The 576,716-nt window shown below is 41.9% G+C and overlaps 5 protein-coding genes and 1 pseudogene across 17 annotated transcripts; 5 read left to right on the top strand and 1 right to left on the bottom strand.

The window, feature by feature from the left end:
* The first annotated feature begins 26,469 nt into the window (after nucleotides 1-26,469).
* On the top strand, nucleotides 26,470-36,311 carry LOC308554941 (large ribosomal subunit protein eL36 pseudogene; annotated as a pseudogene). Its single transcript has 2 exons — nucleotides 26,470-26,791; nucleotides 36,106-36,311. The product of its transcript is annotated as a large ribosomal subunit protein eL36 pseudogene (transcript).
* Nucleotides 36,312-65,787: 29,476 nt separating this feature from the next.
* Nucleotides 65,788-114,215, top strand: DAB2 (DAB adaptor protein 2). Of its 3 annotated transcripts, XM_081133130.1 has the most exons (15): nucleotides 65,788-66,008; nucleotides 93,328-93,520; nucleotides 94,478-94,617; nucleotides 95,303-95,401; nucleotides 97,093-97,224; nucleotides 97,698-97,778; nucleotides 98,222-98,248; nucleotides 98,485-98,538; nucleotides 98,939-99,001; nucleotides 103,654-104,307; nucleotides 105,257-105,419; nucleotides 109,264-109,896; nucleotides 110,452-110,561; nucleotides 111,152-111,222; nucleotides 112,908-114,215. In XM_081133130.1, exons 2-14 carry the CDS (start codon nucleotides 93,430-93,432, stop codon nucleotides 111,215-111,217), a joined length of 2,313 nt encoding a protein of 770 aa, XP_080989256.1. In that variant the 5' UTR covers nucleotides 65,788-66,008; nucleotides 93,328-93,429; the 3' UTR covers nucleotides 111,218-111,222; nucleotides 112,908-114,215. The 3 variants fall into 3 exon arrangements, with proteins under 3 accessions (XP_080989256.1, XP_080989258.1, XP_080989257.1); XM_081133132.1 differs by lacking the exon at nucleotides 103,654-104,307; XM_081133131.1 differs by lacking the exon at nucleotides 110,452-110,561.
* A 12,829-nt stretch (nucleotides 114,216-127,044) lies between these two features.
* On the top strand, nucleotides 127,045-167,390 carry C9 (complement C9). Its single transcript, XM_081131268.1, has 11 exons — nucleotides 127,045-127,200; nucleotides 135,655-135,760; nucleotides 136,160-136,304; nucleotides 136,513-136,660; nucleotides 141,388-141,526; nucleotides 151,120-151,404; nucleotides 155,960-156,200; nucleotides 157,949-158,074; nucleotides 159,806-159,984; nucleotides 166,120-166,348; nucleotides 166,735-167,390. Exons 1-11 carry the CDS (start codon nucleotides 127,118-127,120, stop codon nucleotides 166,755-166,757), a joined length of 1,704 nt encoding a protein of 567 aa, XP_080987394.1. The 5' UTR covers nucleotides 127,045-127,117; the 3' UTR covers nucleotides 166,758-167,390.
* Nucleotides 167,391-174,410: 7,020 nt separating this feature from the next.
* Nucleotides 174,411-306,509, top strand: FYB1 (FYN binding protein 1). 3 transcript variants are annotated; one of them, XM_081131265.1, is made up of 19 exons: nucleotides 174,411-174,516; nucleotides 225,762-226,914; nucleotides 264,538-264,694; nucleotides 273,935-273,981; nucleotides 275,844-275,863; nucleotides 276,305-276,336; nucleotides 277,059-277,179; nucleotides 279,793-279,952; nucleotides 280,448-280,592; nucleotides 284,604-284,626; nucleotides 286,236-286,299; nucleotides 287,115-287,252; nucleotides 288,824-288,849; nucleotides 291,021-291,087; nucleotides 293,451-293,541; nucleotides 294,514-294,676; nucleotides 303,127-303,160; nucleotides 305,311-305,342; nucleotides 306,117-306,509. In XM_081131265.1, exons 1-19 carry the CDS (start codon nucleotides 174,514-174,516, stop codon nucleotides 306,137-306,139), a joined length of 2,499 nt encoding a protein of 832 aa, XP_080987391.1. In that variant the 5' UTR covers nucleotides 174,411-174,513; the 3' UTR covers nucleotides 306,140-306,509. The 3 variants fall into 3 exon arrangements, with proteins under 3 accessions (XP_080987391.1, XP_080987393.1, XP_080987392.1); XM_081131266.1 differs by lacking the exon at nucleotides 174,411-174,516 and adding an exon at nucleotides 214,591-214,667; XM_081131267.1 differs by lacking the exon at nucleotides 287,115-287,252.
* A 13,534-nt stretch (nucleotides 306,510-320,043) lies between these two features.
* RICTOR (RPTOR independent companion of MTOR complex 2) lies at nucleotides 320,044-409,125 on the top strand. Of its 6 annotated transcripts, XM_081131301.1 has the most exons (40): nucleotides 320,044-320,105; nucleotides 320,276-320,323; nucleotides 344,985-345,082; nucleotides 355,289-355,353; nucleotides 356,105-356,236; nucleotides 361,735-361,798; nucleotides 366,852-366,978; nucleotides 368,029-368,198; nucleotides 373,148-373,215; nucleotides 376,702-376,769; nucleotides 379,212-379,294; nucleotides 380,403-380,490; nucleotides 381,032-381,122; nucleotides 381,235-381,301; nucleotides 381,450-381,530; nucleotides 383,269-383,369; nucleotides 383,542-383,592; nucleotides 384,530-384,695; nucleotides 384,987-385,088; nucleotides 385,216-385,262; nucleotides 386,908-387,043; nucleotides 387,425-387,624; nucleotides 387,776-387,902; nucleotides 388,272-388,436; nucleotides 388,602-388,678; nucleotides 388,893-388,971; nucleotides 390,205-390,314; nucleotides 390,762-390,849; nucleotides 392,178-392,270; nucleotides 392,635-392,741; nucleotides 393,306-393,535; nucleotides 395,445-396,453; nucleotides 396,739-396,810; nucleotides 400,014-400,191; nucleotides 400,967-401,051; nucleotides 401,817-402,050; nucleotides 403,064-403,219; nucleotides 403,540-403,663; nucleotides 404,870-405,008; nucleotides 405,126-409,125. In XM_081131301.1, exons 1-40 carry the CDS (start codon nucleotides 320,057-320,059, stop codon nucleotides 405,198-405,200), a joined length of 5,250 nt encoding a protein of 1,749 aa, XP_080987427.1. In that variant the 5' UTR covers nucleotides 320,044-320,056; the 3' UTR covers nucleotides 405,201-409,125. The 6 variants fall into 6 exon arrangements, with proteins under 6 accessions (XP_080987427.1, XP_080987428.1, XP_080987429.1 ...); XM_081131302.1 differs by lacking the exon at nucleotides 383,542-383,592; XM_081131303.1 differs by lacking the exon at nucleotides 396,739-396,810.
* A 3,249-nt stretch (nucleotides 409,126-412,374) lies between these two features.
* Nucleotides 412,375-452,371, bottom strand: OSMR (oncostatin M receptor). Of its 3 annotated transcripts, none has more exons than XM_081132537.1 (18): nucleotides 452,239-452,371; nucleotides 442,565-442,650; nucleotides 438,283-438,515; nucleotides 435,145-435,313; nucleotides 432,892-433,200; nucleotides 431,347-431,476; nucleotides 430,711-430,862; nucleotides 429,945-430,087; nucleotides 429,527-429,677; nucleotides 426,792-426,868; nucleotides 424,852-425,074; nucleotides 422,110-422,289; nucleotides 420,982-421,086; nucleotides 419,081-419,254; nucleotides 417,777-417,944; nucleotides 415,289-415,370; nucleotides 414,806-414,878; nucleotides 412,375-414,509 (listed from the first exon to the last, which is right to left on the bottom strand). In XM_081132537.1, exons 2-18 carry the CDS (start codon nucleotides 442,635-442,637, stop codon nucleotides 413,949-413,951), a joined length of 3,003 nt encoding a protein of 1,000 aa, XP_080988663.1. In that variant the 5' UTR covers nucleotides 442,638-442,650; nucleotides 452,239-452,371; the 3' UTR covers nucleotides 412,375-413,948. The 3 variants fall into 3 exon arrangements, with proteins under 3 accessions (XP_080988663.1, XP_080988661.1, XP_080988662.1); XM_081132535.1 differs by lacking the exon at nucleotides 452,239-452,371 and adding an exon at nucleotides 446,420-446,500 and having other exon boundaries at nucleotides 429,527-429,680; XM_081132536.1 differs by lacking the exon at nucleotides 452,239-452,371 and adding an exon at nucleotides 446,420-446,500.
* Nucleotides 452,372-576,716: the final 124,345 nt, after the last annotated feature.

Raw genomic sequence — 576,716 nt, 5'->3', positions numbered from 1 at the left:
TAGGCTAAAGACATTCTCCCCATTTCTAACGGTTAAGAAAAGGACTATTTGGGGATCTTCATTCGTATTGCCTGATGTGGAGTTAAGTGTGTTGTCATTTAGTTGTTAGAACCTGCACAGGAATTCATCACAGACATATGAAATGATCCTGCCTCTGCTCTACCCTAATCTTTTAACTTTAATACATTGGACTAAACAATTGTGTAAGTCAGTGTTTCTTAAATATGCTTGCTCACACCACCATTCCAAACCCCATGTGTTTGTGAATTTTCCCTCCAATAGTTGAAACTAGAACAGGGATTGACAGAGACATAGAGATGAGGGACTATAGGCGGGTTGGGACAATACCATCCTAGTTGGATTTTATGCCTCAGCTCATATTCTGCTCCTGCCTCAGTGCATGTTCACTGCATGTACTTATAAAGCCTGACATTCCATCATTAAATATTAATCCCTTTGAGATTAGGATTGGCCTCTCCACGTATCTTTATTTTTTCAAGCTTCAAATCCTTGGAGAGAACTAATGTACACATTTGTAGCACCTGTGTGTGGGGTCAGGCTCCAGCCCACTCTCCCCACTCGTAGCTACGGGGAAAGAATGCCACGTTGGGATTACGAGATGCCTGGAAGTGAGAGGCTCAGCATCAATAAACTCTAAGTTAGTCTGTGGTCGACGTACAGAATGTAAAAACACGAAGTTGCGACATCGTCAGTGAGATGGATGGTGATGGCAAACTTGGTCTGCAGATCCCCACGGGAGGATTATTTCTGCACATTTTCTAGCATTTTTCTTATCTTGTTGTTGCAAAGATATGCAAGGAAGCACATGTTTCAAACCCACCCTGATTTTGCAGAACAGTGAAAGCTAGATGGTACCTTCCAGAGTTGAGTAACTAAGGCAGTTGACACTAATACTCCCCTTCAGCATTATCCTCAAGTAAAATTGTTGAATAGATGAAAAGGGTTTGGGTTGCCCTGATTTCTGGTTTTGACACTCACCTATCCCATTTGTCCATCCACCTGAAGCTATTATATCCTGAGCTGGACCCAGGCCTTCCTGACCAGTGTGTCATGTTCAGGAATATTTCCAACTCCCTACATGGTGATAGTAATAGCCGGTACCTATCAAGTGTTTCATCTGTGCCGGGCATTTTACATTTAACACCCACCACCCTATTAGGTGTCTAGATTCCGTTATTACCCCCATTTAATGGATGCGTACCTGGAGGCTCAGGAAGGTCAGCAACCTGCTCAGGTTAGAGCTAGAATACAGAAGAGCTGCATTTCAAATCCAGACTCACCCAGCATCCGTGCTCACGCACCGGCCTCACTCTTGATCAATTCTGGTCACCAGTTTGGGAGTTGGGAACCAGGCACAGTCCAAAGTCTATCCTGGAGCGAGTGTCCTCCGCATGTACCACTCTGAATGCTTCGTGTGCTTCTCTGTGTGGATATAGACGCTGAGCACAAGCTAGAGACTCGACTTGCCCTTATTGGACAGGACTTGGGAAATCTTGACACAGGGTCCCTTCCATATCAGTTGACCCTGGGCCATGCATTTCTGTCCCAGGATTGGGGGTCTATGCGGGTGTTCTGTAGTAACTCAGCAACATGCCTTCCAAGCTTTTGTACCTCCATCTCCTTCAGGTTTCTGAGTAAAAATTGAAACTTACGATTTTCTTCCTCTGGGGAAAAATAACGTCACAAATGACAAACAATCTCTATCCTGATACCCAGGCTTTATTTCCAAGCTGATCAGGCCACCAGCATGATCTGTGTGCATTTGAAAATCTGGATGAAGGTGGCCATGTGATTAAGTGATGAGCAGCTGCTATTTGTGGTGCATTCATTTGTTCAACCCTTAGTCACTGAATGCCTTCTCTGTGCCAGGCATTGTAGGATTCTGGGCATACAGTGAGCAAAGGAGACATGTTTCTTAGTCCCAATGAACCTACAGTTCATAGTTCATAATCCCAGTGACCAATGTGTGCCAATAACCGTATTCTTTGAGTACTGAAGTGCTTGGTGCTTTACAGAAATTAGCTCTAATCTTTACAATGACTATCTGAAATCAGAATACAATAACCCCATTTTACAGATAACTAAACTGAGGCTCAGAAGGCTTAACGAATTTGTTTAGTGTCATGTGCTTAGTAAGGACAAGAGCTGGAATCCAAAGCAGCTGTGTTTGCATAGAGTCCATTCTTTCCATCCTGTGATACCAATAAAGTAAGAGTTAAGGAAAGTTCACTGTGGTCCTACCCCTCTCTCTGTATTACAGAGCAGCTGCTTTAGGGACTAAGGAAACCCCTTTATCTCTACGTTTCATCTGTCTTAACTGTAAAATGAGAATGAGAATTGCACTTTTACAGGAATGATCAAAACCCTCTTAAAGTGCTATGAACACATTTATAATTACTGAATGTCATTATTAATTTAATAATGTGCTCTAACTTTAGAGTTCTCCCAAACTCCCAGTTCAGGTGAGTTAGTATTCCTCTTGTAACGTAAGTGTGTTTGGGAGAGAAGGCTCGTCCAGCCTCCTTCCACTCTATGTGATGCTTTAAGCAAAAATTGAAGTTGCCTTTGGCTTCTCAAACGGCAAACCTCAGCTTTCTGGAAAACTGTGCCAACGGGTATGATTCAGTTAAAAATCAATTTGACTCAATTGGTGATAAAATAAAAGTTCTGCCCATTTCAATAAAACATAGTACAAGAGAACATTTAAGTATATGTGAAGCAATTAACACTGCATCTGGCACGTTGGATTTGCTGACTAAGTTGGATATTTCCATGGTCCCGGTTTCCCTGGCATAGCTCCAGTTTATGTTGTAGTAATACTAGCTTTCACATTGAATTAATAATCTGATTACTCATTAATTAACTAGCAGAGTTGCCAAACCAGAAGAAACCAATCTGGACTATGGCAATTTTGCTGAATTATAAATCAGGACTAGATAGATTTTGCTTTAAAGACCTGGGGACCATGGACAAGGACAGTGAGGACTGGCACAGGGTTCAAGGCCACTGTTTTGGAACATTAGAGTCATGAAATCTTAAAGGACCATGCCTACCTACATTTAAGCCTAGAATTTCCACTCCCTCCTTCATTCGATGGTGTCAAAAAAAGGTCAGAGGAGCTGTTTACCCTGAAATAGTCGGCACCCCTGTAAAAGCCAAGATGCACCTCAGCATTGATGAATCATTTGTCACCAGCACCCAGAAACATTCTTTTAGAAAAACAACAACCACGTATACCATCTTAAAATCATCAGATGCTGGGACCATACTACTCTTCCATTAGGTTCCTTAGTATTTGAGAGCCAGAAGGATACCTTTAGTGAACTCAAGCACCGAGCTATTGACAGGGCCCTAGCAGCCTGAAGAGTTAACAGCGTGGCTTTCAAAGTGTGGTGATGCCCAGAAGCAGCACCTAAAAGCTTGCCAGAAAAGCAGATTCTCAGGCTCCCTCCCAGGCTCACTTAATCAGACCCTCCAGGCAATTCTGATGTAAGTCAAAGTCTGAGAGCCATCGAGTTAACACAAGCAAGTCCCCATCATTTCTGATTTCTTCTCAGGATGTAAAACTTCTGCAGCTTAGTTCAGATGCTGTGAAGTAGAAAGTTCGGCAACTAACAAAGTCGGGTTTGATAGCAGATTGACTTGCTCGATGGAATCTCTGTATGAAGTTTCAAAATATGGAAAATTGAGCTCTGAAATGTTATGATGTTGGTATTGGCAACCAGTCCTGCTGAACTGCAGAGAAATACAGGATCCTCCTGCTGTTTCCTTTTCGCTGAATTCCTTTCTGGCCTCTTGGAAAGGTTCCCTTGAGGCATTTCTGAAAATATAAACCTCCCCATGTAAATGAGTTGTTTACCCTCCCGTTCATTTGTTAGAAAGCATTGAATTTTGCTGAATCAGGAGTAATTGCTTTTGACAAGCGTGCACATAAAACAGTAAGTGATACTGAAAACACTTGGTGCAAGTCTCAGAACTTGGAACACTCAAGACTCTTAATAATGGGTCACGCCATTTGGCACATCTTTTCATGTAATCTTAAACGAAGTCAGGCCAACCAACAGAGTAATGAAAAGTGAGTACTAACAGTCGAGCACAATGAGATATTATCCTAGTGGAGAGACAGAAAACAAGGCGCATAAGAGACTTCAAGGCGAGGGGCTTTTAAAAATAAGAAGTTTAAACTGGTCTGTCTCAATACTATTAACTAGGAAGGAAGAAATCTATCCAGAGAAAATTGGGCTCATGGAAGTGGATGATTTCTATTTCCAGGAATAGAAAGGGGGGAAAAAAGTAAAACCATTTCTAAAAAACAAACGACGTTATTTTTTTTTAAATGTGTTATTTCACAAATGTAGCTGTATTTTATTCTTTAATTCTTTTAGTTAATGCATCATTTACCACTCATTTTCTTTAGTTTTTAGTTATGAAAGTATATTAAATGCTAGTATTAAATTCAGATACAGGAGAGAAGAGAGTAAAAGAGAAAATTTGCTCCCCACTTATTTTCATTTGTTTTCTATCTGCACTCTAGGAGGTGACCACTGAAAATCATTTGGTATCAATATTTCCAGGCTATTATAGATGCACCTCTATACATTTGAATCACATTTCTGCCTTTTAGTGTGTTAATCTATCACATGAAATTGGCTGGATGAATACTGACCAAAGTTGCTATATATACTTGAAAACATCTTAGATAGAATAAACAAAGAGTAGCCTCAAATATGTGCCCCAAGTCAAGCATGAAAAAGCCACATATTTGATTTCATGTATTTTTATTTGGGATTAAGTTACATCTCATATGGGCACTGAGCTCTAGCATGAGCCAAGATAAGTTGCAGCAAGTATTTAATTAATTGATCATATTTAGGTGTCTTGAGAAATGATGGACACAAAGATTTATTTTATGTTTATTGTATTGTCATGTATCATAGATTTTTTCCCCTCACTTATCTTTGTTTACTGTGAATAACTCCACGTCAGTCTATACAGATTTACTTTATTCCTATGGAAACAGGAAATGTCATCCTATAAACGATGACCGTACTGTGATTTATTAAGTCTCTTCTCTATTGATAGGCTTTGGATTGTTTCAACTTCTTTGCTATCATAAATGATCCTTCAATAGACGTCCTTGTATATTAACCTTTGTGATTTTTGTGAGCATTTTGGTACAGGCATAGAGGTGGACTTTCTGAATATAAAGGAAGGAAGATTTAGAGTTTTGATGGGCACAGCCAAAGCACTGTGTGAAAAGGCAGCAGGGAATGAGGGCACCTCTGTCCCCATGCAGTCGCTAAATCTGAATTGTATCACTGTTAAAATGCTTTTGTTCTAGTTGGAAAGGGGTGTTTAGTTCAAGATTCATTTCTTTGGTCAAGGACTTGAAAACCCGTTCTGTGGTTTGTATTTCATTTTCTTGGTGAAGCAGAAAAGTTTTTAATTTTGAAGAAATCTAATTTATCTTTTTTTCTTTTGCTGTTTATGTTTTGGGGATCGTGTCTAAGAAACCATTGCTTAATCCCAGGTCAAAAAGATTCACTTCTAAGAATTTTATAGTTTTAGCTCTGACATTTAGGTCACTGATCCATTTTGTAATTTTGCAAATGGTGTGAGGTAGGAATTCAACTTCATTATTTTGCAAGTGGATATCCAGTTGTCTCAAATCCATTTGTTGAAAAGACTATTCTTTTTTCTATTGAATTGTCTGGCACTTTTGTCAAAAATCAATTGACTGTAAATGTGGATTATCAATTCTATTCCATTAATCTATATGTTGATCTCTTTGCCGGTCCCACACAGTATTGATTACTGTAGCTTGGTAGTAAGCTTCAAAATTGGGAAATGTGTGTCCCTTAAATTTGTTCCTTTTCAAGATTACTTTAGCTGTGTAGCTTCCTTTCATTTCAATATGAATTTTATGAGCACTTTGTAAACTTCTGCAAAAACCACCTGGGATTATGACAGGGATTACTTTGAATGTGTGGATCAATATGTGGAGTATTGCAATCTACAGGTCCCAATTTTTAAAAACAGATTTGCCTAATGACCTGTTGACCAACTGGAATTTATAAAACTTTATAGTTCCACTTATTTATTCATTTAACACACCTTTAGCAAATGCTTACTATGTTCAAGGCACTATGCAATGAATTCCAGCATGAATAGCATACAGGGATTCCCTCCAGAAATTCATATGCATGTACTTGTACAGTTGACATATTGATAAGAAATCACATACAAGGCAGTATAGGAATGCTTCACGAACTATCCATCAACTACAGCAGGGAAAGCTTCTCTGAAGAGTTTCAGACATAGGGAGAGGAACAATAGCCATGAGGCCTTTCTGGCCTAAGACTATAAAAAAATTTCAGTCTGTTTTAGAGGGTTGTTAAATTCTTAGAGATTTATTTCATCATGTTGAAAGGAAAAGAAAGAATGATGAAATGAGCTTCGGTGACCATGCATTCGAGGCTCCTGCCTCACCTGGCGCTCAGAGGCAGCCGGGGGGACTCCCAGCGTGTGGAGAGGCCTCGCAGGTTTTCCTCCTGCGAAGGACCCAGGTGCAGGTTCCAACTCCGCCTCTCACTTGCACCTGCTGAGGAGGTGATTTGCGTGTCATTGTGGCTCTGCTTCATGACTTTCTCCTAAACCTTTAGACCTGGGCTGATACTAAGGCTAGAGGTTCACCCAGGAGCACACGTACATATCCACGACTAAGAGGTGAACTAGAGCTGAACCTGGTCCAAGGGGCAAACCGCCCACCCAGAGAGCTGTATAATCCACGCTTGAGTTTAACAGAAGAAAAGCAAACCCTTGCCATTTCCTTTGGGCAGGCGGTGGAAAGAATGTGGAAGGCTGTAGAGTCATCTAGTCACCCTCAGCTTGAAACGTATTTATTTACTAATCACATTGCTCTCAGCCTGTCTCCTCTTTGCTGAGGGAAGGAGGTGCGATGAAGGCCCAGAGCAGCCGAACTGTTGTAGGGTGGGCGAGAGTGGGGGCCTGGCTCCTCCCCATGTCCTGGCAGCTGACCCGCCTGGCCTGGCCCTGTGCCACACATACATAACCCAGCTGGCCTGCGGCACAGCCAGCAACCACGCACAGGGCAGCGGAGCTACTCCGGAGGGGCTCGCTGTACCCTCTCAGACGGGCACGGCTCCACCCACGCTCTCTGGCCAGCAGCTCTGTATCGGGGACTGAAAAAGTGTGGCTAAGGGTGGTTCCTTCTTTTAGCATAAACGTTTATCCTCTTAGGTTAACCTCCACTTAAATGTCCACCCCAGTTCCTCATACACAAGGACACATTGCTGGTTTCAGATAAATCTGTATAAATTGCTCTGTAGGCAGAGGAAGCTGGGTGCCCTTTCCATCGCCTCTGAAATCCTAGGCTTTGAGAGACTGCTTTGCAACTGGGCAGTGGCTCTGTTCAGCTGGGGATAGATTTTCTCAGGTGCACACTCTGGTTTCTGGGGGTGCATACTCCAGTTTCTGGGGTGCACAGGCTTCTCTGTCACCATATCAGAATTGTTTTCCTGCCCTATTCAGGCCCCTCTCCTTGGTCTGTCCTCACCTCCCCCACCCAGCCCCTTAGGGTAGGCCTTGTATTCGACGTAATCTGATTTCGGCTCTATAAAATGTCCTATCCTGTCTTTATTTGAAACTTTGATGCAGTGACTTCATTCAGATCTTGTTTATCATGGGTTTTTTGCATTTTCTAATGTTGCATTTAAATATCATTTATCTTGTTAGCCGAGATTTTTGGCACCGCATAAATTTTGCTCCGAGCTAAGTGACACCCTGGTCTTGCCCTGGTCCCAGCCCTGATTAGCAGGTTACTTTCGCTGCCCTCTCTCTGTTAGGGCCCCAAGGGTCCCAGCTCTTTGAAAGTATTAATACAGATGTGGAGACATGGGGACCCAATAAGAAACTCCCTTGTACTGACACAGTAGTGCCGGAACCCAGAAAGCCAACGCATGCCTGCCTCTCTTCCTGAGGCTGTGTTTCTAGGGGATTCTTCTAGAAATGTTCTAGGAAACATCCGAGTACAGCCCAAAGACACATTCTCTGCAACAGCATTTCTTTGTTCTCGTGTGGAGTTTTGCTGTGAGCTGCTCCTACGTTCCGTATAAAACTGTAAGGTGCAGGGAAGAGAGTACCTTGGGGGACATATTCTTATTTATTCTGAGATAATCTTCTCCTGCTGGTATGTAAATGCTGATCAAGCCAAGTGGAAACATTATGGAAAATAAATGATGGGGGAGAGCTGGCAAGTTTATTTTCAAAGCAGGAGGTGTGGGTCCTATCATAACTTTCCGCCATGTGACTGCTCCTATTAGTCCCCATGATTGATGGATGTTTAATGATTTTTATCTGACGTGCCTGGAACTTGCAAATGCAACTGCTTAGGTTAGTATAAGCTTCTTCTTAACAAGTGAAGATTGTTTTATCCACAAAGCATGGATCTTGCTTTCAAACTCAAGTGACTCAGAAAATCGGCCGGTGCAGCTCCTTCAGCTTGAGGGATGCAGTCCAGACCCCAGGTTTGACATGATGGGCCCTGAGCACCTAGTAACCTCTACATTGGTGGGAAACTTTGATGTGTGTGGTTTTACCCACATGCTCATAACACCATTTCTCAGTAGGTTGGACAGTTACTAGTTGTCTTCCAGTTTCAGGGCGAAGGAAAGCGAGACAAAGAAGAGATAAGTGGCAATGTGGCTACGCATTTAGTCAATAGCAGGCTCAGGGCTCTGTGCTCCACTCCTCTGAGTATGTGGCCTGTGCTCTTCCTTCACTAAATGGAAGTTCCTATTAGTTCCTTGCTTAGATTATTAATACAGCCACAAAGCTATGGAGTTCCATCTGTGTTATGTTAGTGATATCCCTCTGTACTTGTCTGCGGCACAAGCCATGTCCTAGAGCTCTCCTCTCTCTTTCTATGTTTATGTGATTCCCACTCCCTTAGTACTGCTAGTAGGCCCTCCGGTGTCAGGAGAATTCCAGGAGGGGACTGGGTCCTGGGCAGCAGAAACAACAGAAACCTTCTAACGCGCTGGTGCTGGAAGTGATCTAACCAGAAACAGGATAAGACAGTCAACCTTCGGGATCAGATTTCTCTTCAGCATATTTTCTTCTAATGATTTGTAATTGCTCCCTGTCAGGTATTCTGATCTCTTCTTCTGGGTAATAAATGATTAAGAGTTGGAGACTCTGTGTTTTTCATGTCTAATCTCTTCTGAAATCAGTTTTTTTCTTTGCTCCTTCTGACCCTGGATCACATTTTCAACTCTGTCTTCCAACTCACTCGGTTTTCCTACAGTTTTCATCGTGCTAGTTCTTCTAATGTAAATGTAATTCCATGATCATGGTTCAGTTTTCTCTTACTCTTTTCCTATAGTATTTAAAGTTCCCTATTCATTTGTCTGCCTCCCATCCATAAAATGTCTTGTTTTTAAACCCCAGTCTGTTGTCATATCATCTCATATTCAGTCTCTTAATTCATAGAGTCCGTATGTTTTTTAATTTCATTAAGAATCAGAGCAAGTACTGGCAAAAGTAATTCTCATTTCTGAAATTGCTTGTTGTTCCCACAGCACCTTTATTTAAAGAATCTTCTTCTATGTCATGAAAATCTTTTACTGGACCCCATGCTCTTTTGTTGTTATTCATGTATAAATGAAGAAATGTACACTAGGGACTTCCTTTTAAACAGGGTGAATCAATGCTCCTAAGTTCCTACTTTCCTCTTTAAAATCCTTTCTCAGATGTTAAGCTAGAGGTCTGACATATATGGATGACTAGCTAGCTGAGAAGTGCTGGGGACAGAGGAGAACCCTAAGGACTGAGCAATCCCCGTGCCAGACTCCGCGCCTGCAGCAGCCTACCCTGCTGAAGCCTCGCTCCTGACTGGAGGTCTGGCTGCCTCATGGACCTGTGTGTCAGGGGCAGCCCTGGACTGGCCAGCCTTCTGCCCGGTGCAGTCACCTGTTTCTAAGGGGTTCTGCTCACAGTTCTGCTGCACCTGCTTCTCACCGCTTCCTTTGCTCAGGACGTGGATCTCAGCCTCCCAGAAGTGCTAAAATGCTGCTCAGCTCTTGGCAATTAACTATAGAGTCCTAGCAGTGTGCTCCCCCAAGTAAGACGTTTGATGTAGCCATGCCAGGGGACACTTTGATGTTAGCTTTGGACAATAGGGTCCTTTGTCCAAATGGACCTTGGGAGAGTGTTCTCTATTACCAACCAACCTGCACAAAAATTCTTGAACCCAGTACTGAGTATGGTAGACTTTTATATTTGTTTTAGCCGTTTTATCGATTTCTGTATTGCTGATTTATTTTTTCCCTATGGAATCAAGTCATTGCAAAGTCTCAGTTGTGTGTGGGGCTCTGGAGTCAGACCTTGGGTTAAATCCTGACTCTATCACTTTCTAATTGTGTGACCCTAAAAAGTGTCCAGGTGCTTTAGTTCCCTCAGCTATTAAATGGGAGAAATAATAGCACCAAACTTAGTATTTTCAAAAGTTAGAATAAATGAGTTAATATGTGTAAGGCTTTAGAATGGTTCCTGATGCTGACTAAGCATTATATATTTTAAAGATTTTTGCAATTAATAAACAAATGCATGCTTCCTAAAACAAAAACTAAAACAAAAACAAAACAAAAAACCCCACAAAAATCATGGAATGCTCAGACAACTATAAAATAAAAGAACTAAAGTTTGAATTCCTGACCCTTCTAGAACACATTCCCTTCCATCATAATTTGGAATGATGCAATAAGTAATTGGGGACAGTGAATCCTCCCCTAGGACTCTACCTGGTGCAACTGCTAGCACATTTGTGCTGTTATAAATGTTAACTTATACTTACAGCGTCCGTCTCTGTGATTCCAGGGCTTCTTATATATTTCTGGCCCACAGATCATTTCCATACGGCACAAGACATCCTAGACCAACCACATATCCTGACCAAAATTCTTGAGATACACTGTTTTCAAAGAGACATTAATGAGAGCTATAAAGTGATTTATTCTAGACTACAAAGGAAGTATAAATGTGGTTGTTTTTAAGTGCTAAGATTACAGGAGACCATCCCAAAGGCCACCTGGAGGATCCTGAAGGCCCCCCAGTGGTTATCAGACCACACTTGGAGAGCTGCCCGTTTATGTCTATTTATATGTCCCAAGAGCAAACTCGTTTTTTCAGTGGCACTGCCTTATTTTGTCACAGTCAGTTTAAGCGTCCTTTAGACATTGCCAGGTCCCTTTCCTGCTCTAAGAGATACAGCAAGTTTAACATTAATTTTATGCCTCTATTTAATTTTTGATGTCATTTAAAATATAGCTTATAAAGACTCGAGCATAAGAGAACAAACCCTTCTATGATGCCGTCGTGAAAACAGAATAACCCCTGAAAGAGTAAACCCAACAGAAGACTTAGAAAGTGCTGTTTCTCTGAGCTTTCTTCCCCCCTACCAAGCTCTAGTCCTTTCCCTATTTCTGCCTTTTGGGGCCCAGCTTTGAAGTTGGCACTGAGCAGCCAGAGTGGCCATTAAAGATTCCACTGGACTAAATGTGCGGAGCAAACAGAAATGCCGAGGCCTTGAATAAACACGCTGCCTGGAGCCCTGGGCGTCGGGGGGAAGATGCTTGTGCAGCTCAGGGCCGCTGGGCCTCCCCGCAGCCATCGACCACAGATGCTTCTGGAGCCGAGCTCCGTGCAGATTTCTGGAATTAAGATCCCCGGCCCTCCAGGCAGGAAGCCTGATCCGGAAAGCTTGAAACCCAGCATTCTGTAGGATATAAATAACGGACATCTCTCGCCAAGTATTTCCTGTTTTAAAGAAGAACGAACACAACAACTAAATTTGCAGCCCTCTCCTCAAGACTCAGCTTTTTTTATTTTTAATATTAAAAACAGTTTCTAGGGAGCGAGCCTCCAGTAGGAGAGACCTATGCTAACTGGAATTGTGGGAGGAAGATTTCTACCTAACAGTGAACAACTTTGAAGAGCACTGGAGGGGGAGCCAAGGGCATTGTTTCTCTACTGCGAGGCTTTGGGCACCTTATGACCACTGCCTAATCGCATTTTTTAATCAACAACTTGAAATTTTTTAACAGGATATATTTACTTTCAGGGCCTCTTCTAAGTTTAGCATCTCTCTTTGTTCTTCTGAGGCACAAGGCTATTCTGCTAGTGACATCATAGGCTCCGATGTTGATAGTACAATAGTAAAGGAAAAGGCAGTAAAATATTCACATCAAACCAGTGTATAACACTCCTTTGTCTTTTAAATTCACATTAATCATTGCATAGGTGAGAACTTACCCTCCTAGTCCTAAAACTCACTGAAGAAAAGATGGGAGCTTGTATACATATAATGTTAAAATATATCTCCAATTTTATATATATATATACCTCCAATTATATATATATTTATATATAATTATAATATACATATGTAATATATGTATAATCTCCAATCTATATATAATTGGAGAATATACATATATAAAATCTCCAACAAAGCAGTAGATTTCAAAACATGTAAAGAGTTATAAGGGGGGGGAAAATCAATAAGGGGAAAAAAGATAACCTCATAGATAAATGCTCAAAAGTCTTGAAGAGGCATGTCACCACAAAAGACAACCACATGGCCCATAAACATGAAAAGGTGTTCAACCTCTTTGGGAATCAGGAAAATACAAATTAAAACCATGAAGAGATGATACATAGATGAGCCAAGCTGCAAAGTGTCACAATGTCACGTGACGGTGAGGCTGTGGGGCTGGAGAAACATTCACACCCTGTAAGCAGGAAGATGAATGTACGACTCTGGAAAGCAGCTGGACATCGTGTGGTCAAGGTGGAGCCTGTGCTGGAGGCCTGTGACCCAGCTCTCACACTCCTGGACAGGCACCCTAGAGAAATGCAAGGTGTGTTTCAGGGCACCTGAGCGAGGATGTTCCCAGCGTGCTCCTAAGGGCCCTAATCTGGAAGCAACACAGATATTAAGCGACCGTAGCACAGGTTCCGTTCGTGCGCTGGGACACTACGCAGCAAAGCTAAAGAGAAGGCCACAGCCAGCCAGCGACAACGCCGGGCAAAAGGAGCCACACACATGAGTACAGTGTGATTCCCTTGGTATAAAGTTCAAAAATAGGACAAATAAAGCTACGTTATTTGAAGATGCTTACAGTGGTAGTGAAACTATTTTAAAAATCAAAGAAATGAATATCGTGAAGGTCATTGCCGTGGGGAAAGAGGGTGTTGTGATGAGGGAAGAGCACAGGAGCGGGTTTCTGGGAGTCACGCTTTGTATTTCTGGTCCCGGTGTTCTCTCTCTAACCACTGAATTAAACCCTAGTTTTAGATTGTTCTTTTCTGAATGTACATTATATTTCAATTTTTTTAAATTTAAAAGAAAGAATAAAAAATAAAAGACTAGCAAGTTGACGTGCAAAAATGAGAATATATATTGAGAAATTGAACCCTTGGCGATTGAGTGGGAGTGGGACACATTCGGGAGTCAAAGACCTGATGAAGGAAAATTCCAAAATATGGAAACTTTCTACTGAGATTGGGAGCATCTTTATTTCCCAGGACAGGACAAGCTATGAGCCAAAAATGTTCCTTTTTTATTATTTTACTTTTACTTACTTTGGGAAGGAATTCAGAGATTTAAACTGGCTGTACAGTAAAACTATACTGAGGGTAACTAGGCTCCTTGGTTAAAATGGTTAAACAAGTGATAAATATTAACATAACAATTAATGCCTCTGAAAATGCCTGTAAAGCCAATAATAATGTCAGCAAATCAATCACGTGGACCTTTGAAAAGTGAAGGATTCGCTCTCTTCAGTTCCTACACCATCCACCCAGTATTCACCCTCACATACAGCCCAAGTTCACTCTTCCCTTGTACCTTTTTTGTCAGCCATCGATGATGCCGAGCTGTTTGCCTAATTCCTTTGTGTTTCTGTTTAATCTGGCCTATCTAGACAGAAGATAGAAATGGACAAGACAGGTATTTACCTGACTTCAGTTTCTTTCCATAATAACACAGCATCCTGAGCCTTCGCTGCTTGAGCTTAAACGGTTCCAGGTTTTGGCAGGTTCCCTGTAAATCTCAGCAGTTGTAGGACTTCTTGTATTTCTCCAATTATTTTTTGTTCATTTTCTGCCAATCTTTACAACGTCTACAACCATAAGGCAGACGGTTTATTTTATTCTTACAAGGATTGCCTATTAAATTTAAAAATGTGAACTACGTGAAAAAAATAAACCCAGATGTCATTCATCACCAAAAATCCTGACGTGAGGATGAATTGGTCTTTCCTTGCAGAATGCTGGTCACGCAGCACGTGCAGGTGACAATGCTGTGGTGTGGCCCGCTGGAAAGTAACATGTAGACATGGAGGGGACAGAAAGAGGGGACAAATAGCAACTAAAACTTTGCTTCAGATGTCTGTGATTTTCAATGTTTCCATATCCTAATAATTCATTCTGAAGTTATAGGGATACTTTCTTCCTAAATCTAGACTTATAACCACGATGTGATTTTCATTTCCCGATTTGAACACCTCCAGCTGCTTTCTTGGTAGCATCCCAAGATCAGCTTTGGCCCTTTACCCTCAGTCCTTTGCGCAAGCTTCATGTGCGACATGCTCATGAATATTTTCCATGTTTGAGGACTGACCGTCAGAAAATTTTATTTTGCTTCAGACTCACAAAGACAAGGAAACACCCAAGGATCATTGTCCTTGACGTGGAGTTCACCCTGAGCTCTAAACCACCAGTGCCGAAGTGACAGGAGCTCCAGAGCTTTGCTGTCTCTGCTCCCCTCCCCTTCAGCCGCCTCCTGAAGATGGATAAGACCATCTTTGCCAAGTGGGCAGGATGCTGGGGCAGAGAGGTCGGGGAGGGGGCTGTAAAGGAGATATTCTGCTCCTTTCTTGCCCCCATTCCTCATGCTGTAACGTTGGGGGGCGCACTAGTCCTGTGACCTGCCACATGGACTAGAGCACACAGAGCCAGCCTTCTCTTCCAGGAGCCCATAAAGCTGGCCCTTATTTGACCCATTTCCTGCACATAGGACACCCGAGTGTCAGAAGAATGTTTATATTTTATCCAATTATTGACTCCTTTAAAATACAGAAGAGAGATGAGGTGTCTCTCCTAAGGCCTCTACCAGCGCTCTGCTCCTCCAGGCCCTGGCCTGGTTGGGTTGAATAATCACTGTGCAAAGTTATTCTTTCCCTGTGGCAATGACAAAAGGAGGGTAAATGGTTAACAAAAGACTAAGTGGGTCCTTAATTGCTGACCTTAGATGATGTGACTTGGGGCCAGGGTGTAATCAAGAGCCTGGTGTGGTAGGACAAGCTTCCCTGGAATGCTACCATTCTGTTCCACCTTCCTTCCTGTCTGATCCCCGCAGCTAAGCCATGGACGCTTGTCGAGGGTCTCCAACTGCTCTCACTCCTACCCTAACTCAAGTTAACCTTGGCCATGGCCACCATAGTTTACTGTGCCCATTTCAGTTGCCTTTTATGTGGAAGTTTCACATGTTAGTTGAAGGAGTCCAAGAAGTTGCTCTCTAGCCCACTGCAGGTCAGGGCTCCCCGGAGCGCTCGCAGGCAGTTCCTGCAGCACCCTTACCCCACGGGCTCCCCTGGGTGGGACAGAAGGAGTGGAGAATGTCCCCGAGCGTGCGCAGCTCCGAGGTGTGGTTCTAACAGGCAGTTTCTGCATCTAGGAATTGTGATGCGCTGAAACTAAAGGAATCCCAAGAACTATGTCCTGGAGGATAGTGAAGGCACAGCAAGAGAGGTCAGGAAGACAAAGAGAGGGAGGCCCTTTATTTTAGGGCGTCATCTTAGCCCCAATAAAAGTCTGACCCATAAACCTTGCCCCTTGGGGCTGGCCCATGGCGAGGCACCTACTTCTTCTGATGGATGCAACGGGGCTTCCTTCCAAAGAGATGCTCTGAATTCATGGCATTTCACAAGACCATTGAAAATGCTTAGTAATCGTTTGCAGCTGCTGCTCAGCCGTTTCCTTTACATTCCACAGCCCTGGAGACCAAAAAATAATGGTTTTTTTCTTTATGCCTGTTTTTTTGTGGATAGGTGCGTTAGCTGTAAGTCCACACCACTGCAGTCTATAAAATGTAGTTCTGATTTCATTGCGGCCACTTCATGCCAAATCATAAAGCCTTTTAAAAATAAAATAAAATGCACGGAAGAAACAAATAAAAACAGGAAGCCCTTGGAAGGAAACTGCCCCTCAGACACAAGAAAAGCTGCACAGATCAGATCTGACTAGATCAGTGAAAAGTCCGGATTGTGGGCTGTAAGTGTTAATATTCAAGTTCTTACTGTACATAGAAATATGTCTGGCTCAGGACATTTGTCTCCTAGAGTTGCACGGTGCCTCGACTGCGGGGTGCTGGAAAGAACGACTGCTGTACCTGCGGACTGTCTGCGGGGCCCTGGCAGGGTGCCCCGACACTAGAGGTTGGGACTGGAAGGGATGGCAGACACGTGGTATGTGCGGTCGCTGTCCCCGCTCCCCTGGCCAGTTTTGCTCATCTGTCTCAGTATACGTTCTACTAGCCCCAGAAGCGGCCCCAGAATGTTTCTCAACACAGAGCTCCAGTAAACATTTTTCAATCTGTCAGCCTTGGCACACACTATTAAGTCTGTTTATGGGACTAGATAATTCCAAAGTGCCTTGGAGCACTGTCATTCCAATAAGCTGATAGGGATCCTGAAGGAAACCAAAGGAATGCAAGAGCGTCACCAGTGCATGGTGTTTTCGTCGCTGTTGTTTTTCTTTCGTTAAAAAAAATATATCTTTATTGTTGAAAGTATTACAGATGTTGCCTTTTTCCACCCGTTAAGCCCATTCACCCTGCACAACCCCCCGCCAGGCCTTCTCCACACTGTTGTCCGCGTCCGTGGGTTCTGCATATAAGCATGTAAGTCCTTTGGTTGATCTCTTCCCGCCCCCGCCTTCCCTCTGAGATCCCTCCGTCTGTTCCAGGCCTCTATTCTCTGGATCTGTTTTGTTCATCAGTTTATTTTGTTCATTAGACTCCACATATGAGTGAGATCATGTGACACTTGTCTTTCTCTGACTGGCTTATTTCCTCAGCATAAGCCAGGTCACTCCATGCTGTCCCTCAGGGTAAGAGAGCCTTCTTTTTTACAGTATTTACTATGTAATACATTCCATGGTGTAAATGTCCCACATCTTTTTAATGCAGTCATCTGCTGATGGGCACGCGGGCTGTTTCCAGATCTTAGCTATTGTAAATAATGCTGCTATGAACACAGGGGTGGATAACTTCTTTCTGATTAGTGTTTCGGGATTCTTAGGATATAGTCCTAATGTATGGTTTATAATATACAAACCTGTGCCCTGAAATCATCTAGGGAGATATTTTTTAAATACCCAGTCCTGGGACCCACGCTGTCCATTATCTTTGCCAGGAAAGGATGCTTGCTTAAAAGTCTATTTGGTAATTTTTGATACATACTCCTGTTCAAAGGTCCTTTTCTGGAGCCCCCTTTTCATGATTTATTTCTTTAAACAATCTTCTTTGCAGAAAAATCAATGGTAGATGTCATTTCAGTGCCTGCTCAAGTTAAATTTACACATTTCAAATGAGTATGGTACCATTGATTGAATTTGCAGCTTTATTTCTGGAACCAAGACCTGGCATTTTTCAGATGACCACATAATGATGTCCAGTCAGCCCTTCCAGTTCCTCGGGCCAGAATCCCTGGACCCACTCTCAGCTCTGCCCTTTCTCTTGCAACCTCATGCGGGCTGTTCAGCCAAGTCTGTTGACTTTTGCTTCAGCCACGACCACTTCTCGCCGCCTCTCTGCTGCAGCCTCGCGGCTTGTTATCCGCTTCCCAGCTGGTTTCATCCTGATCTCCGTCGTCTGGTGCCTAAGCTGGATCATGGCATTCCCTCTTCAGGAGCCTCCGAGTACCCTCCAGCTTAATCCCACTCAAAGCCGAAGTCGTCGGAGCGGCCTGCCAACCCGGACACTCCCCCTGCTTCCATTGCCAGCCCTGGTGCTCGTGTTCCTCGGGTTGCGTGCATCCTCCTGCCGAGGGCCTTTGCACATGCTGTTCCCTCTGCCTGTAATGCCAGTCCCCCACGCCCCACACGGCTGTCTCTCAGACCTCCTTCAAGCCTGGTCTCAAATGTCGCCTTATCAGCAAGCACCTTGCTAATCACCACCCTCATTGAAGTTCTCACCCTAATCCCCAGGCTGCTTTGATTTGCTCTAGAGCGTGTGTCGCCGTGTAACGTAATGTGTAGTTTAATAATGTACTTTGTCAGTTCCACGAAGGCAGGGGTTTTGGCCCAGTATCCCAGACATTTAAAACAGTGGCTAGCGCATAGCAGCTGCTCAGAGATGCTCGCTCAGGAGCAGTGACTGCGTGAACCAGCCCGGGGCCAGCGTGACTCGGGATGGGGGAGGCGGCGTTGCTAACGGCGCAGCGGGCCAGTGTTTTCTGGGAATCCCGGCCTGCGCTTCCATGCTCGCTTTGCCCCGCTACAAAATTAGCTACTCAGTTTTCCCTTTCGCCGGGTCACGAGGCTGTAGTAGAGCAAACAGGGACTTATTTTAACACTTTGGAGGAAATGTCTTATGTAAATAGTCAGGAAGCAATTACGCAATTTGCTCTTTATGTCATTTGCCTCCATTTTTCTTTCCCTACACTGTTCCACTTAGCAATTTCATAAAATACAAGTAAGGAATAAAAGTAAATTTCAAATAAGTCCATTCTTACTTACTCATTTCTTTGTAACTAAGGGAAAGAGCATTCGAAATACTAACTTAAAACCGACATGGAGATTATCCATCTACTGTACTCTGTTCTCTTGGATAGAGCCGTCATAGTGTACAAATAAAATATATTGGATTTCAAAGGTTATTTGGGAGGAGTTCCTGATTATGGAAGGCAGCCGAGAATAAGTGAGATGAGACAAAAATATTTGAATTTAATAATAATGGCTAATGTAGGTTTCCCCCAAAATGTACATACACTTTGAGAAGTTATAAAGGCAGTGTTTATTAAAATACGTTTCATTTTCAAAATTGAGCTATCAGCTGTTAAAGTGTGTATACATTTTTGGGGGGGGCACCCTTTATTTATGAATATTGTCTAGGGATCAGCCATTGTGTTACAGCTTTGCATACATAATCTTATTTTATTCTCACTTAAACTCTGAGAAGGAGGAACATTAAAAAAAAAAAAAAATCAAGGCTTCAAAGTGAAACATTTTACCTAAATTCACACATCCTAGTGGGTGACAGAGCTGTGACTCAAACTCCAGTCCATTAAAAGATGGTGGTTTATGAGGAGAGCAAGGAAAAATGTTTTAAATCAGGATAGTTCTAAAAAAAATTGCTCATAAGCTTAGAGTGTTTGGCATTATCCTGAATTTCTAGTGTTGACTGTACAACAAAAGTTATTATCCTAACAAGTCAAAGGAGAAAAACTGCTGATAGTGTGACAGGGCCGCTCCCCCCAGGACCCCCGAGTGCTTTCCAAGCCACCCCACCACGGCAGCGTAAATACAGTGGGGATTGGCGTTGTCTGGTTAATTGGATCGACGAGACACACAAACTGCATGACTCAGCTCTAGTAGCGACTTCTTTTTTTTTCAATTTGAATTAATCAACATGTGTCCCCAGAGATCAACAAACTGAAGCAGGGCCACAGTGTCACCTCCTCACTTCCTGTCTAGACCATAACTTACTTCCAAGTTAAGGCGTTTTGTCAGATTAGTACATCAAGAGATGTCTTTGGTGACATCTGTCAGTTGAAATTGAATGCCTAGGTCTCTGCCTTTTTGGGAAGGAAAGGAGGTAAAGAGAAAGGGAGAGAACACAGTTGAGGCACACGTGTGGTGGTGCCGGTGGTGGTGCGGTGTGTGTAGTTTCCCTGGCAACTCGTGGCAGGTCAGAACTGGGAGTGTGTAAAGGGGGGAGGTGGGATGTGGGGGAATTTTAGTTTCTCCCATCCTATTATTTTCCAACAAGGTCTCAGGGAGTCTTACCATCTTCAAAACATTCTACAACCAAAACATGCACCACAAAATATCCTTGTTACCTTTATTAACTCTAAAGTCTTTGCTTTCCTTCCCTTTATAAATGGTTTATATGACCATATTCTGAATATTGTGAAATTATTTGCTGCTATAGTTGGAAAAGATTTCTATTTAATTTATTTTCTACTTAGAATTTTTTCAATTATTCATTCATATTCCAGTAGATCTCTCAAGTCAAAAGATAGAAAAGAGAGGCTCTGATTCAATATAATTTCATGAATAGAAGATGAGGAATCTTGGTGAACCCAAGAGAAGGTCCATGGAAAATTAGGGAAGTGTCAGGAGAGAAAGGAGTGGTGACAAATGTCTCAGATGCCCCTGGATAGTGGCCCACATGCCATCCTTGGATTATGAGCTGAACAGCATGACTTCTGCCACAAAGAGGGCTGTCTGACTGTAGTGCATACCCAAAAGCTTTGACCTTGAATTAAAACTTTAACCTCTTTTAATGTGTAAATGATTATGCTAAACATTAGCCAAGAAAAATCAAGTACACAGAAAGACCTCATATTTTAAAAACACTTGACACTAGAGAAACAAATAATCTTAGAATTAATTGGGATGAGAACATATGATATCTTTATAATAAAGAAAATACAGCCTCCATTGGAGAAAAGCAAATGTTCTAATTAACATTATTGAAAAAAAACTGTCAGCTTCCAAAAACATTTACTATGTCTATAGGAACTGTCTTTGTAACTAAGGCTAAAAGTATGCAGTGGGCAGGTCTTCGGTTTTAGCTCTTTCTGAGTTCTGCTTGAGAGTGGAACGAGGCAGGTGGGAGCAGGTCCATGGAGGGCAAGGTCAAAGCAGAGGCCAGAGATTTGCCTACTAACGAGGGGTTTAGAGACACAACCAGAGATTCCAGAGTGATTAAGAACACAGCCTCTGGTGCCAGGCTACTCAGGTTCAAAACCAAGTTCTACCACTTATTAGCTGTGCTATCCTCAGATAAATTATTTAACACCTAAACCATACCTCAGTTTTCTCTTCTGGAAAATGGAGATAAAAATGAATCCTTCTTCATAGGTTCTCATGAGGATTAAAAGTTAACATATATAAAGCACTTGGAACAGTGCCTTGCACAAGATAAACATCATATAGTATTAGCTATTGTTATGTCTATTGTTATAGGCAAATAGAGAAACAGAACGGAAGCTGGAGGTGTCACTATCGTCTATGACATGAACCAAAGTGATAAATCAGAGTGGTGCATGTCGTTAGATAAATGATTAATAAACACACACTGAGTGAATATATTAATAAGGAGAGCACTAATTGTAGGCCAAGAAGACCCACAGCAAATCTGCATGTGATGTGAATGGCAAAGAAGTTTGAAGCGGACTAAGATGGCCAAGACTTGGTTTTCCCCTGGAGTAAACCAGATAGCTTGAAGGAACAGTGCTGGGTTTGTTGCCAAAAAAAGAAAAATACAAAGTAGTAACCCTGATCACTCACTGTTATGAAGACTTGTGCTTTGACTGAAGTAATTTTTTTCCTACTCCAGTTTCAGTGATTTGATGCATTTGAGAAGTCTCAAAAACAAAGCAAAATGACATTGCAATTCACTGGATAATTTTGGTACAATAACAAATAAGGAAATCTGCCTAATCCGCCTCTGTCTTATCTTTTTCCTGTAGTAATAAACCAGCTATTTTGGGTCGGCTGAATGCCGTCTTCCTCCTCTACCCTCCCTTTCCTAAAACACTAATGGAGGTTTTGTTTGCCAAAAAAAAGCCTATTCTCACTACTTCATTCACAACATGTTCTACAAGCTTCTGACAACAAGAAATCTCTCCTGTACTTAAAAATAGTTGTGCTCAGGAACTCTTACCAAAAAGGCTTTACTGTGTAATGATTAATGTTCCCAAGTTTCCATCTAGTCATTACCATGGCCCAGACAGGCCAAGCAAAAAGCATGTAAAGAGAATGGCATGACCATCTAGGGACAGTGCGGGATGTCTCTTTGGCCAGTGGCCTAGGCAGAGGTTACACTGTTCAGGTCATCGACGTGAATTCTGATGCGCTGAATGGAGCAACGAGAGGTTAGACAGCCATGACATTCGCGGTACCCAGCTCTCAAGGACTCAGAGGCAATAGAGACGATGCAGATACTTTAATCGCAGATTATATTGCAAGTTAAGTTAAATACAGATTTAATTGGGATGTGGTGTCTGAATAGTCTACAGGGCAGTGTAGCAAATTTGAGTCACATGAGTCGGGAAGCAGAGCCTGGCTTGGAGTAGCAGGATGGCTCCAGGCAAGAATTGTACTGTGGCTTCTGCAAGCCTTCTGTCTTTTCTCTAAAGACAACCAAGCCATCCCTGCTCCATCTTTGTGCTTCTGACAAGCCTTTTCAGTTCAGAGGATCTTCCATGTGTTCTAAAGAGGCCTCTTCACTGACTCTGTCTTTTGACAGGCAAACCCTCCTACAAGACCATTAGGAATTTGCAAGAACAATTAGCACGTTCGAGGGAATAGAGCTTGTGTGTCACAGACTCTCCCACTGTCGCTGTTACTGCAACCAAGAAACATCCTAAGGAAGGTCAACAGTCATGGAGACAAAATTAATTTTAATGTTAAAAGTTAATGTACGCTTTATAAGAGTTTGGGATTTTTGATTAAGAAATGTAATTTTAATGACGTAAAAGTTTTAAAATTGGATGTCGCTATTTCAAAAGTCAAATGACTACAGATCAGAATGTCTCAGAATAGAAAATCTGGGGTCTGATTTGGCTTAAGTCAGTGCCTCACCATCCTGGCTACACATTAGGATGGACTGGAGGGCTTTTAGGAAATTTACACTTCAGATAAGTTAAATCAGAACCTTTGGGAGAGAAACCCCCAACACTGGTGTTGTTAAAAGCTCCCCAAGTGATTCGATATGCAGTCAGAATGGAAAACCACTGGCCGAAATTATCCCGATTGGTTGGTTGCCTTGACCAAAAGTTCCTAAAGATGGCTGTTGAAGTGCTATTGTAAACAAATTCCAAAACACAGAGGGACTGAATCAGGGATTTTAGTGGTGGCAGTGGGTGGAGGAGGGGGATGGTGGTGGTGATGATGTGGTTATAAGGAGCAGAAATCTAGATTTTAGGGGTACCTTATGGGAAATCATTTCATTTGACTACCGAAACTCCCAGGAACCGTTCCATACTTTATACCTGGTTTGTTAAAATGGGTCACCCGCCAAGTCATACCACTTGGTTCAGACTGTTTTCATTCTTCTTGCCTTTACTTGATGCATAACATTTAGAGAGTTTATCTTCCAGATGGCTTTTCTCTATCAAATTTACGAGATAATGAGACTGCTTGGGTTATCTCTGAGTTAGGATTTGGAATTCCTTGCTGGATGGGCTCGGTCCATGTGGTATTGTGAAACAGAAAGCATACAAAGACAGGTTTTGGTTTTTGGTTTTTAACAGAGCTCTATTATAGACGGAATTCTCAAGCCCTATGATAATCTCTCTACCTTTCTAGTCTATCTCCGTGGACTAACTGTTTTGAAGGTTTCTCATTAGCAAGAATCCATTAGCACTTTCCTTTCCAAAGAACCTTCAGTGTCAGCACGGTTCACTGACACCACTTCTGGAGCACAGGTCCATGTCCTGATTTCCACACGTGTCTATTTCCATTGTGCAGCAAGATTCCACTCATTTTGCAAGCCCCTGATTCACTCTTCCCCGACGATCAAAAAATAGAAAGACATCTTCTCTGCACTTTTCTCCAGTCCTTCTGGGAACCACCACGCTTCCTTTTCACTGGGGATGTTTATCCACTGGCAGAAAAATCCACTTCCCCCTCACCACTGACTTTCTCTGTCTGGAGCTCCTGGATTTGAAACTCGAGGATTTAGGGGCTGACCCACGCTGCCTCTTTTGTTCTGGGCTCTCTCAGAATGGAGTGGTAGCTGTGAGCCAACCTGCCAATGCTCAAAGTGGCAAACCTGCAAGGCCTGGGCAGAGGGTAGGTGTTATATAAACACATTTCCACAAATACCTGTGACTTGGCCTCAGTCTTATCAAACAGTAACAACAAGCCTTTGTGGCAGGTACTGGTTAGGCCAGAAACTCAAGAAAGACTTGCCTCTTAACCCAGTAGAATAGAAATTTTATTTATCCCTGAAAAGTACACATTTCTAGTTCTGAGTATCCAAACTTTCCATAGAAGATTGAGCCTAAATTAATGATAAAGTCTGCCTACATTGACCCAAAACACTTGAAAATAGCTTAACTTTATGCTTTAATCAACCACTGAATATCACCCTAGTTAATGTAGTTTCCTCATATAAAAAAAGAAATATATGTAAGTGAAACTTTTCAGAGAAGATTGAGATCAGGGTGAACAAGGTCGAAGAGGAAAGACACGGAATAGTGACAATTTTCCAGGAACTGAGTTTACACACTTAGATGTACAGAAATGGGGAAGTGACTCAGAGGAGCACTGCGCCTTAAAAGCACCCACCCCAGGGCAAAACACAACAAATCAAAAGAAGAACACAGTGGAACTTTAGAATCGAGTTGTTTTTATTTTCTTAAAAATATTAGTCTTTATAGGAATATGTGACAGACACCACTAAACTAATACAAAATGATATTGAATGTCAACTGTCATTGAAAAACATTGGGAAAAAAATTGGAGAAAAAAAGAGGCATAACTTTAGGTTACTAAATGACACTATTTCTGCGTGCCAGGAGGAAAAAGCACTTGTTTCAGAAAATCTTCATGGGAAGCGTTGTCCTTTTGACAGAATAAGGAAGGAAGAGAAAATCTGGCCAATTAGTAATTACAGATATGACGGATTGCAAATAAGGAAAATACTTTTCCCACAGGTTTTGACGTTGTGCATTGGAAATTGTTCATGTATCCCTTTGGAATTAATATTACAACACACTAAGTGCCATTTATTTGTTTGGGTCACCAAAAAAAAAACAAACCAAACAGAACAAAAAACCCACAGCGTCATATTGATTCGATTCTAAGAAACTGAAGGAGCAGAGAAGTAAAACTGTCAAGGTTCAGATGCTCTTTAGGGCAGGGCGGTGCCTCGCGTCAAGTTGGATGCAGCTGGGCCTTCAAAGATAGGTCAAGATTTCAAAATAAGGACCTAGTTATACCATGAAAAATAATGAAATGATTGTAACTATCATCGTAAGCTCACACTTACTTGAAATGATGAGTCCCCACGAGCACGTTCACTCACAGGCAGCTGCGTGGAGTCACTGCCTTCACGCAGCACGCGGGCCGGGGCTCAGAGCCCTCGGATTCCCCGCGGGCCCTAGGGTCGTGGAGCCCGGGGACCCCTGTGGAAACTCGCCCCCTTACACCGTGCCGGCTGTTGGCGCCCAGCTCATAGCCACTGACCCCCCTCGCCCGCCCGGCTAGGCCCCAAGCAAGGTGAAGACCCCAGTCTGCCCTCAAAGGAAAGCGCTGTACCGCTGACGAAGTTGTTAAAAAGCAAAATAAAACATACTGCAAGCTTTAAAAGAACTGCCCAAAACAAATGAAGAATTCCTTTTTAAACATACTGCAGGTTTAAAACGGAATTCCAAAATGGTTTCAGACTGTCATCACCCCCGAAATAAGTCCCTCCATCCTCTTCTGAGTACGGGAAGGGAACACACTTGGATCAATGACCTCTGACAATTTTTAAAAATCCAGGCCCTTTGTTCTTCACATCTTATGTAAATGATGTGCCCTCAAAGCTTTCTTGGGCCCCAAAATATTCCAACTGCTTTGGGTTTGAGGGCGATGAGACAATCCCTCCTTCCTCCCTGTCTAGATGAGCCCATGGTTTGGACACTGAGCAGCATGGTGGGACGGACCCCAGCCTTGGAGCCTGACTGACCGTTTGAGCCCAGGATCTACCACCCATGAGCTGTGTGGGTTTCTCAAAGGCACTCAACCTCTCTGAGCCTCAGGCACAGATCTGAAAATAATGATAATATAGAATCTACAACAAATACGTTGCAAAGGCCACACTACCTGGTGGATTCTCAAAATAAGGGAGTTACGCCTTTGGCATCATCACGATTATTTGCTTTGTAATTATTTCTGATGTGATTTTGGACAAATCATTAACTCTTTGCAGGCTTCAACTGCCCTGGTTGAGCATGAGTGGGACCTCATGACCATTTCTTCACTTCCTTCCAGTTCTAAGATTGTGTGAAGGAAATCACATCTGCCACCAATATAAACCACAAACATAAGTTACGAATTTCTGCTGAGATGTAGTTCTACTTCTGCATTAATGGAAATTTCAGAGCCCTTCTGCTGCGCAACCATTGAGCAGCAGCAGCCGTTGCTCTGTGCTACCCCATGGCTGGGGGCCTCAGCAAGGGCCACAAGGTGACCAAGAACGTGAGCAAGCTGAGGCACAGCCGCTGCCATGAGCACCTCACCAGGCGCACTAAGTTCGTGCGGGACACGACCTGAGAGGTGTGTGACTTTGCCCCCTATGAGTGGCGTGCCATGGAACTGCACAAGGTCTCTGAGGACAAGAGGGCCCTGAAATTCATCAAGAAAAGGGTGGGGACACACATCCGTGCCAAGAGGAAGAGAGAGGAGCTGAGCAATGTCCTTGCAGCCATGAGGAAGGCACAGCCAAGAAGGACTGAGCCCCATCCCATGTGTAATAAAACCTGTTCAGAAAAAAGAAAAAGAAATTTCACAATTTACTTAAAACAGAGTAGTGGAGGCAGAGGTTGTTCTAGCTATATGTTTCTCCAGAACACATTTTCCAAACTGGGTTCTGTGTGAAGACTCAGGTTAGAGAAAGAGAAGAGTACCATCTTTTGAAAGCAGCAAAACAATCATGATGGTTTCCATAGGATTTTACTCACTTATTTATACAAGAGTCACATTATTTTTAGTGAATTTCTCACATAAGATTGTACATAAATCAGGGGCGATTTGCCCAGGGAGCAGGAGACAGGCTTTGGAAGCGAAGAGGCCTCACTTTTATTCCCAGCCCCCCACCTGCACCCTGGGTGACCCTGAGAGCCCCTGGTCTTATTCTCAGGAGTGATAATATCCATACTTAGGGGCACCGTGCCCGGGCATGGCAGCAGGCCTGGCACACAGTAGGGACTCTGTCCCACCCACCTTCTCTTTCCCACGCCTCAGGGGTAGGGATGTTGGTGTCGTCTTCTTGGTCCAGAGAGCCGCCAGCACTAGATGGTCAGATGATAGATGTTCAATAACCATTTATTGAGTTGACACATATTTTTCAGGAGTCAGTTGACCTCCATAGAAAACTGAAACAGCTCATTTCTTAATAATAACCAAAGTACTATGGACATTTTATCCAACATCTAGAGTCAGGCTGATGGAAAAGGAACATTTCCCACATGAGTGCATTGGACAAGTGATCGTGGAGAAAGGAAGCCCACTATCAAAGGTGTTTGGAAAAACCTGGCATTCTGAATATGTAGTACCACCCCCATGCGCATGCACACGCACGCATGCACACACATGCACACACACATGCACGCACACGCACACATGCACTTGGAGATTCCGTGTGAGTAGCAGGTTAAGGGCTCTAAAACACGCTGCAGCAAGACACTTGTTCTGTTGTGTTTGAACCACCATGTCCCAGTAGTTCTTGACCAGGGCAAATTGAGAAATGGTGTTTTTCAAGGAAGGGAAAAGAACTCTTAAGTATGCGTAATACATTTATATTTTCAGAACCATTATAAAATTGGTTTTAGAATTTTAGTCCCTTGGATAGGGTGCAATGTTTAGATGTGAATAAGAAACTTTTAAAAAGGCTGGGAAGTAGAAAACTCAGTGTTATTAATCAGTGAGCACTAGTGTGCAGAAAGTAATGTTCCAGATACTTCAGGACTCTTTCCCCAAACAGGCAGCATCATCTGGTAGCTGGAGAGACTATAGAGAATGAGCTAACATTGATTACTAAGTGATAAACATTCTGGAATAGATTAATAATAAAAAATCCATTTTTGTGACTGACATTATAGTTCATAAAATTACAAGACTGAGAAGAAAATAAGTATTTTAAGATCTAATAAGTCTGTATGTGGCAGATCAATTTAATGTGAGCATTTAGATCTAAATATCTGAAATCCATTCAACCAATCTATGTTTATTGCTCAATAAATATAGATTGGGTTCTAGAAACGAATCAGTTTGGGTGGGGGATCCTTGCCTGCGTGGGGATTAGAGCCTCTCTAGGAAACAGGTGCAAGTGTAACAGCCACGGCAATAGGCATCGGGCTGTGCCTGCAGTAAGTCCTGTGAAAGGAGAGAGGCTTGTGCTCTGGTTTCTACTTTGGACAATGAGATCAGGACCACGAAAGTTTTGTTTCACAGTTGTGTCCCAGTACCTGGCCCACAGCCCAGCACAGAGGAGTTGCTCAATACATAGTTGTTGAACTATTTGAACAAATGAATGAATGAATGAATGAATGAATGAATGAGAGTGTACAATGAGATATGACATAGAGTTGTCAGGAAAGAGGAACCCTAAATGCAGCTGACTTCTGAAGGATGCTCATCAGTAAAGGGGGAGAAAAGACATACCAGGGGACACATGTGCCAGGGAGGGAGCATGGCTCCCGTGAGGAAAGGCAGGAAGGGAGTCACCTGTGCAAGATGTGACTAGGATCTAAGCAGGAGGGGCACGTCCTCTAACACCAGTTAGGCAGTTTTGTTTTTATCTTAAGGTCAAAGGGAAACCACCGAGTACTTCAAGCCAGAGGAAAGAGTAGCATAATCAGACTTGTGTTTAAAATGATTATCCTGCCCATTAAGTTGGGTGGGAAGAGAGGTGCAAAAGAAGATATAGACGGACTACCTGGGATTCTACTGCGGTCGTGTAGGTAAGAGATGATGGTGACTTCGATTATTGCAGCCAAGGGGGAGTGAACTGATTTGAGAAAAATTTAGAAAGTGAAATCATAAATAAAAGGACAGAGAGACAAAGGAAAGAGAGGCATCTGGAAGGTTCCCAGGCTTCCAGCTCCCGTAACTGCAAGGATGGGGTGTCATTCACTGGGTTAGGAAATCATCTGAGGCTATAGTGAGTCGAGAGGCCCTTAAAGAGTCAGAAGAATTGAGTTCTGGTTACCCTACTTCTTAGCTGTGGACCCTGGTGAAGCATCTTGACCTCGCTAAGCGTCAATTTCCTCCACTCTAGTAGAGAACGGTGATGGTACCTTCTTCACCGGGCTGTTGGGAGGAGATAGCTGTGGGCCCATAAGTATTTCTTAATATTAGCTGCAGTTTAAGTCATAAAGTCATCACTCCAGGAGGTGGCTGAGTCTGAAACCACAAGTTAGTTGAGGAAGGTTTTGGTAAACTTCGTAGTTAATGGATCACAAGCATTGTAGTTATCAAGATGAATGAGAACGTTTGAGGCTGATGCTGAGGCATATCACTGTGGCATATGATTATTGAGTTTAACCCATTAAATAAACCTTATGTTTTATGTTCCTTATTTCTCATTAATCTATCTAACAAGCTGCCCACCCAAACACCAATGCCAATAAAACTGAACTGCACCAATTTCTGGACATTGAGGACTGAAGCTGACGTAGGCACCAACTCCATGTGAAAAAATTTAACTGCAGGACTATTATTAAAATATGTTTATGCTCAAATAATTGCAGGCTGCTATAATAATAGGACTTTTCTCCTCCATTTCTCTCCCAGTGAAATGCTTTTTTGTCCAGCATTAGAGATGCATAAATTAGCCATATTAAAAAGTGCATAGAGAGAATAGGATGCACTCAGTCCATCTGTTGAACATGCAGTTGATAGAGGGAACTCTGACTTTTTCTGATAGACAGTGTGCCCCACAGGTCCTTCTGGAAAAATGTCTTTAAAAAATAATTTACTTATTGACGTCAGTAAGTCTGAAGTAAAACAGTTTAGTGCTTTCAGTTCATTTTATTGAAAACAATTGTGCATTGAGAGTCAGCTATATGTCTGCGATTGTCCTAGGAGCTCTGCAAGGGCAAGGAGTTTAAGAGTCAGTTCCTAGGCCCAAGAAGTAGATGATTGATTTGTCAGACAGTTCATACACCCGTGAAACCCAACGATGTGCAGGGCACCATGTGACTAATTGCCAAAGTGAAATTCACAGGAGTTACCAAAGGGGGACAGAGATGGAGATGTTGGGGCCAGAGGAGAATCTCATCTGAGGAAATGGCACTTGATTTGGGCCTTGAAGAGTAACCAGATTTGCATAAATCTAAAAATCAGTAGGTCATTTCTGGCGGAAGCAGCTTGGGGGGCGGGAAGGATGGTAAAGGGACATGTCATGATCTTGTATCTTCGGGAGGAAATCATCGATTCAGATGGTGAAGCAGGACCGTGGGAAGACTGTGACGACTGACTGATTGACGAGACAAATGGGAGAGGACAGGGCACTGAAGGGATACGTGTGGAATATATGTATGAGTATATGTGTGTTTGTTTAAGCTGTTGGAGCTTCCCCTTTCAACACAACACCAGGGCATCATGCTAACCTGTACCCGGTGTATCCGTGGCACGTAGCCCCTAAACCTTGTCAGCGCTGAAAGGTCCCGGAGACGTGTGCGTTCACTCACCTCGTCCATCAGGAACTCACACTTAACAGTGTACAGATGGACTCTTCCAAAAGCTGATGGATTTACTGAGAATGATCACCCCCACACTCTCAGATCAGAATTTTACGCGCTTTAATTTTCTGACTGTAAACAGTGCTCTACAGAAGACGTCAGCCTATTCCACTGAGCAGCCAGCTCCCCCGGGACTTCACCCGTGCGGCGGGGGCTGTGCAAACAGTTGATCCTGTCTGCCGCTTTCCTGTGTGCGCAGTGACCTGCACGGTGTGGTCTCTGGTTTGGGCTGGAATGTCCACTTCTGGCTTCAGGGCTCTTGTTTGTAAGTCTGGGTTACCACTCGTGCCATGGCTAGCTCGAAACATCATCTCTACGGACTGAGTTCCTCCTGAAACGCTGCTTCCCTCCAGCAGATCCCTCAAATGCTGACCTTGGCTTTGGTGCACTGCGCTCGGTGCCTGTAGACGCCTTCTCCTCGGCAGCTGTGCTTCCTCTGGGAGGACAGTGGGCTTCTGTGTGCTGTGACAAGCAAGTCACTTCTTCTTCTAGTGAGAACTGAAACCAGAGCCACCATATGCCATTTCCTGGACACTTCCTATCAGAGTCCCCATCCCCTCATCCACAGAAGCTGCAGTTCTGTGGTTAGGAGCAAAGAGTCTTAAATTGAAGGCCAGCATTGCAGTTTGCCAACTGCATGCTCTTGGACAGTTAACATTTCTGTACATCAGCTTTCTTTTTTTTTTAGAATGGGATAAAAATAATGCAGACCCGTAGAGTTATTGTGAAGGTGAACTAAATTCATACGTGTAAAGAGATATAGAAGAGTGCTTGGCACTTAACAAGTACCCAGTAAAGGTTGGTTTATTATTATTATTACTATTATTAGTATTATTTAATCTCTTTATGACCCAATATCATATAGATTACATGTGCACATTAGTCACTCACCAATTAAGTTTCTTCACTCAAAATAGACTCTGACGTCACAATCTTTATCATCGTCACTGGACTAGGTATTTGAGTATCTATTCGTATTTTCTTCTATGTGTCAGTATGAATGGCAATACCAAGCGTGGCAGAGTTTTGCATTACCATTTGGTCTTAGCCTTTCTAATTATTTGGGGCAGAGGGCGGGGTGGGGAGAATCTTGCTGATAATTGAGAAATGATAGAAGTGTTTTAGAACCTGATGCAACTTCCAAACCTGAAGTTTCAAAGTGAATGAAACATGATATTCATAAGTGCTTTTGCTGCTACGTCTTTACAAAACTTCTAAATTTACCAAAGATCCATCAAGTAGTCCATCAGTTAGTTGACGCACCCCTCAACCTGTATTCTGGAGAGAACTGAAACAATGTAAAGCAATGTAATTCTTATTGGTGATCTTTTTATAGAGATGGGGTTTTTGCGCATGAAAAAATTAAAAAGCAATACAAAAGTGGGGATATTATGGGAGGTCAGGAAGGAGTGAGATCAAATAGGCTTAAACCGTAGTGTGAGGGATATAGAATGCATATCAGGAAATAGTTATGAACAGTAAATGTTATTAAAATGAGGTCATAACAATCTCCTTCCCCGAGAGCCCTTAACAAATGTGGATTTAGATGTAATCCTGTTTTAGCTCAGTAATGCAATGCATACCTTAGGGGCAAGAGGAGTGGATTTGATTATCTCGTTAAAGTTCCTTTGGTTCTCTGATGCTGTAACTCTGAGAGAAACCCCTTGGTATTCTTAAATCTCATGTCACTCAAGGAAAAATAGAACCATAATGCTCAACTGGGCCTACAGGGCCCTGAGATCCTCATGCTGAAGGTGTATAAACAGCAGGGATACAATTATTTATTACTAATCGGGGAAAACGGTCACTTGAAGAAGGCGGCACTCGCAAAGTTCAGATATTTAAGTCTTTCTTAGCATTTCTTGATTTTAGAAACATTTGCCTGTAACTAAAAACACTCCTGTAATATTTTAAAAACATATTATAACTATTTTAGTGACATTTTCCTTATAGGAAGAATGTTGGCTACGGAAAAAGAAACTAAATTCTGAGATTGAATAAAATGGCATTTCTTTTTTAAAGCATTATAATTGTCTTTTTGGGGGGAAAAAACAACAGTAGAGACACCACCCTCCCGCTAAGGTAGAGAATCCATAAGGAATATGTATCTACCACTGACTTACTGAATAACCCAGGTTTGATTTCTAGTTACACTGTGCACAGACTTGAAAAAATTATTAAAGGAATCCTTTATGTATCTTTTCTACCGTGACTTTACAGAGAAAAGTTCCTCTTCTTTGTATTTATTTGGTAATTATTTATTGAGCATATAAAATATGTCAGATACTGTGTTGGACATGACCTAGAGAGAGAGAGAGACAGATAATTTAAAAAATTAACAAATAAGGAGCCATGCGATGATGATATGTGCTGTGATGAAACAAGATGATGGGATGGGACGTGGCTGGGCCAGGGGACGACTCTAAGTGGGGTAACATGCCCGTCTGTGATCTGATTCCATTCAGGTTGATTTCTCTCCCAAGTTCTGCTGCTCTATGCCAGCAGGTTCCAATGCCCAGGCTCCTATGTTAACAAACATATCTGGGTTTAACCAGCTTTGCCCCTGACATAGATTGGAGCACTGGAAGGGGGGTTTCTTTCTCCTAGCCTTGGGTGATGTCGTCACAGAGACTACCTCTCCTCCCTGGCTCTCAGTCATGTCTGATGTGGTTCCAGCTTCTGCTGTGGTCCTGGGCTTTAGTCAACTTACCTTCTTTTTGTGTCCTTCCGGCCTAAGGTTGGTCGTGGCTTTCTGCTGTTGCTAATCTCTGCGTTTGTTTGTTTTTACGATTTCCTGCTTGGCTTCTTAGCTCTTCCACCAAATCTGTAAAAACAAAACAAAACACAACAACAACCATGCATTCAATTTTGGTTTTAAATACTTACAACTGGTTTCGTTCCCTGGGTGGACTCTGACTGTGGCAGGGTCTCGCGTAAGCCTAAAATGAAGATGTGAGGTTGAAGTAAGATCTAGAGAACTAAAAGAATCCAGACATAGGATGCTTGAGAGGGAGGGAGGCCAGGTTGATAGACAATGAAGTCCATAAAGCACGAATGACCTTGGACCCTTCAAGGAGCGTGAAGCAGGCCAGGGTGGCCGTAGGGTCGTGTGAGAAGGGGGAGTTGCCCGGCTGGGTGTTGCTCAGAGGTTGAGCATCGACCTAGGATCCAGGGGATCGGGGTTCAATTCCTGGTCAGGGTACATGCCTGGGTTGCGGGCTCGATCCCCAGTCAGAGGCGTGCAGGAGGCAGCCGATCAATGAATCTCATCATTGATGTTTCTGTCTCTCTCCCTCTCCTTTCCTCTCTCTGAAATCAATAAAGATATATTAAAAAAAAAAAAGAAGGGGGAGTGACCGGGTGAGTCAGGGAGGTAGACACACACAGGAGCACGTGGCTCTTACTGTGAGTAAGGGGGAGACAGATGGACAGGCTTTGATTGGGACTTTTCAGAGGTTACTCTGGCCACTTTGTGGACAAGGGGTTTGATGTTAGAAGTCTGACACCGAGATTATCGGCGTCCGTGTCGAGGATGGGAAAGAGGGGAACCAAGGATGACTTGTCCATTTGTCTCTGAATGACCAGGGAGCGGGGAGAAGGTGGCTGAAGGACGGGAAACAGAGCTCAGAGCCCTGTGTTCATCCTGTGAGGCTGCAGCGCCTCGAAGGCCTCCCAGCAGACACGTACAAGAGGTAGTGGCTACAGGAGTCGGGTTCAGGGGGCCGCTTAGAGCTGGAGATCTAAAAGTCAGGAAATGTTGGCACATCGGTTATTTTTAAAACCACAGATTTGGAAGACACTGCCTGAGAGTGAAGTTGGAAGCGATTTCGTTACAGGCCATCAGTGGTTGGAAAGGGGAAAGAGTCGTCAGACATAACCATGTTTTAAGAAACAGACTTGAACAGGTAAAAACATCGTGTATGTGCGTTAAACAGTGGTCTGAGGGCCTGAAGGCTAGCTCTACACCATTACTTTGATTGATGTAGACAGTTTCCAAATAATTTAGGACACATGACAGATTGCCTGCGCCGTCCTTGCCATTTACATGGCCTGAAGCAGATGCTAATTAGAAGCTCTTTTCCTTCAGAGACGGGGTAAGTTTCCCCAGGAAATCAGGCATATTTGACACCGTCTGAAGGTGTCAAAGCTGACCCTGAATGCTACAGATTTACCTTCCGCTCCCCGCATCCCTGCCAGAGGAGGAGCGCACCGTCTTCCAGATGTTCTGAGCGCAGATGCTGAGGAATGTGCAGCTCGGGACCCCCGACACCCCGGTTGGGTCAGCCTGCTCGCCGACCCGGTCACTGCGCTCAGCGCGCGTCTCTTCTCCAGCCCCTCCTGCTGCGCCTCTCGTCTCAGGGCTTCATCCTGTCTCATGGGGACAGCCTCCCTGCCCCTGCCGTGTGTTCTCACCGCCATCCCTAAGGGCGCGTCCCGTCCTGTCGCCTGGCATGGGCAATGGCTTTCTAACGCGCTGCTGATCCCACCGTCTGTCTCTGGCCCTGGAGAACCTCCGCGCTGCTTCCCTGCGTCCCGGCCTCCAAAACACCGTGAACTGCTCGCGACAGCAGGACACCGGGCGATTCACGGAAAGCACGGGGTGGGCACCCGTAGTATGTACAGTTGTAATACAAATGAATAATTAAGGATTAATGATACAGGTATAAACTCTGTTTTGCCTACTCAGCTGGAAACCTACTTTTGCCCACCCTGGATGTTTGCTATGCTTTGTTCAGAATGTGGTTTTAAACACTCGGAGAATAAAAGATATAGTCCCTCAATGAAGCCTACAGTTTATTTTAAAGATTTCGAATTAGAAAAGAGGCTGCATTGAAAATCCAGAATTAATGAAGTGGAGGGAGAAAGTAAACTGAATGAGTTCGTCATGTGTGAATTGGCCGCTCTCTCATAATTAAAAAGAAAGCATCTCCAGTTGGAAGATGGCTTTCGCAACGCAGAGAGTGGAATTCCCCTCCCTACTTTTCTGATCATGAGAAGATTTTTTTTTTTAAAAAAGGAATTTTAAATATGAAGAAGAGATAAATATAAGCCTTCCCAAAGACCATGAGACAACTCTGCTTTTTGAGAACTAAGAAACAGCAGAAGTGATCACGAGGACTCAAAATAAGCATCAGATCAAAGCAAGGAAATGTTAACCCCCATAGTGCGGGGGATACACCGGGGGGAAGAAATTGGGGATCCCTGGCAGTAAAAAGGAAGGCTAATTGTAACACTGACAAAAAATTAAAGCAATGTTATTATTAATTATTTCCTTTTCAATGCAGTTATTTCCATGTCGGGTATTCTGTTACGTTTACAGCTTGCAAGAACAGTGATTATAATCGTCGTTGTCGAAAGCCTTATTTGCTGGTAAAGAGTTACAGTCTCCACAGGAAAAGACTGAAGCATCAACGGGATTGCAGACGAAGTGTTGGAGGCCCCGGCAATTTACGTGCTCAGGTCCATCCTCGCTCAGCAGAGAGGTTCCGTCATAGTGGCCGCGAGGAAATAACCCCTGACGCCTAACTCTTTCTAGTTCCATGGACCTTCGAGAATCTTTGGATCTCCTATCCAGACTGAAGATAGTCACCTAAATGCAAAAGTTTGCATAAATTTTCAGGGCTTTATTTACTCCCCCATCTCTGAGAATCCAGCTCTACTGGGTGTGCTTTTCAAACCTGGGGAGCTGTGTCCCCCCCCCCCCCAGCATGCACACTCTGACCCACGCTACCAACCCATGCCGCGCTTCTCAGTTAACTCCTGGGATCCTACCGCGTTCCTGCCAACTTCACAAACTGAGGAGAAGCAAAATGACAGCAACAAAAATGGCGCTTTTTAAAAATCCTTTTGCTGTAGGTTCTAGATTTTCACCCAAACACCTCTGTTGGGCATTCATGAAAGGCAGTGTTGGTTGAATTCTGACCTGTGGTTCAGAAACAATTGGAATTTATCTTCAGTCTCAGTCTGAGAATGGCGGACAGTGGATGGGACTATTTCTATTTAGGCCCCAAGATTCCCGGGTCCCAGCCTTCTTTGTTCTCCCACCGCTGTGCAACCTGGAGCTTCGCTGAGCCTCTCTGGGTTCTACCTTGGTTTTGCAAAGAGAAAGTCCAACAGTTAACTTTAAGATCTTTTTCAGCTCTAAAACTTTTTTTAAATTTATATTTATTGCTTAAAGTATTACAGATGTCCCCTCCCCCCCCATTGACCCTGTCCACCCTGCTCCTGCCCCGCCCCCCTTCCCCACACTATTGTCTGTGTCCATGGGTTATGCATATAAGTTCTTTGCCTAATCTCTTCCTGACCCCAGACTCCCAGAATATAAAATGTCATCAGAATAGATGACTCTTCCTCCTTCTAATGATAAATTTCTGAAGACAAGAGCTATGCCTAGTGCTCGGTAGTCCCTACTTTTAAAGTAGATACATAGTACAACAGACTCCAGTGACTTTAGCTCCAGAATGTTGCCCAATGTAGAAGAAAATATGTTCACATCTCCTTTTCAAATACCGTGTATTCTTTTACCACAAACATCAAACTATGGAAAAGTAGATTAGATGGATACACTGACAGTGATGCAATGAATGAACAGCATGGCTGTTTGCATCCAAATCGGTTCCCTACCTTCAGTTACTATGATTATTCCCTTGCAAGCCAAGGATCATGGAGGCAGGAGGTAGGAGGAAGGAGGCAGGAGGGCTCAGGGCTGAGCTCGCCAGAAACTAAAGCGTTGGAGCCAAAAAGCATGTCATCTTCAGTCCAGTGAAATGTGAAGCTAATCCTAAGTGCCTCTTAATAGGTGATATAACCTGTCCTCAAATGATGGGTCCTTAGATTGATTCCAATCTTTTTAATACAGACAGTGCTGCCGTAGACATTTTTGGCTGAGTGCCTTTGTGATTACATTCAGATATGTGTATAGAATGTGCATATGACATTTATTTGGTGATCATATTTTCAGGAGGTATGAGGCCTTTTAATCAAATCACAAGTGATGAGTCAAAGGTGGCTGACATACATATGAACGGCAACCAATGCCCAGCCATTATTTCTGTCAGTAGAATGACTTTTGAAGTTGCGACTGACCAGAAAGAGAAAATATACAGTTTCAGTTGATATGATTTTAATATCTAAAAGAGTTACATTTGGAAGTATATTTAAAGAGTGCAGGTTCCCATCAAGTTTTATGACTTGTGGAGTTAGACTGGGAAAAAGTTTCTGTCTGAAAACTCCAAAAATCAGCCAAACCTCTCAGGTAATCAATTCCATGGAAGATAAGAGGTCCTTTGAACAAACAATGGATGTCTGGTACTCGAGGAAAGAAGACAAAAATACCACCCTTCAAGAAGTCCCTGTTATAAACTCTGAAATAAGACTCAGTATGTTCTATCACAATTCAGTGAAAGTCCTGACCTAAACTTCTGGTTGTTATGCAACATCAAGCAGGCTGAGAAGGCAACTCCAAAGATGATGTTAGCTGACACACTTCCTTCAGTACTTAAGCTTCTTTCAACCCTAGAAAAACTTAGAATTAAGTACAGAAAATGTTTAAGAAATCTAAACAATTTTATTGATGTTTTTGGTTAAGTAATATAACCATGTTTGGTAATTATAAAATATTGGTAATGTTTAAGGGAGCTTGGCATATTAAAATGAGAGATGGGGTTGGTAATTCCAATTTAAAATGTATAATGATATTCTCCAGGTCCATCCATGCTGTCACAAAGGGTACGAGATCCTTCTTCTTTATAGCTGCATAGTACTCCATGGTGTAAATGTCCCACAGCTTTTTTATCCACTCATCTACTGTTGGGCACTTGGGCTGTTTCCAGATCTCAGCTATTGTGAATTGCACTGCTATGAACATATGGGTGCATATATTCTTTCTGATTGGTGTTTCAGGATTCTTAGGATGTATTCCTAAAAGTGGGATCACTGGGTCAAGAGGCAGTTCCATCTTTAATTTTTTGAGGAGCCTCCATACTGTTTTCCATAGTGGCTGCACCAGTCTGCATTCCCACCAGCAGTGTACTAGGGCTCCCCTTTCTCCACACCCTCGCAGCACATGCCGTTTGTTGATTTATTGATGGAGCCATTCTGACAGGTGTGAAGCAATACCTCATTGTGGTTTTAATTTGCATCTCTCTGATGATTAGCAACATTGAGCATTTTCTCATATGTCTCTTGGCATCTGTATGTCCTTTTTGGAGAAGTGTCTGTTCAGGTCCTTTGCCCATTTCTTAATTGGATTGTTTGTCTTCCTCTTGTTGAGTTGTATGAGTTCTTTGTACACTTTGGAATTTAGCCCTTTATCAGATGCATCCTTGGCAAATATGTTCTCTCATACCACGGGGTTCCTTTGTACGTTGAGGATGATTTCTTTTGCTGTGCAGTAGTTTTTTCGTTCGATATAGTACCATTTATTTATTTTTTTCCTTTGTTTCTCTTGCATAGCAGATGTATCAGTGAAAATTCCACTACATAATATGTCTGTGACTTTACTGCTTATGTTTTCTTCCAGGAATTTTGTGGTTTCAAGACTTACATTTAAGTCTTTTATCCATTTTGAGTTTATTCTTGTGTACAGAGTAAGTTGGTGATATAGTTTCATTTTTTTGCATGTACCTGTCCAATTTTCCCAACACCATTTATTGAAGAGACTGTCTTTACTCCATTGTATGCTCTTGCTTCCTTTGTCAAATATTAATTGACTATAATAGCATGGGTCAATTTCTGGGATCTCTGTTCTATTCCATTGATATATATATATGTCTGTTGTTGTATCAGTACCAGGCTGTTTTGATTACAATGGCTTTGTAGTATAGTTCGATACTCGGTAAAGTGATCCCTCCAACTCTGTTCTTCTTTCTCAAGATGGCTGTGGCTATTTGGGCTTTTTTTGGTTCCATATAAATTTTTAGAATATTTGTTCTGACTCTGTGAAATATACTATTGGTATTTTAATAGGAATTGCATTCAATCTATAGGTTGCTTTGGGCAGGATGGACATTTTAATGATATTAATTCTTCTAATCCATGAACATGGTATATTCTACTACTTGTTTATATCTTCCCCTTTTTCTTTTTTCAGTGTCCTGTATTGGAGAATAGTATGCTAAGCAAAATAAACCAGGCAGAGAAAGACAAATATCACATGATCTCACTTATATGTGGAATCTAAAGAACATAATAAACTGATAAACAAAATAGACTCAGTGACATAAAAGCATGGACAAACTGACCAATCTCAGAGGAAGGTGGGTGTGGGTGGGTGGGGAAAGATTAACCAAAGAATTTATATGTATATATGCATAACCCATGGACACAGACAATAGTGTGGTGAAGGCCTGGGGTGGGGAGTGGGTGTAGAATGGAAAGGGTTAATGGGGGGGAAAAAGACATCTGTAATAGTTTCAACAATTAAAATAAAATAAAATGTATAATGAAATAGTTGATATAGATGTGATTTTAACTCACCTACAATGTTTATATAAGCTTCGTAATCCGAAAGAGGATTAACCTTCACTATATTTATAAGCTTATTTTTTAAGATTTAAAAAAAATATTGAGTACTTGGGGAAGTTTTTCAGATAGACAATTGAAATACTTAAAAAGAAAGTTGAACAGATTAAATTTACAGAATTAGTTAAAAAATATATGGAGGAATTTAGTTAACTAAATGCATAAGTGTAATTATACACATTTGAAATTCCTTTAAAATGGTTACTAAAATTATCTAGATTTACAAATAATATAATAAATTTGTAAACTAAATTTAAAAGCTCAAGTAAGAAGTAGAGTTTGGGATTTTTAACTCTATTAAATTAAATGCTAATTTTTTAAGCAAAAGTAAACCTCAGAATAGTCTTTTCTACATACAAAAGCCACTTTTCAAACAAAAATATTCACATTTAGTAATTGCCACCTGCATTATACCATTCCTACCAATTTAATAGGGCTAAGAAATAAATTTTTTAGAAGGAGCTGCTACACATAAGTAAGAACAGCCCAGTAGAAAAATTGGCTAATTTTTAAGGAAATGGATACAAACAACCAAAAAATGTGTATGAAAATATCTTAAACTTACTCACAGGTAAAAAAGTCAAACTTATGGTCCTATACAGTGTTGATGAGAGTGCTGAGATACAGGTACTCTCATATGCATATAAGAATATAAAAAACTAGAACTACTTTTTTTGGAAGACAATTTGCCAAAAAAAATCATGTTTTAAAATGCATATATTCTTGGACTCAATATTTCCACTTCTAGGAATGTATAATGTACACATATTTGGATGTGTTCACAAAGGCATTTCTCCAAGAACGTCCACTGCAGCAGTATTTGCATTTAAAGAATTGGAATGACCATCAGTAGAGGTCAGGTTCAATATATTATTAAATGCTTGCAATTATTCAGTATACAGGCATTCAAAAGAGCAAAGTAGCTCTTCTTGTGTTGATAGAGGGAAAGCTTCAATTATAGTAATTAAAAGATAAATAATAAAGCCAAGGGCAGAACAGTTTTATAATATACTTCTACTGTATCCTGGAAAGATGAAATATACATATGCATGTGTATGTATAGACAGTTTCTGGAAGAATATAAATACAGAGATGACTCTTAAGGTGGTTGACTCTACTGAAGATGTATTAGGTTCCTAGGGCTGCAGTAACAAAGCACCACAGACTGGATGGCTTCAAACAACAGAAATGAATTCTCTCACAGTTCAGGAGGGCAGAAGTCAAAAGTCCAGTTGTTGGCTGAGTTCATTCCTTCTGAGGGCTTTGAAGGAGAATCTGCCCCCTGCCTTCCCCCTAGCTCCTGCTGAGGGCGGGCACTCCTGATGTTCTCTGGCTTGGCGAATTATCACTCCCATCTGTCTCTATCTTCACGTGACATTCTATAGTTGTACTGGAGAAGGGGCCCATGCTACTCCAGTGTGACTTCATCCTAACTAATTATATCTGCAACAACCTTATTTCCAAGTAAGATCACAATCTGGGGTATTGGGGATTAGGATTTCACCATATCTTTTGGGGAGACACAGAACCACCCATAAGAGAAGGATGTGGCCATCTGGGCTTAGAGAAAAAACTAAAAAAAACCTGGTTAATAAGAAAAGACTACTAGTTAAGTGATGCCTGCATAATTAAGTGCTATTTATGGTCCTGATCCCTTCTATGATAAACATTTGGACAACAGATACCATGTTGTATAAACTGATTGTCCAAATCTCAGCATTTGGCACTCAATTCATTTTAACCCCGAATCAGAAGACTTCCTTTTGGTTGAAAAGAGCATGAAGTTAAAATTCAGTTTCCCTCAGTTGATACTTTTATTCCATGGCTTCTCAGAGGTGAGAGGGCCTTTAGATTCTTCTTGCTATATGTCTGCAGCGCTGGACAGTATCTTCAGCAAGAGGCCCGGACTCTGCGAGAACACCCCTAGGAATGAAGGCCCCCTGCAGCAGCCCTTCTGTGGCAGGCAGGGCAGAAAGCGCACACTGCACCAAATTACACCCCCTTAAACATTTCACTATTTTATCTTTGGTCAGCCATTTCAGCATTGCAAAATTACATTTAATACTTTAAATTAATATGCATATATAAAATATGTTTAAATATATATTATAAAATGGATTGAAAGATATTTTAAAATATTTTAACATTACAACTACTAAAATGTTTGGGGACATATTTGGGCTCTATTCCAGGTCTTATCTGAGTGGCAATTATAATCCAACTTCTTAGAGGTATCAAAAATCAAAACAGAGAAGTAGTAACCAGATAAGAGAAAAATAGTGGGGCCAGCAGAGGCCAAAATGAAAGAATTGGATAACACGAGCATTAAGAAATAGCAATCAGCTATGTAGAAAACACCAAGTGGCCATATTTTCATCGACATTGATTCTTACAAGTACAACTCTTAGCAGATAATGCTCATTGTGTAATTTAATTAACATTTTCATAAGAAAATACCCAACATAAATATAAGTTCTACAACTTTTCTTTGAAGACTCTAATCTTATTTTCAGGATGTTCCAAAAGAGACTTACTCTCCTGCAGAGAATGTTAGAAACAAAGCTATTTCATGTGTATAAGGAAGAGCTGAAAGCCTTGAAAATAATAGGAGAAACTTTGTGGGAATTTTGCCCAAGAAATCTTTTAGAAAATGTACATACTCTAAGCAGCTTGAACAAAGGCATGGATTCTGTGTATGAAAGGGTTCCATAAAATTGTGACAAATTGTTCCATTCACAGTCCCTCTGCCAGATTTTGTCACACAGTATGAGAGACATTAATAAATATATGTCAGCCTGTCATTCCTTCACAAAATACTTCCTTCGCCCAAATAAACAGGCTTGTTTGAGGCTACAATGGCCATCTTTGTCTCAGAAACACTCACTCAATTTGTAGATACATGCTGTTTGCTTGGAGCACGGATCCATACAAAACTCTTTATACCTGGGCAGAAACAACAGCGATGCCGCTTTGGAAACGTGAGATATCTCTAGAGCTCTGAGAAGCGCTGAAGGAAAGTGCACTCAGCAGTCACCGGGACTTGCAGCGACTGTCAGAAAAGCAAGCCTAGGGAGTTACAAAGATGAAGTTCCAATCAGACAAATGGAGCTCAGTATCAAAGTAATTCTGTGCAGCTCAGAAAAGTGGGGGCCCAAATTTGCACTCTTGCTCTCATTAATTGTAAAAGAAAACATTTCTGCGTTACCTCTGTCATTTAAAGAAACCCCCTCATGATAACTAAGGCCTAGAAATAATAACTTCACAGCAGAAAGAAGTACCACTTAAAATATGACAATTCTACCTTTACAGTAATATCTGTGATGGGCTTGTGATAAAGCTAATGGTTAGACCGCCTGCTGGGCGCAGTCCTGGCCTTCCTCCGGTGTGCTTCCATAGGATTTTCTCACCGGGAAACAGTCCATGTGGTTCCTGAGGGTGAACGGTTTATTACCAAACAACAGTTCATTCAGCATTAAAAAGAGGCATTATTATTTAGCCCTTCCTAGAATTCACTTTTTAAAAGTGTGTTGGTTGCTTCTTTGTTTTCCCTTTACCGATGACTTTTGTAGAGTTACTCATGGCTGCACACTTAGAACTAAATCAAACCCCAGAGGAAATGTAAAGTATTAGAAGCCTTAATACAGCAGTGGTGACAGGAAGGGGTATATGCAGCCAGGATATCTATTAAATCCTATTTCAAGTTAAGTTAACCAATCACTGTATCCCATAATGCACCGCAGAAGGTCACTGAGGGATGAGCTGGGTATCTGGAGATAGATGCTATTAATTTGCTCACATATTGCCAAAATAGGTATTTTTTTTAGCAAATCAAGTCTCTAGTACTATTGCGACCTGCCTCCAACTAATTTCACTAGTGGTTCAATAGTCAGGTTTTGTATTTTTTTCCCCTCTTGGACTAAACATCCTGCTATTCTTCTAAAAAAACACTTTCTAAATCGTGTCCCTCGCTTGACTGTACCCAGCCAGAGTTGGTTTGGGAATGGGTTTTGCAAAATCAGGGGTTTTACCCAACAATGGCTAATTTGGGGTTTGGCTTTGGTGTCTGGGCCTAAAAGAACATGGAGGGTTTTCACGTTCCAAGTTTTCTTAACTGACTGGTGACGCACCATGAAACAAGAATCTCTGTTTTTCTTTTCAATAATTTCCCCCCTTCTGGCAGGGTGGCCTGTGAGACCTAGTTAGAACCCGTTATTTCAGCACTGCCAAACAATAAGTCAGACTAACGTCCACAACCTGTTGGCCTTAGACCTTGGTAAGTGCATGTGGGAGCTTTATCAACCTGCAGCTGCTCCTGTTTACCTGAAAAACCCACATCTTTCCTGCCTGCCTGCATTCTTCCTGGCCCTGCTCCCTCTTTTCTCTCCGTGCCCAGAAACTATGACAGCTCAGAGTTTTGACGGTCTTTGTCCCTCACTCTCTCAGCCTAACTCAGGACTCCAGTTCCATCTACTCTTTCACATCTGTCTACATGTTAGATACGTGCTTAACTTACATGGACCATAATTCGTTAACTCTGTGACACCTATTGCAAGACACACCATTATTTTATCTACTACCAACAAGGCTGAAAATGTTGCCAATTTAAAAATTGATGCATGCCATTAAATGCATGACCTAGTCTAACTTCCGAAATATTAAAATGTGAAAAAAAATTGTCTTAGAGTTGATCGACTCTGGTAATTTAAGGCAAGAAGAAAAGAGGTTACCTTTAAATGTCCTTATGAGGCCATTAACAGGCCCACTGTATTTCTCCCATTTTGATTTGCTGATTGACTCTCTCTTCCTTCACTTGATTTCTTTCTGCCTCCTGTGTGCAGGTTCTGTGGTAGGTCTGGGGACACACATTAAAGAAGAAATAGTCTGTGACCAAGGAGCTTTTGTTTGGGGAATGGATAAAAAAAGAAGCTAGAGAATTCCAAGAGTGACTGTTGCTGTGCTGGGCAGAAGTACAGAACTCTGGGAGCACAGTGAAAGGTCACCTAACTGAGTCTTGCAGGAGTTATGGAGAACTTTCCAGAAAGACAGCATCTGAGCCAAGATCTCAAAAATGAGTAAGGAGAGTTAGCCAGTCAAAGGGACAAGGCAGATGAGGAAAGAAGGGATGGAAGTCAAGGAAAGGAAGCACTGCTAGGCAGCAGGGGAAACTTGGCGTTTTAGCAGGGGGAAGTTTAGTGTCCCGGCGACTGCAGAGGGTTCCTGCAGGACAGGAGGAGGCGAGGTGGGTCAGGACCAGATCATGAATGGCCTTGGCTACTGTGCTGAGGAGCTGAAAATGGATTCTGAGGAAACTGGTGGACCAGTGAAGGGCTTAAGTATAAAGTGAGAAGATCCGTTTAACCCTTTATTGAAATTGGTCAGACTTGGTTTTGTAAGAATCAAATGGACTGTGGATAATAACCTGGATCTTCTCCACACCCTTGGCTTCTGAGTGTGCACTGTGATTGTAATGGATACTCAGTTTAGCCTTTTGCTCCTGGAGATGTCTATCCACCCATTATGATGAATATTCTTTAGTACCCTATAATTTTCTCCCTTCAGTATTTCTTTCTGAAATTTCCACCAGTAAGGTATTTGGCTCCCTAGATTGATCTTTATGATTCTTATCTTACTCAAATTTTCCATCCCCTCATCTCATGGCTCTACTTTTGGGAGCATTCCTAAAATTTATCTTTCATCCCTGCTACTCCTTTTTATGGGAGAAACAGCACATCGTATTTTTAGTTTATAAGAATTCTATTGTTTCCTTTTACAGAAATCTGTCATTGTTTATGGATTTAATAGCTTTTCAAATCTGTATGATTCCTGCGTTATCTCCCGTTTCTTCTCTTTCCATTTCACCTTGTTTACTTTGGTCCCTCTCTCTATGGTGACAGTTGCCTTCAGCTTTCTGTAATCCAAGGTTGTTCATTCATATTCAAGGATGGAGATTTAAAACCTGAGTGGAAGTTTTACCATCATAACTAGCTAGCTAATATTAATAATTAAAAAGGAGCAAAGGGGAGGCCAGACATTATAAGTGTGGCCATCTGAGCAGCTTACCCAGGAACCTGCAAATTTATACTCCCCAGGGAGCCACCAGTTCATTCCCAGCAGATCACTGGGGAAAGGGACTGGGCAAAGGGGAAAATGGGTGCCTGCACAGTGAAGTCGGGATGACATAGAGAAGGGGCTTGCCTGTGAGTCTAACCTGGGAACCTGTGAGTCTAACCAGGAGGGTGGGCCCCAATGCTAGCCTCGGAAATCTGGGAACACATAATCCCCAGACAAAGGAATTCTCTTTCTCTTGTTCCTCTGGCTTTGCTCCTGCTTTCTTCTACTCGCCTGTGCCACTAGCTGTCGTGTGGCCCCGGAAGCTATGTGGCCTACGGCCATGTGGACCCCACATGCCACGGACTGCAGCTGGGAACACAAGCTAAGCTAGCCAGATGCTAGACTGGACTGTGCAAATGTGGAATGAAGGCTCTGAGCAGTGGCTTTGATAAAATGGGACTTTTTCCATGGCAGGACAGAGGGGGATGGGACCTGGGAGACTCAGGGGCTTAATACCACAGAAATAAAGCTTTCCATGATACGTCATCCTGCTGTGGGGGCCTCAGGAAATTCTTATTCCCATGGCACCCCAAGAAGCCCACTGCCATCAGCAACAGGTAGGGACACAGCGGGTACCCCACCGATAACAGAAGCTCAGTGCAGAGGCACAGGATTAGCGGACTTCCCTGCAGGGATCCTGTAGGGAGCTGACCATCCCATTAGAGCTTCTCAACCACTAGTCTGTAGGAGCTCTTCTGGTGACTCAGCTCTTCTAAAGAAGTTACCTTCTAATCACTTGTCTTGGCGGCAGCTTCCTGGTTATGATGTTGTGTGTACATGAAGGGGAAGAAGACTGAGGGGGTCCAGCTATTCTAGAAATGTCTAATAAGAGCAGACTTTTATTAGTTCCCTTGTGTTGAGCCATGAGCCTCACCTTCACTCACCTATCTACCAAGCCTGGGATCTTTAATCAGCAGCCACTCTCACGCAGGTTCTCCAGCTAATAAGTGACGCTCCAGTCTCCTGTGGGCACAGTGGGGGTGCTGTAGGCGTCAGTGTTCTGTTCATGGCAGGCTTTGAGGAGTTGGAAGGACCCGATCGTCAGTGTTCTGTTCCTTGGGGACAGGGTCAGTTTATATAAGCTAACCCTCTAATCCCTGTTCCAGTCTCATGTCTCAGCCCTCCGTCTATGCACTCAGCCTTTCCAGGGTTCTGCGGCGGGAACCGCGTCTACTACAGTTACTGTGTTACCCACCCAGACATGAGGTCTGGATTGCTCTGCCCTAATAAATCAGGGTCTGCCCTTCCATCCGCTTCCACAGTGCAGTGATTTGTTCAGACGGTTTGCCGGCTGAAGCCACCTCCTGTTCCTTTTGTCCTGGGTCTGTAGCCCTTTATTCCTTTAATAACAGTTTAGCGGGGGCTTGGGAGAGACGGAGAGTAAACATGTGAGTTCAATCTGCCTTCTTCAACGGAATGCTCTATTTGCAATTTAGATTTGCAACGTTTTAGCTCCAATAATTCCTTAGGCTCATATATGGAATAAACATTTTCTGAACTATAAATTAATAAGCATAATATGAACATTATGGGAGACATAAATACAGAACATTTGAAGTCAGAGCCATCCTGAAAAATTAGAAGCATACAGCCATATTTCCTAGCTAACATCTACTCTCTGCTTTCTTCTACTTTTATACTATTTATAGCCTTAATTAACTTTTTTAAAGTCATAAGCCAAAATGGAATAGTAATATGTCAGGAAAACTTGACCCAGGCAACTCTCACCCCCAGTTCCAACTTTCTCCCTCTGTTCCCCCAGAGTACGTTCACCAATACTTCCAGGAACGTGTACAGACAATTTTAGACTTAAACAATTTTTAAATCTCGATAGGGCCAAGTTTTCCACTCTTAGAAAAACATACCTTTTCTTTTTTCATATTTGACACAGTGTAATCAAACCAACAAAGTATCCTCCTCAAGGGGGAACAGGTTTTATTTAAAATATCTTGAGCCCTGGAGGGTGCAGCTCAGTTGGTTGGGTGTTGTCCCATGCACCATGCACCATGCACCATGCACCATGCACAAGAAGGTGGTTGGTTTGATTGCCTGTCAGGGTACATGCCCAGGTTGCTGGCTTGATACCTAGGAGGGAGCAGCTGATCCATGTTTTGCTCTCACATCAGTGTTTCTCCCTCTCCTTTCCTCTGTCTCTCTAAAATTGAATAAAAAAATATTTTTTAAAATGTCTTGATAAACCTTTGTAGTGAATAAGAACTGAGGGCATTCAAGGGCTTGAGGTGAGAGATATTTATCGGCATATCACCGGCAAGAATGTAGACACTTTCAAAGACAGGAGGGAGCAAACAAAATGGAATTTCTAAGTCACGTCTCATAGGAAAAAAATGGAAATTTGAGGATGGGAAGAGTATGGCTCTGCAAAGGAGCAAAGGATCAGATTTTTAATAATAGGGATGTCTCACATTTAAATACATATGTGTGTGTCTATTTCAAAATAAATAAACATGTATTTTAATATATATTAAAATATATAATCTAATATATAGAATTAATCTTTATTATGTCAAAATAAATAAACATGTCGACATAAAATAAGCCCCATTCATTTCCACACACTTTCAGAAAAAATGGCTGCATGAACAAAGGTCTGGATTCAGGTGGGTTTCTTTCATAGGATGGGAGTGAACCGATCGAGGAAGGATGTTGAGTTTGACATGGTCCAAAACAGGGGTGGCAGACAAGGAACAGCAAAGTGAACCGTGAACTCAAAAAAAAAACAAAAGAATAGCAGAAAGGAGAGCTCCAAGCCAGCAGGGGCCAGGAAACCCGTAAATCATCTCCCCTGGAGGATCCAGGGACAGGCAGGAACTCAAGGTTCCCACTCTAAGTTCTTAAGACATTAGCTGACATCTGGGTTAGTTTTATGCAATGTCTCTGGGTCTTAAAAAAAAAAGCAAGTTGAACCTGTAGCTTGCTAAAGGAAGTTGAATCTTATATTGTATCTGCTTTTAATGAGAATCAAACTGGAAGGCACTTAACCCAAGTAAGGACACAATAGGAAGGCTCAGGGAATGTCCTTGGCTGGAAGTGGCTTGGGCAGGTTGCACAGCCGCGTGGGGTAGGGGACAGGGATGCTGCGGGTGGAATTTAGTGCTGGATGGGGGTGTGACTGGAGGCACCGGGGTAAGACCCCGGCAGTCGGTGGCTCTAGGAGCCATGCAGACTCGGACCGTTGCAGTGTTTCCCAAATGGGCCTCAAGCTAGCCTGCTGTTCCCTCTGCAAAGTGCACAGCAGCGCCTGATAGCCCTTTTTCTCGCGCAAGCCGCTGGCAGGGAAATGGAGGTTTCGCAAAAACTGTTCCAGTATTTTGTAAATTCTGTCGTTCTCTAAAAACACCAAAAAGGAGTGAACAGAGTGGAAAAGCTTCCAAAGCCGGCAGGGCCTGGGCCAGGTTGGAAGAGCCTCTTACACGGAGACCCCCTCCTGGTCGGGACAGGGTTTTCCTTTCTGTGAAAAGGGCTGGCGTGTTAAATTATTATTTGTCTTTATAATGCTTTCTCCTGAGCGCTCTCTGGGGATTTGCATTTTCCTTTCAGATGCAGCCCTAATTTTAGGGATAAATCAGCAAAAAGGGTCTGCACTAACCTGTCATTTTCCTCTTCTGTTTCGAAGCTCTCTCTGTATGGGAGTTAACGTCTCCCAAAAAAAGCTTTTGGAAAATTCCTGGTTAGGCCACTCGCTTGTTTTGTGAATGACGTTTGTGGTCGGCTATAACATATATAGCATGCCTTCTCCTGGCTGCCTTCTTCAAGCATGTTTTTCTTATTTTGGCATTTTTATGGAAGTGATTAAATATTATTTGCTTTCAAGCTGGTGTAGAAATTGTGGAGATGTAGCTAAAATCCAACATACACATACCCACACAATCATCAACACACACACATGCAGCATTCTCAAAATATGTGTGGAGAGCTTTGGTTTGAGTCAGCTTGCTTTCCTTTCTTTCTTTCTTTCTTTCTTTCTTTCTTTCTTTCTTTCTTTCTTTCTTTCTTTCTTTCTTTCTTTCTCTCTCTCTCTCTCTCTCTCTCTCTCTCTCTCTCTCTCTCTTTCTTTCTTTCTTTCTTTCTTTTCTTTCTTCTGACAATGCGGAGGGAGGGAAATGAAAGTAAATATGACTTCCATTTCATTTTAGGCTTGCTTTCTAATAGAGGGAGCATTGTTTCGATGCCCAAGCCTCCTGTTTTTACCCAGAGTTAAATGTTGTAGAAATGTTGTTTCAAGTCTTATTCAGAATGACTTAAATATTTTTGCAGGGTGTCACCTTCCAAGCCATCGTTAATGTTTTCAGTTTCAATAGCAAGTTGTATTGCTATAGTAACTCTTAAAGGGATAGTCTTGCCCCACTCCACTCCGTTCGCCCACCTCCCCCCAAAAACATTAAACTGAGGAGAAAATAAATCCTGGTATTTAGACCAAAAATTCCTGACATACTGATCAGTATTTAGTAAGTTCCAAAAAGTATCCATAAGAAGCAGAATGGTTTTTATTTTATTTCTATAGCGTTGTATGACAAAATCTAACAATTTTAAGAGAAACTTTGGTTTTTTTAATTGGAAAATTGGGACTCATGTCAGAATAAAATTTTTGTCAAGAATTCTATAGCTATTAGAAGAGTTAAAAAATCTAGTCAATACCGGTAGACTGAATGGGAGGAAAGGATCTATTCCATTTCATTACTTCCTATAAGGTCTGAATGGAATATCTGACTTGATTGCTATATAATCTAGTAGTTGGGTCTACATAATATTTATGCTGTAAAGGAAAGGAGATTAAATATGTGAATACATTTTAAAAATACTTTTTTTATATATGTTATTATAATAGTCATGATTAAAGGCATATTCAGCCCTGGCCAGGTAGCTCAGTTGGGTTAGAGTGTCATCCCGATATACCAAGGTTGAGGGTTCAATTCCCAGTCAGGGCACATACAAGAATCAACCAATAAATGCATAAATAAAGTAGAACCACAAATCAATGATTCTTTCTCTCTCTCTCTCCTTCTCTCTCTCCCTCTCTCTCAAATCAATAAAAATATAACAAAATAAGGACATACTCAGAAAATGTCTTTACCTATTCATATTATTTAGTTCCTAGGAGAGAACTATGAATCATCTAGTAACATTATTATTAAATGGGTCATAATCCACTTTTGATTTCACAATGCCAGTTTCTTTGGGACATGCATTTATTCAGACTCTGTAGACACATTGTAAACTCAATGCAAGTAACAGCATCTGTCTCTGCCTGGTCTTTCAGTTGTTGTTTCAAGAAGTCTTAATAAACATGAATTTGGTTAACTAAGCACACTGAGGCTCCCATAAAAAGTAAGATATTCTCTAACTCAGAGCCTTGTCAAATTACTTGCAATTTAAAATTACTTATGATTTATATAAGTCAATTGACAGCAAAGACTTTGTGTGGTTAATTCTTCTTTTCACAACAGAAATGTGTTTGATAGCTTTCAACAATAGAAATATTTTATGTTACATTTCTGTCATGATTGATTTTATTTCTTTGATCATGATATGCATGAGAGGTATTTTTCAAATTGAAGCACGCCACACTTTAGAGATTAGGCATTGGCCACAGGACACAAAGCAGTGTCTGTGCTAGTATTAGCCACCAGGTCACCTCTACCGCAGCCCATTGTATCCTCTATTGGACTGGAAAGAATATCTCTCCTACTGAGGAATCTCAAACTTCAGCCTTCCTTATTATAAGAAAATTATCCTATGACTTGTGTCCTCATTAGCATTTGTGTTCTTTACATATTTCTATTATATTTTAAGAAGATCCATTCAAATAAATAACAAGTATCTTTACTTACTTTTTAAGTTAACATACTTTTATTGCTTTAAAGAAAAATGTCCTTGAGTTTCTTTTGTGTCCAGACTTAATGGTAGTTCAGCTTGGAGGCTATTCAATAATAGTGAATAGTGAAAATTCTTCAAAAAAGATGATTTCAGCCAAAAAAATGTTTCCCAATCCAAAGAGTAAGTTTGCCACCTGATTCATGTCATGTTTTCCTTTCTCTTGTGACTGGCACCTCCTTGCACCCCTACCTATATTCCCTCACACTGTTTTCCTTGCTTGGGTTGGAGGTCATATCTCTTCCTATGAGCTTCGCTCAGAACTGCCATACGGGTGAGCACTCCTCAGCTTAGAAGAACCAGATGGCCATGAAGAGACCTTAATGTTCCCCTACATGTCCTCTAGGCAGTCCTTCACGAGGGACAAAATGTGCTGATTTACCACGACTCTGAGTCTTACTCTAATCCAGATACAAAGGACAGTTGTCCTATCTTGATGGCAGGCATAACCCAGAAGGATCCTACCTTTACATGGCGAAATCAACTTGTCTGGAGAACAAATCGTTTGGAGAAAGCCCTGAGCTGTACCATGTATTATATGTAGGACCAAGATAACTTTCTGATCCAAATAAAATATTTAGGCAAAATAGTAATAGAAGACACTATGATTTTATGTTATGATGCTCAGAGATCCTTGGAGTTTAAAAAGAGTATGCATCTATCAAAAGATAATAAAACGTTATGGATAATTCTAAAACTCTAATACCTCTACCCTTCTTCCTCATCAAATGAGTAAGAGGATTTTCAGAGCAGTCAAAAGGTCACTGGGCAGGGCAAAAGGGATTAGAACTGGTGTGAATCTTGCACCCTCTCCAGCAATCTGCCTGCACTTGGAGGAATTCCCTGACTACTCTGAGACCCAACTTTATCATCTTTAAAATGGAGAAAATTATACTGATCTAACTGGCAAGATGAACATGAAGGTCAAATGAGAATAAATTTGAAAATCTATTAAACTTGCATGAAAAATGCACAATCAGCATCCTCTCCATAAGGTCAGACTGATTTCCAGGTTCTATGCCATTCCTCTTCTGCCCTCTGGCAGAGGTACCACCAGCCCTTGAGCAACAGAAACATGAGGAAGAGAAGTGAAGCGGCCTTCCCAGCCCTGAAATCTCTGCAGTCCCTTCTCAATGAAGAATTGCCCTTTGTTGCAATATCCTGGCTACCAAACACCCCCCCGAAAGAAAATCTACTTGAAGCTTTGTAAATTAATGCATTTACTTTATAAAGCCAGGAACAAGAAAAACAAACACTGGAATTGCTCATCAGACAAATACATGACAGCAATACTGGCCTCCTTCTGGGCTCAGAAGCCAACAGACTTTGCACCTATTTGTTCTCCTCACCCCTATGATGTGAAGCAGATAGGAAAGACCAAGGTTGTTTTACAAATCTTCTGACTCCACCTTGAAATCAGTAACACAGAGAAAAACCACTTGGGAGCCCAGGGGCCTGGAAGAGGGGGCCAGGCCTGGGCCTTCAGATACGGCCTAATGTCAAGTAGAGAGTTGCTAATGTGACTCAATCCTTGGTCCCTGGAGGGACTCCTCCAGCACAGACAGATGCCTGGATCCCCTTGGGGGAGGGGGGGATTAGGGAAACAAAGCCACTCTCTCAGTCTAAAGGTACTTTGATATCTGGAGTCTAAATTCTGAGTTTCTAAATACTGAAAGGATATTGGTTATTTTATAAAATAGCTCCATGTGGGAAGCTCTTTGACCTAAATGATGGAAATCCTGGAGGGGGAAGCTATGGTTTATCTACAGCGCCCAGCTGGTAACCCAACGGAAACTAACACGAAAGAAATGTTGAATAAATGAATGAGTGAATGAATGAATGAACGAACGAATGAATGAGCAAACTCCAGGAACACCAAATAGTAGCAGACATCTTTAGTTTTTTTATTAAGGAAATTGCTAAAAAGAGACAAAAATAGAGAGAATTGGATACTGAACCTCCATATAACCATCACTCTGCTTCTACAATCTTGTTTTGTCTATTTCCTTTCAATTTGAGGGATTGAGTAGGTTATTTTAAAGAAAATCCAAGATTGCATATAATTTCATCCTTAAATACTTCACTTTACATCTCTAATACATTAGAACAATCCTTGTACACACTTGAAAAAATTAATAGTAATTCCTTAAATCTTATAAAATCCCTCTCTATCTCAAAGATATCTTTTAATGTTTTGTTTTTAGAATCAGAATTCAAACAAGACTCAAAAAATTGCATGTTTTCTTTTTGTCTTTTAAGTGTCCTTAAACCTGTGGCAGTCTTTTCCACCCCACCCCACTCCATTTTGTTAATACCATGGACTTGTTGAACAGAACAGACCGTGTGTCCTGTAGAACTTGCCACATTCTGGATATGGCTGACATGCCTGGTGATGTCATTTCATTCGATCCTCTGTGTATTTCCCCTAAACTAGTCAATATACGTAGAGGCTTCATTAGATTCAGTCTACTTCAAATTTGTTTTAATAGATCTGTATTGGTGTAGTAGTTAACTCTTTACAACTATTTTCTGGAGCTCAGGACAAGAGGAATAGTAGAAGTTGGACAAGTATTCCTCTTACTAAAAAAGGAATGGCACACATACAAGGATACACATTTCCAGTTTGGAAAAGTAGGTGAGAAGGAAAAGCTAAATCATGTTTGCAGACCCACAATGATTTGTTCATAGTTACAGCCAGTGAAACATATTGCTTAAGGGAATTTTACAAAACACCAGTTAGGGCTAGATGCTATGGGGAATATGTAAATCAGAGAAGAGGGGATAAGGTAGTGGCAATTTGAAATCAAATGGTGCCCTGGCCGGGTAGCTCAGTTGCTTAGAGTATTGTCCCTATACATCAAGGTTGCAGGTTCGATCCCCAGTCAGGGTACATACAAGAATCAACCAATGAATGCATAAACAAATGGGACAATAAATCGATGTTCCCCACACACACTCTCTCTTCCTTCCTCTCTAAAATCAATAAATAAAAAATTTAAAACAAAAGAAATTGAATAGTTTTGTTAACTTTCCAGCTATAACAAATTGCCAAAAGCTAGGTGGTTTAAAACAAGAGAAATATATTCTCTTACAGTTCTAGAGTTTAGAAGTTTGAAACCAAGGAGGCACCAAGGTCCTGCATCTTCTGAAAACTCTAGGAAAGAATCCGTTGCATATCTCTCTCCTCGCTTCAGTTAACGGCCTCCGTCCTTGGTGGACTTGGCTTGCATCATTACAGCCTCTGCCTGTCCCTTCACTTTACCTTCTTCCCTCTGTGTCCAACTTTCCCTTTTCTTATAAGGACACAGTTGTTGGAGTTAAGGCCCATCCCCATCCAGTAGGACTCAACTTGACTACATCTGCAAAATTCCTATTTCTACATGAAGTCATATTTACAAGTTCCAAATGGACATGAATTTTTGGAGGACACTCTTCCACCCAGTACAATGGTCAAAAATATTCTCCTTGAGATGACATCTGAGCAATATCTAAAGTAGTTTGGGAACTCACTAGTCATGAATCTGGAAAAAGACAGTCCAGGCAAAGAGTAGCAAGTGTGAAGGTCCAAGATGCGAATGGGCCTGGTGTGTGAAGCGAGGGAGGGAATGGAGGATCCGTAAGAGCAGCAGTTACAAAGGCAGAGGGGGTGGAGGGCAGAGCAGTATTGCCTCGGAGACCCTTTCGAAGAACTTTGGCTTTGACTCTGAGGGAGATGGAGTTATGGAGTGCTCTAAACAAAAGTATGATACTGTTGTACTTTGTCATGGAATCACGGGCTGCTATGTTGACAATAGACTGTGGGAGGGATAAGAGCGAACATGGTTATTCTGATAATTCTTCTGAGAAATGATGATGGTTTGGACCACACTAGTAGCAGCAGAGGTGGTTAGAAACTATCAGATAAGAATAAAACATAAAAATGTTCGAAGTTGCTTCCATCAGTACTTATCTACTATCTTATCAAGCATTTTGTCACCTGTCAGTGTTCATGCCCAGACAATGGAGGCAAGAACCAAAAGTTGAAGAATTCTTTTGAGAAAATCTTGAAGTGAGAAGAGTCTGCCCATTTCCTTTTTCTCAGCTACCATAGGGCCTGATGTTTGCCAGGAATTTGTTATTTTACACCCATTATTATATCATTTAATCCTCAAAATAAACCTGCACCACAGCATTGTGTTCCATTTTACACATAAGAAATTTAAGAGTTAGAGAAGTTAAGCAATTTATCTAACCATATGGATAGTTAATCATGGAGCCACGATTCTAATTTTTATATGCTTCATCTTTATCCCATGTGATTTTCATTGTACTACAGTGTGAATTAGGAAAACAAATGTCACTATTGTATTTAAGTATCTAATCATTGTGGTCCAGATCTTTTTACTTTTTTTAAGGCAAATGAGTACTTTTATTTCTTGGCCACTCCTTTTCCCTGAAAATGGTCCAAATCCTTAAACACCATGTTCCAGAGAGATTTTATTTGATATTCTTCATTTATAGATAATTGATTAATTGATTTGACTGATTATTACTGACCAGGAATATTGTGACAAGAGAGTCTTAAGTAGTCAACATATCAGGAAAGAAAAAGGCTAGAACCTGTCTTATAACCAGGGTGTGCTAGAGCCAGCGCCGGTGCTCTTAAGAGCTAATTGTGCACATCTCACATTCAGTGACATCACATGGCACTTTGAAATAAGTCACGGTGGGAATGTTAGCCCATGCAAATCGGCAAACACTATAAATCAGAGCTTTTATTCAAAGGCTCAGTTTACCAGCATACTAGTGCCTATAACTCAGACTCACAACAAAATATAATGGTGTGTGTGTGTGTGTCAGATGGAGAGAGAGTAAGAGAAAGAGAAGAGACAGAGAGCGTTATCAAATTAGTAGATGAAGTTAATGTCTATTAGTTTAAAATTTACCTCAATATAAACCAAAATAACGGAAAATGTCTACTTGACAGATAAACACATTTGACGTTTATGATTGCACATTTTCTGGGTGGCCTCAGCAAAATGACTGTAGGACTTATGCATTTTCAGCAGCAGCTGCAGAGTTCGGGACAGGTTTTCCCTCCACCCAAAGCCCCCCCAGCCCCCCCAACCCCCCTGCTCAGCACAGCCCTGCGGAGCCCCCCCAGCCCCTCCTAGCCCACCGGCGCTGGCGCAGGCGGGGTTTCTGCAGCAGGTACCCTCTGGTGGGCTCGGTTCTTGCCCAGAAGGCTGAGGCCACAGGCATGGGGCTGAGGCCCACCGCATGGGTTTCAGGAGCTTCGGCTCTCCTCCCAACAGAAGCCAGTGACAGGGTTTCCTTCCCTGGGCTCACCTGGAGGAATGTTCTGTCCCCAAGGAGAGAGGCTGAGAAGCAGGATCAGTCTGAACATTAATCAAAGGAAATATGATGTCCTCTCCCTGGGAAAAAATCCGGGTAGCTCCACTGAGATGGACTCATTCCACCTGAAAGCCAGGTAGCGGTTATTTGAGAATTATTGGTTATTTGGGTCATTCCCATAACTTGTATCTTCCACCAACATTTCTTCCAGAGAACAGCGGTTTATGTCTTGAGCCAAGACACGGTACCCACACGCCTGCCACCCCTCCACTTCTCCCTAGATCGCTCTGACACCTTTCTCAGAGACTCGCTCCCTCTCAGCGGCCCTTCATTGCCCCCTCTCAGCTCTCTTCTCCCTCTCACCGGCCACCGTCCAGGTTTGGACTCTCAGGACGGTCATGAGGACTGCGTAAGTTATAGCTGTAAAGAGCTAGAGGAGCACTGAATAAAGAGCCATAAAAGTGGAGCGATATGCACCTTTGTAGCCTGCAAAGGGGGAAGTGACCAGCACGAGGGAAGCTCCTTTTCAGCTGTTCTTGCTCCTTTCAAAGGAAAGCGCCATCCGGAATTTCTGCGTCATTCCCGTGCATCTGTACGTTCATTCAGATGAAGAGTTGTGTCTCCCGGTAAGGAGAAAACTTTGGTTTTCACATTTGAACCCTATGGAAAGGGCATCTTGCTTTATGTGTTCATCTGACGTTTGTCCTGCCCTCTCCGCTCATGCCCGTTGGCACAGCGGGTCTGGGTCGTACCTGCGTGTCACTGCTGTTGTCGTTGAAGGATTCCCAAGGGACGCGTGCGCCACCACTCACGTGTCCGCTCTGCCATGGACACTTGCCTGCCTCTGCTCTTTGCTGTTCTAAGCATTCTCAGATGTATTTCTGGGCAGGTGAGTTCGAGTTTTTTAGAAGTGAAATTGCTGAAGCTTAGGGTATACGTATTTTCAAATTCACTTTTAAAAACAATTCTTTTAAGACATTCAGGCAAACTCACATGATCATCAGCACCCTACTGTGTGCTAATGACCCCTGCAGGTCCTTTAGACGGGTTAACAGTTGAGCTCAGAGTAACACTGGGAAGGAAGTCCTGTTACTTCCCTCACTTTGTAGGAGAAGTTTGGCAATTTTCCTCCGATCACACTACTGGTAAACGATGGAGCTGGGATTTACACCTAGACACACTGGTTCCAGGGTTGTGCTCAACGCAAAATGAACTATAATTAAAAAGCTGAGATATTCGGACCAAAATGTACCATAAGGCAGTTAAACAGTTTTCACTGGAGGTGGGACTTCACATAACCCAGCATGACCTTATCCTAACTGATTACATCTACATGGACCTTGTTGCCAAATAAGCCCCATTCTTAGGTTTCAGGCAGACAGGAATCTTGGGGAGACACTGTTCAACCCAGTAGAGGACCCCTTTCTACCGCTGTGGCCAAAGACAGGAGTCTAATCTTTTTTTGTGTGTAACTTGTTTTTTAAACTGTTTATTTTTAAACATTTTAAACTTAGAGAAAAGATACAAAAGTAGCATAAGAGTTCACACATACCTTTCACCCAGCTTCCCCCAATGTTAACAGCTCATGGAACCAAAGTACCATGATCGAAACTAGGCAAGAATATTAAGACAAAACTGTTGGTTAAACTGCAGACTTTATTCAGATTTGACCAGTTTCTCCTCTAGTGTCTTGTTCTGTTCCAGGATTCGGTTCAGAATCCCACATGGCACTTCCTCTTGGAGCGTCCTTAGGTTTCTATCTGTGACAATTCTTCACTCTTTTATGACTTTTGAAGAGCACTGCTCAAGTCAGAAGTGGAATGCCCATTAATTTGGATTTGTCTAAGGTTTTCTCATGACTGGATTGAGGTTATGCAGTTTGGGGGCACAAATACCACAAAAAATGATGTTGTGTCTTTCTCAGTGTATCATATCCGGGGGTATGTGATGTTGATGTGGCATTTGCTGGTGGAGAGGAGCCCAGTCTACCTTCCACGTGACAAGCTTTTGGATATTTGGAAAGAGCTCCACTCTCCATGGACTCCCCTCCCTAACCAACCTCACGTGCCCAAGGTGTCTCTTGCCCAGGCTACACCTGCCCATTTGAGTCAGGCCACACGGGCAAAGCCCTCGGTAGTGCTCAGTCCCCAGGAAAGTTCCTCACTGCCCCAGTGGCCCTGCTCTGGACAGCTTTCCACTTGCCAGTGTCTTTCACATGAAGGGGTCTCCACAACAGACGTTTTTCCCGGGTGTGGACAGACCAACACAGGATACAGGGAACCCCGAGAGCTGTCATTAAGCGCTGCAACTATGGCTGGGCCACAACTGCATGAGCCAAACGTTCTAGATCATTCCCGGAGAGTTGAATAATAGCTCTTGCACTGTCCCTATCTCTGTAAACAAAAGTAAATCAAGGATTCTGCACTTATATTTCTTAATTTTTAGAAAAAGGACTACTTGCCCTAACCAGCTTGACAATGATGTTGTGAGGACACAAATATCAGATTGGTACAAAAGACTCAGATAAAATCCTCAGATAAAAACTGATAGGAAGAATTTAGTTGTACACCCATATTGCAATGGAATTTAACCTTGTTTATGTCATGGGGTCCTTTGAGAATCCAATGAAATCTATGGTGCAACTCCTCAGAAAATGCCTATAAGCATGGGTACACACACATGCATGAGCTTCAAAATAATTAGGAGGTTAAATTCCCCTGGATGCCTGGCGTGTTTTATGTCCATTCTCTGACTAAGAATCGATTTTGAGCCTGAGCATTAAATGAGTCCAGCAAGTAGTCCTTCATTCACAAGTGGCTGTTCAGTCTAGAGCGGAGCCTGTTAAGCTGGCCCTGGCTCCCCGGGGCAGCGCAGGGCCATAGCTGGAGCAGCGTGGACACCTCTCTGGATGGAACTGAGTGTCTGTGGAGGGTGAGGCACCTTTCTCAGCAATAACAAGCAGATCTTCAGAGTAAAAGAGGATGGTCTTTAGCACCCATTTTTTTCATTTTCTGCCCCCCCCCCCCGCCTTTAATCTCCCCATTTCGACAGACATTCTCTCATCTCTCTCTGGCAGAATGAACTTGATCCATGAAAGTGATCCTCACTAACACCTTAGGAAATCAGGGGCTGGAGCTATCCCACATAAGGGGCCAGCCTTGGGAGAGTCCGCTACAATCAGAGCAGCACAGTTATCTAAACACAGAAATTACTAAGAAGGGAGTGTCTGATATTGGGGGTATAAATAATTTGGGACAAGAATGCCTTTCTAGTAATAATGTTTTTTTGCATAATTTTTACATAATTTATAGTATTTATATAGTCTCAAACTTTCCAAAGTCCTCTCAGAAACATGACTTTGTTTGCATCCCACCAAAAGCCAAAATGGGAGGGGAGAACCAGGAATGCCCACTTTATAGACAAGGAAATTGTGTCATTGAGCAATGATGTAACTTATCCTCAGTTAGTAAGAGATGCGGCCAGGACTATAACCTGGACCTGATCCTAAATCTCACTTTTCTTTGCTATATCATGGAGGCAGTTGTGTGCATAATATACAGTTTCAATTTTCCAATGGCCCCTTTGAAGCCAAGATGTAGTGTGACTTAAGGAATAATAGAGGATTGTCCCAGGAGGTGGGAGTCCTATAATCTCTCTTTCTAGGTAACCTTAAGTCAGCTGCAGGTTGGGGTTGACAGTCACCTTCACCTGCTCAAAAATGGGAGGGGGGGGGAATCTGTCATTGCTCTTACCGGTGCCACCACCAGAGCCTGGACACTGGGGCTGCAGACAACCAAAGGGAGAGAGAAAGGCTAGTGTCTAAGGACAATGGCACCTGCCTCCTTCCTCTAACCTTGTGGTTCTCCCTGCCACACAGTTCTAATTGCTGCTCAGGGAACAGAATGAGTGTCCTCTGGACCACAGGAGAAATGCAGTGTCTCTCAGTGTGGTCCCCAGACCACAGCATCTGACTCTATGGGTTGTGCTGGTGAAAAGCACACATTCCCAGGCACTTCACACCCCCACCCACCTACCCTCACACTTTCCATTCCAGGTCTCAGGGCTGGGCCCAGGAATTTGTCCTTGTAGTGAACTCGCAGGAAGTCTGTTGTGAACATGAAAGTTTAAGAACTATTGCTCCAGAGACGGAGTTAGAACTCGAGAACATCGATGAATACTCACTTTTGAAAGACCTTGTGGAAAACACATCGATGAAAGCTATTTTATGGGATTTCTTTGACAACTTTTCTCTTTCCTTATCTTAAAATAATTTGGTGCGTTTTAAAAATTGTGCAAACCTGTGTATATATCATTTCACTTAGATGTATAAATGTGATCTATATCCGCATACAAGCTCTTTTCATTTCCTTTCCCTTTTTGCACAGTGCTCACCCTGTTCCTCTCTGCTGACTGCTCTGATCCCCATCAGGCCTCAGTAATCTGTACTGCAGTCCAGTCTCTAGTCTCCTTATAATCATGCATCAAACACACATACACAAACACATGTCCTCAAACCTATAGGGAGAGGTGTTGCTTTCGGTATTACTAGAATAGAAGCGTAGTTTACATTTTTTCTATATCTTGCTTTTCTCACTCAACAATACCTAATCAAAATCCTTCCAAATTACAAGGTTGAACTCCAATTTATTCCTTCAAAAGATTGCGTGTGATTTCACAGTACGGATGAATCATAGCTTATTCAATCATTGTGCTCTTGACAAACATCATTTGTTCCCAGGTTTCTGCTGCTATGGACAATGCAACAATTAACATCTTTGTATTTTATATACATATGTTTATTTCTAGGGGATAGATTTTTATACATAGGATAGAGAACTACCTGTGTTTGCTAAAATAATAATTAATATTAGTATTTTGCAGGTTATAGTACTTGTATTTTAATAAAATTTTCCAACTTGCTTTCCAAATAAGATAATATTTTAACCACTAATTCATATGAGTATTCTTTTTTAACTTTATACTTTCATTATAAAAACTTATGTTGGTAAAAAAAATGTATTTGGTTATATGAATGTATCATATTGAATTTTTAAATATTCTTCACTTTACAACATTTCAACTTTTCAAGTACCTTTTGAGTTTTACCAATATTTCATATCACAAGCAAATAATAAGTATTGAGTTCTGAGGTAGGATACAGGTATGACCAAGAAAACAAACAAAAGCAACTACCAAACCAAACAAAAGCAGGATGGCCCCAATGGCACTACCCTCCAAAGATCTTAGACTTTAAGTTTTAGATAGATGGGTAGATAGATAGAGAAAAGCCTCTGATATTTGCCCTGCCTTGCCAACAGCCAAATCTGGTAGGGCCAGTTTCTCTGCGTCTATAAATATGCAGGACCTCTCAAGGTCAAAGAACATTTTCTGAGAACAATAGCAATTCTCTTCATGTTTTCATGACACTGAGGAGGGGGAAGAGGGGAGATGTGACCTTGCTAGATCCACAGACTTCAGCCAGTCCTTGCTTGATCTGAACATCTGGAAGCATCCAGCAAGTCATCAAGGTGCACAATTTACCTATTACCTATGACCAGGTCCAAAGTGCCATTTACAGCTCATGGGAAATGTCAAGATTAAAAAATGGGTGTTTAAGGGAGACAAAAGCAGTAGGGAAGGAGGGTAGAAGGAGGTCTGGAGAAGGGAGAGAGAAAGCAGTAGATCTGGGAGCTAAAAGGGGGAAAAACCAGCTTAATTATGGAAGAAAAGACACACACAGAGGATAGCTCACGCAGGCAGAGTTGCTGTGGAAGCACATTCCAGGAAAATCTTAAGAGATTACTTTAATAATAAACCATGCATTCTTCAGCAAGCCATCACGGGATTAACTACCCCTTTCCTAGGCTGGGAATGCAGTCGTCAGTTTTCTTTTTTCCCTTCTCCCTCACAGTTGGGGTTTGTGCACGGGGGAGTCATGCAAGGACCAGAGTTTTCAACACTGCATTGAATTTTCCTCACCTTAATTTTCTAAACATTCATTTCAGTGATGCTGAGCAAAGACCCCGGTTCAGGCAGGGTTAACGTCCGGGTGGGTTTGGCTGGGATTCTGCAGCTTTCGGGGATTGTTCACTTCAGACCTATGGAAAAGTGGACAACTCCAATGGAACAGGAGACTGGGTTCCACCAGGGATAGAAGGGTTACATCAGTTTTCTTTCCTTTTGTTTCTTCCCCCCTCGTGTGAGCAGGACACTGAAGTACTGCCAGAAGCAATATCAGCGCCTTAGAGAGTAAAAATGCACTTCAAATAGAGCTCTCCCCTCGACTCCTCAGGCTCCTGCGGATGACAGAGCTGTCCATCTGAAGCTGTATGTGCGAGCCCGCCACTCATAAATGAGCTGTTTTCATCAAAGTCCTTTCTGCAAACTGCAGCTCATTGCAGATGAAATCATTTTCTTCCCCTGGCTTCGCAGACAAATCCTTTCCATTTGGTGGGGTAGAGCAAACATAAGTTAACATTTCTCAGCAGGAGTTTTTGGATTAAAAAACTAGGTTGGGGTGTTGAGAAAGTATTACATATTGAGGGTTCATAGAGACCCGTTTTTGTTTTTGTGTTTTTTAATTGCCAAAGCCTTTATTTGCCTGAAATCAGCAGCTACTTAGCCTAAGAGGTGAACCATCCCACTGGAAAGTCAAGGACTGTGTCCTAGGATGTGCTAGAATCAAAGTTCTCTGCGTAAATGTTATAAATACCATCTGAAGACGAAAGCTGGTATACTTCTTGTCTTTCACACAGAGTCTTTTTTTTAAAATAATAGCAAATGACATCAGAGGAATGTTGAAAGCTGTCAGTAAAACCCTCCCGTCCCACACCCTAGGTGTGAGGGGATGACAGGTGGCAGACATAGTAGAATCCAGGAGAGGCCGATTCTCATGTCCCTGGCTGGGCTGCTCTGTGCCCCAGCACCCTGCTTGTTCCAAGTCTGACCTGCTTGAGAGCAGGGGCTGCCACTCACATGGAGCTGCCCCAAATTACACAGCGGCTTCGCAGTCGGGGCCAGGCTTGGACCACAAAATACATCCTTGGTGTCCCATGAGCCCGATTTGAACCCCCAGTTTCCAGAGGTAAAATGCAAATGCACTGTGTGTTGCATGCTCCATCAAATCAATAACCCCTTCCCATCCAACTCACAGTGTGGCCTTTTCACATTCAGTACACACTGTCTCCGACTTTAAAAAGGGGAGATGGCATAGGCACGATTTTCAGGAGAATAGTCTCACGATTCTTAAGCACCAGAGCTTCTGGGGCATGTTTTGCAAGTGTCCATGGCTTTAGAATATGGGAAAATGAATTCCCAGCTCTTTAAGGTTCACTAAGATATGCCCCGGAGTGCCTTCTGCTGCTCCCCAATATTTTCAGATTCTTTATTCTTCATATTTCTCATTGGTCACAGAGGTAGAGGAAATGCTACGGAAATCAGTAGAGATAAAGTCACGTTATGCGTCCACACAGGTATGTGCACACGCACTGCGAGGGGAGCCAGTGTATAATCAGTTTATATCAGATAGATGGCTTATTTACATAGGCTATACAGACACGAACACTTTTGTTTATATCGATTTCATAAAGGAGTATCGCTTTTATAGCTGTATATACAGGGTTATATTTCATACATAAATACAGCGAGTTTTACATATACACACACACAGACTTCCCACGGACCTGAGTGCACCCCCATCTGCAGTGGAAGAGACCCCCATTCCTTTAAAGGAGGCAAGCACAGGGTCAGCGGAAAAACAGCAGATCTTAGCTGGGAACTGCCTCCTGCCAGGAAAAGTCAGGCGTCAAGGCGGCCCTTTGTTCGCGGAGACCCAGGGGGTTGGGAGGGCTTGTGCGCCACATCACCCCAAGCGGCAGCCCGGGCGGAGGCGGCGCGGGGTAGGTCGGGGTCCCATCCCTCCCCGCCGACCCTCCCTTTCCTGTCCTGAGGTGCCCCCTCCCCGGCCCGGCGGGGCCCCGCGGGCGGGGGTCGGCCCCGCGCCCCGCTCCCCCCGCGCCCCGCCGCCCCCGCGCCGCGCGCGCCTCCGCGCGATCGCCCCCCGCTGGCGGCGCTGGGGCGCTGCAGCCGGTCCCGGGCTGGCCGGCGGGCGAGTTAATAAACAGTTAAGTTTGGAAGACTCCGCAGACACGTTGAGGGGGAGTTACCGAGCCCAGGCAGCAAAAACATCCCGGCGCATTCCTGGGGAGCCCTCGGCTGCCAGCATCTGATTACAACCATATCTGCCGGGAGTGGCCGCCGAGGCTCGGGCGGCGGCTATTTAAGCGCGGCGGCCGCGGGGGCTGCGCGCTGCCCGGAGGCTCGGCGGGCGAGTCATGCTCGCGGCGCAGCGGCGCTAGCTGGCCTGTGAGTAGCTTTCCAGCCCCCCTCCCCCGGCTCCATCTAGGCGACCTCCTTCCCCTCCTTCGCTGTCCCCCCCCCCCCCCCCCCGCTTCGGGGCGCAGACGCGGGGCTGTCGGGGCATCTCAGGGCCGAGATTTGGGGGAGCGGCGGTGCGCGGCCTGACATCCCAGGAATGCGTCCCTGGAATGCGTTTACCTCCGGGGTCGGGCTCCAGATGTGGGGCCGGTGACATTGGCCAGCGCCTCCCCTTTGTGTGCGCGCCGCGCGGGGACGCGGGGGCGCCTGCCCACCGCGGGGGCAACTCCTCCAAGGCTGGTTATTTTTGCCCCGTGACAAAGGCCGGGGACCGGGTCTGTGCCCTGGAGAAGCCTTTTCCCCCCCGGTGACTGACAACTTACGGCGTTAAAAATGTGAACCTTGTCTCGCATCCGCATTAAAGTATCTGCCCAAGAAACTGAACGAACTTGTTTTAAACCCACGGCGCCCGGCGCGGCTGGCGAAAGGGCGTTTGCCTGCGGGCGGCCGGCCGGGACCCAGGAGGAACCCCAGAACCGGGAGAATGAATGGGTTAAAGCGGGCGCCCCGCCGCGTAGCGGGTTTCCTAGCATAGAGCCGACTCTGTTATTTGTGTCTGCCGGCCTTTCTTCTGGACTTAATTCTGAGCTTGGAATCCGGGTCCCCCGTCCGTTTCAGCAGGGAGCTAGCTGGTGGAGTCCAAAGGGAAATTTAACTGGATTAAAAACACTTAAAGAATCTGGATGTTATCTCCACCCCAGCTCCCTCTCCCCTCCCCTCTCCTCTTTCTTTTTAGTTTGTGTTTGGAAGGAAGAGAGGCGCTCTGTAAAATGAGCAGAGCAGAAATAAGCTTCCAGACACATGGAAAGACTTAAAAATTATGGAGGGGAGACTTCATGAATAGTAAATGTTGTTATTGCGCTATAAAGCGACTTAATGAAAAAATTTCTGGCCCTAATCAGGCAAAGGGGGGGTGGGGGGGGTGGGGGAGAAGTAAGGGGGCAGAAGTAACTCAAACCGAAGGAATGGCAGGGAAAGAAGGCAGTTACAAAAATGCCTGCAGGACATCTGATAAGGCGCTTGGAATGGCTTTGATGGGATGTATCCTGGACCTCTCCCCACACCAGAGCATCTACTGGCTGTTGGGGAGGGAGGATCTGGCGGGGATGGGAGAGCATTGCAGCCACCAAATGGCCTGTCTCCACGCTGGGTGACAGCTCCATGAGTGTTTCTTATACCAGCAGCCAGACCTTGATTAGGCAGCTCTTCTCTGGGCCTGGTGCCCGCCCACCCCAGGTTCTGTCCCTCTCTTGTTGAAGGCAGAAACGCCTCAATGACACTGTAAGAAAGCATTTACTGTCTTGAGAATTCAGGAGTATTTGGGATTGAGCTCTCCTTAATCTTTGGGGAAGGACCTTTTGGGTGAAGTGCTGGGTATGTGGCGGTAAACAATGCCACACGACGTAACGCTGAGTGTGCACTGTGGGCCGTCTAGAGAATGTACAAAGGAGACCTCGTGGTGTTTTCCGATGTGTGTTTCTGGGACAGATGTCTTCTTCTAAATTCTAAATCAGTTTTCTCCTAAAGCGGACTGGATTATTTTTCCTGTTGTTGTTGAATAGCTTAACTTCTCCCTCTCCTTCCCCCTGCCATCTCTGTCCCTTCTTATCTGATGACTGCCCTAGAAACCGTTTTTTTTTTTTAGCTAGGCCCTCCTAAGTTTTAATGTGTGACCAGAACAGATAGATGGCAGAGAACGTCTTCCAACTTTGAACTGTGACACATATGTAGCTGCCAGTCTCGTGATGACACAGTTGATCTTCACCTGAGGGCATAAGGAGGGAAGGCAGCCACAGCACTTGATAAAAACCTTGCCCAGTTTGTTAAAGACAATCCAGAGTCTGCATTTCCACTCAAGACTTCTTACAGCTTTAAATTCAAATGCTTATGCATTAAGCTCATTTGTTGCCTTGCCTAAAAGGTTGAATGGATTTCAGTCACTTTGTTGGGTTGAAGGGAATTGCCTTGAAGACACTCGTTGGCATGAAGGTGGTAGTGGGACCTCTGGAAGCTGCTGTTCAGCTGGTTGGGGGTGATATTTACCGGCCTGCTTGGCTGTGCCTGTTACCTGAAGATTAGGAGAGCAGGAGAGCAAACGCCTTGCTGAGTGGCTCCTGGCTGGCGGGAGGCTTTGTGGAGACGTGGGTTCTTGGTGGCTCAGCCAGAATGGTACAGCTGCTCCATTTCTAATTCTGCCTTCACACGTCTGTGAGCCTGAGCCTGCCACCACCGAGATTTTCAACCTGGATAGTTTTGAAGGCTTCATGTGTTTCTCTTCCTCAGCGTCTTCTGACTTGAGGATTTAATTGATGCTCTTCTTAAGGACAGAGCTAAGATGCTGAACCCTTGAGAAGGCTGCTGCTGACTGAGCTCCCCAGGGTGTGAAGTTGTCCTCATGGTCCTCAGAACATTCCTCCCCAGGGAGCAAGGCCTGAAAGCAGACTGGCTGGAGAGGTTTCGGTAACTGACCTAACACACCAGGTTTCTACCCTCCAAGCAGAACCAGCATGAGAACTAGACTGGTAACATGCAACACCCGAGGGACAGGATGTGGTCATTTAACATCTTCCCCGGTGCTGCTTGTGACCCTAACGTTGAGCGTGCCACAGAATTGGTCAGAGGTAGACCCAAATCAGAAGAAACAGCTGTAGCATCGGGGAAACCGAAGTCATGGGAACAGTTCCTGACTCTAATGATTGTGTGAATCAGAAGGGAGGCAAGTCTCCTCTTCTTCAAAAAACATGCTGACTTCTGATGAGGGGAACAAATGATGCTGAGTGTGGACACACAGGGCCAGCGCATGCCAGCTTTTGCCCCCTCCCCGCCCCCCCCGCCCCCCCCCCCCCCAGCATGATCCGGTAGCAGTTTAGGGCGTGGATTCTGAGGTCCCATTGCCTCCCCTGGGCTCGGTTCGAATCCCGGCCGCAACAATGCTGCTTACCTGACCTTGGGCAAATTGCATAACCTCTCTGTACTTAAGCTTTCTGATCTGGAGAAAAGAATTGCACCTACCCCTGGGTTTGCTGGGAAGACTTTGTCTAACATGCTTAAAATACCTTATTCTGTCGGACTTAGACATTTATGTTTTGTTTTGTTTTTGCCCCTTGAGCAACTGAATTATGTTATCTTTGTGAGAACTGAAGACAGAATGGAGAATTTCTTTGTCAAAATTGGACACTGCTTGTCTACCTGAAAGATGTTGATCACTCAAGCACTTAATGTTAACCAAGCCAGAGTGTTTGCTGTGCTCGCGCCAGAACAAGCCCGAAGTTACTCTCTGTTCTCTGCCCAGAAACCTGCAGTGGGGTTTGGTCAAGCTGACCTCCTCTGCCTCCTTGAAGTCTCCCCCACCCCACTCGGAGTCCCTACAGGGGGGCAGCCCTTGCCCTCAAGCCAGCATCAGAGCAGAAGGAAGCAGGAAGGGAGGGAGCGTCTGTGCTAAACCGAGGGGCTAGGCTGGAAATAAAAGGTCTCCCGAGTGCAGGCGGCCCCATGCTGTCCCTGCCGCATAGCTGGGCAGGTTGCCATGGTTGTCCCCCTTCCAGGACCCTTCTCCTGCCTTGGGAGGAAGCCTGGCCTCTAGGGCAAGCCAAACCTGAACCCATTGCTTCCTGGTCTAAAATGCAAGTTAGTTTTTTGTATGAAGTGAGGTAGAATCTTCTCTCTACCTGCGTCATCTTTTTCCTATTCTCCTAAACTTATTTGAACCCTACTACTTACTTCACTGACTCTTAACTAATTCTGACATCATCAAGAAGATAGCGAAAGATTAAGGCTTATGAAACTTCAGGAACATGAATCTGTTGCCTCAATATAGAAGCAGCCTGGCAGTTTTGCTCTGTTCCCATAACATACAACTCAGGGCAAGTGACCTTTAACTGCCTTAAACTGGTAAGAATTCTGAGCGAATGGGGAGCCTGGGTGTGTGCGGCTGCAGGGAACTTGCCAGGAGGCAGAAGGCATGAGGGTTGTCACGTAGATTTTTTTTTTTTTTAAGTAACCACAGAGTAAAGGGAGCAGGTAGCACAGAAAGTAATAATCCTGGGAAATCTAGCTTTGAAACACTGCACAACCTGGGAGAGGTTTGGGTGCGGGATGTGGTTCAAGGTTTTCCCTGGGTGAGAAGCTACCCTATTTCTCCCTGGCAATGCCATGCAAAGTGTTGCAATGACATAGACTTGGGTGTTTTTGTGACAGATGAACTGCCATAAGTTCTCATTTAACAATCAAGCGAGTTCATTCTTCCACGTTGGGCGCTTGGTTGGTGTGGTGTGTACCTCACAGCTCGAGAGAACTCATCTAAGGCAGCGGTTCTCAGAGTATGGTCCCCAGATCAGCTACGTCAGCATCGCTTGGGAACTTGTTAAAAATGCAAATTCTTGGTTCCCATCCCAGAACCGCTGAACCAGACTCTAGCACGAGGGCCCATCCAGCTGTATTTCAACAAGCGCAACGCATGATCATGGAGTAGCTTTCATAATTCAGTTGTTTTACAATTCAGTTGTTCAGTGGAAAGCATAACAGAGTATCTGAACTCCTACAGTCATGGACATAATAAAGCCAAGCATTGAATAGAGCTCAGTTTAACTGGATCTTGGGAGCAGAAAGGTGAAAAGGTACAGACCTTGATATTTTCCCTGCTATCTCAAAAATCGATGTGCTCCTTAGCTTTATACTATCACCTCGTTTCCAAATCCGTTCCTCTCCTCTGGGTTTTTAAAGAGCATAATTAATCTCCATTTATTAGGAGACTGTCCCAGTTATTTCTTTAAAAAACTATTCCAGTAAACTAGATCATTACCCTAGAACCAGATGGTTTTCTCTAACCTATAAACTTTTTATTTTGTTTTTCATGCCATGCCCAGAGTGCAGATGAAGGCCTCTCCATCATGGTAAATGAATCTACTACACTTAGTTTTTATAGAGTTTTATGGTTTATGAAGTAATGTTCCATTCTCCCGTTTGACTTTCACTTTAAATAACTTACGGTAGAAAAGGTATCTCCATTTTTTAACTCTAGTAAGGTCGGTAGATATAAGCTTGCCCTAGGTAGTATCATTAAGTGGTAGAGCTGGAAGTCAAGCATGAATCTTTATGACCTGAATCTTGGTGTTTATCCGAATATTTACTAAGTACCTATTATATGAAGTATGTACTAGGTTGGCAATGGAGGACCTTCCAGTGAGTAGAAATTGAGAAGAAAGTCTACATCTTATGAAGCAAAGAATGTAGAATAGAGGCCTGCCTTTCCTTAGACATGCTACTCAATGTCTCTGACCTTCAGTGTCCTCACCCACCTTGCAAAACAGTCCTAAGAATGACTGGTGTTAATGAGAGACTGATGCTTAGCAGAGATCATGCCCTTAGTCTGAAAAATACCAGGATGTGATCTAGAAGTAGAGAATTGGAAGTCTGGCTTTGAGGAGGCAACATAAGTTATGGGTTAAAAGCTTGGGCTCTGAACTGCAAATGACTGTTCACAACCCAGCATTGTCATTTAAGACAAGAGATATAACACCTGAGTCCCATTTTATCCATTGGTAAAATGAGCTGCCTCAAAATTCAAATGAAATGGGACGTTATTAAAAATACTTCCTCAGCTCGGCCAGTGTAGCTCAGTGGTTGAGCATCGACCTATGATCTAGGAGGTCATGGTTCAATTCCTAGTCAGGGCACATGCCTGGGGTTGCGGGCTTGATCCCCAATGGGGGGCATGCAGGAGGCAGCCGATCAGTGACTCTCTCATCATTGATGTTTCTATCTCTCTCTCTCCCTCTCCCTTCCTCTCTCTGAAATCAATAAAGATATATTTTTTAAAAATAAAAATTTAAAAATAAAATAAAAATACTTCCTCGGTGCTGCTACTTCAGAAATGTAGCTGCTCCAAAGTACAATTCCCTATGTAGCTAATGGAGCTAAGCTGATGTTAACAAATGGTCTTGTTCTCATTGTGTGTGCGCTTCAGGCAAGCTAAAACCTAGAGATAAACACATGCAAGCTGAAAATTAGGAGACGGTCTTTCCTCCATATCTTGAGACTATTAAATGTAAGGGTCAAGCAGGAGAACATGGCGATGCTTTCTAAATCAGCACAGGCACACAAGTGTTAGCTCTAAAGGTACCATTGAAATCTCATGTGGGCAGGACAGTGATTCCTCCTGAGGTCCAGAGTTAATCCATACCCAAACAACTGGAGAGTGACCAATGCCTCCACTAACTGTGTCCGTATTGGATGTAGCTGCCCTCATAGTTCTAAACATTTCACCCAAATGACCTCATTTATTTTTCATATCTCAGGTGTCCTACTAGGAGGCCAAGACCTGTTCTAATCTTTTGTAATATGTAATACAGATGCTAAAGTTCCTTTCGTTACCATTTAGTGCACCAGAAATAAGCCAAATGTGTCTGAACCTTTGTCAGGGGGCTGGCATACTCATATGCCCCTGAAGAATGCTGAACCAGTTTGGCTTTGGGGCACGATGCTAGTTGGGACAGGAAATGTATAATTGACCTCCAGATCAGAGGATCAGAAGTCAGAACGGTACACATAGTAGGTACTCAAATATCTGTCCTTTAAAAGAATGTCTCAGCTGTGTATTAGTTATATCAACATTGGGAGGGTGGAGGTTATTTCTCGTTTTGGATTTTTTTTAACCTTTGCCCCTAAAGTCAACATCTTAAATGCAACCCCATTTCTGAAGGAGAAAACAAATATGTAACTTAGCTGGTTGATAATAAGGAGATTTAATACTGATTTCTGCCTAGACCAAGGGTCAACTGTAGCTGAGGCTTTTCAGAAGCGTACATGTACTTGACTTGAAATGGTGATTTTCTTCAGTGTCCGAGCTGGCTTCTGAAGGATATCTTGATGCGTAGATGCGTGCTTAACTGCCTGGTAACTGTTCTCTGGGATTTCTGATTTATCCGACTGGCCTAAGGTTCTCAATGACTAAAAGTTGGTTGTAATTAAAAGTTGGATGGAAATATTTGCCTAACACCTGCTGGTGGACACACAGATGTCAACAATTGCTGCCTATAAGAAATTTCGAGAAAATGACAACTACTCAACTAGCATATGGTTGTATCAAAAGTGATACAGAGTAGGGTCCAGAGGAAAAAAATGACACCAATGTGATAATGGACTTGGCCTTTAAAGGAGTGGTGGAGGTCCGATCAGAAGAAAAATGCATTCTAAGGAGAAGCACATAAGCAAATGTGCGTCCAAAGAATTAGAAGCCTGGCTTTGAGGAGGCAACATAGGTTAAAGGTTAAAAGTTTAAGCTCTGAATTACAAATGACTGTGTTTGTAACCAGTTTGGCCAAGAGAAGATACAGATAGCAGAGAGGTAAGAGGTGGTATCTTTAGAAATGAGAGATGGATGGCACTGAGCCTTGGGTGTCCGGGCAAGAACTTAGGTCTTTATTCGCTAAGCAGTAGATCTCCCTGTTACATCAGGAAGCAAGATGCCGAGTCAGATCAGTGCACCTGGCTATATCGGCAGGATGAGTCTGAGGGGAGATAGATTTCTTAGCAGTTCAAGAAAAACCAGTATTCCGTGAGCAGCCAGCAGTCAATGTAGAGAAAAGTTTGCCTAACTGGATCCTAAGGAGCAAATGGAAAAATGTATCCCCTCATGTTGAAGTACACTGCTCTCTGCCAGCCTGGGTGGGGCTTGGGAAAGCAGGACAAATGATTCTCTGACCTCAGAGCTTTACAGAGTGTGGAAAAGACTGGACATGCACCTGAGGGCAACAATAGGTCATGGCAACTATAGGAAAATGGTAGGGCTGGTGAGTGGGCAGAGAAGACTTTCCCAAGACGACACACCTTGAATGGACTTTGAATGACAGGTAGGAATTCAAGAAGGTGAAGGCAGTAAGTATTATAGGTGTTAAGGGTAGGAAGGGAACATGAGAAAACACGGTGCGTGTGTGTGTGTGTGTGTGTCTAGAGTAAATGGAAGAAATTAGCTTCCCCAAGGAACAAGTGGATATCTATATCTATATCTGTATCTGTATCTGTATCTCTATATCTATATCTATATCTATATCTATATCTATATCTATATCTATATCTCTCCATACATATACTGCTATACTGTGCATTCTAATTGTGAAGGGCTTTGACCCTCAGGTTGACAGTGAGTCTTGGAATTGAACCCTGGTTCCTGGTTAATACAGAATCAGAAAGGCCATGGCGTCTGACAGGACATCACTACAGCGAGTCAGCCACCCATGTAGGTCAGGTACAACTGGCGTCTCTTGCAACTTGATTCTCATGGAACCTTTTGAGAAGATGAAGGAAGACTTTATCCTACAAAGATTTTCTTTACCTCAAGTGTTCTAAATATATTCAAAAGTACTTATGCCATGTGTCTAGAAAATATCAAAATAACACTGTAATATGAGTTGGCTAATCGCAAGGGACAAGACTGTATAGCTTATTTGGAAGCAGGAGCTTGGGGTGGCAGTGAGGCAGGCTGGGGGGAATGCTGGAACTGAGAAAAAATTGATGAGGAGGAAGGAAAGGTATAAAAATAAAGGGTAATTATGGAAATAGAGGGTCAAAGGTTTGCTAGTCTCAGGAGACTTGAAGAGTCTAAGATAAAGCCTTAGCTTCGTGCTAAGCTACAGACGATACTGTAGTGGGTCTTTTAGGTATATCCCTACGCAGACTCACTTTCGTAGTTCTGTTTTCAGGTAGTAGATGGAGATATAAATGTTCGGTTTTCTGTACAAGAGCTCTTTAATAGAAACAATGGCTGCAACCATGTCCTGTTTTAGGATTTGGACTCTTAATACCTCCTGCAGCCAACAGTGGTTGAGGTCTTTCTGTTGGGGGTGATAATAAAGTCCATTTTCTCTTGAAGACTCACATTAACCAAGAGCCACCTGATATTACCTTGCTAAAGCTCTTTCAACTAGCTAGTGCTCCTTCAATAATCAACACCACGACTGGGCGTGGGAGGGGGTGGCGAGTACACTTTCATAGTATTGCTTCATTTAAATCTGCGATTCAGCAGTTTGGCCAGATCTGAAAATGAAACTATTGTACTCTTAGAAAATCTGGCAATTCAAAATGCCAAAGAACATGTTTGGTTCTAGAATATAAAGGTTTGTGTCATCTCTGAATTTCTCCCCCTTCTGAAGTGTGAAAGCTGAATGCCAAATGAGCATAGTGTTTCTTTCTTGTGTTTATGAAAACAGTGTTGATTCAAAACTTCAGATTTTAAGGTAACTTTGCAGGAAGCGTCATCTGTTTTCTTTCATAACCTAGCATATCATGCGATTCCTCCCTCCCACTGGCTCCATCCAGCACATGGACACTCTTCCAGATTGCAGTATGGTTATAGGAGACTCCTGAACATTAAATGTACATATTCCCCCATCTAAAGAGTGTTTCAAATAGGTGTCATCATTTTAAAACGGTCTGTTGAGGAGGTTAATTGAGCCCTTAAGACAAAATTTGCATCTTTCCATGGTTGATATTATTAAATAATTTAGATCAAATTCCTTGCAGTATGTAGCACTAATTTTGCTCTTATGAGACATTATTAATGGCCATGAAGCTTTCTACTCTAATCAGAAACATTTTCTCTAAAGCACTTAGTTGTAAGTATTCTTTGCTCCCCTCTCTATACTGTAAGCCCCTGAGAGCAAAGACCATGACTATTCTGTCGCTGTATACCCAGCACAATCCAATGCTCAGCACACAGTAGGTGTTCAATAATCAATAACCAGGTGGCCAGGTGAATGAATGACTCAGGCTACTCGTTTGGAATGTTAATTATAAGTTTTTATTATAGAGTAAGCAGAGCGGGAAACTTCAGCTTGCCTTATCATCTGTTATATAAGTAAACCAGTTCTGAGTCCCTTTTTTAAAAAAACTTTCAGGTTATTTATAATGAGTAATATCCATATGTTCCTCTAGTTTATATCTGCTCAGGGCCTGAGAAAAGCAGACAAGCTGTTACTGAAATTCTCCAGATGGTGTGGTCTTTTCAAGTCCTTAGTTTAACTTCTGCCAGTGGAGTAGTCAGCAGCGCTCATGCATCTATCTACCTGTCCCGATGGGATAATCACCTGGCCAATAATCATAATGGTGCATAGTTTCCAACCTGATATTTCATCCAAGGACAACTCCTTCTTCTCCTTCTGTTTCTCCTATTTCAAGATACTCACTAAACTGGTTACTAAAGAACTAATAAAAATTGAGGAAATAGATGAAACCTTTGGCTCAACACTGGATAATTAAGGTTATCATTTTGACTTAACACAATATCTGCCCAAGTCAAAGAAGCCTGTGTTTTTAATTTTGCATGTGCAGCTGGGTTGTAGGTAAAGATGTGATGTCCATTAGGCTTTTAAAATGCTTAAATTAGGCTCACAGCTCATTATTGTCTGCACAGACGCCAGTGGGCCCAAGAACACCAGTCTGGAAACCAACAGTAGACCACACCCTGATCAACTTTCAAAATCCCAGCGTAGAAGTTTCCCAGCCCTGGCGGGTGGCTCAGTTGGTTAGAGAGTTGTCCCTTACACCAAAAGGCTGTGGGCTCGATTCCTGGTCAGGGCACATACCAGGTTGGGGGTTCTCTCTCTCTCTCTCTCTCTCTCTCTCAAATTAATAAAAACAGATCCTTGGGTGAGAATTTTAAAAAAAAAAGAGATTTTCCAAATCTTAGTTATCATTTAATTCAAAACTTACTGTTCGTTTTTAAACATACCAACAGCTTTTCTTAATAATTTTGGATTGTTAAGTATCAATTAATGATGACGGTGAAAAGCTTACTGTGGGCAGCATCCTGTATGCTCTCAGACATGTTCACTTTGTAGGTTCTCTTAGCCTTTAAATGTAATTTCATGTAACTGAACCTAGAGTCTCTTTGTGTGTGTACCTTTAGCCCAACTTAGATTGTAGATTTACCTCCATTTTAGATATTGCTGACAAATTAGCATATCTCTAAGGAACTTAATTTATAAAATTCAGAAAGGCACATGTTGCTCTAATATCACTCTTTTAAATGTGGAAGAAGCCGACACCTCCCTCTCGCCCTGCTTCCACACTTCAGGTTGGCATTGTCTTGTTTCTGATCTTTCTGATCTTTCAGTTATTATTTGGGGAAACATATGAAATGGGAAAATGCTATATATTCTGCTTGAAGCAAGGAGTTATAATGATGTGATTATTTTAGTCAATAACTGCCTTTTGCAAAAGATGTTCCTTTAGGAGCTCATATTTCAAAATATCATTTCACTTATGTAAGTTTTTATAAAACTGATACAATGGAAATTCTGTTTTTAGGATGGAATGGACCTTAGGATGAAGGTTATGAGACACAATGGCCTTTAACTATTTTTAGAGCCACCTCTAGGACACTGTTTATTTGAAGTTTGAAGGTCCCTGATCATCATAGCTTGGCAAGATGGGATAACCTTGACTCTGACATTTGAGATTTTTAGACCTTAACCTTTCAATTAAAAGGCTTTGTTTCCAAAAGATTAGCCAAGAATTTAAATGAAAGCAACCAGCAGTGTCAGATCACTCAAAGTGGCAAATTGATGCAACCACCCTACTACAAAGCCATCTGACCCTTTGATGCCAGCTCTGAACATGATTTGTCACCACACCGACCTCCACACCATTGCTCAGAACCTCAAAGTGTTCCCAGTACCATCTAGACAAAATAAAGTTCTGTAAACCACTCTAATCCCATCTGACCCACCCTTCAACATTTTCCCCTGGCATAACCCAGCACGGTCCTGTATTCTAGCCAAGCTGACAAAATATCCTTCGGGCGCTGCTATCAGTTACTCCTTCCCAAATGTACTTTCTGGATAGTGCACATATCGCCTGTCTGAAGAACTAGCCTAGTTCTCTCTTTCGCACGTGCTGTTCTGACAGAGAATTTAAGAGCTCACATGTTAGACCCATGGGGCTTTCCGTGGGCTGCCGAACTGTACTTGAGCTTCCACTCCTGTCACGTAGGGATGATAATACCCTCCCCATAGGATCAAACGAGAAAGTCTTGACAGCCCACCTGGCCTATAATAAACATCCAATGCATTTAACTTTTAAAAATATAGCATTCCTTCTGTGATTCTGAGAAATCTGTTTAAGCCATTCCCAACCCTGCCCTCCCAATCCACTTGGCTCTCTTTTGAGCATTTATCACTTTCTGAAAGACTATAATCCATGTATGTGTTTCTCCTGCTAGCGTGTAAACCCTATGAGGAAATAGATCTTTCTTTTGCTCACCAGCACTTCCCAAGCTCTGGATGAGTGCCTGCACATAGTAGGGATATAGATTGATTACATGAACTAACCTGCTGGCGCGCTGATCACTGGCATTCAGGGGCAAACTTTGTTTCCAATCTCTAAATTAATGGCTTTGAGCAGGTCAAGTACCAAACCCTATGCTATGAACCAAAAAAGGGCTATGAATACTTGAAGGTGTTTTAAAGTTTCTAATAGCATGGCTTAAGAGCAAAACGTAGGGTAGCCAATGACTTACCATTTGCGTAGTCATCTGGCTGGGCAGTGTGAGATAAATGACATACTCTTTAGAGTGAGAAGGGATGGTATTTGTTTTTCACTCTGGGGAATTTCTTAGATGGAGGTGCACATGTAGAACAGCATTTAAGGTAGGGAACCTCAACACTGGAGAGTCACCCTGAGGAAGAAACTTTATTCACACCTACTTCTGATCATTAGCTCTGAAAGAAGAACTTTGATTAGGTTAGAGGGCCTAGGAAAACTTGTTAGTGGTATTTTTCCCACTAGTTTCCTTGGTGAAACTATCTACATGCTTCTATCATTTGTAAAAAAGTACATTGCTAGTTAATAAAACATTACAACTATAAACATTTCAAATGTTGCTACACTTGAAGGCTTCTGTGAAGTGTAGGAGGCCCTGATCTTACTTTTTTGAGGATTTGTCTTAACCTCCTTGTTTGCAAAATTGAGTCTTTTTAATAAAGTTTGGATTAGGAACTTAACAGTGGCTTTCAAAGAAGACTTGTCCTTGCACGGGGCTATAGAGTTCAGCTAAGGAAACAAATGATCGAGTTGCATTCTCTGATGCTAAAAATGCCCACATAAGACTAGAACATAGCAGATGCCACAGTGGAGTGGATCTGTCTAAAGCTTCAAGGGCCAACTCAAGTTACTGTTATTTAATGACCATAAGAGATCACAAAGAGAGGCTACAAATGGAGCCCTCCTTAATCGCTTATAGCCATCCCATGTTTTCCTTACATATTTATGTGTCGATTACTTAGCAGGCACAGAATTTTGCCACAGTTTTTTAATGGTTCAGAGAACAGACAAGATTGCTCTGAAAACGAATATCATGCTTAAATATTACATTTTTTGATGAACCAAGGAAACTCCCTTTACAGTGAGTCGTTGCCATGTAGTCTACCCAGAGGCCCTTTTGTCATTCAGTGTGAATGTGAATATCTCATAATGGGCCAGGAGGTCTCAGGTCAAGTACAATAAAGTGACATACAGTCCATAAGCATTTCTACTTGTTCATCTCATGCTAGAGCAATAGACCCAGGTAACACCCCTGAGATTTGTCATCTTAAAAAGGTAATGAAACCCTAGAGGGATGGTACATATTCAACAAGCCTTGGAGAACGCTCATTCACCTGACTATTCTGGAAAGTCTCCCCATGGTAAAGCAGGTTTTTGACCAGCCTCTTGTTGCTAAAATGCCTAAAGCCAAGCCTTGACCATTAAGTGATACCTGTGACTTTGAGTGCTGGGCAGGCTCATACATAATAACTTAGCACAAAGGACAAATACTCAACATGATTTCTAGCCAAAGCTCTGAGAAATAAAAAAACAGAATATAATTCATAGGTTTTTAGCACAACTATTGGACAATACAATAATCTCACAGTTAACTTAAATCAGGCTCATTTAACATGGAAGGAGCAGAGGGTCACCCAGCATTGGATTCACTCTAAAACTATCTGCAGCTAGAGGTGATTTTGAATAACACATTTTAAAAGACATAGACATAGATCCAATAAACGGCTTGATAGTCTAGAAAACCAGAAAAACTAGATTGTATGTAAATTTATCATTTCAAATAAATTAAGCCCTTGGGGAAGCAGCAATTCCTTTGGTACCGTGTGAGCTGATGATTTGTTTAGTTAAGGCATTTACTGCCTTTTAAAATATCCAAACTGACTTGTTTAACAGGCTAGCAATATAACATTTATTAGAAACAGCACAGTGTGTGGAATATTACTTCATGTTAATATAAAGTTGAGACAATAATTACTCTTTCTATCTTGTAAAATAATATCTAGATTAGAAGTAGAAAAAATTATGTTGGGTTTGCGGAAAAAATAACATTTTTCTAGATTACTCAAAGTCATTGGTAGTGTCATCTGAGGAGCTCACCTTTTTTCACAAAAGGGGGCGGGGATGAAATATTGAAGATTTGAGCCTTTGAAAATGTTGTCTAATGACATAACCAGGATAGTTTTCTTAGATACCCTATTATTACGCAGTGGGTACAAATTTGCTTTTTCCCCTCCCACAGCTTGGGAAAGATTTTAAAGTTAGAAGAGATCACTTAAGAAAGCAGCCCAGTGGAATATATATGTTAGAAAATCTCTGAAGCCACTTTTTAAATCCCAGAAAAAACTTGTTGACATTTGTACAGATTAAGGTGATACTTGAGGTCTTTCCTTTTGGTCTTTGATTATTACAACCAAGAAAGAAGACCGGTGAGCTGTACCTTCATTTCCTGAGAACTCTGACCTCAGTTCTCTGAAAAATTACCATCCATTTTAATTTTATTTGTAGAAGTCCCTTAAATGGCCTGCCCAAGGGGGAGTATAGAAACTGACTTCCTGAAAGCTTCTGTGGATTAGGAACAACGTTTGAATGTTGGGGATCACATAAGAGTGACATTTCCCTGGAAGCTCTACTAAATACAAGGGTTCCTGAATTACTCTTCCAAACTTGAGATTGCACTTTATGATCCCTAAGGTTGATGTCTAGACATGTTTGTAGAAGAGAGGATCCGTTAGTGGTGATGACTTACATGATTCCAACTAGTATAATTCTGATTATGTTAACTTGGCTTGATATATAGAATTCATGCAACAAAATCTGTCTCACACTTTATAAGCAAAAGTCTGATATCAAATGGTAGGGTTTTTATTGTAATTGGAACTGCCTGTGCTCAATGATCTCCGCAGTGAATGAACTGTACACAGATATTTCAATACATCAGAACACTTTATTGTTCAAGGTAGTTGTTTCAATTGTGCAGTAATTAAAATCCCAAATCTGTTTCACTTAGCATGGGTTAATGTGTGGCTGTTGAGAATGTTTCCATCCCTCAGTTTAAAAATGCATTTATTTATTCCCATGTAATTAATTGGTCCAATACTATTTCCCAAAAGATGAGGGACTAATGAGCATTTTGACACTGGGGAATGCACAGAGCTCAAGGATGCGTGCATTTCTGCCACTTTGTCCATCCCGTACTCACTCTGCAGCAACTGAAGGGTATTTGTGTAACTGTATGGACAGTTTCAAAGCAGGTAGGCTAGCTATTTCAGGATTGTTTTTGGATCCTCTATCCTAAAAATTTTAAGACCAAAGTAGTGTTAATACATCACCTCAACAAGCAAGAAAACAAGCTGACGGATTCACCTTTCCCCCTTGTATATCAGAACCTGAAATTACCTAGGGATTTCTGATCTGTTAACCTGTCTAATTTGTCCAGCAACCAAGAAGTAAGCAAATGAGCCTGTATTTTTATTTCTTCTAGAAGAGCTCCTCTAGCCTTTTAGATAGTGTTCTAGAAACTTCCTAACCTTCAGTATGCTATAACACTGCTATTAGGAGGGGCGAGGGTTGGTTATCAGGTTACTGGGTCTCTATAAACCTGAAATTCAACAAATAAATAGAATATCCCTTTGTTTTTAAATGACTCATTTTTCTTTTGTCTTATTTGAGAATAGCCAAGTCTTCTCTAAGGGAAATGCGCTAAATCATGAAGACTCATTCTTAGAGTATAGATCAAGCACACAAGATGCTAGTAAATAGTAATGGTTTAAAAAACCACTATTATTAATGGGGGTTGGTGGGGAGGGCCACCATTCTTCTTGGAGATAAGCCTAAATGCCCTGTTGGCGGTGGATATCTTGCCCAACTAGAATAGATCATGTCAGGCATGGAAATGTGAGCCAATGATAAGTTTCTCATGGAAGGTTAATGCCAAGTCTAAGGGTAGACTGAATACTAAAACAAAGGGCATGTCCTACTTTGAAGGCTACCTAGAACCCGCACACAATATTTTAAAATCAGATAACTTGAACTGATCTTGGATAGGGTCTACATAACATTTTTCATGGTTTTAGTCTATATACAGAAATGTAACAAAACAAGTTCCCCCTGTCTATAACCAGTTACTATATACACCTCAGTTTGACCATTCTGTGCTGATGTTACAAGGCAGCTGGGTTCTTCTTTCTTTAAACCCTTTGAAATACAGCATGTATCTGAAATGTGACTTGCAAACAGGCAGAGACACAGTCAAGCAATGGCTTGAAGGATTTTATAAATGTGGGGCCCTGCCTGAAAGGGAAGCCACACTGGGATTTAATATAATTCAACCAGATGAATTAACGAACAAACCAAATATCAAGCTGTGCTTCTTGCCCTGGTTTTTGGAAAGGGAAAAGTTTAAGATTACCTGCCTGCTTTTAAAGTGCCCTGATGTGGTTATATCATAAAATAATTCTATTAGTGTTTGTAGCTTAATGTTTCAAATGCAGATGCTTCCAGATAACATGCTTTTTAAAGTCTTCCACCGTCCACATAGATCTTCAGGATGACTATGTTAATGGTGCTTAAATAAAGAAGACCACGTTGGACAGGTTTAGTGTATAAGCATCGTGGGTGAAATCACAGAGACTCGGGTGAATAAACCGTGTATCCTGAAGCGCACATCCCTATTGACTGCACTCGGGATTGTTTCATTTGGGAAGAAGGGAGCACAACTTGATGTGTGTTCCAAGAACAAACTCTGGAGACTCATGTATAGGATTTATTTAATAACTAGCTTAGAACTAGGTAGAGGACTTAGTTTTGGTAGAGTTATCTACCCTAACTGAGAAAGGGTAGACACAAAAACAATGAGATATTTGCAGGTCAGTATGGGTAAGCAGACATAGATATGAGAGGGGTTAAAAGGGGGGTGAATAGTGCCAGCGTATTGGCCTAGGAATCAATCAGTACATTGACAGTTACTTTCCCTCACCTTGACCTCTTAGCTTTTGACTACCTTTTCCACAAGAATCAAGCGTAATATCCATTGTACATTTAAATGCCAAATTCAAAGTAATAATCATGTGTTTACTGTGTTTTTGTACTAGTTTCATAAGGCTTCTCCTCAAATCACTGCCCCAAAGGCCTTGCAATAGAAAATTTCTAGAGGCTACATGGTAGCAGTAGCATTTTTTAAACATTTAAAATCCTAAAATTGTTCATGTAAATTTCTCATTCTTTAGAACACTCTCTCTCCTTGGATATAGGATGAGAGTGAAGCAGAATGAAGTCTAGTACCCTACTTTACCATCTAATTGTACAAAACAGAGCTCTTCTAAATTCAACTTTTAATTTCCAGGTGCTCAACCCAGTTACCTATGAGCACTATAGCTTTTTAAAATCTTCCCTTTACATACTTTTTTGGTATACCCTTATTTACCATCACTTCGTAATTAGAAACATCAGATCCTCTGAGGGCCCCCTTCTGTTCTTGTCACTGCAGCATGGTGTGTCCCCGCCTGTGAGAGCTACCCAGTGTAGACTGTTGTGCTGCCACTAAGACACGATGAGTGTTGTCCACTGAAGCAAGTGCTCCGATCACTGGAACAGCACTGCCATCGCTGGCCCTGCCGGAGGGTCTGGGAAGGGGCAGGATGTTAGCAGAGTCCTGCCATGTCCCTACAACCTTCTTGTCACACAGCTCTTTCAGTGTGCTCGCACATACCACCCACTAGCCACTGTGCAGAGGAAACCCAAATTGCCAAGGTATCTTCTGGGCAGGGTGAGATGGGAACCCTAGCAGTGGAGCCTAGGTTTTTAGTCTAGACTTCTTACCTTCTACCCATTCTCCAGCCATAAGGACTTTTCCCTCTCCTGCACCCCTCCACCCTGTGTCGGACCACTTCAACCCATGGCCATTTCCCAGAAATGCCCTAGCTTGCTATACAAACATACCCACCAGGTTGCCAGCTCCTTTGAGCCTAAAGCCCAAGGTATATGGAGAAGAGTAGCCTTTGTCAAACCTCTCCCACCCCCAAAACCATATTACCCTTTCTCCCAAAGCAGTGGACTCCTAATTACCTTTCCACAGAATTAATGGGAATCACTGATGGCTCCTTCCATAGGTGACTCCATATCTGTCTAATAGAAAGAGGAGCAGCTGATGGGCATGTGCTTATATTATGACCTTGAACTCAAGGATGCAGTCATTACCTTGACAATCTCTTTCCCATATGACAAGTACAAAAGAGACAACAGTAGGTAAGAAAGCAACTACTATATCATCAGGAGGATCAGGGACCAATAACCCCCGGATGCAGAATGCAGAGCTCTGGTGAATCTGGGTTGAAACATACTGTACACTAGACCAGAACCCCCCATTCCCTTTTTCAGGTCAAGTTATACCTAGTTTACTGTCCTGCCCAGCTCACTTGAGATACACAGAGCACACGTGCCATAGCCTGGTTGAGCCATGTCCAGATGGTCCCTGGTGTCAGGGGAACCATGTCAGAGCAGAGCTCAGGTGATCCAATGCCATCAATGTAAAGTAATGATGGAAACATGACTTTTGAACCTCCAAAACTTCAGTGTTCCTTCTTTTTGTTGAAATTACTTAAAAGATAAAGTTGTATTTCATTTATCCTGTTCTGTTTAAGCTAGAAAAGATCACACTCAAGAACTGGGGTGAAATGAATGATTGGCTGGAGTCTTAAAGTTGAGGTGGGTATACTCTCTAATTTTAGTTAATCCAACCACAAGCCTCATGTGTCAATCTTCACAAAAATTTCACATCGCCAAAGGGCCTCAGGGATATTCTAGCACTATACAGTCTGAAGAAACAGAAGGGAGGGTTCTAGATTCAGCCCCTTCTGCATGTCTTTGCTCATACAAGCATATTGTCTTGTGCCCTATTTTCCCAAGAGGCTGAAGCAAGCTCTCGTTATGAATCTACAGTTTCTACTGTTTCTAACCCTAGTAGAGTTAAGTGCTCAAAGTTGTCATTGTGCTAAAACAACTGAGTGATACAATTGTAAAGTTGACTATAAACCTAATATGCCAGTTCATTTGTGAACAATTTTTACACATTGCTAGTGAATTGGTTGCATTGTCCAGTCTAGAGAATGGACTTTCATTTGGATTGCATTAAGCTCATTTTTAAAGCTTAAACTCTCCTAAACACTCTTTATTATGATGACTATTTTTTAAGTCTAGTAGGAGATAGTCTTCATAAAAACTTATTTTAAAAATAAAATGGGTGCGGGTGGGTACAAAATTAGGACAGGTCATAATGACTCAAGAATAAGAATTTATGCCAACATAAGAACTCAAACTTCCTATCATGCTTTTAAAAAAAAACAAAAAATAAACAAACCCTAAAAGACCAAACACTGAATAGTAGAGAATGTACTGAAATAAATTTGAATTCTTTGATCTGCGAGTTGCATCTCAAACCCAGCCAAATACTTTCTTCCCCGCAGCCAAATCAACATTAATGAGCCAGTTTGACCAAGTAGGACTCCAGCGACCTAGGCAAGAAAGAATCCAGCAATGATGTATAATTAGACCACATGAAATTCTTTTTCTGTTTTGGTTCAGAAAACATCTGTGAAATTCCTTTTCAGACTATTCTGCTAAGCTATTTTCTTGTTCCTTCCTCAGTATATCTACTAAATGGAAGTCCAGTCACTATGTAATGGGCTTTGTACAGCCTTCTTAAAATATAGTGTTGTGTTTTTTAACGAAACAAAAAAACCAACACATAATCTCTAGGAATAAGACAGCAGAGTCTCATGTTAAGATCTAGATTTCTCTTGGTACCAACTCTATCCCCAATCAGCTATGTAACAATTAAACAAGTTATACACTCTTTCTAGTCCTCAGTTTCCTAATGTTTATCATGAAGGGGTGCAACCAAATTATTCCCTAGGTTTCTTTCAGCTCAATAGTCTAACCCACTTGCTCTTTCTTTAAGGGGACAAAGGATTGTGGAAGTAGACCATTGGACCTCACACTTGTCAGTACATTAGAATCATCTGGGAATCTTAAAAATATATTGATGCCTGCGTCCCTTCCCCAGAGATTCTGATTTAGTCGATTTGGGTGTGGTAAGGACATTGACATTTTAAGAGCCCTCCAGTAAAATTTCCCCAAGTGATATGAGTTAGACCTTCTAAACTGCCAGTAGTAACCAGATATGGCTTAGATTTGACTCAGGAGCCATGAGAACAGACTTCTCTGGATAACTTAGAGTAGATTTTGTTCCCAGAGCCCTGTTTCCATCACAACCTGCCTCCTATAGGCTTGGAAGCCAGCGTCGAACAGGAGGTGACCCCAACATTGGCGAACGCTCTCACTTTTTCACCGGGGCCTCACTAACTAAAGCACTACGTCCCTCCATGTTTCTATTTACTAGCTCCTTACTATTGGTCCCAGTTGTTCTGCAACTGTTTAAACACTTGCTGTGGAAAAGTAATGTTGGTTGTGGCATAAGACCACACAACACACATCATCTATGCGGCCCAGCTTTGATTTCATCACAGCTACCATTTGTTGAGCACTTTCTATATGCAAAGTACTGATGTCTCTCCATAAGTTCTTATTGATTTCTCACAACAACTCTGCCAACTATATTCCCATTTATCAGGTGAAGGAATAAATATGAGTTAAGTTGTCTCAGCCACAGTGCTGAAAGATGGTGAAGGTGTCTGAGATTCCCAAGCCTGAACTCTTAGCTGCTATGCTCTCTCACCTCTATGCACAATTAACTGTAGAGGGAACTCATAAATCTGGTCTGACTTAGTCCCAAAGATAGGGAAAAGCTTCTTGGTTCTGGGCTCTATGTGTCCTCTAGGTTCTGCAGCATCCCTCCAAGGGTTAAAAGCAATGGTACATGCTCTCTGTAAATGCCTAACTTGTGTATACCTCCCTGACTCAGGCATGTTTTGTTACTGAGGCCCGTACAGCTGTGTCAGCATTTACAAGGAAACCTAAGGACTCCTTTTCATTGTGCATTTACATCGCCTCTTCTCCCCCATTAAAGAGGCTGCACAGATCTTACTGTCTGCTCAAATTGGCCTTTGCAGAGCGGGGTGAGCCTTCCTAAAAGCATAAGAATCTAAGCAGCTAAGGGAAAGAGGTATTACATCAGCTTGCAGAAACAGCCTAAGTTCACCACATCATTTCTAGACTGATGTCTCTGCATAAGTTCTTATTGATTTCTCACAACTCTGCCAACTATATTCCCATTTTACAGGTGAAGAAATAAATATGAGTTAAGTTGTCTCCTGATTCTCAAAAGGCGGCTTGAAAAGAGTGGTGAAGGCCGTGTGCTGCCCTCTTGGACCCTGAGACCTGCCTTAGAGGTTAATATTTCACATGCCCTGATGCAGTACCTCAGCTGAGACAGGCGTAAAGTTCTAAAGGCCAAGGAAATGCATTCTCTGACCCGTACAAAGTACTGGACACTCTTGGTAAAGACGTTTATGCTCCTTTGTTCTGGATTCTCCTTAACTCCCTTAACTGTGCCTATTTATGCGGCTCTTCCTGAAAAGTTGACTGGTATCTGAAAGTCAATGGGATTGTAACTTTGAAAGCAGCTTATAAAATACAGGTTAACATCAGTGAGCTTTAAAAAAAGTAATGAGTAACAGCGTGTATAATAGAAAAAGGCACACAGACCACATCCAATTTTGAGCCCAGCGACTTATTAGCAGTTGACCTTGTGTTACCGAGTCCGTTTCATTATTCATAAAGTAGAGACACGTTCTATTTCATAGAGCTGTCAGGATAAATGTTTTAAATGTTCGGTAGGTTAGGTGCTTGTTTCATTCCCCTTAACATTAAAAACAGATTCTCTACCATTTGTGGAATGGGTCTACCATTAAATGAGTCCTCAAGTTACTCCTTTTGCCAGCATTTTGAGACCGACCAAGCAATTTCTCCTCTGCTCTCTATAATAGGGTTAGAAGGAAGACTGGGTGGAAGGTGGCAGACTGGTGTCAGGATATTGCTTTTGAGTCTGGAATTATTAATTAGTATCATTGCTGATACCAATATATTCCTATGGATGGAAAAGATAAGCAGGGATGAGAAGGCTGCTGGCCAAGTTTGCCTCTACACAAATTTGTCCTAGGCCGAGCATTCCAGGGTTCAAATTACTAGATGCCTTACATGCATAACTTTAAGGGCTAAACAAACTGTAGCTGATGAGCAGATTTTTTTTTTTTAGTGCAAAGGACACAGTCGTGTTAAGATGATTCGCTCAGTCTTCTGGTTTACATTTCTCAGAGCCTTCTCAGAAAAGATGTTGCAAGCTCCAGAATATCTCCTAGTCATCTGATTCTCATGCCAGGGGAAGGGGAAGTCTCCACATTCTTTCAGGGAGGTTTGTAAAGTCCAAAATCCAAATTAGATACCTTTGCTCAAGTGGAAGCAAATTTTATTGACTTAACAAAGTTTCATTTACAACGTTTTGTTCTACCTCAGGCCTTAAAAAGGAGTTAAGAATATACAATAACTTTAGATCCTCATTTGGTTCCAGATGTATTTTTTTATTTCTCTGCTCAAGGTTCTAATGAAGGAGACAGTCAGTCCCTAAGAACTAGAACCAGCGAGGTTTAGATGGGGAGCTGTTCATGTAACCCTTTGTATATGTTTCAAGCTTTAATTTGTGACCCCTACCCTATGATAACGCTCATTGTGTGTGTGTCCTGATTAATGTTGTGCTCTTGTCAGAAGGGTCCCAGGGTCTAAACCCCATGAATGAGAAAACTGTATACTGCCTAGTGGTCCTGTACCCACTTGTTCCCCTTTATACAAGGTCTTTTCCTTTACGAGAGCTTTAAAACAGACCCAATAGCTCAATGCAATCTAAACAACTTGTTTTATTAGCTATGCCATATTTGAGAAAGTAATCAAAAGAAATAATCGGCATCTTTTGGCCCTAAGATCCCTTTTCCAGGCCCAAATCCTTTTCAAAAATCAATTCATTATAAAACCTGTTAAAGGTTTTATGAATCAATTGGCAATTCTGTAATGTTGGAAGGATTACACATTTGAATTTTAATTGTTGGACTTAAGTTTATTATTCTCTACTGAGGAACTTAAGTCTGGAAGCAAGACTTCTGTCACCACATGTCAAATGCCAACGTGGGCATCAGGAAGTCTGTGATGGGCCATTTGCTCTTTAAACCTTGGATCAAAGGTGAACACTTATCACTCTGGTATATGTCTAACTGAGTGTACACTTTTGTTAAACTCTTTCAACAAATCTTCAACATTTCTTTACAAAGGAGTTATCTTTGAGTCTTAAGTCCTGTGGACAAAGTCTGCTTTCTGATCATTTCAGGGAGTATAGATACATTTTAATTGGATGGCCTACAGTGGAGACTTACCCGTAGTTATTGCAACCCAACATACACATACCATTCTTCAGGGGATTTCTATTTAAAGAAACTTTTTCTCCCTATTTTTTTCTCCCTTGCCCCTTGTAACAACTTATCCCCAAACAATGAAAGGATATATGAAAAGACACAAAATACCTTTAAAACAATTCCAGTGCCTTGCAAAATTCTACTAAACTGTCTGAAAAGAGAAGCTTTTGCTGTAAAACCAATGTAGCACTGCTCACTCCAGAACCCTCCCATGCCAGCCCAGTTGGCCAACACCAGATTCAATATCTGGTCTTGAGTTGTGAGGTTGTTACGTCTTCTATCATTTTCATAACTAAACCATACACTGCCATTCCCTCTACCAAGCCCCTCAAAGTCCTTTGTGGCATTCAAATCCCTTTAAAATATTCTCACTTTAGAGGAAAATTTGCCAATAAAATGGGCTCAGTTATTTCTTGTCAGAATAATATCCTACAGAACAGTACAATATCAAGCTTCAAAGATGGTCAACAAACTCTTACACCCAGGTTACTTTTCAACCAGAACTGTGGGGAGGAGGGAAGCTTCAAGGACAAAGAGGTAGCTGGATGGGTAGGCTGTGGGGGACAAAGGAGCTCAGAAAATGTAAAAAGGCGAGGAGCCATGAAACAAAAAGTGCTCTAAATTAAATGAAGAACCTGGAGTTGGTATACAAGAGTGGAAGGAAAGGGAATTGAAGGAAAGAGGGGCAAAATGTTTGAGTTTCACAAACAAAACAAAAAACTCTGTTATCTTTGTCCTAAATGCAAGGGGAGCCATCACAAGACTAAGCAGGAAAGAGTCCAACATTATTCTAACATTTAAAAGAACTTCATTATTTAGAAAGAAATCTAGATAATCCCAAATTAGCAAACACACCATGGACTAGAGATTCTAGGTTGTCATGGGAGCAAAAAGTATGGGGAAAGAAGTTCACGAAAAGGTATAGGCGTCTGATGCTTGCAGTCAGATACACTCAAAATGGTGAAAAGCAAAATCATTGGCTTTGGTCAAGAGACCCATCGGCAGTTGAAGTTGACCTTATAAGACTAGAATTGAGATGAACAGTAAGTTGAGGGGAAGGGAATACGAAAAGGCACAGGGTAGGAGACCATCAATTTTACATGTTTAATCATGAAAGGATCATGAGATGATCAGAGGACTACAGGGTCATGGGAAGTGTTTTCCTTATTGGAAATGGCCCACTGAGGAGAAGGTCAGGATGCAGGAAGATGAATGTCAATGTCAGTCCCCTTAGAGCTCAGCCTCACCTCCTGATGTTAACATGGGTAATATCCCTTGGATTGGAATAAATTCTCTGAAATTAAGAAAACGATTATTGGCTTTCTGAAATTGGCAGAGTACGGGTATGACTAGGAGATTTATCATATCATCAGGAAACAAATCATAGGAACCACTGAAACCAATCAAAGCACACAAAATAGAGGTGTTGTATTAGTTTCCTCGGGTTGCCATAACAAGTTATCAAAAGCTAGATGGTGTAAAACCACAGAAATTTATTCTCTCACAGTCCTGGGGGCCAGACGCCCTAAATCAAGATGTCAGCAGGGTGTTTTGTTCTGGAGGCTCTCAGAGAGAACCCATAATGTGCCTCTCTCCTAGCTTCCGGTGGACATTGGCAGTCCTTGGAGTTCCTGATTTTTAGGAGCATCAATCTTATCTTCACTTCTGTCTTCCTGTCACCTTCTCCTTTGTGTGTCTCTATGTCTCAAATCTTTCTTTGCCTTTCTTTAAGGACATGTGTTATGGGATTTAGGGCCCTCCCTAGATCCAGGATGATCCCAATTCAAGATCCTTAATTACAACTGCCAGTACCCTTTTCACAAATAGGCCACATGAAAAGGTTTGGATGTTAGAACTGGACATATCTTTTGGGGGCCACTACAGGTGTATAACAGAGCACCTCTGTCACTAGTATGAGATTTCTCAGATGAGATCCATCAGCGTTGCATTTGAGGAACTCTGGTTTGGGGCCAGACAGCCTGGGCTAAACCCAGGTTCTATTATTTGTATCTGTGTAGGTTAAAACCTCTATGCCTTGGCTTTCCCTCAGGGAAAGGGAAATGACACTGTTTCCTAATACTCACGGTTACTATAAATTTTGGAGTTAATGCAGGTAAAAGGCTAATAGTGTTTGGCCCCCAAAGAAGTCTTGAGTAAAAATAATTTTGAGGTCTCTATAAGACATCCACATGCAGAGACTTCCATCTGGCTATTTACTAGTCAGGTATCTTTGAGCAAAACTAACTACTAAATCTCTAAATGGAATAATTCAGATAACATTAATCATACATAGATCTATGCATTTATGTATGTATATGTTTTTTAAGACTATTAGGACTATGAAAACTATTTAAAAACTCCTGGGGGCAGAGATTAAGAACTGAGCTCCAGGAAAACACGTGGACATTCATGAAGCAAGCAAGTGCAGTTGAAGCTCATTGAGCAAAAACTTGAAACTTATATCTTTCGAGCATCTAACAAATAGCACATATTCCCATGTGGTGAATGAAAAAGCTCAAATAAATGGGTGCTATAGGCACAGAATTGAGAGGTTTCTTGGGGTGGAAGAGTGCACCGCCAGCCCGTAGGTGGTCTTCACAGGATATTGAACCTCTGAGAGGCTTTTCTTTGCCTTTGGTAGTCAGTCTACTTAGAAAGTGAATCTGTCTCTAGCTCTCTCAGGAGCTGAGAAGAAACTGACTCCTAGGAGGTGAACGAACCTGTTTCTGAAACTTTAGTTCACTTCCATGTGCTTACAATGACTCTGCACTTTTCTGTTTTACCTACTGTGATACCTGTGGGAGCTTTATGAGAACACATACCACAGCCGTGTTGACGATAGTAATTTTATGCTAAATAATAGTATAAAAGTATTCACACTCAATAAATTGCACAACAGACACCCCATAAATTCATTCTCTCCCTGATATATGTGTTAATGTCAAAAAAGTGGGCATCTTTTAAAGTCTAGTGCTTAGACAAGCCCTGGAGATTATATGCAGAATCCTAACATTTTAAAAAATATTGACATGATAAAATTCACAACTCAACTCTTGACACTGCTTTTACAGTAGAAGGATTTTTTTAAAGAACCAGAATTTATAATACCCAGCTTCATGTGCCAGTTGCAATTTTTCTCAAGCTCAGCATTCAATTTGTTTCTCTGTTGCTGTGAAACCTTATTTTTCTGTGTGTGACACATTTTGATCCCTATCTTTCAGGCCAGATTTTTCTGCCAAAGATCCAACACAAACTACTTAGCTAGATAATCATTAAATGTTACCAGATACCAATTGATTAAAGAAAAATCTGGTAAACACCTTCTTTCCATTTTGGAAACTACAAAGGAAACACTCCTGCCCACTCCCCTGCTTCCAGAGCTCAGTCTAATAGAGGGGAAAGAACAAAATGCGTCTGAAGAATTGCACTCGCGAACCACTAGCTGTGGGCCTGTTATGGCATCAAGTCTGGGTTTGCTGCCTTGTGATCTCATTACGCCTCTAAACTGCCTACAGGTGTCTGCACTCGGTTATGTCCGTTTGAGACTCCTGCATCGGGGACCGCCTGGTGTCACTGCGTGTCTGCTGGTGCTGGAGTTTGCCACCTGCCTTCTTGCCATGTCTAACGAGGTAGAAACGAGTACAACTAATGGTCAGCCTGACCAACAGGCCGCCCCAAAAGCGCCGTCGAAGAAGGAAAAGAAGAAAGGTACGGGGAAGCCCCCTTGAGGCCCATGAGGGGAGCCCGCGGTGCTTACCTCTGATGAAATGACAAGTTCAGGGTCAAGTGAGAGCTGGCCCTGGCCCTGGCCCTGGCCTCGCTTCAGCCTTGGCCTGGTCTCAAGTCCGGAACAGGAGAGTTGGAGTTCGGTTCACTCCACATATAAGACCTGTCTCCGAATCCTGTGGTTACCCCAACTCGGGTCCTGCCAGGCAGCTCTCCTACCATCTTGTTCAGTTGATAAATGCAGCTACCAATTATATGAAATATCTTGCAGTAACCTATTTTTCACTTTGCTGGGTTTTTTTAAAAAAAAAATCAAGATCTTTGTTTTATTAGACCCTCTCTCTTGACCTGAAGAACCACTGGGAAGTGCCAGAGTCCTTATTCATTCTTAGTGCGAGAATATTGCGTGAGGTGCTTGGTTTTCACTTCCACACTTGAGCCGTGGCAGTGGAACCTCGCTGGCCTTCTCAGAGGAGAAGGTATAAAGATGGGAATGATTGTCAAAGCAATTGACCCTTAACTCCCTCCTGCCTAATTTACGGTTCCAAGTGTTAGTGTGTTGTGTGGCACCTTATTTTCCTTTTATTATAAAACAAAACCATTCTTCTCCTTATATTCTTTTTAAAAATACTTTAAAACTATAATGAATATCCCCAAGTCCCACCTCACATATTTCCCTAAGCTTCCCCTAGTTCAGTCCATTTTGCAGCTTTAGGGGTTTATTTTCTCCCCACCCCAACATTATATACACGGTATTACACAGTATAATTTTAGCCAAAGGAGGTGAGAATAAGAATAGAATATTGCACACTCATCAATCGTGGTATAATCAAGATTTATACTACTCTGATTTGAGATCCTGGAGCATATTTGATGAAATGTGGGGCTGATATTCAAGGACATTTATAAACTTTATCCTATATCTCTTTCTTTTCTCAGGCTCAGAAAAGACAGATGAGTATCTTTTGGCCAGATTCAAAGGTGATGGTGTAAAATACAAGGCCAAGCTCATTGGCATCGATGATGTGCCAGACGCAAGAGGAGATAAAATGAGCCAAGATTCTATGATGAAACTAAAGGTAAAAGGCAGAAAGCACGCTGTGTCTCTATCTTCAGCAAATGTCCAACAGAGGGAATTATAGTAGAAGTTCATATTTACCTATATCTCAATTACTTGCATGATAATTTTTTCTAATCACATAATTGATCCAGTGGTGCCTCATTTTATGAGTAGTTTATGAGTAGTTTAGTAGTGAGTTTTTTTGCATAGTCTGAGTGTTGTACTGGTTTAGCAGGATTCTACGTGCCTTTCCCTTTGGCCAGGTCAAATTTTCAACCCTGGAGGTAGTCAGGTAAAAGTCGGCACTCTATTTGGAAACTGGTGTTCTTTAGTGTTAGCCCTTTGATTTTCTGAATTTTTGAATTCTAGTACTGTCACTGTGTGAAACTAATTAAATAATGCTTTTTAAATAAGACAGGGCCTAGAAGGAACCTCGTTGGAGATCTTCTAGTCTGTTCTTGTCTTTACCAGTGACTGTTCCGAGGCCAGGAGAATTAGAATGGCTTGTCCAAGTTTGCAGAGCTAACTAGTGATGTTCTGGCTCAATGTCTTCTATTCCATCCTGCTCCCTCTTAGGAACGGTGCCTAGGCCTTTCATAGATGGTAAACTAAGCTGAAAACAAAGCTGTCCTTTAAGTTTTTAGTATCAGAAGCATCGTAGAGTACTTTTAACTAAATTTTTCTTATTTTCCGAACCTCATCAGGGCATGGCAGCTGCTGGTCGGTCTCAGGGACAACACAAGCAAAGGATCTGGGTCAACATTTCCCTTTCAGGGATCAAAATAATTGATGAGAAAACTGGGGTAAGAATCCACTTTCACTGACACTTCTGATCACCTGCATTTGACAAACAATTTGCAACTAGATTTTAGCTCCCCTTTTTCCTTTTCAAAATTCTGTAGGAATTAGTTATATATTACTTCTCCAAAAATAAAGGTGGAAAACTGGGTAGGAGGTGATGAGGCAAGGTACTTTATTGTGAAATTTATTTCCTCTAACAGGTGTGTCAAGTCTGTATACACAGGTATGCTACAGTATCACTTGGGTCTTCTTCTGGACCCCAGGTACAAGAACCAGACTAACCCTAACCCCTGGTTTGTGATGCTATCATAGGTCTATGCATGGATCTCACTATAATATATAGTGGTGAGAAGAAATAGGTTTACAGTTGTACTGCATTAATAATAAATAACTAATAAATAATAATACAAAAATAAACTCTCTTTCTGGTGCTCCCAACGACAAACCTACTTTTGCCCACCTCTGTATTGATCATGTGCAAACTTACTTGCTGACCCAATGCTAGAATATTACCTGTAACACACCTACCTTTTTTCCCTTCTCTCTTTCTTCCCTCCTCACCCCACAGATGGAACTTTGATCACTCTTGCGGTTGATAATGTTCTTCTATCCTATAGGAACAGTCTTGTTTGTTTGCTTGTTTTTGAGTCTTACAAAAAAAAACTATTAAATTTCAAGTCTTCTGGGACTTTTTTTTCCATCCTCTACTCAACGTTCATCCACTTGCAATGTTTGTAGTTTATCTTCATTGCTGTAAGATGCTCAGTTGTATCAAGGTCCTGTGGGAGGCCTCCGGTTATTATTCATTCCTTCCTAGAGGTACCTTTTATCTAATATGCAAAATCCACTGACCAGACTTAGGGCCCTGGGACCCCGGGACATGCTTACTCACCTGCTGGTCCTCATGCACTGCTGCCTCCATTCTCCCTCATCTCTCAGGTCCTATCCTCAAGCCCAGCAGAGAATGGTAGCAAGTTTCTCTCACTCCCCAACTCTTCTAAGATACCCAGTATGAATTTATCAGTGGCCTTAGGAGTTTGGAAACAAAAGCCAAGACACATTCTAACCACCTACAAATATCCCTGAAGAGTTGAGCCAAGAGAAGGGGGCAAGGGAATAGAGGGGAGGGCACTACTAACCCTGCCACATGTAACTCCTGGGTAATGACATGGATATCTAAGTGAGGCTAAGAAATACTTGAGGATAGCATTGGGTAACTTCCAGAATGTACTGGGGATAATTGTTCCAGTACTTAGGGAATTATTTCCCGGCCACTCTGAGCCATTGTCAGAGGAACCCTGTGAACGCTCCACTAGCTGAGTTCACCTGAGTTTGTCTGAGTTGGGAAAACACACCCACTCGGAATAGATTATATGCCCCATCTTCACTTTAGAACTTCTTGGTCTCCCAACCCTCAGTCCTTCCTTGCTATGAGGCATCGCATGTTTGGGGTAGAAAGACGCAAGTATTAATATTTCCAGGAGGAGCATTGTCCCCATTTTTGTTTTCTACCCTGTTCCTTTTCGAGCCCTTCCTGACAGGGATAAATGTAACTCCAGCCTTCAACTAGAGGTGAAAATGTTTTTCTTTGAATGTTTTAGCCTTTTCATATATCTGGTCCTTGGTTGTGCTAGCCTACGAATAGATTCTAGTTTTCCCAGTAAATCATTTTCTTTTTCTGTTCCTTTTTCAGGTGATAGAGCACGAACATCCAGTAAATAAGATTTCTTTCATTGCCCGTGATGTGACAGACAACCGCGCATTTGGTTATGTGTGTGGAGCTGAAGGCCAGCATCAGTTTTTTGCCATAAAAACAGGGCAACAGGTAAGCACTAAGCCTTGAGGTATACCTGGAGGGGGACTTGTCCTCGGTGGAGCGTAGGGGTGTCTGTCACTCAACTAGAGAGCTTTCTAGAAGCAACTGGAGACAGGAGGAGGTATAAACAATGATTCAAAGGATGACTGTCTTTATTGGTCTAAGGAATCTTTTTTAAAATGTCATTGATTCCTGTGAAGTGAGTGGCATAAGGATTATTAGAATGGGCTTTCTCATAAGGTCAGTGCTGATTTTGGAATAATAGGGAATTATTCCTAGAAATGCTAAAGGGTCTTGGAAAATTATCATGGTGCTGTCTTTTCTGCATCTAGAGGTGGGATGGGGATGGTGGTGATTCCCCATAAAACAGGGCAGGGTAGTAAGGAGCTTTAAGTGAAAGGAAGAAAACAGAACTGATGGGAGACAAAGGGAGGAAAATAGTAAGATTAAAATACTGATACAGATGCTTTCTCTTGTTTCAGGCTGAGCCATTAGTCATTGATCTTAAAGACCTTTTTCAAGTTATCTACAACGTTAAGAAAAAGGAAGAAGAAAAGAAAAAGGCAAGTACTCCCCAATATGGATTCTATTAAACTTACAACAGTTTCGGGACCTTATTTGAACATTATGTGAACATATGGCCTCTCTGGAGAGTTGGCTTCCACGGGGAATCTCCAAAGCATGGGAAGGAGAGAAATGTGTTGTCTGCTCTTCCCAGCAGGCAATGGGTGGATGCTCTCGTTAGGCACTTCTGATTTCCCGCCCCTGACTCCTGTCTTTTCTCCCTACAAGCTTCACCCTGATTCTAAAGACTAGATAGAGCTACCAAGTTGAAGTCCAGTAACTCTTTTCCAATCCAGTATTAATGGGAAAAGGGGAAGGGGCCGTCAGGCAGACAGGAGTCTCTCTTGCTTACGCCTGTGAACCCATAGGTATATCTGTTCTTTTATTTACCTTCCTTTTACTATAATTACTACGATCACTGAATTTGTGTCTTTCTTCGTAGATGGAAGAAGCCAACAATGCAGTAGAGGTAAAACTGCATCTTCTCTTCTTGTGAATTGTGCATGTGTAATGTGTATAAGCCCTTGTTTGCTACTTGCCCAGCATGCTCCCTTTCTGGCTTATTGCTCTGTGTTCATGACCCTTCTGGTCAAAGAAGATGTACAGTTGAATGATCAGTGCCAAAATTATAACCGCTTAGCAAGCCAGTACACTAGGAAATTCAAACTTGCCAACTAAACCCTTAAATATTTGCCATCTTTTCAGAATGGAGGCGAGGCCCTAATGACTCTTGATGACCAAACTAACAAACTGAAATTGGTACGTATGTGACTCTTTATGATTATTTCTTACTTGAACATGGGTTTTACTTCCTATAAAAGTTGCAAACGCAGAATCTATTTGAAAATCCAATTGCAACATCTATTTCCCTAAACATTAGTATAACACTTGATGTCAATACACAAAGCAATCTTTTTAGTAAACACATCTGAATCTAATCCAAATACTTTTTAAAAGAGTTTGGACCAGATGGGTTTGTTTGGGTACCTGTCTACACTTCCTGACCTAAATATCCCAATATCAGATCTGTATTAGTTAAATGAAAATCCAATCATGACAGCTATTTTCCTCAACTTTAGTTTAGGAAACCATTATGACAATATACAAAGGAATCTTTTTGAGTAGACACATCTGAATCTAATCCAAATACTTTTTTAAGGCTGTTGACCGGATGGATTTGTTTGGGGACATGTCTACACCTCCTGACCTAAATAGTCCAACAGTAAGTGTCTGTTTTTAAATTTGCAATGTAATGGAAATGACATCTATGACTCAAATTGGCAATTAACCAGAAATCTTGAGCATCTCATTGAAACTCGGAAGGTGTCAGCTGATTTTTCTGCATAAAGTGTAAATGGCTAAATGGCTACTAGAACAAATTTGCATCTTAAATCACCATGGAAACCTACCAGCACTAATTCAGATATATTAATAGTACTTAGAGGTTAAGTCTGAGCAATAGGTCAGGCAATGTAGCCCTTCTTGGTATTACCTAGGATCAGAAGGAGGAGCTGAATAGTAATTCTTGGCATAAGCCTACTTGAAGGGAGTATGTTTGTTAGATGATGAATTGTAAAGCCTCCTGGCCTCTCCATTTATTTTTTATTCTTTCTTTGTGATTTAACATAAGCTTGGTGTAAAGTAAGACTTAAATAAGAGGCTCAGTTATGTTTTTAAAGTTTCTCATTTTTTACAGGATAGTATAGTGTTTCAAATCTTAATATTGATTGATCCATAACAACTCTGTGAGAGTAGAGCAATATTTTCAATACAGATAAGAAAATGGTGATTCAGGAGAAAACTCATTTACCCAAGAAAGAGGTTCAAAGTCAGCACTAAAACCCAAGACTCAGACCTTCCAAAACAGGCCTCTAGTGAAATCACCCATGTGATTTTGAATGGCTTCTTACAACTTCTATTATTTAACAGTTTCTTGAGTACCTGCTATTTGCCGGGCACAGCAGTGAGATGCACAATGTCACTGGCATCATGAAGTGTACTATCTAGCAGGCAGACTGACATTAAAGCCAATTATAAAGCTTACAAGTGGATGTTAATTATAGGGTGTTTATCTAGTTTTAGAGGGTCAGCTAACAGCTCTGAGTGAGTTTCTGGACTTGAACATAAAAGATGAGACATCAATAACCAGATAAAAAGGGCATCAGTATCTATCTAGAAGTCTTTTATATCAGGGAATTATCAAGCAAGCCACAAAGGTCATTGGAATTAACGCCACAGCAGATGGAGGACCTGGTAAGTCTCACTGACCCCAGAGTATTGCAGAGAATGCCGGGCCTGTGAAATTTCACCTAAAATGCTCAAGCCCAGGAGATGAGAAGGAGCAGGCCCTTCGTACACTCTTCTCACCCCCAGCCCTATGAGATTCACACTGTGTCACAGCGTTATAGGCAGGGGCCGCGTACGCTCTTCTCACCCCAAACCCCATGAGATCCACACTGCGTCACAGCACTATAGAGGCCCCAAAAAGGCCTGCAATAGAGAAGCCTGTTTCCTGTTCTTCTAGGCAGTGAGTCGCAACTCACTTGTCACTAGAACCCTTTCATTCTTCACGTCTGTTACCATTCTAAGGATCAACTTTGTGAAATACTGGATTAGACAGCCCTGGAAGGTCCATTCCAGCTCTGAAACCCTTCTGGCTCCAAGGCAACTTGACCCCCCCCTCCATCCGATGCCCAAAGTAAATTGATGTCAGAATGATGTCCTTTCTAAGTATAACTGGCATTCACACAAGGTTATTGAAAGAGATCGAAGCACTCAAGCTATGAAGTAGAGTTGCCATGGGAGAGGCAAGGAAGCAGCGACTGCTTTGTCTGCTTCTGTAGCCTTCTAGAAAGTTCTGAAAAAGGAAATGAAAAGCAGCATGAGTAGTCCTGAGTCTTGTTGATATTGGACTTCATGCCTTCTATGAATTTTTGGTTTATGGAAATAAAATTCAGGTTTTAGTTAAACTAACAGTGAATTAAAGGAATAAATACCATCAAAGTAGATGGTATCTGATAAGTAAGAAAATCCTAACAGCGCTAATGGTGTGCTGGTCAGACTGCCAGCGTGTTCTTACAGACTGAGTTTATACTCATAGGTCACAAAATAGATTTATCTCTGCTAGATAAAACCAGCATGTTTTAAAATATTCAAATCTTACAGTAGTTGCACTGGAAGAGATGAAGAGAGGAAGAAATCTAAATTACTTAGACTTTATAGTCATGCTCTGCCACTCCCCCAACATTTCTACAGAATAGTTTTATGCATTTCAAATGAAGCTCATGTTGCAAACTAAGTAGCATTCCTTAGAACGTAATTTTTATTGGAAAACTGCTTGAACAATATTCTTCCATACTGGTCTCAAAAAAAAAACAACCACAAGGGAAAGAAAGACATGCTCGACCTTGAAAATGTTAACCATTCAAAAGCAGTGTTTTATGAGAAGAACATGAGACATGGTCCTCCACCAAGGGGGTTAAATCTGGTGCAGGGATGGGATCAGGGCACAGTGTTAAGTAAGATGCTGTGGGTGGGCAAAGGTGAAGCTGAAATAGATCTATGGGAAAAGATTTTGTAAATGATATGAACTTGAGTTGGGTCTTTGAAGAGTGTAGGAAAATAGAGAGTAATTAGGCTGAAAGTAAACTGAGTCCCCTTGTGGGTCATTCTGAAAGTTTGGCTAATGAAGCTTATTTTAATACAGGGAATAGCAGGAAGACACCAAAAGCTTTGGTTAGGGAAGTCCAGGATTTGGCAGGCTGGGATGCTTAGGTGATATGGCTACCTGGAGAAGAGCTGGGCTGTGGAACTCAGTATTGAAAACCTTGTCTCTGTTCAGACACCCCTTTGGTTGCCTGGCGTCCCTCTTACTGGAGCTCCTTAAGAGCAGGGACTGCATTTCACTCCCGTGTCGCCAGTGCTTGTCTCCCAGGTCCTCCAACGATGGCCGAGTGGATGCAGTATTGCCGTCCAACAAAGAATTCATGAAGCTCTGACTGAGGGGGTGGATGAGAAGTCTCGCATCTTCCATTTATAGCCTATGACCTAGACTCTTAATCTTGAATTAATAGCAGTTAATTCAGACCTGACCTGAGGAGAGCCTTATACATTTTACTTATAGGGTGACTATTCAGAAGTCTAACATTGTGGCTCCTGTTTGGTGTCCTAAGAACTTCTTCTGAAATCTTTGAAAAGGAGAACTCTGCCAACTGTGAATACCCAACTGTTCTAACCAGAGGTGGCTCATAATAAACGAATAAATATTGAAATCACAAGCTTTCGTAATACATTTTTTTCACACTTTTTGATTGTTAAAGATCCCTGCATTAGTCTTCCAATCTATTTCTTTGATTAAAAAAAATTTTTTTAATGACAAGTTCTTTCTTTTGACAGATTCTTCTGGTTATAAAAATAAAAGCTGGTTTTTAAAAATGTGTTTTTTAACTAATAGTAAAGGAAGCCAGAAGATAGAATACCAATTAGGTCTGATTTAGGGCCTTAACTTTCTAAAAATGTATTCTTTCCTCTTAAAAACCAAAGAGGCCTATTCAGGCCTCCTTTTTACATTTGAGAATTTTATATTCCCTTAATGATGTTTTTGACTCAAGGATCAAAATATTTAATGATCTCTTCAGGGTAATGCTTGAATTCCAATTTCCATGTCATAGGTGTTATATTGTTCATATTTCTCTATGGTTAGCATAGTTAAGTATTTAATGAATCAGTCAGTCAGGAGGAAGGTCTGTCAGTGTGACAGCTCCATCCCTGGTATATCCTAATTAGGTATAAAGACTTGCCAGATTGATCAAAGGGGCTGCTTTTGTGCTGACAGGGATGTCTTATCTAACAACTGAGAACCCAAATAATTAACATACCAGAAAATGATAAGGAATAGAATTTGTAGTTATGCATTTGGTGTGTCTTTCGAATTAGCTCTTAAATCCACATCTCCACCTTATACATATTTTAAAGATTAGATTATACATAAATTAAAGATAAATTAAAGATTAGTTGAATTTATCCACTATATAGATGAGATTACTGTTACAACACAGAGAACTCTTAAGCTATATTATAAAAAATGCACAAATACGAGAGGTTAACGTGATATGTTAGAGTATATCACTATTTTGAGTATCACTTTCTTAGAGAGACATAGACAAAGGGCGTGTTCAGAGGAGAGACGAAGATGAAGATGTGACAGGTCTAACTTGGCTAGCACTTTCGAAAAGATCCTCAAATATTTAAAAAGGCATACCTGACAGGCTGTGATGTGAGGGGAACCTCCCGCGAAGGAAAGACTGATTATAGGGAGATATACTTGACCTTAAACTTTATTACATCCAGAACTGTAAAAAATGAATGTATTAGCCAGTAAATTCGCCCATTTAGAGGTGATGTAGCATGACTGGGGTATAGTACAGACCGGACATCAGGTAAGAAGCTGGGTGAGGCTTCTGAGATCTAGTCTTACTTTCAAACCCTTATACTTAGATAATCACTCGGAGTGACTCACAGTCAATTAAATTCCCTTTAAGACTTTCAAACACTTTAATTGAGACAACGCCCATCATGAACTCAGCCAGTCTGTAAGGGTGAGCGGTGACATGAGTAAACAACAGTAAGGTTTCATTTAATAGGGAAACAGTGAAGTTGAGATGTAAATAAGTGGGCATGGGTTAGGGGAGGAGCTCTTCAGCTGATAAGTGCACTCACCGAGGTGGTGGGAGGAGGTCATGGTCAACGGTTTGTCAAGGTCAAAATCCAACGGGAATTCTGATAATCCTGGTCATCTGGTGTAGCTTTCTCATTTGAAGTCACAACATGGACTAACACTCTCTCTCTTTTTTTTTTTCTTTCCAAATGTGATAGGAAAGCAAAGATATCCTGTTAGTGGATCTAAACTCTGAAATCAACACCAATCAGAACCCTTTAAGAGAAAATTCATTCCTAACAAACGGCATCACCTCCTCCTCTCTTCCTCGACCAAAGCCTCAGGCATCTTTCTTGCCCGAAAATGCCTTCTCTGCCAATCTCAATTTCTTTCCCACCCCTAATCCCGATCCTTTCCGCGATGATCCTTTCGCACAGCAAGACCAATCACCACCCTCTTCGTTTGATTCTGCTAAATCTCCAGATCAGAAGACAGAGAATTTGAGTGGCTTGCCTGCGCCGCTGAGTAACGGGCCCCTCAATGGGGATGTTGATTACTTTGGTCAGCAGTTTGACCAGATCTCTAACCGGACTGGCAAACAGGAGGCTCAGGCAGACCCGTGGCCCCTCTCGAGCGCACAAACCCAGGCAGCAGTGAGAACTCAGAACGGGGTGTCTGAAAGAGAACAGAACGGCTTCCATGTGAAACCCTCCCCGAACCCCTTTGTGGGAGGCCTTCCCAAAGGACCGCCCGTGCCAAATGGCGTCAAGCAGGACCTGGAAAGCTCTGTCCAGTCCCCCCCACATGACTCCATAGCCATTATCCCACCTCCACAAAGTACCAAACCGGGACGAGGCAGAAGGACAGCGAAGGTGAATCGTCTGACGCGTGGCCGCTGGCGGGATGCATGCTCGCTGTCCCAGGGTGGTGCGATGCCAGCTGTCTTGCTGCTGCTATTGTAGTGTCCGGTGTGGCCCTAAACTAGAAGGGGGGTGAGGCTCGTGGTCCCCCAGGAATCCCTTCCTCTAATCGCCACCCTTTCAAAGCTTCTCGCTCGGCGGTGTTTGCCACGCCCTGCTTTCCGTTTGCACGTCTTGTCTCTTGTTATTAACTAAACACGAGTTTTTTTCATTTTTAATGCTGCTTGCTTCTGTCCCTCTGGTAAGTTTGACGGTCACGTTCTGGGAGCGGAGGGCGAGGGCTCCTGTGATCCCCTGATACATACCTTCCCCCACTAGCGTGCCCGCACCCCCCCTCACGTGGCGTTGCTGACCACGGTGGTGGTGTAAAATTCTGGAGTTTGTCTCCTCTAGTGGAAGTTGACTGAAGAATCCATCGTCTTAAAAGAAACATGTCTGTTCTATTACCACTTCATTCAAAAGCGATTTAAAATGTGCCTTCAGTATTTTTTTATATCTCATTGGAGTATGTAGGCTGGCCTAATGACTAGACTACTGCGTCAGTGTTATGCAGACTGATTCTGATCCACCAGATTGATCAAAAGCATTGATGCTCCTTATTTCTAGTTGCCCCTTCCCAGCTTCAAGCTTCCAGCTGATAAGGAGATCGGTGAGGCACGAGTGTGTAAATAAGTAAATTAGATTTCGCTTTGAGAGCCCAGGCCCAACATTCTGCCCATGGCGGGGACCCTTGTCTTTTTTTGTTTCGGTTGGTTGGCTGGTTTTCTGTAGTAGCCCGTCAGTAATGGGAAAAGTTTCTCCTCGTGTGGCTCCCGAATTTGAGGCACAGAGTAGGAGACTGAATGAAGCTGCCTTTCTCTCCTGCTGAGTAACTCCTTCATGTCCGCCTCTGCCCTGTCAGTCTCCAGCAAATGACTTGCTCACATCAGACATCTTTGCTCCTCCGGACTCAGAAGCTCCAGGCCAGACATCACCTACGGGACAATCTGCAGCCCCACAGACCAATCCTCTGGATCTCTTCAAGACCAGCGCTTCTGCCCCAGTGGGACCCCTCACAGGACTAGGTAAGGGCCCGAGACCGAGTCGTTTGGCTCGGTTACTTTCACCCCTGGGACCACAGTGCATAGGAGGAAGGCACTTCATGTCCATAGAGGTTTCGAGGGCATAAAACTGGAGCTTCCTAGGGAGTCTTTCTCCCACTCTTACTTCTGTACAACCTCACTCCCATCTGGTACCCTTGAATGTAAATGAAATTTGGTGCCCTGAGGTGGAATGTGGAAAGAAATACATTTTCAGTATTGCACTTATTTGAACCAACTGGTAATGGCTTAGTAAAGACAAAGATGAGGGGTTCTGAAGCTCAGACCAGCTTCATTGGAGACATGGGGCTAAGATGATGGAGTCTGTATTGGAAAATTAACAATATGCATGTCTTCCATGTAAGTTGCCATTACTAGATCTAAGCCCTATCCCCTATTAAACTGATATCCCTCTCGGAAAGGATATGTACCCTGAGAGAGATGTAAGTAAAGTCTGAAGCAAGTGTAAGTCATAGAATGAAAGTCCTAGGTTCTGAGCCCAGCTCCGTCCCTACGCACCCGGTGGGTGAGGGACAGGCATATATTCTATCGGTCTTTGCGTACTTAAGCCTTAGCAGCTCCTTGCCAATGTCTTGGCTGGCTGAGTGTCTTAATAGAGTAAGAAGATAAATAATGAAAACCTAAAGCTGAAAAAGCACAGAGATAAGGGGAGAGGTGGGACTTTATCAGATAACTAGAATGTGCTGGTGCTGTCACTCATAAATGTGTCATTAGTCTCATGTGAGCCACTGAGCCGCTCTGTGGCAGGACACTGGGGAAGGCCACGTGGCTGAGGGCTAGCCCTGCTCCACTTCACCCACAGCCTCTGGTTCCTTTCTGCCTCCATGGTGCAGTCCTTGCTCTCCTGCTGGGGATTCTCTTTGTGTTTCTGCTTCTTGGCACCACTAAGGGCTCCAAATAGACTTTGACCTGGGAGGTAGTGGAGAGTGGCTCCCTCCATCGCTTTGTAAAAGTTGATCAGGGATCTTTCTCTGCCTCCTGCAGAGTCAGTCCTCAGGAACCTGTTTTGTTTTTTCTGTCTGCTATTTTCCTGCAAAGGAACATACTGTGGCTCTGTCCTGTTAAATCTGTTTAATCTTATCTGGAGTATGGTAGCAAAAGGAGAGTTGTTACCCAACTGCCAAACAGCTGAAATCCATGTGGAGGTGAGACGCCAGCTTGTCCCAGGGCTCTGCTTGCATTGGGACCATCAAGAGACTGTCCCTGAGCTCTTTATGTCTCTTGGGGGCGCCCCCCTCTCCGCATCTCTCTTTTCCCTGTACCTCCAAGTGGAGCCGGTTGATACTTTTCCTTGCAGAAGAGTAGTGAGCTTGCAGGCAGTGCCTGTGACCAGATCCCATCACGGAGCTTTGTAGTCTAATATCATGCCCCGAAGAATTTTTACAGCCAATATTTAGCAAGTCAGCCTGAAAATACAGCTGGACCCTATAACTGTTAATTTATTCAGACGAAGTGAAGCTTTTTGGCGAGGTGCCCCTGTGGAGGCCTTGGGGTATACAACTGCAGAATACTGATGATTCTTCCAAGTTTGGACATGGGACTCAAACTGAGCTCTACAGTATAGCCCCTGTCCACTCACAGGGATCCTCAGCCAAACCCTGGAAGGTTGGAGGTCCGGCTTCCGCTGAACCCAGCTGGGGGACTCTCTCCTCTGGAGAGCTGGGGGTGGGGAAAGGGGATTGTAAAAAGCTGAGCCTTCAGCTTTGACTAGCTACCCTGTGTTTTCATCAAGCATCAGAAGGTAATAAAATTAACTTTTTTACTAAAACTCTTTTTTTTTACCTCTTGCCTCTACTTTTTCCAGTGGGGCCTTAAATATCTTAGAAACACAATGCATGGAATCTGGTAAATGGGAATGAAGGCTGGCATAAGTATATACTGGGAAAGTCTTTATTTCCTGGCAAATTTCATATTTTTCTCTTTTCCCACCACTCCCACTAATAACATCTATGTCTAAAGCCACACACTTTCCAAAGGGAAGGCAAGTCATGCAACATGAAAGGTGATAAAATTCTACCCAATTTGCACATCCAACTGGTGTAAATTAGTGGTGAGTGACTCTGGGTTCAGTTAATAAAATTTAAATAATTTGTTTTAACATGCTAGAGATAACTTTGTTCAAATTCAACTCACTTGTACAAGCCTGTATTATACAATGTAAGAGAACTTTCCCTTCGGTTAGTTGTGAAAGGAATAGGTATATACTTTAGTGTAAATGAAATCTAAAACTATATCGATAAAATAAGTATTTGAATTAACATTCCATTAAAAAAAAATTAGTCCTGCCTTTTGATGCCCAAGAGGCAGAACAGGAGGATCAGCTGCTGAGTGAGGAGCCATTATGCCTGAGTTTTAGTCTCTACTGTCACAAACTGTGACTGTCCCAATTTTAGTAATTAATATTCTTGTACCCAGTTTCCTCACCTCAAAAATAAGCATGTTAACTTAGTAAGATGACCTTTCCTGAAACCCACCGCTCTCCATGAGCATACCATCTGTGTCCATGGCAGATGGCTAGTGTTCATGTTGATAGAATTAAGTCAAGTACCACCAATCTCCAACACTAGGGAAATTCAAGATAGAATATCTTGCTACATAAACCCCTGAATACCATTTTCAAAACATTTTTCACTCTGGAAACAAAAACCTTCCTAACCCAAGTTTGAGGGCCTCAGTTTGGTTAGGACACTTTGATAATGAAAGAATGCTGTGCTCCAACGCTTAGAGCAAGTAGGTTTCGAGAGTGGAGCATCATTCGTGAATAGATCTGTTAGTGGTGACAGTTTAACTGGGTCATCAATACACTTGGGAAGAGGCAGGAGAGAAAATGCCCTACGTATGTGAACAAGATGTAGGGAATGAGCTTCTCAAGAAGAGGGGGACAGATATTGGAGAGACCTGAATTTTAGTGGTTTCACTAATTCCTAATCAACATGGCAGGGATGCAGGCCATGGTGTCGTTCCCCACGGAGATCAGATCCCCAGACACAGGCCATTAGTTACTTGGGAAGTGGTTTTGCTTCACGGGGTCTTCTCTCCCTCCCCTCCTCTTTTGAATACTCTGTTCTAACTTCTGGCAAAGTTTCGTGAGTGACACATGGCAGGAAGTACTTTTATTTGAAACAGCTCCCCCAGGATAACCAGCCTCTCCTCCGTATTTATATAGAAAAATCGAAAACTATCTTGGCACCAGCCAAGTTTTATCACCCTTTTATAGGCTGTATCAACCTTGGCAGCATTTAAAAGCAAGGCAACTCTGAAATGGTTTCCTCAGGACACAAGCATGTTGAGGCCTCAAGCACATGCATGATAGCTGGTTTCCATAAGACCCAGACAGGAGCCAGCTGCCAAATGAAAAGATGGAGTCAATGACTCATTGTACCCCATGGATTATCTTAATTAACTACTTCATAAGCAGCATGGTCTGTATATGTAAATGTATACACTCAACAAATAAGTTAATCGTATCGATGGGCTCAGCTGTTGAAAATACATCAGTGTATGTAGGATAAGGGCCTGTTTTTTCATGAGTAGGCACTTATGGACTGTATTACCCTTTGCATGAGGTAAAGAGGTGTGGTAGAAAGAAAGAGCTCCTAAGTGTCACCTGCATTTGGATGCCGGCTGTACTGTGTGAGCTAGTTGGTCTTCAGGTGAATCAAGCCTTCATTTCCATGTCAGCCTCAAGGCTGAAGGCCTTGGCCAAGTAGATGCTTTATAAATGCTTCCTGGAGAGTTGTGTTTTCTGAAACTCAAAACTCCTCTTCCAGCTTGTCTCCTGGTAAGTCCTTTCTCTCACTTCCTTCAGGTGGTGTACCAATCACCCCCCCTCAGGCAGGACCATGGAGCCCACCATCTCTAGTGTTCAACCAGCCCCCTTCCATGGTCCCAGGAGCCATGATGGGTGGTCAGCCTGCAGGATTCGGTCAGCCAATGGTGTTTACCACAAGCCCAGCGGTTGCAGGTTGGAACCAGCCTTCATCCTTTGCAGCCTCAACTCCCCCTCCAACCCCTGTTGTTTGGGGCCCATCAGCCTCTGTGTCACCCAACACTTGGTCATCAACAAGCCCTTTGGGGAATCCTTTTCAGAGCAATATTTTTCCAGCTCCTGCTGTGTCTGCCCAGCCCCCTCCTATGCTGTCCTCTCTCCTGGTCACTCCCCCTCAACCACCTCCCAGAACTGGCCCCCCAAAGGACATCCCCACCGATGCCTTCGTTGCCTTGGACCCACTCGGGGATAAAGAAGTCAAGGAAGTGAAAGAAATGTTTAAGGACTTACAGCTGCGGCAGCCTCCGGTCGTGCCCGCGAGGAAGGGAGACCAGACTTCCTCCGGGACTTCGAGTGCCTTCTCCAGTTATTTCAACAGCAAAGTGGGCATCCCGCAAGAGAATGCAGACCATGATGACTTCGATGCGAATCAACTGTTGAAAAAGATCAACGGTAAGCTACCCACTTCTCCATCTACTATACTGACAGATATTTCCACTGTCATGTGGGCCCACAGAGTCCCTCAGAAGAACCCTCTCCTACCCACCAGTAGCCTAACTCTTGCTGTTTTTTGTAATCAGTGGTTATGGAGACAACTTACGCATTTACCTTATGAAGCTAACTGTTCACCTTAGCTCCTTCTAAGGTCTGGCCCTGTGCTGCCCTCTAGTGACAAATCTTAAAAGGGTTGCCAAGGGCTGTTGGCATTCAGTAGGGCCCTGGCACCTGGAGGGCTATACAATAGTCTGAACCAGGCTCCCTGGCCTTCAGCGAGGGAATTCCGAATCTCTTCCACTTCAAGGAAATAAATATGCATGGCTTCTTCTTCTGAGAAGAGATGAACTTGCCTGTAATCATTGCTAGTCCTACTATTTGGTGGTAATTTTGTTCCATTGATGTAAATTTCTAAAGTCTGGAACTTACTTTCTAATATGAGCCTGACTGGGGACTTCTGTCTATATTTGGGGAAAGTTTGTCTACTGACGACTTGGGTTTTTCACCTTCTAGAACCACCAAAGCCAGCTCCCAGACAAGGTGCCCCGCCAGTTACCAAATCTTCTGACAATGCATTTGAGAACCCTTTCTCTAAAAATTCTTTCAGTTCGTCACAAGCCTCTGTAAGTATCAAGTACTGCAAGCTGTTGCTACCAACCAAAGTGTGTGCCACATAGAGCTACTGCCTCCCAGTTAACCTTGCTTGTAGCTGTAACAGCTCTTTGCCAGTAAAGGACGTTTGAATAAGGTTCATCATTGGGAACCAGCACAGTAAACATCAGCTCAAACTGGGGAAAGGTGATTTTTGCAGGGACGACTATTTGGAACTTAAAAAAAATGAATGTCATATTGAAAAAGCCCTTTGTAAATCACTGAACCTGGCTCATGAAAGCATTTTGGGAGAAAATCGAATCGAAATACTATCTTTTAAAAAAAATCTGTCAAAGATTTAAGTTCATTATTTCCCAGCCTTGATTTTTTAGCTCATTAAAAAAATACTTCCCATCCTGGGAGGCAAACATAATTTACCTGAACCTTGGTTTTGATGGAAATAATAAATACACACCACCAGTTACAAGCTGGTGAACATAAATCATTGTAGACCCTTCTGGGACTTAAGTGATTTTTTTAAAGAAATTAGAGAAGTCTTAAGGATAGATTTTTTTTTATAACTGTAATGATAGTTACTGACCGGTTGGTTGTGTCTCCATAGGTGGCTCCTCCTCAACCCACATCTCCTGATGTATATAAGGACGCTTTCGGAAGTCCTTTTGCCTAACTTCTGTAAGTAGGGTGGGGGGGGGTGAGGGTGAAATTTTAATTTTAGAATTGGGAGGAGGTTCAATCTCGGTCATTTAGGAATAATAGACATGGAAATCTCTCCTTGGCTACTTTGTTAGTGACTAGCTGGGCGTCTAAGAAGAGAATTCTTAGGTGTATCAAAAACAGGTATATGGATTTCTGTTGTATCTTGTGTTTTTGATATTTCAGTTTTGTATGGAAGTAAAACACAGCATAACGCATAACAGCTTTCTAGTTTTTTGTTCTTTTACCTTCATATTTAAGTGATTGCAAAGCATCCTGGTAATTACTTGGTTCCTAGAGAATAGCCATTTTCCACCTTTTCTATCTCATAGCACAAATGAACTACTTACTCAAATTCTGCTGCACATCAGAGAAATATGTTTTTTGCTGATCTGACAAAAAAATAGGTATAATTTTGATTCCTTCACACTGGATGGCTATCGTTGTGGTGGCTGTTGTCTTTTTTTTTTTTTAATTTGACGATCCAAGGGAGAAGAGGTCAGTGCCTCTGACTCAGTGTTGCATGTTTTAAGAATTCTTGCCGCACGCTGGTTGAAAATCACTGCTCTAGAAGGTTCAAAATCTGTGCACCTTCTGAAGCCACCAAGCAGATCAGCTGAAAAGACGATGCTCAGGACACTCTGCCTCCCAAATGAGTACTTATTTCTTTGTGAGGGCCTTCAAAGTTAGTCTGAAATAGTCTGATGGCATTAAATCCCAAAGTGGTGACAGCTGCTGCTACCTCTTTCAAGAGCAGTGTCAAGTGCAGAGTTTGCTGGTGCTTCTTCCTGCTAGTGGGTTGCACCCGAAGTGAGTTATTGGTGTAACCACCTTAAGTTGAGGTCCTGGGAGGGCTCAGCATGACCCCTTCTTTCTCTACAGTGAGTGGAAGCAGCTTTGATTGACTTTAGAAGATTGAAGTTCGTGGAGGAAAGGAAGCTTATCTGCATTTTAGAGGGGGTGGGCCATAGCTGGTTGTGAGAACAAGAGAAAGAGTGGAAAGAGCCGTCTTCAATCTGAGGACAATAAGATTGAGTTTATTTGCAATTCGGATCATTTTCCTCAACACATTTCTGCAACCACAGTGTTTCCTAAAGTGCTTTTTCATAAAATCTGCTTCGGAGAACTGGGTGAGATTACTGAAATCTCCAGGGCCCCACCCCAGCCCTGGTGCTGAGGAGGAAAGCTTGGTTTTAGCGAGCTTCCAGGCGATTTCTAATGCTAATGGCAGTGGAATGGACTGAAGGGCTAGAAGTCTCAGCAGAGACCCACCCTCACTCTCCTCCCCAGAAGAGGCATTGAACAGGTAGCAGAAAATAAACTACACCAGGACTGTGGGAGGATTGTTTGCACTAAATTGAGTGGACTGGAGTTTTCTCTGGAGGCCTCTGTTGCTTTAGGTCATGAAGGAAGGATAACCTTGGTCAACCTGTTCAACTTACAGATTGGGAGGGGAGGTAGCCAGGGAGAAAATAGCTGATATTACTCACCACTTGTGTTAGTCACTTCATTACAGGTCCTACATTTATTATCTCATTTAATCCTCTTGCATCAGCCCTAGGAGATATTATTACTGGCATTTTAAATAATGACTTGATATTTAATACATTGGTATTCAATCCAAAATTCTAACCACAGGTTTTTTCTTCCCCACACTCCACTAGGAACTTGGCTTGCCGACTATCCAGAGGAACAGAAAGGTTGGCCTAAGTAGTCAAGGACAAAGCTGACAGCCAGACAAGTCCTGACCTCCGCCCTTGTTCCAGCTTTGACATATTACCTGTTGCCTTATTTCTTGCTGCCTCTCCCACTTGTAAAATGTTTCTCACTTTCTGTTTAGGTTCAAGCTAAACTGAATCTATGGCTTTAAATAAATTAAGAACCTAAACTCTCTAGCTTAAATAGAAATGAAGTAGTTTCCCTACCTGAACCCTTGCCTGTTGCGTCCCTGAAACCTTCTAGAACATTCTACCATACGCGCTCTGGTTGGGCGATGCGGCCACCCCTGCGATCAGACTGCTTTGAATAAATTTTAAAATCCTTCCTGTTCAAGGCTGTGTCGGGGTTCTGTTTTAGAGAATAAAGCCTGGGACCTTTATCCTTTCTGTGGAACCGGGGGCCATCCTCCTGAGCTGAAGTTCCAGGAGAGCAGTTAATGTTGAAGAAAACCTGAACTCAACTCAGCAATGAAGGGCAGCACATCACAAAGTTAAATGTGATTGTGCCAAACATATTAGGTGCTTATCTGGGGTCACACTAGACCTTTCTCAAGTAACTGGAAAACTTTCTTGAAGCCACAATCTCATAGTAAGTTGGAAGATAAATAGGAAAAAAAAAACAAACAAACCCTGCAGAACAATTATTTGCTCCTATCATTGGAAATCTAATGTCTGAAATAGTTTTTGTCCTCATAACCTTGGAAAATTGCCTGGTTCATTTTCAGTCCTATTGTTAGCACAATTCTAAAGGGTTTGTTCTGGCCAAAATGAGTTTTGTTGGCTTATGTTGGGTTTTTAATGTTGTCTCTTGACCCCTAATGCTCAGGTTCCTGTGGGTGTTAATCAACCACATACAGTGTAACCTTTCAGTAGAAGATGAGGGTGACTGCTCACGACCTAAACAAGGCGGTGGCCTCATGAACCTGTCGATTAGCCCCAGCTAGCCCAAGCTCAAGTCCTGTGGTTTTATGTTTAATGGTAATAGCTCATCATATTTGGCATAATTTTCCATCCTGCTTCCTACTCCGTCATTGTAAACACAGACTTGAAATAGTATTTTATATGTCCAAATACCTAAATGTGCTAAACTGGAGGCAATTATTTCTAGGTAGTTGAATTTTTGAAAGTAGAAAAATTTTTTGAAAGTGATGATCAGACTCTGAATTGTTTTATACATACCTGTTTTCTTGTGCACTTTTCTGTATGCAAATAAAGCTATAAATTTACTCATTTCAATAAACTGGAATGGCAGAATCTCATGTGTTACCATCAGTTTATTCTAACACATAACTCCTGTTTTGTGTTGTTGTGTTAGGGTCAAGGTATAAAACATACCTGTCTGAGGCGAGGAAATGCTGTAATGCATTGTGGACAGTCACAGAGATGAAGAGAGAGTGGAAACGCATTCAATAGGACCATGAGTAAGTTATTGGCTGACACCTTTCAGTACCTCACTCTCCTCTCTCAGACCTGCACCCCCCTTCCTGGGAGTTTAATGTGAGTCTAGTGGAAAAGCCCTATACCAACCTCAGCTGACATCAGGAATAAAAACCATTCCATGGTGAACTCTTGCTTCACACCTTTTACCCTTTGCCAGCTCTAGTCTTGTTTGACCTCACCAGGACGACACTGCTCTGGCCCAGGCTGGTGCAGGCCATTCAGGAGAGCTTCTGTATGAGGTGGGCTGGCCGGTGACCAGACATCTTTAGCACTAGGACACTCTTAAACACTATATAAAAGATCCAGGCTCTCATTCTTTTCAAGAAGACCTAGATATATGAGGGAGATGACTCCAAGGCAGGCCTTGCTTGGTTTCAGAAGTCTTAGTGTTAAACTCGACCTCTCTAAGAGTAAGACAAGTTTGGTATGTGTGTTTGGTGGGGCAGGGGGTGTCATTGGTTGGTGTTTACTGCTATGGGATGTTCAGTATTACTGCCTTACCTTTCCCCTTACCTGAACATTTGGTGTCTTTCTGACAATGAGTAGGATATAGACAAACACACTCCACACAAAAGCAGCTTCCAGAAAGCCACAGGTGGAGAAGGCTGCTGATAAGAACATGTTGCACAAATTACCTGGCGTATCCAGGTGCTCTGCAGAGTGTCCAACGCACTGATCCCATGTGCCATTTCCAGGTGGCTTGATCTGTAAGGTCTTGCCGGAGGTTAACCCTTGCTCATGTGTGCTAGGGGAAGACATTGACTTCAGGATCGTAGGAACCACTGTTGACCAAGCAGAGGAAGGTGGTTACCCAAGTGTCCCAGCCAAGTGGAAACAGACCTCTTCTTCATCGTCTCTTTAGCCACAGGGGCTACTCACCCCTGTATTCCAGAAGTTCAGCTTTTATGGTAACCCTGTTTCACCTGGAAGAGGGTTTCAGTTAGGCTTCAGGGAGACCTAAGCTAAAAGCTGAACTTGAACAGTCAGCATGTCTCCAGATTTCTCACATAAAGGCAAAGAAAGAGAAAAGGTAGTGATTTTTCCCAAGATAATCTTGCATTTGTGAGGTGCTTTACCATTTACACAACATTGCTTCATTCTGTAGATATCATCCCCCTGTGGGTGGGCTCTGTTTCTGCTCCTTCACAACTGAGAATGGCAGCCACGCTTTCAAATGGCTGCGATCTGCTCCACCTCTTCAGTGAGTGCTTTCCATGGCATTTTATTGTAAAACTGCGTTGTGGTAGGAAGATCTTTCCAGGCAGTGATTTCAACTCTTCCATCAAAATGTTAACTGTGGTGTTGTCTAGAGAGAGCCAAATGGAGCACAGGTCTGTGTCTTTCCTATGCTGAAAGCAGGGAGGGGAGAGCACAAGGACACAGCTAACTCAGGAGTTGGTTGACTTTGCAATCAACTGATGAGTGAGAACTCTGACCCACATTCCCGGAAAGGTTCAATATAAAGTCTTCTGGTGAAAGATAGGTGCTCCCCAAAAGCCCCTTGCAAAGGTTCAAGCTAGTACCATTGGAGGACATTGCTAAATATTGAAACACCTAACTCCTGCTGGGAAAGGTTTTAACTAATTCCCTTCCATCCAAAATAACTAAGATTCATGTTCTAAGTTGATAGGCCAAACATGAACATACACAAGGTTGTGTGCCGGACACAGCCTGTTAACATGACCTAATTACAGCAATGCTGATGGACAGGGACCAGCCACGTGTCAACTCACCCAATGAGGGACTGAGCCTGTTTGCCCTTACTCCTCTGGAATTGTGTACTTAATTACTAACCCTTTTCGGTGTGCTGAAATCACGTGAATTCCAGTCTCTGGGAAGATAGCAGCATGGGCTACTTAGTGGCAAAGAAACGGGGTTTCTGCTATGACCAAAAATGAGGTGGTTATAAAGGAAGAAAAAAAAATCCTGCTCTGAAAGTTTTCATGACAACTTTTCCCCATTATGTCAGTCATGAAGTTTTCTGTCAATTCTCTTTTCATCTGGTTGACTCCAATCACTATTATTTTACTTTATATCTAAGAAAGAGAAATTATTGCCACCCTAAAAGTTATATGGTGACCTGTAACTGAGGCCACCTCCACCTGGAACCTACTCACACTGATCATCACAGAACACGGGAGCCGATGGAGAGGGAGGAGGCGGAGGGTTGGCTATGACTTGGAAGGGTTAATATGACATTTGCCTCCCTGCCTCCCTCACTGAGAGACAGGGTTAGAGCTTGATGGTGGAGACGATGGGCCAGAGCAGGAGGAGTTGTCTTCTGATGAAAGACCCTGGGCATTTCACAGCCCACGTGCCCATTAGTAAAATTGGACTATACTAATGGGAAGGCTCACAGTGGCTAAAATTAGTAGGGGGGCAGTCTTCTCATAAAAAATCTAGATTAAGGGCTGCTGGTTTGGGCTCAACAAGGCCCTCAAGGACAAGACATTTTCGCAGCTTTTCACTCCAACTTTTGTAGCCTTTTGGCTCCTAATAGTCACAAAGTGGCTGCATAGCTCCAAACAAGGAGGGCAGAGGGGAAAACCAACATCATTCAATGTCTTCTCCTTGTACCGGGCATTTTAGTTTTTCCAGAGGGTTTCCAGGAGACTTCAACTATCTGTGTCTCATGGCCACTGCTAGGTGCAAGGGAGGCTGTGAAATCAAACTTAATGTTTTACCAACTTCTGTCGTGAAGGTAGTTAAGGAAGAGGCATGGCTGGATAGGTAATTTATGAGGCTTAGGGCAAAATAAGAATCCATTGTTGAAAAGGCAGGGAAAGAGTGCCCTCCAGGACAGGAAAGTGGGAACTTCCTTTCTTCTTTCTGCAATCTATTCCACGTCGTGATGTATTTCATCTGCTATTTAATGTTCTAAATAAGGAAAAATTAAAATGTTAAGTATTCACACGAGCTTTACCGCTAATCTTTAACTCATAAGTGGAATCACTGAAATGACACAATTTGCATTTCATGACTCCTGCATGCACATGTACTTCATTCCTGCCAGAACCATGGAAACCCCGCACAAACCAACTCAACTGCTTTTAATTCACTCCCCGACACATGTGCATTCTGCAGTGCACTCTAGCTTACTAATGAGTAAAGAAAGACGGAGGGAAAAGAAACTATGGGCTCCCCTATCTTTTCTTTCCTTCTGTGTCATCATTTTCAGTGTAAGTAGTGGCTAATGCAGGAAAGTGACACTAGTAAGGAAGGTGTGATAGTGTTTCTTGGTCATTTCTGTTTCTTTTTGTGTTGGAAGCAAGTTCTAGTTCAAAGGGACAGTGTGACTTCTCAGAGCTGTCACCTACTCAGTCATAGACATAATCCACTTACCTCATTCACTTTTGCTTTGAGTTGCTGAACTCCCACACCTCACGGGCTCACCTCAATTTCGTGTTTATGGGGCAACATGAACTGTGTGCAAATGGGGTGACATTTTCCACGTGCATGTCCTCTGTTCGTGGTGTGGGCGTGCTTTATTTTCTCATCGGACTTTGCTTTCAAAACAAAAGTTCAAACATAAAATTAAGGATTTCAAGATGGCAACAGTAGAGCATTGCACCAAGGCTGGGGTCCTTTCGTGCTGAGCTCTGTGCACTGGGCAGGTGGCATGCTCATGGAACCAGCCTTGGCAGGAAGGCTTGGAAACGGGTGGTGGATTGGCCAATGCGACTCCCACATGCCCAGATGACAGTTTAACCTGAGGCTGGCCCACCTCCAAATGCAGATCACAGCAGCCTTTGACTCTGGAGCACCCTCCGGGCAGACGACAAGCGTACCCATGGAGGGCGTAGTCAGCAAAGCCCATGGCAAGGTACCTTGACTAGAAAGTGGAAGCAAAGAACGCAGAGGACTGACCGGTTTCTCTGTGTTAGTACCATGAGGATGATCAGAGTCAGTAAACCTGGGAAGGAGGCAGGGGACTAAAAGCCACTCCTGCACAGTAGGCTTGGATGTTGACACAGGCTAATTTGAACCCAAAGGGTGGTGCCATTTCAGTTGGATCAGTTGGAAAGATATTGAGGGAGGACTGTAAACCCCCTGAGCTCTTACTTCCTAATTGCGGGCAGGGTGGGGGGATGAAGGTGGAAGGCGGCAGAGGGGATAAAGGGTGATGGAAGAGATAATAAAAATAATATAAAAACAAAGTGCTCTGTAACTCTCCATTTCACTTCATCGCAAGCACGATGCCGCCAGATTTGAAAACCAGTGGTGGATTCAGGGATGGGTCACAGAAGGCACTGAATAATAGCAGCAACCTACCCAGCATTTGCCAGCCACAGACACCACTCTGAAAGTATCGCAATCAGGGGCTTAATTGTTATACCAACTCTACGAGGCGGGCTGTGACTGCCACCACCACCATTTCTACAAGAGGACACGAGGAAACAAAAGTCCGGAACTGCACGAAGTCACAGAGCTCGGAGCGGCTGCAGTGAAACCTCACCCCAGCCTCGGTGTCCCTGCCCCTGACCTCAGGGTAACCACTTAGCCACTCCGCCCCCAGAGCGGGCGCCACCCCCCTACGGCGGCACATCTTACAGCCGCCAAGATGTTATTCTCTTCGCAGGACTTTTCTTATACTTTCTATAATCCATATGCTTGTCACAAATATGGGTAAAAAAATGTGTTTTCATTCATTTTTTAATTCAGCAAATTAATCCCCCTTTGGCCTTTCCAGGGCTCATTTTCAGGGTGGATTAAGTACCACTTCAAAGTTTGAATTTTCTAGTTCTAAATGCAACACATGGACTTCACCTCAGATCTAGTTTATTCTAATTCAGGTGTTAGCTGCCAGCATGTTTGCTATTTTAATGAAAGCCTCAGACCACTCACATTGAACGGTGGGTCATGAGAAACATCCGCCCAATTGTTTCTACATGATAAATAGTGAACCGTCCTGCATCTGCTTACAGCCAGGTTAGATGCGTGTCCCACTGTCAACAAGGAAGGCTGTTTGCACAAGCCCTTTGTGTAACAGGAATGCTGCCGTGTGGTCATCAAAACCTGCCATCCAACGGCAGCATGCTCTTGATGAACTGGTCAAACCTATGTATTGATGACACACAGTTTATTTAAATTCTCTCCTCCTAAGTTCTTCGGGGTTTAAAAAGCCTATCAGTGATGATGACCTCCCTAATCTTTGAATCTGACAAACACAAACCTTTGAACTGTGGAGACTGAAAAGTGAACAGGCAAACACACAGCAGAGAGCAACCTGGCAGCCCATGGACAAAACGCACAAAACCCCAAGACAAGGCAAAGCACAAAGCAGTAAAGAGAACAAATAAACAAAGGAGGGGATGCTGGACCAGAAACAGGATCGAGTTCCTGACTTAACTCGTCTACAATTGTCAACCAGCCCTATCCCTAGAGAAGAAAGCTTAGCAGATCTTGTCTGGAGAAGGCAAATTATTTCTTAACAGGCTCAAAAATGTGCTTACACTACATATGTGTGCAGAGAGAAATACAACTTTCTTTTTTATTTCTTGCTTTCTCTCCTTCACCAGTCTGACCTTCCTCATGTGCCTCCACTTTGCTGGGTGCAGACGCCAACACATATCCTCAAGCCCGTCACTAGCACTCCCTCCATAAGTAACTCTACCTCTTAAGCATATGCTCAGTCTTCCTTCTTCCTGCTCTCCCCCCCCCCCATAATGGTTCATATCACAGGGGTGCGGGCGTGAAGGGGGTGTTGAGAAGGGGCTAGACCCTCAAACGTGTCCCTATGCTGTCCTCTGGTCCTTCCAGTCCCTACGGCATATTCTTCATCTACCTGGCATCACCTTGTTTTATCTGTAGCTGAAGCTTTGGACTGAGGAGCGTGGGTTCTGTTCCTCTCCAAGGATCTAGGGGACCTGCAGGGCCTGGTGTTTCTCCCTGCTCCCTGGGCCCCCATCTTGGCCCTCACCAACACTGGGCTCCTGAGGCCTGATTCTAAGTGCTTTTCCATCCTTGCCCTCAGCTCTAGGCCCATGTTGCCCTTGATGTCGCAAGGCTGCCAGCTACCCTCCCTCTCCCTCCTCAGGTCAGAGGGGAACTTTGACAACCTCTGTGGCCCATGATTGCCAAAGAGACCTAGGAAGCCAAATTCAGCGCTCCCCGCCCCCCTTTGCCAACCACATGGCACAAACACTTTGATTCTGATTTGGCTTCCCCGTACTGGGAAAGTCTGAAAGCTGTTCCCACAGCACTTCAGATGGCAAGGAGAGAAACACCTATCTTCGATCTCAACCTATGTATCATGCCGGATCCATTCTGGAATTTGGCCTGAGAAAGTTACTCAGAGAAGACTTCTCGCAGCCTTCTTCCCCCATCTTCATTTCTCCCTCTAACGATTTCTCAGGCTCTTCAGTCTTTTCCCATGCTCTGCATGATAACCTGTGTTGTCCCCTCTGCTTTGAGATGCACATGCAGTCAATTGCTTTTTTATTCTACCCCTCCTTTCCTGGTCAGTAAGCCTCAGGGTGCAGCCTTAAAGATGCAAAGTATCAAGAAAACATAATTTTAAAGGAGAAAAATTAAAGAGAGTTTAAGATTTACAAAGCAGCTTCCCCTACTATATTTAGTTGAGTTTACATGTTGTTAACTGATAAATCTGAATTTGGTTTGGTCCTCAAATACTGGTTTCCTTTTGTCTAAAGTTACACATTATACATCAACCAAGTGAAATTAACTGACCATCTAGTAATCACGGGATAACTGTGAGGTAACCATTATGAACCTGCTTAACACTTTGTATATATACTGTCAAAATATTAATACCATAAAAAGCAAAGATGACTTCCAGATATAGAACCCAGAAAGGGCAGGTGGTGACTCATTAACTAAAATAGAGAATATAGAAATATCTCCCTTGACAGGGATGGGGCAAGAATCACGTGTTTGGTTTTAGACACTGCAAGTTCAACTTACCATGGACAAATCAAAGTCACCTGGAAATTTCTTAGAAATACTTGAAAATTGTTAAGGTGAAATATTATATCTTTTTTTGAAAGGATGACAAGATAGAAAGGATTTATTGGGCCAAAGTCAAAGAGAATGTGGAATCTCTGAAAGGAAAGGGGAGTGCTGAAGTCTCTTCACTAAGGGCATATGTCCAATTGGCAAACATGAGCTACAATTTTCAAAACTCTTGGGGTGCAGAATAAAGAAGTCAAAGGCCAGGGCCAAGCAAGACGGGGAGTTGAATTCATTTACTAGATCTGCCATTACAAAATACAACAGACTGGGTGGCTTAAACAACAGAAATTTCTTTTTTCCACAGTTCTGGAGGCCCGAAGTCCAAGATCAAGGTGCCAGCAGGTTTGATCTAATTCTGAGGCCTCTCTCCTTGGCTTGTAGATGGCTGCCTTTTCTCTGTGTCTGCACATGGTCTTTCCTCTGTGCATGTGTCTCCTTTTGTGTCCACATTTCCTCTTCTTATAAAGACACCAGTCAGATTGGAATACAGCCACTCTAAGGGCTTGGTTTTAACTTAATCACATTTTTTTTACCTTTATTGTTGAAAGTATTACAAGTGTCCCATTTTTTCCCTCCAATTTCCCTCCACCTCACTCCTCCCCCCCCCCCCAGGCCTTTGCCCTGTCATTGTCTGTGTCCATGGGCTATGCATATATGCACATAACTTCTTTGGTTAATCTCTTCCCACCCTCCACCCCCCTTCCCTCTTCCCTCTGAAATATGATCGTCTGTTGCACATGTCAGTGTCTCTGCATCTATTTAGTTCATCAGATTCTTTTGTTCATTAGCTTCTTCTTAAAGGAGACCCTTTAACATTTCCTGTAGTGCTGGTCTGGTGGTGATGAACTCCTTTAACTTTTCCTTGTCTGAGAAGCTATTTATCTGACCTTCAGTTCTAAATGAGAGCTTTGCTGGGTAGAGCAATCTTGGTTGTAGGTCCATGTTTTTCATCACTTTGAATATTTCTTGCCACTTCCCTTCTGGCCTGGAAGGTTTCTGTTGAGAAATCAGCTGACAGTCGTATGGGTGCTCCCTTGTAGGTAACTAACTGCTTTTCTCTTGCTGCTTTTAAGAGTCTCTCTTTGTCTTTAACCTTTGGCATTTTAATGATGATGTGTCTTGCTGTGGGCCTCTTTGGGTTCCTCTTGTTTGGGACTCTCTGCTTCCTGGACTTGTAAGTCTATTTCTTTCCCCAAATAGAGGAAGTTTTCTGTCATTATTTTTTCAAATAGGTTTTCAATTTCTTGGTCTCTTTCTTCCCCTTCTGGCACCCCAATAATACAAATGTGGGGCTCTTGAAGTTGTCCCAGAGGCTCCTTATGCTATCTTCATATTTCTGGATTTTTTTTTCTTTTTGCTCCTCTGGTTGGGTGTTTTTTGTTTCCTCTTGTTCCAAATTGCTGATTTGATTCTCAGCGTCCTCTACTCTACTGTTGATTCCCTGTAAATTATTCTTCATTTCAATTCGTGTAGCCTTCATTTCTAACTGGTACTTTATTAAGTCATCAATGGTCTCACTTGTTTTCTTAATAGTCTTACTAATATCCTTGAGCATCCTTATAACCATTATTCTGAACTCTGTATCTGTTAGCTTGCTTGGATCTATTTCATTTAGTTCCTTTTCTAGAGATTTCTTCTGTTCTTTCCTTTGTGACCTGTTTCTTTGCCTCCACATTTTGGCTGCTTCCAGGTGTTTGTTTCTGTGTATTAGGTAGAGCTGCTATGTCTCCTGGAATTGGTAGAGTGGCTTTGTGTAGTAGGTGTCCTGTAGGGCCCAGTGGCTCAGCCTCCCCAGTCACCTGAGCTGGGCCTTCTAGGTGCTCCCCTGTGTGGGCTGTGTGCACTGTCCTGTTGTAGTTGAGCCTTGGTTGCTGTTGGCGTCACTGGGAGGAACTGACCCCCAGGCCAATCGGCTGTGAGGACCAGCTGCAACTACAGCCAGAGAGCTGCTGTGCTGGAGACACCCCTATGGAGCAGGATTTGATTCAGTGGGGCTTTGGTGTTCACCAAGTGCGCCCCTTGAGTGTGTCCCTCGTGGCTGTGGTAGGGTTGTAATCCAGCATGGTCGAGTCTGACCACTGGGTGCACTGTCTCTGGGGCCTCCCGGGAGGTGCAAAGTCAGCCTGTGCCAGTGCCTTGCCCAGGGCCACCCAGCATGAGCTACTCAGCAAAGCGTAGTTGGCTGCTACTTGTGCTGGGCTTGGAGGTGCCCAGGAGAGGCCCAGCTATGAGCCAGTGCAGCTGCCGCTAGTGCCAGGCCTGGGGCCACTTATCAAGCCGAATGGGGCAGCTGCTGCTTGTTTGAGAGATTTTAGGGAAGTCCTAAGCATGAGGCTCGAGAGGCCACTTGCACAGAAAAGCCCCTGGAAACAGCCCGGATGAGCTGCAGGTGGGGAGGGGCGGGGCCTCCGGGAATCACGGGGCGGGGCCAAAGGTGAGAGTCAGGTGCTGGCGACTCAAACATGGCGCCTGTCCGCCGGCTGTGCGGGGAGGACTCGCCACAGGAGCCATGGCCTCTGCCAGCCCTTCTGCCCGGGAGGAAGCCGCCCTCCGCCTCTCGCCCGGATCTCAGGCAGGTTAGTTCCTCCCCGAGTGTCCCGGGTCCTTTCTGGCTGCCGCCCGGCGCTGGGCTCAGAGGGAGCGTCCGGGTGAGTCCGCGCCGGGCCCTTTAGAGGAGCTGCCGGGGCTCCCGCAGCCTCCGCGACCCTCAGGGACAGTCCCCGCTGGTTTCACAGCCTGAAGGTGTAGGGACGTCTCTTCCCGGCCTGGAGCCCTGGGCTGGGAGCCTGCTGTGGGGCTGGGACTCTCCGCTCCTCCGGGAACCCTCCACCAAGATGTCCTCCTGGGTTTAGCCTGCAGCACCGGGGGTGGGCCCGCCGCCAAGTCTCCCCATCCAGCCCCGACCCACCCGCGTCACCGCCCTTCCCGCAGGTCTCGGTGCTTCCTCAGCTCCCTGGCTGTGGGGCTTCTGTTCAGCCACATCTCAGGAGGCTCTGAGTGTTGGTGGTTCTGTATTTTAGTTGTGATTTTGACGTGGCTGCGAGAGGCGGCCGGGGCAGCTGCTACCTCCGCTGCCAGCTTATTTCTCTCTCTGAAACATTATATCTTAAGCCTGGTATTTTTTTTAATTATCATTTCTAGATATCCACACTTTCAAAATAAGAACGCAGAAGGTTCTGGTAAAGAAGCCTCAGCAGAGCGCCTTGCAGAGATCTGGGCCTGGTGGTGGAGGAGGGAGGAAGGGGCACAGATTCAATGTGGAGCAGGCAGAGCCCGACCTCTGCGGAACAGCAGCCGCGTAGGATGAGGCAGAGGGTTGGTGAAAAGAAGCGAAAGAACAGGAGCTGCTGTTTCGATGAAGCCAGAGGAATAGAGTTTTAAAGCATAAGGATGGCACTAGGGCTAAATGCCTCCGTGCAGCGAATAGAAGGGCCAGGCGCTGCCCGTCGGGCTCAGCAATAGATCTTCCGCGGAGTGAGTCAGAAGGCAGCCTGCAGGAGGGTGAGTGCAGCCACACCGGAAAGTAATAGTCGATGCAGACTGCCTAATCTGGCTAACAAGGCTATTGTCAATAAAAGGAAATCAAGAAAACAGGTACAAGTCTTTAAAGATGAAATAGATTTGAGCATGAGAAGGAACCAATCAAAATGAAGAAATTAAGGAAATAAGAGAGAGCAACTAATGCAACAGAACCCTGGAAAGTCCAGTTCTAAGTATACAAAGCTAGATTTTCCTAAATCAAAACAGGCTCACTCATCCTCTGAGATTTAACTGAGATGCAGGGAAGCTGAAAGGAACCCGCAGGAAACCATATTCCCCATCTGAATACATTTATTCGTCTATTAATGCAGGTAACTCACAATATCTATCAAAGCTTAATGTGTGCCAGGCACAATCCTAGATGTCAGGGGCATAGTGGTAAGCAAGACATGCCTAAAACCAGGTGGACTGCCATGGACAGCCATCTCCAAGTTCTCCCTGGGATTCTCATTACCTCCAGCAAGTGCATGGGTTGTAAGTAAAAGTACCACAATTTATCTCCTTCTAGTGTTGCAAGACCCACGGATCTTTGGGGATTCAGTTAGAGTCAGGTATGGAATAAGGTGGCGGTTCCCAACTTGAGGTCCCTGCATACTAAGGAAGTCCATGAAATGACTAATAACAAACTTTCAAAAAACTGTTTCTATCACTTTAAAAGAGTTAAACGGAAATTACACTCAAAACATTTGTATCACCTCAGTAAAAATTAAGTGTTCCGGCCTGGTAGTCATATATTCTAACGTACACGTGTGCATGTTTCTGCCTTAAAAATGGGAGAAAAGAATTATTATTACGCAATAAATAAAATTTAGTAACAGAAGTTCCCAAGTGCATTAAAACCAAGGGGAACTTAAAAAATATTTTTAAAGGCTCCTGAGTGTGAAAAGTTTGAGCAGCCTCAACATAGTGAAAAGGCCTGGAATTAGTGCTTGAAGACATGGTTTGTTCCAATCCCACCTCTGCCACCTCTTTGTGCGCAGCCTCGGCTATATTCTCTGAGCCTCATCTGTACCACACTGAACACTTACTTCCGTGGAACTGAGAGGATTTAGGGAGGCATTTTCCAGTGTCATGTTGTTTAACATGACATAAGTATAACAACAACAGCAGAGCTCATGTTGCAGTGAGTGGAAGAGCCTGAGATGCAGAGCCAGACACCCCAAGTTCGAATTCTAGTTACTCACAGCTGGGGGTGAGTGATGGACAAAAACATTTATCTGTTCTGTTCCTTGGAAGCCCTTAAGTGTTTTTTAATGAAAAATTTTATTATTTTCACTTTTCTAGTCTAGTGCATCGTGATGCTTCATTAACCCCAGACAGACATTGAAACATGAACCTCATTTCAGAACATGTCAGATACCGGATAGATGTTAAGGGCAAAGAAGAAAAAGGTATAGTATACTATTTATAATTATGACATGATAATTATAATAATATGTTATTATTATACTTTATTGATCCCATTACTTTGCTACATTACATTCACCCTGAACCAGGGGAATAAGATAAATATGAGTTCCACAGAGCATTTCAGCATTCAGGTCAGTTGTCGGAGAAATCCCCCCTCAACTCCATCTCCCCATCTCCCCCCCCCCAGTGAGACTCCAAGGACAGAGGTAGGTTTTCAATCTCCAGTCACACCTAATTATCAAGTCAATTATCGCAAAACCTAAGCAATTAGCATTAATTCTAATTAGCATAAGACATCACCCAGCCCTGCCTGCTTCCCTGTCCTGTCCTTAGGCATCCTGGCTGTGTCCAGAGAGGCCATGGAAGAGTCTTGAGTCCGTGCAGTTTTATTATAACTGTGAGTTTATGCCTCTGTGGAAATCATGCACAGACCTTTTTTCCCCAAATTACACACTCCCTGTTCCCTCTTGGAGTCCTTGAAGATGAGCACCACTAGGGTGTGTTTGTGTGTTTGTTCATTTGTTTGCTCTGTTGTTATAACACAGCCCTGTGGCTAATCTCAGCCCATTTAGCATTCACAGGCGCGTTGCCTGGACATACTTGCCAATACGAGAAAACAGAAGGCCAAGAATTATGAAATGTCTCTCCTTTGATTGGACTTTGCACCCAGGAAGGCAATTCAACCCAAAACCTGATCAAAAACAAACAATTGTTCCCGTACGGTCGCCCTGTGCTAAAAAGAGCCTCCGGGGACCTGTCTGGCCATTCCACTCGGAGCTGCCCGGCCAGAGCAGATGTGGGCCACCCGGGGCTTCGCTCTTGCGTTGTTGATCTGCGCGTTAGACGTCAGCGTCCTGACAGCTGGGCCCACTCCCAGGTGAGTCGCCCTTCCGTTTGTCTCTGCAATTTAGGAACCCTGCTGCTGTTCCCAAGGATTTCTTTGAAACAAGGTAGTCAAATGCTAAGGCCCAGACAGTCTTTAAGTACTTGGAGCTCTGAGACAGCTGATTTTTACTAGAGTATCATAAACCTGGGTTTATCAGTGTCCAATGCCTAGGAGGTTTAAAGCTAAGGAAATCAATCTTTCCCACGCTTTGCCTCAGTGTCTAACAGTGAACTATTGAATCCATCTCCCACTGGCCCCCATGTTAGGCAAATTAACCACCTTTGCTCGCCCTCCTTGATGTACCAAGGCACACACTTTGTCCTTCGGGTTAGGCGGCTTTGCTTCCATTCAGAAAGAATGACCATAGTGCAGACCTGGTGGCCATGCTCCCAGCAAAGACACTTACTTTCTCTCCTTTTGCTCTGACCCTAATTGGAAACAGGAAGCCCATGCCAAGCTGGCCCAGGAAACAAACCAGCCAGACAGTACTGAACATCTACACTGTACCCAGAACTGCTGGGGGACAGACCCACGTGACCCCACACAGCATGATCTGATCTGATGACGATATTGAAATATTTGGGGCTTTGATAGAAAAGCTGGGGAATTTATCTTCCCAAACACCATCCCTCTGCCCAGACCTAACTATGATCTGCGTTCCATTCTTCTTTGGTCATTTGATTCTCGGTTTAAATTAATTCTGTTTTGGACTCTGATGTCCATCTCAAGCATCTCTTTGGCTGCCTCATGGCTGCAGTGGAGGCTGCCTTCTGCCTGGACCCCCTGGGCACATGGCTCGCTCACAGGGCTTCATCTTCCAGGAGGGGGCACCTGGAGATGCTACACAGACCTGCCAGGGCTTGAGTCAGGTGCTCCTCCAGGCTTCCCTTCAACCCATTTCTCCATCTTCCCAAGTGATCTGAGCAGCATTGTTCCACTTGGATAATATGTTAACTTGCTGGGCTTCAGGCACAAAGCAGAGCTGGGGACCCAGTTCCTGAAGTTGCTTTAAGCCCTCTTGTACTTACTCTGACCCTTTCTTAAGTTAAAAAAATAATTTTAACAACCCACATTCCTGGATTGTGACTCCCGCTGATTAAAAATGAGAGGCTGCAGGGAAGGCTTCAGCTGCTTTGAAGTTTGTACCCCCCAGGTCCTGGCCATGCTCAGCTGCTTCAGGGAGGACCAGAGAGCCCCCTGGCTGGCCCCCAGCTCCAGCAGCTGCACTGCTCAGCTGGACGTGGCTTCCCGCGCTCCCACCGCCGTGCCCTCGAGAGTTTGTTAGGGTTGCCCTGCTCCGAACACCCCCTGCTCCGCCCTTTGGTTCAGGGCTGAGGTCAAAACAGAGTGTTCAGATCAGTCCTGAAGTGAGACACATGGTTCAGCCAGAGAATCAAGTTGCAAAGAATTGTTTAAAATATGAATTTGATTAGAATGGAGCCCTAGACTTCCCAAACTCAGTTCAAGGGGCCATGACATACAAACTGACCATGTGAGTCTGGGCAAGTTATTCAGACCCTCTAAACCTTTGTTCCCTTACCTGTGAGACAGTGATTGTATGCATTTCCTAGTATCACAAACTGGGTGACTTCAAGCAACAGAAATGTATTGCCTAACCGTTCTAGAGCTAGAAATCCTAAATCAAGACGCGGGCAGGGCCGCACGCCCTCTGAGACTCTGGGAAGGATCCTTCTTTGTTCCTGGTGGTGGCCAGCGGTCCTTGGCATTCCTTGGCTTGCAGCTACATCATTCCAATCTCGCTCTGTCATCACGTGGTCATCTTCCCATCATCTTCCCTCTGTGCATGTCTGTCTAATTCTAAATTTCCTCTTTTGATAAGGACATCAGTCATACCGAATTGGGCCCACCCTAATGGCTTCATTTTAACTGGATTTTTCTCTGTAAAGACCCTCTTTCCAAATAGGTCACATTCTGAGGTGCGGGGGTTAGAATTTCAACAATTTACCCCTTAACCTAATAAGGTTTCTTGTGGAGGCTCAATGTTATAAATGTGATATACTCACAACATCTGTGCCTGCCACATGGTAAGACCTTGATACATGTGAAATGTCCTTTAAAATAATAACATTGCTATTACTTTCACTTTGCTGTGCTTTCTGGTTTAGAAGAGGAAGGGATGGAGTCACGGCCAGCATTCAGGGGATATCACGCAGCTGCAGACATTTCAGGAAGCCACAGCTACTGAGAGCTATTGCTACTGGTGAACCATGGGGGATTTTCATTGATCATTTGTTTGCAAGCACGAGTGTGTCCTGGAGAATAGGTTGTGAGGGGTATATCATCTCTTATGTTTCTCAAGGTAGAAGTGTTGGAAACCACTGTGCTAATACAGTACGAGCTTATAGCATAGATCCTGGAGCCAGGTGACCTGCATTTGATTCCAGGGTCCACGATTTACTAGCTATGTGACCCTCGGCAAATTCCTTAACTTCTCTTACTCTGCTCTTCACCTGAAAAGTGGTAATAAAAATGTGACCTGCTGGGAGAAATCCCTGAGATAATAGATGCAATGTGCTTAGCCCAGCAACGGGCTTAGCCCTGCGACAGGCAGGCAGGTGGTAAGTGTGCAATGAATGTAGCTATCATTATGCCTTTCTTTTTAATTTGTAAATAGCATAATATTCACATGGGTCAAAGAACCAAAACTATAATGAGATAGACATTAAGCAGTCTTGATTTCCCTACTCATAACTTTTCATGAGACCTGTGTGACTATCTGTAAAGTACTTAGAACACCCGGCATCCACCCCACCCTTCCCCTGTAGGTAGCCCCCTTTATTAGCTTGTAATCTTCCCTCTCTCTTTCTTTTTCAAGGTATCATATTATATATACTATCTCATATTTAGCTTTACTATATGTTCTGGAGACCTTTCTGCATCAGTATAGAAGGAACTTCCTCATTCCCTGCACACCTGGTTAGTTTTCCATTGTGTGGCTATACCATTGAGATAACCTGTCTTTTATTGAACATTTGGGTTGCTTCCAGTCTTTTGTGGTATAAACAGTGTTGTAATGAATAGCCTTATTCATCTATCATTTTGCAAGCAGGTTATCTTACTTGAGGGCTAATTCCCAGAAACGATATAACTGGGTCAAAAGGTAATCAACCGCTGGAATTGCCCCATGGCCCTGTGGGGTTTGTATTGTTTTGCACTTTTGACAGCAGTGTGTGATAGCACAAATAGGTGGAAAGATATACTATGCTTATGGAGTCAAAGGATTAATATTGTTAAAATGTCCTTACTACCTAAAGTAATATACAGATTCACTGCAATCTCCATTAAAACACCAATGGCAACAACTAATCTTAAAATTGATATGAAACCACAAAAGACCCCAAATAGCTAAGGAAAACTTGAGAAAGAACAAAGCGGGAGGTATCACACTCCCTGATATGATGCTATACTACAAAGCTGCAATAATGGAAACTGTGTGGTGCTGGCATGAAACCAGAGATAGAGGTCAATGCAATAGGACAGAGACCCCAGAAATAACTCCTTGCTCACATCAAGGCAAGAATGAGGTTGTCCAATTGATGTGCTTTACCTGGAGCTGTTGCACTGAAAAAAAAAAAAATGTATCCTTATTCATGCAAATGTCCTTGTTATCTCAAAATGTCTAAAAATCATGAGACTGTTACATCTAGAAATTATTGAGTGAGCTATGGCTTTTTAGATTATTTCAAAGAGTATTTGAGTGAGTCAGAGGGAAGAAAGGTAGCATAGGAGACAGGGCAAAATTTCAGTGAACTAGGAGTACAGAGGTGAAGATTCTAGATCCAGTTGTGTACTAACTGTTCAACTTTGGGTAAGTAGGATGATTTTCTGGTTTTAGTTTCCCATATGTAAAACAGAACTAATACCCTCAGTGGCATAAAAGATTAATGAGAAAATGCACTTTGAAAATTGTCTAGTAAAACTAGTAGACAAATATAAGAAACTGCTTTATCAAACAGTATTTGTTGAGTGTTATGGGCTGAATTGTGTACCCCCCCAAAATTTACATGTTGAAGTCCTAATCCCTAGTACTTCAGAAAGTGACTGTATTTGGAGATAGGGTGTTTAAAGTGATTATTAAATTAAAATGGGATCATTAGGATGGGCTCTAATCCAATATGGCAGGTGTCCCTATAAGAAAAGTGAATCTGAACACAGACACATACAGAGGAATGATCATGTGAGGACACAGGGAGATGTTAAAATGATAATATGATCATCTAAGTAAATGATGAATACAAAAAAGATAGACAGGAGCAGATAATCCAGTTGAAGGCAACAGCACTCATAGTGGAGAAACTAGAAGATATTGAAAAAATCTATAGAGACATTAATAGGTAGAGCCTTGAGTAATTCCTATAATCAATCAGACCAGATCAGTGCCATTTTCATGTCAACTGTCACCTCAAGCTTGAGTTCTCTTGATATAATGACCACCCCCCACTTGAACAACACCCTTTCAGATTTCATGGATGTCCACCAGATGTTGCTAACTGGTGTTTCTCAACATTGTGTGAACATGGGAGTCACTTGGCATATTTTTTTTTTCAAATTGGAGTAAGGATCATGATTTTACAATCCCTATGTTTCATATAATATGCAATCAATATTGAAAACCAATGCTCCAGATCTTAAAGGGGACTCTTCCATTGCCCCTCGATGAGGCCGTGAGTTCTGGATGCCACCTTAGTTTTATGGAAAAGTTCTAGCAGAGAATTTCTCAGCCATGTGGTTTCAGATATACACAAATATACACAAATACACAAGGACTTCCAGGAAAACAGTTTCTTTAAAAAGTTTTGGCAGCCTGCATAATACAATTTAATCTGTACTTTTGAAAGTTTGATGTTCTTCAGGCTTCCTGATTTTCTGGATGGTGTAGGAAAGAGTCAGGCTTACGAAAATGTTGTCTCCAGTCATGAAGCCAACATTAATGACAAGCAATTCTCGCACTAATACAACTTGGATGGTTCACCAGGAGATCATAACCTAGAGAAATACAGGCCAACTGTCCAAGACAAAATGATCAAGGACTTCCCCTTCTGCACTTAGTTATTCATTTATTTGTTTTTTAAAAAATGTACTGAGCACCAACTATGTTCTAGGAACTTGATATATGCAAGCTGAACAAGATTTAAAATTTTCTTAATTCCCTGATATTTTTATCTAGAACATGAGCTCTGTTAGTGTGGGGATCATGGTTTTTGTTTTATTTTGTTTTGCTGTTTTGCACACTATTATATCTTGATGCATAGCAAATTGTGGGTGATTAACAAATATTTGATGAATCAATAAATAAATGGACAAATGAGTGAAAAGGTAAATTAATTAAATGAAACATATCATTGCAAAGGTGCTTATGAGGTAGGGAAAAACAAGATGTTATATAAATATGTACATAGAAAAGTAAATTACACAGAAGATTAAAGAAGGTTCTCGGGAAAAATAAGTCCAAGATGACATCAGTATGGTGAATCTGAAATAACAGTTTGGAAGGCCTGAAGGCATGAAAAAAGTAACTTATCTTGAAAATTTCAAGTTCAGTATGGAGAAAATGAAGTTGAAGAATTAAGGAGATAGCCATGTACAGTTCTCTAGACCATGTGTCTTAGTTTCCTATTGCAGCTGTAACAAATTACCACAAATTAGGGGCTTAAAAAAACACAAATTTATTATCTTATAATTCTATAGATCAGAAGTCTGAAGTGATCTCACTGGGCTCAAATCAAGGCACCAGCAGAGCCATGTTTCTCTCTGGAGGCTCTAGGGGAGAATTCATTTTCTTGTTTCTTCCAGCTCCTGGAAGCTGCCTCGATTTCTTGGCTCATGGCCTCCATCCATCCTCAGAGCCAGCAACAGCTGGTGGACTCCCTTTCCATGCTTTGAATTTTGCCTGCCTCTTCTTCTGTCTTCACATCTCTCTGAACCACTTTTCTGCTTTTGAGTTCACATATCTGGAATAGGCCCACCCAAATAATACAGGATAATTTCCTTTTAATCACATCTGCAAAGTCCCTCTTCCATGTAAAGCAACATAGTCTTCACAAATTCTGGGGATTAGGACATGGACATCTTTGGTGTCATTACTCTCCCTATCACGCCATGTTGGAAAATTTGAACTTTACCTTAAAAGCAAAGGGAAGTTACTGAAAGGTTTTCAGTAGGGGAATGGTGTGATCAACTTTGCATTTTTTAAAAATCCCTCTGGATGATTTATGGAAACTGGATTAGAAAGAAACTGTTGTCATCGAGGAGGGATGTCATGTTAGTGTAGACCAAAGAAACGCCTACACTAGATGAGATAAAGCATAGATAGAGTTGAGAATCACTTAAGAGACTATAAGCAACAGTCTTAGATATGGGAGATGAGCATGGGGGATGCAGGAAGAGACAAGTTATACCCAAGTCTCTAATTAGGGTGACCGCATAAATGGAAGTGCTGTTTACCCAGATAGTCAATGCAGGAGGAGGAGCAGCTTTGAGAGAAGAGAAAAAATAAAGAATTTGGTTTTGGGATGCATTGAGTTCTATGAGCCACAAAGACATTTAAGTGCAGATGTCCAATTGGAGTTATATCCAAGCTTTTAAAATTCAAAAAAGATGTGTGGACTGCAGACTTATCTCTGAGTGTCATTAGCATATACATGGAATCAAAGCCCTGGGAAAAGTGTAAAGAGGAAAACAAATAAAAGGACAGGATCTTGAGGAAAAACAGGATTTCAGAGACAATCAAAGGAGGAAGAGTCTGCACAGGACAGTTGGAGAAGAAGGCAGAGAAGAAAGAAGAAATGAAAGGAGCCTGGTGTCATTCAGCCCAAGGGAAGGGAGTGTTCTAAGCAGCAAGAGTGGTCAACTGCATTGACCTCTGGGAAGAAGTCAACATAACAACAGAAAGGAACCACATGAGCCACCTGGACGCCATCGTTGACCTTGGCAAGGGCAGTGTCATTGAGGCAGGAGGGTTGAGCAGTGACTGGGAAGTAAGGAACAAGAAAACAGGATGCACACTACTTTTTCAAGAGAGTTGGCTAAAAAGATGAATTTGGGCCCGGCCGGGCGTGGCTCAGCAGCTGAGCATCAACCTAGGATCCAGGCGGTCAGGGTTCGATTCCCGGTCAGGGCACATGCCCGAGTTGTGGGCTCTATCCCTAGTTGGGGGCGTGCAGGAGGCAGCCGACCAATGACTCTCTCATCACTGATGTTTCTCTCTCTCCCTCCCTTCCTCTCCTTTCCTCTCTCTGAAATCAATAAAGATATATTTTAAAAATAATAATAATAATAAATTTTTAAAAAGATGAATTTGGGAGAAGGGTCATGTAGGGTTGAAGGAGGAGATGAAACTATTTTTATTTGGGTTGAGAGCAGTAGGTTTATAGCAGTTTCTTTCAGTGTCACTGTGAAGGGAGACGGGTGATTGCTGAAAGGAAACAGAGTTCAGAAAGAGGTTTTCATTGGCTCATTCCTCTGCTTGTTTATACTTGATGTCAAAGACTTATACACATTTTACCACAAATGGAAAGGAGCTGAAATGAGGGAGCGTTTTAAAAGGAGGAGATAGTCAATGGATCACGGTCTCAAAAAGGAGTTGGGGTCTAGAGCTTGTGTGAAGGGGTTAGTTTGAACTTGTCACCCCCCTTGAGTAAGAGGCTGCACTGTAAAAAGAGTAGGTGGTAGCTCAGGGGCATGGAGGCCGGGAGCTGATAGGGTTCTTGTTTGGTGGCTTCTGTTTGGGCCTTTTATTTTCTGTCATGAATGAGAGGTGATGTTGCAACCAGAAGAGTTCCAAATGGTGACCTGAGAGAAAGGAAAGTTCAAAGCCAGGAAAGCACTGCTGAGCTTGGGCCTGGGAGAGGGAGGGAAGGCTATCACTGCCCAGACCCAGGATGCTAAAATGCAGAAAGATGAAGAAGAATTCCGAGGTGGAAGGTGAAGCGGTGAGGCTTCGGTTTAGGAAATGCAGGAGGCGGGGTGGGAAGGCCTGGTTTGCGAGGTGCTTGCTTCAGGAATGGCCACGCCCCTGCCATGCATCTGCAGCAGCTCCAGGCTTTGCCAGACTGTCTGTGGCGTACAAAGTGAAACAAGGTGTATAGCTTCAGTGACTTCATAAACTAGCTGGCAATATAAGGCTAATCAATATAAGACAACTAGCAGGGTGCCTGGCTAGTTTTTCTCACCGTCCTCATATTTGTTGTTGTTAGGTTGAAAGTTAAGTTACAATTCAGTACAAAAATTAAACAAAAAAGATGAGCTGCTAATCCAAAATGGTTATGTGGTCAAGTGTTCAAGTAACGAGAGACATAACAAAAAGATAAGTAGTATGATTTGGAAAGGGGAAAAATAAGAAATAAATTAAACTGCTTTGTGAGGTCTTCTTGGAAACAGGCATCCGTAATGGCCATGAAAAACTGATGTGTTCTGTTATCTCAGCTATGCTACAAAGCCAGAACGAAGGACCGGCGCTCCACCGCCCATAGACTGCCGTATGAGCCCCTGGAGCGAATGGTCGCCATGTGATCCTTGCCTAGAACAAAGGGTAAGCCTTCAATGCTGTTCCCTGCTGATGTCAGATGGAAACTGCATTGCCAGCATCTCCAAGGAAATGACTATAAGGCAGGAAGCCTCCAACCAAGTTGCAAACTGAGAAGGAAAGATAAATCTCTAAATGAATATGGGTAACCTTGCTGGGTAATCTGAAAGTTGCACACACACTAAATGAGCGTCATGAGGAGCCATCTTCTGTAGAAGAGACTGCCAGCTCTAGAATGTGAGGTGTTCGTTCCTTTAAATAATATTAGTGACTGCCTTAGTGGCTCCCATCTGAAAACCGTAGACTCATGTGGGTTTGGAGGGCTGCAGTGGAGTGGGTGCAATTTCAGATGATAATCCCTTTTTGGAATTAGAAATTCTAACATTTCCAACTGGTTTTGTGCAGTTTCGCTCAAGGAGCATTGAGGCCTTTGGACAATTTAATGGGCGAAGGTGCTTGGCCAGTCTGGGAGACAGACAACTGTGTGTGCCCACTGAGAACTGTGAAGATGCTGACGATGACTGTGGAAATTACTTTAAATGTGATTCAGGTAATCCTTGCACTCTGACTGCTCATTGTGTGTTTCTGTGTGCACTCATGAGTGAGGGGGCCTCCAATGGGTGCTCTATATATGCTGTATATTCTGTAGTCAACTGTATGCATGCTCCCTCCCCTCCAGCATGAAATTGCTCCTGATAACTTCAGAGAGAGGAAATTTGGCCTTAGACACACACTGTCTTTCCTGATTTCGACTGCAGGCCGGTGCATAAAGAGGCGACTTTTGTGCAATGACGACAATGACTGTGGAGACTATTCAGATGAGGATAATTGTGAAAATGATCCACGTAAGCCCTGCCGTGACCAAGTGGTGGAAGAGTCCGAGATGGGGCGAACAGCAGGCTTTGGGTCAGTACTCCACGTGAATGTTCTGGAGGAAGGTGAGGGAAACCATCTCCATCTCTCCTGCCCAGCTAAAGTGGTGCAGGGCTTTCATTGGTAGAAAGAGCAGCCCATGGGTCTGTATTCTGCTTGAGTTACATTTGAGCTTGAAAGCGGGTAAGAGCTCAGTAATTATTTCAAAATAATTTAGACCAACTGCCTAACCTCAGTAGGTGTCTATAGAACAGACTAGACTATCAAGATTAGATGATGACGTCTGAGTCCAGTAGAAGATAAAATACCTCATTTATGAACCTCTGGAAGATCATAGCAATGGTGAAATGATCAGTTACATTTAAAATTGAGTCGTAGTAGGTCTGGCAAGTCCGTTCAAATGTTTGAATTGCCAGGAAGACTATTTTCCTTTGGAACTTTTCCTGGATCTATACCTGGTTAGAAATTCTCAGGAGGTTCCAGCATTCTGGAGTTGACCCAAGAGGAATAGGACAGAGAAAGCCATTTGAATGACAGCTGGAGATAGTGTTGAGACTGTGGTTCTCATTACAGAGCTGAAGTTTCACTCATTTTCCATACAGAACATCTGGAAGGTAAGCTCTGATACAGTCTTGGGCAGTTTAGAACTCAGAGTTATACAGAATAGATACGGTTTGCAGAGATCTGTGTTCTAGGAGTTGGGGGAGTGATACCAGCCTGATATTTAGTTCTGTTCCATGTAGTCAGAGGACATTCCACGGACATCCACAGCGTAATCTCCATTCATTGTTCTGAGCAGTAAAGATACTTTGGGTCGCTTTGTTGACAAATTATCCTCAACAGAGACATAGCTCTTCCCCATCTAGTAGTATATTGACAGAGATGGCACATGGCTCTATTTCATCCCCTGAAAGCAGTGCCTGGTTTATCACAAGTGCTTAACAAATACTGATGGGTGGATACATAGGTAAATAAATTAACTAATGAAAATAAGTGCTTTCTAAAATATTATTAATTGACATCAGGTAAGACTGAAACTGAGTTCCTAGAAAGAAATTCAGGTTCAAGACTCCGGTCCTGGGAATGGAGATGGGGAGAGGAAAGAAGATGGGGGTAATGGCAAGAGCACTGTTAACAGAGGGACTAAAGTAGCAGTTCTCAACCAGAGGTGATATTCTCCCCAGGGGACATTGGGTGATGTCTGAAGACCATTTTGATGACCACAACTGTTAAGGGTTTGGATGGGGAGGCTTGTGGGAGTGATAGCTGGTGGGTAGAGACCCTACAATGCATAGGACCGTCAGGCCCAAAATGTCAGTAGTACTGAAGTTGAGAAACCCTACACTAAAGAAATAGAAATAGACCGTTCCTAAGATTTCTGTAAAAAATGGAGATGCCTTCTCTCTCTAAGTCAGAGGAAACTTCCACCTCCTCAGTCACGTAAGAGAAAAATCCAGGATGCCAAGAGTCGGGCACCAGATTAAAGCATCTCATACACCTTCTATTCACTTTATAAAATCCTTCCAAGCAAGCAGCATTCAAACATCGCACAGAGTGCCTCTGGCCTTAAGCCTAAAGGTAGGAATTTTGAATCAAATAGATGGCCTGGGGTTCCAAACTCAGCAGGCCCTCTTAATAATTGGTGGAAATGGTATGGGGCCGAAACCTATAACCAGACCACTGCATGCTCCAATGAGTTCCGACTCTTCTTGCTGCTTTCCTCGGGGAGAGACTGGGAGTGGTGAAAACCCATTATTACTTTATTTTGCTTTACTTGGGATCCAAGAAACAGTTTTCTCCCTAATCTAAATAAAAGGGCTTGAAGCAGGGAATTACATATGTTATGTATTCTCACTTAATGCAAATTTACATCGTGTCTTATAGGAAAAGGGTACAGAAATCTTGGCCCATTTAGCTGAAAAACAATTATTTATCATCTTTTGATTTCCTTTGTTCAGGGAAAAGGAAATTTGTTATATAGCATTTGCCAGAGAGCATCCCAGAGAGCTGGCCCGGGCTCCTGAAGAACCTCATGTTTCACCACCGGCAGGGTGATGACAGGGAGCATAACCTGTATTTTCCCCACCATGCCACTTACCTTTCCTTCACCCCACATGCCCAGCCCCACAGCAGCACATCACCCCTCCCAACCAGCTGACACCCTAACTTCAAAGCAAAAGTAACGTTAGAAAATAAAACTCAAGTAGTATTTATTATCTAAATGTTTTATAAGTTAGTAATTAATATTTAAGGAGAGGTATCAATGGAACATGCTTTATTATATTTATGATAGTCTTCCATACTGTTAATTTTACATATTTATTTACTATACACCTCCATTATTCTAACACAGGGCTGTGGGGCCATATTGAAATAGAGGTAATAGATGCAAACATCCTAATCATAGCAACATACTTGTAAACTGCTTTTATACCATCCAGTCTGGAAAACCTCAAAAAGTCTTAGCAATAGTCATATCCAGTCAGATCCTTTTATACATGAAAGTCACAAGTACTCAGTAATTAATTTATACTCTGCTTTTTTTACATTTGAAGGATATTTGTTTGTTTGTTTGTTTGTTTTGAAGGACCTTCATTTAAACTCTTATGCCAGGAGAAACATTGTATCACAAACATTTCAGGCTGTTGTCTTGTAGGCATCTGAGACTCTCCAGAAAGGTTTAGGGAAATCTCCAACCCATCTAGCATTCATTAAAAAAACATAAATGCAAACCAGCTGCAAATAATGTACAAGAAGCAAGGAATTACTTTTTGTGTGTGATCTCAGCATAACGCAGCTTTGCTGGAGGGACCTTCTCTTCAGTTCACCTGGTAAATTGGAGTCTCCCGTGGTTCTAGATGCAGGTGTGAAACAGGCATCCTAAGTGCTGCCAAAGAACACGTGTGTTTTTTTCACTTCCCAGGCGATGACATTCGATCTGTGAGGGGTTTTCATGTTTCTTGGCAGAAAGAAATTGGCTCATTTTAGACTAGACTGACTGTCTCTGTAGTAGTGGAACCAAGTCAAAAGTTTTGTAACATTTCTCCTTTAGTTGTGCTTTAGACCCATGGAGCAGCCTCATTGTAACTTTCCAGATGGACCCAGTCAACTGGTCAACTTGCTGATCTCTAAATCTATAACCTTCCAATTGGGATATGGGTACCATGGGGTGCAAAAAGACTTCCCAAGGGGAAGAGAGACTGGCACATTTTAAGATAAAAGTTACTTATCTAATCTAATTCATGGTAAATTCTCAATTCCATACATACATATTTCGCATAAAATTGATAAGATTGGTGACTCAGTGGCATTCCAGTTGTCAAGCCCATTCTCCTTTCTCACCTCCCCTTTTTCAATCATCTCATTCCCACTTTTCAAAAGAAGGCTGCACCCCTCACCCACCTCACATTTTACAATGGGGTGGAAAAAATGAGAAGCAACTCCAAATGTTAACGCCGGATTGGATTCTAGCACTTTGTAAGTCCAGTGGTCTCAAATTCTTTTTATCAACAACAGTAAAAATATCCTAATCAATTGTTAGATAATGGACTATAAAAATGATTTTTGATCAAAGACTAGTATGTGATGAAAGAAACGTCTTGGCCTAAAACTCAGAAGATCAAAGAACAGACTGACATTGCTGTGACAAAGTTTCTTCTATTCTCTACTTCTTTATGTGAGGAAAGTTTCTCCACATTTACTTCTATACAAATAAAGTAGGAATAAAATTGATACTGAACCCTGTCTGTTTTCTAGCAAAACAATAGGTAATATTCATCCGCAAAGTGAGAAGTGGTTTATTTTAACTATACAGTTAGCCTTGAGCAAGATAATCCTGAATTAGTCTCTTAATTTGCCTTCTACTAAACTTGAGCTATAATATTCATTTTCTTTGTAGATTCAAAGCTTATTAAGGATGTGCTGTTTATATAAAGATGCTGCTTTTAACTAACCCACTTGCAGCAGGATACCCTGTATTATTGTTGTTGTTGTTGTTTGCATTAGCAGTGGGTTTATAGTAAGTCATCCACACCCTTTGATAAATTGCTCTTGAAGTCATCATCTGAATTGTTTTACAAATCAAATGACTTTTTAAAAGCTAAACAGGATTCCCCTTTCTGAGGTAAGGCTTGCCAGATGAAAATATTTTGCTGGGAGAAAAAAATAGAACTTCTGAGAATGCTGAACTTACCGAGATGCTGAAATTTTGGGGTTCCTCTTGGAAATGTAGGAATAATATAAGCCTAGAGGGAATGAGGTTCTTGACAGGCACTGAGAAAACTGGAGGAAAAGGCTTAGATTTAAAGAGAGTGGAAGAGCCCCAGTGTTGAATCACGGGTTAAAAATTACATGCATGTGTTATACTGCCCCCCTGAGGTGCTGTGTTCTCAAATAATTTAAATAGTGAAATTACAGTATTGGCTCTTAGCTCACTAAGGAAGGTGAGCTAAGAGTTACAGCAATGAAGTTAAGACTCTAGGCTCCATATAGTGCCTTGCTCCACATTTATTGCATTTCTTTCATTGTGCTCTCCACAGTGTCCTAGTTGCCTCAAAGAGTCTACAAGGCCTTCCTAAAGTATATTGTCTGCCAGAGACACAAGCAGAGGTGAACAGGCTCTTGTTTCTGTTTCTGGTTATATCCCACACATATTAGGTAATGGGGACATGAGCCGAAGCTCTCTCTTTCTCCAGCTGCAGAGAGCTGTCTCGCACTTGTCTTGGCACCTCCTCACCTGATGCTCCTGTGTTCATTCTCAGGATCAACATCTTAGGGATGGTTCCCCTAAACACGCCCTTCGACAATGAGTTCTACAATGGACTATGTGACCGTGTTCGGGATGGGAACACCTTGACCTACTACCGGAAACCCTGGAACGTGGCTACTCTGGTCTATGAAGTAAGTCTCCCCAGAAAAAACACATTGTTCAGCTTTTAGTTGAAAACTGTTCCAATAAATTTAATACTAAATAGTGTGGAAAATTCAGTAAAATAAGAATTTAATGTGAATATAAGATGGACTTAAAGAAGAAGATGTATAACTTGGATCTCTTTAGAAAATACAAAGTAGTCTATAATCAACCCTTAATAACCTGGTAGAGTTTTGGCAAATACCTAGACTCCATAAAAAGAATCACCTATGGTTCTGATAAAACTAAAAATTTAATTAGCTCTGATTTAAACATTGAGTAGACTGCTTTCATGCTATTTAAGGTTGGTTTTTGCTAGCCTATTAATTAAAAGTTTATGCTTGTTTTCCTTCAGTTTCCCCTTTGTAAAGCCTCCTTGACTAGTGTGAGTGGCTATTTTCACTCACCTCAAACCCCCCTAGCTCTTGTGAAACTATTTCTCCAAGTGATTTTTACTTTACAAAGTGCCACCTGAAACTCACCGCCTTCCTGAAAGTCACCTGAATTCTCTAGAACCATCCAGAAACTGGACCCATTCAAAGGATTAATACTTATCACCTTTAGAGATGCCTTCTTTGGTCTAAGCAAGATATAATAAAAAATAATAATTAGCTTATTCTAAACCAGGAGCAAAAATCAGTTTCTTTAAAATTCCCATTGATGACAAAGTCCTTTTTTATTGTTGTCACTCCCACCAGTTTGAGAAGCATATATACTTTTAAATAAGTGTAGTTAATAGTCCTTTTATTTCTATCAATATTGAAAATCAATCCCTACCTATTGTAGCCTGAAATGATCACGTTCTCCCATGAATGCTAAAGATTGTAATGTCTGGACTATTTGACTGGCATTTTTTTCATCATGTGACCACATCGTCATATTTTTTTGTTCTTGTAAATTCAGAAGAGCATCAGTTTCCCACAGATGGCAGGGAACATTTTGAATTACTGATCTTTCTTCATCTTTCCAGGTTTACCCTCTTTAAGCACATTTTTTGAGGAGGAAAATGATAATCTTTCTAGAAAGTATTACACGTTCTACTTTCTTAAAAACAATATACCAAAGATAAGGTGACCTTTGTCACTGCTGATGGAAGAAGGTTTGTTGTTGTGTTGTTTCATTTTGATTTTAGTTCTTAGGTTTACATCATACATTTTTCTTGTCTTAGTTACTGTGACCAAACTCTTAGCTTCTGTATAGAGGCAGTACCTGGCGAGGGCCGGAGAGTTGGCTGGGACAGATCTTGAAGCTACAGTTGGGGAGTAAGCCCCCTGTTTTTTCTTATCTATAAACCTGGACACAGATGTGCTTCCTCATTCAGAATGTTTTGAATTTACATAGGAGATGTGGTGTTTTCCATGTAAATTACTTACACCCCCAGTGGAGTTAGGAGAAGTATCCCATAATGAAGCACATCAGTATTTCCACAGCAGAACTAGCCCATGTTCACACAAAGTGAGAGTAATGAAGACTATAAATAACTATTTATAAGTTCAAATCAGATTAATACCTCCAAATGAGTTTTGGCATCAAGGCTCGAATTGCAGGTGCCCTCTTAAAGAGCTAATGCACAAAGTTCTATGTGCAGCCACTCACCTTGAGCTCCAGCAGAGGGAGGGGCAGAATGGACAGGGGCTGTGTGGGGAGAGTCTGGGGTTGTGGGCTCTGGAGAGTGAGATTAGAGGGCACCCATCTGAATTCCTGTGCTGAGGCATTCCCCCAGACTGTGGAGGACATTTTTCTCAGGCAGACATTTTGCTGCTTTTGCCTGAGGGGGGAAATCAGTTGTCCCACCCTGCTAGGAAAATCTCTCACCCTACCCAGAGGAGCTTCTATAGCCTGAGGCTCATTAAGAGAATCAGATTAATCAACCTGCAGGCAGAAGCAGACCTTAGAGTGCTTTGAGTATTTGCCTGATCTGCTTCCGTACCTGGACCTTGGAAAAGCAGACTTTGGTGTGCATCTTGGTCCTGTCCAAATGCACCCAGCCCCAGTAGTGGAGACCTCAAGCTGAGGGTTGTTGATAGCTCCAAACAGGGTACTCAGGGCCAGTCACAAACTGCGTCTGACATTGGCCTGTACCAGAGACCCTCCAAAAAGACTGAGAGTCCTAGCAGATATACCTAATACTTAGAAACAAACCCAAAAAGGCAGCCAAAATGGGGAGACCAAAAACCAAGCCCCAGATGAAAGAACAAGAGAAGTCTCCAGAAAAAGAGGCAAATGAAATAGAGATAAGCAACCTATCAGATATAGAGTTCAGAATACTGATTGTAAGGATGCTCAACAGCATGAAAAAAGATATGGAAACTATGAAGGAAATGAAGAATGGCATAGCAGAAATAAAGAATACATTGGAAGGAATAAACAGCAGATTAGAGGAAGCTGAGGATCAGATCAGTGAATTAGAAGGCAGGGTAGAAAAAAAATCACTTAATCAGAGACCCAAAAAGAAAAAACAATTAAAAAACAGGAGGACAGTCTAAGGGAGTTGTGGGACAACATGAAACAAAAATATTCACATTATAGGAGTGCCAGAGGTGGTCAAAAGCAAGGGTTAGAGAACTTGTTTGATGAAATAATGGCAGAAAACGTCCCCAATCTGGGGAAGGAAAAAGTGACACAAATTCAAGAGGCACAGAGAGTCCCAAGCAAGAAGAATCCAAAGAGGCCCATGCCCAGACACATCATATTAAAATGCCAAGAATTCAAGACAAAGAGAGAATCTTAAAGGAAGTTAGAGAAAAACAATCTGTTACCTACAAAAGAGTCCCCATAAGGCTGTCATCTGACTTCTCATCAGAAACTCTATAGGCCAGAAGGGAATGGCATGAAGTATTCAGTGTAATGCAAAACAAGGATCTGAAACCAAGACTACTCTATCCAGCAAAATTATCATTCAAGAGAAATTGTGAAATAAAGAGCTTACCAGACAAAAAAAGGCTAAAGGAGTTAATCACCACAAAACCAGAATTGCAGAAAATGTTAAAGAGACTGCTGTAATTAGAAGTAGAAATAGAGAGAGAGAGAAAAACATAGGCATAAAGAATTAAAATGTCAATAGATAAGTATCTATCAATAATAATCTTAAATGTAAATGGATTAAATGATCCAATAAAAAGATATTGGGTAGCTGAATGGATAAGAAAACATGACCCAAATATATGCTGTCTACAAGAGACCCACCTCAGAAAAAAGACTCACACAGGATGAGAGTGAAGGGATGGAAAATTTTTCCATGCAAATGGAAATGAAAAAAAGGCTGGGGTAGCAATACTCATATTGGACAAAATAGACTTCAAAATGAAGACCATAATGAGAGACAAGAAAGTTCATTACATAATCCTAAAGGGATCAATCCAACAAGAAGATATAACCCTGATAAACTTATATGCACCCAATATAGGAGCACCTAAATTTATAAAAAGAACTTTTAGAGGACTTTGAGGGAGAGATGGACAGCAATATAGTCATACTAGGGGACTTTAACACCCACTGGCTTTATTGGATAGGTATTCCAGACAAAAAATCAACAAGGAAACAGTAAACCTAAATGACCCACTAGATGAGATAGACTTGATTGACATTTACAGAACATTCTACCCCAAAGTTGCAGAATATACATTCCTCTCAAGAGCACATGGGACATTCTCAAAGACAGACCACATGTTAGGACACAAAACAAGTCTCTACAAGTGCAAGAAGATTGAAATCATATCAAGCATTTTCTCAGACCACAATGGCATGAAATTAGAAATCAACTACAGTAAAAACACTAAAAAACATTCAAACACATGGAGGTTAAAAAGCATGTTATTAAACAATGACTGTGTTACCAAAGGGATCAAGAAAGAAATAAAAAACTTCCTGGAAACAAATGAACACACAACAACTCCAAATCTATGGGACACAATGAAAGCAGTCGAGAGGGAAGTTCATAGCAATACAAGCCTACCTCAAAAAACAGAGAAAAACTTCTGATAGACTCTAACCCTCCAACTTAAAAACTTAGAAAGAGAACAACAAGAAAAGCCCAAAGTAGAAGGAAAGAGATAATAAAGATCAGACAGAAGTTAATAACATAGAGACTAAAAACACAATACAAAAGATCAATGAAACCAAGAGCTGGTTCTTTGAATAGATAAACAAGACTGATGAACCTTTAGCCAGACTCGTCAGAAACAAAGAGAGAGGACCCAAATAAACAAAATCAGAAACAAAAGAGGTGAAATAACAACCGACTCAACAAAATACAAAGGATTGTAAGAAAATACTATGAACAACTATATGCCACCAAGCTGGACAATCTGGATGAAATGGACAAATTCCTAGAAAAATATAACCTTCCAAAACTCAATCAGAAAGAGTTAGAAAACCTGAATAGGCTGATAACTGCTGATGAAACTGAAGCAGTAATCAAAGGGTTCCCAGCACACAAAAGTCCTGGCCCAGATGGCTTCACAGGGAAGTTTTACCAAAGATTCAAAGAAGAATTAACCCCTATCCTCCTCAAACTATTTCAAAAAATCCAAGAAGAAAAAAACACTTCCAAGCTCTTTTTATGAGGCCAGCATTAGCCTAATTCCAAAATCAGATAAAGACATTACAAAAAAAGAGAATTACAGGCCAATATCCCTGATGAACATAGATGCTAAAATCCTCAACAAAAATATTAGCAAATCAAATCCAGACATATATTTTTAAAATCGTACACCATGACCATGTGGGATTTATTCCAAGGATGCAAAGCTGGTACAGTATTCACAAATCAATAAATGTGATACATCACATAAACAAATTGAAAGACAAAAATCACATGATCATATCTATAGATGCAGAAAAAGCATTTGATAAAATCCAACACCCATTTTTGATAAAAACTCTCAACAAAATGGGAATAGAGGGATTACACCTCAACATAATAAAGGCCATATATGACAAACCTACAGCCAACCTTATACTCAATGGGCAAAAACTAAAACCATTTTCCCTAAGAACAGGAACAAAACAAGGGTGTTCACTTTCACCACTCTTATTCAACATAGTATTGGAAGTCCTAGCCACAGCCATCAGACAAGAAGAAAACATAAAAGGAATCCAAATTGGAAAGGAGCAAACAAAATTGTCATTATTTGCAGATGACATGATATTGTATATAGAAAATTCTAAAGGCTCCACCAAAAATCTACTAGATTTAATAAATGAATTGAGCAAGGTAGCAGGATACAAAATTAACTCCCAGAAATCGATGACATTTTTATACACCAATAATGAACTCTCAGAAAGAGAAACTAAAAAAAAAATCCCAATTACCATTGTAACTAAAAAAATAAGATACCTAGGAATAAACCAAACATGTAAAAGACCTGTACTTGGAAAACTACAGGACACTGAAAAAAGAAATAGAGAGAGATATAAACAAATGGAAAAATATACCATGTTCATGGATTGGAAGAATTAACTTCATTAAAATGTCCATACTATCCAAAGCAATCTATAAATTCAATGCAATCCCCATTAAAATACCAACAGCATATTTCACAGATCTAGAACAAACACTTCGAAAATTTATATGGAACAAAAAAAGGCCGCGAATAGCCACAGCAATCTAAGAAAGAAAAACAAAGTTGGAGGGATCACAATACCAGATATCCAGTTATACTACAAAGCCACTGTAATCAAAACAGCCTGGTGCTGGCACAAGGACATATATTGACCAGTGGAACAGAACAGAGAACCCAGAAATTGACCCATGCAATTATGGTCAATAATATTTGACAAAGGAGGCAAAAACATACAATGGAGTAAAGACAGTCTCTTCAATAAATGGTGTTGGGAAAATTGGACAGATACATGCAAAAAAATGAAACTAGACCAGCAACTTATACCATACACAAAAGTAAACTCAAAATGGATAAAAGACTTAAATATAAGACGTGAAATGATAAAAATCCTAGAGGAAAACATAGGCAGCAAAATCTCAGCCATCTCTCGTAGCAATATGTTTGCCGATACATCTCCTAGGGCAAGAGAAACAAAGGTGAAAATAAATAAATGGGACTGCATCAAACTAAAAAGCTTCTGCACAGCAAAAGAAACCACCAAAAAAATGAAAAGGGAGCCCACTGTATGGGAGAACATATTTGCCAATGACACATCTGATAAAGGGTTAATATCCAAAATATATAAGGAACTCATACAACTTAACAAAAGGAAGACGATCCAATCAAAAAAATGGACAAAGGACCTAAATAGACACTTCTCCAAAGAGGACATACAGATGGCCAAGAGACATATGAAAAAATGTTCGACGTTGCTAATCATCAGAGAGATGCAAATTAAAACCACAATGAGGCATCAGTTCACACCTGTTAGGATGACTACCATCAGCAAGTGCTGGTGAGGGTGTGGAGAAAAGGGAACCCTAGTGCACTAGTGGTGGGAATGCAGACTGGGGCAGCCACTATGGAAAACAGTATGGAGTTTCTTCAAAAAATTAAAAATTGGCCTGCCATTTGACCCAGTGATCCTGCTTCTAGGAATGTATCCTAAGGAACCCGGAACACCAATCAGAAAGAACTTATGCACCCCTATGTTCATAGCAGCTCAATTTACAATAACTAAGATCTAGAAACAGCCCAAGCGCCCATCAGGAGATGAGTGGATAAAAAAGCTGTGGCACATTTACACCATGGAGTACTATGCAGCTGTAAGAAAGAAGGATCTTTTATCCTTTGGCACAGCATGGAGGGAACTGGAGAGTATTATGCTGAGTGCAATGAGCCAGTCAGAGAAAGACAAGTACCACATGATCTCACTTATATGTGGAATGTAATAAACAAAATAAACTGATGAACAAAATGGATCTAGAGACATAGAAGCATGGAACAGACAGAGGGATCTCAGAGGGAAGGCAGGGATGAGGGAGTGGGTGGGGAGAGATTAATCAAAGAACTTACATGTTTATAAGCATAACACATAGACACAGACATTGGTCTGGGGAAGGCTTGGGACTGGGCTGGGGTGGATGCGGGGTGGAGGGGATCAATGGAGGTAAAAAGGGGACATCTGTAATATTCTCAACAATAAAGGTAAAGAAACTTTAAAAAATATTTATATATAAAGTTTTATAAGGACTTTTGTTCAAAATATTAGCAATTTTGTTAAAATTTTTTCAAAATTAATTCAAAATATTCTGTTTAAGAAATAGTTGTACATTAAAGGCAAATTAAGAATAATTTGAAAATTCACATGCTCAAGATATATATATGTATATATATATGTATTTTTTTACCCCTGGCCGAGGTATTGGCTTTGTGGTTTCTTAGATCCCAGCTTTTTCATTGCATTATAGTATTTCTTCCACTCTTCTGTCATAAAGATGTCTTGACCTCCAAGGTAAAAAAATACAGAAATCTAGTTAAAACCAGGAGGAAAAAACAAACAAACATGTAGGGATTATGGACCTGAGTATTTATTTGCTACCATCTGAAGAAGAGTGCTGATGGAGTTGGCTTAAGGCTTGCTAAAGTCCCCAAGTCAACTTATTGGTGCTACTACTGCTGGTGCCCCCCTTATTCTAATATTATGGTCTTAGAAAGCAAATGCCAAGCTTGTTTGCACTCAATAAATATTAATTATCATCATTCATTATATTGGATCTGCATATTAAATTTTATAAATTTTTATTAGCATCTACTATGTGCCAGTTTATTAAGTGGTGACACTATAGTAGCATATGGATAAGACAGAAATGGCCCCTGATTTCTTGGAGTTTACCATCTGAAAGTCTATTAAATAAACAATTATAAAAGGGAAGGATTTTTCATTTTGTTTTATTTTAAAAGAGGAGTCATGAGAGCTTATAGCAAATGGATCTTTCAGTTTGTGGGATCAGAAAAGTCCTCCCTGATGTTTAAGCTAGGACTTGAAATAGCTTAGTTGGAGTAAGAATTAACCAGGGCAAGGGGTATAGTATGCATTTGTATGAGTGTGTGAGAGAATGTGTATTAGTGTGTACAATGTTGGTGTTATGGGATGGTGGGAGGGGTGTTAGAGAACATTCCAGAAAGCATAACTAGAGGGCTTGAGTACAGTCAGGAGAGATTAATGTGGAATAAGTCTAGCTTAAACTTTATCTTCTGGCAGTGGGAAGACTAAAATATTTTAAGCAGGAAAGTGACTTGGTTAGACTACTCTTCCCCCTTCCATTCAACAATTTCCCCAGCATACCTTGCATTAAAGAAAATTACATGAATTTTTGTCTTTCCCATTAGATGATAACTTTAGGTTTCCTGTCTTCATCTGTTCAGGCTCCTCCTGTAACAACATACCAGAGACAGGGTAACTTAGAAACAACAGAAATTTATTTCTCACAGTCCAGAGTGCTAGCATGGTCATGTTAGGACCATCTCGTAGGTCACAGATCTCTTATTATGTTCAAACAGGATGGAAGGGACTAGGGAGCTCTGTGGGGTTACTTTTATAAGAGTACTAATCCCATTCATGAAGGCCCCTCCCTAAGGCCCCACCTCTTAATACCATGGAATTGGGCATAAGGGTTTTAATTTATGGACTTGGGGTGGAGGGAGCATAAACATTCAGACCATAGCATTCCTTAGGCAGAACAGTCACCCAATGCACACTACTGAATCTAATCTATGCCCCTGACAAGAGATGGGTGTCTCCTTCCCAGACAAGTGTTATAACCTCTTTCTAAGTCCCCTGGAAAGAGCTCAGCCATTGAGATGAACAACCCTCCCCTTCAGACCTGACAATAGCCAACGTGTCCAAGAATGTTTTAATTGAAAGTTTTCATTTTTAACTAGGTTGTTTAGTTCAGTTTTTGGGGGTTTTTTTATGCAAAAAGGAATGTTGGGGGGTGGGAATCAAAGTGTCCAACAGCACAATTGGTTGTACAAGGAAAAACGTTCCTACTCCACATTCCCATTTCACAGTTCCCCTTCTCAAGGGCAAACACTCTCTGTGCTTTGTCTATATTTCCAGAAATTTTCCATATTTTTTTTTCGTTTTTTGTGGGTTTTTTTTGTAGGCAGTAGAGTGTAAAGGTTATGAGGCAGTTGAACTTTCGAGTCCTGGCCTCTCTACTTAAATTAATTAACAGGTGTAAAATACACAAAACAGTTCCTGGCTGATAAACCATCCAGAAGTGTTAGCTTTGTCATTTCTTAATTTCTTTTTTTATGTACAAGAGGAAATATACTGTGCATCTGTTATGTAACTAGCTTTTTAATTATTACTATATTAACTTTGGAAAGCTTGCTGTGTTCTAAACCTTTCATATGCATTATCTCATTGCATCCTCACAGCCACCTTTGGGTAGGCGTGGTGAGTATCCCTGCTCCGTAGACTAGGAATCAGACTACGCATACAGAGGTCATTGTAATGTCCTCTAAGTCGTGGGACCTGTATTTGAATTCCAGCAGTCTCATCTCAGGGCCTTTACTCTTACCTCCTTTAAAGGCTCTGCTGCCTTTCAAATAATTGAGGGGGGTGTTCTTTTCTGTGTTTATTTTGGGTGGGTTTTGTCTGCTGTTTTTAACACCTTGTCATTCTCTTTTAGACTAGAGTTGATAAAAATTTCAGAACTGAACATTATGAAGAACAGTTAGAAGCCTTCAAATATGTCATCAGAGACACAACGTCAAATCTGAATGCGGAGCTCTCTCTCAAATACACACCCACCGAAAAACTTGAGCTGCTTAAAACTAACCTTCAAGGAGGGCCATCTCCTGGTGCAGATGCCCCAGCGCAGAGTGCTTCCCCACTGGGTGTTGCAGGTTCATTTCGATATAGGTATTCCAAAAACGAAACTTACCAACTGTTGCTGTCACACTTTTCTAAGAAGGTAAGACCCAGGAATTCATGTAGAGAACATAGTGGGATATTTTTCAAACTAACCAAACCCTCTCTTTTAGGTTTAAGTGTTTAGAGCAGATCAAGCTCATAAGACAGAAGAATAAACCAATCCTCAATAAATTCTCCAATATGTTGCAATATGTTGCTAGAAGGTCAGGAAGGAGAATGCCAAATAGGATCTTTAGTGATAGTAAGAGATGTTTGGTGTAGTGAACAGAGAACAAGTATGTTAAGAATTCAGAGCATACTTTTTGACTGAGATTGTGGTAATAAACTGCCCAATTTATACTATATTCAGAATTACAGTGAAAAATCATACTGCATGATTTGGGTAATTCATTGCAATGTCTTAGGATGAGACCACATACTTATTATAAAGTGTGTCTCTAAAGTAACAACGCCATAAAATTGTACACAATGCATATGAAATTGGTCTGTTTATTTTGTAATTCTACCTTTAATTTTATTTAAAAAAATTTTTTTTAATATATCTTTATTGATTTCATAGAGAGGAAAGGAGAGGGAGAGAGAGATGGAAACATCAGTGATGAGAGAGTCATTGATCGGCTGCCTCCTGCACGCCCCCAACTGGGGATCGAGCCCGAAACCCGGGCATGTGCCCTGACCGGGAATCAAACCCCGATCATCTGGATCCTGGGTCGACGCTCAACCGCTGAGCCACGCCCATCCAGGCTCTACCTTTAATTTTAGATTTCTAAAATGTGTTTGTTTTTTAACATTTAAGCCAGGTTTCAAAGTTTGATTCATCAACTTTGGAATAAATATAGAGTACACTTTCTGTAATCACCGTGATGCTTGTAAAATGCCCCTTCTTCCTTTTTTGAGATCACAAGCACCTATTTAGATACTCTCCTCCCACCTTGAAAATAATAATTCACTCTTAGTACTTATGCTATGCCTATAGATAGAAGTGTTTTATATGGGTCTGTACATTGCCTATATATTCACATGAATACCTGCCTAAAATAGTAACTTGAAAAATCCTTTAAATCATTCAACAAATATTTAATTGTAGACTTACTATGTGGCCAAGCACTGCTCCAGGTGCTTAAAATCTTTTGTGAATCAAACTAACAGAGTCCTAGTCCTGACCTCGTGGGCAGGACAAAGATCAGCAGGGGGAGATAGACAAAAACAATAAACATAATTGCAGAAAAAGGAAGATATATAGGATTTAGAAAATGATAACTGCTATGGAATAAAATGAAAAATAGAGTAACATAAGGGAAATCAGGAGAGTTGGGCAGATGATGGTATTTAAAAGGAAGCTCAGCCCAGCCTGCGTGGCTCAGCGGTTGAGCATCTACCTAGGATCCAGGAGATCGCAGTTTGATTCCCGGTCAGGGCACATGCCCAGGTTGTGGGCTCAATCCCCAGTACTGGGCGTGCAGGAGGCAGCCAATCAATGATATTTCTGTATCTCTCTCCCTCTCCCTCTTCTTCTCCCTCTCTCTCCCTCTCCCTTCCTCTCTCTGAAATCAATAAAAATATATTAAAAAATTAAATAAATAAATAAATAAATAAATAAATAAATAAATAAATAAATAAATAAATAAATAAATGGAAGCTCAGAGTAGGCTTCATTGAGGAGATAAGATCTGAGCAAATGTTTGAAGGGGAAGATATAGCCAAATAGTTATATTTGGGTGATACATCTGGCAGAAGGAACTTTTAGAGACAAACCTCTAATATGGGGATACACCTGCCCATAGGTCCAAAGTGAACCAGAAGGAGAAACATCTGGGGAGTTTACCTTGAACTATATCCTGAAGGACCTCGCGGCCTAGTCTAAGAGTTTTCTTTTTCTCTAAGTGACATGAGAGGTCATTAGAATGTTTTTCATAGAATATTGACAGATCCCAATATATTTTAAGTGATTACTATTGGTACTCATTTAAAGAGGTTATGAGAGTTAAGTGCAAAAGCAAGGTTTGTTAAAAGTTACTATAGAAATACAGGTGAGAGTTGATAGTTCAGACAGGACAGTTGTAGAGTCAAACATGACTCTAAGGTTTTGGGCCTGAGCAACTGGAAAGGTTGAGTTGCTATCAACTGAGATGGAGAAAACTTCAGGTAGAGCAAGTTTGGAGAAGAACACCAGTGGTTAAGTTTTAGTTAGATTCAGGATGAGATGTCTATTAGACACTTACTTGGAGATGTCAAGTAGGAAATTGATGTTATGATTCTGGAGTTTGGAAAATAAGTCTGGGCTTGAGCTAAAATTATGGTGTATCGATGGTCATAGGGCTTGGTGAGACCAGGAACAGAGTTAATGTAGATAAAAAAGAGAGGAAGATCAAAGACTAAATCCAAGGAACTTCAGTAGAAGTTCTGGGGAAAGAGGAGGAACCAGCAAAGGAAAGCAAGGCGCTGCTAGCATGATGCCCTTGAACCTTGCTACTCAAAGTGTGGTCCATGGACCAGCAGCATCTACATCACTGGGAACTAGAATTTCAGACTCTACCCCAGACCTACTGAATCAGAAGTGCATGTTAACAAGATTCTTTAGGTGATTTGTTTGCACTTTACAGTTTGAGAAGAACTTCCCTAGAAGGCAGGAAAAGAAACACTGTCGAGGAGAAAGGAATAATAGACTGTCAAGTATACTAATATGTATGTCAAAGAAGATGAAGACTGAGAAGCAACCATGGCTTTTGCATTTTGAAGGTCATTGGTGACTCAACAAGCCAGGTTTTGTTGGGGTTGTAAGGGCGGCGGCAAGACTATAAATTAGATTTCAGAGAATTGGGAAGAGAAGAATTGGAAGCAGCCAGTATAGAAAACTCTCTAAGGGAATGTTGCTTCTAGCAAGGTTGGACAAATGAGCTCAAGAGTGGTTTATTTTAAATTCCTGTAAGATGGAAGAAACAACACTACGTCTGAATAGGAATGATCTAAGGTTTACTTCTAAAATAATTTGAGCGGAAGAACATAACATCTTCCTGACAAGATAGACTTCTTAATTTTAGCAACAATGCAAAGGAATCCAAATATGTTTTGTGTATCTTTGAGATTCCACTGAAAATTATTATGCAAGTCATCAGATGGAGAACTCATATGACTTTTTATATATGCAGTAGGTTTCTTTAAGATTTTTGTTAGAGGCTGAATCATCCACTATCACCTGCAGTTAAGTCATGCAGCATGAACAGTTATGCTTCTAGAACACAGAAAGTTTGATGTGATGTTCATAGACACTGAGATGTACCTTTTTAAAAAAATAATAGCATGTTTTTAACTCCCATGCAATCAACATGTACCAACCACAACTACAGCAGGAGAATCTTAAAAGAATCATCTACAAAATCATGGAGCTCATTTGTAATTAATTTTAGCTGGAACAGTCTATAGCATTGAATTACATAGCTCATCACTGCCCTACTTTTCTTTTAGAAATTTAAGCCATCCTCCCAGTAAACTTAACTGTTGAGCTGTGTTAGGTTGACTTGAGATCCGTGTCTTAAAATATTGTCTGTTCCATCTCTGTTATCAAAGATCAAGAGGACATAGTAGAAGGAAGAGGGAGACCTGAAATGTAGGTTTTTAGTACCAATCATTGCCATGAACTATTTGTGTCATTTGGGGCAAATAACTTGATACCTTTGGATCACAGTTTCTTCATCTGCAAAATAAAAAGGTTGGGCTTCATATACAATGTCTACATTTCCTTCCATTGTTAACATTTTAAAATCAACTTAATGAGGTAAGTTTGCATACAATAAAATGCAACTATTTTAAGCATATAGTTCCATGAGTTTTGACTATTGTATTCACCTGTGCAATCACCTCCTCAAACAAGGTATAGCACATTTCCATGACCTCAAGAAAATTCCCTCATGCCCTTTGCAGTCAATTTTCTACCACCTGAGAAGCAACCAATGACAAGATTTCTCTGATCATAACTTAGCTTCCCCTGTCTAGAACTTTATATAAATGGAACCATGCAGTATATATTTCTTTGTGTCTGACTTAATTCACTCAGCATAATATTTTTTATTTACTTATGTTGTTGCATGTATCAGTAGTTTGTGTGTGTTTTTATCGCTAACTAGTATTCCTTCATGTGAACGTACTACAGTTGGTTTATCAATTCCCCTTTAATGGACATTTGAGTCAATTCCAATTTTAAGATATTCTGACTAAAGCTGCTACAAAAGTCTTGTACGGGCCTTTTTGTGGACTACTTTTTTATTGATCTTAGATAAATATGTAAAAGTGGGATGACTGACCATAGGGTTGCTGTGTGTTTACTTTTATAAGAAACTGTCAAACAGTTCTCCAAAGTGTTTACACCATTTTCCACTCCCACCAGCTACGTATGAGAGGATTCTTGCTGCTGCACATCTTCACCAACAGTTGGTATTAATAGTATTTTAAGCTTGCCATTCTACTGGGTTAAAGTGATTATCTTACAGTCACTGCTAAAAAATGCATTACCTATGGAAATTTCAAATATTGTGATGTTTAAATTTGCAATAGTGGTGGTAAAACTCACATTTATTTTCTTCTTCTCTGCAACACAGGAAAAAATTTTTATGCATGTGAAAGGAGAAGTTGATCTGGGAAGATTTGTGATGAGAAATCGGGATATCATGCTGACATCCACTTTCCTGGATGATTTAAAAAATCTGCCAACTACTTATGAAAAGGGGGAATATTTTGCATTTTTGGAAACCTATGGAACTCATTACAGTAGCGCTGGGTCTCTAGGAGGATTATATGAACTAATATATGTTCTGAATAAAGCTGTCATGAAGGAACACGGTATACCTAGAAATAGAGCTGTAACTTCTAATAATGTTTTAACCAACCATTATTCGTATTGATAACCTCTATCAGTGGTTAAAGTCTTTAGAATAGAGATATGTAACCTGCTTCCTTGAAAGAACACTCTCCCTTCCCTTTGACACCTAAAACCCTATCATACAGCAAATTGGCTTCTGCCTCAAACAAGATGACTTGGTAATGCACTAGCCAGCAGCAGAAATTGTATTGTAATTTAATATTACTGGTACTGCTGCTTTTGGTGAAGATCTATTTAAAACATGAAAGTGCAAGAGACATAATTTATATAACTTATTTCTTAGCCGGTAGGCTGGTTTGATTATACATATGATAATTGTCTTCAGTATTGGAAGGGAAATATTGTTCTAAATTTTCTCTCAAGGAGAAGGGAGGAAGCAATGTTAACATCATATAAGTCTAACATCTTAAAGCAAGGGTTGAACATTAGTTTCAACCTTGTATGATGAGAATTCTAATTATTTGGTGGTAGTTGAATTGGGTCCGTGTTGAGTAGGTTTCTGACCACACTTGAAATCATAGAAAGAAGGCCATGATTGATCATCAATGTTTGCTGTGTGTACAGGAGAGGCCTCTGTGCTACGTAATTGCCATCCTGGCTAAAGGCTTTATATAAATCTTTTAAGAATAAAGTAGATGCAAAGGGACTTTATTAACAAGTTTTAATAATTTATTTTATAATTATGGAAAGTTATAATATGTCTTAAAGAGGTGATAGATGCCAGCATATTTCTTCTCTCTGCCCTCAAAATGTTGGGATGTGTCTCTGAGGAAGGGAAGTGTTTCCAAAAACCACATCCATGGCTCCTTCCTCATAGCCTCTGGCAGTGTCAAGTGAAGAATGCGATGTGTCTGTGATCTTAAAGCCTGACACTGTCCCCAAGTGAAATAAATATGACACAGCCAGAACCAATTGCACTTTTTTTAAAAAAAAAATGTCTATTGATTTCAGAGAGAGGAAGGGAAAGGGAGAGCGAGATAGAATCATCAATGAGGGAGAGTCATTGATTGGCTGCCTCCCACATGCCCTCCGCTGGGGATCCAGCCTGCAACCCGGGCATGTGCCCTGACTAGGAATTGAACCTTGATTTCCTGGATCATAGGTTGATGCTCAACCGCTCAGCCACGCCAGCAGGGCCAGAACCAACTGCTCTTAATGCCTCAGTCTAGTTTGGGCAGGTAGAAGCAGCGTTACCTGGAGGAGTGGAATATGAGATTGCTTTGCTCACAGGGCTAAAGCCAGCAAGATAGCATAATGAAGTCTCTGAGCCCTGCCTGGTAAGCTCACCTGATAGATATCACTGGGAGATGGGCACAAGAGGAGTGCGTCTTGAGTAAATTGAAAATCAGAAGAGAAAGGCTCAGTAGCAGTGATCAAAGCACAGAGAACCCTTTGAACTAAGAGTTCTTGAGTGAAAAAGTTCCAAGGGCTCAAATCTTTAATCTTAGGGCTATAACCGACCTAGTATGACCTATGTCCCTTTTAAACAAGAGGTGAATTTATATGTCCTTTGCCATTAAGTTGATAAGCAAAGTCAAAAGGAGGCTACTAGATTCAAGGACAAAGCAGGACAGATGTAACCTTCCATTTGCATTCAGTAATAATGCCTACAAATCCAAGTATGTTTCTTATAAAAGAGCAAAACTGGAATTTATCTATGATACTGATAGATATTATCTAATAATTTTCAACTAAATACATTAAACAGGTGTGGAACTAAAGGATGTCAAGAAATGCCTTGGGTATGATCTGGACTTATCTGTGAATTTTGGAATCAAATTAAAAGGAAACCTTAATAAAAAGGATTGCATAAAGAGTGGTGGTGGCAAAACTGGTAAGTATGGCCTCACTTCTTAGGTTAAAAATGGGGGTGGGGGTCATGTCAATGTGCACTGCCTTGTCACTATGAGCCCTCTTACTGTCTGTCTTCTTTATTAAAAATACAACAACAACACAACAAACTAGAAGTGCTTAAAAACTATTTTATCTTTACAGTGTTTTCCAAACTGTTATAAACATAAGCGACCCAGGGACATGTACTCATCTGTCACCATGGTGTCGGTTGTGCAGTGTGCAGCTCTAGGGGGCGCTGCTCAAACTGCAGTCATTATAGATTTGTATGTTTACGATGGCAATGGTAGAAAAACATCTTGAGAAAAAATGTCCTCTTCTTCCCCTAATTTTAACAAAGGTTTTGAATGGACTAGTGGCAGTATTATATGCTTCCATTAAGAAAGGAAAAGACCAAAAGTCTCTCTCTAACTCAACCTTCCACCCAATTTAAAATCCCTAATTCACCTTCACTCAATTGGTCAAGGGGTACAAACTTCCAGTTATAAGATAAATAAGTAACTAGGGGTATAATGTACAACATCATGACTATTCCCAGTTAATACGGCTGTGTGGTAAATTTGAAAGCTACTAAGAGAGTAGATCCTAAAAGTCCTCATCACAAGAAAAAAACAATTTTGTAGCTATATGACATGATATATGTTAACTAAATTTATTCTGGTAATTTTTTTGCCCTATATATGGCAAGTCATGTCAGTTATATCTCAATAAAGATGAAAAAAGAAATCCCTAATCCATCCTTAATGTAATAAATCATTGCATAACCCTTTTAAAAATATAAATATCTTCAGTATAAATATTACTTCTATTGTTACTCATTAGCAGATTTGCAAGCACAAGGCAGTGCTGGAATTCTCAATTTTTACTCTAATCAGAGAAACCTGAGAGCATTTTCAGACATTCAAATACTTGAGACTCACCTTTAAAGACGGCGGAGAAGCAGAAAAGAGTGAAAACCTGATACTTGTTAAAGCACAGCAACCACTAACATGTGGCCATGATTGGAAGCCAGTGATGAACTGAAAAGAAAGCTGAACCTGCCATCAAATGTCATCATTTCAGTGTTTGGCCCCTAAGCTAACTGTGTGATTTGGGGCTAGTCACTCCAACTCCCTGAGCCTCAGTTTTCTCATCCATAAAAATGAGGAAGGATTAAAAAATCATCTAGAATTTTTTTCCGGTTCAAAATATTCACAAGTCTAAAAGATTCACAAAAGTTTGTTAAAAGTGGTTTAGCCTGGAGAGAGACTGAGGGAGAGGTGGGTAGGCACTGGGGATAGAAAGAAATTTTGCTTCTCACTTTATTCTTTTTTGAATCCTTTGATTTTTTTAAATAATATTAAAATCGTTTAAAGCAAACCAATATGAAATATAATTATGAAGGTAAGTCTGCAACAAAAAAAAATTATAGTACATTTAAAGTTGTGTTTAGTTCCCATGTGTGCACAGGAGTGAGTGATGACCTTGGAATTACCCATGCATCTCAATCATGGTAAAATTTTTATTTTATTTTTAAAAAGATGATTGAAGTCTACAATTAGCAACTAATAGAAATTGCCCTTGGAGATTTGGGGTGCAAAAGTTGCGTAAGTAATGTTTATAAGTAAAATTCAATAAATATATTAGACTATACTTTACAAAAGGGGTTCAATAAATGTTTATCAAATGTCACAGAATTAAAAACGCTTGACTTCCATCTTCTCTCTCTTCTCAGTAAACATCACCGGCGACGGCATCATAGACGACGTCATTTCACTCATAAGAGGAGGAACCAAACAATATGCAACTCAACTGAAAGAGAAGCTTCTCAGAGGAGCCAGAACAGTTGATGTGATGGACTTTGTAAACTGGGGCTCTTCCTTGAGTGATGCTCCAGTGCTCACAAAAGAAAGGGTAAGTAATGTTTATTTTCAAGTAGAGTATTTTGTCATTCTATTAAATGTCCCTGTTGGTTCAGATGAACAGTCAATTTCATCTGAAAGATTCAAGCATTCAGATGCACTCCCATCTCACCCCCTGGAAGAAGCATGGCATAGAAGAAAGGCACAGAGTGTGGCATCAGACCAACCCAGGCTGAGCTTGGGGTCTCTGTCCCTCACGAGATGTGTCATGTTTTCTGATTTCCTCAACACTAAATTCTCCAGGGCTCCAGGTTTATTTTAAGGATTTAATAAGATTGCAGGTATAGAGCCCATAGCACAGGCTAGCACAAAATAGGTGCTCAGGAATGGTTGGTGCCCTTCCATCTGCCCCTGGTTGTCCTCGCCTCTGGGTGGCATCACACTACCACTTGCAACACAGGGGAATGGTATTTATTAAGGGCCTTCATGAAAGGGAAGTTCACAAGGTCTCCTTCATGAGAACTCATGAGAGGTCTTACTCCTTAATCTTCGTTTCAAGGATCATTTTGTTTCTCTTGGGACTCAGGTACGTTTTCCTTAATGCACATGATCATTAAATCCAGTTGTTTCACTCAACGCTCTGGAAAATATAACCGATTTTGTGACCCGCCTCATGCAGATGGGTGGGTTCTCCTGAATTTTGTGCTTGTGTGTTGCTTTTACCTTCATCTTGCCTTTTCTGTTCTCAGTTCTCCTTTTTTCATTACCCTCATCCACTCTTATCCACCCACGTATCGAGCTATATCAAGCTGTTTCTGGAAGATCTTGGGTAATCATGAACCACTCAACCTACAATTTTTGTTGTATTGTGCGACTTAGCAGTGCTGCGCCAGATGTTAATGACAATCAGTGCTTTAAAGAGCTGCAGCACCAGTGCTCTGTGTTATAGTCGTTACAGTTCTAACAGCACAGTGAAAATCATTCCTAACTCTGGTATAGGTGTTATCAGTGTTATGAGTGCTGGGGGCGGAGTCCTTATGATATCTCAAGAAAAAGAATTTTCTGAGACTCATATGGGAGGAGGAGTGGTTTTTATTTGTGTGGAATTACATCCCTGGGTTTCCAAAGTCCCACTTCCCTTAACCCAGTCCTGGGAGAAGTACAGCTGGGGATTCAGCAGAGCTAGAAGCAAAGCCAAGTGTCCAGAGTGTCCGTTCCGTGTTGTAACTGGGTCGGGTTCAGCATCAGGCTAGTTGCAGTCCATTGTTCCATTGTGTGGGGTCCACACAATGTGGGTAAATGCAGGGGAGCCAAGAGAGCGCTCCCCCTGCAACAGGAGTCCCAAGGCATCCAAGAGCACTGAGCATACAAGAGGGCCACGAGCTAAGAGAGTGAATTTCTTTGTTTAGGGGTTAAATATTCCACGCCTACTCTGGCCAATGACCTGTTCCTGGATGCTACTGACAGACAAGTACCTTCCCTATTTCACCCATAATAGTTGGCCTTCCCTTTACTCCTTTCCTGTTATTAATAACTAGGTTAATTACAAAAGTATTATAGGGATAAAAATAATACTTATTCTATTAACAATCTACATCTGGTGCATATAGTTTAATTCGTTTGGAAGCCTTTAAGAAACCTAAATACTTAATATTATAGTATTAACATAATACTTAATATTATAATAATCTAAGTACTTAATATTAAACTATGTTGTCATTTTTTTTGTATGTTAGCAAATTTCATGATAGACTACATCCACTAAAAATACATCTCTCTACAAATGGTAGAAAAGCATCAACTAGGATAAGAGAAAAATTATAACCATTTTCTTACTTAACAGAAGGCCAAAGTTCATCAGAAAAAGGTGTAGCTCTTCAGGAAAACTTCAGAATGTACATTTTAATTGTCCTTTGTCGTCTTGTGAGATTTTTGGCTCCAGGGTTTGAGGTTCTCTGAAACTGCCGTTATTACATGTCCTTTATCTCTTTGAATACTATTGGTGCATTTCATCCAAATTGCATTTTCCCCATGACCCTCTATTCCTGTATCTGAGATTATCTAGCCTTGACTTTCCTTTGAAGGGTAAAACAAGATGAATTTCTTTTCTTTCTTTTTTATTTATTTACTTATTATTATTATTTTTTTAATATATCTTTATTGATTTCCGAGAGAGGAAAGGAGAGGGAGAGAGAGAGACAGAAACATCAATGATGAGAGAATCACTGATCGAGCCCGCAACCCGGGCATGTGCCCTGACCGGGAATCAAACCCCGATCGCCTGGATCCCAGGTCGATGCTCAACCGCTGAGCCACGCCCCGCCCGGCTGAATTTCTTTTCTTAAAAATCAAAGTAACTCCACTACGTGCCTATGCTGTTTGTGCTGATGTGGCAATGCTGGTAAGTGGGTTTCTTCCTTCCAAATAAATATGACAGAGTTGAAATCCATATCCTACATACTTACCCGTCAGTGGTGTGCTGGTGGACAGTTGTGTTGACTTGTAGAAGCTCTTGATATATCCTGGATATGAGACTATTTACTTAAAAGTACTATAAATGTCTTCTCTCACTTGAGGACTTTCACCCTTAAATGGTATTTTTGATAACCAATTTCCTCTTTTTGACTTTTTATTTTGAAATCATTTGAGATTTACTCTAAAATGACACAAATTGTACAGCTAGTAAAATTGCAAACTAGCACAGGATTCACATAAGCCCTACACCCAGAAGCCCCTAATATTAACAACTTAATTGGAAGAAGATATGACTTTGGGTGGTGGACACACAGAGCAATACACAGATCTTGTAACATAGAAACCCACACCTGAAACCTATATGTTCATATTGACCATTGTAATCCCAATAAATTAAAAAAATATATATATAACCATAGTACCATCATCAAAACCAGGAAATTCACATTTACTACATCATGGGCCTTATTTAAATTTCACCAGGTTGCACCCTAATCTCCTTTTTTCTGGTCCAGGATCCAATCAGTATCTCATGCTGCATTGAGTGATCACATCCCTTTAGTCTCTTCCAACCTGTGACAATTCCTCAGACTTTTCTTGTCTTTCATGACCTTGATACCTTTGATGAGTACTGGTCACTTGTGTCAAATGTTTCTCTATTTAGGCTTAGAGTAGATTGAGATTTTGCATTTCGGGTAAGAATTCCACAAACATGATATCATGTCCTTCCTCATTTTATCAGGAATTATGTTGTTTTTATTTTGATATAGTTAGATATACATTTCTTTTCATTACAGTTGGTGCTTTTGTGTCCTATTTAAAGTTACTCCCTACCTCAAGGTCCTAAAGATGCTCTCCTATGTGTTATCTTCCAGAAGCTTTATTGTTTTACTTTAACATTTCCTTCTACAATAAACCTAGAGTTGTTTCTTGTGTGTGGTGTAAGTTAGGTCACTTTTTTTAAAAAACTTCCCTTTGAATATCTCCTTGTCCTAGAATAATTTAGACTGTATTATTGATTGGTGGTATATTTTTTATATCTGTGAAAATCAAATGTCAGTCTGTTTTCAAAATATTATGGTTTTTTACTTAGCTGCTTTTAAGATTTTCTCTACTGTCATCATTTGTGGGATGTTGCTTTATTCTCCAGCAATTTTACTCTGATGTGGCTGGGTGCAAAAAGAACAATTTTAACCTTGCTTTTCATTAATGGAGTATCTTGATGTCTGTCACCAGGTTTATAGTATTCTCAGCCATTAGTCTTCAAATATTCCTTTTCATATATTCTGTCTTTCTTTACCTTCTCACTCTTTTATGTTTTCTACCTTCTTTCTGCATTTCCCAAACTTTTATCTTTTCATACTTCACTGTCAATACTTTTTCTTCTGACCTATATTTTAGGTCATGAACTTTGCTTCAGTTGTGTCACATCTGCCATTTAACTAGGCCATTAATTTGGTTTTTTATAATATCAAGCTCTTGTATATCTACCTTTCCAAGTCTTCCATTTAAAAAGATAATTTCTTGTTCTCTGCTAACATTTGCCAACTTTTCTCCCATCCCCCAGTTCATACGGTTATTTTAAAATCTATGTCTGAGAGCTCGAATCTTGGCATCTCCCATCGCTCTGTTTCCAGCCTCTATTATTTTTATGGTTCTCCATCGTGTTGCTTTGTTTCCTTGTGCACCTAGTTATTTTTGTTGTGGGTTGAAGATTATACTTTAAAAAGTGTTATAGGAGTAGGGTGACACCTGAGATAATTTTGTTTTCCTCCAAAGGAAATACACATTTATATCTGGAAAGCTTCTGAGTGCTAATAATTCAGGATCATTTTCATGCAAACCAGACTGCAGTCTCTTCACCAGGGCCACCCACTTCCACATGCCTCTTACCGCTAGTGCTGTAGTCCTTCGGGTTGGGTCCCTTGTTACCATTTTGGGTCCTAAATTCCAATCTCCCCCCCCCAGTCCAGTAATATGCTGTCTACCATTTAGTCACTTGACCGCCTCTCCCTCAATTAGGAAATATGTCAAGGGGACTGGGGGCCCCAAAATGCGGGGCTCACCTCATGGAATTTCCATCTTCTCCCAGATCTTCATTACCTTGTTAATTCTTTATCACCTCATTAGTTCTCCAGGACCCTCAAGCAGATGTTTAATTTTGGTTATATTTTGTTCAGCTTTTTCCATTGTCCTTAGTAAAAGGATTAGTTGACAATACTTAATCCATCATTACTGTTCTGCAGGAATTGCTGGTATATTTTTTCTTACTTCTTTCTTGAATCTTTAGATTCCAATTTCATTTGAATTTTGTGGTATCTTGTTTCAAAACACAGTGCCACCAAAGGACCTCAATTTGTTACAATTCTTTCACTCAAGCAGCTCTTTATAGTCACATAATTGAATTCACTTAAATTTCATGGACATATGGTGCAAGTTTTCATATATGTTATGGTTCCTCTACTATACACTTGACCTTAGCCAATAGGCCAAGAAGCAATGGTACCTCCGTGACAGGAACTTTTTGAATTCTGCACTGTAGACTGGAATCCTCTTCTTTCTTCCTTAATACCATCAATCTCAGCTTAATAGTCATTTTCTCAGGAAAATCTTCCCAAGCTTCTCTGATTCAGTTTTAGCAACTTTGTATCTTGCTCCAGAAATTTAAGTGTGCAAAATAAATCATTTCATTTCATTTCATTTCATTTCATTTCATTTCATTTCCTTGAAGTCTAATTAAACTTCACATTGAGATCCCATTTCTCCATAATGCTGGAAAATGTATCCTTCATTCATCTGTTGGATGGGGTTCAGGGAGGTCTTCCTTGTTGCCTAAATTAATGCATGAATCCTGATGCTTCTGTTGGGGAGATGGGGAGACGAGGTACGTAGGTATTGAATCCACTGTGGTCGCCCCGATAACCTCACTGATCATGTTCACATGTTCACTTGGAGTCAAGTGGTTCCGAGCCTTCCATGCCAAGACTGTGCATGGGGATCACTGACAAAACTGGAGCCCTGGTCCTCGATACCCAGCTTCCCTGGGGTACTCCACAGGTCTTGCTACTCCCCAAAATAACTGCTAGAGGTCTGATTATGATTTCCTGCTACTTGGGGTGCATGCGAACGCTGTCCCCTCCCTGGTCTAGAAGAATCTTCTCCTTCAGCGGCATTCTTCTCATACTTTTCCCAGAAAAACATTCCCAATGAGTTCAGGCTTTCAGAGAAAAAAGTCAATAAGAAGTTGACCTTCAGGGCTTTCTGGACTTGGCCTTGCACACAAACCTCCTCTTAAGACAAGCACTTGGCTATCTTCGGAAAGAGGAGAGGAAGGGGAAAGGCAGCAGGACAGCTCACAAAATACTATGCCAATAAGTGATGCTGCCAAAAGCTTAAATCCGTGACTGTTCATTTTGAAAACACACACACCCATCCTTTGTAGCACATATCATAGTTTCCGTTTAAATTTATCTGTATGATTATTTTAATATCAGTCTCTTTACTTCCATAATGTCATCTCCTGACCAAAGAGATCATGCCTCATTTTGGTCACTACTATAGTCCTAAAGGCTACCATCATATCTGGCAATAATAACCCTTCAATAAGCCTTTTGTCAAATTAGTCAATTAATGAGTAAATAATTCAGTGAAGAATGTTACAAGCTCGGCCAGTAGAAAAAGACCTAAAATTAAATGTTTTGCTTTCTTGCAGCTGTCTCCTATACATAATCTGATTCCAGTGAAAATGAAAGATGCGCACCAAAAGAAAGAGAATTTCGAAAGAGCCCTTGACGATTATGTCAATGAATACAGTGTGAAAAAATGCCGCCCATGCCGAAATGGGGGCACCGTGATTCTGCTGGATGGGAAATGTGTGTGCTCTTGCCCAGTCACGGCTGAGGGGGTTGCCTGTGAAATCAGTAAAGAAGTAACTCTTCCCGGTGAGAGAAAGTTATTCGATGTTATTAGGAACAATAATATGCATTTTGGGGTTATTTAATTTATCTCATCTATCTTAAGTGTCAACCTGGTGCTTTGCCACCCAAAAAGCATGTGTATTCTCACAACTTCCACACTATTGGTATGCAGGACCTCTATTTTCTCCCCAGTTTTCTCTTTCATTGCCAGTCACACTTACCCTCCCTATACAAGCTGAATATCCCCTCTGGTTTGGAGATATCTCACATCTTAAACCTCCCAGTACCTGGGCAGAATCCTGCACATCATGATATAACAGGCTGAGGGGGTGAATAAATAGATGGGTGAATGCATCCAAGGTTGAAGTCCTATTAATCATTAAGATTTGATGATCCTTTGTTTTCTCCAGAATTGTCAATGGGCGAGAAATAGAGTTGTTGGTTTCCCTGGGATCACATGGAAGGAAAATCAGCAGGAACACTAAGACGTTCAATTTATGATGTTGCCCATGGAGATAGTCCTTGCTGCCAAATGAAAAGCAACGTGCTTCATGAAAATTCTACCAACCTCTGAAGTCTCCTCTCTTAGCTCCAAGGTGCTTTTTTCCCTCCTTAAACTCCTATAGTGGTTCTTTTTTCTTTGTTCCCTAACAAGGAGAGTCAGTAGTGAAATATGCCAGGACTGCTTTCTCCCACAGGCAATGCCAATCTCTTGCTAACAAATCAAAATTAAATTGAAAAGAGAATGTTGGTTAGAAAGACTCATGTAACTGCCAAAGTGCTTTGTGTGACTGACATGTTCTGCCACTTCCACTGCCACGAGTCTGTACCATGCAGTTTTGTTACTGTTTACTTAGTTTCATCTTTTTTGGTCATTTGTCGTTATGTCCATTCATTCATTCATTCATTCAATCATTCATTCATTCAGCGAATCTTTACTGAGCACCTATCATGGGCACAGGACTCTGTTTAACTCTAGCTCTCCTGTTTAACTCTATATGTCCACAGGAAAAAGTCTATTGTATTCGTAACCAAAAAGTACTAGATTAAATTGTGTGAAATTGTCTCTGTTGGGTCATATTTTACCAAAAGAAAAAGAGAGAGAGAAATGAAAACAGTGATTCATATGATTCATTTTAATATCTATCCTTATGAGTTGTATAGGGTAAGGCTACACATAAGAAACTGATTAGGGGAGCTGGCTGTACTATTTTATCCATTAGCTAGCATGGTAGTTAAGGCCTGAGATCTTTGAAAAGATCTGATAACTCAAAGAAAGAAAGAAAGAAAGAGGGAGGGAGAGAGGGAGGGAGGGAGGGAGGGAGGGAGGGAGGGAGGGAGGGAGGGAGGGAGGGAGGGAGGGAGAAAGAAAGGAAAGAAAGAGAAAGGCTCAAAATACAAATGGGGAAAAAATGCAAATTCAAAGTTAATAAATATTTAATAAACATCAATAAAATGTATCATGTCAACTCCATTAATTGGCATTCTTATTAATAAACATTTCATGCATTTATAAATAAATTTAAGTTAGTTTTCTCACTTTGTGGAAACTCTAAGAATGCACATGATTACTGAGAGATCACAGTAAATAAACTGCGTATTGGCAAATAAATTAAAAAGTAAAATTTTTAAAATATTACTTAAGAATTTTTAACAACAAAGAAAAAGTTTATTAGCTATGGAATGCATTTAATTTTTTTGCTTAATTTATTTTCCTTTTTATTGAATTTATTGGGGAAGCACTGCTTAACAAAAGCATGCGGGTTTCAGGTGCACAATTCTACAGCTCATCCTCTGCACACTGATTGTGAGCTCTGCTTTCTGCCTTGCTGCCTGCTAGGCTCAGTGACTGAAAGGACCTCTGGCTGTAGCACTCCTCCGTCAGGCTAAGCTCCGCAGGGGGAGCCAGAGGGAGTCCAGAGGCTGGAGCTATTGCTTTCCCCCGGCTGAAGCCACACTAAGGGGAGTGCTCCACCCAAGAAAGATGGTGTCTGTGGTATGGTAGAATGACAGCACAGGGATCCTGGGGTTGTCCCTGTGGGTACCTTTCCAGGGTCACAAACGTCAGACTCTCCTCATGTGACTCTGGTTCACTTTGCCCTCCCTCTGCCAGAGCCCAGGGTGAGTGGCTGCTATTGACCTTTTGTGTGTTGGCCCTTTCAGAGGGCCTGTGTCTCTAGTGGACTCCTGCCTCTCCCTGGCAGACAGAAACCCCGCTGCTTTTCACAGCCAGGTGTTATGTGGGCGCTTCTTCTCAGCTCTGATGCTCAGGGCCGGGGAGCCCAGCTTGGGATTTAGACCCCAGGCTTCTCAGGGGAACCCCTGCAGCTGATATATCCCTCCAGAACCTCAGCCGCCGCCTATAGGGGCAAGAACAGCCTTCTTCATATCTCGGCCCTTCCCACTAGTTTTGATGTGGCTTCTTCCATAAATCCTTGGTTAAAAGACTTCTCTTCAGCCCATCTTCAGCTCGGTATTCAGGATGGTTGTCCTATATCATTTATTTGTAATTCCAGTTTGGTCCTAGGAGGAGGTGAGTGTAGCTTCCATCTACAATGCCTCCCTCTTGGATCTCCTATGGGAGGCATTTTAGTATATTAGGTCTGATATAGAGATGGTACTCTAAAATTAATGGTGCCCTTTAGGGTATACTAAGGGGCCCTTTAGGGTATAAAATAGCCCTCCGAGCTCCAGAGAATTCCCAGTCCTCGAAAACCTGAGTGAATTGGGAAGACTGAGGATGTTGAATGCATATAAACACTGAACTCTGGTCTTAAACAATTCACTGAGAGAGTTTTTGATATAGAGCATCTAGACCAAGGGGAGTAGTAACTACCAAGAATTTTGTTGTTTTGTCAAAGAACAAAAGAGCTGAGCCTCAACCAGATTCCCAAGGATCAGCTTAATGATTTTTCTGAGTTCCTTCTACTGGAAATGGGGGGAACAATGTAGGGTTCCACTGGCAGTGAGATCCTTCAACGTCCCTCAGTAGATCATTTCCAGGAGGGTGCACCATTAAGATACTAGAAACTACCCAACAGGAAGCAGCCAAGAAGAGTCTCTAGACCTAAACTGAGGAAGAATCACCAGAAATTTGGGGAGAGAACCTTCTGGCTGCTGAGCATTACATGGCTCATCCTGGATTGTGGCTGGGAGAAGCAGACTCCTGAGAAGGGAAGTCCTGACTCGGTGGAGTATAACTGCCCCTTCACATGCTGCCCGCCAAGCACACCACCAATTCAAGGCAAGGGGCATGTGAGGAAGAGAGTCCTCTGGAGCTCTGGCTATACATTCAGATCATTACACTGAACCCCATCTGTTATCAAAAGAACCTGGAGAAGCCAGATGGACATTGTGTTCTCTTGGGCCTAATGGAGAAAGAACCTTTAGGGTATTGTTATATGTTTCCCTTTTTGTACTTACAACTTAGGTTGCTTAGTTAGTCTACTGATCACATGGTAGACAGACAACACACTTAACTGGCAATGAGAAAGGGAAAAAACTCAGGGAATCATGGGGTGATCTACTTTCACCTTTGTCATCTTCCCTGAGTCTGTAAAATCCCAAGGCATGTCCATTACTTGCCAAACTTTCTGGCCTAATCTTCCTGTTGGGAAGGAAACTGGGAAGGGAGGAAGGAAGGGAGGAAGGGAGGGAGGAGGAAGGAAGGAAGGAAGGAAGGAAGGAAGGAAGGAAGGAAGGAAGGAAGGAAGGAAGGAAGGAAGGGAGGAAAATAGATCCATTTTTCCACATAGGACCTTTTCTTTCTTTCATCCATTAAAATGCAAGTTACCGTTAAGTTGTTAAGCACAATGACCAATCCAATGAGGGCATATATTTTGATGATGTCAGTTAAATCTCCTTGTCTTGGAAACCCAGTGAGATAAAAGAATTACAACTTGCATTCTGCTTTGGAGAAGAAGGAATAAAGAGGTGAAAAGTCATGAGAGGAACATGCAAGACTAGCAGATCCTCCTGTGTATTCTGAGTTCCCCAAAACCCAAGATGAGGGTCAGATACAAACTATAGCCACAACAGCAGAAGAAAGTAGTAAGTAAATTAACATACAACAGAATTCTGCTCTGCGCTTTGTTCTCTTTGCTCGTTGCTCTCTAAGTTGTTTGGATAAAAGACTTCTTAAGTAAAGTTTAGGTTACTTTTCCATTTTCTTACTTCAGCAGTTCTTTTAGAGTTTAGTAAACATTTGCCTGGGGTTGGGTTTAAATTGTAATGACAACTGTTTCCTGCCCTTCTTGAGTTTAAATAAAATTTCCTCATCTTAGTAAATACGGTGGGAGCTCTCCTATTGGAAGATGAGTTCACTTTGTACTGAAGGGGATTAATAAGTTATTTCTTCTAGAGCATTGATGTTCTGAAAGAGTTAAGGCCTCCTTTCATCAAAAATAGAAAGTACAAGAGTGAAAAGAAATCCATTTTGTTTTTAAAACAAAAAGTGAAAGGAAACTAAGCCAAATCAAGAGACTGCCCATTTCCCGCTGCACCGCCTTTTAAACGGGCCTGGCCATAGCCTGTGGTCTCCCTGCCGCTTTCCATTTGGCTATCCCGCAGCTGTCCAAGCAGGGAGGCTAGAATTTCCTTGAATTGCTATGAAGCTATTTCGTGAGTTCGAGTTGTTCTTTGCCGGCAAAGTTCAAAAACATGTTGATAAGGAGAGTCAAGTATAAAAAATAATGAAGTTTTAGCTCACCAGACTCTCAGTCTAGAAACTTGAGGGGTCACTTAACATTTGCGTGCTTTCATTTCATCATCAAAAAGCAACAATGTGGTGATCATCAACTAGTGTTTGACAACATTTTAGCCGAGAGTTTTCCTGCTGCTTCCCATAAATGGTGGGCTTCAAGGGCGGCTGTGTGCACATGCAGAATGAGTGTCCAGAGAGTGTACTGTTTTTATCAGATTCTGAAATGAACCCATGAGCCAAAAAAAGTTTAAAAAAAACAAAAGCTGCTCTAGGATCTTAGGGTGACAGAAGGAAGTGCAAAAATTAGCTCGCATTGGAGGAGTTTCAAATCTAATTAGGGAACCAAACTTAATGCGGCCAATTCAGTGGGAGAACCATATCAAAGAGCTTTGTTTCACGGTGTAGTCCGCAGGAGTTCAGGAAAATGGGGAGATGAATGAGCAAGCAGGGAAGGCTTCCTAGAAGAGGTGAGGCTCGACATCCCCCTATTCTCCTATCTCAGGGGTTTTATCTAGCATATTCGTGCTGCACACTTAAAGTCAATGATCTTATGTTTCTTCCCTAAAATGTTAACCATTCAGGTGATAAAGCAAAAATTATGTAAGATTATTTCTAACCCTGTATACTAAACAATTTCAACCATAGGCTTTTCAAAGCCTGTTAGATGCAACATTGACAATACTGTTAAATAATGATCAGTAGGTAGTGTTACTTAAATTTTCATTTGTGCAATTTTCCTCCATTTTCCTGTAAATTGACTTTTAAAAATGAAGCTGGTTTCTGCCAGCCTCACACTGTTTCTGGGCCTCACAGTCTCCACCTACCTGTCACCTTCAGTGAATACCAAAGGGACAGATTTTACCATTGCCTGAGCAAAAACAGTTTTCTAGACTGCAAATAATGGAAAGAGAATGCACGCCCAAGTCCTTGAAGGATTCTAACCACTTTTGCATTCTCTGAGCTACTTCTCCTTCCACTAGCAGGAATAATTGCAGTGCCCATACCAGGAAAATATAGCTTTATCTTCCTTTGATGGTATCGTGACATTGTCATCTTTATTGCATTTCCTGTTTCATCTTTCTGCTCAAGGACTTGTGTACTTAGTTGATGTGACAGAAAATATACTCACATATTGAAATAATATATATTTTTTTAATCTTCACCAGAGGATATTTTTTCCATTGCTTTCCAGAGAGAGTGGGAGGGAGGGAGAGAAACATCGATATGAGAGAGACACATCAATTGGTTGTGTCCTACATGAGCCCCTGGGCTGGGGATCAAGCCTGCAGCTGAGGTACATGCCCTTGGCCAGAATCGAACCCTCGACCCTTCAGTCCACGGGCCAATGCTCTAACCACTGAGCCAAACTGGCTGGGGAGAGAGAATTATTTTACGTAAAGTGATTATGCTCCAAAAACTAAAAGTATAAACTTATTAGTGGGTTATGAGTTACGGCCTGGAGCTTCAACCCTTACCTGGTTTTCTCTTAGCCAAAATACTTCTCCTAAGTGTATGTTTTTGAGAAAATTTGTGTCAATAACAACTAAAAATTGCCTTAATCTGCCTTTACAAATAAGCAGAATTTGAAATGGAATTCAAGTTAAGGAACTAAAATTCGAAGTTCTCTTACCCAAAGTCTTGTCCGATCAGCTACATTGTTCATGGAAACTGCTAGACTTCTGTTTGGCATGGAATTTTGTCCAGCTTACTGCTACAAAGGGAAAGTCATGGAAAGACCAAGTAAGTGTAAGTAACTAGTACGTAGTGCAAGGTGAAAATGCGTGATAAACTTGGTAGTAAACTGTCAGGGTGCAGAATTATTCTTGCCTGCAAAGTTGCCTGGTGACCTGTTCGCCACCTCGCTAGTGTGAGTTACCAGTGTGCCCCTCCTTTTTGCAGGCCCGCGCCTTGAAATCACCTCGGGAGCTTTAGAAAATACTGATGCCTTGTTCTCAAAACGATGTTTTTATTTGAATAGTCTGGGGTAAAGCCTGGTAACTGGGCTTTTAAAAACACTTCCAGGTGATTTTAACACACAGCCAGGTTGCGAGTCACTGCGTTAGACCCTCAGCTGTCCCTGCAGTGTGACGAGCCCCGTCTGAGTAGCGAAAGAAGAGGCTTTCTGGCTGCCCTTCAGGGTGTCCTGGGCCGGCTCACATGGGTGGCCTGCCGGCGCCCAGACGCACGCTGCCTCCCTGTGCGCCCAGATTGCCCAACTTCAGCCTCTGACACCCTCCTAGCATCTGGCGACTCCTCACGCCCCACCCCTCTTTAAAATACCCACAAGCTCTGGAGCAATGTCAGGTTCCTTTCTACCCCCTAAACTTGCCCCTGCCCTGCCTTCCTGCCTTGCCCCGGCAATGATTCCATCCGTATTTCCTACCACATCTTGATTTTGAAAAACATTTTCATTTTAGGGAATACATAAGGAACACCTCTTTTAATAAGGGATAATTAGTATTAGCTCGTCATCAAATTAAGAAAGCTGGTGCCCCTCTACTAGGTAAATGCTATCGTACTTACAAGAAGATCTAGAGATTTTCATCCCCAAATTAGGGATTCAGTTGGCTTTCCTTTGCAATAGGTAACAAAGATGATCTTTTTGCCTTTGAAATTACTTTAGAATCAGGCTATATATTTAAAATAAAAGAAATAAATCTGTGTACCAGAATATGTTTAGATAGGTACTGCAGTTGATTGGTGGGCAATCTAACTATTTGTTATCAAATTCCATGCCCTTAACTCAAGAATATCTAGTTCGCCAGTGTGAGGGATTGAGGCATTTGATGCTAACAAAAATTACTGAAAAATTAACACATGAACTTAGATTGAAATGTGCTTTATATTTTTAATGAAATGAATGACAGCTTATCATAAGCTTATGAATATTTCCACCATTTAAATGTTGATGAGAATGGTTTAAATACACTTGGGACTGGTGATTAAAATGATCATGATCCTTTTGTTCTTTTAAGCATTATAGATACATTTGTAAAAAGCACTGTCTACTCAAAATAGAAAAGTCAGCAAACTACAAAGTAAGAATTATGTATAATAACACCTCTACCCAAGTCAACCACTGTTAATGTTTTAGAGTGAGTCCTTCATTCATAGATGAAAGACAGATAAAATGGGTAGATTGATCCACAAACACAGACTTTATACAAGACAGGTTAATAATGTACACAGACGTTAATACCCAGGTACTTTTAAAAAAATTTTGTCAATTTTCCAACTTCAAACCTTCACCTATAGCTGTTCTCATACCACTGAAGTGTAATAACTGGGTAAACCTGACCAGTTATACAAATGTTCTGAGGGCTGAGATAACATGCAAATAAACCTTCCATATCAATGTGCGAAAGCTGGACAGACCACACAGTTCAAAAAAGGAAGTGCCTTCTGCAGAGCTAACTGCACACTCACTGTCCAAGTTTCAGCATCTGCGGGGTCGCTGTGTGCCAGGCACACCAACACTTCAAGGAAAATGGTAAGTAATCCATCTGGAGGCTCTCCCTGGTCTCCTGGCAAACACCTAACCTCTCAGAGAGCAGGGAGGGGCAGGGGTGCCTCGCGGCCGGGTGCTCCAGGCCTCGGGAAGTTTTGCTTGTCCCAAGTTGTTCCATTTGCTATTGAAGCTGCTGAGTGTTTGTTATACCACTTGAGAGACTGGGGCTACAGGAGTTCCCTTTTCTGATTCTAGCCTTCAGAATAGAGGAAGAGCTTTGCCTTAGAGAAAGAAAAGTTGTATTTTTTTGCCTTTGCTTCTTAAGCTAGCTGGGTTCCAGAACGAGCAATGCAGTTAGGTTTCCTATGATGAGCACTTGGATCCCAGAAGAGCACTGCAATCAGATGTGCTGGGTAATAGTGCTGACGGCCAGGGCTGTTTGGACAGCACAGTGGATTTTGCAAAAGGAGCTCCTTTGTTTTAAAAAAATGCATTTTTATTATTTTAAATAAGAAAAGTAAACAAAGCCCAAATAGTCCAAACCTTAGGAATGGACGGGTTGTGTTCCCCAAGTTAATTGAAAGTCATCATTCAGAGCACGCTTACAATTGTGACCCGGTTCCCAGTCGTACCATAAAAAACTAGTGTAACCTATAACGTGGCTGAACTACAGCATAAACATTCTGCTGCATAGTTTCCTGCTATTTCTCTGTAAAAATCGGCTGCGTTCTTAACACACGTGGTGGTCTTACGCTCCCAGAGTCCAGAAGAGAGCCAACTTTCTATCCCACGCGCCCCTCCCCAGCCCGGGGACACTGGAGCTGGTCCCCCCTCTCATCACGGAGAGGGTCACTCCTTGTACCAGCTCCCAGTGGGGACGTGGGAGGGAGACCAGGACTCTGACAGGTTCTCAGTGGGGGAGGGAGCGCCCCGCGGGCGCTGGAATGGGGAGGGAAGGGGGTTCATGGGATGCGTTTGTAGCCTGGCAGCTCTTGAGGGGGGGGACAGTGTGGGAGTGAGAGGGCGTAACCTTGCCCTGGAGGAGAGGGAAGGAGAGATGGGTGCGAGTGGCCGGCACAGGGGACAGGACAGCAAAGCGCTGAGCAAACAGCAGCTCGGGGCCCTCCCCGCAGCCCCCCTCTGAGGAAGGCAACTGGCATCCAGGCGGGGCTGGCAGATCCCTTTAGTGTTTCCAAAGTGGGTGCGTAGGCTCAGGATTCTTAGAAAGCAGCCTCACCTTAATTACTGCTACCCTCTTCAAAAACAAACGAGCACATTTCTTGAACTGGTGATCAAAATGTAAAATTTAATACGGTACTAGTGTCTCACTGCAGTCTACACATGTTTTTGAGTGATTTTTTAAATAAAATTTACAGATTGATAAGAAAATAAATAAACGAGGGCATTGTGCTTCACAAAGAGTTATTTGGATTTTCTTGGGGAAAACAAGGGGATAATAGCAGGAAAAAAGAAAGTTTAACTGGATGGTGTGTGTTTGGTGAATACGTAAGCGATGTTTTCTTACGAGGTTATCTTCTTATAAAGAAAATTTCTTAGAAATATAGACATGCAGAAATACGTGGTTTCCGGAGTTTTGTCATCTAGGAGACAATCATTGTTACGTCAATACCAATCCTTTTAAATTTTACCATTTAAAAATGTATAGTATAAATATAATTTTCTGTAAGTGCCTTCATACTTTGTAGACCATTTTCTTATCTGATTTTGTATTTGAAATATTTTGGATTCATGAGTTAGATATCATTTCTAATGATAAACCACTTTTAACTACTGTGCAACATCCCGTAATTTATTTTGATCGGCTCCTTGTATCTAGACATTTACTTTCCTTGTTTTTCCTTCTTTACGGTAATGCAGACAAGCCTGTCGCAGCATTCTGTCATACGCATTGCCCAGTGATGTTTTCATCGGCAGAACTACTAGAAAAATTGCTACGTGAAAAAAAATACATAAATTTGAGACTTTTAACAAAAGATGCCCTCTTTTTAAACCATCCTGTTTAAGTCTGCTTGCTCTATAGTGGTGCGGTGGATAAATTTCCAAGTTGCAGCCCTGGCCTATGTGTGCCTATCTTTGTAGCACGTCGGGTTATTTTTAAAGAGGAAGTCCATTTCTGTTCATTTCTCTCTTCCCAGTGTAGCTTCTGCCATTTGTATGAAAGGCCGCAGAAAGGCAGGTAGCAAATTAAAGGAAGGCAAACAAACCTTACTTCTCCTGGAGAGGCATCGTGGCCTAGTCAACAGGCTATGCCGTGGCTCCGTACGCTTTGCTCACTAGCTGAATGTGTTTTCCACCCGTCGTTTACGTTCTGAGTTTGCTTCTTTGGCCAACAGCGGTGAGATGAGGAGGAGAGGGGGAGGAGAGGGATGGTGACAGTGATGACTCTCCCACAGTGCTGGTTTGGGGAGGAAACGGGATCACAATTATACAGCACCTATTACAGTGCAGGCACCCGCCGCACACTGATGACTATGAGTTTCCGTCCTTCTAGCCCCAAATAAAGACTTTCCTAAGGCGGCCTGGAGACTGTCCGGGACCAGAGGAGGAGTATGACAATGGCAGTTACATGTGTGAGCCCTGACATGCACTGTGTCATTAGAACCCACAGCAAACTTTAGAGACAGTTACCGCTGTTTTTCCTGTTGTCTAGCCAGGCACACTGAGTCTTTGGGAGGGTAAGTCACTTGCTCACAGTCACACAACTATTAAATATCGGGACTGGGATTCGTGCACAATTCTGTCGCTCTCAGAGTCAGAGCTTGTGTACATTAGTCTGCATCTGAGAAAAAGCAGGCACAGAGAAGACAACAAGGTGGTCCAAGGAACGTCGGGGACTGGCTTTTAGAGGGGCAGGGGCCTTTCTTCAGGCAGGTGGCCCTCCCCGGCAGAGTTGGGAATCAGGGGCGTAGCAGCCTCTGCTATTGCCAGTGTGAACTGTCTACACTTCAGAACGCTCACTTTATTGAAATCTTGCAGAGGCCACTGGGGTGGGAGGCTGGAGGGGTTCTCCACCCCACGGTTCAAGAAGGGGGGTTAAGTGATCAAATGCCTTCTCCCTCCTGCCCCTCCCAAGCTCACCTCGTTGTCGCCGGTGTGACTGACCTGGCCTCCTCCAGGCTGTGTGCAGGAAAGAAGCTATCAGAAAGCAGGACCATGTGGTGGCCCAGGTGGCTATCGGGAAATTCACCTTTTATTGCCCAAAACATAACTTATTGGTAGGGCAACTGTGGAAACCTGTGGGAATGAAGCACAAAAGTATGCGGGATTTTGTGAGGGCAAGCATATGGGCTACTAAGATTGATGGGTGTTAGCCATACAGTGGCCAGGAGTGCTGGGTTCTAGGCCCAGGCTCCCATAATGCCCTGTGTGATCTCGACCCATCTTCCCAGGTCTCTCTCTAGCCGCTCTCTCTGTGAGGATACAGAGCCGGCCTGGGTGTCCCCCCATGTTCTTTATACTATGATTCCACATTTAAGAAGTGAAAGACGTGGGTAACAGGATCTAAATTGCATCTCAAGCATCTGCCCCTGTGGAAACTGACTTAATCTGCAGCCTTAGACGAATCTGTTCACTTTAGCCCTAAAATGGGAATAATAGAAAGTAATACCTGTTCACAAGACAAGCATTTTTAGGTGCATTTCAACTTGCAGAATTTTCGGTAGGGGGGAATGGAGGAGCAGCTCTCCAATAATGCGCAAATGTTTGTATGTTCATGGATAGTGGGGAGAAAAATCTTTCATAGATAAATTTTAGAAGGTTTTAAGAAGTGAAGTAAAAAATGTGTTTGGGGCTTTTGTTCATTCGTTTTGCTCCTTTCATTCGGCTTTCAGTTCACAGGTGAGCTCCTGAGGAGAGAAATATGCTGTCACTCACTCATTCCCTCCACCAAGGTTATGGAGCCCCGCTCGCTCCCTGTGGGGCTCTGGATGCGAATCTAGGGAGAACCGCACGGTGCACTCGCTTCCCGCACGAGCCTCAAATTTCAGCACCTAAATCAGCTGCAGGCTCAGGATGCGGCCTGAGAATTCATGTTTCTAGTCAATTCCAAGGTGATGCTGACACTGCTGGTCCAGCCACCGGGAGACCACTGTTCCGTGGAAGTGGATCTTTCAGAAGCTAATCAAAGTAAACATATAAAGAAATACCCTGTAGTGACCTCGGAGGAGGTGACTAAGGAGCTGAGGTAGAGCATACAGAAGAGATGTCTTCTTAGGAAGGGGCCTGGTCTCTGGCAAGGTGACATTTAGACTAGAGCAGTGGCTCTCAACTCTGGCTGCACATTAGAATCCCTTCAGCAGCTTATATGTCACCTCCATTCTCAAGGTGAGACCAGTTAAAGAGAAACTTTGACATGGCAGGTGGGGCCCAGCAAGGGCTGAGAATTGCACCAGGGCGAGAATGAGCTGGGCAACGGGGAAGTGGCAGTAAAACCATGTCTAGCAAAGGAAATGGCAGGTACAAAGAAGCGAGGCAGAGGACAGGCTGGATCTGCAGGGAGACCAGGATGTCTAGAGGGTGAACAAGAGAAGAGAGTGGCAAGAGGTGCCTTCACGAAACAGGCAGTGCCACCTAACTGGTGCGCCTCCAATGCCATGACAAGGAATTCGAATTCGACCTTATTGTGTCCACCCTGGCAGTCATGGGAGGCTCCTAAGCGAAGGAGGGAGCGCCGTTACCTGATCCACATTTTGAGAGCAGGGCTACCTCTGGAGTGACATGCATCTTCACCGACAGCCTTGACTCTTAAATATGGGCTTTCCCCTCCCTCATCCATTAAAACTATGGCTTCAGATCTGCACATAGCCAAGTTAAAGAATAAATGTAGGGTTTCTGAGGGGAACAGGTTTGGGGACCTGCAAATAACTTGAGAGGTTGTCATGGAAACCCAGTTAAATGCTGGTGTCCCAGGGAAATCATAATATTTGAATCAGGATCCCTCTGAGAGCCAGGGCTTCCAACCCACCACTTTCAAGTAGAGTTGTGATTCTTGCCCTTGCCTTGTAAGCTGGGGGCGGGGAGAGGGTGGTCAACCACAGTCCTGAATGATATGTTCATATCCCCAAATAGAAATTCATTCACCTCCACATACTGCCCCACCCCCACCCCCACTCCCTGAGCTGTTCTTATCCCCCCCTTCTGCAAACGGGGCCACCTACGTTTTATAGCAAGATCTAGCCCAAAGGGTTAAAGGAAAATTTTCTGTGCCATGACTAGCGGGTTTTAAGCCAATGATGAGAGGTTTAAATTCTAGGGGATCCTTGTCATCTACACATCGATGCGTGTAGGAGGAAATGGGAGCCACGTCTTGGAGCAGATCTGAGCACACACAGTGAGGCACCCTCCTTCTTAAAGTGAACCTGTGGGGTCCAGCTCTCGATCTGGCAATGTCAAGATCACCTTCCAAATACTTCGAGGTGCATTCTATCTGCCCTTTATTTCTTCTCAGGTCCTTCTCTTTTTAAAAATATGATAGTATAAAAACAATGGAATATTATGGTGTGTTATAAAATAAATAACAAATGCTCACATTCTCACCACCCAGATCTCATGCATATTAACCATTTGCCATAAGATTGTCATTTGCCATGGTTTCAAATTTTGCTTTTCCCAGTTCCATGCTCCTTCCTCCAACAGCTAAGGACCCCCAGCTCTGAAAGTGGCATCTCACCTTCCCATGAATATTTTTATATTTTTATTTTGCAGGTCTACATCCATAAAATGACACATAGAATTGTTTTGCTGGGTTTCATTTTCATGATTTCTGCGTTTGCTGTTTTTCACTCTACATTGGTATGTTGTCAAGATATATCCATTTGGACACATGCAGCTCTGGTTCAATTTATTGAATTGCTGTGTAATTATATTGCAATTTATTCACCTCTTCACCAACGTTATTTTCCATTTTGAGCTGTACTAGAATGAATATTCTTTTACATGGAGAGCACAAGCACCTTCAAGTTTATTGAATATCAGCAAGTTGTTCTCCAAAGTAATTGTAACAATTCACCTCGCACCAGCCCCACATGAGAGTTACGATTTCTCTACAACATCCCTAAAACTTGATATTGTCACATTTATCTATAGAGTTTTGAAAATATGTTATATGCAGAAGTCTACTTCATTGTTGTTTTAAGTTTCCTGATCACTGCTGAGATGGAACATATTTTTATAACCTTATTAATCATTCAGGTAACCTCTTCTATACCTTTTCCTCATGTGTTTTACCAATCTTCTTATGTACTACCTTTTCCTCGTGATTTATGGGCAATCCTTATATAATAATTCTAGGCATTAATCCTGTGTAAACTGCATGTGTTGTGAATTTCATGTTCCCAATCTATGGCTTCTTTTTTACTTTATAATTGGTGTTTCTTTTTTATACAGAAGTTTTAAATCTTAATGGTGTCAAAATTTAAAGTTTGCCTTTTATAATTTCTGCTTTTGATGTTATTTTAAATAAGTTATTCTTGACCCCAAAATATTAAAGGTACTTTCCTAACCTTTCCTTTAAATAGTTTAAAGATTTTATTTTTATGTTTAGGTCTTTAATCATCTGGATTTTATCTACTGTTATGTTGTGAGGTAGGCATCTAATATATTCTTATATGGATAACTAATTTAGTGTTATTTTTTTTACTCTGTTCTTTCCCCTTACTGCTTCTGATGCCTCCACCATCATGAGTTCATTTTCCATATCTATGTGCCTCTGCTTCTAGGCTCCCATCTGTCATACTGGTCAGTATGTTTCTAAAATTCCATGTTTATCATTGTTTCTTATATCAGATTCTTCTGGTGTGGATTCATATGTCTTCTTACCTAAGTACATATGCTCTTACCTATTGTCCAACAATTTCTACAATTATTTAGTATTTCTATTATTACTCTCTCACGAACATGACAAAAACCTAAATACAATCTTATTACCCATTGGACATAATTCTCCAACCCTATTTCTAGTTCTTAAAACTTCTACTTGGAAGAGATATTTGATTACTTTCACTCACATTTAATTGGGCAAAATTACTTACATGGTCATGCCTCGGCTAAGCAGGACAGAGGTGTAGCAATGCATGATCCTCAGGTATGCAGAGTAATGACACAGATGGGTACTAACTTGGAAGAAGAGTAAAACGTGCTATGATGTATATTGGTCTTTGTATGACTTAAAACTTAATTTTGACTTCACTCTTAAATGATAGTTTAGCTGTGTATAAATATTCTAAATTGATACTTTTCCTCAGATTTTGCAGACTTACTCTATTGACTTCTGAGTTCTATTGTTGCTTGGATAAGTGTACTGTCAAATATAATTGTCATTTCCTGTAGGTGAAATTCTGTCACTTCTTTTGAGATGTTTATATTTATGTTTTGCAACTTTTTTATACTTCAAAGATGTGAATTTATTTTCACTTATTCTATTTGGTATTCAGAGTATCAGCTTAAAGCAGTGGTCTACATCATTTCTGTAAAGAGCTAGATAGTAAATATTTTAGGCTTTGCAGGATTTGTGGCCTCTGTTACAACTATTCAGCTCTACCATTTTAGCATGAAAGCTGCCACAGACAATCATAACCAATGACACTTATGACTGTGTTCCAATTAAACTTTATTTATAAAAACAAGTGGCAGGCTGAATTTGGCCCATGGCTGTAGTTGGCTAGTCCATAGCCTAATAATTTTCTTCAGTTCTTCAAAGTTCTCAGCTATTATTTCTTCCAAAACTATTAGTCTACCGTTTCTTCCTTCCTAGTTATTTTATCTGGAGTTTCTATTAGATAAAAGTTAGTTTCAACCTATCTTCAATGATTTTAGTTGCTTTTCCAATTTTTTTATCTCTGTGACTGTAAATTACAGGTCAGTTTATTATCAACTTTATCTTCCAATTTGCTAAGTTTTTCTTCATCTGTGTCTAGAGTGACTAATTGTCTGTTTACCCAGCACTTTCGCAGTTTTAGCACTAATGCCCCATGTCCTGGAAACCTCTCAGTCCTAGACAGATGAGGATAGTTGTTTACCCTATCTGTGTCCAACCCAGGTTTAATCCCATATAAAGTTTTTGTTTCAATAATTAAGTTTTTATTTCCATTTATTTATTTATTTATTTATTTATTTATTTATTTATTTATTTTTAATTAATCTTTATTGTTGAAAGTATTACAGGTGTCCCATTTTTCCCCCCAATTGACTCCCTCCACCTCACTCCCACCCCCTCCCCAGGCCTTTACCCCATTATTGACTGTTTCCATGGGTTATGCATATATGCATATAACTTCTTTGGTTAATGTCTTCCCACCCTCCAGCCCCCTTCCCTCTTTCCTCTGAGATATGATCGTCAGTGTCTCTGGATTTATATAGTTTGTCAGATTGTTTTGTTCGTTAGCTTCTTCTTAAAGAAGACCCTTCAACATTTCCTGTAGTGCTGATCTGGTGGTGATGAACTCCTTTAGCTTTTCCTTGTCTGAGAGGCTCTTTATCTGACCTTCAATTCTAAATGATAGCTTTGCTGGGTAGAGCAATCTTGGTTATAGTTCCATGTTTTTCATCACTTTGAATATTTCTTGCCACTCCCTTCTGGCCTGCAGGGTTTCTGTTGAGAAATCAGCTGACTGTCATATGGGTGCTCCCTTATAGGTAAATATTTTTCTCTTGCTGCTTTTAAGATTCTTTGTCTTTAACCTCTGGCATTTTAATTATGATGTGTCTTGGTGTGTGCCTCTTTGGGTTCCTCTTGTTTGGGACTCTCTTCCTGGACTCGCTTCCTGGACTTGTAAGTCTATTTCTTTCCTGAGGTAAGGGAAGTTTTCTGTAATTATTTTTTGAAATAGGTTTTCAATTTCTTGGTCTCTTTCTTCCCCTTCTGGCACCCCAATAATACAAATATTGGGGCTCTTGAAGTTGTCCCAGAGGCTCCTTATACTATCTTCATATTTCTGGATTCTTTTTTCTTTTTGCTCTTCTGGTTGGGTGTTTTTTGTTTCCTCTTGTTCCAAATTGCTGATTTGATTCTCAGCGTCCTCTACTCTACTGTTGATTCCCTGTAAATTATTCTTCATTTCAGTTTGTGCAGCCTTCATTTTAAATTGGCACTTTATTATGTCATCGATTTTCTCAGTTATTTTCGTAAAACTCTTACTAGTATGGTTGAGCATCCTTATAAACAAAATTCTAAACTCTCTATCTGTTAGCTTGCTTGGATCTATTTCATTTAGTTCCTTTTCTAGAGATTTTTTCTGTTCTTTCCTTTGTGACCTGTTTCTTTGCCTCCGCATTTTGGCTGCTTCCAGGTGTTTGTTTCTATGTATTAGGTAGAGCTGCTCTGTCTCCTGGGATTTGTAGAGTAGCTTTGTGTAGTAGGTGTCCTGTAGGATCCAGTAGCTCAGCCTCCCCAGTCCCCTGAGTTGGGCCTTCCAGGTGCTCCCCTGTGTGGGCTGTGTGCACTGTCCTGTTGTAGTTGAGCCTTGATTGCTGTTGGCGTCACTGGGAAGAATTGACCCTCAGGCCAATCGGCTGTGAGGACCAGCTGCAACTACAGCCAGAGAGCTGCTGTGCTGGAGACACCCCTATGGAGCAGGATTTACTTCAGTGGAGCTTTGGTGTTCACCAAGTGCACCCCTTGAGTGTGTCCCTCGTGGATGTGGTAGGATTGTAATCCAGCGTGGTTGAGTCTGACCACTGGGTGCACTGTCTCTGGGGCCTCCCGGGAGGTGCAAAGTCAGCCTGTGCCAGTGCCTTGCCCAGGGCCACCCAGCATGAGCTACTCAGCAAACCGTAGTTGGCTGCTACTTGTACTGGGCTTGGAGGTGCCCAGGAGAGGCCCAGCTATGAGCCAATGCAGCTGCCGCTAGTGCCAGGCCTGGGGCCGCTTATCAAGCCCTACGGGGCCTGCTGCTGCTTGTTTGAGAGATTCTAGGAAAGTCCTAAGCATGAGGCTCGAGAGGCCACTTGCACAGAAAAGCCCCTGGAAATGGCCCGGATGAGCTGCAGGTGAGGAGGGGCGGGGCCTCCGGGAATCACGGGGCGGGGCCAAAGGTGTGAGTCAGGTGCTGGCGTCTCAAATATGGCGCCTGCCTGCCGGCTCCGTCCGGAGGACTCGCCACAGGAGCCCTGGCCTCCGCCAGCCCTTCTGCCTGGAGGAAGCTGCCCTCCAGCTCTTGCCCGGCTTCCAGGCAGGTTAGTTCCTCCCCGAGTGTCCCGGGTCCTCTCAGGCTGCTCCCGGCGCTGGGCTCAGAGGGAGCGTCCGAGTGAGTCCGTGCCGGGCCCTTTGAGAGGAGCTGCCGGGGCTCCCGCGGCCTCCGCGACCCTCAGGGACAGTCCCCGCTGGTTTCATAGCCCGAAGCTGTGGGGACGTCTCTTCCCGGCCTGGAGTCCTGGGCTGGGGCCTGCTGTGGGGCTGGGACCCCTCGCTCCTCCGGGAACCGTCTGCCGCCACGGTTCCCTCCTGGGTTTACCCCAAGGCACCAGGTTTGGGCCCGAGGCCGCATCTCCGAGATTCAGCCCCGATCCGCCCGTGTCTGTGCCCCTCTTGCCGGTCTCGGTGCTTCCTCAGCTCCCTGGTTGTGGGGCTTCTGTTCAGCTGGATCTCAGGAGGTTCTGAGTGCTGGTGGTTCTGTGTTTTAGTTGTAATTTTGATGTGGCTGCGGGAGGCGGCGGGGGCAGCTGCTAACTATGTGGCCATCTTGTTTCCTCCCGATTTTTTAATTGGTTAATTTCCATGACGATTTGTTCTTGCCTAATGTCTGCCTGTTTTTGTTTCAAATATTCTTATACTCTCCTATGGATATTATTCATTTGTTTCTTGATGAATCCTAAAGTTTTGAAGTCATTTTCAGGTTGTTCTTTTATTTTAATTTAATTTAGGTAAACCTGTCTTATAACTGCTTATTTTGTTGGGGTTTTTTATTATTATTTCTTATTAACAGTTTTCTTCTTGTATTTTGGAGTTTAGTGTGGCAAAGCCATTTTGAGAAGGTTTTGTTGGTTGGTTGGTTGGCTTTTTCTTCCTGCCTCCCTTGACTCCACCTTCGCTAGTGTTGTGCTGATCTCTACTTCTCCTTGAAGACTCCAGCCTAGAAGCAGGTTTACACTGACAGCTGCAAGACCCAGGCCCGCAATAATGTTTCATTTCGCATATTCATTATTTAGTCAACTGGCATCCTGGCCCAGGTTATGGCTCTGGGGCTCTCTGGCCCAGGGTTTCTCAACCTGGTCACTTTCATGCATTGTAGTATGTTTAGTGGCATCTCTGATCCCCACCCATTAGATTTTAGTAACACCCCCCCCCTCATTGTAGCAACACAAAGTATTTCCAGATATTACAAAATGTGCTCCCCACCTCCACCCATGCTCTATTAAAATCGTCCCCAGTTGAGAAATGCTTGTCTATCTTAAGGCAACTTATTAAGGCCAATCATTTGACCTCGTTTCATGGTGCTAAGGACAGGAAAGCATATCTGCCCCTGCCCTTGGTTTCAAAGAGCCACCCTCACTCAGGTTTTTAGGTTACCCCATAGGAGCTGAACTAACAAGTGTTTCCATACCCTGAGCCAATGGCCCACCTCACCAGTCCTCCCGTCCTCCAGTGCCACACACTGTTTTGCATTTCTATTGTGTTTCTGATCTAGAATGGTTTATCTTCTTTTTGAGTATGGCCATCTTTAAATATTTTTATTTTATATGCTATCCATCCTTGACATATAATTAGGTCGGTGAGAGAACTAGAAAACTAATTTACTGATCAGGGTTGATTCCTTTTCTCAAAACTCTTTTCCCGCACTTCCCTTTAGCTTCATATCTTTCCCTTTTCTTTTCTCCCCTATCCTCGCTCAATGGTATTGGGTAAAACAACAAAGTAGAGGACATGTCAGCATCAGGGCTGATGAGATGCTGAGAGAATTAGCCCAGTTTCTCCCAGGCCCCCCCCCCACCTTTGTCTCTATTCTAAACTATTAAGACAGTGGTTCTCAAAGTGTACTCCCTAAACCAGCGGCATCAACATCTAGGAACTTAATAGAAATACTCTGGCTCCACCCAAGATGGAATGAGGAGCCCTGGGGGCGAGACTCAGCCAGCTGTGAGCATTAGCGAGCCCTCTGGGCGATTCTGATGCAGACTCAAGTTTGAGATCCGCTGGGCTAAGACTTAGCTAAGGAGATTTGGATCAGTGGTTCTCAACCCAGCTATACACTGGAATCACCTGCCACCCCCTAGATTCTGATTCAGCTGGCCTGGGTGGGGTTAGGTACTTTTTCCTTTTAAATTTCCCAAGTGATTCAAGCATCCAGTCAAAGTTCGATTTAGTTATTCATTTACTGCACAGTCCTTTTCAACAATCACCTATTCCAACTCTCACCGAGTGCTTCCGGAATTCTAAGTGGAAATAGGTAAACTTTTAGTGAACAAAGTTGGACATGAGTCTGGAGTTGGACTTCCTGGGTTTGAATCTCAGTGTTGCGCATTGCTGGCTATGTGGCTTTGAACAATTTACCTTCTCTGTACCTCAGTTTCTCCATGTGTAAAAAGGGGTGAATTACTATACATACTTCCTAAGGATGTTATAAGGGTTACATAGGTTTATACATGAATGTCCTCAGAAAAGACATGTCACACAGTAAAAGCTGTATAAAACTTTTCTAAACTATTTATTTTGTAAGTAAAACATGCAAAGAACCTGCAAAACAAACTTAAATCAAAATAAGTATTTTGAGAATGGGAATTTTAGAAAGTGTTTAAAAAATGTTTCTCTTTTTTACATATTGGAACCTTTTGTTTTATAAAACCCATTTTTTTCCTCCAAAATGCTATATTTAAAAAATATCGATTCAATAAAAATTACCTTTTTTCACTAAAAATTTTGGAATTTTACGATATGCCTTTTAGAAACAGCTAGTGAAATTATAAAAACAGAGCTCAGAATCACTGTTCTATAGTCACATTTTAGCTACAAAAACTGATAAGCCAACTATAAATCCAACCCTTATGAGAATTCTGGCAAAGATTAAAAGAAGTGGAGTTGAAATAAACATCTGCTGAATTCGATCTTTGACAGACATTTAGTTGAAAGAATTCATGTGAAATCTAGTAAAAACACTTAAACAGATAGACATTTGGGAGGTTTAACTTACATGAATACATTTTAATTTGTCAGTATATGGACATTGTCCAAAAGCAACTACTTGCATTTTTGTTTATTACAACTTTGAAAGAAAAGTGGTTGAGTTTACTTTATCACAAACGGACATCCACCCAAAAGAAACTAATTTTATCACATTTAACCACAACTACATGAGACAGCATTTCAGGGCTGCATGGAGTTTTTTTAATAGCAGAAATAGCCACCCCAACACAATAAGGCAGAGACGCACACTGTTGAAATTAGTCATCTGAGCGAGGCGGGGGGGGGGGGGGGGGTGAAGGGGGGGGAGTTTCCAAGCTTTCTGCTGTGAAACATCAAACAAAGAGAGTGAGGGTAGAACTGTAACTTTTGATTTCTAAAGATCTACCTGCAGTTACCGAACGTGCATAGCATAGATGGTTTCAAGTCTCAGTAGCTGTAAAAGTTAGACAACCTGAGCAAGCGTTGATTGAATTTGACAAGCAGGGCAAGGAGAATGGGAGAAAGTTCCAGAAAGTAGCCAGAATAACTGTGTCTTGATGGCTAATTAGGCAAGAAAACCCAGATACAGTTTCCATACATCTTGACTCTTCTATAACCCCATTTTTCTCACTGTTCTTCCCTTCGACGTGGTACATCCTTCTGTTTAATTTGTAAAACACACACATACACAGGTCCACCGGCACATTCCTGAGAAATGATGCTATACCTACTCTTTGATCAGGAAGAAAACTGGTTTCTCTCTTCTTTGACTTCATTACAGACAAGTATTCAATTCAGGGGAGGGGGAAGGCAGGATATTGTCTTCTTGGGCAAGTAACTTGCGAAAACTAGAGCCATTCCAAGTGTTTGCATTTGCAATAGCTGTGCTATGAGTCTGTATTTAACTGAATGGCTATCAATACTGCATCTATAAATACTTCTTCAAAAAGATTCTATTTAACATTATACTCTTAGTTATTCTAATAAGTTTGTCCCTTTCAGTGTCCTAGACCCACAGGGGAGACAAAAGGAGAGATGATGGTTACAATACAGGGCTCTTAGAACCAGGAGGCTGAGGCTGGAAGCCTTGCCCCCACTGTAAATACTGTTTTCTCAACTTTTCCTTGTTCCTTCCCCACACAGAGGCCCGGTCAGTCTCTATTACGAGATCTGCTTGATAATCTTACATGCCACACACACTTTTTATGTTACTCACTTGCTTCCTGGAAACTTTGGAGTTGGCGGCTCCAGATCAGATAGTTTCCCTTCCTGGATTTAATATTCTATGAGTTGAATAACTTAGGCAGTTCTGGATATATAGAAAGAGTCAGGGTAAGGTTTCGTAAACTCTGCCTTCTGGGTAGGTGGCTGATTTGGGACATGTTTGGATTGGAAACAGTATCTAGGTTGGGGAAAAGATCAGATTTCAGTGCGTAACAGCCTGCTGGGAGCTCTGGACTAGTCTCAAGTGGGCGTGAGAGGGCCTTGGGAGATGGTTAATATTTAGTGTCAAATAGGGTATTGATGTCTGGAACTCACTTTGAAATGCATCAAAGAACAAAGGTGAATGGATTAACCAATAGATTAATGCATTAATCAATGGATTAATGCAAGAAGAGCAAAATGCAAACATTTTGCATTCACCATGCTATCTTGTATACCCCAAGAAGCCAATATATATTTGCTATGGATTCATAATTTTACAAGAGTCCAATCTGATTAAGGCAAAACCATCCTTCTAACTTAATATGTAACTACATGGTTTAAAACAAAATTCTCACTCTAGATAGAAAAGAGGGTATCTATGCTAGTCCATATCTGTTAAATTGTGGGAAACACAGAGATTACAATAGTAATGCACAGAATTCTTATTTCACAAAATATAAACCAACCTCAGCTCATGCAATTTTTCCCTTGGATTTTGTCATTGCCATTTCCCCGGGGTTTATAATGAGGGATTGGCATAGTCTCTGAGGGGCAGGGAATGTTCTGGGCTCCCAAATGGATATTGGCAGTGTTTATGGACATTTTTAGGTCATGGAAATAAAACCAGATTTTAGTTCTTTAAAAAGTGAAAAGAAGTATTCTTACTCATATTTGATCCGTATCTTTATACATCTACTTCAAGGAGTTTCCATGAGTCACTTTCTTGCATCGTAAATTTTATAAAGGGTTTCCTGATTTTATAGAAATAGCTTACTGATTTCCATTACAGACTCCTTTCCGGGACTCTCAAAGAATAGATTAATAGACCGGATAATCTGGGCAATGCAAAGTGTCCTTTTCTTTAGGGATAGAAAAATGGACCATTTCTATCATTCTTTTGTATACCACTGTCCTGAGCTACATCAAAGTCCAAATCACTTTTCAAACTTTGTGTTTGAGAAAATAAGCAATATAATAGCAACGGCTAATATTTAACTAAGTGTTTTCTATATGGCAGATACTGGGTTTTTAAAATATCAATTCATTAAATTCTTACAACAACCCTGGGAGATACACTACATTTACTCTATTTTATGAACCTAGAAACCAAACGAGGTTAACTAATTAGCAACCAAGTAAGTGGCAGAACAGAGACTCAACCCAGACTGGCTCTGGAGTCCATGTCTAAGGCACTGCTCTCGCTGCCCCCCTGGGGTACAAAGAAATGGCACTGAAGTAGTCCAGAGGGAGGGCACAGTGGGAACCCGCTGTTTCGTAAACTTAGTATTGAGTCTACCTGTATCTCTCTTTACCTGTTGTAATTTCTTTAAAAATCAACACCTTTTGGAACAAATACTGTAGTCCATACTCTGCTATTTTCCTTCTTAACTCTCTAATCTATTTGGAATTTATTCTGACTTATGGAAGGAACTAAATGTGACATTAAAATAATATCTATTTAGATATCCTCTTTTCCTATTTTTGTTATATTTAGATTATCACTTATGGCTCTCCTTTGAGCCATTTTATTTTTGTATCACCCTCATGCCTTTTTAATTATTATTTCATAATATATTCTAATATCTCAAAGGGCTAATCTCCCTCATCCCTTCCATCATGGCTCCTCATTTCACAATATTCATTGATGTCCTTACCCACTATTTTTCTAGGTAACGTTTATGATGTCCTCAAGCTCTTTAAACATTCTAGTTGTGAATTCAACTGCATAAAACTCTAGGGTCTCCTGTCTTAGGAAGCCCACCACTTTTGTTTGCACACACCCTAAAATCAGAACTCCATATCATTTTAAGAGGTTATCTAACCACTTGCTTATAATCACAGCATGAGCTCACCCAAGAAATTTGCACAGGGGTCACCTCGGGTGATCAGACAAGATCTTACCTGCCTGTCCAACCCTAAACAGAGCAATTGCTGGACCATACCATTTACAAAGTGAAATTCAAAGGACTCTGCTCATCTCCCTACACTTAAGTAATCCTACCACTGAATGCTAAAAGAAAAACCAAGAGCATAAAAAGTGTATCACCCCACTTAACATATTTAAAAAAACACACACAAAAAACAGATTCCAGACAATTTGGTGGTGATTTTCTTGATTTTATTTTGTTTTATGAAATCTGTTCTGGGTAACATTTCAAAAATGCCTTCTAATCACCAAACTTAATAGAATCTTTTTAGTCTTCTCAATAGTATTTGAAAATCTTCTCTCGTTCCCTGCACTTCCATTCTTCCCTGGCTCTTGTCCCCACGCCTGTAACAATTCCTCCTCAGTGCCGTTTGAACCCATGCCTTCCACTTTGGTAATATTCAAGGCACTGTCATTTGCATCCCTCTCATTCTGGCTCCTCCCTGGGCATTTTCTGTCACTCTTAAAGCTTTAGCTACTAACCCTCTGCTGATAACTCAGATATATGGCACCTCAAATGCCACCGGACCCGAACTGAAGTCATCGTCCTTCCCCAAATCTGTTTCTACTCCTGTATTCTCTCCGTGAGTGCAGCCACCATCCACCCAGTCACCCAAGCCTTATCTTTCTACCTCATTTCATATTTCTCCATTGTCACCAGTGCCTTGCCATCCTCATTAAAAGCACATGCATATTCCCTGAATGTTACCCATTGAATATGTTTGGAGAAAAATCCATATTCAATGGGTAACATTCGGGATTCAGGCCCTTGTCCTCTTTGACTGGACTATTATAGTTTTGCATCTCACACTTCTTAAATCTGCCCTCATTCTGCTACTAGAAGGGTCTTTCTAAAGCACATGTCTGGTTATGCCATTTTCTGGCTTCAAAGCCTTCAGGTGGCTCCTAATGGCCTAGAGCAGAGGTCAGCAAACTATCACGGTCTGTGGGTCAAACCCATCCCTTTGCCAGTTCTTACAAATACAGTGTTACTGGAACACAGCCATGCTCATTTGTTTATGTATTGTCTATGGTTGATCTCGAGCTACAACAGCAGAGCTGTGTCATTTCAGCAAAAACCATGTGGTCTCAAGAGCCAAGAACATTGACAAGCTGGCTCTTTACAGAAGTTAGCCGATGACCAGGCTAGTGGATAAAATCTGAGCTCCATGGTATGACACGCAGGCCTCTGTCCCCTGCCTACAACTCCTGTCTGCAGACATGGCTCTTGCCACACCTTAAATCTTATTCTCTGGCAGTGCTTTTCCAATGAGAATTTCTATGATGCTAGACATGTCTCACGTCTGCACCGTCCAATGCGGTAACTGCTAGTCACATGTGGCTATTGAGTGCTTAAAATATAGCTGGTGTCGCTGAATTTTTCATTTTATTTCATTTTAATTAGCATAAATTTAAACTTAAAATAGCCACATGTGACAAGTGGCTATCACATTGGACAGTGTTGTGCTAGACCATGTCCCCAACAGTATCTTTGTTCATTTTAAGGGGAATATTTAGAATATTTAGAACACCCTATCTGGGACACACTCATATTTCAGGGTAACCCTTTTCTAACTCCCAAGCCCTGGTCTCCCCAAAAGAACTAGGTGTCTTCCTTTTGTGCCCTCACTGTGCCATCACATTAACAGGAAAGCTTTTTCTATTCTGCTCTGTCCCCAACCAACCAAAACCACAGTCCCTGAATGCAGATCCTTGTTCAACTGGCGTTCACTTAAAAAGCCCCTAATCCAGTGTCCAGTTTATGTCAGAAGCTTTATTAATATCGGTCAACTGGATTAATTAATATCCCATTCGAACTGCTTTTCAACACTCAAGTCCCTTTCCTTCACTTATAGTTCTTTGACAAATGAAGGATATGCTCTCATAAGAGCTGGAATATCCTAGTAGCCTCTCCTCTTCTTCCCCATGATATATTGACTTCTCTTTGGAAAAAAGAACTGATTACAATCCCCTTGGCAACCTGATTTTGTTCACACAGCTTGAAGTTCACTTTCATAATAGCATCTTTGAGACTCAGAGCCCAAAATGCCACACTCCTCCAAAAGCAGTAATGAGGAATCAAGGACTGTTCTGCCAACCTACTTGCTTGACCTGTACGAAGCTTGTTCATTCTGCCTTTCTGAGAACACGCTGTTTACTCGTGGCTTGTGTGGACCCTTGGCTACTGCAGCTAACCTGTTCTGGAGTTAGTCGTGGCAGCTTTTCATATGATCTCCCCTAAGGACAACAGAAAACCCTGCAGCTTGAATTTTCCACAGGCATGAACCCACTTTGTTGAATTGTGCATGTGGCACCAACAACAATCAACAGTCCTTAAAAAGAGGAGCCCAAAAATGTCCATGTCAGTCCTGAGAATGTTGGAGAAGCTGACATAGTAAGTGGATGTCAAAGTCAGCCAAGAATCCCAAATTATACATGCTCACAGGGTTCCGAGTATCAAAGCAAAACTTCATGCACTTCTTTCTTACAGTTCCAACTTAAATATTGACAAATTCTATTCGCTTTTTTGTTTTTATTTTTTTGCCTGTGGGGAATTAAGAGCTCATTAAGATAAATGACTTCAAAATGCTTTACGTTTTCTCAAAACTGGCATGTGTTAAGTGGTTGAGGTTTCGAATCAGATGGTTATCATCCATCTCAAGTGGTTTTTAAGGCTCTCGTATCCTATTTGTAATCGAATATCGTATCCCTGTGGGATCAGAAAATGTAGAGAATGAAGAAGAACATAACGAAAGATGAGGTCCCTATTTCTTTGTCAGGTCGCTTCTCTCTCATCCCCCTACCAGTTGCCCATACACACGCCTGGGGAGCGCCTGTCGAATGGATTTGCACAATGCCTGTGAACAGTCTCCAGAGCCAGACAGTCCACATGCGAATCCAAGGCGTGCCCTTGCTGCCTGCTTCCCCTTGGGCAAGTGGCTGCACTCTCAGTGCCCGGGTCTCCCCTCTGTCCAGTGGGGGCAGTGACAGTCTCTGCCTCATGCGTGTCAGATGAGCCACTATTGCAGGACAGCTTGTGGTACTGTGCCCACCACAGATGGGAGCTCAGGGAATGTTCCTTATTTTATTTGTTACTTAAAATGCTTCCATCTTCAGGGCAAATGCTTTCAAAACCTTAGTTTAAAAATAAAAAGGATTTGAGTCCTTTCAAAGTGATTTGGAGGGGCCCCAAATTCTTACTTAAAAAGAAGAAACCCAATAACCTACTTTTAACAACGCTTAGAAGCATCCAGATTTCTTTGGGGCTGCGGAGAAGGGAAGAACCAAGTATCGTCTAAATGTGAGTCTGAGGCTTTGAGGCTAGGAAAATCAGTACTGCAGTGGAATGTTTCCACCTGTTCTTGACCCACCTAATGGGGTGGTCAGAAGTAGGGACCCCCTTAAATAGGAGTAATTTTCCTCCCATTACACCTGAGCAACCAGCAGAGGTTGATGTGACTCCTTCTAAGTTACTGGGCCAAATTCCCAAACTCTCATTGGAGGGAACAGGCTTTCTGAAAAAATAAAGGAAACTATACCCAGAGCTTCACCAAAAAAATATTGCCAATGAATCAAACTTTCAAATGTTTATAAGAACAAGCTTTTCTAAAAGCACAGAATGGTCCTGGCATATACTAGATGCTCACCAAAAGTTTGGTGAATGAAGTTTGCTAAAACTAACCATGGATATGTTTACTTCCCCATGTGCTATATTTAAAAATGGTGAAATATCACAGTTGACATATAAGAAAATGCCTATAAATACACTTATAGGGTACAAAATGTCCAATATAAATAATATTTTATAGAAAGTATGTTTCATTCCTTTATTTGGAGAGTTTTTACTTTTTAAACCATAGTCCTTGCCATTTGGCACGTCAATCTGCAGACATGAACCTAGTTTATTGAATTGCGCCAATACTATGAATTTATATATAACCAACAATCTTGGAACAAGAGCTTAAGGCAAATAGAACATTGGGCTCCATTTGTAAATATAAACTAAAGATCTTTTTCATGGGTCAAAATTACATGGGAATAAATTTTTCATACATATGCTACGTAAAGATGGAAAACTATCATCAGTTACGCAGAATCAAAGACATACGAAATAGAAAGTCTTCAAAATAGTTCAAAGACTAGTATCTGAGAACTACAATCCACTAGGCAAGAAAGTGACCATTTCTGAAAGTCATGCTTTTGAAGAGCATTTAAGCTCTAAGACTTGTTTCGTGTGTGTCACACTGTCCTATATCCCCATGAGTCTATGAGGCAGGGAGTATTATCATCATTATTCCCAGTTTCAGATGAGAAAAGTGAGGCGCTGAGGAGGAACTTGCCCTGAGCCCTCCCAGCCTGGCTCCAGGGGCCAGGCGCTCGACCCCTGGATGGGGCCATGCCGCCTGCACTCTGTCCCCTGCTGTGCCTTGGCCACTCCGCTCTGTAACGTGAACACTTTTATTTCAGTTCTCAAGGATCGGTAGCACCTCTTTGACTTCAGAGTGATATTTGTTTGCCTAGACACGCCCCGTTATCTCACCTGTTCCCATGGACTCTGGATTTCTCCTTTTTCGCTATGGAAGCCTTGTTTCGCTATCAGAACTATTGCCTGCCTGACATAAAAAAGAAACTGTGCAGAAAAAGTGTGGGGACAGGACACCTTGGAGCTCTCGTGAGAGGAAATATTTCATTTCCCTAAGAAGGAATTGTGGGATAGCAGCTCAGAGGCCTTAAGATTCTGTTATGTAAAGGTTAACTAGGCACGCCCGACTGACGATTATGATAAAAACGGGATCGGCAGGCAGCAGCTCCAAGCTGAGTTTTAATCACACAGTTTTGTTTATTGTATAACATATGGCCCCACCTTTGCATGTTCTCATACAAGAGAAAGCAGAGTTCTTATGCTTGGCCTTGAGCAGGCCACGATTTCGTGCTTTGGTAGAGAGAGCGGTGGGCTGGTAGGACGCCTCTGAGGTTAGTCCGCCTGTGCCCCAGGGGCCCCCTCCCATTTGCCTCTAAGTTTCGCCCGTATTACAGAGTTTTCTCATTTTACCCCCTGGGTCATCTGTCCATCACAAAAAGAGGTATGCCGCTTTACTTTTTTCTCTAGATTAGGCATGAACAAAACAAAACAGAAGAAAACAATGTTTTTCTTTCTTCCTTTGGCATAACAGCATTGCTGTGAAATTTCTTTAAAAAAAAAAAGTGGAACTAAACAAAATGCCGCCTCCAAGGCTCCTGCTGTGGTCTCCCAGGCAGGTGGGCGCTGTGCTTGCTAACAGCCCTGCCTGCGAGCTGTACAAATGCCTGGCCCCCTGTCCCCACCGGGACACCCGGCCCACAAAGCCCCTTCCCTCGGCGCCCCTCCGGGCGACGCCGCTCTCTGGCCCTCACCTCCAGGGGGCCGTCGGGGCTCTCGGGGCGATGAGAATTCTCAGCCAGAACCCACTCAAAACACCGCAAGCAAAACCCACCTCACTAGCCGTCACCTTGTTCTCGCCGCTCTCAGAAGCCTGGGAACTTATGTTCTCCGTGCCCTCAGCCTCAGCGACACTGGCAAAGGTTTATTAACAGTGTGATCAGTACAGACATTTATGTGATTTGGACCCCGTCTTTCATTTTGAGTTGGGAAAATATCACTGTACAGGTTAGAAGAAACATGCCCACCTCATTCATACACTCACATACACTTCTTTTTAAAGTGTGGTAGAACAGACACATCTTTTCTCTAGTTTCTCTTTACTGTTGAAAGTATTACAGGGGTCTCCTTCCCGCACCACTGACCCCTCCCCCCCGCTCCCGCCCCCTCCCCAGGCCTTCACCGCACTGTCAGGCACACACCTTTCATAATAAATTCTGGATTCCAGCATTTGACAACTTTAAGAAAATTGTAGGTAGAGGTCAAAAAGAAAAACTTTGAGTCAACCTAAGAGAATCTGCATTGTTTTTGGAGAGGAAAAACAATGACATGACTTAACGGTTTCTGGAACATGGAACACGTGAGGGGTTCTGAAGGCCCCCAGAAGCATGCTGTCAGGGGGGCTGGAGGACTTGGGAAAATGCGGCCAGGAAGAAATGGGATGCAAAGTCCTTGGCCTGATGAGACTTTCTTTGGGGCTTGAATGTAAGTTCACAAGAGACTTGCATTTAAAATAACAAATTCTCTGAAAAGATGATGGTAAATAGGTGCCCTCCAGCGAAAAGAAAAGCTTAAAATGCAGCAGGAAGAATCCAATGAGCCAAAACCACAGGGCCCCTTTCCAGTGCACCTGCTTTTCAAATAAGGTAGATTTCTTACTGGGAAATGCTCTGTATCATCGGTCACATTGGGAATGATGCCCCATAGGGTTGTGCAGGGCACCATCGACTCAACATACCTGTTCCTTTGCCTACACAGAGCCACCCAGAGAAATGAGGAAAAATAAGAAAATAGGTTGGAACCCCCACTCCCAGCCTTGACCTCACTTCCCTCCTTTTTTACCGCCTCTCTGCCACTCTAGGTTTTGAGGAACAAGTGAAAGAGGGAAGCAGAAGAGAAGAAGAAGGGAATAAATGGGAAGGGGGCCAATAAGCTGACCTGAGGATATATAGCTCCAAAGCCTGGGTGTGGAAGCAAAGCTTAGGTCCCCTTCTACCTTGCCCATCTCCCAGATTCAAGCCTAGGAGACCCTGGGAGGATGACCCACTTACGCCCAAAACTCTAAACGACCTGAGCTGACCAAACCAGGCACACGTTCATGTGCAGAAATCTCCAGCAGGTTCTCACACACAACAAAGACTTTTTCATGTGTTAGAAGGGGAAGTGGTTGAAAGCTTAGCTGTTGGTGGCAAGAGGTAAACAAAGCATAAAGCCCCAACCTGAAACCCGTCAGCTTTCCTAGGGCTAAATAAGCCTTTCTAAACACTATTACTTAATTTTTGTTTGTTTAGTTATTCTTGATACGCCACTAGACATGCTTTCTACTGCTTTGATGGGGCTGTTGTAAAAATAACATACCAGTACTTAGAGGGCCCGAGGGCTCCTTTTTTCTCTACCTGCACCCGGTAATAAATAGCTCCTTCCGTGTTTAGCTACAGAGACTTCATTGTCCTCACCCAGCTTTCTCCACACTCAATAGCTGCCCTTTATTGTCCCTTCTGCAGTGGGCAGGTGGCTTGGCCCACAAACATATTACAAACAAATTGATCTTGGCTTAATTAAATATTTTGACCTTTGACAAGTTACAATTGAATCTTTAGTAGAGGCCCAAAGGGAGAAACTAAAACTTCACCTAACAAAGGGTAAAACATTTTCTTTTACCTTCTCAGGCTTTCTTAAAACTTACTCCCATGGTAATTTAGATAGATAATGATAGCTGATAGATAGATAGATAGATAGATAGATAGATAGATAGATAGATAGATAGATAGATAGATGATAGATGATAGATGATAGATGATAGATGATAGATGATAGAAAGATAGATATATGATAGATGATGATAGATAGATAGATAGATGATAGATAGATGATAGATAGATGATAGAAAGATAGATATATGATAGACAGATGATAGATAGATAGATAGATAGATAGATAGATAGATAGATGATAGATAGATAGATAGATAGATAGATAGATAGATAGATAGATAGATGGTAGATATATATATGATAGACAGATGATAGATAGATGATAGATGATAGATGATAGATAGATAGATAGATAGATAGATAGATAGATAGATAGATAGATAGATAGATGATAGATAGATGATAGAAAGATAGATAGATAGATAGATGATAGAAAGATAGATAGATGATAGAAAGATAGATGATAGACAGATGATTGATAGATGATAGATATAGATAGATGATAGATAGATAGATAGATAGATAGATAGATAGATAGATAGATAGATAGATAGATCGAGCAGTTCAGTGGCATCAAGTATGTTCAGTGGCATCAAGTATATTTGCATTGTTGGGTGCACTTGTTTATTTTTATCGTCTTAGTTTAGGGTCAACAAATTATTCTGAAACTTAATGATATCAGCCAATGTCTTAGCTAGTCCTCCCATATTTATATGATTTGTAAATATCAGAATGCTTCTATATTTTGGTCTAACATGAAGATGAAAATAATTCAGAGAACAGACAAGACAAAGGACGCAAAGCAAGTTGACGTGAATCCACTAATCCACCTCCCCGGAGGGTGTTTTGGTCAAACGCAGTTGACCGTATTCCATTATCAGTGCAAACCATCTCCAGCTCTAAGAAACCTTTCATCGTTGTTTCAATCCTGTTTTTCCAACCACCTATCACAGGACTTTTTCATATTCACAGCAACTGAAATATCCAAAGCAAAATGCTGCAAACCAGTTCCCTTTCCCACTTTTGTCACTCCCATCAGCACCGTCCATCCTGTGCTCAAGAATAGAAGTGTTGTAGTCATTTTAACTCTTTCTTTCCCTCTTTCCTTATATCCTGTCTGGCACTATGCACTTTAGTTCAGTGATTATCAGAATTTTTCATGTCCTGTCCCACAAAGCAAATGAGATATTAAATTGATTGGGTAAACAGAAAATTATGTGGGCCCATCTTATCTATTAAACTTATTTCCTATTTCCTCTAAAAATCTCTTTCAAGTTAAATTTACTTATTCACTGCCTATCACAAACATCATCACATTTCATATATTTGCTGTTTCCTAAAAATCCTGGTGGTAGTAATTAATAGTCATAACTACTTGGGGAGTCTTATAATCTTGAGTGCCTACTATGTGTCAGGCCTTCTGCCAACATTCACAGCATTTTGCATGTTACCTAACCTTTGGCTTTTTATTTTTATTTATTTATTTTATTTTTTGTTTTTTAATGTTTTTTATCTTTATTGTTGAGACCATTACAGATATATTGTATAGTTATATTGTTTAGTTCTGGTCCTCTAGAACTGTCCTGTGCAATACTGTAGTCACTAGTCTTATGTGGCTATTTAATTTTTAATTAATTAAAATTAAATAAAATTTAAAATTTAGCTTCTCAGTTGCATTAACCACATTTTAAGTGCTCCATAGCAGAATACACTTAATGGCCACTATGTTGGGCAGCACAGATACAGGACATGTCTACATTACAAATAATCCTGTTGGGCAGCACTTCTCTAGAAGCTTATCTACAGTTTTGTTAAGAAATATATGTGCTTGATGTGATTCATAGCAGCCGATGGTATATTAGCTAAAAGTTCCTGTAGAGTAGCTGTCATAAGTTAGGGTTTTGTTCATCATTTATTCACTCAGTGTAACACCTGGTGCTTAATAAGTCACTCAAAAATGTTTAACAAGTGTTTGACCAATAAAGATGGCAGCTTCTATATAGATACTCAGTTATCTTACATAATAATATTTTTCAAAAAGTAAAGACTTACACAGAAGAAAGAGAAACAAACTATTCTATACATAAGTGGTCTACATTTCATGAATCCTGCCAAAATGCTTAAATGTAAATGTATGGCAAATTGTTGACACCCGCTCTGCCCCTGCTTGGACAGCTGTGGATTACATCTGCATCAAATCAGCCAGGAGTTATTTATTTTCCAAATGTGCACTGACCTACTTCTAAGCCCAAAGGGTAAAAATGTCACCTTTGTTCATTTCTCAAGAAAAATATTTTTCAGATCCTGCGCTGGCTGTGAAAAGAAAAGCTGTTCCTTGGGGTGTTATCGTAATTCCCGCTTCATTTCAGGCTTTCTGACAGTCATCACTTCTTTCCTTCACTCCTGGTTATAATATGAACAGAAAAGCAATTCCATTGCCAAGCACCCACATTGGCCTCTTTTCTTCCAGAGAATTTAAACTGATTGTTGAGTTTGTGCTTAAGAGCTGTGTGATTTTGTAATTTGCTCTTTATATTTCAAGACTGTGAGCTTCTTGGCCCAATAGGACTGTTTGATTCAGTCTTATATGGTTGACCCTTGAACAACACGAGTTTGAAACTACATGGGTTCACTTATACACAAATTTTTTCCAATAAATATTTTGGAAAACTTTTTGGGTATTTTCTTACTGCCACATAGCAGTCATATTGATACACTACGCTATAATTTCGAGCCTTATCAATGCAGGAGTTGTTACACCTGTAAATAAATTGGATTTGCTTTTTCCCACCTCATTTTTGATGTCTCCTGTTAGTAATACTGTGATATCTGCAATGTTTTGTATCATATAAGACAATATCGATACAGATACTGACACATGATTCATCTTGTAAGCAGATAACGTAAATGTACGGTATTGAGCAATACAGTACATTACTATAAATGTGTTTTCCTTATGATTTTAATAATAATATTTTCTTTTATCTAGTTTACTTTAATGTAAGAATACAGTATTTAATATACATAACATGCAAAATATGTGGTAATCAACTGTTTATGTTATTGATGAGGCTTCTAGTTAGCAGTAGGCTATAAGTACTTAAGTTTTAGGGGTCAAAAGTTATACAAGGATTTTCTACTAAGCAGAGGGTCAGCACCCCTAACCCCCAAGTTGTTCAAGGGTCAACTGTAATCCCATTGCCAAGGACTTGGCCCTGTAGAAAATAACCAGTAACTACTTTTATATATATAAATTCAATAAGATTAGCAAATGTGTCTCCTTGCCTGGAGTGAAGGCTTTTAAGTATTAATAATATTTTAATAAAGACACAAATACAATTAAAAACAAAAAAATCTTGATGAGTGACCTTTTTATAGATTCCTTCACAAAATCGCTATCTGACGTGCATGCTGTGGGATGGGGTGGTTATTTTGGAACTAGGTAGAAGATGTTTTTAGAAGACCTAGAAATAAGCTTGGATGTCAAACATTTGGAGTCCATACTTAGTTTACCTGAAGAATCATCCACAGATAACAGGAAACCCCATTTCCCCTGGAAATACATCTGACCCATGTAAGCCAGAGAAAGGCCAGAGCAGGGATCCTCCAAGTGTGGTCTAAGACCCCAGAGAATCACCAATCGCCTTTTAAGGAATCCACAAGGTCAACTGTCTACACCATAGTCCTAAGATGGTGTTTCTCTTCTTCATGCTCAGCCCCTCATGAATGTTCAGTGGGATTTTTCAGAGGCTACATAATCATATGAAAAGTCTATTAAGATATTCCTCCCTTTGAGGCCGTATCTTCATATACCTCAAACAAAACATGTCACAGTGGATTGAACACAGAGCAAACATGAGAATACAGCTGTTTTCTGGTACACTGTACATTAAAGACGTTTGCAAAAATATAAAACAGCGCCATGTCTCTCACTAAACTTTTTGTCCTGGAAAATATATTTTTCATAAAAGTATTATTCATGTTACTATGTAATGATTTATTACTGTTGTTTTAAATGAATAAATAAGTGAAACTTTTCTCAGTTATTATCCACTTTAGTAAAAGCTCTCTGTGACCCTCCAGTAATTTTTTTAATCCCCACCCGAGGATATTTTTTCCATCGCTTTTCAGAGAGAGTGGAAGGAAGAGAGGGAGAGAAACATGAATGTGAGAGAGACACATCAGTTGGTTGCCTCCCGCATGTGCTACCAACCGAGACTGGGGATCAGGCCCTTGACCAGAATCAAACCTGAGACTCTCTAGTCTGAGGGCCAGTGGTCTAACCACTGAGCAACTGGCTAGGGCAGCCCTCCAGTCATTTTTAAGCATGCAGAACTGTCTGGAAACCAGAGTGAGAGCCACTGCTCTAGAATGTGGGGAGTACAAATAGATAAATGGGCCCCCGGACAGTGATTAACTGGAGGGAAAAGCAAACAGAACCCTGTTTCCAAGCTGAGCGGAGGTCTGCTAACGATGCTGCCCATGGTTCTCCATCCGATCAGCTAGTTAAACAGGCATTTTGGAGGCTACGTCTAAGTCTTTCTTTTCTCGTAAACTAAACCATTTGCCCAGCCAAATATTTGCTAGCTCTTTTCAGTTGCATACAAATTGTTTTGTTTCACAAAATATTTACTCTAACAAGTCGCACTTACAGTGGTTTCCAATGAGAATTCAGTTTTAACTTGAGAAGGTGGTTGTGTCTGTTGGCAGCCTTGGCTGGGGTTGGCTGTGTGGTCACAGCACACAGAGAACATCTCTGAGACCCGACATACGTCATCTGTGGGTTTTTGCAAAGGGAAAGGCTAGGCTGGTTCCAAATCAGCCCAATTCATCTTCCCAGTGGCTTATTTGTTTAGTTTCACATGCTAATAATACCAGGAAAATTTACATTAAATCCTTTATTGTACAATAATGCAATGTCCATTATAATAAAAAGTGACTGTGGAAGGGCATTGGCGTGTGTGTGTGTGTGTGTGTGTGTGTGTGTGTTCTCAAATAGATATCTATCAGTCTCCTTCTTTCAACCACTCCTATCGTTGGCTCAGAAAGGTCACCACTCCTAGTTACTCCATACTGATCCATTTCCCAAGAGCTCAGAGCTGGGCCAAACAGTTTGATGATATAATTCTCTCCATCCCTATAGCTTCTCTTCTGTCTTGCATCCTACTGACAGTCATTTCGCAAGTCCCATCCCCTACGTAAAAATCTGTTGTTACATGGGTGACCCAACCTTACCTAGACCCCCTTTCAAAGGTGTCCCACTGAAGGCTGATGGCAGTGTGGTCTAATGCTTGAGACACAGCTGGAGAGAGGGCAGCTGGCGACTGCTGACTCTGTGAGAACTTAGCCTTTCCTGTCTCAGTTCCCCACTCTGTGAAGGAGAAATACTTAGCTGGACTTCTTCTATTTGCCTCCCAGGCATGTAGGAAGAATTTTGAGAATTATGTAGCCTCTGTGATCCTCTTTAGTAGCCCTCTTTCTCACACAGTTAACACTGTTCTCCTGGTCTCTCCTCCCACCAAATCCTACCCATGCCCAAGGAGCATTTCAGGATCACTTCAATGCATAATAGTTTCTCATGTGTGCATTGTTTATCTGGCACTTACCATATACTGCCCTGTAATAGTCCTTGTACTAAGAATTTTCCATAAATTTGTCATTTGTTTTTCCAAATAGCCTTGAGTTTCTTGAGAGCGGAGGTTTTGTCTTACTCGTCCTTGGCCATAATGCCTTGGGGCTTGAAGGGTACTCGGTACATTCAGGTGCAAAAGGTCGACCTAACACTTATTTCATACCCAGCCTTTGCCAGGTACTGTGCCAGATGCTTTTGCATATATTATCTAATTTAATCCTTGAATTTGAGGCTCAGAATGATGAAGGAACTTGTCCAAGGTAGCACAGCAATCTGAGAGCAACAAGAGCTGGGGCTGGCAGCTGGAACTGTTTGCTCTGAGCTAAGCACATTTTTCTAGTTTATCACAGTGCCTCCCCCAATAAGTCCTTCTTGATCAATAGCTCTTACTCCTCAGCATCTCTACCTTCCTTCTCTTCTTAATCAAGGTCAATCAATATCATAATGTACAATGAGTAAATTTTCCTTTGAAAATGCAAAGATGTTTGTACAAGATTATGCTCTACGGCTTATTATGGCCAACCTGGGGCCATCAGTCATTCCACTTTCTTTGTTACTACTGTAGCCCAGTGATTTCAAAATGCTCTGGGGAGTCCTGGAAACTCAAAGGAGATATATTAGAGGGTTAGGGGAGGGAAAATAAGAGGTTCTGACATACCCACCTCTGCTGCTGCTTGAGTGAGTTTGACAAACCTATTTTTAATACAGATTTTATTTACAGAAAAACCTCATACAAATTTATCATCCTATAGTTTTGTAGGTCAGAAGTCTAAAATGGGTCTCACTGAGGTAAAATTAAGGTGCAGGCAGGGTTGTGTTCCTTCTGGAGACTCGAGAATTCACTTCTTGCCTCTTCCAGCCTCTAGAGGTTCCTCACATCCTTGGCTCATGAGCTTTTATCTTCAAAGCCAGTAACTGCTGATGGAGGCTTTCTCAGGCTGCATCACTCTGGCACTGATGTGCCTGCCTCCCTCTTCCTTGTAGAAGAGCCTTTAGTACATTGGGCCCACCTGTATAATCCTAGATATGTCCCCATCTCAAGATCCTTGACTCAATCACTTTCTGGAAAATTCCCCTTTGCCATGGAAGGTAACATATTACAGTTTCAGGGACTGGGAGGTATGCATCTTTGGGGGACTATTATTGGAAGCAGTACAGGGTAATTTATTGATTATGGATCCTGACTGACCCTTAGAATCATATGGAAGTTTTAAAGAAAATAGATGCTGAGGCACCTCACCAAAGTACTGTGTTATTGTTTTTTAAATCCTAAAATACTGTGTTTTAATTGGACTACATGGGCCTGGCCATCAACATTTGCTAAGAGTAACCAGGATTACTCTACTGTGAAGCAGGGTTGAGAGTCACTGGATGGATGAAAGAAGATGGATTTGGACCATCACACAAACTTAAGTTTGAAGACCCCAGCCCCTTAGGTCACCCACTCTACTTTTCCCAACCCGAGAGCCCTTATCTAGAAAATGGGCATAATAATCACATGAGAACTAAATTAGATAATATGTATAAAGTCCTCTGTGCCTTGCCTGGAGTGTGTTAATCCCCCGATGAATGGGAGCTATAATTATTAATTTTATAGAGCAAGTCAAGTTATATCCCAGTGTATGGCAAACAAACATCAAAAGTGAATATCCAAGGAAGTACCCCAAACTCACCCCTCTTGGTCAGACTTAAAGGAGCTTGGAGTTCCAACTAATTCTGCTCAGATTGTCTGTAAACTGAGACAGCTCAGGAGAGTTCCGAGTTTCTGTCATCCTTCCATTTGGCTCTGGGCAATGGCTCATGTCTCCTCGGGTTCTCTCCTTTCACAGATTCCCCCTTCACAACGCAGGGTCCAGGCCTACTGGACAGAATAGTTCAGCAGTTTGTGCAGACGGCCAGTAGTCTACATTTCTCAACCTGCGGAACGGTATAAACTATAAACTCAGTCCCCTCCCACCAAGTTGTCTTCCCTTCAGTGAGACAGCATCAGCCCCTGACCCCCCAAAGACTCAGCTCACTGTTCCCAGGGTCCCAAGTCTCAGGGCCTTTTCATAGCCCAGCCCATCCCGGCCGTGAGGTGGGACATTCAATCAGGACTGACCCCAGTCCCTGTGTGGCAGCCACATCCTGTCCCATGGAGAGGTGCGACTCTGCATTGTGCCACCACGGGAGAAAGCCCCTTTACTGCTTTATTTTCATGCGATGCCGAGGGTGAGAATGGACAGAGAGAATTGTTCTGATTTTAGAGTGAGAAAAGCCTACTTAGCTAAGGTCCAAAAGGAGTTATCAGTTGTGTTTTTAAATTTTACTAGCTTCCAAAATCAAAAAGGAGGAGAGATTACATCATAAGTGAGGGACCTTGCTTTATTAGCTTCCTGAGTCAGAAGAAATGAGAAGGAAAATTATATCATATACAGGAAAGCCCTCATACATTTGTCCTCTTGTATTTTCCTTTGCTAGCCTCTCCTCTAGCCGCTGGGAAATTAAGGGGAAGTACTGGATCAAAAAACGTTGACCTCGGTGATTTCAAATTAAAATCTGTGGTTCTGAGTATCCAGGAAATCTAAAGCCTTATGGTTTCACTTCTTCTGCCACCAGTTCTGGAAAGGGACTAACCCCACATTACTGCAGATGACAACGTTTCCAAAGCTAGCCTGTCTGTAACACGGGAGACACGGCATCCTTCTGTCCCGTGTGACGCAGGAACAATGTTTTGGTTGGTCGGTTTCTGAGACATTTTAAATATAGGGGAAACAGCACTAAGAAACATATAAAAAATACCAATGGATCCATCACCAAGAATTCTGTCATTTGTCTCAAGTCCTTTCTAATATGAAAAGACAGTTCATGTAAAGTGGAGATCTGTCACATTTCTCCTCAGTTCTGTTTCCCACCATTGCTTCCCAGAGGCAGTCTCCATCGTGATTTTACTGACTCTTTGGGAGCTACTTTTTATCTACCAGCCAAGGTCAGTTCTGGTCATCCTGACTGGTGTGGCTGGGACCCCAAGCCACAGACGATGAAGACGATGATTGTTCCAGGTAAGAGTCGCCCCCTGCTGCTGACTTGATCTTTGGCTTCATATTTCAATCTAGTCACTGATCTTGGAGAGAGGTACTAGGCTGTGTGTGTTTCAAGAACAGAAACAGCCTACATGGCTGGCCCAAGCCTTCTGGTCCCTAGTTCCCAATTTGCCTTCTCAAGGTGAGAGGCCTTCCTCAACTGAAGAGCGTGTTAGGTCAGTCTCACTGGATTTAAGAGAAACAATCCTATGAAGAGAATCTGGGAAGAGAATTTCAAGGGCTCTTGTTTTCCACCTCATGGATTGCAAATTCTGGGGCCAGGCAAGTGACTTCAATAAACAATGTAGTTACAGCTAATTACTGTTTTAAGGAAATCAGACTCTTCAATAAAAGCCACAAATATGAGTGATTATGTGAAATCACTCTTGTTTTTACATATCCCCATTTTTTTAACATATTTATGGTTTAAAATCTACAGATAAGTTTAAACAATAGCACAGCAAATAACTACCTTCCCTTTAGCTAGATTCACCCAACTGTTAACATTTTGCCACATTATATGTATGGGTATAAATGATTTCCTGAACAGTTTAAAGTTGTGCAAATTGTGATAAATCACCCTTAAAAACTTAAGCATATGCCTCCTAAGAATTAAGGTATTCTCTATTTCAACTCTAATACCATTATCACACCTAAGAAAAGTAACAACTTCTTTATCATTTAATTGCCTATATAAAAATTTCTTTAATTGTCTCCAAATTATTTGATTTTTTTTGTTCTAATCAGAATCCAATCAAGATTTACATATTGCATTTTATTGTTATGTCTGTTTGGTATCTTTTAATCTAGAAGAGTTTTCCTACCTTTTAATGTTTTTCAAAATTATTTGTAATTGTTGGTAATGAATATGATTTGTATGAATTTGGGTATGTGTGTGTACACGCATCTACTCACACATAGGTGGAAAAAGGAGATCCACAGGCCAGATTGGTGCTGAGAGCTGTATTTCCGCACCTGCATGTAGTTCATCAAAAGTCCTACTTCCAAAAGCATAGTCTTTGCCTCGGCCTGTATTAGTGCATTCGCTTATCAGGATGGAAAGATGAGAGAGGGAGAGAGGAGGCCTAGCTATTGAAGGCCTTAGCTCTGATACTGTGCTAAAACTCCAAGGATGCACTAGATGAGAGTCACTCAGGACAGGGAGCAGGTGACAGGTGCCCAGGGCCAGGCTCCAGCCTAACCTCCTCAACCAAGAATTGCAATTTTAGAAGCACCTCCAGTTATTCTTCTGAACATTGAAGTTGGAAGACCACTATTCTAAAGACACACACATAAATTAACAATTGACCCTACCCCTGGCAAGTTCTCATGGAGCCAAGACGTGGAATGTTATCCCGTGATGCAGTGAGTACTCTAGTAGCTCAGAGGGAGCGATAGAGAGGCTTTGGGGGGATGGAGGGGATGAGCTCCGAGTGGAGTTGGAAGAAGTCTGGAATAACCAGGGGCAGAAAGTATAGAAATAAGAGAAGTAGAAACTGCACCACATGCAACTGGAGATGTGTTAGAGACAGATGAAGGAAAGCCTCATACACCATGCCAAGGAATTACAACTTTCCTTTTTTCTGAAGGTTTGGAGAGTCACAGAAGGGCCTTAAGCAAACGTGATCCGGCTACTTATAAGAAGATCTTGCTTGACAGCCCAGAGCAGAAAGGATTTAAAGGCAGAGCAGACCCATAAGAAGCCCCTGCAGTTAAAGAGGCAGGAAGTCACTGGGGAAATGGGCAAGCAGGATTTGAAACATACTTGGGGGACAGAAGCAGCAGGACATGCTGATGAGATATGAATGTGGGAGTCAGAGAAGGGAGTCTAACGCTGATTCTCAGCTCACTTTTCAGTCTCGTGTGAAAGGCTGACTGTGGGCATTCAGGTGAAAATGTCCCTCAGGTGGTTACCTGGTCAGGAGAGCAGTAGTGGGAGCCTTAGAACTGAGCACAGGACCCTGGAGAATGGTGTGAGGAGACAGTCTTGGAATCAGACTGAGGGCATAGCTGCACCTGCCTGCTGAGGAACAGACTTTGTAAACCCCCTTGAATGGGTGGAACCAACCAGTAGGGAGCACCAGCTTCAGTGACATCCCTTTGCCTACTTCTAAGGCTATGATTTTCTCTCTCCACTCTTTTTGAGTGTTCTCTAGAGTGGAGGGAATACACCAGAAGGGGAGTTCAAGATAGTTTGTTGAGCATGAAGAGAAATTGTTAGAAATCTATATTTTAAAAATATCTTTTCCATATTTTGTTTACATTTTATAATGGATAAAGTATATTCACAAAATAATACATAAGTGTATGTAGATAGATAGACAGAATTCACTAGTAAATATCCACCTATTAAGTGTATATGTTCAAATATATGTTATTGCTACCCATACACGATGAAGAATCTTGTGTGCCCACTCTTTTGCATGACCAAAACTTAGGAGAGACTTAAGAAGGGGGAAGGTGGGCACAGGACATATACCCCTACTCCTCAAAGATTGCTGGCATCTTTCAAAAGGTTTTGGCCCTAATAGAACCCCACACAGCAGAACCCCTGGGAGTTGTAGTCTCTTTTACCTGTGGACCAAAAAGGGGCCATGTACTGAACCTGACAGGCTCGGGGAGGCCTGCGGGGAGGGCCCATAAACTCAGAGATGGGAAGTAACCACATAGGATGGTCTAAACATTGAAACTCCTAAGGAAAAGCAGGTTGTGCTGGGTAGCCATGTCTTAGGCCAGTTAATCTTTATCTTAACTGAACCTGTCTATTGTCTTTTGTCATCAAAGATAACATACCTTTGAAACATCAGAGTAATCTCCTTTTCCAGCCCTCACAGCACCAGCTGGTGAGACCACAGAACCCCTCATTGTTATCTTGCTTCCCCGAATACCATCTCTATGTGCTGTAAATGTTAATTATTAACTGTCCTGTACCCAGCATTTTGGGTTTTATTCAATCCTAGAGATTTCCCTGCTCTGCTTCCTCCCGCCCCCTTAACCTACCACCGATGGATTTTGAGGTAACCCTCCTCACACCTCCTCCATTGATGCCAAGGTAGAAAATCGCCTGCAAAATTGCCATTCTCTGGAGCGTTCCCTCAATCCCTTGAGATTTTGCTTCCAGGCAATTGTCGTCCGTCAGTTTGTCTCTAATAAACTCACATAAATTCTCTGCAAGTTTGGATGTTGCTTACGTCAGCATACCTTCTATTTTGAATGCATTTTTTAGAAACCTTGACGCTGAGGGTTAGGAAATCGTTGATGCTTTCCTGAGGAGCAGAAAGAAAGAGCTGGTTAGAGGAAAGAGGTTGGGGTCAGAGGGAGGTAAGGTAGAGGAAAATGGAGAAAAGACACCTTTTTTTCACACAGGAACCTGGAGCTATTCTTGCAGTTTGCAGGTTGTAATGTGTTTCTTAGCTGTGGGGGTAGTTTTGAGGGGAGGAAGAGGAAGTAGTTGTCAAAGTCAGAAAATGAGCAGAACCTGTTTCTTGGCTTCTCCCTACATGGTGATTCCTTCTCATCCTGATTGTCAGTAGGTCTGGGCATGGGTTTCTGACAGCAGACAGTGGACTCCCTCTAGGAATACACACCTTCAGTGACCTGTCATTGGGACGTGATTGGCTTAAAGACAAAGCTCCTGACCACCAGGCATACATCAGCAGGGCCATGGCAAGCTTTCAAAGGATATGGGTTCATTGGGATTTACCTGCTGCTCCTGAGTCTGGAGCAGTGGCCAGGCATGACCTCTCCTGCCAAAGGTCCTCCTGTGCTGAGCAAGCAGAAGACTGAAGCCCGCCCCCATCTGTCCTTGCACTACGCCCAGATCCTAGTAGGAAGGAAGCCATCGGGACTGTGCTAAAGCCTAGCTCAAGGCCAAATAATGTTCGCTCCCAAACACATTCATGGGTGGTTTTTTGAATAAGACACTGGGGGCTTTAAATGCTGCAGCAGAGCTGGTGTAGCCACCAGACCCAGCTCACCCCTCTCTCCTTGATAGGCGGCTACATTGACCATTGGCTTCATGTCACTTACTCCTTTAAGAACTAGAATATTAACTTTATCATTTTTTTAATCAAAGGGAAATAAAGGTTATAATTGCTAAAGGGCAAGAACATTATAAAGTACAATATTTTAATTTAGAAAACAAAGAAGCAAGCATAGTGACAGGTCATAGGTATAAACAGGCCAGCGTTTCAGGTAGTAATTATACTGACCAGACAGAAATAGGGTAAGATTTCTCAACTGGGGGTAGAGGTATGAGATTAGATGAGATAGGGAGAGTAAAAGAATTTGCCTGGATTATAAAGATGAAAATTCTGATATACTAAATAGATACTGATACTGGTAGTAATGAGTTCAGTAAGCTGACTTCCTCCACCCTCACTACATAACTCACTAATTTTCCTCCAATAGTATTTTATTTCCTTGTGCTGCACAATAGAGTCACACAAGATAGGGAAGAAAAAGCCTAGTATTCAAGCCCACAAAGACTGAGATATTCAGTGAGATGATCATTTGCTTAGAATTGCTCTTGCTGGGGGAAGGGGAGAGCTTTGAACATTTAATAATATATCCAGAAGCACTGAAGTGTTAGGTATGGTTCTTCCACAGATGTAATGTAATACCTAATACTTGATTTAAGAAAACTTTGAATCTTTTTATTTTATTTTATTATTTTATTTCTCATGTTTCCTTGTAATTTATGAAAAGCTTTAGTAAGGAACTACAAATTTAATAAAAAGTAGATATTCAAATAATAACCCAGTATTACGTAATGCAAGTAATTTTTTCCAACTCTACTTCTTGTTAACACCATCTCAAGAAGGATTATCTGTGAAGGAAATATGCCCCTCATACTTCGTATTCTTTCCTCTAAATGAAGGGGAAAATACTACTACTGCTTCAAAGTAGTACATTTATTTGCTGGTTCAGAAAATTGGTTGCATGTATCCAGAGTATACAGGAAAATAGGCTCATGCTAAAATCCATGCTTTTGCATTTATTGATTATAAGCCACAGAACATAGAGGGGCATGGGGAGAACCAAATGACATTTTTATCATCATTACCATGTTATTGTTATAAAATAATAATAGATTACTGCACAATTTTCCTTTCTGGGAAACTTATAAAAATAGAAAAAAAAATGTGTGGCTATTTTTACATAACAAGGTAGATTTGAGAAAGTATCATACTCCTTTTATTTCAGGAACATATAATTATGTTAGTAAATTCACCTCATGGCTTTTTGAAGATTATTAAATCTTCAAAACTTTTCAGACACTATCAGCAATATTACCATCCAAATCAAAATATAATCTTTTAAAAAATATAATCTTTGTAAATGTGTACATTTCTTCTCCTGCATTTTGGAAAGCAAAATGTACCTCTTCCCCTCAGAGGTATAAATTGCTAGAGTCACCTTTTCCTGGGATAAATGCTTAAAAAAAGCAACTGCCCCACAAATCAGGAAGCTGCCTGCAGCCTCTAATAAACTAATTCATTCAAAAACATTTATAAAGCATCTTCAGTGTGCCAGGCACTGTACTGGGAGCTAAGGATCAAAGACAAATAAGCTGCAGCCTTCACCCTTAAAGAGCTCAAGGTCTAGTGAGAGAAGCAGATATGTCTCCAAATATGCACCCCTATGTTCATAGCAGTGTTATTTACAAGATCTGGAAACAGCCCAAATGCCCGTCAGTAGATGAGTGGATAAAAAAGCTGTGGTATATTTACACAGTGGAATACTATGAAGATGTAAAAAAGGATCTCTTACCCTTTGAGAGACAACCTGGAGAGTATTACGTTAAGCGAAATAAGCCAGTCAGGGAAAGATAAATATCAGACGATATCACTTATTGGTGGAATCTAATGAACAATAGAAACTGACAAACAAAACAGATCTAGAGATATGGGAGCAAGCAACAGACTAAAGATTCTCAGAGGGAAGGGGGGTTGTAAATTAACCAAAGAGCTTATATGCATATATGCATAACCCATGAAAACAGACAATAGTTAGGTAAAGGCCTGGGGAGGGGGCTGGGGTGGGGAGGAGGGGGTCAGTGGAAGAAACAAAAGGGATATCTCTAATACCTTCAACAATAGAGATAAATTAAATTTTAAAAAAAAGAAACAGAAATCAGAGGGAGGATGCCTGACCTGGTCTTGAGGGGCTGACTTCGGAAGGAGGTGATACTTACACTGAATTTTAGGGCATGAATAGGAATTAACCAAGAGGGGAAAAGAGTGGAGGTGCATTCCATGGAGGCATGGCAAGTTTTGGATTTCAGGGGGATTTTGTTTTATTTTGGCATCACAGGTAGGTTAGTCAGGGAAAGAAGAAACATAAGACTGACTTTGAAAATCGAACATTTCTTCTCTTTCTCCCTTCTTTTCTGCCTCATAGTCATCCAGCAAAATCCAGAGATGGTAATGTGCTCCCTGGTGCAGGACCCAGGCTCCTTCTGTCTTCTGGCTCTGCCATCCTGGGAGCATTGCCCTAAGTCATCGATGAACCCGTGGCTTAGGCCCACACAGCAGTCCAGCCCACAGGGAGGGGAAGCTCCACCCAGCAGCCACAGAAATCTCTTCTGCTGTGATTCCATTGGCCAAAACTTAGTCATCTAGTGGCCAGATGGGCTAAAAAATGTCCTATTCTATTTTATTGTTTGCCTGGCTCAAAATCAAGAATTATCTTACCATAGAACAGGTGTTGGCAAATTTTTTCTGCAAAGGGTCGGATAGTAAATATTTTCAGCTACATACAGTTTTGGTCATGTATTGTTCTAATTTTTATGGTGTTTTGTTTGCTTGTTTGTTTTGGTAACTCTTTAAAATGTAAAAACCATTCTTCGGTTGAGGGGCCAGGTTGGGCAAGTGGGGCGTAGTTTTCCAGTCCTCACTATAGACGAAAGGATGAGTATATGGGAGGAGTGTGGCCATCTCTGGCATGACCTGTACAAGACTATAAACCACTAAGAGGAAGAGCCTTGTCTTGTTCACCTTGCTAGTCTCAGCCCATACAGTAGGTGCTTAATGTTTATGACTGATAATGAATGAAGGAATGAAGGAATGAATGAATGAATGAAAGGTAAGAGTGGTTAATTTACCAACAGCAATTCATTAAAATCCTACTTTGATCCAATGGTAGTCTCTTAACATGGATTTTCCTTTGACTATTGCATTTTCTCCAGGATGTCCCCCATGTTGGGGTGGACTTCCCTAATTGACACCCTCGCCCTCCACTGCAGAGGACAGCCCTGAGTATGCAAAAAGATTGCAGAGCCAAAGGCTTTACAGTTTCTCCCATAGTGCCTGCCTGGGTGGAGGGCAGGAGAACCTTGTTTTGGTTTTGCCCTTTTAAATATCACGTGCTTGGTGGGAATGTCAGCAGAAGTGTTCGGGCTGAATAGGCACTTTTTAGTTCCTCTCTCTCCTTCTTGCTCAATATCCTGAGGACATAATAGAACTTTTCTTGTCTAAGTCAGCCTAGCAGGGGGAGGGAGGGGAGGATCACTCAGCCATTCCCCTGGACATCCCGAGGCCAGGCATCAGGAAGGGCCACAGTCCTTGGATTCCATGCTTGGAGCAGACACAGCAACCGAAAGTGAGGGGTGCCCAGCCCTGGGCCCCAGGAAGACCCACTAAACGAGCCCCTGAGCCCACCTTATTCTGCAGGAGTCAGGTATGCCCAGGCAACAGCTATGCCCAGGTTTCCTCTTTCAAGTAAATGTGCCATTTTTTTTACAGCGGGAAAAGGTGCCCCCTGCAAATTCTGTAGCACAGACTGCCGGCTGGAATGGCTGAAAGGCACGTTCTGTTGGAAAGCAGAAGAGGTGGGCGTTAGGCCTGAGAACCCAGCCTCGTTGTAGTCAGAGGGTGTGTGGCTTGCTGCTTGGTAACTGGATGGGGCCTCTCATGTGATCCTGTTTCAGCCTCTGGGTGCCACTGGGATGAAATGCAGTCTTGACCAAAACCAGACACATAATCCTACTGGGTACAGACAATTGGCTTCGTCCTGCTCCTGACAGTGTGCTCCATCCATCTTTTATGATGAGCAGGAGCCAATTTCAATTTACCCTAAACCTTAAGGTCTGGCAGGGGGTGGGGATTTGTGTGAAATTTCTACCCAGACTAGAGGGGGGGCTCTGCTGCCATCTACTCTGCCTTCTCAGAAGGAATCTTGGGAAACGAGGACAGTGGGTGACAGAGGGCTATGAGTCCTCTTAGAAATATTTCAGAGCAGCAATAATTCCAGTATTTGGCCAGAGCCTTTGGCCCTCTTGTATAAATTGCTGCCTCTTCTATAGAATTCACAAGGTCTTTCCTCACCTTTAACTAAACTCATAGTGAGGTAGTTAAAGGAAGAGGAGGGGCCTCTTACTCTGCCTCCTGTCAGCTGTGTGACTTTAGGCGAACCGCTAAACCTCTCTGTGCCTCAGTTTCCTCCTCTAAAATAATGAGAATAATAACAGTACTAACCTCATAGTTCCGTTGTGAGTATAAAATTATATACATTTACTGTATGCTAATATTGCAATAATAGAGATCATTAATATTTGCCATTTTAATATTTTGTCATTGGAGAGAGATTATTCTGTGTAGGAAATAGATGGGCATCTTGACTGCTTTTCTGCCCACCCTGAGAAACTGTAAAGAGAGGCTTTACATAGATCAAACATGTGCATACGCAAGGCAAGGCACAATCTTCAAATATTCTAATGGCCCAAGAAATTAATGATAAATGATAGGGGAGGGGGAAGAGGAGGTTGTTCTTTCCAATAAAACCACATCTTTAAAATGCTCTATTAAAGGTGATCATGAACATCAAAGAGATTGAGCTGTATTCAAGGGACACCCTGGAGATGTTAGTCTTCTATGGCAAAAAGAAAATCTTAGGGATGATTTCATTACTCTTGGGAAATTATTTTAAAAGCTCAAATCCATGCTGCCTGCTTGTCATTTCCATCCATGTGTGTATCTACCATGGTGCTTTGAATGCTCCCCAGCTCCTGCCCAAGTCCAGAAGCCTCTTTCCTGGATTCCGAGCTCAGGAAAGCTGGTTTCTGGGGAAATTCTACCCCCAGAAAGTTCCTGCTGCCTCAGGGGCAGTCACACTGACACCTAGTGGTCTGAATGCCACGTGCACGCTATTACAAACACCGTTTTCCTCCATTGATCCCATGTTAACAAGAGGGAGAGAGAGGTAAGGGGACGGAGACAGGATATTTCATTTGTCTGATGTGTTATCAGAGGCTGCCTCTGGGTGAACATTCTAAGAACAAGAATGTGGGGAGCGGACGGTGGTTCACTGGCCTCTTTTAGTCTGTGGTCCCAGGGCTGTGGTTAAGGCTGTGGCTTCAGCCTCAAGGTCTGCGTTTGAATGGGGGCTCTGCCACTCACCAGCTGTCGGTCTTGAGCGAGTTACTGCACTGCCTCGCACTTTGGTTCCTGTATCTGTAGAGTGGGGAGGACAGTAACCTCTGCATGGCTTGCTGTGAACTCCGAGCAGGAGGGCATTCCCCAGTGCTGTCTGCTATTGTTGTGACTGTGTCTAAGAGACAGTTTCCGTAGAAGCTGTGACCCCGCAGGTCATGCAGTGGGAAGCCCAGTGGGTGTGCAAGGGGACCCAGATTCAAGTTCTGCCACCAAGTAACTGTGTGACTTTGGACGTACCACTTACCCAGTTTCCTTTCCTGTGAAATGAAGAGCATTCCATTCATCCCTGATGTGTAGGGATTTTTTTTTCTTTCCCAAACACTGTGTACACATGTCTATTCAAGTCCCTGATATTTAATCCACTTCTGACGGAATTGATGGATCATATGGTAACTCTATTTTTAATTGACTGAGGAACCACCGTGCTGTTTTCCACAGCGTCTGTACCATTTTATATTCCCACCAGCAATGCCCATGGTTCAGTTTTTTCATATCCTCACCAACACTTGTTATTTTCTGTTTTTTTAACAACAGCTATCCTAATGGGTGTGAAGTGGTATCTCATCATGATTAGAATGTTTAATTAAAAGAAAATTTGTTTTAAAACAATAGGCAAAACTCTGTGGTACTTTTATTCTTAGAAAACCATTTAGTATTTAGAAAATTACAGTACAGGAAGGGATTTGGGTTTGTTTTATTTTTTATTTCTGTCCTTTGAATTAACCATAGATGTGAACACATTTCTTTTTGCTTGTATATTATCTAGACAGAAAAGTTTACTTTATATGAATGCATTGCCATCGATCTCATTTTTGCCATGGGCCTTCCCAAATCAGCCTCATTCCCCAGTCATTTTGGTTCACACCCTTTAGCCTCCCTCTGGTAATGGGTTTTAAGCTAAAGCCAGGTGAGTGATAAACACCACCCCAGAGTGGCAATGGTTGAACCAGAATGGTGCCCCAGGCCCCTGAACTGCTGGTTGGGTGACTCATGTCACTGACTCTAGGGGATAGTTTGAGGGAAAAGGAACTTAGTATAGTCATCTACCTAAACGTTCCTTCCCTGCAGCAATGCTCGCACAGACCAAACATCAAAAAAGCAGCGGAATGGCTTGGCTCGTCTTAGTTGTTTTCCCTTTGCAGGTCGCCTGCACATGTCAGTGCGTTGGGCTGTCCTGGCTTAGGGCCCTACCCATCCATGGTCCTCCTCTTGCTCTGTCCTTGCTCATCTCAGATCTGCTACAATCACCACCAGGGGTGGAACAGCAACGTTAACACATCACCTACAAAGATTAGGGATTCTCGGACAGAAGGTCAATTACTAGGGTTAACTGAGAACTTTTTGGGTCAGAAGGAAACTTTTAAAATAATTTACTCAAAATAGTAACTATACAAGAAAAAAAGAAAGTCATGATATCTATGGTGTATTGACACAGAATTTAGTCAGAAAAACCTAGATTCGGTTCTTTCTACCATGTGCTTGCACTTAGTTTACCCTTCTATAAAAATAATAAATAACCAGGCTTTTGGGAGGATCCAATGAGATATTGCATTTAAAATTTTGCTTTAAAATGTTATTAATAGTTCTAATAATAAAATTAGCAGTAAGTGTGTAATATTAGACTCCAGGATTTTTTGCTAACTATACAAGTGTATATGGTTGGATTTTTTTTGTTTTTTTTTTGAGGGGGGGAATGTTGTACCCAGGAATAAGTGATCTTAATAAAGCACAGACTTCAAACTAGATAGTGGCAAGGTGGCATATACTAGAGCTAGCGCCTAAGCCAGGAGTCACCAGCACTCTCAGAAGAAAATGAAGGAATGCAGGAATGAATGGACAGTGAAGACCCAGAGTAGCTGAAGCCATCAAGCACCTGGGAAAGGTGAGGGGGCATGGGAAAAGAGTGCCTGGGTGCTAAGAACAGGATATATACCCTGAAAAGCTTGAAATTTCGAACATCACAATCTTAATGAGAAAATGTACAAGACACAGTAAAGAGCCCCACGATGACAAGGTGAGCAAAATCGCACATCTCACAGTGTAGCCTTGTTACTGTGACTTATGAGGGAGAAACGGTGAGGTGAAAGGTGTGGGGTGATTATATCTTTTAATCCTGGTTACTCAATACTGAATGCATTTTCTTCAAAGTTTAAAAGGAGAAGAGGTAGGAGGGGAATGGAGGAAGTTAAGGGGAAGGTTTCACTTCGTCATATTCTGTGGAGTCAGGTTTCAAAATATTATGCATTCCTCCCTGTGGAATCTTCTGTGACCCTCCATTTCTAATGTCTGGTGTTCACTTTCCTCAAATCAAACTATGGACCCTGCATGGACGAGCAGCTGCCAGCTGTCTTGACTCGTTGGTTGAAGTCCCTTCCTAAGCCGTTCTCCTCACACAGAACTTCTCATAAGCTGGGAAGGAAGTCTCTAGAACACCCCGCAGACGGCCTCATACCCCACCCCCACCCCACTCCATGTAGGCCACACACTTTCAGTTTCTCACTTCTTATCAAGCACAGAGGAGGAACTCTGCGCAGACTGGTGTGTCTGTGTGAGTCTTTGCCTTTGTGTGTGTGCAGACGGATATGGGTCCTGGGGAAAAAGCAGCATAATAGTTCTATTTTTTTCTCATGTCAAACAGCATCTCTCTGCCATCAAAAATTTCTATTTCAAGTTTTATGTTTTTAGCAAAGTGAGTTTTCTTTTACTGCTTCATACTATTTATATTTGAAAACAGAATGACCACAAGAAGTAGCAGATGAAATTAAGGTCTCCTTGAGGTGACAAAGTTGGAGGTACAGAAAAAACAAAAGGACTTATATTGTACTATGGTGCACATACATTAAGTATTACCCTAAAATCCAAATAAGCCCTTAGTAAGATACCCATGAAAACTACTTTCAGTGAGCTACATGTTTATTAGTCAAAATGTAAATAACTCTCCTCCATCTTGGTATATTTAGCTAATGCAGGCTAAGTGAAGTGAATTATATGCTAAGCAAATGTAAGCTAAATTTGCTGCAAAACTATGTGAAAATAGAATAACAAAAATAAATGTTTTCAGGACTGTTTGGTTGTTCTGTACTCTCCACATCCTCTCTACAGCCTATCACCATTCCATCAGCATCAAAAAGTAAAAAACTTACAGCAGAACAGACTTCAGAAACCCGTACAGTCACACGTAACTTCCTCGCCCATTTACGAGGAAGCCATCGGAGGCCACAATAAAGCCACAGCCGTATTCGTGCAGAAGTGAGCTGGTGGAATAACCAGGAAGAGAAGGTTTGACGGTTACAATTTGGATAATGATGGTGACTTTCAAGCTCTTGGTCTTTAGAGACAGAGGATACACAAAGCTATTCTCAATATATGGGAGAATCCAAGGCGACACAGTCTTTGGAAGGCACCAGCACCATCCAAGCTTTACCACTTGCTGGCCTACCTTGCTTCCTCTATTTCAGTTCGCCCTAGAAGAGAGAACACAGTAGGAGCCAGGAAAGGGTCAGAGCAGCAGGTGCCTGAGATAACACGGAGAGGGTGACTGTACACAGGGACGTCTGCAGAGGTTTTCTGCACAGGTACTCAGGCCATTTCCTGAGGGAAGCCACACACACAGCTCCGAGACCCCACTCTACCAGGTGTTTGCTTCCTACGCTACACCTGAGAGCACAGAGCTGGCTGCTGGGGTCTCCTGCTGTTCCATCTCCACCCTCACAGGACAACAAAAAGAATGTCAGGGGCTGTCACAATCAAGGTTAACACTGCTGTCCCCACCACCCGCTCCTCCGGCCTATGCCCTTGCCCGGTCTGCAGCAGCCTGCTCCTGCCCCAACAACTATGTGTGGTGAGAGGCACCCCCCACATCCTCTTAAAGAGGGACCTGGTACTCTCCCCAGCCTCAGAGGCTCACCCAACTGGAACCAATCACAGACCATTGGCCATGGAGTAGAGACTCTGTTGGACAGAGAGTTCACAGATCATTGGCCATGGAGTAGAGGCTTGGACAGAGAGTTCACAGATCATTGGCCATGGAGTAGAGGCTCTGTTGGACAGAGAGTTCACAGATCATTGGCCATGGAGTAGAGGCTCTGTTAGACAGAGAGCTCACAGACCATTGGCCATGGAGTAGAGACTCTGTTGGACAGAGAGCTCACAGACCATTGGCCATGGAGTAGAGACTCTGTTGGACAGAGAGTTCATAGACCATTGGCCATGGAGTAGAGGCTCTGTTAGAGAGCTCACAGATCATTGGCCATGGAGTAGAGTCTCTGTTAGACAGAGAGCTCACAGACCATTGGCCATGGAGTAGAGGCTCTGTTAGACAGAGAGCTCACAGACCATTGGCCATGGAGTAGAGGCTCTGTTAGACAGAGAGCTGACGGACCATTGGCCATGGAGTAGAGACTCTGTTGGACAGATAGTTCATAGACCATTGGCTATGGAGTAGAGGCTCTGTTAGAGAGCTCACAGATCATTGGCCATGGAGTAGAGTCTCTGTTCGACAGAGAGCTCACAGACCATTGGCCATGGAGTAGAGACTCTGTTGGACAAAGAGCTCACAGACCATTGGCCATGGAGTAGAGACTCTGTTGGACAGAGAGTTCATAGACCATTGGCCATAGAGTAGAGGCTCTGTTAGAGAGCTCACAGATCATTGGCCATGGAGTAGAGTCTCTGTTAGACAGAGAGTTCACAGACCATTGGCCATGGAGTAGAGGCTCTGTTAGACAGAGAGTTCATAGACCATTGGCCATGGAGTAGAGGCTCTGTTAGAGAGCTCACAGATCATTGGCCATGGAGTAGAGTCTCTGTTAGACAGAGAGCTCACAGACCATTGGCCATGGAGTAGAGACTCTGTTGGACAGAGAGCTCACAGACCATTGGCCATGGAGTAGAGACTCTGTTAGACAGAGTGCTCTTAAACATAGATTCATGACAGATTCAACACTCTTTCAGAAGCTTAGGAAATTCTTTCTTCAGCTCTTATTTCTGTGATCAAGTGTGAAATTCAAGTAGTCAGCCATCAACCACTGTGGCTAATACATATACGATGGGGCAAAAGTAGGTTTATAGTTTTGAGTACCTGAAACACAGAATATATTTTTGTATTATTATTTATTCATTATTATTGTCCATATGAACACCTGTAAACCTACTTTTGCCCCACCTTGTATTATGGAAAGAAATGGGCCAGGTATCAGGGAAGTGCTTGTTTGGGTGGGTGGTGGCAGAGGGGTGCCTTTTTGAGGGGAAAAAAACATAAAATAAAACCAGGTCCCTGCTTTCCCATCTCACTGGGGAAACGATAGAAATCTTTAGACAGTGTTAATAAGTATGGAAAGCTTCCTGCAGTTCTGTTACCTATGGTGGAACTTACCATGTATCATCTTGTGAAAGGGTTTGGTCACAAGTACTGCATTTCAGCCAACTTCCATTAACTCTATTTTTACAACTAAAAGCAATTTGAGTAGTTTTGTTATATAATTGTCATGTAATGTTAGTAAGCTCAGGTGTTGTTACAGTTTCTTCAGTGTCCTAATGAGAACTTGCTCTTTCTTAACCTGTCCTTCAGCATCCAGTGGGAAGTTCCAGAGTGTGGGTAAGCTAAACTCTGACATGCTAACTCTATCATGTTATCCAGCGGTATGCTTGTCTCGGTCATGTTGACTTAAAATTAGGACATAACTGTTTTCCAGAGTGGCTACACCAGTCCGCATTCCCACCAGCAGTGCACTAGGTTCCCCTTTCTCCATACCCTCGCCAGCACTTGTTTGTTGATTTGTTGATGGAGCCATTCTGAGAGGTGTGAAGTGATGCCTCATTGTGGTTTTAATTTGCATCTCTCTGATGATGAGCATTTTTTCACATGTCTCTTGGCCATCTGTATGTCCTCTTTGGAGAAGTGTCTGCTTAGATCCTTTGCCCATTTTTTTTAATTGGATTGTTTGTCTTCCTCTTGTTAAGTTGAATGAGCTCTTTGAATACTTTGGAAATTAACCCCTTATCAGATGTGTCATTGGCAGATATGTTTTCCTATACAGTGGGCTCCCTTTTCATTTTGTAGATGGTTGTGTTGTGTTTTTTTTTTTTGCTGTGCAGAAATAATATGCAGATCATGTATTATAGAAATGTACACTTGAAACCTATATAATCTTATTAACCAATGTCATCCCAATAAAATGAATAAAAGTAAAAATAAATTAAAACATTAGGACCTAACGTTAACAATGGTTACTTCACAATTTTGTCACCTGAGGAAAATGATGTTATATGACTAGTGAATTAGAAAAAACAATGATGGCAGACGATTTTTGATTTCACAATGTTACACACATTAACCAATTTAATCCTCTTGAAAAACAAGACCCTGTGAGAAATAGGTGCTGTTATTATTTGCATCTTATAGATAAAGAAAACTGAGTAGGCAGGTCACATGGGTAGTAAGTGGCACAGCCAGGGTTTGAACCCAGGTCAATGGTCCCAGAGCCTGTGTCATTAACCAAGACACTGCCCTGCCTCCTAGGTCTGGCTTGACATCTAAGAGACAAGTTCCAATTTCAAATCAACCACTTCTATATTTTCTAAATTAAAACCAGGATCTGGAGTGTGACAGTCGGTTAATGTGTTTCCTGGGATTTCCCCCATGAAATTCAACATATGAAGTTGCTGTAACTAAGTAGGAACTCACTTAAACCCTTTGGTTTCTGTTCCTCACTGACCCAGTGGACTAGGTGGACTGGATTTCTATGGCTTGTCTACCTTCATAAAAATAGGAAACCCTCCTATGTACCAGGCACTCTTTAATGTGCTTTATGAATATTAATGTTTTACTCTTCCTAACAGCCCGATGATGTAGCCTTATTAGTCCCATGATAGAGGTGAGCCGACAAAGGTGAACAGAGTGTGTGTGCTTCTTGCCCTAGACTAAATAGCTAGTAAGATTCGAATGCAGGCAGTCTGGCTCCTGAGTCTGTGTTATTAACCACTCTGCTGTGCGGCCTCTTGCTATAAAATCTAGAATTAATTATAGACCTAGAATATGAATTATAAAATATAGAGTAAGTCTGGAAAAAAATGAATGTTTCCCCAGAGACAGACTTTCTTCCATGTGGCGAGCAAGTTTTGGTATTGGTGCTTCTTTATATTGCCTGTGCTCTGATTGGAGTTCTCTGTGGCTGTGATGTCCCTGAAGGCACAGGGCAGGACCTGTCTTCTATCCCCCCTCCACCCCCAACACCCAAACTCTCCCAGGTCTGCTGCCTTCCTCCCTGGGTCCCTTGGGGATAGATTAAGGATTTGAGGAAATCATGGGGATTTCAAAAAGCAGTCAAGAGAGGCAAGGTAGAAAGCAAGATGTTTTCAGCCACTCAGATATAGGGTAGTAAATTAAAGGAGCAAAATTCAAGCTGGAAAAATGCTTCTCTCATCTGGTTTTCATCTCCAACCAAGGTTCCTTACCCCCAATCCACAAATACACACACACTGTGGTTTGGTACAGAGATAAACTCCTGCTGAGCGCATCATTTCTTTGAAAATCACTATTCACAGTGTTCAGCTCAGTGCCAATCTGCATTCCCCAAATATATATTAAAACCCTGGCCTTGGTCCGGGTATTGTGGGACACGAAGAGGAATGAGGTAGTTTCTGGATTTTGGAGCCTTAGTCGGACTGGAGTCTGCATCCCTGGGCTCACAGTTCCTGGCTGCGAGTCCTTGAATATGATACTTAACATTCCTTATAATAACAGTTTCCATCTACCAAGCCCTTGCTATGGGCCAGGCAGACACTTTACAAATTCCATCTCTAATGCGCATGACAATTCTAGCAGGTCTGTGTTATTACCCCCATTTTATAGATGACGCAACTGAGGCCCAACTAATAAACTAGGATTCCAACCAAGTTCTCATGATCTTTCCACTTGCAGTTTTCCCCTCACTTTTGCAGTTTTCCCCTCACTTTTCCTTCCTGGGAAATAGAGTTAGGTAATGCCATCCTCCCAAAGCATGAGATGGGCCGCACAGGAACATGCATAGTTCAGCACCAAGCACACATATTTACACACTAAACGGTGGTTCTGACTGTTGTGAAAGGAAGTCACTTGGGCATGTAGACATCTCTGAAGTGATACATGAGTTAAGAGGACAGAGCAAATCTTCCCAGCCGGCCGGGCTCTGGTTTTGTGGTATTCGAATGGGGCCTTGAGAGATGCAAAGCAACCTGGGTGTGTGGCAATGAGCAGGCGGGGGGGGGGGGGGGGGGGAGGTGTGGGCAGGAAGAAAATGTTCTCTAGGTGACTTTTAAAGCACGAAAATAGAATGGCCACATGTATTGTCAATGATTTTTTTTTTTTAAAGCTTCATATTTTCAAATATTCTAAAAGACCTAGAATATTCTAGAAGAACTTGCTTTTGAGAGACAGCCCAAACACACCATGAATTCTACCAGATTCCATGGAATTATACCCCCAGAGAAGGGTGACTGCCTGCTCTCTTTATAAGCAATACCCTAATTCTAGACACGGAGGGCAGACACTGTGTAGCAGGATCTCTGAGAAGGAGTGACAAGTGTCATTATAGAAGAGACAAGGCTGGAGAAATGAGAGGTCTGATTATGAGGCTTCCCAGCCAGTCTCTGCCTCCTTGTCACCTTCCCCGAGGGCCCCAGACTATCTGTGCCCCTTAGACGGGACCAGTCCTGGAACGGAACACGCCCCGCCTACTAGTCTGGTTCTAGTTGAATCATTAGCACTAAATATATAAAAGTAAGTAGAAAACCTCTTGTCATTACTTACACATAAAATGAGTGGGTGTTCTGGCCACGTCTCCCTGTTAGCAGACAGACCTGAAAGGTAGATGGGCCTAGGGAACTCTTGCAAAGCACAGAGACATGAAACGCGGCCACGCCATGTAAGACCTGCAACCTAGGAGCTCACTTTCATTTTTTTAAGTGCAGTTTCTATTTAAGAGGCTCAACTGTAAAATATGGAATAAGTCATCTGTTAGAAACTTCCATATGTATGTCCAGTAAAATGAAACAGACTAATAACAAGTTAAGAGTAAGCTCAACAGGCTGGCTTAGAGAAACAGCGACAGGAAAGGGAAACAATTGGTTGTGACAAGCAAAAATAAGCACGTCAGTCTCAGACCACCCCAAAAGGTGCATGCTCCCCAGCCCTCCCCCTCCAGAGGCTCCACAGCTCGCCTGCCGGAGAGGAAGGCGAGGGTTACAACACCTCGCGGCCCAATCAGCCGCGCCGCGGGCCAGGAAGCCCGGGCAGGGCAGGATTTGCAGCTGTGCGGGCGCCTTCCGGTTCTCAGCTGGTTTTTGTTCCCCATGCTTGTAGGATGGCAAGGCAGATGTGAAGTCTCTCATGGCGAAGTTCAACACCGTGGGCAACCCGACGGAGGACGCCTCGGCCCCCAGCCGGCCCTTCAAAGTCACCGGGCAGAACTCCCCGTCAGGAGTTCAGGCCAGAAAGAACCTGTTCAACAACCAGGGAAATGCCAGCCCTCCAGCGGGCTCCAGCGGCGTGCCCAAGTTTGGGTCCCCAAAGCCACCTTTGGGGGCGAAACCTCCCGAGGAGAAGCCAGAGCTGGAACCCAAGCCCCCATTTCCAAAGCCCGCAGGAGTGGGCCCCAGATTTGGATCACCGGCCGCCTCGGCCACCAGAGACCCCGAGGTGAAAGCGGGCTTTCCGAGACCTGTAGGCCCCAAGCCCGCCAACCTGCCCAGAGAAGATTCCAAACCCGCGTTTCCCCGGCCTCCTGGCAATAAACCTTCGCTCCACAGTGCAAACCAAGACCACGACTTGAGGCCACCAGGTCTGAAGCCCAAGTTTAATCCTCCAACCCAGGAAAGTGAGCAGAAGCCAGCGTTCCCCAAGTTGCCTGGGGTTCAGGGCAAATTTGCGTCAGCCTCGCAAGACCATGACTCCAAGCCCCTCTTCCCCAAGCCCGGCTTTGGCCCCAAGCCATCCCTGAGTCTTGATGACCCCCACGAAGCCGAGGGCCCCACGAAGAGCGCGTCTCCCCAGCGAGGCCCCGCGGCCCCCTCCGGAGTCAGGTTCAAAACCGGCTCCGTAAAACCAGCAAGGGAAGAGCCAGAAAATAAAGACCATGGAGGCGAGACGTCAAGCTCCCCTTTCCCTGGGGTCGTTCTGAAGCCAGCTGCAAGCAGGGGAGCCCCAGGCCTCTCCAAGAAGCCTGAAGACAAGAAAGAAGAGAGGAAGGTGGATGCTGCTAAGAACGCGTTCCTGAGCAAAATGAACCAGGAGGAGCCCGCCCCCGGGGCTCCTGCCCCGTTCCCTAAGAGGCCTTCTAAGGTGACGATGGCAGGGCCCTGGGCCCAGAGCCAGGAAAAGGGGGGAGACAAGAGTTCCGCACCCCCCAAGCAGAAGCCCCTGCCACCTTTGTTCGTCCTAGGCCCTCCTCCACCAAAACCCAGCAGACCACCCAACGTGGACCTGACGAAATTCCGAAAAGCTCCTTCTGGAAACAGTAAGTGCCTCTCTTGTTTCTGGTTAACCTGTTTGGTTCCACAGCAGCGGTGTTTTGGCTCCTGGGAAAAGTCTGTAAGGAACAGGTCCATCTCTGGGACTTGAATGAGTGTGACGACCTCTTGGGCATGGTTTTGCTTGGGGGTGGGCGCTCTGAGAAGTTAGGGCCCGTTTGGGGGTGGGGGAGGCACATCCACTTGATTTGATCCGTGGTTTGCCTTAATGCTAACTGTTCCATTTACCTCCTTAGTTTGGTTTCCTTTCTAGTGAATGAGGCTGCGGTGCGTTACTCGTAACCACCGCTAAGGAGTTAGAAGGATAGGTGAGCAAAACCCCAAGGCGGCGATTCTCACATGGGGCAGTTTTGACACCCAGGGGACATTTGGGAATGTCTGGAGGTATTGTCACAACAGGAGGGTGCTGCTAGCAGAGGCCAGGGATGCGGCTTCACATCCTACAAGGCACAGGACAGCTCCTCACGACAGTTATCTGGCCCCAAATGTCAACACAGCAGAGGTTGAGAAACCTCCAAGCGGTTGTAAGTGCCACGACTTCGTCATGTTTCCCAAGACTAGTATTCAAACAAGAGAGCAGCAGGGCTCTTGGGAAACGACATTTTTTTGTTTTATGTTTTAGCTGTTTTCTATTTCTCAATGTAAAGTTTTCTGAACTTCTCTGATTCAGAAAGTCATACAGAGCTAGGATAAGCCAGACAAAGGGGTATCTTCTTCAGGGCGAATAGCTCATTTTCTACCAGAGATGTTACCACAGTACTATGGCACGTGCTGTCCTTTCTTACTGAGTGACTCAGTAAAGATTTATAGCTCTGCAGAACAATGAGAGACCCTCACTAAAATAATGAACGTTGTAGGCAAATAATGTGTAACTGTTGTTTATTGGGGGAGGGCGGTGTCTCCAAGCGACTGCGCTATTGAACATATTTTTTTCTTACAAATGTATGGTCCAGTTAGAGCTGCTCCGGGAATGAAGGTGGTTTTTCATTTGGGCTCTGTAGAAGGATTTTGCAGTATTCATCTTCCTGAGGTTAGCGTTTTCAGTGTTGATCAGCAGATTGGCGATCAACCTGCCGCTGGTCTACCACGCAGAAATCAACTTCGGAATGACCCCAGGTTGGCCACCTTCTAGAAAGACTCAGGCTTGTTACACTTGTCTCCTCCCCTGTCACCGTCTCATGTCAATACTGGTCCCTAACTCAGAAATGTTATTTTTGGGAGACCTTTCATAAGGTCCCTTTTTATTTCTCTCTCTTAGGTCTCCTGTACCTCAGATTTTAAAATTTGCTCTCATTAAGCTCCATTTTATGGCTCTACTTTATGCCATGGAAGCTGTTCTAATGTCCAGCAGAAATCCCTGGGGGCTTTCTTCCACCTGCCCCATCTTTGTTTCGCCCCAGTGCCAGGTTTGGGTGGTGGGAACGGACTATGGGGTGTCACGCCAGTGAATGAGTTCTCACGACGCTAATGAAGTCCTCTGGCCGGCTCTGCAGTCCTGTCAAGGTCAGTGCTGAGCTGATTTTCAGCGCAGTGTAACTCCCGGGGACCCAGGCACAGTCGCTTAGGATTCAAGTCGGTTCTTGCCCTTCTCCTTCCCTTTACAACCCACGCCCCCATCCTGACCTGCCTCCCCACTGCTCAGGTCCGCCATCACATAGACTAGACTCCAAGTGCTCTCATCCGTGTGCCTCACTTTCAACCTCTGGTCCCTTGGTGTGGATTATGTTCCAAAATGGACCCCCTTCCGTCTTTACCCACCTCTTCCACAAATCGGAACTCAGTCTTCTTCATTTCAATTGACCTCAGGCTGGTGTCAGGATAAAGCCATTGGTTTCATAAATTTAAATTCTGAATAACGCCTTTAAAGCTTCCACTTTTTTCAATTTATTTTTTAAATAGAAATCACAGCTAGTAAGAGGTAACCGATCATTCTTTAAGTTGCATAGTCTGATCAGTGGATGACTCACCTAATTGATTTAACAGTCTGTATTGTTTTTCAAACTTTTGCTGTTAGAAACAATGTACAGAAAATAACCTTGTATATGGGTCACAAAATAAGCATTTATTTTCTGAACACAGACAATTTCTTAATAGTCAGGTCTGCCGACTCCGGATCCGACCACTGCTATTTTTCCTCAATCATTCTAAGTAATTTAGCATCCATGCAGGAAGGTTTAAGAAAATACCAGAATTAGAAAGTATATAGTGTCCAAATTAACTAAAGCTTCATCTAATAATTTTGCAGACTTTCGAAACCCTAAAACTATTTTTTTAGTCTTCCCACCTGATTCCTTCCCTTCCTGATTCACATCCAATTCCTTAAGCCTTTCCTCAGATCTAACCCTCATCTTCCTCATTTTTGTCCAATATTCTAACCACTGAAAGTATTTATCATTTATTGAGGACTTGTTCTATACCAGATACATGTTACCCTGTTAATTCCAATGAGAGAGGCATCCTATGAGGTTAGGTAACTTGCCCAAGGTTGTACCGCGATGAACAGGAGCAGGCCCTGTCCTTCCTCTCAGAGCCCACGTCCCCATCACCACCCCCCTGCTGGGCCCCCTCTCTAGAAACACAGGATAGCGTGAGATAATAAATTAAGCATCCATGAAACCCAGAGAATGCTCACTCTCCCCCTTTTCTTTGTCCTTTGGGTGAAAAAAGTCATTGAGTTTTTACTATAAATACCACTCTCAACTTCATGAAGACAGAGACCAGTCCACTCAATTTTATTTATGTGGAGCATAGAAATAACATATTCTTGTTAGTGGCTCAGGTTTGTCTTCCCACCAAAATCTCTTCAATCAGAATTTAGGATTAATGCACTCTATAGCTTGGCAATTCCTTTTTTAACAGATAACCCTTGCCAATAGACTCATGCTCAACTGATGGACCTTCTACATGCAATGAACACTGTAAGCAGAGTCCACAAGGTAGATTATCAGCTTCCTTTCTTGTGAACCAGAAGCTTGAATATACTGTAACCTGTTGCTTTTCTGAATGTGGAGCTAATACCTTTTTCCCCCCAGAACAATTTAAGATTACAAAAGGCAAATTTAAAAAAAACACAAAACCCAAAATATCAAAATGTTCTTTGAACTAACCTTTGCTCTGGTTCCTTTTGGTTCCCGGGCTGCCTTCCCAGGGTCACTGTGTGTGTCTGGGGAGTGAAGTCTGGGTTATTCAGAACCCCAGCCTGTCTGCTGGTTTGCGTGTAGGAGTTAGTAAAACCGGCTGGGAAATCGTCCACCCAGTTGTGTGTTTTTCCTAGTCTTGTTCTTAGCACTGGAGAGAAAGTAAGACTCACCTTTCCTGTGTTAGCTTTAAAATAACTAGTTAAGTGTCTTGACAACTCAAGGGGCAAGGCCAAGGTCCTAGCTGGCTTTAGCAATCAGCTGATGGTGTGACTGACCCCTCCTCAGCTACTTATCTATCACTTTCACTAATCCATGCACAGCAGTTCAGAACCAAGGCGTTTGGCCTATTTTCCCCAGCAGGTGACTTGTTTCCGAGAGGGGCCAAGGTTTTCCTCCATGGATCCTGAAACCGCCCCTTTCATCTTTCCTTCATTCTCATTTCAGTGTGCTCTCTGACAATGACCCTGTTAGATATTTACAGATCATGTTTTATATCAGCGCATTGCTCCCAGCACAACAGGGAAAGGGATTTGCTGCTCAACCACACTTAAGAAACTCGGGCCAAGTGGGTTCTTGACACCAGGGTTTCTATGGGCACTGACTCGAGTGTGCACTTGGGGTCTAAGAGCAAGGGACCTAAAAGCAGATACTCTTGCTTAAGCATCTCCCGGCTGGGGCTATTTCAGGACACTGGGGAGCTGGGGCCAAAGCTCTGTGGGGCAACCTGGAGTGGAAAGCCCTCTAAAGCACTGCTCAGCTTCGGGTGGCACCGAGACCCTCCACACGCTGTTCGCGGTCATGCTCCGGGCACCTGGTGTGCGCTCTGTAGCTGGCCCCACCCTTACCTTTAGCTCCAGCCCGAGCCCAATCTATGTCACTTGCCCTCCTGGATCCCTGGGAAGCCAGTTTTCCATAAGGCCCATCAGTCTTCCTCTACCCCAGGTTAAAACTTCCCTAGGAAACACTGTTAGTTTGTCAGCTTACCTGCTCTAATCCATAGCAGAGATGCCTTGGGAAGAGCCCGTCCTCTCCTAACCACACAGGTCCATGGTTGGATCCTAAGAGCTACCTGTTCTCTGTCTTCTAAAAGTCTCTCCTCTGCTCTTCTAAGATAAACCAGCTCCTCAGTCTAAACTCTAATAATAAACAACTTGTTCCCTGCTGTGTCACATTGCAACAGCATCCTTTGGGCTTTTATTATCCAGTGTTTTTATCATACTTATAAGCAATCTACATGGTCATTATTTTTATTTTCTGGCATCTCATTTTATTGAGAACAAGTCTGAGACCACCCTGAATGTCCCTCTTCAAAAATGATTTTTTTTTTCTGTCTGGATTCCCAAAGAAATCTCTGTCCTTAAGGTTTAAACACTTAGCCAGTCATTCTATTGTCCATGTCAATCATTCTGTCATCATTCTAAACCTGTGTCAATCATTCTGTCGTCAGTATTTTCTGAGAGGGGATGTTCCTCTGAGCTCAGGGATTCTCGATGCCACCTGCACAGGAGTCATACCATTTCTACTGATCTGCCTGATGGATGACAAACCCATGTTCTTGCTCCAATCCAGGGTGATAAATTTGTCTTCCCTTGAGTGCTTCGATTTGAGCCCTGATACTGCTTTTCATCCACTCTTCTGTGGAGGGGAGGACAGCTGTGCTGGTCTCCAGGGCCACCCTGGCTGGAGATCTGGATTCTTCCCCATTATCTGAGACCTCACCCGGTAACACGGCAAGCCAACCACGACAGCTCAGCCCCTTCTTCCTCTGGGGTGACCCTGTCGTGGCATTTAGGGCTTTCATGCTATAGGTTTCTCCTTGGCCAGGCTGCTCAGTCTCCCCGAGTTCACTTCTCTAAGCTGGAGCATGTTAGGGAGAATGCACAGGTTTTTCTAAATCCACTGTCTTCCTTCAGTGTTGCTCCTGAGCCTGGCGAACATGTGGGAAGCTCCACTTGCCTCCTGTGACTCCAGAACCTTCTGTTTCCTGCCTTAGCCACCACTTTTTAAATTTTATCCAATGAGGTTGTTTTCCTTTGTTTGTGTGGTGACCACTAGTGAGCTTGAGATAATGTTTATCTTGCCTTATTTTGTTTTCACTATTTTATTTGGTAATTGGAGGAGGAACGTACCAGAAGTCCCCTCCCTCGTTATTTAATACCAACTAATTATCTCCATTATAACCAGGGGTTAGCAGTATTTTTGAAAGGACCATCAATTCACTTCCACAAAGCAGGCAGCAAGATGGAAGAGAGGGAACTCACATGAATTGAGTGCCCACAGCCAGCCTCGTTTCACATCCTCTGGGTCATGCTTCTTAGTCAAGGACTCAATGACCACTCCTAAGCCCTCCCCGAGTCTCCTGTTCTAATGAATATTCTGGACACAGTCCAGGTGGGGCAAAGGAGAGACCCAGCTACCTGATGGGAGGGAGCTTCACCTCTGGACTGTTGACAGCACCTGCGAATTTCCTGAGAGCAGCCAATCAGTTCGTACTTAGACTAGGAAAGAGGACCTGGATAGGAATGTGAGCCAAGAGAAGGAGAGGACCACTGGGCGGGCGTATGGGGAGAGCAACTTACTTCTGGTCTGGGCCTAGGTCATTTTGCCATTGAGAAGTCCCCTCAGCATGTTTAGGTTGCCAGTTCCCTGCTCCATGCATTTGGTCTTGATTGTGTTTTCTCTTAAGTGCTCAGGCACCACATAGCCTTTTAGAATCAATTTGAGCACAATAATCCACACACCATTTCACCTACAGGAAGACGTTTCCTTACCGAGAGTCACCTTGCTGATAAGACAGGCTGTCCCTTTTCTTAGTCATGGGAAGGGAAATTTCTGTAAACCTGGTTTGCAGCAACATGCCATGATTTACTCCATTGTTAATAACCCCTCCTGTGATCTAGAGGCAGGAGTTGGTATATTTTTAAACTGCCTACAAAGGAAAGTTTGGAAACATCACCCCATGAACTGGCATTATTTCAGCATTAGTAGCACTCATGCCAGAGCCAAGAAGATGTGGCCACTTGTAATGTAGATATATCTTTTGTTTTGCAATGGCTGAAGCATGAAAGGCATGAGATCATATAACATATACCAAATTTGATCAGAACTATTTCATTCTTAAACTAGTCATGCGACCCATGATGGTAAAAGCATTAGAATGAAATTTCAACTGCTCGAGAAAGGAAGGGGGCTAAAAGGAAAGTCAGGTCTAAGAATCAAATACATAAAGGCTCTTTCTAATTTACTTTCAATTGTGCTTACACATAAAATTTTTTTAAAAAGCTAGATAAGAAGAGGGGAGCAAATATATGTTATAGTTGCATCTTCTCACTGGGCAGGAGATGCCTCGCTTCACAGAACCTGCTGAAGTAACTTCTGAGGCCAGCATATAAAACCCTGGTTGAAGGACTGGATTCCCCATAATGTGCACTTGCCACGAAAGGTCCTTCTTTGCCTTGATGAAAACTCTCTGAATACGGGCTCATAGGCTAAAAGCCCCTCTTTGTGCATGTGTTTTGTACGTTAAAAAGTTAACTTAACTTTTGTACTAGAATAACTCTAATTGTTGGAAAAATAAAATTATGCCTCAGAAGCAGAAATCCAGCTACCTGCTCTTACAAAAATATCTGAAAATTTACAAAAAACACACAATTGTATATATTCTTTTAGAGAAAACACGATTATGATAGCTATGGCATGGCTGTAAAGCCCGGAGAACCATCTAGAACACAAAATTATTTGTTTTTCCAACATATGAGAGAGAAGAAAGAGGGGAAAAGTCCGAAAGTTGGAGAATTTAACTGCTATGCCAACCACTAGAGTAAATAGACAAGAAACATACTCTCTTCTGTTTAAATTGCCACTAAAGAAAAAAGGTAAGACTTTGTTCTGTCTGGAGTAGCAAAGGAAGAAAAAACAGCCAGAACACCCAATAGCAATAGGTAACATTAGGAAAAAGTAACCGAAGATGAAACATCTGGTTATAGAAAAGAAAAAAAAAAGGCACACCTGAACAAAAAAACCATATGAGGCTTTTCTTCCCCCAAAGTCAGACCTTGCAGGGCAAGTCAGCTGTTTGTGTTTATTGAACACCCCGCGCCTGCACAGCTGTGTGACGGCCCAGCACGGCGGGGGCTCAGCTGGTGGCAGGTGGCGCGCTCCCGGCCACCAGCCTGTGTCTCTCCAGGGCCGGCCGTGGGTCTGCTGAGGCAAAGGGGGCACAGAGAAAGCTTCCTGCCATGTAGCACCACTCTTTTCTTGATTTTCTTACAACTCTCCGAACAATACTGTAACTCATCGTATTTTCCAAAGTAACCTGTGTGGTGATGGGATTAGTGCAACCAGGCAACTAAAAATCTGTCTTAAAAAAAAAATGGCGAGGCAGATGTGCGTTTGGGTATTTGTTCCTCTTATTCTGAACAAAAGTTGCTCCACTATTTTCAGGTAGAGAAAGAATCCTAGATTAATGCACAAAAAAAGCCCCCTTCAGTAAGGGGCTTGTTTTCAAGCCCCACAGTATTTCCCATTTCTCTCCCAAATCGTCACGGTAAGGAAGATGGGGTGCCCTGTGCATGTATCTCAGTTACTGAGGATCTAGACTGCAGCCTGCCGGGGTCCCTGCTTCTCCCTCCTCTCCAGCCTTTAGCTTTTGGTTCATCTAGATTGGGTACGAAAGCTACACACACACACCCCACACACACCCGCAATTTGCTCCTCGGGCATTTTTTCAAAAGCACTTAGATGTGGAAGGAAGACAAGGCAGGTCTATAAAATACATTTCAGTCATTTGTGTTACTGTAAATTAAAGGAAATTTTTTTAGATCCGCTGCAAGCCGTTTAGCAAGCAGGAAACCTCCCTCCCCTGTAGGAGGAGGCCGTCTTTGATTTCTCCGACGCTTTGCGTGTTAACCCTCACAGGGAGGAATTAATCGAGCTCTGGCTGAGCGGCATGCAACCAGCTGAGGTTTCTAGAGCTTCTGCCAGATCTCTCCCTCCCAGTTGGGAACTTCTATTTTCTCTACTCTCTCTGAGTGGTTATCTGATGGGCCCAATGTTTGGGGGCACTGTTGCAAGGTGAGGCAGTTCAGGCGGCTATTACAAAAACAGCATGGGCCGGGCAGCTTGGAAACAACAGAAATGTATTTCTCACAGTTCTAGAAGCTGAGAAGTCCAAGATCAAGGCACCGGCAGATTCAGTGTCTGGTGAGAGTCCACTTCCTGGTTCCAAATGACTGTCCTCTCACTGTGTCCCCACATGGCCGAAGGGACAAGGGAGCTCCTTGGAGTCTCTTTTATAAGGACACTAATCCCATTCGTGAGGCCTCCACCCTCACGATCTAATCACCTCCTCAAGGTCCCACCTCTTAGCGCCATGACGCATTGAGGATTCGGTTTCAAGATGTGAATTTGGGGGCACACAAACCTTCAGTCTATAGCAGATATCCTGTGCCACCAGGCCTAGGAAGTGACACTCTACCATTGTCCCCACCACCTGTCTCCCTTTTATTTTCTTGCTTTCTTCATCTTCATCTTCTAAGATTTTTTAAAAATCTTATTTTTTCCCACTCCTCCATAACATCGCCACAAATCTCCTTTCTTCTGAGTCAGTGAAACCTGCTAGAAAACCCCACAAAAAAAAATGCTGAGGATTTGAAGGCACGTGGACCAAAGAGGTTGCTGAGTTCTGAACTAAGAAAACATGGCGAGTTTCGTGCGCCAACATGACTTTGAAATAGAAAAGCTAAGGTAGGAAATAGAAAAGCAACTGGCGTGGTCTTTAACAGCTGGATAAAGTTCATTTCAAGCACTAGCCATGTCTTGTAGGCAAATCGAATGGTCTCCACACAAGGCCAATGAATGGCCAAGTGGTTTGATCTCAAGGTCCCTCCTGAGTTTCAGTCCCAGCTTCTTCTGACTTGGATGGGCTCAGGAATCGCCTCCCTGCCCCTGCGCTACACTGAAGTCACCCAAACAAGACTTGGTGCTTTCCCTTGGTTCTCACTGCAGACCACTCCCAGAGGGCATTGTCGTGTGCAACGGCCTTCCCTGAGGGGTGAGGGGGCAGGAGTCTACACCACACAGAAGCCAGAACCTTGAAACGGAGCACGGGCCACAATCCTTCTTCAAAGCGGCTAAATATTTTGCAGCTGAGGTGCTGTCCCCTTTTTCCATTGCTCAACTTTTCTTTTCCTCATAAATAAGAGCACCTTCGTTTTTTATTTGGAACAGTCCAACTGTCTCTAAGCCAAACCCTTAAACTCAGCTGTTGTCTTCCTTCGCATACAAGCAGGTGTTTCTTACTCCAAGGTATCTCCACCACCTCTCGGAGAGTGGAAGGGGTGAGTCGAAAGGGACGGCCGGGTGGGAGGAAGTGGTTTCATTTTATATTGCTATCAATAGTCCTTATATACTAGAAACAGACTACTGACGAATAGAATGTATCCAGGAGAGTTTGGTCGATCCCCGGAGAGGTATAGGAACTGAATTATGCCAAATGGGTGTGATAACCAGGTTCTTTTAGCCTCCTACAAAATAAGATTGGAAAGAAAAGAAAGCTGGAGATCGACTTTCTCCCACCAGACCTAGGCTTTGAAAGTTTTCAGGTTCTTTCCTGAATTAAAATATTACAAGGACTCGCATGCAAGCCAATATTCCTTGCATGTCTTCCTGATCATTGTAACACTAGGTAGGTCTCTAAGGAGAAAAATGGCCCAAACGGATAGACATTGTGACCAACAGTGTGCACGTCATATTCTCAGGCCAAGAGAACATCAAAATTGGGCCTTAATCTTTCAAAGGTTATCAAACTTTAAATTGCATAAGAATGCCCCCAGACTTTCTAGATCAAGAAGCCTGGCTAGAGCCCAGGGGTTGGAACCTCTACCAGCATCACCAGGTGGTTCTAAAGGCCGTCGTTCTTGGACCACACTGACAGGCACTGCAGCTAAGGATTGCAGCCGGGCCAGGGTAAAGGAGGCAGTGGAAAGAGGTAAGGTTTCTAAGCCAGAGGTATTTTTCTGAAAACAAGATAGCATGAAACAGGGTATTAGAAGTTAGTGATTATATCAAAATATGGAAATGAGCAAATGATCTGTTTAAGCAAACAGGTAGTGGCCTACGGTTGAACTTAAAAATTTGCTTAGTTGGGGTAGGTGTCAAGGCGCTATGCAAATATCTAGCATCTCTGTGGCTGGTAGCAGAGCCCTGAAAGTCCTTTGCTATGTCAGGCTTAACTTTTTAGATGCTGGATCATAAAGAGGACCAGGAATCCCTAAGGGATGTCCAGAGCCTCTAGAGGGATGTAGCTAATTCACTGTTTTAACAGTTGGTGGTTAAATTGTGCGTATCCTGACCGTCAGACGAGAATAGTGATTTCTAACCAGTGCGCCACAAGAATTTTTGAAATGTGCAGTGCCTGACTATTTCGTCAGGGGCACTGACCTCTTTTCCTTTAGGTTGTCAGATAAAAAAATTACATCAGCCCACACAACAGTAGCCATCCGGTGTGAATGAATCAAAATTATACCTATTTTTTGTCTGATTGGCAAAAAATACAATATAATTTTTGGTGCCCCGCAGAATATTAGTAATGAGTTTATGTGCCATGAGATAAAAAGGTAGAAAATCGCTGGCCCAGCTTTGCTCCCCCCACAGAACATCTGGAATCAAGGACTCCTGTCACTCTCTCCCTCTTTCTTTACCCTTTTTCTGTTCTCTATTCCCTTTTATTTTCATTTCTTTTCTCCCTTTCTGCCTTGCAGTGGTCTTCAGGTTAGCTGGGCACAGTGTTTTTCACATGGCACATATAACTACTATTCATTAAATTAAAAACCATATTTAGGAAAAAAAAAAATCTAAGTGCTAAGATAAACAGACTTTGCAAACCTGAATAATTATGTATCACCATAAAAACTGCTGCTGTATGACAGGGGCCAGAATGACAAAGGAGCCCACGAGCCTGCCTAGTGTGACCACATTTGTTCAACCCTTGGGAGGTCTCCACACTCGGTGATAGCCCAGCCCGCTCCCGCCACCTAAACTGACCAGTGGGCTAAGGGATGAGCAGAGGTGACGCTGCTGGGTGTGCGTATGGCCCTAATCGGATCAGCATCCCGGTGCGGCTGTACTGGCCTCGCTGCCCCGCTCTCCGGATAGCTCATCACTCGGTAACATGTCATCTTTTTCTTCATCAAGTTTAGTGTATTAAGTACCTACTCTTCAAGACAGGCTATGCTCAGGTAGTACCTAAAAGAAATGCAGTCAATGAGAAAGAAAGTCAGGCAGCTGTCCTAAACTACAGGCTGCCTTTCTTTTCTGCACCGCTTTTCCGTTGATCTTCAAAGGCAGGCGGGTTTGCAGGAGAGCACTCTCAAGTTCGCTGCTGCTGACAGATTCCCGCTTTTGTGAGCCTGCTGATGAAAGGGGAGGGTGGATGTGGCCCTGATAAAAAGACGTTGGTTCAGGCTTGTCACTGTGTTTTTGTAAACTGGAAACTTGTTAGTCACACTGTGAAGTTGGTAAGAGAGCTTGCTGAAAGCACTATCAACACATTGATCTAGGAGAAGGGAGAGGTACTATAAACACTGGAACACTTCCTTTTTGTTCTTTTTTTGTCTTTAAAAATGCAAGCATTTATACAATTGTTTTTCACCACAGAGAGTTCAGAGTAATTGCTTTGTTGCTAGAGAGCCTGAGGGTCCAGGACAAGGCCTACTCACTGTGGGAGCCCAAGGTAGGCTCTCAGCCTCTCCGAGCCTCAGTTTTCTCATCTGTTCATCTAAGTCGACCCTGTCATAGGGCTGTAGTGAGGATTCAATGGAAATGTGACTTCTATGATCATATTTTCATATGGTCACAGAATTAGTCTAGAAAATCAATTTTTAATACATTACTATGTTCTTTCTCAAAATTGAAAATGGGCTTTTTTTCTAAGTTGTCAAAAAGGACTGGGTTTGCCATTAGATGAAGTGAATTTTCATCACATCAAAATGTCTCTCCTGACACCGATTATAAAATTTCCTTTTTACCCATCATTTCTCAAAGCAGTGTTTTTCTCAGTGTGGCCTATAGACCATCCATGCAGGAATGGGCTCAGGCACTTTTAAATACTCAAGATCACTGCCCTCCTCCCAATTCTACCATTACCAGCCCATTCTACCAGCCCCCTTCCTGAATCAGAACTTCTGATTAAGGTATAAATAGGGCCCAGGCATCTCCACTTTTAATAATCTGCTCAGGAGATTCTTATGCACACTGACAGTAGAAAAAAATTCACTCAAATAAGCCCTTCTTTTAATGGCAAATACATTTTTCTATTTTATAAAGTCAAGAATAGCTTGTTTTGAGCACGGTTAGAACTCACTTTCCTTAGGGAAGCCTTGGATGGAATAGAGCGGAAGGGTGGAGATACAGGGAAAGGACGTCCTATGAAGCAGGCAGTTGGTGTGAACCATTCCAGACCATCCTGCCATGGACGCTGGGCTGGCCTGAGGTGCCGCTGGAGCTGGCCTTGGCCGCTCACTTGTGTGAAGTCATCGAGGACTCCCAGAGAAGATTCATCCCCCAACACGCTAGGAGTTCCAGCCACTCCTCCTGGGAGAGGCAAGTGCTCTCAGGATGGGTCCTGCCAGTTCAAGTGCATATAGTGCGCTTGTGAGACTTGCCACTGAAAACACCTTCTGTACACCACTTCCCTTCCTGGGCCAGAGTCCGAGAAAACCTAAAAAAGGGAAGCAAATACCAACAGGGACCTTTGGAGATGAACTTTGCAAACTGAGTTTTGCCTAGAGTGAGGCCTGCCTGCAGCTCACTGCCTGTCTCTAAGGAGACAGTACTGCCCTGAGCAGCTTGGCAGATGAAAAATTCCTGAGGCACCTAGAAAATTAATGCCAACAGCAAGGAGAGAAGGAGCAGCAGCACAAATGTATGTGGGACAGGGGTGCCGAGAGTCGAGGGAAGGTAGTGGGGGGGGGAGACGGGCCCCCCTCCTCTCTCCTCGGCCCACGCTGGGCAGTTGATTTTCCAAGTGCTTGAGGTCACCCTCACGCCAAGGACTCTGACCTTGAAAGTGTGTGACTTATGGCTCCTTGTTCACCCTGATTTGGACCTGCTGTGGAAAGGGTGAGATGGTGCTAAAGTAAGTTTTCCCGTATTGCACCTGCACAGGTCACACTAATGCACTTAAAATGATGTGCGTGGCTTGAGTCTCTTGGAAAGCCTTCCATTGAATTAAAACTGACCTTGAACGAAGATAGACCTTGGGCCTAAACAAAGCATTTCTTTGTATTGCTGAGAGGCACCTGCATAGTGTCTCTAGGAGTTTCCTCAAATTTTGATGAAACCAAAGGCAATGATGTGTAATATTTGACCACATGCACACCCCTCCCCCAGTGGTATCTGTACTGCCGCCTGGCTCTCCATTCACTCCACTTTGTTTAATGAGCAGTAAGAAGACGATTATAAGGTAAGTGAGGTTGCAATGAAGAGGAAGGAGTATAAGCAATGAAAGATGGCACTAGGGTGGGAGGCAGAGGCCAGATCCATAGGCCATGTTAAGGACTCGGAGCTTTTGCCTCAGTACGCGGGTGTCCTGGTCATATTTGATGTTTGGGAAGGACCGTTCTAGAAGCAGTTAAAGAAGTGAGCAGGAGCTTGGGCGAGGAGGCGGCAGTGGCGATGGGAAGAGGATGGATCTGACAGATCCTTCTATTAGAAAATGATGGGTTAGCTACATGGGAGGACCGTGATTTTGTTTTGAATGTGTGCAATTAGAGGAGTTATGAGATGTCAAATAGGCAGGTATGTAGAAGGGTCTGGTGCTCATAGGAGCTTCAGTTCCCTCTTTACATTGTTGACACTTCAGTCTACCTCTTGGGAGACCGCTGAGTTTTTACATTTCTATCTGTCTAATACGCTATTATCTAGATCTAGATCTTCCAATACAGCTACTAGCCACAGGGGGCTATTTAAATTTAAATTAACTCAACAAAACTTAAAATTCAGTTCCTGTAGACACATTTCAATAGGCACCTGTGGCTGGTGGCCATAGTATAAGAAGGCACAGGCATTGTACATATCCGTTATCCCAGACCATTCCACTGAACAGCCCTGATCTATTGACCAGCGGGGAGCTCAGCTACAGCTCTGAAACTAAAGCAACATTTCCTGTGATTCCGTACACATTACATCCCAGGTGGTGCTAGTTATTTCTGTACCTGAACCCTTGCGCACTGAGAGTCCCACGAAAGTGAGTACCATGCCCTACACATCCTCACGTCCCTTCCACTCAGCAAAATGCCTTTGTATTATGTGCTTGGCGAGAACTGATTGAATGAAGGAGTGAGTGAGTGAGTCAATATGTAAAATTCTGTTCCAAAAATGTACAGAAAAAGAATCATTTATGCAATTTCTTTAGATTTATTCTGATAAAATAACTACTAAATTTTGAAAACGTAAAATAATATAGCCTGGTTTATAAGACAGCTTGGGTGAGAGGGTTTATCATGCACAGTGATAATACCCAGGGTAGAGGCAGGAGAGGTAGAAAGGACCTACTGCACTCAGTGTTAACGAGGCCAGCATTCTGTGGGGAACACCTGCCACCATTACCACTCATGGAGACAGCAACAGCATCTGTTGCTAGAGCACCTCAGCTTCCATCTCTCATGCATTCTGCCCCGAAGGGCCAGGATACCTGGCCAGATAACCAGAGTGGTGGTGAGGCTCCTGCCCACATAGTCTTCCTGGAACTGGTCAGTGTCACAATAGAGACTTCCCTGAATCTTAGTCACCATCAGACCTGCATATGCTCATCACAGTGTTGTTACCAGAGATGCCCTGGTCACACATGAAGACAAAGGGGCCAGAAGAGGAATGAAGCATTGATGGAGGACTCAGGAGGAATGGTGAGGCACCTGAAGATTAAACAAGAGAGGCAAAACTTGCGTAGAAACACACTCTTTTCTTCCAGTGGCATGACGAGGTCTGATATGGTCCTGATTATGTGGTTGGAAGAAGGAAATTCTGCTCTCCTGAACCTTATAACAGGAGCCCCAGACAAGCCAATGGGCACTTATACTCCCCCAACTTAAATATTCCTAGAGGGCCAGAGGAAAAGGCTTCCTAGTGGAACTGACGCCTAAGCTGAGCCCCTAAGAGAGTAGGTGTCACCCAGGCCAGTGAGGGCAGAGGAGAGAGGGGCCGGGACAGAATGGACGAGCACGTGCTGGCGGCTGGAAAGATGCAGGAGGCTGGTGGTGCAGCGACGTGAACTTTTCTGTAACTTAGAGTACCCGCAGAAGTGGGAAGTAAAAAGTACCTGAAAAGATAGACCCTACATAGCGTTCCCTGTCCCCTAAGAATTAAAACGACCTCAACTTGTTTTCTCTTTTCCTACTCAGCCCTATGTTTTTTGCTCCCCCCTGCCCAGGAGTTCCGCCCAACACTGCGGTTCAGCTACACCGGGGCGGGGGGCGGGGTGCACAGTGGCCAGTGTACCAGCTCCGGAGCCCGGCCACCTGGGTTCGATTCCCAGCTCTGCCCCTCAGTAGCTGTCAGACTTTAGACAAGTTAATAATTTGTGTGTTTCGTCACCTATGAAGACATCAGTAATGCTACCTACCTAGAATCTAAGGTTTTTAAGGAATTACATGAATGTTTGCGTAAGTAGCTCTTTTGGAACAGCCTGGAACACAGGAAACACTCTGAAAAGGCTGTTAGTACTGTGAGCTAAAAAGGCTTTTGTTAGCTAATGTGAAAACAAGCTCACGTTTCCATGGGAAACAGCTTACAAACTACTCTGTGTAGAATCGGGGCCAGAAGGAGAATTTTCAGACTTAGCACATTTTCTGTGTGTTCCACAAGATGTATTTCCTAAAATAAGGGCTTTCCTACACTTATGAGAAAATTTCCAGTTACCTATCAGAAAACTATTGTGATATTTTAAAAGATACAGAAGAGAAAACCTGTTATATTATACCTAATGATGACTATCTAGGTGATATTTCCTTAAAGATGAAAAATTAGCCTCAGTTGTTATCAGAAAAATAATGACAGGATTTCTGTGTTTTTTTTGAATCTTGGTGGAGTTAAAAACTGAAGCATTGCGCTCATGTTCGTTTACTTTATTTGGATATTCTTCCAGGATGTTTTTCTTTTCTCCACACATTATCTCTCAATCTATTCTTACTTTCCCCATTTTGCAATGAAGGAAACTGAGGCTCAGAGATTGTGGTAATTAACCCAAAGCTATTCAGGCAGTAAGAGGTGCAGCCAAAATCGAACCCTGAGTCTCTGACTACAGAGTCTGAATTTGTGCTTGAATATTTGAGCCTTAAAAAAATTTATTCCATAAAGTGCTTGGGACCCCGTGAGACACATAGAAGGCACCCAGTAAAGGTTGGTGGTTATCTCAGCTTTGCCCACCTACTGAGAGTTCTGCGGGATGTTAGTAAATGTGACAGGGAAAAAGTAGTTTAGCATGTTTGGGAAATCCTGGGTTAAGCAAAGTTAACTTCATTTTTTACAGTCCTTACTACACTACTAAGTATTATGATTATCAGAAGGAGAGTATAGTATGTGGCACTTTTTCAAATCATATTTGACCAAGGAACTCTCCTCTCCCCCCCCCCCTTTCTCTCTGTAGCTTAGTAGGACCAATGGTCCCGGGAACTAACTTTGGAGGAAATGCTATGTGAGATAAATGCTGAGTAGCAGATAATACTTACAATTCAAATTCACTGGTGAAAAATCTTTCACATTTGCCAGGAGAGTTGTTTTACTGTGCAAAGCAGAAATAGCATAAAAGGGAACCTGAAGGCATCGTATACATCTTAGCTTGCTTGAGATGGGGAAGCTGAGTGAGAACAGCTTTGCAGAAATATGTCAGCAGTAAAGTAGGAAGTGGGTATTCTTGCAGCTTCTAAGAGCTTCAGCAACTCGGTAGTTCAGAGCCAGAGCTGCAAGGCACCTTATCTGAGAAACACGCACATGCACACATAGCCTCAAGGACACGAGAGACAGTGAAGAGCATTGGGGATCTGGGTGGCAGCCCCCCTTTTTATATATATATATATATAACTTAAGATTCAAAAGCTTGAATTAAGGCAATTGCAAAGTTTGGAATCTTACTGGAAAAAATAGTTTTGCATTCTATTGATTCCTAAATTCTATCCCAGCCAGCAGTTTGAGCACCATAAGTCCTGGTGGATCTAATCTGCCTGCAGTTCTTAAATTGGAAGTGTAGTTGGGTTCAAAGTCAAGAGACTGCATTTGGGGCTCAACTTTATCAGCTTTGGAGGATCTAGAACATGTCACTTATTTGACCTCCTTCTCATTTGCCAAATGGGAGAGGTGAATTAGATCATGCCTGAGGTGCCTTCCAGCTCAGGGACCTGTGAAATTAGAGGAACGGGTCAGTACAGACCTCTTCTGGTTGTTCATAAGCAGAGGCCTCTGAGTAGCAACGGCATCGTAGTAAGGAGGCAGCAACACAAACAACAAACTGGAGGTTAGTCACAGCCCTTGGGAGACCACAGAGGTGTCTAGGCTCTAGCCTGCTGGCCCGCTGTACAGTGTTGCTAAATTCAGAACGGTGCTGAAATAGTAAGCATGGGCCCCGAATGCCCCAAAATAATGACAGCTGACAAAAAGGTGTGTTCCAGTGTCCGCAGGGCCAACGCTCCTGAGATCGTCCACGGTTTTCAGTCTGAAAGGCATCCTGTGTGAGAATGGGGGAGTGCCCTCCCCCCGCAGGTGCATGCCGCCTGGTGGAAGGGGACCGGCGCAGGCCCTGGGAGCGAGGCTGCCTCTGCCCTTCCTGTTTTCACTCCTGCATCTCACGGCAAAACCTTGTTGTACTTTTACCGGTACCCTGTTTTTCACTGCCTGCCCTCTCTCAGTTAAACCAGGCTTGGGAAGCCAGACCAAAGGACGGGCGCAGGAAATGATTGAATCAGAAAATCAGGAGGCTATTTCTCTTTTGCTTTTCACTTCAATGAAAACCCCCACTTCTGAAAAACTCTGTTTTCATCTTTGTTTCTCTTCCCACTGCTTATGGCTGCCTAGAGAGACAAACAGCGCTTACCTTTGCAAACACTGGCACTTTTAAACGGAAGCCACCCGTAATCGGTGCCAAATGAATACTAATCCTCTGACCGTCTCAGACTGAGTTTTTACATGTTAAGTGAAAGGACAGGCTTGCTTTCGTTGACGAGGTGAGTGTCGTAGCAGCAGGTGCCTTTCTGATCTCGCTGCTCTTAGGTGGATGGAAAAATGATGGGTTCTCTGAATACAAGACAGAAACCATGACAAGGCCACTACGGGCAGCGTGAGCCCCGGGAGAGGGCTGCTGCGTTGCTCTGTTTCGAGGGAGCTCCTCTGTGCTCCGCCCCTGCCCCTGAGGCACCTAGCACTCTGGCTCTCATCTGTACACTGAGCTCTTCCATTTCCAGCAGTGCCTGCCGCTGGCATCTGGGGCGCACTGTTCCTCGCTATTGAGCAGGGCTGTCCTGCCAAGTGGAGGAATTTCAGCCCCCTTGACCTCTAGCCACTGAAAGGCCAGCATTGCTCACTAGCCATTGCAGCAAAGAAAAACCCCACCCCCAATTCCGAAGGCTTCCTTGGAAGCTGGTCCTGCCTCACCCCATTTGGGACCACAACAGGTGCACCCGAGGTGCCTTTCCGCCCAGCATCACACAGGGAGTGGACAAGAAGAGCGTGGGGCCGTTACGAACCTGCAGTTAAAAACCTCTCAGAAACGTCCTGCACAGCAGAGCACCTGCGTGTAAGAGGCACGCTAACAGTTCCGGGCATGAGGGAATTACAGGGTGCCCATTCCGCGTACTCTCGCAGCAGCTCGTCACCCTTCTCTCTCAACCTCTAGAAGAAGGCAGAGGGTTTTTCCCAATGAGGTCAAAAGAAGCCCCTAGCTAGTTACAACCACCAAGCAGCCCCACCCTCCAAACCCTGTGAGCTGTTCTCATCTCAGCCCAGTTTCAACTCAATCTAGCCCAGCCCTCAGCTGTCAGGGTCCTCAATCAAGTGGGCCTTTGCCAATCTCTGTGTCAGAGCCGTCTACAGGAGCTGTGATATTCTCCCTACCCCACCAGCTGGGTCCCTTCCTTGATGAGTTTTGGATTCTCCATCAATGTAGTGTCTGCCTGAGTGAGTCTCCACTCTGCGCGCTCTTCCCACCCCACAACCCCCTGCCCTTCCCCAGCTCAGAGATGTGACCATCAACAATTCCCTTCCCTTCTGGGGAGTTAATTATTAATCTTGCTCACCCCAGAATCATCTCAGCGTGCACGTGCACACACATGCACACATGCACACATGTGTAGAGCCCGCAAACATACAGCCATGACTTTGGGGAGATCTTAAGGTTCTCCTCTTCACACACACACACACACACACACACACACACACCTGGGAAAACTGTTTCTGTCTGGGGGAAGGATTCTGCCTACCTATGTTTGCTCTTGGTCTATTAATTGTTGATTTTCTGTTTTGCCTTGTCTCTCCTTAGCTGCTGCTTTCATCTTAGAGAGTAACATGCACCTTTTTGATATTTTATCATTGAGGTGCTGAAAAAACTTACAAAAGGAAGCTGTTTATCTTTTCAGGATTTTGAAACAGGTGAGAGAGAGAGCTGTTTTTGGTTTCATGGGATGGTGGAAAGAATACACTTGACTAAGGAAAACAGGGTTCTAGTTCCTGGATCTCAAGATTTGAAGATTTTAAGCCTTATGTTCTTTAGTGAATCACTAAACTTATCCAGACTTCAGATTTCTTATGTTTAATCAGAAGAGAGACCGTTTTTAAAGAGTTATCCTATGTTCTGTCACTCCTAAGGCACAGCGATGCTCTCATTGTTTCAAAGTCCTATGCAGGAGCGGGAAGACAGCTTCATAAGAGTCCACAGGTTTATTTATACCAAATTATATGAGAGTCACTGGGACAGTGAATTCACAGGAACTTTCATTCCCATGGCTTTGTGGTTTTGTCTTTAGGAGCAGAGATTCTAATTCCTTGGCAATTTGCTCCATAAGTCGTCAAAAGGGACTCTCGCCCTCTGGTGAATCCACCTTGCCTGGGTCTGTTCCCTTTCTAGGTAGAAAACTGGTTGCCAGCATTCCGCAAGCGGTTCATTAAAGATCGCTCCTGATCACTTGGTCTGCTTTTTTACAGTCTTTTCCATCTGCCATCTTCTCAAGTCATCTTCTGATTCTCCCCATTGCCTTTCATCACCCTTCACCCCCTCTTGTCATTTCCCCTTCCACCCAGTTACGAAATGGGCAGTGCTGTGGCATTTTAATGAGGCTTTTCCCATTTCCTAGCCACGGGGTCCTCTCCCTGCAACTGTGGCTGGATCATATGAGGTTTGGTTCCTGTAGAAAGGGCAAGAAAGGACTTTTGAAGAGTGAAGTACTAACCAAAAGTGTCAGCTAGTCCATGGTATAATATAATTGAGGGTCAAAAATAAACAAGTTGTGCTTTAAGACTGAACAAAGAAGATTGTGACACTCATACAGGGTGGGGCAAAAGTAGGTTTACAGTTGTAAGTACTTGAAACAAAGAGATTATTCTTGTATTATTATTTATAATTACTGTATTATTTTCCATACTTTTGCCCCACCCTGTACATTTCAGGCAAGAAGTTGCACAGCTTAGTAGCCTGACGACTACTTCAAGTTACCTGTCTCTTCACAGCCATCTCTTCACAACATTTTTATGTTGACCTCCAAATATGACCAGGTGTCTACTACTTACTCTATACCAGTTATTCTCAAACTTTAGTGTGCAGCAGAATCACCCAGAAGGCTTATTAAAACAAGATCGCTGGCACTGGCCGGTTTGGCTCAGTTGGTTGGGCATCGACCCGTGCACCGAAAGGTTGCTGGTTTGATTCCTGGTCAGGGCACATACCGGGGTTTTGGGCTCGATTCCCAGTAGGAGGCAGCCAATCAATGTTTCATTCTCACATCGATGTTTCTCTCTCTCCCTCTCCCTTCCTCTCTCTCTAAAACCAAAAAAGTGTGTGTGTGTGTGTGTGTATATATATATATATATATATATATATATATATATATATTAAAATTGCTAGGCCCCAGCCCCAGAGTTTCTAATTCAGTAGACCTGGGATGGGGCCTGAGAAGTTGAATTTCTGATAAGTTCTCAGGTGATGCTGATGCTGCTGGTGCTAGATTTATACTTCAAGACCTACTGTCTGATAGGATAATAGACAGAAGTGAATAAATACTATCTCCAGGTTATTTTAAAATTTTTTTTAAGCATTCAGCTTAAAACATCTTTTTATACCTTAAGCTAAACCTTTTACTAGATCAGTAATGCCAGTGTTAACTGACTGGAGTTTCACTGTTTCATTTAAAGGAGAAGAAAAAAAAAAATCAGTGTTTCTCAAAGTGTGGTTCGTAGGCCACGAGCATCAGAACTCCCCAGGACTGTAAGCAAGAACCCAGACCTCTGAGCCCCAGCCAGAGCGTCGGAATCAGAATCTCTAAAGCTGGGTTTCTAGAACCTGTGTATTAAATACATGCAAGTGATCCTTATGCACCCTAGACTGTGCAAACTACTGCCAGAGACCCACGTTTGATAATCAGCCTAATAACAGTGTCTGCAGAGGTGACTATTTAATAAGAGTCTAAAATATGATTCTTTTCCAGACCTAGGAGTCCTATTTCACTTGAGGTGCCTAAAATATAAAGTACCATTTTATCTTTTAAATAACAATGTTATAAAAATTAATATTTTATCTATGATATAAGGGTACCTTAAAAGCTTTTCTATGATTGCTGTACATAGTTGATTTTTCCCCATGATGTACTAAATTTTTTTGTCACTAAGTAGTTATACTTTTTTTCTATTTAATATCATTCTAGTTAGTTCTCTCTTACTAAGGATTCTTTAAATATGAGTCTTGTCTTCTAAAGCAACAGTAGGTCCTTCACCAAGGTGTTATCAGCAATCTGAGCTAAGTGTGCACTTTGGTGTAGTCCTACCAAAGACTGCATTGGAGGTTTGGTCAAAATGAGCACTGAGACACAGCTTGTAGGTGTCAGAGTTTACCAAGGTAAGTATAAGTGATACAATTTTAGCAAAGCCTACCAGAAGAAACCAGGCTGAGGGATCTTAGGGAGCATAGCTTCTCATTTTTCCCCAGTTCCTCAAGATAATTTTGGGTTGGTGTTCACTATATGTTGCTTGTTTATAATGAAATCTTGGCCCATGTGGAAAGTCCATCGTGGGGATTTACCAAGCCTTGTATCTTCCCCCAAGCACAGTTTATCATTTCCAACATCACTATCTTTCATGGTTGTAAAATCTGCATTTCGCAATTCATATCGGATCTAATATTGTTTTATGTACAATTTCTTACTAGGCCACTAGCACTATCTTGCTTCACTATCCACAAATTATCTAATAATGATTAACTATTAGATATGTATGGGCACATTGCAACTAAGTAACAATATTCAGTTAATGGACAAGGTCAGCAGTAACCTACAAGGTCAAGGGGACTTGACTAACAGTCTGACCAACTCCAAAGTACATTGTCTTAACTGATACTCTACACTGACTGACTAACTTGAACTCTGTCTCTTTCCTGGCTGACCTTTCTGGATGAACTTTGACCAGCCCAATTCATATCTACCCAGAATACTTAGTTTGGGGCTTATGTTTCTGACTGTCCCTGCTCTTTTATTGCTAAATATTTCCTTTCTTTCAGCCAGTCTGTGATTTAAATTTTAATTAAATTTAGACCCAGTGAATTTTTGTGTTAGATGACTTCTTATTCCAATTCCAAGACTAATATTAAATGTCATCCTTTCTACTAATTATAGGGCTTCAGCTTATATTCTTTATGTTCATTCCTTGTGTTCAGTGCCCTGTAACATTCAATTTCACTATGTACTAAAATAATGATAATCCTTAGTGTGAATATTAATGATAAACATAAATTATATAATAGATTCTCTATGATGTTTAATCTTTGCTGTTGATCTAAAAGAGGCAAGATCCAGGAGGGTTTGACATTTCATATTTTTCAAGCAGAAGGTAATTTATTTATTTATTTATGTGGCCATTCAACAAATATTTAGTGAGTGACAACTATGTGTTTATGCTTGGAAATATTGCAATGAGAACAATATATGTGGTTTTTGCTCTCATAGAACGTACCTCTTAACTGGAGGAGCAGATAATACAGAAGTAAATGTATAAATGAGTTCAGAGAATGCTGAATGCTGTGAATAAAGAACAGAATGACGCAGTAGAGTGATTGAAGAGGTGGCAGGCAAGGTGAAGCTGTTTTAAATGAGGCCAACAGTGACGACCTCCCTGAGAAGATGATACTTAAGCAGATGCGCAAATGGCGGGAAGGCCCAGCTCTACAGTGATATAGGACGGGAAAGTCTGGGCAGAGAGCAGTAAGCACAGATCCCTTAGGTGAGGACCAGCTCGATGTGGTCACACGCAGCAAGGCCTCGAGCGGCCGGAATAGCGTCGGTGCGGGGCAGGGTTCAGGGAGGGGCTGCAGGAGTGGGCGCTGTCCCAGAAGGTACTCTGGAGTCTGTGACAGGTGACAGGAAGCTGCTGATGTTGGAGCCATTATGAAGAAGAGCGTTACTTTCTGGGTCACACTGTAGGACTGCTCCTTGACTGCTGTCCAGAGCCTAAGGTGGGCAGATAACAGGCGGAAAGACCAGAGAGCAGGCTTTGGGTGAGAAATGCCGCGGCTTGGACCAGGGCAGAGCAGTGCGAGGGAGGGAAGGACATGAATTTGGAACACGTTCCGCAGGCAGCATGGATGGGAGCTGCTCATGTACTGGGTGTAGGGAGCTGGGGAAAACAAAACAGGAATCAGGAGGAGCGGTTGTTAATATTTATTCCTGAGATGTTAAGTTCACCAATTCACTGGTATGTGTGGACTTTATACAGGATTAGATGCACAGTGTAACAGAAGGTGATGATATTTTAATTTGTATAATATAGAGATAGGGTTTATGAGTTAGATTCAGGAACTGTAAGAGTTGGTATTGTTTGGCTGGTGTGAATCATTAAGCAAAGCATGCAGACGAGATAAATGAGGTGGAGAATCTTCATTTCAGCTGGTAAACCTGACTGAGCTGTACACAGTCAGGACAGTGTGTTTGAATCTGAGGTCTTTGGATATTATCAGAGATTCTAAATATCCCACACAAATTTTTAAATTGTATTTTCAGTCCAGTAAAAATTTAAAAAATTAACATAAGCTTATATTTACACTAATCTAATTGTCATTAAAGTACTGCTTTCTTTGCCTTAGAAGAATGAAAAAATACGTGAAGGCCAAACAATGTCCCAATGAACTATAAAAGCAAAGGTTTCACAGTAATTGAAAACAGAAATGTCGTGGGAAATGGAATTACAACATGGGACACAGTAACATAGTAATGCCCAACTACAGAGAAACATTCCTAATTAGAAACTGTAATTAAGAATAAAATATGAATATGGGCTTAAAAATGGATTTACTCAAAGTTTTATCAGCACCTTAAGAAAATTATACAAGTACACTTAATTTGACTAAATTTTCCGTCGCTAAGGAATCTGTAATAAAGGGAGGGAATGGATGTTTATGGAGTGTCTACTGTGAGCTAGGTACTTGTAATAAGCACTTTTGTTAACTGGCATAATTATCAAAACATTATTGTGAAGTAGAATTTTTATCATTTTACAGATTAAACAAGGGCTCAGAAAGATTAAGTGATTGTGCCGGCAAAATTGAAAAATGATTTTCAAAAGGTCCAGTGGTAAAGAGCATATGAGGAGGCAGTCCTCCCCAAGTCCACACGGATAAGGCCCCACAGGAGGACGATTTCACAGAACCTCTGTGAACAGAAGTGTGCAAACCCTTCATCTCAGCAACCTACTCGTAGATATCTGTTCTAGAAATCTACTGCGACACGTATACAGAGAAGCGTGTAAGCAGATGCTCATGGCCACACTGTTAGTAGTCAAGGGGGAAAGACAAGCCATGGAATATCCCCAAGACTCTGCCACGCCACAGAGAATGAGATGAGCTCGGTATATGTAAATACAAAATTCCTCGGACAGGAATATTTAGGTTTTTAATCAGATATTTCTATGCATACATACAGAGGTGAGTAGATTTGTAGAAAACGTTCAGCAAAGATAAACAGAGGTTGCCCCTGGGAAGGAGAGGGTCACAGGGAGTGAGAAGTCCTGTGAAATTTTACTGATCTGTGTTGTAAGACTTTTTTTCAGCAATAATTAGTATATCATTTGGGTGATTAAAAATGCTTTTTTTGTTTTCAAGAAAAGAAGGAAGAGGGCGAAACCTAAGATCGCAACTCTAGCAGGAGCTCCCTTTTGGTTTTCAGGTTTTGTCGTCTGGGCCGCCTCTTCTTCTGTGTCTTTCTCTTCTCAAGGCCTTGATTTACCATATGACGCCTCTGTGCTGTCTCTTGACCCGGGGTCCCTCCTTTCTTGTTCCTATGTGATCTTTCGAAAATAGCAGAACAGCAGCAGTCATCGTCACAGAAGTGCAAACACTGACTGACCTGATGCCTTCTCTTAACCCCGTCTGCCCACACAGCTGTGCTTCTGGCAGCTGTGCTGGGCTGTGGTCACTGCCTGCCCAGGGATTCTTCCCCGGGAGTCTCCCCGGGAACATCTGTCCGGCCCCGAGGAAGCCCTCACTTCTTGTGGGCAGTTCTGGTTCTCTTTCCTCAACTCATTGTGACTCTCTGCCTGATCGAATGAAGGTCTAATGAAGTTCTAATTTACTTTATAGTTTTAGCAGGAAAAAGAAATGGCTTTCTGGATGAACCTATGATTAGGCAATTTCCCTTAATAAACTTTTTCTTCATGGCCAACTTCCCCTTCCTTAACTTCAAAAATGTGTCGCTCACAAAGTAATATAGCCCATAAATGTGTTTTGTTTGGTGTGCAGAGTTTTCTGGGTGTGTGATTTTTTTAATTTTTGTTTTGTTTACATAGTGGTCAACATTCAAAAATGGAAAGATTTTGTGGAAAAATCTAGACTTGTTTTTCATGTTTACAGTGGCTGGAGCCCTGTAGTCCCCACCCCCCATTGAGACAGGGCATTAATCTCCTGCTCCCTGGTCACATTCTCAGCTCAGGGCACAAAGGCAGGTTCCTGCCTGGCTTCCATGGACACTTGAATTTGGCGCATTTACTTGCCCAACTTCTGAGCTGTGTTATTGTCTGTGTAGCATCTATGTTTACTCCTCCTGTGCTCATTGATGCTTTATTTCTGGGTTATGTTCATTTTATTTAAAAGTATTCATTCACCCCACACAGTCACCATTCCTCCAACACATGGACCAGTTCATCTAGGATGTTTCTAAAACTTGAGTTCTAGTACTTTCTTTCCTCCCATATAACTTACTAGTATACTTTATTTCTTTTTATTTTTTTAATTTTTTTAAATATGTCTTTATTGATTTCAGAGAGAGGAAGGGAGAGGGAGAGGGAGAGAGAAACATCAGTGATGAGGGAGTCATTGATCGGCTGCCTCCTGCACGCGAGCCCCCAACCCTGGCATGTGGCCTGACCGGGAATCGAACCATGATCTCCTGGATCCTAGATTGAAGCTCAACCACTGGGCCACGCCCCGCTGAGCTTATTTAAAAGTATTGTATACTTTTAAAACAACTGGCATTTGAAGAAAAGAAATTCAGTTACCTTCTGCCCAATTATGCTCTATCATGGAGCAAGAAAGAGGCACTCTGTAAGCTCTAAGCATCTGACCAAGAAAATGTTTCCTATACACTGACTTTTTTTCTTTTAAAATAATAACTAAACATTTTTTTTAAAGGATTCAAAAGTCAGGAATTGTCTGTCAAATTACTGCCTAATTTAGTTTCATGTTACTTTATGAATTGAAAATAACTAAAATCATTCATAAAAACAATTTGCATTTCATTGCTACATGTAATTATGCAAATAATTATATAGACAACAAATGGAGAGCCAACAGTTATTGGGTTTTGAAAAATATTCGGAGACATTGAAGGCTCAAGTTGGGTCTGAGGTGGGGAAGCGTAAGGCCACGATCAAAGCCTTTCTCTCCATAGTTTCCTCTGATTGATCCAGCGTATTTGATTTTATCTCTCTTCGTCGCCTTCATCCTAATTTCTGCTTTTATTATCTATGTCAAAACTGACGTTTCAGTATGACTTTTTTTTTCCATTTTGACGGACTCTTCTAAGCTAACCAACATTCTCTTGGCAGCTTGCTTTCAAAGCAAAGAGTTTCTTACTAATATAGTTACAGTGCTTTGTTTTCAACTAAATTAGTTCTCAAAATTTCCCACCCACTATGGGTTTACAAATCCTTTGAAGATAAAGACAGATGGCTTTGAATTTGGGCAAGGAAAATTTCTGTAAAACTAGATTTTCTAAACCAGTGACCCAGAGGTTTCAAGTTCTTACCTTTGAAGGCTGCTGAGGATCTTCTGGAAACTTTTAAGACACTTTGACATAGATATATGCCTATATTATAAATAATATTCTGTATCAGATCAAATGCCTGTTATAAAAGAGACAATGTTCATTTTTTCAGCTACTTAACTAAAGAGGATACTGTACCTCTAACATTCTGTATAAAGGAGACACACACACACACACACACACACACAAATAGAATGTCATAAATGTCTGAAAAGATCCTTACTCACTTGTAAACATAGAAATGCAAGTTGAAATGTCATATCAATTTTTTACCCGTCAGAATTGTTTAAACTACAAAAGTATGATTATGCACAATGTCGGTGAGGTTATGGTAATCCAGGCATTCACCTCTTGTGCTGGAAGACACACAAATCTCACCAAATGGCATTATTCACCAAAATATTTTAATGTTTGGTTCTTTTGACCTACCAATTCCACTTTCCTGAGTTTATTCTAGAGATATATTTACACTTATGGTCAAAGGAATAAGTATAATTTTATAATTGTGATTGTCTAATAATCCAAAAATATAAACCTATAAGAAACAACCTACAGTCCCTCAAAAGGTTAAGCATGGAGTTACCTAGCAATTCTACTCTGGGCATATATCCAAGAAAAATGAAAACTTATGTCTATACAGCGACTGGAACATGAATGTTCATACCAGCGTTTATTTATAATAGCTAAAAAGTGGGAACTACTCAAAGGTCCACCAGCTGATGAATGGATACATAGATGTGTATCCATACAATAGGCTATAATTCAGCCATAAAAAAAACAGTAACCGATATCTGCTACAACGTGATTGAACTGCAAATACAACTAAGTGAAAGAAACCAGTCGCTAAAGGCTGCATATTGTATGATTCTATTAATAAGAAATGTCTACAACAGACAAATCTATAGAGACCAAAAGTAGATTAGTGGTTGCCTAAGGCTGGGGAAAGGGGACAGAGATAGAGAGTAACTGTTGACAGGTACAGGGTTTATTTTCATGGTGATTCGTATGTTCAAAAGTTGGGTTACAGTGATGGTTCCATAATTGTAAATATACTACCAATGAATTGTGTACTTTCAACCAGTGTATTTATGTAAGTTATATTTTGATAAAGTTATTAAATAATAATCTAAATTTCCATCAGTGATGAGACTGGCCAAATACATTACGGTAAATCCATGTAGTCGAGAGCTCCATGGCTATGAAAAAAAAACCTGATCATCCTATTTGTGAGAATATAAAACAATCTCTTTTCAAAATTAAGAAAACGAAGTACAGAATAATGTATGGACTATGGTCCCATTTGTGTAAAAAAAAAAAAAATGGATGAAAAATTTCTTGCAAGATGTGTAAGAGACTGATAACAGTTGTCTTTGGGGATCAGGACCAGGATATGGGATCTAGATACAAGGTTTTCTTTTCAGTATTCCCTCTTTTATTAAATGTTTTACTGTGCCTATATTTATTTTGTAACAAAATATTTTAAAATGGTTTTATCTAAAGGAAAAAGGAAGCCCAAGTCAATACAGCAGTAAATGCCTACTATGTGCGGTAGATGCCAAGCGTTGACAGTGCAGAGCTGCTTTCAGAGGTCACCGTCTAACCAGGGCGAAAATGAATAAATAAATGAAAAAGTGGTGTATGGGAATTTTAAAGCAAACAAAATCAGTGTAAGCAGCCACGTGCGCGTGCTCTGTGCACAGCTGGAGGAAAGCTGTGCGAGCAGCGCCAGGCCGCGTGCTGTCCACACGGAGGGAGGCGGGCCACCGCGCCACGCTGAACTGAAAGGGCCCATGCTTTTCGGAGCCTGCTTTCTACACGTGGTCAGATGCGCGGCAGTTAGCAGGTTGTCTCAGGCACAAGTGGCAGTTTAGAGAAATAAATGTTTAAGTTATTAAAAGTCTGATTATCTCAGTCTCTCCACAGAGATGGGTAAATGTGCCCTCAGAGGCTTCATAAGGGCTGTTCCATGGAGAACACAGTTCTAGGTTCTGGGATGATTCATAAGTAGAACACCTATCAGATGCTGGGCAGGCGCACATATTATTTATAATTCTCATAGTCACCCTGCAAGTTAGGAGCCAGTAGTCCCATTTCAACAGGCAGGGTGTATAAAACCCAGAGAAGCAAAGTAAACGCCCGGTATCCTACAGCTAGTACTGGATGGGATTAGGAGTCGAACCCAGGTCTGAATGACACCGGAACAAGTGTTCTTTCCATCAATCTGTGCTGCTTCCCACGTTGAAACTTGCTCCTGGTGCGTTTAGGAATCAAGAAAGTGAGAGTAATGTTTGTTTTGGTACGTAATGGGTACCAAAAAGTTAAAGTTAAACTTCCCTGATTCTTAATTCATTCTAAAATATTCTAACGGAACCAGTATTAGGCGTGACTGGTTTGAGAAAAAGGGTTGGTTTTTTGGTTGGGTGGGTTCTTTTACAGCTGAGGTGGGTAGACTCCAATGTATTAGTGATGCAGCCAGGCCAAGGAACAGCTAAGAAGCATAGCAACATTTAAGAGCTAGAATGTGTCAGTTGCTTCTGCCTGGAAGTGGACACTGTGACATGACCATTTCACAGATGAAAAACTGAAGACCTAGAGAAGTCAAGCAACTTACTCAAGGTCCCAAGTTGAGTAATAACCAATTGAAGGTTCGCGTAAGAGTGGTAGAGTCTGAGTTCACACCTGGGCTTCTCTGTCGTTCTTCACCCTGCCGTGAAGCCACCGAGCACAGCGAAGACACAGACGTGGCAAATACGGACTTTGGTGCTAAGAACTTGGCTCTGAAGGGAAAAAGAAAAGGCAGCTCATAGCTAGAGTGCGGGACAAGGCTAAGAGGAGATACTGTGTTTCTTTAAAGTAGAGGAGATCAGACCATACTTAAGATGGAAAGCGAATCTTAAAGAATGAAACACACAGTTGAGAGCATACAGTAAGTGCTCAATAAATGCTTCTTGCTTGATGCAAAGGAAGGAGTTCATAGTTCGTGGCACAGGGTCTACAAGGAAGTGGACACCGATAAGAACCAAGAATGCCAGTTGGTATTGGTAGCAAAGAATGACATTTTCCCAGAGAATCAGGGGGAAAGGAAACAGGGAGAGCAAGACATAGGGAGGTTTTGAACCATCCATTATAGCAAATGAGATAAGATCTCTGTGAGACTGGCCCTGAGGAAGCCCATGTGCAGCGAGGTGGAGGTGAGCGAGAGGTTTTTCCCCATTTGGATGGCCAATAGCTATGTCCTACCGTGACCCAGGGAACTTCGAAGACTATATTCCGAGTTGCCAATTCCATGGCTAAATCCTGGGGCCAGGCACAGAGTAATTCCCAAAGAATAAATAACCATATAAATGACTTCGAAATAGTTTAAGTCAGGGTAACTTGGATAATTGTATTCGCAGCCCCTCTTTGTGTGCTCGTCTTTCGTGTTCATACAATGCTCAGACTTTGCAAGCTGCCTTCATGCACGTCAGCTCTTCTGATCCTCAAACCCCCGCGAAGTGGTTGCAATCGTATTACAGCCATTAGACAGAAGGAAAAACTAAGTCATGTGGAGGTTAACTGATTTGCCAAAGACAGAGTGCTCTTGGTGAGAGAGCTGGTGATAAAAATCAAAGTCTTCTAATGCCTCCCCTAATTCTAAGACATCTCAACCAAGCCAGGGTTAGAAACGCCTGGCCTAGGGTCAGGGTTTTATGGCATTTGCGGTCAACATGATGCAATGTGTTTGGTTTCGTGAAGGAATCCACAGTTTAAGAAGGAGCTGGAGAGTCACAGTTCTAGATGCTCCTTAGAGGTCTGGGTCACAAAGGCTATAGGTACCTTCTTAGTCAAAAGTCATAAGTGTCAGAATCTATGGTGCAGACTTTCCGAATCCTCATAGACCTTTGTGTTACAAGAGTATTGGGACAATATCTAGAACCAGTATGTGGTTTGCAGAAAAATCTAAAGTGCAAAGCTTGTGAAATAATGCAGTTTCCTTTTTCTATGAGTATACTAGCACTTTTATTGCATCTTCATTAATCATCCCTGCTCCCCGCTCCTTCTTTTCTCTTTCCCCAATTCAGTTTTTCTGTTTATACAGTTTTAGATGCTGACAAACTGCCATCACTGTGGGGAGTCTGTGTTTCAGTGACTCTGGAGCCACCCTCAGGGCTGGGCCAGATAACTCCTGGGTACCGCTGACTCATAGAGGGCCCCTCCTAGTCGTTTCCTCCCCATAAAATGACCTTGGAGTTCCACCCATCCGGTGGGCCTGAGCCGAGGCATATGGCTTATGCAAAGCCTCTTCTGAGCCTCCAAATTAAAGAAGATGAAGGTTAGAACCAGAGGCTGTTAACTTTCCAGATTCTTGAAAGTGGTTTTCCTGTCTACAAGGTTCTGCAATTTCTTTCCCTGTCGGTCCCAACCCACCTCATTGTTTTTTCTGTAACCATTGTGAACTGTTCCCTAATACAAGTACAGTCAGTTCTCTTTTATTTTTGCCATTAGTCTCATTTTTATTATCATTAAGAATTTTATTATTAAAATCATTACATCTGTTGTGAAAGTTCAAATGTTACAGCAAAATGGAAGTCAAGCTCCCACTAACATTTTTAGCAAAATGCCCAGCATCTCCTTGGAGGGGTTCAGAACAATTCTCCCCAAAATGTGCCACTTAGGCATGGGGATTATTTTGAGCTGAAGGCAATCAAGACCTACAGAATCACGAGAAACTTCTACCTCCCCCTTAAAGAATTTAAATTAGGGGCCTTGCTCACAATAAGAGCTATCACCAGAAATAACTTTTTATGGCCTGTCTGTAAGGCAGAGAAAATTTGTAGTTGCTGAACATTTCTTCTCACCATCCTGTGACCTTCCTCCTCTCAGAAGCCCTGAGGTGCCCTACCTCATCCTCAGCTCAGAATGTCATATATCGACCTCATCTCTGAACCCCTTGTGTATGTGGGGCTCCCATACATACGTATGTAATGAAATTCGGTTACTTTCTCCTGTTAATCTATTTTGTGCAGATTTTCTTATTAGATCAGCTAATAGAACTTTGAACGGTGGAGGAAAACTTCTTCCTCCCCCACATGAACTTTTGAGCTACTGTTAAAATGCCCAAGAATACAGTTCCTGAATGTGACTTGGGATGAGAGTGGGCAGTAGGTGGCAAGTTTACCTGAGTGGTTAACTGCCGCCGAGTCACCTGCACTGCCCAGGAGACCAGCTCTGCTCACTGCTGCGGGGCTCAGATCCCTGCACAGTTCTGTCATTTTTGAGGAAAGAATTTCAAATGGTCTTTTCAGATCCAGTATTTTAAAGTCAGGGGCAATATACCCCTTGAGCCTTGGAGGGTAAGACCCATAAGTAGACCAGTTTGGGGTATTATGTCTCAATTTTATATCCCTAATTCTTGATGCCAACTAAACTCTAAACTCGTTGTTTCCTGTTATTTATTTCATATCTTCTAAGTTTTTTTTTATGACTTTATTTCAAATTCCTCAATTGTATTCCTTGAGATATTTTTTTCCTGCCAGCTCATATCAGTCATTTATCTTTGAGGACCCATTTTCCACTAGCTCCTAAGTGTTTACTTTCCTGCTATCTGGTTTCCAAAATCAAATTATGATATAAATGATAAATTCAACATTCAGAACACCTGTATGTGTGACTATCTGCTTCAGAATTACTTTACCTTCTCCAGAGCCAGCTCTGCCCTGCCTGAAACGGAAGTCTTCCGAAAGTGCACCGCAAGGAAAGAGGCCCATTGGAAAAGCTGGGCTTACACTCAGATCTTAGGAAAGCAATGTTAATGTGTCCATTTGAACTTACCAATAATTTCCATTTCATTACTTTGAGGAGCAGAGAGGGAAAAGACACCATAAGAAATTGATGTGGGGTCAAATCCTGGCTGAGTTTGCCCCCCACTTCTGTTGCTTACACCTCCCTGAATGTGAATAGTTTTCTTAACTATCGAATGGAAACTAAATAATTACATATACCCCATAGGGTTATTATAAAGATTAAATAAGATTATATATGTGAAATTCCTAGAATGGTGCCTGGCAAAAAGGGTAATTGTTTTATGTTACTGTCATTAATCTCAGGAATTTCCTATAGACTTAAAGTTTCTGTTTCCTTTTTACTTATTTTATTATAATCCACCCCCTCTTTCCAACACAACACATTAGGCTTCAGCTTTTGAGAATTCCAGTATTACTAATTATATTTTGGTGTACTTTAAAAAGTCCAGATTGAGATTTTAGAGCCAGTCATTTTACATTAATGTAAGCCTGTTTGTTTTTTCCTCCCTGAAATACTAAGGTGCTTTTTCTTAGAATTATTTTGTATGCATGCAAATATATTCCTTGTAGTATTTGAAAGTGACCACAGATTTTTTGCCAAGCAAATGTTTTGCTGCTAAATACTAGTGGAGCATAGGGAGAATTTAGCATATGTTCTCCCAAGCTTGATGAGGAATGGGGCACTTCAATTAGTTCAGAGCCTCATTAAGCCTTCCAAATTATCTCTAACAATTTTCCAAAGGTAATTTATTTAAAAATCCAACCAGTCCCTCTGCATTGCTCAGCACTGCTTTCCTCTGGCTCCGCTGCTCTCTCAGGCAAGCTCTCCCCTGGTGGGGGCCAGGTGGCTGCCAGCAGTTCCAGAGGGACCTCTTGGAGTCCCCAGTCCAGTGGAAAAGCAAGCACACTCTTTCCAGGCAGCTCCAGTTATTGGAATTAGGGAAGGGAGAGTAGATACAAGCAGAGCGGCAAGGGCCCACCGCAGATGCCCACTCAGAATGTCTCATGAGTTTACGTAAAGATGAAAAAGCATGTGGGCTTGGGGTTAAGTCAGTTTTTAGTGTTTCCAATTCCCCAAACCTTGTCTATAATTTCTCACCTCCAGCCCTTAGGTTACTCTCATATGGTAACACCTCCTGCTTGTCAAATTTTGTTTCCATAAAAAGATGTCACAAATGGCTAGTAAACATTTTCTCCTTCTATTTGCACATGGTTAATAACATCCCCTCACAGTAGCTGTTCTTTTCATGTACAGTTTTCAAATCACTAATGAATCTATCAAACCACATTATTTATAAATTAAAATAACAAGATACCATTTTCATCTGTCAAATCTAATAGATTTTAAATGTTTATTCCATGATAAAAGAGGCATTTCAAATCAGTAAGTAATAGCTTATTAGATTTGGTACATGATTTAAGAAACACAATAACAATAAAAACCATAAAATTAGATGTCAATGTCATGCCTTACTCCAAAATAAATTACTAAGAGTTTTAAGGAGTTACATGTAAATAAATAAACACCAGAGAAGTAGGAGAAAAGGGAAGGTAAATAATTATATGTTCTCAGGGTGGGAAAGACTTTTTTCAGCATAACTCTAGTGATAGAAATTACACACAAAAGAATTGATTCATTGATTTAGAGAATAAGCAGTAAGTTCTATATATCAAAAAAGTGAACTTTACTTATGACAAAACTGAAATGGACAAAATATTTATAATAAAAATATAATCAGTTAGAAATTTTTCTATATCAGAAAAATTATAATTCTTCCTACCTCAACTCCCGCAAAAATAACTGCCAAAGAGATGCACTATTCCTGAGAGAACTGCACCCCACAGGGGGTGTCTCCCCTGTCAGGAGCACAGGGCCTGAGCAATTTGTAAAGCTCCAAGAGGACTGCAATAGTGAGGAGAGAGGGTAATATTTTTAATAATTACCATAAATGAAAAACTTTGGAAAGAGGCAGAAATATCTAAAAGGAATTAGGAAGCTTTTTGTATAATATGCCATTGAAAAGCCTGCCATTGACTCGTTAAGGAAATTTACAGTAAAGTACTATATTTTCTTTAAAGCTTTCGAAGATTTTTAAGGCTTCATTGCTTATGGTAAAGTTTGGGGGTTGTTTGTTTTGGTTTTGGTTTGTTCGGTTGGTTGGTTGGCTGGTTTTGTTACAGACAAGCAGAGGCAGGAAGCAAAGCGACCGATGATTCTATTTAGTTTGTCCATGTGAGAAGCGAAACAATTAAGATTCTTAATAAAGAGGTTTTATAAACCAATAAGAAAAAGCAAGTACTATTTTTGAAATAGGCAAAGGATTTGAATAGATATTACCATTGAAATGAAAAATGGTTATAAAGGTGAAAAAATGACCTCACTAGTGCTCAGATATGTGAAATTAAAATATTTTTCAAGAGGTCACCTCCTTTCCTTTTCAAAAACCGCCCCCAAACAAGGATACAAAACACAAACTCCACATTCAGGAAAAGCAGGCAACGGCCCTAATTCCTGAGCATGACACATGAAACCAGAAAGTGCAGGGGGGACAGACAAACAGGGCGAGCGGAGATGCAGGACGAGCGACTCGATCCGTCAGGTGGCCAACGGAGCCTGGACATTTTTCAGATAAAAGCAATGGTATGCTGGTAAATGTTGAACAGGTTCTCCCGGAAAGGCTGTGGTATGTGTGTTATGTACACATATGTACATGTAATAAATTTTATTGAGATAAAGGATGTATAACACACAAATACAAATAATAAAATATGCAATACTTTTTACTGAAAATTCCATTTAGCCAGTTGTTGATTTTTACATCTGTAGCCAGCCCATGGTTGCAGTTAATGATGGAGCATAGCTCCAGCTTGAATGTTGATATTTTCACTTACGTTAACACGACGAACGTGTAACAACAAAGATGCGTGTCGGGACTCCACTCCCTCCCCAGTGATTGAGTGCCTACTTGCTGAGTTGGATAATAGTTTTCAAATACTAGGAAAATATTTCCTCAATGGTTTATACTATTCACAATGTAGTATCTACAGAAATGACACACTTTTAAGTTTCTTCTGCATGATCAGCATTTTCTCTATTCTTTTCTTAAACCTAAGAATCAACAAAACAATAAATCAAGCCCAAATTTGCAGTTCTTGTTGGTTTCCATGAGGAAAATACTCCCATCGTGTCCAAGTTGAATATATCATAGTATCTGTGTGTTGTATCTCCACTGAATGTGGAGTTGGGAAGAGATGTCAGTAGTACATTATTATATTATACATCTTCAATAGAGTTTCCTCAAGAAAATTAAACGTAGAACTACCATTTGACCTAGCAGTCCTAACTTCTGAGTAGACATCCAAAGGAAACAAAGTCATTATCTCAAAGAGATAGCTGCACTTCCATGCTCGTAGCAGCTTTATTCACAACAGCCAAGGCATGGAAACAGCCTAGATTTCCCTCAACACATGAATGGATAAAGAAGATACAGTAAATATATGCAGTGGAATATTATTCAGCCATTAAAAATGGAAATCCTGTTACTCGTGACAACATGGATGAATCTGGAGGGCATTATACTAAGTAAAACCAGCCAGAAAGAGAAAGAAAAATGCTGCAAGGTATCAGTTATGTATAATCTTAAGAAAAAGTCGAACTCATAGAAACAGAGTAGAAAAGTGGACACCACGGGCTAGGGGTGGTGGCAAGAGGGACAAATAGGTAAAAGACTACAAATGTTCAGCTATAATATATATGAAATCTGAGTGCCTAACATTTGACATGGTGTCCCTAGTTAATAACACTGTATAATTGAAATTTGCTTAAAGAGTAGACTGTAAATGTTCTCCCCCCCCCAAAAGATAAACCTGTGAGGTGGTGGATGTTAATTAATTCCATGGAGGGAATCCTTAAACCATATATAAGTATATAAAATTATCATGTTGCACCCTTCAATATCTTACCATTTTATTTGTTAATTATGCCTCATTAAGGCTGAAAAAATAAAAGAAACTGAACATTAAAAATGCCATGTCCCATGGTACTTAGAATATTAGACCCTAAAGAATTAATTCAACTGGGGATGCAATTCTTACATTTTTATGTTTTAAATTCTCATTTCTGCATCCTTCGAATAACCACTTCTTGCATTTTAAGGACTTGTCTTAATTCCTGGTATTGTTTTGCTTTGTAGGTACGGGCAAAGGCCAAACGCCTTACTCGGCAACTTCCCTACCACCGCCGCCACCACCCCATCCGGCCAGCCAGCCGCCGTTGCCAGCTTCTCACCCAGCCCCGCCGCCAGTCCCAAGTCTACCTCCCAGAAACATTAAACCTCCTCTAGATCTGAAGTAAGTAGAATTACCCTGTCGTCTCTTTGTCAGTCTCTTGCCATAGATTTCCAAGCTGCGCTTGGCCGAATGTTCAGGGTTCCGCGGTAAGCTGGCGGGCCACAGAGGTGGGCAGCTAGCGGGGTAAGAGCGTAAGCAGGAAGCTCTCAGACCTCCAGACCCTTGAGCAACTCGTTGACCTGCTTTTACAGTGGTTTTCCCCTTCAGCGTTCATTGCAAGACCATTTCTCCTGCCATTTTTAAAGCTCTGAAGCATTCTTCAGGTCAGCACCACTGTCATCTCCTTCCCCATCAACACCATCATCACCAACACCGCCACTATCATATTTTACTGACAACCTGTGATGTGCTAGGCATTTTACATTTATAATCCCTATAATCTTCAGGAATGACTAGTGCTAGCACCATTTCACAGAGGAGGAAATGGAACTCTACAGAAGCTAAATAGCTTCTCCAAGGTCACACAAGAATAGAGTAGAAATTCGAGCCAAGGTCAGTCTGAGTCCAAAGTAAAGCAGGTTTTCTCTCATCCTTCAGATTGTGGGCTGTTTTAAAAACCTAGGAAACTTTTATTCAAGCTTAAATTTTCTTAGCTGGTACTTTTTAGAAGTGTCAAAACTACATGGGTTGCTATGGATGGGCTCTTTACCCGTGATTTACCCCCAGAACAGCTGGTTGAGGAAAAGGCAAGTGGAAAATTGGAATAGAATGAAATGTTTCAGAAAAAAAAGAAATTTTCAGACAGTGGGTAGCAAGCATGGGTCCTCATGGCAAGTGAGGCTAGATTTTCCCTTTCTTCTAGAAAATTGCTTTTCCTGATTCTCCTTTTCCACAAATAAGTAATATCCCCGAATATTTAGCTGAAGTTTGTTTTTCCTTCACTTCAGTCTCCTACAAGATTGAATTTCTTTGCATTTAAAATCTTAATATCCGTAATTCATCATATAATCGAACCTGTTAGTAATAATATCTGGTTGACAGCTTTCTTGAAATGTTGATGATTACAATTTAGGGCAGGGGTTGAAAACATGCTAGTCATGGGTAGCTTCCAATATGTTTCACTCTATTATGCTTTGGGAAGGATTTAAAGGCAGCAACCAGAAGGTGTTAGAGCAGATAAGTGGCTATTATCTTCTCTATGGCCTACGTTGTACATTTAGGTTAAGTGCATACACTTCCCAACAGTTGAGTTTATAATTTCTAATTTAAAGCCTCTAACACCCCACGATATCCAGCCACCAAATAAGAGAGGAAGCCATCTATCTGCCTATGAACATATAAATGCTAAGTGAATATTAGTTTAATTGAAATAACTAATTAACATGTGTTCTTAAATACACCTCATGTGTGTATTTATTTTCTATGTGATAAATTGTTTTCTGTGTAAATTGTTTTTCTTTCACATGTATTGATCCTGTTTCCTTTTCTTAATTTCTTTCCTACTTTGATACATTAATCCACTCGATTTTCAACTTAGCACTTTTGAATTTTATGATGTGACCCCATCGCAGCTGCTGGCTTCAAGTCAGGCTTCTGGACCCTGTGTAATTCTAGTGAGAGGTTGTGTTAAATACCCTGAACACGAATTCCTGAACATTTACAAGACATGAAGACTGATACGTAATATTTTGATCAAAGAAATGTGAGGAGAAGGAGTATCTGGCACTACTCCTGCTGTTGGGGATCCCTGAGACCACCCCTATGTTTGATGAGTTACCGAAAGGCCTCATAGGCCTCACGACACAATGGTGCTGATGGTTAAGGTTTATCACGGTCACACTCTGCTCCTGAGGCTGAGCAGACACACTGCGAGTGCTGCTTCCTCCGGCTATGAAAACGCAATGCATGTGCGATGCCGCTTCCCCAGAAAGCCTATCAGAGACGGGTGTTTACTGAGAGCTAGTCACACAGACACCTGCTACCTAGCAACGACCCAAGTACCAGACTTCCAGAAGCAAAGCAGATGTTCATCTTAAGTTACATTGTTTATACAGTCCAGGCGAGGCAAAGCGCTCTTACAATCAGGCAACTTTTCATATCAATATAGAGAATTTTTCAGAAGCTGTGTTTCCAGATACAAGCCAAGGGCCAACCTTGGTAACAGATTCTTCTAAAAATAGCAGTTGCAGGCTTGCTGTATTCATCTACTCCCTAGAATCCATTACGATAAGGTGGGGAGTAAAAAGTTGTAGAAGAAAGAAAGTACTTAGAAAACAGTCCTGTAGCCTGCAGGACTACTTCATAAGGATGCTGGTCAGTTTCCCAGCTCTGCAGGGAATTGTTGCCAAGTTAAAAAGGGCCCGCCAACCAGCCTCAAATTCTTATTTGACGAAAACAATAGCAAAAACCACCAATTGTAATAAACTTCACCTCAGCCCTGTTTACATCTTATTAAGGACTTCTAATTAGAAAGTCTGATTATCTGAGGATTGCCAGCTCCACAAAATAATACTCTCGAAAGATGGAAAGAAACAAGAGTCTTAGATGTTATATTGCCTAGACAAACTGTAATTGGAGCATCTGAAAGCTGTCAGATGGAGAGAACAGAGGGAATGAAAGCTAAAGGACATCTATAAGATAATATTTTTTAAAAAGTAAAATTGTAGTATATAGTGAAAACTTCGAGGCTCTCATGGGCAAGCTCAAGTAAATTCCAAAATGAAGTAATATCTGGGTTAGAAACTTTCCCCCAAGTAGAGGAAGCTAGATAAGACACAAGAGGAAATGAAAGCAATGGGTCTTGATAGTCTGGCTCAAATTTTTGTATTTAATGTGTGAGGGAAATTTACGGGATGGTCTTTAAGTAAAATTGTGAAATAAGGGTGTTCCTGTGCTTTTCTCACATCACACCTGGGTGTCTCCCAGGTGTGCCCTCTGCAGGCCTACAAGTGCCATTCCTCCCCTTTCCAATCAGTGGCCACTTTCGGGTCAAGAGCTAATTATTTGACATTCACTCAACGACTATTTTTTAAACCACTACTTTGTGCCTTTGTAATAAGAGTTCAGGAAGCAGTGAACAAAACAAAGACCTCTGCCCACATAAAACAGGGCAAGAGATCAAAGGAATAAACATAATTACCTGGTAAAGGATACAGTATGTTGGGAAACGTTGAGTGCCATGGGAGAAAATAGCGCAGGGTTGGGTGGTGTAATGTGAGAGTGGGACGAGGTACAGTGTGTTGCAACCTTAAACAGAGGTGAGGGTAGCTTCCTTTATAGGAAGGTACCCTGGAGTGGGCTCAACGAAGTGAGGGCGTTAGACATGCAGATATCTGGAGGAAAATCGTTCCAGGCAGAAAAAACAGACAGAATAAAGACCTAGAGTGTTCAAAGACTATGAAGGCGGTAACGGGCTGGAGTAGAGCAAGGGAAGAGCTAGCAGAAAAAGGCTCGGCTCATGCAGAGATCGTGGCTCTTACCGTAAATGAAGGGGGCCACTGAAGGAGGGTGAGCAGTGATGCTTTCTGACTCGTGCTTTATCGAGATTACCTTAACAGAGCCTGAAGGAGACAGCAGGCAAGGGTTGAAGCAGGGAAAGTAGTTGGGTGGATGTTGCAGAAATACAGGCAAGACATAGAGGGGGCTCCCACGAGGGTGGAGGGTGGTGGCAGTGAGGGAGTGAAAGGTGTGCAGGTTCTGGATATATTTTGAAACAGAATTTGGATTCGGGATGTGAAGGAAAAAGAAGATGGAAGATCGCTCCCAGGTCTTTGGCCTGAGGAACACTGAGGATGATGTTTCCCTCAACTGAAATGGGAGAGGCTGCAGGGGAATGAGCTTGGAGTGGGGAAGGTCAGGAGGCCGTGACTATGTGAAGCTTGAGGTGTGTCTTAAACATCCAAGTGGAGGTGTGGAGGACACAATTTGGTATAAGAGGCGGCGAGTTTGGGAGAGAGTTCTGGTTTGAAAATATAAATTTGAGAGTCATAGTGTTATAGGCAGTGGGAATGGCCCCAGGTGTCTGACTGGTGGGGTCAGAGCAGACCTGGGTTCAGCAACCTCGGTACTTGAGTCCTGGCTAGGAAAGAATTCAGAGCCAAGGGTCCAACTATAAGAGAACACTTATTAGTAAAAATCCAGAGGTAGAAGAAGTAATTCCTGGAAGAAATGGGCTGAGGAAACAAGTTACAGAGGTAAAGGAAGGGCCTTGGAGCTTGGGAGTGAGGAAACTGATGGTAACTCGCTGCGGGTAGGAGAAAGGGGAATCAGAAGGGAAAGAGAAAGGGGAAGGTGCTGTTGTGCTCTGGGGAGGGAGCGTGCACTGGGTCCTGTGTCCTAACCAGGGGTGGGGAACCTTTTTTCTGCCAATGGCCATTTGGATATTTAGAACCACATTCACAGGCCATACAAAATTATCAACTTAAAAATTAGCCTGCTATATTTGGTCAAATATGCTTCTCTTTGGTGAGGCCTTGGCATGGCCAGACCAAATGATTTTGAGATTATACATATATGTATAATCCACCCCAAGGGTTTTAAGGGTGGAAATTTTAGGGGAGGTCCCAGGGGAAGATTTCGTTATAATACTCAGCAGCTTTCCAGTGTGTCCTTTCAAGGTCTAGGTCTCCACTGATTGATTTGTCGGCACCTGGGCAGGAGGGTCATTATCCAATGCAGCTGGTCCTGAGGTCAGCTGTGGCTGGTTTTGCTGCTTTTCTGGGCCCGGAGCTGAAATATAACTGGGGCCTAGGTGTTATCTCTGGGGAGGAAAGGTCAGGGGGTCCAAACCGCTTGACCAGAGATACGCTAAGGGCAGAAAGGCCACCCTGGGGGCAAGGTCCCACCCAACAATTGTCCTTTGCTAGGCACCTGGAGCTTTCCACCCTGATGACCTTCTGTACCTGGCCCATTGTCCTTGCTCTCTCATGTCTGTCTAACTGCCTATCACAATAAACATATATTCCACACTTAGAGTTGAGACTGTTAAGATTCCCAAGGAAGTGAGGTTAACTAGAGAGAAGAAATGAGCCCTGGGGCACTCCAACTCCCCCGTGCCCGCCCAGATAGTATCACCAGGAGCAAGCAGCCATTGGCTGTGTCAGAGGTTGTGAGGGCCACTTAGCGAGCTCTGTGGAGGTGAGTGTGGATGGAAGTTTCTGCAGTAGTGGGGACACAAGCCTGACTGAAATAACTTTTAAGAGCAAGAAAGGAAATGGAAAGCTCAATACAGACAGCCCGTTACGGGAGAAAAGGGAAGCAACTGGGACTAGAGCAGCTGGGGCTGGGGCCCAGGTGCGGGCCAGGCTTTCCGAAGGAATAATGGACTAGTAAGGTTTGCAGTTGTCCCCAGGGTGTAGCATCTGCCTTGCCTAAGGCAAGAAAACAAATCTCTCTTTGGGACCCAGGAAGGCCTTTCAGGAGACAGGGTGGCCTCGATCACCTGCCTACTCCCCAGAAGTCACTTATAATTATATCATTCAGGCTAGGGTGGCGTGAGAATGGAAAAGATTGGAGGCAGGTAAAAATGAGAAACATAAATAGCTTTAAAAATAAAGTAGTGGAGGCCAGAGTTGTAATATGTTTTAAATTGTATTGTTTCTCCACCTAGTGGTCAGAAATCAGCTTGTTATATTTTCTGCTATTTTTCTCAGACATTTGGAGAGGAACTGAAATGGATCAAAAAAAGCCTCTTTCTCATTATTAGTGTTCAAATCGACATCTTCAGTGTAACATGCTTTTTGTGCTATTTTTTAAATTAATTATCATTTTAACAGTATGACTAATTGTTCATTTGAACATAGAACCAATGGTTGAATATTTTGGTATACAAGACAAATAACATGGTTATTAATAGCCATGAGACAGGAAAAGTGAGGTAATGAGAAAGAACACATAATGGGAAATGACCAAGGTTGGAAAGGAAAGGTTAAACAGTTCTTTTCCCTGAGGTCATCATAGTCAGGTTAAGGTTTGTTTGGGGGTTTGTTTGGTTTTTTTGTGGGGGTTTTTTCGGCTCTATATTTTGACGAAAAGTAAGAATTTACCATTATAACCTTTAAAGCATTACAAATGCTTTAAGCTCTCCCCAATTTGAGACTGGCCACATCAGTGGTGCACTGCCATTGAGGTAGCTGACTTCATCTGGAGAGCAGTGACTTCAACAAGTCAGAGTTTTATGATTCCTCATGCACTGGGTGTAATATAGGAAGACACGGTCCAAAGGAAGACTCACGGGATTATCATTCAGTGACAGCAGGCACAGAATGAAGTTTTATGGGTCACTTAGATTTCCTCCTTTTTGAAACAACAACAACAAGCAAACGGACAATGAAGAGTGAAAGCCATGATTAGCAAATAAAGTTTAAGGTCAACAGCTTTACATCTTTGAAAGTCAGGAAATAGAACTCTAATACCTTCCAAAAATGACAGTGATAATGAGGGTCATAACAGAGCTTTACTTTCGCTGTTTAATTCCACTTGCTACAGCCTAACAAGGACTCTGCTGAAAGACCTTCCTGACTAGACCTACTATTATCACAACCGCTAAGCATCCTTTCCTTCCCCACTACTCATGCCCTCTGGTTGGTTTTCTATGACTTGGGCTGTGACTAGTCCATTGTTTGCCTCTGTGTCTCTGCGGAGCTGTCCTCCATGCCCGGAGCACTGCTGAGCCATTGGTGACACACTGATCTGGATTTATTCATGACACTCACCTCGGTCTCCGCACTCCCCCTCTTACTCGCTGGCATTCCTGTTCTTATTGCTGTGCCTTATTTGTTGAACATTTCCATGTTATACATTTGTGAATTCAAACCTATATAAAATAAACCAAGACTTATATGCTACAGTGTTGGGTCCATGAATAAACGTGTGCATGCAGATGTTATCTGCAGGTAATAAATGGTTCACATAACGTGTACACACATAAGTATGGATGGGATATGCAGATGGCCTTCGCTTTGCTGGTATGTCTTATTTACCCAAGTGTTTTAGCAAGTAAACTACAGCCTGGCAGTATTTTTCACTTCATATTCATCTTCATAAATGACAATAAATAATTCACCTAAGTGGGGAAACTTGTCTCTGCCAAGGGCCATTTGGATACTTATAATACTGACTATAAGTGATATAATCTTATTTTTATGTTAGAAAGATCACGTTGGCAGCCGTGAGGAGGGGCTGCAAGGGGGGAGAAGAGGAAAAGCATTGTCATTGATAGAAGGTGGCCCAGATGGCCAGTACAAGAGTCCACAGTAGAGACTCTAGAGCCCTGTACTCACATCTAGCTGGAGACAGGAGAGAGATGGAAGGGGGAATGAATTACAGGAGACATTAAGCACATAGAACTGATGAAACTTGATTAATTTGATGTAGGACTGAGAAGAATGAGAGTAAAGGATGACTTGAGGCTTAGGTGAACATGTGAGTGGCAGTGCCATTCACCAAGGTAAGAAACCTAGTAGAGACAGCAGGTTTAGGCTGAGACGGAGGAGGGAACCTCAGCTCCTGAGATGTTAATATAGAACCAGCAGTTGGACATCCAAATAAAGATGATAAATGATAGATAGATAGATGATTGATAGATGATAGATAGATAGATAGATAGATAGATAGATAGATAGATAGATAGATAGATAGACAGATCATACATACATACATACATACATACATACATACATAGAAGATCTGAAACTAAGAAGGAGGCCTGGGCTAGAGATTTCAATATGGGAGTCTCCAAGATTAAAACAATATGTGAAGCTTTGGGGGTATTTGAGACCATTCAGAGACAGATGTAGAGTAAAAAAGTAAAGGAAGCCAAGACTAGAACACAAAGGAACACCATCACTTAAAGAGGAAAATAAACCCACAAAGGAAATTGCGGGATACTGGCCAGAGAGACAAGAGTTGAGGCAGGCGAAATTTGTCACTGAAACAAAGGAAACTCAAGGAAGGCAAAATGACTGATACTGTTAAGGGCCACAAAGCAATCCATCAAGATGCAGGCTGAGAGGTGTCCAGTGGATTTGGTAATTAAGTCTTTTAAGAGTAGTTTCAGGAAGGATTGGCAATAGAAGCCAGATTTTCATCAATGAAGAAATGAGAGGGAGCAGAGGAAGTGAAGTCAGTGACTATAGATGTCTTTTGCTACTTTGGCTGGAAAAAGCAAGATTATCGTGCGTGATGTAGAGGGTTTAGAGAGGCAAAGAGAGGTGTTTGTTCTTTATAAACGAGTCAATTGGGCTGAAGTAGAAAACAAAGAGTGAAGTATCTGGGGACAGTGAGTGAAAGAAGAGGAATAACAATAATAATAATAATATATTGATGTGCAGGAGAAAGGGGATAATAGGATTAAAGTCACTGGTAATTCAGGTAGGATTCAGATCACAGGCGGAAAGAATAATTTTGAGAGGGAGAAGGTAAGGACGGTACAACTAGGTAAGTTTGTGGGTTAAAAGAATGTATTTTCTTAAGAGAGCTCACACCCAATAAATGCTATTTTATCAGTGAAATAAGAAATGAGGTCATCTGATTATAAGGGAAGGGAAAGGAATTTAGGAGATTTGAGGAAAGTGGTGAAAGTTTTGAACCGCCATTGAGACAGATGATGCAAGAAGTTTCACTAGAAAAAAATAAGTGTAATGAGATTGTAGAAAGTGTAGAGGATACCATTGAGATTGAATGCCAGTTATTTGTAATATCCAGAATCAATAAAATGGCAATTTTCTCCAGCTATGCTAATCAACCCGAGAACAGAAGTAGAAAATATAGATGGATCCATAAATCATTAGGGATTTGCCAGCCCAGGTATCAATAACTGTTAAGAGCAGTTGGAGTGAAGTGATTCGAAATGAAGCACCTTGGAGTCCAAGCCACAGGTAATGGGAGTAAAGCCATGTGGGGAGGATTTGGAAAAGAAGACGGGGCCAAGGAATGGAACTAATTCTCCCGAGCATCTATACTATAAAACCATCAAATGCCTTCAGAATCCCAGAACTGAATTCTTGATATACTGCTGTTTTAACAAAAAACCTATTGCTGCCCTGAATCAAGGGATTCATTGTATGTGCTCACTGTGAATGGAATGCTCAAGCTTTCCAATTCTCCAGTGTTTTTTTTTTTTTGCATCAGTAGCAGCATAAATATAGGCTAAAGCTTATTCTAATGACTTCTGAAGTTTTACATGAGAGCAGATACTAAAGAGAAAAGAATAATTTTTAAAAATACCCCCTTTTTATTTTTTTATTGTAAGTTGAGCCTCTACTGGTTCCATTTTTCACTTTTTCTTCTTTCTGTTTCCAGAAGCCCTGTCAATGAAGAAAATCAAGATGGTGTCGTGCACTTTGATGGTAAGGGGCAAAAAGATGTTTGATTTATCTTTTTGTTACCTCATATTATAGAAATTTAATCATTCTCATGGGGTTATTAATGGGTCATCATCACCATTGATCCGTGCAAGACTCCTCTCTGGTTTTATTTATTTATTCAATTTCTCTCCATGGCCCACTCCCTTTCCTCTCTTTTCCTTACCAGAGACAATTGGTCTAATGTATTTAATGTGTATGTGTCTGTACATATTCTTTGCATACTGTTCCATGTGTTTATATATTTCAGTTTACATGGACCCTATGTTAGAACTCACTTTATTATTCACACTCAACATCATGTGTGTGGGAGACCCATCCACATTGCTGTGTGTACTATACTTCACCTGTTGCTGTTCGGTACTGCACAAGTCTTCCACGGTGTGCACTCATGGTGTGCACGTTCAGCACTCCACGGTACGCATCCTGTGCATTCACGTTTTCTCTCCAACTCACTAGTACCACAAATGAAAATTCAGGGCACCTTCTTGCCCCATGTGGCCCTCTGAGAGGCTTCTTTTAGAGATACATATCCAGCAGTGGATGGGCTGCTCCGAAGCCATGGCACATTCATTTGGACCGGGTAGGACTAGAGTGCGCTCCCGAAGATCGGCATCTGTGTGCCCGTCCATCAGCAGGGCAGGAAGGTTCCAAGATGCCGACCTGGTGTTATTCAGGTTTCCAATTGCTTCCAGTCTTATAGGTATAAAATGAGGCTTTGTTTTCATATCTCTGCTTACTTCAAGGATATGAGTACTTCATTTGTTTTTTTGCCTTTGTGTTTCCTATTCTGGGAAGTTTCCAGTTTATATCCTTTGACTCTTTTTTTTCTTGAGGTTGGTGTTCTTTTCTGGTTGACTTGCAGGAGGAGTTCCTTGTATTCCAGATATTAATCCCATGTCAGCTGCAGACATTGCAAATACCTTCCCTCATTCTGTTCATTATCAACTTAGCCCATGCTGTCCTTCACAGAACATAATAAATATTAATACAGTCAAAATTGTTCATGTTTACCTCACAACTTATACTTTATAAGTTTTATCGAAGAAATCATATCACTAGGAAATAAAAAATTATCTTCTATTTTCTTCTATGAACTTCATCCCTTATTTTCAGATCTTTAACCTTTTTTCAGCCCACCTTTGAGGAATTAGTAGAAATCCAGATTTGTAGCCTCGCGTATGGAGCTAGTTTTCCCATTGCCATACTCTAAAATCTACCCTTTCCTCCTTCACTCGTAATGCCACCTTTATACCATATCAGCTCTATGTGTGTGTGCACTACACTTATGTGTATGTAAGTTTATATATCTGTCTTGAGCTCTCTATCCCATTGTCTGTTTCTATACCAACACCACACTGTTTTTATTATCAGTGTTTTAGATCATGTCTTAGTATCTGGTAATTAGGTGATATTACTGAACACTTGAGCAGTAAAATATCTTGTTTAAAAAAATCTAGTTAACTTGATTTGTTTGATACATGAAAGTGAATCATTGGGAACAAGTAAGTCAGCAAGTGCAAACTAGTTGTGATTTTCTGGTAATACCTTTGTTCCAGACAAGCCCACAAAAGCAAATGTGGGCTCCTTTCATAAAGAGAATAAAGGGTGTCTTCATTGTCTTATGAAAGCCAATGAAATGATTTTATAATTAAACTACAAGTATCAAAAAGCTGTAGTAAGGATCTAAACCACATATGCTATTTTATACTTCTATATCTTTGATTAAATGTAAGTTTTATTTGATTATGAACTGTGTGGAATATTGTATTACATCTAATAACCCTGCATTAAAGTGCTTCTTAATTACAGTATGTTAAATTTTATTCTTTTTTTAACCCCTTTAGGTGCTGGAAATCCAGATGAGGTCAGTTTTTTTTTTCCTTCTCATATTATATTGCTGTAACCAGAATATTTAACAATTATTGGTATTCATTTTCTATTGGTATAAACCAACAAATGAAAATTCTTATGAGTAAAGATGATATTTTTCCATTTATGATCTTAGTTCATGTAAAGTGCTTGAGATATTAAATACCAATCATTACTTCGACTTATAGCAATTTTATGGCACTGAATATAAACTTAAGTCTGGCTACACATCTGAATTATATAGCAGGATATAACATGAAATCTTTCAGGGTTTACTTTTATAGTCTATCTCTAAAAAGGAAGTAATATATTAAACAAGCCAAATTTACATACACTTAAATTTATGCTTGTTTTACTAAATACACGATCTATGTACTATGTGTACACTCCCTTTTTGAATAATTAAAATTCATTATTATTCATGTTTTCTTGACAGGAAGAAAGTGATGGAGAAACATATGAAGACATGTATGAGTTACACTTTTTCCTATGATATTTTCCTTCTAAGATGAATAGCATGATATTTGTAGGAGGGAGAGTGGATGGATAGTCAACATTAAGGGGGAAAATCTTTATTGGTCAAATGACTGACACATAATGGTCACCTTTATGTTAATACAAAGGACTAGAAGTTCTTTTCTAGTTAGGATTTCACAGAGGACTGTGTTAAAATGCTGTTGGGTGAGAGAGCAGAATCTTGCCTCTAGAGAGACCAACAGCAGGCAGGTGCTCTTGTACCTGTGAGTGCATGCATGAGACGGGGGGGGGGGGAGAGAGAGAAGGGGGGGTAGAGGGGGAGAGAGAGAGGAAGGGGGGAGAGGGGCAGAAAGAGAGAGGAAGGGGGGAGAGGGGGAGAGAGAGAGAGAGGAAGGGGGGAGAGGGGGAGAGAGAGATTCCGTTCCTGCCGACAAGCAGCAGAGCAGGGCCTCTGTAGACAGCAGCCCCCGCTCGCTGGCCCAGGCTATAAGGGAAGCAGAGCCCTCGGAAGGGATCCTCACCGTGCACCTCCTCCAGGTTTTCAGACCGAGCTCGCACCCCCAGGCGCAGGGAGCACCCCGGCTTCCCTCCTTCATCCAGGCTTCAGACACTGTCCCCCGGGGGGGGGGGGGCAGAGGCCCCTGGGATCGTGAGCAGGCCGAGTCCCCTCGAGCCCGCAGCTGATGCAACAGCCCAACCATGTCTGTCCACAGAGAAGCATCCAAGGAGCGAGAGAAGCGGAGGGAAAAGGAGGAGAAGAAGAGGCTGGAGCTGGAGAGGAAGGAGCAGAAGGAGCGAGAGAAGAAAGAGCAGGAGATCAAGAAGAAGTTTAAAGTAAGAGCCCCACGGCAGCGCGCTCGAAACCTCACACGGTGGAGGTTTACTCGGTGGTGGCTTTCTAAGCAGTCACTGTCCTCACGACAGATCTTCTTGTCCAATACACTCCCTTGTCCCTGCCCGAAAAATGTAACGGGATAAAATCGGAAGAGAAAGCGCTGGCTTATCCTGAGCGGGCGTCACTCGGTGACTCAGAGGCCTGGTGGCCGCTCCCCTCCTTACACACTCGTGTGCATCCCCCTGGACTAGGAGCCTGGGCCATGCACGGCCCTGGGGCACGTGCTGTAGTGGTGCCAGGGCCACAGGCGTGTGGGGAGGAACCAGACCTGTCTCCGAATAGTTTCTGGGAGCTGCTGGGCCTGCGGGCCTCTAGCCCGGGCTTCCGTTGCCTCCTGCGTGCGAGCCGGGTGCGCGGCCTTCGCCGCCCGCTGTCTCTCCTCTCTGCCTCTGCCTGGCCCGCTCCCCTGTCCCCTCTCGCCCCTGGGTTCTCACTGTGGGACATCGCTCTCTACCGCCCACACTACGCTCGCAGGCTGTCTTCTCTTGGCTACACCGTCCTCGATGACGTGGCCCATCCGTGTGGGTCTGGAACGTCAGCTATACTTTAGAGTAAGTGACAAGGCTATTCTTCGCTTTAGAAAGGATTCATATCGCTTTCTTTCAACATTTAATTCCCCTGAAACATTTATTACATAGCCTGAATGACAAAAATTTGATTTATATGTAACTTCTCAGTATATTTATTATATTAAAACAAAAGTTCAACAACATGGTACAGGGAAAATGTAAAGCTTAGTCAGTTAAGCAAATGTGGATTCAAGTCCCAGCTGTGCCTGTGAGTTTTGTGATCATGGGTATATTACTAAACTTCTATGAACCCCAGATTCTTAATTTTTTAAGGTGAAAATAAATGACACCTCCCCCGAAAGTTTGCTGTGGAATTAAATAAAATAGTGCACATAAAGCACTATATCTTTTATAGGTTCTCATTAAATTTTGAAAAATCTTACTATATGTAAGTAAAATTAAGATTATAATGTGAATATTAAAACATTTTACTCTTACAGAATGTATAGCTACCAACATTTCTATTTCTCAAGTGGAAAATATGAAAAACTCATTTCTTAAATGAAAATCTTCACAGTACACATTTTATGAAGAGACGGTTGTAGTTTTAAAGGAATTATGAGAAGTTTTTTCTGTTTTTCTTTTGGAGAAATCAGTTTTGCTTTGTTTCACTCATTTATTCAAGTAACAATTTTTGTAAGAACAATGTAGTGTGGGAACCATACCACTAAACATGAACTCAAAAGCTTATTAAGACTAGGACTTCACAAGCTATATTCCTCCCACAAAATGTTAATAGATATTAAAGTAAATAAATTAAATAAATATAAGAACTCTTGCATAGTACCATACACCCTTAATTCTGACATAAAATATTTTACATTTTAAGATTCTGAAATTAGGATGCACCTTGACATTAGTGGTGCATTGTAATTTAAATTAAGCTGTTTGCTTTCTTTCTCAGTGGCCTAATAATTTGTCTCACAATTCATAGCATCATAAGTTCAATAAAATAAGGCAAAGCTTCTTCAAAAATCACGAGGTATATTTGCATATTGAAAGATCCGAGAAATTCTGTCTTAGAAGACATCCATTTAAGATTAGGAAATTAGATCGTTAGGATTCATGGTCTCAACTAGATCATTCCCCTGCTGTCAAGAAGCCACTGTACTGTTCAGGATATTAATTTTTAAAACCTCAGAACAGTTTTTGCTTTTTTTTAAAATTTACAAAGCTATTTCTAAAATGTTATTTTATTTATAGCAGGTAATGTCTACTCCACATTCATAGACATAATACCACAGAATTTAAAAAAAAAATAAAGAAAATGCTTTTCCCACAAGTACATCCCCCGCCCCTCCCTTAGCTCTTCTACAGAGCCAGCAGAATAACTTCAGTGCAATGTGAGAAAAAACCTTTGCCAACCAAGCATATCCCATAGAAACACAGTGCCCAGAGTGGACTGTCTTACGTAAGTGGAATTCAGATATTAGTGGCTGCTGCTTTTATTCTTTTTTCCCCTCTTTTTGTTACTCTTTACCTGAGAATATTTTTTCCATTGACCTTAAGAGAGAGTGAAAGGGAGAGAGGGAGGGAAGAGAGAGAGAGAGAGAAACACCAATGTGAGACACATCGATTAGTTGCCTCCCACATGCGCCTCTACCGGGGCTGGGGATCGAACCTGCAACACAGGTACGTGCCCTTGACCAGGAATTGAACCCCAGACGCTTTAGCGGGAGGGCTGATGCTCTAACCACGAGCCACACTGGCCAGGGCTCTCAGAGGCTTCTTCTGCAAGCCTTTCGCAGCGTCGCGAAGGTCCACAGCCCACCTCTCTCTCCTGGACCCCGAGGACATGCCCCTGTTCTGCGCTGGTCCTGCCTGGCCCTTGCGAATGTCCCCAGCTTCTGCTATAAGGACAGTCACCAGGCATGACATCCAGCCTCCGTTTCTAGTTCAGACCTGTAATGTTGGGCATAAGCAGGTTGGCAAGTTGTGGGCATACGGGCTTTCACAGCCGCATTCCTCTCTCCCCCTGCGCAGCTAACAGGCCCCGTCGAAGTCCTCCATCAAGCCCGAGCATGCTGTGACGTCAAGGGCGGGAAGAACGAGCTGAGCGTCAAGCAAGGAGAGCAAATCGAAATAATCCGCATCACCGACAACCCCGAGGGGAAATGGTTGGGCAGAACCACCAGGGGGTCATGTGAGTGCCAATTGCCCTTTGACTTCAAATCACCATCTTTTTGAGCCAAAATGAAACGTTTTTCCAGAGCTGCTCATAAACATTAAGTTAGGAGTTTAGTTCAGGGTGGACAAAGCTAAGGAGATTTAAAATGCCAGGCCGGTTCCACCCTGGCCTCACGGTGTTATCTTCTAGCCGGGAACAGAGCACACGGTTACATTACTCCGGGGAGGGAAGGGGGCATTAGGCTCCTCGGCGACGTTAGAAGGGAGAGAATGGGTCACGCGAGTCACCGTGGAATCTGGAAAACAGCCTCCAGGCTTCCTCCAAACCACACAGCAGAAAACTTGGACAGGGCGCAGCCAAGCGGGTGTCTAAACGGGAAGCCTATAAATCAGAGCTGCAAGCGAGGAAGGAAGGGGCCGCTTTAAAGAGCAGATGCGCGATTGATTTATTCACAACTTTAAACCATTGAAGCCGCAGTCACGTGAGCACGAATCGTTCCCCTTTTGGTAGATGGCTATATTAAAACAACTGCGGTACAGATCGACTACGATTCCCTGAAACGGAAGAAAACCTCTCTCGGTCCTATTCCATCAAGACCCGCCGAAGACGACCAAGAAGTTTACGATGATGTTGCAGAGCAAGACGAGGTCAGCAGGTATGTGCAAGGCAACCTGTGAGCAGGTCAGGCGGCCCGCTCGCCGGGGATTACGGAGGTGAGGGCCCCTCCACATTTCCCACTGCTCTCTACCTCTAGACTGAATTACCGGTACAGGAGCTCCAACGTGGGTGCAAGGGCATTTGAAACTCCTGTTTTTATTTTACTCTTTGTTTATACGTATCAAATGCTACTTGAAAAATAACAAGCCATTTGCCCGATCTTGCCAAATGTGTTGTCATTCCAAAATGCCGTCCTATAACATTCACTTGACCTTAGGGATATGATGCCTAAAATAAATATAATTTTGTAAAATATAGGCATGACGTACAATATTTAGTTCTAAGAAATATAAAATTTTTCCTCTGAAATCTTCGAGTATAAATACATTTGTTGCTCTTAGTTGAACATATAACAAAATAAAAGAATGCTTTTCACTGCAACTCTACTTTGCTCTTTAAAATATGAAGGTAAAAACTCAACTCCCTATGATCCCTGCATATCAACTAAGGGGCCAACTTTCCATTGCCCATTCATCCCACTAGATTAGGGTGAAGCTCCCCCACACAAATGATGGGAACACCACATCCTCTCTGGAGGAGCCAAGAGGGGAGAGGAGCCAACTCCTTCCCTGTACCTGCTCTTCCCCCTCAGACTTCTGCTTCCTTTCTCCACACCCCCGTCTCTCTTCCCTAGCTCCGGCCTTCCTTGTGCTTTCTTCCACGCCCCTTCTCCTTTCATTCCTTCTTTCCTCCAGTACCTCCCCTTCCTGGTACCATCACAGTCCCTCCAAGTTGGCAGAAAAGGAAAAGGGCAGTGTCCAGCCCAGTAAGAAACCCTTGTTTTCCTGGGCCCATGCTGTGGCATTGGGAATCCACCGCTGTGGTCCCCAAAACATGATCTGTTCTAGATTTCACCCAGGTGAAATGGGTCTGCTTTCTTCACAGCTCACATCTTAAAGAAAAAACGTTTTCATTATCAACCATTTAAAAGATGTGAACTATCAAGATAGTAACATACTTTTATGCACATGAAGAATTAAATTTCCCTCTTGTGGTCTTGACCTCCTGCCTTCAATGAAATCTGTTGTGTTACTCTCTGGCAGTTTTGTCTTTCCAAAATGAATTATAGCCTGCAATGCCTTCTTACCATGTTATGACCATACATTATACAAATGTGTATCAAAACATGCAGCATGGCCCAGCCAGGTGTGGGCAGTGGTTGAGCATTGACCTAGGATCCAGGAGATCTTGGTTTGATTCCTGGTCAGGGCTCATGACAGGGTTGTGGGCTCGATCCCCAGTGGGGGCTGTGCAGGAGGCAGCTGATCAATGACTGACTCTCATCATTGATGTTTCTACCTCTCTCTCTCCCTCTCCCTTCCTCTTTCTGAAATCAATAAAGATTTTTTTTTATTTTGATATATCTTTATTGATTTCAGAGAGAGGAAGGGAGAGGAAGAGAGAGATAGAAACATCAATGATGAGAGTCATTGATCCAGCCCACAACTCGGGCATGTGCCCTGACCGGGAATCAAACCCTGATCGCCTGGATCCTAGGTCAATGCTCAACTGCTGAGCCACGCCTGGCTGGGCAACATATATTTTTAAAAAAACAAAAAACATGCAGCACGTACCCTGGAGTTTACAGATCAAGAATTGGTTCTAGTCATCAGAACCTACTTTGGGAGTCAGCAAATGTCAGTTTCAAGGTCTTTGAAGTTCTAAAAAGTCATAGTCTGAGATGCACAGAAATTTTTGGACACATATCCTTCCACATATATTACCATGTTATAGTATGTTTATCTTTTACTTGTTTTTTTAAAAACACATTTCTCTTATTTGGGGGCTGAAGAACTGCAATCATCTTAATAAATGCATATATACACTGATGCACATACTCAATAAAAAATAATAAATCCACCAAAAAAGATGTTCTTAAAATTGAGCATCATTTAACCATAAGAGGTGACTGTTTCCCAAAACTAAACACTACTCCCTCTTCCATTTTATCAAGTCCATGCAAACCACATCTCTACAAGATGTGCTCCAGTTAGTAAACATGCAGCAGAGGGTCTTTTCTGTAATAAATGGAACCGGAGGAGGTGTATGGTTTTAATGCTCCGTACTTTAAACAAGTATAGAACCACAGCGTTGACTAGCCTCTATTCCTCTCATGCATTTTTAATAAGAAGATGAAAGAAGAGACATAATTTCCGCACAAATTTTGTTTTTGAAACTACAGCTGCTGCTGGCAGGGATCTCATAACAGAACATGCTTTGTCCTGAGAACAAGGAAAGATGCTGACGGTAGCCAGCAGCTTGCCCTGGCAAGACTAAGAGAGAATAAGGCTCCCTGCTCTCCTCCCTCCTGCAGATGCCTCCGGTCCCGCACTCCTCACCTGCGTCTTCCCGACCCTCCGGGGTGGGAGGGCTGACCGTGCACTTCAGGCTCGGAGCAGGCCAGAGGCTTGAAAGCACGGGTTTTGGCAGTTGTCTTCTTTTTCTTCGCATTTAAGGCAATTTCTGGAATAAACATGAAAACTGAAGGAAGGCAAATTCCAAATGCAAATTCCAGTCCTCCATCACCTGGCACAGTTTTTCTACGTGTGTTTCCCAGTCCTTCCCCTTCCTTTTGTTGGTGGCCCTTTCTCTTTTCTCACACTTTCCCTCTGCTTACCTATACTTCATCCGGTCAGTGTTTTGTATTCGAAACAGGATTTTAGAAAGCTAAAGAACTGCTCTAGGAATGAAATAACGTGTGGCAGCTTTGCTCCTGATTATGATAACCTTGCTCTTTGGGAACTGAGTGTTGGCCAACCAGGTTGTACCTCCACATAACTCTAACTATCTGCTTTTTGCTCCAAAGGAAGTGTCAGAGGACATGAGTGTGAAAATAGTATGTAAATACAGACGATACTTAAATTCATCAAAAGTTAACTACTTGCTTATGTATTAAGACATATATAGCATGTTTTTCTATAAAGTTCCATTAGCAATGGTTTTGTTTAGTTTCAAACTAACTGTAGATCTGCATCGGACTAATTTCTTCGATCTGCCTTCAAGGCCGAGGAATCAGAGATGACTATAGAGTTATACTGTAGGGTTGTAACAGCAGATGGGTGCCTGGTGCAGGCACATTAGCCAAAGGGCAACCCTGGGGTCCAGCGAGTGTAGCTGGGTGCGGCCAACACAGCGTCGCCCAGGAAGGCAGGGCCCGAGGTCCTGCCCTCAGCGCTTCCGTTCGCTGAAAAGCTTTGGTGAAGTCGGTTAATTTCTCAGAGCGTCCGTTTCTTTCCTACAGATGGAGGGAACTGAAGCAGATGAATTCTGAGGTGTTCCCATTCTCATAATTTACACTTCCTTTGCTGCCACAGAATCCCCATTCTGGTGGCAAACACAGGCGAGAAAACAGACGATTATAAAATAGGGCTGTGGAATGGCAGAGAAATAAGAAATACAAGCGGTCTGGGCTTAGAACATCGGGGACCACTCTGTAAAGGCCCATGAGGAACATTCCCGCTTTTTAAATGTTATCCGTCTTAAAATAAAATGGGATGCTGTGCTACTAAGAGTAACATGCTGTGGTTATGAGATGTTGAGAGAGAATTGAATTTAACTCAATAATGTTTCTATATGACTCCTGGAATAATACTTTTTTTTATAAGTCCATCTGTGGAATGATGCAATAATGTACAATCTGAAAACTGCCTATGGGAAAATGTTAGAAGCCAACGGTATCATTGTTTTGAATACTTTATGTAGTATAAAAACTCACGTATTCTTATTAGGTTTATTTTGTTTTGTATTTTGCCTTGTTACCACTAGGCCTTGTCACTATTGATCTTTTATGATAAAGAACAATTTTTTCCCCTCTTCACATATAACATCCTAAGATCTTTAACTGGAGCATTATTTCTCTTTGGTATCACAGCTCCATGCATGTGCTTCTCTTCCTGATAAGTAAATAATTCATATACTAATTTAATGTGTCTCTTTTTTTTTTCTCTAGCCACAGTCAGAGTGGAAGTGGAGGTAAGCCACACACTTTTAGCACAAGTGTCTCAAGTCGTCCACATTTTCATGTATGTTAATGACAAGATGCTTTTGTTTGCACCTCATGAGGAGCATGGTAAAGTGGCAGAAAGAGCATTGGACTGAGACCAATGACGGGGACTTCAGTCCTGGTCACAGAGTGACCCTGAGCATTTCACGTCTTTCTCCCATTTGTTACGGGTCATAGGCTACTCCGCTTTCAGTGCACCCAGGGCAGCCCTGATTGTACCAGTTGTATAGGCATAATTATTAGAGCACCCCCCTTCCCTTTCAGAAGTATACTTGATTGTCTGATGACATATATGGTCGCCTTAGCTGTGACTCCTAGAGACTCCTTGTCTTCGCACCAGCAAAATAAGGGAATTTTACTAATACCTTGCAGTGCTAACATTTTCATCGTAAAAGTCAAATTTCAAGTTCATTGTACATATTTTTATTGATCGGGGCAACATTGGTAATAAAATCATATAGGCTTCGAGTGCACAATTCTATAATACTGTATATTGTATTGTTTGTTCACCAAAGTCAAGTCTCCTTCCATCACCATTTATTCTCCCTTTTCCCCCTTCTGCCTCCCCCTAGCTCCCTCTCCCCTGCTAATCGCCATGCTGTTGTCTGTGTCTACGAGGCTTTGGGGGGGCTTAACCCCTTCACCCAGCCCCGCAACCCCCTCCCCTCTGACGGCTGCCTGTTCTCTGTATCTAGGAGTCTGTTTCTATTTTGTTTGTTATTTCATTTTGTTCATTAGATTCCACATATGAGTGAAATCGTATGGTATTTGCCTTTCTCTGACTGGCTTATTTCACTTCGTATAATGCTCTCCAGGTCCATCCCTGCTGTCACAAAGGATAATATTCCTTCTTTTTTACTGCCAAGTAGTATTCCATTGTGTAAATGTCCCACAGCTTTTTATCCACTCTTCTGCTCATGGACACTTGGGCTGCTTCCATAGCTTGGCTATTGTACATAACGCTGCAATGAACATAGGGGCGCATATATTCTTTCAAATCAGTGTTTCTGGTTTCTTCAGATATATTCCCAGAAGTGAAACTGCTGAGTCACAGAACAGCTCCATTTTTAATGTTTTGAGGGAGCTCCATTCTGCTTTCCACACTGGCTGCACCAATCTGCCTTCCCACCAGCAGTGCATAAGGGTTCCCTTCACGCCACATCCTCACCAGCACTTGTTGTTTGTTGACTTATTGATGGAGCTATTCTGACAGTGTGATGTGATAGCCCATTGTGGTGTTAATTTGCATTTTCCCGAAGATTAATGAGGCTGAGCATCTTTTCACATGTCTGTTGACTATCTGTATGTCCCCTTTGGAGAAGTGTCTATTCAGGTCTTTTGCCCATTTTTAATTGGATTGTTTGGGGTTTTTTGGTGTTAAAATAATCAACAGACCAATTTACCTACTGTCTATGTGAGAGTTGGAGATTAAAATTATTTTTTCTTTAAATAGTTGCTATGAAAGAAGCACGCTTTGTTCAGTTAAATGAGACATATTTATTACCAAATTTTGAGTGACTGTTACATGACCAAATTACAAAATTAACAGAATATTTTCTCCTTTTAATCCAAATGAAGGGATGTTCCCACCTCCTCCGGATGATATTTATGATGGGATCGAAGAGGAAGATGCTGATGATGGGTAAGAATGATCAGTGAACTGCCATTTTGCAAATTATTGTATTTACTAAAACTTACTGTATTTACTGAAGTTTTGATTTGTAGTTAAAATAAAAAGCAGAAAATAGTGTTCCTTATTAAATTACCAAAAATGATTCCAATGTTTAATTAACAGCCATAGTAAATCAGGAAGTATAATTGCACCATACTTCAAATGAAGTGGTAGATTGTTTGGAAACACCTGGACAATTATATCAAAAGAAGTGATAAAGAAAAGGGATAGAGAATTACAGATGTTGTCGTTTTTATTTTGCAAATGTTTCTCAATCATTTATTTATCAACTAATAATTTACTTCACAACAGTCTCTGAAGAGTCTATCAATTGAATGGCTATCCTTGTATAATAGTCATAGTCATAGGAAACCCAAATAGGTTGAGACCATCTCCTACCTGTGGCAAAACCAATACTGAATACCCCACCTTTTAGCTGTTTCAACTTTCAAAATGGTGTATCTTAAATTGTAAGGCCTGTTAACTTAATTTTAATCAAAAATAAAGCTAAATTAATATTGAAAACTTAGTCCTGACTTAGCTTACTATTTTAAGAACCAAGAGAAATTTCACCACATAGGAAAAAAACTAACTTACTCCTTACCTAGCAGCAGCGGTGTTCAAAGCCCATGACCTATAAGTCGAATGGCATCATCTTGATGACTACGAGTAACTCACTGCCTGAATGAGCAATGCAGTATAATTATGACAAATCTGAATGTCCACCCAGTGTCTTTGTGTTCCACTGATTATTCCATTCTGATCAATGCCTTCATGCTCCTAAGCTCCACACCACAGGGTGAAGAGAAGAGTAACTCGTGGTCCTGGGGGATTTTGAAGATTTTAAAGGGAAAAGATGACAAAAAGAAAAGTATACGAGAGAAACCTAAAGACTCTGAGTCAGACAATAATGAAGGTTCATCGTAAGAGCCAACCAACCAAATCCAGCGCACAATAACTACACTAATATTAATTTAATCAAATCCTACTAATACCTTATAACCAATAACCAAATTCTAGCAGGCTTACACAATTTTAATATTATTTTAAATTAATCGTTTTAGCCTCATTTACTGTCTCACCCTTAAACTCATGCATTTTCGTAAGAGGAGCACAAAGTATTTAAAAAACATTAAATGATTCAAAGATATATTTTGTTTTCCCTACACACATGCACAAACACACATATACATACATGTGCACGCACACACACCCTCACACGCATACTCACAGGCTCCACTTAATAGGACTTTTTTAGCTGTAACATTACATCTAAAAGCTCAAAATTCCAATGCCACATTTTATTATATAATATTTTATATTGATTACTCTTCAAAATATACTTTTTTAAAAATTAATTTGCTAGACATAAAGGACACTATTTGGAATTTCTTTTCTCTAAATACAGTATTTAAAGTTTTTAAAACTCTATTCCTCAGTAGTGACATATTAATTCTATTTAAATTATATATTTATCTTATACTAAAGTCATCCTAAATATCTTCAGTTTGTCTACATAAAAATTAATGTATAAATTTTCTTTCCATCCCTTTAGTATAAATTCCATGCATGTGTATTTGAAGGATCTTAATCATGTCATCTGGTACATGATTCAACCCTTTTGTGAAACACTAAAACAGCACTCAATAAATCAGACACTTAAAATTATCAGTAAACATAACAAAGCCTCTTTTGATGAAGCATTACTCAAATATAGTCCTTACTTAGAAGTAAGAGCCAAGGTTGTTTTTTCCTGCTCCATTTACACAAAACCTAATTCTAATTTTGGATCATCTGAACTAATGACCTCTCACACTTTTGTAAATCTGTGCACCATTCTTCCAGTGATGTGCGTGCATGTGAGTGCGTGTGTGTTTAGAGTTCAGAAAGGAATAAAAGCAAAGGTCTTTTTCTGTTGCCACCAAATGCCCCCCAATGCTGATTTCGGATCACTTCTGTTAATAAGCGCTTCCTCACTCTTTTCAGTGGATATGCCCCCTTATTCACCATTCTCCCGCTGGGGACATACACGTCCATACTGGGGAAACACGGGCATACAAGCATTCCTGTGACCTTTGTAAATTCAATCCTGCATTTCTACTCTTGGAGTCAAACAGTTTTGGCCTGAGCTGTGCCACAGTGAATCCAAAATATTGAGGCCATTTAATTTACTTCGTTGTAATAACGTGCCCAACCGCATAGAACAAATCTGAAAACATTGGCCCAATGGCTACGGCAAGAAGAAACCATGAATGTCTTGACTCTTGACTTTTTTGACCAACATTGGAGTTCAAAAAAGTCTTGCTAAATTCCAAATTGAAGCAGAGAAACTGGACTTAGTGGAGAAATGGAGGACGGAGAGAAATGATGGTCAGCAGATTGATTGGCCTCTCTCAGCCCCAGGCTGTTCCTTGCTCGTGTCTCCCTTTGAAAAAGGAACCCATTTCTGGGTTCTATTAGTCTGATTATAATTGTGTTCTCATTTTCTTTCCAGTTTCCCTTCTCCTCCTAAACAACTGGGTAAGTGATGAAAACTAACTATATTTTATACCTCAGTTCTTGCCGATTGAGTAGTGAGAAATCATTGGATATAGTCATAATATCTGGGTTGAAGTTCTGACTGAAAATAAGAAATTGTGTAACCTTGTCAAGTAACTTCACCTTGGGTGGCCACAGTTTCTCAACAATGAAATGGCATGAAGAGGGAAATTCTAAATATTGATGGTTTTTAAACAGTCCTCCCAGTGGTAAAGGGTCACAATAAAGAAAGGAACAAGCAGGCAGGGGTGCACACCAACATTCCCCATGTCCCCTGAACCCCGATTCGGTCAGAGCTTGATATATTGGACTTCTGCATAAAGATTTCTAAAAACAAATCAGATTAGATGCCGCCAGGCCCTTCAAGATCTAACTTTTTTATTTTTTAAAATGTATAATTTATGTTATATTTGGAAAATTTTCCACTGCTAAATATGAAAGTTTCTTCTTTGTACAATTTAAATCAGCTTATTTTTTTTTTTAGCTGAAACAGATCTTTAATTTCTTTTTCTTGAACAAAATGTCTCACAAGAATATTCAGAGGCTTTCAAAAACTTTGTTTTAATTTATAAATAAATTTAAAGAGCAAACCAATACCAAAGATAATATATTCTTCCAGGCTGTTTATCTAATTTGTTTTGAGTTATAAATTTGAAAGTATAATCAAATTGAATCAGTGTAAGGCACTCAGTAAATAATGAGCTTGTGTCTTAATCTGTAATTTTCAAAACATATTCGAGAAACAGCTCCACAAAGAGTAGGTATAAAATGTAAGAAATATGATCAATTAAGTAAAAATGTATTTTTTGTTTTAATTTTCTTTTGTTTTTATGTGTTCTAAGTGTATTAATGGGATAATAATTTTCCCTTATCTGGAAACCAATAATATGTCATTTTTTCAACATGTTTATTATGGATTCTTCATAGAGCTAAGCAAGCTTTATCCTTTGAAATTAATTAACCTGAGTGGGGAGAAAAATCTATATATAAATACAGAGAGAAAGGAATTTTTAAAGGAAATCCAGTCCTTGCCACTACCAGAGAACATTTAAACTCTCTCTGATGGTGGTTCCTTAAGCCTTTGTGTTCTTCTACTCATCTCCTCAGCTGCATTTGCTGTGGGCCTTTAACCAGAAGTCAAGGAGGAAAAGTATTACAGACTGGAAAAGCCATTGAACAGTTCAGGTCATAGCCCCTTTTCTACCAATACTGATTCTCAATTCCTGCTGGTATCAGAAGTGTCATATTAATAGAATATTCTTTCCATTTTAAGGTGGTACCATGCTCAGTATATCTATTACTGTAAGGGAAAAGTTAGTGAGGAACAGATCAATGAGTAAAAGAGAATGATTGATAGATGATAGATGATAGATAGATGATAGATAGATAGATAGATGATAGATAGATAGATAGATAGATAGATAGATAGATAGATAGATAGATAGATAGATAGATATAGATAGATGATTGATAGATGGAGAGATAGACATACATAGACTAGATATAGACATAGTCATAAAAATAAAATGAGCCTTGGCCGGGTGGCTCAGTTGGCTGGAGCATTGTCCCATGCAACAAAAGGCTGCAGGTTCGGTTCCCAGTTGGGACACATACCTAGGTTTCGGGTTTGATCCCCAGTTGGGGCACTCATTGGAGGCAACCAATCGATGTTTCTCTCTCACATCAATGTTTCTTTCTCTCCCCCCATCCAAAAAAAAAAAATCAATGAACATATCCTTGGGTGAGGATTAATAAATAAATTAAAATTAAAAGAAATATTATTATAGCACCCCAAATCCCAAGAGAATTTTGATTTCAATACTGCCAATGACCAGTAACATCATTTTTTTTGTCAGTAATCTACTATCCTGCCATTCATCACGCTTGTGAATCTTCAAATAATCTGTCACTGGTTTGGTTTCTTTATTTTTTTTTCTCTGAGAATGCTAGTCACAGCCACGGTCACTGGTTTTTTGAGGGGAATTGCACACAGGTATCCAAGGAGATCAGAACCCTTCCCCTTGAGGAACAGACAGAGCTTCCGGGAGAAGTGCAGAGGCCTCGGGGAAACTCATGTTGTCCTTGAAACACTGTGCGCTCCTGCTGGGCTTAGACAGCAGCGGTTCAGCCTCTGGTCTTTTGCCTTCTGTTAGAAGCGGGAGAGGAAGTCTACGACGACGTGGATGCCTCGGACTACCCCGCTCCTGCAGCAGAGATGAGGTAATCAGGGTGTCCTCCTCACAACCAACCCATAAAACCGGGCTCCCGAGGGGCTGGGTGTCTGCTGCGCGAGGTCCTGAGGGCTGTCTCCTGCCTGGTCCCAGCTCTGCCTGCGGCCAGGTTGGCAGTGGAGAACCCTGCCCCTTCCCCTTGCCTCCCCTGTCCCTGTGGGCCTGCTCACTGTCCCGATTGTCCTCTGCTCCCAGACTCACTGATGTCTGCATTCATTCATTCACTCACTCACTCACTGGGGAAATATCACACTGAGCTCACTGTCCTCTCCTCCCTTTATTTTCACTCTATCCCCAGCACATCTTGTCCTGATGGCGCTGCTTAGTTTACACACCAGCCTTCACCCACCTTGTTTAAGCCTCTCCTGTGGGAAGGCTTGATCTTTAACAGGACTTCTAGGTTCTTTTTCACAAAAGCATCTGTTTCTCAAAAGTTCCATTCAAATTAAAAAAGTCAACAGTGAATAGTGACCTTCTTCAGCTCACCTAAGGTTTCGATTTAATATTAGGCTAAAGTGGTAAGAAAATCTAAAATCAGTTCCTATAAAAGGAGTACCTTTTGAAAGCCCTTTGGAAATAGAAAGTAGCATGGTAGGATGCTTTTTTATGCTCCAATAACTATGTGAGATGATCTGACACACATTGCATATAGAAGCAGACACACCTCTAGCTTTTTTGAGGAAAAAAGGCGAGTAAAAAGGTCCTGGACGTGATTAGTTGAAGGATGAAAGTAACCTAAGTGGGATACAGTAAGTGATGTATCCTGAGTGTACTGGTAAAAATGCATAAATAAATTCCAAGTATTTATTTCTTTATCAAGATTGTTAAACTAATTTTACCGGACAAGGGGCAGTACCAAGATTAAAGAAACCGAAGGGAAAATCCACTGTCATTTACGTACCAACATCAAGTTGGATGAGCAAAGCAAAGAGGGAAGGTGAAAGAATCCTTCCGCTCTCTCAGTTCTTCAGGAATGGAAATCTAACCTCCGGTACCATGTTTAGTTTTAATATTCCTCACCATCGGGAAACGCTCCTACCCCTGACCGTTTTTAATGCATTTTTCTGTCTTGTGTTACTGTAGAAATGTCACTACATAAAATAGCTCTCTAGGAAGCCAGAGTCACACATTGGCCTTTTCTTCAAGAAAAATAAACACCAGCTGATCAAACTGAATGTGATATGTCACTGTTTTCTCACTGGTTGCTTATTTTGAGAGTTTAAAACAATTTTATGTTCTCTAACACAGTATTGTGTTTTTAAATAAATTCTTTTCAAAGGTAGCTTGTGTGGAATTTTTAACCTTTGTGTGTATTCTGATAACTTCAGAGCGCTAATCGGGGACCCAACTCCACCACCGCCCAGAGTACAGACGGGAGATGCTGAGGGAGGAGGCGGAACATTGTGCTGACTCACCTCACAGGGAAGGGACTAAATCCTAAGACTCAGAATTTAAGAATCAACATTTTAAATGAGTCAGCTATAAACAAAACTTTATCTTAGGTCATCTAGATAAAAATGAGTACCAGTGTTTAAAATATTTATTATTCACTAATATTCTGATTTTTAAAATTCTCTTCTGCAGAGATTCATAGCCTTTCCCTAACATACAGAACCCTAGCAAATGGTTCTCAGCCTTGACTGCAAATTACTGTCACCCGGGGAGCTTTCAAAATTTGTCAGCACATGCACCCCAGTTAGGCTAATTAATGAGACACGTTAATTTAGTGTTATCAGAGTTGCTAGGAATTGGGCAAGGGCAGGGCTATTTTTTAAAAGCTTCCCAGGTGACCCTGTGTGTGGCCAAGCTGGCGTCACTGTCTCAGGCATATTCACCTCCCATAACAATTGCCTTTAGTTCAGTTGGTATCTATGACCTACCACCCAGGCTCCACTTTAAGCAGACAGGAAAAAACGAACATGTAAAGCAAACTTTTTAAGCTGTGAAAATCCATTTTTTAAAAGTGCTCTTTTTTTAAAAGCTTTTTCTATGACATTGACCAATTCATTTAATTATCTGGGGAGGGGTGACAAACATAAGGGGTCAGGAACAGGCTGAATCATCTGAAACTGCTGCTCTGCGGCCCTGTTTAAACTATTCCTCAGCGACTTCAAGCAGTTCAGCATCATAGATCACCTCTCACTTCCATTTTGATTGTATTCCCTGGAAGAACCTCTTCTGTGTTATAAAATAGCATTTATTACAATGACTATCCTGGATTTCTGAGAAAAAGAATTCATTAAAAACAAAATTTAACAAAAATTTAGTGTTATGACTGAAGTTTCTATTATACATTATACTTTTTATATTTTTCTAAACTAAGTGTTGTTTTACGTGTGCTCTGCCTTCTAGTCAAGGATCCAAGGCCAAAACAGAAGAGAAAGACCCTAAGAAGCTAAAAAAGCAGGAAAAAGAAGAAAAAGACTTCAGGAAAAAATTTAAAGTACGTCACATTTAAATACCATACAAAGTTCAAAGTGCTAATAAAAAAAAAAATCCTACGATGTTTAAGTTCCAAAATGCATATTTTAAAAGTGTAATTATTAATATCACAGTTATCCATCATAACTCCTTTATTTTCTACAAAATTTATTTTAGGTTTAGATTTACTCCTATAACAAATTAAGCAAACTCATACATGCATAATATATATACTGAAATAATCTAAATTTAGCTGTCCTTTGAACTTCGATAAGAAGGTAATCTAAAACTAACATGGATAAAACAGTTGTATATATACAACGGAATATATTCAACCGTGAAAAAAAGAAAATCCTGCCATTTATGACAGCATGGAGGGACCTCGTGGGCAAAATACTAAGTGAAATAAGCCAGACAGAGGAAGACAGATACTGTATGATCTCCTCTAAATGTGGAATCTAAAAAAAGCCAAACTCATAAAAAGTAGAGGAGAATGGTGGTTACCAGGGGCTGGCGGGGAGGTAGAAATGGGGAGATGCTGGTCAGAGGGCACAGGGTGCACACTTTCAGTTATAAGACAGGTAAGTTTTAGGGATTTAATGTACAGCATGGTGATTACAGCTACCAAAACTGAATTATACACTTGCAAGTTGCCAAAAGAGAAAATCTTATGTGTTGTCACCACAAAAAGAAATGGTAATTATGCAAGGTGATTGAGGTGTTAGCTAAATACAGTGGTAATAATTTTGAAATATATGAGTGTATTGAAGTAATAAATGTACACCTTAAACTTTCAATTTTTTTAAATTTTAAAAATAGATATTATATTAGGTTGGTGAGGTTATATGTAATTTTTCCCCAAAAAAACTTTTCTTCAGTGTCTTTATCTCTTAAAAACAAGGAGCTGTTTATTTAGCAAAGGCTTTCTTCATAAACATATCAGTAAATGAATTACTTTAATAATACTCATGAATCAATAATGTGTTTTATCCAGTATGATGGTGAAATTAGGGTCCTATATTCAACCACGGTCGATCCATCATTAACTTCTAAAAAGTGGGGGAACAGAGAGCTACAGGTGAAGCCTGGTGAATCTCTTGAAGTGATACAGAACACCGACGATACGAAAGTCCTCTGCAGGAATGAGGAAGGCAAATGTAAGTCACTGACTACTCCACCTAGAAGCCCTCCAGGGTTGAACAACCAAACAAGGTTCAGCGGTCACCCCTGCTGTTATTAACTCTTCTGTTCTATGCTTTGTGGGTTACGGAAAACACTAAGAACTTTGCTGTGTTGCAGTGAACGTGTTTGATTTTCCTCTCTTTTCCCACCTGCTGTTATTTCCCACTGCAGCGCCAAATTTGTGCTTCTCAAAAGGGGGCCCACAGCCACCCAGCACCAGGAGACCCTGTGTGTGCTGAAACTGCAGGTGCCTGGACCCCCCCGGACTTGCTGAGTCTCGGGCTCTGGGGGCCGGAGGGAACCCGTGACCACGCCTCTCCCCTGGCTTCTTGTCACAGCGCTAGCGTAGCGAGGGGCACCCGCTCTGGCCTGGCTCTGAAATTACATAGCACATGTCACACCTAGAATTTCCATTCGCCTACCTTGCAGATTCACTTGTTTTCATTTCCTACGTGGACACATTTAATGTGACATACTGTTTCAAGTGACGACAAGGCAGTCCTTGTCCTGTTTGACTCTGTCAGCTGTGAAAGCAGCAGATGGAAGCGTTTTTGTCAAATTTTAAAAAGGAAGCTTATGTAAGTTAAAGTCAAGGAAAGAGTAATTCAGAGCTGTGTTGTCCTGTATTTAAAATTGGATAAGCCAGCATCGTCAGCTAGGTCAGTCTGCACAGAACAGGTGACCTCTGAGGCAGAGTCTCACGCAGGAAGGTGACTCAGGGACAGGGACTGAAATGCAGCCTCAAGGACAAAACATGGTGACTCGAAGGTGGGGAAAGTGGATCCGAAGTTCTCATGGAGGAGGTGCGGTTGGCTTCTAAAGGGAGAAAGTGGGATGTGGGTAGGAAGGATAAAAGGCGGGGGAGGGGTTGCAGTGTTAAGAGTCAAAGCTCACTGGAGATAAAGTGTAAACAGAGCTCCAGGAAACAAAGAAAACCCCTTCGGACTAGCATTTGGGAGCATGGGCCCCAAGGAATAGCCTTCAGTGCAGAAAAACTATAAGCATGGAAAGGTCATCAAAAATATTTAACATGTTCAAAAATTTGAAACTGTTAGATAAGTTATGGCAAATATGCCAAATTGAATATTTTACATGATGATCATGAAAATAACAGCGGCAGGAAATTCTCAGGACACAACAGGAAGACAAAGAAGAAGCCTGCTTAATGTGGGATAGGATTTACAGGCAGGTTAAAAATCATGGAAAGAAAAGAAACTAAAATGCTAATAGTGGCTGATTAGGTTGATGGACCTCAAGAATATGTCTCCCTTCCTCTACTTTCCAAAGTATTTCACATATTTCACAGCAGAGAATGGCCCTGGTGCTTGCCAGGGGCACCTCCAGGGCACACGCTCCACACACTCCTTGCACTTGCCATGCTGTTCCGAGACTCTGTCCCCAGCAGTAAACCCCATTTGGAGCAATGCGCCCCGACGTCAAAGTGCATACACAGCACACGGGGACTTGTTGAACACGCGGAGTCTAATTCAGCAGATCTGAGGTGAGGTGTGACATTCTGCGTCTTGCCAAGCTCCCAGGTGACTGATGCGGCTGGTCGATGGAACACATTCTGAGTAGCAAGGATGGAGCTGACTTCAACAACAAACATGTATAGGTGGAGATATAGGTGAGCAGGAACAGATAACAGCACTAGAAACAGAAATTCGGAAGAGATGCCTACTTCCTAGGAACCAGTGGACCTTAAGAACAAAGAAAAGCAGTAGACTTTCAGAGATTATTCTGTAATCTGCTATCATTTCCTGTCTGGGCATCAATAATCCTAAATATTGTGGTGAATACTGGAGAGCTCCTGTCCTCTCGGAATTTATCATCTTTTAAAAATGAGAGGTGAAAACGTTACATAAAATTCTGGTAGATGACACTCAAGGAATCCATGTAACCTTTATCATTTTTCCCTGGTGTAGTACCAACACACTTTGCAATTCTTAGGTGGTCTGGGGGTCCACCTCAAGCAGGATGGAAACCAGATGATTACATCAGTAGCATGAGTGTGCCTGTTGCTTTTACTTAAAGACTGTCTTTGGGTTGGACTCTGTCTTAGTTTCGCTTCTCCATTTGGGAGGAGATCCAGGGCCACATGTGTAGGTTAGTGAAGACATAGACAGGGAAGGGAGGCAGTTACCACGTGGGTAATCGAAGCTTAAACTAGTAGGGAGCTTGGAGAGGCAGCTGTCCCTTCCAGTGGGAAATAAATTCCAGTATTTATACAACTCCCCTTTGTCAGGAGTGGAAGCCTGCTCCTGGGAAGGTGGAAAGCCATTCAAGCTGATGAAGAGAGTTCTAGAAGCCAGAGAAAAACCATTGGTAAAAAATAAAAATGCAAGTGCTGTGTGTTGAAAGTTGAGTCAAAAGGCCCTGAGGTGGTAAAGGCGAAGGTATGTGGGAAGGTCATCAGGAGACTCTGTACTGACTTTCAAATCAAGTATTATTCCAAGATCTGATTACTATATCTGCTTAATTTTACTTGTCATTTTTCTCCCCCTTTTCTTAATGTTTCTAAACCTCCTGCTTATTCCTTCCTTGAACTGGATCCTTGACTTTCTTAATTTTCTAAATTGATGCTCAATTCCACACATACCTCTATAGAAGAATTTGGGATGGTTGTTGCATGGGTTTAACATTCCCTCACCTAGATTGTTACAATAACCTTTTGAATATGTCTACTTTACCCTTACTCTCAGCTAATCCACTCACCACACTGTTACCCACATATTATTTTTAAAACACAAAGTCTTCAGGCTAGTTCAGAAAACTCTTTCTGATCTAGCCTCACCCTCACCAACTATTTCCCATCTGCAACTGATACTCCGGAATTGCAAACTACGTGCTTGTCATTCCTTCCATAAAATATGCTATTTCACCCTTCTACACTATTTTATTCTACTTGGAATGCCCATAATCGTCTATTAAAAACAACCCAGACCCAGCTGGCCGTGGCTCAGTGGTTGAGCATCGACCTATGATCCAGGAGATTGAGGTTCAATTCCCGGTCAGGGCACACGCCCGGGTTGTGGGCTCCATCCCCAGCAGGGGGTGTGCAGGAGGCAGCCGATCAATGACTCTCTCATCATTGATGTGTCTATCTCTCTCTTCCTCTCCCTCCCTCTCTCTGAAATCAATAAAAAATAAAGATAAAACAAACAAAAAACACCAGTTGCCACTAAAATTGGACACACATCCACTCCCTACTCCCCAGCCACCCCATCACAATTAATATCTCCCCTGCTCCACCATGATACTATTTTGCTGCTTTAAATGCCTTATTTTATTTTTATTTTATTTTATTTTACCAATCTATTATTCTTATTAAACTGAGCTTGAGAGTAGCTTCAACAAAACATTCTCAACATTGTTATGCCAACACATTCTACAGTGCCTGGCACATTGCTTAGTGCTTGCTGAATTGAATCTGACAATTTGGAGATTGCAGTTGGAGAACCAGATAAAAGTCTGACATACAGACAACTCACAGGAAAATGTCTGTTGAATAGTGTAACTGGTTAGAAAACTGTAGTTCCCTGTCTCAGCCTGAGTAATGTGGTTTACTTGTTGTGTATCATTTAGGAGCCTCTAAATCTTTCAGTTCCTTGTTTCTGCACCATCTGATTAGCAGCAAAGGCATTTGCAATCCAACACCGTGGTGGCCCTAACATTTTCCTTACTCTCCATTCTTTTTTAATCCATCAAAGGAAAGAAAACACAGCTTACTTTCACCCGAGGTTGGTAATGATGGAAACTGGAGGCGAAGGCATTAACGCTAATCCCCTCCCATTGTGGAGTGGAGCACAGCCTCTCTCACCGGCATTAGCACATCCGATCAAGTCTCAGCCGCTGGCTCGGGAAGCGCGGCTCACAGAGGCGCTGAGATCTTAAGCAGATATTTCTGGCACATTCCCACATGTTTAGAATTTCTCCCTAGTATTTGTGCATATTCCACAACCCAATGTCTCAGGAGCTGTCACTGGAGAAAAATTTTCCACAGAAATATGCAATGAGACATGAGCTATTTGTGGCTAAAATGTCCTCCATTTCTTTTTGCGCATCAAAGAGGGGTTATAAAGGTTTAAACGTTCCCAAATCCAACTGATCATTTCCTTGCATAAGTAATTTTGTTTTTAGTTTTTTGGTTTTGTTTTGTTTTTAAAATATATTTTTATTGATTTCAGAGAGAGGAAAGGAGAGGGAGAGAGAGAGAGAGAAACATCCATGATGAGAGTCATTGATGAGCTGCCTCCTGCAGGCCCTCGACTGGGGATCGAGCCCACAACCCGGGCACGTGCCCTGAGCGGAAATCGAACCCCGATCTCCTGGATCCTAGGTCGATGCTCAGCCGCTGGGCATCACCCTGCCGGGCTTGTTTTTAGTTTTAAAACAACACATGCTCACTGAAGAAAAAATTTTAAATTCAGAAATTTGAAAAGTCATCCTGATTTGAAGCCTTAGAAATAAGAGAGAGAAAGAGTACATTTAATGAAAGTAGGGTAATAATAAAATAATCTATATTCAGTATTATATATAGCATTTTGTTTTTTTCTTATTTTATTATGAGCATTTTTCCTTGAAATTGGACATTGTTCTACTTGCCTGGGTTAATCTATACAATACAATTTTATTGTTTTGTAAATTGCATGAGGCCAAAGTGAGTAAGTTTAACTTTATATCTGGACTTGTTCACAACAAATGAAATAATGAATAATCAAAGTTGTCATTTTTACCACGTAAACAGTTGAACCATTAGAATGAAGATATTTTCCATTTTTGAGGATCCTTTTGTATTTCCCTAGTAATTTCATGTCCACAACACCCCTCTGAAAGGTGAGTCATTAGTCCTGGGACACAGCTGTGCTGTAGAGGCAAATGTTTGGTGAAGACACTAACTGGCACATATGGGGGTGGGTGTTCCTTCCTTAACTAGCTCTACCCCACCACATATTTCAAAACATTTGTTTCAAGCCACTGTGTTCCGCTCTGTGAATGTGAGGTTTCCAAATAATAATTTCATATTATGAGTGAGAATCCTTGCCAAAACCCACAAGATCATAGGGCTTACTAAGCATGGCAGTAATTTTACATGGTATAGAACTGTAAGGCATTTTTTATTAATTTCATTTGTATTTTTTAAAATATATTTTTATTGATTTCAAAGAGAGAAAGGGAGAGGGAGAGAGAGAAACATCAATGATGAGGAGAATCATTGATCGGCTGCCTCCTGCACGCCCCTCACTGGGGATCGAGCCTGCAACTCGGGCATTTACCTCGACCGGGAACCCAACAGTGATGTCCTAGCTCATGGGTCAACACTCAACCACTGACCCGTGCCGGGCAGGCTTTTTGTGTTTTTCGTTATCATTCCCTTACGATGGATGTACATGGAACATGAGAGCTAAGAGAGTATTTGTCTACTGCAAAAAAAAAAAAAAAAAGAAAAAAAAAGAAATTTCTAGGAACTATAATGGAGAGATTATATAAAAATTCACGGCAAGTTGCTTGTTTTGACACTGTCATGAAGCATGCTTTTAACAGAATGAAGTTTTAGCAGAGGTTTTTAAATGCACTAGACAGCAAAATCTATGCTGCAATAAAAGTCATAAACCCTGTAAAAATGCTGTTTAATAGTCACTTTATAGCTACTGAGCCCCCAATTATCACATCATTTCAGGGAACTAGAACAGAGCAGCGCAGTTCCATCCCACACTTGATCTCCTTGATACATTTTTCTTAAAAATATGCACAATCGTTGATGTTTATGTATCAAACACACAACAACAACAACGAAATGGAACATTCAACAAAAGAGAACGGTCTTTCTTAGAACTCTGACCAGGCAAGGTCAGAGAAAATGTAGGAGAAAATGTAAAAGAGCTTTGAGAATCTAAGAGTATATATTCTTTATTTTGTGAAGTTAGACAATTAAACCGTGTGTCACGAGTTGTTAATTTTGGTCATGTAAAGGACTGTTTTAGTGCTTAATTACAAAGAGTGTTTTATCCAGGTCTAGACAATTTTAGCATAATTGAGTTTTAAAAAGTAGATTATCTAAAGCACAGGAAACTAAAAACCTTTTATTTTCAAAAATCATGATTATATTCTCTGTTTTTAATCTTTATTACTATTAATCTTCTAAAAATTTTTTAAACCAGAAATATATTTGATGCCAGAATACTTCCCACCTCTGACAACACTTTATCATTTCTTATACATTTCTCTAATTTTCTGTCTTTTCATTTTAATTCAGAGGGTCTGTAAAGCCCCAACAACTTACAGTGACATTGCTGTAATGGTTAAAAGCTTCAGTACATATATGTCATTATTTTTAAACTATTAACTTAAACATGATTCTATCATGGGAACACTTACAGTTGTATTGGGGTGTTTTTTACCCCAGTGTTTTAATAGAAAATTCAAAATGAAAATAAAACCACAAATTTTAACTAGTGAAAAAAAAAGTTTGAGACTATTACTGTCTATAGAGAACTGTTCACATTTGATTTTGGCCCCCAGACAGAAGGACAGGTAAAGACAGATTTCAGTTATTGGAAGCTGGCATAAAACCGCCATTTATTCTAAAACCTTCTTATTTGCACCAATTTTCTCTTTTGAGAGACACACACAAAATTGAATTTGTTAGAGATAAGCTTATCCCCCTTTAAAAACTGTATTAAATTATGATATATACCTTAATTGTTTAAAGTCTGTTAGCATGAACTGAATGAAGGAACTGTGATATTGAAGACTACCCCATGATGAAAAATATTAATTTTAGATGTTCTTACATTAAAAACTTTTGCTCCTGTTGCTTTGACTGAAATAAAGAAGGTATAAAATGCTCTGACTTTCATACTCTGAAAAACGTGCTATTTTACTATGCTTTTATCATTTTGAAACGCGATTTGTTACTTCTGTATGACAGGAGTGCAAAGATAACCCTGTTTCTTTCTTTTTCAAGTATAATTCTTAGAAATAGTTTTCATTTGAAAGTGGTGAATTTCTTGATAAAATATTTTGGTGAAGTTTTTTCACCCTAGAATATTCAAGGGAAAGTTTATCTTCTTGAGTTTTAATCTACAATTTCAGTTGTATGATCCTAACTGTTAAAAAAATGTGTGTTTGCATATTAAATCAACAGTAGTAATATGACATCAATATGTTTAAGTAAGTTTATTATCACTTGTATAAATCTTTGGTTATGAACTTCCTGGTTTGTAAGTTTTTACACAGTTACTTTGATTCAGAACCCAAACTATACTTAAGTGGATCAAAACCAATAGACTCACTCAGTGAAAGAAGAGATTTGGAGGCCGTATTGACAAGGCAAATGGTACTAATCTCCTGCATACAACAGAGTTTAGGCAGTAACACAAAACCAATCATTTCAAAGGTTAGTAATATTAATGAGGTGTCAGTAGACATTTTCTGGGGAAAATAGTCCATATTTTTTCTAAGAGTATTTTACATTATGAGGGGCAAACATGAGGTACTCAAAAAAGTTATTTTTGCTTTGTTGCATAAAATATGGTCTATTTCCTCCTTAACTAGGGAATACTAGAGTCCCTGGTCTGTGTTCTTCTGTAATGATTTGTTCCATGACAGATGCAAATGGAACAATTGAGACCATCAAGTGGCAAAAACAGTTGAGGAAGGTCCTCCACACTGAATATCAGAGAGCTTTGTGGAGCCCCTTAGAATGCATGTTCCCCCAAGGAGCCACTGGAGAGCTGGCATCTGAGAGCAGTTCTGATTCTCCCAATCTTCTAACATTGGAAGTGTTAAGTCTTAGTTATGCTCATATTTAGAATACCTACCTGTGAACTACTTTTGTAATTAGAGAAACCATGCTTTCTAAATTCTTCCTAAAATGGGCCACCTGGGTGACAGATTAAGAAATAGATTAGCTTGGCTGGCGTGGCTCAGTGGTTGAGCATCGACCTATGAACCAGGAGGTCACAGTTCGATTCCCCGTCGGGGCACATGCCCGGGCTGTGTGCTCCATCCCCAGTAGGGGGCGTGCAGGAGGCAGCCGATCAATGACTCTCATCATTGATGTTTCTCTCTCTCTCTCTCTCCCTTCCTCTCTCTGGGAGCAATAAAAATATTTTTAAAAAGAAAAGAAATAGATTAAAATTTGCAGTAGTTTAGAGAAGGGAAAAAATTATTTACAGGGGAAAGGAGGAAAGATTGTAAATGGAGGAAAAGAGACGTGTAGGAGAGAGAGAAAGAAGAGTTGAGAGAAAAAGAAATGAAGGAGAGAAAAGTGGACACAAGAAAAACAGATCATATTTGAAGACAGATACAATTATTCAATATACTATGTTATAGTCAACTCTATTTCAGTTGCTTAAAAGAAATAGTAAAGAATTTTCAAGTCTGCACTACTAATAAAATTCATTTCCTTTTCCTTTCATAGATGGTTATGTCCTTCGGAGTTACTTGGTGGACAAGTAAGTTCATTTTCTACTCTTATACTTGTAAATAAGTTTATGCTTTGCTTTAAGAAAGATTCTTAATATCACTTAAATAATACAATCCACCAAACTATCAGAAATAAATTTTTAAAAATATGCTATACTAATGTCTTACGAATGTCAGTGCCCATAATAAAGTTAAGGTTTTCATAAAGTGTCACTTTAAATAGACAAGAAGCCCTTCTCTCTCCTCATATGCAGTTCATAGACTTATATATTCATCAGAGACAGACATTGCAAATGTTGGGGACAGACAAGTCAAAGCCACTAACACTTTCACTAATCCTGCACATCTCACTTGCTGATCAATGTAGTTGGTTGAACGGAATTAATCAGGGTCCAGTTATCGTCTACACAGTGGGTGTTAACATCATCTATTAGCAGTTCGACCCTTAATTGGGGACTTTTCTTTACTCATACCAGACATAGAAGAGTATTAAGTTGTCTTTTTTGGAGGCATGCCAGAAGAAAGACAGACGTCAACGTGTCTTCTATTCTTATGAATAAGACATTGTCATGGTCTGGTAGCACTGTGCTCTTAGAGTCCCCCCAAACATTATGAGATTCTGCTCCAAGTAAACCTGAGCGAGAAATGAACTCCATTACCAGGTTAGGTCACATTCCAATACGAAGATTTACAGACCTCAGCATGATAAAAAAAAGCACGGAGGATTCACAGACTGTATCCACAAACACCCTGACACCAATCGGAAAGAGACAAATCAACGTCATCTGCAAACTAGTAAAGACAGAGTGAAAATCAGAATGCTCCCGTTTTGCCCAGAGCACTGATCACGGTGCTGGCACGGGACCTCTCAGTGGGCTTTATTCTGTAAGAGACACACACTTCAAGGAAAGGGCGGGTGGAGGTGAATAAGAGGCCCACACCTTCCCCGTGACTAGGAAGGATGAGGAAGAGCGCGCTTAGGGAGTGTACTCCCGGAGGAATTATTGGTTTGCCAGCTACTGAAGCGAAGGCTCCACAGACTTTTAAGTGATAATAGGAAAACCTGCCCTCTGCACCCACGCCGGATCCGCATTAGCCGAAGCCTCCCTGCGTCCCTGAGAGGGGTCCGAGCAGGGGGCGCGGGCTCTCGGAGCGCCTGCCGCACGCGGCCCGCGGCTGCCTCCCGTGGAAGCTCGGAGCTGCCACGGGAACCCGCTGTGGGTCGGGCCTAAGTGGCAGTCGCCTGACATTTCTGGACTCTGAAACTGTATCCTATGTTTCCATGCTATAGTAAATACTTATAATATTTTCTATTTTCACTACGTGTTTGTCATTTTCTCCTCCATTAGATTATAAGTGTCTTGAAATCAAAGCTTGTGTCTTACTCGTATTTATATCTCCTGGTACCTACAAGGCATGGAACTCCATGTGTGTGTAGAATAGAATATTTCACAAAGATTCAGGGCCAGGCAAAACCTAAAATGTGTAAAAACAGCCAGAAATATTATTGTGAAAGCTGCCTATCACCATCAATATTTTTAGAATTATATAACATAAGAATCACCATACTAACTATATCTTGGCTACTTATTTTATAACAAATGTTTATGTATTTTATAATTAATATTTTAAAATTATAATTAGAAACATGCCAAAATGATGCATCCATTTCCTATGTCAAATATTATTGTATTTCACACCATTTGAAGTTCAAGTGAAAGTATAAATCTGTTATCAACAGACATAATGAATCAGTTACAGTTTTTCATTAGAACCCCCAGTGGTTCTAATTCTCCATGGTGTTTTGGTTTGTTTAGTTCAGCAAACACTTCTTAGCAAGCTCAGCTGTGTGATGGGCTCACTGCTGGGTCTAAAGAGGAGTAAGGCATGGTGTGTGATCTTGAGGCATGTTTCTGATTACTGTGTCTATGGTAAGCAGAAATAAATTGTGGCGTTCTTTTAAAAGAATGAAACACAGGATTCGATTAAACCAGTGAAAGAAGACGCAGATGAGCATGAAATTCCTTCCCACTTATAAATGCACACATAGTCACTTCTCACCTGTAAATTACAGGCTTTGAGTCATAGAAAGCCATATTATTAACCCTTTAATCTAAATATTGCTTTAATGTTAAAAAGATATTTTCTTTAAAATAAAATTTATTTTTTCCAATTACAGTGATGGAGAGATCTATGATGACATTGCTGACGGTAAGTCTCCCATGGCACTAAGCACAGAAGACAGACAGTGAGTCCACTGCTCTTACAAATACTAAAAATCACTTGCTGATTAATTAGAACTTTCCAATATGATCAGAATTTGAGTCACTTGAAAGTGTTAGAAAAGATAAATGCACTCATATAATGAAAAAAATTATTTTTGCACATAACTGGACATCAAGGAAGGATCTCATTTATTTTCTTTGGAAACACGAGTAGGAAAATACTTGGTAAATTTTTTATTATGACATGAATCTTAATAAAATTGCTTTTACAGACAAAAAAATATGTGTGCCTGGTACTTATTTCATAACCTATAATACTCACTAGTGTTCCCTAAGCATTATATATTCCTAAATTGTGATCTAAAAACTAATCTCAGCTGACATGAAGCATAGTGTTAATCATGTTGCCTTTTAGTCTCCTTTTAAGCTTATTCTTACTGATATTTAATATTTTTAACCTAATTCAGAATGACTGCCACAAAGTACATTTAATTCAGTGCCAAATCAAATAAAATAATCCTCAGTCTCATTTTGATAGAGAATAAATTTGTCCATAAACTTTATGGAATTGCATACTGAGCAAAAATAGTTAAATAAATATATGACCTTCCTTGTAACTAGTTTTTGTTAAAATAGGCCAATTCTCCTTTTTTAACATTTTAAACCAGGAGTGTGTGAATCACCCATGTTCCCAACCTTGGAACACTCGGAGGGTAGATGTTTTGCTAACCAAATTTAAATTTGTATTTTTTTCTTTCAGGTTGCATCTATGACAATGACTAGTCCTCAGCTTTGGTCATTTTGCTACGTTCGTTTGGTGCCAATATGAAGTCTAGGTTTTAATTGGCATGTTGTTGGTTATCATGGACAATGAACGCACAGACCTGCTTGTTACCATGTTATATATTCTGAGTATCTTTATAAAGTTTGGACACTTTGGACTTTGGAAAATGATCCCTCTGTTTAATCAGCACATTGGAAGACTGCATCAGTGAGATGTCAGAATTATTCAATGCCCCATTTCTGCCTCAGCTAAAATTACGAAGGCGCTTCTTTTAGAACATCGATAGAAACCCCCTTCCAAAAAATAACCATTGGAGAAGAAATGACTGTGTTGTCTAAAGAAATATAAGAAAGAGCAATAAAGAAGTATAAAAAAAAAAGTAAAACATCCTCAAGAAGAAAAGTATTGTTTGCACCTCTAATTGTGACTGTATCTTATATTCTCTATTCAAATTATCTGTCTTTAAAAGGGCCGGGCTCTGTTCTCTCCTACTGGTGGGTTAAATGTTTTTCAAACATTATAGCAGTAGCAGAACTTTTGCACAAGGTTTGTCCCTATTTGTTGATTGTGATATGTGTTAATTATTTGATAAGAATGTATGCGTTTTGGTATGCACACCTAAGATTAAAACTGTAGAGGAATCTGCATTTTGTAGAAATGAATGAGGGTTACCCTACAGTTATGCAGAATGGAACCTGGACTTTGAAAGTATCCTTTTATGGATACTTTGCTATGAAGACTTTTTAAAAAGTTTTTGTTTTTGTTTTTCAATTACGTCTACAAAGCTTTTTGGACAACCACTTTACTGGGAAGCTAACCAGCAGAGGGAGTACAAGTGAATAAAAGCTTGTATTCCCACTAGGGTGTTCCCACTGATACACCCTCTTCCCAAAGCACCCCGGAAAGAAAGTGTGAAGCATCTAGGCCCCGAGTGTGAAGAACACTGAACACCATGATACAAAATGCAGAACCCTAACTTCCAAAAAATAGCTTCTGAAGAGTGACCCCAGTGAACTGAAATGATTTCAAATGATGGTAAAGGACCTCAAAGCCTTCGCAGGCCAAAGTGGGATTTCCACTAGATGCACTAAAATCGCAAAATGGATCATCAACTTCTATTGCTAGTGTGAGGTCCCCAATGAGAAGCCACTGATCTCAAAGATCCCTGCCAGTTATGAAATGCTGTGATGTCTGCTTTTTGATAAGGAAACCACTCTATGCTCACATGATGAACTTAATACCAGGTAAAAGTTACATGGGCCAGAATGTTGTTTGTTAAATTTGGTAACAAATATACATAATACACTGACAGTATATTTCCAGTTATATTTTTTCTGATTGAAAATACTATAAATTCAATAGAGTATCATTTTTTAAAATTCCAAATTAAATCAAGGGAATATTTTAGAGTTTGGGTTTACACACCAAGAAGCAGACATGCCAATGAAAGATTTATGTAATAGATAATCTTAATATAAAATAAATATGTGATGTATTTTAATATACTAAATATTATTTCTGTATAGTTTTATGTATGGACTTTTGTCATATAAGAAGAGATACAAATAAATAGCAACTTCAGCACATACGTTTGCCTCCGACTTCATCAAGAAACTGAGGCCACCCACCCCTCTCCCCCGTAACTTCATGCCACATCTGCAAGAGTCTTTCTCTGAGCCCTTGGTTACCTCTTTTTGCTTCAGCCTCAGAGGATGGGGTACCTCGTGTTCAAGACCAAGTTCCCATCAGTGCTCCAATACTTTGCCTCCTATTTTGTGGTAGAAACTGAGATAGCCAAGTGCAATTTCCTTCAACTTCCAACAACGTTCAACCTTAACCCCGTATCCAAACACTAGCTTAGACAATAAGAGGCCCCTTCTCAGATTCAAAGCCACAAGAGCAAAGAAATACCTTCTAAAACCAGTGATGTCAGCCCTCTCATCTCAGTTCTTGGAAAAATATTTAAAATATTGTAATATTTTTCAAAAACTTTAAGCTGATAGTTTTATTCAGGCATGTAAACTATCTCCTTGCCTTCAAACAGATACTGAAGACTGACTCTCCATTGCTGCTCTAGCAGCAGTTCTGAAGCGTTTAAGTGATGATGAAATTTAGGTGGTTGTACTTTAGCTAACACGATATGCTCGTCAGAGCCTCACCCTCAATGGCAGAAGCTACGTCAAGAAAAGCACTGAAATAACTGTTGTCACCCGCATGCCTCAGGGACCAGAGTTGTTTGGTTCCTCTTCGTTAATACGTACAACTCTAAAAGAGGTCCACCAAGCTCTGATGGTTACTAACCTCCGAGGACTGAATGTACAGGACTAGAAACCAAAACCACAGCAGGGTTTTCATGCATCCGTCCAGAAGAGAGGCCACACGGACATCCTTCCTCTTCCTGAGCCAGCTGTAGGGGCGGTCGGACTAGCAAGGTTTCTTAGGCGGGGTCCCCAGGAGCGGAGCTCGGGCTGGAACTCCTGTGAGGGGTTTGTTGAGGGGCTCGCCAGGAGAAGCCTTCAAGGAGCGAGGAAGCAGGAGAGCTCAGGGGAAGGAGTTGGGCAAGGATGTGGGCCCATCTGCAGCCCCGAGCTCAGCCCGATTCTGGAAGGAAACACTGAAGCAGGAATGGCTTCACTGAGTCGGGCATGATGAGGCAAGGGAGCTGGGCCGCTCGCCCCCCTTGCCAGGCAGTCACTGCTGCCAGGGGCTTCCTCCGCCTCCACCCCAATCTCCCGCGCTAGGCGTCTCTGGGCATCACTGCGTCCTTGGTCAGAGGACACTTCTCTGGAGTAAGGTGCCACTGTGAGCTCTCGCAGCCAGTTCTTACAGCAGCTGAGGAATGGGCGCACCTGCCAGTGAGTTAGCAGGGATAGATCAGCAGTAAATTTTCTGCAGAAATGGTGGTTCTCACGTCAAGTAGGAAGGGATATAAAATTGTATGAACCAAACCCTAAAGCTGGCCCTCCTCACATCATAAGGGGTTGTGCTGGCCTGTCGGGGTCCTGTCAGCATCCTGTGTCACATCAGCTGCAACATAATGTAAGTAACCAAATTTACACCGGGTGTGTAAGTCTACAGGGAGTTGAAAGGTGAATGTTCACTATGAGCCTGTTTATTATTATTCCATGTCTTTTACTTATTCCAACGGTAAAAACATCCAGTCTCAGTATTTACGTCAATTCCATTTACATGCTGCATTGACATCATCACCTTCACCATCCCTTAGCTTCGTTTGAGGGCTTACTGCGTACTAGACACTGCGCTAAGTGTTTATGGGCCGTGTCTCATTTAAACCTTAGTCAGGGTGGGGAACGTCCAGCCCCCGCCCTGTATGGCCTGAGAAATCATTGGGTCTGGCCCTGCCAAGGCTACCATGGGCGGGACTCGAAATTCAATAAATCTAGGAGCTTTTTTCATAGCTAATTTTTAAGTTGATAATTTTGTATGGCCCTTGAATGAAATAAATATCCAAATGGCCCTTGGCAGAAAAAGGGCCACCTCTGTCTTAGGCCAACCCTATCAGGTCAGGCTCACTGTACTATGAAGAAATGAGGCTTAGAAGCCACATATGCTTTGCCCAGGTTCCATGGCTTATTTATACTCCCTGCCCAAGATCTTACTGTATTACCCTGCTTTCCATGGGTAGGTGATGCACACTTCTCCTTAATCTTTCTGAATAATAATAATAATAATAAAACAAGTACAAAGAAAAGCATAAAAATCATCAATGAGATACAAAGAAGCCAGAAATTAGGAAACTTGTTGGTTCCTTTTCCATTATGATACAGATGACAATCAGAAATGTTAGTGTTAATAAAGTAAGGAGAGTAGTCTTAAGAGAGGGAGTTAGAAGACTAAAAATCAATTTAATTAACATTAAGTAAACAGAATATGAGCTTCAAAGTCTACAATAACTTCAGGGAAAAAAATGATGGCAACATATTATAATTGTCTCTTTAACAAACATACCAGAATTTAAATATTCAGAGTAGTATTGTACCCTTCAAAGTAGTCAGTGGTAGGGATCTACACCTACTGCATTGGTTTGTATGAAGTTTTTATTCCAGAAAAGGAGGGATTCAGCCTTCAAGTTTGCCTTTAGAACTTAGATTTATTTTTAATGTCTTTGTTATCAAATGATAATTAATGTTTATCCTTTGAAAGTGGATTCAATTTTTACAAACAGGCTTAACCATTGGAGCCTCATCTGGGGTACAAGGTGGGTGAACAAGCAGGACAATAGAGTTTTGAGAAATGAAGTTTTGAGATAGCTCCTTGTTCATCATAAATTGCCTCTAAGCTTTTTTAGTATCTAAAGATCCATTTCATTGAATATTTAATTTTTAAGTTTATAAATGATAGTATAACAGTTTTCCATCTCTCCCTCAGTCACCCTTTAAAAATTAATGTATCATAGGCCTGGCCGGGTAGCTCGGTTGGTTAGAGCATCATCCTAATACGCCAAGATTGCAGGTTCCATCCTGTGTCAGGGCACGTACAAGAATCAACCAATGACGCATAAATAAGTGGAGCAACAGATCTCTCTCTCACCCCCTCTCTCAAAATCAATCAATAACAAATTTAAAAAATAAAAATAAAAATGAATGTATTGGTATTTATCATTCGCACACCTTCCTTTATACTTTCCTTATATATGTATGTATCTGGAAAGAGGATTATAGGAGGTTGCAAATCTAGTAGATCCTCCATATCCATGAGTTCCACTTCAGGGATTCAACTGGCTGTGGATTGAAAAAAAGGTTTTTTTAAAGTTGTATTATTGCTGACATATACTATGTAGTTAGGCCTATGATGGTTGTGTCTCTACTGAATATCTATAGATTTTTTCTTGTCATTATTCTCTAAACAATACAGTATAGCAGCTATTTACAGAGCATTTACAGTGTAGTAGGTATTATAAGTTATCTAGAGGTGATTTGACGTATATAGGAGGATGTGGGTAGGTTATAAGCAAATACTGTGCCTTTTTGTGGAAAGGGCTTGAGCATCGAGGATTTGGGTATCTGCAGGGATTCCAGGAACCAATCTCCCATGGGTGCCGAGGGACAACTGTAGATAGTTCAGTCACTGGAAAAGTTATGCCACCTAGAAATTGCTTTCTTATACAAAATATATGTTATAGTGGGATCATCAGGAAAATTCTAAAATAGGATCTGAAAACCACTGGTACCAATCATATAATGATTTTTTCGTTCCTTTTAAAACACAAAAATCTCACAGATTGCGACCTTTGTTTTTAACGTTGGCTGAGTCCTCAACAAATGACACATACTGGCGAGGGTGTGGAGAAAAGGGCACCCTGGTACACTGCTGGTGGGAATGCGGACTGGGGCAGCCACTATGGAAAGCAGTATGGAGGTTCCTCAAAAAATTAAAAATGGAGCTGCTGTTTGGCCCAGTGATCCCACTTCTAGGAATATATCCTAAGAATCCCGAAACACCAATCAGAAAGAACTTATGCACCCCTATGTTCATAGCAGCGCAATGTACAATAGCTGAGATCTGGAAACAGCCCAAGTGCCCATCAGGAGATGAGTGGATAAAAAGCTGTGGCACATTTACACCGTGGAATACTATGCAGCTGTAAAAAAGAAGGATCTCGTACCCTTTGGCACAACATGGATGGACCTGGAGAGTATTATGCTAAGTGAAATAAGCCAGGCAGAGAAAGGCAAACATCACATGATCTCACTCATATGTGGAATCTAAAGAACTTAATAAACTGATGAACAAAATAGATTCAGTGACATGGAAGCATGGATCAGATTGATGAATGTCAGAGGGAAGGGGGGTGGGTAGGTAGGTGGAGAGAGGTTAACCAAAGAATTTATATGCATGTATGCATAACCCATGGACACAGACAATAGTGTGGTGAAGGCCTGGGGATAGAAGTGGGTGTGGGGTGGAAGGGGTCAATGGGGAAAAAAGGGAACATCTGTAATATTTTGAACAATAAAAAAAAAAAAAAAATGTTGGCTGAGTCATGGTCCCAGGACTCCTCTCCTGATTGACAGATAACACAGGGTGGGGCAAAGGAAAGTTTACAATTGTTCTCATGGAAAATAACACAGCAACGAATAAATAATACAAGAATAAGCTGTTTTGAACGAATACAACTATAAACCTACTTTTGCCCCACCCTTTTTGCCTGCACTGAAGGTGAGTAAAACTTCAGCAAACCATCTTTTTTAAGCTCTTTTCTAAAAAATCCTACTTCCTCTTCTAAACTTGAAGTTTTTGATAGGTCTCTGTAAGCCTAGAGAAAATGATGCTATGAAGAGACACAGTGAACACGAGGTGAGGCTGAACACGGCACACTGTTTTACAGAAAAATATTTTTTCTGAGTGTAAAGAGTACACTCTAAAATAATGATTAGAAGTCCAGTATAGTCAAAACATGGAACAGTAACAGTTACTTATAGTCATTACAAAGTACTATGTACTATGCATAACTGTGTGGTGTACTTTTATACAAACAGTGCAGAATGTTTATTTACATCAGCATCACTACAAACACATGAGTAACGTGTTGCACTGAAATGTTACAATGGCTACCACATCCCTCAGCAATAAGAACCTCTCAGGTCTATTGTCACCTTAGGGGACCACCATCATGTACACTGTCTGTCATCGACCGAAATGTCATTAAGCAGAGCATGACTGCATTTCATTAATATTTCTTTCTGTCTTAATCTCTCTCTCTCTCCACTTTTCTTGGGACTCCAATTACACATATTTTAGACTGATTTTTTTTTCTTTTTTTTTATATAGGTCACTAAGGCTCTCTCTTTCTTTTTTCCCCCAGTCTTTTTCTTCTCATATTTTTTCTATTGGTCTATCTTCACGTTCACTCATCCTTCTTCTTCCTTAGTGTCCTATATGTTATCTCCTGATGGACTCTTACATATTTGACACTGTTCATTTCTAGAATTTTCACTGGATTCTTTTTTACAGTATACGTTTCTCTAGTCAGAGCCCCCATCTGTTCACTCATTATGTCCCACTTTCCTTTTAAATCTTCAACTATATTAATAAAATTCTGTTCATTCCAACATCTGTGTTATCTCTGGGTCTGTTTTATTGGCTGTTTTTTCTCATGCCAATGAATCACATTTTCCTGATTTTCCACATCTAATATAATTTTTGTTATATGCTGGACATTATGTGTTTGAGAGTTGGAATAATGTTGCTTTCTTTTTAATGAGTTTTGTAGATTTTCCCCCTATTCGTTGGTTAATTTATTTGCAGATCAGCTTGATCCTGTTGAGCCTTAGTTTTAGGTTTTGTTTGGATGTGTCCATAGTAGCCTTTATTTTAGGGATAGGGCAGCTTTTTCCCTAAGTTATGACCTTTACAGGGTCTCCAGCAACCCTTTTCCTAAATAGTAGCCTTTTAGGGGTCTTAACTGAATGTTCAGAGTGTTCACCAAAGTTTCTCTACTAGCTGATTGGAACTCTATGGTGTCTTAGCAATATGCAACTTCTGGAGTCTCCATTCAGTTCATATCTCCCAGTATCTGTTCTCTGCCAGGCCTCACAGCATATGGTTATGCAGCCTAAAATTCAGCTAAACAAGAGGATTCATAGGCAGATTTCTGGAGCTGAGCTCCTACTCTGTACAGCTACCTCCTCTTCAATGTTCTCAGATTTCAATTGCCTCCTGTGTCTGAACTTCACGCTTCTTTTCCTTCAGCCAGTGAGACTGATGTCATCTGTTTGGTTTCCAGAGCTTGTGTTGTATTTGAAAGATGTCCGCAGGTAAAAGCCAGCGAGCATGTGGAGCTCACCTTGTTTGGTTCTTTTATCTCAAGATCACAGTGCCATACAAAGCCTAAACACAGTTGTTCACGTATTATGTATAGATTAATAATTGTTTATTGTGAGATAGTAAACCCAACACCTATTTTCCATCATGAATGAAATCAGAAATTCATTTAAAAAATCATTTCATATATAGCTCCTTCATATTCTGTTTCTTATCAATATCTGAAGTTCATGAGGTATTATATTTATTTTTATTTCTTATTATTATCCATTGTGACTGTTCCCTATGAGTTGATGATGTTTGAACATGAACTGTTATTTGTTTCATCTTAATTTGTGAAGACCTAGAACTTTTCTCAAGAAAAGATTTGTAATTGCCACTAGAAGCCAGGGGACACCGCCAACCTGGACCCGCTTTGGTCTCCTCCTCGGACCCTGGGCTTCAGTCTCACGTTCTGCTTTTCTGCCTTCTGGTGCCGGCTCAGCCTTCAGATCGCAGGTATGCTGTTGGCATCTGTCCTCTAGACAGCTCTGCTTTTCCAGTTTCCTACTTGCTCACTGTCCCTTTACTTATAGCGACTGTTTCTTTGCTTTGTTTTTTGATGGAGGAGTTTTGGGTGTTTCGTAGCCAAAAAAAGAAGAAAGAAAAAATTAAACTTTTGCTCTTTATTATCCAGATGAACAACAGAGCTGTCATTTAGTCAGCAGGTTAAACTGGCCTGAGTCATATAAGGTATCCTGAGGGAAGATTGGGAAATGCGAAGCTCAGGGAGTTTACAACACTCCGTCGGGGGGCCTTCCCACTCAGGCACATGGCCATATATCGTGTCCAGGAAAGTGGATTTAGGAGTGTATTTTAAAGTATACTTCTCAAAACGGACACATGGCTGAAAAAGAACCTTGAAAAAAACCCCTGCATGTATGTAACATATAACGAAAGCACAAGCACAAGATTTGAAAATATGAAAAATTTGATGCTTCTACCCCTGATATCATCAACACATTAGCAAAATCATTACACACAAAAAAGCAACATGAATTTAATCAGACGTCACGATGTCAGCCACATTTTTTAAAATTTTGAAATTAAGGTTATGCGAAATACGAATTTACATGCATTATACTTTACTATTACTTAACTCTAAGCGCAAATTGTTCCTTGAGATGTTAGCTAATGATAACATAAAGCTATCTGAATAGCAAAATATTTAAAAATAAGTTTTCAGAATATGAAGATAATTTTCAATATATTTTTTCAGTGATGTTAGAAGTCAAGCAGTATTGAATCCATTACTTTGCAAAGAAAGGCTGCTTTTTAGTAACAGACAAAAAGGTACATGTCAGGGGGCATATAGTGGCATTTCCTGCCGTACTAAAAAACGGCTAGAAAAAACACACAAAGAAAACAATTTGTTGACAAAATTTTTTTAAAAAGCTAAAGATTGGAAGAAAAAGGTATTTGAAGAAATAGGTATTATAGAAGCTTTGCTGTGCAGTTAGATGGAAAATAGAAGCTTCCACGCTTGTCTCAGCTTATGGGGTTTGCTCAGTTCTGTGCAGGAATGAATCACACAGATAACTACTTTCCCTCTGGGCCACCAAAGTGAAGCTGTACGAAGGAATGTGTATCGTTAGCAGTAAACAGCTTCTGTCATAAAAGCAATGCTTTATGAAAAATCGATGAAGCAGTTGCTCTAAATGAAATTTAAGAATTAGGCATTCACAGAACAGATAGTACCACATGTGATAGTTTTGTATAATAAATACTTTTAAAATACTGTTTAATTTTCACACACTTTGAAAAGAGAATGGGGGTGACTACGAAAATCTTTTCTAGTGTGCAAATGTTTGATATTTATTTAGGGGCAAACTTTTTTCTTCATGGTTACTGATGGCTTCCAGTCTCATGTTACCCATCAGATATTTTTAAAATTATTAATCTTCTCCTTCAAAGTAAATGTGATAACAATACCAAAGAAAGTTATTACTTATCAAAAGAAATGTGCTACAGAGCATTCAGAAAATGGATATTTGAATACATTTTCACAATTTTGTGGGTTTTTTTCCTGAAACAATTAAAAATATAAATGTGTCACCTCTATAATATTTATAAGCTTTAAAATCTTGGAAACATTTTTCTAACCTGCTTAAAGTTCTTTAGATAAGAGTTTTAAAACCATTTGCTAAAATTTTTTGAATGTTATGCCTTCCAGTTGGCTATGGGAACAGATTGGCATTAAGAAAGATAGACATTTATTAGCCAAATTACATTTAAAAAAACCTTTGTATCAAAGTGATGGACGGAATTGAAAAACGAGTGTTATGACTTGGAACCTGCAGTCAATAGAGTAGTTCTCCCATTTTTAATTTGTATTTTGTGAGGTTTCAGCTATTAAATCCCAACATCCAAATAAACTTTCCTTAGAATTAGACGTTTGAGTTGCTGTATCACAAAGTATTTAATAAGATATTTTTAAAATACTAAAACATATTTAGCTTCATTTTTTTATTTGTGCCATTAGTAACATAACATTAAAATTACTTTAAACCATTTTTATTTCATTTTTATGTTTTATTTAATAAAAATGTAAATATATATTTTTGTAAATATACAATTGTCCCCATTGGAGTATGTGGACAATTTTTTTTAATGAGATGCACAAACAAGCAATTTTGATAGGTTCACTGCTTAACAAATCATTATAATCAAATATATATAATTGTGGTGTAGGATCATCAACAAAATTTCCCTGAAATATTTCCCTTAAAAAATTACACAAGTAAAAATTTGTTTTAGGACAATAAAAATCGAAAAAAGAAATATTTTTAAAAATCACTCAAAATTCTACCAACCAAAGAAAATCACTGTTTAAATTTCAGTCCATACCCTTCCAGATTTTATTTTATAAATATATGTACCTTCTTTCACAGTCATCAGCTTTTCTTCATTTAAAACTGTGTTCATATAGGGCCTTTATACCTTAGAGAATTTTTAAATATAAAATTTAAAGGAGATTTTGTGACAGAGATGAAAATTTAAGGGAACAAGACCGAAAGGCTACTTCCTGCTGGGACCAAGGCTGGATCTTCCTAAACAACCCTGTGTAGCATTATGACATTTGTTGAATTCAGCCCATTGCCTGTCATTTTAATGGTCATTATCAAGAGGTTAAATGTGTGGTTTAACTATGAAGAGAAAGTACCAAAAAAAGAGACCAACCAAATGTGGTTTTTTACTTGCTTTACCCTCACGTGGCCTATGTAATAAGGCAAATAGATAAAGGGAACTAAGATTTTGGCAAGACTTTGTTTCTGTTAAAAGTTACCACTGTATCTGAAACCAATACAATTTGGTTTATAAACTAGAATTATTAACTGTGTGCAATAGGACAGAAAATAGAACCCAGAGTGACTATCCATGGAATCATTGTCTTCTGAACCAAGCAGTTCTCTCTTAAGGGTGTGGTCCTGGACCTAATCTCATATAACATTTTTTATCAATGACTAATACTATGAGAAAAAAACATTCATTCACACAGCAAATGAAACCTAGCTGGGAAATGAAAACTAAGAAGAGGAAGTCACATTCTCAATGACCAGATTAGAATCAAAATGACCCGGAAAATTGGAGAAGTAGTAAGAAGTAAACAAAATGAGTGAGACACGGGTGGGCTAAAATGAAAAAGGAAGAAAAACAGGTTTCAAAAAGAGGAATGGTCAGAAATTGGCAAGGATGGTGGATAACTCAGGGACTTTAACAAACAACAAGCAGACTAGGATCAATGATGCGGTGCTATTGTTTAAAAAGCAAACACAACATTGTGAAATGTATTCCTTACTAACATTTACCTAAACCCCAGCTTCTTAGCTGAGTGTCATTTACAAACACTAAGTACTTGTTCTTTTTACCAGAAATGCCATTCACCTTAAGAACAAATGTGGAGAGTGCAGCCATTCAAATGACTGAGACAGCAACAGAGGAAAAACTAGTTTCATTGTAAGACTGGAGAGGGACTTTTTTTTCTTCTGGGAGAGATGGGGTAATTGAATAATGATCTTTAAAAAGGAACATACAGTTATAAAGATGAAAGGCTATTATTGAATTCAGGCTCTCCTGTACCCTAAGTAATGTAAAAGTGGATCAATTGTACTCAACTTTCATGAAAGACTGAAAGAGAAAATAAAGTTAAATTGTATTAAGGAGGAGTTAATTGAGAATAGGTAGGGGTAAGAAAAACACTTTGAAAATTGGAACAATTTTAAGAATCTGGTAGAATTTCCATGGATAGATTTCAAATCCTCTAAAATGGTGAAATGTGGTGATACAAGGAGGATGAAACACAAAATTTTTAGTGTTCTAGCCAGACCTCACGTTTTTTTGTGATTTTTGCCTTAGGCCGTAACTAGAATAAATCATTTATAGCAAGACTTAAAAGCTAAGAAAGAGGGAGCAAGTTTGTTGTGATTAAAATTATTACTGGTGATGTGAGGAGATATTTTTAAAAGTCTAATTGTGGTGCATCTTTGTCAGCATCAGATATTTGATTGCGTATCTACTAAGAAAAGGACGTGGAATATACAGAGAATAGTGTCCTAAGAAAGCAGTGTTTCTGTTTTATTTTCCTGATGATACTACTCCATATTGCTTTTTCTTTTTAAAACTTTATTTTACAATTGCCATATATTAATTACAGGACATTTTAACATCACAGACAAGCAAACAAGAACAAAAACGATATATACGTAATTTCACTATGGAGAGGGAGAAAACAATCAGTTAACATTTTGATGTGTATCTTCTCAGACTTTTGTCTACCTACAGATATGTAAAATATTTTATAAAGTATACTTTGATATTTTAAACGTTTATAAAAATGGGAATTTTGTAATCTCTCGCTTGATTTAATATCATGAACATTATTTCCTATAAATACACTCCACCCACTTCATCATTTTCAAGGGCTACAATAATTTGCATAATCCCCACCTTTGGTTATTTAAGTGTTTCCAATTGTTTACTATTATTGACTGCAATGAGCATCCCCAACATATATGTATATGTATTTTAAAGCAAGAAGGGATTGGAACAAAGAAGTAACCTGGGCATTTACTCAACCAACTGCTGACGTGCTGAACATTTATCGGGAGGGAACCTGCACTCGCTAGACGAGGAGGAAGGGCGAGATCTCCACTATCAATGAACTTCCAGCCTCGGGGACAGAAAGGCGAGACTGCGGGACAGGAGGCTACAAACGCTCCTCCCGCCTTTGTAGCGAATCCAGCTTGAGAAAAGCTGCGGGGTCGGCGGCCAGGTGCGCGCGTGAGCCAGCTGGGGCAGCGCCCCGCACTCGGTCGCCGGCGCAGGCTGGCACGCCGCGGTTAACCCACGCGCCCGCGCGGGCAGAAAGCCGGGCGCGCCCGGGGGAGCCCCCTTCCCGGGCCCCCGGCCCGCCACCGCCCGCCACGACCCCGCCGCCCGCTCCCCCGGCGGGCGCGGCCTCGCGGGTCCCACGCGGGCTGCCGGCGGGGCGCGCAGAGGGCGCGTGCGGAACCCACCGGACGCGCCCGCCGGGCTGCGGCGAAGCGACTCGCAAAGGGAACCAACGCGGCGCGCGGCGCCTTGTTTACGTTTCCAGGAAGAATCGTTTAAATTCGAGAACGAGCGGGGAGGGGGCTGCGTGTCCCAGCCCGGCGCGGGAAGGCGAGGAGGAGAGTCCCGCGGGCTGGCTCCGGCAGGTGGCCCGCGCCCCGGCCTCCTCCCAGCCCGCCCGGCTTAGACCGCGGTTCCCCCGCGGCCCGAGTGGAAGCCTCCCCCGCGCCGTCAACCCGCATCAATGGGGCTCCCCTCGCGGGCGATGCCTCCTCCGGGCAGACGTGCTCCCGGGCGGCCGGACGCGTCGCCGCGCCCTCCGGCTGCGGGAGGGGAGGACGCACGAGCCGCAAGTTGCACCCAGCCCCGGGATCGGCACGGAGACCCCCGGGCGCCCGCGGAGGAGCCGCCCGCCGCCCGCCGCCCGCCGGCGCCGAGGGGCGGGGAAGATGCCGCGGGGGGCGGGCGCGGCGCGAGGGGAGGGGAAGGGGTTCTCGCGCGATTGGGCGAGGTTTCCGGTGTTGTGACTGAAACCCGTCAATATGGCGGCGATCGGCCGCGGCCGCTCGCTGAAGAACCTCCGAATACGAGGTAAGCCCGCTGCAGCCCTCACCCCCAGGGCCCGGCGCCCGCCAGCCCCGGCCCCTGCCTCCCCCCGGCCCCGGGCCGCGGGAGCGAGCTGGGGCGCTGGCCGGAGCCGGGGCAGCCGCCGCCGGCCTGCCAGCGAATCCTAACTGGGGCTGTGTGTCTGTCTCGCGCAGGGCGGAATGACAGCGGCGAGGAGAACGTCCCGTTGGATCTGACCCGAGGTAACGCGGGCGGCGCGGGCCCGGCGAGGGTGCGGTGCTGGGGAGGAGCCGGGTCTGGGGGGCCGGGGCCGGGCGGACGGCGCACGGGACGGCGGGTGCGGGAGCCCGAGCCCGCGCCCGCCTCCCCGGCCCCATCCCCCTTCCCGGGGTGCCTGCTTCCCTCGCCCCGAGCGCTTTGCGGGCTGTGGGTGCTCTGGGTGCCGGGGGCTCCGCGCGGGACTCGGCGCAGCCGGCCACCCTCGGGGCTCCCCGGGTCCCGGCGCGGCCGGAGGGAGGTGGCGGCTGGTAGGTAGGTTGCGGGAGGATGTCTGAGAGGAGAGCGACCACATCCTGCCTTCCCGGCCCCCGGGGCAGAGCGGGACCCGCGCTCCCCGCCGCCGGCCGGCCGGCCGGCGTCCCGCTCGCCCACCGCCCCGGGGGACGCGTGCGGCCCTGACTGGGCGAGGGGGCCGGGAGCGGCGGCGGCTGCCCGGCGTCTGACTCGCCCCGGGCGCCCCTCCCGCCGGCCGCCGGGACCGTGGCTGGCGGAGTCCGCCCGCCCCCTCGGCCGCGCCGCAGGTTCATTGTTTACCTTCCGCTGCGGCCACGGGTTTGTTTACACCTTCGCGGCTGCGGGAGTCCCGCCGGCGTGTTTAAAGACCGAATCCGGCTGCGGGCCCGTGTCCCTCGCGTCGGCCGCCGGCCCGGAGTTTATTCGACAGCGTCTCGCTGCAGGTTTCGCAGCTGTGCGCGAGGTTTTTCTCCCGCCGCCGCGGTGAACAGGCCCCGGGCCGCTCACAAAGGAGACGCCTCGCTCCGCGCCGGCCGCAGCGCGGCTCCCAGAGCGGCGCCCGGCCCGCCGCGCGGGGCCGGCTTCCTCTCTGAGGTCGGAGCCACGCTCTGGGAAGTTCCAGAAAGTCGTAAACATTCTGTAGGAGACTAAAAAGGAGTTTAGCTTGTGTTGGGCTTGACGTACTCGTTAGCTACAGTCAGTAGTCGACGAGGGCCGGTCGTTGCGGCTCACTTCTGTATTTAAAGCGTAGTGGGTTCTCTAATTTGTTTTATTTTGCATATCAATGTAAAGTTACTGTTTTGTAAACTAAGTGGCCTTTTTTCATTTAGCTACCAGAGTACATTTATTGTAACAGTTAAAGTTCAGGGACTTAGTTTTGGGTGAACTAGGTCCTTTTTCGGGCAGAAAAGTTTGTAAAGTATAACATGAAAGGGCTTAATAGAAATGGCAACTAATTAGATCACTAAATTGGAACATTTTTTTTCAGCAGATAGATTTTGAATATTAGAAAGATGTAAAGCTTTGACTTTTGTAATAGTTTGGAAACTTGATTGTATATAACACATGAAAAGTGCATGTAAAATGTATGTGGGAAAATATTTTCTAGTAAATTTTCTAACAAAATAAGCAAAATTCCCACAGGGCTCAAAATTAGCATTTGAGTTCTCTAACAGATGTAGTTTATTAGTGGTTTAATTTATCTATGAGAATGCATGTTTTAGATAAAAGTGAAAAGGCCATTTTTGAGATTTTTGAGTCTAGTTTGTGCATTAAAAGCCTTCTTGGATGTGGTGCTAGAAATAAGTTACAATTGTGCTTTAATTGAGTTTGCTGAGTTCCTATTTATAGTGGTTTCTCTGGTTGGTGTCAGAGTTTTGGGTTGTAAAAGCTGTGTACAGTACAAATTTGGTTTGACATTTTTGGTTTACTCCATTTTTATTTACTGTATTTTCCTGAACTTTTAGTAAACACCTATATCCATAGGGGTTTCTAGATAATGCAAAAAGTGCAGAAAATGCTATTTCTGCTTGCTCTGACAAAATGTACTTCAGTTTGTAATGAAATATACACGGCTTATTGAAACTGATTGCAAAAGCAATATACAACTAAAAATAGAGGTTATGTGAGAACTGTATTCCTGAATCCTAAAAAAGTTTAGAATAAAAAAAGTAATCTGAGATGCATTATATAGTGACACTGTTGTTTAAGAAATAACTATTCTGACAAACATTTCATTGTTAAAAGAAGACTTGTGGATCTAGCATGAAGAAAATTCATAAGGAATTAAGCTTTAGTAATATTTTGAAAACTGTGGGACACTAGATTGCAGCTGAAGGGCAGCTGTTTGTGGTCAGATTACAGTATGTTTTAGATAAAAGTTTAGGTAGCCTAAGAAATATACATATATATTTATAATGGTAAGGCAATGTTTGCTTTCCTTCTAATTTTTTTATGTAAACTTTGAGAAAGTCATTATATAGATATCTAGCAAAATTCATTATAAAATTTAGGTCACGGTCATTGTAATTCCTTTAGGAAAAGAGAGCAGACTGTATAGTCATATAGTTCTTGGTTGTAATCTCAATTGTGATACTTAATAGTTAAGTGATTTGGGGCAAGTTATTTGACCTTAACTCTTGGTTTCTTCACCTCAGAAAAAAAAAGATATAACTTCAAAGGGTTATTAGAATGTGAGATGTAAATGACTGGTGCTTAATTAAAGTACTCAGCACAGGACCTGATACTTTGTGAGTAATGTTAACTGTTAGTTGCCTTCCTGTACTATGAAGTCAAAATTATATCACATTTAAAATATTTCAAATGATTGTTTTGAATATTATAAACTTGCTAATAAGGCATTGTGGTATTGAAGTTTTCATTTTTTTCGAGACACTAAAGATAATCTGCTTGAAGTAGAGTTCTTGAATATAGCAACTATAAAAAAGTAATGTAAGATTACCAGTAAATTATGTATAAGCAAAGAGCGATCTATTAATGAACTGAAGATAAAATATGATATTTTATAGAACCTTCCTTAGAATTTTTCTCCCTCCAGAAAAATTTCCTAATAATAATTACTTGCCTAGCCTTGCAAGCTTCTTGAGACGTAGGCGAGTTTTAAGGTTCTTTGGTTTTGGTACTGGTGTTAATATATTAACATATTAATATATTAATGTATATTAATATAGTGACATTAATATATTAACACCAGTACCAAAATGTTAAAAATTATTGGTGGATAATTTTGCTCTAGTTTCAGAACTTCATTGTAGTGTATTTTACAGTCAACATATTGGTAATTGTTGCTTTCAGTTTTGTCTGGACAACTACTTAATTTGTGAAAGTCCCTGATATTTGCTATTCATATTATTAAATCTCAGTTTTCCATGCCAAAATATTTTTTGGAACCCAAATGCTTCCCTTAGCTACTTCTACTGCAAGGATAGTCTATTTTTTATCAAGTGCACTTGTGCATCTCTTCCTGGTACTAAATAACTTGAAAAGACACAGAGTATTTTTCCTTTGTAAGCCCTTCCTAGTATAATCACAGTGAATTCTGAGGACATGGACACGCTTCTATTCAAATATAATTATTAAAATATAATTTATTTAGAAGTATTGAGTTATTGTTTTGTTTATCAAACCCTTTTACTTTTCCATTAGTAAGAATAAAAAATTGACTTAGTTGATAGTTCAATACTTAGAAAAGTAAGAAGGTTTTTTGAATGATGATATGAGCACTCACTTTCTGTTTTCTGATTCCTTCTAGTTACGAGATTACTCATGTTGTTTAATTACTTCAGTTAGACAAAACAAACATTGATTGAATGCCTATTGTATACTAAATGCTGAATTAAGTGCCAGAGGAATAAAGACAAGGAAGATGGTACTCCCTTTTTAGGAGTTTACTGGAACAGACATAAAGAAGCCTTTACGACCGGGAACAATAAATTAAGTAATCAAACTGTTTCAGGAACAGAAGTAGCCGGGAGGAGAGAATGATTAACTATCTGGTTAGTGGAGGATCAGAGAAGGCCTCACAGAGGGGTTGACTTTTTATAAGAATAGTCATGGACAAAGTGGAAGGAAATGTGGGCTCTCGAGAATGTACCGCACCCTGGGAAAGGTAAAGTAGGAAGAGGAGCTGCCTAGGAGACCACTGATATCTGAGAGATGATTGGGGACTGGGCCAGGATGTGGGAGACATAATTGAAGTTCAATATATGTTGGAATGGAGGAATCACCTAAATTTGTTCTTCAGATTCCAGATTGACTTTGTAATCCTCCTACTCTCTGCAGAGAACTTTTATTTCTTTATTAAGAAGGTAGAAGCTGTCTAATATGTGTTCCCCTGTCTTCCATTTGTATTTCATTTCACCCATACTTTTACCTTCTATTTTCCTGAGTCAGAGAATAAAGCAGCTCTGTTCCTTTCCAAGGCTAACCTGGAAAGAAATTGTTGCTTCTAATACTGTTTAATACTCTCTGTAGAACTAAGGTTTCTTGCCACTTTATGTCTGCCTTCCTATTGGCTCAGTTTTCTGATGTTCAACATTTTTTGTATCCTTCACATTGATCAGGTACTATACTGGGCATGGGATGATGGTGAGAGATATGGAAAGGTAAAGACAAAGATTATAAAACAGGTATTTTTCTGTGGGCTCTACACACAGAATAGTTTATCCTCACTCCACAGCTGTCTTCCTTAACTACTGTAGCCTTACAAGCACAGCTCTCCCCCTGTACTGAAAATAGTGTCTTAAAGGATGCTAGTAACCTCATGCAAAATTCATTGGCATTTTGAAGTTCCCCATTCTATTATGAGTAGTGCTGTAGTAAAATATGTTATCTCACTTAATCTTCAACAGCCTTTTGAGGTTACTCTTATTACCCCTATTTTACAATTGAGGATATAGGCTTTGAAATTCTAAAGCACTGAACTCAGAAAGGTAATTCAGCCAGGGTCACAGGGTTAGTGAGTGACTAACTTAACATGCACTGTAGCCACTATATTGCTATTCTTACAACTCTTTCCCTGCTTGACTTTTGTGCAATAGTCTCTTGATTCCTTTCCCACCTCTTACGCTGCTGCTTCTCTACTGGCTGGCTTCCAGCTCTTTAAGCGAGTGAGCCCTAAGTTTCTTCTCTTGTTCTTTTCCTCTCTACTACTGGAGCTACCTCCCTGAGCAGCCTTTTCACTTGTGGCTTCAGAAATCCATGGATTAAGATCTCTGCGATAACTACACTTTTATTTTTTCTTCTAAGCTTGCAAAACATTAGCATCTGTGTCTGGTAATCATCTCAAATTCCTGATGTGTGAAACGCACCCAGTAGCATACCTACTTTTCACTTTCTAGGTACCACCACCGTCCTCTGTTATTCAAGCGAGAGACCTGGTGCTCGTCCTCTTTGTTCAGCTGCCAAGTTCCTCCAGTTTGCCTTGGATTCTCTCCTGTTCCCATTGTCATTGGTCTAGTTCACATCCTCATTATCTCATTTGGATAATAGTAAAATCTTTTCTCTCACCTGTTTTTAATCCCCCCGCTGTACAATTGCCAGGATTATTTTCCTGAAATCTAGATCTGACTCCCTTAAGTAACAAAACAGACACAGAAACTCACACTTTATAGGCCCATTTTTACTTACTGACTGGAGTCCAGATTTCTTAGCTTGGCATTGAAGGCTTTGATGGTTTATTTCAAAATTTTCTTCTGTACTATCTTAACCATACTATTCTCAATCTATCTGCCTCTGTGCAGAGTTCACTTATGTAATATACTCCCGCCCTTCTTTTTACACAGTACTTGTCAAAGGGATTGAGGAGAGTTTGCTAGTCTAAAGCACCAACCTCCCCTTTCCTCATTTTTTTCCTTTGAAGATTGAGTTATGTCCCTGGTTGAGAATCATTGCTTTAGTCAAAGATGACTGTTAATCCTTGTGCATGGCATGCAGTTCCTATTTACTTGACCTTGCATAGGTTGTTTCCTCTGCCTAGAATTCCATTTTCAGCACTATTTATCAAACTCCTAGTTTAAGGTCTCGGTCACATGCCACTTCTGGAAATTCTTCCTAATCATGACATGGGGATTTATTGTTTCCTCCTTTACTCTTCCACATCTCTGTTCCTTTCTAAATATCACTTACCATTGCCTTACTTAAGTTTGTTCAGTTCTTTTTTTTTTTTCACTGGACATCAAGCTTCTCCCACAGCATCTATCATAATAACTGAAGCATTTATTAAATGGAAGAGTAGAGAGACGAGAAAAGGAGGAGTGTGTACTGCATTAAGGAGATCAGCTGTGAAAGAGCATTTTAAGTTTGCAGTCCTGAGGGACAATGAAATTCATGGTGCCATGAAATGGAGACATCATTTTGGGAGGGATGATAATGAGTCACTTTGAATTTAAAGCGATTGACTCTGTCAGAGATATGTAAGAGGTAGCAGCAGATACTGAAATAGATGTTTGAGTAGTTGTTCTGAATTGTGATCTGATTGCTCCCTGCATAAGGCTTTGAGAGGGGGAAGAATGTAAGTGGAGAGAGCTGAACATTGGAGTGTCAGGATAAACTGATTAAAGAGTATGTCATAGTGGAGGGACTGATACAAAAAGAAGGGTTAACAGAAGAGAAGAAAATTAGCAAGGTATGATCTCTGAAGCCAAGAGGCAAGTTTTGGGTTGAAGGGACTGTGAGACCATGGCATTGTATTTGGGGTCAGGAGAACGCTCTTTCTTAATCTGAGGATGATTTGGGGTTGCTTGTTTAACCTCTCTGGGTAACAGTTTCCTAATGTCTAAAATGCATACCACTTTACTATTGTAGCACTTTCACTTTCTGTCTGTGATTCTCAGATATCACCAGGTTTCTGGGATGTTGAAAGGTTAAAGAGAAAGCACTTATAGTCCTGTTAAGTCACTGTGAGAGGTATTCCTATAAACAGTAATGGATACATGTAGGAGTGATGCTGTTTCATAGCACTTTAAATGTAAATTATAGTCAACTCTCAATTTCCTTTTAAGTGATCATCTGCAGTGACTTGCTACCTCCTCCCCCTCCCAGGTCTCAGGCTACTGAAAATAGGGCTGTGAAAAGCACTGTGGGGTGAGTGAATGGTTTGCATGCCTGTGTATCTGTACCTCTGACTGTCACCAAGCTAAATACAGTCCACTCTCAGTTACTTGCACCGAATAAAACAGTGAATAAATGGTAGAAGAGTGCTAAATGTATAAGCTAAATAGCATCACCTATATGTGCCTTGGAATTCTTTACATTCTTTCCTCCCCTGCAATAAATCGACATATCTTTTATTTCAGTTATTAGCATCAATTTTTATTTCCTAAGCAAATACTATTAAATAGTGATGTGAACAGGCTAAAATATTTATTAGGTAATCTACATATGAATAATTGAGAGTTGACTGTGCTTTTTGGGTCATCCATTGTTTTGTATTTGTGCTTTTTTGTTAGTGTGGCCAGGTTGAAGCTTGAATAAATAGCTACTTTAAAATTACATCTCTATGATGAATTTACTTATAAAATTATACAGGTGCCAAACTAAATTGAAAATAATTATGTAAAATTAGCTAAATATAACATCCATATGTTCAAAGTCATAGGGTTGAAAGAAAACCTAAACTTAAGTACATTCTTGAAATTCTTTTTACAATGTCATGTAGCCAGGCAGATTGCATAAACTGAAAAATGTACCTTGTAATGATGCCTTTTATGTAAAATATAATAAAATTGAGGATATGCTGAAGCTTCAAACGTATCCTTGTTAGGGAGTCGATTGAGTGTAGTAAGAAATATAGAAAGGAGTTTTAACCTTAATTACTTGAATTTTAAATAATCTGGCTCCTTTAATAACTTTACCATTTTTTACCCCAGTATGTTGAAGAATTTGGATTTGTAGTGATTTGTTAATGTCAGTCAACACATTTTTTATGAATACATTGTATAATTAGGTTAGTAAATGTTACTGTAAATCAGGAAGACATAATTTTTGGTATTAAGGGTTTATATTATAGTTGGGATATTCCTTATCAGCACATAGTTTAAGACAGTAGTATTTGAAGCACCTGCCAGTTATCTTTATAAAGGAATCAAAAGCTGGAGGAATTCAGACAAAAATGGGAGATAGGTAAGGAATGACCTAGAGGGAAGACCTCATAGAAAGTTGACACCTGTAAGACCTTTGCATAAAAGGGTAACATTTGAATAGTTAGAGCCCTGGATCAGTGTTTAAAAAAATCATAGCTTAAACTAACGTATTTCTGGCATATTATTCAGTATCTGAAGAAAAAATGTTGAGAAAAAGTTGGCGATGAGTTCTGCATGTAAATCTCCTTAACTACTAAAGAGTGATTATATTTTAAACTCGGTTCTTCTGCCCTTCGAAGGCAGTGCTGGGCTGAGAGATTTTAGGCATATTGTGCAGTAATTGTGTGTTTTTGATTATGAGTATGTAAATGCTTGGCTGCATTCCAAACCCAAGCATCAGTGATTTTTTTCTTCCATTGTTTTGTAGTATATGTCTCTCCTCTCCCTTTCATTAATACTGCATGTTCAAAAAGCTCTGCAAATTTGTTATCAAACTTACTTCTAGGTGTATGCAGTTTGGCAATAGAGACTACAAATGGGATGGGTAGTGTTTTTGTTACTTTTACACTAAAATGATTGTATTTTCTGATCTCAAAATTCAAACATGTGACCAGACAGTGATAGAGAATATTTGAATTTAAGATTATCCTGAATAAACATGGAATGTTCCATTGCCAAATCTAGACATCCTACCCAGTCCTCTAGTTATTTGGGGAAAAGATAAACAGTATTTGGGGAAGTTATTGCTCTATTAAAGTAGCAAAAGGAGAGTTGAATTTCCACTTGGAGGGGTTTTAGTAATCTTGTTCACAATCCAACGTTATTTCATATATTTCTTATAATGAATAGAGTGAAGAGATTCAGAAACGGTAAACAAAGAAGATTGCCAAGTAATTTACTTTTAGTGACTAAGAAGGAACAGCTTGCCAGATGAAAGTGTATTTAACTGTTTTTAGATGTGTGCACACACATATTTTTATCAGTAGTTTCATACTTTGAGAAATCACATCTTAAAATAAAATTGCTAATTATTTCCATGCATAATGTTCATCCCTCATATAATAAAAGTTTTAATTGCCCTGTTTTCTTTTCTACTCATAATTCGGTATAATACACTCCCTAACCTTCACCACACCACTACCACGAGCCCTCTCCCCCAAGAAAAAAAAAAGAAAAAGAAAAAGAAAAACTGAGGGGAATAGAGTTGCAGAAAGAGTAAGAAGACTCCAGTGGTCAGAGGTAGGTGAGCCGTCAACTGTAACATATAGCTATATGGCAGTTTCTGTGTGTGACCAGGTGGCAAATGGAATATTGTGGGATGTTTTATTTAGCGCACGTATTGTAGATAAGTTTTTAATCACATCTGTCACGTGATATTAGTATACAGTCATGATAATGGAATATTTGAATACAAATAACTATTTTCTACTTTATTTAAAATTACCTGGGGTTTTATTTGATTACTTAGGTTGTAACTTCCAGTGTTGTTTTTGAATGGTATACTTAATTTGGTATAAAGAAGGTCAGATTAATATTTAAGTCATTTAAGAGTTCATGTGTCATATAAGAATAATTTTTAACAAAATTTTATAACTTTTTAATGAGTTAAATTTTAGATTAGCGTAGTCTTAAAAATGTTTAAATCACTTTGTATATTTTAATAAGAGCCTTATACTAGCCCTTTTCTCCTTTGTTGGGGAGAATTTAGTATGTGTTCATGCTTCAACATTGTTTTGAATACATGAGTATATATTATTGTTTTACCTAGCAAAATGGAAGAAATAATAAAAGATGTTGAATATTTTTCAAAAAGAAATAAAAAGATTAAGATGTTTGGATAAATAGTTGCAGTTGTCTTTTGCTATGTTATTGATTTTTCTCAGTTATTTGGTTTATTTTAAAAGTTTAGACTTTATTTTTGAGTCCTAGGAAAAATTTTTCACTTACATCAGTAATTGTGTCTATGTTGTAAAAGTACCACAGAAAAAGTGTAATTATTTTTAAAACAAGTAATTATATTGCTAATAAATTTTCACCTGGGGTACTTGAATGAGTGTATTGGGAGAAGTATTTGTGTATATAAATATTGTCTATTTTTAAGCATATTTGGAAGCTACTTTAGAAATTATTTTATTAGTGCTCTCATTCAAAATAGGAATGTTCTCTACAATATCTGACATGTCATTCATCATCATGCAAACCTTTCACTGATAAGTAGCTTATTCATAGTGGTTTGTTCCTTTGTTGAACAGCTATGTTTGTTAATAAAATTCTTATATCAAATTAACCAAAAATTTAATAAAAGAATAAGAATAATTTTTCAATAATTGGTTCTAGTTCTTCCCTTTGAAATCATTCTTTTATTCTCTTAAAAGTATTTAAAAGTTAAAAATGGTAGGTGTACTCCTGTTGTACACTGCTGTATGCTGTTAGAGAGACTCTTATCCGTTTCCTCATTTTGTAGGCTGATCACCAAGTCTTTATTGAGTACCACCGGTGTGTCCAGTATTGCTCTGGTTGCTAGGTGTTTACATGGTCTTTCATTACAAAAAATAGCAGCAGCAGCAGCTACCATATTTTGAACCTTATGCTTTGTTGGGGTATGTGTTAAAAGTATTACTTAAATTACCTAATTTCATCTTCCTGCATACCTAGGAAATACATATTAATATATTTGCTGTACATGGTAATGTTTTATGTTCCTTGAATTGAAAGATTATTAAAGTATTTTGTAACTTAGCCCTTCATTGATTTTTGATTGGTGATGCTTGGATAGAAAAAAGGGAGGTGGATAAACATCACATGGTCCTTACTCCAATAATACGCTCATCATTTTTCCCAACTGTTTTAAATGATTTTTCCTAGAGTAGAACTGAAGTAGTGTGGTAAATTGTTGGCTGTCCCACACAATCAGAACTTGGTCCAAAACACTATTTTGTTATTTAAAACCTTACAAAATGTGGAGGGTTTATCAAATGCAGTGTTGTTTTAGCATATAATCTGGAAGTTTTATACTATACTTTGAAGTAGGTGTTTCCTTCTGCACAGTCTCTTTTGAAGGGCATGTACTAATTTCAATGGTGATGTCACTGCACAACATTTAAAAAATTCTGCTTTTGATGATTGCTAAAGCTTATAATATAGTCCTTTAAATTGTTGCTTGGTTTGTCCTTTGGGGATGAGCTGGAGTTTGGGAAATGGTCAAATACAAATTGGGCTCAAGTGTAATGGGAATTTGTTAATCCATTCACTCACTAATTTGGGATGACTGCCATTATAATCTAGTTTCTGGCTATGTCTACAACTATTCTTATTTCTTAACTCTTTTCCTCTTGTTCACTATATTTGGCAGAAAAGCCTCCTTGCCAATCATTCCTACTCATATGCTCTTCTTGGGGCCTTTGTCTGATGTGTTTGTCAGGATTGCTCTTTCCCATTGTATGTAGGCTCCCCCCCTTACTTCACATAACTCTCTCTATTCAAATATCACTGTACCTGTGAGGCCTTCTCTGATTGTTCTATCTGAAGTAGCCCCCATCTCCATCACTCTCCGTTCTTTTGTACTCTCCGTTCTTTTATTTTTAACATAGCCCTTTGCCGCTACTGCCATTACAATGTTATTTATTGTTTGTCTCCCTAGAATATACATTTTATGAAGACAAGGGCTACTTTGTTTTATTTATCATTGTATCCTCAGTGCCTAGAACAGCCCTAGCACATTGTATTGTGTTTGATAAATATATATTGGCTAAATAAATAACTGTCAAATTTGTGTTTTAGCTTGAGGGTTTCAGACCAATTTTTTCACTGCTTACTCAACTTCTTAACCATGTAGTCATGTATATCAAACTTTTCTGTTTCAGACTTACTAATTGTCTTCCTAGTCTAAAGCTCTCTCTGTTCTCCCATCTAGGTTAAGAGCATTACTTGAATGGGGCCAGATCACATACCCAGGAGGCACCCTGGCCGCATTCTTTGTCCTTACTCTTCACATCAGATCTGCAGCGATGATAGTGATTTATTTTTGAAATACTTGCAAAATCTGTTTTTTCCATTTCTGTTGCCATACCTTTATGGAGGCTCTCATTTCCCTTCCTGTGTAATTGCATGGACTTCCTAACTACTCTCCCTATTTTAATTCTGTCTTTTCCTAATCTACTTTCTTCACTGTAGCCAGCAACAAGTTTTCCACAAAGTCAATCTTAGTTTCCCAGCAGCGTTGAACATCTTCCTTCTTTGGGCTTCTTTAGCGTATTATATGTTACCTTTCTTATAATATTGCTATAATTTGTTCACAGTTGACATATATTTACTGACCTTTAGTATGTTCCTGGGTACTATTCTTTTGCTGGTGATTAAATGGTGTGATCCCAGGTTGGGACTCGTACAGGAGGCAGCTAATCAGTGTTTCTCTTTCATATTGATGTTCCTCCTTCCCTCCCTCTCCTTAACTTGAGTCTCAGAGAGATTGGTAAAAGAAAGGAGTGATGGCACTTCAGAACTGGGAAATCGAACAGAAACATTTTTTTAAAAAGAGACTGAAATAGATGAGAAATAAAGAATAATTAATGATAGAACTATTAATTAGTCTAGTGAAATAGGCTGGAATTAATGAGAAATCGAGAATAAATCCACTGACAATCTGATAAGGGGTTAATTTCCAAATTATATAAGACACTCATACAACTTAACAAACGGAAGACAGACAACCCAATTAAAAAACGGGCCAGGGACCTAAATAGACACTTCTCCAAAGAGGACATACAGATGGCCAAGAGACATATGAAAAAAATGCTCAAAGTCACTAATTATCATAGAGATGTAAAATAAAACCACAATGAGGTATCACTTAACACCTGTCAGGATGGCTACCATAAGCAAATCAACAAACAAGTGCTGGCGATGGTGTGGAGAAAAGGGAACCTAGTACACTGCTGTGGGAATGCAGACTGGTGCAGCCACTATGGAAAACAGTATGGAGGTCCTCAAAAAATTAAAAATTGACCTACCATTTGACCCAGTGACCCCACTTCTAGGAATATATCCTAAGAATCCTGAAACACCAATCAGAAAGAATACATGCACCCCTATGTTCATAGCAGCACAATTTACAATAGCTAAGATCTGGAAATAGCCCAAGTACCCATCAGTAGATGAGTGCATAAAAAAGCTGTGGGACATTTACACCACGGAATACTACACAGCTGTAAAAAAGAAGAATCTCTTACCTTTTGGGATGGCATGGATGAAACTGGAGAGTATTATGCTAAGCAAAACAAGCCAGTCAGAGAAAGACAAGTATCACATGATCTCACTCATGTGGGAATCTAAAGAACAAAATAAACTGATGAGCAAAATAGATCCAGAGACATAGAAGCATGGAACAGACTGAGGGATCTCAGAAGGAAGGTGGGGGTGGGGGAGTGGGAGGGGAGAGATTAATCAAAGAATTTACATGCATGTATGCATAACCCATGGACACAGACAATAGTGTGGTGAAGGCCTGGGGGTAGGTGAATGCAGGGTGGAGGGGATCAGTGGGAGGAAAAGGGATATGTGTAATACTTTAAACAATAAAGATAAATTAAAAAATAAATTTATTAATTTAAAAAAAGAAATAGAGAATAATTAATGATAGAAGTATTAGAATGAGATAATAAGATGTGTAATCAAGACTATAAATGGAAGGATTAGAAAATAGCATTGTAATAACATTTTCCAGATTTCTAACCCGCACACAAATTGAGTGTCCTACAGTTAAAGTGTGTACCTTTTATTCTTTTATTAGTTTCTGAGAGGGAAGCCCTTAATTACATTCCTGGAAGCCACCTGTCAGAGAAGTGATCTGAACTGTAAATAGTTACGTTTCATAGAGAAAAACAGAAACATGAAAATAGCTGTGCAAGCAAAATGTAGACTTCTGAATAATTCTAGTAGGCTGGTTGTATATCACAATTGTCTCAGCCTCTAGGCACAGCTGTTCTATTCTTTTATAGGGCTCCTTTACATGGTGAATTGTTTCAGAGACAGATTTTTTTTCCTTTTATAATAAATGATTCTTAATTAGGGGACTGAGGAAACCTAATAATTTTATAAATATCTTTGTAAAATATAACAAATTAAGAAATAGAAACTTTAGCAGAACATTTAGTGATTGTAATATTTGTATAGTAATTGCTTTTAGTTGTATAATGTTCTAGTTTCAGACTTTTTAATTAAAATTTTTTTTTTAATTTTATTTTAGAGAGAGAGAGAGAAACATCAATGTGAGAGAGAACATTGGTCAATTGCCTCCTACATGCACCCTGACCAGGGATCAAACCCACAACTTGGGCCTGTGCTCTGACCGGAAATCGAATCCACCACCTTTCGGTGTATGGAACAATGATCCACCCAACTGAGCCACACCGGCCAGGGCTCAGACTATTTTTCATATTGTTTTTCTGCAGAAAAATAACATTAAAATAAATGTTGTGATTTCTTTGAATGACAGCCACTTCTGTAGACTAGTGAATGGCCTTTGTGTGTTCTTTTTATAAACTTGTGTATACTTTGTACTTGTGTAAAAGAGAGCTTTGTGAGTTTGGTTACAATTCTTTACCACAGTTATTTCATAACAAGTGTTCAAGCCCAAGCATTCCACTGATCTCTAATTTTGTTGTGAAAAAGGAAAGGAGATGAATGACCTGTAAGAAAGCCCTTAGCTTCAAGCAGCTCTTCTCCATTTTCTACCTCAAACATCTGAGCCATCTTTACCAGAAAACCATCACAAATTCACAAATGACTTCCATGTAAAAATAAATAATGATGGAATAATTAGAGGATTATTCATAAGGTAAATAGTTAGGCACCAGGAACATGACTTCTAGCACTGCCATGAATGTAAATGTGATGCTTGGAAGGGCGTAGAGGAGTAGGGAAGGATCAGGAAGGTGATTTTCTGAAGGTGGATACAGACTCAGATTTCTACATTTTTCGTTTTGTGTTCCTAGGCAGTGTCATTTTTTTTTTTAAATGTATCTTTATTAATTTCAGAGAGAGGGAAGGAGAGGGAGAGAGAGAGATAGAAACATCAGTGACGAGAGAGTCATTGATCGAGCCCGCAACCTGGGCATGTGCCCTGACTGGGAATCGAACCCCGATTGCCTGCATCCTAGGTCGATGCTCAACTGCTGAGCCACGTCCGGCCGGGCTAGGCAGTGTCATTTTAAAAAATTTATTTCTGACAAATTTGAATAGTCCAGGGCAATTACATTGTTAATTATATTAAATAGATTTGTTCTTACCTTAGAAAGCGAGATTCCTTTTCAAAGGAGTAGAAAGATGTTTTGGTTAGGTTTGGGGAGAATAATTTTTGTTGTTACTCAGAGTTTGAAAATAGATACATTTTAAAGCAGCATGATCTTTTTTATTCCTACTGAAGACATTGTTATTATAATTAATCATAAGATAGTATTTCATTGTAAATTCTTGTATTTTAATAATCACAGTTCTGACCTGGGGACTTGTTTTGTTATGAATGGCAGATTGTGAAAAGTCAAGTTAAATTCCTGTTTGCTATAAAGGAAGAATACATGTCATCTGTAATACCTGATAATGTAACGTTTTTTCATTCTTTTTTTTTTAAGTATGTTTTTATTGATTTGAGAGAGGGAGGAAGAGAGAGGGAGAGAAAGAAACATCGATATGAGAGAGATACATCAATCTGTTGCCTCCTGTATGCACCTCGACCAGGGATCGAACCTGCAACCTGGATATGTGCCTTGACTGGGAATTGAACCGACTACCTTTCATGCATGGGATGACACTCTACCAGCTGAGCCACACCATCCAAGGCTTCATTCTTGTTTTTAAACTGTTTATTGAATGATACCTAGGGAGAAGTAAATATATTAGAAGTGTATTACTCATTGAAGTTTCAGATTGACACACTTGTAAACCAGCACTTAGCTCAAGAAATTGGTATATTTTAAAGTTTTTATGTACTTGTTTCTGAATAGTGTATTATTTATTCAACGAATATTTTTGAGTGGTTACTGTGTGTCAACCATTGTTCTAGGTATTAGGATCATATCACAGTGGTGAACTAAAGCAGAGTTACAGTGTGGGGAGGTAACCATCAAGTAGTCATACAAGCAAATGTGTAATTGAAACTGGTTGTGTACACTCCCTCATGAAAGGTCGAATGTTGGGGCACACTGTAGGATGGTGTAGAGTGGTGAATGAGGCGGACTCTAAAGTCAGATTGTTCAGGTTCAAATCCTGTTGCCACTTGTGCTATTAACGGCAACTTTAGGCAAGTGAACTAATGTCTTTGAGACTCATTTCTTAATGTGGGATAATGAGAACCTTTTATGGTTGGTGAGATTAAAAGAGATTATTCATATAAAAATATTAGTATACAGTATGAAAGGCTCTCTATATGTATTAGTAATTATTTTTGTGTAAGTGGTTGTTTGTTTTATATTGTAACATACTCTTATTTATGATACAGAAACATATGATACAGATTCTTATCCCTTCTAGAGTTCAGATCAAATAATCCAAAGGGATATCAGAGTCTTGTTACATGACATTCTGGCAGTCTTTATAGCCTGTTTTAAATTTCAGTGTGTATAAGAATCACTGGGGTGCCTCTTACATGCGCAGATTACTGTGTATCACTTTCTAGGCATACTTGACTCTGAAATTAGTATTTTTAATAATAACTCATATATTGATGCAGGCTAAATAATTTATTCTGTTTTATTTAAACATACAACATTGTAATGGGTGGTTTTGTTACTGTTTGGTTTTGGTACATATGTTTACTGCAAATGGTAAAAAATTTTCTCTGCATCTATGTTTGCTCTAGGATTCCCTATTAGTAAATAGTATTACACATCATTTTACCCAGTTGAGAGACCTGGATTCAACCTTGATTACTCCTACCTTTCCTACCATCTCTAATCCATTATTGGTGAAGCTTCTTGCATAGAAGGTTTTTGTAACCTCTTATCTACCTACTTACCTTTATTGTTGAGAGTATTACAGATATCCCCCATTTTTCCGCCACTGCTCCCCTCCACCCAGTTCTTGCCCCACCCTAGGCCTTCACCACACTACTGTCTGTGTTCATGGGTTATGCATATATCCCCTGCAGTGTGTTCTCCAAAGTGTCTTTCTAAAACATAGAGCTGGTCATGCCACCCACTTGCATAAATGTCATTCTTAGTAATTACCCAGTGCCCAAAGATATCTAAGTTTCTTAGTACATCTTATAAGGCCATTGCAATGTAGCTCCACTTTCCTTTATTCCCTGTCCTCTTCTTTCCTGGGACTGTAGACTTTCTGGCTGTTCTTGAGAAAAACACCATATTTTTTCATGTTTCCATGTTGTTTACATTACTGCTCTTTTCCATCTTATGTGCCTAGAATTCATATTGCAGGAATCATTTCCCATGTTCATCCATCCCCAAATAGCAACTGTCTCACTCTCTTGCTCAGCCTTTCAACAAGTGTTTATTGAGAACCTACCCCGAGCCTGACATGTGTCAAAGGCCAGGGATGCATGTGTGAACAGGACAGACAGATTTCCTGTCCTCACTTGTCTTACAGTCTAGTGACTGCACCCTTCTTTTATTTTGTTTGCATAGTTATACCCACTTGTCTGTTACATTACTATTAAATGTTTAATGCTCTCTCTCTTCCCATTTAATTTTGATCTCCAGAGCTGAGATCGTATCTTATATTTATTAGTTTCCCCACCTAGCGGTTGGCACAGTATATTGCATGTAGTGAGCACTGAAATGTACAATTGAATAAAACTTAGAAATCTAAATACAAAGGTACTCCCAGGGTATATCAAAACTATCCTTTATAGAATACATTTATATTTTTAATTACATAAGTAATGAAATTACTAACTACAGCCTACAGGGCGAGACCTGTGTGCACTATATTGTTTCCACTATATAGTGTCAGTGTTATAATTTTTTTCTTTGAGAACTTTAGGAGGAATATTCTGTCATTTAAAGCTTAATTTTAAACCACTTATGTCAATTGCATTTATAATTTAATGATTTGAAATAAAGATAAGAGCTAATTATTAAGATGTGGTTTCATACGACTTTTTTTTTTTTTTTTTTTTAATGTATCTTTATTGATTTCAGAGAGAGGAAAGGAGAGGGAGAGACAGAGATAGAAACATCAATGATGAGAGAGTCATTGATCGGCTGCCTCCTGCACACCCCCGACTGGGGATTGAGCCCAAAACCCGGGCATGTGCCCTGACCAGGAATCGAACCCCGATGGCCTGGATCCTAGGTCGATGCTCAACCGCCGAGCCAAGCCCGGCCAGGCTCGTACGACTTTTAATAGCAGTTCTGTTCAAATGAATTAGTAAATATTTCCAGCTGACTTCCTTTATTTTTAATACTCTGTACCTAGATTAATCCTGATCTATATCTTATAATATATTAAAAAATGCTCATAGTAAGCCAGTTAAAAACATGTTTTTTTGGTCATAGAATTTTAAAAACAATCACATCGGTGAACTGATAGATGCCACTTGTTTAATATATCCAATCAAAGGTATGAAATGATAAACCTTCTACAAAGACCTTTTACTCCCCCATTAGTATATAAACTTTTCCTCCTTTAAATCCTTCAAAATAAGCAATATTTTTGACATTATAGAAGGGAAGATGTATTTTTCTGTAGCTAGAAAGAGAAAAGTGTAACTTAACCATCCAGAATTGAGTGGAGGAAAGGAGAGCTGAACCCTTGGGTCGTTGGGAAGACAATCTTAAAATGGTTCAGATCACCAGAAGTTTCTCACCTCTTACTGCCATCATCATTATAAGAGTAGGACACTGGAACAAGAATCCGACAAAACTATTCCCTTTCATTTCTCTGGGAAAAGGAGATAGAGAGTAGATCTAGTTGTAAGAAAATCTGACAAACGTTAACTGAAATTTAACTATACTTACGGTGATGGTATCATTTATAATACAACCTAGGATATGTTGGGGAGTAAAAGGAGGTGGCATAATAATTACACTGGAACAATAAGTATAAATTGTAACCCAGGCAAATCAGAACTGTACTGTCATAACTGCTACAATAACGGTAGGAAGAATGTATTGTAAAAACAGAAAGAGGGGAGCTTGTAACTTAGGAAAAACCTTTACACATCTGAGCCAGACTTCTGAAGAATGAGAAGGGCATCCCCCAGTTTGGGTAGAGAGACTGGGCATGCCAGGCTGAGGAAACCTGGTGCTGTCTTTCTGCCATCCCGCCCTGCCTCTGAATCGTTCCTGCTTAGAGGTGCTTCACGTCCACCATTCTTCTAAAACAGCCCTGTGAAAACATTAGCTTTTAGTATAATAAACCTAATGTTCAAGAAAATCATAATTAAACTGGTTTATTTGCAGTAGTAATTGATTGGTAGCTTTTCCTTGCCCATCTCTACTACAGTATTTATATTTAAAATATACCAGTGGTCTGCTAGAGTTTCTCGAGATGAAACATTATTTTCAGTATGTGAGGGAAGGTACTACTTGCTCTGCATTCCAGATGGCTACACCAGAACAAATGGGTGAAAATTACAAAGGTGCAGATTTGGGCATCATTATAAGAAAATAGCATTCTACTGCTCTGTCCAAAGATGAAATAGGCTCTCCTGGGAGGTCCCAAGTTCCTCTGCATTAGAGGTAAAGGAAGACCCTTTTCCCAGGATGCTATCATTGGGATAGATTCTTTCCCTGCTACATTATACGGTGCTTTGGTATTAATAGTTGTTAGTATTTCAGGGAATGTTAGAGAGTTTGAAGCAGTGCTTCCTCAGTTTTTGGACTTAGGGGTAAGAGTGAGAAGATGTACTCCTAGTGTCTCCTGGTAGAGGAGACATTTGCTGGTGCCTTTTGCAGAGGTAATACCAACGATACTAATTTCCATATTTTTATTTATGTCTGCTCCTAATAATCATAGATATAATTAAAGATATAATTAAGTACACATCAGATTTACGAACCTATATTTAATTTTGTTCTGTTAAGTTCTTATGTGCCTGACTTTTCTAGCTTGTTGCTTATGTAGCATTTGTTCATATAATTTCACAAATAAGTTACAAAAAATACTGTTCAGCTCCACTCTCCAAATTCCTCTGATATTTTTAAGAAGGGAAATAAGATGATAAAAGTTTCTCCTTTAAAAATGAGCAAATCTTGGATCCTAAAAGTAATGCACTAAACCATATAACAAAAATTCATCAATTTTGACACACTAATATGTGAATTAAACATTTGCTTGGGTTAACCACATAACTTTCACATGATTGATCTATAGCAGTTGTTTTTGCTAAACAAATAATAACTTTAATTTATAATTGCTACTATTATCTGTTATGGACTAGGCACTATGCTAAGTAAGTTACACCTCACATCTTATAACAATGCTTTCATGGTAGGTAATTATAATTTTCATTACACATATGAGAAAGTGGGTGCCCACAAGGTTACATGGTTTGTAGATGAAAAAGCTACATTTGAATGCAGTTCTTTTTCATTCCAAAATTGTTGTTCTTTCCATTACTCCCAGTAGCTGTGTGCCAGTAGTTTGTGGACTTTAATTTACTATGTGTACTTGAACCTAAATTTATATAAAAGGTAATTTTATGTTGTATCTTTATTAACAGGTAAAGAGGTTAATATAGTATATTGCAGCATGTTTCAAAGCAGCATATATTGAAAACATTTGAAAGGAAATGCATGTTTACTCACATATATACATATATGTGAATGTATGTATGCACACAGGCATATACACAGAGAATTAAGCCAGAGGGGGAATTGTGTGTGTGTGTGTAGATATATAGATATAGACAGAAGGTTTATTTACTGTAGTTTTCTCTTGGTGGTTTTCTGTATATATGTGTGTATCTCTATGTATATGTGCATGTGTTTATGAAATATTGACTTGCTGGATATTTAGAGTTGACTTCAGTTATTTCATACCTCTAGAGCGGTACATCAGGAGCTTACAAGTTATACAGTAAGAGGGAAAAAGCCACTGTAATTCTAGTAGTTTGTTTGTGTTTTGCTTCCTTGCAGTTGAAAAGTTGGTCATCATAGTCAGCTAGGCACAGTGTTTTGTTTTTTCTTTTACTCTTATGCAGCTGTGGGTTTCCACAACTTGGGTTCAGAGAATAGCCTGGTAGATTATCTCATTTGTGCTTTATACTTCTCACATAGCACTATAATTGGGACAGTTTTGGAGAAGCAAAATTGGAAACATTAAGTGTGAGTAGATAGAAATAGAGAGGTAAACCTTTCCTTAATTTTTTTCTCTCTCCCATCTCCACCCTCCCAAGAAAAGCCACATTGATCTCAGCTTGCTCACTACTCTTCCTAGTCTAAGTTCTGACTAAGTAGCATAGGAGTTGGCAAACTACAGCTCCTGAGCCAAGGCCATGTTATTGAAACATAGCCACATTTATTAATTTATGTATTTTCTGTGATTGCTTTCTTGGTACAACAGCAGAGTTAAATAGTTGCAATAGAGACCTTATGGCCTGCAGATACTCTGTGGACCTTTACAGAAAAAGTCTGCAGACTCCTGATCTAGCCAGTAAGGAAGAAACCAGGGTTTATTCATTTCATTACCATGGGAATATTGTAGCCCATGAGCAGTAGTATTTCATGTCTAAAATGACTCTCATACTCTTGAATTAATATATCATGAAGAAACCCTGAAATTCTTCCATAGTTGGAGGTTCTTGTAATTAATTATATAAAGGAGAAAGGGGGTGAGGAAGGGAAGGAATTAGACGGGTTCATTTTGGTTTGTATTGACAATGATAACATCTGTATTATAGTGCATTAGGTTTATTTTATATCATTATGCAGTAGACAGACATTTGTCCCAGTGCTGACTTCTTGCCATCTGTCAGTTTTCAAATTGTGTGCATAGTTTTTGTTTTTGATTTTGTTTTTTTATTGTTGTTGACTGTCAGTTTCCTTCCACTTGTATCTAAGGTTCATTAAAGAAGGATCTGTCTTGATTATTGATGTATTCCCACTGCATAAAATGTACCTGACCATAATAGTTGTTCAGTTAATACTTACTGAATGCATGAACTGAAATATGAAATTTTATTTCTGATATGATTGTGTAAAATGGTTGTAACATGATTGTGTTTTTTTAAATGTCTGCGACCAGTTTATACCTAGAAAATAGGCAATAATTGGAAATCTGCAAGCCTTTGTGAAGTATGTACCTTTTCAAACTAATCATCTTCACTATTAGTCCTATCAGATCATTGCATTGTTGTGTCATCACTTGAGTGCAACTATTTGTTTGGTGCCTGACATCCTAATTAAAAATTGATGTAAAATGGTTAAGTTATATATTTCCAGTAGGTAAATTTCGCACTGGCTCCTTAGCTCTGGCTGCAAGTTCCTGTAGGTTCTAAATTACCTTAAAACTTGTAGTAAGTTTTTTATAAAGTTCTCAAATATAGTTAAATCATTTTAACATCATTGGCTTACCTGTAAAAGTTACCTGTCTCCATGTTCCCTTGCAATTCTTTTTAATGAGATCTGATCCCACCCAATGATGAGCTGTTTTCATTTCACTTATAAGATACTCTCAGAGTCACTAATTATGAAGACATATTCTAAATCACTTAAAATTAGATAGAATTTTATTGGAATTGGAAAACATCCGAAATTTATAGGAGATGTTCTAAGATCAAGTGAATGATATCAGTATGTTGCAATCTCAAAGTGATTGGAAATAGCTGGGGTATGTAGTGTGCCTAGGAATTTGACACTAACCAATTTGTGGTTGTCATGGCTAACACCCAGCATAACAGAATGTGAGCAGATGCAAGCTAAATGTAAAATAGGACAATGCAAAAACAGTTTCATTTGCTGAGGAAAACACTAATTCAAAGCAAATAGTTCCTTGGTATTGTGTTTTAATAAAAATCTCAAAGGAAGTCATAATGGCTTTTACACTAAAATATCTGCAATGTAATACAGTTTCTTTTTAGACTGTGTTTTTCTTTTGTTTCAAACATATATGATGCTAAATATATTAGTAGAAAAATAGGTTATAGCAACATGAAGAAATTTACATTCTGTACCATTGGTTGCCAACCAAACTGCTGACCATGGGGCCATATTTGGTTGTGACCTGTTTTTGTAAAGCAAGTGAGTTAAGAATGGTTTCTATACATGTTTTATAGCATTTAAAAATTTTAAGTATTTTAAGGATGTTATTCACTGTCTTTTCACTTGCCTGTTTCCCATGAAAAAATCTGCTGTCATCCTTTTCTTTGCCCTTCTCTATGTAATTTGTCTTTTTTAAAAATCTGGTTGCTTTTAAGATTTTCTTTACCAGTGGTTTTGAGCAATTTGATTTGATTAAGATGTGCCTTGGTCTAGTTTTCTTCATGTTTCTTGTGCTTGGGGTTGGTTGAGCTTCTTGGATTTATTGGCTTATTTTCCTCAAATTTGAAAAGTTTTCATCTGTTGTTTCAAATAATTTTTCTATCCCCCATTTCTTTCCGTTAAGAACTTCAGTTACACATATTGTAATTATATTAGGCTGCCTGAAGTCCCACAGTTCCCTGATGCTCTTTTATTTTTTCCTCTTTTTGTTACATCTTGGATAGCTGCTTTTGGTTTATTTTCAACGTTACAATTATTCCCATCCATTTTTTGAGAGCTTTTTATGCATCTTTCATTCCTCTACCTATGTTTTTGAACATACAGACTACAGTTATAAAAACCATTTTAATGTCCTTTTCTGCTAATGCTAACATTTTTGTCAGTTCTGGGTTACTTTCAGTTGATTGATTTTTCTGCTCATTCTGGGTCATGTTTTCCTGCTTCTTTGCCATGCATGCCTGATAATTTTTGACTAGATGATAAACATTGCAAATTTTGCCCTGTTACATGCTTCATATTTTTTCTCTGCTTATGAATCTTTTTGAGCTTTAGTCTGAAACATAGTTTAGTTACTTGGAATCAGTTTAAAACTTTCAAATCTTGTTTTGAAGGTTTGTTAAATGGGGTCAAAGAAATGTTTAGTCTATATCTGATTTTTACCCACTATTGAGCTAAGACTTCTCAATTTGGCTTTTAGGAACAAGCACAGCTCCCTGTCCTGTATGAATGCAAGGTACTCTTCCCTTTAATTCTTTTGAGTGGTAATTTCCTCACACACATATGTGCACCAGTCATTGTTGTACTGACTATCTGAGGGGTCCCTTTGCAAGATGAGCTCTGTCTCTTCAGCTCAGACAGTTTGCCTAGGTTTCTCCTGTCAGCACCAAGGCCTGAAGATTCTACTAAGGCAGTAAGCTGGGACAGTTGTAGAGCACACTTGCTTGTTTCTCATCACTCAGGGATAATTTTTCTTTACTTGCTGATGTCCAGTGTCTTTAACCAAAGTTTCATCTATTTTGTCTAGTTTTTTTGTTGGTTCAAATAGGACAGTATTTTTGATACCCATTACTATATTGTAGCTAGAAGTGAAATTTGTGATGTTGAAATTTAAGTGTTAGTGGTGGAATAATTCCAGGTGATGACACAAAGAATTGAACCATAGATATAAGAGTAATATAGGTGTAAAGGTCATTGAATGAATCATCCACATGAACTTTGATGTCACCTAAGCAGATGGAGTTGAAATGGAGAGTAAGAATTTAAACCAAAAGCCAAAGTTGTGAGATTTTAATACTGCATTTGGTTGGGAAAATACTCTTTTAAAATTATGTTAAATTATCTGTCTTTTCATCTAGAACCTTCTGATAACTTAAGGGAGATTCTCCAAAATGTGGCCAAATTGCAAGGGGTTTCAAATATGAGAAAGCTGGGCCATTTGAATAACTTTACTAAGGTAAGTAACTTGAATATTAATATTATCATCTAAAATTCTCTGTTCCTTATTATACTTATTAGATACTTCTTAACATCGTCGATAAGAATTCTTGTGTATGCGCTTAGTATTAGAGCTTTCCTCTAATGCTTCTCAAGGATTTTGTCATGTGTTTTTAAATTTAAAAGTGTATTTGAATAACGGAAGTATTAAATGCTTGTTGTAGAAAATTTGGTAGGTTCAGAAAAGAATAGAGAGAAAAAATAGCTGAGAAATCCATAATCCAGTTTTCACTATTACTCATATAATGATGTGTTTATTTTGCCTTTTTATGCTTATTTTTATTTGATGATATATGATAAATATGTTTTGTACATCAGTATGTGTGTATGTTGCATTTCATAGACATAACCATAATTCCCAGAGCAATAGTAGAACTTCCTCTCTCTTTCCCTCATACTCCATTCCCATTTTCTGGATCTCAATTAGAGCCTAAGATAAATGCAGGGGCCCTTATCCCAAATAAATATTGACTTGATCTCTGTTAGCAGCCAAGAATTCCCTAGTTTGATGGATTGGTATGTTTCTGAGCCTGGTAATTCTGGAGAGCCCACTTTTGGAAACACTGAAATGCCTATTATTTGAAGTGATGCCATAAATAGAAATCAGAATGGATCCTTTGGGAAAAATTTATTTTTCCATTTTAGTTTACTAAATATAAATTGCCCTGCTCCATTTTAAGTGTAGGAATAGTTGTATGTCTTACCCCTTCCCTGCTCTAAGTGTGACCACAGACCAGCAGCATTGGCGTCACCTTGGAGCTTGTTTGACGTGCACTATTTTCAGCCCACTGCAGTCCTTCTGAATCAGAATCTACATTTTAACAAAGATTCTCTGGTGAATTTCTGTGTACATTAAAGTTTGAGTCACATTGTTTTAGCCCTGTAAAATCTCTAATTTTCCCCTGTCTAGTAATTGGACTGTGGCTTGGATTTAGTTTGACTTTATAGAAGTAAAAAGGGATGAGAATATAGTCACCATGTAACAGAATTGTTTTGTTGGTCGTGTTGCACAGTAAATATAAAATTGGTTAGCTTTTTTCATAGGGGAGCAAGTATATATGCATGTGTTTTTTAAGTGAAGTTTTGGAATATTCTAGCATTTATATTTATATAACAGATGAGAAAATTGTTTTATATGAGGGATGAGAAAGTGGTTTTTTTTTTTTTTAGAAAAACTTACAAAAACATTGAATTAGGTGCTTGAGAAGGGATTTTCAGAAATATCCCTATGTATGTTTTCATTTTTATGAATGTAATGAAAAATCTTCAGATACCTTCCTTCATTGTGATAGTCAGATAATCTCAAGTCTTTAGGACTCAAAGTTGTTCCAAGGTTGCAGATTGCATCTCCTGAGTTCACTCCCTTCTATTAAATCTACAGTTTTATTTCACCATTCTTCACCCAACTATAATAAATCTTTACCGCTTGCTTAGATTTAACTATTAAAAAATTAATAGAGGTTATGTCCAGTTTGAACTCATGGTTTCTGTTCATAATCAGAGTGACACCTAGATATGTAATTTCACATCCTTGACAACTAGGATTCTGAAAGCTGGGGATGGATATTAAGAATGGCAGTGATTTCTCTTACTTCACTCTGGCACCATTACAGACACTAGAGCAGCCTTAAAAATCTAGAGTGGCGCTGTCGAGCAGAAATATAGTGAGCCACACAAACAATTAAAAAATTTTAGTACCGACACTAAAAAGTAAAAGGAAATGTGAAATTATTTTAATAGTATATTTTTAATCCAGTATATCCATATTATTATCATTTGATGTAATTAGTATAAAGTAGTATATTTTATATTATATAGGATATTTAACATTTTTTCAGGTGTGTATATACTCTTATAGCACATCTCCATTCAGACTAGCCCCATTTCCAGTGCCCATAGCCACTGTGGCTAGTAGGTACTCACCATAATGGGCAGTGTACATATCGAACTTTTTGCAATAGGAGTGATTTAAACATCTATTTCTAGGAATCTATTGGACTCTTTTTTTTCTTTATTCCCCATCTATCTCTATGTAGGTCCCAGGCTGCCTGGGGTGAGGTTCGGTTACACTCCTTTTTTCCTGCTTCATTTCCTCATTTCTGCCTTTGAGTTTTTCCTGCAGTGTCTTACTAAGCTTCCTCCACGCGGTCTCCTTGACCTGTGCTTTCCTTACCTCTTTTCCCCTTCCTCCTTCCCTCCACTCTCTTTCTCTCTCCTCTTGTCTTCTTCCCCTTTTCCCTTCATATCCCTTCTTGTTACCCTTCCCTGTGGCACCCCTTCTCCTTCCCTTGTTCCTCCCCTCCCCTCCCCTTGTTCCTCCCCTCCCCTCCCCTCCCCTCCCCTCCCCTCCCCTCCCCTCCCCTCCCCTCCCCTCCCCTCCCCTCCCCTCCCCTCCCCTCCCCTCCCCTCCCCTCCCCTCCCCTCCCCTCCCCTCCCCTCCCCTCCCCTCCCCTCCCCTCCCCTCCCCTCCCCTCTCCTTTGTACTGCTGTGTAAAGTGTGGAGGGACCCATCTTTGTAATGAACATCATAGGCTTTGGGACTTTTTGTTCTGCCTTGTTCTTTTCTGTGTAATTTTCACGTTTCCCTCTGGCCCCAGTTCTAGGTTATAGCAGCCCCTTTATTTTCTGTTTTAAATTATTTATGCATTTAAAAGCCAGATAACCAAACTTACTAGAAGTTTTCTAGTAAGAGACTAAATCTTGAGTCAAGGTCTGAGGAACTGTCCAAAACATTGGACTTGATAAAATCTGATTTGGCTTCTTGGTGATACAATGGGGAGAGTATGAGCTCTAGATTAAATAAAAGGGAACTTACAGCCTAACTCTGACCCTAACTAGCAAGGCAATCTTGGCCTGATTTCTGGACTCCAAGGTAATCTTGCTGCCATTAGAGGCAAGGTCCCAGCCTTTCAACCTGGGGTTTGTTTTTAGGTTTGTGTTCTATTTTTTCCACTTTTCTAGTTTTTTTGGCTGACTCTTAAGGAGATGAGTCTGCTTATTAGCTCGAGTTGCAGATTGGTAAGCTATTACTACAACAGGGTTTTTCAACCTCAGCAATATTGACATATTGGGTGAGATAATTATTTGTTTTGGAAAGCTGTCTGTTTAGGAGCTTCCCTGGCCTCTAACCACTAGATGCCAGTAGCACACCTCCACCTGATGTGACAAGCAAAAGTGTCTCCAGACATTTCCAAATGTTTTGTGGGGGACAGACTTGACTCTGGTTAAGAACCACTGCTGTAAATAAATGTCTTTAGATAAAATTTCTCCAAATGCTTAGCACAAAATAAATGCTTACTGAATTTAATCATAATATAATGTGTCTTTGAATTCCATTTTGTTGGAGAGCTAGATTAATAAATATTAATAAGCATTAATAATGCTGAATTAATAATTAATATTAATACCTATTTCAGAGCTGGTATTCGTACAAAATTTTTATTTCCTTATAGAGTAAAATGTAGAAATTCTCAGAAATCTCATAAGAATAGCTGTCTAGACTAAGAAGATGAGAAAAATAATTATGATACCAGGAGACTTGTTAGTTAGGAGTTAGTTGGTCACCCTTCTCTGTGTTCTCAGAACAGGTTATATATGTGTCTGCTGGTCTTTATCCGTTCTTTTATTATTTGTTGTGGGTTACTGTCTTATTAAACTGAGTTTCTGAAACATAGGATATAGCTAATATTTATTTTTCTACTCATATCCCTCTCCATCCCAAAGCCTGGCACATAACAAGTGTTTAATTAAAGGTATTATATTACATTGGGAAGATTTTTATTTTAAATATGAGTTTCTGTTGTATTAGCATTTGTTTTGTTAAGTATAAGCCCAGCTCTTAGGATTAAGTTAATTTAGTAGATCAGTGGGCTAAATGTTGTATAGGGTGGACTTCATCTCCAGAATTTAAACTTCCTTTTAAGGTATGAAGAGAGAGGGTGCTAGCGACGTGATCCTATAGTCATGTGAATGTCACACAGCCATGCTTGCCTTCTGACATCATTTCACTAGATAAAGTAATGTGTATAACAGACTGCTGATGAATATAATCTTAGTATTCTATTTTTAAAACTATCAGCATGCTCATAAAGACCTGTTTTTAAAGATGAAAATAGTTCAACTCTTTAATACTCTAAAAGTTCTATTTTTCTATATTTAATCTTACATATTTATATGAAAACCTCCAAAGGAATCTTTATTTTGTCCTGTTTTTAAAAACTTCAAAAATAGTATAAGCTAAATATAAAATATTAATATGGTGCAGAACAGTATATAGTAAAAAGTGCAGGTCCTTTCTCACATGCTCCCATCCATCTCCCCACTCTGACAAAAATGCCCTTCTACGGAGGGGACCACAAAAGGAATTTACCCTCCTCTGGTGTGATTGTAAGTGTGTATATACATGCGGGGTGAGAATTAAGAGTTAAAAAGAAGTGTTTAATGTAGTGCTTAGTTTATTTACTATTTATTGTTATATGTGTAGGCACAGTTTTTTAAAATAAAATAGTGAAATATATTGATTTGTAGTTTGCTTTTTCCTACTTCCCAATATATCATAGATTCCTTTCCTTTTCTATAAATATAGATCTACTTTCTGAAAGCTGCATATGTATGTGTGGATAGGGGTGTGTATATATCCACACATACTTGTCTATGTATATTTATACAAACATGCATACATATTTATACATACCATAATTTATTTCATCATCCCACTGTTTAAATATGTTTTCCCTACTTTTTGCTATGTTAAATAATGCATTAATAACACTCTTGTGCACATTTTTGTGCAGTATAGAATTTTTAAAGTATGATTGCTTAGTTGAGAGCATTCGTACTTTTTATTTTAAAACTTACTTCTACATTGCCCTTTGAAAAGATCATGCTATGGAATTCTACTCTGTGATAAGATTTTTAAAAGTTTGGGTTATTCTATCTGTTGCTTACTTAGAACTCACCGTTCATGTCACCTTCAGAGCAATATGAGTAAACTGAGAATAGCATTTAATTGCCCAGTTTTAACTGATTATTGTATTTTTTAAAAATTAATTTTTTAAGCATTTTTTTTATTATCTAGAGATGGCTTAGACTTCTGTTTTATTTTTTCATGTATTTATTGGGTTGATACTGGTTAATAAAATGATACAGGTTTCAGGTGCACAGTTCTACAACACATCATCTGTATACTGTATTGTGTGTTCACCACCCCACATCTAGTCTTTGTCCATCACCATTTATCCCCGCTATACCCTTCTCCACCTTCCCCCACCTGCCTTTTCCCTGCAATCACCACAGTGTTGTCTGTATCTATAATAGACTTCTGTTTTTAACTTTGTCAGAATATAATATTGTTGATAACCCCCTTTGCGTATTTTAGTATTTATAAGGGATTATATGGATTAATTTTAACAAATAAATTGATTGATGATGAACATGGATTTTAATAGGCAAAATAAATCAGTGACAGGTTATCAAAACTATTAGCCCATTTAAAAATAAGATATTATGTAGTAATATTTGTTTTGTTTATATAAAAATTAAATTTAACAGTTATGTTCATGATTGTAGACTTTTGATGATATTGAATACTTAAGTTGGTTTATAAGTAACAAATTGAAGAAACCTAATTCAACTAACCTAAAGTAAAAAGTTATTTGCTCTCGTGATGAGGAAGACCAAATGTTGGGTCCTAATTTCAGGTAAAAAACCCAGTGATTGAACAATGGTAACTGCATTCTGCCTCTTCGTTTCTCAGCTCTCTTTTCTTTTCGGTTATCTTCATTCTCAGACACTTTCCAAATGACTAAGATACATCATCTTTACAGCTTTAAGTCATAAAAGGAGAAAGAGTGTAGCCCTCTCTGTCTTCTGCATGAATTCTGATCCTGTTTGGTCACATTCAGCTAGGCATTGTGACAGGCACAAAAATATGTGGAATAGGGAGCAGCAGAATCCCAATGAAAAGTGTGAGTGATGTCTAATAATTTTGTATTTTAAGTGACTATAATGACACTAATTTTTATACTTTGAAAAGCCTTTAATGATTTCTAGACATAATCAGTGATTTATTCTTTTTTTTTTTTTTTTTAATCCTCACCAGAGGATATTTTTTCCATTGCCTTTTCAGAGAGAGTGGAATGAGGGGAGAGAGGGAGAGAGAGAAACACCAAAGTGTGAGAGATATATCAATTGGCTGCCTCCAGAGGGTGCCCTGCCAGGGCCGGGAATCGAGCTTGCAACTAAGGTACATGCCCTTGGCTGTAATGGACCCGGGAGCTTTCAGTCTGCAGGCCAACGCTCTAACCACGGAGCAAAACCGGCTAGGGCAGTGATTTATTCTTAATGTAACAAACCTCAGTGATATAAGGCAGGCAGTATTTCATTTTAAAAACTTGTACAGGAGATAGGAAGTTACCTGTAGTGGCTAAGATAGTAGTGAAGGAACTGCTACCTAAAGATCTAAGATTATGCCCGGCCGGGCGTGGCTCAGCGTTTGAGCGTTGACCTAGGATCCAGGAGATCGGGGTTCGATTCCCAGTCAGGGCACATGCCAGGTTGCGGGCTTGATCAGTGACTCTCTCATCATTGATGTTTCTATCTCTCTCTCTCCCTCTCCTTTCCTCTCTCTAAAATCAGTAAAGATATATTTAAAAAAAATAAATCTAAGATTAATTAATAATTCATCTTCCATTCAGTAGTTGAGGCAAGATGAAATTCCCATTGTTTAAACTCACCTATTCAGTGGGGTTTTTGCTATTTCTGCCTCCCTTTTTCCTAGAGTAAGAGTTAAGGGGCTTTATTTGTACTTTAGGGTTTGGTTATTTAAATTAGGTGATAATTAGTAAGGTAGTGAGTCAGTCACTACAAGAATTTTGTATTAAAATAATTTATTCTTATTCCTGATATTTTGAATCTTACTATAGGTGAACTGGTGATGAAAAGTAAACATACTTATTTGATAATTGCAAGTCAGAATCTTATTAATATCTTGTAATTACTTATTCCTGATATATGTAAATTATGTATGTATAGAAAATTTAGTCTCTGCTTGGGGTAATTCTAATTCAAAAGGGATATTTTAACTTAAGACTGATCAATAAACCTTCTTCTGTAATTCTGGCAACAACTTGAAAGCATTATTTAACCACCTTTAAAAGCAACACCCTAACATCTATTACTATCCCTGAAAAATAGGCACAGATTATGACTAATATGCTATGTTTCACTGTAAATTGTTCTTTGTAGTAGTTACTTGTGATTTTCCAGTTTCCAGCTGAGTGGACATTTTTCTCAGAAATGTTTCTTGCAACTGAAATGCTTTGAATATTAGATAGCAGAAAATGATACTTCTTTCTAAATACTTTCTAGATTGTGTTTTTTGAGATCATAGTAATAACTTTAAATTTTGTTTTACCTTTTTTATCAAAACTGCTAACTAGCAAATGTTAAATGGTGAACAGTCACATACTTTGTGGTCTGGGAAGGTGGATAATTGGGAAATTATGTTCTCTGAATCTGTAGGTGTTTTTTTTCAAGGATATTTGGCAGTTGTGAGAAAGATAATGCAGGAAATGAGAACCAAGCACACACTTCGGGGAGAAACCAGTATGATAGGACAAAACTTTATAACCTATTTTTAGGATTTCAGAGCATTTCATTTAACGTCGGTGACTCCTGTGGATGAAGAATGCAAACATTGCCTCTCTAGAAATTCGGTGGATATGTATAAGTCATTGTTTTAAGAAAGTAACATTTTTCCCATTTAAAAAACTCTATATTTTATATAAACAAATTCTAAACTTCATTTTTCTGTGAAATTTATGAATTAAGAGTATGCCCAAGGTCTAAGTAATCCTAACACTGTGGTTATAATCATAAACAGTCCTGATTTTTCTTTTTTATTAGTATATAGTACTATATAGTGACAGTGCTAGTAATCTGAAATAGCTGAGAAATCTCAAATAAATACTAAATTATTTTTAATAGTGATAAGTGTAGGATTTTTTTGTGTTCTAATCCTTTAAAATGAGCAAATTTTGTGTGCATGTTTTTAGTTAGCTGTTCTAGCACAAATGAACAATATATAAATGTAGTTAACAAATGAACTATATATATATATATATATGTATATACATATTTAAATATATCTTCATTGATTTCAGAGAGAGGAAGGGAGAGGGAGAGAGAGAAACAGAAACATCAATGATGGGAGAGTCATCATAGATCGGCTGCCTGCTGCACGCCCCCAAATGGGGATAGAGTCCACAACCCGGGCATGTGCCCCGACCGGGACTCAAACCACAGTCTGGATCCTAGGTCGATGCTTAACCGCTGAGCCATGCCTGGCCGGGCCAGATATTTATTTTTTTATGTCCACTCCCTCCCCTCTCCCCATGTAAATAATTTCAGTACAAAGTTGTAGTAAGATTTTTCACAGTGAGATTATTTTAATATAAATCATCAAAAGTAATTTCTGATCCTGGTGCATTTTTTTTTCAGTTTATTTTACAAGATATTTTCAGTTTATAATCAGCAATGTATTTTTTTATCTGGTATAATTATGTTAAAAAACAATTTCTCGCCAATTTGGTAAACTTTTTTTAAATGGAATTTTTCAGTGCACTTGATTTAGGTTCTAGGGAACAGGAAACAGGTCATGTTTATCAATTTTATTTCTTCAGTAAATTCTTTGAGTTTTCTTTGTCTCTTCTGAGAATGTTTCCCCTCAATTCATTTAAACCTTTTACACTGCAAGGGCCTGCCAGTATTACTTTGTTAGGTGAGGGTGAAGTGTTATGGGCTGAATTGTAACCCCTTCGCACACACCCCCATTATTTCTTTAGTTGAAGTCCTAACCCCCAAGTGCCTCTGAGTATATCTGTATTTGGAGATAGGTCCTTTAAAGAGGTAATTTAGGTAAGATTAGGTCACATGGATGGTCCCTAATCTAATATGACTGGTGTCCTGATAAGAAAAGGAGATTAGGACACAGACACACACAGAGGAATGACTATACAGGGTGGGGCAAACATAGATTTACAGTTGTTTGTATGGAAAATAATACAGTAATAAATAATAACACAAGAATAAACTTTTGCATACTCACATTGTAAACCTACTTTTGCCACGCCCTATATGAAGACACAGAGAAGCTAGCCATCTACAAACCAAAGAGAGAGGCCCTCAGAACAAGGAAACTCTGTGAAGACACTTTGATCTTGGATTTGTAGTCTCCAGAATCATGAGAAAATAAATTTTAGTGTTTAAGGCACCAGGTCTGTCGTATTTGTTACAGCAGCCCTAACAAACTAATACAGGGCTCTTCACCTTTTGCAAATAATATTTATGACTAATAGCTTATTTAACTTGTAATTTAGGGTATGCAATTGGTTTGTTAGAGATATAGAAATTTTTTTCTTGTCTCAAAGCTTAGGGAATCTTACATTATTATTTTAAATTTATGTATGTATAAAAAATTTTTATTTTCAATTTTAAAGTACTTACATTAGGTAACAAAACACAATAAAAATAACAACAAAAAAATATTCATACTCTTGAAAGTCTAAAAGCTCTTTTGTTTCTCATAGTTCAGAACTTTAAAGATTTTTATAGGAACACCAGTAAAACCATTTTCGATAAATACATGTGAAGAAAAGCTTTTTAATTGCGTTGCCTGATTACCTATATCTAGAGCATTTTCCCACCACATAAAGTGATCATTTGTATAGTCTCCATCGTGTTCCGAAAGCACTGCAGTATCTGAGGAGCACTCTGTTCTTATCCCCAACACTGTTCTGTTAGAATCTTTTCTTTTTTTGCCTCTAAACAAGAAATTGGGTAGGAAAATTTACAAGGATCCTACCAATAGGATAATGAACTTAAATCGTTAGCTTTTTGCTACGTGAAGAGAGTGGTAAAATTGTTGAGGGGGAAAATAGAATAATCCAAAATAATTGCTTCTTTCACATGAAGGCCAGAGAGGAGGATTCAAGAAATGAAAAACTGGCAGGTCAAGTAATAAAACGACAATAAGATGATAGAAATAACTCTGCATGTTTGAACTGTAAAATGACATTCTAAAATTTTTATTTTCCAATCTAAAAGAGTAATGTATATAGACAAAAATGTATAACAAATACATATTTGGTGTTTTTTTTCCTGACAGCTTCTTTGTGATATTGGCCACAGTGAAGAAAAATTGGGTTTTAACTATGAGGATATTATAATTTGGTAAGTAGAGTTTAGTTTCTTTTCTCACCTCTTCTGGATTTTAGTAGTATCTATTTTAGTAATTTTAAACTAAAATTAGGAATGTTAACACCTCATCTTTAATCTTATAGAAACAATTGTTTGAACATTAGAAAAATTCAGGATTTCCAAAATTTTATTTGTTATCCTGTTCTGATATTTTGTAATTATCAAATATAAAGAGCCAAAGCTAATGTTGAAAAAAAGCTGGACTTTTTCAATTTAAACTTCTAAATGGCAAACTTGATTTGCTCGTGCCCACTAATAGAGGCATAACGTTCTAGTATAATAATCCATCTTTTTGGCATGCTTAGGAATTAAAATTGATATAAATAATCTGTACCTACTGTCATTATAAAGTATTTTTATTGTTTAAACCAGTGATTTTTTTTTTAGAGGATTGGAAGCAGGTAGGCAGATAGAGAGTAATAGGTTATAGTGGCATACGTGTTACAGCTTGAAAAAGGCATATTTAATGTCCCGTTGTTTATATAAAATAAACTACAGGTAGTAGGACAAAACTCAATAGCATTTTCTTTAATGGTGAGAATGTACCAAGGAGGCACAGATGAAAAATTATCATTAGTGAAATTTCATGGCTTACAGCAAATGGTTTTTATATGTGTAAAATAAGTAGTAGTTTTGCTGATTTCAACTGAGGAAGAATTTGGTACCATAATTTTACATGTGTTTGAAACTTGTGCAGCAAAACTTTTTGTTTGTTTTCAAACAGCTTGCGGTTAGCTTTATTGAATGAAGCAAAAGAAGTGCGGGCAGCAGGGCTACGAGCTCTTCGATATCTCATCCAAGACTCCAGTATTTTGCAGAAGGTGCTTAAATTGAAAGTGGACTATTTAATAGCCAGGTAATTTTCCAAGAGCTTTCTGTGTTTTTATATGTTTTAAAAATTATGTATTAATTTTTAGCATACCTACCATAAACAGTACAGGTTTTTAGTGTAAAGCCTGATAACTTTTACAGATACAGACAACAAGTTCCCTGTTATACCAAATAAGATAATGGAACATTTTCAGCATCCCATTCAAGTTTCCTTGTGTCTCCAACCAGTAATAAGTATTATTCTGACTTTTCATATTGTAGACTAGTTCTTCCTGTTCTTGAACATCATATATTGAAAATTGCTGTGTCGTATTTCATGTTATGAATAGACAACAATTAATTTATTCCATTCTTTTGATGATTTTCTGAGTTGTTTTCAGTATTTGTTTTGAATAAAGCGTTCCTGAACTTCCTGTACAATTCCGTTGATGGACATATATATGCACTCATTTCTCTCAGGTATATACATAGGAGTGAATTGTTAGGTCATAAAGTTTATATTTATCTTTAATAGATCCTGCCAACAGTTTTCCAACATGATTGTACTGATTAAAATTCTTAGCAGCGGTATTTGAGAGTTCCAGTCTTTCCACATTCTCATCAGCACTTGCTATTTTCAGTCTGTAATTACAGCCTTTTGGTTTTCATTGTGAATTCCCTTTGTGGTTTTAACTTGGATGTCCCTGATGAGAAGTGACATTAAGCACCTTTTCTTTGCTTGTTGACTATTTGGGTGTCCTCCTTGATTTTTGCTCATTTATATATTCGATTGTCTATCTTGTTGTGTAGGAGTTCTTGATGTCTTCTGTGTATGATTCCTTTCAGGTATGCATGTTGAGAATATTTTCTCCAAATCAGTCTGCCTTACCTTTTCACTTTTATTAATTAGTAAAATTCAATTAGAGGTCATTTATTTTATACTTAATGCTTTAGGTAACTTTGAAAGATGATATTCTATGTTTTTTCCTAAAGTATTTATTCCTTAATACATTTCAGTAGGTAATGATTCATTTTTGTTGGATATCCAATAAATATGAGCAACATTTATTGAAAAGATTTTTCTTTCACATTTAGATTAGTGTCACTCTTGTTGTAAATCAGGTAACAGATAAATATGGATCTACTTTTACATTATCATCTTGTACATTTCCATAAAACTTTCTGAGATTTTAATAGCAATTGCATTGAAGCCGTAGGTTAATTTGGGATGAGTTTACACCTTAGTAATGTTGAATCATCCAAACCTTTATTTATTTGGAACTTTAATTTCTCTCAGCATTTTGTAATTTTCTGTGCAGAGCTCTTGCACATAGTTATTAGGTTTATTTAAGGTATAGTTTTATGATTTATATATTTTTATTTTTTAATGTAATTAAATCTTTTTCATAATTTTTTTACTAACATAGAAAAATAACTGTGTTGTGGTTTTTATTGTATATTAACCCCTGATCTAGTTATCTTTCTAAATTCACTTTCAGTTCTAATTATTTTAAAAATTATTTTAGTTTCTATTACATAAGCATTAATTGCAAATGATGACCATTTTATTTTTCCCTTTCCAATCCTTATATATTTATTTTTCTTGCCTTATCGCATTGGCTAGAATATTGCACTGACTAGAAATGGCGATAGTGGAAAACTTTGTTTTGCTCCTAAACCCAGATTGAAAGTGTTCAGTATTTGCTCTTATTTATGAAAGCTGTAGATTTTAAAGGATTTTTCCTATTGTTTGTTTGCATTCCCGAAGTAAACAGCACTTGTTCATAATGTCTCATCCTTTTCATGTATAACTGAATTTGGTTTGCTAATATTTTGTGAAAAATTTTTTCAGCTATGTTCATGAGAAGTATTGGCTTATGTTTTTCCATAAAACATAAGCCAATACTTCTAATGTCCTTGTTTGGTTTTGGTATCAAGAGTATGTTTGCTTTATAAAACAACTAGGGAAGTTTTGCCCTCATTATAGTCTGTGGAAGAATTTATGTAAGATACATACTGTTTTCTTCTTACATGATTAGTAGAATTCACAAGTGAATGTCTGGGCCTGTGGTTTTCTTTTTAGGAGTTTTAAGATTATGGACTCAGTTTCTTTAACAAGTAGGGGACTATTAGTACTACTAAGATTTTCTACTTCTTGTGTCAGTCCTTTATATATTTTGAAGTTTTGTTGTTGCATTCGTAATAAGAATCATTAAACCTCCCAGCTGGGCATGGCTCAGCAGTTGAGCGTCGACCTAGGATCCAGGTGATCGGGGTTCAATTCCCAGTCAGTGCGCATGCCCGGGTTGCGGGCTTGGTCCCCAGTCGGAGGCATGCATGAGGCAGCTGATCAATGACTCTCTCATCATTGATGTTTCTCTCTCTCTCTCTCTTTCTCTCCCTCTCCTTTCCTCTCTCTGAAATTAATAAAGATTTTTTTTTTTTTTAAATCATTAAACCTACACTAACTTTCTTCTCCATAGGATTTTATAATATACCTTTCCCCATTCTTTCACTTTCTATCTTTTCTGTTCTTACATTTCTCTCCTATAAACATCATATAGGTGTTTTTTTGTTTTTAAACTGGCTTGACATCTGTCTTCTAATTAGAGTGTTTAGACTATGTTTAGTGATTTTTCATATACATGGTCTCTGGGCTTTATCTAAATGTAATTTTATATATATGAGTTTGTCATCTAGCTATCAGGTTTTTCATATATTTGAGTTTGTTTGCTTTCTTGCTATTTGTACTCTGTTTGTCACATCTGTTCTTTGTCCTTTGTTTTTGTGTTTCTCCTTTTTGTTTCTATTGGAATAATCAAGAATTTTTTCTCTTCTATTAATGTCTTTAGCAGTTGCCCTAGAGATTACATGTATCCTTCACATTGTTAAGGTCTGTCATTTTTATTACAACCAGCACAATGCAGGAAACCTCTTACAGTTTATATCTTCTCCCCTCTTTTGTGTTATTCCTTTATTTTTTATTTCTATATATGTTTGTAACCCCATAGGATAATATTGTCATTGTTTTAAACTGCAGCTGTTGATATTTACCTACATTATTTATGCATTCCAGTATTCTTCCTTTTTGCATTTCCACACTTTCATCTTGGATCACTTTCTATCTGATGAACTTTCTTTACTGTTTCTTATAGTGTAGGGTTTTTGGAGATGAGCTCTCTCATCTTTTACTTGTCTATAAATGCCTCTATTTTGCCTTCCTATTTGAAGGCTTTTTAAAATATATCTTTATTGATTTCAGAGAGAGGAAGAGAGAGAGATAGAAACATCAATGATGAGAGAGTCATTGATCAGCTGCCTCTGCATGCCCCCGACTGGGGATCCTGCCCACAACCCGGGCATGTGCCCTGACTGGGATCGAACTGGCATCTCCTGGATCATAGGTCAACGCTCAGCCACTGAGCCAGGCTGAAGGCTTTTTTAATTGACCAGTTGCTATTTTTCAGTGCTTCAAATGTGTCTTCTGGTTGGTTTGTTTTTTTTAACCTGTTGAACTTCTCTTTTTTGTTGCTCCTTTGTAAGTGATACGTCTTTTTCCCTTTCTGGCTACTTTAAAAGTTTTCTCGTTATATTCTTTCCTACTGTATGTTACTCCAGCTACATAAATTGAATCTGTTCGTCCAGTCACTGTCCCACGTGTCTCTGATGCCCTTGCTGTATTTTCATCCTTTGTTGTTAATATTTGTGCTCCAGTGTGTGTTTTTTAATGCCTCCATCCTGCTAGTAAATCAGTCTCTTGAATTTTTAGTTTTAGTTATTGTATCTCTGTGATTTATTTTCCTCTTATTTAAAGATTCTAGGTCTCTATCTATTTCGTCATCTTCTACTTTCTTGACCATATTAATTGGTCATTTATAGAGCTCTGCATGAAAACTCACATATGTGAATCGCCTGTGTTCCATTTCTGTCGTCATTTTCTTTTCTTACTTTTTGTTCACTTGGCCCTTTGTTTTAAAGCATATCTTATATTATTATCTGATTGGATGTGAACATTGTATATTCAGAATTTTTGGTTCTGGATCATGTCATTCTCCCCTAAGAGAGTTAAGGTTTATTCTGGAATGTTGACGTATCACGCTGGTGGTTTTAGCTTTGCCTTTGCTCTAGGAAGTGGCTATTTGGGATCTCAAGTGAAAGTGTAGATATTCAGTAGAACCTCTTCACCTTGACCAGACTTGAGGCCTAACGTCTATCTTAGAGTATTATGTACCTGCTGAAATACCTGCTCAATTCCTTAGCATCTCATCAGTAGCTTTTAGCTTGCTTTCTTGGATTTTAACCCCGCTTTTGCACAACATAGAAGTTGGCAAGTGCCTTGGAGGAGATTGCATGCAGATTTGTACTTACTTTCCCATATTTTCTTCTTTATGGGATTTCCCCCCCTCAAGTTCTAGCCACTGTGCTGCCCTAAAGTTCAGCCTGTCCCTCTAGTCCAGCAATACTTTAGTGTCTGCTATGACTCTATTTCCCTACAATGGGGGGTTGACAAAGACCCCCAGGGACAAAGCCTGGGGTGGATGTGGAGTATGTGCTTCTCTTTCCAGGGTTTATTACCCATTGCCCTTTTAACAGAGGCTTTACAAAGTAGTTTGTTCAACCTTTGTAGTAGTTTTTGGCAGGAGGGTTGTTCTGAGCCAAGCCTCTCTGTTGTGACCAGAAGTGGAATTCTCTGTTACTTTTTAATAACATTGCTCTAGATTGATTATATACAGAGAGAAGAAGTGCGTTTTGAATGGCAAACTATATGTATTGATTAGAATAATGAACTGCATAAATGTAAGTGAAAATGACTTATTCTTCAACATAACTCAGACTTTGGAAATGGAACTATTTAATAAATTTTAGGGAGAAGTATCAATTAAGTGATATTTGATTGAGCATTAATTTTTGAAGTGCATTCAGACTTCAAATTATATTTTGGTAAAATAGAATTGTGGCTAGTACATAAGATTTTTAATTTAGTCATAATACAGATATGGGGCAAAAGTAGGCTTACAGTTTTTCATATAGAAAAAATACAATAAAAATAAATAATAATACAAGTATAAACTGTTTTGCGTACTCACAACTGTAAACCTGCTTTTGCTCAGCCCTGTATATAAAATTTAGGCCCTGGTTAAAATCACAAACTAAACCATAGGCTTAAAATATTTTCCTTTCACAGTTTTTATAAAATATCTGAATTTTATCAGACACATGAATTTTTTTTGCAGTAGATTTCCGGTACTTGGCTCTGTGTTTATTATTTCTGTATAGACATATGTAATTCTGTGAATTATTTGCTATATTCTACCTATTTTTCTGTAGTGTTAAATGAAGTAGTTTTGAAATGTTTTATTATAACAAGTATTTATCACTAGAGATATGTAAGCTAATAAATATCAGCTGGTACTACAAATTCATGTGTATTAAAATTTTTAAATACCATATTGACATTACAAATATGAGTCTGATGTAATAGTATTGTTTTACCAAAAACTGTTAATAAGACTTTTATCAATAATTATTTTGTGTATTATTTAGGTGCATTGACATACAGCAGAGCAACGAGGTAGAGAGGACACAAGCACTTCGATTAGTCAGAAAGGTATGCTCCATGTCTAAGAGTAAAGGCAGATTTATGGATTTCTTGTTATTTTACATTTTTAAGATTTAGACTATTTTGTAAAATCTTTCTATTAAAGTTTAAAGGCTAAATTTTCTCTCTGGCTGGTATGGCTCAGTTAGTTGGAGCCTCATCCCATACACCAAAGGGTTGTGGGTTCGATTTTTGTTCAGGGCACGATCCAGGTTGCGGTTGTGGGTTTGATCTCCAGTCGGGGTGCGTGAGGGAGGCAACTGATGGATGTTTCAGTCACTCTCATATTGATGCTTATAAAGGGGGAAAAAAACTTAAAGGCTAAATTCTCATTAAACATTATTGTTAAAATTATATGTGAGTTAAATAGGTCTATTAAACTTTGAGGTGAGCATAAGTATTTGTGTAATTATTCTATGTGATTGGGTATACCTAGAACAATATTTTTTATAAAATGTTCATTGTAAAGACTGTTTCTCCCTTTAGTAGACATGTAAATGAAATTACCACTTTGATATGTTATTGAGAAAGAGGATTACTTGCTCTTTCCCCTGATTTTTTCTTAATTGTATGCTTGGAGCTAATACTATTAAATGGATGTCACAAATAGTTATAGTTAGTTGTTTTGAAGATGAATTTGGATGCAGTCTATATAGGCAGTTGCAGTAAGGCCAAAATCTAAAACCCTGTAAGAGAATGTGTTAAGGTTAATTCATAATGCTTATAATGAGAGGCCTTCAAGGAATTTGTTGTTGTTTAATGTAATGTGACGCCCCAAGGACAGAGGAACAGAATGAACTGAGTGTTAACTTTGTTAGGATATAGCTTGTGTAAGAGTTTTATCATGTTTATCTTTAAGTATCATGTTCGATTCTAAACATCGTGAGACTCATGAAGTATATGTTTGGATGTAAAAACATCTGAAGTATATAGTAATTAAATTTTGTAACTTTTCTCTTTCCCCACCTTGGAATTCATTGCATGCTCCAGAACATGCAATGCTGAGTTAACTAGATTCCCTCTTTTTCCTTTTCTGCCAATTGTCTAGCTTGTGGTTAGGAATGGTATCCACTGGTGAACATAGTGAGGAAGAAGTAAATGGATGAGTTGTCTTAAGAGATGTTTGCAATTTTTATTAAGAGTGGTATTGGATATTATGAGTTTTGTTTTTGGTAAACTTATATTGGGACCATGGTTAGACTCTTTAAATTTAAAAATTAGATTTATGTTTTTGTTTATTCATACACTCTATTCTACCACCATGATTTTGAGAATTCAAGATAAAAAAGCCAAAGTTGTCTGTGAAGAACCTAGAATAACTTTTTGGTTATTAGAGTTATGTCAATATTTATCATATTTTAGTAGTTAAATTGAGAAATTAAAATATATTAACATATTAAAAATAGCATACTCATATGTAAACATAAATAATATTTTTATGAAAATAACTATATTTGCTAAAAAGGAAATGAATGAGTATAGTGGCATTATGTTAGATTTTTTTCAAATCTCTGTAGTGTTTGTCTTGATAGGAGATTGCTGGGTTATCCTGTTTGCTTTTGCATTTAATCTGTTGTGATTTCACATGCAGGGGAGCCTCTGGAAACTTCAGTATATATTTGTGAGAGAATGAGAGAAAAAAAGACAAATAATTTCTTTGTTTTATTATGAAAATAATTTTAACTTTGTAGAACCCCTGAAAGTTTCCTAGGAACCCTCAGTTTTCTGGACCACTCTTTGAGAATTGTTGCCCTGGAAATTCAGAAGAAAAGACAGCCTCAAATGAATTCCAAACAAATTCAGTTGTTTTGAGTCATTTAGAGAATATTTCAATTCTGTAAAATTTTTATACGAGTTGCAATTTATAAAATAGCCAATAAAAGTAAACAAACTCTTGAAAACAGTTTAGTTAATGTCACAGCAAAAGTACATTCTATTGTGTTATCTTCTGAAGGTACATAGTAGTTTCTGGCAGATACTATTTGTGAAACTAAGAGCAGAAAAGTTGCTTGTGCCTGGTGGTAGAATATAGGGAAAGTTGGGGCACAAGGTTCCTCCTTGGCTTAGCTGAAAGCAGTGATGGGGAAAGCACACCTGCTGAATGAACAGTGGCCTCTATTGGCCAGAGGAACTGTAATTTCATTAGTACTTTTAACAACAAAAGTAAACATTTCTTTTTTTCAGTAACATCTTGGCAACTGATACAGTAAAAATTAATGATAATACTATAATTGCTAGGTCACTGAGGGTTTTTGTATGCTGAATTCAAAAAAGTTTTAAGTTTTTTTGTAAAAGTATTTTATATTTTAAAAGAAAAGTAAAAATATTTGTTGCTTTAGGATAACTTGCTCTATGAGTAAATAAGGAATACTCGTTATTTTTCCTTCTCTTTCATTTACTTCAATCATTTGGAAGATTTCTGCTTGCTTTCTTGTTTCTTTTTCAATATCTATTATTTTTTCCCCTGTCTCTCCAGTCTAAGCGATCCTTCCTTGTTTACCTTTCTAATTTTGTGTACAGTTTTTTCACCAGTCACCTGTTGCTTTTCTTTATTCTCTTTAAAGTGTAAATTATTTTCTTCATATATCATTTCTTTTTTTTCTTTTTTTTTTTTAATCCTCACCCAAGGACATTTTTTCCATTGCTTTTCAGAGCAGAAGGGAAAAAGAGAGAGAGAAACATCGATTTGAGAGAGACATCAATTGGTTGCCTCCTGCACATGCCCCAACCAGGCTGGGGATTGAGCCTGCAACCTAGGTATGTGTCCTTGGCCGGAATCAAACCTGGGACCCTTTAGTCCGCAGGCCAGCACTCTTAACCACGAAGCCAAACTGGCTAGGGCCATGTATCATTTTTTGATCCGTGTAATAAGAGATTAATATATCAGGTTTTTTTGTTTTGTTTTGTTTTACAATTGAAAAGCAGTTCCTTTAGGGAAATTATTTGCCTTGATTCCCAGCAAGATATTGGCATATCCAGTGCAAGAACTTAGTTCTTTAGATTGCCAAATCTTTATTGGTCCACAATTATTCTTGGTATTAAACACAATCTGCTTACCTTGGCATTCAGAGCCAACTTTCAGTCCTACCAGTTATGACCTGTCTCATTATGCCATTATGTGTGTGGTCAAGCTGCCCTCTACCACTATTATGATCATTATTTCTTTGCTACTCTTTTTGTTTCATTTTTACCATTTTCTACATTATATTCATCTTTCAGTTTCAGTTCAAATTTCAGATATTCCCGCTCAGAGAACTCTGTCTTTCTAATTCCTTTATAGCAGTTTACAAATTATTACCTACTCTTTAATTTGTTTTATATCTGTTTGTCCTATCATGCCTAAAAAGATGATTAAACTTTTCTTTCAGTAGAGATAAATTCTATGACTTTTTTTTTGTTGCGTTCTCATTGATTTATGAGAACTGTATTTTCTTATTTGCACAGAGTTTAAGAGTTTCTTTCCATATATTTCCCTGGAAAATGAGAGATTTCATTTGTTTAAAAAAATTATAGGTATCCTTTTTATAGCACTTGAGCTTCATAGAGTAGGATTTTATATGTAAATTCTAGAAGCCACCTCGTTATACATATCCTTTGTTTACGCATGAGGAAACAGAAGCACTGAGAGGATTGATTTGGCCACGATAACAGTTTACTAATGATAGAGTTAGCTCTGAAAGCCACGTGGCCTGGCTTCCTAGCCAGCTCTTTTCAGAATACATTTAGTTTTATTTGGGGGGAAATTTTTCTCATTTGCTCCTTATAAGCGTAATAATGGATCAGTAAGTATTAAAATACAAATTAATATCGTAAGAAGTTAGAATTTTCTCATCCAGAAAGATCAGTTTTCTATACTTCCTTTCCCTTTCTTTCCCTCCTCCAAAATTTTTGATGAGTGGAAAAGACTGATTAAGAAATGAATGTGAAAACTTTTATAGATTCTATAGTTATTGGAAATCTCTTTATTTTATGGTTGTGGAACAGTGTCTATCATTTCAATTGAACTTTGTAATATTACATAATGCTTCTTAAACAACATAAAGCATTTGTAAGTACTCTAGCCAGTACAGATCTTTCCTTTGACCCCTTTATAGGACTTATATGGGTATCTTTAGTTATATCACATCCTCTAATTGCTTCACAGCACAAGTTTTATTTTTCAACAGGATTATAAATCCAGTAACATCAAGGACAGGTTAATTATCCCCAATATTTTATCACCACCCAAATAGAAGAAACCATTTTCTTTTACTCCTACTTCAGGGACTTATTTTGAAATACTTCATTTACCAGATAGCCTTTATTTATTAAATAGTCATTAACTACATAATTTGTTTTCTTTCTGTTTTCCAAACTGAAGATATGTGTTACATATTTTCTGTTTTCCAAATATGTTATTGCCAGTTAAACTTCTCATTTAAAGTGAGATTCACCCAAAGTTTATTACCAGATACATACTATTTATATCATAATTTTTGAAATATTAAAAATAGATTATAGATTATTAACTTTGCGTTTTGGAATAGCAACAAGTGATGGTTAGAGACAGGGAGATTATTAGCATCAATTGCAGCAAGGTGAGAAAGAATGAGGAGCCAAGTCACTGAGTTTGCTGGGGAGGAGAGTAGAGACAGTGAGGTTAATGGGCATATGGAGAAGGAAGTCAGGGATGCAGTAGTATAGTAGTATGTTGACAGCTGTTGTTCCCACTAATATCCTTTGTCTAGGTATCGAGTTATTTAAAATACAGGTTCTATTCCAGAGGAACTTAGTATCTTAGAAACATTACATCTTGTTGGTTAACTAATTTATGGTCTGGGCCACTAGGGGAAAAAGCCAACACATTTTTTATAGTAATGATATTAGCATTACTATAGGGCTAATATTGCATCAATTATTAGTTATATTAATTATTTGAAATGTTTATGTGAAAGAAGATTAAAATTGATGCCCGGATCTCATAAATACTCTATGGCCTTAGAAATCTCAATCCAAACAAAGTAGGTTTTAAAAATGTATTATGAAGTAAGTAACTTCTTTTTCTGATTTCTCCCTATTACAGATGATTACTGTGAATGCTTCCTTGTTTCCTAGCTCTGTGGCCAACTCATTAATAGCAGTTGGAAATGATGGACTTCAAGAAAGAGACAGAATGGTCCGAGCATGCATTGCTATTATCTGTGAACTAGGTTAGAATTCTGAATAATAAAAATACAGTATTTTAGAAAGAATATGTAAAATTTCTTAATGCCTTTAACATAAATTCTTTAGTTATTGGTACAAAGATGAAAAAGTAGGACATTCCTGATAGTGGGTAGAGGACTTGCTATTTAACAAATAATTTCTAAGTGACCTGAAAAGTATAAATTTCAAAGTTTTTCTCATCATGAAATTTAGTGTATAAGAATTGTCCAAATTCTGGTAATTACAATAAAATCTCTTATTAAAGTTTGGCTATCAGACATTAGTTAACTATACTATATCTTGATGTGAGTTCAAAACAATAAACAGTCCATCATACATTTTTTAAAAAGAATTCTAAATGCAAAAAGATTAAAGAGTTAAATGGGAAAAACGGGGAAAAGTGGATGGATATTTACTAATCATTGTGAGGAAGAGGAATTTTGAATTACAAAGGAAAATCAGGTTTCAGCAGTTGTAGATTTTATTATAAAGAGGCAAGAAAACATGCTACAGTGCCAGAACAAAGGAAAAATAAATGTAACAAACACAATAAGTAAATAACTTATTTATATACAGATCGATAGGAAAGATAGATCTCAAATAAATACATGGGCAAACAACATATTTAAAAAGTTCAGCTTCATGTTTGTGCATGTATACAAAGAAGTGCCTGATCTTTGAAGTAAAGGAGTTCCTGACCTTGAAATCAGCTTAAAATCTAAAGTAAAATTACAAATCCAATAAAAGATTTGAAACATAAAGGGCTAATATTCCCACTACATAAAAAAGTCCTTGTAATTGGTAGGAAAGAAAAACCCAGTAAAATATGAACAAAGGATATGAAAAAACAGTTCAGAGACATAAAAATTAAAATCAGTTTTGGGAAGTATATTTAGTGACTCTTATTAGATACATTTTATCCACATTCCCTTTTCACTGTCCTTGACTAAGTTTTTCAAGTCAGAAAGGAAATTTAGAATAAAATCCCAGATTTCTCATTACTTTTTATTAATTATCCCCTATGTAATATATTGAATTTTTCTTCTTTATTATAGCACTTCAGAATCCAGAGGTGGTGGCCCTTCGAGGTGGCCTAAACACCATCCTGAAAAATGTGATTGACTGCCAGTTAAGTCGAATAAACGAGGCCCTCATTACTACAATTTTGCACCTCCTTAATCATCCAAAGACCCGACAGTATGTGCGAGCTGATGTAGAATTAGAGGTAGGAACTTTAATATTCTTTTCTAGTTTTAAAATGTGACTTTAAATACAACTCTTATTTTGAAATTCTAAAGTTAGTAGATGCAGCATTATCAAACCTAAACTTACTAATAACTGGCTTATTCCCAGCAGTACCCTATAACTCATGTAGTTTGGAATGAATTGAAAAATATTGCTATTCTCAAAATATTTCCTCCATGTGTAAAGTGAAGTTTATTTTTTTAACTATGAAAATTTTACTAAGCAAATTAAAGCACATGTAAGGTTACATAGATATTTACCTATTTAAGAAGACTATTTCTTCTTAAAGACTTTAATATCTTGTTTGTGAATAGCTTCTGCTAATTATATACCATTTATTTATTTATTTGTTTATTTTCATTTAGAAACTACTTTATTAGTTTCTGTAATCAAACCCATGTAGATTAAGACCTTACATATTTAATACAGTGCGTTACCTCTGTACAAATGGAAAAAATTATATTGAATGTTTCTAGACCAATATGGCTGTTAATTTCTGTAACCATTTACTTATTTAAACCCTGTTAAAAGTCTGTGAACTTAGAAGCACTCATTAGCAACTAATGACCATATATACTTTAAAGAAATTTATTTATTCATTTTTTACTAATTCATTGTTTTTTATAGTTAGTCTAAAATAATAAGGCTACTATATATACACTCTTTGATAACCAGGAATTTATATGCATATATGCATAGCCCTGGACTCAGACAATAGTGTAGTGAGGGCCTGGGGCAGGGTGTGGGTGTGAGGTAGGGGGAGTCAGTGGTGGGGGGAGGCATCTGTAATACTTTCAACAGTAAAGGTGAAGTAAAAAAAAATAAAGTAGATAGTGGAGGTTGGAACAGAATTATCACAAACTATATTGTAATAGTTTACTTGTGTGAATGTACTACATTGTTGTTCATTATAGGTACATTTAGAGTAAGCATAAACTCAGGATTTGTTTGTACTGGGGTTGAAATTATACAAGATACAATTTATTGTTCCCTAGTTTGTCTCTCGAAATCATTTTATATAAAACTTGTCTTAAATGTTATAGTTCTGTTTTTCTTAGGGCTATTAGAAATATTTGAGATTGTAACACTGAGATTAGCTTATATCATATTAACAAATTTAAGTACAATATTTTTCTTAATATGTGATTTAAATACATTATTCTTGGTAGTCCATTGGGAATAAACCGGCATTTTTGATATTTTACTGTATATTTAGCTTTAATTTTTTTTGTTTTGTTTTTTAACCAAGTAGAGAAACTACAATTTAAATATTGGAGAGATGATTACAGTAAAGGAAGATAATATGTGTAGGCCTGTTTTTGTTCCTATTTAATTGTACAGCCAATTAGGAAGCCTTTATATAAGTGAAAAAACTTCAAATGATATGTTAGACGTTTTAAGTACATGACTGTATCTTTGCTTCTGTCTTGTTTTTTAAAACTACATATTTAGTTTTGTTTTTTTCCTTAATAAGATCCCCCAGAGTAGCATAGTGATTGAGAACATAGACTTTGGACTATATTGATCCTGTTTTGATGTTTTGCTGTATGACCTACTAGCTTTATGATTTGGGCTAGTTATTAGCCTGTCCTTGACCAATTTATTCCTAGGTAAAATTAGTTAGCCATTTCCAGGTTCTTTTCATATATTGTAATCTACATAAAATATTTAGTACTTGGCACATGATAAATAGTCAACAAATACTGGTTGCCTGGATGTTACTCAACGTCATCATCATCTACTTTATCATCTTCATTGTAGAGTCTGCTGTTAAGAGAATAGTGTCCTCATTTTTATTAATTATATTTTATCAATTTTCACTCTAAATTGATAATTGGTTGCCTTTTCTATATACAAAGGAACCATTTTCAGTGCTGTGGTCTGTTGTTAGGTCCCAATCTTCCTCCTGTTAGAAATATTTTTTTTAATTTACCCTGACTTCTTTTATATGATATGTAATATGTTTTGATCTCAGACAGGAAAAAAAATGTAGATTTAATATAATAATATTAATAGACTAGATACTCTGTAAAGGTTGTAAATTAATTGTAATTTTATAGTAAATTTTAAAAACATTAAACTTATACTTCAGAGTAGGATAGGGTAGTTTATAGTATCTGCTGTGGAAAACTAGAAGAGCTGGGTAGTTTTTGAAATCATAAATTTAAAGCAGTATAGAGCTGTGAAAGCAGTAAGAACTAGAGGGAGTGAAGTTTTAAGGATGGAAGATACTTGGAGAGTTGCCCTGAACATCCACAGATGCCCTTAAGGCCACTTGCAGATTGGGCACAGGCTAAAAATATGACCTAGGTCTAGGTAGAAGACCAGAGTATTTGACAGTCCTAGGGGTTATGGCATGACAAACCTAGAGATGTCAAAAGTCCCTACACCAAGTCTGACTTACCCCTCCAGGCATTTGCTGAATGAGAATCTATGCAGAGCAGAAGCTACCATGTTAAAATCTAAGGAAAGCATGGTGGAATATGCTGCAGTCTCCAGTGCACAGGATGCAAAGGCCTCCCAGGAGGAGGGGCCATGGGCAAAAGTTTAAAGGCTTTTAAGAAGCAGTGTATACTGATTATGCAATTGCTTTTTTTCCTGGGTCCACTTACTGATCAGGATATAATTAGAAGCTGAAAATTCACATAGGCTTCTGCTGGGATCAGAAAAACAGGAGGAGCATTTAGCAGTTGTGTGGTACTAAAGTGACAAAACTGGATATTTCATAACTGATTTCCTGTTCTTGACATTCCCCAAAATCTGAAGTTATCCTGGATGGATAACTAAAGATCTAAGTTCAAAACTTAATGAGAAAAAACTCCAGTCTCAATGATAAGGAGAAAAATAACTGCTAAACCCTATTGAAAGCACTGGAGGGCAATACTTCAGGAACAGGAAAAACCAAAGTGTGCTCTATCTTATCAGAATTGCAACATAGTCTCAATTTAACTCGGTGATCAGGAAAAGATGATCAGGTGCCTTAACCTACCTTACAGAGGAAAAGATAAATCATCTGATGGAGATAGCATCACTTGGAACCTTTTATAAAATTCAGCACGTCTTGACATTTAAACAGGAATTTGACTGTGACGGTCATACAAAAAGATATGACTATATGACTGAAAATCAAAAAGAAAAATATTCTGTAGAAAAACTCCCAAAAGTGATCCAGATATTGCATCTAGAGGGAAAGGACTTTAAAACAACCGTGATTCATTTGTTCAAGAAAATGGAAGGAAAGAGGAAGAAAATAGATGAAATAATGGAGAATTTCACCAGATAATTATAATATATGAAATGAATCAAATGGAAATTCTAGTATATAATATAGTACCTGAAATTCTGAACTCAGTGAAGTTAAAGTTCATTTTGGACAAGAAGATACCATTAGTAAACTGGAAAAAAGTCAGTAAAAATATTGGGAATAAAGCACAGAGTGTGGGGAAAGAAAGGAACAGAACAGAAGGGATAAAACATCATTGTTGACTTTGGAGAAGAGAGAATGGGCAGAAGCAAATACCCAAAGAGACAATGGCCAAAACTCCTTTTTCTAAAACTGATGAAACTTCATGTTCATAAAACTCCAAATACGATTATACAAAGAAAATACCATGTAGGCACATTATGGTAAGATTGTTGAAAACCAAGACAAATAAATATCAAGAGCAGCTTTAGAAAAAAAGACATTACTTTCAAAGGAGCAAGTCTGACAGCTGATTCCCCAACAGAAATAATGGAAACAGAAGACAGTAGAATGGAATCTCTAGAGGATGGAAAGAAAATAATGCCAGCCTCACCCAGAGAAAATGATTTTCAAAAACAAAGATAACATAAAGATTTTTCAGACTAAATACCCAAAGGAATATAAAGAAACACGATTCTTTCTTGGATTGCTTGCCTATATAGCATGAAGACACTAAAGAACCCAAGGTGAGGCACACATGGGGAGGATCTGAGCCCTGTTGCCAACAACTAACACATTGTGAGTAAACAATCTTACAGCAGATCTTCCAGCTCCCATCAAGCTGTCAGATGAACAACATTTTGAAGCTCAGGGGCACCCTGAGTTGTAACTGCACAGCTAAGCCTCTTAGATTCCTGAGTCACAAAAACCATATGAGATAATAAATATTTATTGTTGTTTAAAAATAAGACAGACACAAAGAAGGAATGGCTAAAGGGCTCTTCAGTCAGAAGGAAAATTATTTAAGACAAACAAGTAAATGCAGGAAGGAATGAAGAATACCAGAAAAAGTATATATATGACTAAATATTTTTTTTAAAATACTGATTGTCAAAAGCGATATTAGTGATGTCTTCTATATTTTAAGTTATATTTAAAATTAAAATTCAGACCACACTAATGCAGTAGGCAATGGGGGATATTAGAAAACGAGATAGAGTGGTTAAAGTTCTGAAATGAGTGAATTTAGCAAGGTTGCTGAATACAGGGACAATACACAAAAAAGAACTTGGGTTTCTTTATACTAGCAACAAGAGGAGAATGTAATTTATAAAGTAAAACCATTTAAATAATGTTCAAAAATAGGCAAAACTAAGTCATGGTGTTAGAAGTGAGGATAGTAATCCTGGGGCCGGTAGTGACTTGTGAGTACAAAGGGCGAGTAAGGAGGGTTTGAGGCTGCTGATGTTTTCTTCATCTGGTTGTGGGTAGAAGAGAGTACTTAGTTTGAGAAAATCCATCAGATCATACATTTGTGATTTGTGTATATAAATATATGTTATACCTCAATTTAAAATTTCAAAAATTCAATTTCTATGTTTAAAAAACATATATTTCTTGATGAGTTTGAAGAATTAAGTCTCTCAAACAGTATACCCAATTAAAGATATAGAATTAATTTTAGCTTGTTACAGAAAGAATGCATTTTACAGTAAGGACACTTTTTCTGCTTTTCTTTTTATTAGCGAATTTTAGCACCCTATACTGATTTTCACTACAGACATAGTCCAGATACAGCTGAAGGACAGCTCAAGTAAGTATCATGTGTTCCTAGTAACTTAAAAGGTGGTGTGTGTTGTTATTAGAGTTTTAAATTTGCCTGATTGAATGTAGAGCCAGAGCAATGTGAATTTGAGTCAGTTTACTATTTCATGGAGTTATGCTGTCTTTGATAATGTAATTAACCTTATTACTTTAAAAAAAATTCAAAATAAGTTTTGGGAATTTAAAGACTTGGAATTAATTTCTTATTTTAAAAATGTAAGTTATGCCCTAGACGATTTGGCTCATTGGTTAGAGTGTTGGCCTGCAGACTGAAGGGTCTCGAGTTTGATTTCAGTCAAGGGCACAAACCTCGGTTGCAGGCTTGCCCCCCGGCCTGGTCGGGGCACATGTGGGAGCAACCAATCAGTGTGTCTCTCACATTGGTCTCTCTCTCCCTGCTCCCACCCCCTCCCCCTCTGAAAAGCAGTGGCAAAAATATCCTTAGGTGAGGATTAAAAAAATAAAAGTAAATTATGCTCTGGCCAGGTGGCACAATTAGTTGGCGTGTGGTCCCATATACACTGAAAGGTTGAGGGTTCAATTCCCAGTCAGGGCACATACTTGGGTTGTGGGTTTGATGTTGGTCAGGCTGTGTACAGGAGGCAACTGATTGGTGTTTCTCTCTCTCTCTCTCTCTCCCCCCCCCCCCTCTAAAAACATCCTCAGGTGAGGATTAAAAAAAGACAGCAAGTTAAGCTGCAGTAGAAACATAGATCTTTGGTTTTTTTAATTGTATATATTTTTAGCATAATTACATTGAGAGACTAAAAGAATGAAATAATGGGGAATAGAATGACGAGCTGCCTTAACTTATTGAGTAAACAAAGATAACATGTAGGTAGAATTTTGAGGGTAAGGTTAAAAGGGAAATAAAAGGAGATAAAGATTATTTTCTAGAAATGAGGCAGGATAATTTTCAGTCTTTTGGGAGAGAAAAGCACATAGTTCACTAGATATTCTGGGATAACTTTTTAATTAAACGATTCAGGGATCAAATAATATTCTATCTGTGAAGATTTTGCAAATGAAACAGTTTCAGTAAATGTGTTGTGATGTGTTTTTCTGGTATGATTGTTGGATTGCAGATATACGTGATTATTTTGATAGATAGTATCTATTAAAATTCCTCACTAAGTTTTGGAACATTGTGAAATAGGGAATTTTTTTTGTTTTTCATTTTCTCCTGAATTAAAAACAGTGATTTTATATCTTTAATTACCTCTATCACTATGGACTCAACACATCCTAACATACTATGACCTGAGCTAAGAAATCAAAATAGCTGTCCTCTCTTTAAGACTTGTCAAACCTATGTTTGCTAACTAAATTACGAATTTAGGATTTTGAAGTCCCTTCTTGGCTTTTTTACTGACACTTGGACATTCTTTTTATTGATGGAGAGCATATGCATTTTCTATTGCTGCGTGACAAATTACTACAAATGTTTAGCACATTAAAATAACATCATTTTATTAACTCAGAGTTCAGTAGCTCAGAAGTCTGGTATGGCTCTTATCTTGAGGTTGTGAAAAATCCATTTTCAACCTCACTTAGGTTGTTGGCAGAATTCACTTCCTTGCTGTTACACAACTTAGGACCCTATTTCCTTGCTTACTCTCTGATGGGTCCTGCACTCAGCTTCTAGAGGCCACCCTCTTTCTTTGCCACGTGGTTCCCTCCATCTTCAAGCACAGCAAGAATTGCTCGAATCCTTGTGCTTTGAATCTCTCTCAGGCTTGCTTGTCTGCCACCAGCTAGAGAAAACTCTTCAGTCGGATTGAGCCTACCAGTAATCTCCCTGTCTTAAGGTCTGCTGGGCTATAAACATAATCACTTTCATGGCAGTGATATCATATACATAGGATCCACAGATTAGGACATGGAACCTTGAGGCAGTGGTGGGGAGAGGGAGGATCTACCAGGATAAGCAAGAGATGAACCTGGATATTTTTTAGGTTAGAAGGGGAAAAATACATTCCACCAAAAATCTTTTCCTATTTGGTTCTGTACTTCACTTTTTTCAGTTTCTGGAGTGTGGGCAGCTATGGGAGCATGAGTACATTGTGGCCAGGGAATCCGGAAATATTTTTTAAAATATTACAAATTTATTGGGTACATTAGAGAATGGATTACCAGGCAGCTGATGGAAACATGTCACTAATGTTTTTGAGAGAAGCATCAAAAGCTCAGTCACACAGCTGTCCAATTCTCATTTCTTTCACCACCCTACCTCCCCATTTTAGTTTCTGTTGTATACTCATTTTGATTGATGCTTGAGAGCTTCGTGTGGGTCATTTTTGTATATGTGCATTTAAGTGTTTCATTTCTCTTGTAGACTACCTGATTGCTACCCTTTAATTTGATTTCTGTTACTGTTTTTATTCCTTCTGTTTTTTCTTTCCCAATTCTCTTGATGTCTGTATTCTCATGACTGCTAAGAACTGTTATGGAAGACTAAGATGGCACAGTAGAAATGGACAGCTGCCAGAGCAGAGCCAGTGGAAGGGTCATAGAATATGTGACAGGACTGGACATAAGTCACATACGACAAATGTTTAACGAAGATAAATACAGTTGATCCTTAAACAACATGGGGGTTTGGGATGGTGACACCCTACACAGTTGAAAATTGTATATAATTTTTTACTCCCCCAAAACTTAAATACTAATAGCCTACTGTTAACCGGAAGCAAATTAAGACATATTTTGTATGTGTGTTATATACTGCACTCTTAAAGTAAGCAAGAGAAAGTATATTTACAGCACTGTATGTATTTATTGGAAAAACCCTCATGTAAGTTGATCTGCGCAACTCAGACCTGTGGTGTTCAAGGGTCAGCTGTAGTTCTGTTGCTTAATTGTCATAAACTATTTTATAGAAAGGAACAAGTGAGACGGTTGCATACACAATTACAGAGAAGAAAGAAGCTATCCATATTAATACTATCCAATTATTTAATAACGTTTTAGTGAATATATGTGTTGTTGAGCTTGCTTGTTAGAAATGCTCAAATAATTTTGGGGTAAGAATTTCGAAGTGACTCGAATACATGTGGTAAAAGTAAGAGGTTTATGTGGTAATTTTGCTGAGGGGGCAGCCTCCAGACAGAAGTGCTTATTAAGCAGGCTGGTGTTGTCCCAAATACTCAATTAAAGGTGTTAGTGAGCTATCTAAGAATATTTTTCCAAAAGAGCAGGAAACATAGAACTAAATAGAAAAGTCAAATCTTATAACTTTAAATTTAAACCATGTGGTGAATCTTAAATTGGAGGGCTCCCTGTGTAATTGGGTAATTTTCTTTGAGGTAGATCTGACCTTTATTTTTTTAACATGTTTAATTTCCTGTGTAAATGCTTAAATGTTAACTAATGATAGTACTTATTCTGATACATTACCAGGAAAAACTCACTTTTTATTTTGACATTTTATTTCTTTGATTTCCTCCTTTCTCCCCCACCCACCTACCACACACAGAGAAGACAGAGAAGCGAGGTTTCTAGCCAGTAAAATGGGCATCATAGCAACATTCCGGTCATGGGCAGGTAAGTTACTCTGTGCTGCTTTATAACATTCGATAAGAAAAATTTGCCTTTGTTTTCAAATGTTAAAGTATTATTGCAGCATCTAATTTAGATGTTAATCTAGCCTTAACCTTATGTGTTATTTTTGGAGCCAAAGGGATTTGTGCAAAATTATTAAATTTGACTATTTTTATGTCTGTGTACTCAGGATTACCTGGGCAATTAAAAAACATTAAATGTGATTTATACCCCAAAAAAGGGTGTTAGCTGTATGTGTAATTAAAGTTTGTTGCCTAAAGGTACAATATAAAATGTCTTTAATACCAAATAAGCAAGATAGGCCATTAGTAGTCTTAAATTTCTTGAGAAAGAGGGATTGTGAATGTTCTATCTCCCTGTGGAATAAAAACAAACATTTTTCTTAAAATAATATCACCACTAAGTGTGTTATTTTATATTAATAATTATCTTCTTTCTTCTTGACTTTGTAGAGTAATTTAAGGAATAGCATACAAAGGAACGTAGGAGTAAACAAAACAATAAAATTTACCTAAACATTTCTGCGTTCCTAAGTAACCCTGACAAACAGATATATTTTCCATACAAATTACTATCCCAGCCATTGGCACCTAGCCAGGATATATTCAGTGACTTCCTCTGACCTCAGTGCTTTGGTAAAAACTCCATTCACGCTGTATACCTCATGACTGCCTATTTCCCCTTATCCTCATGGATAAACCTAGGTATTTATGAGAGCCCAATGATCACATGTTCTTTTTTATACTTAACCAGCCTCCACACACTGTTTCAACATAGAAACCAATACAGCCCTCCTGCCAAGTTTAACTATCACTGCCCTTACCACGAAACTCACTATAACGTTGTTTTCTATAGCTAAAACTATCATCCTTTGCCATCCTTCAGCTTCCTTGCCATTAGAGCTGTTTCTGTCTTACCAAAACATGAATTCTATCCTGCTCTAACCACCAGTATAGCCTAGCTTCTATCTTCTCATTCTCATTGTTTAGGTAACAAACTTTAATTACATGTACAGACTCTCCTCTCCTATCACTGTGCCTCTAACCTCTGCCAGTCTCTTCCCTTGCATCTCTTAAACATTCTTTCCACCATGCTTCAGTTTGTCCTGTAGCCCTTACATACTGATCCATCATTAGAAACTTAGACAGTTGAGAGTCTTCCGCCGTTCTATTAAAGTAAAGAGAGAATTACTGGCACTGAAACTCTGAAAACATTTTTCTCACAGAAGTAATTTCCTAAATAATAATTAGATACTGTGGTACTATTTATGAGTTAGATAAGCTTTTGCTGAAATTATTGTATACATTTCAATATACAAATAACTGATTGACAAATGAATTCCAGAACAGTTTCTTCATGAGTGTAAGCGCCTGTTTTCCCTATTAGCGTAGAGTATGATCTGTAATCTATAATCTCTCACATTACATCAAACATCAGAGTTTGAGAAATACTGTTTTGATGGCTTAAGCAATTTTGAACCCAAACTCAAAGAGGAAATATAGATTACTTATAAATATATGTGCTTAAAAGTAACGGAACTTCAGAGTCCTATATGACTTTTTAAAAATATATATATATATCTTGCCGGGCCAAGCGTGGCTCAGCGGTTGAGCGTCGACCTAGGATCCAGGCGATCAGGGTTCGATTCCCGGTCAGGGCACATGCCCGGGTTGCGGGCTTGATCAATGACTCTCTCATCATTGATGTTTCTATCTCTCTCTCTCCCTCTCCTTTCCTCTCTCTGAAATCATGTGCCCTGACCGGGAATTGAACCTCAACCGCCTGGATCCTAGGTCGATGTTCAACCGCTGAGCCACACCCCGCCGGACCCTATATGACTTTTAAAAAATATTTTCCCCAACATTTTATTATCAAAAATTTCAAATGTACAGCAAAATTATACAGTGAACACCCACATATTTCCACCAATTAGATTTTGCTCTGTTTGCTTCATTGCATACTTGTTCCTCTTCCCATTCCTCTGTAAGCTCATCAGTCTTCTCTTACTCTAATGCGTTTCCAAGGAAGTTGCAGATTTCAGCATTCTTAACTCCTAAACACTACAGCATGCACATGATTACCTAGAGTTCAGTATTTGTTTATGGTCCTGATTATTTTTGTTTGTTTCTGTGGGTGGGTTTTTGTGGTTTTTTGTGTGTTTTTTGGTAAAAACAAAACAAATTTTCATGGGTATGAAACAATAGAAGAAGGAAATAGAATGATAAAATTATTCGTAATCTCTAATCCGTAGGGAAATTCAGAGAATTTGAACTATATTATCAGTTATGATACCCAAGTAATATAATCGTATAATTTAAATTATATAATTATATTACCTAGAAAAATATCACAGATTTTATACTCTGGATACACTACTAAAATTATTTTGAAATTCAAGTCAATGATTTTTTTCTTTTACTTTAGGTATTATTAATTTATGTAAACCTGGAAACTCTGGGATTCAGTCTCTAATTGGAGTACTTTGCATACCAAATATGGAAATAAGGGTAGGCAAAAAATTTTTTTGATTGTTTCATTTCTGGACTTTTAATAAAGGAGAGTTGTAAAAAGGTTATTTTAGATGCTTTATCCTTGTGAATTGCTAATCTGTATCATAGAGAATTTTAAAAATACATAAATATTTATGACTTAGTTGAATCCTAAAGATAATATGAATCATTAGAAATGCTGCTGTGGTTAGGAACTATGGCTGGATTAAAATTGGATTAAAATATGGAATTAATTCTGGTTTATTCATTAAATTATACAAACAATACAGAAGGGCATTCTCACTATAAAAGGTTTAAGCAATGCAGAAATATATTTAGGAAAAAGTAACTGGTACTTATGTATCTTCTGCCTTTTAACTTACGGTTTTATAATATGAGTGGTTTTGATTAAAATTGGGTTGTTAATATGTATATGCTTATTTATTAGATATATTTCTAAATTATTAGCATATAGGAATTTGTATTAGATAGCTAAAACAAATTGAAATTGGAGGGAGGAAAATTAACTTTTCCCCTTGAACTTTATTTTAATTTGTTCAAAGGATTAAAATTTTTCCCTTTCATGTTTCTTGTTTAAATGAATCAAACTTGGAGTTGAAAAATATTATTAGAAAATATTCGCCAGGGGTGCCTCACTTAAAATGTGAACTGAAAAGCATTTATACCATGGAAATGGAAGGATACGGTTATAGGTGGAAATATCCAGAAGCTGGCAACTAGAGGTTGGGGCAATTCAGTTGACTTCCTTCACAGCAGATGATGAAGGAACATGGTTCTTTGGAGTCTCGCTGATTGATTGAGATTTGACTCCTAGTTTTATTTAGAGTTCCATGACCTTGGGCACATTATTTTTAATCTTCAAACCTATATCTTCATGTGTATAGTTAGTGGGGTTACTAAAGATTTATTGAAGAGATTAAATTGTGTATTTAGTAAGCATTTAGTAGTTATTTTTTATCTAATATAGGCCTGATAACAGTAGTTTTCTGAAATATATTCTGTTTCTTACCAGTTTTTTGTTTTGTGAAAGGACATTAAAAACATTTTTAAGCAAAGATTTTTTTTTCCATAAAAGTAAATGAACTGTGTTTATTTGCACTTGCAGCGAGGTCTGCTTGAAGTACTTTATGATATATTTCGTCTTCCTCTGCCTGTTGTGACTGAAGAGTTCATAGAAGCGCTGCTCAGTGTAGGTAAGTATTGAAGTACAGCTGTATCTATTCAAATGTTGTTACTTTTAAAGTGGTGTACCTAATGGAGACAGTCCCTCAAAGAAAAAAGACTAAACTAAATATTAAATCTAATTGACTTTTTTTTATTGCATCACACTGGCATGAAATTAATGTAAAAATAAAACCTCTAATAAATTTATAAAAATAAGAAATTTTTAATTTCTTCTCTGTCATCCTAGCTCTTCAAATGAGCAGTGAAATTAATAGCAAGATGGACCAAGAAAGGAAGAGGAGACAATAAGAAACCTATATAATTCTCAAATTTTGTGTCTAATTCCTGTCTTATTTTATTTTAGCCTAATGACCCCAGAGTCCCAAAATAAAGTTAGATTTGTGTACATTTACATAAATCATTTTTTTCTGTATGTCTTTGAAACTTTTTTTCTAACCAACATTTAAAAAGATTATTTATAGCCTGGCTAGCTGGTAGTTACATACACTTATCTGAAGTGTTTCAGTAACATCTAATTTTCTCTTAACTACCTAATTTTAACTATTTTAGATCCAGGTAGATTCCAAGACAGTTGGAGGCTTTCCGATGGCTTTGTGGCAGCCGAGGCAAAGACTATCCTTCCTCATCGTGCCAGATCCAGGTAGAATTTAGATAGAGAAATGGTTCAAATTTATTACCACTACTGTTTTTATGTTAAATAATGGAATATGTGGAATATTAGTGAAACTGTTTCTGTGCCATGTTTATTACAGGCCAGACCTCATGGATAATTATTTGGCACTGATACTCTCCGCATTTATTCGTAATGGACTTCTAGAGGTAAGACTAATAAACATTATTTTATTTACTTTCTTTTTATTTATTTATTTTAGCTAACAAAATTCTTTCAGAGCAGCGTACATATAATGCACAAATACGTTCATGTATACTATTTTGTAACTACGGTATTTTATTTTTATTTTTAAAGGGTTTGGTTGAAGTGATAACAAACAGCGATGACCATATCTCAGTTAGAGCTACCATCCTTTTAGGAGAGCTTTTACATATGGTAAGCTTTTACATATTAATGATGTGTTTCATATTATTAATATTTTAATTTATGAAACAGGTTATTTTAATTAACAATGTTACTTTGTATTATCTCAAAGAATAAACACATATTTTTGGATAGATATCTTTGTATTACAAAGAGCCCTTGATGTCTTGTATCTTGATACATACACACACACACACACATAAAAATAAAAAAATAGGCTAGTTTCAGAAATGAAACAAATATAAAAAATACAAAGTACCAAATACTGATTTTACAGTAAATTTTAATGTTAACAATTTGAGTCCCATAAATCTTAGTCTCTCTTAGACTTTCTACCTACAAAGCAAGGAATTATAAAACTGTAGATATTACTTCAATCGGCTAGGAATGGAATGTGGTAGTCAGTACCTGAATTTTAGAAAACTTAGTGCAGAAGTTCTAAATATAACTGCCTTGTTTGAACATAGTCTCTCTGTAAACTTACAGGTTGAGGTTTGCAGGGTGAGAATCTTTTTCTTTTTTTTGCCATGGTATTGTGATATCAGTAACTTCTGGAAACAAGGAGCTAACCTTGTTTCACTTTCTGGAAAGTGATCTGACCATTCCTTACTCCCAGCAGATCAAGCAATGAGAGAACTTAGATTTTAAGATAGAAATTCATATTTGTAAGTCACCTCTTAATAAAATACTAAATAAAAAGAACCATTTTGAACACATTAAGGAGAAGTAACTGAATGGCAAATCTTTCAAAATTATATTATGGTTTGCTGTTATTGGCAGAGTATTTTTTTTGTTTTTGTTGTTGTTTTAGCATGCTGTTCCCCAGTTGTTTGTTTGTTTGTTTATTTTCCACATAACAGCTGGGCTGTGTGAGTGAAATAAAGGGAATTAAGCAGAGGCTAGTGATAACTGTCTTATCAATGAATTATTTAGTCACTTGCTCTGTTTTCTTTCAGTCCATCTGTGAAAGAATTAAGTAATATTGCAGGTTCTCAAGTTTGATTATTTTTATTTTTAAGATATTTCCTGTAAGCATCTCAATATCCACAATTATTTGTTTTTATATGAAGGAACCACTTTTATAAATTTCATCTGTTCCTTTGGCCTATACACCAGAATTCTACGATTCTTTTGAAATATTAAAGCTGGTGATTTTGAGTAGTATAGTGGTGTTAGTTCATTGCTTATTATTCTTACATCATCTGGCTTCCACATTTGATTAATTTAATTATCTTCATTGATAAAAGCAGATTGAGTGGTAGAATTTTGTTTGGAAAGCAGGAGTTAGTAGGTTTCTTACTTTAAATATTGTCAGAATATGAGACTAACCTGTTTTGAGAAAGTGAATTTTAAAATTTATGTCAACTTATAAGTTATGGTATTGCATCTAGCATTTTAAATATTACTTTTAATGTAACATTATAGCTCTGGATCTGAGTTTTGATACATTGTTTTTTGAGATCATTTAAGAATTGAGTTTAATCTTGTACCACTTAAAATTATAATTAAGTGTTGCAAAAAAACATATGAAATTTATAGTTTTATTCATGTAATGCAAGTCTGTATTTGTTACATCTCCTCATTGAAAGTAGATAAGGTAAAACTTATAAAGAAATATGTATTGGAAAGTAAATGATTAAGTTAATTTCGTGAGTAAGACCTTAGAGTCTTTAGTATTATGTCTGTGGATATCCTAGAACATAAAATATTTCTGTTTCTCAACTCTCACAGAATTTGTGTTTAATTTTAGGCAAACACAATTCTTCCTCATTCACATAGCCATCATTTGCACTGCCTGCCAACCCTAATGAATATGGCTGCATCCTTTGATATCCCCAAGGAAAAGAGACTGTAAGTATCAGAGTTCTAGCAAAGTTTGTGCCTGGCACCTTTAATACCCACTTGGATAACCTACTCTCCTTTTTAAAAAGTAGTATATATAAGTTATGCTTAGAAATTCTTTTAGGGAAGCCTTCTAGATAAGAAGAAAATTAATAGTTTTATTTAATAATTTGTATTTTAGGCCACATGTTTTTGGACAAGGACATAGACTTTCTACCAGATCACTAAAAATGTGGGTTGTGAGTTTTTTGGACTATTCTATGTTTTGAGCAGCAATTCAAACTTTAAAAAAAATGTCTAATTTTAAATGAATAAAACACAAAGATTAACAGTGTATTCTTTTATATGTGGGTTAAAATTAATCTTGGAAATTAGTAACCCATATTATAGGCATTGAAATAAGCTATAATGTGAAGGAAATATTGCAAACAGAATTTATAAACAAAAGTATCATAATACAGCTATAGCTCTGCTGGAATTCCCATGCTAATAATAAAGGTGGAGGAGCTTGACTGGGAAGTGCTATTAGGAGTCTTTTCATTTGGTAAAGATTATGTCTAGACCAGGGGTGTCTCTTTTTTTCCAGTTATGACCAAAAAAATCTATATATTTAGACCTCTTATTTTTTTTGTCATGTCAGTGAAATGTAGTTCATTAGCTGTTCAGAACTATGGATTTGGTTAACAGTTATAATACATTCTCAAAAGTTTAGTTAGCTTTATTTAGAAGTACACATGGGCCTCACTATAGATAAATAATATTCTGTTTATTGATTTTAATTCTGCCAATGAAAATACTATTTAACAAACTGAAGTTGTATTATAAACTAAGAGCATTAGTGACCATCTTAGTGCTGACTCTAGGCTTACATTAGTAATGGCAGCTTTCAGCTTTTATTCTAGTAGTTTCATGATGGAAAAATATACTTTCCCAAAGCCTGATAGACAAACTTTTCTGGGTCAGATTATGCCCATGAATTTCTTCATACATTTCAGCAGTATTCTTGATTTTTTTTTTTCTTTGTGGTTTCAAATTTGATTAAATAATTTACTTTTTAGTAACTGTCTCTATCCTTGAATTTATATGTTTTAATAGAGTAATTTACCAAAGTGATCTCTTTAAAATTATGCTGGCTTGCTACAGTGTTAATTGAATTTTTTTCCAATTAGGCGAGCCAGTGCAGCCTTGAACTGTTTAAAACGCTTCCATGAAATGAAGAAACGAGGACCTAAGCCTTACAGCCTTCATTTAGATCACATTATTCAGAAAGCAATTGCAACACATCAGAAACGGGATCAGTATCTCAGAGTTCAGAAAGATATATTTGTTCTTAAGGTACTGATATGAAATAGCAATTTTTAACTTGGTTTCTGTAAGTATGCACATGCTTGGATTTTAGTATGCATATACCTGATTGACTTTTCAGTTTTATTCATGCATACGGATTTTCAGATGGCTTCCAACTTTTATAATGACTAGGCAGTTTAAAGCTGTGTTTTTAAAGTTAAAAAAATTGATAATCCATTATTAAATGAAAAATACTTTCTTGTTTTTAAAATTTAAGCTTGGTTTTCTGATGTGAGACAATTTTCCTTAATTTTCCTTATTACTTCCTGATGATTTTAGGATACAGAGGAAGCTCTTTTAATAAACCTTAGAGATAGCCAAGTCCTTCAACATAAAGAGAATCTCGAATGGAATTGGAATCTTATAGGGACCATTCTTAAGGTATATGACAAGATACTTCTTGGTGATGGCTTGATTGTCCTCATTTTATTATTCATTGTAATTCATCATAATTATATGTTTGGTAATTGGTAAATACATTTATAATATAAACATTATGTTTTTCTAGTGGCCAAATGTTAATCTAAGAAACTATAAAGATGAACAATTACACAGGTAAGAACTATTTTGTTTTTAAATGTAAAGAACTTAGCTTTGAATTATACCTAATATTTGCTAAAAGTAATAATTGGTGCTTTAAAGATGCATACAGACATTGTAATAGTTTTCTACACATACATACAGATGCTCCTTGACTTACGATGGGCTTACGTTCTTATAAACCCATCCTAAGTTGAAAGATGAAAATGCATGTAGTACACCTAACTTACTGAACATCAGAGCTTAGCCTACCTTAAACGTGTTCAGAACACAATATACGGAGAAGTCTGGCAACATAGTGCACTGTGGAATAATGGTTGTTTACCCTCATGATTATGTACCTACCTGGGAACTGCCACTGCCCAGCATCAGGAGAGAGTATTGTACCATGTATCACCGCCTGGGGGAAATTCAGAGTTCAAAATATAAAGTACAGTTTCTACTGAATGCATATCTTTCACACCATCATAAAGATGGAAAATTGTTAGTCGAGGACTATCTTTTTATACATTTTTATATATATGTAGTCATTTTATAACCAGTAAACATCAGTTAATTTTCTTTTTAGTTATTTACATTCTGGTTTTAGTTTTGTTACTCATGAAGTACTTGATATAAAAGTTTCTCAAATTGGGTGATATCAACGATGTAGTAATCTTAGCCCTAATATATGAGGATGGCATAATAAGGACATAGTGTTTCCCTCCCAAAATGATGGTCATTATTAACATTCCACTTTTACTTCTTTTTGCATCTCACTTTGGAGGGTTAGCCATTCTCCATCCTCTACACTCCCCTTAATCAAGTTAGTGCTCCACACCTTCCCCCAAATATACTCCTGTTCATAGCGCATACAGCTCTTCACGCTCCCGTGCTGTTCTTTAGTACCGCCTGTATTGTACTGCTCCTGAGGTAGGCGACCAGCCGCCAGTACTGATCTCCTTGGAGAAGTAAAGAGGACCTTTACATCATGTTTTTAATTGTATTTATCAACTCATGGTATTTAACTTAATATCTGTATTAAAATTTGAGAAATATATAGAATAAATAAATTACATTGGAGTGAAGAAGTAGAGCACTAACTTTTTATACTCCTTGAGAACAGAGATGATATCTCATTCAACTGTGTTTCTCCCACTTCTGTAACTGGCACATTTATTAGATCGGACTGTAGTGAATGAAATTAAGTTGAACTAAATTAAATGGAAGCTTAGAACATAATGTTGAAAACTATTAACATTGAAATGTCATAAATTATGTTCATTGCTCCATAAATTCAGTAACCTAAAATTTACCTGCAGCTTTTATACTTGGTGTTTTGCCTAACTGTGAAAAAAATGACAAAATCATAGTGTGATAACATGCTTACAATTACCTAGTATAAGATTATTTTATAGAACCATGGTGCATAGTTCTTCATAACATACAATAGAAGAAAACTTATGTCCAAGTACCTTTCTCATATTTATCCAGCCTTCTAGCTATGTTATATATTTGCATTTTTCCTGCTAGTGCCTTTCTTCTCCACAATTTCTTTCGGGCCATTTACCTCAGTGGTTTAGACATAAGACATTCAGAACATTATTGTTTCATAAGATATGGTTTAAGATTCTAAAATAATTGTTCGGTTTCTTTGCTGCTGATTTAATGTTGATCTTAGGTTTGTACGAAGACTACTTTATTTTTACAAGCCCAGCAGTAAGTTATATGCTAACCTGGACCTGGATTTTGCCAAGTCGAAGCAGCTTACAGTCGTGGGCTGCCAGTTTACAGAATTTCTTCTCGAGTCTGAAGAGGTAATAAACACTTTGAATATTTTCCAGGACAAATGTTTTTTGTTGAATTTGCTCCCTTTTATTTCTGAATATGCATAAACTATATTTAGAAACATGGGGAATGAGCACAGACCTAGATGTGAATCCTGCTAGTTTTGCAACTTTGGGCAAGTAATTTGCCTTCTAGAAGACCTGGTTTTCTCCTTATAAAATGGAAAATAACACCCTCTCCATGCAGCATTGTGTCTAATGGGATTAAAAACAACAGGTACTCAGTGATTGATAATCTGTATTAGTAACTTCATCATTACCATTACATTTTTTGGACTTGATTAAAGTTAATTTTTCTGGTTACAGGTACTAAGTGTTGTTCTAACAATATCACAATGTATTTGCTTTTAGGATGGGCAAGGATACTTAGAAGACCTAGTAAAGGATATTGTTCAGTGGCTCAATGCCTCATCTGGAATGAAACCTGAAAGAAGTCTTCAAAATAATGGTTTATTGACTACCCTCAGTCAACACTACTTTTTATTTATTGGAACACTTTCTTGCCACCCTCATGGAGTCAAAATGCTGGAAAAATGTAGCGTATTTCAATGGTGAGCATTCCTAGATTCTATTTTTTATTGGTCATTAAATGCTTTCTTTTAGAATGCCTGTTTATATTAGGAATTTAAAAATATTTGGTGAATTAACAAATTGATACAATAAATTCTAGTAACCTTCATTATTTTCTTTCTGGCTTTTTAGTCTCCTTAACCTTTGCTCCTTGAAAAACCAAGATCACTTGCTAAAACTGACTGTTTCTAGCTTGGACTATAGCAGAGATGGGTTGGCCAGAGTCATCCTTTCCAAAATCCTAACTGCAGCCACTGATGTGAGTATAGCAGGCAATAATACTCTGGGTTTTTTATAACCAGATAATTTATTATTTTATAGATTTTAGCCAAATAATATTAATTCTAAATTGTAACAATATGGGATAGAATTTGAGCTTACTATAAAATTTTAGTTCCTCCAAAGAACTCCCTGTAGTACTCATTTTTATTTAAAGGGAAAGAAGCAGCTAGATAGAAACAGAAGTATTTTATTTTTCTAGCCTCTAAAAAAATATTCATATGAAGGGCTAGATCATCAATTCCAATTTTTTGCCTGTTTCAAGTAGCAGAACTGTACCAAAATAAAGTTAAATAGGCTATTCGTGGTGAAGTTCGTGGGTTTTTAAAAATGTTACTTGTCTCTATAGGCCTGCAGGCTGTATGCAACAAAACATTTAAGAGTATTATTGAGAGCAAATGTTGAATTCTTCAATAATTGGGGAATTGAGTTACTAGTGACCCAGCTGCATGATAAAAACAAAACGATTTCTTCTGAAGCTCTTGATATCCTCGATGAAGCATGTGAAGACAAGGTGATGGTTCATTATTTTCTAATAAAATATATAGACGTCAATTTCTATGAAATATTCAGTTTTAATAGGAAACTGTGAAGTTATAATGTATATATTATAGGTGTTTTGAAAATAGAGAATTTACTATCTTTGTGCAATTGTTAATTTTTCTCATATTTATTTCAGGCCAATCTTCATGCTCTTATTCAGATGAAGCCGGCTTTATCCCACCTTGGGGACAAAGGTTTGCTTCTTCTCCTGAGGTAAACTTTTAACGTTTTCCTTGTAGCTCCGCGTTCTGTCATGTTCTCTCTGGCATGTGTCTTAAAGCTGGGTTCGGGCCTGAAAACGGTGCACCCTCAGGAGTTCAGCTGTAAAGTCTTTTAGCTCCTTAAACATATTTTTTGTTCGAGATATTTTAGCCTTAACGTTTTTTGTCAGATTCAGTGTTAAACTATTGATTGTTTTTATTTTCAGATTTCTCTCCATTCCAAAAGGGTTTTCCTATCTGAATGAAAGGGGCTATGTAGCAAAACAATTGGAAAAGTGGCACAAGGTAACTTTCTATTGAACAAGGTTCAATTTGTATGTTTTTATGTTGGGAGACAGATTTGTGAATTTGGAGGTTTTTATTATATCATCATTTTGAAACTAAAAATGTTGAATATTTAAATTTTATATGAAGTCCTCTCAGTTCTATATAATTTGTATTTGTATTTACCCTTTTTTAAACTACAGTTAGTGGATAGCGAACTATTGATATCGTGTATATTCGTGTATAGTGTATTGAAATTTAGATCACCTCATTCTCTTTAATACCTACATAGTGTGTTACTGTATGAATATACCTTAATTCTTTTAATCCTCACCCAAGATTATGTTTTCATTGATTTTAGAGAGAGAGGGAAACATCAATGTAAGAGGGAAACATTGATTGGTTGCCTCCTGTCCACACCCTGACTGGGGATCAAACCTGCGACTCTTTGGTGCTTGGGATAGTGCTCCAACCAACTGAGCGACACTGCCAGGGCTACCTTAATTTTTATAACCACTGTTGTATTAATGGGTTATTTCCCATTAATAGATTATTTCCAACATTTTAGTTTTGTAAACAATGTTTGCTAGATATTCTTGCATATATATCTTTTCATACTTTTGCAAGTATGTCTGTCGGATAAATGTCTAAAAGTTTAATTGTGGAGTCAAAACATATGTGAATTTAAATTTTTGATAAATACTGCCAAATTGCTTCTGAAGAGGTTCCACCAATTCCTTCTAAGCACTTGGAAGTGAAGATCTTTTGCAGTAAAGGTGGCAATGTGATTGACTAAATGTTTTCCATGTTTTAGTTGGAAACATTTTTTACTTTTGTCATCAGTGGGGAAAGAGAGATTATTTCTTACCAGAAGATACTAAAATGATAGAACTCAATTTCCTTTTAAAAATTTCTGGTGAATATCTTCAGTGTTTAATACTAAGAAGCTAGTTGTTTGTTTTTAATGAGGAAAGGGATTTAAATGAGATGAAAAACAAAATTATTAACTTACTTATATGGACCCCGCTGACTGAAAACCGGGGCAGGGCAGTATAAGCAGAAGTATTTTGGGTGTGCTAGAATGTTTACATTCACAGTGCTTGTTCTACTCTTTTTTTTTCCAAAAATTTCTTAAATTTCCTAAATAGATACTTATTTTTCTCATATTTATGCTCTAAGGTCTGCTAGGTACCTAACATAATATAAATTTAGTGACTTTATGATACTATATACAATTAAAACAATATCTTCTAGGAATATAATTCAAAATACGTTGACTTGATTGAGGAACAACTTAATGAAGCACTTACTACTTACCGGAAGCCAATTGATGGTGACAACTATGTTCGTCGGAGTAACCAAAGGTACCATCCAGTTAATAGAATAATTTCTTTCTGGTCCTCAAATATAAAATTTAAAACCATTTTGTAACAAATCATTCATTTCTAAAGTTTTCTGAGTACTTGGATATTCTATTTCTTATACTGACAAAGGAAAAATCTTCTTCGAGGATTGCTCAGAAATTCCAGAGGCATTCGTAGCAAACTGAGAATGCCCTTACAGATACGGCATTCACATACCCTCGGCGCTCTTGGTAGTCTCTCTCTAGTCTCAGCTCACTTGTTATCACTGTGAGACCAGAGAAACTTATTTTTCTAGAGAAATCCTTATGCCTTTCCACTTCCATATTTTTGTTTGTGCTGGCGAATTATATCTAATAATTCTGTTTAGTATTTTGTTACTAGTAAATGTTTTAATTAGCATATTTTAAATGAGCCAGTAGGTATTTCAGTCATCTTTATTATACCTAGATTACAGCGTCCTCATGTCTACCTGCCTGTACACCTTTATGGACAACTGGTACACCACAAAACAGGCTGTCATTTGTTGGAAGTACAGGTAAAGTATAATTTGCTTATTTTAAATAGCTTCAAAGTAGGAAAAAATCTTAATGTTGATAAAGTACTGTTTTTGCAAAAATTTCTCAAAAGCTTTAAGGTCAGTGGCATAATTGCTTTTAAGTACCCATCTTGTAACTGACTCAGGCAGTCTGTCTTGGTAATCCTTAGACATAGTACCAGCTTGCATGCATTTCCTTGATTTATGTGTCACGTTTTGCAAAGCTAATTTATTCCATAAAGTCTGTAACTCAGTGACGGTCTGAGTTCTTTCCTTTATAGTGTATTGGGGAAGTTCATCTTAGTAAAAACACACTAAAGAGCTGAGTTTTTTCATTCCTTTTATTGGGAAATTAAACTGAACCTGATACAGACTCAGTTATCTTTAGTGAGCAACAAACAAAAGTTTATGTTGCTGTTTGTTAGTACCTCACTGTTCTCGTATATTTCATGGAATGTAAAGGCTTAAGCAAGCAGTTGTTCTTTGAGTGTAGTATGCATGCCATGATATGGCTGTGAATATGTCTTACAACTGGGTGTTCAATAAATAGAACCTTTTTCTTATATTAGAAATAAATAGTTATGGAAGTATTTGCATGTATAATCTAGTAATTTAGTTCCTTTTCATATCAGTGTTCATCTCAGGAACAAAAATATTGCTTAGATATACTTTATAGTTTCAAATACGGGGTGGGCAAAATAGGGTTACAGTTGTATGTGAAACACAGTTTATTCTTGTATTACTATTTATTATTATATTTATTTGTATTACAACTGTTAACCTACTTTTGCCCACTCTTGTATTTCTGTATTATGTTATGAAGACTATTGGGGCACATATCTTCATACTAATTTTTTTAAAATTTACTAAAAATTTAAATGATTTGCTCAATGTGTCATTACCTATATAGTATTATAAAATATTGATATTAATATATTATTTTCTTTTTAAAGTAATGATAATTATGACTAATATTTTTGTAATATTAAGTATCAAGTACATTTTTAAACATTTTATATGAAATAATTCATTTAATCAAACCTTATGAGACAGTTGCTCTTACTATTCCTATTTTAGAGATTAGGAAATCAAGGCATGGGGAGATGAATAACTTCTTAAGGCCACATAGCTAATAAGTGCTAATCCTAAAATGTTAGCTGAGAGTGCATGCTGTTGCTTAAGAAATTTTACATAAAATTATTTTAGAATTTTAAATATGTAAAATTTACCGAAGGCAAACCTTAAATAGGTTTTCAGATGTAATAAGAAAATACATTAAAAACAATTGTTTCTTATGTGGTTTTTTCTTTTTCTTTTTTCTTTTCCAGAATATTATTGCAGAACTCTGTCACAATGTTCGTACGCCAGATTTGGATAAATGGGAAGAAATTAAAAAACTGAAAGCATCTCTTTGGGCCTTGGTTTGTAATAAATACTTCTAAAAGTATTACTTCACAATTTTTTGATTTTTCTGATTTTCCCATTAATAGTAAATAAAAGTTGTTTTATATGGAACTTGTTTTTAGGTTAATCATTTAAGACCAAGGTTGTTCTGGCTACTTTAAATATTATTTTTAAGCTAGAAAATAGGTGATTAAACTATTAGTTTTCTTACTAAGGCGAGTGGACCATTAGTTCCTAAAGTTTCTAATTTGAGGTTTATCTCACATTTTTGTCTCTCTCAGAGATGAGATTAAATTTTTTGGTTTTTCGGCTAGCGTTCCAAATCTCTTGAAAAAGTTACTCTTGAATTAGATTGAATATAAGTGGCTTCTTTTCTTTCAGGGAAATATTGGCTCGTCAAATTGGGGTCTCAATTTGCTGCAGGAAGAAAATGTGATTCCAGATATACTAAAACTTGCAAAACAGTGTGAGGTTCTTTCCATCAGAGGGTATGTTGTTTAACTCAGAAGTCTTTCTAGTGTATAATATATTGCTGTCCACAAGTGGGTGTAAGGGAAGAGCATTTTATAATTCAGAGTAATCCATTAGAACTGTTAATGCACTGAAAGTCCTAATGATAGAAGAGATTTTTAAATGTATTAAGTTAAACATCTTAGGGAGCTCCTTGTTTAATATTATTATTATATTTTTCTCATAATATTGAAGTTTACCTTGCAAATAAACAGTAAAGTGCAGTGTGTGCTTTAATATTCCAGTGGTCCAATAGTCCAAATATTCCAAATTTATCCCAGAAAAGCTATTATATGTTTTTTTCTAAAATTGTATTATGTTCTTATCATTTATTTCCTTGTAATTAATATTTTTATCAGGAAGGTTTTCATGTTATTTATTGCTTCTAATTTACCCATAAACATTTTTCCACAAGCTTAATAGTTTTTAGTGGCTTTTGAAGAAAAATCAAATGTACATTTAGCAAATTAATATTTTGTGATTGCTTTAAGAAATCTCAGTTTGGAATTGTAAACTGTCCTTACTACATCTTTTACATATAGGACCTGTGTGTATGTGCTCGGGCTCATAGCCAAAACCAAACAAGGCTGTGATATTCTAAAATGTCACAGCTGGGATGCTGTAAGGCACAGTCGCAAACATCTGTGGCCAGTGGTTCCCGATGATGTGGAACAGCTCTGTAACGAACTCTCATCTATCCCAAGCACCTTAAGTTTGAACTCAGAGTCAACCAGCTCTAGACATAACAGTGAGAGTGAGTCTGCGCCATCAAGTGAGTATCGAGACAGAGTCCTGTAAAGTTAGCCAAAATTAACATTTGTGTTTGTGACATCAAAACGTACATGTATTTGTTCCATTCCTAATTTACCTTTGTATAAGATAATTTGGAAGTAGTAGTAGCTTCTTGGAGAATGCATATCTTTTCTCAACAGAATGTATAGCTTCAACCTACATTGTCCTCTCCCCTTGCTTTCTAAATAGCCTTTGGAAAAATTCTACTTACAGAGTTAAATAATAAGCCACGTGCCAGAAGAACGGGTCTCCTTTTTTGCTCTTCATGTTTGATCTAATAAGTAAATGTTTATTTGCCTGCCTCCTTCACTTACATAGTTTTTTATTCATTTTTCAGATACAGAGATTGTTGGCTCAGGATATATTTGTTAAAAGATATATCCACATGTTCACTTTTGAAAGAAGAGCTAAATTTTAAAATTAAATAGTGAAACTGTTAAAAGATAGAGTATCAAAAATCAATTAAATAAAAAACGGTTTGTGATTTTTAAGCCCTGTGCTAAATGTTAGTAGGTGTATAAAATTTAAAGCAGGTTCTTGTTAAGAAGATAGTACAGCCTTTTTCAAACCATATTTCACCAGCTCTAAGATGCCATGAAGTGTGAGATGCACCAGTATTTTATGTACCAGTAAAAAAGAAAAAAAAAATGCTGCCTATTAAACCTGATTCTAGAGAGAGTCAGTGTGAAACATGAACATCTCAGAATTGGTAGCTTGTGAAATACAGTGCAATATGCAAGTGTATGTAGGGTTTATTCTGCCTTTCAAAATATATTTGAAGTAGTTTATTCAGTAGAAAAGTTAAAAATAGAAATAGAATAAAATCCCATAGATGTCATTAGGCACCTGGGTTAAATCTTTTATTAGAGTTAAGCACTGAATTTAGATGAGTTTCTTAGTACCTATGACTAATGGGAAATAAACATAATTGGTTTAAATATGAATGTAAAATGTTGTGACTTGATTATTTCTAAGTATAATTTGTTTAAGATTGTGAATTTTTAAGATTATAAGATTAATTTCTCCAGCCTATTGTGATTTGAAGAATAAACCACCTGAAATCTGTATCAACTAGGTGAACATTCATGGGCAAGTCTTTTTTTTCTCTCTCTTTAATTTTATTCTGAATAGTTGGAGATTTTGGAAACACACTGGAATAATGAAGAGAAACTTCATGTAAGCTGTGCCCTGAGCAGTCTCTAGCTTTTCTTTGGAAGTAACAGGAGAACCTCCTGACGACATAGTTTTATATCCTATTCAATTCCGAACTCTGAGTCTCAAGGAAGCTCTTCCCCCACCCCCACAGTACTTTTTAATTGAGTACAATTTTTTGTTATACAGATCTAATGAGGAGAATGAAATTCTTTTGGGGAGAGATTGTATTGGTTTCCTAGGGCTGTATTACAAAATAATTGTACTCAATTAAAAAATATTGTGTGGCTCAAAACAGAAGTTAATTCTCATTGTCCTGGAGGCTGGAAGTCTGAAATCAAGGTGTCATCAGGGCATGACCTCTCTGAAAGTCTGGGTAGAATCGTTACTGCCTCTTCCTAGCTTCTGGTGATAGCTGGCAAATCTTAGCTTGCAGCTGCCTCACTCCAGTTTCTGTGTTTGTACCTGTCTTCACAGTGTTCCCTCCTTATAAAGACGCCAGTCATACTGGATTGCGGGCCCACCCTACTCCAGTGACCTCATCTCAGCCAGTGACATCTATAACAGTCCTGTTAAGGAAACTCTTTTTGTGTGGCTCAGCAATTTAACCCTTCATTTTTGACAATGTTTACCTCATACAGCCGTTAAACAGAAATTTCCTGAACTATGTCACGATAGGTACCATGGTTTTGCTCGTCATTTTTATGTGCTGTTATTAATCAGTTCTTTGGTCACAGGTATGTTCATAATGGAGGACGACCGGTTTGGCAGCAGCTCCACAAGTACATTTTTCCTCGACATCAGTGAAGATGCAGAGCCAGCCTTTTATGATCGGCCTGGACCTGTAAAGGATAAAAATTCATTCCCTTTCTTTGCTTCTAGCAAACTTGTGAAGAATCGTATCTTAAATTCACTTACTTTGCCTAATAAAAAACATCGTAGCAGCAGTGATCCGAAAGGAGGGAAACTATCATCTGATAATAAGACAAGCAACAGGCGGATCAGAACACTTACGGAGCCCAGTGTTGACTTCAATCACAGTGATGATTTTACACCCATATCCACAGTACAGAAAACATTACAACTAGAAACTTCATTTGTTGGGAATAGGCACATTGAAGACACTGGTAGTACTCCAAGTATTGGAGAGAGTGACTTAAAATTCACCAAAAGTCTTGGTACAGAGAATCATAGAGAAAACACAAGCCGAGAGAGACTAGTTGTGGAAAGCTCAACGAGCTCACATATGAAGATACGTAGCCAAAGTTTTAATACAGACACTACAACAAGTGGCATAAGTTCAATGAGCTCAAGTCCTTCCCGTGAGACAGTAGGTGTAGATGCTACGACTGTGGACACAGACTGTGGAAGTATGAGTACTGTGGTAAGTACTAAAACCGTTAAGACGAGCCACTATTTGACACCGCAGACTAACCATCTCTCTCTCTCCAAGTCAAACTCGGTATCCCTGGTACCTCCGGGTTCTTCTCATACACTTCCCAGAAGAGCACAGTCCCTTAAAGCACCCTCTATCGCTACGATTAAAAGTCTAGCAGATTGTAACTTCAGTTACACAAGTTCTAGAGATGCCTTTGGCTACGCTACACTGAAAAGATTACAGCAGCAAAGAATGCATCCATCTCTATCTCATTCTGAAGCTTTGGCGTCCCCAGCAAAAGATGTGCTGTTTACTGATACCATCACCATGAAGGCCAACAGCTTTGAGTCCAGGTTAACACCAAGCAGGTGAGTATATGTATGTTTAAAAATGAACAGTAATGGTTGCATTTTAACAGACTTAAATGGAAAGCATTAGCTAGGTCTTACATCTACATGAAAGCCTCCAAACTGACCTATTATTGTTTAGTATGGTAGGCTGTAAGCTCCTAGTTACCCGATATGATTTGAAATGGATTCTTGCAGCTGCGAGGGGGGAAAAGAAACTCATTTAGGCCCTGCAAGTAAACATACGTACTTTGCAAGGACAAACAAGTCACAAGCTTTTTTTTATTTATTTCTCGCTTCTGCAAGGATCGATTTTAAAAAGAAGCATGTCGGGGGAATCAGGAGCTTAAGACCTACAATAACAAACAACTTTTTCAGGTAGGTCAATTTAAGGCTCCAAAAGTTGACCTCTTTTTTTAAAATAACTGAAAATTTCAGTGAAATTCTTTTTAGTTTAAATAGCTATTATTATTAAGGAAGAATCTAATGAACATTAAATGAATTACATGGTCTTCAGGATTCAGCAATACCAATTTGCCTGTGCTCAAGAACAGTTAGGGGATTTCTGTGTCGTATCTAAAGATTATAGCAAGCTGGTCACAGTAAACAATTTAGGTATGCAGTGTTAAATTTGATTGTTCCAAAAATTTCTTAATCTGTTTTTGTTGTTTGGCCAAATAGTTCTAAAATTTTTTTTAATTTTAGATTATTCGTTTACATTTATTTAGTATTTGTTAAGTACTGAGAATAGTGCCTGGCATATAGTAAGTATTCAATAAAAGTTAGCTATCATCATCATCAATAATAATTTTTTAATGTAATCCATTTGACTCTTATATAACCAAAATCTTAATCACATTAAGACATTATTAAGCTAACACATTTAGTAGATGGGGTTCCTGGTAGCAGATAATTATATCTCTTGTAGAATTTCATAAATTATGCAGTAATGTCTCATTTACCTGGAACACACACTGGCTTTGGCAACCTCATCAATTTAGAACAAAGCCAGACAAACCTCAACAGCTCACCAGTATAAATCTATGCAGTAAAGTTTATGAATTTTATTCAAAGGAGGTACCTCTGATCTGCCTTCAAAGTTTGTTAATATTTATTCTAATATCCTGGAGGTCCGTTTTTTAGGCCCATAGAAGCAGCAATTAGAAGTTTCTACTGGTAGGCACACTGGAACAGGAAAGGACAGCTGATAAAATTGGTAGCAGAGGAGGAAACTTTAATACTACGAGAATAGTATTAATTTTCAAATAATACTATTTGAAAATTCAAAGACCATGACAGCCTGGTAGCATTCAGCCAGGGGCAGTAAGGAGCATAGCACACCGAAATAAACAGCGCACCACCATCTTACAGCTCAGCAATAACCACAGCGCTGTTAACTCTGGACCATCTGGTTAGGGATATTGTATCTCATTGAAGCAGGCATTTCTATCCAAGTTGATTTATGCTTTATCCAAGCATAGATAAAAAGTTGTAGTGCTTAAATATTCAGAAGAATAAAGCAGAATGACATTTACCCCAAGTTGCTTGTTCTCTAACCACTCTGGGTTCTTAGGATCTTATTTCCTGTATTCTGTGTTAAAACGGGAGATTTGGAAATTTCCTAGAGTAAAATGCCAAATCATTGGCATTATAAAGAATGAATAGGTGTCTTAATTTCTTGGGAGTGAAAAAAGTAAAAGCAAGAAAAAACAGTCAAGAGAAACAGGCATGAAGTGAAGGCACAACAGAGCTTCCTGTCTATGAAGTCTTCCATTTACTCCTCAGACTGTATTGAGTACTTTGTACCAGGTTCCATGAGGAGAAAATTGTGTTGGTGCTAGTCTTCCTATTTCTGTTCTTTGGTTAGTTCTGAGAAAATGAAAACAATGGATAATAGCTACAAATTTACTTTAAAATAATGGTTTGGAATCCAGGCTGAGAAGATTTTTGTTTGTTAATTTTCTTATAAAATTAGAAGAGTAGGCATACTGATGATACCTGTGGTATAATGCGTAGCATGAATCCAGCCATCTTCAAAACTGTTTCTCACTGAGGGAATGCTTTGGAGCATAGCAGAAAAAACACTGAAGTGTAGGAATCTTTAGTCATGGGTTTTAATCCTGGCACTGAGCGAATGAACTTGGACAGAGTTCTGCACATTATGCTGTAATGTCTCATCTGCCTGGGATTCCACAGCTTTGCAAACCTTAGCAGTCAGAACAAAGCCAGGCAAACCTCTCGGTTGCTCACTGGTATAAATCTCTGTAGTAAAGTTCATGACTTTTTAAATATCTACACTTCATGTGCCTCCTGTAGTGGAGACTGGACTAGGTCAGAAGTTTGAAGCTTTTAAATGTTGCTTTTTAAGTAGAGAAACCCTTTCTTCACAAAAACATTTCTGTGAAAACCCAATGATATGTGGAAAGGAAAAAATGGAGCTACTCTGGTTGAAGTAGGGATTGAAAAGGCTAGTAATCCAATAATTCCTTCTGCCCACTCCAGTAGACCTTGAGCTTTATGGTGTTAGAGAGATATAACTACAATTTAAAAACCACTGACCTATTTTTTGAAATTATAAGTTTTAATTATGAGTAGTATTTAGTTGGAGATTAGTAGAGATTAAGAGTGGTTTTTGCTACAATTTTATTTATTTCTTACTCAAGGATATGTTTTTCATTTTTTCGAGAGAGAAAGGAAGGGAGCTGGGGGGTAGGGGAACATCGATCAGCTGCCTCCTGTACACGCCCCGACCAGGGATCGAACCTGCAGCCTGAGTATGTGCCCTGACCAGGAATCGAATGTACAGCCCTACAGTGCATGGGACAGTGCTCCCACCAACTAAGCCACACCCGCCATGGCACTATGATAATTTTAATAGCTACTGTTTATGAAGAATTTATTTTATATGCTTTACAAATAATTCTTTAATACCAGGCCTACATTATTACACTTTAAATGACTTGTGTTTCCAAATACCACTGTACATATGCTGTGGAACATTGAGTAGTACCTTGTGTATACAAAGCAGATGCTTAGTAAAATTTTAGCATTTCTGTTGCACTGAATAATAATCTGTCTGAGAAAGGTGTATTTTCGATCATCAGTAGGCCATACTTGTTTTGGAATCACTGGTAAGGAGTACATTGAGGAAATTTCACTGTTTCATGTAAGACTGTCTTATAATTACAAATGATACCATTTTTGCTACTTTATGTCTCTCTTCTGCAGTACATGAATCTTATGCTGATAAAGCATTGAAGTAATTACCATTCAAAGAATGATAAGAAATTATTCTTATTTTTCATAAAAAACAATACTAAAGAGAGTTATACATGGGGGACCATAGCAGTTGTTTTTGGTAACAGTCAACATTACTGATAACCTTTTGTACATCACTGTATAACAGCTAAATATTTTCAAGTGTTTCCATGTTCTTGGTAAATAAGATGGCCCTATTTAGTACTTAACTAGCTGCTTACCAACTACTTACCTTTTGTGAAAATATGAAAATAATTAAAATTTATTTATGATTAATATTACAAATCAAGAAACTAATGCAAGTGATTTTTATGGTATTATAGGTTCATGAAAGCTTTAAGTTATGCTTCATTAGATAAAGAAGATTTATTAAGTCCTATTAATCAAAATACTCTGCAGCGGTCCTCCTCAGTGAGGTCCATGGTGTCCAGTGCAACGTATGGGAGCTCAGATGACTATATTGGTCTTGCTCTTCCTGTAGACATCAATGATATATTCCAGGTATCCTAAATACTGTTGTTTTCTTGTGAGTTGGTTTCCTGTTGTCTCATGTTCTATAACTGCTTGCTAGAAATTACAGAGTGAATACTAATTTGGAGAAAGTGATTTTTAAGGCAGTTTAAAGAGATTTTATGAAAATTATTTCACCTTTCTCACCTATTACATATTCTTATTTAGTATCTCCAAGTCTCCAGAACAGCCTCCTCCCTTCTGATGCCTTAATTGTAACTCTGCATCTTGTTTGGTTTCCTTATCAGTAAATTCTCTGTAGAAATTTAGTGAATTCTTAGCCTTGCTTTTTAGTCACATTTCACTTGTTCCTTGTTGGCTTTTTTAAAATTGATATACAACTGACACATAACACTGGGTAAGCCTGGGGTGCACAATGCATTACTTGTTTTTTAAACCCTTGATCCTGTTTATCCCGAACAGGACAGCACGTGCTGTTCCTGTCATGTAAGGTGGCCCTGATCCCATGAGGTACTTACAGATCCCTATGTGGTAGATAGTACTAAAGAGTACACATGCTCTGAAGTCTAAAGACATTTTGGATAAATTCTAAAACAATTACTTTGATATCCATTTAAATCACCAAGAATAGATAAGGACTTGAAGAGTCTATGTCATTTTGTCAGGTTTTGGTAATTTAAGCTTCTTCAGTAAACTGTTTTTGTAGGTTCATGTGCTGTAGTAATTCCATTTCATTTGATTTTGCTGCTGTTCATAAAGTGGGTTTCTTCTTATAGCAGAACTTACCATGGTTTGTGTCTTTTAGGTAAAGGATATTCCTTATTTTCAGACTAAAAACATACCTCCACATGATGATCGAGGTGCGAGAGTGTTTGCTCATGAAGCAGGAGGTAATTCATGGTTTTGTTCTCGAGACTTTCCTTATATTAAAAAGAAAAACAATTTTTAAAGAAAATTTAAAAGAATGTTATTTTTGGTAAGATGACACTACAAATTCAGGTATACTTACTTTTGGATCATTTATAGCAAAATAATTGTTTGAGTCCATTTAAAATTAAAACACAATTTTTTGTGTGAGAGGGACTTAAAGTGTTTTTCCACCTAAGTACCCAGCCCCTAAAGTGACAAAAACTAGATCAGTTATTTCTGTTTTAAAAAATAATACATGAAAAATGTGTAACACTAGTCCTCATATGTCTACGAAATAGCCATTTGGGTGAAGGAGAGAGATGAAAATGTACCTGCACATTACATGATCTCTTGTTGTGGCCTGTAATGTTTTAATGAGCATGTGCATATTGGCCACAGGGTTAAAGCCTTATCATCTTGGTCATTGTTTTAAAGAAGGACCTCTTTGGACTCAGAATTATTACTTCTCTATGAAAATATTGAGGATAAGTGAAACGATGCCTTAATTGTACAATCTCAGTTTCCATTTTGTATCTAATAGGAACATATCTGCTGACTTTATATTATTTTCCTAATTAAAGCAAATTATTCTTTTCCCAGTTAAGGTTAGATTTTGAGTGATGAAAAGAGCTCTGGTTTTCTCCCTAGCTTCCCTCCTTTAAAATTCCATGTAGGTTAGTGTACCCTGAAAGAAATGCCATGGGTATGTCCTTATCAGACTGTGTGTTATGTTTACTTTTGCACAGGTGTTCCATCTGGAACTGGAGGTCTTGTGAAAAACTCCTTTCACTTGCTACGGCAGCAAATGAGTCTTACGGAAATAATGAACTCAATCCATTCAGATGCTTCTCTGTTTTTAGAGAGTACAGAAGACACTGGCCTACAGGAGCATACAGACGATAACTGCCTGTACTGTGTCTGTATCGAAATTCTGGGTTTTCAGCCCAGTAACCAATTGAGTGCAATATGTAGTCACTCAGGTGGGTGATTATGTAGATGAATCCACCTGTATTTGAATCTGCTTCAGTCACAGGTTGTCCCTCAGCCCTATCCAACATCCCTCATATGCCATTCTCACGCTTGGCTCAGTCACTCAGCATCTCCCTTCTGGAGTAGTGTTTCTGTCTCCATTTGTGGCCCCTTCTAGTTTTCTTTTATACTGTTGCCTGGGATTAATCTCTTGAAAGTTCTTTACTATCTGTTCATGCCTGGCATGCAAGGCTCTGTTTGTGGTCTGTCTGGTGTCTTTTTCACCATTCTCTCTCACAGTTGACATACCCTTACTGACTGGAAGGTTTTGAACAAGTTTTGCTCTTTTTCATCATTCTAGGCATAAAAGATGTGTTTTCCCTGCTGTTCGTCCCGCCCCCCCCCCCCCCCCCTCACACACATGCAAATTCATACACAAACACAGTGTTTAGCAAGTCTACCCTATCCTAAGTGTCAGGAGTACTTTATCTGAGTTAGATGCTGATGCTCCTCTCTCTCCACTCTCATAAATTCTGTTAGTCCAATTAGAGTAGTGATAAGCCAGGGGAGTATGATTCTTATATTGATAATTATTAAATGGGGAGAAAAGCAAGTCATAGAACAATACATATAGTATAATCCCACTTTACACCCAAAGAGCAAAAAAGATTAACTTATAGCAGCAAAAGATCCGAAATTATATACAGACTTGTAAACATATTTTTCTATGGAGAGTGGTATTAATTTGGGGATGGGAGTGATGGGAGCAAGGTAGATAAGGTGCTTTTCATTCTATATACAGCTTTATTTGAATTTTTAAATAAAATCTTATGTATACATATCTTGAGACTTTAACAAATTTCATTATTTGAGTAGTCTGAATTTACTTTGAAAATCATCATGGAAAATAATTGTTGGGAACTGAACAGAAACTAAAAGGAATCGTCTATGGTATATAGTGCAAACATAGGCATTAAGCCATTACCACCATACTTTAATTGAAATAACTGATTTTTTTCTTCAGACCTTCAAGACATTCCATATTCTGATTGGTGTGAGCAGACTCTCCATAATCCCTTAGAAGTGGTTCCCTCTAAATTCTCGGGGATTTCTGGATGTAGTGATGGCGTGTCTCAAGAAGGCTCAGCCAGCAGCACCAAAAGCACAGAATTGCTCCTGGGTAAGTTTTCACATTCAGATCCTGGCATTGTTATAAAATTAAGTTTGTTGTTCATAAATAATGTTAATTAAAGTTGTCTGAGAACTAGGACATCCATTTCAGTGAGACCTGTTTAGCCAACTATTACACTTAATTATATCAGCACCTATATGAACCCTCTTAGCTGCCTGCTTTTGTTAGAATTTTGTTCTCAAATGATCAGCAGAGCATGTGCAGTTGATTTCAGTTTTAAATCTTTAGGTAAAGTTTAACAACAAATTCCATGACTTATAATCATTTTCTATTGTGATATAGATAAAATATTTTAATCTTCTTTTCAGGTGTTAAAACAATTCCAGATGATACACCAATGTGCCGTATACTCCTTCGCAAAGAAGTTCTAAGATTAGTCATTAATTTGAGTAGTTCAGTTTCAACTAAATGTCATGAAACTGGGCTTTTAACGTAAGTTAATACTAAGCATGAGTATTCTTTGTTCTGCTTTTTATGGTGAAAAAGATGCTTGAAATATTTCAAAAGGTAGACTGATTAGCTTGCATCAGTAGTCCTTAGCATGGTATGTCTGTATGAGGTTAGATTTTCTTCATATACTCCAATAACATGTGGTAACGGAGTGAATGCAGAAGCAGGTATATGAATCCAGCTGTCTTCTGTTAAGCCAGACTTTAAAGAAATCTGTAAAAGTATAAAATAGTACTATTTTTTTTTTTTTAGTTTTGGAAAGTCTATTTTTTTATTAAAATATATGTATTTATGTTAACATGTATGTAATGGGTTTACTTTTTTAATGAATTAATATTTTGGAATTTTTTCTATTTTAATTTCTAATATGGTAATTATTTTTGTCTGTAACCCCCCAAAACATAAACTTTTGGGGGTTTTTGATAATTTTTAAGAAAGGGAATCCTGAGCCCAAAATGTTTGAGAAAAGCTGGCCTACATAAAAGCAAGTGATATTTTCTTAGATTAATTTCCCCTTCTTTTTCCTTCTTTTTCTTAATAAAATTTGCATAAATTTTATTGTTTTTCTGAATCACAGCAATATGATAAAAGGAAATTCAGGCTGTATACTCAGCATTTTTGGCTTGTACTATTTAAAGCAGTGGTCCTCAAAGGAAAAAAACCTCAGGGTCTCCTGTGAGGCTTAAAAACAATAGTAGCACAGATGCCAGGGTCTCACTGAAGAGCTGGCCAGCACTCTAGGAGTTGTGGGTCCTGACCCATGTACTGTCCCGCCCACCCCACCACTGACTCTGAGGCGCTGTCCTAGCTAAAGCCACTGTTTAAAGGTTGAAAGATACAAAGAGATAGCACAGTCAAGGGTATCAATAACTTCAGTCTAACTTAAAAAACTGATTTCTATTTTAAAACTTAATTTTGAAAGTATGTGAGTCATCCTAGACTGAAAAAGAATATTTCTAACTTTCCAAAAAACATTTGGGTTTTGATTATTTTAAAAGAGAACTCAAAATGTAAGTTACCTAATTTAAGTGTGAGGAAGGAATATTTAGTGTTTTATATTCATATGCTATCACTGCAGATAGGCCATCTAATTGGTATCTGGAGACACAATGTTTAAAAAGTGATACTCTGGAGGAACAGTAGTTGTTATAGTTTTCATCTGAACAGAGCCTTTGCCTTTCGTTGTAGGATTAAGGAGAAGTATCCGCAGACGTTTGACGACATCTGCCTTTACTCAGAGGTTTCCCATTTGCTGGCACACTGCACGTTTAGACTTCCGTGTCGGAGGTTCATACAAGAATTATTTCAAGATGTACAGTTTATACAAGTAAGTAGGATTTGTATTTCTGAAGTTTATCTTTCAGAAAGTCTATGTTTGAGTTAAAACAGAGATAATATCGCTGATATACTAGAAAGTCACTAAACTGGACCACTTCTTTCCTAGATGCATGAAGAAGCAGAGGCTGTGTTGGCAGTACCACCAAAGCAGCCTGTAGTTGATCCATCGGCTGAGTCCTGACCTCGTATTTATGATGTATATAGGTGGATACTATTTACATACTCACAGTGTGCAGCTCGTAAAGGCCTCTGAAAATGCCACAGACTGGGCAGCAGGGGCAGGAGCATCCTCTGTGCACTGTGCTAGCAGTTTGGGCGCACAGACGGGAACTGCCGACTCCCCAACCTAACATCTTCCTCTCTCCCCGCGAGCCCCTTTCGGGGTTCATTGTTCATTAGCACAGTTTTAAAGGTTTTAGTTACCATCATATGCAAGAGCCAAGCACTGAAGACCTACATCGGTTTTCTATTTTTTTCATTTTAAGTGCGTAATAACAGTGGAACAATAATAGGATATGCAGAGGCACCCTTCACACAGTTAAATAAAAAGATGGCTTGTTTGTTAACTAATTCATGGACACCAGGCATCAGTGTCACTGAGGCTGCATCCTGTCACCACAGTGGGCTGTGCTTTTCCTAATGTTTGTAACACTACTTCAGAGCTTTGTGACCTCAAAGCAAAAGAAGAGCCTCAATGACTGGGACTTATAAGTTATTTTTATGTTATTAGACTTGCATAAAGTTTCCTATTTGTTTCCCTTCCTTCAGTTTTGTTGCAATGTGTTGTTATTAGAGGCTATTTGAACAGATTAAGGTTTTTCACTACAGTTCCTGATTAAAACCAGAAAACCATTTTACAGTTCAGCTGTTTCCCACTTACAGAATGCTCCCAGTTACAGAATGCGCGTAGATGCTCAGTGGACTGCTGGTCTCATCCACTTCCATATCACCGTTTGTTTAAACAGGAACTTGAATAAGCACTAGGAATTTAGACCTACAGCAAAAGAAAGCATTAAGTGATACTTTAAGGAAAGAAAAGTTAAGTTTGCCTGTAGTTTACTACACATTCCATGGGAAAAGAAGAGCCATATTTTCTTTTAAAAAATTATTAATGACACTGTTATTAGGATTAAAAATTGTAGTGAAAAGCCTTAAGTACCAAATTTTAAAGCAGCAGTAATTTAATTTTGATATCAGTGTTCTTGTTTTGCACAAACTAAATGCAGTGATAGGTTAGTTTATGAGTACAGTAATTGCCTATATCACATTTGTGAAATTAAGTTGATGAGGGTAAAGTTTTGTTTATTTGTATGTTTAATTTGTATATGTCTAACAGGAATTAACATATATGCAAATTTGTATATAAAAAATAGCATGGCCATCACCATTAGAATGCTTGTAAATGAAAGGATTATCTTTTTTGAGGTCTATATATAAAAAAAAAATTCCAGCTGGACTGATTAGGACCCTTTTTTAATTCATTTGTGTATACCATTTTTACAGTCACACATCAGCTCTGACATAGTCATAATACATTGATTAATACTTTCCCATATTACAGATCCTTTTTATAATGGGCTTGTGCTCCGAGATCTCTGTAAAGAACCCTGTAAACTAGAAAACATAACGCACAGAGATACTTTTATTTTTAATTTACTGGCACTGAAAGTTCCAGTTGGGGTGGAGCATTTCATCTCACTTTATAACACCTCTGCACTTCAGCGAACTGTTCTCATGTGCACTGTGTAGCAACTTACACATCTAACAGCAGACAAGGGCTGAACTGCTACTTTGGGTAAAAGTGGCTCTTCAGACTTTCTCTCAAATCCAATTGAAGATAAAACACACTTTTTTACACTTTAACTTATCCGGAACCCAAGTGTTTATTTAAATTTTGAGTTTTAAGAGAGTAGCCTGTCACCTTGGTCTTTGGTCTTGGATGATTAAACTGCCTTCTAGAGAACCAGATGTCAGAGATACTAGACCAGACAGTGCTTAAAAACTCCGCGGGACATAATAGATTAACATAGTAGACATTCATTTTAAACACTACCTCAGTTAATGTTAACGTAGAGCATAAAATCTGTGGTTTAATCCCTCAGAAGGTAACAGTAATTCTTTTTTGTCATACATGCATCATCCCCACCCCTAAACCCCACCTCACTTGTTCACCCTGAAATGAAGTCTTCATTGGTGTTAATCTGAACAGTTTTTTTGACAGTTACTTTGAAAGACTTGTGTGTGTATACATCATATTTACCTTTAGCACTTAGTTTGGGGAGACACTCAGAGCTTTGTGGTTATCAGTAACTTAAGGGAAAAAATGTACTTAAATGTATAGTACTACATGGTTTATCCATGTTTCACTGACAGGTCTAATATGTTCTCTTTGAGTACTAGTTTGTATAAAAGTAGACGTTGATGAAAAATGCTCACGATGCAGTGCCAAGTGATTAACTTAGGTGTTTAAAAATATTAAATTATAGCAGAACAGGTTAGGAATGGCGTCAGTGGTAACAAATAATTGAAAAATCATCTATAAATAATAGATATTACCAGACTATAAAATCCCAAAATAATGTCAATATTATAGTTTTTCAAGATTTTAGAATTAATCTTAGTCCATATAAATTTGTACTGTTGGTAATTATTGATAATTTCGAGGAATTTGGACAGTTATGCTGGTTGTAAACTGTGAATTTTTAATTGTAAAGTAAATTGTTATTTCTAATTGAAATTTTTTTCAAGAACAGATCTCAGTTTCACACACTAAATAAATACTAATAAATAAGGAAATTAGAAATTAGCATTTGTAATTAAATATGATCTAAAATTTCTTAACACTTTTATTTCCTGTTTATGCTTAGGTAGATTTGAGGGGGAAAGTTTCTTCTCCCTAATAAAAAATTTTTTAATCAAGATTGGTAGCATATGGACATCCTGTAGGACAGTGACATTAAAAAAGGCTCATTGCAGGTGGGTATATACATTGCTGCACTAGTTACTCTAATATGTGTGCAAGTCCTTTTAAAATGGTGGCTTTAATAGTTTTCATCTCTTACCCAGAGCTTGAAACAGTTAAAGCTGAGTTTTTCTGGGCATATTACAATGGCAAAGTGCTCAAAGGAGAGGTGTCAGTGCTTATTTAGATTTGTCAACTGCTGTTTATATACAGATTTTCATTCCATTCAGAGGATGCCTTTTATCCCACATTAAGCACAGACAATTAAGCAATAAAAACCAAATTGTCATCCAAATTACAACTGCAATTATTTTTGCATGGTAAGAGTGAGGTGCTAATTTTGTGTGAGATGAGCTTTGTAAACTACTTGGGAAAGGTCCCTTGGAAGTAAGGTTTTTACCTTTGTCCTATGCTTCCAGGTGTGTCTCACATTCACAATCCATTAAAACATGGGGAAAAAGAAAAGGTAGATTTAATTGCCAGAGTTTCCTGAGAAGAGCTGTTGGAATAAAAGAGCATTTCACATTTTCCAAAATGTAAGTTGGGAAAGGTCTCCCTTGTCTGCCATTCAGGAAATACATTGTACCAGTTTCATGTCAAGTACGACTTCAGTGAGAATTTTATTAGGAAAGCTTGCCAAGGAAACCGATGGCAATGCTTGTCAAGCAACGCTGAAATCTGCGGTCTTTCTAGGAGCACTCTTTTTCCTTTAGTTTCAGGTTCCCAGGGTATTTTTCATTCGTAGTTGGTTTATGTGACTCGCTCAGAATGTGGATTTTCCCCCTTTGAGTATTTTTGTAATGTAGGTGGATAGCTATGCCACAGCATGCATAAATTGCACATTTTGTTTGACTTTATAAAATATTTAATTTGAAAAATATAATTTATGCCAAAAAAGTATACCTTGTAATTTTGCCACTAAAAAGGTTGATTTAGCACAAAATGCAAAAGGAGCAGAGGGGAGAGGGGAGATAAAAAATTTTTCATAGATAATAGTTGAAAAATGTTCCATTACTGGCTTGTCAGAAATCCTGACGCTGCATTGTAAAACAAATGGTGTAAATTAGTTTTGAGAAGTGGTAAGGGATTGTGAAAAAAAATCTCAGATTAATGCTCCCTGACCACATGATCTTTTTTTTTTTTTTAGTAATAACGCTGCTACATATTTGGAGGTTCTGGTGTTTGTAGGTCACTGAACAGACATTGAAATATGATCTATATTGTATAACTGTAACATAGAAAGAAAAAGTATTTATATATTTTCCGTAAGAATATTTCATTGAGTTATGTATAATTTAAACAAGGTTTGTCCCCAAATGGTTTTTCTCACCTTTTTTTTTTTTTGTGGTTTTCTTGTTTTTGTATAATGTGTACAGTTTATGTCAAGGGCATTAAAAGCCTCCTGAAGCATAACCTTATCAAAGGGATACATTCTTAATAAAATGTACTTAAAATTCTTAAACTTGTGTTGTTCTGTTTGAAATTTTAAAACTGTTGATTTGAATTATATGCCAATGAGGCTGATATATATGCTTCCCAGTAAAAGTGACTTTTAGGCAACACAGATAATCTAGTTCAGTGACACATTTGTGGCTTGTTCGAAATGTTTTAAAATAGCTATTTACACTTTCTTAAACATTCTTCATAATCAGGTCAAACATATCCTCACAGTTTTAACCTCAAATCATTATCAAGGGTTTGGAAAAATGGATGCATCTTTAGACAGAACAGTTCTGAGTTTTTTAAGGATGATGGTATTTCATCACTTCTGTGGAAGGTACTTGATTTCTCACTCAGAAACTGGCCTGGTCAGATAGGGTAATGTACAGCCCCCTAGTGGCAAAAGAGTATATCACAAGGGAGATTACCAAGCCTGGAGAGGAAGATTCAGTGTCAAAGCTGGGGTCTATTATAGCTGTTCAATGTGGTAAAATGTATGTCTCACTTTTAGAAATAGGTTTATTTTGATCTTTAAGCACATTTCTGTTTATCATTTTTTCATTGCCTTTCACTGTATATGTCGTTCAACAAAAGCAATAGGCCCCCAAATACAAAAAGTACAGTTAATCATCCTACAACTGATCTTTGAAAAACATGATAATACAGCTGAACGTCAGAAAATTTGTTTCACTTTTAAAAACTATTTGATATATAAAAATACTCAAAAAAAAGTACTGTCTTAGTCCATTCGGGCTACTGTAACAAAATACCACAGACTGGGGAGCTAATAAACAACAGAAATTTATTTCTCACAGCCGGGTTGGCTGAAGTCTGAGGCCAGACGGCCAGCATGCTCAGGTGAGGCCGTCTTCCGAGGCCCAGACTTCATGTCCTCACGTGGCGGGAGGGCCTAGGGAGCTTCGTGTGGCCTCGCACAAGAGCATGAATCCGACTCATGGAGGCTCCAACCTCATGACCTATTCACCTCCAAAGCCCCACCTACCAGTAACACCATCTTTGGGGGTTAGAATTTCATACAAATTTGGCGGGGCATGGGCACAATCATTCAGACTATACCAACTACTTTTGTATTGATCTCCAAAAAAGAAATCAAAATGTACTTAAAGATTGTTTCTTTGAGGCTTATCATAGAAGACAGATGACTACATTTGCCTAGTCCTTTGAACATACTGCTAGTTACTGTGTTGTAAATAACTGCTAATTCTGAAGGCTTTTTATCTTGTTTTCTCTCAGGGGTTTTTAAAGTTCTCTATGCAAAATATTTAATGTTTTGTAAATTTGGGGGGATGAGAGCCAGCTTGTCTTTCTGCAGAGCTCTTAGAATAAGTAGATGGTGTCTAATTCAACTTGATTTTCTTAATAAGCACACATTCCGCTAGAGCGTCAGTTTCGCTTGGATTGCTAGGAGTCGGGTGTTAGAATGTCCGTGGACACTCCCAGCAGGTTTGTGGCTGCTGTGCAACTAGGCCCCTACCCCAGCCTGAGCCATCGTGGTACCCGCCTGCGCCCGAGGACCAGTCTCCATGCCGATGCGGTATGTATAGGTCATTAATGTCAGCTCTCCCCACCGTCAAAATATCCTGATATCTCTCAGGGTAATTATTACTAAGTTGGGTTTAAGTGCAATTTTATAAAGGTGTTATGGTTATGTTAGAAAAAGTACAGCCCATTTAGAGAGAAAAATATTTACAGATGAAATCAAATGATTTGCTTCAAAATAGTATCCGGAGTGAAAGTGGGTAAGTCTATGGATGGCTGAAATAGCCGTGGGTCAGTGGTTCTTGGGGCTGATGATTTTACGTAGGGGTTTATTAAACTATTTTTTTTTTTTATTGTTGGCAGTATTACAGATGTCCCCCAATTTGCCCCCCTTAGCCCCCCCTCCTCCCAGCCCCTGCCCCACCCCAGGCCTTCAACACACTATTGTCTGTGTTCGTTGGCTTTGCGTGTGTGTGTGTGTGTGTGTGTGTGTATGTGTGTGTGTTCTTCAGTTAATCTCTTCCCCTCTCCCCCTCCCCCCAGATATGTCAGTCTGTTCCATGCATCCATGCCTCTGGACCTGTTTTGTCAGCTTATTATGCTCATTAGATTCCACAAATAAGTGAGATCATGTGATATTTGTCTTTCTCTGACTGGCTTAAATTTCAGCATAATACTCTCCAGGTCCATCCATGCTGTCCCGAAGGGTAAGAGATCCCTTTTTTTATAGCTGTATAGTATTCCATGGTGTAAATGTGCCACAGCTTTTTTATCCACTCATCTACCAGCAGGCACTTGGGCTGTTTCCAGATCTTAGCTATTGTAAATTGCACTGCTATGAACATCGGGGTGCATATATTCTTTCTGATTGGTGTTTCAGGATTCTTAGGATATATTCCCAGAAGTGGGGTCACTGGATTGAATGGCAGTTCCGTATTTAATTTTAGGCTAGTCAAGTGAAGCAATGAGAAACTATTTTATGTCTGTTTGAAATTCTCCATTAGTTTTTTAAATCCTACTAATTCTGACACATGAATACAAATTTCAGAGTTTTTGAGTAACACTTCTTAAAGCAATGGTGTTAAGCATATAGTATTGACACTTAAGGTTTTAAATACTGATTTATTTGGTGGTTATGAACATGGGAGAGGAATGTTTGTAACCAAAACTATAGTTACAGCAATACTGTAAGCACACAGTTATTAGTCCAGCATTTCCTGCTGTGTGTTTTTGTATTTCAGAAAGATGTCTTCGTTTGCGTAGGCCAATGAGTCTCAGAGTTGAGTGTGCATCTGAATGACTGCCTGGTGGATAGATAGATGCAAGGCCTCATGCCAGAGATCCTGATCTGGAGGCTTAGAGTGGCACCCAGGCATTTACATAAGCTCGTGTGGTGATTTATCTGCTATACTAATTGTTTCATTTCATTGAGGTCAAGAAAACACAAAATAATGCAGTGGTGAAATATTTTAATGAAGGCTTGTGGCAACAAAAACAACTTCAAGATCTTGTACATTATTTTTTTAAAAAACTCTATATGAAAGATACTGTTTACAAATCTGTCATTGACATTTCTGTGGACGTTTATAATTGCATCGTGACCAAGGAACACAAGAGGGTAAATGATGACAATACTGGACCCAGAGTCTCCTCGAAGCTACTATACTAATCGAGATACTTGTTTGTACTGTGTTAGGACTTTGTAACCAATTTTCCTAGCAGAAGGCTGAGATACACGTGAGGACAGTGTTGAAAGCCTGGCGTCTGAGTACATCCAGGCCAGCTGACAGCCACCTCACTGTGAGACGTGGTCCTTGCCTCCCTCTCTCTGTGGAGTTAACGGCCCGTGCAGGGCGTTGGGCACCAGAGGCACAGGCAATGCCCGTCCACCACAGCAGACAACCGTGTGTGCTTGTCTAGAAACGTGATCCGTGAGCATTATGGTTGACAGGCAGAAGGAAGGGAAAGGAGCTAATATAGTGAACATCTGCTGTGCAGTGCAAGACAGAGCTGCTGCTGAGCCAAAACCGAATTTCCCCACTCCAGATAGCTTCTAATAGTTATGCTTCTAGTAATTATTGTTGTCAAACATGTGGTTTCATTCATTTATTAGGGTAGCATAACAGGAATATAAATGAGTGAGGGTGTTATGGCCCAGACACCCTACTGTAGAGTCCAAAGGATGCTAAATGAAAACAGGTCACATATATTTCAGTTCTTGAAAACAAATAGGAACCATAAAATGTGAACATAATTACTCAGTGATTTGCTTTCCTTTTTCTGTTTGAGGTAGTCATCAAGAATTACGGTGGAAGACTGGTGCCTACTAAGTGGGAGTGCTGTTATCTTGACCCTAAGGACTTCCTCGCCAGTCCCTCTCTAACCATGGTAAGCAAGAGAGAAGGACAATTGTGGGGACTTACTGATCCAGTCACATGTCTTACCTATTAGACAAGGTCTGTGCGCCCAGGAGAGTTCATTTTACTGCACCAATGAATTACCAATTCTTATCATGGCAAGACAAGTCTAAACCCTGTTTCGGGCTCAAACATCTGTGACATTTTTATTAAATACATCCAGAATAAATTAACACTGACAAGTTATGCTCTAGTAACGAGTCTTCTGTGGCCTTTTAAATCGAAACCCCCAATCTAGTTTCTTCACCCTTAAATAGTAAACATAGGGGTAAAATTAATGGAAATACTTTCTCGCTGAACTTCTCAGGGCCATGGCCACCGCGTCCAGGACTGATGGACGGATCTACTCCTACGCCAGGTGCCGGGGCTGTTCCAAAGGCGAGCCTGCTCCACTGCCGTGTGTCTACAGCAAGCCTGCTGCGAGGAAGGCTGGTAAGGTTCATAGCGTCTGCACTTGGAAACCTAGCACGATGGCTGTGGTCTTGCATAAATCAGACCTGCCAGCGGTGACAGCTCGCTGGGATGAAACACAGGGGTCTGGCAGTGGAGTGGGGCTGGCCATGCTTCCCTTGGTGTCTCGGTAGCGTAAAGGTATGAAATGGGAGTGTGATTAGCGGCAGTGTTCGCCCTGATCTAAAAGGGTAACTGAGAGATTGCTATTCTCATCTGAGGAAGGGGAGGCAACACCCAGGGGTATGGCCATTTGCATTCTATACTCGGAACGGGGTGCTGGCTTGGGGGAGTTCATTGGGAGACTCTCCTTGTCTCCAGTCATGGGTGAAGCCAACTGCGACACGTAATTCAAAGTAGTCTCTCCGGCTGGGATCTCCCCCGGGGAGTTCATGTAGTTTAGTTTTAGTGACTTCAGTAAGTTTCCAGGTGAAGTCAGCAGTCCCAGCTGCCCTGGTGGGGCACTGTGGGGTGCTGGGATGTGGCCACAGGGACCCGAGTCAGGAGCCGCCTGGTTGTAGGTCAGGTTCTCGAAACAGATGCAGGGGCCCGTGCCCTCCGTGGGGAGGAGGTAAATGTAGTCGGGCTTCGTAGCTGCGGTTTCCGTGAGCGACTTCCGAGCGCCCGGGAACTGGATCCTGCTCCCCTCGGGCTTGTTGACAACCTCGATGGCATCGGGAACACAGTGGTAGACATTCATTATTGCCAGGCGAGGGTTCTCCTGGACCGGAGACAAAAACAGGCAAATATGACGTGTGTGTGTGTGTCAAGGACATGGAAGGCGCATAGAGCTTCGTTTTTCTTGTTTCCTCCTGGTCAAGTGTGAACGGGAGGTTATCGGGGTTTCCCCAGATGGGAGAAACTGAAGTTCACCCCCATTTCATGGCCATGGGGGAGAGGCAGCCTTGCTCGCTCTGCTGTGTCCCTCTGGGAGGTCCTCGGAGGTGTGACTATTACAGCCCCCCGCCGCCAGAATTTAACAGGTATAGTGTTTCCACCCAGTTTCCCAGTACTCACCTTGGGCTTCAGTACTGACAGGACGCTGCTCTTGTAGGGGTCTGGGATGTCAGGGTAGCAGGTCTCCTTCATCCTAGAAAGACAGAGACTGTGGAAATGAGGCTGAGCCTCCGTGTGTCGGAGCAGTTACGGCCCAGAGCTCTGAAGTCAGATCCCTGGGCTGTGAGCCCTGCTCTGCCGCTCGCTCACTGCATGACCTGGGGCGAGCTATTAACCCTCCTGTGCTTTGCTTGCTTGCCCCTCCTTCTGGCGGAGAAACTGACAACTGACGGGCTGGGGAGGTGCGCTGCCGCTGAATGGGGCGCTGCAGGACAGGACCCGGTGCCACGGGGCTCAATGCCTGAAATGCACGTTAGCCCCTGTTACTGAACAAGTCTCCTTAGGTGGCTGTTGCTTTCCTTAAGTATCGCTCAGTGTGGTTTCACTTTATCCAAGGCCTTTCTCGCGTTCCCTCTGGCCCTGGACAGTCCCCCGCATACTCACCACTGACTGTTCATGTAGCACAGGATGGTGCCCAGCAGGAGGAGGAAGACGGTGGGGAGTATGATGCGGGTCATTATGTTGACTGCAGGGAGGAAAGAAAGCGGCCTTTTAAATGAGTGCTCTTCCCGCCTCAGAGGAGGGAAGTCAGCTTAAGGTGGAGAGTAACTGCAATTTATTTCTCAACAGTCTACATAGGCAGGATTCAGTACGAGATCCGTCTCTCGGGGGTGGAGGGGAACCAACCGGCCGGCCAGGCACAGGCCACCGCTCGCCCTCAACACCTGTGACCAGACCCGTTGTTACCTCCTCCACAGGTGGAGTCATTGCTCCCAATTCTTCTGTCCCCGTGTTAGAATTCTACTCTGCACCCCTGCCCAAGCATCACGGCAGGTGGTGCCCTCCTCTGCCCCACGACTTTTCTTGGGTGCCCATCTTCCCGTTCCCACTGCGGGCCAGTCCACCCATTAGCAATTCAGCAGGGCCGCTGAACACCCGCTCTCACAGATGCACAGTGCACCCCGAGGGTTTGGAGGCTGGCAGTCATTCACGTGTAGTACATTCTGTTCCCTGTGCTCCCTGCCCTCCCCACACCCTGGCCCCAGCACTTGCTGTCCTGGAAGGAATGGGGTTGGATTTGGTTTGTGTATGGGGTGGGGGGAGATGCAGATGCTAGAGTTTTGTAAGGAAGGGCAGGCCTGAGAAGATGCCCAGCCCAGTGCGAGGTGGCATAGCACCCTGGAGAAAAGGACCTGAGAAGGTGAGAGGGTGGCAAAGCACCTGGGCAGCTGGCCTCCAATGAGCCCTGACACCAGGGAAGGGGAAATAAGCTCTTGTCCCGACACCACTAAAAACACCTTGCTCTCCAAATCAGTACCTTTGACGACCACAGTTTTAAAATTTGGTTAAATTAGGGACTTTTTTAATTAATTGAGAATAAGCCTGGGACCTAACCATAGTAGTTTCCAAACTTCAGACTGGTTTGCTAAACTTCTTAGTAAAGTAGAATTATGCATACAGAGAGGTGCCCGTAGTGTGCAGATGGATAGATTTCCACAAACTGAACATTCCCATGTGACCGTACCCCAATCAGGGAAAGGAACATGAGCAGCTCCCAGAAGGCTCCCTGGTGTCCCCACACAGCCATCTCCCTCCCAAGGTGCCACTATCTCATCTGATAGCACAGTGTACATGCGCCTTTGCCCTAAATGGAATCAGCACGAGGCGGGCTGCCCTGTTGCTCTGTAGTGCGTCTGACTCATCCATACTATTCCTGTGACTGTAGAATGTCACTCTCATCCCTGCAACCATACAGCTATTTATTTGCTTTTTAAGAATAATCAATAGAATAACTAGAGTCACAGCCAAGGCTAAGGTTTAGCACAAATAAGGGAGATAAATGAAATCAGAAAATACACTTGAGACAAAGATAATTATATGTATTATATATGTGTCTGAACACACACACCTCTACCAGCCAAGTAAATACCAAAGAGAGAAGAAAACAGCCTGAAAGTAAATTTCACAAGAACTCTGAAGTGGCAAAGTGCTCAGATAACAGGCCTCACGGACGGAAACCTGCATCTGACTCAGAGACGTGGGCCGTGTTCAGTGGACGGTAGTGAGAGCCCCAAGCTGCCACCGTGGCCATGTGTCCTCATCACCTGTCAGGGCCACAGGACAGCCCTTCTACCCAAGGAGCCCATCCTGCCCCACAGCCCCACCTTCAGCAAAGGACCCAGCACCCACACAGACATCGTAGCCTGTTTGCCTTTCACCGAGATCTTCAGAGACCCCCCCAGCGTGGACCTTCTGTGTCCCCTATTGACACCTGCATCTCCCCTTCCTCCTTGGGCATCTGTTTTCTCCCCCTTTCCTGTTTGTTGTGGGTCAGGGTTTCCCAGGAGACTCTCATGTGCCAGTAACCGGTTCCTGCCATTCTTCCTCCTTCCTTCCTCCATCGTTCAGGCTGAAAGGACCATGACATTACGGGTCTCTATCTCACCCTTTCCCCACCAGATCTGCAACCACCAGGTTTGAGAACACATACTTTCCCAACCGCACCTGTCTCCCATCACCCCCGGAGGGGCCGAGGGAAGCAGTTACTTTGCCACCGAGGGAAACCAAAGGCTGGCAGCAGAGCCCTGCTGCTGACAGCGCCCCATCCACCCACACCGCCCGCTGCCCGAGCCCCGCGGAGTCACATGGCTCTTCCACAGTCAACACTAGCTCAGGCTGTCTGCCATTGTCACACTGTTCTGGGCCAAGTTCCAGAGAAGTGCCTGGGGGCCAAGAGAGAGGTGGGCAGAAGGTCCCAGGCCACTGATCTGTCCCACTGGCCCCACTCTTATCTGTTTTCTGTAGTGCAATTCTGTGCAACATTTCCTGGAGAGAGACAGACCAAGGATTCCTGTCCTAAACAAAGCCCTGGAGATGTGTGTGCCTCAGTTTCCCAGGCACTCCTCAGGCCCAGTTGCTGTGCGAAACTCACAGTACTGGTCGGGCATGGTGACCTTGGTGAAGGTGCCAGGAGGGCCCTCGCCAGCCCCCGTGCGCGCCGTGACCATGAACTCGTAGAAGGGCTCCGGCTGCAGCTTCTCCACCACGAACGTCTTCTGTTCCGGGTTGTCGATGTCATGCTTGCAACAGACCAAGTCATCTGTGGTTTAAAAAACATGGTTCGTTTTTTACAAGAAGAAAAAAGTATTAAGAGTGTGAGAGAGATTGTGAGAGTTGGGTGCTAACACTCCTGTTGAGTCAGCACTGTCAACATTTTTAAACCAACCCAAAGTTAAATTGTAATTTGATCACGCTAGGGACGCCGTGGCATTTTCAGGAGGTGGCAGGAAAGGGAAAACATCTACCAAGCAAGAGATGTTGGCAGCCTGGGGAGAGCTTGCAGCTCTGTAAAAGGTGGCAAGAGCCTGCGAGAGACAGAAATACATCTCATAGCCCTGGCCAGTGTGACTCAGTGGTTAGAGCATCGGCTGGAGCATCAAAGAAAGGGTCATGGGTTCAATTTCCAGTCAAGGGCACGTACCTGGGTTGCAGGCCTGATCCCCGGCCCCAGTCAGGGCACCTGTGGGAGGCAACCAATTGATGTGTCTCTCTCACATTGATGTTTCTCTCTCCCCCCCCTTCCTCTCCTTCTAAAAATCAATGGAAAAAATATTAAAACAAAAGAATACATCTCACCGAGGCAGAGAACAAAGTGATGGCTGCCAGAGAGGAAGGGGGGGGGGGGGGACAGGGTGAAAAGGGAAGGGATTGACAAGTACAGACCAGCAGTTACAGATCGTCACCAGGATGCAAAGTACAGCACGGGGAATACGGTCAATAATGTTGTAATAACTGTGTGTGGTGGGGACCTGAAGGATCAGGGGGCCACTTCGTAAATTACATAAATGTCTAACCACGGTGCTGTGCACCGTACACTAATATAAACAACACTGAACGTGAACTGTAATTGAGAAATTAAAAATACAACAACATTGTAATAACCTTTAACAAGGTCAAAGGGAAAAAGAGAAAGGGATTGATTAGCAAGGAAGTTTCCTCAGTGGCAGGTTTTCTTAAGGAGATGGTGGGACTTCGAGTGCTTCTAAAAATACCCGGCCACAAGGCTTTTTAAGTTAAAATACCGACCCCCGTCCACCTACTGACTCGATGAAGAACCCGCGTGATACAAAACCACGCAAGAGTAGAATTCAGCAGGACCCGGTCACAGGTGGCAGCCTGTCCCGTGAGGTCGAGTAATGAGGCCGTACAAGGGGTAAACAAACAAAAACCTGTCACCTGAAACGGCAGCCTTTTTGAACCCCAGGTGGCACTGCTCCGCCTTGGACCTCAGGTAGAGGCTGTACCCGCGGATGAAGCCGGGCTGGGCGTCGGCGGGGTAGCCCGTCCAGCTCAGCGTGAAGGAGTGGGATGTCAGGTTGCTTACGGCCGCTCGGGGGGTGTCCACAGGGGCTGGGGAGGAAGTGGGTGAGAAGAGTCACGATTGGGAAATAGTCTCTGAGCGCCCGTGGAGACCGAGGGGCACCACGGCCAGCTCCGGCGGGGGTTGTCTGGGGACCAGCAAAGGGCTTGTCTCTCTCTCTGGAAGATTTGTGCCTCCCGCGTAGCCCGGGAGAGCTGGGGAGAAGTCCAGCAGCCTTCCTGTTAAGCCTCGCCTTTCACAGATGTAGAAACCGGTGCCCAGAGAGACCCAGTGGCTTACACAAGGCCCCACGGCCAGACAGCAACGGCTCTTAGACCCCTCCTGTTCCTGAGTCTGAATGCAGGTGCCCCTTGAACAATGGGTTTGGACTGTGTGGGTCTCCTTAGGTGAGGAGTTTTCCCGGTAAATATTTAGTCAGGCCTCCGTATCCCTGGGTTTCTCAATCGCAGACTCCTTCCAAGCAAAAATCAAAAAAGTGTTTGACCGCGGTTGGTTCAACGCACAGCTGTGGAGTGACGACTGTAAGCACCCTTCCACGCCATTTTATGTAAGGGACTGGAGCCTCCGTGGGTCTTAGTATCTGCAGGGGTCCCGGGACAATCTCCCGCGGATACTGAGGGACAACTATAGTCAAGCCCGGGGGAAGTCGAAAGTTATACTCGGATTTTCAACTGTGTGTGTGCGTGTGGGGGGGGTTGGCACTCCTGACCCTTGTGTCATTCAAGGGTCAACTGTAGTGTCTGAGAGAAGACCTGACCTGAGGTGGGGGCAGGGGAAGGAGGGGGAAGGGTCATGTTCGGAGAGGTCAGCGTGGATCTGAAGGACTCTTGTTCCCAGGCTAAAGTGATACAGAGTCATCCAAGCCTCGTTCTGAGCCTGTTTCATCACATACTCTTGTGCACGCTGGGTCTGTGCTCATCGACACCCCAGCACACACCTCCTGCCGTCTCGGGCAGCTGCCTCCAGATGGAGAACCCCCCTCAGAGGGCCCATGTGACCAGTGCAAGGCAGGCAGGGCCGGGGCGCCCGGCGTCCAGCAGATGTGGGACCGTGGATGCCAAGAGGGTGAATCGTGGTAAAATTTCTGGGGGTGATTTCACAACATGGATCAAAAGTCCTAAATGTTGCACAGGAAATGAAAAACGATTTAAGGAGCTCTAATCTTTTGACGGAAGAATTCCACCTTTAGGACTTCATTTAAAAGCCATTATTGTGGATATTGACAACGATGTAGCTAAAATGATGGTGATTCAGGCAGGGCACAGGGAGATGCGGGCAAAGAAAAACGAGATTGAGCATTTGGGATTGTACGCTACCTGAAGGTGAATTTTATAGTTTTCAGTTGAGAATCACTATAATCATCCTAAATGTCCCAAATAGGTGATGTCACGTATTCAAAGAATGAGGCACTCTGCGATCATAAAAATGATACAGTGAAGTAACATTTAATGATGTGAGTCAGCCTGCGTAGAGCAGGAGCCTGTTTATTGAAAATGTCTATCTGTACATGGAAATACCAACTCTGGGTATTTTGGGGTTTGCCTCTGATGATAAAATCAGCGATGACTCTGTCTTCTGCGTAAGATTTATAAACTGTGTTCACTGAAAATGTTTTATGTTAGTATGATTCAAAAACAATTTTTTAAAAAGCCAATTACCAGAATAAACAGGACACTGAAAATTAGGAATGGTGCTGAAATCTTCCTACACCCCAAGCTGAGCCTCTGGACTGTTCTGAGCAAGGCTTTCAACTCACCCAGTTCCTGGGAGTATCCTGTTTTCCGCTCCAATAAATGAGCCATCCTTTCTGGAGAAATTCCATAAATCCTGAAGTTGTATCGGACTCCTGGTCTGAAAGCATCTAGAGAAGAAACATCAAGATTTTCAATAATAACACAAAATGACCTTCTCTTTACTTCTGGAAAGGAAAAGAAGGGAAAGTGGATTTGTGTCCCCTTAATTTCCTTCTCGGGGTTGCTGCCCCTCATCTCCACCGTCTGCCCCCCTTCCGTTGAGCCTGGAGTCCTCCAGCGTTCCCGACGAAGCCGTGGGGACTGCTCTCCACATCCCCTGGAAGAAAAGCTCTTAAATATGCCCTTTGCCATGTGTGTGAAACTGGGCGCAGAACTGACCAGACAGAAAACCATGATCAACTCTCCTCTGACTCCAGAGCCCCTCCAGCCACCTTCCTTCTCTCGCCCAGGAAGGCCAAGCGGCTGGAGGGCTCTGCTTCCACTCCCTCGCTTTCCCCTCACACCCACCTCTGCAGTCCTGCAGGAACCTCCCCTCCTCACACTGCCAGGGCTAAGGAATGCCCTCCAGGGGCCTCTATCACCCTCTGGACCCAGACAGTTCCCACGTTTTATCTTGAGTCCAGCAGGTGGCGCCACCAACCGCTGCTCAAGCCACAAGCCAGGCTCCTCTGATTGAGCTAACACAGCAATCTCGAAATTACAAACCCAATGTGGGGAGGAAGGGGTCAAGTTCTACATGTTCCATTCAAGTTGAAGGAGCAGATGACTGACGCCCGTCAACACTGTCCTGAACGTCTCCCAAATCCACACACTCCTTTGCTTTTGTGAAAGCTCTCCGGACAACCGTTAGAATGTCCCGCTGCCATTCGCCCAAGACCACTAATTTAGAGGAACAAACTCTTGAAAATGATGGAACCTTATCCCAGCCTTAGGCCCTTATATTCTCTGTCAAAGCAGATGTAAAGTCAAATGTCAGGCCTGCAAAATTTGAAATCCTAGCACTCAGGCTGGATTGGTAATTCCAAGATTATGGGTTTATCACAGAGCGTCTTCAGGATGGTTCAGACAGCGTTGCTGAGCATGCTAGAAGGTGGCTGGGACAAGATGGTAATATGGAAGGTTCTTCTCACCTGAGTTAATGACTGTGCTTGTGGTATTGGGGCCCAGGTATTTCCACTGCAGATCACAGGGTGAGTCCCGGGGACGGTCACACCAGTCCACAACGTAGCCTATGACATCTCCAGATGGCGGTTTCCAAGACAAAGGGACTCCATCCTCTGTGCCCTCAACTCTTTCTTCTGCAACCTCTTCTGTGCATTACAAACAAGGCCATGTTTCAGATGTAACTCATCAAACATTTTGTAAAAGTACGTAAAGAAGAAACTAAGCTTGAACATGCAGTGTGTCCAACAGCCCCGGGACTGTAAGAGCCCCGGGACTTCATTTGCTACAGGAGCCTGGGGAAGGGGGAGGCAGAGTGTTTTCATAGGTGTGTTCCTGCCTCTCGCTTCCCAGCAAATACTCACACCTGCCCTTCAGATGCCCCTTGTCCTGACCTCCTGAGACGCAGCCAGACTTCAGTACCTAACACCGGTCAGCAAACGACCGCCTGCCGGACAAGCCCAGCCTCCCAGGCTTGTGGATGACCCTTGAGCTAAGAATGGTTCTAAGATTCTCAAAGAGTTATAAAAAACCAAACAGATGAAAAACATTGAGTAATATATCACGAAAGCTGGATGACCTGCAAAGCCTAAAATACTATCTGCCCCTTGACCTAGAACCACATCTGGTGCCCCGGCTGCTTTCAGCGGTATCTGTGCAATGAACGACTAATTGATCTGAATTCGTCCCATTTAACTCTGGCTGCTCCTGAGCCACCTACCGTTTATCAGGCATTAGGGGTAGAAACTGAAGTGAGGACAAGGGAAAGGACAATTCGGGTATGTTCTGTCGCATTACGCAAGGATGTGCATGCTACGTAGGGCAAGGCTGCCACCTCGGCGTATGTTACGTGCCAGGGTGGTTTTCCTGAGGTCTGATGATTGGAAAACAGGTGACATGGTCTCAATGGGCTGCCATTGCTACTGACTTAAAGCGGGGTCACCCTACATCTTGAGGGCGAGAAAGCCTCCTCTTTCCCAAGGCCGACTGCACATCCTGCCGCCATTCCCTGGGCAGTGGTCTCAGCTGGTCCCCCGAGTGGGAGCAGGCCCTGGTCAAAGAGTGAGCCTGCAAGCAGCTGCCCAGGAAATCAGTCATCGAGGGCCAAGTATTGCATAGTACAGACGGACACGAAAATCACTCTGTTTATCTGCAGTTCAGATTTACCTGGGGGCCCTACTCACCGCGGAGCATCCTAGGGAAGCGGGTTAGCTTCGCCAGGGCACCACATGACTAGCCCGCTGGGGCGCCCAAAGGAACGTGTGGCCCTGGGTATAAGGCAGAGGGCTCCCCAAGGCCTCTGTGTGCCCTACCACCAGGGCTTCCCTCTCTTCCTACGGCAAGAAACAAATCTCTTTCACATCGAAGCAACATTTTTCAATTCACTCATTCACGCTGAAGTTTCACCCTGACCTTAGAATCATAACTCTTATCAAGCTGCTGCTTTAAAACTGCAAATGTGTTCTGAGGAGTGGAGGCAGAGGTGTAAACTGGCGTCTCCTCCCTGGTCTGTCTCATCGCACGTCTGTCAATCCATTCTAGAGACTTAAGAACGTGAACACTCAGGGAGGGCTGGGTAGGGCCTCACGGGGGCAAAGGGGTCTGAAGGCGGCACGGGGAAGGAGGGCACGGTAGGAACCCCAAAACACAATAGTGCTCAGCAGTGCTGGGGCTGAGCCTCATACGAGGCAACCGTTCCTCTTCCGGCTCCCCCGGGGAGAACGAAATGCCCGCTTTTTCTGTCCTGGTCCTACGAAGACAGACACAACCGTTCACTCCTTCTCTAGGTACTGCTCTTGACAAGCACAGGTTATGTGAAATAGCTCCTTGGTTTCTCTCCCCTGCCACAATCCGAATTTCTTTTTCTTACTTGACGTAATGCATAGTGCTTAAACAAAATTAAAACAAACAAAACGCCACCACCCTCTAATCTAGCCCACTTAACCCAAATTTCAGCCCAACATGAATGACAGGTGTAAGACCATCTGATCTAACCCCGTAAGCAGGGTCTGAAAAATTTAATAGCTGTAACTGAAGGGTGACATTATCGCAAGGTCCATGAATGACCTTGGAGTGTCAGCTGTGTTACGTTCAAGCGTGCACTGTCTCAGTGGGTCACTGTGGGGATTTAGAGTGTTCAACCTCCTCTCGCAGCTCCCCAAGAAGGAAATTAATATCACCGCTGATTTTACGTGCACGGCCATTCCCACCTCATCTGCTCTTTTCACAGGCCCAGGGACTAGCCAGTCACCATGTTTTATTCTACAGCCGTGGCAAACCCCCTGGAAGGATGATACTAGTCCTCCTGATCTCTGGAAACGTTCATGGGCTCTCTACAGGTGGCCAAGACTGACAACATAGTTTACAATGTAATACGTGCAACTCATATTTCATAGCCACGAACCACACTTACACCGACGCCTACTTTCGGTTAAGACTGTTCGTTGGTGTTGCTTTTATTTCAGTGAATCTGAGATAACTTTCCCAGTTTGTTGAAGAATCACCAGGGCAGGAATGCACTGAGCGGTGGCTGAAATCTCGCTCCCCACATGCAGGGGGATGTCCTGAGGACCCCACGGACATGCCTGGGCCAAAGGCAAAGGGCTAACACTGTGGCAGCTGGACGTCTGCCTCCCAGGTCCCGGTCTTCCCAGCTCCCCCGTCTCCACCTAATCACATCAGCGTGCTCCCAGAGAATCCAGGCCACTCACCGTGCCCAGGGTCCCCGGAGATGACAATCACGGAAGCAGGAGAGGTGCCCGCGGTGTTGCTGGCTGTCACTTGGATTTGGTAGGAACACCCGTCAAGGATCAGTTCTGTGCCATTGGCCGGAGCGGGGATGGAAACGAGCTTCAAACTGGACGGTGTGTCCAGCTTCTCTGTAACTACGTTATAGTTCAGAATCTTCCCATGGGCGTGCGCTTTTGATAGTGGCTGAAAAAAGTGTTGATAATCATTTGAAAATGGGCTTTTCTCTGAAAGGAGTTTGCACCATTACTTCATATTCTGTCCCTCAAATGCCCACACACACCAGCTAATTAAATCAGTTTACTGGACAGAATAGCCTTCTAAACCCAGCTTGACACCAGGCTGTCTCCTGAAAGCTGAGAAGAGAATAGGCTCCTGAGGGCTGAGCTCCCCTAATGTGTCTACAGAACAGTGACCAAGTCAGGAATCAAGAGAACAGGGGACTCCTAGCCAGGATTTTTAAAAGGCTGAGTGGATACCGGGGGGAGAAGCCATCTGTGAACACTAGCAGAGGGCCCACCTCCTGTCCTCACCCCCTGCCAGCTGTGCACCCCCCTTACCCAGAGCCCATGGTGCCCCTCCTAGACGACTCTCCAGGTTGCAGTGAATTCCCTCTTCACTTACTCTCACGCCCTCTCCTAGGGCCTGTCCCTCAGGCCTACTCTCCCAAGGAATAGGCCTGGACCCCACCCCAAGGACAGACGGTGCCCCAAGACCTGAGAATGGGCTGGGAATGGCTGTTTATGGGAGGTGTGGACAGAGCATGGACACACGGACTGGCATGTCCACACGTGTGCGCACAGGGCTCGTCTCGGAGGGGCCGGAGTGGAAGTGGGAAGAAAGCGGGCTGGGTAGTGGCAGGGGGCCAACTCTCCCAGCAGGGCCACGTCCTGGTATCAGACGCTAAGGCCTTGAGACTTCTGAGCGCAAACCTGGCCTTCCAGGTGGCCATGAAGACACATTCACCAAGATCAAAGGACACCATATAGATTATATTACAGGTTTTTTTTAGCTTGATTCGTAACTTTTAAACATAAATACTGTGACTCTTCAAATAATCACAACTTTTAAATATGGTTATAAATGTGCTTCTCCAGCTGTCCTCATGAGTCAGTTTTGGGGTAACGCTGGACCCCACCTTGGCCGAGAACACTCCATCTGGGAGGTCTGACCGCAATTCCTTGCTTCCAGTAAAATTCCGGAGCTGATATTACCCAACCGCATCCTTAAGGGAAGAGTGTGCACAACATCCTTCCTTAACAGCATGTTCTGCACAGTAGTTGCTTTGTCAAGTAAATGGAAACTAGAAAGTGTGCACGAGCATTATTTTACAGGCCCTTCGGGTGGCCCCGAGCGTGGCAAACGTCCTGTGGCCACCGGGCTCAGCCGCCACCAGGTGGCGATGTAGGGCCCGCCGACCTCATCTTCCTCTCAAGCCCGCACCCTCCCCAAGGCCCCTGTGTAAGCTCCCTCGGGGAGCTCAGCCCTTTTCTGGTCAACTCCCTTGCACACGGCTCTTTTCCATAGACTCGCCGCTCGACCTGGTACTGAGTGCAGTGCTCATTTCTGCAACCTTGAGACTCAAGAGCTGACATTCAAAGTCAAGTAACCCCCGTGCCCTGGGCCCTGCAAAAGTTAGAGGGGCCCGAGTAGAGGTTACAGAGAGGTGGGCTCTCACAATGAGAATGGCTGTCCGCGCAGCGGGCGGTCAAGGAAGGAGCAGTGCGAGCATTAGCCGCATGGATGTGGAGTGGCGAGTCCTCCACCGGTGGGACATCCTGCTGCAGTCACAGGATGGTCCCTCCCTCGGGTCCCTGCCCTGAAGACTGCACCGATGTACAGTTCATTTCACAGCGACGGACAGTGCCAAACAAAGCTGTCTTCTGGAGCCTGTGCGTCTTACCTTCCAGAATAAAGTGACATTACAAGATCCCGGCATTGACTCCACGCTTCTCCAGACGTCAGGAGCCTCGGAGGGAGCTGAAATGAACCGAGAAAAGCCCCTGGGTCACGATATGTATGTAGAACAATACATTCCAGCTTCCCATTTGGCCAACAAAGTGACGATGACGAATATCCTCGAGGCTTGCTTCTCACTTTCTATAGCCACCCTGTTCATGCCTCACTAGACGCACAGAGTAGGTGCTTTACAGAAGGTCTGCTGCCTCTGAACGGGACATCACACCAAAAGCCCTTCATGAACATCAAACCTCAGAGCTTCTGGGAGCCACCAAACAATGTTGGAATAATTTTGTCAGTTACTTAGACCAATTCTAGGAGGTCATTTAGGTAAATCCCCACCATTTGAATCCCCAGGAGCATCAGACTGTTGCTGCTTCCTCGCCCCATCTAAGGAGGCCGCGGTGGATGCGCTCACACGGACAGTCCTGGGCAGCCTGCGCTTCTCCGGGTTCAAGATTTCACATGGCTGCCCTACGCTGGAGTCGCAGCCTGGGAACCCCTCCTTCCCCCTCTGCTGGGAGGGCCACACCCCCCTGAGCCTGGTCACCTGCCTGTGGACACTCAGGGTCCCTCTGCACTGTGCCCTGCACGGCCCTCACCACACTGTCGGGAGAGTTTGCATCTTTGTCTTTCTCGGCAGTAACTGTAGGGCAACTGATCTGTCCCTTGATTCGAAACATCTCTAGGCAAGAATCGTCTTGGAACCTAACACGACGATTTAGTTCTACGTTCTATAAAAATAGTTTAGTGTCCCCGACCACTGAGATTTAAGAAAGTCCTTTTTTGCCTTTTAGACACTTTCCCATCTACTTGAAGGTGACCGTATATTTTTCAAATCTATTGACGCAGATTTATTTTGCTAAAGGAGCCCTGGGAAAAGCCAACATTAAACAAAAATCGTATTGAAATACTCAGGGCCCAACGTGAGACCCCAAGTTCAATGCAAAGTCCTAGCTGGTTTGTAAATTAGTGTTTGTAAGGAGACCCCAGTAGCACAGTTAACAGTGCTCCACATTTGTGTCGATGTCATTTCTACCCTGGTGTCGCTGAACTCTGCTTCCTGTGATTATACTGAAGCGTGATTATAACGCACGCACACAAACACTGGGTTTTCCAGCATTTACCAAAGTGCTACATAGAAGGTTAAAAACAAACGATAAAGTCATCATCAGTGGGTCCGTTTAATTTCTTGTCATCATCAAAAGCTAAGTATTTTCCAGTTTATTAGACTATACACTAAAAGATAGAGTTTACTAAAAATTCTATCCTTTTGCCATTTTCCTTTTGCACTTAAATTTAATTATAACATGGGAATAAATTTGCAAAAGAAAACCCAAAGCAAAGCAGTCTCATTCAAGTAGACATTCTCAGGAACGGGCCTTTCTGCAGCGAGGTGAACCTTGGAGGGATCGACACACCTAGGAAAAATTCCTGGGGTCTCCGGGGGTGTGAGGGTGGGCAGGAGCACCAGACAAGGCAGGAGGCCCGCTGAGCGTGACCAGTGACCGACCTGAGTGTAGATTCTGACGAGTGCCGTCCCCACCCCCCACTCAGTCACTGCTTTACAGTCGTCCTCAGGAGAAACAGAGCTCTCTGCCTGACTCCAAGCACCAACAGTAAGATGGACTAACATCAATACATCTAATCCCTCCTCTGGCCCTAAAGTAGCCGGGACTTGAATCAGCAAGACCTCAAGGTTGTAATAACAGCAGCCGGAGGCAGAACGCGCAGGAGCTGGCTCTGGGTCAGGGCGGGGATCTGCAGTCACAGGGCCACCTCCTCGTGGGCCAGTTAATTACTGTCCTCTGTGCCTCAGTGTCCTGCTCTATAAAGCGGGGGTCATACTGCTGACCGCGAGTTGTGAGGGTTAAAAGAGAAAAACACTGTTAGCGCTTTGAGCTGTGCCTGGCACGTACCACAGACTCAATGAATGTCAGCCACTGTTATTATTATTATATTATTATTATTATTATTATTAATCATCATCATCTCTGCCATTCGTTAACTTTGCAAACTAGGCAAGTCTCTCCTATCTATGGGCCCAAGTTGCTTCATCAGTAAACTGGGCAGTGGTTGTACTTCATTCTCTTCAAGACACCTAACCTGCTGAGGCCTGTTTGAGCTCTAAGACGTGGTTATTTGGGGGAAAAGCTGTTCTGGAATGTTGAGGAAACGACCCCGAGGGCATGATAGAGATGCTCACAGTTTGCCATTGCTGAACAAATGGTTTATCAGTAATAATTAAGTTTTCAAATATCATTACACGTCCAAGCGTGGCCTAGAGTTGTTTGGCATGAGACCAATGCTCTCCTTGGCAGGGACACCGTGTTTGTCCCCGGTCCTGAATGAAAAGTCTGTACTGATTTACAGAGGCCCACCCCCAGCCGGAACCCAGCAGTGCCTGTAGCTCAGAAACCACATTGGCAGAAACAATGACCAGAGAGAAAATACAGAGTAGAAATAACACTGACGGCAAATGTTCGAAGTGGATGTCTCCCCGCGCACATCTTGTTCGCCACTTAATTCAGGTGTGTTTTTATTTTTAAAGATGGCACCTGGCCTCTTTTGGAATATTTTCCCCTTAGTTTTTGGTACAACCAGGAGCTCTCAGGGAAGCCAGCCCATCCCGTGAGTCAGTGTAGGTCCCTGCGTTAAACCCCAGGGATCTGAACGTACCAGCCTCCAGTGTGCTGAAGTTCTGCCCGGTCCAGCCGCTCCATTTCCAGAAGTGGTTGGCGGCAGCGCAGCGCATCCGGGCCACATACTCGGCGGCGGGTTCCAGGTCACTGAAGAGGTACTCGCCACGCTCCCTGACGGAAACATTGTGCTGCTTGACAAAAAAGAGGTATCGGTGGGCGTTCTCCCTGCAAAGCTAAACCACAACGCGGCACACCCTGATCTGGGGAAAGACCTCTAAGGCCCCCTTCCCAACTCTGAAAGTCTACAATGAATTTCATGGACCTTTTTCAACCCTTAAAACCCGCACCATTTGAACCCACACAGAAATAAGAGCTCAGAGAGATCTGATTCCTCAGTCTCTCTGTTCAGCACATAAAGGGGTTTTTGAAAATAGGATATGAAGCAGTGTCCTTACTTGTATCACTTTTCCTTCACCATGGAGTTCAACCTGACACAAAAATGTGGAATAATTCCCAACGGAGTGCACCTTCCAGGTCACGGTGGCATTCGTGGCCCTTACACTCTTCAGGAATACATTATAGGGAGTCATTGGATGAACTGCCAAAATAATAATAATAATGATACAGAGTAAAAAAATTCAAGCATAGATCCAAAAGGCTTTGGTAAATAAGCAGTTCATTTCCTCATTTATTTATTCAATGAGTATTTTTTGTTTATTTTTGAGAAAATGGCAAATAAAACCAGTCTTTACAGCCAGGATGGAATAAGCCAACTACAGCCTCCCTCACTGATTATATTAGAAACTGAATGAAATACAAAAGGAAACCACCTGAGGACTCTTAAAATTAAATAAATCAGGCAGATTGTGGAGGGGTGTCTGAAGTTGAAGAAGCCGCCCATGGGGAGAATATAACAGAACCCAGAGTCTAACCAAAACAAGAGACCAGAATTAGAAGTATTACTGAACCGACATGGAATAAGTTACTGTCACAGTTCTTGTTGTGGAGTTGAGTAGTAAGCTCCTGGGTGCTTATTACATGATCAGAAGACACAAACAATAGGGGACCATGGGCCACACCTATATCCATGAAGAGAGGTGGCATGAGCAAGACTATAAACTGTAACTTTCACTTAGGATGTGAATTGGGCATAAGCCTGCAGCACAGTCACCTGGTCCCCCAGTGTGTCAAACAAAGATACGGCTGCAACTCTGGTCTTACCTCGATGTGCCAGGTTAAAAAGCAAATTGACACTCCTCTTCCTGAAGTGGTTTTCAGCCACAAGTGTGAAGTTATACATTTCTTGTGAGTCTGGAGCTACTTGCCAAGTACACGAGTTTTTGTGTTCACAGAATTTCTTTTTCCCAGAAAATCTTAAAAACAAAAAATCAATTTCAGGGTTTACACTTTTGTCAGTGCAGATGTGTGTCCCTGTCTCCCTCAGGGACACTCAGTGGCTTGAAAACTGCATTCCACACAAGAGCATCCATCCATCACCAACAAACACCAATGACGAAAATATCGTTTCAACAAGTTTGATTTATGTGGTTAAATATGGAACCATGAGTCAGCGGCTCCCCCTTGTAGGTGGTGAGAACTCTCCTTCATTTACTTTGGATATTCTTAAAAAGTTAGCAATTAGGTACACTCAGATGGAACTATTTATTTAAAAGGATGGAAGTATTTTCACACTGAGATTAACCATTCATGGTCTGTCTTGTAATTTTTAGGCTATATTTGCCTTTAATGAAACCAGGTAGGAAGTGCTGTGCACAGTGACCCGCTAAGATCTCCTCCTGATACCAAGCTCCTCAAACGAGGAAGAATCTGTCAGTAATGTAACCAGAGCTCACTTACGATTCAAATAAAGTGTAACGTTGGGAAGAATATTTAGGTAGGTCAGTGTTATTCCCAGGCTCCCAGGTACAGTCCAAAGTCTTGAAGTCTCGAGTCTCACAAGAAAAGTCCTTGGGCTCCTCAAGCACTTCTGTTTGTACAAAGAAAATACAAATGAAAGATCCAGTTAAATCGAAGACAAACAGAATGGAAAGCTCTGCCAGGGGTCTGAGGCCACAGAGTGACTGTGAACAATCAGAGGATCCCTTAAACGGACGCTTTCCATTCACACGCTGGCAGCTCCAGGAAGTCACTGTTCTGGCCCGTCCTCCCTTCCCTTGTGCTTTGCGGGGGATCGTGGGGACGGGGGCGGGAGTTCTGCACGTGGTCGGCGCTGCGTGTGTCTGAGGGAAGTGTGCGCCCAGCGCCTGCTGGTGGGCGCTCCACGGCGTCGCTCGGTAACAGGCCAGGGGCGTGAAGGGAGAGTGAGGTCAGCATTTCCTGGCGTCTCACTCCCGACGCCGTGGCTGCCGGCGAGCCTGGGGGTTTCGTGTGGGAGGCCGGGAAGTCGGCTAGATCGGGAGCCTGCTACATTCAGCAGCCGAGAGCTGAGAGTTCCGAGGAACGGTGCAGCCCTCCAAGTCCCCGAGTCACTGCTGTCCTTAGGCCATGCCAAGCACAAACCAAGGGTCCGGGAGCTTGGAGATGCCCTCTGTCAGGGAGGCAGTGAGGGCAGAGTTGCAGATTTTGCCCCAATGTGCAGGGAAGGGCCCTCTCAAGACAGAACATAGTGGCCTTGGCCAGTGTGGCTCAGTGGTTGGGGCATCGTCCCTTAAACCAGAAGGTCGCGGGTTCAATTCCAGGTCAGGGCACATGCTCAGGTTGCGGGTTCGAGCCCTGCCTGGTTGGGGTGCACGCGGAAGGCAGGCGATTGATGTCTCTCTCTCTCAAAAATCAATAAAAACATGTCCTCCGGCAAGAATTAAAAAAAAATAAACATGAACTGTTCCATGTCTCTCCACTGCCGCCACCAATGGAGGTTATGGTGTCATTTGCGAAGCTCCTGCGTCACACAGCTTCCTGTGCAGGGCCAGGCTCTGTCCCCATTCACTGACCCTCAGAACAGCCGTCACTGTCCCCCTTCCCCAGAGGCAGAACCCAGCTCAGAGAGGCCGGGGAAGTGGGCCAAGAGGCGCCCAGCACGGAAACGTCAACCAGGCGCCCGGCCCCCCACCCCCACCCCCGGCTGCCTCTCGGGGCCCCGACCTGCAGCGCCACCCTCCCTGCAACCCTGTGCCCACCCCAGCACGGGGTGTTTCCAGGGCATGACCTGAACTTTCTCCCCTTTATACTCTTGGTCTCTAAGCATAAAATTCTCAGCGAGGACAGGGAAACACAGGACATCCTGCCAGGACTGCCCCGGGGATGTTTTCCGCAGCCTCTCCTAGGAGACTCGGGAGGCCGAGAAAACTGCCACCGTGAGTGGAAATGCCGCCTGGTGCCTGGCGAAGGACACCATCTGGTCCTCAGGAGACGGCGGGAGGGCGCCGAGGGCCACACGCTTACTTGCGACAAAGAGGACGATGCCCCCTATGATCGTGGTGTTCGTGGTGTTCGTGGTGTTCGTGGTGTTCGTGGTGTTCGCCCAACAGTACATGTTGGTCCCCGTGTCCCTAATGAAGGGGACGCTGTTCAGGGTAAATACGGACACGTCCGGAGCAAGTCGTTTCCCTTGGATCAGCACCCCTTCCAAGATACAGGATATGTTATTCTGCTGGGTCCTGGCAACGTAGCAGACGGTGACATTGGAGCCTTCCTCCACCAGCTTATCTTTAGGGAAAAGGAACAGTGAGCCTTGTCCAAGCGAATCCCGCCCTACGGGACAAGGAGAGACAGGGCAGTTAGAAGCCGCTCGGTTCAGCCCGGCCCCTCCCGGCCGCTCTCAGCGGGGACCTGGCTCCTCCCGCCTCCTGGAGAAAGGAGCCTGGGCGCCTGCGGCAACCCCGTGAACTTGGGTGCGCAGAACAGTCCGCCCCGCCGCTCCTGCCGGGCCTAGCACTGCCGCTCCGACTGCTGTTGCATCACCGCTGGTGGCAGGTGACCGTGGCCGTCAGCCGTGTGCGCGGCCCTGTCTGAGGTGGATGTCCATCATCTCAGGTCGTCCTAGCCCCTCACGGCAACGGGACAGGTAGGACTGAGGCCGAGCTCACTCGGGTGGCAAAGCCAGTCACACTCGCTAGGTGCGGCAGCTCCAGGCCGCGTGTCCTGCGAAAGCTCTGAACTGTACTGTAGACCAAGCCCTTGACCACAGCCCCGCCCGCCGCCTCAGACATGCCAGCCGCTCAGGCGTCCCCCCTGGCCACCCGCGTATAAAACCCTCACGTCTCCCCCTTGTTAAGCAACCCAGCCTGTCCTCCCAGCCGTGCCGCCTCTCTGCCCGCCTCCCTGAAGATCCCCCCGCTGCTCAGGCTTCATCACCCCTCCCGCGCCTGCCGCAGTCCCGCTGCTGACCCAGCGAGTCACTAAACTGCCATCGCCACACAGAACGACCGGCCTGGGGCTTCCTTTAAGGTCCCCAGGCGATTCTGATGGGTGACCGTGGTTGGGGTCCAGTGTTTGGGGGTTAGGAATAACCCGGTTTTCCATCTACTCTTTAGTTTGGAGATGACAGTTTTGAGAAATGTAGTTGATTTTATAAAATAGACAGGTTGTTTATAAAGTTGTTCTTTCTTCCTCGGTACTCTCTTTTTAATCTGTTTTATCTGTGAGCCTGTCCCTCCTTCGGCACTAGGATGCAGTGGCCTCCAGGGCTAGGTTGTCTGGGCTGCAATTCTGGCCACATCCTTCGTGGCCTGATGACCTTGCCTGGGTTGTTGAACCTATTTGTGACTCGGTTTCCTCACCTGTGAATACTACGTATCTCATTGGGCAGATGTGAAGGCTAAGTTAATATGTATAGTACTTAAAACAGTGACTAAATGTAGATTTTATTATTTAGTATTAAACTAACCTCTGGGCCACTCATGGGTTACTGTGTTATCAGTCTGAGCTCATAAACTGGCATAAACACTCAACAAAGGAACGGTTCTATTGGCAGGAATTTCTGATAACCTGGCAGGGTGTACAGCTGAGAGAACCAAATGCTGTTGTTTTAGAACAGGCCTATAGCTTGGCTGAGGCATAAGAAAGGGTGGCACACCCACTCTCCATTTTAATTACAGCAAAATTAAATTATCAAAATTAAGATATTTAAAATATATCTATCCGTAATCTCATTACTCAAAGAACTGCTTTTATTTTTGCATATGTCCCTCCCTTCTCTCTGCATTAGGGACACTGGCAAACTAACCAAGGTGCCAAGGCCAGCCCACCATCTGTTTTTGTAAATAAAGTTTTATTGGAACACAACCACTACCATTCATTTACATGTTGCCTCTGACTGATCCAACAATACAGGGGCAGAGCTGCACACACATTGTGTGTGTTGTTCTAGTAAAAACGTACATTATAGCTCGTGTCCTGCTTGGCTCACTTAGCATTCCATAATAAATATGCTTCACGTTTGGAAAATAAATAAAAATTGTCTGGATTTGCAGAATCATTTCAATGAATAGTTTCAGAGGTCAAACCTCAGATGCCTATCTCCTGGTGCCAAGCCTCAAGCCTCACACACAAGCTTTTTCTTTCCAATGGGAGCCAAAGGAAAGGACTGTTGGTGTCTACTGAGTTCCTCAAAGGGGACCCCCGCGATCTGACTACTGATCCCCAAACAGTATTATGTATTAACCCCATTGACTCTCTCATCACCTCACTTCTTACCATCTGCTTCCTCCCACGAGCTCCAGCGGCTCCAGGACGGCGGCCCGGGGGTGGTGTCGTCCAGCATACCCCGTATTCTTACGAAGTGCGCCGCGCATTCCAGGGGGAGCTCGGACCCCCAGCTCCAGTGCAGAGCCCGGCCCCGCTCCACCGTGGCGCTGTACCTCCCCTGGAAGCGGAGAGAAGGACCTGAGAACACGGCCATGCTGTCCTGGAGAATGGCCTGACCCCACCTACCCCAGAGCACTCGCCCGCCGCAGCGCCACAAGGCAGCAAGTGCCGGCCGGCCCTGCCCAGCCAGTCCCTGTGCTCCCACGTCCCAGCAAGGACCCGGCCAGAGCCTCGCCGGTCTCGGAAACTCGGCTCCCCCGCTCTGGGCCTCCACTTCCAGGGGCTTCAAGGGGAGCAAGTGGGAGAAGATGGAAGCAACTCAGGTCTTGGGGAAGAGATCAGAGCTAGAAGGTGCTCATAGTGCTGGTCACACAGGACCTGCTAGAAAATTCTTGCCAACTAGAGAATTAACTGAGTTATCCTTTTAAAAGCAAGTGAGATCGATAGGTTGGTTTTATATTCATTTTTAGCCAGGGTCAGACCAGGTTGGCCAGATCTCCGTAGAGAAGGCAGATCCTCATGGTACTGGGGGGCACTGAGCAGGGCCAGGACCCTGTGCGGAGTGACTTCCCCATTCGTCTCATTAACATGCAGCTGCTGTGTCCTCCCAGATGCCACTCGTGTGGATTTCGTCTGACCGCGACTTGTGCTTTGTGGTGTTTGCGGCCTTGGAAAGAGGAGATAAAACTTTCCTTGAATTCGATGATTTTTTTCTTTTAATGTGGTGAACTGTGTTTGGGCTGCTTTCCTGAACTGAAGTGGCAGGTTTAATTTGCGCTGGCAGACGCAGTGAGTCACAGGACAGTGGCACACGCAGTCACACGGGTCTAGCGGAGGCCCCTGATGCGGCCGTGGGGTGGGAGCGCACCCCAACTGGCTCCCCCGCAGGCCCCCTCCATGCTGCTGCTGCTTGGCTCTGCCTCCTCCTGCCATTGACAGAACCAGGGAGCAAGTGGCTGGACAGGCCAAGGGCAGAACCCAGCCAGGGGAGACTGTGCAGTGCAGCTGCCAGCAGGGATCTGAGTGGCCGGCCGCGTGCAGGATGGGGTCTGGGTCCCTGGTCCAGCTGCAAGCATCTGGATAAAGAAGCTGGCCCTTCTTGGCATGAGTGAGGCCCCGTCAGGTCACATTACAGGGAGCTGCCCCATGAAAGGGAGGGAGGTTAGGGTCCAGGCAAAAGTGGCCTCTCTCAGCTGGCTCTCTCCCCCTTACCCCGAGGGAACTTATGTCTCTCCCGGCTTCGGGCCTGACAGGTTCAGATGAGGGCTTCTTGTGCATCTTCTGTCCTGGGACCTGTGGCCACTGATGGCCCAGGGAGGCTGCATGTGGCCACCATCCCTGTCTGGGCACAGGACAGAGGGCGCCCTGACTCTGCCCCCTGGGGCAGCCCAGCGAACCTCTCTGTGCCTTGGTTTTCTCCTCTCTGGGGGGTAGGGAGGGAGGGGCATTATGTGGACAATACCACAGACAATGCAAAATTCGACTCTCCAAGATCTCGAGCCCTAGTAGGTTGTAGAAGTAGGTTTTTTACTGTGAAAATGGAGCTGGTACAAGAATCAAAGGTGAAAACAGATGTGAACGGCCACCGGATAGAAAAATAAAGAATGGAATCAACTTGGTCCACAGCTGTCACTATTTTCTCCAACATAGTAATGGAAAGAACTGCCTTTTAGAAGAAGAATGGGCTCCCTTGGTCTGTGGTTAATCTCACCTTCGCTAATAGCGTTAAATGCTACTTTTCTACGAATTCCTTCTGCACTTCTCTCAAATTTCTTTTTCTTAAACAATTCTTTGCCTCAGTATGACCTGTGCTCAATGTTTTACCAGGTCCAAGTCAACAAACAGTGTATTCATCAAAAATACGAAAAATTATGAAGATACAAAAACTGTTAACGTGAGGGAAAATGTGTGGGTGTCGGGAGGTGAACAGTCGTCCACAGACGCTGCTCGTGTTTAAGATCAGGATGCTACACTACGCTCACTGTGGGGGCCGCCCTTGGAGGGGTGGGGTTACACACCTGCCATCAACCCTAAATCCACAGGGTCAGAATCACATTTGACGTAGGCCACTCACTTAACCTCCAATGCAAGAGGGAAGGCGGCAGGTAACTGGAGGCTCTGAAATGAGTGGCTTTCATGCTTTACTGAAGGAGCTAACCATCTGGACCGCTGGCCCCCGGGATGCAGCCTCCAGGGCCAAGAGAAGAGTGGCCCTCCCCTGAGCACACAGAAGTCCCCACGATGACACATCCTCTGTCTCTCTTCCCTCCAGGCAGCTCCTCCCTTCCCCTTCAATGAGAAAACATCCCACTGTCCCTCAACATCCCGTGACAATGAATGAACAGGACCCGTGTATAGGTTATTAAGGCTCCCAGACCATAAATGATCATTGAAAGAAGCCACCAGAGTGTCCAGTGCACTGGGTGAAAAAGCACCAGGCAAAACAGATACAACCATGACTGGAGCCAAGACAACGGAAAACCCATTCGTTATAGAAAAAGCCACCTGTGATGCAACAAAGGCCACCGTAAGTGACTCTCCAGCAGGGTCCATGAAGGAGCTTTGCCGGCCAGGCCATGGACACACGAGAGCCCATTCTTCCTGCTCTCAGCCCAGAGCAGGCAAAGACACTGGCGAGAAGCCACACTGGCGAGAAAAACATTGCCAAACTACTGCGTCTTGTTAAGAGAATCTCTGGCGGACCAGGAGGAAGAAAGACGCAGAGGAAGATGGTGGATCTTCGTGGATCTGGGGAACCAGTGCTCACGAGGACAGAGCCGTAAACGGCCTTCTCAGGGGCCCAGCAGAAACGGTCTAGTAACGCGTCCCATCCAACCTGCCAGACCAGGCTTGTCCTGTTCCTCTGCCCAGACCCTCGTCACTAAAAACACAAAAATGCAACTGTTTTGGGAAACCGTTTTGAGCTGCTAAAATGTTTCCACACTGGGATTTTCTGTATGTTATAAGGGACAAATCATGGCACCAGAAAAGGACTTTTAAAATATAAAGTAAACAACAACAACTTACCACCCAGATGACATTGGATGTTTTAATTCTGCTGATTTCGATCTGAAAAACCATCTTTAATTCCTGCTGGGTAAGGTTGCGGACACTCCACTGTAAATGCAGACACTGCTGTGCGGAATTGATGGAAACCTTCAGTGATTCAGGGGTCAGTGACGAAGGTTCAGGGGTCACTGACGAAGGTTCAGGGGTCAATGATAAAGGTTCAGGGGTCACTGATGAAGGTTCGGACAAGACTGAAATACCAAAACGAGACACGAAATAACACTTAATAGGATGATACAGCCACAGATAATTACCGTTCCATATCATTGCTGTTCAGCTTGGAAAAATATAGCTCACAAGTGCATCCTAGAGTCAGACACCTGAATTCAGAAATCGCTTGACAGACACGAAATTAAGACCCAGATGAATGAAATGACTTGCTCAACGATACACAGCAAGTTCACATACTGACAGTGAAACAAACAATACAAAGAGCAAACAATTTAAATTAAATACACCAATTTATTTAACAATTAAACAGTAAAGGACACTTTCCTGGATAATATAACTGGTTTAGAAATTCACAGCAAGGCTGAATAAAGAAACAGGACTTTTTGCTATAAATCTCGTATTTCTGGAAGTCAAAAATGAAAGTTTGTTTTGAAACAATATTTTATTGTTTATTAGCCATAAAGTGGGAGCACATCCCATCTCAATGCACAGAACTTAAATACCTCCAACAAGAATTCACTGAACTTTTTGGATGAGATCAGCACCAGCAACATGCTAGATATTTGGTGTGAAATAAAATAATCATGACAAGGTTCCTAGCTCAAGGAAGGAACCTATTGGATACACAACTGACTCATGAAATGAGAGAGTGCAAGTGTAGAGTGGTTGGCGATGTGACAGAGTCTGTGGAAGCGGAGATTCGACCACGGAACAGACTGCAGGGGTCAGTGGGCGTGGGAAACAGACCAGGCTGAGGATGGGCCCCGTGGCCTGAGTGCCGTCCCTGCTAACGCTTAGGGAAGAAACAAAGCACCGTCTGCACTGAGCGGGAGAGACGCACAGGCTGGGAAGGAACTGTACTGCTGACTCAGCGCGTTCCCCCGGCGGCTGCGAGGGGGTCTGAGTGAGCTGGGAATGGTGCAAAGGTACTGAAAAGACTAAGCGTATGACAGCCACCTGGTATCATCTTCTAAGCATTCATTTTTCTAACTAAAATCAGACTTGGAAAGATGAAGGAGAAGGTCCCTTGTGGACTGGGGGGGAAATGCTTTTAATCACTGTGGAGCCAACGGCACCAGAGAGAGCAGAGTGCAAGCAAAAATCACCCCACCTTTCCGAGCCCTCATTTCATGTTGCCTGTTTGTTGTTGTTGGTCTCACTTTAGATTCAAATTTCCTGAAGGACAGAGGTTGATGTTTATGCATCTTTGAATGAACTCTTGTCCCCAGCGCTTGGCACAAGGTCTTACCTATAGCACATGCTGATCTCAACTTACAGAGATCCAGGATTTCCACGAGGTCTCAAGTGCCTGACAAGCGTCTCCTCACTGACCCCTCGATGTGCCCTTCCCCCGTGGCGGCTTTGCTAAGCCCGACTGGGCACCCATCACAGACTGCTGTCTCCCCACACCCTGTGAGCTAAACAAGGGTGAGACTCGGACTTACTCAGCTCGGTGAAACCAAGACCAGTAACACACCTGTCCCGGCGCAGACACGCAGTGACTGGTTGCTGAATGAGTGAGTTAACTACCGGTACCAACTTTATTTCTGGAAACTCCAGAAAGCTACTGTATGATGCTTTGGACGAAAGGGGAAGTCCGTCGACTGACATGCTATCAGCAAGTGCGGAGTGACTCCGATACTGGACAGACCAGCCAAAATAATTTGCTCAAAAGCAATCTAGGACTTCCTTGGGAAATAGTGGGAAAGGCCAAGGTGAAGCCAGAGCGCTAAAGGGAACTTAGAGATTATTAAATCCAATCCCATTATTTTTCAGATGAGTTTCAAAAAAAGGAAGTGACTTTCCCAAAACCACACAACTCGATCAGAACCCAGGGTCTTGGCGCTTGGCCCAGTTCTTTCCATAACACTGCACTGGAGTGTTGCCAGAAGGGCAGGCCTGGGAATCAGACTGACCTGGGGTCAATCACAGCCCCTCCTTGCACCTTCCTGCCCAGTTTCTCTGTCTGGCCCCAATGCCACTTAAGGAAATAAACCACGGTTCATTCATTCGTAGGAACAGGACAAAAGGCAGCCAGCCATCTAATGTTATTTCTAGAAGAATATTTAACATCAAAGTTAAAAACTCTCATTGTATGTTGTATTAATTGTCTCAATAAGTATATATTAAAGTATGTATACTTAATTAAAGTATACAGGGGTGGGCAAAAGTAGGTTTACAGTTGTGAGTACGTGAAAGCTTACCCTTATATTATTATTTATCATTGTTATATATTTTTCCATACGAACTGTAAGCCTTCCTTTGCCTATCCTGTATATAGTATGTTTTCTCAGTATATATACTTATGCTATGTGTAATATATACTTTATACTATATGTGCTTCAATAAGTATATATTTATCATAACTATATACTCTCTAATAAGTATATATGTACACACACACATATACACTAAAATATAACTACTCCCAGTACATCTAGTATAATTTCACTTCTACAAAAAAGTCGACACAATACATCTCTATTGCTGTCTATATGTACATACACACGAGAGACTGGAAGAAAATACATCCAGAGGCTACGGTCTCGGTCTCCGGCTGATGGAGACATGCGCCCCGGCTAACCGCGTGCGCCCAGGCCCTGCCTCCCTGGTCGGAGAGGCTGGCTTATCGGAAATGGTGTCGCCCACCTGAGCCTCAGGTGTCCCACGGGGACACTGAGGGAGGATCGCTGGTTTCAGTGGGGAGGTTTAGTAGGTACTTGGTCAGATGCAGCCGACACTGAGGGGAGAAATCCAAGCGGCGCAGGCGAGCGCGAACAGTGGCCTCCCCGCAGCGAAGGCCGGGCGCAGGCACAGGCCGGCTGCGGGAAGCCAGGCGAACGCGTCTGGTCTGGAGGAGGCGTGGGGGGACCTGCTCCCGGGGCACAGGTCTGGTGGCTGGGGAGGAGGCACAGGGCCAACAGCCCGCGGGTGGGATGGTGAGACTTCACGGGGGGTGAGCCGTGCCGAAAGCCTGGTTGACAGCCTGGGATGTTCTGAGCGCCTGGCGGCCACGGGCCCCTGTGTCAGGCTGAGACGTTCGTACGCACGCTGCAGAGAAATCCTCGCTCCCACCCTTCAGCTCCGGTTACGGAGACACTAACGGCCAAACTATGATTTTTAACAAGCCACAAAAGTAGCATTTTCCCACGTGCCCGGAACCTGACAAAAATAAACCCAGACCTAAAGAATATCAGACAGAAAACTGAGCTATTCTCAGAACAAAAATCTTTTTTTTTAAATTTCAAAATATATTTTCATGGAGCTTGAAGGGAAAATTGAAAAATTCTATGGATATTTCCTGCCAACGTCATTTTCATGTCTCCACGGACAGGAATTGGTAGAACTGCAGAAGGCCTGCTGCGCCTGTCCTCTCCCTTACAAAGGGGCACAGAGAAAAGTAAACACAAACACAGACAAATGTAAAGCTTTGTAAAACACAGGAGAAAGCAATGCAGACCTTATAAACCAACGGAAACTCGCTCAGGTCTAAGAATCTACCTTCAGACTGGTTCGAAGGGTAATCAAAGTACCCGTAAACATTTTAGAAGTATTGAATTCTTATTGACCTTATTTCTAAAGTTAATTATTTCAAAATACCCTCACTGGGGTAGTAGCTAAATGACAAATACTTTTTTTAAATGCACAATCAGCATTTCAGCGCTTAGCAGGACTATCTTGCAGCTGACAGCTCTCGTGGACACCGCTGAGGGACAGCACTGCTGTTCTACCTCAGCGGCCAGCCCCGGGCTGGTTCACCCCGTCTCTCCCCAACAAGGCGCAGAAGGGTCTCTTCTGGTGCTGGCCATGATCAGTGCCTCAACCATGAGGTTCTGCAGGGTTAGGTCCACTCACAAATGCCCCCATGACCAGGCGGTCAGGGTCAGAGGCGGCTTATTAAGACACGCCATCAGCATCAGAAAGGTCATGACTAAGGTAACCGCTGCTACTCACCAATTCCACACAATTTCCAAAGAAAAAAGAATTGTGCAACTTTTCTCCAAAGCAACCAATTACCTCACATTTTCTCTATGTGATTTTTTTCATTACTGTTTTCTCCACTTCTTACCTCTGCGCTGGTAAGTTCTCAAGGGCAGCAACACCAAGAGGAATGTTGCCTGAAAGACTGCCAAGGGAGCCATAGGTTCTGGTTTCCTGAAAAAAATAAACCACAAAGAAGGGAGATTGTATTTCATTTTAGCTTGGAGTGGGTTTCTTTGAGCCAACCGTGGTAGATAAAGGTGATAAAGACGCCGATTCTTTTCTCCCCCATGTATCCACGCCCCCAGGTGAGCCTAGAGTCCTGACCCAATAAGAAGAGCACGTGTCCCCAGTCCTTGTGGCTTGCTTTGGCCATAATGAGGCCAGAGTGAAGGTGTGCTGTTGGAGCCTAGGCCTAAGGAGACGTGTGTATTTCTGCTTGCTCTTTTCTGTTTCCACCTTTGGCATGAAAAGAACATATCAGGCCCAGCCAGCATGGCTCAGTGGTTGAGCATCGACCTAGGATTCAGGAGGTCGCGGTTCGATTCCCGGTCAGGGCACATTCCCGGGTTGCAGGCTCGATCCCCAGTGGGGGGAGTGCAGGGGGGCAGCCGATTGATGACTCTCTCATCATTGATGTTTCTCTCTCTCCCTCTCTCTCTCCCTCTCCCTTCCTCTCTCTCAATAAAGATATATTTTAAAACAAGAAAAGAACATTTCAGGGCTACCCCACTGGACCCAGGAGAGTGAGCTATGAGGAAGGCAGAGCCGAGGCACCCCGAGGGCCAGGCAGCTCAGCAGGAGGCCCCCCCCCCCCCGCCCCAGCTGGGACGCAGACCCCTCACTGCCGCCACCCCCGCTCTGAGCTGAGAGACAACTCACCCACCAGTTTCTTCAAACTGACCAGAGGTTTGAAAGGCAGAGCAGGGAATCCACAGTTAAATAAAAAACCCAACTGACGAGAAAGAGTACAAAGTCTAGTCTCAAAAGGGCTAGTCTGAACTAATTCCTTGTTAGGGACTCACCTTCCCGCTCCTTTCCTCCCTCATTAAAATCACACCTCGGAAAAGTGGCCCATTCGACCCTCAGAGGGCGTTTCATTGTTCGAAATAATTTCCGGTTTTAAACCACAGGCCACAGAGCGTCACTCATTCATCAGGTCCTCTGACCATGGGACAGACTGAGGGCCCCAGAATGAGCCCGGACGACCTCGAGAAGGCCAGTACGTTCTTAATTCAACAATAAATGCGTTAGTCAGGGGAAGCACTGAGTTTCACTTTTCTACTTCAAATCTGACTCATCACAGAGAGAAGCAAAGGAATAGTCCAAGGTCAAAATTTGCTTCTGTCTGGCCACCAGGCTCTCAGCAAACCAGAAAGTCAGTGAGCCAGACCATCCACTCCCACCGCCCACTCTCTCTAGTCTTTATAGTATTCACAGGTAAATGGGAACACAGTGAGGACAGGAAGGGGGCAAACCAAACCATCCAATGACTCTGCGGTGGTCTCACCTGCTGCAGGTGAGCAGAGCCCAATTGCAACGGAAGCAAAAGTCTGCAAACAGCAACTTTTGTTCACGTTCTTCTGAGCACTGCTCTCTGCTGCTTGTATCTGGCCCACAGGTCATTCATACCGCTCTAAAATCTATACTTACAACTTCAAACTGGCTCTCAGTACAACTGGATATAAGGCCGGGTAGGGGGACTCGTTTCAGAGAAATAGTTTATGCTGAGAATCAAAGGGCCGGCCAGGGGAAAGTGCCGAGGCGGAGTGTCTGACGGGCACCGAGCCGCGTAAATACCTTCCAGTCCCACCTGAGCCCACTGACACCACCTGGGCGCTGCAGGCGCCGCCGCCTAAGGAAATCCCGAGCCGAAAATTTAAAAGCAGAGAATTGAGGCGGTGGGCATGTAGCCTTATGTTGTCTTTCCTAAAGGCCTGTCTAAAATGTTTCTAAAAATGTGGAGTTCTAGCAAATCAAATATTTTACGTGTTGCAAAAAATAAGTTGTAGGGGTAGAGAAACATAAAACTAAAAGTTAGAAGCCACCTACCCGTCCAGGGTAACCAGAAATGAAAGAAAAGCTGTCATATGACACAATTGAAATACGTAACTATTGACACAGGACACATTTCCGAGGTCTGGGTGTGGCAGGAAAGTCTCTGGTGATCACCGGGGCAGCGCTGTCTGGACGTTCCGCCCCATCCCCAGCTCGCACGCATTGGGACTTAGCTCCAGCAGCTGTTCAGATTTGCTGTTTTTATTCTCATAGGTCTGACGTGCAGTTCTGCACATGCTGGGCAGGTGGCAACCATGACAAGGTGGTCACTGCACACAAGCAGAGTGGTGGTTCTCCCCCTGGTCTGACTGGACATCCAGCCACCACCTCAGAATCACTTGCAGAGGGGCCACGAGTCCCTGCTGTTGTCTGAAAACCTTCTGGTAAAATCGCTAACATTCACTAAAACTTGCAGAATGAGCCTCAGCAGCTGGAACACCCCAGACACGTGTGGAGCCCCCTTTGGGAAATGCCACGTGAACAGTTACCCCGACAGCACAGGGGCTCACACTGTGGGAAAAACAGACACGACAGGTTCAGAGGCAGCTGCTTGCAAGTCCCAGGCGACTGCACAACGCACGTGGCCCCTCCACACCTCTACATAACCTTCCTTGAGTTATCAATTCCGAGTGCCAGCTGCTTCCCGATGGGACCCTGACTGACACAGTGAAAACCTGGGGGCGAGGGAGCCGCCTGTGCAAAGATCCTGGGGCAGGCGAGCACTTGGCAGAGTCGAGGAAGGAGCCAGGCGCTGGAGTGAGCAGGGGGGTGAGGGATAGGAGGTGAAATCTGGGGCAGGCAGAGAGGGGAGAGTAAACGGGAGAAACATCTGAAACTGTGGCTTCTGCTCTGGGGAAGATGCAGCCACAGGGCACTTCAAGAAGAGGAACAACCTGGTCTAACTCAGGGAACAGGGAGGCCGGGGAAGAGAGGAGACTGCAGGGGTGAGAGCGGGGCAGGGAGAGCGGAGCATGGCGTCGGATGGCTCGGGGAATCTGGGCTGAGCCCCTGGGGGAGTGGAATTAGCATTCAGGGAGAAGCAGAACAGACTTAGTGGGCTGTATCGGGGCGCAATTCGTGACATGTTAAAAGTGAGATGGAGAACAGACTTCAAGGAGCTAGCTGGATACACAGTAAGGAGTTCCTGGGATGGGTCCTGGCCGGGGCATGAATTCAGGTGCCAAGACAGGGAGTGCAGACAGAAAGACAGGCCCCGGCACGGAGCTCTGGGGCCCCGCACACCCTGTTCTCCGCTCTCTCATGCAGATCTAAACAAAAACCCAGATTAGGCCCGGCTTTAGCATGGACTCAAGGGCGAGGGCTGTGTGGGGATGGGCTGGGGAGCGCCTCCAGCATCAGCTGCTCCTGCTCCCACCCAGCGGGGGTGGTTTTCCCTGGAAGCTCTGCTCCTGACCGGGACAGGCCACCGAGCTCTCTCATTCCCTCGACAGCCTCCCCTTCCCACAGCCATCCGCGAGGAGGCTGCCACTTCTGACTTTCAGAAGGAAAAGTCAGGAAACACCAAGTGGCAGAATTCAGAAAGGAGAAATCCTTCCCTGCCTCACCCGCGCTCCGTGGCCCTTCCCCAGATCTACCCTGTGTTTCTCTCTGACTTTCAGATCCCCATCACTCCCAGCCAGACTAAGGGCTGCCTGGGGTCAGAGCTGGATTTTACTCCCCACTGTCTGTCATAGTTCCAGTAAATATCTGGTAAGTGAATAATAACCTGTACCAATTGTCCCACAGTCTCTCTTTGCTTTCGGTTTTAATTACAATAGGTTTCTATTTCATCTGTGGCCGACTATGGTCTAATTTATAGTCTCTCATCGACATTCCTTCTCTGGGGGGAAATAGGGAGGAGAGAAAGGAAAAGCTACCCACTCACCTTATAGAACTTCTCATTCAAACCGCGTCTCTCTGCACAAGCAAGATGCCTTTGCCCGTCAGTACAAACATGACATCACAGTAGAACACGACTGTTGATAAGGGCACGTCGGCCCTCCCTCACCAGCACTTCTTGTCCTGTCATTACTGAATGTTTACTCCTGGGAAGTTTCCTCCCTGCAAAAATCCCCTCGAGAAGTGGCATGATCAGCCATTTGCTTCCCAAGAACGTGGGTGTGTTGCCAAACTCCTCAAACTGGCTGGGTGCCCGATGGCGTCATACCCAAATGCTGTTTGAAAGACACTGTGCAACCAGCACACCTGCGGGATGTGCGCCTCGTGAGAGAGACCGCAGTGGCGGCCCATCGTCTGTCGGAGGGTGGCATGAAACCAGGAGAGGCACGAATAAAGACTGCTACACTGATTAAATACTTTAAAAACAGCACTACAACAAACAGAGCAACAGTTTCGATGTTTAGGGCAAAGGATTACCATCCCTGCTACATAAGGAGCCCTTAGGAATCAATGAGAAAAAGACTAGCAACCCTGTAGAAAACCTGGCAAATGGCATGAATATGCAATTCATAAAAAAGAAGGAAACAGTAACCAAAAGTGAAGAAAGAAAAGCTAGACGCTACCACTAATAATTAAATAACTGCAAATTAGAACAGCAGTGGTGTGTGTGTCCGTGTGGCGTCCTATTGGAAAACTTAAAAAGGTCTTAAGATCTAGTATTGGTAAGAGTTTGAAGAAGTAGGCATTGTTACTAGAAAATATAATATAAAATATAAGTGTTCATTTTTACAAAGGAATACTATACAACTGTTAAAAAGGATGAAATAATACATGAACTGACGTGGAAGAATGTCCAAAACATACTGAATGGAAGAGCGAGTTTCAGAACAGCGTGCACAGGAAGCCGTCTGGGAGAGGAGAGTGCCTGGCGACCGCGCAGCTGTGCCCAGGGCGTCCTTCAGAACCCAGTGCAGGAGCCCAGCTGGGTCATCTGCACATTCACCCCAAGCCCAGGCCCCCGGCTGCTGCCAGTCAAGCCGAACCTTTTCCGCCCAACATGGGACTCCTCTCACCAGCAAACTTTGATGGTGGATTTCAGAGCTGAGAGTAGAGCTTGGTGTTCTAGTTAGCGGGCTCACTAACCCTCTTTTCTTAAAAAGGAGGGGGAGGGGAGAGGGAGAAAGGGGGGGTAGGGAGGGTGAAAGGAAACAACTACAACGTAGTTCTTTAGCATATAATATTAAGAGAAAGCAATTTATAATTCCTGTCAATCACACTTACCCTCGTAGGAAATACTATCACTACCAGGATAATTTTAAAATCAGTGAAAGACTATATACTCAAAGGGTGGGTGAAAGACCAGGAGCACCGACACCACCCGTGAGCCTGTTAGAAATGCAAGTATTCTGTCAGATCTTAGGGCTATGGAAGAAAGATCTGTATTTAAACAAGCTTCCCCAGTGATGCACATGCACCGTGAAGTTTGAGAAACACGACTAGACTCAATGTTTATGACGTATTTTTGTCCCCTGGGATACTATCACTCTATAATGAAAAATACTTGCTGGTTCCCGCCACGGTAATAATCCCAGCTAGTGCATACTGGATGCTACGTCTCTGCCAGGTGCTTCACTGAGTGATTCACGTACATTTATTCTCACAACAGCCCCATGGAAGGGATTCTGTTATTATCTCCATACACAGATGAGGGAGTTGAGGCTAAGAAAAGTTAAAAGTAACTTCAACACAGGATGGCATAGTTCATGCAGAACTTAAACCAGGTGAGTCATTCCCCAAGGGGCAGCACCTCCCTCATCACACTGCTTCCTCCACGCTTACAGCTCGCACTAGAATGTACATTAAGGCATAAAAGGCCACCAACAATTATAAACCTGAGAAAATCCTAAGAAAGGCTCCAACAGGATTTTAGTAACCTTGACAAGCTGTTTATAAAGTTTACATAAAAGAGAAAATGTACAAGAATCACTTCTAAAATTCTTTTGAGAAAAGTACAAATATATGCTAATAGATATAAAAAACATCCTATAAAGCTACAGCATTTAACACAGGGCGGTCCTGGCATAAAAAGAGACAAAAAAGATCAATTAAACAGAATAAAGTTCTGAAAGAGACCCTTGTATAAGTAGGAATTTATTTTACTATAAAAACAGAATTTCAAGTGAGTGGGGGGAAAAGATGGATGAATTAATAAATTCTATCAGGTTAACTGCCCAGAACTCTAGAAAAATGGTTGATGGTTATTTTTCAACTTATACAAAATTATGATATTTTAAAGAGCTAAATGTAAAAACTAAAATACTGTATTAGGAGACAGGATGATTTTGAAAATAATTTTTAGGTGAAGACGACCTTCCTAAACTAGACAAAGCACAGAAACCATGAGATTCCAGAGTTGATTACGCAGACATCTAAACTTCTGCGCAGCAAAATAGAATTAAAGTAAAAATATTATGAATAGATGAGCAAAATGTGGCAAAGACACAGAACGGAATATTCTTCAGCCTGAAAAAGGAAGAACGTCCTGATACCTGGGACACTTGGCTAAGTAAAACAAACCAGTCACAAAAAGACAAATACTGTAGGACTGCACTTAGATGAGGTGCCTCAAAGTAGCCGGCGTCGTAGAGGACTGGGGGGAAATGGGGAGTCCCTATTTACTGGGTACCGAGATTCAGTTTTGCAAGATGAAAAGAATTCTGAAAAGGGACAGTGCTGATGGCTGCACAACAGCTTGAATGCCTCACTGGGTTTCCCTCGTTTACCAGACTTGAACATTTAAGTCGAAAAAGTAACAGCCGACGCCAGGAAGGATGGGGGACACCGACGCTCACGCACTGAGTCTGAATTGGTGCCTGCGCTGTGGGCAGTGGTGCAGTTTGCAGGGTTGTATCTATCCAGTTAAAAAACGGACAAACCCTTTGATGCAAGAATCTCTCTCCCAGGATTCTGTGCCACAGAAATACTCGGGCTTACGCACAGAGATGAGTGCACCGCCCCCCCGAAGTCCTGTCGCTAATGCAGAAGCGCTTTCGCTGGCCACGAATGAGGGCAAGGGCGGCTAGAGTGTATTTCTACCTTGGGGTGCCATGTAGCCTTTACCAAAAGGCGTATTACAGACATGGGAGGGTCGCTAAGGCTTGGGAGTGAAAAAGTAAGCTGCACAATCTATAAAAAGACCTCGTTTACGTATATTAAATCATGTATATGTACATCTTATGCAAATGCATAGAGAAGAAAACAATCTTGGAATGGTAATTACCGAACACAGCGCTCGCTCTCTGTGTGGGAGTCGGCATGGTGGTACTTGCACAGTACATTCCATATACTTCTCTATTGTTTGAATGAGGAAGTATTCGGTTATTATGTGTATTTTTAAGATTTTTTTATTGATTTTTAGAGAGTAAGGGGGCGGGAATCGATGTCCTGACCAGGAATTGAACCGGCAACCTTTCAGTGCACAGGGTGATGCCCAACCAACTGAGCCACACCAGCCAGGCCTGTATTATTTTAAGACCATAAAAACAACAACAAAAAAAACACACACAGAGAACCTGGAGTAAATAAAAACTGAAAACCCGTAGAGCTAAAATGAGAAAGGAAGGCAGGCTGTGGAACCAAGGACACAGCTGTGAGAAAATGAACTCTCACTTTATGTAGCTACAAGGAAGCTTGTTTAAGGGAGGGGCATTTCTCACAAGATCCTATTTCCTTTATTTTCCCCATTTCACATATTTCTTTTTACAATCAAGGAGGACTTCCTCCCCCAGGGAAAGGAGGGCCAGGGCTCACCATTCCTGTAAGGGAGCCAGATGACACTCAGATTCCTTTCTACTCGAGCCAACTGTGCCCCAGCCCAGTTCCCACAAGGAAGGCACACCGCTTCCTCTTGTTAGATACATTTCCACCCAGTCCTTTTCCAAAACCATAATACGTAGTGGTTCCTTTTTTAAGACGAGAGGGTTATAAGGACATCAGAGACTCTGGAACACCTCTGTGCATCCCAGTAGGTGCCCCTGGTCTTTCAGATGAAAGAAAAGAGACCTGGTGTGTTAGTGTTCTTAGACACTTTTACTGGGACAACAGGAGGCAGAACTGAGACCAAGATGTAAGTCACAAGGAGGCAGGTTACTGCTGAGAGTTAGCTCTGTCCAGCAATGACATGTTAGGTGGTGAGCTCCCCGCCACTGTGGGCATTCTAACAGGACTGGATGCCACCAGGGGCGACACCGAACTGAGCATGCCCTGAAGATTCTGAATTGTAGCTGAGGTTGGAGCTCAGCGCTATGAAAGTTCCAGGAATGAGTCTGAGGCACAGCTGAGTTTGGGAGCCCCTGGCTGCTCTGACCATTTGAAGCCCTTTGGCCTCAAGGGTCTCTGAGTGAATTTGAAAGCAATCCAGGAAAGAGACAAAGCTGAACAACAACGAAACACTAACCCCGGGGGCCATGCCAAAAAGGGTCCTAAATTTAAGGCACAGATTGGGGTTAATAAGCAAACTCCAAAGTCAAATCTTGACTCTGCTGCCTGCTAACTGTGTGACCTTAGACAAGTTACCTAACCTCTCTGTTTCCTCACTGATGAGAATGATGACAACACTAGTACCTATCTCACTGGTGAAGATTACATGAGTAAGCATACGTAAAACACTTAAAATAGTACTTGGTCCCTAGTAAGCATGGACCACTGTTATTTTGCAGACAGGGACACTGCCAAATAACTCCACCCAACTCCCAAAGTCAGTTTTAGGCTTGGGAATAAGACCTCAAGTCCCTTTCCTTCTAGCCCCAATGAAATACACCACATTCACTTCTTTCCCAGCTTCTGTTTGCACTGACCCCCTACCTTTACTTCCCTTGAGCTGGGGAGTAAGTTTGTTCACAAAGGGTCTTCAAACTTGTGGGCTATCAAGCGGCCTTTCTCCGCGGCCCGTGCCTCCCACCGCATGGCAGGCAAGCAGGGTGGGTGGACGGGTGGACGGGTGGGTGGACGGGTGGGTGGACGGGTGGGTGGACGGGTGGACGGGTGGGTGGACGGGTGGGTGGACGGGTGGGTGGATGCAGGGCTCTCAGGAAATGAATCTGAGTCAGGAGCAAAGCCCTGGGCTCAGCGATTTCTGCGCCACCACTGTGGCCCTGGACAAGCTACTGCGCCCTCCATCCCCAGGGCCGTCTACACAAGGGGGCGACGGGCACTTACAAAGGCCAGGCTCCGGCTGCCCAACCGGCCAACTCCGTGCTGCATCCACGCGCGGGTCAGGAGGCGCGGGTCGGTCCCGACCAGCTTCCCGGCCGGCTCCAGCGGGGAGCCCCGCCCCCGCCAGGTGTAAACAGGGCCCGAGGGCGGGACCGCGACTCCGACCCCCGGCCGTCCGCGGGAGCGGAGAGTGGGTGGGGCGCGGGGGGGGCGCCGGGGCGACTGCGGCCCCCCTGGCGGTGCGTCGGCGGAGAGGCGTGAGTGGCTCACGGGGAAGTTTACTCCGCACCGGCGGGACCCTGGAGGAAGCGCCGCGGGCCCGGGGCGTACCCGCGGGACCCGAGGCGCGGTGGCGCCGTGGCGCGCGCTCTGGGAAGAAGCGGCCTTGGCGCGCGACGCACCAGGGGGCGGGCCCGCGACGGGCTGGAAGCGGGTCTCCCGCAGGCCGGGCCCGGAGCTGAGCGCACGCGGGGGGGCCGTCGGGCGGGAAGGGGCGGCGAGGTGGTGCGAGTCTCCCCCGCGCCGCGGGGTCCGCGCGTCGGGAGAGTAACCGAGGGCGGCGGGGCGCGGCGGGGCGGGCGCGGTACTCACCCCGCGGGTGGGCGGCAGAGGGCTCGGGGAGCCGGGCGCGTCCTCGGCGGCGCGGGCGGCGGTGCGGGTGCGGGCGCCGGTGCGGCCGCGGGTGGGGAGGCGGCCGGCGGCCGGGCTATGAATCAGCCGCGGGACGGGCGCCGAGGGGCGGGAGTTACGGGAACGCCGCGGGGGAGGGCCGAGGGCCCAGGACTTTTGCAATTTCCCGTCTTGCGGAGCACTTTTGGAACCCCTGGGACCCGCAGGAATTCGCCTCCTTTGGTCCCGGGGGAAGCCGACGGGACCTTGCGGGAGGAGGGCGGGACCCCGCGGGAGAGGCCGGGGCGGAAAGGTGGGGACGACCCCCGGGGGGGAGGCGACAGGCGCCGAGGGCCGGGGTGCGCCCGCGGGCCGCCTGCATCCCCACCTGGGCAGAGCCTGTGGCCTTCGCTCCGTGTTCAGAGAAGTAAAGGTTTGAGCTCCTGGCCCTCGATCCGTCCAGGAAAGTCGCCAACCATCCTGACGCCCGCGTTTCGCAGCCCAGCCGGGGGTGCTGCCGCATGGCCCAGTTTCCCTCTGAAAAGTGCCATCGATCTTTGAGACACACGTTTAAAATTCGGGACCTTGCACATCCCTATGCGCCCTCTCTTTACAGTTGGGGTGCACTGTGGAGAGCCACGTGGACTTTGGCGCTGGTGTGGAATCCCCGACGCCCCCGCGCTCCCCCGCAGCCCGGGACCCTCCCGGAGGACGCGTGGGCGCGCGTGGCCGGGGCTGGCTCGGGGCACTGCTGCTGGTCCCCTAAGCCCGCTCCGCCCCGGGTTTGGGGGCCCTGGATAGGATCTCTAGTGGCAGGCACTGGGGGTGGGTGGCAGGGGTCTGAGAGTGGTCAGAAGGATGGCCAGTGATGACTTCTGAATTGACTGGACGGCTCAGATTGACGTCGGAGTTACTCCAAAGGTTACTTTTCTGCTTGTCCCTGCGCTCTGCTCCCCAGTGTCACCCCAGGGAAACTTTTTCTTTTATGCCTGAATACACTTGACACCTAATGGCGCATAGTAAATATTTGATGATAATGAAGGAAAGGTCCTTTTGTCTAAATAAATGTGCGTCCTTGGCCACACCTCCCATTACTTGGGGAGTTTTAAGGAGTCCATTAGTTTAGGAATCCGCGTGGCTGTGGAAACTGTAAGACCAGGTCCCAGCCTGTTGGAAAGACTTTGTGAGTCTGAATTTCACTGAGTAAAAAAGTGTGGCTTTCTTCTTGAAAGCAATGGGTCAGAGAGGCGTCTTAGAGGCGATGAGATGCTGAGTGGAAAACACTGGGTGCAAACAATTTCTACAAAGTGAGTTTTAACTTACTTTGGGCTCCTCTTACAGCAGGAGGAAACTTACGGTGCAAAAAAAAAAAAACACAAACACTTTGGGGTTGTTGGTTGGAAACCTCAGGAGTTCCCCCAGTGAGATTAGAAACTGGCCACCAGCAGGGAGGTGACCACTCCCGATTGGTAAGTGGCAGATTTGAAAAGCAAAGGAACTTACAGAAGAGAGTGCTCTGGGCGGCCAGAGGCCTGCACATTTCCACACCCTTCCGCCAGAGTCTAATGAGTTTATGTGGAGGCCTCAATCGGGTTCAGTAAAATACACGGTCCAGATGGTCTCAGTAACATTCTTTCAAGGCAGCGTCCTTTGAAGGCTTCTGGTAAGCAAACAGTGGGACATAAAATCCAAGGTCAGGGGAGGGGAGGGGAGCCTCTGATTGCCCAAGTCCAGTTCTGGGGTCAGGTGGGAATCATGTCCTCTCGGTGACCTCCTCCAACAGGTGCCCACCTAAAATTTAACTATTGTGTGCACCATTCTAATTTCTTAACCTTGTCCCTCTCTAGAGTCCAGTTGCTATAGCACTTGTGAGTTTGTGATCATACCCTTAGGATAGTGGGTTGAATGGTGTCCTCCAAAAAATTCAGGTCCACCCAGAACCTCAGAATATGACCCTACTTGAAAATACTGGTTTTGCAGCTTTAATCAAGATAAGATGAGGTCATACTGGATTAGTCCAAGACTGCTGTCCATAGAGGAAGAGGGAAGCTTGGATGCACACACAGGAGGAAGGCTGTGTGACCACTGCTGCAGAGCCTGGAGTCATCCTGCCTCAAGCCGAGGAATGCTGGCCGCCAGTGGAAGTTAGGAGAAAGGTAGGAACACTTTCCCCCTCTGAGCCCTTAAGAAGGAACTCACCCTGCCTACACCTTGATTTCGGGCTTTAGGACTCTCGAGCTGTGAGAAAACAAATTTATGTAATTTTTAAGCCACTCCATTTGTGGTGATTTATAGCAGCGGCCCTAGCAAGGTATGTATGTGATACAGATTCCAAAGGTTGCTTTTAAAGTTGGCCTGAGAATAGCTGAGATGAAAAAGAATGAAAAGTACCAACAGTTTCTGAAACTGAAAGACCCTTCCTTGCTTAGCACGGACAAGATTATGCTGGGAAAACATATTTATTCTGCTTCCTTTGACACTCCTCCCTGATGTTCTCTCTCGCTTTCGATTTAGTGGCACAGCTCTCTCCATTTCCCCCCATTCCCCTAACTCTCTCCTCTGTCATCTTCTTGGGCTTCGTGTTCGCTACCTGCCCCTTAGATGTCGGTGTGTCCCAGGGCTCCATCCTCCGTGTCCTCAGAATCCAGAGCCCCCCGAATGACCACGTCCTGGTCCTGATTTCGGGGACCGCTTGTGCACTGATAACCCGAGATTCTTCCTCTCCATTGCAGTGATTTCCTCTGAACTCCAGACCAACTTCCCTGTACATCAGAATCAACAGGTCCAAGTTCACACCCATCACGTTTCCCCATTTGATCTATATTATGTGAATGGCCCAACCTTTAATTTAGATACCAAATCAAAAATCCTGGGAATGACCCTCGATTCATCCCCCCTCATCCTTCACCTTCCTCGGGAAACTCTCGTGTAACTGTTACAGGGGCGGCCTCAGTGGATATATCCCTACCCTGTCCAACTTCTCAGGGGAAAATAGTTCTAAAACCGGCGTTATAACATTGTATGTAACATTATATGGGTACAGATATGTCTATAGGCATAGGTGTAAGTATAGATATATGAAATCAGCTATTAAATTGTGATTTTATTTGTTCAACTACTATAAATATCTATAATTGCACATTTGGCAGCATTTGGTAACCAAACCGACGGAGTTTGAAGGAACTGGGAGTTTTCTGAAGGCAGTGGCTTCATCAGGTAGGTAGCAGATGATGACTTACAGTTACCCTCGGGGATAGGAAATCTTTTTTTTTTTTTTTTTTTGCATATTATCACATACGATACTTTAAAAATATACTTTTATGTCTTAAAACATGTGGCTGTAATTATGATTGCTGGTGATAGTGGCATTCTCTCTAAGAAGACTTAATGAAATTAAAATGTTCTCTGGCCCTGGCCGGCGTGGCTCGGTTGGTCGGGTATTGTGGCACCGAAAGGTTGCTGGTTGACTCCCAGTCGGCGCAAGTCCTGGTTTCGGACTCAGTCCCTGGTGGGGGTGTGCTGGAGGCAGGCAGTCGATGTTCCGCTCTCACATGATGTTTCTCTCTCCCTCTCCCTTCCTTTCTCTCTAAAAAGCAATAAAAATACATATTTTTAAATGTTATTTTGCATGGTGAAAAACTGAATAGGATTTCTGAAAATTTTTAAATCTAAGATACATCATAAAGCTTGATTAGTTAAGAGACATCTATCACTTCCAAATATCAAAAAAAAAAAAAGGGAGGGGGTATGTGGGAGCCAGCAGTTGCATGGAACTTGCACATTTAATAATTTCACGGGATTTCCTATAATTACTTAATGACAAATTGCTTCCCCCCCCCCCCCCGTACCTGTAAATTAGATGAGGTATAACACCATCCTTAACAGTTCTAAAGGAGTTTCTTGCTTGAAGTAGCCATTACTTGAAGATTGACCGCTGGATTGGTTGATTGATTTTACACATTTCTCCGTCTCCTAGATATTGTAACTGTGTTCCCACCTGGTTCCAGAAATCATCAGAAACCAGAAACCAGACAATGGGGGGAACTTTTTTGGCTCTTTGACTTTCTTTCTCCCCATGGGCTTTAGGGGAGGGCTGACTATGTGCTTGTTTAGATAGTGGCTTCGATTCTCTTGGCCTGTGGCTATGGGAATTAATAAATATGAGTGCAGTAGCTAATACTAAAGAATAGAACATTAATACAGTGAGGGAGGGGGAAGTGCTTTGGGGAAGAATTAGATGGAAACTTTGGGGACTTTTGAAAACCCTTTGTGAAGTTTTATCTAAAACGTTTATAGTTATATCTATATTTAGACAGCATCGCTTACAGACAGCATGTATTTGGGACTCTGAAGAGGTCATTCTGACGGTCTTGGCGTTTTAATGTGATAGTAAGTGTTTAGCACGCTTCCATTCAAGGCAATTACTGACATGGTTGAGTTTAATCTACCATTTTACTATATGTTTCGTTTTGGTTCCTCTTTTTTTGTTTTCCTTTCTTTTACATTATATAAAAACTTCTAGAATTTTATTTTAATTGGCCTTTGGTTTTCTGTTACTCCTCTGGGCAAGATTTTTAGTGTCTGCTCTATGGATTACTATATGTACCCTTAATCTCTACTGCTTCCTGGTCTTTGAATTTCCTCTGAACTTTGTTCAAATGCCAGAAACAAAGTTTACTTGAGAGAGTTACAGTAAGCTATGTCTTGGTCTTTCTGATTCCATTTGTGCTTAAATTAATTTTATCTAGATTACACTGAAAAATTCCTAAAGGCACTCACTTTCATCTTCAATCTTAGCTTCTTAAATGCAGCCTCTCTCATCCAGTTCCAGCACAAATGGCAATCACTTTGTCCCATTATCAAGTAGGATGGGACAATGCTTAGTCACCCCGGAATGGTGGGCAGGTAATTTCCACACGCCCAAGGCATTCTGTGGGGACCAGGCCAGGGATAAAGGTTTATTCAGATTCAGCACAGAATAGCCAAACTAGACTAGAATAGGGTGGAACACCCAAGGAGGAGAGAAATGCTATTAAATCAGTGTTATTAGAGCTTGTAGCAAAAATAACTGTAAGAGCTTGTCTTCCTAGAACTTACTGGAACATACCTAAAGATGAAGGTGTAAATGTTTTTAAAATGGGTAATAGACAATTTCTCTTGGAAACACCTTTCTAATACCACTACTAGAAAGGAAAAAAATTCACTCAACTAAAAGTTTAAGCTTACAAACATTCATAGGTGCAAAATTACAATACACACATACAGATGCTCATTAGGAAAGCATTGTGGGGGAGATGGTAGGAAAAAAGAACATTTTTTTTGTAATGACAACGACTAGTAACAACTTAAAGATCTTCGAATAGAAGACTGAAAACTTTTTCTGATGCATAAAACGCAAAAGAAGGAAGATTATGTGCTGCTATGGAAATATGTCCAAAATATATAATTAAGTGAAAAAAAGTAAGAACCAGAAGCGTGTATTTGGTGTGTTCATGCATCTATTTGTTGATATTTACGGGATATAGACATAACTGAGTTTTGAGCAGGATTATAAGAAATCGGTAACTGTGGTTTTTCTGGGCTGATGTGTAAAGGAGGCTTATAGTTTCATTTTAGGCCTGTCTGTGCAGATTAGGTTATTATCATGTGTTTTTTTATTTTTAAAAAATAATAATTTTAAAAATCAAAGAATGTGTTACTTGATTCAGAAAGAACCTTGTTTGTTATTTATTTTGGTTGTTATGCTCAATTTATAATCAATTATAATCTCTGTAAGGATATAGAAGAAACAAAATCAGTTGCCTCTGGGAAAGAAAACTGTGTGACTGAGGGATATAGGGGAGAGTTTCATCTATGTCCTTTTGTATTTCTTGAAATTTTATGCATATAAATACATTATTTGGTAAAAAAAATTAAAATATTCCCCCAAGGATAAAAAAATAAAATAAGACACAGATCTGAAGTGTGTGTATGCTCGGCCAAGTTTGTCAGTAGTGGGATTTTTCTAGCACGAAGAGACAGCCCTTAGGTTCCAGGTAGCCTGAGTTTGGATGCGGGCTGTGTGGCAGTAGGCTGAGTGCCGGCTCCTGGCACCTGACAAGTCTTAGAAGTTGGCTTCATAGAGCTGGGAAAACAAGAGCCCCTAACGCACAGGGGCTGGTGGGGACACGGACCCTCCCACAGGGAGGAGGGAGCCCTTGTCCCAGGCCAGATGAGCTCGGCCTCATGGGTCATCCTCCAGACACTTCTGCTTATCTCTTTACACACTTATTTTTTTAAAAGTAGCTTCCTGCAGAAAACTATCAAATCATACCAAAATATAAAATCATACCAAACAGAAAATAGCCATCTGCTTATTTAAAATAGGGGGCAAAACCAACCTAACAGATCACCTGAAACCAGAGCCGACACTTAAAATTCCTCTCTAAGTTGTTACAGACTGTGCTTGTGAAGTTTGCTAGGAGGTTTTCTTAATCGGCACAGGGCAGCTCTGCCCTAGTGCTTGATTCTTCCTCGCAGCAGAGATGCCGGTCACATCCCCGCCCTACACCTTGTGGTCAACATCAGGCATTAGATTTACTCCTTTGGAAGGAGAAGCCAAGTCTGAAACTTACTCTTATCAATTGCGACACTTGCCGAATGGCACACGTTCTGCTGAACAGGGCAAGTGAGCAACCAGGCCGCCCCGTCGGGGGGTTAACCTAAGCAGACGGCCGGCATGTGGACAGGCTCACCCGGGAACCAGCCTGTCCTCTAAGAAGAGGCTGACGCTGGCCAGGGTGCTTAGGTGTTCCAATAGGAAAGGACTACGTGGAAACCACATTTCTTTTATACAGGGAAACTTTATGGATTAATATATATATAGTTATTTAATATCCATATTGAGCAGAGACTATTGACAGGATTGGAACAGACACAATACAGGAGCTCATTAAAAATGTTTGTTCAATATGTATTTTTTTAAGAGTTTTATTTTTTCATTTTTAAAATTGATTTTAGAGAGAGGAAGGGAGAAAGAGAAACATCAGTGTGGGAGAGAAACAGGTATCACACAGGGATCAAACCTGCAACCCGAGCATGTACCCTGATTAGGAATCAAACCCACCACCCTTCGGTGTATGGGACAATGCTCAGGCCAACTGAGCCACACCGGCCAGAGCTCAATATGTATTTTTAATTCATCATGTTAGTAAAATCGACAAGATTGCTCATGTTCAGTGTTAATGAGGGTGTGGCTGCACAGGTAATCCCCAAATGCTGTTGATAAGAGTATAAATTAGTCAGACTTCGTATTAGTGTGGCTGAAAAAGGAGCCACACACTCAACCTGACAAGCTCAGGGGAGGCCAGCAGGGCAAGTCCTGCAAACTCAGACTCAGAGTTCCTAACGAAAAGCAAGTCAGGGCAGGTCGTCGAGCCCTAGGCCTGTAGCTTCCTTGACAAAGGTCAGTCTTTACCGTAACTGAGTCTGTCTGTTGTCTTTTTGCATCTGAGAAAACATAGTTTGAAATGTCAGAGTCATCTTATTTTCCAGACCCCTCAGGGCACGACCTCAGCACCAGAGCCAGGAGCCCACAGAACCCCTCATTTTTATCTTGCTCCCCACGTGCCATGTCTGTGTGCTATAAATGTTTATTATTAACTGTCCTGTACCCTCCAGTGTAAATGAGTATGTGCCTCTCCATTTTACTCTTTACCCAGTCCCAGAGATTTCCCCGCTTTGCGCTCTCCCGCCTCCCTAATCTACCACCAGTGGATTTCATGTAAACCGCCTCATGTCTCCTTACATCACGATCGAGTGGGACTCATTCCAGGGGCACAAGGGTGGTTCAACACGCAAATCGATCAGTGCGATACACCACAGTAACAAAATAAAGCACAAAAACTATGATCATATCAAGAGATACAGAAAAGGCATTTCACATGATACAACATCCATTTATGATTACAACACCCAAAAATGGGTATAGAAGGAAAGCACCTCAACATAATAAAGACCATGTATGACAAACCCTCAGCTAACATCGTGCTCAATGAACAGTGAGACATAAAAACAAATAAAAATTCATAGACACAGACAACAGTGTGGTGGTTACCAGAGAAAAGGAGGGTAGTTAAGGGTCACGGGGGTCAAATACATGGTAGCAGGTTTGACTCTGGGTGGTGAACACACAATGCAATATACACGCGATGAATCATAGAATTGTATACTTGAAACCTATATAATCTTATTAAGCAATGTCACCCCAATAAATTTAATTTTAAAAATTTTACTTTAAACTGGAAACTGCCATTCTCTGGAGCATTTTCTCAGTTTGTTAAGATTTTACTTCCTGGGAATTATCAGTTTGGCTCAAATAACGTTTCTTATATCAACATGAGCAAAATGTTAAATGTATGTGTACTTTAATGAGAAACGGAGCTTCTAAGAAGCCCCTTTGCTTGAGAGTAACTCACCCAGAAATAACGTGGGTGGGTGAGCAAGGCCCCTGCTGTCCACCTTCACACCCTACCCTGCGTGATGGAGCCACGTTCAGTCCCTCTGCAGGCCTTGTCCAAAGCCGGCCCCTAAACCTGTCCGCTCGCAGCAAACAAGCTGCTGAGAGAGACCTTAAAGAGCCCTCTAGTGGCAGCTTTTTAGAGAACAGGCTCCGTAAGGCATTTGCCTCAAGCCTTCCTTCCCACCCTGTGGTCAAGGGCAAGTGGACTATCAGGCGATTGATGCTTGGCCACCTCCTCCCCCCTTCCCTTCCCCCCCACCCCCAGGTTCTGAGACTGGGTAGGCACAGCCCTCTGCCTTGGATTTGCCATGAGATCTGCGTGGTACAACCCCCAGTTCCTACCCACCAGTGTGCCAATCCAGAGAGCCAAGGAAGATGGCAACATCTCCAAAGATGTTGTCTTGTGTGGACACCCCCCCCTTTAAAACACAAGGACACACTGGTAAGCAATCCATGGAGCACCTTAGGTTTCCAATTGTTTTCTTGAAAAGAATGCAAATTAACTTTTTAAGTGGCCTCGAGTTACACAAGGTTGAGCAAATAAGGAAAAGTTTACTTACCCTGGTAGGAAAAATGGGGGTGGGGGTGGGTAGAGCAACGTTTCTATTTGCAGAGTGCTTATTGCGTGCCAGGTGTCACGGCCGCCACATGTGCTAGTGTAGTGTGCTGGGCCACCACAACTCCTCTGTGCACATCAGCAAAATGTGGGTGCAGGCTTGGCAGAGATACAGAGCCTTTGTGTGAAGCCAGAAGTGCCTGTTTGCAGGCAGGTTTTCCATGTGGGAAGAGAAGAAGACTTGACTTTAATTCCCACTCCCATTCACCCTGTTGGCGGACACCTTGGTGGAGTCCACTACCTGCGCAGATGTATGAGCAGTTTTTAGTGTTTGCAGTGTCAAAGGCACCCAGTCAAAGGGAAGAGTAAAGGGGAAGACTGAAGTCTAGCCTTGCTATGCTGGCCAAGCCCTGAACCCTGTCAGTCTGGAGGGGTCACCCTGTGTGATAGGTACAAAGGTGTCCTTGTGCTGTTAGCCCTGGGTCTGTCTTATGTCAGCCTCTGATGACTCTACAAAGTAGGCAGAGGTTGATTTGCTGTGAAGCTAACAAGGCAGATGCTCTCAAGACCCAGGAGGGGCCCAAGCACAGATTCACAGGGTCATATTTCATCCTAAAATTTGCAAAAATAAAATAATTTGTGTGTCATCGCTTAAAACTATTGTCATAGCAACTTTTGGAGGCAAGTGTAATCACTGTCCCCATTTTATAACCGAGACCCCGAAAGGTTAGGTAGCATTACTGTTCAGTGGCAGAGCTGGATTTGCTGCAAGCTGACCAATGCCAAGGCCAGAAGATGACGGAGAACATGCATGTCGTTTGCTAGGGGACAAAGCATCCAGGAGAACGCTACGAGGTGCTGCTCATTCTGGCCCCAAACTGTCAAAAATCTCTATGAAGCCAAAATTAGAAAGACCTTTAGATGTTCTAGTCAGAGGAGACTGACAAGAGGCAGGGAACAGATCCTTTCTGAGGTTCAGACCAGAAAGATGCAGGGGTCGTCCTGAAACCAGCCCCACAGGCATCCTGCGGCCATTGAATAATTTAATGTACAGTCTAATGCAACACACTGCAGTTCCCCTAAAACTTAAATTTATGTAGTTTAACAGTCTAGAGGGGAGTGGTCTGGGGACATAGGTCAGCTCTGGCAGGCTAAGTCATGGCTTCTGAGATGCTGCGGCCACCATCCTTCTCCACCCAGAAGGAAGGGACAGTGAGAATCCCTCCGTCTAGATGGAATCAGCTGTCAGATGTAGCTGCTTGAGAAGTTGAGAAGTTGTCTCTTATTAGGCTGAAAGGAAGGAGGGAAGATGGATGTTGGATTCCTGGCAGCTTCTGTCAACTAACTCCATGAGCCAAGAATGGTTTAACTTAGGGAACTGCGAGGCCTGAGATCTGTGTGCTGTGTGGGAATCACTGTGACCTGTAGGTAAAGGGGGTGAGCGAGAGAGACAGCCCTTGCCCGGAGGCCATGAGAACAGGCTTCGTGGAGCAGGGGGAACTCGGAGCACTGTGCCAGCGGCTGCAGGTGCTGTGGCCTGTGGCAATCCGACAAGCAAATGCAGAGGGAACCTGAGAGGGATTCCTATTGACTCACTAGGAGAGTTAGGAGACCCAAGAAGAAGATCCCTGGCCCCGGGAATAAGCAGAAGACAATGAAAAAAATGACAAAGAAGGGAGAGGTCCACGGCAGAGCGAGTCCACAGGCCCTCAGTGAGGGGTGACTCACGTTGCACAAGGACGCGTGAGTGGTGACCACATCCTTCCCTCCCCAGATCAGCCAGGCTTCTGCGAGGACGCCTGCTTTAGACTCATTGTCTCTGCCTCCCCTCCTTGTCACCATCCCAACGAAGCAGCCCCTGCTCTGCTCTCCGGGGACATCATTATTGCCCAAGGCAGTAGGTTCTTTGCATGTGTAGGTGGCTTTCCTCTGAGTCACTTACGTGACTAACCATTTGCTTCTCCAGACTCCCGTCGTAACTTCTGTGACACCAGGTTCTCATAACTCTCTCTGGCTTTATCGTCTCCTTCCCTCCCTAGGCCCCTCCTCCTCAGGGTGGCATGTCAGGAAGAGAAGAATGGTTCTCTCAGGTCCCACCGCAACGTTCTCCTGGTTTCCAATGCTGCGAAGCTAGTGTTCCAGGCACGTTTTAGGCCCTGCCAGACAGACTCACGGGGAGACTTGGGGAGAGACGGAGGGTGCGAGAAAGCCTGGAGAAGAATCTGATCAAGGCAGTTTTGGGTTCTCAAAGTCCACAACCCTTAGGTAGGTTAAGAGTCACTGCTTTACACAGTCCCCTTAGAAAATGCATCTGCGCTCATAGTTGGAGTTTATGTATGTAGACGATTTCTGTTAGTCAGCCACTGTGCAGTAACGCTGCATAACAAACACCACACAGTTCAGTGACTTGCAGCAACAGCGTTAATAGTTTTTTGCTCACGGCTCTGCTTCAGGCTCCGGTCACCAGGTTGTGATTGGGTTCAGATTTGCTCTGTGCGTCTTCACAGTCTCCTTGCTTGACAGTTTCCCAGGGTATGTTCTTCCCATGGCAGATCCCAGAAGCCTAAGGGAGAAGCCAGATTGCCCAGAGCAGGACCAGAGTGGGCAGGACCAGCCAGCCCACTGCCTCATGCCTGGAGCTTAAAGCAGGTCTTCTTCAGCCGGCGAGAGGCAGAGACAAGCAGAGAGAAATGTGTGTTGGTGGCACAGAGGGGAGGCGGTGCAGTGTAGAGGATGCAGTTGCACGTGGGGCTCACATCTGACACTCTCTGGGTCCAGTTTCACTGGCACCTTTGGGATCCTTCAAGTGCTTTCCCAGAGAGCTGGATTCCCACGTTTTCCTAGGAGGCTATGGGGTTCACTCCTGCAGTCTCAGCTGCTCCACAAAGCCAGGCAGCCGCCACCTCCGAGGGGCTCCCAGACAGCGAGCTGGTGGGTGACCACCACTAGGACACTCGTCCTTGGCCACTGTCCACTGTGCGTCCCCTGGGCTACTTCACACCATCCTGCTACCAGATCAATGGCTTCCCTCCACACAATCTTCAGTTTTCACGTCCCTGTAGTGGAAACTCTGCTTGTCCCCACATTTCCAGCCCTCAGTTTCCTCATCTATAAAATGGATGGTTTTCCATTTTGGGGGGATTTGCTTTTTGTTAGATTGCCTTTTTTTTTAAGAAGGGCTGTTTTGGAACTAAGTTTTATGAGGGACTCCAATATGGGTTACAGAGGAAACTTTTGACAGAAGATGGGATGCAATCAGGACATCAGATGTACAGAAGAGAGACTAGGCATCAACAAATAGCCAAGACCGCCAGATGCAAGAATCACAAAGCCGTGGCTATTCATTTGCCAGACAGGGGCACCAATTCCAGTGAAGAAATTCTCTGAGAAGTTGTCTAAGAAGGAAAGGCTTTTAAAGTGACAGTGAGCCCTGGCTGGTGTTGCTCAGTGGTTGAGCATTGACCCATGCACCAGAAGGCCTCTAGTTCATTTCCCTGTCAGGGCACAAGCCCAGGTTTCGGGCTCGATCCCCAGTAGGAGGCATGCAGGAGGCAACCGATTGATGTTTCTCTCTCATCATTGATGTTTCTCTCTGAAACATCCCTTCCTCTCCCTTCCTCTCTCCTTCCTCTCTCTCTGAAATCAATGAAAACGTATTTAAAGTAAAAAAAAAAAAAAGGGTAAAAGGAAGAAAAACAATAAAGTGACAGACAGTGAGAGGGGGAGGGGAGTTGCTCATGGTAATTATGCTAATTAAACATTGAAAGCCAGGACAAAAATTAGGACAGAACCAGTCCATAGATCTGTGCAGAGTTGGTTAAAGCACGTGCTGTCATTTGTTCCAAGGAAGGGTGAGGTAGGGAGGGGAATGGGCAGTCTGCTAACAGCTAAATCCCTTAGATGATTTTTTTAAGACCTTATTTTTTTATAGAGCAGCAAAATTGAGAGAGAAGTACAGAGATTTCCCATATACTCCCTGTCCTACACATGCATAACACCCCCCCCCCCCCCCCACATAGAGTGGTACATTTGCTATAGTTGATGAATCTAAACTGATACATCATAATCACCAAAGTCCATACTTCACATTAGGGTTCACTCTTGGTGGTGTGCATTCTATGGTTTTAGACAAATGTATAAGACACATATCCAACATTATAGTGTCATACAGAGTATTTTTACTTCCCTAAAAATCCTTAGTGCTCCACCCCCCAACCTCTGGCAACCACTGATCTTTATACTGTGAGACATTTTTAACCCCAAAAGAGAGCCCAAAGGCCCAAACAAGGGTTGACACATGGATAGGGTGCTGGGGATGCTTTAATTGTATGTTGTTTTACACAAAAAGAATATGCAAAATAATATCCATTGTATGTTTTATGTAAAAAACCTAGAAAATATTCTCTTCGTAAGCATACTTTTTTTTTTTTTTACTTACTTTTCCTATAAAGTCATGTTCATTTCCTCAGTTTGGAGGACAAATCCTCTATATTTTCATTCTTTGGGGCATTAAATATCCAAAAAGCAAACAATTACTGAGTGCTTACCATGTGCCAGACATTATGCTAAGCATTTTACTTGCAGTGATACTCAGAAAATCTCATGAGATTTGGATGCATTGCCATCCTATTCTACAGATACGTATTGCAAAATCTCTTGTTAAGATTATCGATATAATAAGTTCATATTTATTCTAGTTAAAAATGCAGAAATACTATGTTTTAGTTAAATGATTGACAAAAGTTCAATAATATTTTACACTGGGACACGGGCCACATGCTTTGGTTAAGAGTGTAAATTGATGAGACCGCAGAGAGCACAATTCGACAGAATGTTTATATTCCTTTCCCCAGTGATCATACTTTGGGGAATTTATCATCCCCTCGCAGATGCAAGTGCTGTGTGCTCAGTAGTATCCACTGAAGCCTTGTTTGTAATTGCATAAGACCAGGGGGAAGTATGAATGTTTATAAGCAGAGAACTGGTTAAATAAACCTGTACAAGCACAACACGGACTACTACACGTCAGGAAAGAATCATGAAGAAACCACATGCTAACGTGAAAATCTCTCCGAGACACAAAACGCGAGCAAAGCAAGGTGTGAAAGGCTGTGTGCAGCCGACCACCGCTGCGTGTTGCTGAGCCTGAGAAGGGCTACACCTGCCGGAGAGAAAGCCTTGTGGTTAACGGGGCCCAGATTCACATTCATAACCCGAGCCCAGCGGCTATTTGCAGAGCCCCGCACGCGCCCAGCAGCCCGGGGGAAAAACTGCGGGCCCGCCGCGGAGCCCAACCTTAGGAGGAGCTCCCAGGATTGTGTTTTAGCCAATCGGCTGAGATCCGCTCTGTCCAATCAAAGCTGCTCGGCTCTCCTCATTTGCATCTTTGCCCACCAATCAGAGTGACTCCATAATGACCAACCAGAACTCGAGATTTTAACCAATCAGGGTGGTGCTAGTTGGGCCAATCAGACTGTGAAAAGTGGGCCAATCAGGGGCCAGGGTGGCACTTTCTCTATAAAAGCGAGCCTCCGGCGCATCTCCCCACGCGCTCTAGGTGTGCAGCGGCGGCCGCGCCTCCTCAAGTTGCGAGTTGTTTACCTGAAGAACGTTTCTTTAGGTTCGCGAGTTGTTTAGCTGAAGAACGCTTCCCTTCGTTCTGCACGCGAGGTTAGAAACTTCTGTTGGCATCGGGTCGGTGGCAGCGGCATTCTGTTGACATTGAAAAACGAGAAGAAGTGGCACATATTCGGAGCCGGTTACCACCTGCCTGCGTTTCTGGGACCCTCCCCTGTCACCTACTTGCAGGCTCTGAGCAAGGTCACGCCCCGCGTGTGACGGTCGATTCCGCGTGTCAGCTGGGCCGCGTCCAACACCGGCCTGGATGTCGCTGTGAAGGTGCTTTTCAGGCACGATGAGCATTTAAGTCGGTGAACTTGGAGTCGCTGAGGAAAGGGGAGTAAGCCCTATTCAATCAGATGAAGGCTTTAAAAACGAAGTCTGAGGCCCCCCGAGACGGAGTTCTGCCTCCGGACCGCAGCCCAGAACCGACTGCCGCCTGCGTTTGCAGCCTGCGGGCTCCGGGCTGCAGCCTGTCGACTCCCCGCATCTCCAACGCTTGGCTTCCCCTCCAGAGTCCAGATTTGCCAGCCCCGCAATCATGTGAGTCAGTGCCTCAAAATAAATGTGTGTCTTTCTCGCTCCATGTATATGGAGGGGAGGGGCTGTTTCTCCTCAGGAGAACGTCTGTAGAATTATTATCGCGGGTCGAGCGGTCTGGAACATCTCGATTGAGGGGCGCTCTTGAGATCAATGCTTTTGGAAGAGACATGAATGAAAAACAGGGGAGCCCGTTCCTATCAGTCAGCCCTTGTGGGGAGACGGCAGGGTGGAGGGTAGGTCTGGAGAGCGTGCAGGAGCTAATCAACACCTAGAGGACGTTTGTGCTTGTTTTACAGGAGTTGGAGAATAGTGCCCTCAGCTCTTTTAATGGCCAGCCCAATAAATAAATTTATTTATTTACTATTTATTATTTATTTATTTATTTATTTATTTATTTTTAACGTATCTTTATTGATCTCAGAGAGAGGAAAGGAGGGGGAGAGAGAGAGACAGAAACATCAATGATGAGAGAGTCATTGATCAAGCCCACAACCCGGGCATGTGCCCTGACCGGGAATCGAACCCGGATCGCCTGGATCCTAGGTCAACCCTCAACCGCTGAGCCACGCCCGGCCTGGCCAGCCCAATAAATTTAATAATAATAAAAAAATACATTACTGCCACATATATGCTTTAATTTGATGGCGGTTATACACTCAAGTGGCCTGCCAGTAGAAACCGCCCCCGTCACCCCCTGAAGAGGTCCATGGGTCCCATAAACAAGATCTGAGAATTCTTGCAGTGGCAGAGGTTGGGGTTAACTTTATTAAATCCAGCGTTTCCCAGATTTATTTGTCCACAACCTGCATTTCACATCACATGATAATATCCTAAGGAATACACTTTTAACTGTGCCTGGGCTTTCTTCAGGAATGCCAGCCTCCAGTTAGTGTTCCTAGAAGGAAACACGGTTCCCTTTGTGAGGAAGATTCCAGGAACTGACTGTGGCAAAAACAGGGTCTGCCTGTACACGTCTGGTTGAGCACCATAAAATGGGAACAGAACAAACACACCTAACTGGAAAGGAGAGCCAGAGGGGAAAATAAGGGAGGGGTGGAGGCTGTTTTGAAGCAGGTTTGAAAGATACAATAAGGCCATAGCCAGTTTAGCTCAGCGGTCAGAGCCTCTGACTGCAGGGTCCTGGGTTCGATTTCAGCCAAGAGCAGGTATCTTGGTTGCAGGCTCAATCCCTGGCCCTTCTCAGGGCACATGCAGAGGGCAACCAGTTGATGTGTGTTTCTCTCACATCAATGTTTCTCTCTCTCTCTCTCCCCCCCTTCCACTCTCTGAAAAGCAATGGAAAAAATATCTTCAGGTCAGGATTAAAAATAAATAAATAAAAGAAACAGTAATTATCAAGGGGAGTTATAAGAACCCAAATGAGGAACAGTTTTGTTTGTTTTTAAATAAAAAGTTGAGTAGGGGAAGACTCTATGCCCAGCAGGCTGCATGGAGGAAAGGAGATGCATTAAAGAACAGGTGGGGTAGGTTCCAGGAAAGGTGGGCAGTGAGACGAGTTCAGGGGGACTAGAGCATTTGGTTTCCTACTAAACTGGCTCTGCCTGGAGCAGCCAGAAAACAGTCCTTGAATCCACTAGAGCCTCTGCCTCTGGGAAACCGGTCAGCCTGGGGCACGGGATGGGAACAGCAAGGGTTCCTTAGATTTAGGCTGCCAGGCAAGATCAGATGTCTCGGTATGTCTGTGATTGTCCCATCCTAATTTGTGTGGTGGTCTTTCTCCATGCTGGGCTAGCTGCATCGTCTGAAACAGAGACTGTCATAAGTTGTTACCCTGATGCAGTACTTGAGGTCAAGGGGAGAGGCAGGTTGGAGAAGACAGGGTGTCTTTTGATTCTATGATGACCCTCTAAAGAGGAGAAAAAGTGTATGTACCGTCTCCTTGGCCCCGTAGGAGGGGTGAGCAAGGTGAGCTGGGGTGAACATACAGTGCCCCAAAACTCAGCAGGCACAGGCGACAGATGGTGGCAATCACCTTTACCAGGTACTAAGCATTTTTCCCTTCTGAAACTGAGTTTAAAAACTTTTTAAATAAATGCAAAAGAACATTAAAATATGTATATGGTAACAAAATTGTAGTGATAAAAACAGACTGGTTGCCAGGGGTAGAGGTGGGGGAGAGTGTGACTGTCAGTTTTCTTTGTGGAGATGGAACAGCTCTGTGTCTTGATTGTGGTGGTGATTGCTCGAATCCATACACGAGATAAAATTTGATAGAACTACACACACACACACACTACATATAAAAACCAGTGAAGTCTGAATATGGTCTACAGTTTAGTTCATAGCATGACACCAAGGTCAGTTTCCTGGTTTTGGTCATTTGAACTTCTGCAAGATATCACTGCAGGGAGCTGGATAAAGGATGTATAGAACTCACTGCTCTTTTTGAAACTTCTATGTGAGTATAAAATTATTTCAAAATAAAAGGCTTAAAAAATTGGAGGAGTTTTAATAAGAACAGAACAGATCCATTGCTAACCGCCCACTTTAGCAAAGAGCATCATCATAATCCTGAAAGTCTTCAGAGCCCTCCTTCCGGACTCCTTCCCCTCCCTCCCCAGCAGAAGTAACTACTGCCTGCATTTTTGTTTCCATCATCTCTTTTCTTTATAGTTTTACCAAAAAGACTTATACCCACAAAGAATATATTGTTTAGTTTGGCATGTTTCTGAATGTCATATAAATGAAATCATTCTGCATATATTCTTTCACTACTTGCTTTTTGACTCAGTATTTTCTCTCTGAATTCCATCTGTTGTGTGTATCTTTTTATCTGTTCATTGATGTAGTCATTGTGAAGATACCACAATTTATTTATCTATTCTGTGGTTTATTAACATTTGGTCTGGTTTCAGTTATTTTTTTCCCAGTCACAAACAGTGCTGCTTTAAACATCCTCTTACATGTCTCCTAGCACACAGTGCAAGAGTTTCTCTAGGGATGTTAGAGTGGAATTACTGGGTCCTAAAGTTTAGCTGCTTTTCTCATTTACTAGCTGATGCAAAATTATTTTGCAAAGTGGTATAACCATCGCTGCAAATTTTCAGTAACATTTGCTATAGTCAGGATTCTTACTTTTTGTGTGTATAAGTATAAAAAGGTACTTGATTATTGTGGTTTTAATTTGTATGGTTTTTAAAAATAAGTTGTAATAAGGTTGAGCATTTCCCGTGTATGTTTGTTCATTTCTTTCTCTTCTGTGAAATACGCGTTTACCACTTTTGCCCATTTGTCAGTTGGATTGTCTTTTTTCTTATTGATTTATGGAAGTTCTTTATATATTCTGGAGATTAATTCTTTGTTGCAAATACCTTTTCCCACTCTCTCACTTACCTTTTTCTTTCATTATGGTTTCTTTTGAAGAACATAAACAATATAGTTTATCTCATTTTAAGAATACTTTTATTCATAGCACATATTTTTTCAAAGAAATACTTATAAACCAGGAAAAGCATTCCACTTACTAATCTTTAATACATTTTGTAATTCTGCTTTTACATTTAATTTTTAATACAATAGAAATGGCTTTTATGTGTGATGTGAAGGGTTCGATTTTATTTTTGAAACATATGGTGATTCATTTTCTCCATACCCAGTTATTGAAAAAATTGATACTTCCTCCAAGGTCAGCTCTAGAAAAAAGTTAGGTTTCTATGCATGTGTAGACCTGCTTCTGGGCTCTGTATTCTGCTGCACTGGTTCATCTATGTTTTCTCACCAATACTACACCATCTTAATTGCTTTAGCCCTAGAAAAATTTAGTATCCAGGAGATAAGTTCTCCGATATGGTTCTTCTTTTTGCGTGTCTCGTCTATTCTTGGTTCTTCTCTCTCTCATACACATTTTGGAATCAACTTGCCAAGTTTCTCCAAAGCCCAGGGGAATTTTGATTGGAATTACATTGAATTCACAAAGTCATGTATCTTTACATGTATGTGAATGTATACTTGATCACATGTTGCAGACCAATACATCATTTATTCAGAATTACACTTCATAAGACCATTGCTACATATCAGAGGCAGGGAGTTGGTTTGGTATGGAGGTGCAGGAAGCCATTGTGTCTGCCCCCCCAATATACCAGCATCTGACAACAGTATGGAAAGAGAGCCTGTGCTCAGATTGCCATGACCAGAGTTGTCGCTGAAAGAGCTGTTCCTTAAGTCAGAAGATGCCAGTCATTACAACTGCTATTGATAAGCACTTCACTATCAACCAATGAAGATTGGCTTTCTGGGTACAAAGCATTGCAACTAGACCTGGAGGCAAAAGCTCTCTAATGTAGCAGTCAGCAAAAGCCTTTTGTGTCTATTCATGTCTTCCCAGCTATGAAGAGCTCATAAGAATTTCTGATCAAGGACTATTGACTCAGTTCAGATGCAAGTGTGAGATGATTCAGTACAGCTGCAGGACAAGAATAAAAAATAGAGTGTAGACTACTTTGCTCTTAAATTAAATTACTATTTATAATATATTTATATATTTTTCGCAGTTCACTTAGGGCTGAATAAAAGAAGGCCCATGAAGCCTAGAGGTAGTAGACATATGAAGCTTGTCAAGCCATTTTTTTTCCACCACCAAGGCCTGAGCACGGCCTCATTTGTCTTAGTCTGTGAAGTTCAGAGAAGCCCTGCACTCTGGCTTCACCTTTAAAAGTCTTGTATGTTGATGTGTATCCTGCATCTTCTAAAGATAAAGCACTGTTTCATTGGCATTACTCATCGAGTCAAAGGCTTTCTGGTAAATTCTTAGCACACTCACCTTGCCGGAAAAGACATCAGTTTGCTTCTTCCTAAGAAACAGGCCATTGCTAATGTTGTTTTGTAATGTGATCCTTGTGAAGCATCGATTGAAGACAATAATGGCTCAGTGACAACAGACACAGGATGTCCCTTAAGAGATGCTCCAAAAGTTAAGACTTGTTCTCATTTGACTATGGTGTCAATCCAGTTGACTAGTAATATCTGATTCTTAATCATAGTAAAGTAATTTAAAAAAATCATGCCCTAGCTGATTTGGCTCAGTGGATAGAGCATCAGCCTGCAGACCGAAGGGTCGTGGGTTCGATTCCCAGTCAAGGGCACATACTTGGGTTGCAGGTTCAACCCTGGCCCTGGTCAGGGTGCGTGCAGGAGGCGGCCAATCGATGTGTCTCTTTCACATCGATGTTTCTCTCTCCCCTTCCCTCCCCTCCCCTGGTCCCTTCCACTTACTCTAAAAACCAATGGAAAAAATATCCTCTGGCGAGGATTAACAACAACAAAAAGGCATCACTTTCCGAATTGTCCAGGTGTTTAATCCAAAATTACATAATGGCTTATTATTGTCTGGAGTATAGAGTGGTCAGGCTGGCTCCCTACACTGAAGAAACTTACAGTCCAATAAATAAAAAGAACATGCCGGAAGGCCTTACTGCCACAGGGCCAGCTGGGGAGTTCACAGGATCAACCGGAGATGGTGCTGGGGTTTGGAGGAAGATCATAAGAGCAGGTGCAGACAAACAACCCTGACTGTCAGCCAGCCAATGGCATCAGTTGAGCATCCATTTAGATCAGTGGTCTTTAAACTTTTGGGTGTGCTTCCTCCCTAAAGCGGTTTGCAAAGCTGTGCCCCCCCCCCCCAATTTCTGCGGCCAGTGTGGGGATATCCAAATAAACTGCCCCTGAGCAGGGCTCCACAGGCTCAGTGTGCTGTGTTAATGAGTGAAGACCGACTCGGGCAGGAAGGAAAACTACGTTGGTTTATTAGCATACAAGGAAACTTGGGCTTGTTCCTTTAAATGCTCAGGTAGTCAAACATGAGTTAACATTAAGTGCCTGCCATGTGCCAGGCCATATCCTAAGTACTTTGTATGGTTTATCTCGTTTGACATTCACCAAAACCCTATGGAATAGGTACTAGAATTACCCTCACTGAATAGAGAACTTAGGCAGAGCCTAAATGTGGAAGCCGGGCTTTTGGCTCCAGAGTCCACATGTACGACCTCCACACTCCCCTGACCCTTTTGAAGGCAAAGACTATCTCTTCCCAATGTGGACATTAAACAGCTTTTGCCTGGAAGCTTAGATGCATCCTTGAGTCTCTGTTTTCAGGGCTGCTCCAGCCTTGGGTGGGGCCGTGTCCAGGACTATTAGGGTGTATCTGGGTCTCCTGCTCAGCTGCATCCCCAGCAGGCACCGCAGGTGTATCCTCACGGGGCTGGGCATGTGGGAACGGGAAGCCCCGGTTCACTTTGCTGAACCCAGAAGGGCACAGCGATGACATAAAGTCATCAGAATGCCCCCTGACTGAGCTCTACCCAGGCTTGCCTATAGACCCTGCCCTCAGTGAGCCTTGGTTCCCTCCAGACTTCCTGCATCCTCCAGAGGTAGATCTGACCTGGAAGAGAAAGGAAAAAAGGGAAAAGGAAAGAAAACGGGAGAAATGGTAGTTCTTTGTCAGTTTCAAAGTCTACGAAATCTGTAACTTTAGGCAAAATCAAGTTACTCTTGAAGCAAAAACTTCAGTCACAGCTGTTACTAGGGGAAAATGCAAGTAGATTACCCTCCTAGGTTTTGATTACAGTTGCCTTTGGGCCACATTTTCTCATTAGATGCTAATAAATGTTTTCTATCCTGTGCAAGAAAGGTTTTATACAAATTCCATTTCCCAGAACACTGAATGAAATGGAAACCCCCTTTTCTGGTTTTGGAAAAAACAAAGAAACCAATACCTCCCAGCTCAGCATTTCTCCAGTACCCTCTGGTGTGGCCAGGTGGCGCCGCAGGCTAGAGCATGGGGCCGCCGCCTGGGGAGGCCAGGGTGCAGAGAGCAGTGCTCAGCTCTGCACTGCGCAGTCACTCCCAGCCTCTCCCACCTTGGGAATTGGTTCCTTTATTCCCCCTTCATCTTCTGGTGGTTCCCAGTTGGCAGTGAGGAGGGTGTCAGGCCCTGGGTTTTGTCCATTTTTGAGGAAAATTCTGGGGATCTTAAACTTTATCCTAAATATCGTGCCTCTGTCTGTCTCCCGAGAGTTGTTCAAGAACGCGGGGAGGAAGGACCAGTCGCTTGTGAAGAATGAAAGGGAGCGACAATACTGAAAGACTTGCACCTGCCCCCTCCCACTCCCCTGAGCACGCCTGGGCAGCGAGTGGGGCAGTGGGGCAGTCGGGCAGTCCCGGCCCTCGGGCTCCTGGAGAGCCCAGTGTATCCGGGCCCCGCAGGGCCTGCAGCGACCTCTCTCTGCAGCTCCCAGAGCCAGCTCATTGAGGAACAAAAGGCCCTGCTGTGGGGGCAGCGCAGGCTCCAGAGCCCTGTGTGGTCTGGAGGACACCAGAGAACCTCTGGACTGACAAGAATCCCATTTACCACCCTCCCAGGGGCCCAAAACTCCAAACTATTGACTCCTTTGCCTGGAGGTATTCAAGACTCTCCTTAAACTCAAATGTGATGGCGAGGTTCTAACTGGAAAAGCTGGAGGGAGAATCCAGGCGCAGTGGCCCTTCTCAGACACAACCCTGGTGGGGAGCCAGTCTTGGGTGGGACAGGGCGGGTGGGCTGCAAGAGGCCAGAGCAAAGAGTTGCAGTGGAGACAGACTTCACCTCTTTAGCATCTTTGAGGGGCCCCGGCTCCCTCAGTCAGATACAGGTCTGGGTGCCTAAGGTTTCCAGGAGAATCTGGGCTTCACATACTGTCCCAGCATCTCCCTAAGCACGCACCTACTAGTCTGCTTGTGTCCTGGCTTTGCTTCCAACATGTCCCTTCCCTGCTTGCCTTCTGCTTCATGTTTAGGGGCAGCCAACAGTGGTCATGGGTCCTTGTTGGGGACACGAGGTTGAAAAGAGGCCTCAGCCAGGTGGAAGGTCACCTGGATGTATTCTAGGAGGGAAGCCTTGGGAGCAAACTTGCACGGTACCTGAGACACAAATAGGCTGCTGCTAACAGACATCGCGTTTCCGAAAATAGGTAGAAGAGAGAAAGTACTTTATGAAATAATATAAAAAGTGAAAATAGGAATGAATATAAAATTTGAAAAATATTAATATATATATCCAGGGTGTCCCAAAAGATGTATACACACTTTGAATAATTATTAATTCCAATGGGTTAAATATGAAAAAACAAAACATCAATTGAACTATCAAAACATGTATGTGTATACATTTTTGTGGGACACCCTGTAATTTTCTCTCGAGAAGGTAAGGAGAAACATAAAAACCCCAGGCCAGAGGGAGAAAAGCTGAGACTAAGGATGCACAGCTATGGATATTCATGACCACATTGTGAGTTCACTTGTTCTGAAACCCCCCAAAGGCATTTCCCTGAGCAGTTACAGGAACTCTTCCAGCTCTGAGCCCATCTCAATACCTCTGTCTATTTCTGTCCTGAAGAATCTAACGCCCTCCCTGCTTTTATCTGTCGTGCTGCTGCTGCTCTTGGCAGTAAACATCGGTAAACTTGAGCGTTGTGAGTCACACTTGCAATTTTTAATTAAATCATGGTCTAGCTAGGGTTTGATTTATTTAGGCCTGAATTAATTTAGGCCCTGGTCCACATAAATTTACATAGTTTATTTAACAAGCTCATGGATGTATAGATTATAAAGTTCCTTCGATACCAGTACAGATTGTAAAGTCACTCTCTAGTTTATTAAGCAAAGAGTGGCAGAATATTTTTAAGGGTAGTTTGAGCTTGATTCATAACACTAACATTATTAAGGAAATCTGTTGTATTCCTAAATAAAGCCACTTATGAGATCATTCGAAGATACTTCACCCCATCTGTTTTCACTCGGTTCTAGTGATACGGCAAAGCCTCATTAGAAACTAGTGGTGCTGATTTTTCCTCCCAGAATGGTTACAGATGGTCGTAAATCCATACAGTGAGCATCTAGCAAAACGCTCATCTGCCTCATCAAATACGGTGCATACTGTTTTAAACTGCGAAGTGTGAGTCATACAGATATCACTTTCCTAGAATTCTAATAAAAAAAGCATCATGGCTAATTAATGTTCCCAAGAAAGGGTCACAGCTTACAGGAAATAAATCGGAAGGGGACAGGAAGGAAGGGTGGGGAGCACAGCATGCTCTGGCTGGGGATGGCTGGTGAGATCCTCACTCCCGCCAGAGCCTCCAGGACTAGAGTAAATCACAAACACACTTGATCCGGCTGGAAATGCAGGGTGGAGAGAGGGAGGGAGGCCGGGGAAGGTGGGGAAAATGAAAGGAGGAGCTGGCCAGAGGGGTGAGCGGGGCTCAGAAACGGCTGGGTTCAGCAGGGAGACCCCTCGACTGCTGATCTGGTCTGGGCCCCACTGTCCGGTTGCATTCGTGGATTTAGTTCCATAGACCTTCCGGCGTTCAATGGGATTGAATGAGCACATCTGGCAGTTGAGCCCCATGACTCAGTTGAATTCGTGGCCTATGGAGGTCATCACGTAACCCCCAGAAGGAAAAATGAGTCACTTTGACCTTCTCCAAGAGGCAACATGAAATTTGCTTTATGGGAAGAAAGCAGGATGCTCCCCATGGTTGTGTGCAGAGTGGAGTGTAGCTGTGTGCCCTCCCTGCCCTCTGTGACCAGGGGCCAGGTGAAGGGAGGGAGGAGCTGGAGACCAGCCTGCCCTCAGCTGCTCAGGTGCTTTCCCCCCATCCAGGTCCCTCTTTACACAGGTGCAGCCCCTGCATTTCCAGACCATCAGGATGCGAGGCCCAACACAGGGTTAGCTTTTCCGATGAATGGTTTGATGGACAGGAAACCTTTACAAAAGTCTAAAAATCAAAGCAAATTTCATTATCTGCCTGATGTACTTATTTGTCAAAAAGAAATCAGGATTATTCCGGGAAATGGAAAGGGGGGTGGGTGTCACACTTCTGGCAATTCCTGAAAACCCTCATGTATTATGCATTCTCCTGGAGGGAGGGCCTGCAAGGCCTCCATTGGCTTGCTACACCCTAATTATAGCTGTGTTTGTCTCAGGAGGTCTGTGTCTATGAGGGTTTTTTTTTCTTAATCCTTTCACCTTTTTCATCCAGCCCCACAACCCCAATCCCCTCTGACAGCTGTGAGTCTGTTCTCTGTATCTTAGAGTCTGTTTCTGTTTTGTTTGCTCGTTTATTTTGTTCACTAGATTCCACATATAAGTGAAATCATTGGTACTTGTCTGTCTATCACTAGCTTATTTCAAGCTTATTTCACTTAGCATAATACTCTCCAGGTCAACCCATGCATGTCACAAAAGGGTAAGATTTCTTTCTTTTTTTATGGCTGAGTAGTATTCCATTGTTTAAATGTACCACAGCTTTTTTATCCACTCATCTTCTGATGGGCATTTGGGCCCGTCATGGTTATTGTAAATCATGGTTATTGTAAATTGTGCTGCAATGAACATAGAGGTGCATATATTCTTCTGATTAGTGTTTCAGGGTTCTATGGATACATTCCCAGAAGTGGAATCAATGGGTCATAAGGCAGTTCCATTTTTAATTTTTTGAGGTAACTCCATACTGCTTTACCACAGTGGCTGCACTAGTCTGCCTTCCCACCAACAGTGCACAAGGGTTCCCCTTTTTCCACATCTCCGTCAACATTTGTTCGTTGATGTGTCGATGGAGCCATTCTGACAGGTGTGAGGTGATACCTCCTTGTGGTTTAAAATTGCATCTCTCTGATGATTAATGACACTGAGCATCTTTTCATATGTGATTTCACTTTTGGTGGGGGGGTGTTGGGGGGGAGAGATGACTATCATATAAGCAGAGAAAATGTCAGGTTGGGACAAATCCCTAAAGGTTGGGGCAGTTGGGGCTGACCCCAAGGATCCAGGAGGCATGAGAAGAGCCCTCTCTCTGTTCTGTGTCTGGCAGGGCACTGGGGCCATGGGTACAGGGAGAAGAAAGTTGGGTTTCATTGAGAATCTAGGACCAGCTGTCGATCCATCAGAAAACACTGGAAAGTCCCATTTGCATGTGATATTGTTATTGTGAAAATGACAGGTTTACTGAAAGGAAAGAAGGGGCCAAGAAAACCTGAGTAATGTTTACACCATTTCATCAGGGTCCAGACTTGTTTAAAGTGCAGCTGCAGAATGAGCTTGCTCTCTGACCAGGGACAAGTATGTTGCTTGCTGGGTCTCAGTCCCCAGGAGGATGACCTTTGTAATCAGTACCAGCCTGCCCAGCTCTGAACTGTCTTCAGAGTCTTAAGTTTCTATTGTTGCATTTTGGATGTATCCCAACAAGGAATGGAGAATAAGTATTTGACTTTTTCTAAATCTCCTGTTAGTATTTATAGAACATACAGGTGGGCAAGGGTAGGTTTAAGGTTGTTTGTATGGAAAATAATACAATAATGAATAAATAATAATATAAGAATAAACTGTGTTCTATGTACTCATGACTGTAACCCACTTTTGTCCCACCTACCCTGTATGTACTTTTCGATAGGGAAGATACGATAGCATTACCAGCATCCTTTCTGGTATAGTCTATGTTTCTAATGATGGGACCTTGGCCTTGACATTACTGAAGGCACGTAAGAAATCAAAGCATCCTTGGCCCATGTAGGTACATATTAGAGAGTAAAAACCATCCCTGCAGTCAGGTGCCAGTGATCTAACAAGAAAAGAATGAGCTCTAAGGTGGCTTCATGGTCTTTGCCTCCTGCTATTTATGCCCTCATCGCCTCCCTTGAGTGTGGACAGGCCCTGTGGTTTTTTCTAATTAATAGGACACAGTAAAGATAATTAGATTATAAGCATGTGTAAGGGATCACATTATGAACAGATGTAATTCCCATCTTGTGAGGAGCCCACTCTTTTGCTGCCTTTGAAGAAGAAAACTGGCATTGTCATGAGCTGTCTGTGCAGAATGTGACCAGTTGCTCAGGGCAGCCTCTGGCTCCTGCCAACAGGAAACTGAACTTTTCAGTCCTACACCTGCAAGGAATTGAGTGCTTCCAGCAACCTGAATGAGCTCAGAAGTCCTCCCCAGCTGAGCCTCAGATGAGGCTGCAACCCCAACCGACATGTTGACTACAGCCTTTGAGACACGAGGCAGGGGACCCAACTAAGTTGTACCTGGATTCCTGACACACAGGAACCACAATAGAATGGACGTGTGCTGTCTGAAGCTCTTAAATTCGTGGTAATATTGTTACACTGCAATAGATGGGACATCTATGACAAGTTTGGCCTTAGAAAGGAAAAGAAAATGCAAACTCCTTTGATGAAGATTTTTCAAAGCAAGATAATTATACCCTGGAGGACTGGGGATGGAAACACAGCAGATCAGGGCTAAGGCTTGCCTTATACTGTGCTATTTTTTTTTTTTTAATATATCTTTATTGATTTCAGAGAGAGAGGAAGGGAGGGGGAGAGAGAGAAACATCAACGATGAGTCATTGATCGGCTGCCTCCTGCACGCCCCCGACGGGATGGAGCCCACAACCCAGGCATGTGCCCCGACCAGGAATTGAACCATGATCTGGATCCTAGGTCAGTGCTCGACTTCTGAGCCATGCCTGGCCGGGCAGTGCTGAATATTTTTAAGTGGAAGAAGGCTTGGTGGCTGCAGAGAAGGTTGGAAATTCAGCAATCCAGGTACAAAATAGCAGGGGACAGTTGATCTCTTTTAGGGTGAGAGGATTAACCAAATGCAAAAAAAAACCCTCTATTTTATAAAAATATCCAGCATTGGGGTTTGGGTCACTGTGCTGGAGAACGTGAAGGTGTGGCGGTGGAGGAAGTTTCCCAGAGAGAAAATCTACAGATCTCAGTTGCAGGAAGGTGACTTCAGATCTCCTGGCATTGAGATAAAGCAGACAGAAAACAGTATGTTTGGCTCAGGGACCTGGGGACACTCCAGATCTTCTCAAATACCCCCTTCTAACATCAGGAATTCACAGCTTTAAGAGCAGGATGAACTTCAGAAATTATCTAGTGAAACGACTGATGTTAATAGAATTAAAAAAAAATGAAGACCAAGAGGGTGAAGTGCCTAGCCCAGAAGACCCAGCCTTTTTGCATAAAGCCAAGACTAGAGTGGAGTCTTTGAACAACCAGCCCATTGAATTTTCCCTTAAACCTCCCTGACCTTCAAATGCAAGGGTTAATATGTGGGTTCCCTTAGAGAAAGTAATCTGACTTAACTTCATACTCAAGTGTACATGACTAATATAAATTTATTTTCTTTTCAGTGGGCTATGGTAACTTGGTGAAAAGTATGAAATTTAGGAACCTGAACACAGAGAGAGGAAAATATCCAGACTGATGGGAAAAGTCAAAGGAAGAGGGCTGGGAGGGAAGATGGGGGCAGACAGAGCCTATTTCATAACTCAGACTAGCATTGGGCTCCAGAGTGGACCCTTCCAGAACACGGAGAAGAAAAAGAAAAGCTTAATGTTGAATGTATGTGTTGGTGGACACATTTTAAGTCAACAAATACCAAAACCACCCACCCAGAGCTCAAAGGAAGCCCTGAAGGCTGCCCCAGGTGACCCAATCCATTACTAAGAATTGCTTGCATTACAGCTATTTCTGCTTCATCCAAAGGTTTTCAGTTACCTTCAGAGTCAACAGGAAATTAATCAGCAAGTGGAAAATGGAAAGATCTGCATCTCACTGCGGGAGTCATTAAAATAAAAGCAGATTTGGCGAAATGGCAAGGTACTTTTATTTAAAAAAATTTTTTTTATCTCTCTCTACTCTCTTAGTAAGTTGAAGATTCCAAAATTTAAAAGCCCAAGGAACAGAGGTTCCTTGGAGGATGGGGTACACACTGTCCTGGGACCTGCACCCCTCTGCAGAGCACGCCAGCCTGATCGTCATCCAAGTAGCTTTTCCTTTGCTCGCTCCAAAAGCCCCTGGAAGCCCCGCCACGCTGAGCCACGGTCTATTAAAACTTCCTGAACTCCTCTGAGTCTGTATTTCTGTCCTGTTTTGTTTGACTCGCCTCTCTCCTCTAAGCCCCTGGGGGAAGGAGGGTTTTTTCCTTGTTTTGGAAGGGTTTTCTTTATTATTGTACGCCTGAGGAGAGAATGTGCTTCCTTGCTTATCACAGAGCTCTGTAGAAATGTGAAATAGTCATAATACCTGGATGCGGTAGAGACCGTAAAACTTGGCCTATCCTGTAGTCTTTGCTCTGCCATGCTGAGTATCTGGGGAAGCAGCTTCTCTCTGGCTTCCTTAGTGTGGAAACTAGAAACCCAGAGACCCAGAATCTGAGAACTGGCATGTGAAGAAGGCAAGGAGAATTTTCTCCGTCTCTCGCACTAGCGTCTGACCTACTGATCTTCAAAAGTTCCCTTCCTGCTCTGCCCCCAAGTGGTTGGGAAGAGAGTAGATATAGAGTCAAATGCATTTCATATGGAGCCTTAGTTATAACCCTTGGGGTTGTAGCCTGGCCAGTGTGGCTCAGCGGTTGAGCATCAACCCATGACCCAGGAGATAAAGGTTCGATTACCAGTCAGGGCACATGCCCAGGTTGTGGGCTCAATCCCCAGAAGGGGGCGTGCAGGAGGCAGCCAATCAATGACTCTCTTAGCATTGATGTTTCTATCTCTCCCTCTCCCTTCCTTTCTCTGGGGGGGAAAAAAAAGACCCTTGGGTTGCAAATAACGGAAACCAATTCCAACTGGCATAAGCAAGCAGGAAGCTTATTGGAGAACCACTGGGGTTTCTCACAGACCCCAGACCCCACAGGCAGTCCTCAGAGGCTTGCCAGGAAACTCGGCCATCCTCTATTGCTTGCTCTCCCTCTGCCTATCATCTTTGTTTCCTGGACCCTGCTAAATGTGAGTTTCACAAGAGCAGGGATTTTGTCTAGTTTGTTTCTGGTAGGCTCGCCCATGCCTAGAACAGTGCCTGGCATATAGTGTTTCCTCAGTCAGCATTTACTTCTGTTTACCTCTGTAGAACAGCTTCCTGTGTTCCTCTGTGGACATGTCAGATGGCAGTCACCCCACAAAACCCAAATTTCCATTGTTGAAATTCATATGGATGCTCAGGGTGTCTCTTCAGCCACTCTGTGCAGACAAAATAGTTTTCGTCAGTGGTAACATCTCCTTCCTTGAGAAATAGTTACCTGCTAGGGGTAGATGGATAAAAAAGCCAAAATGTATCAACCGGTTACTCTGGACCAAGGAAGATTTGATGATCTGATTGGTAAGCTGTAGCTGGTGTGTTTGTTAAACTTGTTCACTCCTTTGTATCTTATCTTTTGAGGCTAAATTTTCTCTCTCTCTCTTTCCATTTAATTCATATCATTTAACACACATGTAGAGAGCACTAACTGCTTGTGAGGACTTGTACTAGTTGTTGGAATAACAGATAAAGGACAGTATTTCTACCTTCCAGGACCTGAGAGCAGCAAGAATAGAAAGCTGAGGAAACAGATAATGTAACCTAAGGTAAGAGCTAGATAAAGGCATAGATAAGCACCACCAGTGGTATAGGAGAGGCACTCCACAAGGGGTAGGAAGAGGTTTGGAGAAAGGGGCTCTGGAAATGCAGCCTGGAAAAGGGGGTACCTGAGATGAGTCTCCATGGATGGGTAGGAATCAGCCAGACGAAGGAGGATGGGTGAGGTGGGGCAGGTTTGTATGGGCTAGAACAATTGGCTGTTGCTACTTAACAAAAGACCCCCCAAAACCAGTGATTTAGACAATAAGCTTTTATTAATTCTCACGAGTCAGCACATCAGCTGAGAAGTTTAGCAGGACTGGGCCAGACCCATCTGATCTTGACTGGGCTTCCTCGTGTAAGTGGCCAGTGGCAGACTGGGCTGGTCCTGGGTGGCCTTACTCACATGCTGGCTGTTGGCTGGGTGTCAGGTGATGTGTTTCTTATCACATATCAGGATAGCCTGGGCTTGTTTATACACTGGAGCAAAAAAAATTGGAAATACACACTCCCACTAAAGACCTGGGTTTGGAAATGGCGAGCAATCACTTCTGTCCCTTTTCATTAGCCATGGAAAGTCACCAGACCACTTTATTCAAGGGACAGGGGACATGTCTTGATAGGGGATGCTGCAAGGTCTTGTTGCCAAGGATGCATAGGGGAAAAGGTGAATAATTAAAACCATTTTTGCAATCAGTTCAGCACAAGGAACTTAAATGATTGGAATTTCTCTTGACAAAGATGGGGAAATATCAAAAGGATATTTTATTATTAAAATTTATTACAAAATTATATTAAAATATTTTATTATTAGAATTTATTATTTACCAATTTAAAGTTATTTTTCCTTTATACATGCAACAGTAAAGCATATTTCTCCTACAAAAATGGATGTCATATCAGGCGAAGGTCTCCTGCCAACCATGTTCTTGGCCAAGTACGATGATGGGGATGACGCTTCCCTGGACACTGGCCTCAGGTGCCCTCCAGGTTGGTGTGGACCATTCCTCAGCATCCTTTGCCTTGGTGGTCCAGCTCATTAGGAAGCCACATGAATCTCTTTGTCCCCAGACCATATTCTCTATTTTCCCCACAAGTATATCATAAGAAACTGTCACTTGCCTCATGACATCCAGACCCACAGTGTCTACAACATTCCTTATTGATTCTTAGTCTAGTAAACCTGTCAGAAGAAAGAATGACATAGGGCCAGTCTTGGCTCTCTAAATCTCCTTTTCAAGTCACTCAAATCTCCTTTAATAACCTATTCTAGAAGGTGGCTTGAATTCCATACTGAAGTGACTACTCTACTTTTGGGGTCATCCATATTGATGTACTTTTTGAAATTTGGGATTCAATTCCCCTCCCATGGCCAAACTTCCTTAAACACAATGAGCAGTGTTTCCACCCCTGCGCCCAGGTCCTCCCAGCTCCCTGAGGTAAATTCACCAAGGCTCACCTGCTTGATCTCATTTAGGTATGCCAGGCACCAGGCCAGCTCCTCTCTCGGATGGATCTTCAGTTTTCTCAGGCCAGTGAGCTTCAGTCCTACAACCTGACACAGGGAAAAGAAAAAGACAGGAGGAAATGGGGAGAAGGGGAGGGAAGATTAAAGATTAGGGAAGAAGGCACAGATCAGTTATGTAACTTATCTAAGGCCCCACAGCTACTAAGAGTCACTGCCAGGATTACCCCCCATTCTGTCTGCCTTCATAGCCAAGGTTTTATTTACCATGCGATGATGACTCATTCCATCTTTTAATGGATATTCTTTTAAAATTTGGGGTCAGCAGCCCTGGGAGGTGTTTCTCAGTAGTTAGAGCATGTGCCCAAGCACTGAAGGGTTGTGAGTTCAATTGCCAGTCCCTGTCAGGAGGCAGCCTATCAATGTGTGTTTCCCACATCGATGTTTCTCTCTCTTCCCCCCCCCTCCTCCATCACTCCCTTCCACTCTCTAAAAATCAATGGAAAAAATATCCTTGGGTGAAGATTAACAAAAATAAATAAATTTTAAAAAATTGGGGGGTCATCAGAGGGCATCTCAGGAAGCCACTTAACCTTGTGTGGCCACCCCTCCCAGCCCTGGGTCATCTGTTTCGGGTAGAATTGTAGTCAGGATGTCTTTGTGGGAGCCTCTAATGTTCTGTGCCCTCTCTCAACTCTGGGAATCCACCCCCTAATGTTGAAAGCCTGTGTATGACTAGCTGGTGCTGTCCCGCCCCTTTCCCAAAGTTTAACCTGCTACTTACGGACTAGTTCTGTTCTTAACTAGTTTGTTGCAAATGTTCAAAATTCAGGGCAGAGCAATGGTCCTCCATGGGAGGAATTTGTTGTGTATGTTGTTCTTAGCTGAGCTTACCCCTGCTTTGCCACATAATAAAATGCTCCAAGTCCTGTATTCTGCTGGTTACTTTGGGTTTTGTTTGTTTGTTCATTGTTAACCGCAACTGAACTTGAAGTCTGGGAATAGTTGCCAGGTTTTGGAGCTAGTAAGTAGCTCCCAGTCTTTCTGTTGTTGGTATAGATCAATGTTGAGGAGAAATTCAGCCTTGAAACCTCTTTTATTTCTCCCTCTCACTTGCCTCTCCCAACCCCCATATTCAATTAATGACAGTTTTTCCTCATAAATAAAACAAGTCTGGGCCTTTGAAACTTCAGCCTGCAGTGTGGCAGTAACTCCTACAAGGACCAGTTGCCTTGCAGATTTCCTCTCCGGCACCCCCCTGAGTGCTAACCTAAACCAGTTACCTAATTTCATTCCCCTTCCCAGTGACCCAGGAATGGCTTAGGAGTGGGTATATGGCCTGATTCTGTTCAAACAGGTATGAGGGGGTGTCCACCATGGACCTGGGAAAGGATTTCTTGCTCCTAAAAAAGAGAAGAGTCGGGATCTTTGCCTCTTCTGGATGCAAGGTGTGTTCTGTAGACTGTGCTTTGAAGGAATGACAAATTCTTGTTTTCTTCAGATTCCAAAGCCTAGAAAAGGACCTAGTACATATAACATACTCCAGCAATGATTGTTGAATGAATGATACAAGAATGACCCAAACGCTCAAATATTCCCATTGTCTATAGGGTGAAGTCTGTTATTCAAGGCTTGTTACTAATCTTATAATCCTACATTCCCCTAAATCTGGGGTGGGGAACGTCCAGCCCATGGACCATATAAAGCTCTCAAAATCATTTGGTCTTGCCCTACCAAGGCAACTGCAGGTGGGACTCGAAATTCAATAAATCTAGGAGCTTTTTTCATAGCAATAATAATTTTGTATGGCCCGTGAATGATGTTATAAATATCCAAATGGCCCTTGGCAGAAAAACGGTTCTTCACTTTTTAGGGCCTAAATGGACCCTGCTGTACATAGAAACCACAGTCTACAGAGCACACCTTGCATTATCAGACTTCTGTTATTTATACTGTTCTTTCTGTCGTGAATACATCTGTCCTCTCTCTATCCTTCCTAATTCAATCGCATTTAAATAAGTGATCTGTCTCTTTTGAAACTAAAATGCCCATATCACTCTGAATGGCTAGTTTGGCATGTATATATTGTCATGCACGATATGTGTTTTGGGTAGGTGCTCAAATATTATGTGTTTCAGATGGTTGCCTCTCATCTCTGAGTCCCGTGCAGTACCCTTGGCAATGCTACGCAACAGGCGGCAGGCAGTGAACGTCTGCAAAATGAATGGGTGAATGGCAGGCAGGTAGTTGTAATCGTGTGAGTGTAGGGTTCTTTGGAAGCCCTCTGCCATCCCAGTCTCTGCTTGGGTAAGTTAGGTTCAAAAGCTTACTATTAAGCCTCTATTCTTCTGGCTTCCTCTGAATTTATCTTCTTAGTCTCAGTGTCAATCCTTGTCATTCTCATTCATCTAATTCACCCTAAGATGACAGCAATGTCCTCTTGGGTCTTTGAGAGTTAATGGTAGAACTGAGTATCCCTCCTATGGAAGATACCAAGGGCTTCAAACTTTGAGCCAGGCAGGCCCTGAAAGTCATGCCCAGAATCACCAGGCAGAGGACAGGTTCCTGTGCGTACTTGGAGCGTCTTTTCAGCCACCCTTACAGAGGTGGAAGTTTTCATCGTGATGGGATGAAGGAAAACATACTCAGCTCAGATGCTGTCTGTGGACTTGTGAACAGTTAGTGCAGTAAACAGCCATGTCTGTCCTGTTACTTCTGGTCCCTTCCTAATGGTTTATTTATCCAAAGCACTTCTTTGACCTGTTTAGGGCTAGACCAGCTAAAAGGTGCTTTAAACACAAACCAGCTATTATTGGCCTTGGGAGCCTCAATTCATGGCACATTTTATCAGTTTCCCAGGCCTCTGGAAACTCCCTTGATGTTTTTGTAGGTTTTATCAGAAGTCTCACCTTCAAAGGCCAGTCATTCATGAAAAAATGCTGCCCGTTCCAGGCCCCGGATCTGAAGCCACCATCCCTGAGATGCCTTTAATGCCTTTCAGAAACCGAATGGCAATTCCAAATGTCAGTTTCCTACGAGATAAACATCCCTTCCTCGAATTGTTTCCTCTTTTAACTGAACTCACCAATTTTCAATCAATCGTCTTTCCATTCAAGTGCATGGGTTTTATTCAACTCTCTCCCCTTTGGAGACCAGGGAAGGTCTTGCTCCTCATGCCCCTCCAGTTCATCCCTGTCTCAGCATAGCTGACCTCACACTAAGTCCCCACAGTCTCTGCAGATGCCTGGAGCAGGGCACACCGGGGGCTGTAAGCACAGTCACTGGGTGCCAGTGAGCCGGGAATCTAGATGCAGCTAAGATCCATTTTTCAGGGAAATGTGATGATTGGCTGAGGCTGACGGGGACGGATACTGGAAATATTCATGTACAGATTCTGCAGAGGGCCTTTCCTCTTTTTTAGATGATACCCTCTACAGCCTGAACTCTCCTTGCATCTTGCGACGTTTACCTTTTCCAGTCACAGCCCACAGGGCTGTTCTCAGTCAGCCCGGCCGTCTCCAACTCTACCCTGTAGTCAAGCAAATCAACTGCACCGCAAATGATTTTCAGTCTAGCCTCACATCTTATCGAATTTTCCAACAAGCCCCATGGGGTTAAGCAATGTAGCCCATGAGTCAGTTGCTCAGCTATGCTGTAAAATGTGGGGCCGGTCAGGCTCCTCTCTACCCAGCAGACCACAGGGTCCCTCTTCTGCAATAGGATCGGCCAGTCTGCAGAGAAATGGAATTAAACTATTAGCAAGTGGTTTCTGACTCTTGCACACACACCAGCAACAATAGCCACTTTTACATGATGTTTACTGAGAGCTGTTTGCTTTGGCAGCCTTCACTACATTACACATTCCTGTCACTTAATTGTCCTTGCAAAGATAAACAAAGACCTTCTGGAGCAGGGCTGGAAGCCTGATAGCTCAGCCAGCTGAATGTTTGTGAAATTGAGGAGGAAGGGGGGGGTTAGCTCCATACATTCAGCTGAGCTCTGAAATGACACCCTTTTGGTTAGCTCTATACATTCAGCTGAGCTCTGAAATAACACCCTTTTCTCTCCACAGCTGCCCATTTCCTGAACTTCTGTTTTCCTACCTCCCCTGCTGCCTTCAATTCGGAAAGAAAGTTTAAAAATATGTGCTAATTCTTGATCTCATTATTATCAGACTGCTTCCTCTGACCTTCAGAGTTGTTTGGCAAGCTCAGAGCTCACAGAAAGCACAGTTTGCAATTTTTTCTTGCACTTTACATATATCACATTATTATAATGATGTTGAGGATAGTGAAGAAATATCTTAGCAGACATTGATAAAGGATCCTCATGAGGTAAGAACTATGTGGAACATGGACCTAAATATGAGTCTCTCACTCACTCACTCTCACTCTCAATATAGGCAAGAAAGAAAGAAAACCCAGCTGTTTATACACATTTTTTCTTCACCTTCTGTGTGCAGTGTCTGGCTGGAGAGCCAGGGCAGTACAGGCGAGATGGAGAGCCAGTTCCTGCGCACGATGAGTTAATGACCTGCTGGATGGTGAGGTCATGCCATTGTTAGAGAGGGCTGAGACCTCTTAAACGGAGGCAGAAAAGTCACACAGTGGCTTTCCTGAGGCTTTGGGAACATTGAAAATTGAAAGTCAGTTTCTGAAGGTCATGTTTAGGGATCGAGTGAGAGTAAGAGTGGCCACACCTTCTACTCCTGGGGACCTGTTCTTGCTTGTTATGTCCTGTGTGTTCTATCAAGAAGCTCATAAACTGTGGAGAAACTACTTCATAAAAATGGGCAGATGAGGCATGGAAATGGGAACTAGGACTCCCGTCTCCAGTCCTCAGCTGCTGAAGAATGTTGTCAGGAGAGAAAGCAAGGACACTAGTCATGTTGAAATTATGCTTTATCCTTGTTATTAGTAAACGTGACAGAGCCCTGCCAAGCACATGGTACAGAGGAAAATACATTTTGTGGGTCTTATCAGTTAATTAAAGGGAAATAAAGGTGCTTTAAGATGCAAAGGACTCAGGAGGTGAGCTCATCGCTGCCTCTGCACATGCTGTTCCTTCTGCCTGGAACTCCACTCTTTGCCTGGTTCACCCTTATTTCCTGTGCAAGCCTCAGGTTAGATGCTACCTCTCGAAGCCAGGCTTGGTCCTCTCAAATTCATACCCGTCCCGTGGGGTCTCATAGCCTTTCATAGTTCAGTGCATTTTGTTTGAAATTACCCTGCCCAGCACTGACTGACATTGACCCAAGCGCTTTCAGAATAAAGACTATATTTTACATGTTTATCCCTAGAGTCTGGCACACAGTGGGCCTATATCTAATATTTTTTAAATGAAAGAATAAAATTATTTCTCTTCATGAAAGAAGGCAACAAGGAAAAGGCTTTAACAGTGTAGCTGAGAGAAGGGGTGTGTTCGTTTCCTGTGGCTGCTGTAACAAACTACCGCAAACTATGTGGCTTAAAACCAAAGACATTTATTCTCTCAGTTCTGAAGGCTGGAAGTCTGAAATCAGTTTCACTAGGTGGACATCTAGGTTGTGAGCAGTGCCGTGCTTCTGAACCTGTTCCTTGCTTTTCCCAGCGTCTGGTGACTGCTGACATTCCTTGGCTTGTGGCTGTATCACTTCAGTCTCCAAATCCCTCTCCGCTGTGCTCACATTGCCTCCTCCCGTGTGTGTCAGATCTGCTTCTGCTTCTCCCTTAAGGCTACATATGATTACACTTAGAGCCCCACAGGTAATCCAGGAAAACCTTCCCATCTAAAGATCCTTAATCACACTTGCCAAGATTTTGTCACATAAAATAACATCCACAGGTTCCAGAGATTAGGATAGGAATATCTTTTTTGGGGTAAGCATTTTTCAGCCTTCCACAGAAGGCTTAGCAAGAAATTTTTTATGATGATAAAGATATTATCATCATAAAAGTAATTTGATGAAGAATAATTTTACTGATAGAATGAACAAAATCTTTGAAAATGAGGACATTGATAAGAGGAAATAGAAGCTAGTATTAAAAAGCAACCAAGATATTTAATTTGGCAGTCTAGGGAGACCGACTACATAGCCCAATAGTTACAAGCCTTGCTAGTTCCACCATTTGCTGGCTGTGTGACCTGGGGTAAGTTAACTTCTCTGTGCCTAAATGGCCTGATCAATAAAATGGGAATAATAATAGTACTTCTTCATAGGATTATAGCAAATAAGACTAAATATATTAAGAGCATTTGGAAGTGTTTGCTGTTGTTACTCTGTTATGTTAAGGAAACCAGAACTCTACAAGGAATATGATTTTAGAACAAAACAGAAGAAGAGAGCAGTGCGTGGAAGAGATAGTTGATAAGAAAAAGAAACTTTAAAATGACTGGCCAAGAAGAAAGAGTAAAAAAAAAAGCTGCATAAATGATGCAAAATGAAAGATATTTTTTAAAGCAAATTAAAAACACTTGCAACCACAAATTTGAGAGAGAAATAGAGTAAACATGTTGCACATCAGAAGAAAGATGAACACTATAATTGAGGACATCAGCAAAGTTGCAGAAAAGGCAGAAAAGAATGTTCCAAGGCTAACAGCATTTCTTTCCTTTATATGGTTTCCTTTATAGGTGGTGTCTTTTTCACATCTTCTATGTGTTTGCTGATTTTTACCTAGTTATTCTATTAATTTCTGAGAGAAGATGGATAAAATCTCTGAGATTGTGGAATTGTCAATTTCTCCCTTTAATTCTGTTTTTACCTCACTTATTTTGAATCTCTTTTATTAGTTACATACACATTTATGATTGCTATTTCTCCCTCATGAATTTATTAAGTTAAAATGAAATGTCCCTCTTTATCTGCGATAATACTTTTATTTCATGCGTTAGTTTTCTAGGGTTGCTATAAAAAAGTATCACAAACTTGGTTGCTTAAAACAAAAGAAATTTATTCTTTCTCAGTTCTGGAGGCTCAGAGTTCAAAGTCAAGGTGTCAGTAGGGCCAGTCCCTCTCTGAGGGCTCTAGGGGGAATCCTTCTTTGTCTCTTCCAGCTTCTGCTGGTTGCCTGCAATAGCTGCTGTTCCTTGGCTTGTCCATATATCACTCCAATCTCTGCCTGTGTCCTCACATGGCTGCCTTCTCCTTGTGTGTCTCAGTGTCCACATTTTATCCCTCTTATCAGGACACTCATCATTGGATTAGGGTCTATCTTAATTCTCGATGACCTCCTTGATTACATCAGCAAAGACCCTATTTCCAAAAAAGGTCACATTCACAGGTACCTACCTATTTCCAAAAAAGGTCACATTCACAGGTACCTGGGTTAGGACTTCAACATATATTTTTGAGAAACACAATTCAACCCACATCTTGGAATCAATTTTTTCTGATGCTCATATAGCCACTGCAGCATTGTAATACTTTGAATAGTATATATATATATATATATATATATTTTTTTTTTCCCCCTATTCATTTACTTTGAGTCTATTTGTGTCTTTGGATTTAAAGCATATCTCTTATAGACAGTTCTTTCTAAAATCAATTGTGACAATCTCTGCCCGTTAAATTGTTTAATCCATTAATATTTAATTATTGATATGTTAGGTAGGTCTACCATTTTATTTATTTTTTTACCTGTCCTGTTTTTTTCAGTCTTTTTTTAATTTATTACCTTTAAAAATATTTGAATATTTAAAATTCCATTAAAATTTTTGTATTAGCTTTTTAACTTTGCATTTTTTCTTAGTTGTTGACTACTGTATAACATATATTCTTTTTTTAATTTAATTTATCTTTATTGTTGAAAGTATTACAGGTGTCCCATTTTTCCCCCCCAATTGACCCCCTCCACCTCACTCCCACCCCCTCCCCAGGCCTTCACCCCGTTATTGACTGTGTCCATGGGTTATGCATATATGCATATAACTTCTTTGGTTAATCTCTTTCCACCCTCCACCCCCCTTCCCTCTTTCCTCTGAAATATGATCATTTGTTACATGCGTCAATGTCTCTGGATCTATTTAGGTCGTCAGATTGTTTTGTTCATTAGCTTCTTCTTAAAGAAGACTCTTCAACATTTCCTGTAGTGCTAGTCTGGTGGTGATGAACTCCTTTAGCTTTTTCTTATCTGTGAAGCTCTTTATCTGACCTTCAGTTCTAAGTGATAGCTTTGCTGGGTAGAGCAATCTTGGTTGTAGTTCCATGTTTTTCATCACTTTGAATATTTCTTGCCACCCCTTCTGGCCTTCAAGGTTTCTGTTGAGAAATAGCTGATAGTCATATGGGTGCTTCCTGGTAGGTAACTAACTGCTTTGCTCTTGCTGCTTTTAAGATTCTCTCTTTGTCTTTAACCTTTGGCATTTTAATTATGATGTGTCTTGCTGTGGGCCTTTTTGGGTTCCTCTTGTTTGGGACTCTCTGTGCTTCCTGGACTTGTAAGTCTATTTCTTTCCCCAGGTAGGGGAAATTTTCTGTCATTATTTTTTCAAATAGGTTTTCAGTTTCTTGGTCTCTTTCTGCCTCTTCTGGCACCCCAATAATACGAATGTTGGGCCTCTTGAAGTTGTCCCAGAGGTTCCTTATACTATCTTCATATTTTTTGATTCTTTTTTCTTTTTGCTCTTCTGGTTGGGTGTTTTGTGTTTCCTCATGTTCCAAATTGCTGATTTGATTCTCAGCATTCTCTACTGTTGATTCCCTGTAAATTATTCTTTATTTCAGTTCATGTAGCCTTCATTTTAAATTGGTACTTTATCGTGTCATTGATTTTCTCAGTTGTTTTCGTAATACTCTTACTAATATGCTTGAGCATTCTTATAAACAAAATTCTGAACTCTGTATCTGTTAGCTTGCTTGGATCTACTTTATTTAGTTCCTCTTCTAGAGATTTCTTCTGTTCTTGCCTTTGTGACATGTTTCTTTGCCTCCGCATTTTGGCTGCTTCCAGGTGTTTGTTTCTGTGTATTAGGTAGAGCTGCTATGTCTCCTGGAATTTGTGGAGTGGCTCTGTGTAGTAGGTGTCCTGTAGGGCCCAGTGGCTCAGCCTCCCCAGCCACCCGAGCTGGGCCTTCTAGGTGCTCCCCTGTGTGGGCTGTGTGCACTGTCCTGTTGTAGTTGAGCCTTGGTTGCTGTTGGCATCCTTGGGAGGAATTGACCCCCAGGCCAATCGGCTGTGAGGACCAGCTGCAACTACAGCCAGAGAGCTGCTGTGCTGGAGACACCACTATGGAGCAGGATTTACTTCAGTGGGGCTTTGGTGTTCACCAAGTGCACCCCTTGAGTGTGTCACTCGTGGATGTGGTAGGGTTGTAATCCAGCGTGGTCGAGTCTAACCACTGGGTACACTGTCTCTGGGGCCTCCCTGGAGGTGCAAAGTCAGCCTGTGCCAGTGCCTTGCCCAGGGCCACCCAGCATGAGCTACTCAGCAAACCGTAGTTGGCTGGTACTTGTGCTGGGCTTGGAGGTGCCCAAGAGAGGCCAAGCTATGAGCCAATGCAGCTGCCGCTAGTGCCAGGCCTGGGGCCACTTATCAAGCCCTACGGGGCCTGCTGCTGCTTGTTTGAGAGATTTTAGGAAAGTCCTAAGCATGAGGCTCGAGAGGCCACTTGCACAGAAAAGCCCCTGGAAACAGCCTGGATGAGCCTGCAGGTGGGGAGGGGCGGGGCCTCTGGGAATCACGGGGCGGGGCCAAAGGTGAGAGGTGCTGGCGATTCAAACATGGCGCCTGCCTGCCGGCTGTGTGCAGGGAGGACTCGCCACAGGAGCCATGGCCTCCGCCAGCCCTTCTGCCCGGGAGGAAGCCGCCCTCCGCCTCTCGCCCGGATTCCAGGCAGGTTAGTTCCTCCCCGAGTGTCCCGGGTCCTTTCAGGCTGCTGCCCGGCGCTGGGCTCAGAGGGAGCGTCCGAGTGAGTCCGTGCCGGGCCCTTTAGAGGAGCTGCTGGGGCTCCCGCAGCCTCCGTGACCCTCAGCCACAGTCCCCGCTGGTTTCACAGCTCGAAGCTGTGGGGACGTCTCTTCCCGGCCTGGAGCCCTGGGCTGGGGGCTGCTGTGGGGCTGGGACCCCTCGCTCCTCAGGGAAGTTGCCGAGATTCCCTCTTGGATTTCAACCTCGGCACCGGGTGTGGGCCCGCGGCCACGTCTCCCCATCCAGCCCCGATCTGCCCGTGTCTCCGCCCCTCCTGCCGGTCTCCATGCTTCCTCAGCTCCCTGGTTGTGGGGCTTCTGTTCAGCCGGATCTCAGGAGGCTCTGAGTGATGATGGTTCTTTATTTTAGTTGTAATTTTGATGTGGTTGCGGGAGGCGGCGGGTGCAGCTGTTCCCTACGCCGCCAGCTTGTTTGCTCTCCATAACATATATTCTTATTTTTTCACAGTTAATATGGTAACATGGTAATACTTTGTGTAAAATATGGAAAACTTGCAAATATATAGAGTTATATCTACTCCTGCTCTATCCTTTGTGTTACAGTTGTTATATACATTACATATACCAAAACAATATCATACTTTTTTGCTTTAAACAGATTTATTTTAAAAATTAAGAGGAAAAAAAGAAAAAAATTTTCCATTTCCCCAGCTATTTATTTTTATCATTTCTTTCTTTCTTTCCTGAAGATCCAAGTTTCCATCCAGAATCCTTTCCCTTTAGCCTAGAAACTTCCCTTAGCATTTCTTATAAGGCTGGATCTGCTGGAAACAAAGTCTCCTAGTTCCCTTTTACCTGGAATTGGGGTTTTTTTGTTTTCTTTTTTTGCATGCATCTTTGAACAATATTTTTGCTGGATAACTCTATTTCGGCACTATAAAGACATTTTCCCACTTTTTTCTGGCTTCCATAGTTTCTGATGAGAATTCACTCTTAATTCCATTCCATTCCCCTGTATGTAATGCGCCATATTTGGCAGTTTCCAAGGGTTTTTCTTTATCTTTGGCTCAACAGTGTGATGTATTTCAATGTTATCATCTAATTGGTGTTGATAAAGCATCTTAAATCTGTAAATCTGTTTTTCAATGAATTTGGGAAACTTTCGGCTACTACAGCTTCCCATATTTTTTCTTCTCTATTCTTTCTCTTCTGAAACCGACGGTGTTGAACCACTAGATATTATCTAAGAGATCTCTTGTTCATTTTCTTCAGTCTTTTTTTCTTCCCATTTATCTATTTGATTTGTTTTCAAGTTCACTTACTTTTTTAAACATCTTCATTTGGCTATTAAGTTTAGCCAGTAATTTAAAAAATTTCAGATATTGTATTTTTCAGATTTAGAATTGCTACTTTTTTTGTTGTTCGAATATCTCTGCTGAGTTTGTCTATGTTTTCATTCATTGAGCGCATATTTTGCTTTACTTTATCAAGGATAGTCTAAATAGCTGCTTTGACATCATCAGTTAGTTTCAACGTCTGGTTCATTTCAGGGTCAGATGAATTTCAGTTTCTCTTCTCTTGGAAATGTGTTCTCTTTTCTTGATCATATGTCAAGTTGTTGTGGAGCACCGCCTGTATGCCATGAGTGAACTTACGAAGATCCTGGATTTCATTACTTTTCTCTAGTAGATATTCTTCCCTTTGCTGTAGCAGGCAATTTTCTTGGCTAGGTTTGAACTGCAAACTGTGTTTCTTCGGGCAGCAGCTCCTGTCTTGATTCAAATAATTTATTTTAGCTGAGCTGCTTCCTTCTCCATATGTGCATGGTTCATAGGCCAACCTGAGACATGGGTAGACAGAATTTAGGGATCCTTTCTCTTCCCTTTCAAGATTCCTCCACTCACTCCAGCAACCATTTCCCAACTTCACTTTTCTGATTTTGCTAACCAGAAAGACTGTGGGTTTTTCCACCAGTGCTCTCATCATCAGGTGCCAAAATGCCTAATGAACCACATCAGTCCCAGACCAAAAGCCACAGAAATGAGGAACTTGCATCAGAACACTCCTCTCCTCCAAGCATTACTCCCCACAGGAGTGCTCCTGCTTCTGTGCATTCTCCAGGGACTTTAGGTAGTTGCTTTTGTATCATGTCCAGGTTCCTTTGGAAGGGACTCATTCCATCATTTCCCAGAAGCTGGAAGTCAACTTGACCTGCAGGATTGTTTCTAACAGGAAACAGTTGGAAAAAACTGGAGTGCCCATTAACAAGAATGATTGAAGCGATTGTGGTAACATCTCAGGTGGAATACTATGTAGCTGTCAAAAAGAGTAAGATCAGCCTAACTCCTAACAAGAACTGATCTCCAGGACATAGTCTTAGGCTTACAAGCAAGCTTCAGAGCTGTATCTACAGCCTGTGTAGTGTATGCTGTGATGTGCCTCCAGGTCCTCCCTCCTGGATCACCACACTTATTTCTCCAGCAGCAGGACCATTGGCTGCTGAGGGGCCGCAGGTGTCCCTCTCTAGGAATTGCCCTCAGTACCCTCCTCAGAGGCAGCTCTCAGTCAGTGACTGGGGATGATGCGAGGGTATGATGGCCCAGTCTCTTTGACTCAATTTGGGTCAACTCTGAAGGCCTGTCCTCGTACTAGAGCGCCCCATTCATGCAGCAGAGGCATCAGCTGGACTGGCATCACAGGTCACCCCCTCACAGGTGTTCCAGCAATTTATTCCCCCCTAATCTGCATGCAGATCTCCATCTCAGAGTCTATTTCCTGGAGAACCTGACCTAGGACAGCTATGTTCTTTTCAGGTAAAGGAGCCAGCAGCACACAGTTCTGTGAGTCCAGGCATGTCTGTAAATGCAGGGGAAGTGCTGGGGGAGTGCATGAACCACAATAGCAGTTACTTCAGGAAGAAGTGAGGCTGGGGGAGGGAATGCAAGAGACACTATGTGTGCTGTTTGAATTTGTTACAACTCAAATATATTTGTGTATCTTTGTGGAATTAAAAACATACAGTTATGAAAACAAAACAAAAAACAACAACCCTCTTTATACTTTCATCCCAGATCCTCCAAAACCTGGGCTCTCAAGCCACGCACCTAAGTGCGTGTTGTGTACCTCTGCATGGCTATCCCTCAGAATTGTCACACTTAGGTGTCCTCAAAACAAACTCAACACCTCCTCCCTCCAGGTTTTTTCCTTCTTTTTCTCTAGGGTGATGGAGAGCATCACCTGCGTACCCAGTCACACACACAGAAATGTGGACGTCATTTCTAGCTTTCCTGTCTTGCTGCTGCTCTTCTGATCTATGTTCGAGTCCTATTGGTCCAGTCTCCTTCCTATTTCTCAGACCACTTAAATTCTTTTCACCCGTTGCCGTTCTCTTACTCCAGGTTATTGTCCACTTGGGCTGAACTATTGTTTCAGAATTGTGACTCTTCTCCTGGACCCAGCCTTGCTGCTCTTTCATCTATTCCCCACAGTCCAGCAAGGGCAGTCTTCCTAAAGCATTCAGCTGTTCAGATTTGAGAAGGTGGGACTTTGCATGGAATCAGTCACATTCTTGTGGCTGAGACCCAGCCCATTTATGACCATTTCCACATCGGGTCTGGAGGCAGCCTGTAGTCTGGACAGAAGACCAAAATGCCCACTTTAGCCTGGGGGACACCATTTGGACAAATTGGTCCCATCCGCACAGCAGCCTTTCTTGGTGATTCCATTGAACCTGTGGATTATGTGGTGTCCATGGGCTCACTGGAGGGAGTTGAAACAGAGTAGGAATGATGAAAAAATGAAAGAAAAGAGAGAGGGAAAGTTAAAGCTATAGCTTTGGCAGTATAATAGTGAGCTAGGTCATATCCTTAAATACAGATGGAGGCTGAGAACTCACTTTGCTTTAAAGTAGAAAGTAACTCGAGAGTGCATGGAGAGGGTTAACATAGAACCCTCAGTGTGCTGCGTGGGCCAGGTACCCTGGGATTCGAGATTCCTATAAAGGAGACCTTTAAAATTCTGTCAAAAAAGATAAAAATTTCTTGGATGGCAGAATAGTAGATATATCTTTTTAAAAATGTTTTCCATGGAAATAATTTTGATATTTTTGATGTTTATAATAATAATGCCACCAACAGTTTAAAATATTTTTTAAAAAGTGAGCCCGACAACTTTTTTATCTTAACTTTACATTATAGAAAATTTTCAAGCACACACAAAAGTAGAATAGTATACCGCCCCCATGCATCACCCAGTTTCAACAATTACCCTCTGCTGCTTTGTGTGTCCCCATCATATGAGGTGTTAAGCCGTCATCTCAGTCCCAGACCCACCCTTCTGCATCCTCTCTGAGGCGCTGGGGGCTGGGGCTCTCAAACCTCACTCTGTTTTGCCAGCTGGCTCCCTGTTGGATTTGGCCAATGTGGATGCTCGGGGGAGACTGAAGCAGGAGGAGGGACTTTCCTCTCCCATTGGCTTCCTATTTATCACACCACCCCTGCGATGCTGCTTTATCCTGGCAGTGGCCAAGCCTTCCAGAGCAACAGTAGTGTCCAGTTGGCACGTTTTTTAACTCACAAAGCAGCCTACCACCCTCCTCAAAGACGCCAGGCAGACAAGTGCGCTCTCGAGTTATCCCAGGTCTTCAGAGGCCCTGGGAGTCCCTCCTCAGGCTCAGAGACCAGCACTCTTATCAGGGGTCTGTGTTCCAGCTGACAGGCCCCAACTCCAAGCCTTGAGGTTCTGATCAACCTCTTCCCTATGTTTCCCAACCCTGAGGCCTTAGCTGCTTCCTGCAGTTGCTACGTCCATGACACCTTAGGTTCCCTCTGCCTTTCGGTGACCTGCTTAATAAATCTTATGTTCAGTTCTCTGTTAGGATAAATTGTGTGGCTTCTGTCCCCTGACAGGATCCTGACAGATATACCCCCTTTTTTCTGAAGTATTTTAAAAGCAAATTTAAAAAGTGTTTAAAAATCTGTAAGTGCCTCAGGATGTATTGCTAATTTATATGCATTAAAATTTTTTACATAACCACCATGGTGTAAACAAACAAGAAAATTAACAGTAATTCTTTAATGCCGTTTGATAATTACTTTGCGTACACATTCTCCTTGGTCATCCTAATGACTTCTGAGATCTTCATAAGCGTCATTCACAGATGCCCTTGGGTCGGAGGGAGGCAACAGGGACATGGGAAGATGGCTTACTGCTCCAGGTGAGAATCCAAAGACAGCCAGCAGTATGGCTCCACCTGGGGCAGAAAGGAGTCCTGGGGGAGACAGGCCTTGAGGGGCAGAGCAGGGCAGTGGGGGGCCACAGCGTTATCCATCGCCTTGGGGACGGCCTCCTCCCCACAGGCCTGTGTGAAGAACAGTGAAAGGAGTGTCTTCAGGCCACAGTTCCAGCAAGAGAGAAGCTGGGGGTGGGGAGGAGGTGACCCACACAGTCGTTGACCTGATGCTTCGCCGAGTTCATCCGTGACCAGGAGGCCGCTCCCCGCACGGCACACTCAGCGCCCCCCCCCTCCCCCGGACAGATCCTCGCTGCTTTCCCAGGAGAAGCACCCACTGCCAAATGGCGGTTTTCATAATGAAAGTTCCAGTGATTTATTTATCTTCCCGAGATTCTCCAAACACAAGAAACTTAATTGGACTTGTCTAAACACTGTCAGTCACCCATAGCCCTGAAGACCTCCTTACTCCATGTTTAGAACATAACTAAAATTAATGACACAATAAAGATGCCAGAACTGCGGGCTCTGGTCGAGGCAGAAGGAAAAGTAGTGGAAAATGATTGCGCTTATTTCATAGTGGAACCGTATTATAATTCCGTTTTGGGGGGGGGGGGGTGCGGAGAGCCCACAGAGGGGGAAGACACGCTCGCACAGGCCATTCTCTAATGAACACTCCTGAGCCTGCCTGCAGACTGTCACCCACCAGATGGGGGAAATCTGAGCTACGAAGAGATGGAGGTAGTTTTAATTGACATTTGGTGATATTTGGTGCTGATCCATTAACTATAGAACTACATTTGCACATGACGATTTTCTCAGCATATCAAATTAGCTGTTACTGTCATAGCTTCTCTTGACCTTGGAGTCCAGGCTATCCCAGAGTGTGTTTCTGGGTTATTTCCTGTGCATTTTATAGGCTCAATAACTGTGCAAGTCCCAACTTTTTTGAAGTTCAAGCTGCATTCTCCTTGATTGCAACATACACAGTTCACCAAAAGACCAGGGGAGAGAAAACCAAGTTTCTACTTTTGCTTTGCTGTTTTTACTGTTTAAGTCAAACTCCATAGAACAGCAGTTTTCTCATCTGTAAAAGGGAAATGAGGGAGAACACTAGCCTTGTTTTACTTACAGAGTTGTGACAAGAATGAAATGAGATCGAGTCCTTTAAAAATGTAAACAACTATGTATTTGGGCAGTCTCCAGAATTATCTAGCAAGTTATGTAAGTCTTAAGGTTGCTTCTGCTTCTAACCTTAGTAAATTCTTTAACCTTGCCATAATTTAGCCCAAGGAGAAAAGAGATTATTATTTTTCCTATCTCCTTCAGAAGAAAGTTGTGGAAGAGAGATACTAAGTGAGAAATACTTTGTAAATTCTAGATTTCTTTATAAAATTGTCACCAATTATAGCAGCTGAAAGTCTGACATAGAAATAACTTGTACACCAGTCCAATAGGCACAATCCTTTAGCTTCAGACAGCAACCACTGTCTGCTGAACTTGGTACTTTCTCAGCTGTCTGCGTGGCTTCTTGGATCCACAGCAGAAGCCAACCTGAGTCTGTGTGCTGTTCATTTACAAGTGTGCCCGTTGCTTTAGTATCTCTATGGCCCAAAGTCCTGTTGTGTTACTTGGTTTCTACATGCCTGACCTTCAAACATTCCTTCTCCCCATCTTGCTCTCCATATTCAGTTCTCTTTGCAGCAAGGGTTGGTTAATGCAAACTGACATGTTTTGTGACTTAACTGAGTCTTGTTATTTGAATTGAATGCAGATGATGCTCTGAAGCCCCTTCATGTGACATGTACAGATCTGAGTCTGATGGAGAGTTACTCTGTGGACCTTCAATTTGGTAGCATTTGTTGTTACATTAACTCCATACTGTCTCTCAAAAGCATTTTAGACCTTTTGATTTGGCTTTTGGTGGCTTTGATAATCAGTACACCATTGGCTAGTAGTGTGTTCTCTAGAAGCAGAACTGAGTTACAGCTTTCATAAATGTATCACCAAAGGGCTTGAAAACAGCCAGAAGCTCCAGAAAGATTCCTCAGTTTCACTTTCCGAACCTCAAGCAAATGCATTTATTTTTTTTTATTTTTTTTATTTTTTAATATATTTTTATTGATTTCACAGAGAGGAAAGGAGAGAGAGAGAGAGAAACATCAATGATGAGAGAGTCATTGATCGGCTGCAGCCCGCAACCCGGGCATGTGCCCTGACCGGGAATCGAACCCCGATTGCCTGGATCCTAGGTCGACGCTCAACTGCTGAGCCACGCCCGGCCGGGCAAGCAAATACATTTAACCAGTGAAACTTCATTCACTAGTTAAAACCCTAGCTGCAAGAGATTCTAGAAAAGGAGACTAGTTTTTCAGTCTTCACAAACAGATCTATTCTCAGTTGTCTTGACATCTTAGCAGCGTTTGACACAGTTGGCCACAGCTTCTTTCTTGAAGTCCTTTCCTTTGGCTTGTAACACAGAGCTCACCTGGGTTTTCACCTACCTTTCTGGACCCTCTTCTCAGCCTATCTCATGCTTGCTCTCCCTCTGCTCTTCCCTTAAATGATGATGTTCCTTATATTTATTGTGCCCCAGGCCCACTTTCTTTCCTTATCATGTACGTTTGTTTTTTTTTAAAGATAATCTCACTTGTGTCTGTTTCCAGTTACCACCTGTTTTCTATTAACTCCCAAGTCTGTATCTTCAATACATATCTGTCATTTAAATTTCAAACCTGTATCGCCGATTCCATACTGAAGTTGTGTCCCAAAGGCAAAACAAATTCAAAAGCCAAGTAATGAATCCACCCTGTTTCCTCTCAGAATGTCTCCTTTTTCCATGTTTTTATCATCCATGGAGTAATCCAGTCAGAGCCTTAGTGCTTCAGAGGTTTGTGCTTTTTATCTGGTGGCTGGTTTCCAAGAGGCAGGAAGCAGAAACTGCCAGGGTAGTTAAGGGCCATGCTTATAACTGATGCATCATCACTTCTGATAAGTTCTGTTGCTCACACCAGTTAGGAGTTCACCCAGACTCATCACATTGGAGAAATCAACCCCCTCATGATGGGGGAGTGGCAAAAGAATGTGTGGAATGGGAGATACCATTGTGACCATCTTTGGAAAAAACAGTATGCCACGATGGCAAGATCAGAAAACAAATTCAGACTGAACCAATTACAAACCCAGAGCACTTAACCATGAAGCCATATTGCTTCATATGTTCAGAAGGACAGCTCCTTCACCTCTGGAAAATAGCTGAACTAAGGGAATATTGGTGCTTCTCAATCACTAGTTAATTGCTCCTTTATTTATTCATCCAATGTCTTTTTTTTTCTTTGCAACTTAAAAAATTTTTTGAGGTACTTGAAAGGTATTTTATTTTATTTTTTAAAATTTATCTTATTGTTGAAAGTATTACAGCCCAGCCGGGCGTGGCTCAGCAGTTGAACGTCGACCTAGGATCCAGGTGATCGGGGTTCGATTCCAGGTCAGGGCACATGCCTGGGTTGCGGGCTGCAGCGGATCAATGACTCTCTCATCATTGATGTTTCTATCTCCATCTCTTCCTCTCCCTTTCTCTCTCTGAAATCAATTAAGATATATTTAAAAAAATAAATAAAAATTTTAAAAAAAGAAAGTACTACAGATTTCTCCTCCCGCCCCCCCTTCCAGGCCTTCACCGCACTATTGTCTGTGTCCGGGGGTTATGCATATGTGCATATAAATTCTTCGGTTAATCTGTTCCCCCACCCCCTTCCCTCTGAGATCCCTCAGTCTGTTCCCTGCTTCCATGTCTCTGGGTCTGTTTATTCATCCAATATCATAAAGCATCTGTAGCCAGCCCAGGCATTGTTTGAATGCACACAGCAACGAATGCTGTAGACAAGTGACTGGTCACCTGGAGCCTGGAGTCCTTTCTTCCACCATTGCATAACTACCTTCATTTTTAATCCATGGAATCAGAGTCAGTTGTTTTTAAGAGCAAATAGCGATTGATCAATTTTTGATCCTAAGGAATGCTGGAATGAAGCCCTACAGGAAAGTAGAGGTCTGCACAGAGTTTAAAATTGAAGCTTGACCCAATCAAGTTTATAGCATCATAAAATATTTAGACCTCTTGGTGTGGCATGTATACAGGGGACATTGTACATTTTAAATATTTACAGCTGCTAAACATTTTTAATTATATGACAGTACTTGACACATAACAGCTTGTAGGAAAAAAATGCTTGAATTTAGCATGCAAGTGAATTAATGTCACATCCTGTCCTAGGGTCAAACTGTGGTGCCGGCTAAATGGCCAACAGTTGGCAGGCCAATTGCCAAAACAATCAGTGGGATCTCTGTGCAATCCAATTCCCTCATTAAGACAACTGAAGCAATAACAACCATATCAGATTCACTCTATGAAAATCTAATCAATCACTCCAAAATCAGATATAACAGCTCTGTAATCAAATTAATTTAATTGCATTTGGTTTAATTAAGTGACATAGGCACAACCTTCATGGGTGCCTGTTCTCTCCTCATGCACATAGCATGACATCATTTGAAGGGATCATACAGACATCTGGTTCTGTGCCTCTCCCATGGGAGAGAATGCAGACAGGAGACAGAGTCCCGAGATGAATGTCTGTCTCCCTGGAGTGCTCAGTGTATCCTCAAATTTGGAGGGGGACACATTTACATATTTAAACAAGTACAGATATATCATGGAATACATATTAGTCATAATAAATTAGATTATGCTGTGGTAACAAAAAAATTTCCAATCTTGGGGGTTTAAAACAACAAAGCTTATTTTTCATTCATGTGACATGCCCATAAGGGTCAGCTGGGGCCTGTGCTCCACACTGTCCTCATTCCTGGATCAGACTCCTGAAGCAGACGCTGTAGAACTTGTCCTGTTGTCTTAGTGGAAGGAAAGACAACTAGAGGAAGTCATGGGCTGGATCTGAAAGTGGCAGACATCATTTACACACACACAAACACAAACCCATACACACATGTCATTGGCCAAAGCACATCACGTGGACCCACCTGTCTTCAAAGAGGGGCAGAGAAGTGCATTCCTCTGTGGCCAGAAGAACTAGAAATATTTGGTGGACAGTATTAATGTCTACTACAGAATGGAGTGCAAAGTTGATATAAACTTTAGGGTGAAACACAAGACTTGGAAGAAGTTTCTTGCAACCTGTGTACATCCACTTAAATGTTGATTAAGCAGGAGAATCCTAGAAAATGATGCAATACTTACCTGAAGTGTTTTCTCTTATATAAAGTATATATGAATTATATATAAAACATATAAATGTATATTATTCCCTTATCTTCTGAGGTCAGTCTAAGGAGATTTCGATGAGAGTGAGTTCATTGATTGGAGTTTCTTATGGTCTAGTAACTCTAAGTGGTTGGTCTCTGTGAGAATCTAAAGCCACCAGCAAAGCCATCTGGGTGGAAAGTCCTTCAAGATGTTTTACATTGTTTTACTATTGCCTATTTGGAAGCAATTTCCAAATGCAAGTGATTTACATTTGTTAAATATTTCCAAAGTTTTTAACTTCTCTTCCCAGCATTTACTATTTATTTGGAAAGATTTCAAACATAGGCAAGAATCCATTCTTGCACTTCTACCAGCTAACCTGTGTAGTTTTCATAGAAACAACCACCCTACTTTTTGTAATCATATCCTGTGCATTTCAATGATATTTAATTAAATTTTTTAATTGTAATAAATACCAAAGTCACCAACATGTTTGGAAATGATGCAACTTGCGTGCCGGGAATGGCAGTGCAAGGACATTCTAGAGGGTGTTTGGGCCACTAGCCCCAGTCACCAGGTAGGATGTTTTAAATAACAAATAGAGAGCAACTGAGAATAATCTGGTGAAGTAATTAGTCAAAAGAGCTTGTGCTAAACTTTGGTGGGAAAGTTTTGAAGCACTGTCCAACATCCTCATACCGCAATTAATGAACCTAAAGCCCAGAGCCTACAACCTACTTAAACTCACCCATTCATTCACTCATTCTTTAATTCATTTATCTACACATTCACAGGCAGTTCAGTACAGTGGATACGAACATGGGTTCCAGCACAAGACTGCCTGGATTTGAATTCCTGTTATGCTAAGTGACCTATGGCAAGCTTTTTTACTTCTCTTTTTCTCAGTTTCCCCAACTGTAAAATGGGGAGAACAGGATCTACCTCATAGGGTTGTTGTGAAGACTAAATGAAATAATGGATGTAAATGCTGTGTATATATTAACTTATAAATGCATTCATTTGATGACTGTTTGCTGAGCCGATGCTCTGTGGTGTGTATTGGACTAACTGAGGGAGGGAGGAAGGTGAGCAATAGCACAGTTGCTTCTCTTCTAGAGCTTATAGTCTAATGTGAGGACACAGATATTACCAAGATAAGTTTTGAAATAATTATGTACAATTCAGTTACATTCTGTGAGGAAGTACAGGATGGTTAGAAATGAGCTTTTCTTCTCTATATCCTGAGAGATTAGTAGAGTCTGGCACATACTAAGTGGTCAATAAAATATTTGTGGAATTAAATACATGACATAATATCAGTTTAGTGAATGAGAAAGTACTAAAGCTAATGTCATCTAATTTCACTAAAATCCCTTCTTTAAATAGGTTTTCTAAGATTTGAACTTAGATGACTAGGTTCAGAATTCTAACTCTTATATGATGATATAAGCACATCTATGTTTATAAATTTAGGAAAAGTACAAATAGAATGTCATTATACATTTGAACCACTATTTTTATGTGCTTTAAAATGAGTTTCCTTATTTGTAGAGGTTTAATTTTTTAAAACTGTAGAGATCTTTTGACTAGCAAGGGATGTTGTTAGACAGTAAGTAAATGCTAAAACGTGAACACACCTACCATTTAGCAGGCATCTGAGGCCTTCTCTAATTTTAATGACAAACGCACAGGAAAGTGTGGGTTCTCTAGGACTCTTGGAGTAGAAGGAGAGGGATGCACCATTCTGGGGAGCTCAGTTTTAACTGAAGGTTTATCCCAAAAACATTAAAAAGTTTAAGCTGTTCAGATAGAAATTTTTTCAAATGCATTACATGCTTTCCTTACATAGAATGTTCTTTAGATGCAGACTGTCCAGTTTTAGCATAGACAGCTAAAGTTGAAGTTGTAAAGAAGAAAGTAGGCAGCCCTGACCTCTTTTGTTTGCTCCTATTTCCCTCATCAGTAATAGTTTCTCAGATGTTGGACACCACTGACAAGGGCGAAACATATTTCCAGATCTTTATATATAGTTACCCCATTATCTGTTAAGTATAAGTTTATGAAGATGACAGGGCAAAATAATTTTTATAAATTTTTATTAAAATATAGTCAACATACAATATTACATTAGTTTCAGGTGTACAACATAGTGATTGGACATTTATACACCTTACAGTGTGATGACCATGATAAGTCTAGGACCCATCTGTCACTGTACAGAGTGATTACAGTATTATTCATTGTGTTCCCTGTGCTGTACATGACTTCCCATGACTTGTCTACTTGATAACTGGAGTTTGTGCCTCTTATTTCCCTTCACCTTTTCACCCATCTTCCTACCCCTAGCCCCTCTGGCAACCATCAGTTCTCTGTATCTATGAATCTGTTTCTGTTTTGTTTGTATGTTTGCTTTGTTGAGATTCCACATATAAGTGAAATCATATGGTACTTGTTTTTCTCCGTCTGACTTATTTCACTCAACATAATACCCTCTAGTTTCATCCATGTTGTCATAAATAGCGAGAGTTAGTTCTTTTTATTGCTTAGTAATTATTCCATTGTGTGTGTATGTGTGTGTGTCTGTCTGTTTCTATATGCATGCCACGTCCTCTTTTACTGATGGACACCTAAGTTGTTTTCATATCTTGGCTATTGTAAATAATGCTGCAATGAACATAGGAGTGCATATGTCTTTTCAACTTAGTGTTTTTGTTTTCTTTGGATAAATAACCAGAAGTGGAATTTCTGGGTTGTATGGTAGTTCTATTTTTAATTTTTAACTTTTTGTTTTCCTTAGGGGCTTCTCCAATTTGTGATCCCACCAACAGCACACAAGGGTTCCCATTTCAGTACATCCCCACCAACACTTGTTATTTGTTGACCTTTTGATAATAGCCATTCTGCAGCTGTGAGGTAAATACCTCATTGTGGTTTTGATTTACATTTCCCTGATGATTAGTGATATTGAGCATCTTTTCATATGTCTGTTGGCCATTTGTATGTCGTCTTTGGAGAAATGTCTATTCAGGTCCTTGGCTCTTTTTTTTTTTTTTTTTTTTTTTTTTAATGTATCTTTATTGATTTCAGAGAGAGGAAGGGAGAGGGAGAGAGACAGAAACACCAATGATGAGAGAGTCATCATTGATCAGCTGCCTCCTGCATGCCCCCGACTGGAAATCGAGCCCGCAACCTGGGCATGTCCCCTGACCAGGAATTGAACCGTGATCTCCTGGATCACAGGTTGATGCTCAACTGCTGAACCATGCCTGTCTGGGCCTTCTGCTCTTTTTTAAATTGGATTGTTTGTTTTTGATGTTGTGTTGTATGAGTACCATATATATTTTGGGTATTAACCCCATATTGGATATAAACTTTGCAAGTATCTTCCTCTCTTCAGTAGATTGGTTTCCTTCACTGTGCAGATTTTTAGTTTGATATAGTCCTATTTGTTTATTTTTGCTTTTGTTGCCCTTGCCTGACTAGATGTATACAAAAAAGAAATGTTGCTGAGACCAGTGCCAAAGAGTTTACTGGCTATGTTTCTCTTAAGAGTTTTATGGTTTAAGGTCTTATATTTGCCTTTAATACATTTTTAGTTTATATTTAATTATAGTATAAGAAAATGGTCCATTTTCATTTTTTTTTTTAGCACATATCTGTCCAGTTTTCCCAATACTACTTATTGATGAAACTGTAATTTCCTCTTTGTAATTCTTGCCTCCTTTGCCATATATTAACTGATCACATGAGCAAGGGTTGTAGGTTTATTTCTTTCAGCACTTTAAACTTATGCCACTCCCTTCTGCCCTATAAAGTTTCTGCTGAGAAATCAGCTGATACTTGTATGTGACTTGTTGTTTCCTCTTGCTGCCTTCAAGATGGTCTCTTTATCTTTAACTTGTACTATTTTAATTACAGTATATGTGAGTCTCTTTGGGTTCATCTTGCTTGGAAGTCTCTGTACTCTCTCGACCTGGATGTCTGTTTCCTTCCAGGTTAGGAGAGTTTACAGCTATTATTTTTTTTCAAATAAGTATTTTGCTCCTTTCTCCTTTCTCCTTCCTCCTGAGAATCATATAATGTGAATGTTAGTACGCTTAATGTTGTACCAGAAGTCTTTAAACTATCCTCATTTAATTTTTTTCTTTTTTCTTTTCTGATTGGGTGATGTTCACTATTTGGTCTTCCAGGACACTAATCTGTTTTTCTATATTATCTAATCTGATGTTGATTCACTCTAGTGTGTTTTTTATTTCAGTTATGATGTTCTTCAGCTATGATTGGATTGTTATCTTATTTTCTAATCCTGTTTTGAAGTTCTCACTAACTTTCCCTATTTTACTCTAAGTTTGGTGAGTCATCCTTATGATTGCTACTTTGAATTCTTTATCAAGCTAATTACATATCTCCATTTCATTAGTTTTTTAAAAAATCCTGGTCTGTTTTTCTTGTTTCTTCATTTGAAATATATTCCTCTGTCTTCTCCTTTTGTTTGACTTTCTGTGCTTGTTTCTATGAATTAGACAAAACAGCTGCCTCTCCAATCTTGAAGGAATGGCCTTGTGTATGAGCAACCTCTGTGTAGACTGTATGTGCTGGGTGGTTTTGGCTGGCTGCTAGAGCCTGAGGGGTGAGTATGGTGCCTGGCGCACCCTGCAGAACTGGCTGGCCAGGTTGGAGTAGTCTTGGTGTGGGATGGCCCAGGGTATGTGGGTGTGGTGATGTCCTGGAAGTCCAGTTGTCTGGGGTTGGAGTGGGCTCAGGTTCTAGTGGCCCAGGGCACACTGAAGCACCCATACAGGTCAGCTAGAGCATTTGGACAGAGCTCCCCTCATGCTATGCAGGTGGACAGCGAATGTAAACAATGACACAGGAACTTCTGATCTTGGAGATTTTCTGCAGATCCCAATATTCCAAGAGTTCCTGCAGTTCCCCAGCATTCTCTATGCCACCTCTCTTTTTCTCTCTTTCTTGTGCAGAAGCTGTTCAATCAGCCCTCGGTTATTTTTCAGGAGGAATTGCTCTATATGTAGGTATATATTCGGTATGTTCACAGGAGGGTGTGAGTTCAGGGTCTTCCACAGTATATAATACTTGCAATGTTTGATGTCTAGTGATCTATAGGCACCTATTGAGGTAGGTGTTTGACAGTATTTAGCCAGTTAGTTATCATAGACAATTATCATAAATAATTAAGCCTTCAGAAGTCAATTTTGCTTGTCTTGTAGACTCTTTTTTTGTCCTCTGAAAGTCTGAACTACATCTGCTCACTCCTTCCTTGACTTATTGCCTATATTGGTCTTCCTAGCTGACCTCTCTCTTCCCTCCTTATTGTCTCACTGTTTCCCTCTTTCTCCCTCCATGCTCTTTTTTTCTATTTTCTTTCTTCTTTCCCCTTTCCCTTCTTCTTGTCTCCTTCCACTCTTTATTATTCTTTTCCCCTTCATCCCTCTTTCTTCAGCCTTTCTTTCCTTTGAAAAAATCTTACTTTTTTTCCTCCATCAGCAGAAACCTACATACATATCTTGTAATCTTTACAGTTGCCAGGCAGTTTAAGTCATAGGGTTTCCCTGAGGTGTGTCTCCTAAGCCTGCCAACTATTTAGGACTTCAGATCTGTAGATAGAGTGATGCATATTTAAAGAAGAGCTGATAAGAGCAATCAAATACAAGCTGCCAGTCAACACTTGACAGCTTGCAGAAGAGCTTTCTTAAAGAGAATGGAAATAATGCTGTACAGAAGCCAGAGGAAGCTGTAAAATTTCAAGCTAGCATACTGAAGTATAGGTCAGACAATAGGAGAAGCTTGATTTAGACTTAGCAAAGTAAAAACACAACATTGGATGTGGGAAGAGTTAATGGTAGCTAAACTAAGAATTAGAAAGTGGGTTTGAAGCTTCCTGTGGGAGCCCTGAGTTGGCCTGTTTTCCCACTTCGTTGACTCTATGCCAGCAAATACATCTCCTTTTCATTTGTCAGCATTCGTTTTCTTGTTAGAGACTGGGATTCCCGGCAGTGGGAGAGACTGGCACTACTTAAAATGCAAGACCTGAACTCCTACAGTAATCTCTGCACACTTGTGTGTTCATGCTTTGGAGGTGCTGAGCGTAGTCCCTGCCACCTGGGCAGTAGCTGGGGGTGTCCCGGGTCTGGTGGCACCTGGGCATGAACCCTTGTCCTTTTCCAGAGCCGTTCCCTCATACTGTCTAGCTGCCATGCCTCTCTCAATATTTTTCATCTTAGACAATTTTATACCATGCCGCTCCCAATATTTTTTTATCTTAGACTATTTTCCTTCTCTTTGAGTTTACCTGGGCTGCCACCTTTCTTCACATAGCCAAACAGTTAAGCATCAGAGTTCTGTTCCTTTTTCAGGGGAGGGTTGCTGGAAACTCGACTGGGAGGGGACACGAGGGAGCTTCCTGGGGTGCTGGCGATAGCCTCCACCCTGGTCTGAGTGTATGAGGGTGTGCGTGCGTAAGTATTCATTGAGCTGTACATTTAAGCTTGTGCACTTCACTGTGTGTAAGATAACCCTTTAAAAAGAGAGAGAGAGTCTAGGACCAACAGATCTGGGTTTGTATCCACTTAGGGTTGTGTGACCTCTGCTCTTGCCAAGACTACCTGCCACATAGGAGGTTTTGTGGATGCGATGAGAAAGCACTCAGCAGTGTGTAAAGTGCTTGGTACAGGGTTAGTTCTCAATAATAGATTGTAAGAATCATCATTATAGCAGGCTAACAGAAGAAAATGATGGGGCAAGGGGCCTGTGGATGCTGGTTAAATTGCACTGGCCGGGCAGCCCCAGTCTCCTGGCCAGTCTGTGCAGGCCGGCCTCACCTGTGTATCACACCCATTGCAGACATGTTTCTTGAGTCCTGGAGGCAAGTTTTAATGAATTTGTTTTGGCAAATAAACTCCTCTCATATGGAAAATGCAAAGTCCTGATATATGCCCTCTAGCACCAAAGCTGAGAAACACAGCTGTTGACTAATGGCATTATTTTAGCTCAGTGGTGGACAATCAGAGCCTGCCTTACTCTTTTCCTGCCATCATTAAGACCTGTTTTACTATGCCCAGGAGATGGATGAGACCCTACTATTTATTGCTGCCTCTACTTTGCATGTAACTACTTCGAAATCCGTGGAACTATAGAATTTCAGAGCTCTATGAGTTAAGGATTAGTTAAGTGAAAACTCCTCACTTTATAAATGAAATAAGGAGAAGTAACGTTCACAAGGTTCATTCATCTGCAACAAGTATTCAGTGACTGTGCCAGGATTTGTGGTAGACCCTGGATTATACAACATGCCATGGAAAATTTCTTCAAGCTCTCTTCTAGAGCTCTCCCCAGCCCGACTGTAATTGAATCAGTACTGCCTGATATGCATCGATGTGTTCAATCAAACAGTAATCCAGACCATGTATGATGGCTGCAGTGCCAAGTTAAATAGCCAAGGGAGAGGCAAGGGCTCTGCCAGCCGGCACTGCAGCCATCCAGGCTTGTACGCAGGGAAGACCCTAGGCTGTCACTCAGCTCCTATGCCCTGATCTGGGTGGGGAAATACAGGCATCACCGCTTTCTTCCCAGCATCCCTCTTAGGACCTCCTCTTCTGTGTGCAGCTCTTTGGGGCATCACTTTGCTTCTTGATGTCCTGATTTGTAGGCTGCTCTGGATAGTCATTCCATCCTGAATTCAACCAACTAAATGTGCTGAAGGACAAATGGAATTCACAGGAGACTGCCCCAGACTCCAAACCCCCTAAAGCCTAGGCCCTGACTGCATTTGTTATGGGGCATGAAGCCACTTTATCACCTCTAGACAAGTATCCTAAACCAGCGAGGTGGACCAGGTACAGGCACCAAAGAGTGTTGAGGGCTGTGGCAGATTCAAGAGGGCACATCCTTCATAAAGGGACAGTCACTATTCTGCTCAGAGGGTTTTTCCATGGAGATTGCAGATCCAGCATTGCAACATTTCAGATTTTTTTAAGATAAGCCAGAAATTTCAATTTTTTAAAGATGATATTTTCCAGTTTTTTGAAATCATTCTGTGCATCAAATAAAACATCTATAGATCTTGAGCTTTTCCCTCCCTGCAACTGCTACCCTAAAGGATGGTCCAGAGATATCCTTTCCAAGTCAAGGGTAGCGGCTGGATAGAGAATGAGGGTGGGCGGAAGGGTGTTTGGATATTAGAGTTGGTTACTTCTTGGCTCAGGCAAGATAGTGCAGATATAGTGAGAGGGAGCTGTGATCACGAGGACGCTCAGTTTCAGCCACGCTACACATCTCTCCCTCTGGCAAAGCCATTAAAGTAGTCTGAGCCTCCTTTTGTCCCCTGGTGATATGGGCTCCTGCCATCTTCTCAGGGATTAGTCATTCAGTCAAGACACTTCATGTTATTGAGGTGCTCCATCCACTCATTCATTCATTCAGATATTTACTAAGAACCTACCATGCAGCAAACACTGTGCTAAGTGTTTGCAATTAGTAATGAACAGAATAAAGAGAGTCTGGGGCCTGAAAGAGCTCACAGTTAAGGGGGAAATACAGATGACTCAGTGGGCAGTGTGGTGACATTGAGGTGGGGGTGGAGCTGCTATAGAAGCCCTCATGTGATCTGGCTTCACCTTCCCACCTCTTCCCCAGCTCACTGTGTTCTCACCACAGGTCTCCCAGCTACTTTCTGAACTTGCCATGCTTCATGCCAACCTCTTCCCCGTCAATATCCGTGTTCCTGCTGTTCACTCAGCCCAGATATTTGTGGAGCTGCTCATTTATTTCATTCACACCTTCCTCAGAGAGATGTTCTCAGCTGTCCTATCAGAAAGAGCACTTCCACGGCCTTCTCTGTTGCCCATGGCCCTGCTGTATTGTTTTTTCGCACGTGCCAGTCTAGTATATGTCTGTGTTGTTGTTATTGCTCATTGTCTATCAGCTTCGTGAGAGCCTGGACTTTTGACTCTTTTGTTCAGGGCTGTCTTCCCAGTACTTGGAATACAGTCAAGACTCTGGTTGTTATTCACCAAGCATTTGTTGAATGAGTGAACGAGGGAAAAGCACGGGGGAACCTTATTTGGTTCAGGGATTTGGTAAAGGTGATGTTTAAGCCAATAAGTTGGTAAGTTAAAGAAGCTGTTCAGGTAAAGAGGAGGGATGCAAGTATTAGGGGCAGAAGACAGCATGTTGGAAGTCCTGGAGATGAGTAAGAGCTTGTGACACAGTGAAAGTTGAGTGTGGTTGAGTGATAAAGTATGGGAAGGGTGGGGTAATGGAGAGAGCCGTGGATGGAGAGACAGGCACAGGCACATGTGGAGGGCCCTGAAGATCTTCTCTGGACCTTGGACTTGATCCTACAATGCAGGGCTGCAGAATGGTACAGCCACTTTGGAAAACAGCTTGGCAGCTACTTACACAGATAAATATACACTCACCATATAACCCAGAAATAGCACTCCAGGTATTTACCCAATTGAAACGAAAACTTACTTCACACAGAAAACTCTGAGTTTTTATAGCAGTTTTATTCCTTATCACCAAAAAGAACTGTTCTATATTTTAAGTGCTGTGGTGGTTACATGGCTGTGTGTGTTTGTCAACATCTACATAATCATACACTCAAAAGAGCGATTTTTCTGCATGGAAATCACTTTTCAATTATAAGAACTGCGTGAAACCATTGGAAGATTTGCAGTGGAGGAGTCACTCTGGCAAATCTGTGTTTCTAGAGAATCACTCTGGCAGGGGGACAGCGAGAATAGACATGGGAACCCAAGGAGAAGTTAGTGGGCCAGGTGAGGGATGACTGCAGCTTGGACTATGGTAAAAGTGTAGGAAAAGTAGGGGAGTTGAGACACATTTAGAAAGTAGAATCAGTGGGACTTGGTAATCAATTAGATATGAGGATGGGAGAGAGGAGTCAAGAATGATGCTGAGGAACTTGGCTTTGGGGTAACCAGGTGGACAGTGGTGCCATTTGCCATGTAGACACAGGACACGCAGGAGGAGAAAGAGGCCTGGGAGGCATGTGGCGTGAGGATAACATGAGACAACCATGGGATAACACACATCGTGAGTGCACTTAATGTTGCATTGGTTTGATTTTTTTTTTTAATTTCACCAAAGTAGCACACACCTGAGTACTTACTTCTAGGGGCCTCATTGCAGCCATGATCAAAAATCCACCTGTCTTATAAGTTACAGTTGAGATCTCATGTTCTATAGCATCAGAACACTCACATCTTTCATACTTGGTGCTGCCACCATTTGGCTGGTGAAGCCATTCTGTCTACTCATTTTACATAGGGACAGCCACATCATTTTAAGATAGTTACTGAGCCAGATGGTGGACCATTCCACACGCCACCTATCATTGTCAAGGCACTTGAGTGACACATCAAAAAACAAAACAAAAAGCAAAACCAGATTTCAAAAAAAGTCAGTACAAATGCCCTGGAAAGGAGCACTGTTCCTTCCCAGGGCTGGGAGCACCTGCGCACGGATGTGGCTTGGGTGGGCTTGGCTGCGCAGAGGAACGGGAGCTGCCACATTCTCTGCCTTGCCTTCTTTCATTCTCTTGCCCCCCTAGAGCTGGAGTGTGCATCTCTGGCCAAAGAGCCTTCTGTTCTCACGTAGCCCAAATTCCGCAGGGTCTGGCCTGGCAAGGAGAAACCCAAACTGAATGCATGGGGGTCATGGCCTGGAGACTAGTGATTTCTTTCAGAGTATTCAAAATTCCCCATCAATGTCATATTATTGATCCTCAGAATATCCTTGTGAAGCTAATTGGAAACTCTTGCCTATATTTATAAATAGGAAAGCTGAAATAAAGAGACATTCATTCCAGACAAACCGGCCTAGATTCTAACTAAGGACAATGACAGGATGTTGTTAAGTTTCCCTGAAACATTGGTCGGACCCTTGCCTTAGCAGCACTTTGCAACTTTACGGGCTTTCTAAATGTTAAATTCAATGAAATAGTTTTCTCAGGACTGCCTCTCAGTGGGTGGGATTACGTTCTGTGTGTTGCCCATGCTTTCTGGTTTTTCTATAACAGCATTTGTTCCCTTTGTAATTGTAAAGCTAATGAAAGAAACATCACTAAAAAATAGTATGCACAGTTTGAACCATCTAAAAATGTACATTTGAGATTCCATACCCGACTGTCAATAGCAGGCATCCTGTCTGCCTAGGAACCAGGAGGGGGGGTTCTTTTCTTCCCTGTGCTTTCTGCATTTTTCCAATTTTTTGATGAATACACATTACTTCTGTAATCAGAAAATAATAAGCCACTTTTTAAAAATTGCTACGCAGCATTCTTCTCAAGGCCCCTGGAGGGGAGGAGGCCTAGCCTTCAGGGCTGACCCTGGAAGGACTCGCTCTGTGACTCAGACAAGTCGCATCCATTGAGCGGCCACTTCCAAGGCTTTAGAGAGGGACAAATACTAGTCAGCTTCCCCCATCAGTGTCATGCCCCAGCAAACCAACACGTCACAGCGCTTGGAAGGAAGGCACTGAGCTGGGGACCACAATTAGAACCCCTGTTCCATCAGATTCTGTTTGATATTATTAAGGGAACATATAATTTGAAGGCACTTTTTTTTATATATATGATGGCGGGGGGATAAATCACAGTTTTTAAACCAGTCTCCTGTATGTACTTTAGCACTTCTTGTGCCGACTGATGTCATGTGAGAGCAGAGTGGGGAGGTTTGTCCCTACACGCCTGGGCATCCTGCCACCACCCAGGCTCAGGCAAAGGGCTCTGGCTCCAGGAGGGTGGAGAGCCCTTGGGGGTATGGGAGTCCGGGCACTGCCAGCTCTGGGAAAGGGCTGCCCCTTGGCCAGGCAGAAGCTCGGTCTGAACAGGGATCCTGGGAGCTACAGTGGCAGCCCCTCTGAGTCTTGTCAGTTGCTGAACCTAAATCTTCCACATAGACAGACACTCAAACCTTTCAACTAGCAAAGCACCACTCTTGGCTACGCTTGGAAAGAAACTCATGGCTGAGTAGGATAGCTCCATCAGGGAACCAGAACCATTGTTATAAGTCATGTAATTACCAGTGTTCAGTCCTATCGTTTTATAGCTGCAGTGATTCACACAGATACTCTATGAGAAGGGAATGAATGACACAGAAAGAATGGCTTAGAGTCAACTTGTTCAAGTGGAGGAGATTTTATATATAAAATCAGAGCGAGATTTATATTTATCTGAATTTAAAGTTTCACTAAGCATTTAAAAATATATTCTCTTGGTAGTTCTCTCCCTCTCTCTCCCCAGGAATAGAAATGGAAATTATTTAGTCTGGGAATTCAACTTAGTTTAACTTCTGTGGCTGAGCACTAGTGGAAGAAGGGAGGACAGCTTTCAAAAGCTTGTATTCTGATCACACTTCTGTTAAGACTTCTTTATTGTTAACTGATTGGTATATTGGTGGAATTAAGGGTTCATGAAATGCTTTTCTGTATTATACTGGGCTTACTTTTCCATATACCTAAAAGAAAGAAAAAGTATTTTACCCGCTTTTCAAGGAATTTTAGGAATTGTCCCATGGTTAGGAAAAAGCAAACAAAGTTTGAATTTATGAATATTAAAACTGACTATTGGAAGACGTCTTGACATGATTTGATTACTGTCAGTGTGGCTGCATTAAGCAAGCCCAGAGAGGTGGCCGGAGAAAATCAGATGGTCCTCTTGGCTTAGGCTCCAAAGCTGAGGGCAGCGGCTGCTAGACCATCAGCAGGCCAGTTCGCTGGGAGTTGCAGGGCTCACAGCAGGAGCTCTAATACTTGTTGATTTTTAATTCTAAATTTCTCCATCATTCAGTCTCCCTCCCTGAGTCCCCAAGAGCTTCCAGTTAGAATTGTATTCCCAGAACTTCAGATGGATGGGTCATTATCCTTTTCTTAAATCTCTCCACTCAGAGGATTCCAGGGCTCTGTTTGCTCACCCAGCTGTGCTCCCAGAGCCAAACACAGTATCTGGCAATAGGAGAACTCAATAAAAACTACTGTTTTACCAATCAAACCCTGCCTTTCATGCTAAATCAGAGTCTAGCTTGCTGCAAACTAAACCTCAAATAGTGAAAAAAACATCAAACTAATTTTACATAGTAAGTACATCAGCCTAGCAATTGTCTAGAGATATTCTCGACCTGCACTGTCCAGTGCAGGATCCACTTGCGCCATGTGGCCACTGAGTGTGTGAAACACATGAGGCGCCTGCCTGAAAACAGGCTGTGCATTTTCTGGTCTTTGAGCAAGTTGCTTAACCTTTCTAAGCCTCAGTTTCCAACTCTGTAGAACGAGGATGGTGTTACTTGACTATGTATTTCGCAGAATTGCTATGAGAGCAGATCAGAGAGCAGAAGGTTCTATTTATGTGGACTAGACTCTGAGATGAACTCCTGAAATAACCTACTCTGGGGAGTTGCAGGAGCTTTGACTCTGAGTGACTGAAGAATGGCAGGGGGCATTCAGTGTCCGATGAACTGTCCCTCTTCTCTTTGTTTTTTTTTGTTGTTTGTTTGTTTGTTTTTTAAATATATCTTTATTGATTTCAGCAAGAGGAAAGGAGAGGGAGAGAGAGATAGAAACATCAATGATGAGAGAGTCATTGATCAAGCCCGCAACCGGGCATGTGCCCTGACCGGGAATCGAACCCTGATTGCCTGGATCCTAGGTCGATGCTCAACCGCTGAGCCACGCCTGGCTGGGCTCCCTCTTCTCTTTGTAGAAAAACTCAATGTAAAGTCCGTCAGAGAATATAGACCTACATATACGTTATCACTTAATTTACTTAACTAAGTATGACATGTCGGTTAGTATGATAATTATCCCTGTGGGTTTGTTTGTTTTTATAGCTATGCACACATTTTCATTCTGGAGAACCCCAAGGAACAAAATGTTATTGGCACCCTCTCCCAAAACAAAGAACAGCTGCATTTGTTTGGGACATGTCCCAGGCTGCTCCTTCCTCCATGTGCAAAGGATGCTGCTGTCTGTCAACTCAGTATTGAACAGGGAAACGGGATTGCCACCACCCTCATTCACCAGCACTCATGCAGCTGCTGGGTCTGCCATATACATACTCTATTGTATCTCATAACCCTATGGCAGTGGCCTCAGGCAAAGGGAACGCTACCTGCATTGACCTTTCTCCTAAAGTGCACAGTGATAACCATGGAGCCCCAGTGGAGGAAAGTTCTGGAATATGCCTGCACTGATTTCATTCTGACAATTGCTGCTGTACATGGAAGGATCAGACCTGTTAGACTTACCTGGGGAGACCTGACCCTGAGAGTCTGAGTTAAGTGAATTAGAGCAGGGCCCTGGAATTTGGTAATTTGTGAAACCTCTCAAGGGTTGAGAACCACTGGTTTAAAATAAGTATTAGAACCAATGTCTGCCAATTTTTCACCCAGATAATTGGAGAGAACAGGAGCTTCAGACTCAGATATCTTTAAATTTTGATTTTTATCTCATTTACTCAGTAATTAAGGACTTGAATAAACTATCGAAATTCTCAATTTCCTTGCTTGTAAAATGGGAGAAATAATACTTATCTCAGAACATTTTGGGGAATATTAAGTGTAAAGACTTATGTCTGTGTTCTCTACTCATTGTAAAGAAATTTGAGGATGGGGTCCACCTGGTAATGAAAATAACCAGATCTTTCTGACCCCAGAGTTCATTATCTTAATCAGTGCACTACAGTGTCTTCCTGGCCTGTGCAAAATACTGTGTCCCTAACCCCTAGCATGATGCCTGCGGCATGGAAGGTACTCGGTAAGTATTCAGTGAATGAATATAAATGAACAGATGTAAGTGAATGAACGAGTGAAGTACCTACCTCATGGTAGACCATTAGTTAAACATTAGTTTTCTTTTTTGTTGATCAGGACTCTCTACTAACACTATCAGATAAAAAGGATTATTTTTGATAAAGGCAACATTCAATAAACAAAATTATATTTTGCCTTATATTATTGCCATAGCAAAATGGGAAACAGACCAGCAACAGATCAGTCCCATTCTTTCATATACTGTTAGGTAGGATGTGATTTTAACCTGGAGTATGTTGACGGTGCCAGATCAGAAAAGAAAATTCATGCTTAAGGCTCCTGTTAATCTTCCAAATTATTATTTGGACACTAGTTGTCATCATATTTTATGTGTTTCCTACATGTATTCTGGACACAGCTGTGCGAAAACTCTGAGGGTTTATTTTAACACATTGGAGCAGCTTGGAATAGTCGGAAATGCACAGTGTGTGGAGTCAGCAAGTCTGAGTTCAGGTTTTGGACATCCACATACCAGCTGTGAAGCTTTAAGCACAAGCCTCTGAGATGAAGAATTCATGCCCTAGAGGTTTGGGACATTATGCTGGAAGGTCTCAGAGATGCAAGATAAACAATTCGTTCATTCATCCATTAAGCAAATATTTATTGAATGCCAGGCATTGTATTACAAGTAAAATGAACAGGACAAAGAAGGACCCTATTCTCATGGGACCTTAGATTCTTCAGAGAGAGACATATAAATAAGATCATATCAGAGAGAGATTACTGCTATTTTTTTAAAAAAAGGTAACATGCAGTTATTTTTAAAAGACAGGTAACAAGTTTACTTGAAAAGGCCTGATAATTAGTTGCCTACTCAGAATCCACTTTCCCCTTTCTAAGGTATGTTTTCAATTACATGTCTACTGTTGTACACACCACCTCTGGAGTGGGCACTGGTTGGCTTAGGCCAAACCAATCCCATTCCCCATTGGTTTAGGATAGTCATGTAACCTAAACAGTCCAATCAAGGTGAACCTTGGGACTCTGGCATGCAGTCCTTGTGTCAAAGTTACTTTTTCTGCTCTTCGTCTCAGAACCAAAGGATGAAGGTACAAAAACAGGAATAGTTGGAGCCATTTTGACCATTTGGCAATTACCACAGTAATAAGAGTCATCAATAAATGCTAAAATCTGTGGACAAATTGTGATGAGAAACAAGATATTTAAATAATCTTAAAGTATCTCTCTGTTAAGTAGGGTAAATAGCTGCTAGGGCAGGAGGAGGGGAGGAAGGGAGTTGGAAAAAAAAGGGGAGTTTATCTCACCTACTGAACAAAGAAGTCAGCAGTCTTAGGAAGTGCCAAGATAAAATCACAAGATGTTCTCATAAATTCTGGGAAAAGCCACAGCAATGTAAAAGGAGGATTTTGAAATCTAGTCTGTCTGGCAGGGGAACCTTGAAACCTATAAGGGGAAAAAGTATAAAACTTTTGAACCCCCACCAAGGGGATCACTCAAACTAGCTGAGTTGCCTGCTTGTGCCCTATGCCAAGTGTATCCTTAATTAATTGGCTTGCTTTGTTTCAGCACTGCTTTCTGTCACTCATCTGAATTCTTTCTCATGAACATGTCAGGAGCTGAGGAGGGGAGAGCCAGCCCCCTTTGCCTCTGGTAAAATCTTCAGAAGTTTCTTTTTCATTACAAAGGGGAAAATAGCAACATTATAATAGAGAAATGTGGCAGGTACCACCTTAATTTAGTGATCATCACTGTAATTGTCCAAGTCATCATCATATGTCTCTGGTCACGATGCTCTCAGATGAATACATCATCTCTTTGTGGTGTTTGTTCCAAAAATATATAACGATTTTAAACCATGAGCAAACACCAGGCAAATCCAAATTGAGGGCCATTATACAAAATAAATGAGCAACAGTCTTCAAAAATGTCAAGGTCATGAAAGACAGTCAAACAATTCCAGATGAAAGGAAATTAAGGAGACATAAAACCACATGCAAAGTATGATCCTGGATTAGGTCTTGAACCAGAAAAAGAACATTAGTGGGTCAATAGGTAATATTTGAATAAGATCTAAGATTATATAAAAGTATTATAGCAGGAAAAAAATCCTGATTTTGATTATTTTACAGAGGTATAGTAGACGTTAACATTTGGAAAATCTGGGTGAAGAGTTCACAGAACCTGGCCAGGTGGCTCAGTTGGCTGAGCATCGTCCTGTACACCAGGAAGGTTGCGGGTGCGATCACTGCTCAGAGTGCATACGGGAGGCAACCAATTGATATTTTTCTCTCTCTTTCCCTCCCTCTCTCTCTCAAATCAAAAACATCCTTGAGTGAGGATTAAAAAATAAATTAATTTAAAAAAAGAATATACAGAAAGTCTTGTACTGTATTTGTAACATATTTGCAAGTGAAGTCGTTTCAATAGTAAAAGTTTGAAATATTTTAAAATTATTTTAAAATGTGAAAATAAAATTCTCAGCCTTTAAAATGTTTCTATGGTCATACCCCTTCCTTAAAACTTTCCCTGGCCCCTTAACTATTGTAAGTCTATATGCATGTTTATTTCCATATTAAAATGGTTTCTGTTATGACTCAGATGTCCATATTCTGGCAGTCTGTGGGCTAAGTTGACCTTCAGTCCCTTTTACATTTGTCTGGTGCAAAAGTTACCCCCACCCCACCCTAAAAATTAGATTCATAGCTCCCCACTACTCCTATTGTCTCACATATCAGGTTGGCTTTACTCACTTTTATTACCAGATCTTTTTTAAATAGTTTGAACATTTTTACCAAAATCTTGAAATCTTGTTTAACAAATGAAGCAAAATATCTTTTCATAGATAACTTCACTTCAGACTCTTTGGAGAATCACAATCTCTGATTCATAGGGTCTGAGTTAATGTTCGCTGAACTTTGATTACATCATGAAAATAAGTGCTATTTCATTTTTAACTCAGAAAGAGCCATTAGTCACCAAATTCCTAGCATTGCTCTTTGAGCTTAATATCAGTTGAGATCAGTCTCAAAATATATGAAAATGAGGAGGTTCAGAGAGATTTATTACTCATTTCTCAGAAACCTGATGGGCTCTTGGCTTAAGGATTACATCAGCTCTTCCAGAACCTTCCTCCACTGCATCATCCAATCACCTTCCCATATCATCAATGTGGGAAGTCAGTGTGGGAAGTGGCTACCCAAAGGTATGCATCAGTGGTGGCTATTACCACAAAAGTAGACCACAGCCTTCCCCCCAATTCCATTTATTAATGCCTCTTTCATATGCAAAATACAGTCCCTCCCTCTGATGACCCCTGCAAGTCTCATTCAACTGTAGCATCAGGTTCAGAGTCCCCAACCTTGTGATTTCTGTCAACTCCAAATGGGGGTGAGGCAGTTCCTTGGCTGTGGCTCCTCTGGATCCAGGAACCTGTAAATGAGACAAGTTGTATGTTCTGCACATGTTCAACAAACAATGGGAGACAGAGACAGGATAATCATCGTAAATACTTCCATTCAAAAAGAAATTAAAGGAAGACACATGGCAGGCACGGATTCATAAGGATTCTGGAATGCGGCCAGGCACATGTTGCCAGGTTCTCCTCTTCTGAGAGCAGGATGCAGGTCAGCAGGACCCTGATCCATTGTTTTCCATGGCTCTTGGCACCTCCACCCTGGCTCTTGGCTCTGCCTTCTGAGACAGCCTTCCTTTTCCATAAGAAATAGCCTGTTTGGCTCCTGTTTAGCTTTCTGAGCCTGCTTCTCATAATCACCAAAGTTCATAGTTTATGTTAAGATTCTTTATTGGGTTTGTAGGTTCTGTGGTTTTGGATGAATGTGTAATGACTGGATCCATCATTATGGCATCATACAGAGTATTAAAAATCCTCTGTGCTCTGCCTGTTCATCCCTCCCTGCCCCACCCTCACCTGTCAACCACTGTCTCTATAGTTTTGCCTGTTTTATTTTCAATATAACTTTATTTAAAATGTTGTAGGTGTTCTCTTATTTTCACTTAAGTCTTCTGCATGCTCCAAGAACACATTTATAATTCTTTTTGTGACTGGCCTTGCTCTGTTTGGGACAGGACTGGCTGCTGAGAAGCAGTATCCTTAAGATTCTTAGAAGCCCTTTGTCTACCTGAGATGTTCCAGTGGGAACCACCTTGTAAAACTCAAAACCCCAAATTCAAGCACCAGTAAAGTTAAAAACAGCAACAACAAACCAGGAAGGGATTGTTTCTGCAAGGGTAGAGACAAAGGGAGAGACCAGGAATTTGCAAGGGACATATCTGGGACACTCAGTCTCACTGGAAGCGGTGGGATGGGTTGAACCCTGCTAAAGGCACAGGATGGGGCAAGAGACCAGGATTTGACAGTTGCCATCCCAACATATATTCAGTTTCCTAAAGTATTTTTTTACTTAAAATTATTTTATGCTTGCAAGTTATTTCATGGTACTTGTCACATACTATTTTGAATGGCTGGATGGTTCTCCATCAAATTACTATGTCATCATTTACCATTCCCCCTTATTTAGGCAGTTTTGGTTTTCTGCTGTTAACTCTGATGTCATTGTCTTCATACACTCTTATTTTTGAGTTCATTGATTGTGATGTATTTGCCAATCTCTTAAGAATTGGATCACTGGATGATAGTGTAGAGACATTTGAGGCAGGTGAGTTAAGTGTTGTCTAGAAGAGTTGCACCCATTTATAACACTGTCATCGGCCCATCTGTTTTCCTGAAGACTCACCATCACTGAGTTTTATCATTTTTCTTTCTTCTCTAGAATTTAGCAGACAAATGGCAACTCATGGTTTTACTTATTTATTATTATTATTTATATATTTTTATTGATTTCAGAGAGAAGAAGGAAGAGGGAGAGCTAGAAATATCAATGATCATAGAGTCATTGATCGCCTGCCTCCTGCACACCCCCTTCTGGGGATTGAGCCTGCAACCTGGGCATGTGCCCTGATGGGAATCAAACCGTGACCTCTGGCTCATAGGTCAATGCTCAACCGCTGAGCCATGCCAGCTGGGCTCACCTCATGGTTTTAATTTCCATTTAAATAGAGTGATCTAAATAGAGTGATCATTTTTCCTTTTGTTAACTTACCAAATTAATTTTTCTCATGTGAGATCTATTCCAGTTGTGAAGTATCAAATTAACATTAGATTCAGCTACACATTACAAAAAAAAAATCCACACAATAAAACATTTAACTGTGGCTTTTTTCTTTTCACATAAACAAAGTCTGGGGACCGTTTGGCACTGCCCAGACTCTCAGAGGTGTCAGGGACCCAGGCTCTGAATCTTACTGCTCTCTCATCCTCAGCAGTTTCTGGCAGGATCTGTGGTCCAGTTGGCAGGAAGGAGGTGGGGCGGGGGCGGGCCGGGGGTGGGATAAGCCGCTGCTCTTTAAGGATATTTTCTAGGTGCATGCCACTTCTGTTTATATCCCACTGGCCAGAAATAAGTTTTAGTTCCAGAAAAAAGGAAGACCAGATATCATGTTGACGAGCAGTCTCTGCCACACACAGCAAATCTCCATCTTCCAGTGGGACCCAGAAAGCCCAGCGCTGGCAGGAAAAGACCTGCAGTTCAGCAGGGGAAGTACTGTCAGAAACGTGCCAGGGCTCAGGCCACACAGAGATGGGCGTGTGGTGGGTGGAAAACATCGCTCTGTGGAGTCAGGTTTCCTCTGATCTTGGACTTTGATGCTTAACCCTTAGTCTTCTTTCGTAGACCTTCCCTCTCCTCCCCAAATTCCTAACGTTTTTCAAGGCTCTCTCAGATCTGAACCCAGTCTCAGCCTTCCCTCGTTACTCATTTGAATCTCAACACAGAGATGGGTCTTCTCTTCTGTATTACCTTTTCAGTGACCAGCACCCCCTACCTATCTAGTCTTCCAGATTTTTATCTCAAGTTAGGACTCCCTGCCTACTCCTAGGGAACCAGAGTTTATAGATTCAGTGACTGTAGTTTGCTCAAGAAGGTATGTTCTCACGTGTGTTCTCACACCATCAGCTCTCACATTCTTCCAGTTGGTACATAAACAACATTGCACCAGGATTAGAACATTTGGGACTAGTCATGTGATGTTTTTGTTTTGTTTTGATTCCACAGATCTGATTTATCAATAACCCAGAGTTACCAAAGAATATATTCCTGCAAGTTGCTACACATGTTAACTAGATATCAGAGATGCATTAAGTGTATGACAAATTGGAGGATGGTGCCTGATAATCAAGATGCAATAATTTGTTTCATGAAAGGGGATGTTTGTCCATTTAGTCACCAATATGTATCAAGTGTCTGTTACCTGCAAGGCACAATGCCAAGTAATGTCAGATACTGTGGGAGATTCAGATGACTCAGACAGGATTCTGCTCTCAAGAAGTTTTTCATCTTGTAGATGAGACACAAACATAAATGTTAGTATGTAGCCTTTGATTTCTCCCTTTAACTGTTGGAAGGTGGAAGAAACCACATCAGTAGAAAGAAAACCTTGCTATGGGTTGATCAAGCACCAACAGGCAATCTACAAGTGGCTCAGAGTCACCCTTGACTTTGCCCTAGAGATACCTCTGAGTCCATGGGGAGCCGCCTCAGGTGGGACTCAGGAGCAGCCCTGCCTTCCCTCTGGGTTCCTCCTCCAGGTCTTCTCGGCCCTCCCCCTTCTACTCCGGTTCCTGCTTATACCTAGACACAGACATGGAAAACCATCTTTCCTAGTTGCGCTTCAGAGTGCACCGCTTATTTAGTCATACAGCAATCATCCGGTCAAATATAGAACAAGACAAAGTTTCCCACTTGTTCTTGCTAATGTGGACTAATAGCATTACCCCACTATGCTGTTATGCTAATAGCAATGCTGGCGTTTTTCTTACCTTTACCAAGCATCAGCTACATTATCTGCTTCTATGTCCTACCTTGATAGGAAACAGTTCTAGGAAACAGGGTTTTGTCGGGGAGAACCCCCCTGTCCTGCCATAGAAGGAAGCAATTGGATCATAAAGGAGGAGCTGGCAAAGTGCCCAGGGAGTGGAGTAGGGATGAATGTCAAGGTCACAAGGACAATATGGCCCAGGCAGGATGTCAGACATCCTCAGGATGGGTGCAGACATCTGCATGGCATGTTCAGGTCTGAAATTTGGGCCTTTGCAGTAGTGCCTGTTGGGTCTGTCATGTTGACTATTATGCATTTGGCTCTTTTCTGGGGATAGAAGGAAAAGCAGCCCTGAAAGGAGGGAGGGGGCTGGGTTGTTACGGGCCTAGACCAGGAGCTGAGAGGCAGTGTGGAGCACCAGGACAAGTGTGGTCTTAGAATCCATTAAAGAGACCAAGTTCGCCTTTCCTCACTGTCAGGTATTGACTGTGAATTTGGACCAATTACTTATTTTTCATGTGCAAAATGATAATAATACTGACATATTTGATACATAGTAATGTCTTGTTACACCACAGAAGTCATTAGACATTTCACTTAACGTAATATGCTGCAATGTGGCTAATGGCCTTATTAGGCAGCCTATAAACTACAACTTGGTAAAATTATAAATGAATTAGTTTTTTATAGCTACAAAAGTGTTCAACAGATCCCTCATTCAAATCCAGTGGCTCCACTTCCAGAAGGTTCTTGACACTTCTTGAGCTGTCAGGCTAAGGCTTGAAAAAGGAGGAACCCCAGGATTTGTGAGTCAAAGAAACTGTAAGGGATCCAGGTGCTTGGGCGTTCCTCCTCCTGGATTGCCAGGAGGGAGGCCCCTCAGCCTAAAAGTCCTGCACTTTTAGGGAGCCCGGGGTGGGGCTGGAAGAAGCATGGGGGTGGGGTGCCTGGGTGAAGCCTAGCCAAGAAGGTGAGGATGCCAAGGCAGTCTTGTTTTGCTGCTTGGAGATATGGCCTAAGGCCAGCCTTTTTTCTTCACCTTTGTCATGGAAAGTAGAGCTCAGCTCCAGATTGAGAGATCACCACCTTCATTCCCCTTTCCTCCGTTCTTACACCGGAGCTGCGCACTCTCTAAGGCAGCCAGTGCCCGCTGATTCTATGCTCATATCATGACCTCACTGGAGAAGCCCCGTCCGCCTTCCCATGTCCGTCCAGAAACTGGGCTTTGGAGAGCCTTCTGAGCTGGAGGCGAGGGTTAACTCTGCCCAGCAGGCTGAGATTCTGTTCAAGGTATTTCTGGTCAGCACCTTGGGCACGTGCAGCTTCTTGTGTATAGAAACCCTGAGCTGCTGAAGAGGCTCCAGGTAGAGGGGAGGGATGCAGAAAGGTAGACGGGAGTGTTCTCACCTCCTTCACCAGCCAGAGGGCGTCCTTTAGAAACTGTCTGCCTTCCGAGTGCAAATGATACATCTGGACTGTCTCAGCTCATCAGATCTCATGCATATCTTACTGTGTGACAGTCGAGACCGAGATCCAAGGGCCCTGGAAACGAGAATGTGCCTGAAGATTGAGGGTGCGGTGAGCGGAGGAGATGAGCAATTGGAACTTGGAGGAAGTTGCTCTCACTGGCCTGTTTGGAGGGGAGTGGGGTTTAGATCTTTGGACTGAAGGAAATGAATATTGGGGTAGGTGCAGTGAAGGGATGGATAATGGACAGAGGGTGCCCCGGGACAGCCCACTGTTAGGGGCACACAGGGTCCCATCGAGGAGTACGGGGGTGTGGGTGATTTCAATAGAATCGGTTTCCAGACCCGTTTCCACCCGTGCTCATCCCTAAAACTGGTCCCTCAAAGGCACATCCTGGGAGCCATGCCGGTTCTCACCTCCCATCTCCCTGTGCAGTGGTCCCAGGGCACTTTTAGAGGCAGGGCTGCCGTCAGCAGGCTGCCTCTCGCTAGGTGTCCCCCTCCCTGAGGGAAATCCTCCAGGCGCCACCTAAAGAAAGGGGTAACTTGAATACTGATGTCTGTGTCTCATACGTACTCTGCATTGATTTCAAGTGGGAAGAGGTGAAAGCTTAAGATTCTAGTTTCAAATTAAAGTAGCTTATGTGGAGTATTTTCTCATACGTACTCTGCATTGATTTCAAGTGGGAGGTGAAAGCTTAAGATTCTAGTTTCAAATTAAAGTAGTTTATGTGGAGTATTTTCTCGGACATTGATCAGACTCAGGGGAAACTATTTCTGTTAGCTTTCAACAAAAGATTGTGTATTATAAATCCACATTCGTTTGTTAAATGAGGGTGACAGTCTCCTGCTTGCTTCAACTTTTCCACACATTTAGTGCTGGTAATTTCCACAGAATATTGTCTTATTCTAGCATTAAGCAATATTCGTCCATGATACACAAACTAATCTTTAAAAAAAGCTAGTTTCCTTTTTTATGTATAATGGTTATTTTAAAATTTTATAATTATTTTATTTTACCCATTTATATACTAATATAAATTGTAATGATAAATCAATCTAGACTATTGATTAACATATAGAGTTTTATGGTGAGAAGAAATTTTAACTTTTTCAATTTTGAATTAATCATAAACATTCAATTTAGAAAAAATTTAATATGTAAAATTTCAACTTATGTACATATTTTGCTTCTGAGAATTATGGTGATCAATAAAAAGTCTTCAAACTTCAAAATGTATCGTGCTAAGATACGATCCTGTGGGCAACGTAGATGGGAAGGAGTGTCAGGAGGAGTAATGAATGATGGAAGAAGTCCAGCTGTTAAACGAGCTTGTTGAATAGATGAAGATGGGTGTTCAGTACATTTAATCAAGTGATTGAATAATTTTAAAAGTCAGTGTGTCAGAAGTTACATATTTTTCAATTACTTAAACTCACAGTCGAAATTTTGTATGTTAATTTAAAAACGTGTGAGGAGGACTCACAGTTTTCCTGAAAGCATTAGGAGGTCCCAGTACAGAGCATTTCATAGATCTGTCCTAGGAGGTGGGAGATGAAGGCAGGCAGGGAGGGGCAGGAGGAGGTGTCAGCTACCTCCTGATCTGGGGTGGTGGTGGCTGGGCCCATTGTCATTTCTGGGCTGCTGCTGCCTGTGGTAGGATGTCTTGCCTGGCTTTCCAGGGGCTATGAAGCAGAGACCCTGAGTTGTACAGGCATCCTCCAGAGCGCCTGCTCCGCTGTGACTGGTGCCGCCGTGGATTGTGCTTGTGTGTCCTGACTGGAGTGTGCCCCTCCATTCATTCCATAGTGGTCACAACTCTACTAGAGAAGCAGGTGGTGGATGAAGCTACCGTTTGAGTGAAAAGATAAGGTATTAAAAGTGCACACAGTGGACTGTGTAGGAGACAAGGATCATCCTACTAGCCTCCTGGCATAGAGCCCCAGGCAACTCAGAGAACAGGACCAAGGCTGCTCAGAGCCCAGGCTCCCAGCAGAGATGGGGCCCTCGATTCCCCATTGGAGGGGTTGCTCACCCCTCTCCCGACCTCATCCAGCATCTGCTAGTGCTGCTGCTCAGTCCATGTCATCCTGCAGCTCTCCAGACTCTCACCACTTGCTTCAGATGTTTGCCAGCGAAGGCTGTGTGTGCAGAAGGTACACTGGGTTCTCCGGGTCTAAGTAAAAGCCAGTCCCTTTAGAAGCCAGTTTCCCTGCTGCTCCAGAACTTACTTTGCATTGTCTGCCCAGTTCTCACAAGGACAGGCTGTGTCCTAGAGTGTTGACTCTGGTCCGGGCCTGGCGGACCTGGGCAGGTGGGAGGGACCATCTGGGGCCTGCTGAGACACCCTGTTGGCAAGTGGAAATGGAGTTCTCAGACAGCCTCCGCCTGTGGTCCCCGCAGCTCTGAAGGCCAAAGAGAGAGCAGAGAGTGTGAAGCAGCATCTCCAGTTAAAAGTGAAAACAGCGACCTTCTCAGTTTGCTCTTTCCTTAATGAAACTCCAAGTTGCTGTCATGGTGAATGAAGGGCGTCTCTGTGGTCCTCAAGGTGGGTGTGAGGTCTGTGAGGTCAAGACTGTTTCCATAATGATATTAAGATTTTTTTAAATGTTCATTCTCTAAGAGCATGTAGGACAGGAAGAAGTTTTCATCAACCCTCTTAGGTTAGGGTTCCTGGCTGGGTCTGAAAATTAAACTCACAGACAGGCTAACAGGAAAAAAGCCCACGCGTTATACTGAATTCTCCATGTACGCGGGAGCCTTCAGGGAATAAGGCCCGGAGAGGGGACCAGAGCAGGCAGCTTCCATAACTTTTAGACAAAGAAGCAGTAAGTCTGAGGAACTGACGAGACAAAGGGCTGGGCTAGGGGTAGGTACGGTGAAGGGGAGCTAGAAGGACAAGGGTTAGTTTAACGAGGTTTACTCCCAGATTCCTCCCGTCTCCTTTCTGGGCTGAGGAATCTGTCTTTGGTAAGAGGAGATTTTATATCCTGCCTTTTGGCAGAAAATGGAGAGTTTTTTCTGGGTTTACTGCTTCTTAATTGCCTTCAGCTCAAAATAATTTTTATGCCAAAGAGGCACCTTTTGGGGCGGCACATTCTAGTTTCCTTCCAGTGTGCTGTGGAATTTTCCAGACCTCCACGACACCTGATGATTTGCTCTGATGACAAATAGAATGGATGCTTTGGAATTTGTATGTTTTAAAGGTTTCCAGGTTTTAATTTTTATTAGAGTAAGCATCAATAGACATAACCCGACAGATACAATGAAAGCTCTTTGGGGTTTTCAGTAATTTTTAAGAGTGCTGAAGAGTCCTGAGACCAAAATGGTTGAGAATTGCTGCCTCCGAGCTTATATTTCAGGGCCTGTTTTGTAGACTTGGAGAAAAGGGTCCCAAAGAGAGGGTATCAGCTGCTGAAGATGACACAAAGCTCGGGGCAGACCAGGAGGAAAACTATACACACCACACCGCCAGGTCACTGTGCAGATTAACCGCAAGCCACAGCAGTGAAACTCATAGGATTCTTACTTCCCTCCAATTATATGGGGTAGGGGCTCATCTGCCCCTTTTACCTCCTGCCTCCCTCTTCACCACCCCAGGGGAAGCAGGGGTCTTTTAATGTGAGAATACAGCAAAACAGAGCTGCAGGAGGCCACTAATATTAGGAAAACTGGCAAAGTGGCATGTGTTTGTGCTCCTCCCTGAAGGACATTAGGTTTCTGCCTGAGACAGAGCAGGTCAGTTTGGGATAGGAGCAAGTGAGATGGAAGACTGGCCCCCAGCAGACTCGGTCTGGATTGAAAGGGACCATCAGGTAGGAATGTCAGGCTCCATTTTGCCTCATCTCTTGGATTCCAATTGTAACACTAATCAAGCTACACATCTAAAGCTCAACTTTTTAATCTTAAATTCTACTTATAAATAGAATAAGATTTGTAAATCCAGCAAATTTTAAAAATCATTTTCAAAGACCTTAGATTAATATGTTGTTATCACTTACAAATTCAGTTAAAGTACTTTTATTTAAATATATTTTTATTGATTTCAGAGAGAGGAAGGGAGAGGGAGAGAGAGAGAGAAACATCAGTGGTGAGAGAGTCATTGATCCGCTGCCTCCTGCACACCCCCTGCTGGGGATCGAGCCTGAAACCCTGGCATGTGCCCTGACTGGGAATTGAACCATCACCTCCTGGATCATAGGTTGACGCTCAACCACTGAGCCACTCTCGCTGGGCAGTTAAAGTACTTTAAACATTTAAAACTGCATGTACAAATTTAACACATTTGATTTCCTTTTTAAGTAACTCAGTTGTCTGACTTAAAAAAAGTTGTATGTAAGTAACCTCTTAAAGAGTCATATGTGTGGTGAAGCTTAATTTTTCTTAGATGTTTCAATACTATATAAAACTGAGATTTCTACTTAAAATCAAGTCTAAATTATTAATTAACATTTTAAATTTAAATTTCAACACTGACCTATTTGTAACTCAAATCGGCCAACTATCCTAAATGGTCCCACATCTAAAATACCAAATACGCACAGATTCCTAAGGCAGAATGTTACTACTGCTGTTTTGATACTCTCAAACATTTCTAGGTCCAATTTTAACTTCCTGAAGTAAGACAAATTAGGGAATGATTTAGATGGATCATTCTACCACATCCTGGGAGGGACCTTGTTGTGGAGTTTGGGGTTGCTTTCTCAGTTGCTGGAGGCTGCACAGTAATCCAAGAGCATGGCCCAGATACTGACTAGACCCTGACCTGTTGCTCGGATACCGAGAACACCGGAAGTGATGTCCCAAGCATGGCTCTTACATTCAAATTAGACAATAACCAATTCTGCTACTGCTCAGAGAAAATGTAAACTTTTACTGAAACTGCTCATTTGGTGGGATCTTACTTTTTGTTAGAGCTCAGGGTATGGAAGAGTACGTGATGTCAAACTTAAAACCCCGCTGAGTTGAGAGAATCCTGCACTGTTCTGTCTTCCCTACTATGGAACCTCACTACTCTTAGGAATATTATGATGTTGATGTGTGCTCTCTAAGGTAGTGAGGCTTTTCCATCTGTGATGAATGAACAGCCCTGCTGCCTCTTGCTTCAAAATCACCTGTGAAGATGAGGCCCTGGCCTTCAAGGAGTTCACAATTATGCATCCTTCTCTGTAACTCTGTCGTGAGCTTCTTAAAGAGTCACATTTTGTCATATACATCCCTTGCAACATCCCCCACAACACACACACACACACACACACACACACAGCATGTCCTAGCAAAGTGTCCAAACAGCTGTTAGGAGTTCAGCAAATGTTTGAGGAATTAAATAAGAAACTGATGAAAAGGTAGAATCTGGCGGAAAGCTGATGGGCTGATTGAGCAGAGACACCCGGGGAAGGTTAGTCTGAGGAAGTGTAGCTGCGAGGAGGGCGCACCTGATGGAAGGCACGGTCTGAGTAGAAATCCTGGGGGTGGATAGAGTTCACCCCCTCTGAGTGAGTTCAGAGAAAGGTAATAATAACTAACACATTCACTGAGTGCTTGCTCTGTGCCTGGCTCCATTTTAAGTGTTTTACCCATATTAACTCATATATTTCTCCCAACACACCCATAAGGTGGATCCCATTTTTATTGCCATTTGCCAGAATGAAGAAGCCGAGGCACAGAGAGAAGGCATTTACTGTTGTGCTCTTTGTGTGCTGGCTGACTTTAGGTATTCCAGCTTAAACCCGAGTGTGACGTTGGTATGTGTAATTTAACTATACCCCAGGATAGGTAGGTGCTAATCAGGAATCCACACCCCAGACGTGGTTGTGTTCCCCAAACCTCTTTCCCCACTCTCACTGCCTGATCCTGCCATCAGAGTCTTGTTCCGTCTACCTGAAGCGACTCTTATGCGAGGTGCTCTTTGGAGTGTTTGAGGGTGGAGCAGGACCAAACCAAGCTTACACAAATGAATTCTGGGTGACAGTTCTGTGCCCGCTTGTCAATAAACCTTTGCACCTATAGAATTGGATCTAAGACTTTTCTGTTATGGTAACATGTACCTATTAGTAAGGTTGCCAGGGACAGCTGCACGTCTGATCACCAGAGACCCAGATAACTGTCTACCCCAGAGCTGAAGGCAGCGTGCCCCAGCCCATGTCACATGGCTGGCAGGTGGCCACACCAGCTCTCGTCCCCAGCCTCTGGCTCCCTGGTTAGCACGCCACACTGCCTTTCCATAAGAGGAGGCTGAACACAGGCAAGCAGGGTTTTAGTGAGGGGACAGGGTTTTTAGGCAAAGGGCATAGCTGGGGGCTAGAGTGTTTTTAGTGGAAAGATTCTTTCGAGTCAGGAAAGGAGGAGGTGATGTGTGAAGACGGTGGGTGCCTCTTTAGGTTAACTTCTAGGCAGGGGGAGGAAAGCAGGGTCTGCCTGATGGATTCTGTTTCTTTGGTGAAGTAGGGATCAGGGACTTGGGTTGAAAGAAAGGGGGTGGAGTTGGAAGAGGGTTTAACTCCAGTGGTGATGGGGACAGAGTCCCTTTTGTTTCTCTCATTTATGTTCTTGTGTGAAGCGGGGCTGTCCAGGACCAGGAGTGTGAAACTTCTCTGAAGGAAAGCCTTGGGGACTGAGTATGTCCCTAGGGTCATTTGTCCCAATTCCTGGTGCCTATCCAAATGTCCAGGTCATCCAAGGGGAGGCCTGGGAAGCTGCCTGTCCTAATGATCAGTGAGAAGAGGAAGGAACGAAGCTCAATGTGAACTACCAATAGGAAGAGACACTGCCTGGCAGGACTCAGCCAGCCTGGAACGGGGAGATGATGGGAGACTTTGCTTCCCCTTCCCAAGTGCATGGGAGAGGTCAGGATGCCTGGGGTGAATTTTAAGATTCTCTGAGGTCAAAGAGTAGGACCATCAGTCCTGGAGAAGATGAAATGACTCTGCCTTTTGTTTCTCTGCAAGAGCTGATGAATAATTCAAGGACTGGTGGGAAGTGGGCTCTGTAAGGCAGGCCAGCTTGGAGCGGGCACATCCTGGTGGGTTGCCATGGGACCGAGGGTGAGTTCCAGTTTGTGTACTCCTTGGCGTCCGTGGCACTGATCCCATGCGGCTTCCCTGGAGCCATGCTCCTTTCCAGCCAAGGGGATGGCTGTCTGCTACAGAAAGGCCCTGGAGGAATTTCAAAACTTAGATGGAGACAAGCAGGCAAAAAGAGGCTGGCTGACTGCCTCTCGGGCTCTTGCATTGACCTAAGAGGACAAATTGGGGGGTAGGGGGTTTGGCATAGGACAGCGGGTTGACTAGTGTGGGAATCCCATGGAGCTGTTGGACCTCACTTCCGCTTCCCCATGTGTGGCCATGGGCTTCCTTCCCTGCTGGCAGGAGACAGTCTCTCCCCAAAGGACAAAGCCCACATTCAGTGCAGCCCTTCCCAGGGACTCACCTTGCTCTAGATTCCCATTGGAAGGAGATGTCAAGGGCCCTAAAACACAACGATGCCCACTCCCAGCTGGAACTAAATCTACATACTGGCGAACAGGCACCTCGCTCAGAGAGATAGTAATCAAACTGTCTGGACTGTGTCTCCAAATTCTGCTGTCAGTGTTTTATCAGTGTATCCTACAACACTAAGAAAATACCTTGGAGGCACTTGAAATACGCAACACACCACGCTCCCACTCTTGTGAGAGCAGCCATGCGAAGTTCCTGGCACCAGCACCCAGCTACCCAGCAGGAAGGCTGGCTCCTGCTCCCCGAGGGGCTCTCTCTGTGTTCCTCACCATGTAGAAGACCATCTTGGCAGATACACATGAGGCTAAAGAATATCTGTTCAATATGATTGAACTTCAGCCCTGACTGGTGTGGCTCAGTGGTTGGAGCATCAGCGCACGCACCAAAGGGTCTCGGGTTGGATTCCCCATCAAGGGCTCGTACCTGGGTTGCAGATTTGATCCCTGGCCCAGTCAGGGCACGGGCAGGAGGCAACCCATCAATTGATGTGTCTCTTTCACATCAGTGTTTCTCTCTCCCTCTCTCTCTTTTCCCCTTCATCCCCCCTCTCTAAAAATCAATGGGAAAAATACCTTTGGGTGAGGATTAACAATAAATAAATATGTATAATTGAACTTCAGAGTATAAAGTTTTCAGTTTTCTATAAACTGTATTTAGCTTTCTAAAAGCGTGTTGTAGCAACTCAGTCATAAATTAATTTGAGAAATATTGGCAGCCAAATCAAGGTCTTGTGTGGGACAAGGGAGTGGATGTTGATTTCACTAAAGCCTTCATTAATCTTTAGTAATATTCCCCAAAATGCAGAGCAAGGAGCAGCTGTGTGGCTGCAAATCCTGCTCGGCCAGTCAGCCCCTGGCAACTCAGAGTCATTCACTCCCTGGAGTCAGTGCAGTCTGATAACATTTTGGTCACTCGGGGAAAATTAAGTATCTTATTTCATTAAAACACATGTCCTCACTTTTTTTGTAAAGTAGTGCTCCCTGTTATTTTCCCAAAAACATGTACATGGGGGTAGGAAGAATGATGTGAGGGAAGTCTTTTTATTTTTTTATTTTTTTTTATTGGAACAAAGGAACTTATATTGACTGCTGATAGGAATGAGAGAGCTTGGCAGTTTCTTACAAAACTAAACATGCTCTTACCATATGATCCAGAAATTGCACCCCGCTATTTACTCAAAGGAGTTAAAAACTTACGTCCACATGAAAACCTGCACATGGATTTTTGTGGCAGCTTTATTGATAATCCCCATACTTGGTAGCAACCAAGGTGCCCTTAAGTAGGTGAGTAGAAAGTAAACTGTGGCACATCCAAACAAGGGGATATTTTCTAGCACGAAGAAAAAAAGAACCATCGAGCCATAAAAAGCCATGGAGGAAACATAAATGCACATTACGAAGTGAAAGAAGCCAGTCTAAAATGACCGCATGCTATATGAGTCCAGCTAGTTAACATTCTGGAAAAGGCAAAACTATGAAGACAGTAAAAAGATCAATGGTTTCCAGGGGCTACTACGGCAAGGGAGGGATGAATAGGTGGAGTACAGAGGGTTTTTAGAAGAGTAAAACTGTGATACTGTAACTGTGGATTCCTTTGTCAAATGTACACTACCAAATGTACACCACCAAGAGTGAACCCTAATATAAACCATGGACTTTGGGTGAATATGATGTCATTGTAGGGTCAAGGATTGTAACAAATATACCACTGTGGTCCGGGAGGTTGATAGGGAGGAGTCTGTGCATGTGTAGTGGGGAGAGGTATATGGGAAATATGTACTTTCTATTAAATTTTGCTGTGAACATAGTCCTCTAAAAAATAGTCTATTAAAGAGAAAAAGAATGGGTATTTTGTGACATTGAAAGAGCAATAAAATATTGAAAGCTGATCCAAATTTAAGATTATGATAGTTTGCCAAGGAATTAAAAAAATGCTTACAAGTTATACAAGAAGGTACTGTTCAGACCAGGCCGGTGGCTCAGTTAGTTGGAGTATTGTCCCGTACACCAAAAGGGTTGCGGGTTTGATTCCTGATCAGGGCACGTACCTAGGTTGCAGTTTGATCCCTAGTCGAGGCATGTACAGGAGGAAACCAATCTGTGTTTCTCTCTCACATTGATATTTCTCTCTCTCTCCCTTCTCTCTCTAAAATCAATAAAGACATATCCTCAGGTGAGGATTTAAAATAAAAGAAGGTACTGTTCAAATTACTTTTGATAAATATTTACAAAAATATAACTTTCGCAGTTCCTAATATTTTATAGAATATTGAATGAAAATTAGTTTTACTACTTTTTTCACTTGCTTATACACTTAGAACCAATGTTTTTTTCTCTTCTCCCTGTTTGTTTTGTTTTTCAGATTCGATTGTTGATAGGTGTGTATTTATTGTGGCTTTATTGTTCATACTTTTTATCTTTTTTTTCTCCTTCTTAAAGAAGACCCTTTAACATTTCATGTAATACTGGTTTGGGGGTGATGAACTCCTTTAGCTTTTTCTTGTCTGGGAAGCTCTTTATCTGGCCTTAGATTCTAAGTTGTCGATTTGCTGGGTAGAATAGTATTGGTTGTAGTTCCTTGCTTTTCATCACTTTGAATATCTCTTGTCACTTCCTTCTGGCCTTCAAAGTTTCTATTGAGAAATCAGCTGACAGTCTTCTCTGCACTTCCTGGACTTTTATATCTATTTCCTTCACCAAATTAGGTATGTTTTCTGTCAGTATTTTTTCAAATAGGTTTTCAATTTCTGTTCTCTCTCTTCTCCTTCTAGAATCCCCATGATGTGAATGCTGGTACACTTAAAGTTGTCCCTGAGCCTCCTTACACTAGTCTCATTTTTTTGGATTCTTTTTTCTTTTTGCTGGTCTGATTGGGTGTTTTTTGCTTCCTTAAATTCCAAATTGCTGATTTGATTCTTGGCTTCATCTACTCTGCTGTTGATTCCCTGTAAATGATCTTTATTTCAGTTAGTGTATTATTCATTTCTGACTGGTCCTTTTTTATGCTGTTGAGGTTCTCACGAAGTTCATTGAGCATCCTCGTAACCAGTATTTTGAACTCTGCATTTAGTAGATTGCTTGTCTCCATTTTGTTTATTTGTTTGGAGTTTTGTTCTGTTCTTTCATTTGGGACATGCTTCTTTGTCTCTTCATTTTGGCAGCCTTTCTGTGTTTGTTTCTGTTTGTTAGGTAGAGCTTCTATGTCTCCCAAGCTTGGTGGAGTGGCCTAATGTAGTAGGTGTCCTATAGGGTCCAATGGCACAGCCTCCGTGATCACCCAAACTGGGCACTCGAGGTGCGATCCCCTTGCCCATGTGGGCTGTGTACACCCTCCTTTTGTAGTTGAGCCTTGATTACTATTGGCACATCAATGGGAGGGGTTTACCCCCAAACTGATCGGCTGCAAGGACTGGCTGGGACCACTGTGGAGAATGAGCTGTGCTGGGGCCCACCCAACAGAGCAGGACTGACTTCAGTGGAGCTCTGGTTCCTGCTGGGTCTGCTCAAGTGTGTTGCTCATGGAGGTAGCTGGGTGGTGGTACTTCAATGTGGTCTGAAACTCCCCACTGTGTGCACTGGCTCTGGGGCCTCCTGGGAGGTGCAGGCCAAAGTCAGCTGCCACTTATGTTCTGCCTGGGACCACCCGGCATGAGCTACAAAGCAATCTGCAGATGGCTGCTACTTGTGCTGGGCTTGGAGGTGCCCAGGCAAGGCCAAGCTGTGAACTAAGGCCAGCTGCTGCTAGTGCCTGGCCTGGGGCCACTTAGCAAGAGGCATGGGGCACGCTGAGGCCAGATACTGCTTGTTTGAGAAATTTTAGGAAAATCTGAAGCATATGCCAAGATAGGACATTTATATGGAAAAACCACTGGAAACTGCTTGGGTGGGCCCAAAAGTTGGGTGGGGCGGGGCCTCAGGGAATCACCAGGGCGGGGCAAACAATGTGAGCCAGGTTCATGGAGTCTCAGATATGCCACCCACCTGCCAGCTCTGTTGGGGGAGGATTCATCAAAGGAACAGTGGTCTCTGCCAGCACTTCTGTCTGGGAAAAAGCTGCTTCTCCAGCTTTCACCCTGATGCTGCACAATTCACTTCCTCCTCATGTGTCCCTAGTGCCTTTTGAGTTACTGCCCCAGCTCTGGAGCTCAGAGCAAGTGAGTCTGAGTAAGGCCATGTGCAGGCCCTTTAAGAAAAACTGCCTGGACTCCAGGAGCCCTCCATTTCCCTCAGCCTCAATCCCTCCTGGTTCTTACAGCCAGAAGTTATGGGGACTTCTCTTCCTGACCCTGGAACCCTGGGCTAGGGGGCCTCACTCCTCAGCAGGGACTTCTGCAGCTGAGACATCCCTCCAATTTTATCTACCACATGTGGGTGTGGGACCAGTACATTCTGCATCTCTGCCCCTCCTACCAGTCTCCATGTGGTTTCTTCTTTAATTCTCTGGTTATAGGACTTAAATTCAGCCAGATGCCAGGCAATTCCGAATGATGGTTATTCTGTAGTTAAGTTGTAGTTTTGATGTGTTTGTGGGAGGAGGCAAGTACTGCATTTCCCTACACCACCATCTTGACCGGAAGTCCAAGGTAAAAGAGAGCCTTGTGTGTGTTTATAAGTGTGTGTTTCTGTTGTGGAGTGGGGGAGGGGCACTCAGGGAAGAGTTACTATTTATGAAGACAGAGCATTAGGAATCCACTCATTCATTAACCAGCCAAGATTGAGTGCCCACAGAACTAGGATTTAGAAATGAGATAACTGAAACAATATTAATAATGCTAACAGCACTATCTATGACTAAACTCCATTTCATGCTGCTGTGGTCTTAGTCTTTGTGTCCCCCCAAAATTTATATGTTAAAACTTAACCCCCAAGGCAGTGGTATTAAGAGATTGGGCTATTGGGAGATGATTAGTTCATGATGGCAGAACCCTCAATGAAATTAGTACTATTATCATAGAGATCCCAGAGAGATCCCTGTCCCTTTCTCAACATAAGGACACAGTGAGAAGACAGCCATCAGTTGGGAAGCTGGCTTTCATCAGACACTGAACATGCCAGCATCATGATCTTGGGCTCCATAGCCTACAGAACTGAGAGAAATGTTTCAGTTGTTTATAAGCCACCCAGTGTATGGTATTTTTGTTACACCAGCATAAACAGACTAAAACACAAGTCTTTATTTTTCATTTTATTTATTTTTTAATTTATTTTTATTGTTGAAAGTATTACAGATGTCCCCTTTGTCCCCCCATTGATCCCCTCCACCCTGAATCCACCCCAACCCCAGCCCTTCCCCATACCAATGTCTGTGTCCATGGGTTATGCATATAAGCATATAAGTTCTTTGATTAATCCCTCCCCACCCACTCCCCCACCCCCACTTTCCCTCTGAGATCCCTCAGTCTGTTTCATGCTTGTGTCTCTGGATCTATTTTGTTCATCATTTTATTTTGTTTATTACATTCCACATATGAGTGAGATCGTGTGGTACTTGTCTTTCTCTGACTGGCATATTTCACTTAGCATAATACTCTCTAGTTCCCTCCATGCTGTCCCAAAGGGTAACAGAACTTTCTTTTTTACAGCTGCATAGTATTGCATGGTGTAAATGTACCACAGCTTTTTTATACACTCATCTACTGATGGGCACTTGGGCTGTTTCTAGATCTTAGCTATTATAAATTATGCTGCTGTGAATATAGGGGTGATTAAGTTCTTTCTAGTTGCTGTTTTGAGTTTTGATATATTTAAAGTCTATTTTGTCTGATATGAGTATTGCTACCCTAGCCTTTTTTTTTTCATTTCCATTTGCATTAAAATTTTTTTCCCATTCCTTCACTCATCGTGTGTGAGTCTTGTTTTGAAATGGATCTCTTGTAGACAGCATATATTTGGGTCATGTTTTCTTATCCATTCAGCCACCTATGTCTTTTTATTGGAGCATTTAATCCATTTACATTCAAGGTTGTTATTGATAGGTACTTGTCTATTGCCATTTTAATTCTTTATGCCTATGTTTCTCTCTCTCTCTCTCTCTATTTCTACTTCTAATTACAGCAGTTCCTTTAACATTTCCTGCAATCCTGGTTTGGTGGTGATAAACTCCTTTAACCTTTTTTTGTCTGGGAAGCTCTTTATTTTACCATCTATCTTGAATGATAGTCTTTCTGGATAGAGGAGTCTTGGTTTCAGATCCTTGTTTTGCATCACCTTGAATAAATAGTTCATGCCATTCCCTTCTGGCCTATAGAGTTTCTGATGAGAAGTCAGCTGATAGCCTTATGGAGGCTCATTTGTAGGTAACAGATTGCTTTTCTTTTACTGCCTTTAAGATTCTCTCTTTGTCTTGAATCCTTGGCATTTTAATTATGATGTGTCTGGACATGGGCCTTTTGGATTCTTCTTGCTTGGGACTCTCTGTGCCTCCTGAACTTGTGTGACTTTTTCCTTCCCCAGATTGGGGAAGTTTTCTGCCATTATTTCTTCAAACAATTCTCTCTCCCTTGCTTATTCTCTCCCCTTTCTGGCACCCCTATAATGCAAATGTTGTTATGTTTCATCTTGTCCCAGAGCTCCCTTATACTGCCCTCCTGTTTTTTAATTGTGTTTTTCTTTTTGGATCTCTGATTGATTTTTTTCTACCCTGTCTTCTAATTCGCTGATTTGATCCTCAGCTTCCTCTAATCTGCTGTTTATTCCTTCCAATGTATTCTTTATTTCTGCTATGTCATTCTTAATTTCCTTCATTATTTCCTTATCTTTTTTAATGCTGTTGAGCATTCTTACAATCAGTATTCTGAACTCTATATCTGAGAGATTGCTTATCTCTCTTTCATTTAGCTCTTTTTCTGGAGACTTCTCTTGTTTTTTCATTTGGGGCTTGTTTTTTGGTCTCCCCATTTTGGCTGCCTGTTTGGGTCTGTTTCTACGTATTAGGTAGATCTGCTAGGACTCTCAGTCTTTTTGGAGGGTCTCTGGTGCAGGCCAGTGCCAGACACAGTTTGTGACTGGCCTTGAGTACCCTGTTTGGAGCTATCAGCAACCCTCTGCTTGAGGTCTCCACTACTGGGGCTGGGTGCATTTGGACAGGACCAAGATGCACACCAAAGTCTGCTTTTCCAAAGTCCAGGTATGAAGCAGATCAGGCAAATACTCAAAGCACCCTGAGGTCTACTTTTGCCTGCGGACTGAGTAATCTGATTCTCTTAGTGAGCCTCAGGCTGCAGAAACTACACAGGGTGGGGCAGCTGATTGTTATCAGTCTCTTAATGAGCCTAAGGCCGTAGAAACTCCTCTGGGGAGAGAGAGAGATTTTCCAGCAGGGTGGAGCAATTGCCCCCCCCCAGACAAAAATAGCAAAATGTCTGCCTGAGAAAGATGTCCTCTGCAGTATGGGGGAGTGACTCAGCGCAGGAATCTGGGTGCCCCCTGAGCTCTGTCTCCAGATCCCACAACTCTAGATTCTCCTCACACAGCTCCAGTCCACTCTGCCCTCCCTCTGCTGGAGCCCAAGGTGAGTGGCTGCACACGAAACTGTGTGTTGGCTGTTTAAGAGGGTGCCTGCATTTCCAGCCATCTCTCCCTGGCAGACAGAAACTCTGCTGCTTTTCACAGCCAGGTGTTATGTGGGCACCTTTCTCATTTCTGGTGCTCTTGGTGCCCAGCCTGGGGTTTAGACCCCAGAGTCCTCAGTGGGAACCCCCCACAGCTGAGATCTGCCTCTGAACCTTCAGCTGCTGCCTGTGGGAGCCCAGCCAGCCCTCTTGCGCCTCCATACTTCCTACCAGTCTCTATGTGGTCTCTACTTTTCCTCATTGGTTATAAGGGTGCCCTCCAGCTCATCTTCAGTTAAAGTTGATTATTCAGGATGGTCTTTCTGTATTTAGTTGTAATTCCAGTTTGGTCCCAGGAGAGCGTCATTGTAGCTTCTAAGCCTTTATATGTTTTGGGAAATGTGTAATCTGACAAGGAAGAGCAACATACACTTAATTAACAATAAAACATAGGAAAATATAACCAGTATTATAAGAAAAAAATGCTATGAAATTGCACAGGAGGGGGACATACATTCTGAAGTTGGAGGCAGGAATAGGAAAGGCTTCCTGGAGAGCATTTGTATTTGTGTGGGCATCTTGGGCACAGCCAACTGCCACCGAAAGTTATGGTAACACGACAGTGGCTCTCACCTCTCAGCTGACCACCTAGGATGCTGTGGTACATCTTTGGATAAACGCACTCAACCCCCATTTTGCCACCTATATATAGAGAGAGGTTGAAAGGCTGAAAATTACTCTCCCAAGTCTTCCTTGAAGCTAGAGCTCTACATGAGAACTAAAGTCTTCCTGGGAGCTGCCCTTGCATGAGATTTGGATGGAAGATGAGAAGCAGAGGCTGTCCTTTAACATGGTGGCCGATGAGTCAGTTCCAACCAACCTGAGCATTAGAACAGCAGGTTCCAGCTTGAGATGGTTGCTTGAGGCAGCAGCAGTGGTGGTCATTGCATCAGTAGCAGCCTAGCCTGTTTTCTGGATACAACCAGTAGATTGATCTTGAAACCGAAAGTCTGCAGGGATGGGGAACACCCAGCCTGAGGGCCATATACAACCCGCAAAATCATTTGGTCTGGCCCTGCCAAGGCCTTACCAAAGAGAGGCAGTTCCAGCCATCCCATTAGGGGTAAGTTAAATAAATGTTTGACCAAATACAGCAGGCTAATTTTTAAGTTGATAATTTTGTATAGCCTGAGAATGATGTTATAAATATCCAAATGGCCCTGGAGAAAAAAGGTTCCCTGCCCCTGATCTATTGGCAGCTCCCTGATTTTTGCTCCTGCAGCTAGACCACTGAGAGTCAACATAGGACAGAACCCCCGATATCCACATTTTTCATATACCCCAGCCAAAGAGCTTCCTTCTTACTTCACCTTCATTCTTCTATAGTTAACCAATCCACAGGGCTACAGGTGCCACCAACCACCAGCTAATTTTGATGGTTCACCCTTAAAAATATATCCAGAATATGACCACTTCTTACCACCTCTCCTGCTACTGCCCAGTCCATTGCTCACTTTCTGCTCTTGATCCCTAAGAAAAACAGCAGCCACAGGGATCCTTCCAAGAATATACATAACAGCACGTCACACGCATGCTCTTCTCACGGCCCGTGTCTTCTAAGGCCACACACCATCTGGCCCCTGCTGACCTTAGGAGGAGCCCATACACTCAATAGAAGAGTAATATCAACTCTCCTACTTCCGTTACTCCTATGCCAGCTCGTTTCTTGCTCACACGTGGTGAGACAGGCATCTTGATATTTTCCCACTTTCTGCCAACTCTTGCCTATTATGCTGAAACGTGTGTGCTTTTTTTCCTTTCTTGGTCTCATTTGTGAGCCAAAAGACAAGCTGTATTAAATCTAATAAATCTAAAAATGGTTATACTGATTTAACTACCTTTGTGTTTGGAATGAAATTAGATTAAACTAAGAACCAATGTTGGCATCTGGTTTGCAGGAACTCCATGTCTACAGAGTCTTTTAAGCAGCTCCAGAGATGTTTCCATTGGCTCCTTCTCCTCCCCAAAGTAAACCCGCTATTCTTTGAGTTCTAGGCTCATTCAAGTTATAGGATATTTCCAAGATAATTTCTTCCTTAGGATTATTGTTTATGTTTTAAGTAGTATGTTTTAAAGAGGGTTTTCTTATTTATTTCCTTTGCAATAAATAATTTTCACCAATATTATCAATTACATGGCCATTTGTGATGTTTCTCTTAGGCTATAATCAGCTTATTACATTGTTTCTATGGAAGGAAAAAGCAAAGAAAAATTATTGCATAAAAAATAGAATTTATTTCAAAAAATACTCATTTTTCCCTCTTTTGAGTCATTGTTGGGGGAAAGGCAGAGATGTATCCTGGTCACCAGTGTCAATCAATTCACAATATAAAAGAGGTAATAAAGCATCTAAACACACATGCACACACTCATGCACACACACACAATGACATGATCACAAATTTGAAACTAGAGCAGGGCACAAGAAGTTCTTCTTAATTAAGGTAAATGGCTATGCCAATGAAAAGTCCTGGCCTCTCAGGCCAGCACACCGTTCTCAGAGCTGAAGAAGAGGAAAGCTTCAGAGAGCCCAAGCCCGATTCCTTAAGAGGAGACACTCCCAGGGAACTCTGTTTCATCTCATGGCGCACCTCATCGTGTCGGTGCCACGGGCCCTGTAATCTATAAAAAGGAGACAGATGGGACATTTATTTCGAGTCTGTGAGTCCTACACAGAAGATCTAGCCAGGCTAGGTAAGTGGAAATAAAGGGATGGGCTGGGGCCAGGATTTTAGAACTTAAAAATATTTTGCTGCCTGAGAGTGTCTGTAAGCTGACCCTGATGACAGTTGGCTGCAGGCCTCTGCAGATGCATTTCCCAAGCATTTTCTGACTTAATAAGTCCGGAGAGTATCCCGTGGGGCAGAACAGTCACGTTATTACCAGATTACGGTAAGGAAATGGGGAAATCTGAGGGTGTAAGTGAAGGATGGGGACATCAGGAGTGAGCATCTCAGCTTGAGTTCTCATAAACACTTTTGCTTCCAGGAGAGGCAGGGAAGAGGGTGGCTTGAAGCCTGCAGGGAACAAGGAGGTGATTTTCCAAGTGTGCATTTAACCCCTTGCCCTCCTGTTTGCATGTATACCACAAATGCTGCCCGAGCCTGCAAAGATGTCCTCTTTGCAGTGGACATCTGTTGTGCCACATGGCTGCCGTGTACTTTCCAGAACTCTTTTCCGTTTGAAATCTTCAGATTTATGATCCCACTTCCCCAGGAAGGTGCCAGAAGTTCATTTTTGCACATTCCTTTGTAACCGAAGAGTGGCATGGGCCTATCCTCCTCAGATGCAGCCGCGCAAGACTTCAGTTAGGAGGAGAGTTTGCAGAGTCAAGAGTGCAGAGTGGGAGACTTCTGACGAGGGTGACAGGGAGGCATGGTCTGCAGAGGTTCTGGTGGTCCCAGCAGCATCCCCTGCAGCACTGTGACATCTGCAGCAATGATCAGTGTCGGTCCTAGCTGAGTGCCCTCCAAGCCTAATTACCTAGCCTCCCAGATAGTGTGTGTTATGGCCAGTGTAGTCCAGTGAATACCTCTGGGGTGGCTGCAGTGAACACCGTTGCTTACAACCAAGAACTCGTACTAACACTCCTTGCACATAGAGGGGATGTCAAAACAACTCAGTAGTCAGAATGAATATTTTAATCAGCATGTAGGTATTCTAACCTTGCAAAATGTATGCATGTGTTTACCTTTATTTTAAAGTCAAAAGGAGAGAGTCTCAGAGATGTCTAGTAATGTCCTCAGTGATTTATTACACTCGGATTAAAGCTGGAACCAGCTTTCTGATTCCTCATTCAGTGCTTTCTCCACAAAGACCTGCCTCGATGTATGAGGAGACTGGAGTCACAATCTTGATTGACTTCAACTAGAAATTCTCAGAAACATTACAAATCTTTTACGAAGTGACTGTTGGCTTCAGGTACTCACATGACTATGAATGGGGCTGGGACTAGGGGGAGGAAATACAAAATTTAAAGGATGCCAAAATATGCAGTGATCAATATAATTCTTTAATGTAATACTTTAAAAATTAATGAAAAAAATCCTTGATTAACAAAATATCAAAATTTTTAATGAAAACAGACTTGGAATGACTGACTTTTCCCTTTATCTCAAGCTCCGATATAGTTACTGATCCTGCCTTAAGGGAACTTATATGTATTATTTTAAAATAAATTAATAGCACAGAGGAAGCCACCTGATTTCCTCTGCAGATATTCAAAGTTTGAATTGTTTCCCTCCTGGTATGTGAGTTTTCTCCAGCAGCCACATCTCCCTGTGAGCATTCTTGAGCTCGTAAACTTGGATTCGATCAGAATATCCGTGTCCAGACCTGTCTGGATCTTGCAGAAATATTAGCTCTGGCTGAATATCTAAAATAACAGAGTAATGGAGACCAAATGAAACACGAGACATGAGATGAAATTTTAATGACTATCTGGGTTGCTGGCTGTCCAGCCCTTCTAAATAGATGCCTTGATCAATATAATGGTGATGAGCATTGATTGGACACTGTGCGCCAGAGACTGTGTAGACGCTTTAAACAGCTGATGCTGCCTCTTATGATCCCTGCGAGGCAGGGACTTAGAGCAGTGAGGGCCAAAGTGCTGGTCATGAGAGGAGAGCCATGCTGCAAGCCCTGGTCTGACAAACTCCAAGGCTTAACTTCCTGCCGTCCTGTTTCCGTTCAAGAAAGTGGACCTGTTCTCCCCAGAAATCAGGCCTGAGTTCTGTGGAGCATCAGGACAGGTCTCTCCGCAAGCCAGTGACATTGTAAGACCGATAGCCTCACCTTCTCCCTGATGAGTGGTGGTGGCAGTGGGAAGAGAGGAAGCAGCGACCTGCACGCCTGCGATGTCTGTCCAGTGACTGGTGCCACCCAGTTATTCCTGCTGTGTTGTAAAGTTTGTCCCACCCCAAAGGCCAGCCTCATGTGCTTTTATGATCATTACATATACCTGGAAGCTCTGCTATGAGAAGAACCTCTTCAGAAGGCATTCTAAAACAGATGGGGAAACAGGCCCAGGCAACTACAACAGTTTCAGTACTAAAGCTGGGGCTGGAACCCAGTTTCCCAACCCCCAGGTGGAACTCGATTCGCCTCAGCACACTGCCTCTCAGAGTAAGTCCCCCACTCCATGCAAAGGCTGTGCTACATTGGCGAGGCTGAGACTGTCCATGCTTACAAGATTTAGTCTGCAGACCACAGGTCAAAAACTGATGTTTTGTGGGCCAAATCTAATTTGCAGATGTGTTGTTGTTTTTCTTGGTTTAAAAGGTGTTTTTGAAAAATTTGAACTAGCCGATATAATTTGAAAATCAGGAGTTTTCACGTACAAATTCAGATTTCTGGCTGCTTTTGAAAAATCCAAGAAGAGTACAACCGCAACCATTTTCACACATGGCAACTATTGGCTGTAGCTGGTGGCGCGCTAGGGCCAACTAAGATTGGCCTGCAGGAGCCAGTTATAAAGTGCTCAGAAATATGAGCCAGTTGTAAAAAATAGTCTGAAATAAGCTGTAGTGGGATTATTTACACCATGGGTGTTGGCCAAGTACAAATTAGAGCTTTTCTTTCTCCTTTCTGTCCCTGCCCTCTCCTCCCCCTTCCTCCCTCCCTCCCTCCCTCCCTCCCTCCCTCCCTCCTTCCTTCCTTTCTCCCTCCCTCCTTCCTTTCTCCCTTCATCTTTCCCTCCCTCCCTCTCTTGCTTCCTTACTTTGAGCACCAGTTTACCACCACATCACTGGGTAGAACTAAAGAGAACTCCCCTACTTAGAAAAACACAGTCCTGCTGGGCCATGTGCACTGATTGACGTTACCTCCTCTGTAGGGAAGGCACTGGAATTGTATCTCTTAGGATAGACTAAGGATGTAAATGGGGCTCTCCTGAAGCAAGCTTGCACATTGCTGTTTGAGTAAGCAAAAAGGGTCAGTCATCACTATCTCTTGATTTTAAACTCTTTAAAACATTTTTTAAAGTTCAGGTATTACACAAATGTGCAAAACCTAAAAGCCCAAATCAAGGAGTTCTCATAAAGTGAGCACCACTTAACAGTGTCCAGGTCAAGAGAGACTGTTGATGGTGTGCCCGGAAGGCAGCCGCACTCCTGACTTCCTCACACTGGTTTTGCCTGTTTTGAACTTCACATTAATGGAATCTGGAGTATGAATATGTTCTCTCTCTGTCCTCACCCAAGGATACTGTTTTCACTGCTTTTCAGAGAGAGTGGAATGGGGGGGCAGAGAGAGAGATGTCGATGTGAGACATCGATTGGCTGCCTCCCGACCGTGCCTGGGGGGGTGGGGCAGAGCCTGAAACCGAGGTACGTGCCCTTGGCCTGAATCAAACCCAGGATCTTCCAGTATGCAGGCCGATGCTCTAACCACTGAGTCAAACCCACTAGGGCTGTATATATTCTTTTATATCTAGCTGCTTTGATTTCACATTAAATTTGTGATATCCATCTATTTTTGGAATGGATGAGTTCAACAGTTCTTTTGATAAATACCCCCCCAATATATTTATTCATTCTACTATTGGGTGGTTCCCCAATTGAGCTGCCTTAGCTGGGTTCCCCCAAGAGAAGAGACTGAGACAGAAGTCTGACTGCTGACACTCTTTGGAAATGTTTTTCCTGGGAGCAGGTGTGCAGGCCAAGAAGAGTGAAATAGGAGAGGAAGGGAGGCCAATATATGGATGTGCTATTTGGTTAACCACTACTGCAGTTAGCTGGTGCTCAGTCCACCAGCATCTTCTAAGGGAACAGGTGAAATGCAGTGTAGAACTATTCACCAGGGGGAACAAAGGGCAGAAACCTCTTTCCGTTGTCCATTGGCGCCTGCCTCCCATTGGCCAAGGATGGTTCCACCGGCATTCCTTTGAGAACACATTCTCCTGTCCTCCCAGGTCATGCATGTATGAGTTCTCCAGGGAAATCCCAATTCAGAGAAGCTGCATTGCAGGAAGTCTGATGTGTGTGGTGCAGGCAAGACATTACTCATTGTACCTGCTAGAAGGCAAAGCCTGCAGGAAATCAGTAGTGACAGCAAAGGTGGGGCCCAGCAGATTTTGAAGTTGTGCAGAAGTGTCCACATATTGGTTGTTTGAAGTGTGGCTGTGGGCTTGTCATGGGCCTTGGTGCACTGGTGCATTTAGTTCTGTTAGACATAGTTACAGGAGTGGAGTTTCTGGAGCATAATGTATTTACATGTTCAGCTTTGGGAGATATTGCCAGTTTTCTAAAGTGGTCCTTATTTATTTGCATTCCCACCAGCAATGTCTGAGAACTGAAGTTGCTCCAACATTCCATGTTGTCATATCTCTTTTTTAAATGTCACTTAAACAATACAAATCACTTTCTAATGGCTCAAGATTGTTGCCAGATTGCCAGATTGTGTCTCCTCAGTGGTTTGGTTCTCTTAGCACCACATTTGACAGCTGGTCATCCAAGTGCTGTGTCCTGGGTCCCAGATGTGCTCATGGATCCTGGGCAGTTGGGGTGAGATCAACAACTTTGCACTTGACCTCCGTGGCGATCCAAAGTAAACAGGGAGAAAGGAACAAGACATGTAACAGCCCCAAAAGAAGTTCTCATAATTGATTACATTTCATTTATCAGGAAACTGGTCCAAGACTTTGACTAATTTGAGACTCCCTGTTGTTATAGGGAACTCTTCCTCGATAGGGTGGTATAATTCCTGCCAGTAATGTCCAGGTGCCTGCCTGCTCTTCTCTGCTCCGAGTCCAGGCTGCCTGTAACATGGAATCTTAGAGAAACAGGAAGGAAGGAAAGACCACTTCTTAAGGTCTGGCCCCAAACTCCCTTTCTCCTTAGGTCCAACCCAAGGTGAACCCCCATCTGACTCCCATCATGCAACAAGACAGCCAATGCTCTCATTCCGAAGTGCTCTTGGCTTCCATTGGTCATAATAACATGTCCTCCCTGTGGTCATTTTGGCCTGAACTTCAGAGGAACACATAGGAGATGTACCAGGTCTAGGAAAATCACATGTGAGTCTCTCTAGCTTCTAAGCATCCCTTCCAGAGACAGAGAGGTGGGGATGGATGAGTTGTAAGGAAGAGTTTCTACTCAGGAAGCCTCCAGAAGCTCCCTGTGTCCCTCCTCCTCTTTGGCCCCTGTGACTATGCCACTCCTTGACCACTCTGAGCAGAAACTCTCAGTCCCTGTTCCTGCCCTTCATGCTGGCCCAGCCCATCTGGAACCTTGTGCACACAGTTCCTGCAGGCCTGCCCTGTCCTGCCAGGCCATTGGAGTTGTGCCCAGTGTGGTGTCCTGGGGGACCTGGGGAGTCCTTCTTCCTAGAAAGATGGTCCACCCATTCAGGGCAAAAGATTCTTTCTTTACCATGGGCAAGGGGAGGTCACACTGACCCCAACTTCTTGCACTGATAGGTATCCAGGAGATGCGCTCACATAGCTCAGCTTCTCATCTCCTGAGGAAGACGGCCCAAGGTTACAGCGTTTTTCTTCCCTCTTCTCCCTGCCCCAGGACAAAGCTGCCTTGCTCTGGAGAATGTCTACATCTCAGAGGCTCCAAACACTCCGAGTCACTCTCCCTATGGGGGAGACCCCCATGAGGGTGATGGGAGCCAGACTTCAGGACTTTATCCTACAACAGCCCACACCCTAAGTAGCTCTGTTGTACCAGGATTTCTATGCCAGGATTTCACCCATACCCATACCTCAGCCATTGGTCCCCATGACCCTGGCATCCTTAGATGGTTCCTGTTCAGGTGTGCATTCTAACAGTGTGAGCCTATAGCACGGTGCTTGGCACATAGGAAGAGGGCAGTGCATGCGTAGCTTTTGCTTTCACTCAGTTATCCTCACACTGACTTACTCTTTTCCTCTTACCTTGTTATATTTGTTGTCCCTTTTCTCAGGTGCTTGGAAGGGTGTTAGGTGACATCTCTAAGGCCATCATAGCTCATCGGTCCAGAACTAAAACTAGATCCCTGCTCTGTAGACTCTACACCTAGCTATCCAGAGTGACTGAACTAGCTAGACCCACAGGCAAGAGAAAACCCTTTCCGATGCCCAGTGTTAATGTCTAGAGAATGTATAGAGTATTTTATCAGAAGAACACTGGAAAGCCATCCATGCGAGCTGGCTGCTTATCCCAGAAGTGTTAGATGGCTCGTGTCAAGGACATGTTTTCTTATCTCTTGTCAGTGTATATGATTGGGGTTAACTCTCATACTTATACTAAGGCAGTGGTTTTTAATCAGGCAGCATATCAGAATCACACCTCCAAGGAGATTTCTCAAAATGTGTTTTGCCCCAAGAGCCGAACATAAATTAAAATCCAGAGCCTCCATCGTGTGGCTTTGCAGGTAGATGGCATCCAGATGAGCAGCTCTGAAATGAACGCTGAGAAAATCAAAATAGTCAAACTCCTGGCAAAGACCATTCTGTCTGCTCCTTGATTCTGTGCTGTCTCAAAACAACCTCTTTGTGCAGTTCACACATAAGGGCTCTGACTTAACTTTCTTTCCAAGCAGCCATCATGCTTTTCTTCAACGTCTGCTCCTTTCCCCTACATCTCCGATGTGGCACATGAGACCTGGCAATAACTTAGAACATTCAGCAAATTAAAGGACGGGGCCAGAATGGAATCGGGGTCTCCCGCATCTTACCAGTTCACCCAGGAACATTGTCTTTCTCTGTAGAGGTCATTCCTTTATGCACATAAATGAGGATTAGAACGGTTCTGCCCTGCTCCCTTCGACACGGTGGCCCCGCGATGGCGCAGGCTGCCGTCCGTTTCACCGGAACACTTGCCATAAATTTGCTTTTAAAAGACATCCTCTTACAACACTGTCAATGGGCTTTGCATTAAAAATGAGAAAAATATGGAAACATGCATTAAAATATTCAGAAACAAATGGCTTCTTTATTACATAAAAGCTCTCGTGTGTCTCAGAGGTACTGAGAATAGAATAATTTATCGTAAATGAGATTATTATTGCTCGGAAAAGGTCTATTTTAACGCCAGTTTTCTTGGAGATTAAACCAAACTCTAACAGTCCACTGGGGGTGTTCACAAATGTGTAAGTCAAATACTTAAAAGCTTTGAGTGGGACTATATGCCGATGCAGCAGTCTTGGAGGAGACAGAACACACTCTGTTTGTGCTTATTGGGGGGGGGGGGGGGGTGTCAGCTACAGTGTCCAGAAGAAAATGAAGGTAATGAGTTCTCTGAAACCGAGAAGATCCACTGTGCTCTGGGGCTTAAATTGCAGCCTTGGAACCTCAGACTCTGGCCCCCAGGGTCCCCGGCAGCTGGGTGGTGTCCAGTGTCAGGAATACACTCTGCAAAACAAATATTGTCTTGAGAAAATGTTATCCTGTTGTTCTTTTGGGTGCATCTTGCGCAAGAAGAGAAATGGGGACTCAAAGGCAAAGGGTAGATCTGGAGTTAGAAACAGTGTTTTCTAATGCAGATAGAAAACGGCATTTCTGTTCATGTGCACAAAAGATGGATGGCCGAATTTCAGACTCAGATCAGATGCAGTTCTCATGAAAATTACATTGAATATGACACAATCTTTTTTTGCTGAATCAAGGTCAGCTTTATAAATATTAATAATCGTGTTCAGTAACCGAGGGCAGAGTCAGTGATTAGAATGCCACTTAAACCAGCTTTTATGGGACACGGTTTTAAGGGTCCTGGGGGCAGGAGAACAAGCTTTGGCACTAACCAGGCTGTCCGATGGCTTGTGCAAGGTAAGAGGAGTGATTTTTCTGCCTTTGTGACTCGTAAGGAGGCCAGGCATGCTGGCGATTGTAGCTTACATTCCCTTTACTTCTCATGGCTTACTGACCTCAGCCGGCATTGCGATAGCAGATTAAAGGAATCCTGTTGGGAGCTCTCCTTCCCTTCCCATGTTCAGTTCCTTCCCAGGACCCTTTATCCCAGGTCCTTCTGCAGCTTCATTTCTGCTCTGTGCTGACCACCCCTCTGGAAAGATGCGTGGAGCTGAGTATTAAAATTGTCATGATTATCTTTTGTTTAGAGGGATGGAGGGAGGGTTGGGCAGCCAGGGTCTAGGGCTGGAAGAGAGGAGCTGGCAGGGAGGAGTCTGCCTTAAGGACAGGCCTCCCAGGACTGATGCCTTGGCAGTTCTTTCAAGTTCTTGGATGTCTGCACTGGGGTTATAACAAGAGCCAACACTTATTAAGCATTTTGTGTGTGCCAGGACCTGTGTGTGCATTAGCCCCTGTAATCCTTATACAACCCTGAGCCTGAGAAACAGGCTCAGCATGGCTAGGTAAGTGTCCAAGTCCACACATCAACTGAGTCGCTGATCCACATTGTGTCTCATATCAGAGCCTGAACACAGACCGCTCTGCCCCTGCCCTACTGCTAGACAGAGCTTCCTTCTGTACCTTTAGCCCCTTTGTGTCTCTGTTTAAGACGATGAAGACTTCAGAAAGTGTGTTCATATCATCTTCATTCTTCGTAAACTCTTCAAGAGCAACATGGCAGTTCAGAACATCTGTGTAGCCACCAGCTCACTGTATCACAGTGACACAGGACTGTTGTGCCTCAGTTTTCCCATCTGAAAAATAGGGGATTTGGATTAGATGGCATCTGAGGATGATGTAGCCTCTGACATTGGGTGGCTTACCAGAATCTAAGAAGGGCTGTGGGACACAACTTACCTGGGCTGTCTCACCTGGGCTCTGAGTGCCAGGAGGGCAGCACCTCTGGTTTCAAAGTCTGGACTTCCAAGCTCTAAATCAGAACACCTACAATTTGAACCATTTGTAATAATAACATTAAATCCATTCTAGAATTCAACAACATGGAAAACGCGGTGGATAAATCCGGACCTGCCCCTTGTGAACAGTGAGGAGCATCAGGAACTTCTTATTTCTATCACCCTATGTCACCCAGACTCTGAACTGCTCCCCTGCCCCGAGGTCCAACAAGCAAGACAGAGCTGAGCGCAGCGCTGTGTCCTGCTATACCAGCATTCCTAGGATTCTGGGTGGTAGGGCTGATTTGCATATTACACGTGTTAGCATGTTGCTTTCTGTTAAGTGGTTCCAAGTCCGGTTTGTAAAATAAGACATTGCAGCAGATCAGTGCAGATGGGGCCCAGCATTCCCAGTGGGAGCAGACACTCCCAGAGGAAGTGTGCTTTTAACCCAGTCCATGGAAACCCACCCACTGCAGGAGAGAGAAAACATAATTAAGCAAATTGGCCACTGGGAGAAGCCTGGCTCTCCTCGCCTTTAATGGGGATAGAGTACTTGGAGAGGAAAAGTGACAAATGGTATGTGATTCTAGAACCCTGTGTTTAATAATTAATCCTTGTTTTCCATCCATTCTTCCCCACCCCCTCAAGTCCTTCCCCTACTCAAGTACAGAGCTTTGATATCCTCTCAGGAATTGAGTATCTTGAGTTGTTTATATAACCAGAGATTAAGTCCACTTTTAAGAGGAAATTTGGACAAAGAAAAAAATGGTCATGATAAGAAAACCAGAAATGTTGTGTGCCTTGGGGTTACGTCCTCAGGTTCAGCATTAGCAGCCTCTGAGGGGCATCAGGTGAAAGCGTTTGGTGGACTCATGGGTTGGGGTAGGAACAGTTCGTTGACTATTTGCAAAGCTGGGTTAAGTGAAAGCAGATGGTAAATGACACCTGGCCTCCTCTCTGAAAGGAATCTGCTGTGCTTGTGAGATAAGATAAAACTAACACAAATAATACTGATTTCATTTCTCCTCTTGTGTATTTGCTTCCTCTGCCGGGTTCTTCTTTTTACAGGCCTGATGCTGCTGCAGGTTGAGCTGTTGTGTGTACCTGGTGGGTCTTGCGCATGAAATGGATATAGCCCAACCCTCTGCCTCTCCTTCCCCATCCCCACCCCACCCCTCCTCTGATGAGCCTGCCTGACTCAGGCTAGAGGAGCCCTACTTCAATAAGCCATTATTCAAAGTGGGTTGGATGGTGAGTGCCCCCAGTGAGCTGGCACCAGCCTTCTGTTGCTAATTGTGGAAGATAGATGGGGGTGTGCAGGGGAGGGAGGGTGAGCAGCGAGGTAGATTTGGGCCACTTCCTGGGTGAAGGGGAGATGCAGGGGATGGGCAGTGGCAGGGGCTGCAGTGGTCAGTCTGGCTCAGTGCCTCGTGGCATCTTTGGGTGCAGAAGAATCCTCTGGGCTGCTTGTGAAAATGCAGATTCCTGGGTCTTGGCTCCAGGAATTCTGACTCTGCCCACATGGGCAGAGCCTCAGATAATGCTGATGCAGGCCGCCTAGGATCAGAAATGGGGCCGGGGCCATGGGAGGCCTGTCAAGAGGAGGAAGCAGAGGAGGGGAGTCAGGTACCTGAAGCACACAAAGTAAGGGCTTTGGAGTTGAACTCCCGTTCCAACCCCTGCACCGTTCTCAGTCTTCACGAGCACTCTGCCTTCGTGTGTAAAATGGGGCAAATAATGGTAATAATAGGTCATGTGTGCTGAGTTCTTACTTAGCACAAACCTCACAAGAACACTAGGAGGGCGTGTCTTTATCCGCATTTTACATGTGAAGAGACCCAGGACAGATTGACTCTGTAACTTGCCTAAAAGGCCACACTGCTAACAAATGTTGGAGCCAGAAGGCTGAGTTGGGGGATCCAGTGAGAAAATGTGGAGGAAATAGCTAGCTCCCCCACCTGACACATGGGGTTGGGGTTGGGGATGGGGAGCATCTCTGCAGTTGAAGTGAGAACCTCCTTCTGGGGAGAGTCAACCTGGACCTGCAGAAAGGAACGTGGCAAGGGCCACAGTTTCTAGACAAGACAGTAAAAGCAAACCAGAAAATGACTGCTTTGACTTCTCTCTTCCTTTTCTAAGACTCTTCTCATCATGGTTCTTAGAAAAAACTCAGAGCCACCAAAGAGAAACAATGACAATTTTGCCCATAATGAGAGTTTGCAAATGAAATCTGTGGCACATCAGTGCCATTCCCCCCACGTAGACCTATATACTTCCTTCTGAAAGAAAAAGGACCACTTTCTACTGGGAGAGTTAGACCTGGGAAAAGCCCAGTTTAAACAAGAAAAGAAAAAGATTCACTTTCTGGCAATATATAGAACTTACACCTTTTAAAATCTGTATCTCATGAGTTAAGACCCTTCTAGTTAAGTCTTTTCTTTAAGGCAGGCCAAAGTTTGGGGAGGGAGGGAGTTGAGCTGAATTCACTTTTAGGAATTCAGTTTCATTCCTTGCCATTCTATTCTGCTCCCTTCAGTACAATTTGATAAATACTAAGGAATGGCTGTAGGTGAGAAATTGTGTTGGGTGCTGTTCTCCTGGATCCAGACTGGAAATGGGCATCGTTGAGCCGAGGGGTGCTTTTTTTTTGGACAGAGTGGGATCAGAGAAGACAAAAAGGCCATAAACAACCAGGATCCAAAAACCGGGTTTAGACTTTGGTGATTAGGCAGAGGGACTAAAGTAAGGGGACACAAAGACTTACCTCTAAGCAGCCCGACTGGGTGCAACTCCGTGTTGTTTTCCACAGAGATGGTAGAATTTAGAGTTTATAATGAAATTTCCCATGCATTGCTTCACTTCATCCTTAAAACAACCTATGTTACCGCCTTGACTTCGCAGATGAAGACACTAAAGCTCAGGCATCACTTGCCCAGGGTCTTGAGGTTTCCACATGGCCAAGATGCAGCATTAGACTCATGCCTTTCATCTCAAAATCTGTCATTCTTTCTGCTCTTTTCCAATCTCTATGAATACCTTGCATTCATGCAACATCTTGCGCAATTAAAAGTACTTTAGGTTATGTTGTCCTATGCGCACTTCACTTATATTTTGTTTAAACCCTGTACCAGGGATAAGGCAGCCTTTAGGAAGTGTAGTTTTTACTGTTGTTTTGTTACTTAAAAGAGCTTTAGTTTCCTCACCTTCAAAAACCGGGTCCGGACTAGGTCATGTCTAGCATTGTTTAAGTTCCTGCATTCTGTGATTCTGAAATCTGTTACTACATTAGTTCACACACTTTTTTTTTTTTTAAGTCTTCCCAAAAAATCACATTTTGAGAAATGGTGTTCATGCCAAATTCATTAGAGTTTGAAAACAGAGCTATATTTCAGCTCTTTGGAGGCCAAAAGTGAACTTTGATATTTTTCAAATGTGAGAGTTCTTTCAGCTATGCCAAATGAACTTAAAACATCTGAATGGTGTGCCTCCAGGTATCATAAAATTTGCTCTTTTAGGCTTGGAATTCTACTTTAGAGAAATTCTATTCTCACAGCTGTTGTTTTAAGGCACTGAAACGTTGCAGAGAACTCTGAGGTGGAGTGATACTTGCTGGGTGGGCAGAGAGCCAGCAATTGTTTCTGCTGATTCTCAGTAGAGAAGCGAGAAGCATTTACTATCTCTGGAATCTCTATCAATTAGCTTGGACTTCCAGGGATTTTCCTAATGTGTTTTGTGAAGGTCATTGAACTTGGAGGGGGCCAGGTGACAATTCTTAACCCTGCCAGGGAAGGTAGGCTGGCTCAGAAGACCAGCATAGGATGGAAATCCCAAGTCATTTTCCTCAATCAGCAAGTGGCTCAGCTGTTTGATACCATGGGTGACACAGAAGCAGTTCAAGACCTGGTCTACATAGAGCAACTTGAGAGTAACTTTCTCACCGTGCAGTCTTCCAACCTAGGTGCCTATGCTCAACCTCAGTTCAAGAATCTCTTAAAATTTCTTTGGGTGGGGCCAAAATCTATGTTTTACTGAGTATCCAGGTGATACTTAAACATGCTGCAGATGGACAATCACTGCCATACAGTCTTCTGAAGGAAACATGATTTATAGTCACATAGAAAACACAAAACATTCATCACAACAAAATCCCATACCTTGTGGAGTGACAAACAGTGAGGCAGCAGCTGGATGACCAGCTCCCGTGGAGTCCATGGGAGCTGGAGAGGCAGAGAGAAGACTTCTGAGGACCCCTACACCTGCGAGAGCCTAGGAGACAAGAGGCACCACAGAGGCAAAGAGTGAGGCAGGCAGGAAAGTGAAAGGTGGGTGCCTGTTGGACTGTGGTAGAGAACTGTGTGGATGCAACAGAACCCAAGCTGGGCCTTGAGAGAGGAAGAGCATGTGGATGGCTAACAGTTGATTGAAGACGTATTCAACTTTTAAAAAATTTAAAAAAAGGTTTGATACCTTATAGGCTATGGCAGGTATATTAATAAGACTTTCTGTTAAGTAGTTTCCTTCTTGGACCTCACACAGTAGTTGTTGGGAGCAGGGCTTTGGTGAAGAGAGCAAAGCATTATGAAACAAATCCCTTTCCCCCCCAGGAAGATGTAAATAACAAAGGAGACAACTAGAGATGCCAAAAGGTGCTCTGTAAAGTGTCAGAAGGGCCATGTCATTCCTTGTGAAGTGAGTGAGGACTGCTCATGGGGATAGTGTGGAAAGTGGGGAGCCTGGGGGGGAGAGCTCAACTCTGGGGTTAGGAGGAAGTTATAGGAAATAAACTGGAGAGAGAGCAGACTGAGAGGACTCACTTTTGGGGAGCAAAGGCGGGAGGGGAAGGAAGGGTTCAGAAGGGGCATGCAGTTCTCTCCCCCGCCCCATTTGGCTGGGGGTTGGAATTCTGAGTTTCTACCATTTTCCATAGTGAACACCGTCTTCCAAGGCTGTAGCCCCCTTGCTTTGGTCTCCGGTGGGCAGAGTGATGCTGAGATGGATGGAGAGCCAAGCCTTGCAGTCTGAAATGTGGGATCAGCCCCGAGCTCGGTGCACACAGGTCCAGCTTGGGGGTGGGTGGGGGTGATACAGAGCAGCCCTTGGCCTGCTTGCAAGCTTTCCTTCATGAGTCCCAATGGTCAGTTTATTTATCGTTTATCTCTGGCTCCCAACTTGAAAAAGGGAGCCAAAATGTTAATTAACACAAAAGGTTAAGCAGTTGCTTGACCCCCTAGTTCTGCAGAGGGGGAGCGCAGGAGCTGGGAGGAGGAAGGCCACGTGATCCGAGCTGGCCTTTGTTTATAGGAAGTGCCTGCCACTCACCGAGTCCCAGCCTAACTGTAAAAGTCCTGAAGGGTGTGATTACCAGCCTGGCGGTAACTGGGAACACACTGTGACTTTGTTTGGGCTTGTGGGGAGTTTTTGGTGAATTTTTTCGCTTTCAACCCCCCTGTAAAAATATCTGGGGATTCGTTGATGCTGACTCTGCATTTCTCACCTCCGGCCCGCACTTTCCCTTCCCTGCGTCTCTGTGAGGTTTCTCAGTAGCCCTCGCTGCCCCACTGGGCCCACTCCCGCTAGCTTTACACAGACCAGATGTGTCTAAACAAGTCCCCACTATTGCACCCAGGCGAGGCTTCCCCCCTGAGTATGAACAAGGGCTGGGGAATGTTGGTTCCTGGAAGCCCAGGGATTCCTCTAAGCCAGCAGGACATGTTTATTTTATTATTTAAAGTTTTTTTTTCTTCATTGAAAAGGGGACACTGCCTGCATTCAGAGACTCACTAATTCTTTCAAGTCAGTGGAGTTGAGCCTCACTGGAGCTGAGCTCCCAGCAAAGCCCATGCCCCCACCAGTGCCTGGCTCTCTCACCACGGTCATTGGGAGGGACCACCAGGACGGCCTTACCCTCAGACTGAGTAAGTCAGGGTTACTGATTTCAAGCTTCTGTTTTCAGGAATAAAATAAGTATTTGAAATCTCTTATTTAGATTTAGCTAAAGGTTGGCTCTGGCTGGTATCAATTTTGGTCTCTGTCACCAGGCTCACAGGACAGCCTGAGGGAGCTGCTGCCCTTGGTGGACACAGACTGCCCTCCCAACTGCACCAGCAGCTCCTTGCACTGCCTGCCCCAGAGCCCGGGCCTGTGCTGGGCCCAACCCCTCACCTGGCTCCAGAGGACACACACATGCGTTACAGAGCATAGTGCTTCTGAGCTTCTTGGAGGAAAATGTGCCTGTTTAGAGCAGACCGTTTAATAACAGATTGAGTTTCCTTGCCGCTGAACCCAAGTAGTGCTGCAACTGCCTACTGGACACGCATCAGTGTGCTCTCCTAATTTCTGTTTTGCTTTTGTCTACAGTCAGTTCAACAAATGCATGTAATCAATAGTCATGACATGCAGGGTGCCAGATGCTGACAGTTGTCCCATAATTTGTGTTTGGCCTTATAATTTTCAGGCACTTCACTACCTGTGGTCTCAGTGATTTTCCTCTGTTGCTGAGCAGGTACTTATGGCCTCACTGGGAAATGAGCTGGCAGAGGCTGGGGATGGGTATCTGAAGTCACAGAACCAGTAAAAGGTAGAGTGGGGCTGCAACCCATGTGTTCTGACTATAAAAACAGAGCATCTCCCACGACACCGCCACCCCTTAGAGGACAAGCCTGAAGATCTGTGAAGAGATTCCCTGTGACAGCCCCTTAGAAACTGGCAACAGTGAAGTTGGGAAGAAACGTGGGCGGTGAGTCAGAGCTGAGCGTCTGGCATGCCCACCGCTCCTTCCACGCGCCTGTAGCTGATAGCAGCAGCTTAGTGCAGCGTTAAGACTGGTTCAGCTACCCACTGGCTGTGTGACTTCAGCTACCTCCTTAACCTCTCTGTGCCTCAGTGTCCCATTTGTAAAACGGATAATAAAAGTAGTCAATTCATATGGTTTGAACCTTAAATGAAGTGATATTTGTACAGTCTTAGAACAGTGCCTGGCATACTGTAAATGCCAGACAAGTGCTGGTTAAATAAAAACCTTTCTCCCCAAGCCGAGCTTGCCAGCTGCTGGGGATGAGGGTGTGAGTGGGCACAGCGTTCCATCAGACACCTAGAGGTCTGCACTGACATGTGCAAGCCAACCAGCCAATGTCATTGTCAGTGAGCAGGAGCCCTCTCCAGTTGACAGTATTTCTGAAGTCAAAATTGTGCAAGTGCTTTGAGAATTAGAGAAAAATATATGCAGTCTTTGCTGTGCTAGAAAATCCAGGCTAGGTGTGGAGGCCTGTGCCCGGGGCAGGACTGCTTTGGAGAATCATAAATGCTCATGATGGCGGAGATCTTCATAGTCAACTAATTCAGTCTCCTCGGAGATCCAGCCCTCTCCTCCACAGATCAGGAAACCAAGGTCCAGAGAGAGAGCGCTGTCAACTCACCTAGAGTCACACAGCTCACATGGCTGGTCACCTCACCTTCTGAATTGTGCTTTTTCCTGTCCAAATGGAAGACCTAGCATCCTGGTCCTTGGGAAATTGGCGGAGGACACTTGTTGCCCCGGCTCTGTGCTTATTTTGGACCCACTCTGAGTTTTAATGGATTGCGGGGTTCCCCTGGAAGCTAGAGTTCTGTTTGTTCCTGGAGGACTGGTGACACCTCCCAGAGGGAGAAAGTTCTGGATCTTTCCACCCTGCCCCCAACCCTGCTTCTCATGGGCACTAAGGTGGCCCACTACACTCTCAGGAGATGTTAGCAGAACAGGCACAAATCCCAAAGCCATCCTGGGTTACCTCAAAGTTTTGGGTTCGGCCCAGAAACCTAACAGACCCCTGAGTTCTTGGGCCACATGGTTCAAACAGGGGTAGTTGTACAACCTACTATTTTTTTCTTTGCAAGAGACACCCCATGCTAGACACATACACTTGTTTGAAAAAACAAGTGTATGTGTCTGGCATGGGTGGTTGAATAGAATCTATAGAGCTGTGAAAATGCTGGAGCCACATTGTCGGTGATGGTGACTGCTAGTGTCACTGTTTGTTATGGGCTAAGTACTCCTATTGCCCCTGCTTTACAGATGAGGAAACTGGGGCTTCTCAGAGATGTTTAACTACTTGCCAGTGATCACACAACTAGAATGTGGCAGGGCAGAGCATCCAAATGCAGGCCAGCGCCCCAGCCTGGCCCCTTGACCTCCATGCTGTGCTCCCTCTGTCGACATATGGCAGTACATGGACCACATGAAATCTAGTAAACAACCAGAGAAGAGACCCGAGACCATTCACATCAGTGCAGACTGAGAGGTGCAGGGCGGAGGCAATTTAAAGAGCATGAAGAGAAAGGAAGGCCCATTTAGAATCAAAATGGGGAGGAAGCCCGTTGCAAGAGCAAACACAGAAAGCCAGGCAGCAGAGGGACCATTAGGAAGAAGGCAGGAGGACAAGAGAAGCCTGGGAGGAAGGTCCTCCGCCACCCACCTCATCAAATAGCTCAGGAACTGTTTTTATCTTTGTAAGTTATAGCTGGCTGCAGCCAGCTGTTTGCATAGTGTGCAGAGTGAGGTGTTTTATTGCTTTATGGATGCTATAAAATAAATGTGATTAAACGCAGCAATGACACTCAAGTTCTGGTGAAGGAAGCTGTAATGCTAGAGCCAGGCCTTTATCTGGGCAAGGCTTTTTACTCAGAGGAGTCGGTTTCCCATTCTTGTGCTGGGAAGGCGACCTAAGAGTGGATAGAGAAGAAGTTGTTTTAAACAGTCAAGATCTAGAAATGAGGTGGTGAAGGTGTTTCATTGGGGGTGGGAGGCGGAGATGAAGAGGCATTCAGGGCTCAAACCAGGAGGGCCAGTACGTGGGGGCTGAGTGCCCTCTTAAGGAAACAGATGTAGGGTCTGAGACACGTGGGAGTAGACGGAAGAAGCCTTGAGCATGCCAAAGTGATAATATTCCCCAAAGTGATTAGGGTAAATGTTTCTTTCCCAGCAAAGAAAGTTCTGGCAGAAGGAAATGTGAAGAATTTGGGGATTCAAGATGAGAGAGGCCCAGGGTCCACTGTGGGCGGAGAGGGAGAAGGGAAGAGACTTGTAGAACTGGCATCCACGGGTGGAGGGAACGGTGAGCCCCAGAAAGGCTGTGGAAGAGCCTCGTTCACTGGGAAAAATGCATGTTGGGTCCACAGGTCCTGACAGTCAGGGGCTGTGCTGGGCACTCGGGGCGGAGGAGGGAGTGAGCGGGGGTAATGCTACCAAATGAGTAAGGTAAATGCTGCCATCTTCATGAAGGATTTTGTGCCCTAGGGAGGTAGTGGTATCCACATCTCACTCCATAACGCAGTACAGAATGGTGTAAATAGAAAATGTGGACACTGGAATAGGAGTTTGGACCCTCAGTGAGGAACAGTGGGGCTCCTAGCATGCTGGGGACACAGAGAGAGTCAAGGAGAAGGTGGCATTTCAGACGGATCTTGGAGGATGAGGATTGTGTGAAAGAGAGGAATCCAAGACTTCATAATGTGCCTTCTGAGCAGAGACACGAATGCAGGAGGGCCCAGGGCAGTTTGGTTCAGGTGAAAGTGTGGGAATCTGGAATGGCTGGGTCCAAGGCTGTTTGGAGGTTTGAAGAGAAACCAGATCACGTGGCATTTTGGAACCATGCTGAGGAGTCTGGATTTTATTTTCTAGGCTACTGTTTCTCAACCAGTCTTCTGCCTCCACACCATCTATAAACAAAATATAAATTTCTGGCTTTCAATAGGCACCTGCCCTCTGAGGAATCAGGTCAGACATGGGGAGTGGGGGACATTTTAGGAGGAAGATGGTAGGATCAGAGCTGGGAGATGAAATCACCAGGGTGGAGACTAGTAAGTAATTAGGGTTGTCCAGGTGGAGATGATGAGAGCCGGAGCTAACCTTGAGTGTATTGAGGTAGAAATGACTGGGCTTCATTCATTTTTTCCTTCCCTGAACACCCACAATGGGCCACAGACCATGTCTCATTGGGGAAACAAATATTAGACCCAAGACCTACCACACATTGCTTACAGTCTATGGGGCAAGTAAACCAACACCAAACCATGTAGGGACCATGGCAGAGGCAGAGAGGGACCTTCAGAAGCACAGAGAAGCGCTATTTAATTACATACCATTTCACACAAGGCTTCCTGAAGTGAATAGGCTTGAGCTGAGGCTTAAATGAGTAAGTAAACACTAGCCAGGTGGAGAAAGGGAAGACAGGACCAGGAGGGAGTGGGGACAATGGGAGAGTGTGTACAAACACACAACGGCATGGAATGGCATATGACATAAGAGGAAGAGCAGATATCTAGGCCAAAAATTGAAAGTAGTTGCTATATATTGAGCGAGGCTCCACATCAGTAAATTCACATGTGTGACTGCATACAAGTCTTGGCGTGTACATAGCGTGAGCAAGAGGACCATGGCCAGAGGTTGAATGAAGATTGTCATATTGAGTTTGGACATTAAATGGAAAAGTGGTATAAATCAGATTTGTGTTTTGAAAAGATGATTCTGGCAGCAGTGTGAAGGACAGATGGAAGGTGAACAATTTAGGAAGCAGGCAAGCAAGTTAGGCGATAGTGAGGATGTGGGAATTGCCAAGGGGACAAGTTTGAGAAAGCATGACTAGCAGCAGTCAGCATGAGCAGGGCTGGACCGGAGCTGACAGGACAGGAAGGAACTAGGAGGAGAGCAGGTTTCTGATCTGCTGGTGTGTGTGGTTGATAGTGACATAATTCACAGAGCTAGAAAATGAGGACGGGCAGGTTTGGGGTAAAGGGGATGGCAGGCTGGAAGTAAGAGGTAATGGGTTCAGTTCCTAACCCACTGTGGGGGAATTGTCTGGGAGTGATTTCTAGTAAACAGTTGGATACACAATTCTAAGCCAAGAATAGAAGACTTGGTTGAAGGTCTGGAATTGGGGATCATCCCCCTATGTCAATGGTCGAAGCCAGGGGAGTGGATCAGGTCACTCGGCCTCCTGTGAAGGTAGAAGAGGGCCAGCGACAAACGCTTGGGCGCAGTCACCTCTCAGGAATGGGCAGAGGAAGGGGCAACTCTGAAGAAGACCAAGGAGTAATACGAGTAGGGGGTAAATGAGGAGCGAGAAGAGCCTCGAAGAGGAAGTTTTCAGTAAGGAGGGAGTGGTCAGCATCGCCTGGATTAGGCAAGAAGCTAGACACAAAGAGAAGGCTCAGCCAAGCCCTCCAACCTGTGGCCTTTGATATCAGTAGTGAAGAAGTGAAACATTTTCCTATATTATGAATATTGTGTGAGGTCAAAGATAAAAATGATAAAGGAAAGTATGATACTGTGATTTATAATAAGAAATATATTTTTGGTCTTTGTCCCATTTCTGACAGTTCCTAAAACCCTTGGAATCTCCTGATAAGAGCCATAAAGGTGTCTTGATATTCATAGCAAACCCCTTTCAATCACATCTTAGTTTGTCATCAAGTGACTTTTGGAAAGCACTTAAGGATGGCGGCTGGTTGCCAGTGAAAGCAACCGTATGCTTGGGGGTTGGAACTTTGAGGCCCACCCCAGACCTGGAGGGTGAGAGTGGGGGGAGATGGATTGGAGGTTGAATCCAATGTCAGTGGCCAATGATGTAGTCAATCTTGCCTGTGTAAAGGAGCCTCCATAAAAACCCCAAAAGACCAGGCTTGGGGAGGTTCCAGATTGGTGAACCAGAACTCTGCCATGTGCTACTGTGCTCTGCCCAAACTCCACAAGAGAGGACCTTTGTTTGGGACCTTGCACTATGTGTCCCTTCACCTGTCTGTTGATTTGTGTCCTTGAATATTCTTTGTAATAAACTGGTCATCTAATGAATAAGTGGGTTTCCGGAGTTCTGTGAGCCACTCTAGCGAATTAATTGAAACCAAAGCGGGGGTCTTGGAACATCTGGTTTATAGACAGTCCATCAGAAGCACAGGTGACAATCTAGACATGCAGTTGGCATGTGAAGTTGAGGAAGGTGTGCAATCTTGTGGGCTGAGCCCTTAACCTGTGGGATCTGATGCTGTCAGATATTGTCAGAGTTGAGTTGAATTGTGGGACATCCAGCTGGTGTCAGAAAATTGCTTGGTGGTGTAAGGAAAAACCCCAGATTGGAACTGATGATGAGAATCTTAGAAGGCAAGATTAGTGGCCTAGGAAATGAGAGTCTATGGGGCAGGCAGAGGAAAATGCTGTAAAAACAAGACAACATTCTAAAAGAATTGTTACAAAGTCCACTGCACCATCATGATAATCCCCTTCCTAGGGGAAGTGGGGTGGGCAGGAGGCAGAGGAAGGAAGAGTACCCATCGCATGGCACAAGAAATGACACACTAGTACAATTGATGGAATTTTGGAAGCTGATGCTTAAAAGAAAAAATGTTATGTAATTAATAGAAATGAAAATGCGCTAAGACAATACAACTTGCAGGTATTTAATGAATATTTTAAAATATGTATACTATCACCAAAAAAATTGGGGTGTAAAGAGTTTTTAAGAACAAACAATGGCTGCAGACATCACGAAGAGAGAGAATGACGCCCCCCTGCAGACCGTACCCAACACCATCTGGAAATGGTTCACAAGCAAAAAGTGGAACCTGAGTCTGATGATACCTCCGGATCCAAACTTCCATTGATGTGAAATAAGGGGGCCAAGGAACATCTTATACAACAGCATGGAAATAAACTGAGCAAAATCTAGACAGTGGGAAGCTCTGCAGGGTAAGTAAGCTGGTGTCTTTAGCAAAAAAATTGCAAAAACTAAAGGAAAAAGCGAGGGGGCTCCGCGGATTGTGTGACTTGAGACATGTCAATCAAATAAATACAAATAAGTGGAACTTCCTGGCTCCTGACTTAACTAAAGCAATTATAAAAACAATTTGGTAAAAAATTGGGGGGAAATTCAAACACTAATTGGGTATTTTATGACATTAAGGGATTATTTCAAATGCTTTTACATGTAATTTTTTAAGAATCCTTATCGTGTAGACATATATTACTGAAATATTTACTGATGAAATGACACAATATCTGGGATTTCCTTCAAAATAATCCAGTGAAAGTAGGATGGAAATGTCTATGTTACAGATGAAACAGGGTTGACCTCGAGATAAGTGTTAAAACGATATTTTGGTTTCATAAGGATTCAGTATACTATTCTCTTTATTTTTTGTATGTTTGAAAATTACCATAATGAAGGATTAAAAAAAAATCAAAGGATAAATATGAACATACCCATGACTTCCTTTTAGAACTATAAAAGGAATAAGCTTCAAGTGCTATTATTTCAAAATTATCATTGTTTCCTTTTGATGTTGAATCTCTTATGGTTTTAAATGTTCCTAATTAAAGAGCTTCCACCAATTCTTAAGAGTTAGGTCACTCTGGCCACTGTCACACAATGAAATGTGTGAGGGGTGTGTGTGTGTAATGTATAATTATGACAAAAAAAGGAAGATTGTGTTCTCATAAAATATGGGATTCTGCAAGAGCAGAATAAATAGGACAGCAGTCTGAAGACTTTAGGGAGTTTAACAAACGTGTTGTCATTACTCCTCTGAGGTCCCTGAGTTTCATTTACAGAAGTCAGCAAATGGTCGTTGATGCCATCCAAGTACCAAGCCCTCTTCTGGGTTCTGAGGATGTAACAGTAGACCAGATGCCAAGATCCCTCCAGCTTGGAGCTTACATTCGGGTGGGGAAGCGTATGTAAACCCACAGAGTGGTTGTGCAGATCATGTACAAGGAAAGCATTTGACTATTGCAAATGCTCTCCCAATGTATGGTATTGTTGGAGTGAGATGCCAGAGGTAGGAGTGAGAAATTGATTCAAGATAACTAAAAAATGCCTGGCAGAACCGAGAAATGCTGCAGTGTGGACAAATGTCAATGGCTTTTGTTTCTGTTGGGTTTTCCTCTGGGCTAAATTCCTGGAAAAAGTTTCCTAAAACTTTTGCACAGTAAAAGGACTTATCTTAAAGGCCGGCGTTTGGCACTATGCATTCTCCAGAGGTAATGGGAAATGTGGATTTAATGAAATTCATATTAGAATTATTAATGCATTTTAGTCTCCAATAGTCCACCCAGCTTGAATTAATCTAAGCGTAAAATTATTTTTCTGAATCAAATGCTCTTCTGATACCCAAATATGTAAAGTCCGATTTGTTTTCCTTCATTCCCTAATTTTAAAGTTCTGTCCAAAAGAATTAGCAAATTTCCCTGGACTCATTTTCTCTTTTTAAATCCCCAAAGTAACTTATCTCTTAACTGGTTGGGGTTGCATTATGTCTGCATTTATTGGATCTTAACAAGTTGGCTTGTTGACAGTGTTTAAAGGGCCTGCTATGTATACCTACTTGGGAAATTACTGCCTCAGTGAACTTACTAAATAATACCCTAGTGGCTTGAAAGAGTTAAAACAAGTTTTGAAAACAGCCTAATTTCCAAACAGGGAATAGCTTATGTGCTGGGAGATTGTCGAAAACTGAATAGTGATGAGTTAACAAAATAACTGTCCAGAAGACTAGAACCAGAGTATTATGTATGGAGACAGTGGAACATGCTGGAGCCCAAATGTGAGAGCAAAGGTGTATTAACCGGGCCTGAAGTGAGACAAGTCCACGTAGGGCTTTCAGCCCCTCTGCAGAGGAGCCCCCGAGACGGGGAGGCGGTACTCCTCCCTGCCTCTGCGCTTGCCCGGGGCTCCATGCCTCCATGCTTAGCACTGGCACCTGGGGAGGGGGGGGTCACTGCTTTGCTAAAGAATCCAAGGCCGAGTGTTTGTTTTTACATCATTGATTCTTGCGAATGTGCATGGTGGGTTTGTAAACTGTGCTTCTGTTTATAGGGTTACTCCCCCTTCCCAAAAAGAAAAGCTTAAGACTTTCGTTTTGACTGCATAGTAAGCAGATGAAACTCCTTGCTAACCCGGCTCCCTGGGCTGAAATGCAAGGCTTGTCCGTTTCACACACGAGGCAGGAATATAAAATGATTCCTTAAAAAAAATCTCCCAGAACTAAGCACTCGAAGGAATGTCGGCTCTTTTCAGCACATGCTCCCTGGGAGGTCAGATACTTACTCTAATTGGGTTGTTTTTCCTCTAAACATTTGGAACTCCTCTTCTGGAGCTGCCTTCCCAGCCTGCAAAGCATTTTCCCGAGAGCCCCGCTCTGTGCCAAGTCTCCCTCCTTCTGGGGTGGGGGTGGGGGAGCCATGGAGGGGAGTGGATTTAACAATTTCTGGCAAGAGCCAGAAGCCGTCCAGAGGCCAGTCTGGTAAGGGGCGTGAGTGTCACCGTGTGGGGTTAAAAAGGGCAAAGGAGAAAGGCGTCTCAGGCGTGGGCTGAGGCTTTGCAGGCCGCGCTCCAACAAGCTGTGTTCCTGGAATAAACCTATAGCCCCCTGGAGCGGCTGCTTTTAAGCCTCACTTCAAACTCTCCTTTTCTCCTGTAGATGTGCGCTGCTTTCCCCAGAGGAGCACGGTCTCACCTAGAGAGCCATCATCTGCTAAGGATCGGGGTCAAGGTGAAGACATGAGGTAGACAGACTTTCTCAGTGACCCGAGGAAAGACCTGAGGTAGGCAGTGGATGTGCGAGTGTCCCTCCCCCACAAACCTCACTTAGGCCTCACCCTGTCTATGGATCTACCGCATATGCCCTAGAATAAGGTGTCGCCAAACACGAGACCAGCTTCATTTTCCAGTAAGTCCTTCCCTTCCCCTCCCCCAGGTTTTAGAGATGCAGCAAAAAAATCACCAATGATTTAGGTACCAATACTTTATCAGTTTAGCTACATATATTTAAATGATTGTGTGTACTTACTAAATTGATACATTAATGTCATTTATATATTATTTTAAGTTCATATAAAGAAATATGACTATAGTTCTTTCTTTTCCACTCTCATATTTTGACTTTGTCCCAAGCCAAGCACAGCATTAAAATCCCTTCTTTGTTCCTTTTTCCTGCCATTGCCTATTCTCAGCATCTACTACACAACCAATTACTGCAACACTTTAAAAAGTGATGCTAAAGGCACGTTTCAGCACTCACTCTTGCAACTGTGAGGCCGTCACCCAACTGAAAGAATATTAAACGTGTTAAAGTTCCCTGGTTCCACTTATAAACATCAGGATCTGCATTGGTTAAGGGGTTTCAGGATAGTGTGTCTTCTCTGAAAAGAACAGTGTTATTTGATATAAAATGATGAGAACACCCCATAGGAGGAGACGCTGAAAGTAAGATGATTCTTTTTCCAGTGAATGGCTCTGGGGAAAACCTTACTTGGCACTTGAGTGTACCCAGAGTTAACGATTTGTTGTTCGTTACCCCACAAAGACTGGACATCTCTCTGAATTGTTATGTCTTTTGACAGGGTAAAAATGGATTACCAATGAAAGTCAGAGTTCACAGGAAGAAATTCGAGAGAAAGACAGGATAGGGGTCAGAGAACAGAGGACCGCTGATTTTTCTCAGTGTGCAGTAGGGGAAGCTAAATCCAGTGCAGGGTTCCCTGGAGATGGGAACACGTGCCCAGGATCACAAAACAAGTCCCAAAACACTCTGCATTTTTATGTGTGGAAAAATAATAGAAAATAGTGGAAGGAGAGGGGGAGGAGGAAAGTAAGCGGGGCAGGGCAGGAGTCTGTTTAGTTAAATAATAATGCCACTTACACCTGGGCATGATCCAGATGCTGGCTTTGAGAGTGCAGACGTTGGGTTCTTGCAAACCATCAGTTTTGATGTTAACCCCATATTGACTCTCTCTATGGTGTTTAGCATCGTGGCTGAAGCTGATGTTCTAATCCTGGCTGGGCCCCCAGGGTTTGCGTGGCCTTGGTGGCTCTCCTCCTGTGTCCTGAATGGCTCATGGTCTTGACGCCTTCACGGGGCAGCAGCATTCCAGTAAATGGCAGGCTTCCCGCTGCTGGCAGCTGCGTGCTGGCCCCCACATTTCATTCTGGAGAAAGAATTAGAGGCACTCTCCGGAGGAGGGTAGAGAGCCCTGGTTTTAGATTTCTCTTCCTTTTCTACTTTGCTGGGTCTCAAAATAATGTCCACAGCCTGCTAACCTGGCTTACTACACCCCGATACATAATAACCTGCTTCCTAATGTCTTCTTCCTACTCTGTGAGCACTTTCCCTCCTAATTTTGGACAGTCACCAGCATGGTTGAGAAATTGCATTATATCTTTGAAAAGAGCCGACATGGATAAATAGTCTTTTCTGTTTTCTGCATATTGTTTAATTCCCTTCACAGTGCTTTATTGGCCAGAAATGTTGATACCATGTGGATTTAAACATCGTGAATAAAAATCCCCGTTAGTCCCAGGAAAAAGAGTGTGTGTGAGCCTTCTCGAGGAAGCCTGGGCAGGCAGCGAGTGGTAGTGGCCAAAACTGCGTGATGAGTGCGGCGGGCTGGCGTGTCATTCCTGCTCCCCCGTCTCCAGACTCTGGGCCAGTCTCACAATCCCTGTGGTTGTCCAGCCTCACGGTAATGAAACGAGCTGACTCTCACCTCTCAGACTTTGTCAGGTTCTCACATTCTATGATTTCAAATAGTGGTGACGGCTGGCTACTAAACCAGACACTGGGGACTGGCGTGGCTCAGGTCTCTGAGGCACCCATCAAGCCTGACCTATGGGCACTGTATTCACAGGTGACAACACAGAGGCCTAAGGGTTGAGTGACTGTCCTAGGGAGGGCAGCTTTTCTTTAACTGGGTCCTGGGTAATGGGTAATTCTTTCCTGAAGAGGCGAGACAGACTTCAAAGAAACAGGAGACAGAGATCGGCCAGAAGGTTTTTCAGCACACCTCCTCCTTTCTTCACTTTGTCTGTGTTTAGGCTCAGGCGGGCAGAATTGAGTCATTAAAACTCTTCTCTTTGGGATCCGTTGTCAACCTCAGTCCAGGCAAGGCCCCTCTTACCATTTTTATATTTCCCCCTTCATCCCTCGTCTCACTCCCTTCCTCTGTGTGCCTCTCTATAGTGTATTTCATTTGCGCACTTGCAGCCTGTCTTCCCGGTGTTTGTTTAGACATGCAGATCCTTTAAAAACAGTGTTATTTTGTATGAGTGGTTTTCATTTACATAAACACCACCAAGCTTTGAATCCCATCCTTTTTTATTTATTTACTCAACGCTTTGTTTTGAGATCTATCCATGTTGCACTGTGTAAATCTTGTCCATTATGTCTGATGGTCACACAGGTTTCCATCATATATCATATACTATCATATCATAATCATGTCATGTCATATCATATCATATCACACACTTCCTTCATCAGTTTCCCTTATCAGTGGACATTTAGGTCGCCTCCAAGTCCTTGCTACCACAAACAACTGGGCGTGAGCATCCTCTAAGATGTCTTGTACTCACTTAGACGAGTCAGGAGTAGGATTTGGGGGTTGTCGTGGAAACGCATTCCTAATTTCGATAAGCACTGCTAGGTTGCTTTCTGGAAAGGCTGCCTTGCTGTGTGCCTCCCCAGCGGCGTACGAGGGCCACTGTTTCCCCGTATCCACACCAGCGCTGGTCATTTTCTGGCTTCTAATTTTTGCCGGTCTCTGTGTTAAGTGTATATCATTCTCATTTTAATTTACATTCATCTGATTACTAGTGAGGGAGAGCCTTCTTTATATAATTATTAGGCATTTGGTCTTTCCTCATGTGATTTGTCTATTTAGGCCTTTGCCCATTTTTTTTCTTACTGTGTTTCTTAACTTGGTCGTTTTTATAATATGGCTTTTTAATTTGTCTTATTATCTGTAGGGAGGATTATTCTCTCCATGTTCTCTGCTTAGAACTTCAGTTTCAATGTTGACTTAACCAGATTGCAAGAGTTTCTTTATATATTTGAAAATTTCATTATTTGTGGGGTTTAGCTATTGTCATTATTTTTTCACAGTCTGCCATTTTTTGTTAGCTTTTTTGGTTTTGCCATAACTCTGAGAATTTGTATTTTCCTACATAAATTCTAGAATCTATTTTATGTTTAAAAAATCCTTCTGGGCCCTAGCTGGTTTAGCTCAATGGTTAGAGCATTGGCCCCAAGACTGAAGCGTCCCAGGTTTGATTCTGGCCAAGAGCATGAGCTTCAGTTGCAGGCTCAGTCCTGGCCCGGTCAGGGCACATGCAGGAGGCAACCAACCCATGTCTCTCTCACATCCATGCTTCTCTCACTCTTTTTTTCTCTCTCTCCCTTCCGCTCTCTCTGAAAAGTAGTGGAAAAAATATCCTCGGGTAAGGATTAAAAAAAAAATCCTTTTGGGATTTTCATTGTAATTGTACTGAATTTAGGGATTAATCAAGGAAAAATGAACTATATATTATGTAAAGCAAGCTGTTAATCTGTGTGGTATTTAACGGTCCATTTATTTAGGTTTTCTGGTATGTGCTTTAATAGTTTTAAATTTATTCTCCGTAAAGATCTTGTGTTTTCTTTGGTTAACATCTACATACGTTATAGCTTTTGGTGCTACTATGAATGGTACCTTATATCCTGTTATATTTTCCATTGGGTTATTGCTTGTTTATAGGAATGCGGTTGAGTTTTGCATATTGTTTTTATATCTAACGGACTTCCTGAACTCTCTTTTAATTTTAGTAGTTTACTGATTTTCTTGTTTCCCATGCATTTGATCATGGTATTGTAACTGTAAGTAATGACAATTTGGTCTCCTTCCTTCCTGGTCTTAGTGCGTTGACCAGGACTTCCTGTGCTCTGTCAGAGTAGCAGCGCTACCAAGGCATTCCTGTCTTCTCAGCTTTAAGGAATTGCATCTAAATGTTTGAAATTAAATTTGCTGATTGTAGTAGATCAGTGATAGAAAGCATTCGAATTTTCTTCTATGCTTTTCATGCATTTGCTGAGATAAACATGTAATTTTTCTCCTTTCGTTCATTAATGTGATAAAATGTTAGTGGTTTTATATTTTCTTAAACAATTTTCCTTGAGTGGGCCCTATTTGGTCATATTTTATGCTTTTAATTCATTATTGAATTCTGATGGCTGATATTTTAATTAGGATTTTCATGTTCATGTTCTTAAGTGAAATTCGTCTATAGACAGTTTCATCTTCTTGAACTGGATTTGATATTAAGACCGTACGAGCGACGCAAAATGAGTTAGACTCTTTCTGTTTTTTTAAATTATTTGTGCAACAATTTTTGTAAAATGGAGATTCACCATAAAACAGACCTTCTCCCAGTTTTCTTCCCATGAGTAAATTGCAACCAGTATGAAAACAGACTCGTCTTTCCTTTACAGCCACTTTTGATTTCTGAGCAAATCATACTGGAGGTACCTTCACAGTACATCTCAAACCCAGACCCCCCCCCCCCCCCCCCGCCACTCCTGCTCTCAACCCTGTGCTGTGAGGCGCATGTCTCGATGATGCCACAACCCCCATCTGGTCTTGCTTTACCTCCTTGCAGCTCATTCTCAACACTAGCCAGCACCCACTTGCAGCATAAACCAGCTCACATGACTGCTGTAATTGCCTCCTATTTACCCCATTGATGAGGAAGGGATTCCCCCCTAAACTCATGGGCGTGACTAATAGTCAGAGGCATGACGCTGGACAGATGGCACTGACAACAGTTTATTAGTCGTGTGTGCTCACAGCCGCGGGGAGGAGTACACTGCACACCATGCGTGGCCACATGGGCGCTGCACTTGGGGTCAGAGTGAGCTTCAGAGGTGGTGGGAGGCAGGCTTTGTAGTATCAAGAGGGTGTGGTGCCCCCTGGTTCCCACAGGAGGGTGTGATTGGTTGTTTGAATAATTGAGGGATACTCAGGAACTGCACCTTCACAAGTTGTTAGAAGGATTGTTTGGCCAGGGGATCTTTTCTGCAGGAGGGAAATGAAAAGGAGAGCTTGTGAGTAGCCATGTGAGGCCTTCCCCCAGGTGTCAATGCAGAATGTAATATTGAGCCTTAATTTCAGGCCTCACACCGCAGGCTTTCTGGTCAAAACTTTGCAATGGCAACTATGAGGCCCTTCACGGTGTACAACTGGCTATCTCTCTGCCCTTATTTCCTATTCTCTCCTTCCCCCCAAATACTCTACTCCAGCCACAATGGCCTGATTGTTCTTACACAAACTCCAACAAACGTGTTTTCACCTCAGGCCCTAGGCCCTTGCTTTCTTCTCCACTTGAACCCCCTTTCCCCAAATATCTCTGTGGCTTTTTTTCTCACTTTTTTCAGGTCTCTGCTCACTTCCTCGATGAATAATAAGCAGCATTATTTCGCATGCTTTCAAACTTTATATAAATGGTATCCTGCTATATATTGCTTTTCTTCATTATTATATATTTTTTATTGATTGATTGAGAGAGAGAGGAAGGGGGAGAAAGAGAGATTGAGGGAGAGAAACACTGCTGACTAGCACAGAAACTACTGGAAGAGATGAGGGACCCTGAGATCCAAAAAAGGCTCTGACATGACTAAGTGCTGAGAGTTGTCTCCATCATTTGCTGGAGGAGTCATTGTTCCCAGATGCTGTCACTAAGGGCCACCCTATGTGAAGCATATGCCACTGAGGGAACTGTGTCAAGATGCTCCCCCACTGGCAGGGGGGCTGCTATGACAAATTTTTAGGCTGGGGTGGGCGGGAGTCTTAACTCTTAGAGATGTTGGACTTTATCCCTCACACATACTGAGTCACTCTTTTCCTACAGGGAAGAGTAGAGAGATGTGGTCTTTGTCAATAATCCTCATTAAGTTGAGAAAATAACAATTTCCCCCATGGGAATCCTTGGTAAGAATCAGATGCCTAGAAACTATAAGAAGAAACTCAAAACAGATTGGCTTCTGAATTAGAGCCCAACTTTCAGATTTCTGGTGAAGTAATGTGGCCCAGGAAAAAATAGCTTCATTAGCATATGTATTTACCCTCTCCCTTCTCTAAACCTTTTTTTTTTTTTGGTGTCTTTTCTATCTCTGACTCTTACCTCCATCTCTGTCTGTCTCTCTCTATCTCTATCTCCCTCCCCACTCCCTTCCTTCCTTGGTCCTCACTTTCTTAGTCC

The sequence above is a fragment of the Miniopterus schreibersii genome, assembly GCF_964146895.1.
Source record: "Miniopterus schreibersii genome assembly, chromosome: 3".
NCBI classification, from domain to species: domain Eukaryota; kingdom Metazoa; phylum Chordata; class Mammalia; order Chiroptera; family Miniopteridae; genus Miniopterus; species Miniopterus schreibersii.
Note: the sequence above shows the minus strand (reverse complement) of the source record. Positions and strands in the feature narration are given on the sequence as shown.

Bases quoted from the DNA above. Each gene is read 5' to 3' on its own strand.
- DAB2 (XM_081133130.1), top strand. From the start codon at position 93,430: ATGTCTAACGAGGTAGAAACGAGTACAACTAATGGTCAGCCTGACCAA. The intron at 98,249-98,484 runs GTAAAACTGCAT...CCATCTTTTCAG, and splicing joins AAGCCAACAATGCAGTAGAG to AATGGAGGCGAGGCCCTAAT. The intron at 98,539-98,938 runs GTACGTATGTGA...TACTTTTTTAAG, and splicing joins AAACTAACAAACTGAAATTG to GCTGTTGACCGGATGGATTT.
- C9 (XM_081131268.1), top strand. From the start codon at position 127,118: ATGTGGGCCACCCGGGGCTTCGCTCTTGCGTTGTTGATCTGCGCGTTA. The intron at 151,405-155,959 runs GTAAGACCCAGG...TCTGCAACACAG, and splicing joins TGTCACACTTTTCTAAGAAG to GAAAAAATTTTTATGCATGT. The intron at 156,201-157,948 runs GTATACCTAGAA...TACATTAAACAG, and splicing joins AGCTGTCATGAAGGAACACG to GTGTGGAACTAAAGGATGTC.
- FYB1 (XM_081131265.1), top strand. The intron at 279,953-280,447 runs GTGAGTGCCAAT...CCCTTTTGGTAG, and splicing joins CAGAACCACCAGGGGGTCAT to ATGGCTATATTAAAACAACT. The intron at 287,253-288,823 runs GTAAGAGCCAAC...TTTTCTTTCCAG, and splicing joins GACAATAATGAAGGTTCATC to TTTCCCTTCTCCTCCTAAAC.
- RICTOR (XM_081131301.1), top strand. From the start codon at position 320,057: ATGGCGGCGATCGGCCGCGGCCGCTCGCTGAAGAACCTCCGAATACGA. The intron at 384,696-384,986 runs GTACTGATATGA...TGATGATTTTAG, and splicing joins AAGATATATTTGTTCTTAAG to GATACAGAGGAAGCTCTTTT. The intron at 393,536-395,444 runs GTGAGTATCGAG...CTTTGGTCACAG, and splicing joins GAGTGAGTCTGCGCCATCAA to GTATGTTCATAATGGAGGAC.
- OSMR (XM_081132535.1), bottom strand. The intron at 426,869-429,526 runs GTACGTTCAGAT...GGTTCATTTCAG, and splicing joins CTTCAGCACACTGGAGGCTG to CTCCCTCCGAGGCTCCTGAC. The intron at 421,087-422,109 runs GTGAGAAGAACC...TTTCTTCTCTAG, and splicing joins AAGCACAGTCATTAACTCAG to ATGCTTTCAGACCAGGAGTC.